The sequence below is a fragment of the Ovis aries genome, chromosome 5 (assembly GCF_016772045.2).
Source record: "Ovis aries strain OAR_USU_Benz2616 breed Rambouillet chromosome 5, ARS-UI_Ramb_v3.0, whole genome shotgun sequence".
NCBI lineage: Eukaryota > Metazoa > Chordata > Mammalia > Artiodactyla > Bovidae > Ovis > Ovis aries.
Window position 1 is genome coordinate 47,528,634 of NC_056058.1, and position 576,716 is coordinate 48,105,349.

The following is a 576,716-nucleotide window of genomic DNA, read 5'->3' on the forward strand; positions in this document are numbered from 1 at the left end:
ACACCTTTTTTTTTTTTTAAAGGGCAAGTTTCCCTTTGGCTTGCATAGGGAACAGAGTAAGGTACAAATTAATTTGGCCCAGGAACTGGAACCTCTTTCCTCTGGTGTTAACACTGGGATCATGGCCTTTTGCATATACCCTTCCATAGGCAAATGTAGCATTAGACAACTAAATCTATGGCTGAAGAGTAACTGAGGAAATTGCAAATGCTTTGGAGAGCTCACTCACACGGTCTCCACGGCTCAGACCTTTCTTAGAACAGTCCTAAAAAATCTCAAGCACACGAAGTATATTCTTAAATATGGTTTAATACTCTTCTCCATTTCTGTACATCACAACACCAAGATTTTGCTGTTTAGGATCTCTCTGTAGAGGCTATAGAGAATGCAAAGGCTATGGTTTTCACCCCCTCTTACTTATGTGTTTGTATTGTGTAAGTGTAATACATATCAGTATATATTGATACACACATCAATATATAATGCAATATATATCACTGAAGAGAACACATTGATTAAAGAAATACAAAAATTTGGCATCATTTCCAAACTTAAATAGTAAAAATAAAAACTACAAAAGGAGCTGCATACCCTAAATGTATCATGTGAAACAACAAGCATATTCAAAAATGTAAATTTACATCCAATTTCTCTGATCTTATCATATATCACATTAGACCCATTTACAATGGCAAAACCCTAAGGTACTGCTATGAAGAGAGCATGTTTGCTCGCTCTTGGGTGTTCTGCAAACAAACAGCAGAGCCCAAAGAAAAAGCCTGTTCTGGTGAAGCCTCCCGCATTGGTGAATACCAAAGAATTGACTCTTCATACTGGGGGTTGAGACATCAGGTTATACATCGACAGACAGTCATTTGGACCTCAGAGTACAGTGTTGAGAACCAGAAGCTTTACATTTAAGACATACTCCCTTCATTCAAGTGAAACAGGATTACTGGAACGATAGGCAGGTCTGCAACCTGGGAACAAGGAGCTGGTTCAGACCAATAAAGCTACGAGTGACTGAGTCAAGTCAGTGAAGAACAGCAGTCAGGCACTAAAGTGTTAAAAGTACCCAATTTGAAAATCAAACGCACCCCACTATCCTAGCAGTGTGGGGTGATACCAATCGACTTTTGAAACCTTTGGTCCTTCAAAGTCCATTTGGTATACCTTCTTCCATTGCTACCACTGGGCACGTCCTATACACTTTGTTCACTGTCACCACCTCAGGCACCCTGTCTGTGACCTTGCATGTTTGCTGGGGTTAAGTCTGTTTTACAACCCAGCTGTGAAGCCTAAGCTTCAGGTTTTCAGGCCCACTTTGGGGTCCAACATGGTTAAGTCCTTGGTGCCAGAAGTTGTGTCCCCATCCCTTCCCACCCCTGCCCTTCCCACCCTCCTCCCATAATTTCTCCTATGAGAGGTGCTTGTAAGTCCCATATTTGAAACAGATGCTCCAACCCCACCAGGAGGTCAGGGGTTTACAATTACATGCACAGTCATACATGTCTTGTCTGTCGTTCCTGTGAAAAACCTTGCAGTTCATTTTTTAAAAATCAAAACATTCACATAATCTCATGCCATCCAACACAAGGAAAACACGACCACCTCCCTTTTGCAAGGACAGACCCAAGCAAAATAAAATATTTAAATGTCTTTGCTTCCACTTAAATTGCATGTTTTATTTCTCCCAATTCCAGCAATAGCATAGAAGTCCCATCATATCCATCCCAAACTGGTTTCTGGTATGCAAGATTATGTGAACCCTTGTCAAAGCAGTTGATGCTAAGGGCTCCCAAACTCTGGGCGCAAATGCACCTGCAAAACAGATGGAAGGAAACAGCAGTGGCCCACATGCTTCATGTGTCAGTTTATCTTTGCAATGCAATCTGCATCCTTGAAACTGACAGCCTGGAGGGGACGGGTAGTGTGAGGGAGTGAAGATGAAATTGCCTATTAGCTCACCCTTTCGACATTAAACAGAGACCGAGAGAGAAATGGTTCCAACATTTCACCACATATATTTCTTCTTATGCAGTCTAAGCTGAGAATGCCATGTAAATGGGTCACTGCGAAATGCAGCAATTTAATTTTTCTCCAATCAAAATAAACAAACCAGTATATCTCATTTCTATTAACTTTTGAAGGTTTACAGCAGTTAAAGTATTTTTGCTTCTATGTATGAAGGTTAAAAAAATCTTTTTTTTTCCCATAAAATACAAGAGCAACCAATTTCACCATCAAGTAAAAGTAAAAACTGGGATTCTTTTTTAAATTAGTCCAAAGTGGCATTTAGGAACTAGTTGTAGGCTGCTGCGCTGACACCATGACAAACCAAAGTGTAGGGTTGGGTCTGGTTTTGTTTCGGTTTTCTTTTCAATATCCAATGCTCATGGATTAAGTTCTGGAAATGTTCCAATTGTAAGGCAGGGATCTGTTTGGATTCCACCACGGGTATGCTCCTTGGGTTGGATGCTGGAGGGTGAGGCACGTTTTGCCGGACCCATGTCGACTACCTAGTAGTCATCAAGGTCAAAAAATTCATCATCTCCTCCTTGGTATTCCATTCCCTGGAAATCTACTCGGTACCGCAAGATACCTACGGGAACAAATGAACAAACAATAAATAGCTGTGGCTGACAGAACTGGAGAGTGGGGAGCAATCCCCTTGCAGAATTACAGCACACTTCTCTGGAATAATGATATTTCGGGGATATACAGGAAAGGTGGCTGAGACCCTAGCTTTTAGTTTTCTGATTTGCTACTCACCTCCAATTCCACCAAATCCTTTGACAAACTGTGATCCTTCTTGTGACTTATCTGTGACAATTTCCAATGTAGCTCCAAATTTTTTATAGTTGTTGGCAAACCACTCCAGAAGGGGCATGCTCTCAATCAGCTCATGTTCTTGTCCTGTCTGCAGGGGCAGCCATGAGATACAGAAACAGTAGGATTAGGATATATCAAGACATGGATTTGCTAGACACTGCCTGCCAACATTCTCCCTCTTCCCCTCAGATCTACGGTGTGTTAAACTGTAAGCAAATTATGAGTTATGGCGACAAATGCAACAGCACAGAAATTCTGATTACTTCAAACAACATTCCTCTCCAGGCTCTAGCATCAGTAATGAAATGTTAACACACCTTGGCAATTTTTCAATTCCTCCCATTGTCTTGAGAAGTCAGGCTGTTACAAAATGTAACAGTGTCTCTAGACAATATTCATTCAACAGCTAAGAGACAAGCCACAACTGCTTTTTGGAGGAGCCTTGTAAAAACCAAAGTCGTCCAACTCAGAATTTGAAGATGCTAACAATTAAAATATTCAAAAGCAGAGACATTACTTTGCCGACTAAGGTCCGTCTAGTCAAGGCTATGGTTTTTCCTGTGGTCATGTATGGATGTGAGAGTTGGACTGTAAAGAAGGCTGAGCGCCAAAGAATTGATGCTTTTGAAGTGTGGTGTTGGAGAAGACTCTTGAGAGTCCCTTGGACTGCAAGGAAATCCAACCAGTCCATTCTGAAGGAGATCAACCCTGGGATTTCTTTGGAAGGAATGATGCTAAAGCTGAAGCTCCAGTACTTTGGCCACCTCATGCGAAGGGTTGACTCATTGGAAAAGACTCTGATGCTGGGAGGGATTGGGGGCAGGAGGAGAAGGGGACGACAGAGGATGAGATGGCCGGATGGCATCACTGACTCGATGGGCGTGAGTCTGAGTGAACTCCGGGAGTTGGTGAGGGACAGGGAGGCCTGGCGTGCTGCGATTCATGGGGTCGCAAAGAGTCGCACATGACTGAGCGACTGAACTGAACAATTAAAAGGGACCTGTGTTGAGCAAGTAAACTTTTTTATACTCAAGAACCAGGGTAACCATCACTTAGCCTCCTTCCTTGGAATCAGACTATTATGTGGCATATGGGAGTGGACCACCTCCTGGTACTCCCACTGCCAACAAGTAGAGGTCTGGTTTCCTGAGGCTGATGCTACTCTATGCTGCCAGTGGTCTAACATACAGATTTATGTTTCCTTACATGTATCATCAAAGCATATAAACAATCACATACCTCTTTGTCTGTAAAATGAGACTTATCCTTCTCTTGTTCTGGAGTTAGATAGAGAATTTTCTCCTCTGCAGTATTGAGGAAAAAAAAATATGTTAAGCTGCTTCTCAGACACTAACAGGTTTAAGTTCCATGAGGTGAAAATTAGGTTAGATGAAAGGACTCCTGAACTGATTCTATCAACCTTCTTTTCTTAAGCACATTAGTCAGTATGCAGTGCATGGATGTCTACCAGGTATACCAGTCCTATCATAAGGAAACATCAAAGACATTTAAGATACAGCCCTTATCCTCAAAAATCTTAGGCAGACATTTATCAGTTCAATAGGGTACAGGCTGGGAGTGGGGAAGAAGGTATACATGTCTTTTGATTGCTCCTGAAATCAGCCACCTTGTCCAGTATCCACCCCAGGCTTCTTGAATACACAGGTCAGTAACAAATGGAAAACTTATTTACTAATTATCATACCTTCTGTCCCTTGGCAATGAAGAACATATCTCATGATATCCAGATTTTCATAGACTATTAGAATCTCTACAGCTCCCATTTCTAAAGCCTTTAGTGTATCTTCAACTCCGAAACAGTACTTGCCCGTGTCCTGGCTTATTTCATCGAAGTATCGCCCTGTGGTTAGGGACAGGTCAATAAGAATGTATATTAATGTTTCTTTTTGTACATATACACCTGCTTACTCAAAATCAGAGAAAGAGAAAAGGTCAACTTAAAAATAACTGCCAAAAGTTAGTGAAAAATCACACCACTAGTCAAGGCTCCAGAAATTGAGTCTCAAGAAGTACCAGGCTGGACCGAGTACATAATCATTTGGAAATGTGTGTGTGTCAAATTGGAAACACAGCCAAACAATGGCCCTATTAATCTTTAATTTGAGCTTTTGAATGATTGATCACTCTAAAACAAAGGATAATATGGGAAATTTGACTGAAGTTTGGTTCCTACTGCCAAAGGGTAAAAACAGTAAGAAAAACAAACATTAATATTAGACGTGACATCTAAAGGATGATTTAAAATAATGATTCCATTGAGAAGGATTTTAATAAAAATGCTAAACCTTCCTCTTTTACCCTTCTCAGTGTCTTGTTTTGTACATACACAAATACAAAAACTTTTCACAGGAAAGAAGTTGTATTTCACCGATACCTATTAATTTCTTCTCTTGAATGAACTTCACGTTGGAGAGGACCTCAGTAGATAATTCAATAGCTTGATTGAATCCATTTTCACCACCATAAGATATATCAACTAATTTTAAAACTTTTGATTGCAACCTCTGACACAAAACAAAATTATAAAAAGAAAAAGCACATCATTAGTACTTCAAAACACCCTTAACCAAGACCCGTCACCTATTAATGGCATGCAAAACTAACCAGTGAAACCTCAAGAGGAAGGCTATAGGGGAAGGGGCCCAACTTACTCAAGAACAGGTCTCATGAAGATCACCTCCCCAGCCAACTGTATTGCACATCCTATTAGACTTACAAAACCAGCTCCTAGTTTCTTTGAAATCAAACTTCAATTTAAAGCCAATTATGGCAACGTACTAAAACCAGGGGCCAACATAGGGCCAAGAAAGATTCCATCCCCAAATGGCTGATTTCAAAAGAAAGTAAGTCCAGACACGGGGGAATATCTCCTAATATTACTAATAATACACACAAAGTTTTGCCAACACAGAGCGAGGTTTTTAACATGGAATTTATCACTGTAAAAGAAAGAGATGTGCATGTCCCAGCACTCACAGAACTCAACTACTCCCACCTAGAAACTTACATAATGGAACATCTACTTCTCACTCACCTGATCAAACATATCAGATTGACTTAGTTCAGTTTTAAAGTCAGCTGATCCAGCTAAAACGAGACCAGCCACATTCACCTTGTCCCCAGAAATAAACAGCTGCACAGCAGTCTCAGCTACTTTTCGAACATAGTTATGTCGCTTTTCCATTCTTAAACGGGCAAAACGCAAGGCTGACTGACCTCCTCTACCTTTGACAAAAAAAGTGATAAGAGAAAAAGGCATTTATTAAGTACATGATACCTTGCTAATTAAAAAGTAATTATATAACCGTGCTATTTCCCAAGGAAAGGAGAAAATCACTATTCCTTTCAGAATAAAATTGCTTTTAGTGAGTCAACACTAATTCTGTAGTCAAAAGAGTCACAAATAACAATGCTTCTCCCATCACCTGAGTTTACTTTCCCCTATTACACAATTTGCTTCCTTAATGCTGGACACAAAGCAAAAGTGTTCATGTTCTCTTCCTAGATTACCATGTTTCTTTGGGAGATCCACAGTGAATTTGTGCAGGACTTCTCTTGTATTTCCTTGGAGTGTGCCAAAAAGTGCACCACTACCATCTATTACAATGAAGCCAAACTTGCTATCATCTGAAAGTAGTGCTGTAAGAGCCTGCAAAGCAAACACAGGTACCACACCATAAATCTCAAGGCTTTGCAAAATTAAGACAAAATTCCAAAAGGTCATATACAAGCCCTTTCCATTCACTCAGAACGGTATGGAGTACTACAGAAAAACCATTTCACGGAGTAATTTAAAGGCTTCAGCTATAAATATGTAACTCACATAGACAAATCTGAACCTGATGCAGGAGAAAACCAACAATATCAACGTGAAGCCTTTTTTACAAAGCTGACCTAGGCACAGGAACCCAAAACTAACAGTTATAGGGATCAAATTCTTCCTAGGTTGTTTTTAGACTGCTGGTGGTCTAGGGAACATAATATTCAAAGTCTAACCTCCAAAAGTTGACTTGCTGTTACCATTAATAACCCCAGCATTAATAAGCAGTATTCACTATGGCTAATAAGAATCTTTTGCAAATCAATTCTAGAATAGGAGTACTCACTGAGGACAAAACCCAGAAACCATCTATAAAAAGATCTAGTTTTGAAATGTTTAATTATCTCTTGAGTAACATTAATGACATCAATATCTAAAATTCAATTTTTAAAGGTATTATACATAATACTGAATTTTTATGAGAGAAAATCCTTCTGGGTTAGTGTTGTATCATTGTATTTCTGCCTCCTGAAAGAGCAGATCTTTAAATAGATCTGGGACCCATATAGATGGGTAAGAGTTGGCTTCTATAGACATGGTAGATGACTAATTACTAGGTGGCAGCCTCTATAGAGCTAAGAAATTATTACCCATACCATTTAACTGAGGAAGAAAACAGCTCTTCATGAACTGCCTGGAAAGCAGATTAAGCACCAAGAATCACTCTTTAACCCAAGCATACTTGATAATTAGCATTAAGACATGAATATTGCGCATATTAAAAAATTTGCCTTTAAGATTCTGTCTTCCAATGCAGGGAGGTACATGTTTGATTCCTGGTCAGGGAACTAAGATCCCACATGCCACAGAGTGGGGCCAGAATTTAAATAAATAACTTGTTTTAAAAAAATTTTGCCTTATCCCAATTACCTCTGTTATATAACTTGATTAATTTAGGTTCTCATCAGGGAATAGACTTATCCCTCATAATAAGAATATATAAATATCCTGATTAAACACAACTTCAGTTGTGTTGTTCAGTATGCCACATGTATATGTAGTTTATAACAGTTAGAGCCAAAACAAACAAAGCTAGTTAAGATGAAATGGTATCTTGGAAAAACAGTTAAGGTTTAGAAAAACCAGTGAAGCTAACTTAGATAAGTAAAGTAAAACCAGATAACATGAGTATCATGTACTATTTAAATCAAGAAGACTCAAAATCTGCTTTTATCAAAGCAGATACAGCTAATTGGAAGAGGGTGGCGAACTGCCTCCCCAATGAAACTTTTGCTAGGAGGAGGCTGTGACAGCCAAGAGAAAAATCTCCACCATCTATGCAGTCGCTCAAGATCTGACTGGAACTGAACTTCCCGTCAAGTTAGCAGAATCATCCATTGTAAACTGTGTCAACAAATGTCAGTTCTAATTCCACTACAGAGGTTTTCCCCTATGTCGATGAAAGGCAAGAGACTGAACTAGAAGCCAGTTGTGAATTCCTGATTGTTCTACTATTGACTGATTTAGGTCACTCTAATGAGGTTTCCTTTCTACCCTTAATGTTCATCATATTATGACAGTTCTGTCACTCAAAAGTTGTTTTTTTCTTTTTAATGGATGGGGAAAAAAAGCTCTTATGGTCCTGACTACTGAAGATTTTTATAATTTGTGAGCTGAAACTAAGAATGCAAGAAATATATTCAAGTGTCATGGGTACATAGGGAGACCTAGAGATCAGGTAGTCATTTATTTCTTTGCTTCTAATTAGTTCTTCAAACCCAGCTTAGCACTTTCCTCAAATATACTGAATATTCATGTCATTCATTGTCATAATAATGTATCTTTTTTTTAAAGAGCCAGCCTCATAAAATAGAACAGTTATTTGGAAAACAGCCTGTCAATCGTTGAACTGGTTAAACATAATTTCTATATGACCCAGAAATTCCACTTCTAGCTTGTATACCTGGCCCCCCAGTGAAAACATATGGACGTACAAAACCTTGTACACGTATGTTCAAAGCAGTATTATTCATAACAGCCAAACAGTGGAAATGACAGTTTCACCAAATGATGTTATTAAGTGAAATGTGGCATATCCATGAACAGATAAAATATGGAAAATAGTATTTGGTAATAAAAAAAGAATGATGGATAATACATACCACAAAATGGATGAACCTTGAAAACACACTAAGTAAAAGAAGCCACAAAAGGCACAGAAAAACAGATTAAGGGTAGCCTATAGCTGAGAGATCTTGGGGTATGGCGGAAGGGACAGAGGAAGGCCTGGGAATGACTGCTAAGAGCTATGGTGGGTTTCTTTTAGGGTAATGAAAACATTCTGTTTTAACTTCTTACCTCTGTATGGAATTTGTTGTCACACAAATACAATGACGTATTAATTGGTTTGAAAGGTTCAAAGTCAATGTTGACTTTCTTTTCCTTTCCTTCTTCCGTTACAATTGTACCACAGTAAACAACCAGGCCGTTCGGAGGTACTGCAAAGAACAAACAATTTCTCCACTTAAATACACACCTAATTTTTCTCAATTAATAGGAAATGTTCCCAAAGCTCATTGTTCTTGCCCCTTTAAATCATAATTTACATGAAGTACAAATATCTGTAAATTTCTCAGACAGATTTCTCTTCCTAATTTTGAAACTTGAGATGTTTTCAAAAGGATTTATTATTTTAAGTATAGTACATACTACTTAACTTTCAAAAAATAACTTAGGGGAAAAAAAAAGACCGAAGGAACACAGCTCATGGCTGGGTAAAGAAAGCACTTGTGACCAAAAGCATCACAACAGAGTAAGTGGAAATACAACCAAGACCAAGTAGAGGAGGTAAATGATCAAGCTCCAGATTACCTTTGTTATAGAGTTTGAGTCTTTGTTGTACAGATGTAATGGCTCCCAGGACTGAAAGGCGGTTTACTCGTGACTTAATGTTAGATGCAGTTCCAAACTCATCTGCTAACATTTTTGCCACTCGTGAAATCTGGTCTTTGGGAGGAATGATCAGCGATATCATGCTTGTGCCATTGCTGTGGAAGAATAGCATTAGAGGTTTAAGTACTACATAAGTAAAGAATTATCATTAGTAAATGGAGTTAAAAGTGAGATGCCCCTAATATGGGAAAAATAAATCACTCTAAAAGTGACCATGAAGGTAGCGGCTATACCTCTGTAATTAAAGTGTACCCAGAACTAGAAAAGTGTTCAGAATATGGTAGGTATATCAATCTTCAACAAAGAGGCAAGACTATACAATGGAGAGAAGCCAGTCTCTTCAGTAAGCGGTATTGGGAAAGTTGGACATCGCATGTAAATCAATGAAAACACACCCTCACACCATACACAAAAATAAACTCAAAAAGCTTTAAAGACTTTAAGACATGAAACCATAAAACTCCTAGAAGAGAACACAGGCAAAACCTTTTCAGATAACTCGTACCAATGTTTTCTTAGGTCTGTCTCCCAAGGCAACAGAAATGAAAGCAACAGTAAACAAATGGGACCTAAATAAATTTATAAACTTTCACACAGCAAAGAAACCATACACAAAACAAAAAGACAACATACTGAATGGGAGAAAATACCTGCAAATGATGCGACCAACAATGGCTTAATTTCCGAAACATACAAATAGCTCATACAACTAACTCAAGAACAAAAAACAAACACTATCAAAAAATAGGCAGAAGACATTTCATGAAAGGACACTCAACACCGCTAATCATCACAGAAATGCACATAAAAATTACAGCAAGGTATCACTTCCTGTCAGCCAGGATGGTCATTATCAAAAAGTCTACAAATAACAAATGCTGGAGAGGTTGTGGAGAAAAGGGAACCCTTCTACACCATAGGTGGGAGGGTGTTGGTGCAGCCACTGTGGAACAGTATGAAGGTTGCTTAAAAACTAAATACACACACACACGCACAGCCATAAAAAGGAATGAGCTAATTCCATTTGAGGAAAGAGAAAAGACATATCCCATCACTTAATGTGGAATCTAAAATATGACACAAATTTATTTACAAAACACTCAGGAAAAAAAACTTATGGTTACCAAAGGAGAAAGGGGTTGGGGGAAGGCATAAATTAGGAGTTTGAGATTAACGGACACAATACTATATATAAAGTATCAACAGATAAACAAGGTCCTACTGTACAGTACAGGCAACTATATTCAATATCCAGTAATAAACCATAATGCAAAATAATATGAAAAAGAATGTATATATACACACATAACTATCACTGAATGTATATGCTGCTGCTGCTAAATCGCTTCAGTCATGTCTGACTGTGCAGTCCCACAGATGGCAGCCCACCAGGCTCCTCCATCCACAGGACTCCCCAGGCAAGAATACTGGAGTGGGTTGCCATTTCCTTCTCCAGAATGCCTATATTTTGATTTACAATCAACTATACTTCAATTCAAAAAATATGACAGGTGTTTAATTCTTTGAATGAATACTAGCTTTAGCTATATGTAAAGACAAAAGGCACTTTAAGAGGTACTTGGGAAATGCCTCATTCACCAAGGAATGAAAGGAGAAGCTTTGATAAAGGTGTGACAAGACTGGAATTTAACCTTGAGTCCATGGCAGAGGCTTAGAATCTGGTGGTTCTTCAGAGGAAGATGCAATAATAGGATGGTGCAACAAGTCTAGATGAAATACCAGTTTAATATCCTGGACCCCTCCTTCAAAATTGCAGGCTCACCACGATAACTTAGAATCACTAATTCAGCACCCCAAGTATCCTGATAATGACAAACAAGAGTCTTGGATTCACATAAAATATCCCAGTTAGGAAATCTCTGTCACACACACACCTTTCTCTCTAAATAAATGTACCGCTAAATGTATTTTACATATTAATCACTTTTGAGTTTGATTAAAGAGAGAAATGCAGAGTCTCATTACCTCCGGGTACCCAAGCAAATTAAAGTTTCTACAACTAAAAACCAGGACAAAACCCTAACTTACGGAGGATACATCCCCAAGGCTTTATCCCATGAGAACTCCCTTTTGAACAGCTACCAAGACCTCTAACCTCAATATTGATGCCAACAACATATCTTTTTAACCTAGACATTCTCAAGACTTGCTACTATTAAAAAAAAGTTACCAAAAAAAAAAAGAGAAAAAAAAAGTGTTGGCAGGATGCAGAGATAGGGAACCCATATGCATTGCTGGTGATAATGTTAGATGGTATATAGCCATTATGAATAACAACGTGGCAGTTCCTCAGAAGGTTAAACAGTTACCATGACTCAGCCATTCCACTCCTAGGTATATGCTCAAGAGAAGTAAAACTATATGTACACACAAAAACTTGTGTCACCAAAGGCACTGTTCATAATACTTAAAACGTAGGAAAAAACCCCATGTCCAACTAATGAATGGATAAACAAAATGTGGTATATCCAAACAATGGAATTATTCAGTAATAAAAAAAATAGAGTGCCAGTACATTATGTACATTATACTAATAAAAAGCAGTAACAAAAGACCACACTTGCACGGTTCCATTTATATGTCATGTCCAGAATAGGCAATCCAGAGACAGGAGCCAAGGTGGAATGGGGAATGACTGGTAATGGGCACATGGGGTTTTTTTTGGGGGGTTGAAAATGTTTTAAAATCATATTGGTGATCATTGCAGAGTAGTGAATAGTGCTTCCACTGCAAGGGGCATGGGTTTGATTCTTGGTTACAGAACTAAGATCTGGCCTGGTCAAAAAGTTTAAAAAAAAAAAAAAAGTGCTATAGGAAAGACTCAAAATAGAACTTAGTAAGATATTTCCTTTAAGGTTTTTTAATCTGCGAGCTTACAAGAAAAGCCAAAGGATTTTCCTGAGAGGTGCTGATTTGTGTTTACCATTAGTAAAAATAATAATCTTATGTTAAAAAAACAATATCCAGTTTATTAAAAACAATATGAACTGAATTAGAAGAACAACAAACATATACATGGGATATTACAAGTCCCAGATGTGCCCTGACCAAATCTAATGGCAGCTTTCTTATGAATATCTATCATTATAAATTGATTCAATTTCATATACCCAGACAAAACCCTAACTGAAAAAGATACACACACCCCTATGTTCATAGCAGCATTATTCACAATAGCCAAGACCTGGAAACAACCTAAACGCCCATCAACAGATGAATGGATAAAGAAGACATATATATACATGTAGTGAAAGTGAAGTCGCTCAGTCATGTCCGACTCTTTGCAACCCCATGGACTGTAGCCTACCAGGCTTCTCTGTCCATGGCATTTTCCAGGCAATAATACTGGAGTGGATTGCCATTTCCTTCTCCAGGATACATGAAGTACATATATACAATGAATACTACTCAGCCCCACCCCCCACAAGAGAGAACAAAATAATGCCATCTGCAGCAACGTGGATGCAATGAGAGATTACCACACTAAGTGAATAAGTCAGAAAGACAAATGCCATATATCACACCTTATGTGATAGTGTGGAATCTTGAATATGACACAAATGCACCTACTGACTAGACAGAAACAGATTCACAGACCTGTGGCTGCCAAGGAGCGTATGGGAGGGATGGAATAGGAGGTTGGAGTTAACAGATATAAGCTATTATATACAGAAAAGAATATTAAAGAAAAAAATAAATGTATATACATATATATAACTTTGCTGTAGAGAAATCAAATTGTAAACCAACTATGTCAATAAAAAATAAATTGAGCCAATCTATATTTTGAAGGCAAAAGCTGATCTGACATGAGCCAAAGTATGTTAAGAAATGTGACTGTTGTTTTACAAACTGTTTCTACTTGATACTTAATGAGTCTATAGGAAAGTTACTTCCTGAGATTCTTCAAGATCATGATCCTAAAGGCTATGATAAGTTTAATCATTACAAGTTTTAGTATCAAAATGAAACAGGTGGGGGCTTTCTTTAGATAAACTGGATAGATTGCCAGAAACACCTAAAACTTTTTCCTAATTGCTGAGTGTGTTAACTTCACATATATCCAATGTCTGGTGGAAGTCTGCAAGAAAAAGAAATTAGAAAGATAGCTACAGTGTCAAGTCAAATAGGCTTATGTGAACAACATCAAAGAGTAGAGAAAACCCCTAATATTAGCTTTGTAACCATAAGTGTTTGAAATCTGTAAGCGTCTGGAAACTATCTTCCTAGAATAAAATAATCTTCACAAATGTGCGTCTTGGTACCAGCACTGGAAAAGAACCTCATAGTTTTCTCCTAGTGGCAAAGTTCACAAGTCCCCTAGTCAGACAAGTTTTCTTTAGAAGGAGACAAGATGGCTAGCAAGCCCTTCCACAATCAGGATAGTTGCTCTCAGACTGTCAGCTAATGTTGGCTTCAAACCCAGCATTGTTTCTGCTGGGCTATCTACTCAAAACTTAGAAGGCTGGTTCACAACCTTTGTGATACTTTCCTCAATAAACTACAAGTAAATTTATGAATTATGAACTACAAATACGTGGTAAAGCATGGTGTGTGCTCTGCTGCCACCCCTTGGACAGGGGAGCAGATATTCTAGTCAAAGCAGAGAATCAAACAAATTCATAATAAGCAGCTTTAGTTGTACAAATACAAGCAATGATCATGAAATTAAAAAATCAGACATATATACAACTGTAGTGGCCATGTTCCAGTTTCTGAATTAGATGGAAAAAGAATTGCCAAATGAAACAATTTGGTATCTTCTATTACAAAAAAGAAAACGCTCTTTACAATCAGTGGGTGTTCTTTTAGCAATCAACTGTAACAAACTGCTGTCCTTCCAATATGTATCCTGCTAGGGACCTAAATTTCTTAAACACTTTTTGATCATTCCTTCTGGAGGCCAAAGAGGAGAAAAGGAGTTTGCTCGAGGAGGGGCTGGAAAAATTAGGCAAGTAAATTTAGCTTCAAATTTGTTTCAGATTGTAGGTGTCACCTTATGATATGAAACTATACAAGACAGGGAAAAGTTGCAATCTGAATAAGATAGGTAAATTGCAATCTGAGCTTTACTGACTTGTATTTGTTTTCAGATGAACAATTCTCAAAAGAGAATTTCTTTACCCTGGGGCTTTTGGACTCTTTAGGGACCAAAAGAGTTTAGCTACTTCTCAAAAGGGCTCAGTTGTAGGAAATGTAATGAGAAGGGGCTAAAAGGATAGCAGGGTAGAGGCTCAGAGATCAGAAAGCTAACAGGCAACAAACCCAAAGGAGGTAAAGTTTGAGGCTAAACAGAATGCTGGGATAAATTAACTGAGGGGCTGAAATGCCTAAAGGAAGTCCCTAAAGCAGGATAATCAAGTGGAGGACAAAGCAATGACCTTAAGATAAGCAGCTATTTACTTTTCACTGTGGACAGGTTAAGAAGATAAGCATCCATTAAGCAACTTTCCTGTATAGCACCAGAGTTGGGCAACCTTAAACTCACATCCATTTAACATCCTAGAAAGGAGTAGTAGAGATACCTAAGAACATAATCTTGTTATGGAATTCCACTTAAAAAACTGGTAGATTTCTACTAAGTTGTTAAACATGAAGCTACTTAACAGTTAGTCTTGGCTTCTTACTCATTTTGAATTCTGACTAATGTTTAAGAAAAAGTGGGCCTCCCTGGTGGCTCAGACAGTAAAGAATGTGCCTGCAACGCGGGAGACTCAGGTTGGATCCCTAGGTTAGCAAAATCCCCTGAAAGGAATGGCTACTCCAGTATTCTTGCCTGGAGAATCCTATGAACAGAGGAGCCTGGTGGGTTACAGTCCATGTGGTCACAGAGTGTCACACATGACTGAGCGACTTTCACTAGTTTCCCTTTGTGCCTCTCTCTATCCAGTCTTGAGGACTTCCCTGGTGGCTCAGACGGTAAAGCGTCTGCCTATAATGCGGGAGACCTGGGTTCAATCCCTGGGTCAGGAAGATCTCCTGGAGAAGGAAATGACAACCCACTCCAGTATTCTTGCCTGGAAAATCCCATGGGCAGAGAAGCCTGGTAGGCTACAGTCCATGGGGTCACAAAGAGTCGGACACGACTGAGCGACTTCAAGTTCACATTCTACCCAGTCCAGGGGAAACCTTAAGTTTCTGAATTCATCTGACACCACTGGGGATGAGGATACAAGGATTATTTACATAGATGGCCTCTACTTTACAAGTTTAAAGCCTTCATGATTTGTATGTTGGGTTTGATAACAGCAAATTAAAAGCTTTTCCAGGAATTTTATGGCTGTCCAAGTGGTTAAGACTCTAGTTTCCACTGCAGGTGGCACAGGTTCAACCCCTGTTTGGGGAACTAAGATCCCACATGCCTCACAGAACAGCCAAAAGAATACAACTTAAAAAAAAAAAAGGGAAGCTTCTGGTTTTTAAAAATTAAAAACAGTTTTTCCAGGAAAAGTTTCCAAACAAAATAAACACTTTTTTACCCCTCACCCGCCCCTCAGGCAAGCCAATCAAAGTTGCTAGACCAGTTTGTGTAAACACCAAAATAAAACCAAGAAAGCTGAGTATTTCGTTTGAGTATTTCATTTGAAGTAGAGCAAAGAGCCCTCAGGGGAGAATGAGAAATAAAGCTCTCACTAAGGAGTTGCTGGCAGTGTAAGCAAACTACACCTTTTAATTTTAATAGTTTTCATCCATGCCTCTGCTTTGTCACCATGTCCTTTTCCCCAAATCAGAAGGCTCTTCTCATTCAAGTCAGTGGATTATGAGGCACACAGCAATGATTCACAGGCAGGCTGTAAAAAAGGCACAGCATACAATGTGCTGTGTAAGGTGTCTAGGGGCCTCTGTTCTCAGACCCCTTCCTTGCTGTCATCATTTTAGGGGCACAGTCCCTTTTCAAAGAAGAGGTCAGCAGTGCTTCCACTCAGAGGACTAACTACTGAGAAATAAAACAGCTGGGAGACAGAAGTAGTTGTAAATAGACTAAATACGGACAGTTGAACAAACTAGACACAACTTAGGAAAAGCAAGAGAATTTAAAGAGACAGCTGACAGCTTCTCTTCCTGCATTCTAAAGGTGACTGTTGGGTTTCATGGCCCTTAAAACACTACAGGGAAACATTAAGGTGCAGATTACCAGGACTGTAAGGACTCCAAAGAAGAAAGCTCAAGGTAATCAGAGCAAAGGCTGTATTATGGAGTGTATGTAGCTTTACAGTTTAGCAGTGTTCCAGCCTTTGGGTTCAGGAAGCCTGCTCATGCAGTTAGTCATAAGAATGACAAAACAAAAATCTCAGTAGTCTTTGACTTGTAAAGCTCTTACCAGTGCTTATCATTTAAGAACACTTTGGAGAAGGCAGTGGCACCCCACTCCAGTACTCTTGCCTGGAAAACCCATGGACGGAGGGAGCCTGGTGGGCTGCAGTCCATGGGGTCGCTAAGAGTTGGACACAACTGAGCGACTTCACTTTCACTTTTCACTTTCACGCACTGGAGAAGGAGATGGCAACCCACTCCAGTGTTCTTGCCTGGAGAATTCCAGGGACAGCGGAGCCTGGTGGGCTGCCATCTATGGGGTCACACAGAGTCGGACACGACTGAAGTGACTTAGCAGCAGCAGCAGCAGCAGTAGCAAGAACACTTTAGAATGGAGATGTGGCACCCACAAGCTTATCCACTGGCCAATTTGCATGAGAGCCCAGAACCCTTGAAGAGCTTTCTGAAAAAGCAAAACAAAAATGCTTAGATACAAAAAGATCTCGTCTTCCTTTATATTCTGATTCAATAGCTCTTGAATAGGAGGAGTGAGGCTGGTAGTGATTATGGTCGAGAGAGTCTTAATTTCAAATGGATTGATTTAAATAGAATCAGACTTTAATGCATAACTAGGGTTAAGAATCACTGTGTTGGCTTCTTTTCTATGCTTTTAAGAAGGACCTCTCAGCCAGCTAGTCAAGGAGATTGCATGATCTCACCCCTACTAAAAGAAACTCAGAGCTCATCTCCTGCAGGTAAGCTGCTGTCATGTATCCTAGCAATAACGTAACTACAATGAATCGTGATGGCTCAGATGTGTCCAACTTTTCCCAGCCAGAACACTCTCAAGTCACTGCCATCCATCTTATCACTCCTACTTTCAGATTAGGGCAAGAAGCATTTTAGAGACTGCCTACTATCCTTTCTAGTTGGGATTTAAGAGTATATGCTCCCCAGGAAGCTATCATCTCAATGTTTGACCAAGATAAGCCTAGGATACGGATGGTCAAGGTTTCCCCTATCCCCTTTTCAAGCTCACAAAGCTCAACTTAAATTTCAGACACAGCATTTCTGGGATTCACTAGCCAACTACATGGTAGGGATCCCAGCTGAAAATCAGTTGGTTCCTCTCCAATTTCTACAACTTCTGTTGTTTTATTCACTATGGGTTTTCCATTTTTCTTCTTTAACCAAATGCACAAAAATGTAAACTCTGAAACGAAAGCAATTTTTACGTGGGTTTACTGTGGGAGCATAACAGGATGGTGGTTATGAGCACAGGTTTATGATTATCCTACTGCCACAACCTCCTTCCTTCACAAAGTCATGAGGGTTCTATAAAAGAATATATGTCGAGTGCCTAGCATGGAGAGCAGATAGACCGATAAATGCTAACTAGATGGAACCTGAGAGCTTCTTTCGCCCCGCCCCCCTGTCCTTAAGAGAACCCAGAAAGAATTAAGGGCACAGCACAGTTGGAGGGCAGGGGAGAGTAGCAACACTGTTAAGTGATGCTATAGACTTATTTGAATCTGAGTAAGCGTAAAGAGAGAGAGATAATAGTTAACTTTGTGGTAGGTGATAATCACCTTTACTGGGTTACAGGACGTGCCAAATCTTCCAACAGAACAAAAGAACTAAGCCAAAACTCAGTTCAAATAATATGGTCAGAACACTATAAGCTGTTTTGGAATTCATCACAAGGGAGAAATATAGAAATTCCTCTCTACTCCTATCTGGTTATCAGTCACGTCAAAGATTTGACCTGTTTTTCACCCAAAGAAAGTGTGTTAGTCGCTCAGTCGTATCCAACTCTTTTGTGACCCCATGGACTGTATCCCGCCAGGCTCCACTGTCCACAGAATTCTCCAGGCATGAATACTGGAGTGGGTAGCCATTCCCTTAACCAGGGGATCTTCCCCACCCAGGGATCGAACCTGGATCTCCAGCATTGTGGGCAGATTCTTTACCATCTGAGCCACCAGGAGTCATTTCTACCAAATAACTGTGAAATAACACTTCTTGATGGCAGAATTCATTTCAGCACTGAGTGCACGCTTAAACATTTGAGAATGAATAAATGGTTAATTGCTAACATAAGAAGCAGGGTCTTCTTTATACAGTCTCTTTCTAAGCAGACACCAAAGATTTTATTCTAAACTATTAAATAAAATATCAATTAAGAGTTTGCCAATCTTTGGAGAAGAACTAACATGTGCCTGGAAAAGACTAATCATCTCTGCTTTAGCTTCACTAAAATGCTCAAACCGTCAGTCTTTAACCATAACAAAAATTACACTTTCAGTATCTTCTTTTGCCACCTTTCAACTGGTTCAACCGCACCTCAAACCTGCTCCCAAATATTACCTATGATGCAGGTAGGAGGTGGGTGGGGCTGCTTTCTATAGAGAGTTTACAGAATACCAAGAGGATTCTGTTACTGTTCCAAGTGGCTAGACAGAGTTACTGGAAACTGGTTTTGTGCTACTGACCTCAGGGTCAGATGCCATTACCAGATGGACAAGGACCAAGATATGAACACACCAAGACATTAAAGCAGCCTCTAACCTAGAAGACACAGTAACTCAAAATGTCCCAATATTTTGCAGAAAGTAAAGTTTACAAAAGGCTCATTTTAGTGTTTTATCCTCAAAAGCATTAAGATTACTACTGTACTCTAAAACAAAACTGTATTTATCTGGTGGAGTATTTTTTTCTACAATTACAGGAATTTACTTTGTCATAAAAGGGAAACTAAAAACAAACAAATCGACACAGTGGAATATTCCACTAGGGAGCAGCAGAAGCTGGAAAATTTCTCTAGCATTCCCACATCAGTGAGAAGCCAGGAGATAGCAATCACAACCAACATTAGGGACCAACTAACCATCAAGGTTCTACACAGGGCGAGAAAGTCCACTTCTTATCTTTCTTGGCCACTATGCAAGTACTTTTCAGATAAAACAAAACCCACAGCCTTCCTGTTAATCTTCTCTCTAATACACACATAAGCTTCTAGGCAAGGATTTAGAAGTAAGTTATTTCCCTCACCAATGATGCTCATTAAGAACAAACATGTTCAGTACCCAAGTTCTTCCTAGGGTAGATTTGCAAACAGTATGCCTGTTCCCTTTTATCTTTGCTCTCGAGTCTCTGCACATCTGCTCCCTCTAGTAAATCGAAAATCTCCTTGGACAAGAATCCTCCTTTCAGAAGAGAATAGGAGATGTTTCTATTCAGCAAAATCAAAGAGCAAGGTAGTGTGGTATAATAGTTAGGACCAGAGGCTCTGGAATCAGTAAAGTGGGGACAGAATCTAGCATTGCCCCTTGTTAAGACTGTTATATTAGCAAAGCTAATAAATCTCTCAGCACTGCAAAATTTTTTCATCCATGAAATGGCAGTAATAGCTTTTTTCATAGACTTGTTGTGAGGAGTCAAAATATATGCTCTTCAACCCATCTTCAGGAAACTACTTTCATTGCTTGATTAAAACTCAGTCTTTCTTGTCCATGAACTTCTAACCCTGTCTTTCCTGAGGATCCTTCTTGCTTTTAAGTTGAGTCATAAAAGCCAGAAGAGGACAGAGAATGGGATGGCCAGAAAGAAGGAAAACTTTTTTCTTCAGTAAAAAGCTAAAAATATCCAGAGGTATTCAGAAATTAATGTTTGGGGATCAGTACATCTTCACTACTTGCAAACTAGTGTTGGGACTGTCACACTTTGTTAAGCCAACTTTACCAGTGAGGCACATATATGCAAATACTCTGCACTATTCCAATACCCTGACAGCTCACCGACTATCAACCAACACAAAGCTTTCCAGTCTAATTTTAGGTTAACTGGCTTTTAATCAAGAATGAATGTCAATGACCATTTCAAAGTTGCAGATCAGCTACATACAGCTCCACTACATCAGTTTATCAAAGACACTGTATCAAACAATGCCCAAAGTAACATTCTCTGACAACATTCACCTGCCTTGTTTAGGAAATCTGCCCAAGTAGTTAAACAATCTCTCCATTTTTGACCATGTCTAATACCTCATTTAAGACCCAAATAATCTGCTTACACTACACCCCCATCAACATGTACCGTTATTCTGAGACCAGAAATGGTTCATATCATCACTCCAAGGTTGTGTGTCAGACTATTTTCTCATGGTGTTGCACAATGCTTCCCTAAATGTATAAATATCCAACCTACAGCAGACGTTTGATGGAGCTTGTAAGCTGACTAGTTAATAGTAAAAATGCATCTGTGGGCTTCATTTTTTACATACTTAGATGTGAAATTGGGGAACAAAGTTAGAAGGCCACAGACATCAAGAAAAGGACAATCTTCTACTTTGACTAGGATCATTCTTCTAAAGGAAACCTTAAAGGATAAAATGAAAAAACAACTTCAAGGGTTAAAATAAGGACAAAGTGAACATGTAAATACTTATAGGATGGGTATTACATACAAATTAAGTAGATAAAAGAGAAACAGCACTGGATTACAGCAAAGAAAGCTTGACCAACCTATCAATGTCAAAGAATCAAGTCTGTTTTTATCCTTGTATCCACAAGAAAAACAATGAAATTATGGCTGTTAATCAAACTCAATTATGTTTTGGAAGACGTGAGAAAAAGAGTAACCACACTTTATCTTGATTCACTTAGAGTCAAAGAAAAAGATACCTGTTCAGGAAGGGGGTGGGGGAAGGAAACTTTCATTACTACCTAATAGGCAGTATTAAGAGGAAGCTGTTATGAAAGGGAACTTCATTCATCATGCTCTCTGAGGACAGCTGCCCACAGAAAAACCTTGTAATTCTCAACCTGGTGGGAAGCATCTTGAACCCCCTCTAAATCCTTTCTCTTCCTCACTAAAAGAACAGCCTGCTGCAGATACTCCTATAGAATGTATCCTAGAAGAAGGTTCTATTCTGAGATCCCTGGAGAACAGGGTGGACTCAAAAAATTTCTGCTGCCCAAGTTCAGAGATAGATGGTTGGTTCCAGCAGTAGGCCTAGGGAAAAAAGGCAAATTTTTCCTGACTCTTTAAATAGGGCCTGAAGCCATTTAGCCCCGCTGCAAAACCCACATTTTAAGTTTTCCCACAACCAAATTCAAAAAAAGGGCCCTTTGCTAAAAGGGTCCAACCAGTGTGTGTCAGGGGGGCAAGCAGGTAGGGAGGACACTGGAGACCTACACTGCATTCTGGCTTAAACGGTATTCTAATTATGTACTCTTGCTTACCTAGGAATGTGTCCGGAGCAAACCTTCCTTTCCTGGAAGGATAAGTGTATCTGCCATTACAATAAGAAGTCTGTCAGGAGTTGAAATTCAAAGAGAGTAATTGTCCATTAGGATCACAGTGCACAGAACACCATGCCAGAATACAGCGGCTGTCAGGACTAGTTCTGAGTCGAGGCCGGCAGCCTAATACCCTTGGAGTAGACTGAGGAACACCACCGCACCCTATCAATACACTCTTATCTGCCCCTCTTCCCCTTACCTCCTCAACAGGCCCAGACATGTTGGTGGCATCTATATTTTGACCACTTTGTGGGAAGTCACTGTAGTTTGTGTTCTACACTCATCTCTTCCCAGGAAATTAAAAATATTCTAATTCTCGACTTTTCTCTAGTGGGGTCTTTTACCGGTGTAACTATCAGAGACAGGAAAGGCAGGGAAAGCCAGAAGAGGATGAAAACCACCATCTTTAAGAGCCTGAATATCCTGGTATCAGTATGAAAAACTACAAAGTATCATTCTTATTACAGCCACCTGTAACTAGGATGTGGAGAACTAAAAAATAAAACCACCTAAAATTCATCGCTTTGAGACCATTCCAAGAATCCTTTAGGTCAATGTTCTACTAATCAACAACTTCCACTTAGGGAAGGAACCCAAACACATTTTACACACTTTAATTTATTCAAATCATATAAACAACCTATCTATATTCTATTTAAAAAACCCATTCATTGATCTCATAAAAATACTAACTTTTAATTCAATATAATGTGAGGAATTTTCTGGAGATTTTGGTTTGTCCCTGGCTTTTAGAAAGCTCTTAAAAACCTTAGAATTTCCTGAGATGGGGAGTGTTTTTGTTATTATTCATAAGGAGTCCCCAAGGAGCACACCTGAGTTTATGCCAATGAAATGACTAGGGTGGGGCCCCTAAGCACAATTAGGATGGACCAGTCACCAGAAAGACCAAGTTTTTTGGGGAGGGCTGAACTTCCATCTCCATTCCCAGACCTATGGGAAGGGGTAGTTGCAGAGTAATCTATATAAAATTCCTGAACAAGATTTAATGAACTTCTGGGTTGGTAAACTCAGGTGGCATACTCCAGTTTCACAAGGACAGAAGCTTCTGCATTTGGACCCTTAGAGACCTTGCCCCATCTACCACTTCATCTGGCTATTCATTTATATCCTTCATAACATCCTTTGTAATAAATCAGTTAACATAAATAGTTTCCCTGAGTTTTTTGGACCCTTCTAACATATCATTGAACCCAAGAAGTCACAGGAAACCCCAAGGCCTAGGCTTGCTTTGGCATCATATGTGTGGGCAGTCTTGTGGGACAGCCTTGTGGAATCCGATAGTAACTCTGGGTAGTGTCAGAATTGAATCCAACTGTAGGAATACCTTGTTGGTGTCCAGTGAGACTTGAAGAACTGCTCAGTGTGGGGGAAAAAACCCCACACATCTAGTATCAGAACTTCTCAGAGGAGAAAAATTGTTCCATCCTGCTGTGTATCCTATGTCCCCACCCCTACCCCTGCCCATATATATATATCTGGGGGCAAGAAAGACAGTCATATAAAGTCAGGCAATTTATTTCCTTCAAGGTATCTACAAGTTATTTTTAACAAAAGCTTTAAAAATGTCCCCAAACCACAGAAGACTCAAATGAAGCTTAGAAACTGCCCTGATCTTTAAACATGGGTTATCTGACTGAGACCTGATTATATATGAAATGTATGATTCCCTGAGGAAGATAAGTGAAGGGGGGGGGAAAAAATTCTAATACTCACAGACATAATTTAGCCCAGATTCACCTTGTCCATTCCTTGGTTATATTCACCACTGTCCTTGATATAGCAGGCTCTAGTTATGATTTTATTACCTGAAAACTACAAGGCTTCCAACACTATTTCTGGGGCTACCTCTCGCAGGCTCAGAAACATTAAACAACCTAAATTTGCCACTTACCTTTCTTCTACATATCTTCACCTGATTTAGTTCCTTACTGAAATCTACAATCATGGTTTCCATCCACATGGCTCTAGGTCGAGTTTTGGCTTATGTACACATCTGTCCTCATTTAAGACAACTATGGAGAATACACCAAGAGCAATCATAAACCAGGAAGAACTACAATTAATTTTAAGTGGGACCTATGTATAGGAAAAGCATTAGCTGGTGTTTTTTTTTTAAACTACCATACACAGAAACCAACATTTCACCAAGCTTATACAAATCTAAATATGCTATGTTCCATCCAACATAAATTCAAATTATATGTATAACACTGCTTTTAATTCAGAAAGTATGACAAAGAGACAATACCTCCTGTGAAGATTAAATGAAATAATGTATTGCTTAATACAGTGTCTATAATATGCTAAGTGCTTAATAAACTAATGTGCTTGGAAACTTCACTCTGTTCAGATTTACTTAATCAGTGAGTCTGTTTTGCAGGCGGTTTTCCTTTAAAGCTACATTACCTTGGGATCATATATCAAGATAATCACATATTGGCTATCTCAATTTCAAGATTACTCTTATCCCAGCATACCTGAAGAGCCAGTGTTAAAAAAAAAACAAACCAATCTCTGATTCTCCTGCCCAGAATTGACGAGGGGCAGGGTGGAGAAGAAATCTTCATTTCCAAAACAATTCTACTAATCTACCACTGTTTCACTATCTGGTACTAATAACCATGCTTGAACACAACCTGTTTTCTCCTGAAACCTACAACTTGCCCCTGCCCCTTAAACATCACCACAAATAGATTCATTGTACCATCCAGTTTGTGCTTAAAATTAAAAGTCCACCATGTTTCTCAATGACTATTTTAACATTAGAGAAAGAAGGAAAAACAATTCTCACTGCACATTATGATAATCTAATGAGTCTGACTAATATAACTCAGCCATACAATCTTGCTATTCTCAAAAAGAAACTGGTATATACTAAGAAACTTCTGAGTCAAACAGAATATACGTATGACTCCCTTACTGATACCTAGCAATGGTCAAGAATGTAAATTTTCATGGGATCAGGATATAACCAAATCCTGAAAAAAAACAAAGCAGGACATGATTATCAACCACGTTGTTCATAGGACAGCTTAACCTTGCGTAAATCTTGAAACCTAACTACCACTTGCAAGAAAAATTGTGCATAAGAACCTCATTTTTAGCATGCTTTTAACTTTACCTAAGTTTGTTAATCAAAGAACTAAAGCCTTTAAAAGCTTCAAAGAGGAGCTTAAAAGTTTCAAGTGGCTAGGTAACATGGCTAGGAACAAATTTAAGAATTAGCTCCCTCCATTAAACAGTAGAAAGGAATGCTGTTACTTATTTAGCAGCAACAACAACAATCTAGAAAAGTCATACTCAAGTGAAGGATTCAAGCAAAACAACAGAAGATGCTAATGAAACAAAAGAATCTGGCTAATTCCTGGTGGTGCATCATAATGGGTCATGATCTATTATATTATCCCTCCTGTACAGTATTCTCACACTTGGGGAATAATTATTCTACCACGTGGCATAGAATCATCTGTGTTCAAGTTCTGGTAGGACTGTATTAACTATATCTGAGTAATTCTATTAAATACAAAGAAACACAAACCTAAGGAATGAAAAATAAGCTGCTACCTTCAATTTGTACCAGAGAAAGTGAGCAAAAACTCCAGTAACTGAAGAGAACCAAACTTCCAGAAGTTTCACCCCAAACAGAACTGTCACTAATTATTAAGAACAAAGCACAATGGCAAAACTGTTAGCCTTGGGCTTCAATGCAACTAAGCATACTTACTTCATAAAACAGTAACTACTATGAGTTTGATGAATCCCATCACTGCAAATCTGCCCACCAAGGACAAACCTGGGTCAGAAACCAGAATGTCCAATTCATGTACTGAAAACAACTTTCAACACGGTCCCAGACAAGCCACTCTGCTATTCTAAGAATGCTCAGACATACAAATATGTAATGTTCCAAAAACTTTTTCCCTGCCACATAGTATAAAGTTTCTATGACTGGGAAAAGAACAAAATAAAGTAATAAAGTGAGAGAACAGATATACCCCTGACACACTCTCCCCTAAAGAGTAATTTTTAAAAAAAATTTAAAAGAGCATATAAAGTTAGTTTTAAACTAGTTCACCCTTCCCACAATGGACACACCTAACAGCTGCTTCTCAAAATTTACCAGAGAAAACTCAAAGCCCACCGATTCCAGTTCTGAATTTCAACAAGCATTAATACACTAGGCACTTCTACCCCAGGAGTTCCAGAGAGAGGCCAACAGGGAGCCTGTTCATATCAACAACCCCATAAGTCGGATTTCTCCCATACATACAGATACACAGCTGTCAGCCAAAACCTCCCCTCCGGCGCACACATTCTCAGTTTATAGGTGGATCCTGTAACAGCTAAAACCAGGAAGCTAAAGGGTAATTAGAGGACTAGGAGGAAGTCATCTTGGGAGAATTGTAAAACCCAGAGAAATCAGAGGAAGTCAGAAAAAGGTTGTCCTTGACTACCTCTCCTTCCCGCCCCATCCAGACTTAATCCCACCCGGGTCTCAGAAGCCCGGGAGGGAGAGGCCATTTTAATGAGGCTTGGCTGAAGAATGTAAAGGAAGGGAAAGAGGAAATCAGGGAAGGGCCTTTGGAAAGGAAGGCCTGGCCCTTTCCCCCAACAGCACCCGAGTTGGGTGGAAGCATCTGGAGCTCAAAAAGGGAGGTGCTGGATTCAAGCGCCTGAGAGAGGTATAAAAGTAGCAGTAGCCCTACCACGAGAGGGTCGAGTGGTCCGAGTACCGGGAGCAGGACCCCCTGGCCCCAAGAGGGAGAACTGCTCCTTCTGGGGCCAACGGCGTAGACCCTAGCCCCTGGGACTGAAGCTACTACCCAGAGGTCCAGAAGGCGGGAGTTGGCTAGTGCCTGGTTCTCCTCATCCGGCCATGCGGCGCGGGGGCGGCCATCCTGAGGGGTCCCGGAACCGAGAGGGCATGGGGGGGCCCAGACGCGGCGCTCACCCGCGGGCCGCCTCCAAGCTCTTGATGAGCTTTTTGATCTTCCAGATCTCCACGTTCCTGTCGGCAGCACTGGGGTCGTCCGCCATCTTCTCGCCTCCTCCTCCCTAGAGCGGCCCGGCGGGGCCCGGAGACACCAAGACCACAGAGTTAGCGCCGTCGCTGGGGCAGAGCGGCCCCCTTCCTTGCCACCCCCGAGAGTCCCTCCTCTTCCCGCCCCGCGCGGCCCGCCGCAGTGGTAGCTGGCCTTTCCCTCTCCCTGGCTTACCTAAGGGCCCAGTCCTGGGCGGCAGCGGCTGCTCCTCCCCGGCGGCGGCTCCGCGGCGGCGGCTCTGACGTAGGACACCGGCTCCCTCTCTCCAGGCAGCTGCATGTGTTGCAATCCGCTCACATGGGGCCTGTGACATCACTTCCTCTGCCAGGGGCTGAGTGGTAGTCGGCGGGCGGAAGGGAGGGGGCCAGCGAGTAAGAGGGGGAGCTCTGCGCGCGCCGCGACTTTCCATTGGCTGTTTGGGCCGTGGCCTACAATGAACCCGCCGATTGGTCTCATCTGGGGCCGCGCTGCCTTGTGAGGTAGAAGCCGGGGGCGGGGAAATACCTCCTTCCTTCCGGTTCGGAGAGCAAAGAGCTAGGAAGCGGGCGGAAGTAGGTGAATCTCGCGAGAGTTTACTCTAGTCCTGGCTGCCTATACCGGGGGTGTTTCTTAAAGGGCAAGGCGCGTGGGTCGTTGTCTTCTCTCCCACCTTCTTGAATGGAATGGGCTGCTGAGGGTCTGCGACGCATTTTTACTTTCGAGCTGGGACGCGCGGTTTGAATTGCGTCTGAGAAGTCTCAAAGAAGCGCCTCACTCTTTGCTACTTCACAGCTGACGAAGCACTTGGGCCTGCGTGCGTCACGGCTCCGCGGACTAGTGTTCAGACGCTCGGCCAGGGTGTCAGGATTAGGAAATTTCTCCAGGGTAGTCCAGCACCCCGACACCCGCATGGGCAAGAGAAGCACGTTCCTTCCCGGTCCAGGGCTAAGAGGGATTCTCTTTGAACCTGGAACTTTATGGGGAAGGGGAGAAAGCAGGGGCTGCCTGAGGTTGAAGACATGAGGTATCTGATACCTTGAATGGTTTGATTTGAGCTGTGGAGATTGAAGGTGGAGAGAATGTTGAAGGAACGTGGGCAGCTGTCTTTTTGACTTTGGAGTTGTTCTTGGCTACTTTATGTCTCCACCTCAGCTGGAGTCATTCAGGTATTTGGGCCCAAGCTGTGTGGCAGGCCCGGTTTTCCTGAGAAGAGCCAGACAGATTAACAGTGCCTACCTTCGTGGTGCTCTCAGTTTAGTTGGATTTATAGCCGTCTGTGATTTTATTCGTTTGTGGCGTGAAATAAATTGCACAAATACATAATCACTTCAGAGGGGTGTGAGTGTGTAATGAAAGAGAAGTGAGTGAAAACTAGAATGAAACCCAAAGGGTGAATAGGAGTTTGTCAAGAGGGAGCATAACATTTCAGGAATTGCAAAAGCTCGTGTGGTGGAGCAAGGTTAGTAATTTATATGAGAGAGAATTTGTAGCTTAGACTAGGGTGGTGACAGTACAGTGAATGATATTTGTGGGTTAGAATGGTTAGGGCTGGATGATAGGTTGGATGAGGAGGAAGAGCAAGAATGACTCCCAGAATATTGAAATGGTTAGCTTTACTTAGATGGGGAAGATGAGCAGGTTGTGGGAGATTTTTGAAAATTTCTTCTGCTTATTAAATCCGAGATTGTTTATGAAACACGCCAGCGGTGGGTGCTCAGGTGGTTGCATTTGTGTGAGCTTTGAATCCTTTTCGCTGGTTATCTCAACTTTATCCACACCTTGGAAATGGGGCTTTTACTCCCATTTAGTAGATTGGGAAACTCACGCAACGAAAAGTGAAAGGAAGTTGCTGAGAGTGAGGACATTGACTCAGGGCAAGTCTCTCCCCCAGCAAATGAATTCCCAGAATGGAATCGCTTCCATTTTGTAATTTTTACCATATGTTCACTCATAATATAATAGTTATTGTACTTCTACTGTGTGCCATTGACTGTGCTTGGTAGTGGCCCTTCTTAAATAGTCATAAATACTGCTTTACTGACTGGGTGTCTGCTGTGTCCCTCCATTTTCCTTACTTCATTCTCTTTACCCCAATTCCTTGCTTTTATACTAGTTTGCCTTGATTTTCTTTTCTTGCTCATTTTTATGTTTATAGTGTTTTAGGCCCATGTGTGATGGCTTTACAGGTGTTCTAGACTAGCTCACAGGCTTGGTTTTCTGTTTTATGCTGAGGTAAGCATGGTGACGGAGACGGCAATGGCACTCCACTCCAGTACTCTTGCCTGGAAAATCCCATGGACTGAGGAGCCTGGTAGGCTGCAGTCCATGGAGTCGCTGAGGGTCGGACACGACTGAGCCACTTCACTTTCACTTTTCACTTTCATGCATGGGAGAAGGAAATGGCAACCCACTCCAGTGTTCTTGCCTGGAGAATCCCAGGGACGGGGGAGCCTGCTGGGCTGCCGTCTATGGGGTCGCACAGAGTCGGACACGACTGAAGTGACTTAGCAGCAGCAGCAAACATGGTGACATCCGGGATAGAAGTGCTCTTCATTTTTTAAAATTAATGTTTATTGGCGTATAGTTGATTTACAGCGTTGTGTTTAGTTTCTGCTGTACAGCAAAGCAAATCAGTTACACACATACATTAATCCACTCCTTTTAAGATTCTGTTCCCATATAGGTTATTACAGAGTATTGAGTAGAGTTCCCCACACTATACAGCAGGTTCTTATTAGTCACCTATTTTATATAGGTGCGCAATTGTGTCTTACCTCTTTGCGACCCCATGGACTATAGCCCACTAGGCTCCTTTGTCCATGAGATTATTCTGGAAAAATACTGGAGGGGGTTGCCATTTCCTCCTCCAGGGGATCTTCCCGACCCAGGGATTGAACCCATGTCTCTTTCAGCTCCTGCATTGACAGGGGGATTCTTTACCACTGAGCCGCCTGAGAAACTCCATTCTATATAGAAACTCCATTCTATATATACAGCAGTGTATGTATCTCCATCCCGATCTCCCAATTTATCCCTCCCCTCTCCTTTCCCCTTAGTAACCGTAAGTTTGTTTTTACACCTGTGACTGCATTTCTGGTTTGTAAATAGGTTCATTTGTACCTTTTTCTTTTTTTAGATTTCCACATGTAAGTGATACCATGATATTTGTCTTTCTCTGACTTCACTCAGTATGACGATCTCTAGGTCCATCCATGTAGCTGCAGATGGCATTTCATTCTTTTGTGTGGCTCAGTAATCCTGCAGCTTATTTCTTTGAATATTTTAAATCCATGCAGTTTAACTGTAGCCCTAAAAGCTTTTTGCTGAGTTGCTGCAGATTCACTATCTCTGTACTTAAGAGTTGGAAATAGAGCATTAGAGACAAGCTGACATGGATCTCTAGTAGAAGAGATTTGAGAGGGACAGAGATGCTCTTTCCTTTGGCAAGGAGGAGTCTGACCATTCATTGTCCAGGAGACCCTCCTGTAATATCAGTGATAAAGATTTTTTTTCAAAATCCAGAATATATACCCTCTCTAGGCATGGGTTGTCCTCTGAAAAATGAAAGATTTGTTTTTGATGACCTTGGAACTCTGCCCCGCCCTCCCCGCCCCCCCCCCAGCCCCCGTGCCCCCCCCTCCCCGCCAGATCTAACATTAGGTAATAATTTTAAATATGGGGTATAGGTGACATTCCTACTAACTAGGTGCAGATTCGGGGGAAAGGAAAAAGATGGATTTTGATGTTGAAAACACCTGTAGCAACTTGAGACTAAAGTGCTTTTAGGTAGAGAATGAGAATTGGTTGCCAGTGTAAAGGCCAGTTTAGGAGTAGCAAAGGTGGAAAAGGTAAGGAAGGGATGGTTCAGGGAAGGTTTGCTCAGGCAAACCTATGACTCTTCTAGAAGTCAGTGGGTTTGTTAAAGAGAAGTCTGGAGCTAGGATGTCTTAGGGCTGAGCCTTGACCCTCCTTGCCTTGAGCAAGTCAACTTCTTAAAGCTTGAAGAGTCTCAGTTTGTTTAAAATGGAAATTCCATCTTTTTTGTTGGGATTATTATTATCTTGAATAATTTGTGTGAAGCTCCTAATACCATTTACAGAAAGCATGTGTCACCAGTGAATTTTAGTTCTCTTTGTAGTTTCTGCTAATTTGTTCTGTCCTCTTCCACTATTTTCTGTACTCTTTCTATTGAGGATCTGTGACAGTACTTGCTTCATCAGCAAATAAGTTCAAGAAACAAGAACAGATCCAAAGTACAGTTCTTAGAGATTCTTTCCTTCTGATGGAAAGAGGGGGCCAATAAAATAGATTTGTGGTATATTTCCCCCGACTTGCATGGCTGGTGTGTTTATAATTGTTAGAAATTTTCAGAGTTGGAGTGTAAAATCCTGAATATTTATAACCTTAACTGTATTAGTAGAATGAATGATTTTTTTCCCCTAGGTATCTTAGTATATGTTTTCCCTGCTCCATCCACCCATCCATCCATGCAAGAGTTACAGGTAGTATTTTCTTTAAAAAGAAAAAGTGTTTCTGTGCCTAGAAGAATAAAAAATAGAAAATTCTCTGGATTAGACCATCTCTAAAGTGCTTACAAGTTCATGAAGTAGAGATCAATCAAGGAATGTGTAGTCTGCCCTCAATTCTTGGTGTACTTAAGCATAGTGAATTTGAGGAATGCAATTCTGTAGATTCCATTCTCAAATAAAAAACAGTCTTACAGTAAGTAAAAGTCACTGGAGAAGACCTAAACTATATGGTATAATACAAAAGACATGAGATTTTTTGTAAATTGACATAAGGCACAGTGGCTTAACTATGGAGTGCAGATGTGTGTGAAAGTGACTTGAAATGGGCCAGTGTAAGGTATCATTTCCTCCCCTGTGGACCCCTAGTGTTGAGACATAACCTTTCAGTGGGAAGAGGAACTACAACTAAGGAATGACAGGAGTTTCCTCTGTAGATAACAAAACATCTTTACACTAATTCAAGATTGTTATGTTAATCAGATATTGACCATTAAATGCTTTACCTTAGAATGATTTCTAACTTTAATAATATGTATAGAGAACTCTTTTTCTCATTCTTCGAGCTCTAGAAAAAAATTTTTCTCTTTTTTAGAATTGTTTTAGGGAGTACTCACTAGCTGTTGTAGGTCTTCCCATAACATGAAAGAATAATTAGCAGAGTGAGATTGAGTCAGTGCCATTGAATCACCTGAGGAGGAGGTAAGTAATTGCTTAACATTTCCAGTGCTGCCTGTTTTGACTCCGTAGAGATCCTTGTAGAATTGCTAGACAGAGGCTAATCTTTTAGTCCAATTCCATAAATATTAATCACATACTAGTTTTCTGTATAGCAGAGTGCTGGGGTGAGTTCTAAACATTTTTAGATGTAGTGCAATGCTTAAATTTATGGTGGTGGTCAGGGGAAAAATGATACAAGAATGCTAAATAAATAGGCAATAGTGTAAGAGGAGAGGTAACTATAGGACTGAGGCAGAAAAGAACAAATTGAGCCTGAAGCACTTTGCCATATCATTTAGAAAGCAAAGGAATAAAGACTACTGGGGTCTTTTTTTTTTTTTTTATGAGTACTTTTAATATCTAGATAGACTTTTTTTTATTGAGGTACAATTGACATATTAGTTTCAGATGTACAACCTGATTCAATATTTTTATATATTGTAAAAAGATCACAGTAAGTCTAGCTAAAATCCATCACCACACATAATTAAATAATTTTTTTCTTTTTGTTGGGAAAACTTAAGATCTACTCTCTTAGCAACTTTCAAATAATCAAGATGTTCAGTTCTGTTGCTCAGTCATGTCTGACTCTTTGTGACCCCGTGGACTGTAGCACGCCAGGCTTCCCTGTCCATCACCAACTCCCGGAGCCTAGTCAAACTCATGTCCATTGAGTTGGTGATGCCATTCAACCATCTCATCCTCTGTCATCCCCTTCTCCTCCCACTTTCAATCTTTCCCAGCATCAGGGTCTTTTCAAATGAGTCAGTTCTTCGCATCAGGTGGCCAAAGTATTGGAGTTTCAGCTTCAACATCAGTCCCCCCAATGAATATTCAGGACTGATTTCCTTTAGGATAGACTGGTTGGATCTCCTTGCTGTCCAAGGGACTCTCAGGAATCTTCTCCAACACCACAGTTCAAAAGCATCAATTCTTCAGTGCTCAGCTTTCTTTATAGTCCAACCCTCACACCCATATATGACTACTGGAAAAACCATAGCTTTGACTAAATAGACCTTTGTTAGCAAAGTAATGTCTCTGCTTTTTAATATGCTGTCCAGGTTGCTGGGTCTTCATTGCTGTGCACAGTCTTTCTCTAGTTCCAATGTACAGGTTTCTTACTGTGGTGGCTTCTTTTGTTGCAGGGCACAGGCTTTAGTGTGCATGGATATCAGTAGTTGCGGTTAAGGGCTCCAGAGCACTGGCTCAGTAGTTGTGGCACATAGGTTTAGTGGCTGTGTGGCATATGAAATCTTCCAGGTCCAGGGATTGAACCTGTGTTTCCTGCATTGCAAGGCACATTATTAACCACTAGACCACCAGGGAATCCTGATTTCTTTTATAACTAGAAGTTATATAAAATAACACTCCTTATCACTCCCACCCTACCCCTTACCTTACCCCTAACCTTACCACCTATCTGTTCTCTATGAACATGAGCATAAGTGAGATCATACAGTATTTGTCTTTTCTGACATTTCATTTAGCATAATGCCCTCAAGTTATCATAGATAGCAAGAATTCATTATTTATGGCTGAATAGTATTCCATTGTATATATACACCACATTATTTTTATCCATTCATTCATCAATGAATACATATCTTGGCTACTATAAATAAAGCTGCTGTGAATATCTGGGTGCATACATCTTTAAAAAATGTTTGTTCTTTGGATAAATACCCAGAAGCAGAATTTCTAGATCCTACAGTAGTTCTACCTTTAATTTTTTAAAGTACAAATTTATTTATTTTAATTGGAGGTTAATTACTTTGCAATATTGTATTGGTTTTGCAATACATTGACATGAATCCACCACAGGTGTACATGTGTTCCCCATCCTGAACCCCCCTTCCACCTCTCTCCCCATCCTATCCCTCTGGGTCATCCCAGTGCACCAGCCCCAAGCATCCTGTATCATGCATCGAACCTGGACTGGTGTTTCATTTCACATATGATAATATACATGTTTCAATGCCATTCTCCCAAATCATCCCACCCTCGCCCTCTCCCACAGAGTCCAAAAGATTGTTCTATACATCTGTGTCTCTTTTGCTGTCTCGCAGAGTTATCGTTACCATCTTTATAAATTACCATCTTTATAAATTCCATATATATGCATTAGCATACTGTATTGGTGTTGTTCTTTCTGTTATGCCAACACTTATTTGTCTTTTTGACAAAGCCATTCTAAGGTGTGAGGTGATACCTCATTGTGGTTTTGATTTATATTTCCCTGATAATTAGTGATGATTAGCACCTTTTCATGTACCTTTTGCCTATCTGTGTGTCTATGAAAAAATGTCTATTCATGTCTTCTGCCCATTTTTGCTTGGATTTTTTGCTATTGGTTTGTGTTAATGTATTTTGGGGACTAACTTATCAGATACATGATTTGCAGATATTTTCTCTGATTCAGTGGGTTGCTTTTTCATTTTGTTAATGGTTTCCTTTGCTGTGCAGAAGCAGCTTTTTAGTTTGGTGTACACCCCCCTTGTTTATTTTTGGTTTTGGTGTCAAATCCAGTAAGTCCAAAATTGATGTCAAGGAGCTCACTGTCTCTAAGTGTTTGGTTTTGGGTCTTACATTCAGGTCTTTAACTCACTTTGAGTTAATTTTTGTATGTGGTGTAATATAGTGATCCATTTTCATTCATTTGCTTGTGGTTGTCCAGTTTTCCTAGCAGTGTTTATTGAAGACACTGTCCTTTACCAATGAGGTCTTGTTAAAATTAAGCCAGTATAAAGCACAATGCATGCATGTGTCCTTGTGTGCTCCTTCACTTCAGTCATGTCCAACTCTTTGTGACCCCATGGACCACCCACAAGGTGGCTCTATCCATGCAATTCTCCAGGCCAGAGTACTGGAGTGGGTTGCCATGCTTTCCTCCAAGGGATCTTCCTGACTCAAGGATCGAGCCCTCCTCTCCTGGGTCTCCTGCATTGCAGGCTTGATTCTTTACCCACTCAGCCAGCTGGGAAGCCCCTTGAAGCATATTAAGCAAGTTAAAACGAATGTGTTCACAAAGACACCCAAGAAATTTCACTGGTCTCACCTTTGATTAATACTACAAAACTAACTCACCTTAAAAACCAGTTCTTTCTCATCAGAAATGTACTTCAGGTTAACTAGTTACTTGATATGAGGGGAAGTGTCTCACTGTAGAGGTATTCCATATAGAAAATGAAGAAAAAATAGCATAGTATACCTTTAATGAAATTAGAGAACTAGGTAATATAATGATCATCAGTGGCTGCTGACATCACAAAAGCGCCAACCAGAGTTGTATACTCTCTGATGAAAGTACATACCACTCAATCTTGTCAAAAAGCTTAGCCTGAATCAGATCCATAGGGGATGAAGAACATGTTGATGACATCACAGGAATGCAATCAGTGAAATGTAGGATGTCAGAGGTTGCAGGACAAATACATTGCAAAGTGGAGAAAAAAGAAGCAGGGAAACCTATAGTTCAGAAGAGACTTATGGGACGTATCAACCAACACAAGGTGTGGGCTTTACTGGCTCCTGACTCGTTAACAGTTGGAAAAGTTACGGAACTTCCCTGGTGGTCCAGTGGTTAAGACTGCTTCCACTGCAGGGGGCACAGGTTCAATCCCTTGTCAGAAAATTAAGATCTTGCATGCCCTGTGGTGCAGCCAAAAAAAAAGTTATGAAACTATTGGGAAAATTTGAACATTCACAGTTTTGCTATTAAGGGATTAATTTTTTGATGTGATCATGATATTGTTAATTTTATAGAATAATCCTTTTGGAGGTACATACTGAAATGTTAAAGTTATGATTTCTGGAATTTGCTTCAAAATAATCCAGGGGAAGATAGAAAATATTAAAAGCTCTAAGTTCCTGAACTGAACATTAAAAATTTGAAAAATAGAGTGTAAGAATTTGAGTGAAACAGCCAGTGTGGGCTGAATGGGGAAGGCTTCATGAAAGAGGGTAGATCAGGGATACCTAAGAAATGGAAAGGCAAGACAGGAGATGGCTAAAGGCAAGGGGGACATGGATCAAGGGCTATGGCTTGAATTCAGCAGTTAGACTAGTTAAGGTAGATTGATTTCCCATTTAGGAAAAATTTATGGTTTTTAACCCCTTTTTGGTCACAGATTCCTTCAAGAAATCATTCTTCGAGAAATCAAGAGCAGCTGACCATTTCCCCAGAAAAAAATAGTATTTGCAATCTTGCATTCTATATCAGTGGTTTCTGGGTCCCTGAAGTCACTCATGTGGACTCTCCATTTCCCAGCCATTGCCCCTAATATCTACCTTTTGGGTCAGGGGCTACAAGAACCTGTTTAGGAGCTTATGGTTTAAGTGGAACATTTCCTGTTTCCTGAGATCTCCTGTGAGTTGAAACTTGTAATTATTAAAGGTTGGTTCAGTTTTGCAGTATTCTCTCTAGTGTGAAAATTGAGTGTCCTAACCTAATGCAGCAGAAATGGGATTGATGGTGGTACATTGTAATTAGGTTTAACCATATGAGATTGGTACTTGACTGGTTTTGACCTACTTAAATGGCTGTTTCAGTGTTTCTTTCTATAACTGCTACATTGTCTGCTTCACTGATTGATTGAATAATATAGGTTGCTTTGTAGCTCCTGTATCCAGGGCTTTCACTCATTGCATTGTTCTTCTGATACCAGAGGAAAGTGAAGACGACGTAGCCTTACAAAACAGCCTTAGGGCTGGAGTATGGAGTCGCAGTGGTATCTGAAGTACTGAAGGGTGTTTGAAGCAGTTTATTTTCAAATTTTGTTTTCACGCCCAGTCTTCTCATGTACCATCTGCAAGAACTTTTTTTCTTTACTGCTCCTTCTTGCTACAGAATCTCTAGTATAAATGTTATGCTTAAAATTAAGCCACCCTTACAGATTATTTACTAACGGTAACTTAATGATGAAGAAATGTGGAACAAAGCACAGACGTTATATTGTTCTCCCTGGGAACTGAGGCACACTGATAAAGACAAAGTATTCCTACCGATAATGTGTACATGACTGAGCAGGAGGAATCACCAGGTGAATCCAAAGGGCTCTTCTGTAAAACAAATGGCCTATACCCTTCAAAACAAAATCAACATTGTGAAAAGACAAAAAGGCAAAGCACCTATTCATCAGTGCTAAATTTCCTGATTATCAGCTGTAGGGAGAATGTTTTGCTCTTAAGTGTGCTATGTAGGTTGCAATGTCATGATCTTCAGAAAACATGTAGAGAGCGAGCACTGTTAAAAAGTACAAATGTGGCAAAATGCTAACTGAATCCATGTGAATGCTGTTTTTGTGTTCATGACAGCATTCTTCTAGATTTCCTAATAGGTTTAATTAAAAGTTAAGAAAAAACTTGGGTAAATTTTTTTCAAGTCAGCAACAGAATTGTACTTAATACTTAGAAAGTATAAGGGGGTTTCAGATTTATTCTGGTCACTCTTAACTCCCCCTTTGCTGGCCTAGGAGTACCTCAGGCCACACTTTTAGTTCTATAAACATTATTAATTTCTCCTTGAATTCCTTTTCTAAATAAGACTTTCTAATCTTTCACCAATTAAATTTTAGTTTCTGGGTGTGGTTTGTTACCCCTAGAACTCTTGACAGATGGAGTATAATTTATATGTAAACTTTAAAAGTAAGGCTTTTCTCTCAAACGTAGAAAGCAAACCACCCACAAGTTTTGGACAGTGGGACAGATTGTTTTGACAAGATTTGAGTGCTTAAGTGACAGGCATTGTTCTAATGTTGGGAAGTAACAGTGAACAAGTTTCTGGCTTCTTGAAACTTGCAAAAAAAGGGTGGGCCTTAGTTCATTCACGCTGCCAGAATAAAATAGACTGTGTAGCTTATAAACAGAATTTATTTCTCAAAATTAAGGCTAGAAGTCAGAGATCAGGGTGCCAGCATGATCAGGTCAGGGCCCTCTGGGCATCTGGGACTTCTGGAACCTCTTTTATTAGGGTCCTATTCCCAATCAAGAGAATGATCTACCTCCCAGAGGCCCCAACCATGTAATACCACTACCTTAGCAGTTAGTATTTAAAAGCAGGGATTTGGAGGACCAAAAAAACTCACAGCAATGGAGTAAAGACAAATTAGGTGGTGGTAATTGCTGTGGGTAAGGACAGGAAATGACAGGGACTTGAAGGCTGCTATTTATGACAATTTCAAAGCCTTACTTTAAAAAGTGAGGGGAGGAGTCAATTGGAAATATAGGAGAAGACATTCTGAGCAAGGTCAAAGTATAGGAGAAGGGGTCCGACCACATGTGTTGTTCTGTTGTATAGCAGGGGTGCATTTTAAGTGGGGAAGACTACTTGGAATAATCCCAGTTTTCCTTTCAGGACCTTTAATGCATGTGTTGCCACAAGATGAAGACTGTATCTGAATTTAAATTTTTTTGCCTTTCAAGGCTGCTTGTGCTGTTAGCTTTACTAGTGGGTAACTGAACCACCATCATATATACGGCAGTTTGAGTTCATAAAGAAATACTGCACGTCCCCCAAGCTTCCCATTAAGTGTTCATGTGGCTGAAAACTTGAGCCTATTCTCATAGCAACCTCAAGAAGCTTGTAAAAGGGTGTTAAAGTCTCCTTAATTTTTAAAAAATAAATTAATTCCTAAAACTTGAGTTACAGATGTAGTCACCTTCCTGGATCTTAAGTTGGTAGAATGTGATATTTAGAACTACATTTTAAAAAGTAGGACATGACAACTTGCTGAGGGTAAAAAAGCAGAACTATAGAAATTACCTGGTTTCTGATGTATAAGCCACTGAAATCTCACCTTAGGACTGAATGTTTCATTATCGTGAGCCAAGTCTGAAGTTTTTATTTAGAGCAGAAAGCAGCCTGAAAAGTATGAGGCCTATTTTCATGTTAAAGATCTAACAGTCAACACTCCAAACCTCAGACGGGCTAGAGAGAAACTCCTGAATCAGACTCGTCTTTGCTCATAATGATTATCAGCCTTCTCAAGTTTTCAGTTTGTTAGAAATTGAAACTGGCTAGTGTTAGGAAATCCCATACAGGTCAGGGAACTGGGAAATGCAATTCATGTCATATATTTCTGAAGCTAAATTTCAGGTCCTCAGACAAAAAGATCAAGATGGTTTTCCTATTTATTTTTTTTTAAAAAGTCCAGAATGGATCAAAAAGAATAGTCATCAAGGACACAGGTGCCAGACGTAAGGCCAAAGGGTAGCTAGGAAAGTATGCCTTCAGAAAATTTGGGCGACTTGTGTTTTAAAAGCTGGATCTAACAAATAATTAGCTCAGTTTTCTGTTGATCTAGCTTTCCCTGCCCTTCCTCCCAACATGGCACAGCTGGCTTGCTTTGCAAGGCCTCAGTTGATGAATTCCACATACACACAGGCTGGTACAGCAGTACTCAGATCACTAGAAGGATCTCATCACCTTATGGTTTCATTCCAGACCCAACCGTCTTCACTGTGTGAGATTTCACCCCTTGAAAATATGGCTACTTCAACACAAAAACAATGTTACATCTTTAGAATGATCAATAAATCATCTTTCCAGCTTTACATGCACCTGAAATGAAAAAGAATGACAAGCTAGGGACAGAATACTGTGAATTTTGTACTGCTGGACTTGTCACTCATGAAATGATCATTAGCTAATGGTCACTAAATTTACATATTCAGGAAATTATATATAGAATACTGCAAAAACACAGTAGAAGACTGAAGTTTGCCCGTTTCAGCTCAGGAAATCCCTTCACTCCCAAGCATGTTGTCCTTTCAACTCCAAAGTTTACTGCTGTTACTGTTTCTCCTCCTTTTGATTGTCCTTTTGCTCCCCAGTGCCAGAGCTTCCAGAACCTTCTCGCTCTGATGCCATCTGTAAGAAAGCATTTGAGAGTCACTCGTTTAATGTTAAGGGTGACAGTTTGTTCTCTGATGAACTAAAACTGAAGGAGCTATATCCTACATGTTCCACTCTCCCAGTTTTAGTGATTTCTTCCCTTTGGGTTCACTACCTCTCCCTCCCAAAGTATTCAAGAAGACCAGGAAGTTTACTTCCAAGTCCAATACTCTTCAGTTCCATAACTGGCTGTGTAGCAATCATCAGTGAAAGTGATCAAGAGCAGTTACACTGAGTTAGGAGCAAAATACCTTTTTGTATGCCATTTCGAAAAGCTTCAACGATGCTTGCTGAAGGGAAGATGCCGCCTGCCTTATGTTTTCGCCCGTTTCACTGTCTTTCCGAGCAAGGAGCTCCCTCATTTTGGAGATCTCTTCTTTTAGCTTGTTGCACTTAAAACCAAAACAAAGCCAGACCCTCACTTTTTCTGGTTTTCTTAGCCCAGAACATATAGCAAAATATTTAGAGAAACACTTTTTTTTTTTTTAAGAGAGAGACACTTTCAAAAAGAAATTGCTGTCAAGATCCAGAGAAAAATGACTGTCACTGACATTAGTGACAATACACCCCAAACTTATTGAGCTGTTTTAGAAGAGGACTTACTTCATCAGCAGGCAGTTGGTCCTTGAATTCTTCCATCTTGGTCTCTGTGTCATGGATGATTCCTTCAGCCATATTAACTGCTTCAACTCGTTCCTAAGAGAAATTTTAAAACGCAGTATGAACGAAGACTTACCAATCAATCTGCTAATGGCTACACACAGTTAAAGAGTATAAACAGTTAAGAGGGAGAAATCACTGTGGTCTGACATGTCTTTAAGAGATTTTAGCTGGATTCTATGACAAGTTTTATATGAGAATAAGTAAGAAAGGCACTTCACGTAAGTTATGAGTGAAGTAATCACCTTCTTTCGCCGGTCTTCCTCAGCATACTTCTCTGCATTTTTAACCATATTTTCAATATCATCTTTGCTTAATCCACCAGAAGACTGAATCACAACTATAATGAAAAGAAGGAAATGCATTATTTCCCAGGAAAATGATATGCTTCATATGCTTTTTTCTCTACTGTATTAAGAAAAAGAATCCTCCTGTTCAGAGTAGCTAATATTGATATGAATTACGGAGAAGAGGAATAGCCTACTGGCCTATAATAAGCAGAGGGAAACCAATGGCCTAATATACAAAGATCAACTAACTGCCCTACCTACCAAAAACTTAAGCAATCCAGAGGCTCAGTGCTTGTTTGTTTTGGGAAATAAATACCATACCTGATAACGAGACACTGATAACTAAAGAGAATGAGGGCAAGAACTCACCATCCTCCCCTGAGGCTGAGGGGGAAGATATACACGAAAAGTCTAGAGTGTAGTTCCTAACAGAGAGGAACTTCAAAGTCTCTTACCTCAGTGACTAGTTATTTTAGTCACTAAGTCGAGTCTGACTTTTGTGATTCCATGGACTGTAGCCCACCAGGCTCTTCTGTCCATGGGATTTCCCAGGCAAGCACACTGGACTGGGTTGCCATTTCCTTCTCCAGGGGATCTTCCTGACCCAGGGATCAAACCCACATCTCCTGCATTGCAGACGGATTCTTTACCACTGAGCCACTAGGGAAGCCCTTACCTCACTCTTACAATCTAATAAATAAGAGAACTTACTCTGCTGCTCGCGTCCTGTACCCTTATCTTTGGCAGAAACATGTACAATCCCATTGGCATCAATGTCAAATGTAACTTCAATCTGAGGGACTCCACGAGGGGCTGGGGGAATTCCAATCTAGAATAAATGAATACCAGAGTAAGCTCCTTTCACCAACAGGCCCAGTGCTCTGTCTCCAAAACCTATATAATCTTCTGGGGAATAAGTTACCTGTTTTCTGGGAGAAACAAGTGAAAATTACACTTTAAATGTACAAAAACAGGAGTTTGTACGTTAGGGTAGTATTTTCATTGCTGCCTGAAATAAACAAGACTCATACCAGTGAAGGCTGGCTGCAGCAAGTAACTGTAATGGCTTTATGTACCTAAGAATACACAGTGAGAGCAAAGTTCTCTGTTGCTCATGTCAGTAAGAAACAATAAGCAATGCTGACTAGAAGCTAGTAGCAAGTGATTTCCCTAGCAGTTCACTGGTTAAGACTCTGCTTCCACTGCAGGGGACACAGGCTAAATCCCTGGTCAGAGAACTAAGATCCCACAGGCCATGCAGTGTGGCCAAAAAACCAGCAACAGTATCAAATGTCTTTAAAAGTAGTAATGAGAAATTTCTTCTAATCACTGTTTATGAACATTTCCCTGAAGCTTATAAACTTCTTGACTTAGTTCCCAGGCACAAGAAGCAAGGCAAGGCTTTCAAGTAAAAACTGAAGCTCTGGTTATCTGGCTGCAGCATTCACTTGAATACTACGCAAAAATAGTGTAACTTTATCATAAAAAGAATGATCATGAGCATGAAATTCAGGATTCCTAATACCTACCAAAGTAAACTGTCCAAGAAGTTTGTTGTCTCCAGCCATCTCTCTCTCACCCTGACACACTTTAATCTCCACTTGAGTCTGTCCATCAGCAGCTGTAGAAAACACCTAGGGAAAAGAAGGAAACTTGCTGGGTTGGCAGCCTGATTACAAACTGCTAACCAAAGGAAGAAATCCATATCCCGGCACTGGAAGAATCCTAATGTACACTATGTTCAGAACAAAGGCCCATGTCTTTACAGAGAACAGGAGTAGGATTAGCACAGCAGAAGGGCATACAATAGCTATTGTTTCAGCTAAGCAAACGCATTGTACAAAGATGCAGCACTAGCACATAAGGCCTCGAGAGAAGGAGCTATAAAAAGTGAGATGTTGAAACATGCTCATCCAGAGAAATGGGTCAGAGAAAGGACATTTATGTTCACAGTCACAGGAAATCATCACTTCTCTTCAGAATGATGTGGCAATATATCACTACAAGCATAGCAACAGTCATAGTTCTTTCATAAAGACATCAAAACTCAGAAAGTTAGAAAGTAATTCTAAATCTAAGACCCACTGTCCAAATAACCCTTGGCTTGGTATCTCAGAACTATCATTTACTGGGAAGAGAAGCGCACTCCCCTAAACATTTTCTTTACTGCCTCTGAGAATAAAGTAGGAATTTTCAAATAATGAGGCTCCTTCTGGCACATTATTGTCCTGTGAAGGAAGACACTTCATGACTTCCCTAAAATCACCACCACTCCTTACAGGTAAAGAGAACTTCTCCAGGAATATAAGAGAATAAATGACAAGATTCTTACCACCCACCCACATTCAACTAGTGTGAACTGCAAAACAAAAAAGTGTTCTAGAAAGAGCTCACAGAAGTGGCTCTAATCACATCCCCCACAGAATCCAGCATATATGAGAAAGTAAGGAGGGGGTGGCTTGTACCTGGCTCTTCTTGGTTGGAATAGTGGTGTTCCTGTTAATAAGCTTGGTGAAGACACCTCCCAGGGTCTCAATACCCAGAGACAGGGGAGTGACGTCCAGCAGCAGCACATCTGTTACATCACCAGCCAGCACACCTCCCTGAATGGCAGCCCCTATGGCCACAGCCTCGTCAGGGTTGACAGCTTTACTTGGGGCTCGGCCGAAGAGATCCTGCACAGTCTGCTGAACCTGAGTGCCAAGAAAAAAGAACCTTGTCACTGCTACTCAGGGCAGTTGCCTGAGAATGAGTGAAGCGCATGTATCCACAAACCCCACCAGATCCGGGAGAGGTTGCTTCAGATCTAAGAATGTTTACTCAAATCATCATTTTGCAGTTGAGTTCTTATTAGTTAAGTGTATTATCTGGTAACACATACTTTACTCAGAATATCTCACTTATAGCCTTTTAAAATTTGGAAACAATTTGCCTAAATTTTGTCATCTAATTTCCCAAGCAACACACTAGGAATAGAAGCTGGAAGGCAAGGGGACTTAAATCGATATTGTCCAAGTCCTCTTATATGTATCAACTAAAACTCAGCATAAAAGCAGCAGTAGTAATTCAGTAATTCAATACCGGTGCTGATGTGAGGTATGTTTTTTACTAATGCTAGGAAAAAGTTCTATTTGAACATAACATCTGAGAATAAGGATATAACATCTGAGGTAACTTGTTAATAAAGATATCCGCCTGATTCAAAGCCTCTCTTTTTCACCCTCAGTTTATTGTTTGCATTATTTTCTTAAGCATAAGTACTAAAAAGAAAAAATTATGAAAATCAAAGCCCAAGATCATTCTATTGAAGCTATAAAGAATTATACCTTCAACATGTTCTGTGCTCAGTCATTAGTTTTCCACACACCTGTCTTATCAGAATGATGGGTTGATACAATGCACCATTGCACAAATCTCTGTTGAAGATGGTATTAGAAACGCAAACACTATACTGCAAAACACATATCCAAAACTGCCTATAGAGGCCAGGTAGTTAACCTGTATGTTAAGGTGTCTTGGACCTCATACTGTTTCATTCTGAAAAATTCTATAAAACTGAAGTTCAGGGTCCTCCTTGCTAGTACTCCAAAGACATTCCCCCACTTCTAAATACTCTTTAAGACTAGAACTCTAGCGAGTACACAAATTCATACCCCTTTCAGGCCAAGGTGGTAGAAAGGTCACGTACACATGTCCCTACACAACATAAGCCATATGGTGTGCATATGCTGTGTCCTAAGAAATCATATGTTGGCCCTCTCTGCTCTCCATGCCAATAATTCCATGGGTACTTACCTTGGGCATCCTAGTCATGCCACCAACCAGAATCACTTCTCCTATGTCACTCTTGCTGACTTCTGCATCTTGCATGGCTTTTTGGCATGGGGCAATGGTCCTTCTGATTAGATCAGTAACAATCCCTTCAAACTGAGCCCGGGTCAGCTTCATATTCAAATGCTTGGGTCCAGAAGCATCCATTGTAAGGTATGGCAAATTGATGTCAGTCTGCAAGGGAAGCAGGAAGACCAGTTGTGAAGTCTCTATTACTTCAATTAAAGACTACACACTAGAAAATATTTCAAAAATCACAGGGTGGATCAGACACACTTTAAACGAACAGCTACCAAAGACAGACTCTTAAAAGATTTAACCTCTTATCTTCTCAGAAGTAACACTACAAACCTACTAATGATAATGAAGGATGGAATAGAGAAGCAGGAAAAAAAAAACCCATTCAGAAGGTGAAGAATTGTCCTGCCATTAAAACATGCATTAAGAAATCACACTACTTTGTTTTTACCAAGTTTAAAAAAAAAATTCAGTGTACTTTAAGAAAAAAGTCATATGTATGCTCTGAACCAAATAATCTGCCACCAAACCAGGGCTTTACAAGTCTAAGACGGTTAAAAAAGCTACAACAAAAATGCCTAAAGGACTGACTACTGCTATGATAGTCACAGAGAGCAGCAAACACTGCTACAGTCACACCGTGTAACATATAGTATCAGTAAATGTAAAATCCTAATAAGGCATGGATTAAGAATATTTAGACTAACAAAACTCACTATTAAACATGCAGAAAGAGGTGTCTCAGGGTGAACTCCCAGAAGAGAGTTAAATTTATGCTGCACCTCCAACTTCACATCAAAGCAAGGCCAAAAAGCAATAAAGACTGAGGGGGGCAAATCCTTAACCACTTTTCTTCAGTAGAGTACCCTGGACAGTTAAAGGCTTAGTAAGAATTAACAAACCTTCTGTAAAAACAGTGATACTGGATACAGTTTTAAGAACTTCAATAACAATTTCCTCTTTGCACAATGTTAAACCGAATCAGAAAAAAAATCATCTAAGTTAATGCAATCCAACAGAACTTTCTGTGGCAATGGAAATGCTACCTGTGCTTCTCAATCCAGCAGCCACTAGTCACACATGGCTGAAAAGCTGACATTCACCTAGTGCAACTGAGAAATGGAATTCTTAAAAATTCTATTTTGGGACTTCCTGGCCCAAGTCCTTTCCTCTCTCACCACCTGGTGTAGTTTTAACAGCCCCCTACATTTTTTCACACCCACTCAGGCTGCCACAGCTTCCCCGCATTTTCCACTCCACCTCAGGGTGCTTTTCCCAAACCTGACCATGTCACTGCCCCATCTCAAAATTTTTCAGTGATTTGTAGTCATTATCTGAGGAAAGACACCAAATCCTCCAATCTGTAAAGCCTCTAGACTTATCTTCTATGCTCCTCCTGCCCCTCTAGTCTGTACTTCAGCCACATTGACCCTTTCTAAGGTCTTACCCCACCACCTCATACTTATCTGGCACTTTATGTTTTCCTGATCAACTCACCTTGCAGGAGCTCTAATTATGTCAAATATCTGTCAAGTTCCTCTATTATTAGTCTAAGTTTGCCTTTTTTGGAAAATATAATTAACATATACTTTTACAGTACCACTTGCTACTTATTACACATTGTCCTAAGCATGTTATACCTATTAATTTACAAATCCTCACAACTCTAAGGGGAAATGGAGTGCTAATTATCCTCATTTTATTGACAAGAAAACAAACATTAGTAATTCATCCGAAGTCATATAGCAAATAATGAAATAGAAACTTAATCTCCACCAGTCTATCTACAGAGTAACTGTTAACCTCTACATTACTTCTGACATTTATTGATATAATGTTTAATTAATGTCAACCTTTCCCTGGTGGCTCAGATGGTAAAGTGTTTGCCCACGGAGGCAAACTTGCACAGGTACATATTCCCCAGCTACGTTTCATTAACTCACTGTCTAGACTGGTGATCCAAATAAAGACAATTAGAGACTTACATAAAAAGGTGTCTGAAATAAAAACAGAAGTAGCTCTGAGAGTCTCCTGGTATTTCCAGGTTAGTAATTCTAATTTTGCACACTGTTCAGTCTAGATTTTTCCCAGGTGGTACAGGTGGTAAAGAATCCACCTGCCAATGCAGGAGACATAAGAGACTTGGGTTTGATTCCTGGGTTAGGAAGATCCCCTGGAGGAGGAAATGGTGACCCACTCCAATATTCTTGCATGGACAATCTTGTGGACATAGAAGCCTGGCGGGCTATGGCCCATAGGGTCACAAAAAGTCCGAGAAGTTGGATAAGACTGAAGTGACTTAGCATAATGGTGCAGTCTAGATTTTAAAAATACTATCTTTAACACAAATAAGTATATTCAATGTCATTCAGCTCTCAATTAAACCATTATTTGGCTCCTGTAACATAACCTGATTTGGTGCGTAACAAATTTCAGCTTACCCATTAAAAACACAATGATTCTGTTAATGGAAAAGTTTTTCTACCACCAACCAGAAAATGGTTAAAAAAAAAAAATCTCACCAATATTATGCCAATTAAATATGCTATTCAAGTAAACTCCAGCTGAAAAGATCCATCAAGGGTGCTGGAATTTGTCCATGTCTCACCTGCACAGATGAAGAGAGTTCACACTTGGCCTTCTCAGCAGCTTCCCGAACTCTCTGAAGCGCCATGTTGTCTTTGGTCAAATCAACCCCCGTCTAACAAAGACATAATATAACTAGTGTAAATGAGAAAATGAATACTACTTACATTGCAGTGGTAAGGTGTAGACAAGACAAAATAAAGCCATACCTTTATAAACAAGCAAAAATTAATTATTGCCTTTAAAAACCTACAGGAAAAAGACCTAATCTGAAAAAGATATATTATGTCTGGAGTTAAAGGGATGAACTGTTCTCACTTCTTTCCAGCTGTAGGATTCTAGTTCAAAAAAGGAATTCTCAAAATTCTTTTCCCAATACAGTTATTCTCCCACTTTTCCAAAACTTGCTTTAAACCACACCTCACTTTTATAAAAGATCTATATTAACACCTGTTTTTGCCAACCAAATGAAATCTGAAAAGGATTTTCACATTTACAAAAAAGGCAAAAATGACAACTAATATTTGGCATTGGCTTTGCAGCAAGCCATTATAGAGGCAGTGTGCACCCCAAGCTCCTTGCCCAGCAACTGCACTTATCTGAGCATCAAGCCACCATAGCTTTGAACTATCTGGGAGCATATGAACATTTTGTTTCGTGCATCCGTTAGTAAAATGTGCCCTAAGGTAATTGCCTCTTTGCTTCACAACATTTCAGCTTATCATAGGTCTCAAAGGAAGACATTTTCAGATAGTGGAGGGAACCTACATAGTTGTCCAGCAGTATCTGTGAAGATTGGTTCTAGCACTTCTCTTCAAAAATGTGGATACCCCAATCCAAAGACATTCAGGTTTCCTATATAAAATGCCACAGTACTATTATACACCACGTACTATACCCTGTTCATTGTTGTCTGTTCACAATTTGAAGTTATAATAACCAGGACAGTTCAGAGCACCCATGAAACTGAAATGCAATTTCAGTGGACTATGCAACAGTCTATTAATGGGAGGAAAAATCATAAAGCAAACCGCAGTCCAAAGAAATTCTCAATATTTTAATGTCTACATATTAACCACACTGGTAACTAACCTCTCTCTTGAACTCCTTCACAATGTGACGCAGCAAGGCCTGGTCAAAGTCTTCACCACCTAAGAAAGTGTCTCCATTGGTGGATTTCACCTCAAATACTCCTTTCTGAATTTCCAGTATGGAAATATCAAAAGTTCCACCACCTAAATCATATACAGCAATGCTAGAAAGAAAAAAGAAGGCCTTCAAGAACAAAATTCATCACAGGTAGAGTTCAGTCACCAAACTAACATAAATCTGGTTATTTACCCCCACCCAGGTATAATTATGAAAGTTGATGACTGTCTAAGCATCATATGTCTTAACATATGGTCCTTAACAGCAACATGTAAAACACATAAGAGTTAAAATGAAATGCTAAACTTCTGGATGAATACTTGCCAACAGGCATACCAAGGGAGTAAAATAACCATGAAAGTGAAAGTGAAGTCGCTCGGTCGTGTATGACTCTTTGCAACCCCATGGACTGTAGCCTACCAGGCTCCTCCCTCCATGGGATTCTCCAGACAAGAGTACTGGAGTGGGTTGCCAAATAACCATAGCCAGTACTTTTAAAAAGAAAAGAAAGAAAAGAGAAAAAGTAATCAAAGGAATAGTCCTGAAATGAATGAAAAACACAGACCATAGAAACCTGGGGAAAAGGTCAAGGCAGTACATTTTTAGTCTAAGGCGCAACACTGAATCAAGATGACGATTGAGGATAGATTTCAAGATTCCACGAACTTAGTCTCACACATCTAAGTACAAACTTACATTTTGTCTTCTGATTTGTCCAGACCGTAAGCCAGAGCAGCGGCTGTGGGTTCATTAATTACCCGAAGCACATTTAGTCCAGATATCTGGCCAGCATCCTTAGTGGCCTATAGAAAAAGAAAAAAAGCATTTTTCACCCTTGTGTCCCAAGTACCATTTATTTCGTGACTAAAAATGCTAATTGAACTCACCTGTCTCTGAGAGTCATTGAAATAAGCTGGGACTGTGATCACAGCATTTTTTGCTGTATGCCCCAAGTAATTTTCTGGAAAAGAAATCAGTGAAAATCAACCATGAGAATCCTATCAGATAAAATAAGCTACAATTAATAATGTAGCCTGACAACCCATGTCATCCTCTTCACAAACAGTACCCATTAGTTTTTTAGCATATGACCTAACATGTAGCGATCTTATTGAAAAACACTCCGATTTAAAACACAAGATCTCACTTTTAACACATTAGTGAAGGCTCACCAACTACAATGACCTAGACTTAAAAGAGCCACTGTTTCTCTAACAGGAAGTTATAAGTTTTACCTAACAGACAGAAAAACTTAACATGTAGTCTTTTGGTTTCCCTTCTGGGAAAAAGAAACATGCAAACCACCATTAGGAAAACTTGGAAGAGAAATTCAATTTGTATAGAAAGAGTAATGAAGTTTTGCCTTTTCTAGGTATTCTGTGCAAAAGCCACTGCAAACTTATTCAAAGGTCAATGAGATACGGAAGCCAGTGATCTCAGAGTAATCATGCAGTTTTCTGAATTTTCCCAGATATGAACTAAGCTTTCTCACCTGCAGTCTCTTTCATCTTCATCAACACAAATGCTCCAATCTGACTTGGGGAATAGAGTTTTCCATGGGCTTCAACCCAGGCATCGCCATTAGAGGCACGGACAATTTTAAAAGGAACATTTTTACTGAAAGACACAATATTTGAGAAAACATGCCAGCACAATCTACCATGAAGTTACCATACACCGTTAAAGCCCATCTTCCACCCCAGAAGATCCATGCCAACAAATGAGAACTTCAGGAATTCACTTAATGAAATCCTTTAGAAAGTAATTATTAACATGTAAAAACATCCTGATGAAACCTGAACATTCTTCTCACCAAAAATTTATGCAGCTGCTTTGGATAACACAGAGATACCATACGACCCGGAAACTTCATTACTAGATGTCTACCCAGGAGAAATGAAAACGTACCTCCACACACAAACCTACAAATGTTTATGGTAGCATTACTCATTAACAGCCAAAAAGTGGGAACAACCGAAATGTTATCAACAAATAAACATTAAATTATGTGTGGATGTGTGCAATGCAGTATTATTTGGCCATAAAAACAAAATACTGATAACATGTGACAGCAAGGATAAACCTGGAAAACATATCGAACTATCTGATCAGCACAAGATGGAGCCTATGTCATTATCTGTCTCGTGTTTAACACCAATTTACATGGTCCAGATATGACTAGCCAAATCTTCATATATCATGTCACACATAGCAAAGTCCTAATCTATGAAGGCAGAATTGAATATTTTGAAGAAGACACCCTCTGCGCAGGGGCAGGGCCTGTCCCCAGGGATCCTGCTAGGAAGACTGTTCTATACAGCCTTTGCAAATAAATAGTCTTACTATTACTCACATGTCTTTCTGAACTTCTGGGTCATCATATCGCCGACCAATAAGACGCTTGGTAGCATAGAATGTGTTGTTTGGGTTGGTGACAGCCTGCCGCTTGGCCGGCATGCCAACAAGTCGCTCACCATCTGCTGTAAAGGCTACAACTGAAGGGGTGGTTCTGGCACCTTCAGCGTTCTCTAGCACCTAAAACTCCCAAAGTAGGAGAGACAGTAAGACTCCAGTCACCACCAGTGTCTTTGTATCAATTATTTGAGACACAAAGCAAACATTAAACAATAGTACTAGTGAGGATATTCTTCTGCCCCTGTAAATACTGATATAGTAAGCAACTACTCTTTGAGATTGAAACAATTTTCAACTAAGAACATCCAAAAAAACAGGAATATATAAATCAGATCTTTCTTACTGTCATCATACCATTAAATGTACTTTTGTTTTGGTGATGGCTAAAAATTTCAGGCATTAAAAAAAATTTGCAGATTCCCCTGGTGGTCCCCTGGTTAAGAATCCACCTGCCAATGCAGAGGATACAAGCTGGATCCCTGGTCTGGGCAGATTCCACGTGGTGTGGGGCAACTAAGCCCGTGTGCCACAACTACTGATGGCTGAGCACCCTAGAGATCCTGGTCCACAATAAGAGAAGCCATTGCAACAAGACAGTAGCCCCCACTGGCGGCCAACTAGAAAAAGCCTGCAGGTAGCAACGAAGACCCACCGCAATAAAGAAAAAAATTTTTTAATCACCAAAAAGGAATTAAAAGATCCAGGTGCTTCAAATACTACTGAGGAGAACCAAGTGGGAATAAAGATTTTAAGAACAGAATAGGTAGGATTCAGGAGGAAGAGCCTCTACCACAGCAGGAAATAAAGAACATTATTTACTTATGACCCAGCCTTTGCATTATTTGGAGCTCCACTTGCTTCTAGACTGTTTCTGCACCTTTAACTTTTGTTTAACTGACTTATAAAAAGGTAAAATTTTATTATTTCTGTACTAGGACACACCTAAATCCTGGGAAGTTAAATCCATTTGATTATTACCAGCATAAATTAAGCACAAAGATGCACCTCAAGAGAGTCTTAAGAATTTAAATGCAACCTTTAAAATGTCCCTTATCTAAGCCAAAGGACACAGAATTCTGAATTGTCTACTAGCTACCACTACATGGTCCAGAGCCTCCAATTATGCTCACCTTTGCTTGTTTACCTTCCATAACTGCTACACAGGAGTTGGTAGTACCCAAATCAATACCAACAACTGCTCCCTTGATTGCTTCTGATCTGTAAGACATTTAAAACAATGCTACGGTCAGTTAACAGTGGTCTCCAAAATGGTGGTAAAAAAGACATATTTTACAATATGAAGGTAAACCTTGAAGAAGGTTTGCTAGAAAACAATTATTTGCTAGTGTGGTGAAATAAACACTCTATTAATAAATATAACAGTGGTTTTTTTCCTGAACAAAATAATCATAAATTTAGAGACCATTAGTCTGGGACTTAATAGTTATCATCTTACTATTAAAGAAAATGAAATTATACTTACGCATAGTCCCGCCTTGAAACAATTCTAAAAGCCTCATGACTAAGGCCATTCCAGCCATCCTTAAAAAAAAAAAATTGCATCAGCCATCAGCTACACATGAAAACTTGGGCTTGTTTTAACTATTCTTCTGAAGAATATGTGAACGTTTGAGATTTTCATTCTGAGTGGCTACCATGCATAAAGTTCTTCGAAATTGTAAAATATTTTATATATAACAGGCATAACGGTACTGACACAGCAATCAAGTCCAATAAAGTATAAATTTTCCAAATAAGTCAAACAAACAAGTACATGTAAAACTGTCCTGAATTACATTAACAAAAGGTTTCTCAATTTCAGCATTATTGATTTTGAACAAAACTTTTGTTGGGAGCTGGGCTGTTCACTGCAGGATGTTCAGCAACAATTTGGACCTTTACAACTAGAACCTAGTAGTAGCATGGTTACCCAGACTGTAACAACCAAAGTCTTTTTCAAACACTGCCAAACATCCCCTGGAGAAGCAAAAATACATTACAAAATAACTACTCAATTTCACTGTCACAGCAGTGTCCACTTAAGATCCACACATGTGTGTGTTGCAAATATAGATTTAACTTAATCTGAGTCATTTCCCCTGATGTTGCCAAGCTAATGCTTTAAGGGGAATAGAATTAGCCACCTTCTTAAGTCAGTTTGGGGTGGGGGCGGAATGTGGAGTAGGGGGGGAAAAAATGTCAGGACTGGCCTCTGATCAGGATCAAAGACCTCTGTTACATTCTCACCTCAGGCTATTGCAAGTTGTCCTTTACTCAACCTGAGCGCAAAGAAACACAATTACAAAAGATGTGTTTCTACTCTTACACGATAATGAGCAATCACTCCATGCCCTTTTCCTGATTTGCTTATTTTTTTTCTGAAATAACGGAGATGAAGATTCTGGGAAAACCACTATTACATGTTCGCAAACGAGAAAATCAGAGCTTGACTTTTAATTTATTGCTCGGATGCTCTTTCTTCCTTCGTCATATCATAGTAACGGGGTCCTTGCACACTCCGGATTTTAGAAGACTCCTTCTACCCGTAAGCGAAAATAAAAACTATAATAGCTATTCCTTCCCTATAGACTACGACCTCAAGGCCCAAACTGCGTAATCCGTATCAAAAAGCCTATCAGAACGACTACCAGCTACTTGGTGAAATATAACAGTGAAATTAAACTCTACGCTCCCAAGGAGTGTGACTCAGCAAAGAGAGAAAGGCAAAACCCTGAATTAATCCTTGAATCAGCAACACTGAATACTGTATTTTCCATCGCTCCTCTTTCCCGGAGGATTCTGACCCCGAAGGCCGCGCGCGGCCTGCCGCACTGAGTCCCAAGACCGTGAGCCCCTCAGGGAGGGCCCGGCAGTCCCTTACTTGGTGGCGGGCGGCTGTGGGGCCCCGGGAGGCTGCGGTGCCGACGAGACGGGATACTGCGGCTCGGCTGGCGCTTATCATGGCTGCTAGACGGTGGAAGTACGAGACAGCAAAGAGACGCTCGGACGGTCGAGGGTAGCGCGGCGCAGAGGTGCTAGCGATTCTGGAAACCTCCTACCACGTGGGGTGAGGGGCGGGGGTTGACCGCTGAGGCCTGGAAGCCCGCTCATCGTCTGAGGCGCCGCCCGTGCTGCCTGATCAGAGAATACCTGGTATGCCGCGCCCAGAGGCAGGGCCTATGGCTAATACGCTTCGAAGCCTGATAGTTGGGAACAATATGTCCTTCTGCGCCTGCTGCAGAAGGTCAGGGCTCCATGAGAGACGGGAGGTCTAAGAGCGGTATAAGGCAGAACTGTGGACAACCCCGGTCCTTGGAAGCAGGAAGGACTCAAGGTCACACGGGATAAACTGCGAACAGATTACAGCCTCCTTGCGTCAGTTACGCGAGAGGAGGGGTCTGTTGCGCTTGCGCAACTGGCTGCCCGCCGAGGGCCTGGAGCGCATGTGCACAGGGAGTAGTGAAAAACGGGGTGGAGCCTGACTGCCGCTGTCATAGGGTGCTCCAGCTCACGTGAGTTTCGTCCTCCCCACCCCCGTTTCCCTGGGAGATCCTGGCGGCCGCAGGGTCCGCTCGAGTTGACTTTTCCTTCTGGAGGAGGGCGCCATTTTGTCCTGCGTTTTTGTTCAATGTAAACCTGGGGTTTAAAACCTTTGTTGCTCACCCTTGTCCTTTGTCTTTTGACTGCCTGTTGCTGTTGCAGTAACTTGAAGTACACCTGCATGTGGAGACGTTAGGCGAATTTTTTCTGTGTTTTAGGACAGGGACCTTGGGTTTTGAACTACTGAAGAAGACTTTAATTCATACAAAGCATTGGGTTACCTTAGGCTAATTATCGTGCAGACCATCTAGAGAAAAGCATATCTGAGCTCAAGATCCTACTACTGGGCCTTTCTGAGACTCAGAAACCAAGCGGGCCCCTGTGGGGCCCACCTGGGCAGGAAAGCCCTTCTTTCCCCCCTGTTGCTTGTTTATAGACTTCTTTTAGCTTCTTTGGAATTCAGTCGAATTCCAGATTTCAGCAGTTGCTTATTAGGGGACGGAAACAAAAGAGGCATAGTCAAGTAAAAATAGCACAGCACTGGGGCACGGTCTTGGTTCCTCCTCAGGGAGTGTGTGGTCAGCTGTGTCTTAGTGACTCCACAGACTGTAGCCCACCAGGCTCCTCTGGAATTTTACCAGGCAAGAATGCTGGAGTGGGTTACCATTTCCTTCTCTGGGGGATCTTCCTGACCCAGGAATTGAACCCCTGTTGCTTGCTTTGGCAAGCTTGGTCTTTACCACTAACATCACCTGAATATAGTAGTATTTATGAGTTCTATGGGAATTAGGCCCTGCCTAGATAGAGAATGGTAACTTAAACTTGAGGGCAAGATTCCTCACTACCAACCTACCAGAAGGAAGTCACATGCCTTGCAGCCCTCACCCCAAATTTTTCCTATAAAAACTTACTCTCTACACGCTCTCAGTTCAGGGATTTACTTAGAGCATGAGCCACCCTTTCTCCTTGCTTAACCCTGCAATAAAACCTTTCTCTGCTCCAAACTCCTGTTTTGGTTGGTTTGGCTTCACTGTGTGTCAGGCACACAAACTTGTATTCTGTAACAGGTCCTCAGGCCCATCTGGGAAACCTTGCTGCATGGGACAGCGGATGTCGGTTGTGTAATAAGATGCCAGTGACTTCTTAAGTCTCAAAGTCCGATTTCAAGAGAGAAAGATGCTCCGCTATTACAATGTGAGGACTTGTGAAGGAAATTTTGAGGCAGTTTGGGAGGGAAAGAAGACAGCTGAAGAGTTTACCTTGGAAGAGAGAGGGGAAGTGGGAGTAAGAAAATAAAGCTCCAACACTGTATTGTTTATAGGTTACACAGGTCCTTTTAAGAAGTACCGTCACACTCTTATTTATTATTTATTATTATTACTTGTCTACCTAGTGCTTTCATTTCTCTTGTTTTGTTAATTCCCTCAAAAGTAGATTTTTCTGCAGTCATCAAAGCGACAGTCTAATGACCCCTATTTTTAGGATATTTGTATACTAAAACAATACATTGATGCTGAAGAACATTGAGGGGAGAGATAAATTGGGAGCTTGTGGTTGAGGTATGCACACTATTATATATAAAATAGGTAACCAATAAGGACCTACTGTATAGCACGGGGAATGCTACTGGATACACTGTAATGACCTATATGAGAAAAGAATCTAAAAAAGAGTGGATATATGTATTTGTGGAGAAGGTAATGGCACCCCACTCCAGTACTCTTGCCTGGAGAATCCGATGGACGGAGGAACCTGGTAGGCTGCAGTCCATGGGGTCGCTTAGAGTCGGATACAACTGAGGGACTTCACTTCCACTTTTCACTTCCATGTGTTGGAGAAGGAAATGGCAGCCCACTCCAGTGTTCTTGCCTGGAGAATCCCAGGAGTGGGGGAGCCTGGTGGGCTGCCGTCTGTGGAGCCACACAGAGTCGGACTCCACTGCAGTGACTTGGCAGCAGCAGCAGCATATGTATTTGTATAGCTGATTCATCTGGTTGTACACCTGAAACTAGCACAACGTTGTAAAGCAACTATGCTCCAATAAAAATTTTCAAAAAAGAACATAGAAACATAGGGACGAATGATAAATAATATTAAACATGGAAGCAAAGTAGAAATTGAAAATTTCACATCCCTACCTTGCATATGACACGGAGGAGGGCAAGTGAGATAATTGGTATTAACTGCATCCTCTTCACATCTCTCTTTTATCTACTAATTCTCCTAAGAATTTGCTCTTTTTCCTTCTTGTTGCATACACATAAAAACCACTAAGTGTTAGTCAGAAGAATTCTGGAATCAAATAGTGTTAACTATTTGATTAAAGGCTGTGTGAGAGGATGATTCTGGGGATACACATATCGCTGAGGTTTTTGTTGGTTTCCCCAAGAGCCTGGTAAATACTCAATATGACCACAAGGGGGATTATTGTAGCTCTAGACATTATTCAAAGCAGTATCCTGAGAATGAGGCTGCATGTATCCTATTATTTGCCTGAGTGAAGGACAAGCTTTGGGGTTGGTTTGTAAATTCACATAGCCTGCAGCCTGAAGGCTGGCAGAAATGAGCCTGAGTCTAAAAAGAAATAGGATGCAAATGAATAAGACTGGGCAATTAGATCCATGGTTGGCTGGTACAATTCTTCATCATATAACACAGCGCTGTATTCCATTTCTCTGTTATCATTTCAGTGTCATACTGAAAAGTGAAAGGAGTTGGTACATAATTTTCATGTAGGTAATTGTTTACCAGGTATAACAGACAGCTGTCTAATACCTGTGCATATTATGTTTTAAATTATAACTTTTAAACATTTAATTCCCAATCGTTAATAGGAATTGTCTTTAAATAGTAATCACTTAATAGTTGTCAAGTGTTACTTAAGTACTCCACTGTCCTAAATGCTTTCTAACATTCTTTAATGGAATGTGCAAAAAAAAAATGGTCTCAAGGGAATAATACTATTGGTATTCCCATTTTGCAGAGGTGGAAACTGAGGCTTAAAGTGATCTAGTATGTTATATAGGTCACATGGCAATTGAACGGTAAGGCCATATTTGAAGCCAGACTGTCTGACTAAAGAACCTATACTGCTAACCACTAGGCTTTGCTGTCTTGTAACAAAACTGGATCTGATCATTTATCTCTATGTATACAGAAGAAGAGTTTTGTAACATTGGCTTAATCCATTATTAACAGCAGTTATTTTAGGCAATTGAGTTAAAGCTATAAAAATGTTTTTATGTAGTTTAGGTTCCAGGACAACTATAAAGGAAGTTCAATCTGTAATAGAACACATAAGATCAAGTTTATATTTTTAAAGGAGTCTCTTTAAACTGGTGGCTCAGATGACATTTTATTCAGTCTTCCCAAAGATGAATATCATGCTGTGGCACTTTCGTCTTCATGAAATAAAAATGTGACATACTGCAGGGATTTGTCATTTTTATTCTCCTTGGAATTTTTCATGTACCTGCAGCAGATTTCAGGAGACAGTTCCCACTTTTCTGTTTGGGTATTAGCTACACTATATTGGAGTACATTACACAGTGTCACTTCACTCAAGTCTAATTCAACAGAACTTGCCCCAGTGAAGTGTAGGAAGTATTGTGTCAGTGATATTTTTGTCCCCAAGTATTGTGACAATTAGTAGGTTTCTTTCTGTATGGAATGCCCAGTAACCCACCAACCTGCCTTCCTTCTGAAAGGACAAGAGAGAAATAGAATACGACCCTGAAAGAAAACTAAGGCAGCAATAAATTAAGATAATCACTTTGATTAAATTTGATATTTACATTCTAGTTATAATGCAGTCTCATTGCACAGGGTAAAAAATCAGTCAGTTAACCTCACTTGGATTTTCATTCAGGTTTGAAAAACAGGTGGCTATTAGACAGGTCCAAGAATCTGTGTGTGAAGTCCCTATTTGGGGAGGGTGTAGGACTGACAAAAAGCAGAGATTTGCTCTTTATGAAGACCCATTTAATAATTCTTAAGGATGTATGAGCCTCTTCTGAATACTTTCATTTATTCTTAATCAGAATGATTTAGCAAGAGGAAACGTGAACTAGAAGTTGAGCCTGAACTTAGGTCCTAGAAACAGAGAAATGTATTTAGATATCATTTAAAATCTATCCTTTGCAGGCAGGGATAAATTGGGAGATTGGGATTGACATATATACACTACTATATATAGGATAGATAACTAAAAGGAACCTACTACTATAGCACAGGGACCTCTACTCAATACTCTGTAATGGCCCATATAGGAAAAATGAAGTTCACTCAGTCGTGTCTGACTCTTTGCGACTCCATGTACTGTACAGTCCGTGGTACTCTCCAGGCCAGTATACTGGAGTGGGTAGCCTATCCCTTCTCCAGGGGATCTTCCCAACCCAGGGACTGAACCCAGGTCTCCCACATTGCAGGCAGTTTCTTTACTAGCTGAGCCACCAGGGAAGCCCAGCCTATATGGGAAGAGAATCTAAAAACAAGTGGATATATGTACATGTGGTGGCTCAGCTTCCCAGGTGACTCAGTTCAGTTCAGTGGCTCAGTCACGTCCAACTCTTTGTGACTCCATGGACTGCAGCACACCAGGCTTGCCTATCCATCACCAACTCCCAGAGCTTGCTCAAACTCATGTCCATCGAGTTGGTAATGCCATCCAACCATCTCATCTTCTGTCATCCCCTTCTCCTCCTGCCTCTAGTTTTCTGTGGCATGAGAGTCTTTTCTAAGAAGTCAGTTCTTTGTATCAGCTGGCCAAAGTATTGGAGTTTCAGCTTCAGCATCAGTCCTTCCAATGAATATTCAGGACTGATTTCCTTTAGGATTGACTGGTTGGATCTCCTTGCAGTCCAAGGGACTCTCAAGGGTCTTCTCCAACCCCACAGTTCAAATGCATCAATTCTTCAGTACTCAGGTTTCTTTATGGTCCAACTCTCACATCCATACATGACCACTGGAAAAACTATAGCTTTGACTAGACGGACCTTTGTTGGCAAAGTAATGTCTCTGCTTTTGAATATGCTGTCTAGGTCGGTCATAGCTTTTCTTCCAAGGGGCAAGTGTCTTTTAATTTCATGGCTGCAGTCACCACCTGCAGTGATTTTGGAGCCCAAGAAAATAAAGTCTGAAACTGTTTCCATTGTTTTCCCATATATTTCCCATGAAGTGATGGGACCAGATGCCACAATCTTAGTTTTCTGAATGTTGAGCTTTAAGCCAACTTTTTCACTCTCCTCTTTCACTTTCATCCAGAGGCTCTTTAGTTCTTCTTCACTTTCTGCCATAAGGGTGGTGTCATCTGCATATCTGAGGTTATTGATATTTCACCCAGCTATCTTGATTCCAGCTTGTGTTTCATCCAGCCCAGCATTTTGCATGATGTACTTTGCATATAAGTTAAATAAGCAGAATGACAATCTACAGCCTTCACGTACTCCTTTCCCAATATCTACTCCTTTCCCAATATGGAACCAGTCCGTTGTTCCATGTCCAGTTCTAACTGTGTTGCTTCTTGACCTGCATAAAGATTTCTCAGGCGGCAGGTAAGGTGGTCAGGTATTCCCATCTCTTGAAGAATTTTCCACAGTTTGTTGTGATCCATGCAGTCAAAGACTTTGGCGGAGTCAATAAAACAGATGTTTTTCTGTGACTCTCTTGCTTTTTCAATGATCCAACAGATGTTGGCAATTTGATCTCTGGTTCCTCTTTTCTAAACCCAGCTTGAACATGTGGACGTTCTCAGTTCATGTACTGTTGAAACCTGGCTTGGAGAATTTTGAGCATTACTTTGCTAGTGTGTGAGATGAGTGCAGTTGTGCGGTAGTTTGAACATTCTTTGGCATTGCCTTTCTTTGGGATTGGAATGAAAACTAACCTTTTCCAGTTTTGTGGCCACTGCTGAGTTTTCCAAATTTGCTGGCATATTGCATGCACCACTTTCACAGCATCATTTTTTAGGTTTTTTAAATAGTTCAGTTGGAATTCCATCGCCTCTACTAGCTTTATTCATAGTGATGTTTCCTAAGGCCCACTTGACTTCGCATTCCAGGATGTCTGGCTCTAGGTGATTGGTGTGGTTATCTGGGTCATGAAGATCTTTTTTGTACAGTTCTTCTGTGTATTCATGAAGATCTTTTTTGTACAGTTCTTCTGTGTATTCTTGCTACCTCTTCTTAATATCTTCTGCTTCTTTTAGGTCCATACCATTTCTGTCCTTTTTTGGGCCCATTTTTGCATGAAATGTTCCCTTGGTATCTCTAATTTTCTTGAAGAGTTATCTAGTCTTTCCCATTCTATTGTTTTCCTCTATTTCTTTGCATCAATCACTGAGGAAGACTTTCTTGTCTCCTTGCTATTCTTTTGAACTCTGCATTCAAATGGGTATATCTTTCCTTTGCCTTTAGCTTCTCTTCTTTTCTCAGCTACTTGTAAGGCCTCCTCAGACAACCATTTTGCTTTTTTGCATTTCTTTTTCTTGGGGATGGTCTTGATCACTGCCTGCTGGGTGTAATGTCATGAACCTCCATCCATAGTTCTTCAGGCACTCTGTCTATCAGATCTAATCCCTTGAATCTATTTGTCACTTCCACTGTAGTGGTTTTCCCTGCTTTCTTCAGTTTAAGTCTGAATTTGGCAATAAGGAGTTCATGATCTGAGCCACAGTCAGCTCCCAGTTTTGTTTTTGCTGACTGTATAGAGCTTCTCCATCTTTGGGTGCAAAGAATATAATCAGTCTGACTTTGGTGTTGACTATCTGGTAATGTCCATGTATAGAGTCGTCTTTTATGTTGTTGGGAGAGAGTGTTTGCTATGACCAGTGCCTTCTCTTGGCAAAACTCTGTCAGCCTTTGCTCTGCTTCAGTTTTAACTCCAAGGCCAAACTTGCCTGTTACTCCAAGTATCTCTTGACTTCCCACTTTTGCATTCTAGTCCCCTATGATGAAAAGGACATTTTTTTTTAATGTTAGTTCTAGAAGGTCTTATAGGTCTTCACAGAACCTTTCAACTTCAGCTTCATTGACATCTGTGGTTGGGACATAGACTTGGGTTACTGTGATACTGAATGGTTTGCCTTGGAAATGAACAGAGGTCATGCTGTCATTTTTGAGATTGCACCTAAGTACTGCATTTCAGACTCTTGTTGACTATGAGGGCTACTCCATTTCTTCTAAGGGATTCTTGCCCACAGTAGTAGATACAGTGGTCATCTGAGTTAAATTTGCCCATTCCAGGTCATTGTAGTTCACTGATTCCTAAAACGTCAATGTTTACTCTTGCCATCACCTGTTTGCCCACTTCCAATATTCCTTGATTCAAGGACCTAACATTCCAGGTTCCTATACAATATTGTTCTTTACAGCATCGGACTTTAGTTTCTTTAGGTGATAAGGATTTATTTGAAGGCTAGTTGGAAAAGTACACGTGTTGTCTCAGTAGCCACAGAACCAGAGGTCAGGAAGAACGAGGGGTAGCTCCTCCTCTTTGGTCAGGCCCCAGCAGGATCAGTCATCTATATGGTGCTTCTGCATTGACTCTGCCCTTTCCACAGCTCACTTCTTTGTGTTTGCTTCCCTAATTCTTCCATGACAGTAGTTCCCTTGTTTCAGTAGGCATCAGAATTACTGGGAAGCTCTTTAAGCATACCAACCCAAGCAATTTAGTCCTATAGGTCTGAGGTGTTTCAAGTAATCTGCATGCTTAACAAGTTTGACCGGAGGTTCTGGTAGGGGTGGCAATTAAGGATCTCACCTTGCTTAGTATTGTGGTATCTTCTGGTCACCACATTTTTTCTCTACACATTCTATTAGAAGAATATATGAGGGACTTGCCTGACCGTCCATTGGTTAAAACTCCCCTCTTCTACTGCAGGAGGCACGAGTTCCATCCCTAGTTGGGGTACTAAGATTCTGCATGCTGCATGGCATAGCCAAAAAATTAAAAACAAAAAATTTGAGCACATACCTCCATTATAAATATTTATATATTTAGAAGCTTTGCATGTAGTACTATTGTTAAAATGTATAAAATAGAAAAGATAAAAGATAAATGTAAACACATTGGAATACTTTTTTTCCTGTACTCTCATGTATCCCAGGGCAGCCTGCACTACCCCTGCTATCCTTCTGCGTGCTTGAAGTACACCGTCATTACGGAGTGCCTTTATTGGGCAGAGTAAAGGTACAGAAAAGTGGCACGTTGTTTCAGGGCTCACTGGGTCAGCTCATAGGCCTTTCGTTTAGGTGCCAGGTCTTTGTTTTATTGAGCTAGTGATTGGGGTGGGGTAGGAGTAGTGATTGTGTGTGTGGCATCATGTAAAGCAGGCTGGTTCCTATAGGGAGGCTGTGATCCCCTTCTTCAGGGGCAAGGGGGAATCTGTGAGTGTGATAGCTGCCGTGGGTCTCATGAACATCTCTCTTCCACCATAGACTAATGATCTGTCTCTAAGCCTGTTTAGTTGTTAAGTCACGTCCAGCTCTTTTTTTGACCCCATGGACTGTAGTCTGCCAGACTCCTCTATCCATGGGGTTTTCCAGGCAAGAATACCCATTTCCTCCTCCCGACCCAGGGATTGAACCCTTGTCTCTTATGTCTCCTGCACTGGCAGACGGGTTCTTTATCACTGGCGTCACCTGGGGAGCCTGGCAAAGTGCAAACTCTCTGTGGAGAGAGACTCCACAGAGGCTGTGGATGAGGCCCCCTTTGTGTGCTCTTTCAGCTTTCCGTGACTTCCCAAAAAGAAGTCTGTTTTACCCTGGGCTGTGCCAGGAGATGGGGGTGCGTGCGCGCGCGTGCGTGTGTGTGTGTGTGTGGTGTGGTGTGGTGTGTGGTGTGTGTGTGTGGTGTGTGGTGTGTGTGTGTGTGTTTGCTCTCAGGATTAAAGGCAGCCAGTAGAACACCAGCACCAAAGCCCTGGAGAACAACACCTGTGTTTGAGTGATCAAGTGTCTACAAGTAACTTAATGTGAAGTAGTAACTGAGTCACTGAACTCAACTACAAGTCTTCTCTGTGTATCTACTCTGATCTTGGATATATACACACTCCCAGTAGCCAAAGAGGCTTCACTTTTCCGGATTTGCCCAATTTGTAGTTCTCTGATACTACTTTCTTGCTCGTGTGCACTGTTTTGTGAGTGGAGCATCATTTCCATGAGATAGAGTAACCATGCTGGGACAAGCAGACCTAAGGCATTGTCAGAGCCCAGAGTCAGAGCTGGACAAATCCCAAGCACATTTCAGAAATCAAATGACATTTAATAAGTCATTAAAGTTGAAAATGGGTTTTCCACAATCTTTTTTCCCAAATACTTTTCCTACCCCTACTTTGAGCCTTTTTGTATTTTAGTTTTCTTCTGTCATCTTGGGTGTTTATTTGAGTGCAGGTGTTCTATACTCTCAAAGGCCTTGGAGAGTGGCCCACTGTTTTGCGCTCTGCAGAGGAGAGAGAATCGGGTTTCTTGGATTTAGGGTAGCTGGAGAAGGCAATGGCACTCCACTCCAGTACTCTTGCCTGGAAAATCCCATAGACGGAGGAGCCTAGTGGGCTGCAGTCCATGGGGTTACAAAAAGTCGGACACGACTGAGCGACTTCTTTCACTTTTCACTTTCATGCATTGGAGAACGAAATGGCAACCCACTCCAGTGTTCTTGCCTAGAGAATCCCAGGGATGGCGGAGCCTGGTGGGCTGCCATCTCTGGGGTCACACAGGGTCGGACACGACTGGAGCGACTTAGCAGCAGCAGCAGCAGTCATACATATGTGTCTATATCCTGAGTGATAGGGATATTTGAAAATAAATTACTTAGAATTTCATTTATTTTATTTCATTTAAATTATTTATATTTTCATTATTTTCTGCTTAATTTATGTTATTGAAAATCTCTAGGCTAGAAACACCATTAAAAAATTATTTTAAAAAATATTAAATCTTTTTAAAATCTAAAAGACCAGCTGTGCTGGGTCTTCACTGCTGCATCAGGCTTTCTCTGGTTATGGTGGACAGTGTATGGGCTTATCTTGTGGAGGCTCCTGGGCTCTAGAGCGTGCAGGTGCGGTGTTGTGACACATGGGCTCAGAAGCTCCCCTGCAAGTGGAATCTTCCAAGACTAGGGACCCCTGTCCCCTGCATTGGCAGGCAGATTCTTAACCACTGGACAACTGGGGAGGTCCACACCATTTTTTCTGTCATTTTGTGTTTTTTTTCCAGTCAGTGTATGTGCTTGCCATTTTTGAGTTCTGCTTTTTATACCTTTCCTAAAAATATTTTCTTGTCAACCTGGTCACGTATACTTGTCATTTTTAATGGTTGTCTATATAATCTTATTCTTCCTTGGGATTCATAACTTTATTCCACTTAATCCTCTTTGCTTCTACTATTTTGCAGGGTGTGTGGAAAGATTTGCTGCATTTCTAAAGAATTTCAGAAAACAAGCTGCATTTCAGAACCTAAACCAGCATTTGCTTTTCTTCACTCTGAGGGAGCACACAAGTATTGAAATTCTCTGCCACTGGGCACGCCAAGGTATTGAATTCTCTTCTCTGGAGTCCACGTCTGTGGGTCTGACTGGGCCACTTGATCAGCAAGAGGTCTCAGACACCAAACTGGGGAAAAAATTAAACTAACAGAATGGTCGATATTTCCAAAGAGTCACTTTAGGTTCTGTCTATTGCTGCAGTGTTCAAAACATAGACATAGTTCATTGCCGTGATTAAAGTGACTTTCACCGTTAGCCTCTTTGCTCCTGTAAGATAGAGTGGTAGGCTATAGCTGGTTCATCATTTGGAGGTAAAATGGTTAGCTAAAGCTATTTTTCTACAAAGGGCCAGTTATTTCCTTAGTTTTTCTCTAAAACTTCAGCTTTAACGGGAAAGAGCCATGAATTTTGTGATATAGCTGCCTCCTTATCTGTCTTGGGAGTTATAGACTGCACATATAAGACAGTTCATGTACCTCTGCATAATGAGGTGAGTTTTAGAAATCATAAATCTTCACTTAACATGCAGGTGGTGTTGGGTGCCAGCTTTAGAAAAACTGATGTAGTTGCCAAGTGCATGAATGTCATAAATCATTCATGCTAAGGTAGCCCAGAACTGTGCTGTCCTCTGAGGCAGACCAATTTCAAGGTGGTTGTTAAACACAAAAATGTGAGTTTGGGGTGATTGTTTTTCAAAATCAAACACACTTTTTATTTGAAAAGTAAAACCAAATTATCTTCCTTTTCTTAGTTGAAGTCAGTTTTTTAAGACCCTCCCTTCACCCTCAAAGACTCTATCAATGATAATATCTTTCCATCCCTGATCCCTGAATTCCATCAGAGATACATCACAAAATATATAACCTGTACATTTGCAATCCAGGCCATTAATGTGCTGAAAATAAGATTTTGATGTCTCAATAAATCTTGAGGCACAGTAGTAGGGAAAAATTCTATTAGAGTTTTTTGAGGTATTTTCTTCTTGTGTCATATTTTACATGAAGTTGTAACTGTACAACTCAGATGGGACTCAAACCCAGCCAAAACCCAGACTGGGACTTGAACCCATAGGCTGGGACTCAAACCCAATGTCTTTTCATTAAGATCACACACCTGTTTTCAGAGCTTAATGAAGGTCAGATTCTTTATGTCTCAGGATAGAAGCCATTCAGCTAGAGACAAAGTGAAAAGAAGTGGACTTATTTAGAGACATACACATTTCATAGACAGAATGTGATCTGCCTCAAAAAGCAAAAGCAGCCCTGGGAGAAACTCAGTCCACAGACAGAGAGACGATGAGAGGTGCCGAAATATGGATTGGGTACTTTTTATGAATCTGATCATTTCGTAGGCTAATGAGTGGAAGGATTATTCCAGCTATTTTGGAGAAGGGGCAGAGATTTCCAGGAACTGGACCCCTGCACATTTTTTAGCCTTTCATGGTGGTCTTGGAATTGCCATGGCACCTGTGAGTATGTCATGTAGCTGATGTATTACAGTGAACATATAATAAGGCTCAAGGTCTACTAGAAGTCAAATTTTCCACCATCTTAGACCTAACCAGTTATAACCAGTCTTTGTCATATCCTCAATGTCTGTGTCATTCGGTAAAATTTGTTCCCTGCCGTCTTCCCTCGTTTTAATGTTACAGTGGATAATAGGCAAACATAGCCCTCTTCCCAGAGAAGGCAATGACCCCCCACTCCAGTACTCTTGCAATCACGTGGGCCCCCTGGGGCAATAACGTGGGCCCCCTGGGGCAATAACGTGAGCCCCCTGGGGCAATTACGTGAGCCACCTGGGGCAATTACGTGGGCCCCCTGGGGCAATCACGTGGGCCCCCTGGGGCAATCACGTGGGAGTGTCCATGAAAACTCCCATGGACAGAGGAGCCTAGTAGGCTGCAGTCCATGGGGTCTTGAAGAGTCGGACACGACTGAGTGACTTCACGTTCACTTTTCACTTTCATGCATTGGAGAAGGAAATGGCAACCCACTCCAGTGTTCTTGCCTGGAGAATCCCAGGGACGGAGGAGCCTGGTGGGTTGCCGTCTATGGGGTCGCACAGAGTCAGACATGACTGAAGCAACTTAGCAATAGCAGCAGCAGCAGCAGCCCTCTTCCACAGTGCCTGTTTATTTAGGGCTAAAAAGGGGGAAGAAGTAGGGCTTAGAGGGAGGTGACCCCTGGGACAGAAAACTGAGCACTACGATGAGCTGAACAGTCTCTGAGTCACCAGACTTTATCTAGACTCCTGGAATATGGGTTTTAAACTAAAGTATTTCATCTGAAAGTTGCTTATTTGGTAGATGAAGACGATGAGGTTAGATAGTATCTTTTTTTAATTAAAGCTATTTTATTGGGGGATACATTGATGTAGTCCAGGTTGGATAGTATTGAGGAAGGAAAATATGCTAGTATTTTCAGTTAGGAGTCTTCAGAGAGAAAAATGAAGTTTTGCCTGAGGCTGTTAGGTACTCAGTGAGTAGTTAGGTTCTCAGTGGGTAGTTAAGTGTCTGTATCCTTTTGTGTAGTCTCCAGCACAGAGCCACATATTGGTGACACTTGGCTTCTCTTTGGTGTATCTTAGAAGCTCTTTTGAGGTGAATGTGTTGATTATATGGGTAGCCTCAGTTAAAGATTTTAAGGGACGATTCCAGGCAGAACATCTTTTTCGCTGAATGTAATCTCCCACTCCTCCACTGCAGGCTTACTACTACATTATGCTTCAGTGCCTTGTATATACCTTTCCCACTATTTGATATGCTCTTCCATTTCTTATCCAGATGTTGAGCTCTTACTTATCCTGTAAAGTGAAGTCTCTCAGTCGTGTCCGACTCTTTGCGACCCCGTGGACTCCTCCATCCATGGGATTTTCCAAGCAATAGTACTGGACAGGATTGCCATTTCCTTCTCCAGGGGATCTTCCCAACCCAGGGATTGAACCTGGGTCTCCCGCATTGTAGACAGACACTTTACCGTCTGAGCTACCAGGGAAGTCTACTTATCCTGTAAAACCCTCTTAAATCTCATTTTCTCTGTAAAATCCTTTTCAAGCTTCCTGAGACAACTTCTCACTTGATCTTCTGTGCTTCTAGAACATTTATTCACGGCTTTGTTATGACACACACCTGGCAGCTTAATTATTTGTCAGCATGTCCATCCCTCCCACTAGATTGTGAGCATCTTAAGGACACGAACAGAATTTTATTAATATGGGTATTGCTTGTACCTCATGGGCTTCCTCAGTGGCTCAGATGGCAAAGAATTGGCCCGCAACGCAGGAGACCTGGGTTTGATCCCTGGGTCGGGAAGATATCCTGGGAAAGGGAATGGCTATCTCCTCCAGTGTTCTTGCCTGGAGATTTCCATATACAGAGGAGCCTGGCAGGCTACTGTCCATGGGGTTGCAAACAGTTGGACACCGCTGAGCAACTAATGCTTCATTAATATGGCATATCTGACACCAAGTGGAAACTCAATGATGAAATCTCATCCTTTTGCCTTTTTTAAAAAAAGATTTATTTATTTATTTAACTTATTTTTTGACTGTGGTGGGTCTTTGTTGCTGTACGCAGGCTTTCTCTAATTGTCCTGAGCAGGGGCTACTCTCTGTTGTGGAGCATGGGCTATAGGTGCACACACTTCAGTAGTTGCAGCGCATGGACTCAGTAGTTGTGGTGCATGGGCTTAGTTGCTCCGGGACCTGTGAGACCTTCCTGGATCGAGGATGGAACCAGTGTCTCTTGCATTGCAAGGCGTATTATTCTTAACCACTGAGCCACCAGAGAAGCCCAGGAAGAAAGCTTTTTAAAGTTACATCTCATCATAATTTATGAATGCTAAGACTAAACATAAAGCATTTACTTGAGTCCCCTATTAAGGATGCCTGAGAGTGACAGTGGAGAAGGCAATGGCACCCCACTCCAGTACTCTTGCCTGGAAAATCCCATGGATGGAGGAGCCTGGCGGGCTGTAGTCCATGGGGTCGCTGGGGGTCGGACACGACTGAGAGACTTCATTTTCACTTTTCACTTTCATGCATTGGAGAAGGAAATGGCAACCCACTCCAGTGTTCTTGCCTGGAGAATCCCAGGGACAGAGGAGCCTGGTGGGTTGCCGTCTATGGGGTCGCACAGAGTCTGACACGACTGAAGTGACTTAGCAGAGAGTGACAGAGGCAAGGAGATATTTCCTGCATTCTCACTGTGTCCTGGGATTTTCTGTAGATTCTCAGCAGAGGAAGTCCTTTTCTTTCTTCCTGTACAATATCTCTGGGGCTTCTATGTCTTTGTCTTCTCACTTCAGTCATTCTAATATAAGTGACATTTTCTCACACTTGAACTGCAACAATTATAGCAGGTATGACTCTCAGCTTATAGATTCAGATGTGGGGAAAGTATCACGTTTATTTATAAGCTTAAATAAAGGTAAGCTCCAATTATATGCTCCTACCCTGTCTGATTGGTTGGAAATTTAACCTCACTTATGTTTTATCTTCAGACTTGAATTGTGGTTCCAGGATCCTATATATTTGCCTTGAGATTGGAAGGGGCTTTAAGTTGCTGGTTATTGCTGAGACACCTGGTGTCCCATTATTTGCACCAACCCTTCATGTCCAGTGCCTGAGTGTCTGATCTTCATCCTTGACTTACAGAAACCTTTTGTGAGGCTGTGAATCCTGCAGCCTAGAGTCCTATCTCCTGGTTGTAACATGGGGCAGTCTTCTCTGGGTTGTTCCTTCCTCTGGTGCTGCCAAGGAGCAAGGCCTGGGTCCCCAGGTTATAGGTCCTACAAACTCATCTTCATCTACAACCCAGGGGAATCTCTTTCTAGTCTGCCTGGAGCACTTGCCTGCATTATGCTCCTCTGAGGCTGGTTTATCTTGCTTGTTTATAGTAATCTTAATGGTCTTTTAAATACCAATCCCCTGTCACTACAACCAAAACTTTCATTTCCTTTTCTTTAAATTTCCGTGGAAGGTTAAGGGAGACATCTGTTATCCAGTTCTTTCAGCAAAAAAAGAGAAGAAAAAATTTAAATCCTGCCATATGCTGATCTCCTAACTGACGTCCTTGCCTTTTTTTTCCTTTTCTCTGTTCCAATTATTTTGTACATTCCAGTCAGAATAGCTGTTCTAAAACTCCTGCCCAGAAACTCAGTGGCTTCTCATTGTCTCTAGAATAAGATCAAAGCTCCAAGCTCCTTAGTGTACCGTTAGGGCTTTTCATGATTTTCTTCACCTTTGAAAGCTGACTTCCCATTACTCCTTTGTCAGAGGCCCCTGGTCTAAGCCTGTTCCTCCAACACCATGGCTCCACTTCCTGACCCCCCATGCTTTCCCACCTCCTCACTACACCTGACTGACGTGCCACCCTGATCAAATGCTTGCCGCTTCAAACAGCTTGGTGGTTGTTAGCACATTCCGCAGTGATCTGGTCCACCTTAAACCTAGTTCTCTTCCGTACATTCATCTGGTAGCCGAGATTATGGTTTGTCATATGGTGCATGTTTCTTCCTTTCTCATCTAGATTTGTGAGCCTCTCAAGTACAGAGACTTCCATTTTCTTGTATCTTGAGCCTTCATATCTTGTATGAAGATATCTTGTGATATCTTGTATCACAGAGCTCTTCATAGTATGGGGTGCTCACTGAGTGCTGATTAGTGAATATCATGACCTGGCCATGAGATCCTTCCTAAGCACACCAGCCCTGCCATAGCGTAAGAAGCAGGAAAATAAAGGGAAAAGGGGGCCAGTTTTATTACTGCCATGAGAATAATGTGTCTCATTGGTTGGTACCATCAAGGAGTAGCCTCCTTGCTTGCCTCCAACACCCAACAAAGCATCTGCCCTAACAACGGCGAGCACATTCCACTATCAGAGTAAGTAGTCCAGAGCTCCTTGGGGTGGTGGACACTCTAGCTTTGCTGTCCTTTTGCTTCTTCACAGGCTGCCCTTCACAATAGGTTTCTCTGTCATGAATGCAAACTAGCTAGTCCTTCTTGAACATATCAACCCACTATGCTGAACATATCAACATACCTTGACACCTGCTCAAAGTAATTTTCCTCTCACTAACCTAGGGTTAATGAACACAAGTGGTTGCCATTTACTTCTCCTTGGCTGATCCTGGGAGAGTGTCTTCACACAAATAGGCAGGTTGGCTGGATAGGCAACTCTAGCTCATACTCTGGGGAAGTGGAGACTTTCCTGCTTCAGCCTGTGGGGCTCTATGAATACTTCACTTGCTGCTTATACCAGCTTCCTGTGGACTCCCCCCCCCCCCGCCCCACCCCCTTTGCTAAGTCCTTTCTGGCCTTCGTTCATGTTGATCTAGTGACAGGGAACAGGCAGAGAGGATTCCAGCATCATCCTGGTAGTCTGACTGGATAACACTAAAAGCTTTCCAATACTTCAAATCTTTGATCCTATAATTTTTACTTGCATTGCTTTTAATCAACGCTTAGAATCCCCTAGCTTTCTGCTAATCCCTTCAGCCTCCTCACCTTGGCCTCTTTCCCACTTGATAGATTCATTCTAGCCACTCAGGCCTTCTCTCAGCTCCTTCAGGGTGTTGCTCCTGCTTTCCCATATGTTCTCTCTGCTCTCTAGGTCTCTATTCTCCCCACCAGCCATTTGTCTGATCCTACTTAGCTTTCAGGTTCCCCCATATTTTAATGTCACTTATGTAGGCAAACTTCTTTAACCCCCAGACTAGATCAGATTCCTAGTCCCCAGACCAGTCCTACATATTATCTTCCATAGCACTTCGTGCACCTGTATTCGTTGAACTACTTTTTAGAAAAATTTTGCTTGGTGCGTATCTTCCCCAGTACTTTGAAAGCTCCATGTGCACAGAGACTGTGTCTATTCTGTTCACAATTTTGTTGCCAGAACCTAGCCCAGTACCTGACACCTAGTAGCTTATTAAAGTAAATGTTCATCAACTGGCCATCTCTGCTGCTCACCTCAGTCATGCATTTCCCCTGCTGTTCATCATGTATTGGCTTGATGCTGCTTTTCTGCTATTTATGCTTATCTGTTTAATGTTAGCTCTGTTAAGTTGTACTTTCCTAGAGGGCAGATAGTTCACACATATAATTTTCTTTGTATAAAGCTTTGTATGTGTATGTGTCTCATCCCCCTCCCCTCCCCTGGAATATAGGGGAAGAATGAGGAGGTAAAATTGAGAAGATGGAAGTAAGTGTTTACATAAAAGAGGCTCTGAAACTGTTGAGGTGGGTTGTGACTCCCCTGGTTACCCCTGGGGATGCTCCGGGTGCAAGGGACAGGATATGGGGCAGGAATGTGACAGTACAGGAGGCTTTTGGACGTTGTTAAAAGTAACTTTGCTCAGAACTGTGGTATGAACTGCAGGGTAGCAGGAGGAGGGAAGAGAGGATGCTTTTGGGAATTCAGAAAAAAAGGGGAAAAGTGGGAAAAAGACCTGAATGGACATTTGAATGGATAAAGAAGTTGGGGTACATATATACAATGGAAAATTACTCAGCCATAAAAAGGAATGCATTTGAGTCAGTTCTAATGAAGTGGATGAATCTAGAACCTATTATACAGAGTAAAGTAAGTCAGAAAGCAAAAGATAAATATATTCTAATGCATATATATGGAATCTAGAAAAATGGTACTGAAAAATTTATTTATAGGGCAGCAATGGAGAAATAGACATAGAGAACAGACTTATGGACACAGGGGGAGGAGAGGAGAGGGTCAGATGTATGGAAAGAGTAACATGGAAACTTACATTACCATATTTAAGATGGCCAATGGGAATTTGCTGTATGGCTCAGGAAACTGAAACAGGAGCTCTGTATCAACCTAGAGGGGTGGGATGGGAAGTGAGATGGGAGGGAGGTTCAAAAAGGAGGGGATATATGTATACCTATGGCTGATTCATGTTGAGTTTTGACAGAAAACAACAAAATTCTATAAAGCAATTATCCTTCAATAAAAAAATAAATTAACTAAAAAGATAAAAGGGGAGAAGTGGCAGAGCTTAAATCCATAGGCCTCATTTTCCACAAGAACATTAGAGTGCTATTAAGCCAAGGAGAACCACTAACTCTGACAATAGCTCCTCTTGCTATAACCCCTTTGGTGGTGCTTTTATTACTTTTTAAAATAAAGGTTGAGAAACAACTTTTACAGTTGTAACTAGAACAGTGATAAGCAGGGCTCATGGTATGTAATCATTAAAAAAAAACCCTTTGTTTTGGCTCCCACTGTTCCTTTAAACTTGCTCTGTAGTGGTAGTCCTCACTCTACTCCTGGACAAGCATTTCTTCTGCGGTTATTAGGAGGCACTATAGTTGCTTTCTATAATAAAACCTGATCTAGTTAGGTGCTTAACATATTCAGCCCAGATATTGTCCCTGTTTCCAAAGTTTCTCAGTATTAAGCTATTTATCCTCCTTCATATGGGGCTTGCTACAAGTAAGAAGATGGGTGTGGTCCTTCTTTCTTTCCTGAAGTTTCTGACCTTTCTAGGATTAGAGCAAGAAAGTATGAGGGAGCAGGAAATAATGTACTTGCCTCACATTGTTGAAGCCAGCTTTGTGTTCTCCAGGAATGGCCAATATTTAAATTTAGCTTTCTCCTAGGGCACTTCTGTGAGTTCTTCAGAGATCTGTACTCCGCCCCCCCCCACCACATATACATATGCACACTTGACTTGCGCAAGTACACTCTATTCTGTCAGTTGCTTTCTTCCTCTATAGGAATTCAATGGCCTGTTGGTGAGAAACCAGTGTTTTGCTCACACAAGCTCTGAGACTGTGGGCAATCCCAGCATCATTAAGCAGGTGCTAGCCCATATGGGCTGGAATAAAAAATCAGTCCATTCTGCCCCTCTAACTGCATAGGATATGTATCAAGCCCCCTGAGGGTTCCCTTGAAGCTCTTCTCAGTAGGCTAGTGGTGAAATGCAAGTACCCTTCTTTCTTTGGAGGGGGATAACCCACAGCATATCAACACTTCTCACCAAGTAAATGGTCTTTCAAAAATTTTCTTTTAATACCCAACAGCTTCTTAATATGAGTGAAGATTTTAGAGTTACATCACCGTTTTTCAATGGTTTTCTGTGAAAATTTGCATCTTTGCTACATCTCACTTTCATATGACATGGATACTACATAGTGGAGCCTGTGTTGAAACTTCCAAACTGCACTGTGTACCTACTGTAGTTGAACAGAGATTTCAGGAACTAAGTAACACATTTCTGTGTAAAGGTATGTAATATCATTTTCTCCTTCTTTCTTCTGTTGAGGACAGAAGAAAGTGCATATTACCCTCATCTGTTACCCTCATCCTTTTCTTGCCTTGCTGAGGGTAGATAAATAAGAAATTGTGAGCGCAAAGACGGCTCTGGATGACCACAGTTCAGTCGCTCAGTCGTGTCCGACTCTTTGCGACCCCATGAATCGCAGCATGCCAGGCCTCCCTGTTTATCACCATCTCCCGGAGTTCACTCAGACTCACGTCCATCGAGTCCGTGATGCCATCCAGCCATCTCATCCTCGATCGTCCCCTTCTCCTCCTGCCCCCAATCCCTCCCAGCATCAGAGTTTTTTCCAATGAGTCCACCCTTCTCATGAGGTGGCCAAAGTACTGGAGTTTCAGCTTTAGCATCATTCCTTCCAAAGAAATCCCAGGGTTGATCTCCTTCAGAATGGACTGGTTGGATCTCCTTGCAGTCCAAGGGACTCTCAAGAGTCTTCTCCACCACCACAGTTCAAAAGCATCAATTCTTCGGCGCTCAGCCTTCTTCATAGTCCAACTCTCACATCCATACATGACCATAGGAAAAACCATAGCCTTGACTAGATGGACCTTAGTTGGCAAAGTAATGTCTCTGCTTTTGAATATGCTGTCTAGGTTGGTCATAACTTCTCTTCCAAGGAGTAAGCATCTTTTAATTTCATGGCTGCAGTCACCATCTGCAGTGATTCTGGAGCTCAAAAAAAATAAAGTCTGACACTCCACAGGCCATAGGGAAATAATCTGCAAAGGAGAGGTATTTTTCGCAAAGAAGGCAAGTAGAGATGAAGGAAAGGGCTTGATGGAAAGAAGAAAAGAAAAAGCCCAGTTTCATCAGTGTTTTTCTAGACTCCATCCTAACCCCTCCCACCTCCACCTTGATTTGGAGCTGTCTTCTAGTTATACGCAGGTCCCTATTATAGTAGCCCCAAACAATGGTTGCCCAGAGCAGAGACAGCTCCTGTTAGATCAATAATTCTTGGCTTTGTGTTTTCCAGCTGTATTTGTATCTGTGTCTTATCTTTTGACAAAATGGCTGATTATCTTTTCTTTATCATTACAAAAAGATATCTTGCTCTCCTGGTTCAGAGCCAGAACCTGCTTTGCAAGGATTTGAAAGACTGCAACCCAGGGCTGCTGTCAAACCAGCAGATGGAGTAGCAGTACTTCTCTGTGTTGCCTCTGGGCCCACCTGGGCTGTTGCGCTGGGTGATGCTAGGCCCAGCTCTGCGGCCAGAAGGGACAGAGAAATGAATACAAATGATGGTACTCTATTGTCATAGCTGCTGTTCTGTTTGCAGAGGAGTTTGGTAAAATATCCTGGGAAAGTTGTTTTCATATGCCTCTCTGGAAGCAGTTGTAAGGAGTGAGAGCTTATATGCCTAAGATAGCTGTAGGGCATAAGAGAAGGAAAGCCACAGAGATAACAGAATCAAGTGGGAGAATGGTAGTGGGAGAATATGACACAATTTCCCTTACCCCTCAAAAACCTTGGTGAGGACACAGGAATACAACCAGTGGCTCTTGGTAGGAAAGGGCAAGTTTAAGAGGAAAGACAATGAAGCTGAATTACCATCTGCCTAACTCATTCTTCTCTGTCTGAATTGCAGGCATTGAAGTCCCTCTTACTATAATCTGTAGGTTACCTAAGAAATTTACTTTGAGGCCAGTGGCAGAATTTAAGCTTCCCTAAGATTCCTTCTTCCTATTTTCTAAGAATCTTCCATACAGCTGAATATTTGACAGCTCTTAAAATTACAGAGGCATTGATGGCATTCTCATTGAGAACTCTCTTCTGCCCTTCTCAGGCCTATAGGGGCCCCTCTGTAAAAGGTGAGTCCTTTGGCCTCCTCCCCTGTGAATAGAAAAAGGCTTCAGAATGGAAGATGGGGAGACAGTACATAGATTTCTACTTTCTCAGGGCAGGGCCTGTGTGACTCTCCTCCCCGACTTCCTCTATATAAATAACAAATCCAGAAGTAGGGGTGGGTTGGGGGACTCAGGATAACCTCCATAACCCATGGCCTAACCATTGAAGACCGCCCCGGAAGCCAGAGGGAAGGCATCTTCCTGATTGGTCCTTTGCTCAGTCCTGAACTGAGGGGAGTTGAAGGTGCTTGGGTTCTTAGCTGCAGAGCAGGTGGCACAGTGTGATCTTCATTGAGAATCCATCAGTGTCTGGCAAGTCTCTTGGCCACAGGCCTCCCTGGAGCCCAGAGCTCTTTGAAGAGAAGAAATAGTTCTAGGGGAAAGGAAGCTGCTGCTCTTGATGAAAAAGTTGAGAGGGAAGAAAATGAGACTAACAAGGGCTGAAGAGAACTGTCTGAGGCTGAAGAGAATGTTAATGGCTCTGCTTTGGAGCTTCAAAGCTTGAGCTGGATAGGATTGCACACAGATGCCTCTGCTGTCACCTACAGAATACTTACCAAGGGCTGAGTCTTGCAAATAATCGCAGCCTGACTTTCCCAAGGCAAAAAGCAGTGCCTGCTGAGATAGAGAAGAGAGAAACTGTTGGGAGATCCTAGGCCCAGGTCAGCCAGTTGGGGGTCTAAACTGGTCTCTTCCACAGCAGATGACAAATGGGGTTCTGGAAGAATTTAGGTGCAAAGGAAATGGTTCTCATTGAACAAATCTAGCTAACAGTTGTCTCATTTCCCTGTTTACAAAATGATAGCTGTTATGGATTGAATTTTGTCCCCCTAAAATGCATATGTTAAAACCTTAACCCCCAACGTGATGGTATTTGGAGGAGGGTCTTTGGGAGGTAATTAGGTAGATGAAGTGGGTAATTAGGTTTATGAGGGTTAACTCTCCGGATGGAATTAGTGCCTTTATAAGAGGAGACAGACTCAGAGGACTTGCTCCTTACCCTACCCCACTCTCCCAATCCCCCACCCCATGTGAGTACACAGCAAGAAGGCAGCCATCGTATAAGTCAGGAAGAAAGGCCATGCAAGAACTCAACCACACTGGTGTTCTGGCCTCAGACTTCCAGCTTCTAGTACTATAAGAAATAAATTTAAGCCACTTACTCTGTGGTATTTTCGTAAGGCAGCCAGAGCTGACTAATACAGCAGCTCTAATGAATGCTATTGGTACCCTGTCCAAATTCGCTTACCACATCAGTGTATCTGCTTCAAGCCTAGCTGCTTGTATTGAGTCCAGTATCTCATAGTTGCCCCCTTCTCCAGAAAAATTGCTCCTGGTGAATGGGAGACCCCGTCTTTACCTGCTGCAGCTTTCAGTCAAGGAGGTACAAAGGCCTCAAGGAAGGATCATTTCTTTACCCCAAAGAAGGAGCAATTCTTTGGTGCCATTCATGCTCCAGAATTATCCTGTGGCATCAGGTTGAGGGCAAATACAAAACTGTGACCACATCCATCCTTATTACTATTTCCTACTTCCTTCATTCTCTTTCTCCTGAAGGCAGACCTCAACAAATCACATGACCTGTATTCTGTTTCACATTATGCTTCTGGGGAACCTAACTTAAGGCAGCACTTTTCCCAAGTGGTAGAGTATAGAGCAACCTAAATGATACTATAGTGCTTTGTGAGTAGAGTGACAATGATTAATGCCCTATGATAATGAGCATTGGGAACAACAGCCCTTATTTTTGTGTCCAGAAAGTATAGAGGAATAAAGGCCCACTGAGAGAGAAGATGAGGATGTGTTCTTCTAGCAATAGATGGCTTCTTGAACAGGCATCTGGTGGACAGCTGTGCTTTCCTTGCCAGGAAGGGTTTAAACAGCCTTGTTAGCACAGCACCACAGACTGAGGTTCCACATGGGCTTAACCAATTACGGAAGCATCTTGACTTCAAGAACCCTTGAGCCATGACTAGACGGCAGAGTCAATTGGGCAGGTTTGTGCATTGATTGAGAGTCAGCCAGGCTCTACACTGCCCTGGGCAGGGTCCAGAGTTTTCTGAAAGGAGAACACCAGCACCTGCCCAGGGAACTCTCTGCTTTGATGGGGTGATGTATTAATAGATGCTCGGAAACTGTGCCCTCTCTACCATGTCTTGCTCAGCCTATTGGCTTTTTCATGATGCTATTTTGTTCTTGGGAAATTCTGTTTTACTCTTTTTGTAATAATTCCCTGTGTTTTCCCTCCCTCTTCCTTTTCTACCTGCTGCTTTTCTCTCTGAGTCCAGGCTTCATCATCAGAGCCTCTGAAATTTGGGACTGGCTCTATCTTGAGAGAATAAGGGTAAATTCTTACATTATTCCAAGAAACCCTCCACAGGACAGTTTCTAACTGCTTCTGATTATCTCTCAGAGCTTAAGTTTCTTGGTTCTGTTGGTGAGGCTCGGAAGCGATGGAATAGGTGAAGGGGCGGAGAACTCTCTCCTGATATGCCACTGACACACCTTGTCCCATCTGTTTTGATAGTGGCTCTAGGAAGAATGTGTCTGAGAGGTAACAGTACATACTTATCCAGATGCTCGCAAAGATTTATGGACATGCCTCAAATATCCCTAACCTTTTTAACAAGCTTAGTTACCCCACAGGAGAATGAGAGTGGCTCCTGCTTCTTCTCAAGAGACTTTGTGTTTAGATCAAGAGATGACAGGGGGAATTTTGGACAGCTCCTACTCATTTCCCTGACTTTTCTCCCAGTGTATTTTGTGGGAGGGAATAAAATAGAGGTGGCATGAGGCCCTCATATCAGACAACTGAAGGGCAGCTATCTGTTCTCTTCCCAAACATCTCCAATGAAAAGTAGATTTGCTTCAGAAAGACTAAATCCATGAATTCAAATGATACATGGAGGTGTAGATTATTTGCATCACTTGGCTTTGTTTGCTGCTATATTGCTTCATTCTTAGGATCTCCACACAGCCAGGTGGCCACCAGCAGCTCCAAACCAGTGCTACCACATTCCAGAAGGAGAAAGCATGCACCTTTCCCATTACTCCTACAGAAGCCTAGAGAAGACTGTGATTGATGTGGTTTTAAATCATATGACCTTCCTTGAGCCACTTGCTGTGCCCAGAGGTGTGAAATAACCTGATGGGCTAGGCCTGGATCATGTTCTTACTGCTGAAATCCGGAGGAAGACCTTGCCCCCTCCAGTCTTGGAAAAACTAGGAAATGGGAGAGACTTCCTTAAGGAAGGGATGCTTGGGGAGGAACATGTGTCCTTTGCAACATACATTGCCTGTTTTCCCTCTTTGACTATGCAGTATGTCTAACGTATTCAAATGGAATTGCTTATGAAACACAAATTATGGATAAAGTAGTCACTTGTGAATATTGTTTTCCTGACTCAAATGTGAAGAAAGGCAAGCTCAGCTCAAGAAAGTATCAAATCATCCATCTGTTTTGAGGAGCTTCTGGTCATAGTGTTCAGGAACCAGCTGGATAGGGGTGTTGGGAAAACCACGAGGAGGAGTCAATCTTGCCATGCACTCAAGGGCTATACAAGGAGGAGCAGCCTTGCACATAGTAGCACTGAATTAATACTTGAGGAATGGCTTCTGTGTGAATCACAGGTCAAAGATAAAGCTGGGAGAAACAGGAATAACCAAACCAAGAACTGAAGGCATAGTCCCCTGCTAAGCCAGAGTTCCATTCTTTGATCAAGCCATGTTTCCATAATTTGCCAGATTGTACACAGCTGTACTCTAGGATTTTCCCACACTATAATTAAAGTTATTCTTTTGTTGTCTTTATCCTGAACAGCTGGTAAAGTATATGACTTTCTAATGAGTCGTGGTAGAGGTCAGAATAGGTACCAGACAGCAATGACACTGTGGATGTCACTGGTCTCAGGCCCAGAGTCTACAAAAACAGGCTATGGTTTCTTAAGAGTGGCTTTTAGACTTTGTGACATTGTAATAAATTGTCACAATATTAGATAAATGTCAGAGAAAGATTCCACAATCGAGGCCTTTTAAGCAGCATTTTCGTGGACAAAGTTGGACCTGGGAGGTGTGTGCTGATTTATCCTTCCTGCTATCCTCCTCCCCCATCTCCATGAAGTTTCTGTGTCTGGTGGATGGGCAGGCATCAATGTGTGCTCTAGGGAAGTATTTGGGCTCTCAGACCAGGGAGCTGGCACTCAGTGACCTGGCTGAGGCACAATGTGGAAATGAAAAGATAAAAACCTGAGATATGTGCTAGGGGATGTAGTTTGGAATAAATGGGTTCAGGCCCTCTGCCCAGTCAGCCTAGCACTCTGGCAGCTGCTGCATCTAATGGACATTTCCATTAACATCTCCTTGGATAGAGGTAAGGAGGGTGAGGGAGAAAAAGGGAAGGGGAGGAGGGAGAGATAGGAAAGGAGGGGAAGGCTGGGAGGAGATGAGAGAGGGAGCAAGTGTGTGTGTGTTTGTATGTTGGGAGAAACTGAAAAAACTTGGAGCTTTCTTTCATGTCCCCAGGTGGAGCTTTGTGTGCCTTAGTTTGTGTGCTGTCTCAGGTTTTGACAGCTGAGGTAGAGCTGGGAAGGTTAATAGTTTGGAGAGAGTAGAATGAGGGCTGAAACCACCTGCCTTCTCATTCCCACAGGATAAGGTGAATGAGAGAGAATATATCCTTTTCACCCTTGTAATGAATAAATTGTTGGTCCTGGAATTCAGAGGATAAAAAAACAAGGGGGATTTTGGGATACCCTCTGATTCTGTAATGAGGAGAGAGGAGGAAAGGGGACATGAAGCGACTCCAGGATTCAGAAGCTGGTTCATAAGTGAAAAGAAATTGATTCCCACTGCAGGAGGAGAGGAGGGACAAGTCTAAACAGGAAAAACAAAGGAAGCAGATACGTATCATCTCCCTCAGCATGCTTAAGTTCAGGCTGTCTCTACAGGCGAGAAAAGGATGAGATGCCTCTTACCATGGCTAATGAATGAAACTCAAAACCTATCAGACAGTCGTGGTGCCTGAGTCTTTCTGAGTCCCTGGCATAATCGTGGGACCATGAAGAAGAGTTACAAGAAACCACGTTTCCACTGAGGGATTTTCAGTCTTACTATTTTCCCACTGTAGCCTTTTAGCTGCTGTCAGACCACATCAGGGCAGACTACTGAACCTAACCATATCACAGCGGCTGCGGATCTCCCCAGAGGAGAGTGTGTGACAAGAGTGGGAAGAGCAGCTCTGATCCAAGACTTTGCTCCTGGCATCCCTGAACGTCCTTACCAGCTCACTTCCTCTCAAAAGTCACTTTCAGAGGCACAGCTCGGTGTCTGGGGTTCTGCCTACCCAGCAACTACCACAGAACTGAGCACGACCTGCTCAGAGACAAGTTCTCAGTCAGATCAAGACTGTGATTCTTGATGGGCCTGACCATCAAGTGGATGGGCCTGACCCTTGAGTCCTAGGTTGAGATGGAGGTCAGATTGGAGGGAATAGTGAATAGGTCCCTGGCTTAGAAGTCAAAATCGCCACGTTTTGGTTCTGATTCTTCCCAACCCAGGGATCGAACCCGGGTCTTCCGCACTGCAGGCAGACGCTTTACCATCTGAGCCACCAGGGAAGCCCGATAAAGGAAAACCTCCATAAAGGCCCCTAAATGACAAAGTTTCGAGAGCTTTCAGTTTTGTGAATGCATTCACACCCCAGAAGTGTGGTGCATCCCAAGTCCATGGGGACAGAAGCTTCTGCAGTTGGGACCCTTCAGGCCCTCATCCAATGTCTTCCTATCAAAGACAGGAAGAACAATGTTGATGATTGTTCAACAGCTAGTTGCAATTCCGGTGCTCTGGCAGAAGGGGCGCACGTCCTTCTACTCCACCATCTTGAACCAATCTATGTACGTGTTCTTTATAATAGGGCTTCCCTGGTAGCTTAGCTGATGAAAAAAAAAATCCGCCTGCAATGCAGGAGACCCCAGTTCAATTCCTGGGTTGGGAAGATCCGCTGGAGAAGGGATAGGCTACCCACTCCAGTATTCTTGGGCTTCCCTGGTGGCTCAGATGGTAAAGAATCACCTGCAGTGTGGGAGACCTGGGTTCAATCCCTGGGTTGGGAAGATCCTTTGGAGAAGGAAACAGTGTCACACTCCAGTATTCTTGCCTGGAGAATTCCATGGACAGAAGAGCCTGGCAGGCTACAGTCCATGGGTTTGCAGAGTCAAACACGACTAAGTGAATCCTTTATGATAAATTAGTAACTGCAAGTAAGGTGCTTTCCTTAGTTCTGTGAGCTGTTCTAGCAAATTATTGACCCTGAAGAGGGTCATGGGAACCCCTGATTTATGGCTGGTTGGTTGGAAGTAGAGGAAGCCAAAGGCTGACAACTGGCATCTGAAATGGGAAGCAGTCTCGTGAGACTGAGCCCTTAACCTGTGAGACCTGATGCTAACTTCAGGTAGTTAGTGTTGGAATTGAATTAAATTGGAGGATACCCGGCTGGTGTCCAGGGAGCCAGAGAATTGATTGTTGGTGTAAAAAAAGCCTTCCACACATTTTAGAAGTGTTCTATAGGTAGAAACAGATTTTAGTAGTAGTGCTCCATCCAGGAAGGCACTAGCTTCAAATACTGGAGAGCCTGATACCTCTAATGAAGGAAGAGCAAATGAGGTACCAGAAAATGGGAATTTGGGGGAATTTCCCTGGTGGTCCAGGTGGCTGAGACCCCATGTTCTCAATGTAAGGGGTCTGGGTTCAATCTCTGGTTGGGGAACTAGATCTCACATGCCATAACTAAAGATTCTTCATGCCACAACTAAAAAAACGATCCCACATGCCACAGCAAAAATTCAAGATCCTACATGCCGCAACTAAGATGTAATCGTGATGTTTGGCAGATTTGGCAGAAAACAACAAAATTCTACAAAGCAATTATCCTTTAATTCAAAAATAAATAAATATCAGAAAATGTAATGCAGCCAAATAGATAAGTAAAAAAAAAATTTTTTAAAGAACATGGAAATTTTGGCATGGAGAGAGAGGAACAGGCTGGACAAAATTGCTTGCTGTGACTCTTATGCCGCCTCCTGACTCCTCTGTGTATGATCTTTTCAGCTTTCCCTCCTAGCATTAATCATTCTTCCCTGTGTCCCACTCCTAATTCCCCAAAGAGAATGTGATTCCTTGCCTTTTCATGCTAGACCTCACCGGGTTGCCTCAGTTGAGTTATGACTGGAGGGCTTGGGCTCTCATCATAGAATACTTGGCTGCATAAGATAAAAAGATTAGCTCATGTTTATGGAGGGATTACTATGTACTCAGTTCAGTTCAGTTGAGTCACTCAGTCCTGTCTGACTCTTTGTGACCCTGTGAATCACAGCATGCCAGGCCTCCCTGTCCATCACCAACTCCCAGAATTGAAACTCATGTCCATCGAGTCAGTGATGCCATCCAGCCATCTCATCCTCTGTTGTCCCCTTCTCCTCCTGCCCCCAATCCCTCCCAGCATCAAGGTCTTTTCCAGTGAGTCAACTCTTTGCATGAGGTGGCCAAAGTACTGGAGTTTCAGCTTCACCATCAATCCTTCCAATGAACACCCAGGGCTGATCTCCTTTAGGGTGGACTGGTTGGATCTCCTTTCAGTCCAAGGGACTCGCAAGAGTCTTATCCAACACCACAGTTCAAAAGCATCAATTCTTCGGTGCTCAGCCTTCTTCACAGTCCAACTCTCACATCCATACATGACTACTGGAAAACCCATAGATTTGACTAGACAGACCTTTGTTGGCAAAGTAGTATCTCTGCTTTTGAATATGCTATCTAGGTTGGTCATAACTTTTCTTCCAAGGAGTAAGCGTCTTTTAATTTCATGGCTGCAGTCACCATCTGCAGTGATTTTGGAGCCCCAAAAAATAAAGTCTGACACTGTTTCCCATCTATTTCCCATGAAGTGATGGGACCAGACGCCATGATCTTCGTTTTCTGAATGTTGAGCTTTAAGCCAACTTTTTCACTCTCCTCTTTCACTTTTATCCAGAGGCTTTTTAGTTCCTCTTCACTTTCTGCCAAAAGGGTGGTGTCATCTGCATATCTGAGGTTATTGATATTTCTCCCGGCAATCTTGATTCCAGCTTGTGCTTCTTTCAGCCCAGCGTTTCTCATGATGTACTCTGCATATAAGTTAAATAAGCAGGGTACCAATATACAGCCTTGACGTACTCCTTTTCCTATTTGGAACCAGTCTGTTGTTCCATGTCCAGTTCTAACTATTGCTTCCTGGCCTGCATATAGGTTTCTCAAGAGGCAAGTCAGGTGGTCTGGTATTCCCATCTCTGGAAGAATTTTCCACAGTTTCTTGTGATCCACACAGTGAAAGGCTTTGGCATAGTCAAGAAAGCAGAAATAGATGTTTTTCTGGAACTCTTTTGCTTTTCCATGATCCAGCGGATGTTGGCAATTTGATCTCTGGTTCCTCTGCCTTTTCTAATCCAGCTTGAACATCTGGAAGTTCACGGTTCACGTTTTGCTGAAGCCTGGCTTGGAGAATTTTGAGCATTACTTTACTAGCGTGTGTGATGAGTGCAATTGTGCGGTAGTTTGAGCATTCTTTGGCATTGCCTTTCTTTGGGATTGGAATGAAAACTGACCTTTTCCAGTCCTGTGGCCAATGCTGAGTTTTCCAAATTTGCTGGCATATTGAGTGCAGCACTTTCACAGCATCATCTTTCAGGATTTTAAATAGCTCAACTTTGATTCCATCACCTCCACTAGCTTTGTTCATAGTGATGCTTTCTAAGGCCCACTTGACTTCACATTCCAGGATGTCTGCCTCTAGGTGAGTGATCACTAGGCAGTGTTAAGTGTTCTTCAGGGCTTATCTCACTAATACAATCCTCCAAACAACCCCACCAAAGTCAGTTCTATTGTTTTCTTCATTATATAAATAAGGAAACTGAGAGACTAGATAACTATTAAATAGTAGAGCTAGTATTTGAATCCAAGCAGGCTGACTTCAGGGCCACAGCTTGTAAACAGCTTCTATTCTGCTTCTGAGCTAGGGCCATGTGTCAGGTTACAAAAGCAAGGGTGCTGGGCGTGCAGGCAGTGTGCTCTATGTATGTAGTCCTGATGTGCCCTCTAGGAGGCATGGCAAACCAGTGTGATACTGGAGTCTCCCAGCTATTTTGTGAGTTTTCCTTTAGGAGCTGTGAATAGGTATGGCATGGAAAAGGCTCCAACGCCACTTAAGGTTGACAAACACTGGGAGTATAAGTATGTGTAATATGCTCCCCGCCCCGCCAAGATAACTGGGTATAGAAATGGCTTTGCCTTTGTTGAGTCTGGAGTTTCCTAAAGTTATCTGAGAAGATAACTCATTTATTTTTCTTTGCAAGATGACTACTAGTATACAATTGTCCACTGTTCCAGGAATACTGGTTTGGGAAATACTCACCTAGAGTATAAGTGGGTAGAAATACTCTTCCATCCACTACCACTCAGTCCTCTCAAAGTAACAGCTCCACTGAGGATGGCAGCTAAGTTTTCAGCAGAGAGCAGAGTGCTCTGGTGGCCAGTCAGCTCAGATGGCTACCACAGGATGGTAATCAACCAGGGTCAGGCAGAACTGAACGTTTCCTAGGCTTCATGAAGAAGCCATCCAACAGAGTTGGGTGTTTTATTTCTTGCTTTCATTTCCCCTCATCACTGGTCTTGTCTAGACCCCTTACATGTCAAGTCTAGACTGTGAAAACAGCCTCCTGACTAATCTCTCTGTCCAGCTGGCTCCCTGCTGTACACCTGTCCATACTGTACATCTGGCCAGATCTGTCTTCCCAAAATGCTGCTGTGAGCTTGCGTGCTCCTGTCCCAAACTATTCATTCAACTTGCAAGACCTCCTGCAGGGCCTTCCCTGCTCCCTCCTCACACTCTGCCTTCTAGATGAAGCGGAACCATTCGTGCCCCTCTGTGCTCTGCGCAGGCTGCTTCCTCCAGCCAGTGCTTAAACAGCTCCCTCCCAGTGTCCTGGTTTCCCTGTCAGAACTTTGTGTTCTCATTCATTCACTTATTCATTCAACAAGAATTTATTTTGTGCCTGCTGTTTGCCAGGCCCTGTGCTAGAGGAGACAAAGTCCTTAACCTCAAGGAGGTAATAAAAACAGATAAAAACACACAGGGTGGTGTGTAATATGATGGAGTGATGCTCAAGGTTTCATGGCAAGGGCACCTGTCCCTGCCTGAGGCACAGGAAGCAAATCAGGGCTTTCTGGAGAAAGCAGTGTTGATGCTTAAGAGGTTAAAAAAGTGTTAGTCATTTGAGGGCTGTGGTGTGGGGAAACTGGCCAAGGGTGTATCGTGTACCTAAATTTCAGCTGCAGGGCCAAAAAGACAGGTTCTCCCCAAATTCCTTGTTCCCACAGAGAATCTAGGTTGGTCCTGTCGACCTGGGGAAGACAGGTGAGGGGAAAGCACTTGTACTCATCACAGGAGTGGGGTTGGGGGCTGGGAGGAGAAAATAAAAAGAGGACATGACTGATACACTGCTGCCTGAATCTTATGGTTCAGCCACTTCCTCCATCTCCCAAGTCTCATCTAAGAGATGCTTGCCACTGGAGCAGCTTGGTTGCCAGGGGCAACCCTGGAAGGCAGCCTTATTCCAAAGGAAGTCACTGAAGCCCATTGCCCCAGGGCCTCGTAAGCCTGGCTCTGATAAGCAAAAGGTAGGTGGTTTATCTCAGCCAGACCCCTCTGTGAGGTTACAGGACAGGACCAATATGCTCAGGCGGGTCTGAGTGAAGGGTGTAGAAGATAGCCCTTCCAGCCACTCAGCAGGATCCTGAGAAAAAGAAAAGGGCTTGCAAAACAGTAGATTGCATTTTAATCCACACAGATACTTAATATGAGTTACATAGCCTGTTTTTTCTGAGACATAGCCTGAGTTACTTCAGGCCTCAGGCTTAGTAACTTAACGCTGACAACCTGCAGGTTCGATACATGTGTGTGCAGGTCTGTAGTGCTAATGAGATTGTAGAAAGGATGATTTTTCTCTTGCTCTGTTTTCCTACTCTGAGGTTGTCCATCTCTAAGTTTCTCCTTTTCCTGAGCTAGTACTTGGATCTGGGAATGGAGCCTGTCTAAGGGAGAAGGCAGAGCATGTAGGCTGTTTTGAAAAGAGAGTGAGAGAAAGAGAGGCAGGTGCTTAGCTGCTTAGTTCGCTTCTGGTGCAACTGACATGTAATTCATAATTTGGTTTACTAAGGCTCCCTGTGTCTTTCTCTGGTTCCTGCTGTTCTGCCTGCATGAATTGCCTGCTGTTCTCCCCACGTAGAGGGGAAGCCTATGCTGTATGGATTCAAAGCACCTGAGTTTCAGTTTCTGGTCTATGACTTGGACGCTGTGCATACTCATCCTGAGCTTCAGTTTCTTCACCTGTAAAACGGAAACAGCAACAGTGGCCCTGTCCAATCACAAGGTTAGGGTAATATCAAATGAAATAGTTTATGGAAAAGTGTTTTGTCAACTGTAAGTAAAAATAAGAAGAATAATAAGAAGCAACTGCTGGTGCCAGTTATTGAGTGGTTACAGTGCCAATTGCTGTCCTCTTCATTCACATTATCTTTTAATCAATAAACCATTATTTTTATTCAGATCCTCCTTGTCCTTTAAGACTCAGCTTAGAATACACCTTCTCTTGAGAGCTTCTTTAACAGCTCTTGCTCACATTAGTTCCTAGCTTCTCTGAAATAGTTTACACCATCTAAGTTAACCTGCCATTATTTCTTAAGTTCAAGTTGTCCTTCCCCAGCTGGATTCCTTCAGGGTAGGGACTAGGTACTCTACTTCACTTACCTTCCCCAAGATATAGAACACATAGCCAGTACCCTCGAAAACTGGAGATTGAAATTTTCTGCCCATATTGTTCAGTCTCTAAGTCATGTCCAACTCTTTGCTGGACTACAGCACACTATGCTCCTCTGTCCTCCACTGTCTCCTGGAGTTTGCTAAAATTCATGTCCATTGAGTCAGTGATGCTGCGAACTGTCTCATCCTCTATTATCCCCTTCTCCTTTTGCCAGCAGGTATCACAAATATTGGAGCTTCAGCTTCAATATTTCCAATGAATATTCAGGGTTGATTTCGTTTAGGATTGACTGGTTGGTCTCCTTGCAGTCTAAGACTTGCAAGAGCCTTCTCAAGCACCACAGTTCAAAAACATTAATTCTTCGGCATTCAGCCTTCCTTATGCTCCAGTTCTCACATCCATACATGACTACTGGAAAAACCATAGCTTTGACTATACAGACCTCTTTGTTGGCAAACTGATGTCTCTGCTTTTTAATACGCTGTCTAGGTTTGTCATAGCTTTGCTTCCAAGGAGTAAGTGTTTTTTAATTCCACAGCTATAGTCACTGTCCACAGTGATTTTGGAGCCCAAGAAAATAAAAGATGTCACTGCTTCCATGTTTTCCCCCTCCTATTTGCCATGAAGTAATGCCCACATAGTTATTGCATAAATTGAAAATTCTGTACATTTTATGAAGCAAAGCCCTGCGTGGAGAGTTAGTTATTGCTCTCTGTCTTTGTGACCAGGCAAAGACCCATCTGCTTGATTCAGGTTGGTAACCATCATCTTTTCAAAGCCTTTATCCAGCTCCTAGGCTAAGAATCTGTAGAAATGCTAATTGTTAACCCTCCTCTCCCCTCCATACTCTTGTTTTGCTCCATATGGTTTTTCTAGTAGTCATGTATGGATGTGAGAGTTGGACTGTGAAGAAGGCTGAGCGCTGAAGAATTGATGCTTTTGAACTGTGGTGTTGGAGAAGACTCTTGAGAGTCCCTTGGACTGCAAGGAGATCAGCCCTGGGATTTCTTTGGAAGGAATGATGCTAAAGCTGAAACTCCAGTACTTTGGCCACCTCACGCGAAGAGTTGACTCATTGGAAAAGACTGTGATGCTGGGAGGGATTGGGGGCAGGAGAAGAAGGGGACGACTGAGGATGAGATGGCTGGATGGTATCACTGACTCGATGGACGTGAGTCTGAGTGAACTCTGGGAGTTGGTGATGGACAGGGAGGCCTGGCATGCTGCGATTCACGGGGTCGCAAAGAGTCGGACACGACTGAGCAACTGAACTGAACTGAACTTACTCCATATTCATACAAATATATACAGCATATACATACTGATGGAGTCTATTATTAAAAGACAGAGTGGCCTCCTCCTTTCAGACTAAGAAGATAGCAAAAAACACTGGAATTAGATATCAGGAATTATTTCCTTCTCACTCTAGTATGGAGACTAAGGAGCTTGGAATCTGTGGATCCTGTTGAGCCTTTAAGAGAAGAATCTTCCTGCTTCCTAACTTCTCTCTGCTACTGCTACTGCTACTGCTAAGTCGCTTCAGTCGTGTCCGACTCTGTGCGACCCCATAGACGGCAGCCCACTAGGCCCCTCTGACCCTGGGATTCTCCAGGCAAGAATACTGGAGTGGGTTGCCATTTCCTTCTCCAATGCATGAAAGTGAAAAGGGAAAGTGAAGTCGCTCAGTCATGCCAGATTCTTAGCGACCCCATGGACTGCAGCCTACCAGGCTCCTCCGTCCATGGGATTTTCCAGGTAAGAGTACTGGAGTGGGTTGCCATTGCCTTCTCCGAATCACTGTCCAGTATGCCCCAAAATACATGAGCCTCCTTTCCTCTGCAACTGCCATCTCTAGTCTAGCTTTGAGGCTTTTGTACTATCTGTTGCCACACACAGCCTGCAAGCTGCTACCCAGAGACCTTTGCCTGGCTGGCACCTTCGTATGATTTGGGTCTTAGCCTAAATTAGAAGTTTTTCCTGATTTCCCAATTTAAAATAACTTCCCTGGGGTGGGGGGTGGTTATAGATTCCACACATGTATTTGCTGTTTATGTGAATAAATTTCTATGGAAGGATGCATAAAATATTAAAATTTGCTGCTTATATGGAGGGAAACTGGATAGCTGGGATACCGGGCTAGGAGACAGACTTCTCTGCATATCCTTTTTTATTTTTTTAAAAATTTAGACTCACTGAATATATTATCTATTCAAAAATATTTTAAAATATGAATAAAAGTAAAAGAATAAAGTAGCTCCTTGCTGAGCGTTCTTTATTTACTTTATAAATTTTATTTACAAAACTGGCAGTGGGCCATAGTCATCCGATCCTATCTCTGTGCTATTATATTATCTTATTGAGCATTCATCCTGGCGCTGATTCTTATTTTACTCATTTCTTATCCACCTTCTTCCGCTAGACTGCAAGCTCCATGAAAGCACAGTCCTTTTCTGTCTTATTATTGCTGTATTCCTATACCTGAGACAGTTTCTGGCTCACAGTAGATGCTCAATAAACACTTGTTGAATGACTATTTGAATGAATTATGTTTCTCTGGGCTGTAAGGAAGAGCAGCTCTATTTGAAAGGAGATAAAATTGGATAAACTTCTGGTGGTAGCCCCTCTGGGGGGAAATAATCTCTATTTTAGTCATCCACAAGAAAGCCTGACTTATAGTTCTTGCTTCAAGGAGTAGCCACTTAGGCAAGTTTCCTGAAAGCAAATGCAAAACTGAGTACTTCTCCTCCTAGGACACATTCCAGGACGTAGAGAAACCAGTGGATTCACTACTTCCCAGTTTGAGGAGAAGGAAAAACACCACATACACACACACCTGGGGAAGCTGCTAAAGTGGCAGTTTGAGCTTTGCAAACAGTCCCCCCTGAGGGAGTAAGGGAACAGACTCTCACTGTCAGAATGACACGGGTACCAGCCAGGACCTGGGGAGGGGGAGGAGCTGGGGAAGTGGGAGGAGGGAGTTTGGCACAGTGCAACATAGGTGGCACATTGCCCTGAGCAAACAGCCTGCGTCTCCATGTGCTGGCTAATTGTTAAATGTTTCTGAACCAACATATTCTCTGCCTGTCCGGGGCTGGGCTTTTTGTAGCCATGTAGCACACTGGCCAAGAAAATTTGTGGTCCTGCAGGAGAAACAGAATTCTGGATGAATCACCCATGTCCTGGGCACAGCCCACCCAGGGAAGAACTCTGCTTCAAGGGAGCTGGCCTCATCCCCAATGCTGAAGGTCAGGCAGAGGTCAGGAGACCCAGGCTGCACTACTTTTTGTCTCCCTTGGAAGAAGGTCAACATGTAGATTCTTCCTCTTCTGCCTCTGCAACACTGTCTTTACCACCAGTCTCACACTCACTCAGAGGCAGATGGGAGCATTCCCAGCAGAGTGACCTTGAGAAGCAGTGGAAAGGGCAGACCGTGTAATATTGATCCAGTTGTGTGAAATCTCCAAACCTCAAGCCTTCTCAGCTTTCCCTAAGATTGTACTTTGTGGAGTTATCTAAATTAATGTGCATAAAATACAAAGAATGGTGGAGATGTCTAATAAAGAGAAGGACTTTGGAAGACGAAAAGGCAGTGTACTTGCCTAGCAGTGGCTTGGAAGGAGAAGAATAAACACATTTTAGACTGGCCACTGGCAGCTGAGCTCATAAAGCCTCATCTCACACAGTAGAGTCTGGCCTTTTGACTTTCCTGTTTAGGGTCTAGCCTGGCAACTTTGGGACCTCTGTATTTCAGCCTGGTGTGCAGATTTATCAGCTGATTTTGATTAGCTGTTTCTCTTGGAGCTTTGAGAGCTCCTCAAATCCTTTCTCCTTCCCTCATGTAGAAGGGCCTTTCCCTTAGACAAGCCTGGGACATCAGCTAAGGCTGAGGGGAACGAGAAGGCCACAGAGTGCGGCCTGTGGCGACCCATACTTCCTCTGCCCCCTAATAAGGACTTGGTCTGTGTCTTCTGGGGTGTGCTGCCGGAGCCCATGGGTGTTCTGAGTGGAGCCAACTAAGGAGAGGGTTGAGCATGGCAGCTTGGCTGGTAAAGAATCCGCCTGCAATGCAGGAGACCCGGTTTGATTCCTGGGTCAGGAAGCTCCCCTGGAGAAGGGATATGCAACCCACTCCAGTATTCTTGGCTTCCCTGGTGGCTCAGCTGGTAAAGAATTCTTCTGTAGTATGGGAAACCTGGGTTCAATTCCTGGGTTGGGAAGATCCTCTGGAGAAGGGAAAGGCTACCCACTGCAGTAGTCAGAGCTGGAGAATGCCATGGACTGTATAGTCCGTGGTGTCGCAAAGAGTCAGATTCGACTGAGTGACTTTCACCTCCACTTTTTTTTCACTTTTTCAGCAGTCTGCTGGTCCTGCCACTGGTGGTCCCTGTGCTTGAAGTGCTGAGTGATGTACTTCAAGACATGCCATTCTTTTATAGCACAAATGTGCCCCGACATCCAACAACATTTTCTAGCCCATCAGAAGGGAAAGGGATCAAAGGAGGGGAACGGGGACATGGGTTGCTTTGGGCAGATCTGTGCCACTATGACAAGGAATGTCTTGCCTGAGTGTTCCTGAGGCATGGCTCTGCCCACCAAGTTTCCATTCCTGCATGTGGGTGTGTGTCTGAGTGAGTTTGGGAGGTGGTACACAGTTCTGTATGTACAGATGCTCTGGATATGTGTGAGGTTCAGCACTAGGGGGGCCTTTAGGATTTGTCTGTAGCTTAATCTCCCACCCACCCACCCTGCTCCTGGAGGGGGAGCTGTAACTCTAGCGGCTACCTAGCTGCATTTCCCCTCCCCACCAACCCACCAACCTCTTGTTCTGTCACAACAAGAAGCTTTGGCAGAAAGGGAGGGAGCGTGGGTGCTGCAGAGAGAAAAGCACCCCTAAGTTTCAGTAAAATGGCAGGAGAGATGCCAGCACACAGGGAGCAGGAGCCTTCTGTTTCTCACAGCCTGCACTGCTGGGCTGGGGAACTTATACCATGATTTCCTTTCCTTCCTTCCTCATTCTTTCCCATTTCTTCCCACCGGATATTTGGGAAGGGGAAACCTGCAGTGAGGGAGAAAAGGAACAGATTCTTGTCTTAGGGACCAATATCTTTCGTAACCAACAGAATAGGCATTTCTGGGCCCAACTTGCTTTAGGGCAAAGTGGAATGTGTGTGTGTGTGAAAGAGTTTGTATGTGTGTATGTGTGCAAATGTGTGTATCTGTGTGTGTGTGGGGGGGGGAGGGACAGTAAAAATAAAGGGCAGATAGAACAGAAAAAAGCAAACACAGTCTTGGTTAGGTATCTGCCTTGGTTAACGCACACATGAATAGTTGAAAATTGACTGTATTTGTGTAATAGGTTGGCCATTACCCAATTTTTGCAATATTAGAATAAATATGCATTAAAGGAAAAAATCTCAGGATTGACATTTTTCCTCCTGCTTTTGTAATTACAGCATTTCAAGTGGAGCAATGGCTCCATTCCTATAGGCTAAAAACCTCTTTTACTCAAATCTCAGGAATACAGTACTCTAATCTTTTCACCTAAATAAGAGCTAGAGCTCAACTTAGTACTATTTGCTTACAAAATATTTGAATTTGTAAACAGGATCCCAGGGGGAATGTTATCCCACTCAAGAAAACAAGTTACTTTTCACCTCTTTGAAGTATCTATTTGCATTCCAACAATATGGTACTTAATAAATCACTCTGCTCTAGCAATTCATTAAAACAACTCCTAGAGGCAATACTTTAAAAATAAGGCTGTATTTATTTATTTAAAAGCCTGTAATGAGTGAACAGTTTATCTGAACTATGGATGTCCGTTCATACATGATCGTAATACTTTTAAGTTTTATTGAGTGCTCCTTGTGTACCAAGGACTGCATTAACTGCTTTACTTCTATAGTCTCATTTGGTTCTTCCAACCAGGGAGATACTGTTACTTTACAACTAAGGCATAGAGAAGTTAAGTAGCTTAACCAAGTTCACTTATGTAGTATCAGGACAGAACTTAAATTGAAGTTTTTTTATTACCAACTCCATCCCTTACCCATGGAGAAGGAAATGGCAACCCACTCCAGTACTCTTGCCTAGAAAATTCCATGGATGGAGGAGCCTGGTGGGCTACAGTCCATGGAGTCGCAAAGAATCAGACACAACTGAGCAACTTCACTTCACTTTATTTCATCCCTTACCCAGCATGCTGTATTGTATCTCTTTGTATTTACTGACCAAGGATGGCAAACCATGCCAGCAAGAGGAATGCAGGTACCTACAAAGGGGCTGTCTCCACAGAATTCTTGGCTCCTGGTCCAGACCCAGGCTGCAAGGCCAGTGCCTTGGTATTTGGTGTGAGCCCCGCTCAGGGATGATAATTCCTGTTGTTCGGATGGGAGATAGTAAACCCAGCTGGAATATGGCCCATGAATCCCACTGGGATTTTTCAGTTCTCTCTGGGACTGCAGGTTTTTGTAGGGTTATCTCTGAAAGATGTATATAGCCTGAGACACTGGTGTGAGGAAATGAGTGAATGTAGAGCATATTGTGAAGTATGTGTTTAGTACTGTGATCATCAACCCGGCTGAGAATTAGCTCAGAAGGCTCTAGGAATAGTGTAGGACTTTTGAGAAAGGGCACTGGCCCTGAACTGCCCTTCAGTTTGGAAGGGGTAAAGGAGAGAAGTATGCATGTGTACCAAGTCACTCAAGTCATGTCTGTCTCTTTGCAACCTCATGGACTGTAGTCTGTCTGCCCGGCTCCTCTGCCCATGGGATTCTCCAGGCAAGAATACTGGACTGGGTTGCCATGCCCTTCTCTAGGGGATCTTCCCATCCCAGGGATCAAACCTGCACCTCTTATGTCTCCTGCATTGGCAGATGGGTTCTTTACCACTAGCACACCTGGGAAACCCCCAGGGAGAGGAGGCAGAGAGGGGAAAAGGAAGGTGATAAGAAGAGTTGGAGGGGAGGGTGTAAGGGGTATGTGTGCCTGAGAGGAAGCATGCAACCCGATGAATAATGGAGAACAGCTTTATTACTTTCACTTTTTGAAATAAGAACTGGCTTATGAAGGTGGGGAGGGAGCAGCCTGGGAATAAATGAAATGAGAAAGGAAATTGAAACCATCATTTCTGGCCTGCTGATGAGAAGATGTCAGCATGTCCTTAGCCTCTTGCTGTATTCAGTGCTTTTCTAGAGATAAATGGTGGTGCTCAAACAGGTTCCATTGGGGCTCTAGAATATTCTGATTATGAAAAAAGAGGACTGGAAGTTGGGGACTAGTTGCTTAGTCTCTGAAGGACTTTTTTTACATGAGCTATTCCACCATTAGCATTGGATTTAACTGCAAAACTGAAGGGAGGTCAAATAAGAACTTATAAAAGAATAGGTTATACGTTGCTGGGGTCTCTAGCAAGATGACTCTAGGGATAGATTTGTTGGAATATCTAGAAAGCAAAGACTTGGAAACACCTGCACAAAACCGCTGAGAAGCCTAGCAGAGCACAGAATACTTGGAACAAGCCTGCCTTTAGGCCTTTCCTCACAAGAAGCCAGGTCATAGGGCAGGAGAGAGAAGCAGTTCAGTCACTAGGTACCTGAAGGGGCTAGAGAGAGAGGCTGGCTCAGGGACACAGCCTGAGAAAGCAGCCCCTGTGCTAAAATTCATGCGAAGTTCTCTGTGTGGACTCATTCCCTGCAAGGGGAGACAGGCAGAGTGTACATCTAAGACCAGGCATCTTGATCCCGAATTCTTCATTTGACTTTCCTTGGCGTCCAGCCAAAGGAAGTTATTTAATAAAAGTTAGGAGACTTCCCTGGTGGTCCAGTGGCTAAGACTTCAGGTTCTCAGTGCAGGGGACCTGGGTTCAATCCCTGATCAGGAAACTAGGTCTCACCTACTGCAACTAAGAGTTCACATGTGGCAACTAAAGACCCTGCATACTGCAACTAAGACCCAGCACAGCCAAATAAATAAGTAAATAAAATATATATTAATAAAAAGTTGGGAGAAGTGGGCAAATATCACAACTTAATGGGTTAACCAAGGTCTGAGGGCCCCTTTGGGGTGTACAGCCCCAGCACAGGGAGCAGTTTTACCCCTGGGGCAGATTTTGCTGACTCATGAATAAATGAAAAACTATGCAGTCTGAAATCCTGCCTGTAACAGAGAGGATGGAGAACCTGAGACAGAAAGAGAGATTGAGGGGTGCTATGACTACCAGAATCCCAGTCCCAGGATTCTGAGGGACTTGTCTGATGGGACAATACCAGACACTTGAATTCTCCTATTGAAAGCCTTATCCATCAGCTTCCCTGATAGCTCAGTTGGTAAAGAACCCACCTGCAATGCAGGAGACCCCAATTGATTCTTGGGTCGGGAAGATCCACTGGAGAAGGGATAGGCTACCCACTGCAGTATTCTTGGGCTTTCCTCATGGCTCAGCTGTAAAGAATCTGCCTGCAGTGCGGGAGACCTGGGTTCAGTCCCTGTGCAGGAATCAATAAGCACTTCTTGAGCACTTATGAGGTTATTTGAGGGATACATTAAAAAAAAAATGTTGTGGCTAAAGATCTTGCATGCCACAATGAAGACCCGGCACAGCCAAATAGATAAGTAAGTAAATATATGTAAAAAAGTATGAGACTGCTCCTACTCTGGAGGAAATTAATGTCTTCTGATGAGATTGGCACCTTCTCCTTTAGCCATTTCCTTCATCGTTTTTCACATGTCTGATCCTTTGTGCGGTCTCTCAGTTGTGTCTGACTCTTTGCAACCCCATGGACTGTAACCCACCAGGTTCCTCTGTCCATGAGATTTCCCAGGCAAGAGTACTGGAGCAGGTTACCTTTTCCTCCTCCAGAGGATCATCCAGACCCAGAGATTGAACCCTAGACTCTTGTGTCTCCTACGTTGCCAGGCATATTCTTTACCACCGGTGCCACCTGGGAAGCCTGTTTGATCCCTTACCTCTACACTTTCCCTTCTCTTTTCGTTTCCTCTGTTTTCTGGCCCATTCTTGTTCCCTTCAGTCATTTTCCTCTCTGAATATCCTTGCTCTCCGTCTCCCACTTGATCATCTCTAACCCTGTTTCGTAGTCTTCCCAATTTCCCTCATGCCTTGGGATGATGAGAAGCTGGCTTACTGCTGGCTCCAGATTGCTGTAGGCCTCTGGCAGAGATTAAAATTCTGTGGTCCTATTGGACAGGCACAGGGATTCCTGATTTCCCAGAGTTTAGAAACTGCTTAAATGAGCTAATCTAATATGTCAAAGTCTGTATGTAGAGCCTGTATCAGAAGAGTCTTAACCATGTCCAAGTAACATTAAAGATATCAGTCAAGAAGCATGTCCTACCACATTAACAAATTGAAAAATAAAAACTATATGATTATCTCAATAGATGCAGAGAAGGCCTTTGACAAAATTCAACATCCATTTATGATAAAAACTCTCCAGAAAGCAGGAATAGAAGGAACATACCTCAACATAATAAAAGCTATATATGACAAACCCACAGCAAACATTATCCTCAATGGTGAAAAATTGAAAGCATTTCCCCTAAAGTCAGGAACAAGACAAGGGTGCCCACTTTCACTGCTACTATTCAACATAGTTTTGGAAGTTTTGGCCACAGCAATCAGAGCAGAAAAAGAAATAAAAGGAATCCAAATTGGAAAAGAAGAAGTAAAACTTTCACTGTTTGCAGATGACATGATCCTCTACATAGAAAACCCTAAAGACTCCACCAGAAAATTACTAGAGCTCATCAATGAATATAGTAAAGTTGCAGGATATAAAATCAACACACAGAAATCCCTTGCATTCCTATACTCTAATAATGAGAAAGTAGAAAAAGAAATCAAGGAAACAATTCCATTCACCATTGCAATGAAAAGAATAAAATACTTAGGAATATATCTACCTAAAGAAACTAAAGACCTATACATAGAAAACTATAAAACACTGATGAAAGAAATCAAAGAGGACACTAATAGATGGAGAAATATACCATGTTCATGGATCGGAAGAATAAATATAGTGAAAATGAGTACACTACCCAAAGCAATTTACAAATTCAATGCAACCCCTATCAAGCTACCAGCCATATTTTTCACAGAACTAGAACAAATCATTTCAAGATTTGTATGGAAATACAAAAAACCTTGACTAGCCAAAGCAATCTTGAGAAAGAAGAATGGAACTGGAGGAATCAACTTGCCTGACTTCAGGCTCTACTACAAAGCCACAGTCATCAAGACAGTATGGTACTGGCACAAAAACAGACATATAGATCAGTGGAACAAAATAGAAAGCCCAGAGATAAATCCACACACATATGGACACCTTATCTTTGACAAAGGAGGCAAGAATATACAATGGAGTAAAGACAATCTCTTTAACAAGTGGTGCTGGGAAAACTGGTCAACCACTTGTAAAAGAATGAAACTAGATCACTTTCTAACACCGCACACAAAAATAAACTCAAAATGGATTAAAGATCTAAATGTAAGATCAGAAACTATAAAACTCCTAGAGGAGAACATAGGCAAAACACTCTCTGACATAAATCACAGCAGGATCCTCTATGATCCACCTCCCAGAATTCTGGAAATGAAAGCAAAAATAAACAAATGGGATCTAATTAAAATTAAAAGCTTCTGCACAACAAAGGAAAATATAAGCAAGGTGAAAAGACAGTCTTCTGAATGGGAGAAAATAATAGCAAATGAAGCAACTGACAAACAACTAATCTCAAAAATATACAAGCAACTTATGCAGCTCAATTCCAGAAAATAAACGACCCAATCAAAAATATGGGCCAAAGAACTAAATAGACATTTCTCCAAAGAAGACATACGGATGGCTAACAAACACATGAAAAGATGCTCAACATCACTCATTATTAGAGAAATGCAAATCAAAACCACAATGAGGTACCACTTCACACCAGTCAGAATGTCTGCGATCCAAAAATCTGCAAGCAATAAATGCTGGAGAGGGTGTGGAGAAAAGGGAACCCTCCTACACTGTTGGTGGGAATGCAAACTAGTACAGCCACTATGGAGAACAGTGTGGAGATTCCTTAAAAAATTGCAAATAGAACTACCTTATGACCCAGCAATCCCACGGCTGGGCATACACACTGAGGAAACCAGAATTGAAAGAGACACATGTACCCCAATGTTCATCGCAGCACTGTTTATAATAGCCAGGACATGGAAACAACCTAGATGTCCATCAGCAGATGAATGGATAAGAAAGCTGTGGTACATATACACAATGGAGTATTACTCAGCTGTTAAAAAGAATTCATTTGAATCAGTTCTGATGAGATGGATGAAACTGGAGCCGATTATACAGAGTGAACTAAGCCAGAAAGAAAAACACCAATACAGTATACTAACACATATATATGGAATTTAGGAAGATGGCAATGACGACCCTGTATGCAAGACAGCAAAAAAGACACAGATATGTAAAACGGACCTTTGGACTCAGAGGGAGAGGGAGAGGGTGGGATGATTTGGGAGAACGGCATTGTAACAGGTATACTATCATGTAAGAATCGAATCGCCAGTCTATGTCCGACGCAGGATACAGCATGCTTGGGGCTGGTGCACGGTGATGACCCAGAGAGATGTTATGGGGAGGGAGGTGGGAAGGGGGTTCAAGTTTGGGAACGCATGTACACCCGTGGGGGAGAAAAAAAAATGTTGTATGTCATATAAAATAAAAAAGAAAAAAAAAAGAAGCATGTCCTACTCTTGTTTTTGTTTCTATGTCTAATGGCCTAGACATAAAAACAACTTCCAATCCATGGAACAAGTTGATATGGAATGAGAAGGGTGGCGTGACTCATTACAATTATACTAATAATGAGGAACAAATAGAGAAAGAAAGGCCATAGAAAATGACAGTTTCATGGGTGAGACATTCTGTTTTCCTACATTTTATACTTGGTGAATGTGTGTGAGTAATCAACACACCCAGACTGTACTTACTATTTAGGTATGGCTTCAGTTTCAACAAAACCTAAATTTGAGGCCCTCAGCCCAGACTCTCTTTTCCTTTCCTGAGTACCAAGGACCCTGTTGGTGTTTTTGGCATTAGTAGCTTCAAGGTAGAGTTGAATGGGTTTATGTAAGTGACTTTGTGTTGAAAATGATACCTGAATTTTCCTTGCTCATCCTCAGCAGTGCCTCAAACACTAAAGGTAAAGAAGTGTGCACTAGGTTTCAATCAGGTGTCTCAGATGGCTTTTCATACCTTCTGGGAGAAGGAACCTGAATTTGTGACCCTAATCCATGATTGGCACACTAACTCTAGATTGCCCAGCAAGAAAGGGAAATTAACTGATTGGTTTATTGTTGTTGTTTTTTTTCCCTATTCGCTTATTTACTTGCAAACAGTACCAGATACTGAAAATGTAAGAATGGAAAAAATTATGATTCCTGTCCCCTGAGAGCCACAGTCTTGTTGAGGAGGCAAGCATAGAAATAACAACAGTCCAGGTTGGTAATTGCTATTGTACAGGTAACATGTGATCTCAGAGGAAGGAACAGCTAACATGAGAGAGAGAAGCAAAGAACTGCTCTTGTTAAAGGATGAGTTGAGAGTTGGCCAGTCTGAATGGAGGGAAAAAGTGGATTCCAGACAGCGAGAACAGGAATTACAGAGGACTGTGGTGAGTGCAGAGAATGGTGAGTTTAGCATGAGTAGAGGTAGGGGACGTCCTGCGAGAGTGTCTGAAAAAATGACTAGAAAAGAAGTTGGAGACCAGTTGTGAAGGGACTTGTGTACACTACTAAGACGTGTGGACTTTATCATGTGGGAAGTGGGGAACTACTGAATGCTGTTAAACAAGGGAATAGGTTAAGCAGCTCTTTGCTTTATAAGGAGGTCACAGAGCAGAGCTGGGGTAGAGACAGTTTGTTCCAGGGTCCCACTTTCTTAGGACTTGACATCTATTTCCTATCATGGTCCTCAGTTGAGGAATTCTTTCCTTCCTCTCTTTTTTCCTCTTTTTTTTCCACAAAAATGTGATGAGCACTTACCATAAAGCAGGCTCTTTTAGGTCCTGGGAAAATACAAATGAGTAAAAACCACTCTCTGTTCAAAGAAGCTTATAGTCTGGTTTAGTTATTTCCTGGTATTTACGGGTCCATTTCACTGCCATGGTGAAATGAGAAAAAACAAGGACAATGTAATGAGTCTTTAAATAAAGCTAAATATATTCAATATAAAACCTCTCCTCTTTAATGTGAGGTTATATTCGTATTTTCACGCTTTCCTGAAAAGATGATATTAATAGTAGATAGTAGTTTTCCCCTTTAACTTTACTTATTTGGCAGAAAATCAGCCATATCTCAAAAATTGTGTGTGTGAGGGAAATCTGCTGGTTACAGGGAGGCCTGACGTGCTGCAATTCATGGGGTCGCAAAGAGTCGGACACGACTGAGCGGCTGAACTGAACTGAAAGGTTAATTTTCTCATTCCAGCGGTGGGTCTAAGAAAAGGCCTTTTTTGGGAACATGGATTTATTAGTCATGACTGAGACAAAAGCAGGCTCTCTTGCTACTTCCCACCCTCAGTAGACTCAGAAATAGGGAAGGGGAGAGATCCTGGTCCCAAGAGAGTCAAGGTTCGTAGATGTCCTCTCTAGAGAGCAGCTGCTCCTCCTGACAGCACAGAGGGGATGGCCGATGTCCCAGGAGCCCACGGGCCCAGGAAGTTCTGGGTTCATCTCCTCTAGCCAGAGTGAGGGAGTGATGAGAAGGAGAAGGAAGGATAGCAACTCTACAGAGAGATCCAGCAAGTGTAACAGGAAAAGCTTGTGAAACAGTCTGCTCCGCAGTGAGCAGCCTCTGGGCTCTATCTTATGGGGTAATGGAATGTGGTCACCAGCTTTTATCAAAATTAACCAGGCATTCAGGTGTTCCATGGTCAAGGCACAAATAACCCACCTACCAATCCTTTTAATCATATCACTTAGCCAGTCACACTCCTGTGATCAGCAAAGCATTAGCACCTAAATTCAGACTACTGCACTATAACAAGACTGCATCATCCTGCTTATAGCTTAGGGCTTATGGGTTTGAGCTAATTTAGGAATCAGTTTGGGGACCAAATGGAGAAAGTCTTGATGTGAGTTGGCTATTTGCTTAGTGAGTAGGATGCAATGCATGAGTAGAATCCAGAGGTTAGGGAGCCACTGGTCTTACTGAAGATTCAGACATATAAGCAATTATTTCAGTAGAGTGTAATAATTGCATGTACAAAGGCACAGAGAACTGTGATATAAGAGGAGCATGATAAGTTTAGTAGGAGTAGAGGAAAGGTATATTTGGTGGGAGTTTCTGAAAAGGGGACTAGAAATGGAGGGTGGAATGTGATTGTGAGGGGCCAGCCAGGATAGATTCTTAGGAAGCAGAGCTGAGCAGAGAGCTGTTGACCAAGGGATCAGGGAGGTGAGGGGAGGCTTTCCTAAGGAGCTGGCCCTTGGATGGGTCTCTTTCTAGACCTCTCTTTAAGTATCTCTTCTCTTCTTCCTTTCCCCCTGCCCAACATTTTCATGCTAGGCCCAGAACATCCTCGCAGCCTGCTGCTCTAATTACTTCATTCCATTTTAATTCTGCTGAGTTAGGAGCCTCTGAACTCAAGAGGAAATTCACGCAAAATACCAGACAAATTGAATGTGCTGGCATTTCAGAAATACGGCTGACCCTATCTGCCCCTTCATGTTCTCTTCCTCTAGCACTGCCTCAACCAGCAGCAGATTGAAAAATCAACAGTAGGATGTGCTGATGAGAAGAGGTGATGGCACTGATGAAGTAAGAACTGAGGGTTAACTGACCTACTGGAGTCATTACCTTTTATGGAAAGAGAGAAGGACAGGGTGAGGGCGTTCTGATAGGGGGCTTTCCCTAGACCATTTTGTAAGCTTCTGGGGTCCATCTTTGCAGCTCTAAAACTTTGTGAGTGTTTGTGAGTTGTAATATTTCTTCTTCCTTAGTCATATTTGCAAATTGGGAGAGATACCCTTATTCTCATCTGTTTATTGATGGAGATGTATAGAATGACCTTTCAAAATGAAGGAATTTCAGTTTATAAATCAGCAGTTCTCAAATTTTTTTGCTCTCAGGATTTCTTTTCACTCTTAAAAATCTTTGAAGGCCTCCCAGAGCTTTTGTTTGTGGGTTATACCTATCAGTATTTACTGTACCAAAAACTAAAACTGAGAAATTAAAATATTATTTATTAACCCATCTTAAGATAATGATAATGAGGCATTATATGTTAACTTAACTATTATATTTTGGTTAACATTAGAAGACACCTGGATTCTCAGTTCTGCTTCTGTATTCAAATCAGTATCAATATTTTGTTTTGGTTGAAGTATATGAAAAAAATCTGGCCTCAAGAGGGTTGGAAAAGGTAGGAGTATTTTAGGTTTCAAATAATTGTGGATATTTTTCTTTGATATTACACCAAAACTCTACACATGGTAATTTCTTAAAGATCACTTGCAATGTGGAGTCTGAAACTATCATTTTCTACTCCATTACATTAAAATCCATTCGTTTAACTTGTACTTTGAATAAATTTTGTAATGTCATGCATTGGTCATTTGGAAAATATAGATCCTCTGAATTGTATAGATCTTCCAAATGTTGATACATTTCATTTACAATGTTTTAAAAATCACATTCATTGTATCACCATCAATCTCATCAGGGAAGTCTTTAAGCATTGGGTAGCCATCAAGTTCATGGTGGCAGATACAAGTGTCTCAAAATTCTAATTTTCACTTGAAAGCTTGAATTTTATCATTGGCAGCAAAAGCTGTCAGTTGTTTTCCTTGAAGTGACAGGCTAACTTTGTTCATTTTTGGGAAACTGTCTGCCAAACATTCAAATCTGAATAATCTTAGTTTGTCTTCTATAGTCATTCTAACAAGTAAAAATGATGTTCCATGAAAGAGGGTAATTCAGCTTGAAACTCAAAAAATTGCAAAAATGCTTTTCCTAGAGACAACTATTATATTTGAGATACAGCAGAAGTGCTTTATGTGTGCTTCCTATTTCCTCAGACAGAATATTAAAAAGATATACTCAAAGGTTGAGATTTAGTAAAAATTAATATTGTTTACAGTTATATCAAGTTCAGTCCTAAGTTAAAGTGATTTATTTATTTTTTTTTTACTGCAATGAAGAATACAAAAACTGCTTGTACAGTTTAGTGCCACTGCAAAGTATAAGCTATTTTACCCACTATTGCATTTGCACCATCAGTGCAAATGTCAGCACGGAGAAAAATGAAAATAATGTCTTAATTTTGTTATCAAAATAGTTTTGACCTTAAGGACTTTTAGAGTCTTGGGAACCTCCCAGTGGAGGAAAACTACTGCCCTAAATGATGTGGCCAAGTTCCTCAGGGTTTGCCTCGAAGTCTCTTTTCTTCTCACGCTCTGCTCTCTCCTTAGGCAAACTCATCTACTGCCTTTGAACTACTTTTGAACAAAGGACCCACACATTTGTTATCCCTATCCCTGACTCCTTCCTGGAGCTGGAGACCCATGTATCTAGCTGTCAACTTAACATTGACACTTGGATGTTTTGAAGGCTCCTGAAGGGCAACCTCAGACTTTGCTTGTGGTCTTTTCCTCCCTTGTTTTCTTCCATCATGTTATCCAAGCTGGAATCCTTGTTCTCACACTCTCTCCACACTCTCCCTTCTCCGTATCCACTCAATCACCGAGTCCTGAAATTTTACCTTCTAAATATCTTTTTAGTCCACAACTTCTCTCTATCACTACCACCACCACCACTACGGAAGTTAGAGGCACCGTTATCTCTTGCTTGGAATTACCACAACAGTCCCCCTTCAATCCGTTCTCTTCATTGTAGCTAAGTGATCTTTTCAAAACCTATGTTTGATCCTGCCAAAACTCTGCTTAAACCCTTTAATGACCTCCCGTTGCTCTCAGGATGAAGGTCAAAATTTTTAATTCGATCTGACTGCCTAATCTATGTCAAGTTCTTCATTATATGCTCTCCTTAAACATTTTCTTTCTTTCATAATGCTCATCATGATTTGTACTTAAATATTCATGAGTGGGATTGTTTGGTTAGACTGTAAATTCCTTCCTTGATGAGACTGTAAGTTTCAGGAGAATAGATATTTTATAAATATTTACTGAGTCAGTGATGGAATGAGACCTAAGACAATTCCTGTGAGCATAGATTAACCACTGAAAAATAAGTCATCTGCCCCAGGCCCCTGAGTTGGGGGAAGACCTATTTTTATTTTTATTGTCTCATACCATTTTGAAAAAAAAAAAAATGCTGCCTTGTGTGAGGCTTTCCATCAAAGCATCCTCCTAAGTGTGGGGGCACATTAATCTTCCTTTTGACATAGAAGCCCTCTTTGCTCCCTATCACTCATGCTGCCAGTGGCTCTTGGAGAGGGTTAGCTAGCAATTCTGGCCCTTCAGGAATATAAAAGAGGACACATCTCTCTCTCCCACTAGGTGCTTGGCTAGGAGGCTCATTTCAGCAAAAGGGAATAAAATATATCAAGTGAAGGTGCCAAGAAGGAAACAAAAAGAGGATGAGTCATGATGTTTGTCCAGGGAGACTTCAATCTACTATGGAGGACAGAGCCCCATCTTGATTTTTTTGGTTTTTTTTTTTTCAGCTGAGCTCAGTATAGCACAGGAAGTGGTCCTTCCTGCAGGAGGGAAGGGAAACAATGTTTATTAAGCACCTACTCTGTTAGTAAGCAACTACCAGACTGTTGTTCTCCCAATTAGTCTTTTTTTTTTTTTTTTAATCATGTATTTATTTATTTTTGGCTGCGCTGGGCCTTCATTGCTGCACAGGCTTTTCTCGAGTTGCAGCGAGCGGGGGCTATTCTCTAGTTGCGGTGTGCAGGCTTCTCATCATGGTGGCTTGTCTTTTTGAGAGCCGAAAGCTCTAGGGTGCTCAGGCTTCAGTAGTTGCAGCTCCCCGGCTCTAGAGCACAGGCTGAATAGTTGTGGCACTCGGGCCTAGTTGCACTGAGGCATGTGGGATCTTCCTGGGCCAAGGATCAATCCCATGGCTCCTGCACTGGCAGGCAAATTCTTTACCACTGAGCCACCAGGGAAGCCCCCTTTCATTTAGTCTTTACAACAATCCTGTGAAGTAGTGATTTTTCCCATTTGTTTAGATGAGAAAAACTGAGGGCCAGAGAGGTAAAATAACTTGCATAAGTAACATAGTTAGAATATATATATTAGGTCTGTTTATCTACCCACTCCACATCCCCCATTGTGACTCTGTACTGGTCAAAACTTGGCTGCAGGCAATGTTATATACGATATGACACCTCTCACCCCAACTTCTTAAACTACCATTTACCCACCTCCATCTTCCTCTGCTTTTAGGTGATTGAACCAGAGGGAGACTCTGACCCAAGGTCAGTCAGTTCATGGGCTATCCAGTCACCTCTAATTTATGGCCCCATGGAGAAAAGGTAATTTGAGCCAATTTGATTCCTTCTGTCTATCTATCCCTTTACTTTAGGTTCAGTTCAGTTCAGTCGCTCAGTCATGTCCCGCTCTTTTCAACCCCATGCATCGCAGCACGCCAGGCCTCCCTGTCCATCACCAACTCCCAGAGTTCACTCAGACTCATGTTCATCAAATCAGTAATGCCATCCAGCCATCTCATCCTCTGTCGTCCCCTTCTCCTCCTGCCCCCAATCTCTCCCAGCACCAGGGTCTTTTCCAATGAGTCAACTCTTCACGTGAGGTGGCCAAAGTACTGGAGTTTCAGCTTTAGCATCATTCCTTCCAAAGAAATCCCAGGGCTGATCTCCAGAATGGATCAGTTGGATCTCCTTGCAGTCCAAGGGACTCTCAAGAGTCTTCTCCAACACCACAGTTCAAAAGCATCAATTCTTCAAGCTCAGCTTTCTTCACAGTCCAACTCTCATATCCATACATAACCAGTGGAAAAACCATAGCCTTGTCTAGATGGAACTTTGTTGGCAAAGTAATGTCTCTGCTTTTGAATATGCTATCTAGGTTGGTCATAACTTTTCTTCCAAGGAGTAAGCGTCTTTTAATTTCATGGCTGCAGTCACCATTTGCAATGATTTTGGAGCCCCAGAAAATAAAGTCTGACACTGTTTCCACTGTTTCCCCATCTATTTCCCATGAAGTGATGGACCGGATGCCATGATCTTTGTTTTCTGAATGTTGAGCTTTAATCTAACTTTTTCACTCTCCACTTTCACTTTCATCCAGAGGCTTTTTAGTTCCTCTTCACTTTCTGCCATAAGGGTGGTGTCATCTGCATATCTGAGGTGATTGACATTTCTCCCAGCAATCTTGATTCCAGCTTGTGCTTCTTCCAGCCCAGCGTTTCTCATGATGTACTCTGCATAAAAGTTAAATAAGCAGAGTGACAATATACAGCCTTGACGTACTCTTTTTCCTATTTGGAACCAGTCTGTTGTTCCATGTCTGGTTCTAACTGTTGCTTCCTGACCTGCATATAGGTTTCTCAAGAGGCAGGTCAGGTGGTCTGTATTCCCATCTCTTTCAGAATTTTCCAGTTTATTGTGATCCACACAGTCAAAGGCTTTGGCATAGTCAGGAAAGCAGAAATAGGTATTTTTCTGGAACTCTTTTGCTTTTTCGAAGATCCAGCCTCAACCTAAAGTAAAGAGTTTTCAGCAGCAATCAGATCCTACAAGAGAAGCATATTTGCCCAGTGGAGCTGAATCACATTAGGGGCCAATGGAGCCTGACACGACAGAGCCATGACTTCCAGTTGCTGAGGAGCCTTAGATTTAAATTCCTTCCCAGCTCCAGTGACTGCCCCTGGAGGTCCTGAGAGGCCCAAACTTCTCTGCTTGAGTTGAGTTAAGGGATCTCTTTCCCCGTGAGTTGGACTCAGGGTTGCAGAGTAGCAGAGTCAGAATCTGAACCCAAGTTCATCTGACTGTACACCTTGACTCCTTTCATTTTTCCACACTGCAAAGGGGGAGTCCCTGAGCAGTGTCAAGGCCCAGCACCCTGGAAGTGAACACAGTCAAGTTTGGAGAGTGGTACCAAGTTAAATTAAGATCATAGCATCTGGTCCCATCACTTCATGGCAAATAGATGGGGAAACAGTCGAAACAGTGTCAGACTTTTTTGGGGGGCGCTCCAAAATCACTGCAGATGGTGATTGCAGCCATGAAATTAAAAGATACTTACTCCTTGGAAGAAAAGTTATGACCAACCTAGATAGCATATTGAAAAGCAGAGACATTACTTTGCCAACAAAGGTCCGTCTAGTCAAGGCTATGGTTTTTCCAGTGGTCATGTATGGATATGAGAGTTGGACTGTGAAGAAAGCTGAGCTTGAAGAATTGATGCTTTTGAACTGTGGTGTTGGAGAAGACTCTTGGGAGTCCCTTGGACTGCAAGGAGATCCAACCAGTCCATTCTAAAGGAGATTAGTCCCGGGTTTTCATTGGAAGGAATGATGCTGAAGCTGAAACTCCAGTCCTTTGGCCACCTGATGCAAAGAGCTGACTCATTGTAAAAGACCCTGGCGCTGGGAGGGATTGGGGGCAGGAGGAGAAGGGGACAAAAGAGGATGAGATGGCTGGATGACATCACCGACTCGATGGACATGAATTTGAGTGAACTCTGGGAGCTGGTGATGGACAGGGAGGCTTTGCATGCTGTGATGCATGGGGTCGCAAAGAATCGGACACAACTGAGTGGCTGAATTGAACTGAACCAAGTTAAAGAAGGATGTCTGAGGAACCCTTTCCTGCTGAGTCCTGTTAGGTGGTCAAAAGACATTTGACCTTATAATGGCTGACCTTGCTTTGGGAAATACAAACCATGCTGGCTAGAAGCCCTTCCATTGCATTACAGTTGAGTGTACATCATGTGTGAAGTGACTAGTCATCAGTGATGTCTGTTCGTGATGCCCTTCCCATAAAGGCCCTAGACCCTAGACTGGTCAAAGGGAGGAACTACAAAGCACCAGCGCTCAGTCGCTCACGTGTGTCTGACTCTCTGTGACCCCACAAACTGTGGCCCGCCAGGCTCCTCTGTCTATGGGATTTCCCAGGCAAGAATACTAGAGTGGGTTGCCATTTCCTTCTCCAGGGGACCTTACTGACTCAGGGATCAAACCCACCTCTCTAGAATTGGCCGGCAGATCCTTTCCCACTAAGTCACTGGTGAGCCCTGGAACTGGGCAGATGGGGATTCGAACCCTCTCCCTGCCTTTCTGCCCCTGAGCAGGGTAACACTGTCTTCTCACTGTTTCCTATTATTGTATCCTTATTGGTAGAAAGTGGAGAAAATTCCTACCTCACAATAAGGATTATAGGAGATAAATATGCAACACCCTACACTGAGGGAGTTAGTGTTTGATGGATACCGAGTCTGAGTTGGGTAGGATGAAACTGCTCCGGTGAGTGATGGTCGTGATGGTTGCACACCAGTGTGAATGTACTTAATGCCACAGAACTGTACATTTAAAAATGGTTTAGATGGTAAAATTTTATGTATATTTTACATTTTAAAAAAAGGGTTTTAAATTGGTCTCCCATTTGCAAAGTGCTTTGTAGGTGCTGGTTTCTGTTTTTATCCCCTGTGGCAGAAGCCAAGGTCCAGTCAGTCCCAATATTCTTAACCCAAGGCAACCCTCTGACCTCTCCTCCAAGACCCTGAGGCACAGGGCCCAGCCTAGCCCCTGCCCTAGAGAGCTGGAGGCCCATTAGGGCAATGAAGTAAAGTCCTTAGACCTGGGAGGTCAGGGCAGTACTCTGAACTGAGCACTTTCCAGGTCAAGAGGGCAACGCTTGAAGCTGCAGGGGCAGAGAAGAGCTAGGTTTGAGTTTTGACCAGGCCTAGCCTCAAGATGCCACGGGACAGTGTGCAAGGCTCTGACTGCTGAGACAGGAGCCCTAGAGATAATCCTCAGCAGGGAAGAGTGGGTGGATGAGCTGCATCTCTGCTGGAAATTCAGAGCTCTTCTGGGTGGGCGCTTTTCTCTCTGGTTGTCAGTGTTCTCATCACACCACTAGCGGTGCTCCTTATGAGGTGCTCCTTATGAACCATGTGAAAGGGCCTGGTTGCCCTCACCCTTTCCTCACAGGAACCTCTCTGCCTCCCCCGAAGGTGTGCCTGTGTTAATATGATAATGCTGTGACAATGGCCAGGAAATGACCTCAGCTAACTGATTAGGCCCTCTGGAATGGCATCTGAGACACTGCTTTCATTTTCCCTGGTGAGGAGGCAGCCAGGGCCCAGGGCTGGAGCACAGACACTGGCCGGGAAGTTGCATCCGGGAAAGCACTGAGGGGGAGAATTGGAAGTATCAGAATTTCCCAGGTCGCTGTTCCATAGGGGCCAAACATCGTTAGCAGCAGCACTAATTATGATCCAGGAGTGTCAGGCCTGACTGCCAAGCCTGCCCAGGTAGTCCTTGAGAGCCGCCTTGGGAGCCAGCAGGGCAGCGGAGCTGCAGGGATGCCTGGGAAGAGAGAAGCTGGGAGAGGAGAGATAGCAGGGTCATTCAGACACATGGGTAAGGGGAGCTGGATAAGATTCAGTTGCTGAGTGCCCTCCTCTCCTTCAGAATGCTTGGGACTGTGATGGGAAGGGTGGAATTTAGGCTGCTAGGATGATTTCTACCAGCTGGGAATTCAGAATTGTCTCCACTTCCTCTCTCCTCATTCTCTCGTGTCGTCAGTGCCCCACTGAAAATTCTCTTCTTGTCAGTGTCACTGGTGGCTTCTCGTTTCAGCGGGATCCCTTAGTCCTCCTCTTACTCATCCTAGCAGCAGCATTTGACACGTATGTTCACTCTTTTCTTTTTAAGACATCCTCTTCATTTGGCTTCCCGGACGTTCCTCTCTCAGTTCCCCTACCTCCTCAGTGTCCGGTGCTGTCTCCTCATCTCCCCTACCTCTGATGCCCTAGGACTGTCATCATGGCTTTGTTCTTCTTTCTCCACCCTCCCTAGATAATCCCATCTATATCAGGATGTTAAAATCACCTATATGTTAATAAGTCCGAAATGGCTATCTTCAGGCCCTGCATCTCCCCCTTGAATATTATACTCATATCCAGCTGCTACTTGACATCTCCATGTGAATGTCAATGATAGTCCACTCAGACTCACTGGTACCCTAGTCTTCTCCATGGCAATAAATGCAACTCGGGTTCTATCAGTTTCCAAACTTTGGAGTCATTCCTGGATTTTTTCTTTTTTTATGTCTCCTTATCTAATTCCTTGAAAAATATTGTCAGTTCTTCAACATATAACTTCCATCCTGTTGCCTAAGATAGATGCTCCAGCTGCCGCTGTCATGTTCATGAGATTCCAGCTGATGGAAAGGGGAGAAGGAAGTAGATAGCAGACCCCTTCCTGTAAGAACATGACCTGAAAGTTGCATATATCCCTCTACTCACATCCCATCAGCCAGCATTTTGTCACAAGGCTACATTTCACTGCAAGGAAGCTTGGAAAATGTAGTTCTTTTTCTGAGTAGCCTTGTGCCCAGCTAAAATGTGACAGGAGAGACTGAATTTGTGGGGGACATGAGTGAGCTCTGTCATAGTTCCTGAGTGGTTTTCTTGCTTCTGCTCTACCTCATACAGGTTGTTCTCAACACAGAAGCTGGAGTAGTCCATTAAAATCAGAACATTTCACTCTGTGCAGAACTTGCTAATCACTTCTCTCTCACTAGGCATGAAATCTACAATCCTTATAATCTACGGGGTCTTATGTAATTTGTGCACCATTCTCTCTCTTGCCTCATCTCCTACCTCTCTCCCATTGTTCATTCCACTCCAGGCTGGGTTCCTTGCAGAATGCCCCCACTGCAGGGCTTTTGCATTGCTCTTCCCTCTGCCTGGAATGCTCTCCCCTCACATAGCTGCATGTCTAGCTCCTCTTCCTTTAGGTGTTTGCGCAAATGCTGGCTCCTCAGAATGGCTCTTCTTGACCCCTATTCCCACTGTCTGTAGCCCTCTTACCTACCTTGTTGTTGTTGTTGTTTTCAAGACAGTTAATGCCACCTGAAATGCATGTTTTTTTCCCCCACTAGGCCTTAAGATCCAGAGAAGGCAATGGCACCCCCCTCCAGTACTCTTGCCCGGAAAATCCCATGGATGGAAGAGCCTGGAAGGCTGCATGCAGTCCATGGGGTCGCTGAGGGTCAGACACGACTGAGCGACTTCACTTTCACTTTTCACTTTCTTGCATTGGAGAAGGAAATGGCAACCCACTCCAGTGTTCTTGCCTGGAGAATCCCAGGGACGGGGAGCCTGGTGAGCTGCTGTCTGTGGGGTCGCACAGAGTCGGACACGACTGAAGTGACTTAGCAGGCCTTAAGATCTACATTCCACATATAGCAGGTGTGCTGTGAACATTATTCTTGTTGAATAAATGAATGAAGATGGCTGTGCCTGGTATCAAAGGTGACAGGATGCTGTTTCTTTCCTAATCCTTTCAGGGGGAACTAATTTCTTGATCACTGTCATAGTTCCAGTTTGGAAACAGACTAGTTAGTTTCTTGTTCCTGGGCACTCTCTTCAGTTCAATTGATCAAATATTCATTAGGAAGCTAGTGTGTTAGGCATTTAGTATGGTGGATATAAAAGAAGAAGAAGCTATAGATCAGTATTGGCCCTTGGGAAATTTACAGGTTGGCTAGGAACTGAGATTTTGTCTTTTTTGCTTTGCAAGTGTGGCCATTCAGGTCCAGTATAAAAGGTCAGGAAAAGAGGAAAACCACTCTTTTCTTTTATGGCAGCGTTGTGAACTGGTTGTGGCCTGGGCTGTGGGAGAGGGACAGGTATAAAGAAAACCTGCCCCATTATAGATTATAGTTTTAGGTCATGACGGGCTTCACTCTCTTGCTCCCTATGGAGCAGGGCCTCACTCACTGGTGGTCTGCTTAAGAAACAGTTTGAATTAGTTCTTGTTCAGTGGATGAAGGGAAATAACATGAGATGCAGCAGGTAGCCAGAGGGCTAGGGAGATGGAGAGGAGGGATGTGAATCTCAGGGGGGCCCAGGGGAAAGGTTGTTCAGAAAAACTGAGCAGGAGATAAATTACCTGAAAGGGTTGTTCCATTATCCTTTCCTGTTCTGGGCAAAATGCGAAAGGTCAGAGTTGATTATTTTCCCCAGACGGCTCTGTGCAGAGCCTCTTAGACACTGCTCTGACATTTGCAGTCCGAGAAGATCAAAGGACTCCTCTGAGGCCTACCTTTGGAAGTCAACGTTGGGAAAGTTCCTATTTTTTTTTTCCTTTGGATGAGGCTGCCTGTTGCATCCCTCCCTAATTCTCCCTTCTTTTGACATTCCCCTTCGGCCTGAGAGGCAGAGCCAAGAGCAGTGGCTCATGAACTTAAAACAAACATTAGAGCTACCTGGAGGGTTTGTTAAAATAAGATTGCTGTTGTCACACCCAGAATTTACCAGTTCAATAGGTCTGGGTTAGGGCCTGAGAATTTTCATTCATAGCAATGTCCAAGCTGCTGCTGGTCCCAGTCACAGTGGGAGAACCGTTGGCCTGAAGCAACTAATTTGGGTGTAAAGGTGTCCCATCCATGACCTTCCATTTTAGTCCTTTCCCCCAATTCCCCAGCTACTGGGAAATGGGCCTTGAGTTATCCCAAGACTGATGTAAATTAGATGTCAAGGGGGACTGCCCTGGTGGTCCAGTGGCTAAGACTCTGTGTTCCCAATGCAGGGAACAACATTCTATCCTTGATAAGGGAACTAGATCCCACATGGTGCAACAAAGAGTTTGCATCTGCAACTGAAAATGCCACAATGAAGATAAAAGATCCTGCATGCCACAGCTAAGACCCAGTGCAGCCAAATAAATTAAAAATTATTTAAATAAAATAAGTTAGATGTCAAGGATTTCCTGATTATCAGGGTTATTGGCCAAGGCAGCCCCAGGAATCACCCTCCCTGTGAATCTTCGGCAATCTCTTCTACTCTCATTTGTCTGGGTGAGTTCAGATCTATTCCCACCATCCCCCACCCCATTCATGGAGGCGAGGATAAGTAAGCCCTCCTCAGTCAGGGAATCCCTGGATCTTAGAGTCGCAGAAACTGTTGTAGGTAGAAGATGGGATAACAATAGATGCAGAGTAAGCTGAGAAGGCAATGGCACCCCACTCCAGTGTTCTTGCCTGGAGAATCCCAGGGACAGGGGAGCCTGGTGGGCTGCCGTCTGTGAGGTCGCAGAGTCGGACACGACTGAAGTGACTTAGCAGCAGCAGCAAGCTGAGGAAACCGACCCCTCCTAGATTTCTAGTTCTTTGGGATTAAAATATTTGTTTCTTCCTGGACTCTGCTCAGCCCAGGACTGGGAAACCATTTATGCTTAATGTCCCCAACCCATTAGCAGCCCAGCATGGGGCTCTGCTAATCAGGCTCCTTAATGGCTGCTCCGTGAAGAGTGAGGTTGTAAGTGTCTGCATCGGCTTCCCAGCCTTAGCTAGAGAGAAGCATCTAGACAAAGATCAGGGCCTAGATAGGCTCAGAGGTGTCATGAGAATGATTCATGTTAGTGTAGGAGGCCCATCTTATTCACGGTAACTTGTCTTCCCACCTCCATTATACTTCCATTTTAGTAGAAGTGCCGGATTAGGCCCCTTGGTCACTTTAGCTGAAATAAGAAGATACCTCCCCCCGCCTTCTCTCCTACATTAGAAGACGATGAGCTTCTTTGGGAACATATTGCTGTATCAGTGGCCCTCATGCAACAACTGACCGATTGACCATGCACGCACACATTTAAGGGTAATAGATAATATTCTCAGAGAAGAGGTCATGCCTTCAATCCAGTCTCAGAGTTGCAATATTTGTATCTTGCTCCACTTAACGTCTCTTGATGCATTTGGTCTCACTAGATAACTCAAACTACTGGCAGTTCCACAAGACCCTGGGAGGAAAAGTTGTTCTCCCCACTACTCCCTTCAATGAGATATTTGAAAGAAGAGTTGAGTTTCTACCTATTAAGAGGCATGGAGGGAGCCAACAAGTGCCAGTGACTGGTTCCTACTTGCTCTTCCCTCATTTCTGGGAACTCCAGGGCCTGGGACAGGTTGAGCACCTTTAAGGGGGATCCCAACACTCAGTCTCTGCAGCCAGTCAGGATCACAGGGCTATATAATGCTGACTTTTCCCAGGCAAGGAAAACCTGTATATTTCAAGCCACCAATAAGCCAGCCCATTGGCCAAGACTTTGGGGGCCTCCTCTTTCCTGCATTTTCTATCCTGGCCCCTCGGCCTCAGGTCTGAGACATGGGAAACCCTGTCCAATCTGCTGGAACAGACCATCACAAGCTGCTCCTATTGTGGTCTGGGCTGCCAGCTCCCCAGCCTGCTGCTGCTGGAAGGAGGCTGCGATGTCAGTAATCAGTCCACAACCTCCCTCCACATGCCAGCCCTTTGTGGGGGAGGGGAGCCCATTTGGAAAGAATCACATCTGAAGCAGGCAATTTGGAGGGAGGTGGGGAGAATGGAGGAAGGGAAAACTGCTCAGGTTGCCAATTGGGCACAGCCATGTTTTAGCCTGGCCACATTGTGCCCACATTTTTCCTGTAGCCCAGCCTTCCCACGTGGCCCGTTTAGGCCCATCTGCCCACTTCTCATTCTCTCTGCCGCTCCTGGGCCCTGGAGAAATGCCAGCATTTCCCTTCTCTGTCCCTTCTGCCTTCTGGGCCCCACCTGGCCCACCCCCAAGCATACAAACATCCAGCTGGAGACTGGCTTAGAGGCAGGCAGTGTAAGCAGGGCAGGGGCTAGAACTGTAGTTTTGAGCTGATGATACCATGTTCCAGAGCCAAGGATAGGTGGACGTACTTAGCAGCTGAAATGTTACCTGTTTCCTGGTCTCCTAAACTACCAGGATGTAATCTCCCTGAAGAGAAGACCAGTGCTGGACTCAGATCTATCCCTGTTCTAGCTGGTAGCTTTGGGCAGGTCAACTCCTCTGAGTCTCTACTTCCTCAACTGTAAAATGAGGGGATTAAATAGGGAAATTTGAGAAGAAATGGGTAAACTGGGAACCGCAGTACAGAGCTTATCTGTCTTCTATCTTACCTGTTATCCTTCTTGTGCCCTGCCCTTCTGGGTCCCCCGAATGCTGATCACATAGGGAACGGTGCTCTCTTGCTCTCTTGTCTGCCTAAGGGGTCAAGATGCTCTGAGGAGCACCCCAGCCCTGTCCAGGAACAGCCAGACCTCTCAAAGCCCCGAAGAAGGGGTGCATAGACCCACATCTGTGTTGTTTTTCCAAGAATCCAAGGGAGTGGAATGACTTGAAGATAGCTGAGGTCACAGGAGACACTGTGGGATGCCGGTGTGGGGTCTCATTTCCTTCACTTTGCTCCAGAAGTCTCCAGAGTATGGATGTGCTGGGTTTTTCTCCTGTCTGGCCCTGGCCAGGTTGGAGGAGGAATCCCCACTGAAGATTGATGTCAGACTTGCCGTCCCCTCCCCCAGCCTCATGTTTGGTGATTTAAAGAAATTATTTGGACACAGGAGTTAATGGAAGTAGGTTGCTAGTGTGTGGGCGAATTCATCACTGTCTTCCTGCATTCTAAGAGCAGATCTGTCTTTCAGGGTGAGATATCCTAGAGTGACTTTCAAAAGTCTGAGAAATATAGGCTCTCTTGGAAGGGCAGAATTGTGGACAACTTGGGCAGGGATTTCAGGGAGCTGGTATGACTGCAGAGTGGCTGTAAGGACTGACTGGGAGGACTTTCCCTTTTGTTTCTTTACTTATGGGAGAAGGGAGGCAGAGGGTATTGGCATTGCTGGGAATGTTGCTGCCCCAGACCTATCCCCGCCCACCCCTAAGTGGGCTGTTCCTTGCAGTCCACTGCTCTGGGTGAGGAGGACTTCCTGCAGCTGTTGGTGGCAGTGATGAAACAGGTGGAGGGGAGGGGAGGTAAAAGGAGGGTGTTTGATGGAGGTCGTGCTCTGGAGGGAATGGGATTGCTTTCCTTCCTTGCATCCCCTCATTTGACCAGCTCAGCACTTCCTGGAGGTGGCATTCAGGCAGGGAGCTGTTAAGACCTAGTGCTGGAAGGCTTGGAGGCTGGGAGGTGGGCTGTGAAAGGGAACGTAATTATGCAGGTAGGGGCAGAACTCTCTGGCCAGGAAAGAACTGCTTCCCTCTCCAGCCTCACATCCAGCTAGGCCTTTCCCACAGTCTAAGCACCCATGAATCTGCCTGCAATTCGGGAGACCTGGGTTTGATCCCTGGATTGGGTAGATCCCTTGGAAGAGGGCATGGCAACCCACTCCAGTATTCTTGCCTGGAGAATCCCCATGGACAGAGGAGCCTGGCGGACTACAGTCCATGGGGAAGCAAAGAGCTGGGCACGACTGAGCAACTAAGCACAGCACGGGATGTACATGTTCATGCATGCTCACACACCGTTTAGTGAGAGTGCAGAGGTGTACCTGTGAACCATTTAGGGGAAAAAGGACTAGAGGCAGTCCTGAGGTTTGTTCTCTACCTCTCCAGCCAGTCAGAAGGTTTCTCTCAGACATTCACTTGGGTCTTAGCTGGTCATCTCTCCACCCCTTATTTTGCTCCTTCTTCTTCTCTGGGTTTCTCTGTGTCCTGTCTCCCCCGACCCACATACACACACCACCCCCCTCTGGCTTCCCTCTCTGTCTCTGATCTTGAAAACAGGAAGTGTTGGAAGAAGACCCTCCCTCCTAGCTGTCCCTATTTAGCATGCAGCAAGACAGATTTAAATTAGGTTAAAGAAAGAACTAGGAGTGGGGAGTAGTGGGTGGTCAGGACAAAAGGCAGCCACTAGGGGTGGGGTGGGCTGTGGAATCCTATAGGCTCACAGAATGTTGGAGCTAAAGAGACCTGAAGAATCTTCTAGTTTCTCCTGAGCTTACAGACATGGAGCCAAAGGTCTTTTTGGAAACAGCTATTCTTATTTGTATTGTCAGTGATAAATTTGGTCATGTCTCACTGGCATCTGAGGGAGTTTCTGGGGAGAAGCGGGGTCTCTCCTGTGTCTATCTCCCACCGCACTCTCACTAAGGTGATTCACCGAATGTGGCACAGCCTCTCTCTCTGGGGCACAGAGAAGGTGGCTGACTTTGCGCATGGAACCTGACTCCTCTCCTGAAGCCACGGACCCCTGCAGAGTGGACAGCCCTCCTCTCAGCTCTGGGCATGTACCAGAGCCCAGGCTGCAGGGCCCCGGTGTGTTGTCCTGCTCCCAGATAGCTCCTCTCTGGCTGTTCCCATACTCAGTGACTCCTGGGGAGATCCAGCTCTGACTTGGGTGGTGTGTGGAGACAGTAGCATAAAGCGTGGCCCCTTCTGCTGGAGCAACTAGAATGGGCTTTAACACGCCTTCCTTCTTCCACCCCAAACTGGCTTCAGACAAGCCTGGCAGCAGGGGGCACTCCTGGGTCATCCCAGGAGAGGATTCTAGGGACCATCTTCAGCCTGGACTCTGAACATAGTAGAAATTTTGTGTATCCACCTGTCATTCTGAGGGTGAACAGGGCAAATCCTTTGAGAGTTGGAAGTAGTCTTTTTCTAGCAGGCAGACAGAGACTTGAGAGAAAAATCGCTCTTCTAAATATTCCCTGAGACTCCTTGGGCTGACTTCTGCCTCTGGGAGATTAGTTGGGAGGGCAGGTCTCTATCTGGGAGCTGTGGCCAAGACCAAATGGGTCCCATTTTGGGGACAGTGTAACTCCTGGCCCCTTGCTAGTCCTTAGCAGCTAATAGTGGTTTAGCTGTCTTTGGGGAGCTGTATTTTCTTCAGAATGACTTCCAGATTAATCTGTGTTGCTAATACTCATGCCGTGTCCACTAGATTCTTCATCATGGTGGGGAAACGGGAGAGACTTTTTCTATTTTTCCCAGACTGAACACAGTCCTCTGTGACTATCCTGGACTTGTTTGGGAGTCTGATGGGGATGGGGTAGGAGATCTACAGGCTGAGAAGGAGTGCTGAGAAGATTGGTGGGGTGTGGCTCATTCCTGACCCATAGCTGACCCGGTTGAGGCTTTCTGGGCAGCAGATGCCCTGAGGAAAAGCCCCTAAGAAGAGACTTCCTAAGGACCCCTACTCCTACTTTCTTCCACTCATTTCCCTCAGATTTCCTCATCCACCACCCAGTCATCTCAAAGCCTCTTCTCTAGTAACAGGGCCTGTGTGAGTATTGACTTAAGGGCACAGGGATGGTAAAATGCCTGTATCAGTAGCTGTCTCTGTTCAAACAATGTGGGGAGGCCAGTATACGTGGCTGGTGGTAGAGGACAGGATTTCAGGTATCACTAGCAGAGCTGAGGTGGTGGTTGTTTAGTCGCTAAGTTCTGTCCGACTCTTTGCAACCCCATGGACTATAGCCTACCAGGCTCCTCTGTCCATGGGATTTCCCAGTCAAGAATATTGGAGTGGGTTGCCATTTCCTTCTCAAGCACAGGGCCAAACCTGTGAGTTTATTCTGGGGGAGTACAAGTCCAAGTCATCCTCAGAACTGATTTCTGACTTCAGAACCCCAAATCACTACTTTTCTCTACAGTCTGGCTATGCAGGAATTCCCAGGCCTTCAGGGCCCCGCTTCATCCCACAGGCCTCAGGGTGGCTATAAACATTAAGGCCGCAGTCCTCCAGGCTGTGGAGGAGGGGAGGGTAAGGAGAGTGGGAAGACAAGCCCAATGTAGCAGGCCCTGGCTCCAGTGTCTTTAGGGTCCAGAGAGCCCCAGCCCCACCTACCCACCACTGAGGGATTAATTCTCAAGCTCTTTAGGGCAGTAGAGATTAGGGACTGGGCCTGCTCCAGATGAAAATCTCCAGAGGCGCAAATTCCATAGCTTACCTGTAGCCTTTTTCTCTGTGTCTCCCAGCTCCTGGAACCAGGACATTTTCCTGAGGTTTCACCTAAGTTCTTCCAGCTGTAGTTTTAGCCCAGGCTTGAAGCTTGCAGCATATACTGGAGACCCTGGGACACCCTCCCATGCAGTTTGTGTGTGACTGAATCATGAGGTACAGATGTGCGGAAAGGGCTGAGTATGAGGAAGACTGCATCACAGACAGGCCAGTTCATGGGTCTCAAAGGTCAGAAGTGTGACTGGGCCCTAGAGGAGTGTTGATGTTTCCTGAGAGGAAGATGGCAAGTATTTGGGAGCAGTCTGCAACTGTTTGTCATATCTGAGATCTCCTTACGGAAATGAGGCCTCAGCTGGACCAGCAAAAGACAGGAACCTTTAAAAGGCATTGTAACTCCACCCATGTGTCTTTCGTTTATTCTCTTGTGTCCCCTACCCTAACTTGGTGGCTGACCTTTTTCCCTTCTAAATGACCATAACCCCTTTCCTTCAGGATGCTGATCTAGCTGGACATTAGCCTGCACAGGGAACCTAAGGCTCCTGAGATGGAAATGAGGGAGTGCAGAAGTTAAAGACTTATTCTTGGTCCAGAAGTAAGTTAGAAGTTTAGTACAGTTCCAGAAGCCTCCTTTTCACAGCCAGTACTACTTAGGGAGCTAGGAATTTGGGCCAGCTCAGGAATAACTTCCAGGTACCTAATCTGAAGGCTTGGTGGGGGTGGGGGCTGGGGGGGGTGGCAAGGGAGTTGTAGAAATCATAATAATTACAGGTCCAATTCATTATGCACTTTCTAAGGGGAAGATACTGTTCTAAGCATTTTACATGCTTTATCTTGTTCAATCTTTGACCCATTGAATCATGACTCCTCTTTTACAGGTGAGTAAATGGAAGCACACAATTATAATAAAAATTAAAATGCTACTAATAAGGATAAAACGTTTAGCAGCTAAATTAAAAAAAAAAAAAAAGAAACTGACCCAGTGGGACTTCCCTGGAGGTCCAGTGGTTGGTTGAGACTCTGCTTCCAATGCAGGGAACATGGGTTTGATTCTTATTTGGGGAGCCAGGATCCCCAAATGCCACATGCCACAAGGTATGGCCAAAAATTTAAAAACAAAGCAAAAAGTCACCCTGTACCAGGCCTTGCACGAGCACATTATATGTATGATATTATTGAAAGTGTCAGTTGCTTAGTTGTATCTAGCTCTTCGTGAGCCAATGGACTGTAGCCCGCTAGGCTTCTTTGTCCATAGGATCCTCCAGGCAAGAATACTGGAGTGGGTAGCCCTTCTCTTTTCCAGGGTATCTTCCCAACCCAGGGATCGAACCAGAATTAAGTCCTGAGAATTTATCATACTATCCCCAGTTTCAGCTAAGGGAAACTGAGACTGAGAGAGAATTGACTTGCCCAAGATCACAGAGTCTTAGAAAGTGACCATAGCAAGAACCAAACTTGATTCCAAAACAGCCTGTGCTCATGATCCCTTAGCAACTCTGCCTCCTGAATGGAGAGAGCAGGTGGTTATGAAAAGGAGTCCCACTGGATTTTTTTTTTTTCTTTTCAAAATCAGTATTTAAATATTTGCCACTGAACCACACATAAGAAAATCCTTGCCGCTGCTGCTAAGTTGCTTCAGTCGTGTCCGACTCTGGGCGACCCCATAGATGGCAGCCTCCCAGGCTCCTCTGTCCCTGGGATTCTCCAGGCAAGAACACTGGAGTGGGTTGCCATTTCCTTCTCCGAAGAAAATCCTTACCTGACATTAACCAGTGGATTTTAAAAGCAGAGGTTGGGGCCAGGAGCGACAACATGTGCCATTTTGGGAAGCTGTGGAGGAGATGCCCACCATCCCCCCAACAGTGCGGGAAGCTGTGTTCTCACCTGCCTTCTCACCCACCTGGGACTGGGCTGCAGGAAAACAAGTCCTGGAATAGACTGGACAGGGAGGTAGGGGATGTTTCTCTGGCCTGAAGCCTCTGCCTCTTTGCTCACCCTGGAATGTGTGTTCCTGCCCTGACATCCTGTCAGGGGACTGCTGTCAGTCTCTGCTCGCGCTCTCTCTTCATCATCACTGTGCATCTTGCTGGGCTGTGGTTGCCTTGGTAACTTGATGGGAAGCTCTTGAGGTTTTCTGAAACCACAGAGGGCTATGGGAGGGAGGAACCAGTCTCTGCTAGGCTGCCAGTCACAAAAGGGAAGAATCCTCACAGCCCCTGCCAGCCATTCAGCCAGTCTTTCTTTGGGTCTGACCTCAGCCTCTTCTGTTACAGCTGCAGGAGCTTAGCAGCCTTTGGGGCTGGGACTGAGAGGAGGGAGCTGTCACGTACTGCTCTGTCCTTGGAGTTGGCTCACACAGTCGCCAGTGCTGCCTGGACTCCAGCTTGCTTCTATGCCCTGGCCCTGAAGTCTTAATTGGTTTTATGAAGTTCAATGCCTATTTTTAATGAGACAGATAATTACGGTGAGAGAAGGTCAGGTCCTTCTCTGCTGGACTTGGCGGGGCCTCCAGAATTGCTGACTCCCCAGTCAGCACGAGGCAGATGAATGGGATCATGGTGGGCAGGAGCAGGCCCGGGGAGGGGAGGATACTCACCACAGGAGGAGGTCCTGAGTCTCCAGGCTGCAGTCCCTGTGAGGGGATCAGGGAGGAGAATGTATACCACCTGCCTCTTGGAGGAGCCCACACATCTGAGGTGGGCACCTGTGGATTTTGTCCTTCTGGGTGGTTGGTGGGTGGGGCATGTGGCTCTTCCAGGATTCATGGCAGCTCTCTCAGGCCTCCTGGGGGCATTTCTACTTGGAGGTGTTCCTGGCTGTACCAAGAAATCCTCAGTCTCTACACAGTTATTACCTGAGGGGCTGTTTCTTGCTCCCTCTCTCTTTCCAGTCTTCTTTCCTCTCCCACAGTCTCAGTCTGAAACATGGCCTATGTCTTCCTCTGTAACTGGTCTCTGTTTCTCTCTGGTCTTTTCCCTAGTTCTAGTCCATGATAACCTCCCCACTCCCATCTCTCCTTCCTTCTCTCCTCCCCAGGTGGGAATTGACTTGCTGCCCATTGGAGTACAGTTCCACACTGTGATTCCCTGCTGACACAGGCAGGGTCTGAGGGTGGTGGGGAGTAGGTGGGGAGCAGTGCAATGAGAAATTCTGCTGATGCTGAGGATGGCTCCCCTCCAGCCCTCATGGCCAGGAAGAGCAGGGTAGGGCAGAGGTTTATGTGCTTCTCTCCAGGCTAGGAACCACTGTCCAGTTTGTGACTCCCAGGTAGGCTGAGAGGTCGACACTGTCCCTAGACCAAGAACAGGACCCCTAGCTCTCTGGGAAGGACCTTTGACAACCTGCTCTGGCTCTAGTTACTGTCTTTCTGTCCTGATATCCTCCTCCAAAGGGCAAGAAGATGACTGACCCCTTCGTGGAAGACACATAATTACACTTTTAGACCAAGCCAGTTGCTGGATATGACTGGATATGTGACAGAATGACATCAGGAAGACTCTTACCTACTCAACATATTATTTTTTTATTATTTTTAAAATATTTATTTTATTTTATTTGCTTGACTGCACCAGGTCTTGGTTGGGGCATGCAAGATCTTTGAGCTTCATTGTGGCATGCGGGATCTTTAGTTTTAGCATGCAGGATCTAGTTTTCTGACCAGGGATCGAACTTGAGTCTCCTGCATTGTGGGGAGAAGTCTGAGCCACTGGATGACCAGGGAAGTCCCTCAACATATTGTTACACTCTCTCCTCTCACTTTGCTTTCTGTCTCAGTGGCCAACTCCCCAGAAGTTTCTTCTTCAGGGTGAGTCCAATCTTGCAGAAAAAGAAGAGAGGAAAAATAAGGCTGAAGCCACCCTGGTCAGGAGGGCCTGGAATCCTGACTGCAGAGACCGGGTCCTGTTCTGTCTCATCCTCCTCCATTTAATTAGCTAATGTCTGTAAAGGGCTGGGCAGCAGAAAAGCCCTATACAAATGTTGAGCACAATTTTATTTCCAAGACTCGCCAAGAATATATTTGCAGACTTGAGGGAAAGGTCACTGGGACTTCCTGGGACAGAAGGAGGACTCCCTGCAGGGCCCAGAGAGAGAAAGCCAGGACTGAGCAAGGAGAGGCCACAGTGGAGGCCAGGGTCCGACTCTCTGTGAACCTATGGACTGTAGCCCACCAGGTTCCTCTGTCCATGGGATTCTCCAGGCAAGGATACTGGGGTTGGTTGTCAAGCTTTCCTCCAGGGGATCTTCCTGACCCAGGGATCGAACCCATGTCTCTTATGTCTCCTGCATTTGCAGGTGGGTGCTTTACCACTAGCGCCACTTGGGAAGCCCTAATATTCACAACAACTAGTATTTATTGAACACTTACTGTGTTCCAGGCTTTGCTAAGGGGGCTGGAGCTCTTCAGCTTGGGGAAAAGTGGCTGTCTCTTGGTGCAGTGGAGTAAGGAGCTTTTCAGTGAAGCAAGCCCCTGTGTGCTGTAAGCCAGGTCTGTATGAAGTGTCTCTGAAACCTTTAGGAGAGGAGTGTCACTTATCTTCTCTGACCAATGAGAGAAGTCTGTGTTCTGTAATCCAGGTCCCTCCAGCATGGATATTCTATAAGCTTCTGCACTCTCCTTTCCTTTCCCCAGTGACAAGTCACCTGGCCCTAAATCCATTATGAAAGATCATTGAGGCCGATTAGCCTTGACAGGCTGCATGTTCAAGGGATAACTTTCCAGTTTTTGCCTCAAGGCCTGATTCTGTGTCCCTGCCCATCTCAGAATTCTTTGTTATCCTATATCTAGAGGCAGTCCCCTCCTCCCGTCTCTGGGTAGGACTTGGCTTTGGGTGAGGGCCAGATGGCAGAGACTGGGAGAGTAGAGTAGCCAGCCTTACCACTCACAACTCACAACCATGGTCAAGAGAGACAGCAACGCAGGGATTGGAGGCTCCTAGAAAAGGCAGGTAGACCAGGCCAGGAATACTGATAACATATTTCCAACATCCTTTGGGTTTCTTTTGGCTTCCCTGGTGGCTCAGATGGTAAAGCGTCTGCCTGCAATGCGGGAGACCCAGGTTCAATCCCTGGGTGGGGAAGATCCCCTGGAGAAGGAAATGGCAACCCACTCCAGTACTCTTGCCTGGAAAATTCCATGGACAGAGGACCCTCATAGGCTACAGGCCATGGGGTCGCAAGGAGTCAGACACAACTGAGCGACTTCACTTGGGTTTCTTTTGTACATCCCCTTACCTTCTAAAATCTGAACAGAGCCAGAGTGGACTTCTGAGAGACAAGGTCCTTGGATCCCCAAGTTCCACCAACCTCCATTCTGTTCCCAGTTGTTCTCTGGCTTCTCTCCAGAGCCTGGGAGCTTCCGTGTGTCATCAGTTCATTATCATTCTGATAAAGTCATTAGTCCTTGAAAAAACATGATTCCTCAGCTGAGGCCAGGCCCCTATAACCTGAGAAGGAGTACAAATGGCTGGAGACCTGAGGGGAGGCTGCAGACACACACACACACACAGCCGCACAGGCATACAATTATGCTTGTTCCCAAGGGTGTGTGTAAATGGACACAAACACAGTGCACGTACCTTTTACACAGGCATGGGCTTATTTCATGTGCCCAGGTGTAGAGCTATACCAGAGAGCCCAGAGCCATATCACTGGAGCCTCGCTTGGTTGCTTACAGCCCTGAGGTTCACTCAGCATCTAGATCAGCCATGCAGCATCCAGCAGCCTGAGCCACCCGCAAACCCAGAGGGCAGGCTCCCCAGACTCCGGCAGGGGTGGAGAGTGGAATGTGGAAGCCAAGGTTAGAGATCTGCAAGTTCCATTAGCCACAAGAAGCATGTCTGGAATCTAAAAACGCAGGGACAAGGGCGCTGCGGAGCAATTCCTGACAGCGGGTTTATATTTCCCACCCCCTCCCCCACCAGGAAGCTCCTTGTGGTCAATAAAGCCATTTACGGATTAGAGCAGCTCCCTCAATAAAAGCTGCTTATTCAAAAGGTGCTTTCAGTTAATTTGCATTTACTGCATGGATATTAAAATGCGTGGAAGAGCTGCCTCTTCAGCCTCCCTTCCTGTTTCCATTTTGAGTCCCTGGCCCAGACACCCCTCCCTTCCAGGCTCGTCTCCTCTGTCCTGACCAGTAGGCACAGGTATGGATTTGGAATGGGCTGTGATTTGCAGCAACCCAGGGACCTCAGTGGGGAGTGGGAGGTGGTGAACACTGACCACTCACCCATGGTGGAGGGGCAGCTCCACGGACAGCCAGAAGTGGCCAAAGCTGGAGAGTTTTCCTAAAAGAGAGAAAGGAGGACTGAGGCCCTGGGGGAGCCCCTTCTAGTTACCCCAGGGTAGGTACAAGCCTGATCTCCTACGGAAGGAGGAATCTGTTTGCTCTTTGCAAATGGGGGTGTGATGGGAGTCAGCAGAGTCAGCTTCAACTTCCAGGACTTCTGTTGGCAACCACCTGCCATGCATTCAGTTTATTCAAAGGATATGTAACACCTACTATGTGCCAGGCTTTATGCTAAGCATCTGGAATGCAGTGGTGAACTGCATGGTGAACATAGTATCGCCCCTGCCCTTACAGAAATTCTGGTTTAATAGGAAAACCCCGCAAAAAACAAAAAGATGAGGAAACCAGCTCAAGAATACAGAATTACAAATTATATATAAACAGCACTATAAAGTGGACTAGTGGGGTGCTGAGATAGAAAGGGGGACCTACTTCAGGTGGAGTCATCAGGGAAGGACGGTGACACAGGAAGAACCTAGAAGAGGAGGAGCCGGAGGAAGGATATTTCAGGTTTCAGTAGCAGGAGTGTTGGAGAAATGGACAACGGTGTGGCTGGTGTGAGGCAATAAAAGGGGAAGTCCCCGATGAGGTTAGTGTGGTGAAGATGGGCAAGGTCAGGTTTTGTGAACCTTGGGAAGGAATTCGGTGTTATCCTAAGGGAAGAAGGACTCTCACAAAGAGGTTTAATCAGGGAAGCAAGAGGCATGATCTCCCCTCCATTCAGCAGGAGGATGTGTTCGGAGGGAACCAGTGGATTCAGGTGGAGGGGTGAGGAGGCCGCTATAGTCATCCTGGTAAAGAGAGGCAGGAAGGTGACAAGGCAAGCATCCACATTTAAAACAAATAGAATCAAAGTCCTCAGGGAATCAGGAAGCCCTCTCTTGATTTGTTCTTTTGTCACCCCCAAGGTGCACCACGGAGTTTCCCACCCCAGCTCAGGGCAGAGCGTGGCTTGTGCTTCCGCATCCTCACATCAGTACATGAGGAGGGTGCTTTCTTCTGGACGCTTTCCAAGGAGGGTGGTCACTGGGAGGAGGGTGTCCTTCTGCTGCTGCTAAGTTGCTTCAGTTGTGTCCGACTGTGCGACCCTATGGACAGCAGCCCACCAGGTTCCTCCGTCCACAGGACCCTCTAGGCAAGAATACTGGAGTGGGTTGCCATTTCCTTCTCCAGTGCCCTTCTAGAGGAAGGATTAGTTTCATTGTCTTTTTTAAATTATTTGTTTATTTTTGGTTGTACTGGGTCTTCATTGCTGCTCATGGGCTTTCTCTAGTTGCAGCAAGGCTGGGCTGTTCTTTGTTGCGGTGCACAGGCTTCTCATTGCTGTGGCTTCTCTTTTTGCCGAGCACGGACTGTAGGGCGCGAAGGTTTAGTAGTTGTGGGTTTGGGGCTCTAGAGTGCTGGCTCAGCATTTGTGGCCCACGGGCTTAGTTATCTAGCAGCATGTGGAATCCTTCCGGACCAGGGATTGAATTCATATCTCTTGCAGCGGCAGGTGGACTCCTATCCACTGTACCACCAGGGAAGTCCTCATTGTCTTCCTACCCAAGTGATCTGGAGCATGCACACTGGCCAGTGTGCTGGCCAAGTCAGGTAGACCCAGAGTCACCCACCCCACTCCCCAAGCCAGGGTCCCAGTGACCCTAGAGCCAATTCCAGCTCCCCTGTTGCCCCTCCTACCATCAATCAGGGTATCAGAAGCATGTCAGAATCAGACTAGCGGAAGGGGGTCACTCAGAGCCTGAACCACCCCCCAGGGATGCAGGAATATGAGGCAAGGATCCTGAGCTTGAACATTTACAGGTAGCACTCAGGATTGAAAACTGATTTATAGTCTAAACGCAGGCAGGAGGGAGCGGGAGGAAGGTGGGGAGCTTTGTGTACAGTGCAGCCTTGTTGGGCGGCGGTAATTATATATTACATTGAACTGTCCTTCCAGCACAGTGAAGGGCAGTGGGAATGAGACTCTAAATCACACTTTCCTGATGCTCCCCATTGCTCACCTCTCTGTGATGTGGCCCTGGAGCCCAGAGTTGACACTTCTGCATGCACACAGACACACACACACACACACACAAAGCCTGGGGGGAACCAGCCTGACTGGGGACCCAGAGAGCAGGAAGATAGAATGTTATTACCTCTGGCAGCTTCCAGGGGCTGCTCATCCTACAGGCCTCATTGTTTATTGTCCCCCTACCTCTCGCATTGTCTGTCCCCCTTCTTCCACCCATGCCTGAATGTAGGCTGTATCATTTTAAGACATCCCTGTTCACCCTTCATTTGTTCACTCCTGCAACATCTCTCTTCTCCATATCACAGTCACTGCCTTTGTTTGGGACCTCATCACTTCTCTCCTGGATTTTTGCAAACGTTTCCTAACTCACCCTGACCCCTAATCTACTACCTTTTATTTTGCTGCCATGGTGATCTTCCTAAACACACCTCTGACCATAATCTTGATCTCATTTGTTGGGATTACAGGAATGGAGAGAGATGGTCTTCAAAGATTTTGGGGTCTTGTGGGCCCAGGAGGGAGGAAGCCTCCCCAGGCTCATCTCAGGTTGGTGATTGCTGGCTCACTCTGAGCAGTCAGCCCAGGAGGCACTCTGGTACTCATCCTTCCTTCTCTGGCTAGAACCTGGTCCTTAGACCAATCACCTTGAGCCTCCCTCCAGGCTTCTGACAACAAGTGACTGGCACTTCCTTCATTAGGGAGGCTGTCATGCTTAGTAGTGATGAGAAAGGGCTCTGGGGTCAGAAAGATTTGAATTTAAATTCTGGCCCATGAACATGCATAAGTTGTTTGGGTAGTGAACTGATTAAAAGCAAGAACTCTGCAGCCAGACTGCCTGAGTTTTGGTCTTTGCTCTGCTACTCTTGAGTCTGGCTAGGGAAAGTTCCTTAACCTCTCTGTTCAATTTATCCATTTCTAAAACTAAAGGTAATGATAGTACCTACTTCATAGAGTTGTGCAGATTAAATGAGCACAATAATAATACATGTAAGCATCCCTGATGTTACAGAGTTGTGAGTGTGAGCTGTTATTTTAATATCACCTCTTTTAGCCTCAGTTTCCTTGTCTATAACAAATCTCCATAGTATTAATGTATCTCCTCCCTGCCTCAAGGTTGTTGTGAAGATCAAATGACACATTCCCTTTAGCAACTCTCAAAGGCTCTACAAAAGTGAGATATAATTACTTTTCATTATCAGGTACTTGTTCCCTGAGGTTCAGAGTTTGGGCAAGAGGGTCACATTCCCTTTAACAACAAAGCAGTTACCTTCATCCTCCTCCAACACCAGCCTCAAGGCAGGAAGCTGTGGAATTCTGGAGCCAGGAGCAGCCTTGGGAGGAGGAGCTCATTCGGATCTTCCACCCAGAGAAAAGACTGTGTTGACAGGCATCTCTGATAGATGATCTCAAAGGAGGCTGCTAATTGAATTAGGAATAGGGAGTTTATTCTCTTCACTGTAGAGGTGGACCCAGGTTTTATGGGTCCCAAAGTTCATACAGTTTGGGGAAGCTCTCTTTAAGAAGAAGAATACAAAATGATAGACATAAGAATACGTGCAGCCTTTGGCAGGGGCCTGTGGAAATTTGTAGCCCCGAAGCTTAAGCTTCTTTAGCTTTATGGAAAATCCACCTCTGCCATCATGTCAAATGGGCATTGAGCAAATACTTGTGAGTAGGTTGCTCATGGTCAAAACAAACCATTTCCATCAAAGGCCAGGGTCTCCAGAGGACTGGAGTGGGCTCATCTTTCACCCAGACTCTAGATCACCCCCATTATGTGGGCTATGGGTTCTCCACTGCCTTCACCCCAGGCTAGTCGCTCTTTTTCAAGATCTGCAAGCTATTTATTTTTGCTTTCAACGTATTTGCATGTGATTTACATAGTATTGATATTCTCATTCATATTTGGAACTCTTGATCTGCCCCAGCTTAAGCTGGGTTCCTGGGACTTAGTTAACAAGGGAGATTCAGCTCTCTTCCCAGGATGTAGAGGGAAAGATATAGTCAATTTGAGGGTGGGTGTGTGAGAGAGGGGTATCTTATGAACTTTGTCTTGGAGTTAAGTTTCTTAAAGTCTCTGCCCTCACTCAGATTGTCCTTTTCCACATATCCCCATCCCCTGCCAACCACATCCCTTCCCAATTTCCCCATGATTATGAAGCTGGAAATGAACGTGTTCAAGGACACATGCCTATTCAAATGCTGGGCTTATTTTGGCTCTAGTGTGCAGTCCCTGAAGCCAAGAGGCACAAGGCATCAAGATGCCAATGGATAAGCACACAGAAGCTCTTCCTCAGATCACTCCCCAAGAGAATCTCGCCTTGGAGTCCCCTGGCATTGTTTGGAAGCCCAGTTTATTCACTGAAGGAAACAGATGGCAGGTGGGAGTATGTTTGAGAGTGTGTGTGTGTGCGTGCATGTGTGCTTGCATGTAAGCTGTGCATACATATCAAAAGTGTGCACACATGTGTGAGACAGTGAATGCCCATGCGCACATTAGTACATCTAATAAGACAGGCAGAGGAATTGGAGCACAGATGTAGGAAGGAAGGTCTCAGTCTAAGAAAACCACATTGTGGTTCCAAAGGACACCAAGGGTGAAATCTGTTTCCCCAGCCTTGCCCTATAATGAGGAGGCAAAAAGAAGCTAACAGAGGAAGTCAGTGTCTCTGGGCAGGGAAGGGGTGCAGCTGCCAGTGTCACCATCAGCTCCAGCAATGACATCACCCTCCTAGATCCCTCCTCTGGGGTGGTGAGTCACTCAGAGCCCAGTCAATACTGCATTCCATTTGTCTGTGCCTTCTTTATGCTCTCATGAGCCAGTTCATGCTTTCCTCTTCCACACAGCCCAACCCCTGCCCCCCTCTTGCCCCTGAGGAGCCTGAGCCTAAACCCTGGGACTTAGCCCTCGTGTCTCTCTATCAGAGAAGGCAGGAATTCCTGCTTCTGGGAGAGGCAATCAGAGAGAAGAGAGGGAACAAGAGAAACAAAAAGAGACACTCCTGCATGCTTAGGGGGTCTAGAAATAGAAATTGAAAACTTGCAAAGCCAGCCGTGGATGGGAGAGGAGGAAGAGGAAGAGGCAGTGAAAAGACAGTGGAAAGAAGAGAGTCTGAAGGGAAAGCAGAAACAAAGAACTGGGGCTGGGGAGGAGAGATGGGGTGAGGTGGTGCTGACTTCTGGGGACTCTCCCTTCTCAGGGTCTTAGGATTGCTGCCCCATTTTCCTGGCCCCTCAGTCATATTACGGTCCCTGGAGCTAGTGATGTTGGGGGAAGCCCAGTGCTCTAAACTCCCTCCTCAGGAGAGGAGCCCCAATTTTTACCTCATGGGGTCTCACCTTGGTCCCACCCTCCTTGTCTGAAATGAGGTTGGGTGGGCAGTGGGGAGGAGCCAAGAGTGAAAGGCGCAAAAGAAAGGCAGTGCCCACTGGGGCAGCTCTGGTTTCTCTCTGGGGACCTCAGTTTTTTCCCAAGGCCTTGGCACCTGTCCAGCCATTGTTCTGTCTGGGCAGGCCCTTGTGCTCAGTGGCAGTCTGAGTATCATCCCTCACCACTGACGGGAATCAGAACAGGAGCCCCTTTATGTGACACTGAGAAGGACTTGACTGCCCAGTTTCTTTGACTTCAGTTTCCCAAGGTGCTGTTGTTCCCAGGGTAAAGTTAGCTGCCGCAAGTAAACAGAATAGCCTTTTGGGGTCTATGTGTGGATCAATAAGATGGCCCTGGAGAGATAAGGTGGGGCTTTCACAAGATCACACAGAACTTTTGGGGAAGACCCTTTGTCTGGAGATTTTCTCCCCTCCCAACTCACTGTGGCCGAGTGTCTTTGCAAACAAGAAAGTCTGTTTCCAATCCCTACTTCCTAAATCTCCATTAACAACAACAATAATAATACCGATACTAATTGTTGTTGTTCAGTTGATCAGTCATGTCTGACTCTTTGCGACCCCATGGACTGCAGGATGCTAGGCTTCCTTGGCCTTCCCTATCTCCCAGAGTTTCCTCAAACTCGTGTCCATTGAGTTGATGATGCCATCCAACCATCTCATTCTCTGTCTCCCCTTTCTCCTCCTGCCCTCAATTTTTTCCCACTATCAGAGTCTTTTCCAGTGAGTTGGCTCTTCGCATCAGGTGGCCAGGGTATTGCAGCTTCATCTTCAGCATCAGTCCTTCCAATGAATAATTCAGGGTTTATTTCCTTTAGGATTGACTGGTTTGGTCTCCTTTGACTTCAGTTTCCCTAGGTGCTGTTGTTCCCAGGGTAAAGTTAGCTACCACAAGGAAACAGAATAGTCTTTTTGGGTCTATGTGTGGGTCAACAAGATGGCCCTGGAGAGATAAGGTGGGGCTTTCACAAGATCACACAGAACTTGTGGTGAAGACCCTTTGTCTTCAAGGGACTATCCAAGGGACTCTCAAGAGTCTTCTCTAACACCACAGTTTGAGAGCATCAGTTCTTTGGCGCTCAGCCTTCTTTATGGTCCAGCTGTCACATCCATACATGACTACTGGAAAAGCCATAGCTTTGGCTCTATGGATGCTAATACTGAATAGTAATAATAATAACTTCTGCTTTATTGACTACGCCAAAGTCTTTGACTGTGTGGATCACAACAAACTCTGGAAACTTCTTCAAGAAATGGGAATACCAGACGACCTTACCTGCCTTCTGAGAAATCTGTGTACAGGCCAAGAAGCAACAGTTAGAACCAGACATGGAACAATGGACTGGGTCCAAATTGGGAAAGGAATACTTCAAGGTGTATATTGTCACCCTGCTTATTTAACTTATATGCAGATTACACAATGCAAAATGCTGGGCTGGATGAAGCACAAGCTGGAATCCAAATTGCCAGGAGGAATATCAATAACCTCAGATATGCAGATGACACCACTCTTATGGCAGAAAGCAAAGAGGAACTAAAGAGCCTCTTGATGAAAGTAAAAGAGGAGACTGAAAAAGCTGGCTTAAAACTCAACACTCAAAAAAACGAAGATCAAGGCATCTGTTTCCATTACTTATGGCAAATAGATGGGAAAACAATGGAAACAGCGACAGACTTTCTTTTCTTGGGTTCCAGAATCACTGCAGATGGTGACTGCAGCCATGAAATTAAAAGACGCTTGCTCCTTGGAAGAAAAGCTGTGACCAATGTAGACAGCATATTAAAAACCAGAGATTACTTTGCCAACAAAGTTCCGTCTAGTCAAAGCTATGGTTTTTCCAGTAGTCATGTATGGATGTGAGAGTTGGACTATAAAGAAAGCTGAGCCCCAAAGAATGGATGCTTTTGAGCTGTGATATTGGAGAAGACTCCCTTGGACAGCAAGGAGATCCAACCAGTCAATCCTAAAGGAAATCAGTCTTGAATATTCATTGGAAGGACTGATGCTAAAGCTGAAATTCTAATACTTTGGCCTCCTGATGCAAAGAACTGATTCATTGGAAAAGACCCTGATGCTGGGAAAAATTGAGGGCAGGAGGAAAAGGGGACGACAGAGGATGAGATGGTTGGGTGGCATCACTGACTCAATGGACATGTATTTGAGCAGGCTCCAGGAGTTGGTGTTGGACAGGGAAGCCTGGCATGCTGCAAGCCATGGGGCTGCAGATTCAGACATGACTGAACTGAACTGAATACTAAATAGTGATAAAAATAGCAACCATTTGCTGAGCACCTAATGTATGCTGAAGGGCTTGGTTAGTGTCTTATGTACATATTTCATTTCTTCTTAAAATAGCAATATGGGGTGATCACCATTGTGGAAAGTGAAGGAGGCAACTGAGGTTTCCAGAGGTTGGTTGAGATTTCACAGCTTGAGACAGAGCTGAAGTGTGATCCAAGATTAGTTTGATTTTCTCTGCCTCAATAGTCCAAAGGATTTGAGTTACTATCCAAAGACTTTATCTCCAGAAGGTGCTCTTTCCCTCCTCTCTCCATCAGCTCTCCTTTTGTTTTGTTGACTGCGGCATGTGGCATCTTAGTTCCCCGACCAGGGATCAAACCCCTGCCTCCTGCTTTGGGAGTGTGGAATCTTAAACACTGGACCACCAGCCAAGTCCTGTCAGCTCTCCCTCTTGGACTAGCCTCAGGAAGCCCCTGGTTTCCCAGACTTCTTGCCAGCTCAGGTTAGCTTTGGAGTTCCCTCTGTGGCCATGGGATTGAGGTGGTGATGAAGAGAGCAGTCTGCCCTAAGCTCCCATTCCCCAGGGAGGAAGAGAGGCAGATGAGATTGGCTGTCATTTCACACCAGGAACAAACACATGATACTGTGGAAGAGGTTTAGGGTCACTTGGGAGCTGGGGCTCCTGGTTCTCTGGAGTTCTACAAAAGGGAATAGAAGAAAGTAGAAACTACCAGGTCCTTGAGGAAGCTGGGGATGGGGCAAATGAGAACCTTCTTTTCCCGTCAGAGCATGTACCCCTCAAAGGCTGGTGCGGCTATTTGACAACAAGGGGCAGTCATAATTTCTAAAACTGCTTGAGATGCAGTCCAGCCTGCATTCCTAGACCCTTTGTTCCAGGCCTCAGAAGACCCCAGACACCACCCGACATGCTCATTAAGGATAGTGTGCTGCTAGGGCTCTGACGATATTATGGAGTCACCTCCCACCAGAAAGGCCTGGGGACTTTCTCCAGGCCTCTCTCTAAGGGGATGTTCTGGAGCTCACCTGGGAGACCCATGTGGATCAAATATCCCTCTGAGAGTCTGTGGGCAAGTCATGGAGAGATATGCAGAGAGAAAAGAGCAAGGCAAAGACAGCTGGGTGTTTTCACACAGGGAGGAGCTGTCACCACCCAAGGACAGTCGTGGAGCAAAGCAGCAAAGAACAGCTGTCCTCCTTTCCCCTGGAGTCTGGGCACATGCACTGCAGAGTGGCTCCAGGCATAATTTAGGGCAACTTCCTTTTAAATATAATGGAGTTGAAGGTCAGGGAGGGGCCAGGAGCTGCCCTAGGTCACATGGCTCCTGAATGGGTCTCCCCTGCAGTGTTCTGGGGGTGAGGTGAGGAGGCAGCCCAGTCCCAGCTGTCTTTTCAGAAACAAAGGGACCTGAAGGTAGGGGGTCGTAACGTACTACCTGCACCGTGTTGCCCCCTCCCCAAGGATTTCAGGGGCTTCTCTTTCATCTTTGAAATGCCCTGGACCCTCAGTTCCCTCGTTAATAAAAACAAGGACAAGAACACCTGCTTTCCTTGCAGGGCTGTTGTGACGATCAGCTGGAAATAACGCATGGGGAAGAGCTTTACAAACCAGGGTGTTGTTATGTTTGTGATTAGGCAGGTCAGTAAGGGCCTCAGGAATAATGGGAGGATTAATGGCAATGCTGCGGGAAGGAAGGAGGCTAAAGTCTGCCCTGTCCTCTTCTCTCAGTCACCTGCCTGAGAAGAAGCAGTCGGTGTTTCCAAATTGACTTAAATAAGGAATGTGCAGCGGCAGCAGCCATCCTTCACTCAGCCTTCATTTGCCCAAGGCAGAGAAATTTTAATTTTCAAGCTGTAATGAGAAAAAGAAACTCAGAATTAAAGAATATTCCAGTGAAGCAGTCAAAATAGCTGCCCAGACTCTGAATCAAGGGCAGAAATGTAAATTAAAATTTCCCTTTCCCTCCCTAGCACCAACTGGACTTGAAGAAGCAGGGCTGGGCTTGGACACAGCCAGTCAAAGTCCATGTGACCTTGGCCCTGAGGACAGATGGGCGGGCAGGCTCTACCCCAGCCAGGGTACTGACAGGACAGCAGGAACAGAGACCATCCACTCACTAGCCTCTGGCACTTGTGCTGCAAGGGGCCTCTAGGCATAACAATGCTTTCCTGGTGGCTCAGTGGTAAAGAATCGACCTGCCAATGCAGGAGATGTGGGTTCAATCCCTGGGTCAGGAAGATCCCCTAGAGAAGGAAATGGCAATCTGCTCCAGTATTCTTGCTGGGATAATCCCACAGACAGAGGGGGCTGGTGGTGGGCTACAGTCCATGGGGTCACAAAGAGTTAGACAGGACTGAATGACTAAACAACAACAACAAGTCTTTTAAATGTAAGGAAGTTGAAGGTCAGAGAGTAGACTGGAGCTGCCCTAGGTGACTTGGCCCTGGGTGGGTCCTCCCTTCAGTGTTCTGGGGCAGATGAGAAGAGGCAGCCCTCTCTCCATCAAAGACAGCTTCACCTCCATCAAGGTCGAACATGAGCCTACTGAGTGAGTCAGGCCTTGAATATTGAGTTCAGAGGTAACAGAGGGTGGGTGGTAGGTGGGGGTGACTGCCTGATCCCCACAGTCTAGTCTTCTAAGGCATGGAGATGCTGCAACCTACCTTTATTTCCTCTTCTCCCAAATGCTGGCTCACTCAGGTATGATACCCTTCTCTCTATCCCCTGCCACTCAGGCCAGGGGTCCTCAGCATGGGGAGGGGCCCCTGGGAAGGAGGGAGCACCTGAGTCTTACACTCCCCTTCTTCTGAGCTTCAGTTTGTTCCCAAGGGGCACCCTTTCAAACACAGTTGGAAGCTGGCATGGTGAGAATGCCACCGGTCCCAGTAAAGGTGTGCAAACCTTAAGGCCAAGACCCGGCCTTCTCCCCACTCCTCTTCTGGCCTCATCTACCCTTGACTTTCTCCTTTCTCCCACTCCTGTTCTCATCTATTTATCCAAGAAGCATTAATTGGGGAACCTACTTTGTGCCAATATCTGTGCAGGGATTGTGGGCTACATGAGTAAACCAAATCTAGGACTGAAGATTGTGATACAGTATAGAGCATGCTCAGCAGTCAATCGTGGAGTTGTTAAAAAATCCTGGCATTAGACTGACTAGGTTCAAAAAACTGCCTCCATCCCTCACGCCTTACAGTGTGGCCTCAGGCAAACTGTGTAACCTCAATAAGCTTTGCTTTACTCACCTGTGAAATGGGGATGACAAACTTACCTTATAGGATTGTTGTGAAGATTATGTGAGATAATCCTGCTAAATGATAAGGAACAGTGCCTGGCACATGGTAAACACTCACTAAAGGCCAGTTAGTGTTATTTTAAGTATCCTAATGATACTGCTGACATTTATTGGGGCTTCCCTGGTGGCTCAGAGGTTAAAGCGTCTGCCTGCAATGCGGGAGACCTGGGTTCGATCCCTGGGTTGGGAAGATCCCTTGGAGAAGGAAATGGCAACCCACTCCAGTACTCTTGCCTGGAGAATCTCATGGACGGAGGAGCCTGGTGGGCTATAGTCCACGGGGTCACAAAGATACCCTTTATTGGGTGCTTACTCTGAGCTAGCCAGGGTGCTACAGTCACAGCAATGACTCAACTGTGGCTCTGTCCTTAAGGAGCCCACAGCCTATTAGGAGCGACAGATGCAGCCATGAAATTAAAAGACGCTTACTCCTTGGAAGAAAAGTTATGACCAACCTAGATAGCATATTCAAAAGCAGAGACATTACTTTGCTGACTAAGGTCCGTCTAGTCAAGCCTATGGTTTTCCCTGTGGTCATGTATGGATGTGAGAGTTGGACTGTGAAGAAGGCTGAGTGCCAAAGAATTGATGCTTTTGAACTGTGGTGTTGGGGAACTCCTTAAGAGTCCCTTGGACTGCAAGGAGATTCAACCAGTCCATTCTGAAGGAGATCAACCCTGGGATTTCTTTGGAAGGAATGATGCTAAAGCTGAAACTCCAGTACTTTGGCCACCTCATGTGAAGAGTTGACTCATTGGAAAAGACTCTGATGTTGGGAGGGATTGGGGGCAGGAGGAAAAGGGGATGACAGAGGATGAGATGGCTGGATGGCATCACGGACTTGATGGACGTGAGTCTGAGTGAACTCTGGGAGTTGGTGATGGACAGGGAGGCCTGGTGTGCTACGATTCATGGGGTCGCAAAGAGTCAGACATGACTGAGCAACTGAACTGAACTGAACTGGTGTGTAAACAGACCACTGAAAAAGTGTGATCACTGCCATCATCGCGCCAGGAAGTGTCATTTTCTGAGCCTGACCATGTGCCAGGCACAATTCTAAGAAAACAGCATCTCTTAATTCCTCCCTAACCCTGCAAAGGCTACATTACTCTCATTTTATAGAGGTCCCATAATCAGTAACTTGCTCAAGATCAGCCAAAAGAGAGTGATGAGCTCTGCCTGAAAAGCCATCAGGGAAGGGCTTCAGAGAAAAGTTGATCTTTGATCAGAATTTTGAAGAATGAGTAGCAGTTTTCCGGGAACCAAGATGGGGAAGGAATGAAACGGCATAGCACTTCTGTTGGCCTCCTCGAGGACTGGAGCTGCAGGCAGCATCAGCAGGAGTCCCCCAGGCCTGCAGGTCCTTGTGTCTTGCCCCAGGGCTAAACAAGGTCCTGGTACCCTGCACTCACCCTGACAGCCATTTCCTATGTCACAAAAAATCACATAACCTAGAGAAGCGTAATTATTTTAGAGAGAATTTAGTCCACAGGCCTGTAACCCCAGAGAATTTCCACTGAGGCACGGAGCTGGAATAACTGCATGAAAGTGGAGCTCCTCTCCGCCTATTCGCTGACCTTGCCGAGTCCAGCAAATAATGGGTTGGGATGGGATCCCGGGGGAGGCTGGAAGGCTCTGACCAGGCTGGAGTCAGGGAGGTGGTCTCAGTGATCTTGGGAAGGCCCCACCAGATTTGGGGCAGATGAATGAATCCTCTCCCTTTGTTGCAGTCATTTCCCCTCTCTTCTTTCTCTGCCTGTTCACGCCCTTCACGTGGAGCAACAGCCGCAGAGGAGGCAGCCATCTTGGTACAGTCACAGATCCAGTGGGCTGAGCCAGGATGTGGCATTAGGATCCATCTGGCTGGTTCCACACCCGGGAAAATCTGGACTCATCATCATTAACATTCTGTTTCCCTGTACAGAGCAAGGAGAAGCAGGCACCCTGCACTAAGGACAGCAGCAAGGGGGAGGCTCTTACGGCAGAGCAGTCTTCAGAGCTCAGAGCAAGGCTCAAGGCCACCCACTCTCAACTGCACAGCGAGGGGCTTCCAATTGCAAGGCAGCGTGGGGGTTGATGCAAACCTTGGGAAAATTGTATGACCGTAAGGTGTTAAGGCTTTGGTACACCCGACGGGTCTGCAGGTGTTCTCCAAACTCCTGCTTGAATAACACAGCGTTGGAGGAAGGGGGAGGATGAACAAGGTACAACCCTGAGGCTGACCTACCCTCCACCTTTGCCTTGAAGCAACCCATGGGCCTAATTCATTCCTCACATTAAGAAGCAACCTGGGTGGGAATAGTCCCCATGAGAAGCAGGAAGCACGTGCACACTCCAATAAAACACTCAAAGAGGCAATTATTTCTGGGCTGCCTATCCCAGTCCAGGGTACCAGCAGCCAGATTTCTAGAGCTGCTGTCATTGCCTCTGGCTGTTGGCAAAATTAAACTTTTCTTGAGAAATTAAAATGAGCTGGCCCCCAGCTCATGGGGGTGGAATTATTTGCCTGCCTGGGGCCTTCATTGTGAGGCTGGGGAGAGCAGGAGGTGGGTGTGGGAGCAGGGAGAGATTATGGAGAAAGCAAAGTTAGCGTCATAGGCCCCCACCAGGCAGCACATGCCTGTACCATCTACACTGAAATGTGCATGGAACATGTACCAAGTCTGCCTATCACCCATGGGGATGTGAACTCCCACTGGATGAGGGCATGGTGCTTGGCACTCTTAATAGCCTCAACGTGCCCTGTGCCTGGGACAGCGCTTGGCACATAGGGGATGCTCAGTAAATGATTCCTGAATGAATGTGCTCACTTATGCACCAGGCCACAGTCTTGTGAGGAACACTGTGAGAATCCTTCCCTTCAGCCAACACAGGTCATGTGAGCGTACACTGAGAAGCACATAAATACCCTGCATTCTCACTCCTTACATGGGATGCTGCTGCAAGTTCAGTTCAGTCGCTCAGTCGTGTCTAACTCTTTGCAACTCCATGGACTGCAGAATGCCAGGCTTCCCTCTCCAACACAAACTCCCAGAGCTTGCTGAAACTCATGTCTATCGAATCGGTGATGCCATCCAACCATCTTATCCTCTGTTTTCCCCTTCTCCTCCTACCTTCAGTCTTTTCCAGCATCAGGGTCTTTTCCAGTGAGTCAGTTCTTCTCATTAGGTGGGAACTTCAGCATCAGTCCTTCCAATGAATATTCAGGACTGATTTCCTTTAGGATTGACTGGTTGGATCTCCTTGCAGTCCAAGAGACTCTCAAGGGTCTTCTCCAACACCACAGTTCAAAAGCAACAATTCTTCCACGCTTAGCTTTCTTTATGGTCCAACTCTTACATCCATTTATGACTACTGGAAAAACCATAGCTTTGATGGTTTGACGGACTATACAGACCTTTGTCAGCAAAGTACTGTCTCTGCTTTTTAATATGCTGTCTAGGTTGGTCATAGCTTTTCTTCCAAGGAAGAGGCATCTTTTAATTTCATGGCTGCAGTCACCATCTGCAGTGATTTTGGAGCCCAAGAAAAGAAAGTCTGTCACTGTTTCCACTGTTTCCCATCTATTTGCCCTGAAGTGATGGGACCGGATGCCATGATCTTAGTTTTCTGAATGTTGAGTTTTAAGCCAACTTTTTCACTCTCCTCTTTCACTTTCATCAAGAGGCTCTTTAGTTCTTCTTCATTTTCTGCCGTAAGGGTGGTGTCATCTGCATATCTGAGGTTATTGGTATTTTTCTCCAGGCAGTCTTGATTCCACCTTGAGCTTTATCCTGTCCAGCATTTCTTATGATGTACTCTGCATGTAACTTAAATAAGCAGGGTGACAACATACAGCCTTGATGTACTCCTTTCCCCATTTGGAACCAGTCCGTTGGTCCATGTCTGATTCTAACTGTTGCTTCTTGACCTGCATACAGATTTCTTAGGAGGCAGGTCAGGTGGTCTGATATTCCCATCTCTGAAAGAATTTTCCAGAGTTTGTTGTGATCCATACAGTCAGAGGCTTTAGCATAGTCAATGAAGCAGAAGTAGATGTTTTCCTGGGACTTTCTTGCTTTTTCTATTGTCAGGCGAGTGTATGTTCCGTGGTTCTGTCTCGTCACAACAAAGATTTGGAGTGACAGATATTAAAGCTCTCGGTGCATCACAGCTCTCGCGGTCTTGGATAAACCACGTTATAGCTCTGAGACAAATCAGCGTTACAGCTCTATTTTATTGAGAAGATAGCAGGAGAATCCATCCTCGAAGCATGAGGGAATGCTAACCCAAAAATGCAAAGAGAAGAGAGTGGAGGAGCACGCCAGCGTGCTGAGGGGTGGGGGCGGGGGGAGAGAGAGAGAGCAAGAGAGCCCTTTGGCTCCTCTTTCTATATGTTTTTCCCTCCCCGCGGGTCTGCTCTATGCAAATTGGGCTAGCCAGGAGTGCTGTTTGTTCTACCTGAAGTCCTCACTCCAGTCCTCAGACCTTCCTTTGACCCTCCTTTGTTTCTTTTTCTCAGGCTTTTCCTTTCCTTGTCTTTTAGCCACTGCCATTCTGGACTCCTTTTTCCTATTCTAACTACCTAACACTATGATCCAGCTGATACTGGCAATTTGATCTGTGGCTCCTCTGCCTTTTCTAAATCCAACTTGAACATCTGGAAGTTCTTGGTTCATGTACTATTGAAGCCTCGCTTGGAGAATTTTGAGCACTACTTTGCTACCATGTGAGATGAGTGCAATTGTGCAGTAGTTTGAGCATTCTTTGGCATTGCCTTTCTTTGAGATTGGAATGAAAACTGACCTTTTCCAGTCCTGTGGCCACTGCTGAGTTTTCCAAATTTGCTGGCATATTGAGTGCAGCACTTTGATAGCATCATCTTTTAGAATTTGAAATAGCTCAGCTGGAATTCCATCACCAATAGTGATGCTTGTAGTAATGCTTCCTGAGGCCCGCTTGACTTCACACTCCAGGATGTCTGGCTCTAGGTGAGTGATCACACCATCATAGTTATCTGGGTCATTAAGATCTTTTTTGTATAGTTCTTCTGTGTATTCTTGCCACTTCTTTTTAATCTCTTCTGCTTCTGTTAGGTCCGTACCATTTCTGTCCTTTATTGTGCCCATTTTTGCATGAAATATTCCCTTGTTATCTCTAATTTTCTTGGAGAGATCTCTAGTCTTTCCCATTCTATTTCCCTCAATTTCTTCACGTTGATCACTGAGGAAGTCTTTCTTATCTCTCCTTGCTATTCTTTGGAACTCTGCATTCAGATGGATATATTTTTCCTTTTCCCCTTTGCCTTTTGCTTCTCTTCTTTTCACAGCTATTTGTAAGCCCTCCTCAGATAACCATTTTGCCATTTTGCATTTGTTTTTCTTGGGGATGATTTTGATTACTGCCCCCTTTACAATGTTAGGAACCTCCATCCATAGTTCATCAATCACTGTCTATCAGATCTAATCCCTTGAATCTATTTGTCACTTCCACTGTAACATCATAAGGGATTTAATTTAGGTCATACCTGAATGGTCTAGTAATTTTCCCTACTTTCTTCAATTTAAGTAAATTCCCCCAAAGTGAGAAATTCCCCCAAATTGAGAGATGGCGTCCTCAGCACACAGAGGCACAGACAGTGGCCTGGTTAGATGCTCCACAAAGAGGAGGTCTGCTCTGGGGCCTCAGACCACCATAGCTCACTCTTCCACCCATGTGAGGAACATTTGCCTGCCCAGAGCAACCTCCACCACTCTCTTCTGACGTGCACAGCTCATCCCTCATATCTTCAGTCTCTCTCACATCATGTCCTTCTTACTCTATTTGAACACCTCCTATACCCTACTTCCAGTTCTTCACCTCTCATTCCAGCCACTGATGTGACAAGTAGCTTCACCCAGTTGATGGGCATGACCTGACAGCACCTTCCCCTCAGGCTCCTGACCTTTGCCTCTGGCTTTCTGCCTTAGAACTTCTTTCTTGGCCAGGCAGCTATTGGGCTTTCCTGAAAGTCAAGTGCAGAATAGATAATATCTTGGGGGCAACTCTTGACTACAGGGGTGAGAACCACTGGATAAATGTTTCCCTCTTACTTGCCCCAGGTGAGACCCTTCTGTAAGCCTTTTCAGAATGTTCCCTGACTGATTGCAGCTGTGATCAAGTCAATACATACAGTTCTCATACAGGCTGTCCTTGGTCTCCCTCCTCTGATCCTCTTCCCTGATCCCTGGATTACAGCCTTTGTGCTATGGCTGACTTTCAGGGGAACTCAGAGTAAATAATTGCCCCTTTCCCTTTGCCATCTCTTCCCCAGCCACATTGGTTTTCTTTGGGCTCTTCAACTCTCCCACCTCAGCACTGTCAAACAAGCTTTCTTCTCCACTTGGAGTGCTTCCCTCTCTACTAGGAAAGTCCCGTGGTGGAAACCTGAATGACTAGAAGGAGGCAGCCTTGGAAAGGAAGATCTTTTCTTATTTCATTTATTTTCTATCAATATTTTAAAATTGAGATATAGTGGGTTTACAGTGTTGTGTTAATTTCTGCTGTATGGCAGAGTGATTCAGTTATATATATATATGTACATTCTCTTCTTTATAATATTTATTTCCATTATAGTTTCTCATAGGATATTGAATATAGTTCTCTGTGCTATAGAGTGGGACTTAAAGCCTACCCCAGCCTCCCACCCCGTCCTTCCCTCACTCCTCTCCCGTTGGCAACCGCCAGTCTGTTCTCTGCGTTCATGATTCTGTTCATCGATAGATTTATTTGTGTCATATTTTGGGTTCCACATATAAGTGGTATCATAAAGTATTTGTTTTTCTCTTTCTGACTGACTGCAGTTAGTATGACAGTCTCTAGTTACATCTATGTTGTGGCAAATGGTATTATTTTTTCTTTTTCATGGTTGAGTAGTATTCCGTTGTATATAAGTACCGCATCTTTATCCATTCATCCGTTGATGAACATTTAGGTTGCTTCCTTATCATGGCTGTTGTGAATAGTGCTGCTATGAACATAGGGGTGCATGTATCTTTTTGAATTACAGTTTTGTATGGATATTTGCCCAGGAGTGGGACTGCTAGATCATATGGTAATTCTGTTTATGGTTTTCTGAGGAAACGTCACATCATTTTCCACAGTGGCTGCACTGAGTTCCATTCCTACCAACAGTTCAGAAGAGTTTCCTTTTCTCCATACGCCCTCTCAAGCATTTGTTATTTGTTGAATTTTTGATGATGACCATTCTGACTGATGTGAAGTGGTACCTCATTGTAGTTTTGACTTGCATTTCTCTAATAATTAGGGATGTTGGGCATCTTTTCATGTGCCTATTGGCCATCTGTATGTCTTCTTTGGAGAAATGTCTATTTAGGTCTGTTGCCCATTTTTTGATTGAATTGTTTGTTGTTGTTGCATTATATAAGCTGTTTGTATATTTTAAAAAATTAAGTCCTCGTTGGTAACATTGCTCGGTAACATTGCTTGGATATATTTTCTCCCATTCCATAGGTTGTTTTCATTTGTTTATATTTCCCTTTGCTGTGCAAAAGCTTGTAAGTTTGATTAGGTTCCACTTGTTTACTTTTGTTTTTATTGGTAAGGAAGATCTGGAAGACGAATGTTCTAGGCAGAAGGAACAGGCAATGCAAGAGCTCTGAGGCAAGAATGCACGTAGCCTGCTCAGGGTATAGCATGAAGGCTTTTGTGGCTAGAGAGACTGAGACAGGGAAGAGGCACAAAATGCAGCTGGAGAGGAGGACAGGGGCCAGACCAAGTACAGCTTCATGGACCAGTGGGGAGTTTTCATCTTCAAAGCATCAGGAAGCAACCTCCAAGAGGGCAGGAGTTATGTTTATCTGATTCACAGCTGGCCCCCAGTGTGGAGTAGGCACTCAGTAAATGTTTGTGAAATGAATGAATAAACATCCCTGCTGTATCCATGTTCCAACTATCCCTCACCCCATAAGGTGACAGAGTCGTCCTCTTTTCTGAGATGACAGCTCCCAGGAGGGAGAGGTCAGGCTGGTTTAGTTGTCTCCTGAGAATCCCCTGGGAGTGAGAGCCCTGCGTGATCTGCGCACTGACTCTCCTCTCCTCTTCTTTTTCTCCCTCAGTCAGTTCTGATGTCGTTACTCACTTCTCTGCTCATGTTGGGCTCTGCTCCTGACACCATTAGTCACCTACCTCACTTCTCAGCTTTCCTAATGAGCAGCTGTCTTGTCTTCAGTCTGAGACAGGCCGCCCCCTGCCTGCTTCTTCCGGGGGAAACCAAGGTGGGGATGGGAGTGTAAAGCTCAGAGAAGGGTCCCAGTCTTCCTCTATGCACCCCAAGTGCTGTGATGGATGTGGGAAGACAGACGAAAGTATTGTCTCTGGACAAAGGAGGAGGCAAGTGGAAGACAGCTGATGTTTAAGGATAGATTATAAAGGGGGTTCCAATTTCCCCATTGAAAAGTCCATGAAGGGGATCAGGGACAGGCTGAGATATTAGCAGGAGGATCTGAGTCAGGCCTGAGGGGAGAGAATCCATCCTGGTGGGCCACTGAGGCCAGAGGACCTCTGCTTGCTTGACAGCCTTTCCTGGGCTGGCCACCCTGTTACTGATCATGTGTGGAGGAAGGGAGGTGACAGAATAACCTTTTAAGGGTCCTGCCAAATACCAGAGAACACTTGATTGAGACTCCTTGATTTTTGTGGACTGATCTGAGGCATCCCAGGCAAGGATGCCCATCAAGTGGCCAGGGAGACTGGGGGTTTCCTGCTGCTGTGCCACGGTGCGAGGCAGGGACAGAAAAGAGATGGCACGCTCAGAGAGTAAGTTGAAGAGAGGCAATGAAGAAAATGTTTCCTGGGTGAGGTTGTAGGAAACAACAAAGGACCTGGAGGCACCCAGGCCTAGCCACAGAAGAAAGCAGTTACCAATTCCAGGCTGGAAGGCCAAGGGGTAAAGGAGGGAGTGGTTTAGTCCAGAACCTATTGAGAGCTGTGTGTGGGAGAGCCCTTTCCAGGGAGCTGTGGCCTTCTGTAAAGGAACATAGCTGCTGCTAACCCTGAGGCCCAGCAGTGGGAATAGGGGCAGGGAGTAAATACCCCTACCTTTCTCTCCTCCCTTTGGCTTATCTCCTTCCCATGCCCCTGACTAGCCAAACCCAAAAGGATGCTGAGGGGAAGGAGCCAGGGCAATACTGTCCATAGAGGCAAGTTTCCTGGGCTGCTCAGCAGAGCAAAGGAGACGAGCGTGAATCTGAAGCCTTCTTATCTCTTCCTTCTGAGGTGTCACCCACCCCTAAGCCTACCTCATCCCTACCTAGTTCTTCAAAAGCTTCTAAGTCCCTCTGTCACCTATGCTCAGAACTCTTCCCATCTCTCAGGCTGAGGTGGACCAGATCCAGGGAGGCTCCAACTAAGTGGGAATAGATTTCAGTTGCCCTGAGACTCGCCCTACCCTTGCTGCTCAGCATCAGGATTCTCAGATGGCCTCATTCTCCTTGTGTCAGGGCTTTAGGATCAGGGAGGCTGGGTAATTATATTAATACTTTACTAACAAACTTTTACCCAGAAATAATGTTTAGCCAGGTATCAGGTTCCTGTGTCCCAGTCAAGTGAACACAAACTATTGATCATCACGTGTATCTACCAGTTCAGATAACTGGGCTGGCTTTCTTGTCTCTCCAGTCTCGAAGATGAACTAGGCCTTAGGCTTTCCCAGACCACACATCTTGCAGTAGAAAACTACTGTTTTGGCTTGTTTAGTGTCCATTTCCCCTGGCATCAGTTTTGGGGATTTGGCTTGAGGCAATGTAGCAGTAACAATTTGGCTGTAGCAGTTACAATTTGTGGACTGTTGTTTTTTTGCTACACCACACAGCTTGCAGGATGCTAATTCCCCAACCAGGGATGGAACCCAAGCCCCCTGCATTAGAAGGGCAGAGTCTCAACCACTGGACCACCAGAAATGTCCTGCTTTGGACTGTTTAATGAAGACAGCCTCCATTGCTTGGCCAGGGAGTTGGCATGTGACCCTAGCTAGGCTAATCAGATGGTCTTTCTCCCTTCAGTCTTGAGTGATATGACATGAAAATGGAATTCATACATTGCCAAGACAGCAACACGAAGAGGATACTCCTTAGTTCTGGCTCCCTTGATTTCAGTTTCCTGGCCTTCATCTTCCTGGGATAGCAACTTCAGTATTTTCTTTGATTCTGTAAGCCACTCCCCTCACCCCACCCCACCCCCAGCCATTTCTTTCCAATATAATCATTTTTTGCTTGTTACCTAGAGTTTTTCTGTTGCTTGCAACCAAACATTTTCACCAATACAAATTCCCATTTTCCTGAGGAGTTATGGGCTCTCCCGCTCTAGTGGGCTTATATCTGGAATCTCTGGCTTGAATTCAGATCTCATCTAATCCTGGAGTGAGAGGGAAGAGAGCTACTGCTACTAGTGGGTGCTTGTCACACCTCATCTCAGGAGCATGTTCTTTGTTGCCTGACTCATCAGGACCCACTCCCAGCCTGACTTCCACGTGTCCACACTCAGGTCACAGCCTGAAATAGCCAAGCTTATCTCCCATGACTGCCTATCATGAGTCCTACAGCCAGGTCAGCCTGGTCTGCTTGTTATTTTCCACAAATAGCAAGCTCATTCTTATGCTGTGCCTTTGCTCGTGATGTTCTTGGACATCTGACGAGCTAATGGCCCTCTGCTGAGCGCCTGAACCCTGCTCAGACCTTCAAACCTTGGGCCACATTCTACCTCTTCCTTCCCTAAGCCTTCTGTGCACTGTCAATCCCACCGCAGCTTCCAAACCAAGCACCTCTGTGGGCTCTCTTTGATGTCAGACAGAGAAAGTGCTTTGTTTGGTTGAGCTTTGTTTCCTTTGTAGGCTTAAGTCTTTGAGGACTTGAGTCCAGGCTCAAGTACTTTTACCTTATGGGCCTCAGCGTTAGGCATGAGGTTGAGCACACAGTGGCAGAGTGGGTGCTGATGTTTTCACTGCATCCCTAATTTGGAAATTGTCTTGGTCCTTTAACACAGCTTCTTCACTCATTCATTTATCCAACATTTATCAAGTGCCTACTAATTATGAGTTCTCTGCTAAGCTCTGGAGATACACAGTAAATAAAACATAGCCAAGGAAATCACAGTCTAGTACTGAAGACATATTGAGAATCAGATGTAGCAGAATGACCTATTGGGAAAATAACCCTGTCTAGTTTTTCTCAGCTGCAGGCTCAGCTCACCTCAAGGGAATGAAAAGCATTCCATCCCTTCTGGAAGGAGAGCCAAACTTTGTGCCTTTGAGGTTTAGACTTTTTTGGCCCCCCATGAAGATTTGTGTATTTCCAGGTAGAAAGGAGAAACTGCAAGCATCAGGCTATTGAGAGGACAACTTCCATACAGCCTTTCCTAACAAAGATTAGGGTTGGAAGCTTAATGCTTCCCACACTGAAGAGGGATGGTCCCAAATCAGGAAGATTGGTTGGAATGAAGGCATGAGTTCCATCAGAGCAGAGACCTGTGCTCATGTGAATGCAAGCCCTCTGAGATGGGAGGACTTAGGAGGAAGAATATTTAGGTAAATAAATACGTGATAACAGTAACAGCTGGCATTTATGGCACACTTACTGTATGCCAGGCAGTGTTGAGCACTTTATATGCATTCACTTGCTTCTCACAAGACCTCTGTGAAGTAAATAATATTATAGTTTCCATTTTACAGATAAGGTGAACAAAGATTTACCTCAGATGGGGTAAACAAAGATTTAGCTCTGATGGAACTCATGCCTTCATTCCAACCAACCTTCCTGATTTGGGACCATCCCTCTTCAGTGTGGGAAGCATTAAGCTTCCAACACTAATCTTTGTTAGGAAAGGCTGTATGGAAGTTGTCCTCTCAATAGCCTGATGCTAGCAGCTTCTCCTTTCTACCTGGAATTGCTCAAGGTTATGGGTCTAAGAATCAAACCCAGGCAGTCACTGAGGGCCATGAATGCCTGTGAGGCTGGTGCACAAAGGGCCACAGTTTGGGGAACTTTGACAAGGGTTACTGTGGCTGGACTTGTCACAGAGGGCATGGAGCTGCCTGAGATCCCTCACTTTCAGGGGTACTTGGCAACCCAGGCAGGGAGTACAGCAACTGATCTGAGGACCTGGTATCTTGATAAGAAGGGGCTTATATCAGTCAGCTATGACTACAATGATGCTGTACAACAATCACCAGATTTCAATGCATGCAACAGGAAGCATTTACTTAACTCATGTGTTTGGAGATCACTGTGAGTTAGTTGCTTATAGGCTGATTTTGGTTGGAGTTGTTTGGTTCTGCTCCACGTGTCCCTCATCCTTCTAGGAGCAGCAGGCCAGCTAGGGAATGTCCATCTAATGGACATTCAAGGCAATGCAAGGGTAACAGCCCTGGTGCACAGCCCATTTTAAGTCTCTGCTTGTGTCAAATCTCATAAAATGCCTCTGGTCAAAACAAGTGATATGGCCAAGCCCTGAGTCAACAGAGGAGAAATACACTCCACCCACAGGAAGAATCTGTTAAAGTTACCTGGCAAAGAATGTAGATGTATAATCTTATTACCTAGCGGGGAGCAAATAGATGGGACAATAATCTAGTGTTCCACAGAATTTAAACTGAATTTAGTTTTGACTTAGAGAGATAATGAAATCCTACAATGTATCATGGAACAGTTCATGCTTATTACAGAGATAAAAATCTATCTTCGAAGACCACAGCATTTGCTATGTGAATATTTAAATTTTTAGTTTTTCTTTTAGTGAAAAATTTTAAAATATCATTTAACAAGAACATATTCTGGATGGTCTAGATATCAACAGTAGCTGCCTTACAATGTTGAAAGCCTCAGTGGTCACCTAGGGTGCCAGTATTTAACTTTTTAACGCAGGCTTCTCAAACCACAGGGTATCCTTAGGAAGATATGTGTTTTCAAGGTAGGAAAACGTTAATGAAAATGATATACAGCAGACGATGTATAGAAGAGGCCCACATTCAGTGCTGAGGGCATCAAAGAGTGAAGGAGTCAGGGCCAGCTATGGGGCTTAGAGCAGGGTTTATGGTGCTTTGCAGGATAGCAGTGGTGGCATTTAAATAGGTCTTGAAAGATGGTGGGGTGGTATCCTAGGGATAATCGTCAGATTCCTTCTCTGTGTGTGCATAACCAGATTCTCACCTCCAGGGCTTCCCCAGAAAGAAAACACTTTATCTTCTATCTCCACAAATCTAGAATCTGTTGTACAGTTTTGCATCATAGTCGTGTCCTTCACTTTCGCATATATGCTGTTATAGCATCTGAAGAGGAGGCTGGGGGGTGTAATAGCTAAACTTCCTGGCTTTGGAGCCAGGCGAACCAGGGTTCAAATCTTGGCTTGGACATTTACTAGCTCTGGCCTTTAGGCCAGTTGCTTAAACTCTTGTAATTCCAGTTTCCTCATCTGAAGAAGGGAATACTAGTTCTCCCATGGGATATTTAAAGAATTAGAACCCACCACTAAAGTGTAGATTTTCTTTATGGGACTGATTTAATTTCTTAAATGATTATAGGATTTTTCAGTTTTCCTATATCAAGCTGAGTCACTATTAGTAAGCTATATATTTTAAGAAATTTGTCTATTTCACAGATGTCTTCAGTTTTATTGGTACAAAATTATTCATAATATCCTCTCATTTTCTTTTTAATGCCTGAAGCATCTAGAGCAATATCCCTCTTTTCATTCCTGACATTGTTTATTTTTGTCTTCTTTCAACTTTTCCTTGATCAGTATCATCAGAGATTTTTCAGTTTTTACAGAATCGGCTTTTGGCTTGGCTTATCCTCTCTGCTTTATATTTGGTTTCTATTTCTTCAATTTCTATTCCTCATCTTGCTATTTCCTTCCTTTGACATTCTTTGAGTTTATTCTGTTTATATATATATATATACACATATATATATAAAATTTACCAAGATAGATCTTTAGCTCATTAATTTTCAGTCTTTTTCTTTTCTACATTTAGGGCTCCATGTTTCCTTTCGGAGGCTTAAATGAAAAAGATATATGTAAGTGCCTGGTCCTAAATAGGCACTCACTAAATATCTTATCATCACTATCATCATCATTATCCTGTCTCAGATGAGATTCCCTAGCATAGTTTCCATCTCTCTTGCTTTCTAATGTGATCTCTGTCTCCTGAGTCTTTACCAGTCGGCTCTCTGAGGACGTCTGAGGACTTATTCTGGACCAAATTGTCTCCTTTTGGGAGTTTTCAGGAGGCTTCCTCTGAAGATTAAGGCAAGATTAAGGGCAGAGATGGGCATGTGCCTTTGGCCCTATCTTCTTCAGGGAGCTCAGACCTTATTTTTCTAGAATGACTGGCAAGATCTCCGGCCCATGGAAGTGTCAGTTCTAACTTGCAGGTCTGTGGCAGATTATATTTTCAAAAAATAGCCACAGTAATATTTCCAATCTCATATGCTCTTCTAGAACTTTGTCATTCCCCTATCAAGAGGTAGAATGTACTTCCATTTCCCTTGAGTCTAGGGTTTATAACTTCTTTATAGCTCTTCTGTCATAGCTCAGTTTGTAAAGAATCTGCCTGCAATGCAGGAGACCCCGGTTTGATTCCAACTCCAGTATTCTTGGGCTTTCCTTGTGGCTCAGCTGGTAAAGAATCCACCTGCAGTGTGGGAGACCTGGGTTCGATCCCTGTGTTGGGAAGATCCCCTGGAGAAGGGAAGGCTACCCACTCCAGTATTCTGGCCTGCAGAATTCCATGGACTGTAAAGTCTGTGGGGTCTTGCAACAAAGCTAGTGGAGGTGATGGAATTCCAGCTGAGCTATTTCAAATCCTAAAAGATGATGCTGTTAAAGTGCTGCACTCAATATGCCAGCAAATTTGGAAAACTCAGTAGTGGCCACAGGACTGGAAAAGGTCAGTTTTCATTCCAATCCCAAAGAAAGGCAATGCCAAAGAGTGCTCAAACTACCACACATTGGACTCATCTCACACGCTAGCAAAGTAATGCTCACAATTCTCCAAGCGAGGCTTCAACAGTATGTGAACCGAGAAATTCCAGATGTTCAAGCTGGATTTAGAAAAGGCAGAGGAACCAGAGATTAAATTGCCAACATCCGTTGGCTCATTGAAAAAACAATAGAGTTCCAGAAAAAACATCTACTTCTGCTTTATTGACTATGCCAAAGCCTTTGGCTGTGTGGATCACAACAAACTGTGGAAAAATCTTCAAGAGATGGGAATACCAGACCACTTTACCTGCCTCCTGAGGAATCTGTATGCAGGTCAAGAAGCAACAGTTAGAACCTGACATGGAACAACGGACTGGTTCCAAATGGGGAAAGGAGTACATCAAGGCTATATATTGTCACCCTGCTTATTTAACTTACATGCAGAGTACATCATAAGAAATGAAGCACAAGCTTCATGAGGAAGAAGCACAAGCTGGAATCAAGATTGCTGGGAGAAATATCGATAATCTCAGATATGCAGATGACACCACCCTTTTGGCAGAAAGTGAAGAACTAAAGAGCCTCTTGATGAAAGTGAAAGAGGAGAGTGAAAAAGTTGGCTTAAAACTCAACATTCAGAAAACTAAGATCATGGCATCCGGTCCCATCACTTCAGGGCAAATAGATGGGAAACAATGGAAATAGTGACAGACTTTCTTTTCTTGGGCTCCAAAATCACTGCAGATGGTGACTGCAGCCATGAAATTAAAAGTTGCTTGTTCCTTGGAAGAAAAGCTATGACCAACCTAGACAGCATATTAAAAAGCAGAGACATTACTTTGCCAACAAAGGTCCATCTAGTCAAAGGTGTGGTTTTTTCAGTAGTCATGTATGGATGTGAGAGTTGGACTATAAAGAAAGGTGAGTGCCAAAAAATTGATGCTTTTGAACTGTGATGTTGGAGGAGACTCTTGAGAGTCTCTTGGACAGCAAGGAAATCCAACCAGTCCATCTTAAAGGAAATCAGTCCTGAATATTCATTGGAAGAACTGATGCTGAAGCTGAAACTCCAGTACTTTGCCCACCTGATATGAAGAACTGACTCATTGGAAAAGACCCTGCTGCTGGGAAAGATTGAAGGCAGGAGGAGAAGGAGATGACAGAGGATAATATGGTTAGATGGCATCACTGACTTTATGGACATGAGTTTGAGTAAGCTCTGGGAGTTGGTGATGGACAGGGAAGCCTGATGTGCTGCAGTCCATGGGGTCGCAAAGAGTGGGACAAGACTGAGCGAATGAATTGAACTGTAGGTTACAAATGATAGATAAATAGGTTGGAGCAGAAGTGGTGCCAGGAGCTGTGTATGCTCAGTCGCCCAGTTGCATACGACTCTTTTCAACTTGTGGCCTGTAGCCCACCAGGCTCCTCTGGCCATGGGATTCTCCAGGCAGAAATACCTGGACTGGGTTGCCATTTTCTTCTCTGGGGGATTTTCCCTAACCCAAGAATCAAACCTGCATTTCCTGTGTCTCCTGCAGTGGCAGGTGGATTCTTTACCACTGTGCCACCTGGGAAGCTGGAGAAACGTCTGAAGGTTGGTCATGAAGGCAATACAACTTCCAGGTCATTAGCTGAAAAACTCATAATTTGAGCCCTGAGTCATATAGGAAGTTGGACTAGCCTGCAGTCACCATGTTGTAAGGAAGCCATACCACCTAGAGAGGCCATGTGTAGGCATTCTGGCCTCCAGTCCTAATCTCCAAGTCAAGGTACCAGACATGACTGAATGACCATTTGGTGATTTCAGCCCCAAGCTGTTGAGAGACCTATATCCTTTTAATTGTACCGGCTGAGGCCCCAGACACTGTGAAACAGAGACAAGCTATCTCCCACTGTAGCCAACCAAATTCTTGATGTACAGACTCATGAACGTTAGAAAATGATTGTTTTCAGCTCTTAGGCTTTCAAGTATTTTCCTACACAGCAGCAGATAACTGGAACAATACTCATGATCTTGTCTGGTACCCAAATCCTCCATCAGACTTCTTATACTCTGTATTTCCTAATGAGGCCCGAGCCCAGAGAAGCAGAGCACAGCAAAAGTCTTCAGTGTAAACCCTGTAGGAAGAAACTGGAAATAGAGATGCTCTGATTCTCTCAATTTGTCTAGACTGAGCTCTTCCAGAACCACTGGTTGCCAGCCTTTCTGAATGATAAGACCTTTATCTCATTTTGAAGTCTCGCAAATGGTTTTACTTTCAGTATAGCTTCATCAATAGCTGAAGTCCATTGAGACCTTACTAAGTGCCAGGCACTGTGCTGAGTATTTTATATACATTATTTCCCTGAATCCTCATAACAAACCCATGAATACTGACATTCCTGTTTTGTTGTTGTTCAGTTGCTCAGTTGTGTCCGACTCATTCCTGTTTTACTGATGTGAAATGAAAATTGCCCCTGCAGCCTATTCTACTTATCAATTACTGATCTCACGAAGGAGGGCCTATAGAATAATATCCATACCCTTACCCTGACATGATGGTGAGTGTTGTTGCCTGGCTCCACATTTGCCCTCTACACTGTCCCCTCAAGACCAAGGAGCTTGCAACTCACATTTCCTATATTCTTTTGAAAGCTGGCTTTGTTGTTATGTTCTTCTAGTTGGAACCACTGGCTGGAGACTGGAAGGCAGGAGTAAGGGAGAAGCCATGTTCTTTTCCACATTTTGATGGCACCTCTAGTAATAATTGCTTGCTCTTATGTTCCTTCTCAGGCAATGAATAGCAGTTTTCAGCTATAGTTATAGCCTCTACCCAATTTGTTCTTCCAGCCTTGTAATAGTGACTTCCTGTGATTACTAATCTTTGGAAAACCTCATATCTATCTTTTTGTTCCTCGAGCCTTTCCAACATCTTTGCTACCAGTTCCTCAAAGTAAACCCCTTCTCCTTGAAACCCTAGAGTGGTTTCTGATTTCTCTTGATTGTCTATTAACTAACACACTTAGCTTTACAAAACTCCTCTTGTTCCCAATGCTTAGAATGCTTTCCCCCGGCAAGTTGCAAAGCACGTTCCTTACCTTACCTCTGGTCTCAGCTTAAACATCAGCTTTGCAGAGAAGTCTGCCCCAACTAGAAGTCTAGAGTAAGCCTACCCAAGCACCCTTATAACTTCACCCTTTTATTGTCTTTACAGCACTTATCTTGCTGATTTATTCCTTAACTTGTTTATTGTCTGATTCCCACAATAAAATGAAACCCTGAGAGAGCAGAGCACTTCTCTGTCTTGTTTATTGCTCTATCCAGTGCTTGACACAGAATTGGTCCGTAATATTTTCTAGTGAATTAATGATGGAATGAGTGACATGCAAGGCTCTCCTCAGGTCTGAGATGTACTCTGGCACCTACTGAAATGTTTGACCTTGGAGGCTACCCAAAGGTGAGATCCCCCTGCCTCTGTTGAGGTAGGACCACCAAGGATTACACCTACTAACAGGACCCTGAGTTCCTCTTACATCTGCAGGCAGGCCGCTCCTGGGCTGTGGGAGGCCTTCCTGTGGCCCTGCCCCTGTATTCTGGCATGTTCTGGTCAACCTGTTTCTTTCCATGCTTCCAGCAGGCTGCAGGGCATTAATGATTAAAAGTGCAAACCTGCCCAGGGCCAGTATCAATTAGACCACACACCCACCAGGTAGATAACTCATTAATTCTAATAAGCCAGGACCCACTCTCGCAAAGCTTTTTCCGTCTGTGTACTGTATTTGATAACTGCAAAGAAAACAAACAAGATTGTTACAAAATTAATTTTACTGATCATCACATTCTTATCACATAATAAGAAGCAGAAAGTTTCTGTTATATAACATTTAACTCAAATCATTGCTGTAATAATAAGCTGAATCCAGAAAGAATGAAATTTGTACTGTTAACGCATGCAACTGTAAAGAGCTATTATATTTTTCTTTTATGACATTATGAACAAAATAAATTATGGGATCTTATTCTAAACAAAACAAAACAGAAATCTATTTTACTGCTGCAGTAGAAAAGAGAAGCCAGTGGAAGGAAGCCTGAGACTCTCTTTACAAGGTTGGGCACTCCACCCCGTCGTCTTGTCCATTCTCCTGCTTCTGGAGAGACCTCATTTTTATTTCCTTTTAATTAAAAAACATATTTATTTATTTACGGCTGTGCTGGATCTTCATTGCTGCATGGGCTTTTCTCTCGTTTTGGCGAGTGGGATCTACTCTCTCGTTGCAGTGCATGGGCTTCTCATTGAGGCAGCTGCTCTTGCTGCAGAGCACAGGCCCTAGAGCATTTGGGCCTCAGTAGTCCCGGCTCCTGGCCTCTGGAGCACAGGTTCAGTAGCTGTGGCCCACAGGCTTAGTTTCCCCATGACATGTGGGGTCTTCCCAGATCGGGGTTGAAACCATGTCTCCTGCATTGGCAGGTAGATTCTTTACCACTGAGCCACCATAGAAGCACTTCTTTTTAAAAAAATGAAATTATTTATTTTTATTTATTATTTGGCTGTTCTGGATCTTATTTGTGGCACGTCGAATCTTTGATCTTCACTGTGGCATTCCAGATGTTTTAGTTGTGGCATGTGGGATCTAGTTTCCAGACCAAAGATCACACTTGGGCCCTCTGCATTGGAAACACATAATCTTAGTCACTGGGCCACAAGGGAAGTCCAATGGGAAACCTCTTTTTAATGTCTCCTGGTGTGGAAGTACTATCTGTATAGCAAGCTGACTGATATAGGCAGAAGAAACCAACAGAAAATGTATAGAAATGTTTATAAGAACATTAGAAGTCCAATTTCTTTTTTTTTTTTTTTATTTTTTTTTAGAAGTCCAATTTCTAACAAAACTTTGAAAGAGATGTTGAGAGAGAGAGAGCTGACTCTGGGCTAGGACCTGGACTTGACCAAGTCAAGAAGGGCAGAAGAATCTAGCCAAGAGCTCACCTGCTCTCGACTCATTTACCAGCAGTTTCAGGCACTGTCCTGGTCCAGGGACCCTTGGATGGGCAGTTGGATGAAGTGGGGTGAGACACTGTGCTCTCAGAGGCCAGCAGACATATTCATCTTGCTATCTTTCCAGTATTTCCTTGCAACTTCTCTGCTTTAGGCCAACTAAACCATTCACCATTCCCTGTTTAAGCATCTACTTTCCATGTTCTATGGCTTTCTTATGTTGTTCTTCCTCTACTGAAATGCTGTCTTCTTCTATACCCACCTAGATCCTCTGGTATTATTTAAAACCCAGCCCCAAAGCCAGTTCCTCCTCTTGGAGTGAACTCTTCTCTGGTCTCCACAACTGGAGAGTATGAGTTCCTAATGCCCTGGATCCAAGGGCTCTGATAATTTTATGTTGTATAATAAGTACTCATGTTCTTTTACCCCTTTATGATTTTATGGTGATTATATTGTTTTTCCGTATTATTCACTTTTCCTTTCAGTAAAAGTATTATAAATTGCCATATATTGGCATGTGACTTTCAGTACTTCCCTGTGGAGGGAGTATATTTCATTACCCCATTGTCATAGGTTTGGTCATGAGACTTGCTTTGGCCAATCAGTTGAGAATAGATGTGATCAGAGGGGAAGCTTTAGGAGCCATCACAGTATCCTTTACCCTCCTCTATTAGAATGACATGTCCTAGACTCTTGGAGCAGAAGCAAAGCTAACCTGAAGCTGATGAGCAAGAAACAGACCTCTGTTGTTATAAATCACAAAGTTTGGGGAGTTGTTTGTTACTACTGTGTAACCTGGAAAAGCTAACTAATACATCTTTACTAAACTACAAGGTTTTTTATGGGGAAGATCACATCTGATTCATGATTTGTTTCTTCTTTTTCATAAACCTAGGACAAAGCCTTTTTTATAGGCTCAGTAACTGTTCACTGAGTGAACAAATAAACGGATCTATCATTTGCTAAGTCCTACACTAATAATCCCTCACCTTGTATAGTGCTATGTAGCCCACAGTGCAGTTTCACAGACACTGTCTCACTGGGCCTCAGGACAGCCTTATGAGGGCAGTAAGGGAAAGTGGACATCTGTTGCTTTCTGTCTGTCTAACATCCCTGTTTCCTTTGGGGAAATCACTCCTCCTCCACTGCTTGTGATTCTGGTGGGGCTGCCAGTCATAACACCTGCCCCACTAGTCACAAGGGTAAGTATGTGACCCAGGTTTACCTAATCATAGTATCTCATCCTCTGGGCACAGTGATTGGACCAAAGATAAGCATAAGGCCTAAACAGAGCCAATCAGTACTTTTTCCAGAGGGGAGGTGTATACCTAGGAGAAAGATGTCTAGAGAGAGGTCCAAGAATGAATGGAACTCTGAAGAGGCCACCTGTTGCTGCTGCTGCTGCTAAGTCACTTCAGTCGTGTCCGACTCTGTGCGACCCCATAGACGGCAGCCCACCAGGCTCCCCATCCCTGGGATACTCCAGGCAAGAGCACTGGAGTGGGTTCCCATTTCCTTCTCCCATGCGTGAAAGTGAAGTTGCTCAGTTGTGTCCAACTCTTAGCGACCCCATGGACTGCACCCTACCAGGCTCCTCCATCCATGGGATTTTCCAGGCCAGAGTACTGGAGTGGGGTGCCGTTGCCTTCTCCGGAAGAGGCCACCTACTGTTCTGTAATTCTCCTATACTCCTCTAATATATTCACTTTCTCACTCTTCAAAACTTCTGCTTCATAACTTTTCCTGTCTTTGAACATTTTTCACTCTCTTCACCCCTCACTTTCAGCTGATCACCGCGCCTCATGCCTCATGAAGAAAATAGAAGCAATTAGAGAAGTGCTCCCTCGTTTTCATAGCAGCAGTTCTACCTGCTTATTTGTGTGCATCCTCACATGACCTACCTTCCCTCTTCATACGATAGCTTGAGTGTTCCTGCTTCCATCAACAACCAACTGCTACATGAGAGCATGCTCAATATCATACAGACATTCTCTAATGTATTCCAGTTTTAAAACATAAATAAATAACCCTCCCCTTACCCCAAATTCGCCCCTGTCATCATCCAGTTTTTCTGCTGTACTTTATGGCAAAAACCTCTGAAAAGAGCTGTATATAGTTCTTATCTTTCTTATCTCCACTTCCTACCTCACATTTTCTCTTCTGCCTCTCCAGGTGGGCTTCCATCCCCACCACTCACTGAGTGAACAAGTAAACAAATCTATCATTTACTAAGTCCCACTCTAATAATCCCTCACCTTGTGTAGTGGCTATGCAGCCCACAATGCAGTTTCACAGACACTGTCTCACTGGGCCTCAGGGCAACCTTGGGAGGGCAGTAAGGGGGAGTGGACATCTGTTGTTTTCTGTCTAACATCCCTGTTTCCTTTGGGGAAGTCACTCCTTCCCCACTGCCTGTGGTTCTGATGGGGCTGCCAGTCATAACACCTGCCCCACTAGTTCGAGTCACCAATGGTCAGCATGTTGCCATGTCTGAGAGCTGCTTCTCAGTGTGGTTGACTGTACTTCTGTCTTGAAATGGGGTCTCCCCCATGTGAATACTACTATATGTAAAACAGATGACTAATGAGAGCCTGCTCTATAGGGCAGGGGACTCAGTACTCAGTGGTGAACTAAATAGGAAGGAAATCTTAAAAAGAGCAGATACATGTATATGTATAACTCATTCACTTTGATGTACAGCAGAAACTAACACAGCACTGTAAAGCAACTATATTCCAATAAAAATTAATAAAAAGGAAAAAAAATACTAAGGTTAAAAAAAAAAGAAATAAGATTTCTCCTTGGCTTCCAAGACACCGTGCTTTCCTGGTTTTCTACCTCACGACCACTTCTCAGTCTCCTGTGCTGGCTCCTTCTCTTCCATGAACCACTGAATAGTAGACAGTCCTGGAGCTCAACCTAACACCTACTCTCTTCTCTATCTACATCTAGTCCCGTGGTGTTTTTCTATGACTGCCAAACTAGTATCTCCAAAATAGACTAACCTTTTGTTCAGCCTTCTATACCTGTCAGCTCACTGGATGTCTGCTATTGATTGAATTGTGCCTCCTGAAAAGATATGTTGAAGGACTTCCTTGGTGATCTGGTGGTTAAGATTCCGCTTTCCAATGCAGGAGGTGCAAGTTCAATTCCTGGTCAGGAAACTAAGATCCCACAGTCTGAGTGGCGTGGCCAAAAAAAAAAAAAAAAAAGAGGTATGTTGAAATCCTCACTTCTAATACCTATGAATATGCCCTTATTTGAAAGTAGGGTCTTTGCAGATATAATCAAGCGAAGATGAGGTCACTTCTTCTAAGCCTATGGATTAGAATAGGCTCTAAAATCAGTATCACTGAAGAAGGGAGGACATAGATTCATAGAGACTCAGAGTCAAATGGAATGGCGTATGAAGATGAAAGCAGAGATTGGGTGATGTGTCCACAGCCAAGCGCTGCTGGCAACCACCAGAAGCTAGAAGAGACAGACATGGAACCCAACCTCCCTCAGAGCACCCAGAGAAAACCAACTCTGCTGACGCCTTGATTTCAGACTTCTGGCTTTCGGAACTGAGTGTGAGAGAATGAATTTCTGTTATTTTAAGTTTGTGGCCATTTGTTACAGCATTCCTAAGGAAATAAGGCAACATTTTGGCAGCATCTCAGATTTAACATCACCAGAACAGAACTCTTCTCCCTATCCATGGCCCAAATCTGCTCCTCCCTCTAGCCTTTCCTCCAAATACTTTTTCAATCCTGATTCTTGGTCTCCTTCCTATACAGTAACCAGAGAGTTCTTTTAAAACCAGAAGATTAACTCCCTCTGTTGTTTAAAACCCTCCAAATACTTCCCACAATCCTTTGAATACAATAAAAATTCCATACCTTGTCCTATAAGATCCTTCATGTTCTGGTCCCTGCCTCCTTTTTTGTTCCCTTCCTGCTTACTGCTCTCCACTCACTGGCTTTCTTCTCTCCTTGAACAAACTTATTACTGACTTAGGGCCTTTGCACTAGCTAAAATATTACTTCTGCCTGGAGCCACCCTATGCACAGATCTGCCCATAATCCACCTTTCCTGACCTCCCAACATAAAGTGGGCCCCGACTCTACCATACCATCAGGTTTGATTTTTGTCATGGGAGAGCATGTCCTTTCATGCCAAGTCTCTGGTTCTAGTCCCTTGGTCCTGGATTTCCTTTGATCTTTTGATTAGAATCCTCCTCAAGTCGGGGAGTCAAAGCATTCAATTTTTACTTAAGAATTTGAGAGAGGCTTCTGACACTTCGAGTAGAAAGAATCCTGCCTAATCAAAGGCTAAGCCCAGTCTCTACAAAGGACTACACCCCAAGGAAGACTGATCAAAAGTCCAAGCTTTTCCTGTGCATGAAGCCTGCTGGCTTTCGATTAGCATCCTCAAACTTTCTGTCCTGTGATAAGAAAAGGACATATTCAGCTTTTACCAAGGGTAGAGGGAGGCAGAGCTCACAGTTTGTTTTTCAAATGCCATCACCCAACAACCAGCTCTCGTAGTTTTCCTGACTCTCGTCTCCTCACAGACTGAGAGAGAAGTAGAGCAGGACAGAAGAATTCAAGGAGAGAGTAACTTCAGGAATATGTCTGTGTGATCTGTACTTTGCATCATCCCCCCAAAACTGAAAGTAGATCTATAGTTCCAAATGTCCTCTGACGATGCAGGCACTGTACTAGGAGCTAAATAATAATAACATATCAATTATGGCCTTCCCAGGTGGCTAAGTGGTAAAGAATCCACCTGCCAGTGCAGAAACCTTGGGAGACACAGGTTCAATCCCTAAGTCAGGAAAACCTCCTGGAGAAGGGAATGGCAAACCACTTCAGTATCTTGCCTGGGAAATCCCATGAACAGAGGAACCTGGCAGGCTACAGTCCATGGGGTCACAAAGAGTAGGACTCAACTTAGTGACTAAACAATAGCAACAGTTCATTGATTGCTGCCATTTGGAAAGTGTAATCTGGCACAGGGATAGCACTCTAGAAACATAGCGTCTAGTTCTCGCAACAGTTCTCTGAGGTACATATTAACATCCCCACCTAACAGATGAAGAAACAGGCTGAGTGAGCAGACGGACTTGCCAGGTGGTTTCTATTGTAAAACCGTGGTCCTCCTTCTATGTAGCATTGCCTCTTTGCTAAACCTCCTGGCACCTGATTCCCTGCATGAGACAAACCTGTGACTAAATGCAGGTACTGGGACCTGAAACCCTCTATTCCAGACAGTGAGTCACAAGAGTGGGGATCTGTCAGCCCAGGAACTTAACCCTTAAGGAAGCTGCCCCCAGCCCTTGTACAGCTGTGCTTCAGAGAGAGATGCCAAGGCCTGAGTCACTTCCCTGGGAACTCCCTTGCAGAGACTCTCCTTGAAATAAGATAATGCAGAAATCTGAGCTGGACTGCCCAGGGGGCCAGTTCCTACCATTCTCCACTGATGAGTTGCTTCTGCCCATTCAGGGCATTACAGCAAGGGTGAGCTTGAAGCAGCATTCCAGCGGGAGCTTCTCCAGACATGAAGAGACTGAACAGGTAGAAGCTACTGCATTGGGACAGGTCACATGTGGAGAAGGATCCTGGGGGTGGACATCTGGGAAAGGGACAAGGTGAGCATCTCTCATCAGGAGAATGATTCCTAAGGCCTCCTTACCAGAACTGAAACCTGAGATTCTGTCAGGCAGGGATGAGGCTGTGTTAGTGACAGGTGTGCAGCTTGACCCGCCCCCCCATAGGAAACAGGGAGGCCATTGGTGTGAGTATAAGCCATGGCGGAGACTCAGCAGAGATTTAGTGGACAAGAGTCAGGAGAATCAGGCTAGACATTGACACAGGCCTGACGGTCCTAGCTGTGTCATATGTGGCATGTTGTGATGGAGATTCCAACCTCCTTATTGTGCAAATGGGGAAACCAAGGCCAAGAAGAAGAAGTGAGCTGCTGAAGATCCCCAGCAATGAGTGAAATAGCTGGCATCTCTCATGCTTCAGTGCCTTACGATTGGAACCACCATCCTCCGTGTCTTCCCTACTCTAACAACAGAAAGTAAAATATTGAAAATTCAAAGCTGGAACATTGAAATCAGGAGAGGAGCTGTGTTTAACCTGGCTGCGTTGTCTAAGCCCATGTCATGGCCCTTGAGTATCCCTGGAAAGCCCAGTTGGCATCTTGCATTGGGTGGATGGGGTTCATGCTTGTGCCAGTCACACACCAGCCCACCTCCAAACGCGGAAGTGTGTTTGCTTTTGGGCACGGCATGTTCGCCTGTGATTTTCCTTTGATGATATCTTGTTTTGCCAACTAAATTAAGACTATGACAGAGAACAGAGACTACCTCTAGCAGTTTAGTTCAATTAAGATTTCACATCAACAAATTAAAATGCATCCTTACCGTCTGCAAAGTAAATCTGCCTGCATTTAGAAGGAGGCTCTGACATTTGCTGTTCAGGCACCTAACTGCTAGGCGCTAAGTGTCAGTGGGGACCCACCCCTTCTGGGACTGGCTTTGAGGGGTGGGGGTGGGGGGGTGTTCAGGGCCAAGGTTTATCTCCAGGGACTGACAGCTTTCTGGGCCAGAGCTGCCAAAACCTGAGTGTGAGGACCAGGCTGAGCCTTTGATGAAGATTTCACTGGTCCTCTGTAAAATCACAAAAACAAGAAGCATGAGGTCACGTTTTTCCATAAAACTAAGTCAGTTCAAACTAAAGGACTGTTAACAAATAGTTCTTAATTTGACAGTCACTCTTCAAGGAACTGAGGATTCAACAATGAACAAAACAGACGAAAATCCCTGCTTTCTCAGAGCTTTTATTCTATGGGGAAAAGACGGAATATAAATAAGACAAATGAGTGAAATACGCAATAAGTTAGAGAGTGATAAGAGCTGTGGAGAAAAATAAAGCTGAGAAAGAGGATAGGGAGTGTGGAAGGCAGAGAGATTTGCGCTTTTTAAATAGGACAGTTGGGAAGGCCACCGTGAGAAGGTAACAAATGAGTCAAGACCTGGAAAGGTGAGGGACTGAGCCGTGAGGATATGGGAGGAGGAGGAGGGGCATCCGGAGTGTATCAAATGCGAAGGTTGATGTGGGGCTGTAGGTGGTGTGCAGCTGGAACAGAGTGAGCAGGAGGGAGAAGAGGAGGAAAGGGGGTCAGAGGAAAGGGATTAAATTATAGACCATTATAAGGATTTCAGATAGTTGTCTGAGTGAACAGGAAGTCAGCACAGGGATGGAGCAGAGAATAGACGAGCTCTCCCTTAGATTTTAACAGGATGGTTGTGGCTGCTTTATGGAGCACAGGCAGAAGGAAGGCATGGTTGGGAGCAGGGAGACAAGAGACTATTATAACTGAGATATGGTGATGGCCAGAGTGATGGCTGAGGAGCAGGTCCCATGGAATACTTGGCTCAAAATGTTTAAAATTAGTAATATCCTAGAAAGTCCAGCATGGAAGGCCAGCTTCTCCTTGACCTCTTCAGCAAAAGGCGATTCCATTGGTGGTCTTGGGACAGGGCCCGCAAATCCTCAGTGGCAGTACAGGGACCACCCACAGGGTGGTGCTCCAAAAAGGAGACCTTTTCCTCTGTAAAAAGAGGTGAACAATCTTTTCTTTCTAGAGAAAGCAAGTAAAGCTATTTCCTCCATTGAAAATTAGAGAACCTGAGAGAGCACAGGCCTCACAAGGGCAGGTACTATGTCCACATTCTCAGATGTTCCCTAGCAGCTATTTCTAGGTCCAGGACATGTATACTCCAAAAATAGTTGTTGAACAAATGAATAAGTGAGTACCTATTTCTCCTATATTTTAGATATGGAGTTATAACAAACTTTGAGAATACACACACACACACACACACACACACACACACACACATATATGGAAAGTAGAAGTGTTAGTTGCTCAGTCGTGTCCGACTCTTTGTGATCCCATGGACTGTAGCCCACCAGGTTCCTCTACCCATGGAATTATGCAGGCAAGAGTACTGGAGTGGATAGTCATTCCTTTCTCCAGGGTATCTTTCCAACCCAGGGATTGAATTTGAGTCTCCTGCATTACAGATGGATTTTTTACAGTCTGAGCTACCAGGGAAACCCATATCAGTTCAGTTCAGTCGCTCAGTCGTGTCCAACTCTTTGCGACCCCATGAATCGCAGCACGCCAGGCCTCCCTGTCCATCACCATCTCCTGGAGTTCACTCAGACTCACGTCCATCGAGTCAGTGATGCCATCCGGCCATCTCATCCTCTGTCGTCCCCCTCTCCTCCTCCAGAAACCCATATATGTATATTTAAAACAGAAGGCTGTTTGTGTGTGGTGGTGGTAGGTTTGTTTTTTGTTAGTTTGCTTGTTTTCTGTGAATATAAAAACTATTACATGGATTAGTTCTTTCTGAGGAAGGATTTGGGTAACTTCAGGGTTTGTTTCTCATCCTCTCTTTTCCTCTTCTTTTTTTTTTGTTTCCTTTCTCCCTCTTCTGTAATCTTAGTTGGCCATCATGTAAAACTGGACAGAATTGTATGCTTTCTATTTCTAGTCTTTAAAGTGGATGCATGAAATGCTTTTTATTTTTATCTTTTACAAGAACCCAACAACTACATTATACTTGTGGAACTCTTAGTTGACTTTCCTCTCACAGTATGTCAGCATCCCCACTTTCTGAGTCTATGAAGTTAATACTACTTCCTGGTGGGAAGGAAAACACACCCAACATGGGACTCTGGACTTCACCACTTTAAACTTCTTTGCTATTTAACTTGCATGGTAATTTGCATATATCTACATATGTTATGCAATCAGCCTCCTCTCCTTTTACATTTAAGCCTAAAATAATTGTGCTTCTATGATGTTCTTCTTCTCTGCTGCCTTCTTTCTTTCTTAGTGGTCCTGCGATTTAGATTGTTGTAAATGGAATTGATGAAAGGCCAAGGGTACAGACACATTACCCAAACAGCTATGGGGGGGGAGAGAGACTGGGAAGCAGCATGGTGAGATTGTCTTTGGGATTCATTTATTCACTCACCAAATGTTTATCGAGCACTTACCATATTCTAGGCTCTGTGCCAGGTGCTAGGAATACAGTGGTGAGGAAGCCAGGCAGTTCTTACTCGGGTAGAGCTTATATTCTCTTGAGGAAAATAGACAATAAACAAGTAAACACGTGAATACATCATGGTTTCTGATACTAATAAGTGCTAAAAATGGAAACATAGTGATTGGAAAACTGGTTTCGATTTCAGCTCAGTTCAGTAGCTCAGTCATATCCGACTGTTTGGGACCCCATGGACTGCAACACGCCAGACTTCCCTGTCCATCACCAACTCCCGGAGCTTGCTTAAACTCATGTCCATTGAGTTGGTGATGCCATCCAACCATCTCATCCTCTGTCTTCCCCTTCACCTGCCTTCAATCTTTCCCAGCTTCAGGGTCTTTTCCGGTGAGTCAGTTCTTCATATCAGGTGGCCAAAGTATTGGAGCTTCAGCTTTAGCATCACTGGTTTCCTTTAGGATAGACTGGTTTGACCTCCTTGCAGTCCAAAGGACTCTCAAGAGTCTTCTCCAACACCGCAGTTCAAAAGCATCAGTTCTTTGGTGCTCAGCTTTCTTTAGTTCATAGAAAGTCTCTGTGGAAAAGTGAAGTTTGAGCTGAGGCCTGAGTGATTAGAAGGAAACAACCAGGTGAACATCTGGTGGAAAAATATCCCGGACAAGGAGCTTGAAGAGTTTGAGAAACAGAGAGGAGGCATAGCATTTCATATGCTTTCAATGGAAAGAAGGGAGAAGGTGCCTCAATTCAAAGTGGTGCAAAAAAAAAAGAAAAAGTAATTGTATTACCTCATATAAAGAAGCCTGAAGGCAGAGAGGCTAGTGTTGATTTAGCAAATCAGCATCATCTAGGGCTAGACTATTCCTTCCTTTTTTCTCAGTCACCCTCTTGTGCTTAGGTCCTTCTGGGTGCCAAGATGGCTGCCAAAGCTCCAACTCCCTTGACCAGTGTCTAAAGTGAAGTTGCTCAGTCGTGTCTGACTCTTTGTGACCCCATGGACTGTAGCCTATCAGGCTCCTCTGTCCATGGGATTTTCCAGGCAGGAGTGCTGGAGTGGATTGCCATTTCCTTCTCCAGGGGATCTTCCTGACCCAGGAATCAAACCCAGGTCTCCTGTATTGCAGGCAGACGCCTTACCGTCTGAGCCACCAGGGAAGCCCTGTCTAAGAAGTGGCTAGGAAGAGAGCAAATCCTTCCCTTTTTAGAACAAGGAAATCCTTCCTTTGACACTGTGCAGATTTCCCTTCATATCTCATAACATAACAAAAATTTCATCACATATGCATTCGTGAACTGGTCGTTAGCAAAGAGAGAATGACTCGGTGTAGAGTTGGGCAGAGGAATAGACTAGCTTCTACTGAACTTCGTGGAAGAACCAGTGCTATCAGTTGCTGACAAGGTTTTTGTGAGTAAAACTAGGCTTCTGTGAGCAAGGAAGAAGTAGGGAATGACTGTAATTTGGTGCTCAGGAATATTGCTGCAGGAGGACAGTGCCTGGAGCACTGGTATAAGAGAAAGTTATGGAGAGGGAACTGAGGGAATGCAGAGCTTGGTTCAAATTCTTCAAATGTAATCTTTCAGAACCATGCAAGTCCCTAAGACCTTATCCCATTTTGCACTAGTTACTCCCTCCAGCGCAGTCCCTCTCCCTGTCACCCCTCCCCCACCTGCACCCCTGCAGGGAGCCACCTCACCTCAGGGATGTGGGTGGAGCTCTAGAAAGGCTGCCCAGCTCAAGTATCAGACAGTAACTCTAATGCTAGCTGATAACTCTGGGTAAGTCACTTCCCTTCCTTAAGCCTTAGTTTCTTAACGTATAGCAATGACACAATAGCATTCTCTGGCTAACTCTTCAGGAAGGTTATAAGGATCAAATGAAAGAGTTTCTCTATGTTCTTTGAAAACTATAAAGGGCCATCATTATGATTGTTATTACCGTCATTCACCTTCAATGAGAGATAAAAGGTTTCTTTAAAATTTTTTAATTGAAGTATAATTGACTTGCAATGTTGTGTTAATTTCTGCTGTACAGCAAAATGATTCAGTTATACATATACATATATACATTCTTCTTTATATTCTTTAACATCATGGTTTATCACAGGATATTGAATATCATTCCCTGGGCTACACAGTAGAGCCTTGTTGTTTATCTGTTCTGTATGTAATAGTTCGCATCTGCTAACCTCCGACACCCAATCCATCCCTCCACCACTTCCCTTGGCAACCAGAAGTCTGTTCTCTAGAGACAAAGCAATTTTATATTTTGAGTAGTCACTTCCTCCAGCCCCTTGGGAAGGGACAGCTGTCATTTTGGAAAGTTGTGGACTCTGTGGGGGTTAGCAGGGTGGCCTTGGGCTCTCTTTTGCCCTTCATTCCCCCAGAACTTTCCTGAGTGTCTCTTCCCCTGCCCCCACCCCACACCCCCCACCCCTCAGTTTCTATGCTTCACATCAGAGGTGTCCTTAGAAACAAGCTGGGCTGATGTTCAATAAAATGTGAGCTAAAGCTGGCTGAATTATTATCCTTTTTTCTTGATAAAAAGAGTGGATGTATTTTCATTACTGGCAGAGTGCTTTTAGCTGGTGCGGACAATTAAGCCCTGGAAATGCAGCAATCCATTTCACACTGAGAGAAGATTTGAGGGATGACTCACCAAACACCCAGGCCCCGGAGGAGCCAAAAACATGGTCACTGTTCCCAATAATAAAATCCAGAGGATTTTCGTGGTAATAAGGTAAAGTAGCCCCCAGATGACCCTGTGTGATTTCCCTACAGTGGAATGCTGCTGCTGCTGCTGCCTCTCCACATGCCTCAAGACCCTTCTTAGCCACCTTCTTCCTTATTCTCATCATCTCTTGGGAAAGCAGACTGGGAAGAGCTCCGTGTTATGGGCAGGATAACATTCTACCAAATGTTACCTTTTAGGTTCAGACACTCTTCGTGGTTTTGCTTCGTAATATTTTGATCACCTCCCTCACTCCTCGAGCCAGACTCTGTGTCCAAAGAACCACATCTCTGAGACCAACAGAATTGTCCATCCCAGGGCTACAAGATCAATGGAAAAAACCCTCCTCTAGGAGATCAGTGACAATCTCCTCTCTCCTTCTTTTCCTTCTTTTTTTCTCTTTTTCAAAGAAAAATGAGCAGTTCTAATTTCACTTCCCCACAGGTAGAGGTGAGATGACCACTCCCAACTTCCCTGCCCCACCAACCCAAGCTGAGAGGAAGAATCTTAAGCTGCAGATTCTTGGAAGCCACACATTTGCTGGTAGTGTGGCTCATTTGGCTACACATCTGTTATACCTCCATCCTCAAGAACAATGGGGCACCAAGGACGGTTTTGCCACCTCCTTCACCTCTATGTCTCTTGCAGCAGTGCCTGGGATAGTCAGCGTGTAGATATTTGATGAATGAATGAATGAATGAAGCTACCTCTGTCTTAGTTTATTTCTCGTGGCTTTATCCTTTTGTTCTGTTCAGCATACAACTCTTAGAAAGTGAAAATAACTTCAGAGATATGGGGACTAAGTGAGTATCAGTGGAGGTAAAAACGATTTGGTACATTATTACAATTTTTTCTTAAACCATTTAAGCTCTAGTTTCCCTCCTGTTTATTGTTAGACGTGATCCCAAATCAGTCATGAACTTTCATCTGCTTTGAAGGAGTAAGAGAAGAAGGCTGGGGTGGTTGTCCAAGCTTATTATCTTCTCCATTACTCAGGCGTGTTCCCCTGAGCTTTCGCATGATTTTATTTTAATGCTGTTATTTGTATTAGACGAGTCTCCAGCTCAGTCAAGCCAAAAAGGGAGGTAGAGGAATCAGGGAGGAGCTGATGGAAAAATAAATATCCTGCAGGTTCATGATGATCTGATCATGGCTTTAATGTGAATCAGATTTGCTCTAACCTGCTTTCCCACAGTCAGCATTTCTGCTAGAAATAATTTATAATTATCAAACTCCATTTAGGCTAGAAGACTCCTTGCAAAGGACTTTGATATGATTAGGGAAAGGCTTGAAAATGTAATTTGCATGGTTCTTGTCCTCTCTGCCAATGACATTCCTGGAGAAAGCACCTTCCTGGCAGCAGAAATTCCAAGGGCAGATACGAGCTGGGGACCAGAGTCTCTGGGGCTGCTGCTCTAAGGCTCGCCCAAGAAGAAGATGGTTTCCTGGAATAATGAGCCTGAAAGATTTCCTATCTCAGCATTTCAAGAACTGAGAGTCAGGGAGTGGCCCAGATGCTACTGCTGCTGCTGCTAAGTCACCCCAGTCATGTCCGACTCTGTGCGACCCCATAGACGGCAGCCCACCAGGCTCCCCATCCCTAGGATTCTCCAGGCAAGAACACTGGAGTGTATTCCCATTTCCTTCTCCAGTGCATGTAAGTGAAAAGTGAAAGTGAAGTCGCTCAGTCGTGTCCGACTCTTCATGACCCCATGGACTGCAGCCCACCAGGCTCCTCTGTTTTCTAGGCAAGAGTACTGGAGTGGGGTGCCATCACCTTCTCCATGGCCCAAATGAGACAGTGCCAAGTACATGCTGACCTGCAGCTGTGCCCAGCACCTGGCATGGGTTATCCCAAGAGAGTCCTAGTCTTGTTCCTGGCTGAGGACAATCCTACCTATCCCTTCCCTTGTCTTAACTCTTCAGTTCTGTAGCAGCTGAGGCAGAGAAGGATAAAAATAAAGCAAAGATATACTGAAAAATACAAATATTATGGAAAGAAATTAAAGAAAGCCTAAATAAATGAAAATATATCCCATGTTTGTTACTGAACCAGGTTCATTTCCTTTGACACGCAGCAAGTAAAACGGTGAGATGCAGCAGAGAAAAGGGTTTATTTACAAAGCAGCCAAGTGAGAGATGTGAGAACAAGTCTCAAATCCACCTTCCTGAAGGTGAAAAGCTTGGGATATTTATGGGATAAAGAAGCAGAGTGGCCTGAAATGTGGGGAAAGATAATTGGAGGCAAGAGAAAGGTGAAGCAATTGGCATTCCGTGCAGGCCTATCTAAGTTACATGCTTCTTCATGGGATGCATGTTCAGAAAATGGCTGCATTAACATGAGGATAGAGTTTTTGGCCCTCTGATATCCAAATGTTATCCTTCAGAAAGTTGAGCAGACTCAAGTGAATGGTTGGTGATCTTGACTGGTTTGAACTGGCCAAGACTAGCTCCGTGTTTCTGGAAAACAATGTAAGCAATGGTTACTATAGTGATCCATACATCAGAGGTATTATCTATAGGGGCTGTCAGTTAAAGAAGTCTTATGGTATGTTGTCTAAGTGATATAAAGCTTAGAGGGTATGCAATTGCAAAGACAATTCCAAAGCAAGCTTAGTAAAAGCAAGTTATGGGATATTATTTATTAAGCAAGTTATAGTTTGAGAGCTCTAACTGATAACTGCCCTGGTTTCATATTCATGGAAGACTCAATATTGTTAGGATGGCACTACTGCCTAAATTAATTTACAGATTCAATTCAATTCCTATCAAAATGCCCACTGTCTTACAATAAGAAAAAACTAAACAAACTAAAAATCAACAACTTTTCTTAGACTCATCAGAAACTGAGATCACAGGACAAACTGCCATCCTGAAAATGAGGGAGCTAGGTGAATGTAGAGAATGCAGACCAGTTTACCTGAGGAAGAAGTGGCTGGAGCCAGGAACCAGTAGCACTGAAGTACTGATCCATATGGCAGTATAGATGAACCTTGAAGGTATCATGCTACCCAGTCATCAAGACCATACATTATATAATTCCCTTGAAATGAGTATCCGGAATAGGCGAATCCACAGAGACAGAAAGATTAATGGTGGCCAGGCTGGAGTGAGTGGGAAGTGAGGAATAGCTGCTAACTGACACAGGATTTCTTTCTGGGATGATAAACATGTTTAGATTGTGCTAATGGTTGCACAACCATATGAATATATTAAAAACCATGAAATTGTATCTTTTAAAATAGTGAGTATTAATCTGTGTGAATCATTATCTCAGTTAAAAAGTAACAGTTAACCAAAGGTGATTTGGAGTGGAAAATTCAAATTTCCCTTCAGACTCGGCTTCCAGACCATTTTTGGGAGCCAGAGCCTCTGTAGGTCATTTTCCTACTGAGTGAGCAACCCAACCTTTGACCATCTTGCTCCCACCTCTCCACAAGGCACTCCCTTGGGCTTTGCTGATCCAATTAGAGGAGTTCTGGGATGTGGAAGGAAAGAGAGTAAAGAAGGGGCTTGAAGGAAGGGGGCTAGGGCTGGGAAATGCTTGAAATGAGACTCCAGGGCCTTGTTATTGTAGCTACTGTTCTGTAGGAAGCTACCTCCTCCGTGAAGTCTCCCTGGTTTCTTCTTTCCCTAATGCATTTCATCCAACATGTATCATTTTGACCCACAGATCTCTCTTTTTACTGCCTTGCTGCCTTGTAGGCTCTCTGTTTAGCCCACAGTGGGCTATTTTACTTGTCCCAGATATGTATTCCCTCCACAACAATACCACAACCCCTTCCAGGGAAGGACCCCTGATCTTGGTCTCACAGATCCTTAATGTAGGAAAGAACTTTGGGCATCACTGGCCCTCTGTTCCTTTTTTTTTTTTTTTTTTTTTAATAGTAGAGCCATTTTGTAAGATAGACTGGTAGTTTCTTTCTTTTTAAAAAAACATTTATTTGTTTATGGCTGCCTGGGGTCCTTGTTACTGTGTGCAGGCTTTCTTCAGCTGTGGTGCATGGACTCTAGGGCGCACCGGCTCAGTAGTTGTGGAGCACAGGCTTAGCTGCTCAGTGGCACGTGGAATCTTCCTGGACCACGGATTGAACCCGTGTTCCTTGCATTAGCAAGTGGATGCTTAACCACTAGACCATCAGGGAAGTCCCCTTCCTTTCTCATTTAAATGTAATTCAGCTATCGGCCTCTTGGGTTTATCCAAGTCTCCCAGACTCCTGGGGTCTCTTTCCCCTCATGTTCAGCTAGGAGGACTTACCTTATGTTGCTCCTCACCCTCAAGTACAACAGAAATCCATGTCCTGAGCCCCATGTCTTGGGAATTCTTGTGAAGTGTTTGAGAAGGATGGCTTTGGGGCCTTCGTTCGCATTCCAGCTCTGCCATTTATTGGTGCTGTGACCTTAGACAAGTTATTTAACTTCTCTGTGCCTCAGTTTCCTTATATATAAAATAGGAATAGTCAAAGCTCCTCCTTCATAGCATTAAATGAGTTACGAGTAATATGTGAACATAAGCCACTTAGAACTATCTGCCACTCCATTAGGGTTATAAAAATATTTACTCTTATCACCTGTTTCTGCTGAATTCTTGACCTGCTGTGCCTCTCATCCCTTTCTTTTCTCAGGCCGCCAATATTCTTCACTCTTCAAAACATCTCTATTTCAAGTCAATATGTGACAGCCTTTTACTGAAAGCTTGAGGAAAAGCAGAAGGGGCCCCACACCACACAGCTCATCAACAACTTAAAATTTTGTCTTGGGCCTCATTGTTCTTCAAAGTCCCCTGATCATTCTTGCCACCAGGAATCTCTCAACCACCATCCAGGTTGCTGCTTTGCTCTGTACACCCAGTTTCCATCAACACCTTCTCTCATCTCTTCCCTTTCCCCAGTCAGCCCCTTATCCTGGGAACTTGAAATTTCATAGTGGAATTCTGTTCTCTGACTAAGCCTCACAGTAGTCATCTAAACCTTGCATGAGGGGTGCAGGGGAGCATAGGGCAAAGCAGGGAGAATATCCGGCATCCAGAGAGGCCTGGAAGCTGGTTTCCTGTTACAGAGGGCTCTCACTCCCAGGACTCAAGGAGGCCCAGAAGGAGCCAGGGATACCCCCAAAGTTCCCCGGATGGAGAGAAGTTACCATCTTCCCAAAGAATGCATTTCACACTCGGCAAAAGCTGCATAAAGCACCCACTGCACAAAGGACTAGCCAGAGAGCAGCAGAGTAAAACTAGCTTCTTTGTGCCACTTGCCTTGCATAATTTGTTACTAGGCCCAGATGATCAGGGAGTTATTGTTTTCCAGGGAGGGTTGGAGGTGATATTTTAGCCCATTAAGTCCTCTGCTTCCCTAGGCCTGATTTTCTTCTGGCTCCGCATTAAACTTTTTCTCTAGCTGCCAGAGCAGGCAGGATTTCAGGCGAAGGTAATTTATGTTAATTTTTTCCCTTTCTGGTCCATTAACTTTTGTGATGTTAATATATCTTACTCAGGCCTCCTTACCGCACTAGCTGCTGCTTCGGTTGGGAGCTGCAGGGCCTGCACGGGGTGGGGGGCGCCTGCTGGCTCGACCTCCTGGGCCCTGAGCATGCCCTTCCTCCACAACTTGAGGATGTTGGTTGAGGGCTCCCGCCTGCTCAGATGAAAGTTAATGGTTCCCTGAAGTGGGATTCCTGGAAGCTCTGGGAGAGAATGTTGCCAATAAAGATCTTCCCTGGGTGATTCCTTCTGGCCACCCCCGTTCCACACACACAATTTGATAGAATGCTAATGGGAGCTCTCCTGAGAGGAGGCTAGGGTGGAATAATTGAGCAACGTACATTTCCTTACATTATATGTGCAGTCTTGCAGGCAGAGCTTTGGGGATTAGAAAAGGAATAAAAATCACGTTGCCCTTCAGGTGCTTTTCCTATAGTTCAAGGTCGGGGGGCAGAGGGTAGATGTACCCAAATAGGGTCAGATCTGTTAGAAGGGGATGCTGAGGAGGGAGAAATTTCCCCCTCTACTTCTCTGGAGTTCTTGTGAACTGATAATAAAATGGACATCAGACAGATTAACAGGAAAAAAAGAAACATTTTAATTCATATACATGGAGGTTCCATAGAAGTGGCACTTAAGACATGGCTAAAGCATGGCTAAACAGTGTTTGGGCTTGGGGTAGCAAATTAAAGAAGTAACATGGTTCATATACATCTCTTGGCCTGAATTCCCTGTCTGTGGCCATAAGGGTGTCCTTTTACCTCCAGATGCAGGGCATGCATCTTGCACATAAGAGATTGATTTCCTGCCTTCAGGGAAACAGAAAGGAGAGTCACACTGTCCCTATTGAGTTGGCAGTTTAATTAATTTTAATTTAAAATAAGCAAAATGCCATTGAAGTACATGTAACAGTGACATGTGTACTTGTAAACATCACAGAGCTTTGCAAAATCCCTCAGGGCTTATAGCAAAATGGGATTAGGAGCACAACAGTGAAAACTTCACCAGTGACACATTTAAAAAAGACAGGAACCTGATAAAAATGATAGCATAGCTTTATAGATGTTAAACAGTTAAAAACATAAATATTATAGTAAATATAGCACTCTGATTTGAAAAAAACCAACAACTGCCGTTTGTGGAATTTGGTGTTGGCAAAGTCTCATCTTATGAGTTGTGAAGTGGAAGAAGGTGGGCTATCTGAATTTGTTGGGAAGTTGTGACACTAGATGTGGATGGGTATGGATCGTAATACATGTGTGGTGTTTGTGTGTGTTGTATTTTCTGTATTTCTATGTGGGTTGATTCAGCTGGGTGCATTTTTCTGCACTTACCTTGTGTTTCTTATGGATGAAGTTGCACAAAAGCAAACTTTGCATTTTTGTTCAAATTGTTTCCTAATACATTAATCAGTTTGGAACAAATTCATGTTTTCAAAATAAGCCTTATAGAGACATGACTATACATACACCAAATTCTATAACATAGGTTGATAATTGGATAATTTATTAAGTAATAATTCATTAGTCCTCTCTACAATTTTTTCCTCTTCTCCATTCCAAGCAGATGGCTAAGTTCTTTGTAGTTCTTTGCTTCCATGACGTTTGCAGAATAGGAAACATGCAGTCATTCAATCAATAAATAAACATTCATGAGTCTCTCCTATGCACCAGGCAGGGTTTTATGCACAAGAGGTTAGAGCAGTGAACAAACCACACAGCCTTTGTTTTCACGGAATAAGGTTTCTAGTGGGAGAGAGAGAAGAAAAACAAATACAGGTATCATAGAATGTCAGGCAGTGAGAAGTGCTGTAAAGAAATATAGAGCAGAATAAGTGGTTTGAGTGTGACTAGGGGTGGAGACAGAGGACATAACTCCTTTAAAATCAGACGAAATAGTGGTGGGAAAGGGGCCCTTTGAGCAGAGATCTAAGTGAAGTGAGAGAGTAGGCCATATGCTTATTTAAGGTAGGCATGTTCAAGGCAAAGGGAATAGCAGGTGCAAAGGCTCTGAGGAAGAACCATGCTTGGTACATTTGAGGAATATCAAAGAGGCTGAGGCCTGGAAGGAGTGAGAGATGGAGAGGGCAATAAGGAAACTGGATAGGCACAGCAGGAACCTGGTCACACACAAAAAAAGGAACCTGGTCACACACAAAAAAAGGAACCTGGTCACATAATGTTGTAGGTCATGGTCAGGTCTGTGGATTTTTTTCAGGAGAAGGTGGTTAAGTGTGATAGGAAGTCACTGGAGCACATCGAGCAGGTGCCAGACATCTGACTGAAGTGTTAAAAGGCTCACTGTAGATCGATGCTGTCCAAAAAATCTTTCTTCAGTGATGAAAATGTTTTGTCTTCTTTGCCCAGTATGATAGCTGTTGACCACATGTGGCTATTGAGCATGCAAAGTGTGGTAAATATGACTGAAGAAATAAAATTTCAATTTACTTTAATTTATACTTGAATAGCCACATGTGTGTGTGTGTGCTCAGTCGTGTCTGACTCTGCAACCCCATGGACTGTATGTAGCCCACCAGGCTCCTCTGTCCATGGAATTTTCTAGGCAAGAATACTGGAGTGGGTTGCCATTTCCTCCTCTGAGGGATCTTCCCAACCCAGGGATCAAACCTGTATCTCCTGTGTCTCCTGGACTGGCAGGTGGATTCTTTACCCCTGCACCACCTAGGAAGTCCTCCACGTGTGGCTAGTAGTCAACAGTGCAGTCTAGATGTTGAGCGTAAAGCGGACTAAAGGGGATTGAGAACTGAAGCAGAAGGATTAGTTATGAACACAGTAGCCCAAATAAGAGGGGATAAGCATGTGGACTGAGGTGGTAGCACTGGCGGTGGCAAAGAAGTGGTTTTATTTTTATTCTGGTCATATTTTGAAGATAGAGGCTTCAAAATATAGATATATATGGAAGACAGAGACTGATGGATTAAATAGTATATAGTATAAAAGAAAGGAATTGAAAATGATGCTTAAGTTTTTGGCTTGAGGTTGAATGAAACAGTGGTTTCATTTCCTACTGTGGAAAATAATGGGGAATGAGCAGAAAGTTTCCATTTTTTGTTGTTTTGGTTTTTCTCCCAACCTAAGCTCATTGATGAGGCTGTACTAGGTTCCTAGAGTGGGTAGAGAGAGGAAGCTGCCCTGGCAGGCAACCAGGTTGGGAAGAAATCTAAAGTCAAGAATATCCTAAACTGTGCAGACCTAAATCCTACTCCTGGCAAAACCTCTGAGAGAGTGCAGTAGAGAGGGTGACACCCCAAGAACCTACCCCAAAGTAATAGAGCTTCCTGATCCAAAGGCACCAGGGGGCTGGGACTGAGGGTGTGTCAGAGGTGGCTTGGGTGGCTGACATGTGGAAGAATCTGTATGACCCTGCCTGAGACGTTGAGCTTGGTGAGGGTGGGTAAATGATTAGACATCAGTGTTCTACCAGCCTCAAGAGATGGTTATTTGGAGTCATCTTTGGGCTTCCCAGGTAGTACAATTGTTAAAGTATCTGCCTGCCAATGCAGCAGACCCAGGAGACACGGATTTGATCCCTGGGTTGGGAAGATCCCCCAGAGGAGGAAATGGCAACTCCCTCAAGTGTTCTTGCCTGGAGAATCCCATGGACAGAGGAGCATGGCGGGCTATAGCCCATGGGGTTGCACAGAATCAGAGGTGACTTAATGACTGAGCACAGAACTTCACATGCATTTAGAGTAGAGAAAGAAGTGTAGGTACTTGAGAAGCCTTGTATATGGCCTGAGGCACTGTGGACGGCTGTGGCGGGGGAACTGGGAGATTCAGAGGCGGAGTTAGGTGCTTCTACTGCATAGTCTCTAGATTCTGAGTCCCACAGTTAACATTTAGTTTCTTCTAGAAACTTCTCAAGAGTTGTAAAAGATCCTTTCATTCAAGTCATTGATAAACATATTGGAAATAACTTTCAATCTTTCCTGTTTTCATTTTGAGGAGGGTGGGAGTCACATGCTAGGATGTCTGTGCCAAGGCAAGGATACACATCTCACAATCAGGTAAAATGAAGAATGCAGAGTTAACAAATCTGAATCCCAGGTCCTTCCCACACTAGTTGTGTGATTTGGGGCAATTAACCTCAGTTAATTAATCACTTTTTTCTGAGTCTCAGTTTACTCATTCATAAAATGGAACCTCCCAGGCCTGAAATGAGGAATAAATAATAAATGTACAATATCTCGCATGGCACCTGACACATAGTAAGAGTTCAGTAAATGCTAATTTTCCCTTCCTATAGAATTGCCCAGAGTTGCTCATTGTAGCTTTGGTCCCAGAACCCTCTAACACGCTGCCTAGAATCTCCTATTTGACCTGGGTTGTCCCTGACTTACTCAGGTCATATCATGGCTTTTTCCCCCCTGCATTAATGCTAAGCACTTCCTGTTTGTCAAGCAAAATTCTCTCTTTGCCTCATACCTTGTGATCTGAAAAAGGAGCTGTAAATAGAAGGTGTGCCCCCATGACGCAGCACTGTTGGCATTTTGCTCTTTAAAGGTTAATGGCCAGGGCTGTACCTTTGGAAAACTCAGCCTACAGCACTCACCAGAAATTGCTGTGCAGGAAATTGAGTTTGAAAGGATGTGGGGAGGGTGCTAAGGAAGGTCTGTGGAGTGGAATTGGGAACCTGTACAGGTAGAATTGTACATTCTGAGGGAAAAAAGAGATGGGCCAGGGAAGCCCCTAGACATGAGAGGTAGCAGTACTAGGCTTCCATCTGGCCCCCTTTCTAGATGGGACGAGGTCTTATTGTCTATCCATTGATAGAGAATTCCTGAGAGGATTTGCAGTGATAATTTGAAGCTCGATTATGCTTCAGTTGCAATTCATTTAAAGTCGACACTAGGGTTCCTGCCTTTTATGAGCAGATTCCCAGTAGTTGAATCTCTGAGGTTGGATTTTTTATCTTGATAAAAAAGAAATTATATTTCACACTTGTTACAGCACCTGACACCTGAAACCCTTCAGAGACTTTATAAAACTAATGAAATGAAACCCTCAGAACCAGTGTAAACAGGGAAGAGAATGGAGAAATCAGACCCCATCTCCTCTTGCCAAAGGAGACAAAGGACTAAACCTGCCTCACCTTCACCCTACAGGTAAATCCATATTTTTTTTTGAGCCCATCTTCAAAGGGCTTTTGATTGGTTCTCAAAGAGATCCTAGCTCACAGCATCTCTTGGAGGTCAGGATCTGCTTGAAAAATGAGTGAATCAGGCACCAGCATATAGCTCTGATGTGTATGGAGATGAGTCTTCCAGACCCAGGAACCCTGTTCCAGCTTTTCATGCTGAGCATCAGACAGTAACAAAGAACCTGGATTCATCTTTGCCAAATGTCCCTAGGGCTTGAACTATATGGGCATATTTGCCCTGAGATGGAAAGGTGAATCCAGGATTTGGGGTTCAACCAAGGAAAAGTACAACCATATGATTCTCCCAATCCTACAACCCAGCTGTCCTGATATCTCATCCCTGATTGGGTCCCTCATGGAAGAACAATGGGCTTTATAGTCAGAAACCTTCTGCCACTTTGTTGTTTAGTCACAAAGTCATGTCCAACTCTGTGACACCATGAACTGCAGCATGCCAGGCTCCTCTGTCCTTCACTATCTCATGGAGTGTGCTCAAACTCATGTCCATTGAGTCGGTAATGCTATCCAACCACCTCATCCTCTGTTGTCCCCTTCTCCTTTTGCCCTCAATCTTTTCTCAGCATCAGAGTCTTTTCCAATGAGTCGGCTCTTTGGATCAAGTGGCCAAAGTATTGGAGCTTCAGCTTCAGCCTCAGTCCTTCTAATGAATATCCAGGGTTGATTTCCTTTAGGGTTGACTGGTTTGATCTCCGTACTGTTCAAGGGACTCTCAAGAGTCTTCTCCAGCACCACAGTTCTAAAGCATCGGTTCTTTGGCACTTAGCCTTCTTTATGGTCTAACTCTCACATCTGTAAACGACTACTGGAAAAATCATAGCTTTGACTATACGGACCTTTGTCAGTAAAGTGATGTCTCTGCTTTTTTAATATCCTACACACACACACACACACACACACACACACACACACACACACGTTTGTCTTTAAAAAAAAAAAAACAATTTGTCATGCTCACAGATTCTGCAGGTTAGTAATTTGGACAAGGCACAGCGGAGATGAATTGTTTCTGCTTCATGACATCTAGGGTTTCACTGGGCTGACTTGAAACTGGGCTCAGCTTGGACTGTTGACCATGGCCTCTCCACATGGCTTGGGCTTCCTCATAGCTTGGTGGCCTCTTGCCTTTCTTACATGATGATTCCAGGTTCCAAGAGTGAATGTCCCAGCCAGCAAGGCAGTAACTTCATGGCCTTTGATGATCTAGCCATGGGGCTCACATAGCATCATTTGTACCCTACTCTGTAGTCAAAGAAGTCACCAACCTGCCCAGATTCAAGGGGAGAAAACACAGGATAGATATCACCTTTTGCTGGAAAGTTTTATTTTATTTTTATTTTATTTTTAAATAAAAATCTAAAGCCATGCTTTCAAACTGCCATGAATTCCTCCCTCATTGGTTCCTGAGAGGAATGATATAACAATAAGGTATATAGTAGGAGCCAATAAACAGTATTCTGTATTCTCTTTATCTCCTTTGGACCTTGTAGAACCATTTGCACTCACTCCAAAGGAGAGGAGCACAACCAAAGCTGCCAAAATAACCAAGACTGCGTCTCTCTTTTCTGCCTTATGTCCAACTCTGGATGATCTCAAACCTAGCAAAATGGTCCCTCAATGCCAAATCTTATGATGGTGACCTGGGGCAGGTAGGTGATTTAATGTCCCTTGGGAATTTTCAGAGTTACTTCTCAGGATAGAAAATTAGAACAAAAAGGGGAAAACCGAGTTAAGAGCTTGAATCCTCTGCTGATAGAGAATGCAGCCCTATAAGTCAATTCTCAGTATGTCCAAATCCTGCACTATAGCTTTAAAATAAGTCTATATTTGTGTATTTCCTTTGTGCTCTGTGAGGAAAGTACCCTGGGAGTGTTTGCATATCTCTGATGGAAAGAGCCGTCCAGTGAGGCAGAGGGACTGAGTCAGAGGAGGACAAGGATGCAGCCAGGTTTGGAGTCCACTTAGAGAACACAAATTCCAGATTCAAAATCCAGCTCCAACGTTTTGAGGTCCTAGTTTTATTTTCTCTTGGTAAGCTCAGTTCTTTTGTTTACAGAAAGAGTAGAAACTTTTTTTTTAAATACAACCAGTGATCTATCCATCCACATACCTTCTTACCCACTCACATACTCATCATCCATCCCACCAGCCAACAAACATTATTTACGAGTAGAAGCTCTAAGGGGCTCAAAGATAGACCTCTCTCACACCAAAAGCCCTTTCTCAAGGCTATGGGGAAAAAGTTAAGTATACACGAGTCAGGAACTTACTGCTTCTTTTTTTCCTTTGAATTGTATATAAGGGAACATAAATTAAGGGGAAAAACTTCTAAGGGAAAGGAAAGTGGGCAGAGTTTCAGCCAACTCTGAAGCTTTGAAAGCATCTTGGGAATCATGTTGTGATGCCTTCTACCAGGCCCAGCAAGAGATGCTGGTGAGCAGACGGACAATGAGTATGATGTGGGACAAGCAGAAAGGCCTTGGATATCAAGGGAAGGTGGTATATTAAGGCAGTATATTAACCTATTGCTGTGTAACAAAGTACCCCCTCCCTGCAATGTAGTAGCTTTAAATATTTATTATCTCCCATAGTTTCTGAGGGATGGAAATTGGGGAACAGTTTAGCAAAATGGTTCTAGCTCAGGGTCTCTCAGGAGATTGCATAGCCTAGGACTGCAGTCATCTGAAGGCTTGACTGAGGCTGGAGGATCTATTTCTAAGATGAGTCACTGTTATGGCTGTTTGCTGGGTCTCATTGTCTCCAGAGATGCTTATGAAATGGCAGTGGAATCTGAGAGAAAATGATGTGAGAGAGAAAAGCCCAAGACAGAAGCTGCAGTGTCTTTTATAACCTAATCTCAGTAGTGATGTACCATTCAGTTCAGTTTAGTCGTTCAGTTGTGCCCGACTCTTTGCGACCCCATGAATCACAGCACGCCAGGCCTCCCTGTCCATCACCAGCTCCCGGAGTTTACCTAAACTCATGTCCATCGAGTCGGTGATGCCATCCAGCCATCTCATCCTGTCGTCCCCTTCTCCTCCTGCCCCCAATCCCTCCCTGCATCAGGGTCTTTTCCAATGAGTCAACTCTTCGCATGAGGTGCCCAAAGTATTGGAGTTTCTGCTTCAACATCAGTCCTTCCAATAAACACCCAGGACTGATCTCCTTTAGGATGAACTAGTTGGATCTCCTTGCAGTCCAAGGGACTCTCAAGAGTCTTCTCCAACACCACAGTTCAAAAGCAGCAATTCTTCGGTGCTCAGCTTTCTTCACAGTCCAACTCTCACATTACTTCTGTCATATTCTACTGGTCACATAGTCTGACTCTGGCACAGTGTGGAAAGGAGCCACACCAGGTGTGAATACCAGCAGACAGCATTTATTGGAGGCTGAATACAGATGGGAGAGGCACAGAGACCAGGAAGGCGGTTGGATCTGGGCTCCTCCCAGAATGTTTTTTGGATCAAAGAAGGGAAGTCTTCCTATGATCTCCATTATGTCTCTCCCTTCTGCACCCCTAAAAGGCTGTAAACTCTGTGAGGAAAGAAACTGCGGAACTGTGTCTGTCTTGGCTCTTCTCTGGTGCTTGGCCCATGCTTGTTATGTAGAAAGCCCTTGATTAAAAAAAAAAAAAAATTATTTGTCTGTACCAGGACTTAGAATTTTGGTATATACTCGATCTTTGATCTTCCTTGCAGCATGCAGAGTATTTAGTTGCAGCATGAAAACTCTTAGTTGCAGCATGTGAATCTGGCTCCCTGATCAGGGATTGAACTTGGGCCCTCTATATTGGGAGGTCAGTGTCTTAGCCATTGGACCACCAGGGAAGTCCCTTGATGTTTGTTGATTAATGAGATGCATAGGAAAATACAGAAGTAGATTAGGTAAAGAATGGTAAATTGGATTAAAGCGTTGAAATCCAGGCTCAGGAATTTTGTATCCTGGGTGATGGGAAGCCACTGGGAGGGGCACCCTTAGGCCTGATTTATGAACAGACTCTTATGGCTTCTGCTGCCTGGAATACTCTCTTTAGTATTCCTGCTCCTCTGTTAAGGAGGGTAACTGATAATAGAACAAAGTCTTGGAGGAAGCAAGAGGTGTGTATGTGTGTGTCTGGGTATGTCTGTGTGCACGCTCATAGGCACATACGTGCATGCATGCAGAAGCTCAGGTGGAAGGGAAATATTCGAAGAAAAGAGCATAGAAAATAAACATGGGTTGAGGTTCAAAAATATTTTGAGGTAGAGAAGAGGGACCTTTTAAGGCCGTAGAGACAAGAGAAAAGAGGAAGAGTGAGGGGTTTCGTGCTGCCATAGCTAACTACTAGGGATGATAAGGGAGAGGGGGTATAGCTTAGTGAGGGGCTGTTTAGTTTCGAGGGATAGAAGCCAACTCAAAGTGGCTCAAGTTAAAGGGTGTTGATTGGAAGGCTACAGCAGTTTGTATCAAATGTCGCTGTTGTTGTTTAGCCGCTTCAGTTGTGTTTGACTCTTGAGGCCCCATGGACTGTAGCCTGCCAGACTCTTCTATCCATGGGATTTTCCAGGCAGGAATACTGGAGTGGGCTGCCATTTCCTTCTCCAGGGGATCTTCTTGACCCAGGGACTGAACCTGTGTCACCTGGATTGGCTGGTGGATTCTCTACCACTGAGCCACCAGGGAAGCAAATGTTGCTGTGAAGTGAAGTTGCTCAGTCGTGTCCAACTCTTTGCGACCCCATGGACTGTAGCCTACCAAGCTCCTCTGCCCATGGGATTTTCCAGGCAATAGTACTGGAGTGGAATGTTGCTGGCCCTGCTCAAATCCTCTCAGTACTCACCTCTACACACCAGAGGCTGCTTGTTGCAAACACAGGGGACTTTGCCTGAAGGCTTTGTTCTGGCCAAAGGAGCACACTTGGCCTAGGCACAGGGAAAGCAGGGAGCGCAGGGAGTTAACAGCTCAGCTCTGAGCACTTCTGTCAGCCAGTAATGGGAGTGTGCATGTAGCCCGGCTTCCTCATCCCTCAGCGGGTAGCCCTGCGGCACCTTCACATTATCTTCAGCACATCTGAGTTCCAGTGGTCCATGTAACTTTATAACACACCCTTTAGTGGTTTCCTTTCCTTCTTTGTCTCACTTCCTCACTTCCCAACCAGTGTTTCTTGGAACCAAATAAACAGTTTGCACCTGAATCCCTGTTTCAGGGTGAGTTTTGTGGGAATCTAAAACAAGATGTTTCAGAAAACAAAGGCAGAGATGTTAAGTCTTTAGGTCTTGCTTGGAGGAGATGCAAGACAGGGTCTGCTTTTCCAAAGTTCAAAGTCAGGTTGAAGCATCTGCAAGATGCTTTTCCCTCTTATGGTCTAGCTCTGGTAGTTATTATACTAATAATGTATCTTTTCTCCAGCAATCTCTCTTTCTCCATCTTTTTAAAACCTGCCTTCTAATTCCCTAGTTTGGTATGTGCCACAGTCCCTGCTCTGTCACATATGCCACTGAACTCATCTTACCTAAAAGAGCGTCATAAATGGTAGTATTGAGCAAATGGAAGAAGGGAGGAAGAGGGGGAGAAGAAGGAGGAAGAGGAAGACAGAGGGAGGTGGAAAGTCTATAAAGTAGGACACCTGATGCAGAGTCTAGCATAAAAGGCAAGGGCAGGGCAAGGGGAGGCAGGTTACAGAAAGGAACCAGAGTTTGGGCACTGAACTTTTGTAGGAAGCCAGTGCTGAAACAGCCTGTGAATAGCAGACACGGGCCTCCGCTTAAAGCGGTTCTTCAACGCTCCTTGACTTCATTTTAAGGAACCTTTCTGCCAGGCTGGCATGTGGCAGACTGAAGCTGCAGTGACTGTGCTGGGCTGCTCACAGCTGTACTGTGTGACATTGTGTGGCATTTCTTCAGTTTCCTCTTTTGCTTCTGTGTCTGCTGGTAACTGGGAGGGGTGGCTCAAAGGACCTGCAGAGCTGAGCCATATACTGTTCTGGATTGTAACACTCAGAACCCTCCCTGGAGCTAACTGCAGATCACTAGATACACAGTATTGGCTTTCTTCAAGGCTAAAATCCTGGGGGTGGAGCAGAGGCAAGAGAGGGGTTAGGGGAGTGGTGGTGGGGGGGGTGGCGACTTAGGTCAAATGTCTAGAAGGCCAACCTAGCCCTCTGGGTGTTCTAGGGAGAGAATGCAAAGACTGCAAAACTGACAAAGAATGCAGGGTGACTGGGGATGAAAGCTCCCTTTGCCCTTTCCCTGGAGAGGAGCCTTTGTGCTTTGTGCTTTCCTGGAATTCTGCAGCAGGCAGGGGCCTGGCCCACAGTGAAAAGGCTGGGTTTGTAGAGACTCATTAGGACACAGGAAACAAGGCTGGGAAGGGAGTGGTAAAGAGTTCAAGCCACGGAATGAGACCATTTTGGGGTGGGAAGAGTCTTTGTTGTGGTCATTCATTCACTTACGCTTCCGTTCACACATTCATCTACTCGCAACCAGAGGTGCTGCACTCAGAGGTGGCCGAGACGCACAGAGCTTTCAACTTGTGTGTCAGGCCGCTGCCCTTAAGGACAGCTCTCTGGCTATGCTGAAACCGGTCTTTTCTGTCCTCTGAGGTACAGGTTTCCACAGTTCAGGCACAGGGGTAGATGTGAATTCCAGACTACTGCCTGTGGAGGGCATGAGCTTTCAGGGGTAGGAGGCCTGCCAGGATCAGTGTGCCTCACTTTCCAGCCCATCTCCTACATCCCCCTGAACCCCAGAAGAGGACACAGCTGTGTCTGTTGCAGCATGTTCCTTTATTTATTCGCTGTTAAAACTTTTACTTTTATACTGGGGAATGGCCAGTTACCAATGTTGCGGTAGTTTCAGGTGCACGGGGAAGGGACTCAGCCACACATGTGCATGTATCCGTTCTCCCCCAGAGCAGCATGTCTCCTTCACTCGGGCAGTCTGCCTTTTTGCTTCCTCAGTTCGTCACTCCAGCACTGCCTCCATCCGCTGAATGGGAGGGACTTGCAAGATGATATATTCTTCCTTCTTTCCACGTTTTCCCTTTCCTTTCCTTTCCTTCTCCTAGTATTTACTGAACATCTGCCAAGAGCCAGGCACTCTACTCGGCGCCGGCGCCTTCCTTAAAGCTGTTGGAGTGAAATGGTACTTTCCAAACAAGAAGTATTCTGTAGTCATTCCTCTTTCTTTAGCCACGTGGAGCTAGGCAGAGATGTTTTTTCTCCCTGTCTCTTTTCTCCACCTAAGCTTGTTTTCCTGAGGTCACAAAAGCTGACCTTTGGCTCCCTTCCTGAGGACAGCCCATTACAGCCCTCCCTTCCTTTCCCCACTTTCTTTGGCATCTATGCGCCAGATGAGACCGGAGCACCAGGAGTCCAGCCAACTTTGTCACTTTAGGGTCTCTGGGAGCCAGGATGCTTCCATAAACCCCAGAGAAAACCAAAGCCACCCCTTCTGGATGCCAAAGGTTCCCTCCCATGTGGCTTCTGAATCAATAATCTACCCTCCTCTCCCCGCCGCTTTATTCTGGTGTTTTTTTTTGGTTTGTTTCTGCCTCAGGCACATTTTCTCTGTAATTTTTGGAACCCAAATATAAGGGAAATCTCATTTGCTCCGTTCTGACTCATTTACAATTAAATACACTTGTTCCCATCTGTGTCTGTATACATCTGCATACATTTGCTATAGCATCACCCTTAATTTTGGAAAATGATGCTCCTGGTGTTATTTTTACCCTGGCTGCCAAATTGGCTGAGACCAGTGGGTGTTCACCCACCCAGTGACAACCCCCACCCAGGCCTGTCCCTGAGGGAGGTGATGACATTTCTTGTATCGGAAAAACATGAGACCCCTGACCAGTACTGATCTTTGTGGTTGCCTGTCTTAGAGGGTCCAGCTGCCAGGTCTGGGCATGTTCCTGTCCATCTAAATGCCAAGGCCTCCCTGACCACAGAGATGGGCGTTCATTCCCTAGGCCACTTGCAGGCAGCTGCTTTGCTAAGCATGGAATTTATAAGAGGAATGGGGAGCTTGCTGATGTTCAAGGAAGGTGACACTGAGGAAGCACTGCCAGGTCACCTCAGCCCATCCCTTCCTGGTCCAGCAGAAGTGAGGAGCTGTCTCTATCGTTCAGAGGGATGTGGTGACATGTGTGGGTGCCTACCTTACCTACGTACCTAAAAATACCAAAGCATGGTTGTCTACCACTTTCTTCCTCAAAAACCCAAGTTATATTCATATTTAATGGGATGATGGTGCCTTTCAGTACACATTGAGACTTTTTAATATTATCTCATTGAATAATTTCATTTATGGTCATATGCTAAAATAGAACTTGGCCAACAATAACATAGGATGCAGAAAATAAGATGTCAGCTTCTGCCAACCAAAAAAAAAAAAGTTTATAGCAAAATAATTCTTGAAACAATACTCACTTTCTACTGATCATTAACATCTCTTGGAAATTCTGTGAGGAGCAGTGTTGCTACTGCTGTTGATAAATAATTCAGATCTTCTCAGAGAAAGGCTAGGCTTTCGTATTTTTTCTGCATTACTTCCAAGACCCTGGAGTCTCTACCTCATGCTGATGCCAGAATTGTCCGGAGTGTGATTCTTTAGCCTGAGACCTCTGTAGGCTGAGAAACAATGATCCCTGGGCACTAGTTGCAATTAAGAATCCTGTTACTTGTCTTTGTCCTGGGCCTAAAGACTCCACAGAGGGGGAGTAGCTGCCATCCTTGCCCTTGGAGAGGTGAATGCTTAGCCAGTATTTCCAATAAGTTGGGGATCAGTTACTCTCCTCTAGTGGGTTCCTGGGTCTCTGCCACCTCCACTGAGAATGTCTGCCCAAGATTCTTCGACTGGTTGAGGCCTTATCCCTTGCTGAATCTGAGTGGCTGCTAATCACACACACACACACCCCCAGAGTTAGTTGTTTACAGAGTCAGCTGCTCCTTAAGCAACCAGATCTACTATGCATGATCCCTTTTACCTAGGTTCTAGCCCTACAGTGCCTCTTAAAATTTCCTGTCTTCTGGCTGGTTAATTCTTTGCCATCCCTCAAGTCTTGAATGAGATACCACCTTCTCTCTAAGAAAGCAAGTTGGGAAGTTGGGCTGGGTGGCCCTGCTCTGTGTCTATACAGCAGCATATTGTAAATACCTAGAGAGCGTCTTTGGTTATGCTAAACTGTATGCTTTTTGCAGACAAGAGCTGTCTGTCTTAACATCCCTTGTACCAAGAGCAGGGCCTGATATTTGGTAGCTGTTCTATAAATATGTGTTAAATGAGTGAACAAATGAATGCATTCCTAAATTATTTTATACAATCCAAATTCCATAGTCATTTCCACTCAATGCATTCTATGAAAGAAACCAGTTTGCTTAAAAAGAAACTGATATTGCATATGTAGAGATAAACATCTAGAGAGAGCTACCCCAAAATGAAACAGTAATGATATTAATGGCTGAAAACAATATGAGATAGTACAATAATGGGTGAATTTAATTTTCTTCTTTTTACTTGTGTGTTTTCTAACTTTTCTACAATGAGATATACATACCAAAAGAAGTTACTATGCACAGTTATGCTATATGACGGTCCTAAATTATTTTTATAAATTTGCTTTATATGCCTCTTCACCTTTCCAAGAAATAATGATAATGATAAATAATGTTTATTAAGAAGCTGTTGTGACAGTATGGTCCTCTGAGAAATAGACATTAAGATGAGATTAGGCATGCAAGAGATTAATGGGGGAGCATCTGTGAAGGATAAAGGGAGAGGGAGCTAGGGGAGATGATGAGAGTCTTTCGACTACAATGCAGATTAAACAACCTGGAAAAGGAGATGGGCAATAAGGGAGACTTGGGTAGAAAGAGCTTCAGACTGAAGTGCAGTTCTGAAAAAGTCTCAGCCAGGCTCACTGACAGTCCTGAGCAAAGGTTGGCCATCCAATCAGAGAATAAACAAAATGGAAAAAAAAAAAAAAGGAAAGAAATTTGCATGGTCAAATAAAACTTTTTAATTAATTTAAAAAATAATAAACAAAATGTCATATATACAAAACAGAATGTTATTCAGTCTTAAAGGAAAGGAATTCTAACACATGACAACATGCATGAATCCTGATGGCATTATGCTAAGCAAAATAAGCTAGTCACAAAAGGAAAAACACTGTAGGATTCCACATACATGAGAGACCTAGAGTAGTCAAATTCATACAGATAGAAAGGAGAATGGTGGTTGCCAAGGGCTTCATTTGGGGTGTGGGAGTGGGGAATGAGGAGTTAATATTTAATTGGTATGGATAGAAAGATGAAAAAGTTCTGAAGACGAATGGAGGTAATGGTTGCACAGCCATATGAATACACTTAATGCTACTGAACTGTACACTTTAAAATGGTTAAAATGATAAACTTTATGTTATGTATATTTTACCATACACACAAAAATAGCAATCCCATACAGGGCAAAAATGACTGAACTCCAGTACCCCTGCTAGGTTCAGTCGTAGGTTCAGAGTGGCCCAGAGGATGCATGGCCTTGGTGTGGATGCTGCGATAGATCTCGAAGTCAGTCAGCTCTGCTCACTATAGGAGTTTTCACAAAGGGAAATCTGAACAGCACATCACATGACCACCATGGCCACCACAACTGTGTAATGCCTCTGGACTTCACTGCCTGGGTTCAACACCTAGCTCTGGCACTTTCTCGCTCTGTGACCATGGGCAAATTACTCAGCTTATCTTCGTGCACCTTAGTTTATCTATAAAAGGGGTGATGATATTAGTTCATACCTTATAGGGTATTATATAAATGAGCTAATATATGTAAAGTGATTAGACCATTGCCAGTCATAAAGTAATGCTGTTTGTATTTACTAGTATTATCACGAAGCAATTACTGTGGTATAGGCTGATAAACGACTTATTTGGTTACTTCCAAAGAGCCTCCCAACAACCTAAGAGGTAATCTCTCTCCATTTAGAGATGGAGAAATTGAGGCTTGGTGGGATTACACAACAGATCAGAAGTAAAGCCCTGAGGTGGTCACTGTTGCCCCAGCTTCAGTTCAATTACTGGGCTGTATCATGATCAGCTCTTTGCCTGAGGTATTGCCTGTTTCCCCATTCTAAGACAAGGGTTCCCTCTTGGCCCTTGTCCTCAAGGGTAGCCTCTGCAACATTATCATTCTCAAACCTGCCATCACCTTCAGCAGCATCAGCATCACCCAAAAGGCCTTTATTAAAAGCATCTAATTACACATTTTACTGTTCTGTATTTTAAGCAGTAATTATACGGACTTCTAGAAGCTCAGCAGCTAAACCTTGGATGAGCATGTTAAGAGTTCCCAAATAGCAGGATAAAAGCACAGCTATAGAGCAACTCACTCTTGGTGATGTCTCCTTGGGCAGGCAGCTCTTTGAGCCTCTTTGATAGGATAAAACCTACTTTCCTTCCCCCTAGACCCTAGTGAGATAAGGCTTGAGGACATGCTTGGAGGAGTGGGAAGCACTTTAGCTCAGAAGCTAGCACTTCTCCCAGGCCTCTTTGCTTGATCTTGCCAGAGTTGATAGTGAGACTGCTCCTGTACGTCTCACCTGTAAAGTCATTGCTCTTTCTCACTTCGGGAGTACATGGATAATTAGAAGTAGCATCTTTCTGGCCACACCTTCAGCCTTTTGTTCTTAGTTTTCAGGATTTAATATGGTGTTATTTTCTGGTTTGGTCCATAGGAAGGGGCTGCCGCTCTGCGTTGGGTCTAGCTTTATAACAACCCATCCTACTCCTGCCATAAAAATGACCACAGTTTCCTAATCCATATTTCTCTGAACCACATTTTTCTTAATCAGTCAGCAAACATTAGTGAAGTACCTATCATGTGCTGGTTATTGTGTTGTGTGTTAGGGATAAGGAGGTGAATGGATACCTTCCTTGAGGAGCTTACAGATGTGGGCAAGTGGGGTAGATGACAGGTAAACGTCTCATTGCAATACAGGAAGATAAACCTTGACAGAGGTGTGTACCAGGCTTGAATATCTGGGAGGATTTCAGAATGTGTAAGAAAAGAGAGAATAGTTGTGGGGGTAGGAAGGTAGGTGGTGGGGAGAAGAGGAAACTTATTCCAGGATGAAGGAATTAGAGGCTTTGATTAGTGAAGCAGGTCTAAGGCTCTCCATAACCCTCCATCCTTCCAAAGCTCAGGGAATGAATGTAGGAATTGAGTGGTATAAGGCTGGAAAGATAAGTTAACACCATTGATTCGTTCAGCACCTACTATGTGCCAGACATTTCTCTAGGTACTGGGGATAAACCAGTGAACAAGACAGACAAGGTCCAAGATGTCAGGCTACATCCTCGTGGGAGAAGACAAATAATAAGTAGGTAGACAAATATGAATAATTTTGGATGGTGACATGTACTATGAAGAAAATACAGCGGGGTGTTGGGATAGAGAGTGACTATCCAGTTACCTTAGAGTGAGTGATCAGGGAGGCTGAGTTGAGGCAGTGACTTTTGAGCTGAGACCTGAATGATAAGAAGGCACTGCCATAGAGAGATTTGGGAAAAGAGCCCACCAGGCAGGGAACAGCTGGTAGATGAGGCAGATCCCTAGAGGCCATGGAGGCAGGCTAAATTGTTGGTCTTATAACAGTGGTAAGCCACCTGAGGCAGGGAGTACCTGCCCAGGCCACATTTTGGAAATCTTACCCTAGTCTCCTGAGCCTCAGCCTCAGTGAAGACATAGGACAACTTCTCCCTACCCCCTAAACTGAAACACCCCTTGATGGACAGGGTAGTCAGAAGGTATTGCTTACCACCAAGTAAAAGGTGCTTTGGTCCAGAGAGCCAGATGTTTGGCTGAAAGCTCCAGGTAAGAGCAAAATGCTGAGGGCAAATTATAGCAGTCAGGGGGTCATATTCCTCACCTTAAGCAAATTAATGAAAAGAATAAGGCATTGAGATCTAAGGGGACCTTGCCCTGTGTACTCCATTATGGCTCATGAGGCAGAGGAAACTCATGTGCCCAGTCTTGGAGGCACTGATGGGTTGTTTCTCAGCACAACAGGCAGATGTCTTCTGCATTCACGACTGCTATTGGTCCTGAGCTAGGCTATGGATGCTGGGGAGAAGTAGTAATAAGGTGGCCAATTTCTTTTGCTAAATTGGACCTCACTTAAGCCAGGAAACCCCAAAGAGGATTTCACTGAGGGCATAATGCCCACATTCAGTAGGATCTGCTGCTCTAGAAAGTGTGGCATGTTATGGGGGGGCAGAGTTCACTTTCTTCTCTGTGTCCAGAGACATTTCTAATAATGCATCTGACCTCATCATTCTCCTGCTTAAAATCCTTTACCAGTCAAAAGAATTTATTAGCATGGCATGATTCTAACCTGCTTTCCTCTCTATTCTCTTTAACCTTGCTGTGCCCTTCTTATCTATAGGCCAGCCATACTGAACATCATGCTTTCCTCCAGAATCTACTATGTTCTGTAGCCTTTGTGCCTTTGCACACACTATTCCTTTGCTCTGGAATGCCCTCCCTTCACCACCAACAGCCCAGCATTGTTTCCTTTCTTTTTTCTTTTATTTTTAAATATTTATTTATTTAACTTAGTTATCTGTCTGCCAGGTCTTAGTTGAGGCACCGTCTTTGTTGAGGTATACAAACCGTTAGTTGTGGCATGTGGGATCCAGTTCCCTGACTAGAGATTGAAACTGAGTTCCCTGCTTGGTGAGTGCAGAGTGTTAGCTGCTGGACCACCAGGGAAGTCACCCTTTTTTTCCCCCCGTTTTATTGAGACACAATTGACAGTCTTCCTTTCCTTTTTTACCTCCCTTTTTACTTGCAGCTCATCCTTTGGTCTCCCGCATCCTCCCAGACTAATCCAAGCTCCTCTCTTACACATTCTCACATTACTTTTCTTTCATAGCTCATATCTCAGAGGGTAATGCTATATCTGTGGGAGTGTTTAATTAATGTCTGCTTCTGACATTAATCTGTAAACGCCATGGAGGTATATATGTTGTCTGTTTTGTTCATCATTGTATTCCAAGAGCTTGGCACATAAATATTTACTAAACGAATGAATAAATGAATTCCCTGGGTATCCTTAACAAATAGAGATTACTCCCAGCACAGCACTTAGCTCTTTATAACAGTTTCTATACTTCTCTGTCTCTCCAGTTATCTTGTAAGCTCCTTGAGGGGAGGAATGTTGTTCGGCTTGCCATGATTTCCCAGTGCTTGGCATACTGTCTGGCAATTAGCTGCTCAAAAAATATTTTTGAATATGTGAATAAGTTAATGTATGATGACAAGCATTCACTTATGTTCTCTTATACTTCCTTTTTTTTGGCCACACCCTGCAGCAAGATATGGGGGATCTCAGTTACCTAACCAGGAATTGAACTCCTGCCCCCTGCAGTATAAGCACAGAGTTTTGTTTTGTTTTTTTTAATTAATTGCTTTACAACATTGTTGGTTTCTACCATACATTAAAATGAATCAATCATAGGTATACATATGTCCTCTCCCTCTTGAACCTCCTTCCCACCTCCTACCCCACCCACCCTTCTATGTTGTCACAGAGCACCTGTTTGAGCTCCCTGAGCCATACAGCAAATTCTCACTGGCTGTTTTACATATGGTAATATATATGTTTTCATACTATTCTATTCACCTCACTCTTTCCTTCCCCACCGTGTCTACAAGTCTGTTCTCTATGTCTGCATCTCCTTTGCTGCCCTACAAATATGTTCATCAGTACCATCTTCCTAGATTCCATATATATGCGTTAATATACGATGTTTGTTTTTCTCTGACTTACTTCACCCTGTATAATAAGCTCTAGGTTCATTCATCTCATTAGAACTGACTCAAATGTGTTCCTTTTTATGGCTGAGTAATATTCCATTGTATATATGTACCACAGCTGCTTTATCTATACATCTGTCAATGGACACTTAGGTTACTTCCATGTCCTAGCTATTGTAAATGCTGCAGTGACATTGGGGTACATGTATCTTTTTCAATTATGGTTTTCTCAGGGTATATGCCCAGTAGTGGGATTGTTGGGTCATATGGTAGTTTTATTCCTAGTTTTTTAAGGAATCTCCATACTGTCTTCCAGTGTGGCTGTATCAATTTACATTCCCAGCAACAGTGCAAGAGGGTTCCCTTTTTCCTACACGCTCTCTGGAATTTATTGTTCGTAGGTTTTTTGATGATGGCCATTCTGACTAGTGTAAAGTGAGACCTCACTGTAGTTTCACTTTGGATTTCTCTAATAATTAGTGATGTTGAGCATTTCTCATGTGTTTGCTGGCCATCTGTATGTCTTCTTTGGAGAAATGTCTGTTTAGGTCTTCTGCCCATTTTTTGTTTGGGTTGTTTGTTTTTTGATATTGAGCTGCATGAGCTGCTTGTATATTTTGGAGATTACTCCTTTGTTGGTTGCTTCCTTTGCAAATATTTTCTCCCATTCTGAGGGTTGTCTTTTTGTTTTACAGTTTTCTTTGCTGTGCAACCACACTTCATTCTCAATATAGCAGTCCAGTGACCTTTTAAAAATGCAAATCAGATCATGGTCACTTTACTTCTTAATAGTCTGAGGGGGTTTGCATTGCTTTTAAAGGACAACCCAAACTTTTTACCATTACCTACAAGGTCCTACATGATTTGGCCCCTGCCTGCACCTCTGACCTTATGCAGTACTATCTTTTCTATCTTTTCCTCATTTTTCACTCCTCAGACACTTGCTTTTTTCATGTTCCTTGAATATGCCAGGCTTTTCCCCACCCTCAGGCCTTTACACTTGCTATTTCCTCCCATGAGATATTCTGCCCCATCACAGGACTCTTTCTGGTCATTCAGGTCTCAGCTCAAAGATCACCTTTTCAGTGAGGCCCTTCCTGACCTCTCTATCCAAATAAGCATGCTTCCTCCTAGTCACTCTAAGCACTTACCCCTATCTAAAATCACATTGTTTATTTAATTGTTACCTACTTATTGTCTTTCTCTGTCTCTGGAATGTAAATTTCATGAGGACTGCCCACTACTGTATTTCTAGGATCTAGTACAATGCACATCTCATAGTAGGTGCTCTAAAATATTTGTTGACTGAGCAAACAAATGGATAAATGAATGAATATGGTAATTTTCATCTGTGATAGAGGGGCAGGTCCTGCCAAACTCAAGGGCAAATAGAACAGTGAGTTCCTGTGACTAAGGAAATAAAGAAGCTGGACTGGTAAGAACTGATGGCGGGAGACAGACAAGAGGGAATGTATGTTGGTTGGCCAGACTCTACTGTGAGCTCATGGAGTCTAGGAATCCTAGGGCCTACTAGACCACCTAGTCAACCCAGAATCATGGGCAAACCAAAGACAAAGGCTGCCCGGCTTCTACTTTAAGTTCTGTATTCAGTGTACATCTGGGGACACACGTGGGCATTAAAGATTCTTGGCAGATGTATATCTCTGCTCTGTTCAAACAGGTTTTCTTTTTCTCAGAATTTCTTGGAATTTAGAAAAATTGTTGTTAAGCTATGAAAACAATGAATGGAGAATGACTCATTCACTAATACATCTGAAATCTAAAGTATATTAATTGAGTTTATATTACAGTTTATATTACAACAATTCTTATCTTGATAGAACATTTCATACCCTTATAAAAATCTAAAAATGTCAAAGAATTTTTAGAATGGTGAATACAAAGAACAAGCTTTCTATAATAAAGCCTACTGATACTTTAAAAAGAAGAATTAAAGCACCACACCCATCTCCATCTCCTTCCCTTTTTAAAAGACTTCTTTTAGAGATGACTGTATTTGGTTGTCTTTAACTTTTCCCTTTTCAGATTCTCTTTCTCCATTGTTGTCAATAAAAATATGAGCATGAAAGGGCAAGGGGAGTGTTTATTTTTGTGTAAACGTCTTTGATCATATCAGAGGAGAAAGAATCATGAACCCCCACTGCTTACTGACTTTAAAAACTAAATCTTGATTTTAGTTTCTACAGGGAAGATGGATAACACAAATAAAGAAAACATTACGCATGTCAAGGGCCTAAGTTTGGTTGTTTTTATTTAAAACTTAACTCACTGATTAAAGCCAGTAGCATTCTCTTATTAGAAGAGGCCTGTAAAGAATACAAGTGAGCACCTGTCCTGGCACCCCACCCCCTAAAAAACCCCCAACCAGCTCCACTTATCACATTGTTGTAATAGGATAACAACTAGGGATTGAAATTACCTCCATCATAATATAATCTTAAAATGAAGACTATTCTGAATGTAGCAGGTCAACAAACAGTTTTTAAAAGCCATTGACATTTCAGAGGCTAAGTGGGACAAGGTTAAGAGTCTGGTTCTGGATCCTGGTTGATCTGGGTCCCAGCACTGCCATATTCCCAGTGTGATCCAAAGTTCTGTTTCTCATATACAGAATGAGGAATACAATAGTAACTACTTTAGGATTGTTAAGAAGTTTTGATGACATGTGAAGCTCTTAACATGGAACCAAAGTTCTTAACATGTATCTAAGACTTAGTAAATATAAACTATTATTATTTTCAGTTATTGAGTATTAAAATAATTATGATTGTGTAAAGAAATGAATTAATGAATGAGTTTTAGGTATGTGTGATTTGATTTTGTTTTCTGTCCAGCCTTAGATAAGTTATCAGTGATTCTCAATTCTGGCTGCCCAGGAGAATCACCCAGAGATATTTTTTATTGTTGTTGTTTATATGTGTGTGTATGTGTGTGTGTGTATATATATATATATATTTGTGGGCTTCCCTGGTGGCTCAGAGGTTAAAGCGTCGCCTGGAACGCAGGAGACCCAGGTTCGATCCCTGAGTTGGGAAGATCCCCTGGAGAAGGAAATGGCAGCCCACTCCAGTACTCTTGCTTGGAGAATCCCATGGGGGAGGAGCCTGGTGGGCTACAGTCCGTGGGGTCATAAAGAGTTGGACACAACTGAGTGACTTCACTCATGTATATATTTAGCTGTGCTGGGTCTTTGTTGCTGCTTGTGGGCTTTCTCGAGTTGTGGTGATTGTAGGCTACTCTCTAGTTGCGGTGCATGGGCTTCTCATTGCAGTGGTTTTTCTTGTGAAGTGTGGGCTCTATGCATGTGGGCTTCAGTAGTTGTGGTACATGGGCCTAGCTGCCCCTTGACAAGTGGAATCTTCCCAGAGCAGGGATCAAACCTGTGTCTCCTGCACTGGCACGCAGATTCTTAACCAACGGATCACCAAGGAAGTCCACCCAGGGAGATTTTTTAAATGCTTAGTCCCTACCTAAGAACAACTGAATCTGAGTCTTTGAGGTAGTACCTGGGTATCATATTTTTAAAAAACCTTTCCAGCTGATTCTAAGGTACAGACAACATTGTAAACTGAGCTACACAGAAATGAGGAAAATCTCTGGTGTTAGCTAAGTTAATAGATAACACTGCCAGGATGGCAGGGCTTTATGGCTTTCCCTACTCATCTGAAAGGGAATGGAAAGGCAAGCAGGGCCCCAGGCATCCAACTGCATTTGACCCTGATGTGGTCCCACCCTTAGGTTTTACCTTTAGTTTTTTTCTCTCCTGTCTTTGTCAAAATCTGACTTTGTTTGTTGGCTTTCTTCAGGCTAATCCAAGAGTCCTTTTGATCTTTTCTATGGGCCTTATTGGGCTTCCCCAGCGGCTCTGTGGTAAAAGAATCCTTCTGCGACCCAGGAGTCACAGAAGATGCAGGTTTGATCCCTGGGTCAGGAAGATCTGCTAGAGGAGGGCATGGCAACCCACTCCAGTATTCTTGCCTGGAGAATCCCACAGACAGAGGAGCCTGGCGGGCTACAGTCCACAGAGCTGCAAAGAGTCGAACACAACTGAAGCAACTTAGTACCATGTACATGGGCTTTATTGGGGGAGGGGGTGCCCATCATTTCATGGCAACAAACAAGTGGTAAAGTCTTTCCAAACTCTGACTGCAAAGCTGCCCAGTCAGTTCTCATCTTCATTGTTTTTAGATCTTTACTCATTCTGGTTCTTCCCTCCTCAAATGAGATAACATTCAGGAATGTGCTTTGTAAACTGGTAAGCTATTTAGCAGCACATGTAGATAAATAATAATGAAATCCTCACAATATAGCCCTTCATGGATCACAGCCTTGTTGTGAAGGGGCTTGACTCAATGAAGCTATAAGCCATGCCATGCAGGGCCACCCAAGACCGATGGTCATAGTGGAGAGTTCTGACAAAATGTAGTCCACTGGAGGAGGGAATGGCAAAGCACTCCAGTATTTTTGCCTTGAGAACCCCATGAACAGCATGAAAAGGCAAAAAGATGACACTGGAAGATGAGCCCCCTAGTCAGAAGGTATCCAGTGTGTTACTGGGGAAGAGTGGAGAAGTAGGTCCAGAAAGAATGAAGAGGCTGGGAAATGATGCTCAGTTGTCTGGTGATAGAAATAAAGTCTGATGCTGTAAAGAAAAATATTGCATAGGAACATGGAATATTAGGTCCATGAATCAAGGTAAATTGGATGTGGTCAAGTAGGAGATGGCAAGAGTGAACATTGACATCTTAGGAATCAGTAAACTAAAATCGATGGGAGTGGGAGAATTTAATTCAGATGACCATTATATCTGCTATTGTGGACAAGAATCCCTTAGAAGAAATGGAGTAGCCCTTATAGTTAACAGAAGAGTCCAAGATGCAGTCTTTGCATGCAGTCTCAAAAATGACAGAATGATCTGTTTTCAAGGCAAACCTTTCAACATCACAGTAATCCAAGTGTATGACCCAACCAATAATGCCAAAGAAGCTGAAGTGGAAAGTTTCCATGACGACCTACAAGACCTTCTGCTTAAGATGTCCTTTTCATCATAGGAGACTGGAATGCAGAAGTAGGAAGTCAAGAAAAACCTGGAAAACAGGTAAGTTTGGCCTTGGAGTACAAAATGAAGCAGAGCAAAGGCTAACAGAGTTTTGTCAAGAGAACACACTGGTCATAGCAAACACCCTCTTCCAAAAACACAAGAGACAACTCTACACATGGACATCACCAGATGGTCAATACCGAGAACAGATTGATTATATTCTTTGCAGCCAAAGATGGAGAAGCTCTATACAGTCAGCAAAAACAATACCGGGAGCTGACAAGGCTCAGATCATGAGCTCTTTATTGCAAAATTCAGACTTAAATTGAAGAAAGTAGGGAAAAGCACTAGGCCATTCAGGTATGATGTAAATCAAATCCCTTATGAATATACAATAGAGGTGATGAATATAGATTCAAGGGATTAGATCTGATAGAGTGCCTGAAGAACTAAGGACATAAGTTTATAACATTGTACAGGAAGCAGTGACCAAAACCATCCCAAAGAAAAAGAAACGCAAGAAGGCAAAGTGGCTGTCTGAGTAGGCTTTACAAATAGCTGAATAAAGAAGAGAAGCCAAAGGCAAGGAGAAAGGAAAAGATATATCCAAGTGAATGCAGAGATCCAGAGAGTAGCAACGAGAGATAAGAAAGCCTTCTTAAATAAACAATACAAACAGCGAAAACAATAGAATAGGAAAGACTAGAGATCTTTTTCTTGAAGAAGAAAATTGGAGATATCAAGGGAGCATTTTAAGCAAGTATGAGCATGATAAAGGGCAGAAATCAGAAGAGATTAAGAAGAGGTGGCAAGAATACACAAAAGAATGATATAAAAAAGGACTTAATGACCTCGATAATCAGGATGGTGTGGTCACTCACCTAGACCCAGACATCCTATAGTGTGAGGCATTACTATAAACATACCTAGTGGAGGTGATGGAATTCCACCTGAGCTATTTCAAATCCTAAAAGATGATGCTGTGAAAGTGCTGCATTCAATATGCCAGCAAATTTGGAAAATTCAGCAGTGGCCACAGGACTGGCAAATGTCAGTTTTCATTCTAATCCCAAAGAAAAGCAATACCAAAGAATGCTCAAACTACCATACAATTGTGCTCATTTCACACGGTAGCAAAGTAATGCTCAAAATCCTTCAAGCTAGGCTTCAACATCTGCTGGATCATGGAAAAAGCAAGAGAGTTCCAGAAAAACATCTATTTCTGCTTTCTTGACTATGCCAAAGCCTTCGACTGTGTGGATCACAACAAACTGTGGAAAATTCTGAAAGAGATGGGAATACCAGACCATCTGACCTGCCTCTTGAGAAACCTATATGCAGGTCAGGAAGCAACAGTTAGAACTGGACATGGAACAACAGACTGGTTCCAAATAGGAAAAGGAGTACATCAAGGCTGTATATTGTCACCCTGCTTATTTAATTTATATGCAGAGTACATCATGAGAAACGCTGGGCTGGAAGAAACACACACAAGCTGGAATCAAGATTGCCAGGAGAAATATCAATAACCTCAGATATGCAGATGACACCACTCTTATGGCAGAAAGTGAAGAGGAACTAAAAAGCCTCTTGATGACAGTGGAGAGTGAAAAAGTTGGCTTAAAGCTCAACATTCAGAAAACTAAGATCATGGCATCTGGTCCCATCACTTAATGGGAAATAGATGGGGAAACAGTGGAAACAGTGTAAGACTTTATTTTGGGGGGCTCCAAAATCACTGCAGATGGTGACTGCAGCCATGAAATTAAAAGACGCCTACTCCTTGGAAGAAAAGTTATGACCAACCTAGATAGCATATTCAAAAGCAGAGACATTACTTTGCCAACAAAGGTCTGTCTAGTCAAGGCTATGGTTTTTCCTGTGGTCATGTATGGATGTGAGAGTTGGACTGTGAAGGAAGCTGAGCGCCGAAGAATTGATGCTTTTGAACTGTGGTGCTGGAGAAGACTCTTGAGAGTCCCTTGGACTGCAAGGAAATCCAACCAGTCCATTCTGAAGGAGATCAGCCCTGGGATTTCTTTGGAGGGAATGATGCTAAAGCTGAAACTCCAGTACTTTGGCCACCTCATGTGAAGAGTTGACTCATTGGAAAAGACTCTGATGCTGGGAGGGATTGGGGGCAGGAGGAGAAGGGGACGACAGAGGATGAGATGGCTGGATGACATCACTGACTCGATGGGCGTGAGTCTGAGTGAACTCCGGGAGTTGGTGATGGACAGGGAGGCCTGGCGTTCTGCGATTCATGGGGTCACAAAGAGTCAGACATGACTGAGTGAACTGAACTGAGGCTTCAACAATACATGAACTGAGAACTTCCAGATGTACAATCTGGATTCAGAAAAGACAGAGGAACTAGAGATTAAATTGCTAACACCTTTTACATCATAGAAAAAGCAAGGGAATTTCAGAGAAACATCTACTTCTGCTTTATTGAGTATGCTTAAGCCTTTTACTATGGATCACCACAAACTGTGGAAAATCTTCGAGACGGGAATACCAGACCACCTTACCTGTCTTCTGAGAAACTTGTATGCAAGTCAAGAAGCAACAATTAGAACTGGTCATGGAACAACGGAGTATTTCAAAATTGGGAAAGGAGTATGACAAGGCTGTATACTGTCACCCTGCTTATTTAACTTATATATGCAGAGTACATCATGTGAAATGCTGGGCTGGATGAATCACAAGCTGGAATCAGATTTCTAAGAGAAATATCAACAACCTCAGGTATGCAGATGATACCACTCTAACAGTAGAAAGTGAAGAGCAACCAGAAAGGCTCTTGATGAGGGTGAAAGAGAAGAGTGAAAAAGCTGACTTAAAACTCAACATTGAAAAACTAAGATTAAAAAAAAACCACACCTAAGATCATGGCATCTGGTCCCATCACTTCATGGCAAAGAGATGGGGGGAAAAGTGGAAGCAGTGACAGATTACAATTTTTGGGGGGCTCCAAAATCACTGCAGATGGTGATGGTGACTGCAGTCACGAAATTAAAAGATGCTTGCTCCTTGGAAGGAAAGCTATGACCAACCTAGACAGCATATTAAAAAGCAGAGACATCACTTTGCTGATCAAAGTCTGGGTACTCAAAGCTATGGTTTTTCCAATAGTCATGTACAGATGTGAGAGTTGTACCATAAGAAGGCTGAGGGCCAAAGAATCGATGCTTTTGAACTGTGGTGCTGGAGAAGACTCTTGAGAGTCCCTTGGATAGCAAGGAGAGCAAACCAGTCAATCCTAAAGGAAATCAATCCTGAATATTCATTAGAAGGTCTGATGCTGAAGTTGAAGCTCCAATACTTTGGCTACCAGATGCGAAGAGGCAACTCATTGGAAAAGACTGTGATGCTGGGAAAGATTGAGGGCATAAGGAGAAGGGGGTGACAGAGGATGAGATGGTTGGATAGCATCACTGGCCAATGGACATGAATTTGAGCAAACTCTGGAAGATAGTGTTGGACAGGGAAGGCTGGCGTATTGCAGTCTATGGGATCGCAAAGAGTTGGACACGACTTAGCAACTAAACGACAACACAATGTAATGTAGAAAATCTTTAAAATGATCTCTGATGGTTCATCTTTATTGACATTTTGACTTTATTTTATGTTACTTTTCAGAATACTCCCTGAAGTCTTTCTGATTGACTTTTGACTATTTTTTCCTTAACATCCTTTTTTGGGGGGTTTTGTTTAGAACTATTGGACTTCCCTGCTGGCTTACACAGTAAAGTGTCTGCCTGCAATGCAGGAGACCCGGGTTCAATCCCTGAGTTGGGAAGATCTCCTGGAGAAGGAAATGGCAACCCACTCCAGTATTGCGTGGGCTTTTCTCTAGTTGTGGCAAGTGGGTGCTACTATTCATTGCAGTGTGCAGGATTCTCATTGCAATGGCTCCTCTTGTTGTAGAGCACAGGCTCTAGCTGCGCAGGCTCAGTAGTTGCAGAGCACAAGCTTAGTTGCTCCAAGGCATGTGGAATCTTCCTGGACCAAGTACATAGAATCTTCCAGGACCAGGAATCCGTTTCTCCTGCATTGGCAGGTTGATTCTTATCCACTCAACCACCGCAGAAGTCCTCCTTAACATCCTTGATGCACGTTAATCAACCTGAAGTTGAAAGGTGACGTTTCAATCCAGATATCATCAACTGACATTAGTGAACAAGTCCTTGACTTCAATGACAGTTGGCTTTCCTCCTATATCTATGGCCACTCATTCTTTCTCTGAATATTTTTAAAGTGTAGTTTATCTTCCAGGCACTGTGCTAAATTATTTGAGTGGAGAAGTAAAAATGTCAGACAAGATCCTTGTCTTCATGCAGTTTATAATATAATAGAGGAGACAGAAAATAAATCAGGGGTTTCCCTGGTGGCTCAGTAGTAAAGAATCTGCCTGCTGGCATGCAGGAGACATAGGTTCAATCCCTGGTCTGGGAAGATCTCACATGCCCCGGAGCAGCTAAGCCTGTGCACCACAACCATTGAGCCTGTTCTCTAGAGCCCATGTGCCACAACTACTGACGCCTGTGTGCACTAGAGCCTGTGCTCCACAGCAAGAGATGCCACTGCAATGAGAAGTCCAAGCACTACAACAAAGAGTAGCCCCTGCTCACTGCAATTAGAGAAAGCCTGTGCAGCAAGGATGAATAAGCACAGCAAAAATAAATACATAAAATTATTAATAAAAAAAGAAGTCATTAGACAAGACAATTCTAGAGAAGGGATAAGTGCTGTAAGCAAGAGAATGTAGTAATATGGGTGGAGAGGGACTGGGGTGTAGGGGATGTGGTCAGGGAAGGTCTCTGTGACCAGGAGATGTTGAAACCCCTAATATGTTAGGTGGTGACAAGTGCTAAGAAATAAAATGGAGAGGGGAAGAAAGGGTGCTAGTGTTATTTTACTAGGGAAAGCCTCTTAGACAACATGATATTTGAACACAGATCTTGGTGAAGCCATGGAGTGAGCTAAGGAGTTATTTGGGAGACCATTCCAAGCAGAAGAAACGGGAAATGAAAAGGCCCTGAGGAAGGAAAGTGCTTCTTGTGTTACAGGAATGTCTAGGACTCCAGTGCAGGCTGGAGTGGAAAGATAGAAGGGAAAAGCCAAAGATGGGTTTGAGGTTGATGAGCAAGACCACTCTTTAGAGTGAGATGGGAAGACCTGGAGGTTTTGAACAGGTGGTGGGATTTAAATGGCTCAGATGATGTGAGAAAAGAGCATTAAAACAAATGTATATACAGTGTTCAAACATAAATGGGCTATTATGTGCATTGCTTTACAATCTACATTTTTGCAAAATGAATTTTTAAAAAAACAAAATGTGATCAACTTACCTCTTTGTATGAAATCCTCTGTGGTTCCCATTCCCTCACAATCAAGTCTGAAGCCTGACAAAGCCTTCTCCAGTTTGGCCTCTGCCTGCTATACTGATCCCAAATCACAGAACTTCTTTTCCAGTAGTGGGATTTGGGGCTGTCAAACTTGCTTGTCCCTTGTCCAGAATAACTCTTTCCTTCCTTCCGCATCCATGCAGTCAATGACTTTTCTATACATCTCATGTATTCTTTCTTTCATTCATTTAACAAATGTATATTGAGGGACCTGCTATGTTGGAGAAGGAAATGGCAACCCACTCCAGTATTCTTGCCTGGAGAATCCCATGGACAGAGGAGCCTGGAGGGCTACAGTCCATGGGGTCGCAAGAGTTGAATATGACTTAGCAACTAAACCACCACCACCATGTCCTTCAGGTCCTCTGCTAGAAGTATATTCCAGGTACCAGGGATATAGCACTGAAGAAAATAGACAAAAAGTCTAACCCTCATGGGGCTTAAATTTTAGTGAGATAGACAGAAAACAATAATTATGAAAATATACATATAAATATATACTATATGACTTTGTATGTAAGATGGTGATACATCCTAAGGAGGAAAATAAAGCAATGAAGGAGGGATGGGATGCTGTGGGGAGGGAATGAGATTTTAGATATTGTGGCCAAGAAGAAGCCTCACCAAGAAAGTGAAAGCTGAGCAAAAGACCTGGGGGAAGTGAAGGAGTGAATCAGGCAGCCATTTGGAGGAGAACATTCCAAGCAGAAAGCAAAGGCCCTAAGGCAAGAGCCTGCCTCCAAGTGTTCCAGGATTAGTAAAGAGGCCAGTGTGTCAGAGGGGTGTGTGGGGGCAGGTGAGCTCTGGAGGCCCTTATATGGAACTTGCCTTTTAGTCTGAAGGCAGGAGCCACTGGAGGGTTTAGGGCACAGTCCCACTCCAGTACTCTTGCCTGGAAAATCCCATGGGCGGAGGAGCCTGGTGGGCTGCCGTCTATGGGGTCGCTCAGAGTCGGACACGACTGAAGCGACTTGCCCATGGGGTCTCGAAGAGTCGAACACGACTGAGCAACTTCACTTTCACTTTTCACTTTCACGCATTGGAGAAGGAAATTGCAACCCACTCCAGTGTTCTTGCCTGGAAACTCCCAGGGACGGGGGAGCCTGGTGGGCTGCCGTCTATGGGGTCGCTCAGACTCGGACACGACTGAAGCGACTTAGCAGCAGCAGCAGCAGTGACGTATTTGGACTTATTAAATTTTTTAATAGAATTACTCCAGCTACTGAATTGAGAACAGACTGAGGGAGGCAAAGTCTGAAGCAGGAAGACTAGTTAGGAGTTTCCTGTTTAATTCCCAGGTGGTAAAGAATCTGCTTGCCAATGCAGGAGCCGCAGGTTCAATCCCTGGGTCAGGAAGATCCCCTGGAGGAGGAAATGGCAACCTGCTCCAGTATTCTTGCTGGGATAATCCCATGGAGGAGCCTGGAGGGCTACAGTTCACGGGACTGCAAAGAGTTGGATGTGACTGAGGTTGCACGCACATGAAATTCATGCTAAGTAATGATGATGGTAACAGTGGAGATGGCAAAAAGTTGGTAGATTCCAAATATATGTTAAAGAAAGAGGCACAGGATTTGCTGAGGAATCAAATATGAAATGTGTGCATGAAATAAAAGTCAAAGATGACTCCAAAGTTTTGGCTTAAACAACTAAAGAATGGGATTGCCATTTATGAAATGAAAATTATTACATTGGTAGGTTTGGACAGAGGTTTCAGGATATCAGCTTTGGACACATAGACATACAGTGTGAGATGCCTAAGTGCCTTCTGGATATCCTTATGATGGTATCAAGCTGGATCTGCAAGTTTAGAATTCAGAGGGAAAGGTTCAGGTTGAAATACAAACCTACAGTTGCCAGCATATTTAAAGCAAAAAGATTGGATGAGATCACCAGTGGGTTGATGGTAGACAGAAAAAGAAGTTGAAGGATGGAGTCCTGGGACACTCTAACAGCAGTTCTTTTAAGTCTCAAGATCCTTTTACACTCAAAATTTTTTGAGGATCTTGGAAGAGCTTTTCTTTATGAGAGTTTTATCTATCAGTATTGACTGTAGTATTACGTTATCATAAATAGCTTTTCTTAAAAATATAGAAAGTCTTAAAGTTTATTTTAGCCGATCTGCTTTTATCGGCATTAAACAGTATTTTTAAAAAGAAAAAAACTGTTTTCTAAAATAAAAGAAAATTCAAGGGGAGAAATGTAATTGTTTTGCATTTTTGCAAATTTTTAAAATGTCTGGCTTAATGAAAGGTAGCTGGATTCTTGTTATCTGCTTCTGCATTCTGAGTGATACCATATTATACATCATGTAACCCACAGAATGCTTCTCAGCTGGCTCAGTGGTAAAGAATTTGCCTGCCAATGCAGGCGATGCAGGTTCCATCCCTGGGTCAGGAAGATTCCCTGAAGTAGGAAATACCAACCCACTCCAGTGTTCTTGCCTGGTAAATCCCCTGGACAGAGGAGCCTGGTGGGCTATAGTCCATGGGGTCACAAAGAGTCGTGCGGGGGGTGCTCCGCAGAAAGAGAGAGGCAGTGGAACTTCCCTCAGCAAAGCCGAGGAGTCCGAGGAGAGGCGAGCCTGCTGTCCGCCAACCCAGTCCCTGGGCGACCGAAAGACAATCGAACAAAACAGGGGTTCCGTCTAAGCAGTTCCTCTTTATTGCCGCAAACTCTTGGTTTATATAGGCAAGCAGGGGGGTTTTGCGAGGGACTTTCTATAGTTGCACCAATCACGTTAAAGGTCAAATCGTCATGTGCCATAGTTGCACCAATCACGTTAAAGGTCAAATCGTCATGTGCCTTCATTGTAACAGGAGTCTATGGTGATCACGCGCTGTCCACGTGCACAGAAATCAAGAGAGCCAATCAAAAACTGTAACATAGACCACGCCCCTATCTCTTCCGCCAGGTGCCATCTTAGTTTCCCACCACAAAGCTAACCCATCTTTTTTAAGGTTTCCCATTTAGGGCCCCACAGAGTCGGACCCTAATTAGCAATTGAGCATGCATGCAACCTGTAGAACACTCTACTCCATAAGAGATTGTGAATGAAAAAAGCAAATGCTATTTTAGTATCACTATTAAAATAGATTTTATCTTACAATCCCTTGGAAAGGTGTCAGGAGTTCTTAGACTGAACTTTGAGAACTCTGGAAACTATTTAGAGGTTGGGAAGATGTAGAGGAAGTTAATACAGAAGCCTCAGAAGTTGTATTCAGGGAGGCTGAAGGAAAATCAGAAGAGCCTAGTGCTTGTAGATCCAATGGAGATGGTATTTTAAGGGGGAGAGTGACTAAACACTGCTGATGGTACAAGTCAGCTGTGGCAGAGACTGATCACTGGATTTGGCATCATCGAGGTCTTTACTGACCTTGATAAAGGGCGGAGTTTCGGTGGAGAGGTGAGTCAAAAAGTCTGGCAAGAGTGGGTCACAGCATAAAGGTGACTTCCTTTGGTCACTGAACCCCAGATTAGATTCAGTTCAGTTCACTTAGTCGTGTCTGATTCTTTGCGACACCATGGACTGCAGCACACCAGGCTTCCCTGTCCATCACCAGTTCCCGGAGCTTGCTCAAACTCATGTCCATTGAGTTGATGATTCCATCTAACCATCTTATTCTCTGTCATCCCTTCTTCTGCCTTCAATCTTTCCTAGCATCAGGGTCTTTTCTAATCAGTTAGTTCTTTGCATCAGGTAGACAAAGTAAGTACTGGAGTTTCAGTTCGAATCAGGTGGCCAAACTATTGGAGTTTCAGCTTCAGCATTAGTCCTCCCAATGAATATTCAGGACTGATTTCCTTTAGGATTGACTGGTTTGATCTCCTTGCAGTTCAAGGGAGTCTCAAGTGTCTTCTCCAACCCCACAGTTCAAAAGCATAAATTCTTTGGCGCTCAGCTTTCTTTTGTGTGTGTGTGTGCTTTGATATTTTTATTTATTTATTTTAGGTTTGATAATCTGCATTTTATTTTTTTACAATATTGTATTGGTTTTGCCATACATCAACATGAATCCACCACGGGTGTATACATGTTCCCCATCCTGAACTCCCCTCCCACCTCCCTCCCCTCAGCTTTCTTTATAGTCCAACTCTCACATCCACACATGACTACTGGAAAAAGCGTAGTTTGACTAGATGGACCTTTGTTGGCAAAGTAATGTCTCTGCTTTTTAATATGCTGTCTAGGTTGGTCATAGCTTTTCTTCCAAGGAGCAAGTGTCTTTTAATATCATGGCTCCAGTCACCATCTGCAGTGATTTTGGAGCCCAAGAAAAGAAAGTGTAAAACTGTTTCCATTGTTTCCCTATCTATTTGCCATGAAGTGATGGGACCAGATGCCATGATTTTTGTTTTCTGAATGTTGTTTTAAGCCAACTTTTTCACACTCCTCTTTCACTTTCACCAAGAGGCTCTTTAGTTCTTCTTTGCTTTCTGCCATAAGGGTGGTATCATTTGTGTATCTGAGGTCACTGATATTTCTCCCAACAGTCTTGATTCCCGCTAGTGATTCATCCAGTCCAGCATTTCACATGATGTATACTCTGTATATAAGTTAAATAAGCAGGGTGACAATATACAGCCTTGACGTACTCCTTTCCCAACTTGGAACCAGTCTGTTGTTCCATGTCCAGTGCTAACTGTTGCTTCTTGACCTGCATACAGGTTTCTCAGGATGCAGGTGAGGTGGTCTGGCATTCCCATCTCTTTAAGAATTTTCCACAGTTTGTTGTGATCCACATAGTCAAAGGCTTTGGTGTAGTCAAAGCAGAAATAGACGTTTTTCTGAAACTCTCTTGCTTTTTCGACGATCCAACGAATGTTGGCAATTTGATCTCTGGTTCCTCTGCCTTTTCTAAATCCAGCTTGAACATCTGGAAGTTCACGGTTCATGTACTGTTGAAGCCTCGCTTGGAGAATTTTGAGCATTACTTTGCTAGCATGTGAGATGAGTGCAATTGTGCAGTAGTTTGAACATTCTTTGGCATTGCCTCTCTTTGTGATTGGAATGAAAACTGACCTTTTCCAGTCCTGTGGCCACTGCTGAGTTTCCCAAATTTGCTGGCATATTGAGTGCAGCACTTTCACAGCATCATCTTTTAGGATTTGAAATGGCTCAAGTAGAATTCCATCACCTCCAGTAGCTTTGTTCGTAGTGATGCTTCCTAAGTCCCACTTGACTTCCCATTCCAGGATGTCTGGCTCTAGGTGGTTGATCACAGCATTATGGTTATCTGAGTCATGAAGATCTTAGTTATGTGTATTCTTGCCACCTCTTCTTAATCTCTTTTGCTTCTATTAGGCTTATACCATTTCTGTCCTTTATTGTGCCCATCTTTGCTTGAAATGTTCCTTTAGTACCTAATTTTCTTGAAGAGATCCCTAGCCTTTCTCATTCCATTGTTTTCCTCTATTTCTTTGCATTGATCACTGAGGACGGCTTTCGTTTCTCTCCTTGCTATTCTTTGGAACTCTGCATTCAAATGGGTGTATCTTTCCTTTTCTCCTTTGCCTTTAGCTTCACTTCTTTTCTCAGCTATTTGTAAGGCCTCCGCAAACAACCATTTTGCCTTTTTGCATTTCTTTTTCTTTGAAATGGTCTTCATCCCTGCCTCCTATACAATGTCATGAATCTCCATACACAGTTCTTCAGGCACTCTATCAGATTTAATCCCTTGGATCTATATTCATCACCTCCACTGTATATTCATATGGGAATTGATTTACATCATACCTGAATGGTCTAGTGGTTTTCCCTACTTTCTTCAATTTAAGTCTGAATTTTGCAATAAAGAGCTCATGATCTGAGCCTCGTCAGCCTCCAGTCTTGTTTTTGCTGACTCTATAGTGCTTCTCCATATTTGGCTGCAAAGAATATAATCAACCTGATTTCGGTTTTGACCATCTGCTGATGACCACGTATAGAGTCTTCTCTTGTGTTGTTGGAAGAGGGTGTTTGCTATGACCGGTGCCTTCTCTTGGCAAAACTGTTAGCCTTTGCCCTGCTTCAGTTTTTACTCCAAGACCAAACTTGCCTGTTACTCCAGGTATCTCTTGACTTCCTACTTTTGCATTCCAGTCCCCTATGATGAAAAGGACATCTTTTTTGGGTGTTAGTTCTAGAAGTTCTTGTAGGTCTTCATAGAACCATTCAACCTGAGCTTCTTTGGCATTTGTGGTTGGGGCATAGGCTTGGATTACTGTGATACTGAATGGTTTGCCTTGGAAATGAACAGAAGGATCATTCTGTCATTTTTGAGACTAAATCCAAGTACTGCGTTTCGGACTCTTTTGTTGACTAAGAGGGCTACTCCATTTCTTCTAAGGGATTCTTGCCCACAGTAGTAGATATAATGGTTATCTGAATTAAATTTGCCCATTCCAGTCCATTTAAGTTCACTGATTCCTAAAATGTGGATGTTCACTCTTGCCATCTTCTGTTTGACCACTTCCAATTTACCTTGATTCAGGGACCTAACATTCCAGGTTCTTATGCAATATTGTTCTTTATAGCATTGGACTTCACTTCCATCACCAGTCACATCCACAACTGGGCGTTGTTTTCTCTTTGGCTGTTTCTTCATTCTTTCTGGAGTTATTTCTCTACTCTTCTCAGTAGCATATTGGGCACCTACCGACCGGGGGAATTCATCTTTCAGTGTCCTATCTTTTTCCCTTTTCATACTGTTCATGGGGTTCTCAAGGCAAGAATACTGAAGTGGTTTGCTATTCCTTTCTCCAGTGGACTACGTTTTGCCAGAACTCTCCACCATGGCCTGTCCGTCTTAGGTGGCCCTAAAAGGCATGGCTCATAGTTTCATTGAGTTAGATAAGGCTGTGGTCCATGTGATCAGTTTGGTTAATTTTGTGTGATTGTGGTTTTCATTCTGTCTGTCCTCTGATGGATAAGGATAGGAGGCTTATAGAAGCTTCCTGATGGGATAGACTGACTATGGGGGAAACTGTCAGACTTTATTTTTTTGGGCTCCAAAATCACTGCAGATGGTGACTGCAGCCATGAAATTAAAAGATGCTTACTCCTTGGAAGAAAAGTTATGACCAACCTAGATAGCATATTCAAAAGCAGAGACATTAGTTTGCCAACTAAGGTCCGTCTAATCAAGGCTATGGTTTTTCCAGTAGTCATGTATGGATGTGAGAGTTGGACTGTGAAGAAGGCTGAGCACCGAAGAATTGATGCTTTTGAACTGTGTTGGAGAGGACTCTTGAGAGTCCCTTGGACTGCAAGGAAATCCAACCAGTCCATTCTGAAGGAGATCAGCCCTGGGATTTCTTTGGAAGGAATGATGCTAAAGCTGAAACTCCAGTACTTTGGCCACCTCATGTGAAGAGTTGACTCATTGGAAAAGACTTTGATGCTGGGAGGGACTAGGGGCAGGAGGAGAAGGGGATGACCCAGGATAAGATGGCTGGATGGCATCACTGACTCATGGACGTGAGACTGAGTGAACTCCGGGAGTTTGTGATGGACAGGGAGGCCTGGTGTGCTGCGATTCATGGGGTCACAAAGAGTCGGACTCGACTGAGCGACTGAACTGAACTGAACTGGGTCTTATTCTGAGGGGCGGGGCCATGCTCAGTAAATCTTTAATCCAGTTTTCTGTTGATGGGCGGGGCTGTGTTCCCTCTCTGTTGTTTGACCTGTAATGAAGATAATGGCCACTTACTTAAAAAGGTCTGTGCACCCATAGTCGCACTCAGTGCCCCAGACCCTGCAGCAGGCCACCGCTGACCCCCACCTCCACTGGAGACTCCTGGACACTCACAGGCAAGTCTGGGTCAGTCTCTTGTGGGGTCTCTGCTCCTTTCTCCCAGGTCCTGGTGTGCCCAAGGTTTTATTTGTGCCCTCCAAGATTCTGTTTCCGCAGTCCTGTGTAAATTCCAGTAGCTCTATGGTGGGGTTAACAGCAACCTCTTCCAAGAGGGCTTATGCCACACCCAGGTCTGTTGCATCCAGAGTCCCTGCCCCTGTGGCAGGGCAGTGCAGACCCATACCTCCTCAGGAGACACTCAAAGACTCAAAGGTAGGTCTGGCTCAGTCTCTGCGGGGTCTCCTGGTGCACACAAGGTTTTGTTTGCACCCTTCGAGCATCTCTGGTGGGTATTCATTTTGATTCTAAACGCGATTTCATCCCCCTTATGGTCTTGCTGGGGCTCCTTCTCTGCCCTTGGACAGGGGGTGTCTTTTTTTGGTGGGATCAACCATTCTCCTGTTGATGGTTGTTCAGCAGCAAGTTGTAATTTTGGAGTTCTTGCAGGAGATAATGAGTGCATGTCCTTTACTCTGCTATCTTGGACTCATTTCCAAGGGATGCAGGTTGGATTGAACCTGCATCTCTTACATTTCTTGCATTGGCAGGCGGGTTCTTTACTGCTAGCACCACCTGGAAGCCCCAGATCAGGTTAATTTTCCCCTAAATCGACTTGTTGCTCTACCCTATTTTCACAGTTGATTTTTTTTTTTTTGTAGTTTACTTGTTTTAATACCTGTCTCTTCTATTTCATTTCAAATTTTGTGAGAACACCGATCTCAATTTTATCTCTGTTTTAAAGTCAGTTTTATTCATTGCTGCTGTTCCATCACATAGCAGGTGCCTTGAACTTAATGAATGCTCAAGTTGCCCCTAGTAAGCTTGTCATGGTTTCTCAGGGGTCAGGAAGTGACTCACCATAGCTTACAGGGAACACTGCAAGTCTCTTATCATATTCTTTTTCTGTCACCTGATCCTTCTTTTCCTCAGACAAATCCACACTTTCATCTTTAGGACCTGTCTTAGTCTTTTGGGGCTGCTATAACATAATGCCCTAAATAACAGAAATTTATTTCTCAGTTCCAGAGACTGGAAAGTCCAAGATCAAGACATTAGCATCATCATGTTGTAGGGAGAGCTCTCTTCCTGATTCACAGTCAAACTCTGTTCTCCCATGGCAGAAGGGGCAAGGGAGATCTCTGGGGCCTCTTCTATAAGGGTACAAATCCCTCATGACCTAATCACATACTAGAGGCCCCATCTCCTAATACTATCACCAAGGGCATTAGATTTTCAACATAAATTTTGGGGAGAGGGTAAACAAATATTCAATCTATACCAGGCACCTATGCTTAGGAAGGCTTCTCATGTGTGTGTGTTTGTGTGTGTGTGCATGCGCTCATTTGTGTCCAACTCTTTTCAACCCCATGGACTGTAACCCACCAGGCTCCTCTGTCCATAGAATTTTCCAGGCAAGAATCCTGGAGTGGGTTGCCATATCCTGATCAAGCAGATCTTCCCAACTCAGGGATCAAACCTGCATTTCTTGTGTCTCCTGAATTGGCAGGCAAATTCTTTACCAGTGTGCCACCTGGGAAGCCCCATGCTTGGTTTAATGCTCCAATGTTGGGATCTTGTAATTGTTAACAATTTTTGAACATGGGACCTTGGAAACGAAGTAACTGGTACTTCAGTGAAGTGGTGAATATACAGTTATGGAACATAATCCTTTATCTCTTGTTAGTTCAAATATTTATTGATTGAATACTATGTTCTAAGGTAGCTAAGTATAGTGGGGGATGGGGAGGGAGCCATAGCCACTCCAGGCAGAGGAGGCCATAGGAGCAAAGGTTCTGAAGCTAGACATAGAATGAGATGTGGCTGGACAAAAATTGCCTTGTTAAGGTCTGTCTCCTGAAGATTGTTCTCTCCCTTCATGGTCCTACTGCCTTTTGTCAGCAACTCCCAACTAGCACAAATCCATAGTGCTTTGAATTACAACAGGCACATTCACCCACAGACATTAACTGCCTAGGGGATGAGCATTGTGCTGGGTGCTGTAGGGAACACAGCTGCTGTCTTCCAGGAGTTTGCATTTCCTGGGAAAGGGAGATATAAGTAGTAAAGGGTAAACATGTTGAAGGCAGGTCTCCCTAGCACCTTGTTCAGTGCTCTGTGGGTATTGTTATCTTGCATTATTTTGGATTTATAGACCAATACTGAAGTGAAAGAGGAGAGTGAAAAAGTTGGCTTAAAGCTCAACATTCAGGAAACTAAGATCATGGCATCTGGTCCCATCATTTCATGGCAAATAGATGGGGAAACAGTGGAAACAGTGGCTGACTTTATTTTTCTGGGCTCCAAAATCACTGCAGATGGTGACTGCAGCCATGAAATTAAAAGATGCTCCTTGGAAGGAAAGTTATGACCAACACAGACAGCATATTAAAAAGCAGAGACATTACTTTGCCAACAAAGGTCTGTTTAGTCAAGGCTACGGTTTTTCCAGTGGTCATGTATGGATGTGAGAGTTGGACTATAAAGAAAGCTGAGCGCTGAAGAATTGATGCTTTTGAACTGTGGTGTCGGAGAAGACGGTTGAGAGTCCCTTGGACTGCAAGGAGATCCAACCAGTCCATCCTTAAGGAGATCAGTCCTGGGTGTTCATTGGAAGGACTGATGCTGAAGCTGAAACTCCAGTATTTTGGCCACCTGATGCGAAGAGCTGATTCATTTGAAAAGACCCTGATCCTGGGAAAGACTGAGGGCAGGAGGAGAAGGGGACGACAGAGGATGAGATGATTGGATGGAGTCACCGACTCGATGGTGGGTTTGGGTGGACTCCGGGAGTTGGTGATGGACAGGGAGGGCTGGCATGCTGCGGTTCATGGGGTCGCAAAGAGGCAGACACGACTGAGCGACTGAACTGACTGAAATCAATCATGTTCATCATCCCATGATGAAGAAAAAAACGTCGTTAGTGTTTTCTATACCAGGCTGATAGTGAATATGTATTTTGTTTATTTGTAGTTTTTTGGGGGGAACATTCACCAGGAAGTTAGAAAAGGAAGACAGGGAATAAAATTTCCTAAATGGCCAGAGGGATAGGGACAGATGCCAGGTCCTTCAAATGTGTGTGTGTGTGTGTGTGTGTGTGTGTGTGTGTATGCGTGTGCGTGCGCGCAAATGCGTTGAGGGCAATCTCAGGAGGGGACGCCTCTGTGACAAGACTCTTGTCCTCCATCAGGATAGCTCTCGGTTACCCCATCTGTCAAGTGACAGATGGATTAGGTGATTTCTCGGAGGGCTTCCATCGCACATTATGAGGTCCCTAGAGTCGGATTCTAGTTCCACTTCGCCTCAAGCTACGAGGCCTCAGTTTCTCTTGCGGTGAAACTAGGAGCGGGGGCTAGAGCACTTTTTTCCGGAAGCCGGTCATTGAGGAACACCTGTGGCACTCCTCAGAGGAGTGTGCCCGGGACTCTGCGTTGCCTCGCCCGGTCGCTGGGGCACCAGCGAGGGGGTGGGGCCTGAGCCGGCCTCGCCCGGAGACTCACCTGTGCGCAGAGCGGTGACTCACCTGCTCTCCCCCGCTCGCGGGCTGTTCCAGGAGTGAGCGTTCCTCCTTCCTCTCGGGGGTGGGAGGGTTGTCACTCCCATCTTTGGTTACTAGTAGCCTGGGATGAAGCAACTCAGAGGTGAAGGGCGGAGAGCAAGAGGTCCTTTTAGGGGTCCGGGTCTGGCATTGCCAGCCTCTTTGGTCTAGGACTCGCCCCCAAAGGGAGAACTGGGAAAGCTGGGCGGCAGCGGGAGGCGCTGGGAAGAGCGCGCCGGAGGGAGGTGCTGGGAAGGGCGGGCGGGGCTCGGGCAGCGGGGCGGGGGCCGCCGGCGGGGGGCGGGCCGGGGGCGGGGGCGCCGGGCGGCCCATTTCCTCCTCGGAGCCGGACTGGGGGAGACAAAGCGGCGGACCGTCGGCTTCTGGCCTCTGGAATCTTCCAGCGCTCACCCAGCTCGCCGCAGGTAATTGTCTTCGTGCGGGTGCGGGCTCCCCAGGGGCTCCTCGAGTGGGCGGGCCGGGCGCGGTCACCTCAGCGACCTCCCCGGGAATCGGGCTTCAGGCCGCCGCCTGTGCGGCCTTCGGCCCGCTTCCCCGGCGGGGTCCCGGGCCTGGGCCCTGGCCCGGCGGGCGGGGCCGGCGCTTCCTGGCCTTCGGGAAGTTGAGGGGCCGCGGCGGCTGTAGCGGAGCGACTGGCGGACCCCGCGCTACCGCGGCGCTTCCTCTCTGGAAAGTTTCTCCCTGTGTCTAAACTTTCTTCAAGTGGGCTCGGTGCGCACGCCAGACCCGCGCTGGGCCCCCGCGGCCGCCCTGCTTGCGGGGAGGAGTGCGCGTTGCTCGAGGTGCGGGTGGTTCCGGGAGTTGAGTTTTCCTCTGAAGTACGTGTGGATTGTGGTATCTGTGGTCGCACCCCTCCCCCACCACCGAAACTTCCAGGTCAGGTGGACGCGAAGTAGGCTGAGCCCGCAGCCCCGCACTGCCGGCCCGGGCGAATGGGAAAGTCTGTGGCCCTTTCCCTGACACAGCCTGGCTGGGAATGGGCGCCACACCCGTGTGTGGACTTTCGGCGTGCACCGAGTTAACCTTCGTTTTGAAATTACTCTGACGTAGTGTGCTGGTTAGTTGAAAGTACTTAATTCTGATTAGTCCTAGTTTTCACGAGTGGCGTTGGAATCTCTTTTTGTTAACTTTTAAAGGAGTGTGCGTGTGTGAAACACTTGTTGGAAAAAATGTTGACTGAATGCCTAACCTTGGCTTGGCAGGAATGGCTTCCTAATAATGCGGGCGGCAGTTGGCTCAGATCCAGGACTCACACCCTCTTAATGTACCCCTGCGTCTTCGTAATATTTTTTTTGTGTATGTGTTTTGGGCAAAACTTACAGTAATTTAGAATAGAGTAAGATATGTTAAAAGAGTAAGATGTGTAAAGTCTCCAACCAAGTTAAGGACTTTTCTTGTTTATGGTGAAGGAAATTACATCATTGTATTGTTGCAACAGGATAGGCATTTCGATGAGAGGGTATTTTCTTTAGCAGTGATTTTTAAAGACACTACAGGTGTATGTTACTTTAGGAAAGGATGAATTTATAAATCAAGTTAATTAGGATGTTATTTTATTTTACAAGAGGAACGGGTTGAGAAGTTATCAAGAGCCTCTGCCCAGTTATTTACTCTTTTTGACTTTTACTAAGTGAAATATTTTTTTATCCACTTTGAGCACCCACGGTTGAATAAGAAATGATCTCTAACCCCAAGACATCACACTGTAATAGGAAGGAGATACAGACCCCAGTTGTAGTACAAGAATGATGACGTTTACTACCATAATAGTATTGATAAGAAGCTTGTGAATGGTCAGTCTTACATAATAATAATGATAAAAACTGGTGGAGACATGGAAAGGGGGCTAGTAAAGTAATGCTCAAAATTCTCCAAGTCAGGCTTCAGCAATATGTGAACCGTGAACTTCCTGATGTTCAAGCTGGTTTTAGAAAAGGCAGAGGAACCAGAGATCAAATTGCCAACATCCGCTGGATCATGGAAAAAGCAAGAGAGTTCCAGAAAAACATCTATTTCTGCTTTCTTGACTATGCCAAAGCCTTTGACTGTGTGGATCACAATACACTGTGGAAAATTCTGAAAGAGATGGGAATACCAGACCGCCTGACCTGCCTCTTGAGAAATCTGTATGCAGGTCAAGAAGCAACAGTTAGAACTGGACATGGAACAACAGACTGGTTCCAAATAGGAAAAGGAGTATGTCAAGGCTGTATATTGGTACCCTGCTTATTTAACTTATATGCATAGTACATCATGAGAAACGCTTTGCTGGATGAAGCACAAGCTGGAATCAAGATTGCCGGGAGAAATATCAATAACCTCACATATGCAGATGACACCACCGTTATGGCAGAAAATGAAGAGCCTCTTGATGAAAGTAAAAGAGGAGAGTGAAAAAGTTGGCTTAAAGCTCAACATTCAGAAAACAAAGATCATGGCATCCGGTCCTATCACTTCATGGGAAATAGATGGGGAAACAGTGGAACCAGTGTCAGACTTTATTTTTTTGGTCTCCAGAATCACTGCAGATGGTGATTGCAGCCATGAAATTAAAAGATGCTTACTCCTTGGAAGAAAAGTTATGACCAACCTAGATAGCATATTCAAAAGCAGAGACATTACTTTGCCAACAAAGGGCCTTCTAGTGAAGGCTATGGTTTTTCCAGTGGTCATGTATGGATGTGAGAGTTGGACTGTGAAGAAGGCTGAGCACCAAAGAATTGATGCTTTTGAACTATGGTGTTGGAGAAGACTCTTGAGAGTCCCTTGGACTGCAAGGAAATCCAACCAGTCCATTCTGAAGGAGATCAACCCTGGGATTTCTTTGGAAGGAATGATGCTAAAGCTGAAACTCCAGTACTTTGGCCACCTCATGTGAAGAGTTGACTCATTGGAAAAGACTCTGATGCTGGGAGGGATTGGGGGCAGGAGAAGAAGGGGACGACTGAGGATGAGATGGCTGAATAGCATCACTGACTCGATGGACGTGAGTCTGAGTGAACTCTGGGAGTTGGTGATGGACAGGGAGGCCTGGCATGCTGCGATTCATGGGGTCGCAAAGAGTCGGACACGACTGAGCAACTGAACTGAACTGAAGTTTTGTTTGGATAAGACCAGAATGCTTCCAGAAGACGACAGCTTTTGAACTGGATGAAACAGGAGTAGGGGCTTGGTTAGGAGGAAGCATAAAAGGGCAGAGGAGTTTATGGAATTGTGATCTAAATCTCTCCTGGTTTTCCTTTTACTCTTGGTTCTCGTTTCTCAGTCTGGGTTTTTTTTTGTTTGTTTGTTTGTTTGTTTTGTTTTACTTGTTGTTCTATAAACTCTTATTGAGGATTCTATCCAACGTGTATCGAAAGCCTTACATCATTGATGGGGTGTCACCCTCCTTTCATTAGCAACATCTCATTCCATACAGTGACTTAGAGATCAGCGGTGCCCTCTTCCTCTAAGTTGAGAATCACTTCTCTGCATAGTCTTCTGTCGTCAAGCTTAGGTTAAAAATCCAACACTGATGCTAAAGTGGAAGCTTCTTTTTTGAATTAGAAAGTCTCACTTGATCCACAGGGTCCCTTGTGCACTAGAGAACTGCTTGGGGGTCCCAAGAGACTTCAAACTCGAGGACCAAAATGAGATACCTTTTTCTTTTTTAGACCTAAACCAGCTGTGGAGATGGGCAGTAACTGGCAGAGTCCTGAGATTTCTTTGAAAACGGGACAGTGTGAGACAGGATAGAGGTGGTTGTTGTGGTTTGTTTGCTGATGAAGATCTGGACAGAGGCAACAGGGACCTCTGCTTGCCTAGAGGTCCTGAGACAGGAAAGAACTCCATGTGTTTAGAGACCTAAAAGAAGACTTGTGTAGCTTTAAGTTCTTTTAGAGTAGGGGGAAGGCCTCACATGAAATTGCCAGGAAACTCCAGATCACATGTTTGGATTTTCTTCTAAGAGTTGTAAGAAACTGTTTTAGTGAGTTTCATGGTCTGATTTCCTTTTTAAGATCACTTCTGCTAGTGCTTACAGGGCTTGTATTGTGTACAAATGGAAGTAGGGAGTTGAGCTAGGAAGATGGTGGGACTTGAGAGTGGTGAGATAAAGGGAGCTGTATTTTGGGGAAATGAGATAGGCTTAACATATGAAATATGAATTGGACGTGGGGTCTAGGATTATGTTACTGTTGCTGTATTGCTTGCTCAGTGATGAACCCACTCCCCGTTTGTATTCCATCATTTTTATGATGAGCACTTAGTCCTATTACAAGACTTCAAGCTAGCACTTTGCTTTTTGGTAGCAGATCTCTTCCACCAGGTGGTGTACTCCATTACACTATACCTTGTTATTGATATCCTTGTCTTTTCTGTTAGAAAGTGAGCCTTGGTCTTTGGCATGGTACCTGGCCTGGAGAGTAATGAAAACATTAGATGCCCATTGAATGAAAGAGGAAGGAGTCTTGTCTTTATGGAATCTCGCTTGTGGGTGGAACTATGACAGATGAGCAACAGTCAGATTATGGAGGGCCTTGATTACCAAGTTGATATTTTGGGTGAATGATAACTGTTCATTTCATTCTTACTCCTTTCCACCCAGCTGTAATCAGATGAAATCCTTTCCATCTGGTCTTCCTCTTATAAGTTCTTGTTTTTTCTTCTCTCTGCTTCTACCCTAGATTAATTTTTGAACTATCAAAACTGCTTGTAGTTCTCTGGATAAATGGTTTTATAATTTATGTATATTTTAATATATAAAACAAAATTACATTTTATATAATTTATATTTAGAAATTTATATAATTTCTGTATATACATTTTTCTAAAGGGCCTCTTGATGAAAGTGAAAGAGTAGAGTGAAAAAGTTGGCTTAAAGCTCAACATTCAGAAGACTAAGATCATGGCATTTGGTCCCATCACTTCATGGCAAATAGATGGGGAAACAATGGAAACAGTGAGAGACTTTTTTGGGGGAGCCTGGTATGCTGCAGTCCATGGGGTTGCTAAGAGTTGGACACGATTGAGAGGCTTCACTTTCATGCATTGGAGAAGGAAATGGCAACCCACTCCAGTGTTCTTGCCTGGAGAATCCCAGGGACGGGGGAGCCTGGCGGGCTGCCGTCTGTGGGGTCGGACAGAGTCGGACACGACTGATGTGACTTATCAGCAGCTTAATGAATTGAGTGAACACCACCATATCCACCATCCAGATCAAGAAACAGAAAATTACTAGTACTCTAGAAATCCCTTTGCAGTCACTACCCACTCCTCCTCTCCCTTCAGTTTTTATAATCTGAGAATTTGAAACATTATTGTTCCTCTATAAATGTCTGCTAAAGTTAATTGAATTTCTTACTGTCTTCCCCTCCACCATTCAGTCTTTTACATATAAGCGATAGTTATTATTCTTTTGGGGAGATACACTGCTGTCTTGTTGCTGAACTAGTCAGAATTTTAGAATTGGCATTCAACACCTTCTAAGTCCTGGCGCTAACTTATTTTTCAGCGTTATCTTCTATTGTGAATTGTTGCTATATGTCTCTGCATCTGCCAGGCATTTGTTCTGGAACGCTCAGTCGTTCTCTGACACAAATGCTATCCATCTGATCGATATGCCTCTTCTGTTGAGACATTGATCATTGTTGCTGAAAGTGATCTTTAACTTACTGGAAATTTTGAAATTTGCACCTGATTATGACATTCTCATTATCTTTAAAAATATACATAACAAGATGTACCGTTTAAATTATGTGTACACTTCAGTGGCATTAAGTACATTCACTTTGTTGTGTAACCACTGTCAGTGTCCCTATCCAGAAAAAAATTTCATTGTCTTAAACTGAAGCTCCATAACCGTTCAACAATAACTTTGCATTTCTTCTCCCCCCGGCCCACTGGCAACCTCCATTGAATTTTCTGTCTCTCTGAATTTGACTGTGTTAATGCCTGGCTTCTTTAACTTAGCATAATGCTTTCAAGTTTTACCCATGTTGTCAGTATATCCTCCTTTTTAAGGGTTGAGTAATACTCCATTATCCAGTCATCTGTTGATGAACACTTGGGTTACTTCCACATTTTGGCCACTGTGGATTATGCTCCTGTGAACACAGGTGTGCAAACACGTGTTTGTGTTCCTGCTTTCAGCTCTTTTGGATATATACCCAGAAATGGAATTTCTAGTTCATTTGGTATGGTAATTCTGTGCTTAAATTTTTGAGGATCTGCCATTCCATTTTCCACAGTAGGTATGTTATTTTATATTCATAACAGTTATGTGTGAGTGTTCCATGTTCTCCACATTTTCATCACTTGTTAATTTCTATTTTTAATTTTTAAAAGATTTATTTACTTTTTAATAAGTTATCCTCATAGATGTGAGTTGGTGTTTCATTGGTGGTTTTGATTTGTATTTCTCTAATGTTAGTGATATTGAGTGTTTTTCATGTGGTTATTTTCTATTTGTGTATTTTCTTAGAAGAAATCTCTGTTCAAGTCCTTTGCCCATTTTAATTGTTTGGGTTTTTTGTTGTTAAGGTACAGAATTTCTTAGTATCTTCTGGCTTTTAATCCCTTATTAGATATAGGACTTGAAATATTTTCTCTCAGTTTTCCCCTGTTGGTATGTCCTTTAATGTTCAAAAGTTTTAAATTTGGATCAAGTCCAGTTTATCTGTTTGTTGTTGTTGTTCCTCCTCGTGCTTTTGGTGTCTTCTAAGAAATCATTGCCAACTGCATTGTCATAGAGCTTTTCTTTGTGTCTCCCCCCGCACCCCTTCTTCAGCTGAGCTGTGACTTCTTTGAGGACAGGAGATAAAGTTTTTTATTGTGACCTCTTTACAGTACAGTAAGCACATAATGAGGAAGGAAAACTTACGAAGAGAATTTTTTTTAATGTAATTCTTAAAATGTCATAACAGCAGTAATTGTATGACAGGGTATTTTCTACTGTTGCTAATTTGTCATTGATTATGTGTCTGTTACCTGATTTATGATGATAACCTGCTTTTAGTGAAAGTCACTCAGTCGTGTCCAACTCTTTGCAACCCCATGGACTGTAACCTACCAGGTTCCTCAGTCCACGGAATTTTCCAGGCAAGAATACTGGAGTGGGTTGCCATTTCCTTCTCCAGGGGATCTTCCCAACCCAGGGATCGAACCTGGGTCTCTGCATTGTAGGCAGATGCTTTACTGTCTGAGCCACCAGGGAAGTCAACTGCTTTTAGGGGTTTTTAAATCTTAATGAATCTCAGCTGGAGAATTTGAATTTTGTCATCTATGTAACGAACGTGATGAACTTACAAAAGATACTTGGGCTTCCTTAGTGGCTTAGATGGTAAAGAATCTGTCTGCAATGCGGGAGACCTGGGTTCCATCCCTGGGTTGGAAGATCCTCTGGAGAAGGGAACGGCTACCCACTCCAGTATTCTAGCCTGGAGAATTCTGTGGACAAAGGAACCTGGCAGGCTACAGTCCGTGAGTTCACAAAGAGTTGGACAGGACTGAGCGACTTTCACTTTCATAAAAGATATTTATTTTTACTGTTTGATGTGATAAAATGCTAATTTATTATTTTTACTTATGGAGTGCTGTTATTTACATAGCACTGAGTTGCTGATTTACCTTCCTAAAGGCTCTTGTGGACCATAAATTCTTTTGCTACATGATGAGTTCCTTCAAGGCCATTACATTCTTTTGCATTTTTCAGTCTTTTGTGATACCTGACTCATGTCTAATATGAGTAGATAGGCTATATATAGGATTTGCCAGATTGATATGGGGGTGGAGGCAGCTTGGCTTTACATCCAGTTTTTTTTTTTAAACGTTTTATTTTTATTTATTTGACTGTTAGTTGCTGCACACGGGATCTTTAGTTGTGGCATATGGCACATTCCCTGACCAGGGATCAAACCCAGCTCCCTGCATTGGAAGCATAGAGTCTTAGCCACTGGACCGCCAAGGAAATCCCTACATAGTTTTTTTTGTTTTTTGTTTTTTTTAATAAAACCACCTGTCATTTTTATCACCTAGAGGTAAACACTATTAACATTTGGTTGTACATCCTCTGATACTTTTTCTAAGAGTGTATTGACTATAACTTTTATAAAAACTAGATTTTTACTTTATTTGCTCTTGTCCAGTTATCATACTCAAACATTTCCCCTATTAATAGCGTTAAGATTAACCTTTTATTTTATGTACCACTGAGGAAAAATAAGGGCTTCCCAGGTGGCTCAGTGGTAAAGAATCCGCCTGCCCATGCAGGAGATGTGGCTTCTATCCCTGGGTTGGGAAGATTCCCCTGGAGGAGGGAATGGCAACCCACTCCAATATTCTTGCCTGAAAATCCCATGGACAGAAGAGCCTGACAGGCTACAGCCAATAGGGTCGAAGGGACTTGGACATGACTGAGCCCACACATAAGAAATAAACACTACTAAATACACTAGGAACTACCATCAATTTTAGAACACATCCAAAGTTTAGAGACTTAAAGATGTGAAATATGTATGCTTTAGAATTGATGAAATATGTTAATCTCACAGTGTTAACATAGCATGTTAATGATCCCCTACTGTTCCAGCATAGCTTCTTTAATCAGTCCTCTGTTGGACATTTAGTTTGCTTCCAGAGTTGCTTTAATTTGCAGCTGAATCTTCTGCCTGTCCTGACATCTTAAGGGAAACTTCGTTTTTTTTTTTTTTTTGAAGGGGGGGTACTTCTTAGGAGTGGAATTCCCCAGGGAAAGATTTGCTACTCTTAAAATAATTTTTTTTTTTAAACTGAAGTTATTAAGTGTGTATAACATAAAGTTTACCATTTCACTGTTTTTGAGCATTAAGTGCATTTACATCATCCCCATCCGTTTTCAGAACTTTTCCATCATTCTGAATAGGATTTTTACTTATTTAGCAGCAATTCCCCATCCTGCTCTCTTCTCAGTTCCTGGTAACTTCTTTTCTACTTTATTTATCAGTTTGCCTATTCTAGGTACCTCATATAAATGGAATCATATATTTGCCTTATTGAGGACAACAGCAACATTATTTTATATATATTCCAGTTAGCTTATCCATTCAATTCTTAATGAACATTTGGATAGTTCTGCTGTGAATAGTATACAGCTGTGAACATGTGTTCAGATATCTCTGAGACATTGCTTCCAGTTCTTTTGAGTATATACCCAGGAGCAGAATTGCTGGATTATATGGTAAGTTTATTTCTAACTCTGAGGTACTGCCATACTGTTTTCGACAGTGGCTGTACCATTTCGCATTCCAACCAGCAGGACACAGAAGTTCTAATTTTTCTCCATATCTTTACCAACACTTTTTCTTTTCTCCTGTTTTCTTTTGTTTTGATAGTAGCCATCCTAATGAATGTGAGATGGTTATCTCATAGTTTTGATGTGCATTCCCCAAATGATTAGTGATACTGAGTATCTTTTCATGGGTTTATTGGCCATTTGTATATCATCTCTGGAGAAATGTCTAGTCTTTTGCACATCATTGAGTTTTTTTTTTGGTTGAGTTTTAGTTCTCTGTATATTCTGGATATTAATCTCTTATCACACATATGTTTTGCAGTTATTTTCTTTTGTTGTCTGGAATGCCTTTTCACTCTTGGTGATATACCAGTTTTTATTTTGATTAAGTGCAGTTTTTTTTTTCCTATTGTTACTTGTGTGTTTGATGTCATATCCAAGAAAGCATTACCAAATCCAGTGTCATAAAACTTTTGCCCTGTGATTCTTTTCTAAAGTTTTATAGTTTTAGGTTTTACAGTTAGGTGTTTGATCCATTTTGAGTTAATTATTGAATACTATAGAAGGTAAGAGTCTAACTTGATTGTTTTACATGTGGATATCCAGTTTTCTCAGCCTTACTTATTGAAAAGCCCGTCCTTTCCTCTTTGAATGGTCTTGAAATCCTTGTTGAAAATCATTTGACTCTCAGAGGGTTTGTTTCTGGGATCTTCATTTTGTTCTGTTGATCTCTTAGTCTTTACGTGGTACTTTATGCTAGCACCACATCGTTGTTTACTGTAATTTTGCAGTAAGTTGATGCCAAATTTGATCTTGAAGTAAATAATTTTTTGTACATTTATCTTGTGTGGTTTAGTTGAATGTGTGTGCTGATGTGAAAATAAAATAAATTCTTTTAAGTGTTCTGTCTCTTGATTTTGGAGGTGATTACACAACTGTGAACTTTTCAAAAGTTGTAGAATAGGAAACTGAAGTGAATTTTACTGCATATAAAAAAGAAAAACAGGTAAAAATAAACTCATTAAAAATCTGTATTTTGCAAGTTTGACCTTTCTATATAAAAAAATAGTGAAAAACATGAAATCAATTATCCTTTATGCTTTCCCAGCCCAATTAAGTTTTTTTCTCTTGAGTGACTGTGAAGCCACACCCTTAGAAATCTTGAAGTAATTTTGGTTATACTTTATGTGTTGGAGAATTTAAGTCTTATTAGTACCTTCTGTTTTCTCTTAAGAGGAAAAAGTTAAGTACACCAGGCATTGTAGAGTCTTACAAAGCATCAGTTACTGAAATTTGCCCAGGTGCCAGTGTGCTTGCTTTGAGACGGTGAGAGTGTTCTTTGTTTCTTGTGCATTGTGATGATTGACTCAGCCCCTGTGTTGTGGGCCTGGGCTGAATGGGCTGAACAGGGTAGTGAGGTGAACAGTCTGGCTTGATTTACCGTTTCATGCTGTCTTTGCTCACTTACAAGAGCACTGTACTAAATTTGTCCATTATTGAAAGTTCAGAGTGTGCAGAAATAACTGTGCTTCAAAATAAAACTTCAGCATTGCCCTTTCTCTGTTGAAGCTTCCAAATGTTCATTATTTTCCCCTTTAGTTTTTTTTTTTTCTTTCTAATAACAAACTTTCGCCATGTGCAAGCAAACCCCCTACCCCATTTCTAATGGAGCTTGAAATGAGCATGCATTTCTGTTTACTTGTTGATGGACTGTCATCTGTCAAGCCCCCTTTTGATTGGGATTTAATTTGTGATTTTTCATTGGCTGTAAGTTTGGAGCAGTGCATTTAAGGCAAATACAGTAAGAAAGGCAACTTTGAGTGTTTTTCTGAATATTTGTAGCAAAGATTTGATCGTTTGGAACAAGTACTGTATGAGTAGTGTGATTAGATTTTAAAATTTCTTGTCTATTCAGTGTTGCCATTGTAGTAAAAGAATAGGGGGAATTATATTGTGGAAGTTATTTTCATCTGTAAGAGTTTACATTTTTTTCTCTTTTGGTTCTCTTGTGTTAAATTTTTGTGATGAAATAATTTAATCCAATTTAACCTTAGTGTTAAATAACTGATGTTATTCCTTAATTGCTAATTTAAAGAGTAGTTCTTTTCTGGATTACTTCATTTTGGCTCTTCTACTTCATTATATTGAGCTGTGGATTTCTTTCTTTCTCATGTTCTGAGATTTCATTGTTAAATACTGTCATAAACAAGTGGAACATCAATTGTATTTTGAAAATGTTTTATTGCTCTGGTTTATTTTGTTAGTATTAGACATTAAAAGTTGAGTAAATTGGAAGCCTGGTTAATTACCAGATTACATACTCTTGTACTGGTTTATTAGCCAGGGTAGAGTGCAGGCTGTTCTTGAAACTGAAAGTGTGGTCCTAACTCAAAAAACGCATTCACAGTGGCCCATTTCAAGTTACATGAAGGATAGGAACCTTTGCTAATAGTCCATTTGCCCTGTGTAGCACCGATACATGCTTTGTTTCCAAGCAAAGATGCATTGTTAACTAATCCCTCGTGATATGTTGAATATTTCATTATGTTAAATATTTCAACATTAATCTAGACTGTTAATCATGGTTTATGAAAAATGACAGTGCACTGAGTAAGGCAGAGCTGTAAGGTAAGTTACTATTACTGATGAGTCAGTGTTCATGGGGATTTTCTGTTCCTGAGGTTCTCTAAATTGGCAAAGGTTTCTTATAATCATCCGGTACCATTTTCTTGCTTCCTTGGACCTGGGGTCATCATGTTCTCAGAAAAGCTCTGGACTGACTTTGAAGTGTATCTTTAGAAACCTGTCATTTTGCACAGAAGTGGGAAAGTGAAATGTGAGCTTGATCCCTTGGGAGGAAAGGAAAAAATTCAAGGAAATAGAATATGGCAACCCTTGAGAGAAATTTAAACTTATTTGGAGTCACTAAGACCAGTGGAAAAGGTGGTATTTTCGAGGTATCTTTATTGAGTTAGGGTCTAAGGCTATATTTGCTGTATCTCAGTTTCAAGGAAGGGTTCAGTTAAATACAGTCCATTTATTAAGCCTGACTTTAAAAGCAGGTGCTAGGGAGGATGTTAAGGATGTGTAAGTGGTACTTCCTTGGCTGTCCAGACTCTGTACTTCCACTGCAGGGGGCACAGGTTTGATCCTTCTCAGGGGAACTAAGATCCTACAGGCTGTGTGGTGTGCCCAAAAGAAAAAAAGTGTAAGTCATCATTGCTAAACTCAAGAAGTTTACAAACTAATGACATTAACTTTGGTAATATCACTGATAGGTAAGAATTAGCAATCTGTATCTGTTTTGCTAAAGTATTACAGGAAAGAGAGTTCTTAGTTCTTTCCACATGTCAGTGTTACTAGGTGAAATCTTAAAACAGTTAAGCCAATTCAGTTAATCATTTATAGAATGTTGTTAGATGAAAGTTACCGTGCTCAAAAAAGGCATGGTCCCTGTGCTCAAAGGAGCTGTCAGCTTTATGGGAGACGGACACACTGCTATCATGCTCTGCTGCAAGTGCTGTCATAGAGATGCTTGTAAAATGATAGGGGAACCAGAAAAGAGGAACAGCTCTTAGAAGCAGAGGACTTCTGTGTGAGCCTTGAAGGAAGGCGGAAAAATTTGAAGGTCTGCCCTGAGCAGAGGGTTGGGGTTGCACAAAGGTCTGGAGACATGTACTCCCTGGAGAAGAGTTTGGAGTGCAGGCAGGTGATGAGGTTGGCAGACCAGTGTGAGTAAGGTTGGTTTGTTGGAGTTCCAGCTTCATACTGTCTTTGGTTGGGGAAGCAATCCTATGTTTTTTTCAGAGGGAAGTTGATTCCATGGTGATGATAACAGTCTGGGGCTATCTGATTCCTGAAAACAGGGAGGGGTAAGTAAAGTAAGGTGCAAGGAAGGGAAGGAAGAGGAGGAAAGGGGCCTAGTTTGGTAGAGCTTTGGTCAGTGGAAATAGGGAAAACCAGAGGGGGAATAGATGAGGAAAATGCTTGGCTCTGGCCTTGTGGGTTTTGAGGAATTGAACTCTGCAGTGTGTGTGTGAAAGCCTTTAGACTGGGGAAGTGCTGCTGGCCAGGATGGTACTGGCTTTTGGTTTTTAATATGGTTATTGTAGGGGGGGGGAGGCGTTTGCCTTTTATCTTTGTGTTTCTTTGGTGGGGGGTTGCATTTCAGGATTTCTCAAGTATTATAAATAGTAAGAATAAAATTGTATTTTTAAGATAATCTCTGATGCCTTCTTAATTGCTTTGCTTATCTTTCAGCTTTATCTTCTGCCATTTCACTATCTAATATTTTTCCTTCACACTGTGGTTCTTGGAAGGTGCCAAAGGTCTTTGGTCCCTTTGCACAACCTGAAACAACTGCCCTCCCTCCTAGGACATCAGATCCTCAGTAATGACTCTCCCCATTGGGGATTCCCTCCTGGGTGCTCCTCTTTGCACCAATGGATCGTGTTACAACTTTTTATTTTCTGTTGTATTATAAACTGTTTTTCTTTCTAGACCGTGAGCATTTCCCTCAACTTTCTTTTTTTTGAAATTCTTCAAATGTACAGAAAAGTCAAAAGTAATACAGTGAGTACTTGATTCTTCAGTTCATCTAGTTTCATCAATTGCTGACATTTTTCAGATTTCCTCTATTACTGTACATAAGTTTTTTTATCTGAGACATTTGAAAATAAACTGCAGATACCAAGTATTTCACCCTTATGCTTTTTAGCATGTGACTCCTCTAAGAGTAAGGACATTGCCTTACTTAACTAACTATAATATATAAGAAATTTTGCTTTGATATAGTAACATGATTCCTTTTAAAGAGTAGTCCAAGAGCCAATGTCTGCCGTCCTTGGGAAATTGTGAGAAATGCAGACTCTTAAATATTACCGTAGAGGTACTGATGCAGAATTTGCCTTTTAACAAGATTCCTGTACTGATTTCCTGTACAAGCCATATTCATATTAAATCCCACCAGTTGTCCCAGTGATGTCCTTCATAGTGTGTTTTTTTAAAAATCCAAGAATCAGTAAAAGATCCTGTATGGAATTTAGCTGTTGTGTTTCTTTGGTTTTGTCCGTCTTTTTATTTTTTCTGTGACATTGACACTTTTGGAGAGTTTAAGCCAATTGTAGAGAATGTCTACAGTTTGGATTTGTCTCGTTGTTTCCACTTGTGGCAAGAACTGTACATATGTGATGATGTACCTTTCTCAGCATTGAAATGATTGTCAGGTTGTTCCACTTGTGGTGATGCTAATAAGTTTAAACAATTGTGATTAAGTGGCATGTACCAGATAGCGCCATTGTAAAGACACATTTTTCCTTTTGTACTTAATAATTGACTGCTGTGATTGCTATGATCTGGTAGTGGTTTCTGATTAGTCTTTGTGTCCCTGGCACCTAGCAGGATCCTCATTTCAGTTCAGTTCAGTCACTCAGTCGTGTCAGACTCTTTGTGACCCCATGAATTGCAGCACGCCAGGCCTCCCTGTCCATCACCAACTCCCGGAGTTCACTCAAACTCACCCAGCCATCTCATCCTCTCTCGTCCCCTTCTCCTGCCCCCAATCCCTCCCAGCATCAGAGTCTTTTCCAATGAGTCAACTCTTTGCATGAGGTGGCCAAAGTACTGGAGTTTCAGCTTTAGCATCATTCCTTCCAAAAGAACACCCAGGGCTGATCTCCTTCAGAATGGACTGGTTGGATCTCCTTGCAGTCCAAGGGACTCTTCAGGATGTGGTAATTGGTCAGTCATTGACAAATGAATGATAACCAAGTCATCAAAAGTATATGCTACAAGTTTTAGAGACATTTCTTTTTTTTTTCCCTCAGTTCTTTCTCACTCAGTCTGGATAACTTCCTCTAGTCAAGTTTGGGCATCTTTTCTCCTAGCTCTCTAAGAAAAGTATAGTCCTCTTATTCCTGTATAGCTTCTCAGCTGGGTGAGAAGTTTCTCTGCCTTTTAGTCCCATTGTTGTAAAACAAAACCCTCTTTTCCCTTTTGTCTCTCTGTTTTCTTGAGCTTCCAGTCCAGATGCTGGCTTTATCTTTGTTTTTCAGACCATCCAGTTTCTTATGGAAACAGGGACTTCCTGTGTATCCATAATCAGTTATCTGTTGTGAGGGCTTGGTGCAGTTTTCTCTTAAACACTTGCATTGTTAATGGTCTCAACTGTGTGGAATGGAAGCTGAGTAAGTGGACATAGATATCCAGCCCACAGTGCAGTTATTTCAGCAGCTCTGGAGCTTGTTTCTGTTGTTCTCTTCATTTGATCTCTCACTTCTTCTCTATGCTCCAGGCACACTGGTCACTTCTTTCTCTAAGTCCTAGGAGATTCTGCCTTATCTCTGTTACCTCTGTGTGCAATGCTCCTCCCCCAAATAATTCACTTGATTGGCTCTTTATTGACTTTCAGCTCAAGTGTTATCCAGATAGAAAGGTCCTGGAAGGATCCTACCTCATTTCATTACCATTGCCCTGCTTAAGTTTCTTTCTGGCAGATATTGTTTTGTTTACTTATTTATGCTGTTACTACAGTGTAGTTTCATGAAAGCAGACTTTTTTTTTTGGTCTCGAATAGTGTCTGTACAGAGAAGGCAGTAAAATATTTGAGTGGCTAGTGGACCAACCATTGTTTTTTTAGGTTTACCTTTTGTCCTTTGCTTAGTGCTTTTGGTAATCATTGTGTTTCCTGTGTTTCCCTATTACCTTCGATACTCTAGAGAAGATAAGAAAATGAGAGTGATGGTATGTTTTATTATGATTAAAAATAATTATAACCTTTAGCAGTAATAAATTTATCGTAATATTACAGTGTTGAAATAAAACAAAGACCTAGCCGTGTCGTTTTTCTTCTAGGTCTGTATACCTGAGTGACAATTTGTACTGTGTGCCATATAAATCCTGGAGAAGGAAATGGCAACCCACTCCAGTATTCTTGCCTGGAGAATCCCATGGATGGAGGTATAAAATGTATTTGTATATGAGTGGATCACATAAGATGATGGTTTATGTAATCCAGGACTCTGCTGTAGATGGAAACTTTTTACTCTCATTATGTTTTGGCTCTCAGGTTTGACCAAGGCGAAGTATTTTTTTTGGAATGGGCGGATGATGATACTGTACTTGTAATTAGAAAGAGACTGCATTTTTTTTGGAGTGGGGAGAAGGGAACAAGTTTTCTTTTTGTTTACATGAACCTGTGGTTTTACACATCTTATTGTCTTACCCCTCCTTGTCCCTCTTCCCCCTATTCCGAACTAGTTTACATTTTAAACTAGTAAACATGGGGACCTGTGGGTGCACCCATGTTTGCTCAGTCACGTCCAACTCATGGCGACTCCATGGGCTATAGCCTGCCAGGCTCCTCAGTCCATGGCATTCTCCAGGGGAGAATACTGGAGTGGGTTACCATTTCCTGCTCCAGGGGATCTTTGCGATCCAAGATCATCATAGGACCACTGGGGAAACCCAGGCTTGGGGATGGATTTAGTCAAATAAACAGATGTCAGTCAGTCTGAATCATAAGGTTTTTTTTTTCTTCTTCTTCTCTCTTTCTCTCTCTCTCTCTCTTTTTTTTTTACAGTAACCTGGAGATTTGAAGGTTAAGATCCTAACAGCTGTTAATTCTGTTTAATACAGATGTAGCCTAGCATCACTAGGACTGCACTGACTAATCCACAATCCTGTATCTTGTGCACTGTGACAGTTAGCATTACTGTGGGTACTTTTAATTTCTAAATTTCTTGATTTGCATTTAAATGAACCATCCAACCATTGCATTAACTTAACCTTACTGTTTATATGAAAAAAAAAATTGGCATTGAGTAGCTAGGTAGGGATAGTCTAAAGCTTTGGAGCAGACACATTTTAAGAATGATGTGGCCATTCCATTGTAAATGAACATTTAATGTCTTTGGAGAAGGTATGTAGCTCTTTGCGTGAATGAGGCCATTTGCCAACAATCAGCCTCCTTGGTTCTGGAGGAGCTGTGCTTTTACTTTCTGCTTATTGCTTCTCCATTTCTGTCTCTCATGAAGATTGCTAGTCAACTGCCCACTGTCTGCCCCTTTCTGAATTTATAGTGAGCTTTTGCTTTATAGCCAGGATTGCTATTTATAAGGTATTGAAGACTGAATAACTACAGTTTAACATTTTATTTAGTTTCACCAAGCATGATCCCCTCCTGGAAAAACCTCAGGTTGCTGTAATTCATTAAGGTTGGCTAGCTCTAGTAGGTTTTGTAATAGATCTTGTGAAGGAGTACTCTGTAAGTTAATTGGAAAACTAGAAATTGCCTAGAGTTTAAAAGTTATTTGTTTAGCTACTTTAAATGATGTCGTTAATTGTAGAGAAGCAGAAGATATGACTAGGATTGAGGTAGGAGCTTTGTCTTGGTAGGCTTGTAAATATTTTAAAATCATATTGCATAAAAATAATTCAGCTAATACTGTGTCTGCTCTGCATAAAGCATCTTTGCCTAAAGCACCTTGCCAGCAACTTAAGGCTTGTAAAGACGCATAAGCATAGTTGTCATCTTTAAACTTACAATACAGCTAGGGTTACCACAGTCTAAACCTGGGAAAAATTAAATTACATTTAACGAAACAATTCAGAGGCTATTGAGAGATCATTTCAGTGAAGGGAATACTAGAATTTCAGAACTGAAAAGACTTGGAGCTTAGAATTCAACCCCTTTCATTTTGTAGATGAGAAAACTGAGGACTCAGACAGCTGAGGTAACTTGCCTGATGTCAGAGAAAAAATAAATAATGAAGCTGGTTCCAGGAGCCATGTTCTTTCCAGAGAATGTGTTTTCATTAGATTTTAAATGTTTCTACCTCTACTTTTTGAAATCCTTTTAGGGTTGTAGTCACAAAAGCATAACTTGATTTTGTAGTATAGTTTAATCACGTTTGGTGTCACTCATGGCAGGACCTTTGATTAAAGATGCATCACAAAGCAGTCTGCTTCCTTCATGGTTGTTAAGGGACTGGAAAACACACTGAATGGGCTCTCAGTTTTCAAGTGTCAGTGTATTTCAAGTTTCTCAGTGAAAGTGAGTGAGGGAGGGAGTCCTTTGCCTTAACATCTTTAGTGGGAGCCTGAGTCTAGTGTATCTTATGGGAGATGCTGAAGACCTCCTCAGAGACATTACTTAAGACGATGTGAAGTTCTGGAATGTATAATCAGAAAGGACTTCATGGGAAAATCTTTAGTGACTGCAAAGTGGTGACCGAAAGGGCAAACATAGTACTCAGACATGATTGCTCCATACAGTGGTAAACTTTTTTGGAACAAGTTTCTAACATTAAATTTGGAAAATTTAAGATAAAAATCTGCATCTTCGGATCTCTTTAAAAATTGAATGATCTGCCAACCTTAGATGTGTGTAATAAAGACTGCTGAGGCTCATGGGAAGCTGGGCACAGGCATTTCCCATTTACCAGTTCCCAGAGCCAGAGTGATGAGGGTTGTTTGAATTTTGTTATTGTCTTTACACTCTGCCTTTTTTTCCAGTTAACAAGAAAGTGAAATTATTTTATACCCCAGAGTATCAAAATTAGGGAAACAAAACACAAAAAGACATTTTTTGAGAATGTTTTTATCCTTTTTTTCAACTTGTGTATGATAATCAGGGGACTCTTGTTCTTTCTCTAAGGCAATTCTAATTTTTCTCCAAGTGTCTGAAGCCTTTTTACCCCATAACTGGATTGGTCCAGTTTGCCCAGGCTCACCTTGGGCAGCTTGTTCCCTCTTTGAGTTATCTATGAATAGCTGTACTCTTCCTTGGCAGCTTTTCTGTGGCCTGAACCCTGTCTTTTAGCTAAGAATTCTCATCCTGGTCTTCAGTTTTGCTCACTGGGCTTGAGCTGTGAATTCTAAAGCAATAAGAATGCATGTGTAAGGTGTTTAGATTATGATTTGCGGGTTTTAAAAGTGATCAAGTCCTCAGGCTCAGTGCCTTTCCCCAGGCAAGGATTGACCTAATGTTTTTCTCTGGGCTCCTTTCATGAAGGCTTTTTATTTCAAGAAAAAATGAGCATATTTCTTGGGAAAGTGAATTGTGTCGTGCTTTAATTAAAATCCAGATGTGAAAATGTGACTACACGTCTACTTGCAAGTAGCTTCACTTAAGTTGTCTTTGGGCTCATTCCCTCTACAACCTTTGAAATATTTTCTGTTTTGTGTTGATACAGTGGCTGGAATGCTAGGATACAGAAATGTGGGATGCATGGGGAAAATAATTCCTTCTGAAATGTCTTATCTTTGACATTTCATGACATTTGCTTGAGCTACAGTTGTCAGCCCTGTAGCGATATAGACTGGTCCCATCTCCTAGGTTTACTGACTTGGATTGATCAGTTTAGTGGACAAATAATCTTTAAAAACCAGAGTATAGGCTTTACACAGTATGAGTGTAGAGAGAGCAAATTTGCCCACTTGAGATGAGACAAATTCCGTGGAAACTGGCATTCTTTGTTACCAGATTAAGCAAATCTACATTCCTTTTGGCATCCTATTTTCAGGGATTTTAGAACTTGTTTAAGTTTATTCATTTATTTGGCTGTGCTGGGTATTCATTGCTGCATGGGCTTTTCTCTAGTTGTGCTGAGTGGAGGGGGGTGGGTCGCTGTTCTCCAGTTGTCTCGCATGGGCTTTTCATTGTGGCAGCTTGTCTTACTGCGAAGCACAGGCTTTATAGAGTTTTTGGGCTTCAGTAATTGTGGCATGTGGGCTCAATAGTTGTGGCTCATGGGTTCTAGAGTGCTGGCTCAGTAGTGATGGTGCAAGGGGCTTAGTTGCTCTGTGGCATGTGGGATCTTCCTGAACCAGGGATTGATCCCATGTCTCCTGCATTGGCAGGTGGATTCTTTATCACTGAGCCAACAGGGAAGCCTAGGTTCTAGAATTTTTGATGCTTACATAAGTCTTTGTGAAATGTTAGATGATGCTTGCAGTAATATTTTCAGCAATATCTAAAGGAGTCTTACCTGTTTGTGCCTCAGGCATTCATTTAGGGGAGTGGATACAGACTGATGTTTATATATTAAAGTTGTTAGGAGTGGACTAGTCACAGATATGTGCAGTTTTACTTTGTCCATTCAAATATGAGATGTAGACGTCTGTTGCTTTTCTGTAGGGGGTCTAGAACTGTGCTGTCTGATAAGGTAGTCGTTAGTGGCTATTTAACATTAAAATGAAAAAAAAAAAAGTTCTCAGCTACATTAGCCATTTCAGGACATCTCTCTCCTTCCTTGACCTTTTCCCCCTTCTCCCCTCTGCTTCCCCTTCCTCTCTCCTGCTCCCTCTCTCCATCCCTTCCTTCTCCCTATCCCACATTCTTCCATTCAGTTTCCCTCTGTTCCTTATCTTCTTCTGTCTCCCTTTTTCATTCTTCTTTGAGTATATGTATATATTTAAGAAATTATTTTTTTTCTAAACCATATGAGAGTAAGTTGTAGATATCATTCCCATTATGTGCAATAAGGACATAGCTACAATACAATGACGGGAATTTTCAAAATTTAACATTGATCTATTACTACTTATTATCTATTTCAGAATCCCTGATCAAATTATATCAGTTGTCTCAATTGTTTCTTATTCCTAGTGCAATTTTCAGTCCAGAATGACTGCATTTAGTTTTCATGTCTTTTTTTAGCCTCTTTTAATTTGGAAGTATTTCTCAGCCTCTTTGTTTTTCCTACCTTGACATTTTTGAAGACTGTAGCTAGTTACTTTATAGAATATCCATTACTTTGAGTTTGTCTGATGTTTCCTTTTGACAGGATTGGGGTTATGTAACTTTGAAATACCACAGAAGGCAGTGGTGTATCCTTCTTATTGCATTGTATTAGGAAGTACATGATGTCCATTTATCCCATTATTAGGGATATTTTTGTCACTTGGCTAAGGTGGTGTCTGCCAGGTTTCTGCTCTGCAGAGTTAAATACTTTATTTCCCCTCTTGGTAATCAGTTGGTAATCTCTTGGGAGTTACTATGAGACTATGTAAATACTCAGTTTCCTTTTTATTTAAATTTATTTTTAATTGGAAGATAATTGCTTTACAATGTTGTATTGGTTTCTGCTGTACAACAACAATGTGAATCAGTCATTAGTATACATACATCCCTTTGCGCTTGAACTTTACCTCCCCCATCCCACCCCTCTAGGTTGTCACAGAGCATTGGGTTAATACTCAGTTTCTTGGTAATCTTTTCACCTGTTTGCTTTAGCATTCTTTGCTAATTCTTGCCTGAATATATTGTGAGGTTTCTTAAATGGTGATTTTTCTGTATGTGTTACTCCTTCTCCATATGTTAGCTGATTTCCTGTGATGGAAGAACTTTTCCTTCTTTGTTGGTGTTATCTTGGATTCATTTAATTCAGTGGATCATCGTCTGTTTAATTTTCACACAAGCCCTCTAAAGATAGTGATAATCTTTTTTTTTTTAAGTAAATGATAGCCTTATTTTATAAATGAAGAAACAAGTTCAAAGTGGTTGAGTGATGATCAAGCATGCCTTTTGATTATATTGTCCTCCTTGCACCTTGTAAAATAAAGATTCTACTTCTTTCATTACAAAAGCAACTTTCTAAATAGCTGTAATTTTATAAAATCAGAGAATACAATTGTGAAAAAAGAAAGTTAACACCACTCTTAATCCCCCAATCTTAAGATGTAACGTTGTTAATATTTTGGCTTGTATATCCCACTGCAGTTGTACTTCATATTGTTTTTGAAATCTACTTTCTGTCTTCAGTAGTCTGTATTTTGAACATTTTCTCATAAACCTCTACAACATTTTCTTTATTTTTAAGATGAGAAATTTCAGATGTACCCAGCCACTTCACATGATCTCTATCTGGATTTAATAGTTACGAATATTTTTAAATAATTTGTGATCTCTCTGTGTATGTTTACTTTTGCTGAATTTGAAAATTGCAGTCATCCTGACATTTGATTTCTAAAGATTTCAGTACGCATCTCCTAAAAATAGTCCTTTTTCTATACAGCTGCAGTTCATTATCACACCTATGAAAGAAAGAAAAAAAGTGAAAGTTAAGTTGCTCAGTCGTGCTCTTTGCGACCCCTTGGACTGCAGCCCACTAGGCTTCTCTGTCCACGGGATTCTCCAGGCAAGAATACTGGAGTGGGTTGCCATTTCCTTCTCCAGGGGATCTTCCCAACTCAGGGATCGAACCCAGGTCTCCCGCATTGCAGGCAGACGCTTTAACCTCTGAGCCACCAGGGAAGCCAGCTATGAAACTGAGCATTAATTCCATAATATAATCTAATTTGTTGTTGTTCAGTCGCCAAGTCGTGTCCAACTCTTTGCGACCCCAAGCATGCATTTCATACTGTCCTTGGGGTTCTCCAGGCAAGAATACTGGAGCTGGTTGCCATTTCCTCCTCCAGTGAATATAATATTTAATATAAAAATTTACCAGTTCTCCTGCAAATGTCTTCTTAATATCGTTTTGTTTCGAACCAGGATCCGAATGAGATATGTGTCTTGCATTAGATTCGTCTGCTGAGTCTTTTAGTCTAAATTATGTCCCACACCCCCATACTGACTTTTTGAAGAGTTAAGGCCCCATTGTTTTATAAGAATGCCTTATATTCCAATTGTCTGTTCCCATGTGGTATTTAACATGCATCTGTATCCCTTATATACTTCTGTGAAATTCAGTTCAGGTTAGGATTTTTTAACCTGCACTGAATATGGGTTGGAAAAGTTTTGTCTTCGTTATCATTAATAGGAATTTATTATTAACAATAGAAAACAAACTCCAACTTCAGTTGAACCTATAACTTTGTCCCAACAGTAGGAATCTCAGTGCTTTTCATACATGAAGTAATTGTAATCTATTTTGAAAAAGTGTGTGTTCATTTTACTTTGAAGTAGTTATCAGAATTCTTGACATCTTATTTAGTATGTTAATAAAGAGCATATATATTGCTTTTGATAGCTAAATCTCAATATATATATTTCCTTTGTAATCTTTTGAATTGTATTTTATGCATTAAGAAAAAAATTCTGAGAAAGGGTCTATAGCTGCATTGTGCAGTACTGAAGCCTCTGTCCACACATGGCTACTGAGCACTGGAAAGGTGACTTGTCTGAATGTAAATATGCCTTAAGTGTAAAACACATCCTCGATTTCCAACACTTAGTACTTTGTACGGAGAAGGCAATGGCACCCCGCTCCAGTACTCTTGCCTGGAAAATCCCATGGACGGAGGAGCCTGGTGGACTGCAGTCCACGGGGTCGCTACGAGTCGGACATGACTGAGCGACTTCACTTTCACTTTTCACTTTGATGCATTGGAGGAGTAAATGGCAATCCACTCCAGTGTTGTTGCTTGGAGAATCCCAGGGACAGGGGAGCCTTCCCAGGGACAGATGGACTGCCGTCTCTGGGGTCGCACATGGTCGGGCATGACTGAAGCAACTTGGCAGCAGCAGCAGCAGTACTTTGTAAACCATCTTATGTAATCAGTAACTTAGAAAAATCAGTTATGTAATGAAATGATAATATTCTGGATATACTGTGTTAAATAAATATATTATTGAAATTAATTCATTAGTTTCTTTCTACTTTTTAATGTGGCTACTAGAAAAATTTAAATTGCATAGGTGGCTTGTATTGTATTTTTACCAGACAACATTAGTCTGTAAGATTCACAAGACTGCTTAAGGGATCCATGCATTGAAAAAGGCTTAGAATCCCTATGCAGAGGCTTCATTAGACTCAGGTTAAATATTTAATTTTCATTTTGCTCTTGGACAATTAACTTTGCTCAGTTTATAGTAATACTGGGGCTCTTGAAAAACATCTAAAACTTTTTTTTTTTCATTAAGAATACTTTTTAGGGAATATAGGGCACTTCACATGCCGAGGCATGTAATATCAGAGTTGCATTATTAGCAGTGCTAAATTTTGTTACTTAAGGAGATGGCCATTAGATCTCAATGTTGTAAAGATATGTCTTGCCCCATTTGTAATTAGTTAAGTAAAACCTGTCAGGTGATATTTGGCACCTTATAAATAGTCTGTTCCCCACTAGTCTATCGCCTAATGGTGTTAACATCCATTGATAGTCCTTGTTTGAATCAGTTATTACATTGGGGTTTACAAAATGGTCATTTTCTAATTCTGTTGAACATTTATTGTACAGAAATTTTCTTCTCACCCCTTTCTTTCCTTTTGAGGATCATTAGAGCTTCCCCTGTGGCTCAGAGGTAAAAAATCCACCTGCAGTGCAAGAGAACATGGGTTGGGTCAGGAAGATCCCCTGGAGGAAGGCATGGCAGCCCAAACCAGAGGAGCCTGGTGGCCTATGGTCTATAGGGTTGCAGAGTTGGACACAATTGAAGCGACTGACCATGCATGGTCATAGGATGGCGAATAGGCAGTTACAGTCATCTTCTTGATATTCAACTTGTGAATTTAGCCAGTGGAGCCCTTGGTTCTTGTATCTTTTTAATATGCTCTTGTTAGTCATTGTGTCTTTCCTTGCTTTCTGCACAATAGGATATATCAGACCTGGAATATACCTTAAAAAATTTTTTTTTAAGGAATTAATATTTAATAGAAATAAAGACCTGGGCAGTGAGAATACTATTATTTCTTCCTAAATTTCGTTAATGTAGTTTTTTAAGAGCAGCACAGTATCCCATTTTGTGATTGGTTCTGTGATTTGTTTATTTAGTGGTCTATTTTTTGAAATACGGGTAGTTTCCAGTTTTTAATGACTATATATAGTGCTTTTGTAAACATCATTGTGCCCAGGTTTTTCCATGGACCTTAATTTTTCCTTTAGAGTGAAAAATCAAGAGGTAAAAATTCATAAGAATGCACCCTTTAAAGATTTGTATTTCTATGAACAGTTTGTTTATATTAGTGTTTACCTCATCTACATACCTCACCTGTTTTTCTGTTTAATCTTTGAGGCACTACTTTTAGAAGCAAACACCAATTGCTTGGTATTATGGCTGAAATCTTTTCCCTTGGTCTTAAAGCCTCTGTCTAATGGAAGTTTACCTTGACAGTGATACAGTGATACTTGACTAGGTGTGACTTGAAATTTCTTCGGGCTGTGAGTGATAATAGCGGTCAGTGCAGAAGACAGTAGATTGAAATGTTAGGTTTTAATATAGTAAGATAAGATATTCTCCAAGAATCCATCAGAAAATGAAGTGAGGTTTACCTTTTAGATAATAAGTGTAGTATAACCATTGCAGAATAAGACAGATCAGCATCTTCTGTATTAGCCTTCTTTTCCTTGAGCTTTTCATCCTGATTTTAGGTTAGCATGAAAAAACTGGAGGTAGAAGTGCCTTGGTGCCAAAGAAGCCCAAGGGGAAAAGCTCATGATTTGGCAATGCCCTCTTGTAGTACCCATAATGTTTGTAAACTCAAAATCTTATATGTAAGAGTTACTGGGCCCTCATGTGCAGGCTGGTAAGAATTTCTTTCATCTTGTCGTGATTGTAACTTTCTGGTGTAAAAAAGTCCTTGAGTAGGAGAAGATTTTTTATGTTTCATATGTGTGTTTGATATTTGCCTGACTCGCTGTTTCTCTTTCAGAAATGACTGCTGTCCACACAGGCAACATAAACTTCAAATGGGACCCCAAAAGTCTAGAGATCAGGACTCTGGCAGTTGAAAGACTGTTAGAGCCTCTTGTTACCCAGGTAAGAATCTGCAAACAAATACATAGTTGTTATAATATGGTTCCATAATTGTAGGCCTGGGTAATAAACACAGGGCAGAGTTGTTTAGTTCAAAGCCTTAATTTGAGTGGTTGAGTTTAGGCTGATAGTAATGAGACAGTTTGGCTCCACTAATAATTAAATATTTATGTGTGGATTCATTTAGCCTTTTAGAAATATATTTGATGCCGTTGTCTTCAGTCTTGATTGGCAGTAATAGGGGCTAGTAGTATGCAGTGCATACCACTTAATACTTAAAAGTATTTCTAAGAAAGATAGGATATGGAACCTTGACTATTAATATTAAGTCTGTTCACCCTGCTTAATACACCTTTTTTTGTCCAGGATCTATTAGAAGGTCATTTAATTTGAGAGCGTAGCTTTGGTATGTTCTGTTATAAATACAAATATCACAGTGTGATGACATTTCATTAAACTGTTAGCAACTTGCTGTGCACATGTAGCATTGTGGCACGTGTATGTGTCTGTGTGTGAGTGAGGGAGACAGACCTTGTACGAGCACGAAAACGAGAGGTAGTGGCATGGTTGCAGTCGCCATCTGCAGTGATTTTGGAGCTCAAGAAAATAAATATTTTAAATATAAATAAAGATATTTTAAATATAAATATAAAATAAATATTTTAAAATTATAAATAAATTATTTTCTTGGACTCCAAAATTCATTGTTAACCTCTTTCTAAACTTCTTGATGACCATAATAGAGACATGTAATTTGTTTGTTGTTTTTAATCTGTAAAATGAAGCTTAAAAGCCTAGTGATCATGTTTGAGAAATTAAAATATTCATTATATTTCTTAACTTACATATTGAGATAGCTAAATTATTTTGGAAAGTAAATATGATATATCATTGCTGAATATTTTAAAATATGGAGAGAATTTTATCTTATTTGTTAATACTAGAGTCTCATAAATGGAATGTTTCATTTTACTATGAGTAATTTATTCTTGCTATCTGTAAAGATGTTACTCTTAGTGTTTTGTTTTTTTTTTTTCTTTTAATTTTAGTTGGCTACAGTTTAATTTTCAAAATTGAAACTTTTAGGTTACAACCTTGGTAAACACCAATAGCAAGGGGCCCTCTAATAAGAAGAGAGGTCGTTCTAAGAAGGCCCATGTTTTGGCTGCATCTGTTGAACAAGCAACTGAGAATTTCTTGGAGAAGGGGGATAAAATTGCAAAGGAGAGTCAGTTTCTCAAGGAGGAGCTTGTGGCTGCTGTAGAAGATGTTCGAAAACAAGGTAGGTCAATACCACTTTTCGTATGAAGAGAGCCCGGCTTTTCTAGAAAAATAATACTTGAAGGTGACTTTGTGGTCAATATTTTCATTCTTATATATTGCCAGTTGCTCAAGTAACTACAAATATTCACTTGTTGGAAATGTATTAAGTTGTACTGGCTTAAGCTTTAATTAGGAGTGATTAACGAACATCTTTTTTGGAGCATCTGAATCCAGTTCTCTTCAATGTTCTAAGTAATAGTTGTAGGAATGTTTTAACACAGTTTGATGGGAAATATATGGGGCAGAAGTTTATCTTTTATCCTGTGTAATATGTTAATTTGTGCTAAAGATACAGGGGTGATAAAATAGAAAAATGTTTAGCAATTCTGAAAATAACTTAGGCAGTGTCTCTTTCTGTCAGACTGATAGGTTAAATCAGCCATGCATATTTGCATTGGCTTGAGTTTAAAATAATTTAAATGTGAGCTTAAAGGAAACATGTTTTGGGAAACTCAGAATTAATAAGAAGTGAAATGGTAACCCACTGCTTACCAATGGTTACTGTTAGAAAAATTGCCATCATTATGATGTAATAATCATGATAAGAGGACTTTATTTTCTTAATTTATTTTATATTGGAGTATAGTTGATTAACAATGTTAGTTTCATGTGTACAGCAAAGTGATTCAGTTATACGTGTATCTATTTTTTTTTATTCTCTTTCATATTCTTTTTCCATTTAGGTTGTTACAGAATATTGAACAGAGCTCCCTGTGCTATATAGTAGGTTCTTTTTGCTTATCTAGATAAGAGGACTTTAAATCTGAAAGAATAACTTCTTGACCTGTAGTTTTTTGTTAAACTTCTGGTCCAGCAAGAGGACTTCAACAAAAACATAGGTGGTTTTTTTTTTTTTTTTTTTTAGGGCTGTTGGCTATCAGGGCAGGGGAACTGACTCCCGTGCTCTGTGCATGAGCTCTACTGGTCTTTGGGAGAGCCTCAGTGGCCCTCTGGCTGACAGCAGTATACATAGTCCACTGGAGTCTTAAGTCAAATTCATCCCTGTGACAGTACCCAAAAAGGGCAAGGCATTAAATGGAGATGCTATCTCCTAATGTTCTGAGTTCGTAAATAGATACTTCTAATACTGAAAATGGTGAGATTACTTAAGTTCCATAATCGTAGCTGAGTGGATGTGTTAGTTTTCTTTGGCTGCCGTAGTAAATGACTACTAACTTGGTAACTTAGAACAACAGAAATTCATTTTTTTGGCATTCTGGAGGCTAGATATCTGAAATCAAGGTGTCAGCAGGATTCATTCTTTCTTGGGGCCTTAGATGAAAATGGTTCCATATTCTTTCCTAGCTTCTGCTTGTTGCTGGCAATCCTTGGTATTCCTTGACAGGTAGACAGGTCCCTCTAATATCTGGCTTTTTTTGTCACATGTATCTGTGTTGCCAGGTTCCCTCTTATGAGGATGTTAGTCATTGAATTGGGGTCCACTCTAATCCAGGATAACCTCATCTTAATTTGGTTACATCTACAAGGACCCTGTATCTAAATAAAGCCACACAGATTCTGGGAGGATCTAAATTTTGGAGGGATACTGTTCAACCTGGCAGAGTGAATTTTGAATGAATTTAAAGTGATTTAATTGTCTGATTCAGGACCATTTTTGAGCTTTTTGTTGAGGAAATCAGAATGACTGTTACTTCTCTGCTCTCTGTGAGAAAGTTTTGCTTCCTTGGTCTTCTTGCTTCCCCTAATGAAACTCACAGTATTAACAGGTGAATTTGGTCAAGTGTTTATGGGTCTACAGAGACATTTATTTTCAAAATAAGTTGAATTGTAACAAATAACTTTTTTCCCCTACTGTATATGTTCCTTGTTCCAGAAGTTACTCTGATACACATCTGTAGCAATTGTGATATAATACACGCTCCCAAGCACAGCCCCGCCCCTCCCAATTGTGAATGCACATCTAAATTTCAGTTTCTGTTATTTTTGTTTGTATCTGAGAAAATTTTTTATGAATCATAAATGCTTATCTGTTCTGGTACAGCTTTGCAATTATTTCTGATCTGTTCATGATCTAGTTTCCATAATTTTCCTTCTTGCAGCAAAACAAAACAACTAAAACTAAAGCAAACGTATAACTGCCTCCCATCACTGTTACTGTGTCAGATGTGAAAAACTGGAGTGCTTTGCCTTTCTTCTGTTGACTGACTTTTTTCTTTGGTGAATGTTAACAAATAGTGATACAGTCTGTCTCCTATGACGAATAGAACAAAATGTATGATAATGGTTAAGCACAGATTCCTGAGTCAACCAAACCTTGTAGGTTATGTTGTTGAAGCTATTTACTCATCATTTGAAACCCTGCAGTGATGTTAATATATGAAGATTCTTTAACACCTTTTCTTTTAAAAATGAGGCCTAACTTTGATTTTCTTGAACATGTGTTGTACTTAGAGACTCTTACTTAGTTCTGTAAAGAATAGAATGTGGTGTGGAAGTTACACTATCTTAAGCAAAGTCATAAGGAGAATTGTGTTTTCCTATTTCTTTCTCATGGATTATTGACTCGGGGGAAGCTGGCTAGGTTATGAGGACACTCAGGAGGTCTTGTGGAGAGGAACTGATGTTTCTTGTACCAGTTTACCAAGCATGTAACCAGGCCATCTTGGAAGATCATCCAACTACAGTTAAGTTTCAGATGATGGCAGCCCCAGCCAACCCTGAATTCCTGACCCACAGAAAACTTGGGGAGATAATAAATGTTTAAGATACTTACTTGGGGGTAATTTATTGGGCAGAAATATATAATTAATACAGAAACCTTTCCCAGGCTTGCTTTCAGCAGTCCTGTGCACTTATGGAAAACTCTGACCTAACTGCTCTGAATTTTACTGGTATATAAAATGTAGAGTAATTACGATTTATCAAGAACTCCGTAGTGGATTGACTAATGAAGTAGAGTTCTTTGCATTTCAAGTCTGTTGCTTATCCATTGGAACATCCTTTAATTGCTAAAGGACGTGTAAAAAGATGCTTTTGTTCTGAATCAGTGTGGGCTACTTTCATCTAGTACAAGTTGGCCAAGCAGTAAGGATTTTAGACCTTATTGGCGATAAGGTTTCTCTTAACACTGTTGAGTTCAGCAGTTGTGTTGGGAAAGCAGCTATTCGGTGTAAAAACAAATGGGCATGGCTATATTCCAGTAAAACTTATTTATGAAAACGGTGGATTGGCTAGGTTTGACCCACAGGCCATAGTTAGCTGACCTCTGATGTAGGGTTAAAGATGTGAGCTTACTGTCTTCGAATAAATAGTTGATTTAGGTTCTTATTTAAAATGCTTTTGAGCCAAAAATTGAACCTTCTATATCTTTTGAGCTTGTTTAAGCCCTGTCTGTGTTCTTCTGTGCAATCATTAATAATCAGAGACTTGAATGTATGCAGTTTTTCAGCATAACTTAATTTTCTTTTTGTATTTGCCCCTGATTACATGAATAATAAACACAAACATTTGTGAGGACACTAAAACCTTATCATAACACTGTCAGTGGGTAAGACATACACGTACATAAATGCAGGGTTGCTTTACCTCAAGACCAGGTGAGTCTCCTGTGGTGGATGGGAGCCAGTTACCAATTGCATGGCCTCCAAACCCCTGTGAAACAGGGGTTTTGTTGTACTGCTTGTCAGCCCAAATTAGTTGTTAACTACCTGATACAGACTGAAGCTTACCGGTATCTCTTAGGATGTGTTTTTTGGGGACCCTGCCCACCCTCACATTTCCCACTCTGATTAGGTCATTCTTACCTTTATACTTTTTCTTCCTAGATCTTGGCACAGTGATAGTTAAATAGCGAGTTATCTTCCCCTCTTAGGCTCCAGCAGCATAGGTTCTGTGATGGTCTGACAACTGTTTTCTGTGGCAGCTATCATGGTGCCTGTCTATGATAGGCGCTTAAATGTTTGAGGAACGTAATTGACTATGTTCTCCAAGAAGTATGTGAGAAAAGATGTTTCTTAAAAATTAAGATGTTTTCGCCCCGGTGCCAAATGTAAGTACTGGGATACTGGTGGAGAATCTTACCTTTAAAAAAAAAAAAAAAGAGATAATTCACTTAACATAAAATTCACCATTTTTAAATGCATAAAATTCACCATTTTTAAATGTATATAATTCAGTGGTTTTTAGCAGAGTTGTGCAGCTTCACCATTATTTAATTCCAGAACATTTTCGCCACTCCCAAAATAAATCTCATACCCATTAGCAGCCTTTACTTATACATACATACTTTAACAGTACCTGTGTGTTGCAAAGAGTATCTAAAAGTATTTCATGAATACTTGAATAGGGCTCTGATGAGAAGGTTAGGGGGCATCCAAGAGGCAGAGATGGGAAAGCCTAATTGACATTTGTTTGAAAAGGGGGGAGACATTTAAAAAGGAGGACCAGTGATGATAGTAATAAATAGGAAGTTAAGTGATGAGGAATGGTTTCTTCTCGAAAAGTGTTTTTTAATCCATTAGCTACAATTTACAGTAGATCTCAAAGGCCAAGAACAGAGACTTGTTGCTGCATCAGTAACTTCTTCCCTACAGCTCATGGGCATTTCTGGGTGAACGAGGGAGAAGGTCCCAAGAGTCTCAGGTGCACCTTTATGGATTCTCATATTCTCACACGGCTTCTAAAGATACTGTTCTCAGCAAAGGGCTAGATGATTGGTGAGCTGCAGGTTCACAACAGTGGATTTCCTGGGGAGAAACTTGTGTTAGGCCAGAGTGGGGAAAGGGCTGGGTGACCATGTTCAGTCTCTCGTGAAGAGAGACTGTTTTGGGGAATTCCCTGGAGGTTCATTGTTTAGGACTCTGTGCTTCCACTGTAGGGGGCCTGGGTTTGATTCCTGGTCAAGAAACTAGGATTGAGCATGTAGTGCAGAGTGGCCAAAATAATATTAAAAAGGGAGAGAGAGACTGTCTTCTAGCAGACAGGAGGCTGTTTTTACTGTTTTTTGGTCTCGGAGCTTATAATCAGGACATACGGACATAAATAGCATGAGTAGCATGCAAAGAACGGAATTAGAAGGTCCACATGGGATTAGAAAAGCTTCCTGAAGGTGTACTGGATCTTGAAAGGTAAAAGAAGGGAGGGAGAAAAAGTCATTCAAGTAAGGAAAGCAGCAGACAAAGCACGATGTGCACGGGGAGCAGTGAAGGCTCTGAGTGGAGAGGAGTGCTAGGAGGAGAGGTTGGATATGAAAGAGCTTGGAGCTAGATTTTAGAGGGTGGCTTGGAATGCCAAGTGAAGAAGGGAGCACTATCAGGGAAATGATAGCAAGTTAGAGAGTTCTGTGGCTGGAATAGGTCTCCCAGGTTCAGGTACCCATATACTTAAATATATCTAGTGACACAGGACTTGCACCTCTGGAAGCAGCTTTTTCCAAATGGCTTTGTGTTTATTTTTAACACCTTTTTCTTCTTAAATTAAACTGATATATGTTTCCTTAACTTTGTTCCTGTTTTAAGTTCTACCATCTGGATAACATGGAATATGAAAAGAAGTGGTGTTTAGGGAAGACTAGTTTCTCAGGTGTGTACAGGAAGCCTTAAAGGGGTTGGGGGAGAGCCTGGAGGCTGGACTAGCAGTCAGGAAACCACTGGGGTGGGGGAGGTGAGATGGTGCTGTTAAGGAAGGGACTGCTGCGACAGCTCATGGAGAGGGAGAATTGGCCAGTTGTCATGCAGTCATGCGGTTGCCAAGAGTTGGACACGGCTTAGCAACCAAGCACACGCACACATGCATGCAGGTTTACTGCCAGCTTGGCCAGTATGAATGGCTGCTCTTTCTTTATAGACAGAGCTGAGGGTCCTGGTATGTGAAAAGTTAAAATAACCTTCCTCAGACATTAATCACTTAGGCTATATAATAAAAAGTAACATGTTTTTTTTAACTTTTATTTTTGATTAACAAGGAGTTGCACATATAGTATAGAGTAGTCCAGTATACCATTTACCCAGTTTCCCTCAATGGTTACATTTTATGGAACTATAGTACTATATCAGCAGCAGGAAATTGACATTGGCACAGCATTTCTCTGGTTTTAACCTGTGAAGATTTGTACAACCATCTCTGCAAACAAGGTACACAACTATTCCGTCACCACAAAGCTCTCCCTCTTGATACCTGTTATAGTCATACACATGTTGCTTACATTCCCCATCATCCCTCACCCTTGGCCTCTAATCTGTCTCCATCTCTAGTTCTGTCATTTCAAGAATACTGTATAAATGGAATCATACAATGTATGATCTTTTGAGATTGGCTTTCCCCACTCCCCCGCCCCCCCCAGCACACACGCACACACATACCCCCACACCCACACCCCACACCGCCCCCCCCCCAACATGCTGCCCTTGAGAGCCCTCCAATTGGTGTATCAATAGTTTGTAGCTTTTTAATTATAGGCAGGTATACTATGAGTACTCCGTGATGTGAATGTAACCTGTCTTTTCACCCTCTTAACAGATCTAAGTTTTAAATAGCATACTAAGTTTTTAATTTTGGTGAAGTCCAATTGATTGATTCCCCTCTCCCAATGTATGGAATATGCTTTCGGTGTCATGTCTAAGAATTCTTCAACAAGCTTTATTTAGCTCATGAAGATTTTCTCCTATTTTCTTTTAGAAATTCTATGTTTTACTTTTAACTCTTGGGGTCATTTTGGATTATTTTTGTATAGCATGTGAGGTTTAGATTGGGTTCCTTTTTCCTTTGTGAACATCTAGTTGTTCAAGTATCATTTGTTGAAAAGACTATTTCATTGAGTTGTTTTTGCACCCTGTTAGAAATCAGTCAGCTGGGGAAAAAAATCAAGCTGTACTTGTGTGGGATTATTTCTGGGTTCTCTATTTTGTTGTATTATCTATGTGTCTATCACTCAGCCAATGCTCACAGTCTTTATTGCTGTAGTTATGAGTCTCAAAATTGGGTTGAGTGATTTCTCCTTCTTTATTCTTTTTCTAAATTGTTTTAGCTGTTAGTTTTTTTTTTTTTTTTTTTTTTTGCTTTTCCACAAAAATCTTAGATAATCTTGTCTATAGAAAATCTGGGATTTTGATAGGGATTACATTAAACTTTGGGGAGAGTCAACATTTTTACTCTGGTGAGTCTTTTAAGAACAAAATACATTTTCATCTATTTAGATCTTTTAAAAATTTCTTTCATTGCTGTCTATATATATACAATACATATATCCTCTATATTTTATTAGATTTACATTTTGGGGGGTTATTATAGTCTTTATTTAGTTTTCTGTTTCTTTTTAATTCCTTGGCTACATATATGCATTTTATTTCTAGTTTATACCATTTTACTGTTTTCTTTTAAAAATTTTAAAGTAATTACAGGCATTTTTATGATTTACTATAACCTTGGTATTTATAATCTTTAAAACTATATACTTTCTATTGTATCATTTCCCTATTATTGGACTTAGTTATTTTTATGTTTTTGATATAAAAATGCTGTTATAAGTGAACACTATACATACAATGTTTTCCCTTTAAAAAATTTATATCTTTAAATACATTTCCTGGAGTAGGAATACAGGAGCACAGATCTTTTAAAAAAACATTAAGAGCATATAAAGAAAGAAAGACTACGAAGAAAGCTGAGCATTGAAGAATTGATGCTTTTGAACTGTGGTGTTAGAGACTCTTGAGAGTCCCTTTGACAGCAAGGAGATCCAACCAGTCCATCCTAAAGGAAATCAGTCCTGAATATTCATTGTAAGGACTGATGCTGAAGCTCCAATACTTTGGCTACCTGATGCAAAGAGCTGACTCATTTGAAAAGACCCTGATGCTGGGAAAGATTGAAGGTGGGAGGATAAGGGGACGATAGAGGATGAGATGGTTGTATGGCATCACTGACATGATGGACATTAGTTTGAGTAGGTTCTGGGAGTTGGTGATGGACAGGGAAGCCTGGCGTGCTGCAGTCCATGGAGTCAGACTGCAAAGAGTTGGATGTGACTGAGCAACTGAACTGAAGAATATGTATTTACAGTATATATATAGCAAAGTATACATATTGGTGTACAGTTTGGAGGAGTTTCCAATATATGTGTTCTCATCTAACTACCATTCAGAAAGTTTCCTCAGGGACTTAGATTTTAGGACTTCAAAGGAACACAGAATATAATAATAATAAAATGATGTTTAATGAAAGCAAATTATCCTTCTTGAAAATTAATGGGTAGTCCATTAATATTTTTTGCTGTCTTCAGAGGTGTAAAATGCTACTTTCTTTTTAAAAATTTGCATTGTTTGCAGTAACTGAGGTTGACCATTTCTTTGTGTTTATGAATATATCTGAAACATGGTGCTTATGAGAGTCTCTAGGGCAGTGATAAGTATTTATAAATAGTAGTGCTCCTTTGCAGATTTGTTGAATCCTTGTTATTTTTCTTATTGATTTGAATTCTGCCAGGTTTTCAAAAATTGAGACTTGGTTTATTGGCCCGGAGATGCTAATCTTCTAGGTTTCTCATCGCTAGTTTATTGGTATGCAGAGGTAGCATTAACTTGGCGTTGAGAATCAAGACATGATTGTGTCTGTCTGTAGTGATTTTAATGGTGGGACCTGATTTATGGTAGTCCTTGAAAAGGTGGTTGAGTTCTGTTGAATAGAGCAAAGACTGCAGCTAAATCCATGCCTCTTACTGCCTCACAGACTTTTTGTTCCATGACTGCCTTGCTACTAACTACACCTAGTCACCTCTCATTCACATGGTGAACAACATGAAAATATCTAGATAATTCACTGTAATAATCCTCTCCAATATTTGAAATTTTCTCGAATATTGGAAAAACATTTAATAGTAACACCTACATACCCCTTCTCTCTAAATGGATAGAAGGTGAAAATAAGTAAATTTTTTTTACTAAATGTCCTTGTTCAGTAAATAGAAAGCAAACATTTTAATGTTTGGCTTATAGTTTTCCACCTTTCATGTCTGTTTATGTCAGGCAGTATTTGTGTTAAGATTTTTTTGGAGACTTTTCCAGTTCTGGTTTTGGGATCATAATTCCTTTTGAGGTAAACTTTGATTATAATACAAGCCTATTAATCCTTGAATAGGAGAAGGACTTTAGCTTATGAGAACAGTCAGTGTTGTTCAGTACTTAATTGAAGTTGTTACAGGAACTGTCCTTTCTGCAGAAAGTGTCTTGTCACTTAGAGCAAGAAAGCAGTGTTTATTGGTCTTCTAAAACAATAGTTAAAGCTGTTGAGTTTACCAGCTTCTTGTGATCTTAGCAGTTATAGTTCATTGGTGACTTGGACTTGTTGCACAAATGTCTTCTTGGCTTTTTTAAATCTTGAAAGTACAGAATTACTTGATAAAACTGGCTTTTAAGGACATTGTCATAAAGAAGGGATAGGCAGTGAGGGTTTTAAATTGATATTAAGAGACATTCTTTTATTATAGTAATTATATAGTGAAACTGAGGACAGAGAGGCCTTCTTCCTTGTTATGTGTGTGAATGATTTGTATAAAGGGAGAAAATGGTATATACATATGGAGAAATGTGTGTGCATCCACAGGTATATGTGTGTGATTGTACATGTTTGTGTGTGTGTGTGTGTGTATGTGTGTATTTATTTTATTGTAAATCTTGGCAAGGCAGTTTTAGGGAAAATAATGATGTATTTTATCCCCGACAACAGAATATTGAGCACAAGCTGTCAGGCTCTTGAGGCATAATTTTCTCCCTGGCAACTGACTAGAGTCAGATTGAAGGAGGTGAAAATTGGTCTCCTGTCCAGTGCAGATGTTGACAGCTTTAGACTGATGTACCCACATCTAATATAGGCAGCCTGCAAGATATATGTTAAAAGGCAGATGTGATCAGGACAAAGCAGCTGTCAGTGACTGTTTTGAGTAGGATTTGAGAGGTAGACAGGAGACAGAGTGAAGTCTGGGCTTGCTAAGTTCATGATGTGAAGACTTGAAACATAGCTTCGAGAAGCTTTGTGTGGGTGTGTGAGAGAGACTGCATTTTAATTTGTCTGGTGCTGTTAGTGTGGTTTTATTCAGGTTAGAATCATGAGCTGGATCTTATACATGGACTGTTCAGTTTTTCACAGGAGAAAAATGACAAGTATTCCTACCCTGGAATATTGAGTATGGGCTTCAAAAAGCGTTAATGATGCTATGGAAGAGCAATAGCAGAGAAACATTTAACATTTTGAAGAAGATTAAATTTAAGTTAATTAGGTTTCCAAATTAGTGTAATCACTTTCTTCATTAAACTTAACAAGAAATCAGCTGATTTTTCTCGTACTCTTGCTTTAAGTTCTGCCTTCTCATTTGTTATCCTGTCTTTTCCCCTTGCTATCTCAGTAGATTTTTTATCCTGTTCACTGCTTATTTTTCTGGATGTCCCTCTTTGTGTGATCCTGTGATGGCTGTATTTGTTGTTTAAAGGGCTGCCAATTCCTACCCTTCATATGTTCCTGAGGACTGTGATTAATTTAAAACTTGTTCATCATTGACCCCTGTTCCTCCACTCTTATTTAATCCATTTTCTGTTGCTCTTCATTTAACTTGAGCAGAAAAAGCAAAATATAAATTCCAAAAAATCATTAACTGGTTGTCATCCAGGTGTTTACGTCTTAAAGTTGTCTGTTTGACTTAAACAGTAAGTCTTTAGGGTGAAGGCTGTATTTTCTTTCATTTGGAATGTGTCAGGGTTGCTGTCCACTTCTGGATCACTGTCCTTGTGTGAGCATGTGCTACTTTGCAGAGGCTTGGGTTCCAATGTAGCCATCTTGAGATTGAGGAAAGGAGAATGAAGTTTTTAAATTCTAATGTTTCCTGTCATTTTGAAATTGCTCCTCCCTTTTTTTCAAAGTCTTGTTAAACTCACAAAAATAATAGTACTAACCAGGATAATACTTTTAAGATACAGTGGATAATATTCCTGCCTTAATATATTTGTACATTGTAGCTGAGGAAGTTAGATACTGAATTTTTGACTTTGGCCTGACTTCAACCATGATGTAGAAACGTGGTTTCTACTAGTTAATTTCTTAAGAAAGTGATTCCAAGTTGAAATGCATGTTATGCATTTATTTGAATGTGTAATCAGGAAGTAAGTGCCTCTCTTTGGAGTGTTTTTGAATAGCAGCAGGGCACACTTGAATTAGTAAGGAAAATGAGAACATGAATATGTGTGGTACTCTATTTTAATTTTTTTTAAAAATCCATTCTGTCTACTAGAAAAAGTAGAAATTCAAAACTCCTTTTCTTACCCACAGTGGATGGAGAAGGGTGTAGTTTGAGAGTTTTTCTAGGTGTTCCCTGAACTGATTCAGATGGAGTTATAGTGTTTAAATAACATGATATTAAATATTCTGGGTTGATTTTCTAAAGATAAACAGTTTTGTGGATTAAAAACGGCATCCCAGGAAAATTAAAAATGTCATCTGTCAGAAACTCTTCGAATCATGGTCAGTTTTTCTATAACTATGGAGGTGTCATCCAGGGGTCTGTGGTTTTAGCCAAATATCCCTCATTGATGAATGTAAAGGTGAAGGCGAAGAGGATTAACTGTCTCATTCATGCTCATCTGAGTGTCATAGGGCGTGTGAATTATGCCAGATATATTCCACCATTTGGTTCCTCCCCATAAATACTATGTTATAAAATCTGTTTTTCTTTGCAAGTATACTGCCAGTTTGTCTTCATTGATGAGCATGGAAGATGTCTTACTCTATTACCAGATCATGGAAAATGAATTTAAAAATTTTGAGGACTTGGGGGAAGGGATTGGGACAGGTTAGAAAATGCGTGCTAATCCTTGATTATCTTGAAGTTGGCAAATAATTTTATGAAGACTTGGTCCTATCAATTTATTATTTTATAAGAAGAAAGTTGGTGGAATGATAACAAAGAAATAAAAACAGTTATCAGTTTTTGGTGAGATCCTTTAATCAGATAAATTTAGAAAATTTGGTGTAAAGTAAGTTTATCAGTGGAACTAAAGTGATAAAGTAACTTTTAAGAATTAGGAATCCTGTGATAGGGAAGTTCTAGGTATTCAAATTTAGGGTTGGTTTTTATTTTTGTTTTTGTTTTTTTTTTGCTTTCTACTGTGTTAAAATGCTCATTTGTTAAGTACAGGGCAGTTTGTAACAAACTTAACTGTGATGTTGGTTGCTTGCTTTTTTTTTTTCCTCTTCTTCCTCTGGATACTCTGGGTAGAACTAAAAAATTCCTTTAGCAAAAGTTAATTTTTGCGGTTAACATGTTTTTGATAAAGCAAAAAAAGAAGTAAAAATCAGTTATAGTTTTGTTGTTACCCATAGGTGAAATCAATGGTTAATATTTTGATCTAGACCCTTCCAGTTAAAAAAAAAAATTACTTGGCCTTAGTTGTGGTATGTGAGATCTAGTTCCCTGACCAGGGATCGAACCCGGGCCCCATGCGTTGGGAGTGCAGAGTCTTAGCCACCAGACCACCAGGGAAGTCTGCATTTTTTTTTGCCACTTAAATTATTTAGTTTTTTAATTGAAGGATAATTGCTTTATAGAATTTTGTGGTTTTCTGCCAAATATCTACAAGAATCAGCCATAGCTACACCCGTGTCTTTGATGAATGTACTGACATGGGTAGAATTATGTTTTGCTCAATTTTACTTTTTTCGCTTAATGGGTCCTGAACAACTTTCAGTATCTTTAAGTATTCTACTATAGCATAAGTTTTAATGGCTGAATAATACCCTCTATGGAGTAATATGATTTAAGGAGGTTATTTTGAACTGGAAAACTGAAGACTCCTCTTTAAATATTGTTTGGACCAGAGTTTTAGTCACTTTTCAGAAATCTAAAAGGAGTGTGATAAATAGCACAGTTTTAAAGACTGAACCTGCCATTGTTAACAAGGATAGTATGAAATATCTGAGAGGATGAAAAATTTTAGCCAGTTAAAATCATTTTGAAATAAAGAGATCAAAGTGACTTGAGCAAGTCATCCAGGAAATTAGTGGGAGAGGGGGAATCAGAATTCCACATATGGTCATGAAATTGATCATGAAATGAATAAATAATTGGAACATCTTTAAGATGATAAATGGCTTTAAACTCTTCTCCTGGACACCTCTGTTGTTTTAACACTGAACTGTATTTGTTGGGCTTCAAAAGCATATTTGGGTGGATATTTTAAAATACCTTTTTTTTTTTTTTTTTTTTGGATCTGGCAGTTGATAAAATATGCTTTTATAAAATGTTCTGTGTAAGAAATGTCTATTAAGGTCTGTGTAATAATTGAACTTGTCCTGCAGCAACTCAACAAAAATAATGAGATTGGGGCTACAAATGGGCCCCTTCATTTTACTCCTTGCCTTTCCATATTTTGGATAAGCTTCTCAAGATAGCTGATGTTACAAAGCTTTTATTTCATAATGTATGCTAATTTTTCTTTTTTGCACTGACACTAGTAGCCATGGGATTTTTTTATACTTCTAAAAAAAGAAATTTTGCATATAGGCTTTTTTGGAGTGTTTTAAGTTACTCTTTTTTAGGAAAACTTGAGTTTTATGTGTCACAAACATGAATTAAGGATATTTTACATTTTAAAATCATTTGAAGACTTTTTTCTTTAAAAATACATTCATTTTAGAAAGTTCAAAAAGAAAACCCACACAGAGTAGAAAATGATCACCCATCGTGCTACACAACCTGATGATAAACCACCTGTGTTAGTATTTTCATGTATGTTGAAACACCTCCCCCATCCCACCCTAATGATGTAAACACATTGTGATTTCTATTCTTATTGTACACACAGATTCTTGTATATCTGCCATTTAAGATAGAAATTTTTAAAAATTCATTTTTTTCATTAATAAAGATACCTGAAGTGGGTGGATTATGTAATTTACAGAAGATAAACCATGTTCCTTTGCTGGGCTGGCAGAGTTCTTTTTTTTCTGGACCTAAAGTAGTAAAAGTTCTGGCCAAGGAACATATTAGAAGTATCCTTCAGTTTAGTTCAGTTCAGTTTCTTGTGTCGTGTCCGACTCTTTGCGACCCCATGGACTGCAGCATGCCAGGCCTCCCTGTCCAGCACCAACTCCCAGAGTATACCCAAATCTTAGTATTGCTTTTCGGAGAAGTATAACTTTATCTTTTGAGTCTCCTTGGATGTTTAGTGAAGTGAAGTCGCTCAGTCGTGTCCGACTCTTTGCGACCCCATGGACTGTAGCCTACCAGGCTCCTCCCTCCATGGGATTCTCCAGGCAAGAGTACTGGAATGGGTTGCCATTTCCTTCTCCAGGGGATCGTCCCTGACCCAGGGATTGAACCGGGATCTCCTGCATTCCAGGGAGACACTTTAACCTCTGTGCCACCAGGGAGCCCCTTGGATGTTTATCCAAGAGAAATATAACTTAATCTTTTGAGTCTCCTTGAGATGTTTCCATAGCTAAATTTCTGAGGACTTAATATCCTCTGCTATGGCATTGTGATTGGAAGCCATTCTTACGGTATGGCATGGGCTTTTGGGGATGAGAAGTTGTAAATAGGATATATGAGGAAGATGACAGATTTTTACAAACTTGGAGGAACTTCAGATTGGCTTAATTCCTGCCTTACCCTCCCCTGGGGTCTCTCTCTCTCTTAATTCTAAAAATCAGATGGAAAAGCTAAAATACCCAGCTGTGCATGCATGTAGTCAGTTCAGTCATGTCCGACTCTGTGCAACCCCATGGACTGTAGCCCACCAGGCTCCTCTGTCCATGGGGTTCTCCAGGCAAAGAATACTGGAGTGGGTGGCCATGCCCTTCTCCAGGGGTATCTTCCCAACCCAAGGATTGAATCTGCATCTCTTACATCTGCTGCTTTGGCAGGTGGGTTCTTTACCACTAGCATCACCTGGGAAGCCCCCAGCAAGGGGAACTATACCTTTGCTTGTAGTTATCACAAAAGGATCAGTTTTTACCACTTTGTGTGCTGTGGAGATTGGAGTGAAGGAGGCATGTCTTTTACTGCTTCATCACTACAAATTAAAAGTAAATTTTTCCTTCGTCATTTAGGAACCTTGCTAACATGACCTTATTTCTGAAAATTAAGGAATGATTGATGTGAGAGCAATGACAATGTTCTGAATAGTTTTAAGAATTGGAGAAGGTAGGTGGGAAAGTGGAGGGGGCATGGAAATAATTGTTGAGCTTTGTATTTATTACATCATTTAATTTTCAAAACAGCCCAGTGTGGGTGGGAGATAGTATTCTGATTTTACAGAAGAGAAAACAGAGCTGAAGCAACCTGAAGTGAAGTGAAGTCACCCAGTCGTGTCTGATTCTTTGTGACCCCATGGACTATAGCCTGTCAGGCTCCTCCGTCCATGGGATTTTCCAGGCAAGAGTACTGGAGCGGGGTGCCATTGCCTTCTCCAGGGGATCTTCTCTACCCAGGGATCAAACCCGGGTCTCCTGCATTGTGGGCAGATGTTTTATCCTCTAAGCCACCAGGAAAACAACCTGAGATCACACCAAATAGCCAAGTTGGGATTCAGACCCAGTTCAAATACCTTGTTTGCTCTATACCAGACAGTGTTCTGGGAGAAGTATATATTCACTAACATAGCTACATCCTTTGTTTTAAAGGAGCAATATAATCTCTCATAATATCTCATGTTTCCTAGGCTTAAGTTAGAGAAAATAAGCCGGCTCTCTGTTTTTTTCTTTTCCTGTCTGTTTGTGTGTGTGTGTGTGTCTGTTTCTCATACACCCACACTTTTCTAGCCTGTCCTTTCCCCATAATTTTTTATAACTTAAGATTGCTTTGGAAGGAATTTACTCAAGGTATTTATTTGCTTCAGAAGGCCTTTATATTGTCCTGTTCTAATGTTGAACTGTGGTTTTTAGTTTACTTTATTTACAGTTGCCCTTTGTTCTTGTTTTGAACTCCAGAGGAGCTTAACTTTTATCCCCAGTTTAGTTAGGGGAAAATGCCAGGGGATGGACTTACTGACAGATCTGTTTTTATGGTTGATGGAACAGTAGTAGTGCGTTCTCTTAAGTTCCATGTCCATTGTATCTTGGCTAATACGAGATGCCAAGTAGTAGGCTCTATAGACAATTGAGTCACCACGGCTAGAAGACCCATTGATATTCTCAAGCTTTACTGCTGACTATGTGAGCAGTCTGTCTCAGTTTTCCTGGTTTGCCTTTTTTGTGTATAGAGAGTGCATTTGGTAACTTTTACATGTCTGCATTGTAAACTAATTGACAGTTACATTTTATTGTTTTTAACTTATTAACCATCAGTTCAGTCTCAAAGTGTCATGTTCCTTTTATAGAGATGACCATTTAGCAGGAATTTGAGTCCACTGTTGTAAAGCTAAAGGCATATTTTCATATTTGTTCCTAGTTTTATGAGTAGAAAAAATTTGTATGTTTTAATCTATCATACAGTATGTTTCCCATGTATATTTTCATTCCTAATAACGTATATTTAGCTATGAAGTTAAAGATTTGCCATTATGGTTGTGAGCTAAGAGAGATGAGGGTGGATATGAATGTATTTACTTTGCTTCTTCCTTTCAGTTCCACTTAACGCCTTACTTGACTTGATACTATTTTGGAATGATATCATGCTAGGGCATGAAATTGTTTAAGAGGAACTTGGGTTGGAATGAGAATTTGGAAAGAGGGGGTTACAGTGCAAAAAGAGATTAGAGCTGGGAATAAATTGGGGGATTATTACAGTGAGATTAAGTAATTAAAGTTAAATTTTAAGACTTTACACTTGTCCATTTGAATGTAAGCTAATAATAGTTTTGATTCATTTAGATGGTCTGTAGCTTTAAGAATCTACTTTCAGTTCATCCTGTTTGGCTTACTCTGGGCCTTTAGTTCTTCCCACAGTTCTTTCATTTACCTCAGGTTAATTCCCTTTTTCATTTTCTGTAGCAGCTGCTTCAGAGTTTCTTCCACTCTCCTCAGACCCTCATTTCCATTTCCATCTTCAGTTTTTTAGGAGAGCTTCATTTACTGCCTCTGAGAAAACAGATTCTCTAGCAGTGCTGAACTTCATACTGCCAGGGAGCCTCTGCTTTCACGTCTCATCCAAGGGTACAAGAACTCCATGGCTCTCACTTCCTCCTGTGGTCCTGATTATGTGTGTTCCCTGATCTAGAATCTTCATTCTTTAATATGTGTCTTTAGTGTCATTTTGCATCCTTTCCCTGCTCAATCTGTCTGTAACTAATTCCAATAGTGATGAAAAGGATAGTATGCGAGTGCAGGCACTGTTCTAACCCCTCTGCTAAACACTGGGTTTCATAAGACTGGGAAGTTGACAGAGGCAGTTCTCACTTTGCATATATCCAGTATGCACAGGTTTGTTACCACAGTTTAGTATTACCAGTCGTCCAATAACATGGTTCAGATATTAGTGTATTAGCTGAGTGATTGCATAAAGTATAGACTTTGCTGCTAACTGTGAAGTGTACAAATCATTACATAAATAAAAGGTGTGCATTGAGATCACTGACGAATCATGTTTCTTCTTTCATGATCTGTTAGTGATTGATCACTGCAGCTATTCAGTTCATGCAATGTGTATTTGCATTGTCTCCTTGTATCTCGGTGATAAGTCCACGTGAGCCATTTTATAAGAGCCTTGAAAGAGGGAATTTGCAAAGATGAAAGTGCAGCAAAGAAAGGAAAAGTAATAAATCCAAGTTACAGAAGGAATTTGGAGCCTGAGGAAATGTTGACAGTGTTGCTGTTTAAGAAAGTTTAGATACTCAGAGTAACTTTGTGAAGGCTAACTCTTAAGTGAGATAAGTAGTTATGATGAAAAGGATAATGTTGTCCAAGAGGAAGTGATGTCATCAAAACCTTCACATTAAAAGGACTCTTGGAGATAGTTCATGACTGTGAAAGTGCAAAGGATAAAATGTTTGAAACTGATCCAGACTAGAAAGAAATAGGATAGTTTGTGAAGTGAGAAAAAAATGTTCACTCTGTATCATGTTGAAAAAGGTGATCATTTTTCAAAAACTACTTTTGAGTAGTTTTCATACAAGGTAACATTTTAGTTCTCAGTGTTCATAATGTTTTAAGCTACATATTAAATAAATATTAGTTGTACTATTTTAGTTTAACTTCCCTGTGTGTGTGTGTGTGTGTGTGTAAGGAATAGTAAGCTTTTAACTGTTTGAGAGAAAAATTTGAGGATCACAAGACAGTTGTGATTTTTCCCATTGGTGATTAAGATCATATTGCATTGTTTCAGTTTGTGTGATCATTTTTATAGACCAGCACTACTGTGCAAAGTGAGGGTCACCTGTATTATTTGTTACACAACTGTGGAAACTGATCTGGTGAAGCTACAGTTTCTCTCTGACTTGCAAATCTGTGGTCATACTCTCTTCCATTCTACTGCTAATCCTGCACAAAATAAATTTTTTTGTTTATAGGCCGTTGATTTTTCTTCCTAGGAGCAGATCTGATTCTTCAAAGAGCAGTTTTATTTCTAACTGGTTCTGTTACCCATTAGATCTGGCTTTTGTACCTCCCCCAGTCCCTCTTCCTCATTACCTCCACTGGCTTTCTTGGCCTTCCAAGATCATTTTAGAGTTCATCTACCCTAGGGTCTTTACTTGATGTTTCCTCTGCCTGGAACGTTGCCTTGAGACAGCCACATCCCTCCTGTGCTGCGTTTTTCAAGACTCCCCAAGTGTACCTTTTCATTGAGACCTTCCTGGATCCCCATTTTAAATTGAATCTTACACCCCACTCTCTGTCCTTTCTGTTGCTGCCTCTCCATAATTGATTTATTTATTATGTTTGTTATCATTCCCTCTCATTAAATTGTAGGCTCCCTAGAGCCAGGAATTTTTGTCTGGTTAATTTCTATACCAAGTGTTTAGTGCCTGGCTCATAGCAGGCACTCAGTAAACACTTGCTGAAAGAAGGCAAGAATGCCCTTGAGGAACATTGTTGAACAGATTTGAATACTCAGGAAGTGCAATGAAGATCTTTTCTCGGTCTTCTCCTTGTGTTTTGCCTAATGGTAATAATTCCTACCAACCGTGTATTATCTCCCAGTGCAAGGTAATAAAATAGGCCTTTTATATGTGTTATTGGTTGACCCTCACAGCAAGGAATTCTCTACATATTTCAAAGGAGGAAACAAACTGTGGAGTTCAGTCACACAGCTGGTAAGTGGCAGAGTCAGACCTTAAGCTAACCTCTAACTCCACAGTGTGTACACTTTCAGGTCACTGCATTTGGTACTCTTCTTTGTCTTTGTTTATTGAGTCATAATTCACATACCACAAAATTCCCTCTTGTAAAGGATACAAATTCAGTGGTTTTTAAGTGTATTTACAAGGTTATACAGGCCATCGCCACTGTGTGATTCCAGAACATTTTCATTACCCTAGAAAGAAACTTCAAACCTATTAGCAGCTAGTAATCCTCAGTCTTCCTTTCTGCCCCAGCCCCTGGCAACCAGTGATAGTTTCTGTCTCTATGGATTTACCTATTGTGAACATTTCATATAAGGGGAGTACAATAAGCCATACAATATATGGCTTTTTGTGACAGGCCTCTTTCACTTTGCATAAGGCTTTGAGGGGTCGTCTGTGTTGTAGCATGTATCAGTATTTTATTCCTTTTTATGGCTAAATATTTGATTATGGAGATGCACCACATTTTCTTTATCTATTAGTTGATGATTGTTTGGATTGTTTCCATATGTCAACTGTTAAGAATAGTGCTTCTGTAAACATTCATACATTTGTTTTTGTGTAGGCATGTGTTTTCAGTTCTCTTGGGTATATACCTAGGAGTAGAATTGATGGATCACATGGTAATACATAGATAGCATCACTGACTCAGCGGACATGAATTTGAGTAAACTCTGAGAGATAGCGAAGGACAGGGAAGGCTGGCGTGCTGTAGTCCATGGGCTGGCAAAGAGTTGGACATGACTTAGAGACTGAACAACTGTGGTAACTCTATATTTAACCTTTTGAGGAACTGCTAGTCTGTTTTCCGAAGTGGCTGTACTATTTTATATTCCCACCAATGGGCTATGAGAGTTCAAGTTTCCCTGTATCCTCATGAACATTTGTTGTTGTCTTTTTTAAAGATGGACAGAACTTAACAACTAAACAGCAACAACAATAATCCTAGTAGATATGAAGTGATATTTCGTGATTTTGACATGCTTTGCCCTTAGAGCAAATGAGATTGAGCATCTTTTCATGTGCTTATTAGCCATTTACATATCTTCTTTGTAGAGATGTGGTATAATTCCTTTGCCTGTTTTAATCAGTTAATTTATTTTTGGCCACACCACACGGAATGTAGGATCTTAGTTCCTCCACCAGTGATTGAATCCATACCTCTTGCATTGGAAACTCGGAATCTTAACTACTGGACCACCAGGGAAGTCCCCCTTTGCTTATTTTAAATAGGATTTTTCATATTTTTATTGTTGATTTTAAGAGCACCTTTTGTGATAGGCATTTTCCTTTTTTTAAATGATTTTTTGCTGTGCTGGGTCTTTGTTGCTGTGTGGGCTTTTCTGTAGTTGTGGTGAACTGGGGCTACTCCCTAGTTGCAGTGCGAGGGCTTCTCATTGCTTTGGCCTTTCGTTAAAGAGCATAGGCTCTAAGGCCTGTGGGCTTTAGGAGCTGTGGCTCCTGGGCTCTAGAGCACAAGCTTAATAGTTGTGGCACATGGGCTTAGTTGCTCTGTGGCATGTGGGCTCTTCCTGGATCAGGGATTGAACCTGTGGGAAACCCAAGACTTCTTTATGTCTTACTGGTACTTTGATCCTTATCAGTACCCCAGATTTTCTCCCATTCTGTGGGTCTTTTTACTTTTTTGAGCCTGTCCTTAAAAGCACAAACATTTACATTTTGATGATGTTCAGTTTGTTTCTTTTTTCTTCGTTGTTTGTACTTAAATGTGTTATATCTAAGAAACTATTGCCTAATTGGAGGTCTTGAAAACATATCAATGTTTTCTTCTAAGTGTTTTATAAATGTAGCTCTTAAATTTGGTTTTGATCTATTTTGAAAGTATATGATATGAGTTTGGGGATCAGGCTTCATTTTGTTGTATGTGAATATTCAGTTGTCCCAGCACTATTTGTTAAAAATATTTTTTCCCCTTTATTGAATTGTCTTGGCAGCCTTGTTGAAAATTAATTTATTATATTTCTGGATTCTCAATTCTCTTCTGATGATTTACATGTATATATTTGACTTTGTTGACCACTTTCGTATGCAAATACTTCTTGATTTTTAACAGTTTATCATCTTGGGTCTCCTTGTTTCTCTTGTCAGAGTCTTCCTTCCCTTACCCCTACATCCACAGTCTTAAGGACTCCAGTTTTTTAAAAAAAGTCTTCCCCGGTTCACGTGCACACATTTAGTATGCTCTGGCTCTCTTCTCCATCTCAGGACAGGTGTACCTTGAATTCTTTAAGTGATCTTCCATGCTTTCTTTTCCTTCACTCCTTTCTTTTTTGGTGGGAGTGCCATGCCAATGAGCTTGTGGAATTTTAGTTCCCTGTCAGGGATTGAACCAGATCTTCAGCAGTGAAAATGTAGAGTTGTCACCATTGGATCGCCAGGGAATTCCCTCCCTCACTCTTAATAATCAAGGGTTATATCATTTTACCCCAGCCTTTACAGTTTACTATTGCTCTTTCCTGGGCTCTTTCCCTGCCTGCCCCAATTTATTTATTTTTATTTGGCTGCTCCAGGTCTCAATTATAGCAAACAGGATCTTTAGTTGTAGTATGTGGGATCTAGTTCCCTGACCAGGGATCAAACCCAGGCCCCCTGCATTAGGAGCTTGGGGTCTCAGCCATCAGGACCACCAGGGAAGTCCCCTTTCCTGGGCTCTTATTGTGGCTTTGTGATCTGTATCTCTGGTCAGGTTTATTATATGTTAGGTTGACTTGGATTTCCTTCTTTGGCTCAGGGATTCTTCTTTGTACTCTGTCTATGGCCTTCCACCCTCCATCATCTGATGCTTGCTTTTATACACATCCCTCATTTCCAAGTTAGACTACTCAGCCCTCAAATACACCTTTTTATTGTATATACAACCTGTTTCGTGGTCCTAAGACCATAAGCATTCAGCATTACAAAGCCTGACTCTGTCATTTACTATTAGGTGACTTGGTTAAGTTAGTTAACTTGTCTAAACTTGAGTTGTCTCTTCTGTATAGAAGGGCTAATACCACTTACTTTTTGGTGGTGGATAGGATTAAATAAAATATGCGTAGTGTCATGGAGTGGACATTGAATAAATATTAGATATTGGTATGTTGCTGTTCCTTTTGCTTGAGGTACTAACTCCCTTAACTCTGCTGCCCCAAATTCTTCCTGTCCTTTGACGGTAGATTCTATTTCAGAGTACTGTGTCTTCCATAAAACTGTTGCTGGCATTTCACTTATATCCCAACCTGGTCATTAGTGCTTCCTTTTTTGGCCCTATGCTATTTTATGCCTTTCTTAAAGCTTGTATGTTGAAAATGACACATAATTTCTGTATGATCATTTCTTTTCTGATTTATAAACTATTTGAAAGGAAGTCTTGCTCAGCTTCATATATCCCTGGCATTGGATTTGTTTTAGTGTGTAATAAGCTCTCAATAAATAGATGAAACTCTATTGCTTAATATTAAGGCAAATATCTTTTTTGTAAGACTTTAGAGACAACTTCATATGTGGGTAAATAGCTTTTCCTAATGTATTCCCATAGCACCTTGTCCACAGGGCTATTTTAATTCTGGTTGCATTGTAATATTCCCTGATTTGTGGGCCCTTTGAGTACAGATGCCTTGTTAATCAGCTTTTAATTGTTTGCTTGTCTGTCTTCCCCCTCCATAGAGCTCAAGGAGGACATGGGCTGTTTCTTGAGCACTGTATCACTGGCACCTAATATAATTTTTGAAGTGCTCAAATATTTGTTGAATAAATAAATAAATGAATGATTGAGCACTCATTTTAAGTACCGTAAAATAACATTTTTGTTAAACATCCATGTAATTGTCATGTGTCTGTATCTTAGATCCAGGAAAACTTTTAACTATCAAATTCTTCATTGTGAATTATTTCTCACTATACACATAGACATATACACAGAGCTTGTCTTTACTCTTAATACTGTATGGTTTTTCTTAGCCTAATTAATATATGAATCTGAGGGTGAATTTGTTTCTGCCCTCCAAGAGTCTGTTTTCCCAGTCCTGTGGAAGTTCTGTAATCAAATCCGCTGGTCTCCAAAGTCAAATTCCCTGGTAGTTCTCAGCCCCTTTGCCGATCCCTAGGTTGGGAAATCTGTTGTGGGTTCTAGAACTTTCTTACCAGTATGAGAGAATTTCTTTGGTATAATTGTTCTGCAGTTTGTGGGTCATATGCTCAGCAGCTCAGTGGTGGGGCTAATGGTAACCTCCTCCAAGAGGGCTTATGCCACATGCTGTGTGATCCAGGTCTGCTGCAGCCAGAGCCCTGTCCCTGCAGCAGGCCACTGCTGATCCGTGCCTCCGCAGGAGACACTAAAACCCTCAAAGGCAGGTCTGGCTTAGTTAGTCTCTGTGGGGTCTCTGGGTTCTGGTGTGCACAAAGTTTTGTTTGAGTTCTCTGAGCATCTCTGGTGGGTATGGGGTTTAATTCTAAACATGATTTCACCCCTCTTGCCGTCTTGTTGGGGGTTCTCCTTTGCCCTTGCACGTGTTTTTTTTTTTTTGGTGGGATCCAACATTCTCCGGTCGATGGTTTTTCAGCAGTGAGCTGCAATTCGGGAGTTCTCCCAGGAGAAGATGAGTGCATGTCCTTCTATTCCATCATCTTGTTAGTAAGACTTGCTTACTTAGCATGTTGTTGTAAGACTGAGCCAGACTTGCTGTGAGTGTCCAGGAGTCTCCGGTGGAGGCCTGGGTCTACAGTGTCCTGCTGCAGGGTCAGGGGCAGTGAATACAACAGTGCATGCTTTGAAGGAGGCCGCCATTACCTTCATTACCCCTACCATAGTTTGGCCTCAGGCCAAACAACAGGGAGGGAACATAGCCCCACTCATCAACAGAAAACTGGATTAAAGATTTACCAAACATTAGAACGAGTCAGTTTCCCCTATAGCCAGTCTTTCTCATCAGGAAGCTTCCATAAACCTATTCTCCGTATCCATCAGAGGGTAGACAGAATGAAAACCACAATTACACAAAACTAACCAAACTGATCACATGGACCACAGCCTTGTCTAACTCAATGAAACTATGAGCCGTGCCACGTAGGGGTACCCAAGACAGATGGGTCAGAGCGGAGAATTCTGACAAAACGTGGTCCACTGAAGAAGGGAATGGCAAACCATTTCAGTATTCTTGCCTTGAGAACCCCATGAACAGTATGACAAGACAAAGATAGGAATCTGAAAGATGAACTCTCCAGGTCGGTAGGTGCCCCATAAGCTACTGGAGAAGAGTGGAGAAATAACTCCAGAAAGAATGAAGAGGTGGAGCCAAAGTGAAAACAGTATCCAGTTGTGGATGTGACTGGTGATGGAAGTCAAGTCTGATGCTGTAAAGAACAGTATTACATAGGAACCTGGAATGTTAGGTCCATGAATCAAGGTAAATTGGAGGTGATCAGACAGGAGCTGGAAAGAGTGAACATTGACATTTTAGGAATTAGTGAACTAAAATGGACGGGAATGGGCGAATTTAATTCAGATGACTGTGGTCAAAAATCCCTTAGAAGAAATGGAGTACCCTCATAGAAAACATGAGTCTGAAATGCAGTGCTTGGGTTCCAAATCTCAAAAACGACAGAGTGATCTCTGTTTCCAAGGCAAACCATTCAGTGTCACAGTAATCCAAGTCTATGCCTCAACCGCAAATGTTGAAGAAGCTGAAGTTGAAAGGTTCTGTGAAGACCTACAAGACCTTCTAGAACTAACACCAAAAAATGATGTCCTTTTCATCATAGAGGACTGGAATGCAAAAGTGGGAAGTCAAGAGATACCTGGAGTAACAGACAGGTTTAGTCTTGGAGTAAAAAATGAAGCAGGGCAAAGGTTAACAGCATTTTGCCAAGAAAAGGCACTGGTCATAACAAACACCCTCTTCCAAAAACACAAGAGAAGACTCTACACATGGTTATCACCAGATGGTCAAAACCAAAATCAAATTGATTATATTCTTTGCAGCCACAGATGGAGAAGCATTATAGAGTCAGCAAAAACAAGACCGGAGGCTGACGAGGCTCAGATCATGAGCTCTTTATTGCAAAATTCAGACTTAAATTGAAGAAAGTAGGGAAAACCACTAGACCGTTCAGGTATGACCTAAATAAAATCCCTTATGATTATACAGCAGAAGTGAGAAATAGATTTCAGGGATTAGATCTGATAGACAGAGTGCCTGAAGAACTATGGATGGAGATTTGTGACATTGTACAGGAGGCAGGGATCAAGACCATCTCTAAGAAGAAGAAATGCAAAAATGCAAATTGGTTGTCTGAGGAGGCCTCACAAATAGCTGAGAAAAGACAAGCTAAAGGCAAAGAGGAAAAGAAAAGATACACCCATATGAATGCAGAGTTCCAAAGAATAGCAAGGAGAGATAAGAAAGCCTTCCTCAGTGATCAATGCAGAGAAATAGAGGAAAACAATATGATGGGAAAGACTAGAGATCTCTTCAAGAAAATTAGATACATTTCATGCAAAAATGGGCCCAATAAAGGACAGTAATGGTATGGACCTAACAGAAGCAGAAGAGATTAAGAAGAGGTGGCAAGAATACACAGAAGAAATATACAAAAAAAGATCTTAATGAGATGGATAACCACAGTGGTGTGATCACTCACCTAGAGCCAGACATCCTGGAGTGGGAAGTCAGGTGGGCCTTAGGAAGCATCACTGCGAACAAAGCTAGCAGAGGTGATGGAATTCCAGTAGAGCTATTTCACATCCTGAAAGATGATGCTATGAAAGTGCTGCACTAATATGCCAGCAAATTTGGAAAACTCAGTAGTGGCAACAGGACTGGAAAAGGTCAGTTTTCATTCCACTCCCAAAGACAGGCAATGCCAAAGAATGCTCAAACTACCACACAATTTCCCTCATCTCACCATGCTAGCAAAGCAGTGCTCAAAATTCTCCAAGCCCGGCTTCAGCAGTACATGAACCAAGAACTTCCAGATGATCAAGCTGGATTTAGAAAATACAGAGGAACCAGAGATCAAATTGCCAACATCTGTTGGATCACTGAAAAACAAGAGCGTTCCAGAGAAACATCTACTCTGCTTTATTGACTACGTCAAAGCCTCTGACTGTGTGGATCACAACAAACTGTGGAAAATTCTTCAAGAGATGGGAATACCACTCTATGGGCATACCACCCTGAATGTGCCCGATCTTGTCTGATCTCGGAAGCTAAGCAGGGTCGGGCCTGGTTAGTACTTGGATGGGAGATGGAAATACCAGACCACCTGCCTCCTGAGAAATCTGTATGCAGGTCAAGAAGCAACAGTTAGACCCAAACATGGAACAACGGACTGGTTCCAGATTGGGAAAGGAGTACATCAAGGCTGTATCTTGTTACCCTGTTTATTTAACTTATATGCAGAGTACATCATGTGCAATGCTGGGCTGGATGAAGCACAAGCTGGAATTCAGATTACCAGGAGAAATACCAAAAACCTCAGATGACACCACCCTTATGGCAGAAAGTGAAGAGGAACTAAAGAGCCTCTTGATGAAAGTGAAAGAGGAGAGTGAAAAAGCTGGCTTAAAACTCAGCATTCAAAAATGAAGATCATGATATCCGGTCCCATCACTTCATGGCAAATAGGTGGGAAACAATGGAAACAGAGACTTATTTTCTTGGGCTCCAAAGTCACCACAGATGGTGACTGGAGCCATGAAATTAAAAGACGCTTGCTCCTTGGAAGAAAAGCTATGACCAACCTAGAAAGCTTATTAAAAAGCAGAGACATATACTTTAAAGACAAAGGTCCATTTAATCAAAGGTACGGTTTTTCTGGTAGTCATGTATGGATGTGAGAGTTGGACCGTAAAGAAAGCTGAGTGCCTAATAACTGATGCTTTTTAACTGTGGTGTTGGAGAAGACCCTTGTGAGTCTCTAGGACAGCAAGGAGATCAAACCAGTCAATTCTAAAGGAAATCAGCCCTGAACATACATCGGAAGGACTGTTGCTGAAGCTTGAAGCTCCAATACTTTGGCCACCTGATTTGAAGAACTGACTCATTGGAAAAGACTCTAGTGCTGGGAAAGATTGAAGGCAGAAGAAGGGGACGAAAGAGGATCAGACGGTTGGATGGCATCACTGACTTGATGGACATGAGTTTGTGCAACCTCTGGGAGTTAGTGACAGACAGGGAAGCCTGGCGTACTGCAGTCAGTGAGGTTGCAGAGAGTCAGACGTGACTGAGCAACTGAACTGAGGGTGAATTTAACTCCCCCACTACAGCTCGTATTCTACAACTAAAATTTTGATAGTTAAGAGAAGTTTTGTAGGTCTCCTCAGAATTAGCGTGGCTTCATGAGAGTGTGCTTTTTTACATTTGTGGAAGAGATAAGAGAGTGAATAGCCTTTAGGCTTTAATCTGAAGTGGACATGTTCAGTTGATGGAGGGAGTAATTGCTTTTCCAGGAATCCAAAGATAGTCACCATAGAGAGGAACAGGCCCTGGCTCTTCTGCTACTTCCAACTATAAGAAAAGAGAAAACGATAAGCAGCTTAAATGATTATTATTAGAAACACATAACAAAAAAGTATAAGTTACTTTACAAGTTTCTAGGAAATGTTAGAACTTCTTAGCATTGTTGAAGGTGGGATTGTATAAGCTGGATATTCCTCATAACTAGTAAAATGTATATATTTTTAGGTTAATTTTTAAAGTTATGAATATGATATCTGTTACAGAAAATGTTTTTATAAATACAGAATAATGTAGAATTAGATTGTATCTTATATAATTATTTGTGTTTTTACTCCAATCTTTTTCCTTTTTTTTAAAGCACAGATTATATACATTTATCATTTAATCTTTTTTCTGTTGAAGATTTCATAAACTTTAACATTTTTCATATATATGTTAATATTTGCATACTAGTCAGTTGTAGGCTTTACCATAATTTACTTAACTAGATACTTGCTTGGGCATTTGAACTGTTGGAAGTGTTTTGCTATGAGGAAGATGAATGAGTCCGTGACCAGCTCTTGTCTTTTCACATACCAGTGAGTTTCTGTTTGAGCTCTATGTATTAGACAGTTGAAATGCCTAATGAGGTGTGGTGTTCCTTCATGATGGTTGCTATGTTTCTGTATCATTCTTTGGATGTGCGGGTAGATTGTGTTAGATCCATTTTTTTCTTCCCATTCAAATCTTGAATTTTTTTCCCTATAGGATACATACAGTGGTCCTTTTTGGAAAGGAGTATTACTGGATCAATGGAAAGAAGTATTTTTTTTCTTATTGGAAAGAAGTATTTTTCAGGCTTTTGATATGTAGTGCTAAATCACTTTGCAGATACTGTGCTTTTACCAGGAATATATGCGGTTGCTTGTCTTAGTGACAGCTAGAAGACAAATGCAAGAGGAAAATAGCAGAAATGAAAATCCTTAAATTCTGTGTATGAATATACAAAGTTTGAATTATCGTTTTTTAAAATGTAGACCAGTTATTTGGTTCATTCCTGCTGAGTTTATTTTCCATTCTGTAAAACAGGTGATTTGATGAAGAGTGCTGCAGGAGAGTTTGCAGATGATCCCTGCTCTTCTGTGAAGCGTGGCAACATGGTTCGGGCAGCTCGGGCTTTGCTCTCTGCTGTTACCCGGCTGCTTATTTTGGCTGACATGGCAGATGTCTACAAATTACTTGTTCAGCTGAAACTTGTAAGTACAGGCTGATGTCTGTAATTTGTTCTATCACAGTGAGGCTGCTGCTGGCCATACTTAGTTCAGCATTCCTTAGGATTTGGTTTGGTTATGAACTTGGTTTACCTAAGTGGACCAGGAATGTTTTTAATTTCCATTTGCTCCTCTATTCCACGTGGACATCATACTGGCTATGCTGTGGGCCTATGTTGTCTTTGCAGAAAAGGTATTGTTTTTGACTTCTTCCCTTTTTGTGGTAGTGATTAAGCATTTCTTTGTACCAGTAGAGTTCCAGAGTTGAGAAATCAAGATATGGTAAATTATATCCTTTACATGAAAGCCAAAATAATACAGTCTTTTCCTACCTCCCGTAAAACTCCCATGTGGTACCTGCCCAAATGTAAATTTAAGGGGAAGTTTGGATTATTATCTGAGTAGCTGTTGAAAGGAATAAAAAGTTCTAGATCTTCTTTATGTACAGACTTGTATTGTTGAGAATTTTTCTTTTGTGGGGTTTTGTTTTATAGGTAGAAGATGGTATCTTGAAACTGAGGAATGCTGGCACTGAACAGGACTTGGGAATACAGTATAAAGCCCTGAAACCTGAAGTGGATAAACTGAACATTATGGCAGCCAAAAGACAACAGGTATGGTCATGATTTGGGGATATATTTAAGTTGTTTATATTATTACCTAGTGGGAAAAATCCATTTAACCTAAGTCTTCAAAAGGTGCCAATATCTCCCTCTTCTAATATAGTTCCATTAAGACATTTAGTTTATGATGTGTCCTTCAGTAACTAAAGTTAGAATTAGGTTGTATCCATATTATGCTCCTGTTTTGATTCTTGTGAAAATTTTACTTCAGGTACCTTAGCAGTTTGCAATAGCATTCGGAGAAGTGATACGCCTTTCTTCTCTGTGTTCAAGGATGAACTTGAGTTGATGGTGAAATTTAATTCAGACATCTAAAAATCCAGTCAAAAATATATTGGAATTCTATATCAGAAAGTATCTTGCCCTCCATATTTTGTAACTTTTAAGTATTTCTTATCATTTGTTATTACTAGATTTTATAGTATTAGGAATTTATGTTGTGTGACATGTGGATCAGTGTTCTTATTTTTCCAGCTTTTGCTCACCCTTTGGTGTTTTGCTCTTGGGATGCTTGAAGTCTCCCTGTGCCCTTTCTATTGGATGCTGTGTGTTAGATGCACGTTCTCTAGAGGGGATACATGTGTCACCTTCTGACTCTAATAACTTGCACAGCCCTGATTAAGCTTGTGCTATGCTTATTTCTTAAAAGTCCTGAAAAGATGAATTCTTATTATTGTTAGTTGATACCTATATTGGTTAGGATAATTTTGCACTGCAGTTTACAGAAAACCTAGCTCCTAAATTGCATGAACATTGGGGGGTTTATTTTCTCACTGATTAGAAGCCCCAGGATAGGTTAAGTGACTTCAGGGTTGTTAAATTTAAAGGTTTTGCAAGTATCATCAAGGTTTCCATGTCTTCACATTTTCCAGCAGTGCCATCTTCAGTGTGCGTCACTGAAGAGGCTGTAGGCATGGCATTTGCACACAGTTGGTATGTCCAGTGAGGAAAGAAAAGGTTGTTTCTTCCATATGTCTCTCTGAATAAGCAAATGATCTAGAAGCCTTTAACAGATTTGCCCTAAATAATGGATTGTATAATGTGCCCATTCCTTACTGATCATTGGAAAGAGGAAAGCAATTAACTATATCTGACTCGGGGTAATGAAAATCTCCTTTCTGCTGTGACAGGGTAGACCTTCCTGAGAACAGGAACATTCAAGAGCGCTCTGACAGGCATGAAGAAAATGGGGTCCGTAATGTAAATGTTCAGTATATTACAGCTTCAGCTTTGGAGACTTAGACTTTGATTTGGTTACATTAACAGTAGAATAAAAATTGAGAAGATTGAATTAAATAATGTATGTGAAGTATTTAATATAGCACCAGATTCTTAGTAGGCCCTCAGCAGTGGGCAGTTGGTGAATAGTAGTTACTGCTCGTATTTCAAGCTATAAGATGTGATCAGACTGAATCTGCACATACGGGATCCTGATTTTACATTTCCAGTACTTAGTATTATACATGATAATATAGCTAGATTTGTTGTATTGCTTGAGTAATTTAGTTAATGTAGGCTCAGTGCACTTTTATCATTTGTCCTTGAATTAGCTTATGTCTCTATCACATAAATCACAATTATTTTTTTCTTTTTGCTGGACCTGTTTAATCCTAAGAAGAATTTGTTGTATGATAGTGTGGTTATTCTATAAATATGGCAAGCTGCCAAAATTATGTTCACAATTGATTTTACTGGATGTTCTTGATATAAGTTCTCTTTTGAATATGTGAAATAAATGTTATATTTTAAAAATAGTTTGATGAATAGTCCTACTCTCTTAAAACCTAGTCTGATCTTGATTTATGAAGACTTACCATTATTTGAGGAAAGTGAGAATATTTAGACTGACACTATTGCATATCTTTCAAAATGGTGGAATAAGTAAATTAATGATGTTCTTGAGATAAACACAGTAATAGTCCAGAATTTTGTATGCTACTGGAGAAACGTACTGGAGAAAAATGTTACCTGAGTTTTAATTCTGTGTGCTTTGAGTCCATGAAGAGTTCCTTAATTATAAGTCCCTGATGTATTAAAAAAAAAACGCTTCCCAAATAAGATGTCATAGGAATCTTGACGTTACTCGTTAATGTGCCGGAAGATCTTCTATGAGCCCCTCCGTATCTGTTTTCTGCTCTTGATTACCCTACTCTCTGCCCCAAGAGCCTAACCTGTCTACAGGACTGCATCCAGTGGCTTCTTTCCCCTCTGGCTTCTGGTTGGGTTGGCTAGTGGGAGCACCATTAGGAGATCAGAGGGCAGTGAACTGGGGTTTATCCCTACCTCCTGGTTGTCCTTGGTGGCTAAATGTCATAGCCTCTTTTGGGTTGTGTTCTCCCTCTGCCTCATTCCCAGGTTTCTGGTAACTGCTGTCTCATTTCATCTCTTTGGGCCCAAGTGCCCTAATAGCCTGCGGTTTTTCTGTACTTTATCTCCATAATTTTGTAACATAGTCTCTCAACATCTTTGAATTACCTAGTTTGATCTTACCATATGTTTTCTGCTGGTATCTTGAGTGATAGATTCTAAAGTTTGTCTTGGGTTTGTAGTATTTCCTGGTCACTTACAGTTTTCCTTGGGCCTGATTCTTTAACCTTTATCCTCCTACAGTAGAATATGTTGAATAGGTTGGCTATGGGTGCCTGTGTGCCCCCAATCATAATACAACCTATTATAGGGCCTGGGACTTGGTGTGTATTTCTTGAAACTAATGGGAAAGGTCAGTTTTCATTCCAATCCCAAAAAAAGGCAATGCCAAAGAATGCTCAAACTACGGCACAGTTGCACTCATCTCACACGCTAGTAAAGTAATGCTTAAAATTTTCCAAGCCAGGCTTCAGCAGTATGTGAGCCATGAACTTCCAGATGTTCAAGCTGGTTTTAGAAAAGGCAGAGGAACCAGCGATCAAATTGCCAGCATCCGCTGGATCATGGAAGAAGCAAGAGAGTTCCAGTAAAACATCTATTTCTGCTTTCTTGACTACGCCAAAGCCTTTGACTGTGTGGATCACAATAAATTGTGGAAAATTCTGAGAGATGGGAGTACATCGTGAGAAACGCTGGGCTGGAAGAAGCACAAGCTGGAATCAAGATTGCCTGGAGAAATATCAATCACCTCAGATATGCAGATGATACCACTCTTTTGGCAGAAAGTGAAGAGGAACTAAAAAGCCTCTTGATGAAAGTGAAAGTGGAGAGTGAAGAAGTTGGCTTAAAGCTCAACATTCAGAAAAGGAAGATCGTGGCATCTGGTTCCATCACTTCATGGGAAATAGATGGGGAAACAGTGTCAGACTTTATTTTTTGGGGCTCCAAAATCACTGCAGACAGTGATAGCAGCCATTAAATTAAAAGATGCTTACTCCTTGGAAGGAAAGTTATGACCAAACTAGACAGCATATTGAAAAGCCGAGATACTACTTTGCCAGCAAAGGTCCATCTAGTCAAGGGTATGGTTTTTCCAGTGGTCATGTATGGATATGAGAGGTGGACTGTGAAGAAAGCTGAGTGCCGAAGAATTGATGCTTTTGAACTGTGGTGTTGGAGAAGACTCTTGAGAATCCCCTGGACTGCAAGGAGATCCAGCCAGTCCATTATAAAGGAGATCAGTCCTGGGTGTTCATTGGAAGGACTGATGCCGAAGCTGAAACTCCAATATGTTGGCCACCTCATGTGAAGAATTGACTCATTGGAAAAGACTGATGCTGGGAAAGATTGAGGGCAGGAGGAGAAGGCGACAACAGAAGATGAGATGGCTGGATGGCATCACCGACTCGATGGACATGAGTTTGAGTGAACTCCGGTAGTTGGTGATGGACAGGGAGGCCTGGCGTGCTGCGACTCATGGGGTTGCGAAGAGTCGGACACGACTGAGTGACTGAACTGAACCGAATGCTTTTCTTGGGAATTAAATAGCAATTCATTTTATCCTAATGTGCCAGCCTGGTGGAATCTTCACTCTCTGTTTTAGGTACTTTCCACTGGCCTCCTTTAGTTACTGGTCACAGTTTTCCACACTTTGTGTTTTCTGGCAGAATTCCTCTACTGCTGTGTGCTTAGTATCCTAGTCTGTTTTCACCTTTGACCTTTCTTTCTCTCCCCAGGTGTGGTATGTAATAGTTCACTTCCTCATCAAGCCTTTTATCTTTAGAGGTAACCCTAGTCCAGAAAAGGGATTTCCTCACGAGCAGTATTTGGATATGATGTGCATACTTGGCTGCTTTAGCTCCCCTGTACCATTTAAGCAACAGCCACCCAGTGAGGAAATGCTGAACCTTATAAGGTGTACAGGAACTCTGGAATTTACCAGTTTGTCATTAAGGGTTTTTTGGAACATGGTGTAGGGGTGAGTATGGTGTTGAAAATAATAGTGAATAACTTTCAAAAGGTGTTTACTATGCACTAAACACTGTTATAAGCACTTTTTAAGGACAAGTTTGTTTAATCCTCACAAAAGTAGTGTAAAGTAGATCCTATAATTGATCAGATGTTAATTTTATAGATGGAGGAACTGTAGTGTAGCGAGGTTAATTAATTTGGCACGGACATTCATCTAGAAGTGGTAGAGCCACTTTTGAACCTAGGCTGTATGGCTCCAGAAGACAGGCATATTGTTTAATCTGCTACTGTAATTCCTAGTGCCTAGAACACTGCCTAGATACAATAGTGTTCAATAAATACGTGTTTAACAAATGAGAGAAAAACCTCATTTTGCTGTACTGCAGATCCATCTGGAATGCGATTCTGTGTGTGTCCGTAATCTGTTACTTTCTTGGGCTAGAACATCATTTGCTGAGTAGAAGTTTTGAATTTCTATTAGACTGGCTGCAGACTCTTCTTTGACTGTCAGGGTGAAATAGATGGTAGGGGTAAGGATCTGCCATAGCACTGACGCTGGTTTTTCTGAGGAGGACTACTTCTGCCTTACATTGTCAGCTCTGCCTCCCTAAAATGCTAAAGATGGACTTCTTTGATGTTTACGTTCCACCCACCCAGGTACACGAGCTTGTTGAGATAGGTTTGTTAAAAACATAGTGCTTCTTACCTAGTCTGTCAACTCTGATTTTCGTGATTATTTTTCTGAAAGTGTGAACAAATTGGTAACGGATAATATTGCCACTGTCTGTTTTATGTGTAAATCATGTGGACTGGATGGGTTTGACCATGGACAATTTTTTAAGTGTTGTCATTTGAATCCAAGAGAAGACATCTGATCAAAAGTAACTATGGCTGCAATTTTACATTGTTAAGAGGGACATGAGAGGAAATTGTCATTTGAATTTTCGGATCTTGGTTAGAAAGTGTTCTGGATTGCTTAGAACTTAGCTTCTGTTTCTTGGTTACTTGTGTGATGGTTAGTTCAAATTACGTTAGAAGGAGTCATTTCCACTTTGTTTTGTTTGTTCCTGAGTTTGTTTGGTCACACTGGGGAAGTAAGCCTAAAGTAGACCAAGGAACTCTAATTTTGTATGTAATCTATTAAATTGCTTAATAGTTTGTCTCCCCCCCCCCATTAATCCAGATTACTTACCAGCCCCCTGTATCTTATTTTTGGCTGCATTGGATTTTAGTTGCAGGATGTGGGATCTAGTTTCCTGACCAGGGATCAGACCTGAATTGGGAGCATGGAGTCTCAGCCACTGGACCACCAGGGAAGTCCTAGCACTGTATATTTTGAAAAGTATTCTTATGATTGATCATTTTTCTTATTACAGTAACTAGTGCTGCCTTGTGATAGTGTCTGTTTTCCTATCTTTACTTAAAATCTAGTTCTTTATGCTGTGGCAGAAGCACTTCTAAAAAGAGAGAAGCTAGAACACTTTAGCAGTTAGGACAAATGATGGTAGCTGTCATTTTCATCATAGATTAAAATGCATCCTCCTTGCTTGTAAAAAGAAGTCTGTCAAAGATATGTTGTGGTGAGGGCAAGATATTCAGAAAATGCCACACAGCACGTGTAAGCCTAGCCCTTTGTCGTAGCTTGAGTCTTAAAATGATCACCCTCTAAGTCCATGGTGTCCTTTTTGAGTATTGAACCTCATGTCATCTTTGGGAAGGTAGGAGTTTATCATACCAGGCCGGGAAGTAGCTCTAGGAAACTTATGTGTTGAACAGGAATTGTGGCACCTATTATATAACTTTGGGTGACCACAAGTGTCTTTGCTAACCTTTGTAAAAGACTATGGTGATTTAGGATACTTAAGAGGTATCCACAAAGTTGATTGCAAAGTGTTTCTATAAAATAGAGGATATTATAAAGGCAAATGCCTTCTTAGAAAGCGTAAAAGTCCCTGAGGTTGTGGTGAGGGAAGACACTTAGGAAATGCCACACAGAACATGTGCACCAGCTGTTTAAGCATAATGGTGAGCCTCAACCCCCTGTCATAGCTTGAGTCTTGAAATGATCACTGATAATCAAAATCCACAGGGTCCTGTTTCTGAATATTTAGCCTAATGTATTATGCTACAGGGCATTTGAAGTGCTATGAGCTATTACTTGCAAATTCATATTCCAAATGAGAAAAGAATTCTAGCAGGAAAAGTAACGTGTCATATTGTACAAAGTTTCAATAAAGATGCAAACCTAAAACATAGTGAGATGAAGTTTCAGAAAAAAGCCAGTTTGGTGTCTCTAATGCTTAATTAGGAACTCATTTAGAAAGATGACCCATAAACAGTTAAGTCAGACTTTAAATTGAGTAATTGACTTTGCCCTTTCTAAGTCGGTTTTCTCTTACTGTTTACACGTGTTGTACTTACTTTAAAAACATTTAAATTATACTCTAGGTCTCAGTTGATGACATTAATATTGAAATTCTAGGATCACACATAAAATAGTTGAAACAGTTGGTGGTCAGTTATGGTTATCACTTACATTTTTCTTCTGTGGTGGCAAATCCACATTTACTGAAGACTTAGTTTTCTCTGAGTAATTGCAGTAATACAGGAATACCAGAAGTACTCCCTTCCCATCTAATTTATTGTTGGTATCACTTAGCATATTCACCCAGTTTACCAAGCAAATGCTGGTAGTTGAAACCATGTTAGGAACCTCAAATCATTTTAACTGTGGATTATAGTTATGGGATAGAGGAAATTGAGAAAGAATAGTTCACCTAAGACTGCATGTCTATAGAGTATTATAGTGAAATATTAATACAAACCTTTTGGGTTAAAGTCATGGAGTCCATGGACTTCAGATTTATGCCCTAATAATCTGGGTCCTAAGGTGGTCTTTGGGATGGGAAAGGGGAAACAAGATGTTCTGTACTTGGGAGAACAGCCTTCCATATCCTCACCTGGCTGGTTTGAGTAGTTTGTGGTTTTGAGATATCTGTGGTATCTCATCCCAAATTTCACAAAACTCTCTCAGTGAACTTTTATAACTTAATAAAAAAGAAGTCATCTTAACAAATTTTGCTGTATTTAAATATCTCTTTATTTTTTGTATTTTAGTTGAAATAGGTATATCCATCTTAATAAGGTTGTAATCAAGATGCTCGTTTTCATGGTTTTGTTTTTTATTAGTGCTCTTCTAGATGCCTTACATGCATCGTTCCATTTAATCCTCAAGGAATTTGTAAGAGAACAAAATACTGCTCCTATTTTACAGAAGGAGAAAGTGAGTATGGAGAGTTTAAATAGGATCATAATAGTAAAAACTAGAGCTGGAGATTGAAAATCAGGTCTTTGTGTTTTAGGAAAGTTTAAACTCTGAGCTACTAAGTCATACTGTGACCTTTGTGATGAACTTTCAAGCCAAACTGTTAATGGAAGTAACATCTAATTAGCAGAAATTCTAACTTTTTAGAATTCACTGTCAAATTTGTATGAATAGAACCCATATTCTTGTTTTACTTTTGTAGGAACTGAAAGATGTGGGCCATCGTGATCAGATGGCTGCAGCCAGAGGAATCCTGCAGAAAAACGTTCCAATCCTCTATACTGCATCCCAGGCATGCCTACAGCACCCTGATGTTGCAGCCTACAAGGCCAACAGAGACCTGATATACAAGCAGCTGCAACAGGCAGTCACAGGAATTTCTAATGCAGCCCAGGCCACTGCATCAGATGATGCCTCTCAGCACCCAGGTGGAGGAGGAGGAGAACTGGCATATGCCCTCAATAACTTTGATGTAAGTTATACTTGGGATGAGACTTCAGGCTCTTGATGATCCCTCAAAGTTAACAGATTTGTGGGGAAATGTGATTAAGGTTTCTCATGATTGCTTGATTTCGACTTAGATTCGTAGTGTAAATTGAAAGAAATTTTATGAACCATCAGTCAACTTGATCTTGGCCTAAAGCATTTATCTTTTCTTCCCCCTCCCCTCCTGTCCCTTTTCACCATCCCTTCTCTTTTCTTTTTTAGTTTTAGTTAAACTTCTGAATTTTTGTAATGCAACTTGTGTTTCCTTATAGGTCATTCTTTAGATATGAATTCAATTCTTTTCAACCAAGATTTTAACCTTCTGGGAGATGTGAACCTATGGAAGATATAGAGGCAAAGTGCACTTAGGCTGTGTGCTCCAGATACTCACAGTCTAGTGAGAGTTATAGACACATCATAAATGACTACAGCAAAAGTGCTGTCATCTTAATCTTATTTGCCTAGACACACTTCTCAATAACTAAATTGTAATAAAGGCAAAATTGAATCAAGTGGGAGCAAATTTAGAATTAAAATACTTTGTTAGCATAATGCCATATAATCACTTTTTATAAATGATGCCCCAGATATGTTCTGTGTATATATTCTGTGCACGTACTATCCTGTGTGTCAACTCTAGTCGTAATTTTTGGGGATGCATTTTATGGTTTTAAATTCCTACCCACAATGCCTCATGGCTTCCAGTAGATGGCAGCAGTTCAAGATATCTTTAAGTTTGTTTGTTTGTTTTTTTTTTGAATCAACTGTTAATTTAAAAAAAAGATTATCATAAGAGAAAATTACCTTTCAGGTGACAAGCATCCTTTCATAAGTAGGAATGCTTTGAAGTACAGAGTGAATATAATAGAGTGCATTTTAACAGTTTTTCTTGATTTTTCTTTCCTTTGTCTCACCTCTTTACTTTGGCTTGGGTAAAGACAGTGTTAAGTCAAAAGTCTATGATGTTAGAACTGAATTTTTACCCCGGAACCTTAAACATTAAATGAACTTATAGCAAATTCTTAAGATATATCTTACAATTAACTGGCACTGTTGTTTTTCCCCTTCAAATTTGACAGTATTAGCTACTGGCCTCATTCAAGGCAATAAAGGTTACATTTTGCCCTAAGTTGAGTAGTTTCTATTAGAGGTCACTTAACCTCTTTAGGGTACAGTGAAACTTCATTCATAAAAGGAGGGGATTGGACTAGATGCTTATAGGTCTGTTGAAGTTCTGTGACTGTTAAAATCCTGTGACCATTCCTTCCTCCTTCCTATTGGTCATTGTGAAGAAGGCATTGTGTGTTCAGTTTTGACCAGAGAAATAACTGCAGTAACTTAGTCTGGTAAGAAAAACTGTCAGCTGTAATGTAGGTTAATATTAAACTGAAGGAATCATATGTTCAGTTTTGAAATGGATGATTTTTTGAAAAAGAAAGAAGAAATGTGTATTTATTGGAAAAGGGCAGGCTCTTTTAAGGAGGGAAAAAACTTAGCATTTAAATTGAAATCCATAAGAACATAGTCCCTATAAAGAAAAATAAAGGCAGAATATTTGTGCAGACATTTATTGGTGTGAGGATGGATTGGATCAAGTGGAAAGTCTATGGAAGGCCAGTAGATCCTGTCCTGCGACTGTTGATGTTAGACCTTGTACCTATAGCTTACTTGTGACCTGACTTTATTCATCAGTGGTAAATCTCAATTTGAGTGGAGTTGGGGGAGTAAGGGGAGACAGAGGAAGAATTTATTTTTTAGGGGGCAGTTGTATCTTAAAGAGTGGCTTTTTTGGGACAGATTGCTGTCATCTCTTATAGAATACCTGAAGGTCTTTGAGGTAATAAAGTCTCTTAATTTGGAATTAGCAGAATAAACTTGAGACTGAATCATTTATAAACTTCGAAATGTATAAGGTGAGGACAGTTGAAACTGATGATAAATGACTTTTCTGAAACCTTGACAACAAAAGTCAGTGCTTTTGTGTGTGTGTGTGTGGTGAAACAGTTCTGTTACTATCATGTGACAGTTTTACATTCTGTACATAGAAAAAGAGTGCTGATGTTTATTTTTCTTGTAATTCTCATTTGGTAACTTACTATTATGATATATGTTGACCTTTAGATATTCAGATTAAGTAGCATGAACATGATTTTTGTGCTGACATATTTCTGTTTGCATTTGAGATATCATACCGTATTCAGACCACTTCAGCTTGATAGTATTGCTTCCATTGCCTTCTTTAAGAAGTAATCCACCATCAGCCAACTTGTGTGGGATGCCCCTCATCTGCCAAGTATAACTTTGTTTCAGGCATTAAAATTTTTTGTGTTATATATTGGTGTTTCTAAACAGCATTTTCCTCACCTTCTTGAATATTGAAGGAAATAGAGATGACACTAATAGTCACTAACGCTTCCTTTGCAGAAACAAATCATTGTGGACCCCTTGAGCTTCAGTGAGGAGCGCTTTAGGCCTTCCCTGGAGGAGCGCTTGGAAAGCATCATTAGTGGGGCTGCCCTGATGGCTGATTCATCCTGCACCCGTGATGACCGGCGTGAGAGAATCGTGGCAGAGTGTAATGCTGTCCGCCAGGCCTTGCAGGACCTGCTCTCAGAGTACATGGGCAATGTGAGTAAGAGGAATTTTCTCTGATAGGTGTTGGTTCTGAGGTGTTTTTCAAAACTTTCTTTGAAGTAACAATAGTTTTCTGTAATAATTGTTGGGTCTGAGGTATTTTAACTGTAACTGTCAAATGTGTTTTTAGCTTATTGACTTTTGGGTGGAGTAAAATTTTTCAAGGAGTGGATAGATAGCTTACTGTGTGTCCCCTTTCTCCTCAACTTTTTAGTGTGAAAAATTTTAAGCTTATAGAAATACAGTAAACCCTTTATCTAGATTCACCAAGTAACAGATAAATATGTTTGTGTGTATAAATATATGTGTGTGTGTGTGTGTGTGTGTGCATATATACACCCCTTTTTTCTATGAAACATTTGAAAGTAACTTGTAGAAATTGTATTTCTTCATCTCTGTCTACATATTTCAGCGTGTGTCTACATGGATAGTAACCTTCAACACCCCTGAAATTCTTTTACCACATCTAGGTGACCATATAATTTTGAGCAAAAGGGAATATTGAAAATATTTATAAAAGATGAAGTTTCTTGAATGAACTGTATACAATGTGATAAGACTAGGTTTTTGCCAAGTAGAGCAAAGTCGGACATGACTGAGCAACTGAACTGAACTGTTGTGTTAGGTGAAGTGAGTAGTGTTTTTGAACTCTTAAGATTTGTGTTTAAAAACCAATACTGTGAAATTTAACACCTTTTTTTTTTTTGGCTGTGGAAAACACTGTACTTGTTTTCTCTATCAGTAATGTGTTTTTTACTTCCTTAAGACTGTTCCATTTCAATTATTTAATGCTGGTTTAGGGTTACTATAGTTTAGATCTTGTATCCAATATTTTACTGTGGTAAAGAAGGAATAAATTAAAAATTATAGTGAATCATTTTAAAGGGAAGAAGGACAATGCAAATTATTTCTAACTAGTGATTTTTGTCTACTTAATAGTTTTCAGGAAAAGATCTTTGGTACTTTCTCATATGTTCATTTGCCATACATCTTGTTTGTTCATTTATATTCTTACACAAGTGAACATATAATGGTGGGTCATGATAGAATTCCTGGGGTGAAGATGAATGCCTTCCTGTGTTTATCTTGTGTCTGCCACATTGTGAAATTAGTCAAGCACTTTGAATTTTTTTAAGCCATTGCCATGTTTTGATCCTATGCAGTCTACCTCAGAAAAATGAGATTAGAGGCTTAGTTAAATCAGATGGAAAAAGCAGTTGATAAGTCAACAGTGAAAATGTGGGATGCATTTAAAAACCCATACGTAAGCCTGGAAATCAGAAAATACAAAAAATGAATTATTTGAAGACTAACTCAATGATATTGGAGTCTTAAAGAGGGAAACAAAGGCCTCATGGCATGTATGTGCATCAGTTCCCTGCTATCATGTGCAGTGCTGAAGTGATGCGAAAGTGTCTAATAGTTATGATTGGGAAACCACTTTAAAAACAGCCTTTTTAGGGGAGAGTATGTGGTAAATCTGTTCTCGTTGCTCCATACCAGAGCTTCCTTATCAGTCTAAAAAAATATTCCTTCAGTCTTAGGTTTGGTCAGGTCTTGGGCTAGTCACCTCTTGGATTCTTTAAATAGTACTTTGTATTTTGTGCCATGGATGTAAGTAAAAGTGGGAAATATTCATTTATGCTGAAGATATGGGGACCATAATAGCCATCTTACATAACATCTTACTCTGTAAGTGAAAGCTAGAGCAGTGATTGATGTTGGGTAGAATTTAAAGGATTATGATGGGGCTTTTGAAGGGAATTATGTCAAGATTCAGAAATACATTTTAGAAAAAAATTTCTGAGCATGTTTCTCCTAAAGATAAAATATTTTAATAGTTCACTTGAATTGACTCACATAACAGTGATCAGGCTGTGTCTTGTCCAGAAGTATTGGAGTGAGGATAAAGTGGGAGGGCAGTGAAGCACATTTGAAGAAACCTTAGGGTAAAAGGATCTGCAAGAAGCAGCATCAACTGGGGATAGGGTTTGCTTATTCACGAAGCATTCAAAAACCTCCAGTGACAGTCAGAACTTACCTGGCAGTATCTTCTTGTCACTCAGTTCATACTGTGTGTCATCTGCAGAGTAGTGTGCTGGACACTGTGTAAGAGGAGGAATGAGGCTCTGGTCCTTCCCTTCAGAAACGTACAGCATCTCTACAGTACATTTTTTGGGAGTGCCATCATAGATTTTACTAAAATACCATGGGAATTGCAAGGAGGGTGAGTTTATTTCTAGCTGGGAAACATCAGGCAATTTATCAAGTATTTATTTTATAGTCTTTGCATTGAGCTTTACCTTGATTTTTAAAAGATGGTTCACTTTCAGTTTTGATTATTTCTTTTGAAAAATATTAGATGAGCAATTATGGTATATGGAGAATTGGGACAGTTTGGATTAATTAAAACTGGTTCAGTACATAGAACTTGTTGATGGAGTGGTAAAAATCCAGAAAGGCTCATGTAGTTTTACTTTTTCCTCTTCTTGAATTCTCCCAGTCATGTCATAATTTTTATAGATACATGCTTCAAAAATTTTGTTGTAATTTCTTGAGCCTACCTTCTTCATCCTGTGTTGCCACTTAAGTTACATTGGTGTTTCCTCTGAGGCAGTGATTCTTTTTTTTTTTTAATTTAATGAAGTTTTATTTTCAAAGTGTACAGTTGATAAGATAGGGCAGTGATTCTTAACTTTGGATGGAAATTAGAATCCTTGGGCAATTTTTAGAAATCATGATGTCTAGATTGTACCCAAACTAAGTCAAAATTACCAGATTCAGTTCCAGGCATCAGTATTTTTAAAAGTTCCCCAAGAGATACCAATGAACAGGTAAGGTGGAGAGACTGCTAGGATGGTTTATTACATTTGTCCTTTTTTGTCTCCGTTGCCATTGTCTTATTCCAGGCTCTATTCATTCACTTTCTCCATTTCCAGTTTGTTCTACCTGCTCAGGTCAGTCTGAGCTTACACGTTCATTATGTTTTTGAAATTCCCTTCCTACTTGAGTAAATCTAACCTGCTCTTCGTTCAAGGCTCACATTGTGTCCCCCCTGCCCCCCGCCCCCATCTCTTTGCTGAAGGCCATTTCAAACTACACCATTCTATATTATTTCTTGCTACTTGAAGCAAGTAGCGCTCAATTGTTCTTGAATTGTTGCTTAATTGTATTTCCTTTATCCGTGCAATTTCTGCAGCTTGGTTTTAAACTCTTTAAAGATGGGCCTGTTTTAAAAATATTCTTTCAGGGTCCAGTGTAATGCTAGAAGAGATACTCAATAGGTGCTTGCTTCATAAGAACTCATGCTGACTTGGGAAAAATGGATAAAGTAAACAGTTTGGGATATTCTTGGTGCTAGGAATACATTAGTGAAAAAAATAAAGATTCTTGTTCTTATTGGTCACATTCTGGAGCGTTATGGAGGAGGAGGCCATGGGTGGTTTACCCTTGCTTCTGGTAGATTTTTCAGTTTTTCAGTATACAGATGACATTTTTGGAAAAAATTAAATCAGATACTCTGAAATAAGCAGTGAGGGTAAATGATTATAAGGTGGGGGCCCAACTCTCTTTTAAAGGCTGCAAGGGCCAGAAGGTCAGCAGCCTTGATGCTGCTTCTTGCATTGTAGTTCGGAGAGTTAATAGGTGATGTTAGATCTGTTGCTGACTTACTCTGAAGCTTTAAGAAACATTGATGTTAAAAATAATTCATTTGACTCCTGCTTTCTTAACATTATGGAAATACTTCAGATGCCTGACAGTGGAGGGTTTTTGACTGTTCATTGGATCTCTGTAGTTTCACAAATGACTTCCCAGGTTTCCTTGATATGAAATGTGGTTATTGTGGTTAAGTTTAATTGGTTCTTGGTTTATCAACCTAAGATTATTCTGCCTGTGAGGATTCTAGGGAAGGAAAAACAGCTTGGATGGGTTTAAAAGTGAATGGATTGAAAGTGAAATGTAATTGAATTTGAAAAAAGTTATTGCCACTTTGTTTATTTTTCCTAATTGAAAGTCACACATGTGCATTAAATTATTGAACCACCATTGCTACTAACATTTAGGTATATGTATTTCCAGTTTGTCCATTTTCTTGTATGCATTGTTTTCTAAATTTTAAAATAATGTTTTAACCCCCTTAATGTTCTCTACATAGTCATAAGATATTCATAGAATGTTCAGACTGTTAAGTTAATGGGACATCAGTATGGATGGACCTGGAGGATATTGCTGAGTGAAATAAGCCAGACACAAAGGACAAATCCTCTATGATCCCACTTCCATGAGGTTCCTAAGAGTTGTTAAATTCATAGAGACAGAAAGGAGAGTGGGAGTGCCAGGCACTGGGGGAGATGGGAATGTTGAGTTACTGTTTAATGGGAACAGAGTTTCAGTTTGGGAAAATGAAAAGTTCTGGAAATGGATGTGGTGATGGCTACACAGTAATATAAATGTTCTTAAGACTTGTGACCTATATGCTTAAAATTGACTAAGATGGTAAATGTTATGCTATGCAGTTAACATAATAAAAATAATAATGAACAAAATGAAAAAACAAACAACCTGAATGTTAATTGTTAAATGTTAACAATTTTAAATTTAACAGTGTTAAATGTTAAACCAGGGTTTAACCTGGTTAACAGGTTAAAACCGGCTACTAGTTTAATGTGTTCAAATTTGTTTCTTAAATGTGTACTTGACTTTGGAGCCCAATTCTGTGTTATAATATTCTCTGAAGATATTTCAGTGCCAGTGAAACACCTCCTTCTGAAGAGCTCTATACTTGGTACAGCTGAATTCTTTATTTCACACTCTTCCTTCTGCTAAGGGATATGCTAATCCTTAATGTGGTCCTTTCTTCCTTTGTTAGGTCATGTGCTTTGAGTTTTTCCCAGTAGTAGAATTTATTAGGACCAAACTTATTTGTTTCTATTACCATACTCATATTCCCCTCAATAAACAAGTGAACAACTCTTCCCCCCAATCCAAAACCCTCTTCCCCCACCCAGTCTGAAAATTCTTAACACAATGTCTGAAACATACTCAGTCTTTGAAGTGAATTCCATTTGGGTGTGTTTTGTTTGTTTTTTTGCCACATGCACAGCTGATGGGATTTTAGTTCCCTCACTGGGGAGCAAACCTAGTACCTCTGCAATGAAAGGGCAGAGCCCTAACCATCACACCACTAGGGAATTCCCAGAATTCCACTTGGTTGGGACCTTAGCAATCTTGTCTAGCAGTTCAGTCATGTGCTGAGTTACTAGAATTAGAATTTGTGATAGGTGAGAAGAAGTACATGTCTTGGGCTTGAGTAGCTTTAGCTTGGTTCCATCCAGTGTGGTAACCAGTAGGCATACGTGGCTATTGAGCACTTAAAATGTGACAGATCCAAATTGAGATGTGCTGTGAGTGCAGACTATACACCAAATTTCCAAGACATACTTCAATGAAAAAGCTGTAAATACCTCTATCTCATTGATAATGTTTTGGATATATTGGGTTAAAATTTGTTCTTAAACGTATTTTTTTACCTGTTTCTTTCTACCTATGGCTACTTGAAAATTTTAGATTATATATGTAGTTTTTATTTCTTGCTTGCCTTATATTTCTCTTGGATAGTTACAACTACTGCATAGCCAACCAGTTAAGAGGAGTAGCTAAAGAGTTAAGCCATCAACTTTTTCCTTCAGTGTCTGGATGGTAACTTACATAGTAGCTATTATAGCTTGTATTTTTTTATACTTTAAACTAGTTTTAGGCAGAATAAAATTGGTACAGCTTAAGACCTGGTGAGGATGATATTGCTTAAGGTTAAATTTGTCTTTGTTCTTGCCCTGAAACATTGGAGGCAGTGATTTTAGGACCTTTAAAGAGTAATGAAGTAACTAGACATTTTTTGTATTGGACTGGGCCTGTATTTGAGGGGTTTGATTATGTTAACATATCAGGTATAAAATTTTTATCTGATTAAGATAATAGATATGGAATGTATGAATAAGGTGCAGTTAATGTTCGCTCTCAAAGATATATTGTTATTGCAGTGAAGGGAAGCACTTAAGCTAGATGCTGATCTCTTCTCAGTTTTGCAAATGCTTTCCTGGAACCACTTTAGCAGAGCCAGAGCTTCCAAGCTTTGGAAGGACTCTTCGAAGAGCTTGTTACTGCATTATTTTGTGGCTACATTTCCTAATTTTCAGAATTAGAATAAGTTATTTTATTTCTGATTATAAAATTCTCTGTTCATTATATATCACCATTTTTGGTATATAGCATGCCAGACTTCATTTGGACTGTGTGTGTATGTACACATTTATCTGTTCTTATTGTTTCTTTTTTTGATAGCAGAACTAAGGATTATTGTACTATTATAGTACTTACCATATACTGGTCATTGTGCTGAGAGACAGATATTATTACCTGTTTGACTACCATAATAACCCTTATTGAATTGTTACTTGCTCAGAAATGTAATCATATAGCTGCGGTTTGAACTCATATCCCTGTGATCCGAAAAATCTGAACACTTACTACTTTTATTATAATGCATCTTTGTAAGTCAGAAAATAAGATTTTATACCATCATCTTTAATAATCATGGAATTTTTCACTGTATAGCTCTATAAATGAAACTTACTACCAAAATACTTTACAGTAAATAAGGTAAACCCAGGTCTTGTATAGCTGCTTGAAGTGAGCTAAACAAGAAAGGAAAGCTCTTTTAGAGTATCCTGCAAAGCTAGACTCTCTGGTGTTGCTTGATGTCATAGATGTTTCAGTTGGTTCTGTGATATGCAGCTATAGGGCCTGAGTTTCGTTATATAATACGCTACAATTTCCATCTTTGTGTGAACCCTTGGGTTTCCTGCAGTAGATTCTTCCCTGTATTGCTAGTCCGTAGTTCTGTAGCTATATGATTTTATTGATTGGTTAGTGTAAGCTTCGGAGAAGGCAATGGCATCCCACTCCAGTACTCTTGGCTGGAAAATCCCATGGATGGAGGAGCCTGGTGGGCTAGAGTCCATGGGGTCGCTAAGAGTCAGACACGACTGAGTGACTTCACTTTCTCATGCACCGGAGAAGGAAATGACAACCCACTCCAGTTTTCTTGCCTGGAGAATCCCAGGGAAGGGGGAGCCTGGTGGGATGCCGTCTATGGGGTCGCACAGAGTTGGACACGACTGAAGCGACTTAGCAGCAGCAGCAGCAGTGTAAGCTTTTCTGTGATCTGCCTAGCATATTTGGAGAATTTAGGTACAAATAGATGTTGCATTGAATGCAAAATTCAAACGTGTAGGACTTCTTCCTCTTGACATTTATGTAATTTGGAAAGCATATTTGTCAAAAATTGTATGATTTTCTTGTGGTGTGAGATGAGAAGTTTAAAAGACCTTAAGTCTGAGGAAGATGTCTCTAGTTGTATTTTATGTTGCTTTCTAAGAGGTGTGAGGTACTTCTAGCTATGCCACTCTGGCATTATGAATTGCAGTATATAACAGGCAAGATCTAACCTTTTGTACACAGAAAGATGCATGTTTATATGTTAGATAAGATGGCACTGGCTTAATGGAGCAGTAGTGGAGCGATCTCTTGAAATTAGGATGATGGAGCAGGGCCAGAAGCCTGTCCAGTGTCAGGCTGCATATGAATTGAGTTTTAGCCTTTACCTTAATAATGTGATGCCTTTTTTTTGAGGTAATGATTCATTTAGGACTAGTTTGACTGAGAGAGTGAGTTGTTGGAGGGAGGAGGGTACTTTGTTTACTACAGTATATACTTGTAGCAAGTCTTGATCAAAACAGTCAGTTAGGAACAGTGTTGGTCCGAAGAAGACCTTTAGTGATGACCTGGCAGTGAGAACAGGCACTCTGGTCGGAGATACATGTAACACACCAACTTACTGTGACCTAGGAAAGGCTGCCAAAGATGTCTTCAACAAAGGATATGGATATGTCATGGTCAAAATAGATCTGAGAACCAAGTCATGTAGTGGAGTGAAATTTTCTACTTCTGGTCATGCACTGATAAAAGGAAAGCATCAGGCAACCTAGAGACCAAATACAGGATCTGTGGACTGACCTTCACCCAGAAGTGGAACAGACAGAAATCACTTAGGAGAATAAGTTGGCTGAAGCTTTGAAACTGACTCTTGATCCCATATTTGTACCAAACACAGGGAAGAAGAGTGGGAAATTGAAGGCCTCGTATTAATGGGATTGTTTCCATTTTGGCAGTAATGTTGATGTAGATTTTTCTGACCAGCCATCTGTGGTTGGACTGTGTTGGCCTTTGAAGGTTGGCTTGCTGGCTATCAGATGAGTTTTGACACAGCCAAATCCAAACTGTCACAGAATAATTGTGCCCTGGGTTACAAGGTCACAGACTTCTAGCTGCACACTCTTGTGAATGATGGCACTGAGTTTGGGGGGTCGATCTACCAGAAGGTGAATGAGAAGATTGAAATGTCAATAAACCTCGCGTAGACAACTGGCAGTAACAACACCTGCCTTGGCATTGTTGCTAAGTACAAGCCGGATTGTAGAACTTCTGTCTCTGCTAAAGTAAACAATGCCAGCCTGATGGGACTGGGTTACACTCAGACCCTTTGACCAGGAGTGAAACTGACCCTGTCAGCTCTAATCGATGGAAAGAACTTCAGTGCAGGAGGGCACAAGGTCACACTGGGATTTGAACTAGAAGCTTAATGTGGTTTTGAATAAAGCATCAGCTTTGTTCCTGGAGGTGAAGAGAAATGAACCCACTATGTTTTGACCTTAAATTTCGAAGGTGTGAACTTTTTATTCTTCCAAAGAATTGTAATCCTCCTGTAATCCAGCCCTCACTGAAGTTCAGGTACTGAGTCCATCTTAAGGGAGGTGCTTAAAGGCACGCCTGGAGGTTGTCACGTTCGTCCACATTTCAGTTCAGTTCCTCACTGTTCTTTTTAGTGTGTTCTTCAGTGATGGTGTAGTGTCATGGTACAAAGGAGTTGACCATCATGTCCTGCATGTCCCACACCACTTTTTCATGATTTGGTAATATATTGACCTCTGTACGGTAGTAGAAATCTTTGGTTTTGCATCAGAGTAAAATAAACCCATCACATTTTGGAGGGTGGGGAAGGCCAGTTATCTCTGTGATAGTGTTTGCATTATCCTTTTTCTTCAACTATTTATCAGTGATATTTGACCTTGAAAGTATAGAATTATAAATTTTAGAATTTAAAAGTAACATTAGTTATCATAGTGACAAATTAAACTTACTAGGTAAAGTCTTGCCTGCCATCTGTTTTTGTAAACTTTATGGGAACGTAGCCATGCTCGTTCGTTTATGTACAGTCCATGGCTGCTTTCCCACTGCAGTGACATAGTCACGTTGTTGTGACAGAGATGGAATGGCCCTGAAAGCCCACAGTATTTGCTGTCTGGCCCTTTACAGAAGTTTGCCAAACTTTAATCTAGTCCAGCCAACTAATTTTTTTGAAGGTTTTAAAATACAAACTCAGTTTTTCTTATTGGATATGATATCATTTAGGTTATATATTTCTTCTTTGATAAATTCTTAAAGTTAGTTGCTTTTAAGGAATTGGTCCATTTTATCCATTTAATCAAGTTTTATATGAGAAAATTGTTTGCAGCAGTCTCTTATTATCCCTTCACTGTTTGTGGGGAGTCTGTAGCCACATTCTCTAATTCATTTCTAGTGTAGGTAATTTGTGTCCAGTCTCTCTATTTTCTTTGCCAGTCTTGCTGTAGGTTTATCAATTCTATTTATCTTTTGAAACAACCAGCTCTTTATGGTTTCATTGTGTGTGTGTTCTTCCTCTGTTATTTTCAATTTCACTGATTTCTGTTCTTCATTGTTTCTTCTGTTTCCTTTAGGTTTATTTTGTTCTTTTTCTAGTTCCTTGAGGTAGGAAATTAGGTTATTGACTTGAGACCTTTTCTCTTTTTTAGTGTTAAGATTTAGGGCAAATTTCCATATAAGCCCTGCTTTGTCTTCATATTTCATTTTTGTTTAGTTTAAAATGTTTAAAAATTTTCCTTGAGTTTTCCTCTTTGACCAGTGGATTGTTTGTAAGTACAGTATGTTTAGCTTCCAAGTATTTTCTTGTCAAATTTCTGTTACTGATTTCTTGTGTATGTGTGTGCACAGTTGTGTCTGACTTTTTGTGACACCGTGGAATGGAGCCCGCTATTCTCCTCTGTTCATGGAATTATCCAGGCAAGAATACTGGAGTGGGTTGCCATTTCCTACTCTAGGGGATCTTCCCAACCCAGGGATCGAATCCTTATCTCCTGCATTGACAGGCGGACTCTATCTCTGTGCCACTTAGGAAGCCTTTACTGATTCCTAGCTTAATTCAAATTCAGTATGGTCAGAGAACATATTTTGCAGGACTTTAGTTTTTTAAATTATTTATTGAGATTTGTTTTATGACCCAGTAGTGCTACCTTTGTGATATTCTATCTGTACTTGACTGTGGGTTGTTTTTTTTTTGCTATTGTTGGTTGGGGTGTTCCTTTAATATATATGCTAATTAGATTCAGGTTGATGACATTGACCGATTCAGTTGGTTTAGTACTTCTGTACCTTGATTGTTTGTTTATTTGTTTATTTAGAGTCTGCTTGTTCTGATAGTTACTGAGACGGATACAGCCCTGTCTGCCAACTGTAATTGTGACTTTGGCCCTTTTTTATTTCAGTTCTCAAGATTGCTACTCTGTGTATTCTCTCCAGGGTTTTTAGTTGCAGTCATTGGGATAGACAGGGTGAAATGTGTTTACTCCATCTTAATCAGAACTAAAACCAATCACCTATTTTCAAAACAGCCTAAAACCTGGAGGTAACTTGGCTCTGATCATACCCAGGTAAGAATAGTTAAGATTAGAATTGAGAGTTCTGATTTTTAGTCCAGAGCTATTTTTGGTGGTCTCTTTCATATGTGATGCCAAGGATGGTAGGTAATAATGCTTACATCAAATAGGTAAAGCTTGATCCAGTGGCCTCCCCCATAGCTGTTTTCTCAGCTTTCAGACAGCCATTAATAGCTGCCCTTCTGCCTGACTTTGTTAGAAGGCACAGAGAACCACTCAAGACCAAGCAAAATGAAGAAGATGGGAAAACTGATGGTGGCAATGCAAAAATACGAAAACGCCTTGAGAGAAAAGAGCATTTAATTAACTGTAGCCTGGAACAGGGTGAACAGGGATCTGGGTAGTCAGTGACTGAAGCTGCTGTCCTGTCTTCTTGGCTCTGGGTGATACCTTGGTTTCTTGCTCTGTCTGTAGCAGAGAGCCAAAGCAGCAGTCTCCACCCTCAGTCTGCATCATCTTGTAGTTCAAGCATCTAATCTTAGCTGACAGAAGATCTTATTCCCACCCCACCTCATTTTAGTGTGGAAAGGAAAAGGGATGCCATGTTTGACATGAGCACAAAACTAGAAAATGCTGTGTACATGTGCAAATTGGTATTGTTTTGGAAAATTAATAATACAGTTCCTCCTTCCTCATCTATTCTTTTTACTTTTGGCAAAGTTGTCATGTTGAGAATAAATCGATTCATTGAAAATAGTGTCATTGTTTAAATGTAGCAAATTAGGCATTTTATCTTTTTTAATAAAATAAGCCTGTCTGTCTAGAATACCCATATAGGACAAAAATTTTAAATTAAAAGCTTATCAATCATAACTTTCTACCCTAATATTTTCTGTCCAGTCATCTTAAAATTTTTTTAAATTTAAATTGGTTGTTTTAGAGGACCTAAGGTAGTTAAAAAGAACTCATTGAGTTTCCAGACTGTCCTTGCCAGAGACAGATGTGGCCCTGGCTGCCAGGAAATTTCTTTCTGTGATTTCATGCCTGCTCTCTTGAAAGTTACTTTGGTTTTTATATTTCTTCATCACAAAAATCAGTGGAATGTGATGTTTTTCTTCTCTGAGTGGATGTCCCTTTTTTTTTCTTTTAATGTTGAATCTGTGTTCACATCAGATGACTGCTAAATAAGTACTTCACAGCTGATAATTTACTTATTTTAAAGTGGAATATTCAGTATTTAGAACCAGAGACTGCTAAGAACGGATTTTGTTTGGCCAGTCTCTGAAAACAGCATAAGACCTTTTTGTAATGGTGTAATTTGGAAATGTACCATAAAGAAGATATTTCACTTGAGTTGCTTTATGCTAAAATAATAACTAGTCAGTAAATTGTCTTACAAGTATTATTTTCAGATGGGTTGAAGTGATTGACCTCCTGGTTTACTTCAGTTGCAGATATTCTAACTTCGGATTTTTAATTTGCGGTTTGTACTTATAGATGCAGTGTGGCATCTTACTTCAAGGCTTTCTTGCTAACAGTTCTTTAAATTTAACTCCAGAACTTACTTATCCTGAATTATTTCTCCCTGCTTTGAAGGAGAATTATTGGTTTTGTAGATTCACATAAACTCATCTTCTAGGAATAAAAAGATCTGTGTTTTGACTTGCCCTTGTTTCTATATGGACATTGCATAACCTGAAATATTTTATAAGAAAAATTCTAGATGTTTGATCAGTGTACCCAACTATAATCTTTAAAGCTCCTAACAATAAATGCACTTGTTGCTGGGAAATAGATGTATGTGTTTATGTTGCCTTTAAGATTCTGTATTGGTGAAAATACTGGAAAATTGTTTAGTTTTTTAAAGTTGGTCATTTATATATACTTTTACTGAGTCATTTTTTTTGGTGATAAAGGAATCCCTTGTACCCTTAAACGTTTTCAAACTTGGTTTATCTTAGGCTACCAAAATTTCTTAATTTAGAAAGTGGACTTCAAATCATTAGTAAGACATTTGTTGAATTATTCTGTTTCAAAGCAATATTGAACTTTGTAGCATTTACCAAAAACTTCCATTTAAAAGTGGAATTCTAATCACAGTATTTGTTAAAACGGATTCCATTGACTAGCTCTTATTTGCTATCTATAGATCTTTCATTTTGGCAAACTCCAGAGCACGAATCAAACTTTTTTTTTTTTACTTAGTTTTCCCTGCCAGTGCAAAATTAATTATTTTCTTAAAACCACTCTGAATCAAGAATTACAGTAGTTTGGGAATTCTCTGGTGTCCAGTGGTTAGGACTCTGCCCTACCACGATCCCTGGTCAGGGAACTAAGATCCCACCCATGCTGCTGCTCCTGCTAAATCACTTCAGTCGTGTCCGACTCTGTGCGACCCCATAGACGGCAGCCCACCAGGCTCCCCTGTCCCTGGGATTCTCCAGGCAAGAACACTGGAGTGGGTTGCTATTTCCTTCTCCAGTGCATGAAAGTGAAAAGTGAAAGTGAAGTTGCTCAGTCATGTCCAACTCTTCGAGACCCTGTGGACTTCAGTGCACCAGGCTCCTCTGTCCATGGGATTTTCCAGGCAAGAGTACTGGAGTGGGTTGCCACTGCCTTCTCTCCCCACCCATGAGGTATAGCCAAAAAAAGAAAAAAGTTTTATTAGTTTTAGGGTTTTGATGATAAAGGCCAGTAACTGTATATTTGCAATTTGAGGATTTGGACGAATGACAATTCTTTTAACCCTCAAGATTTGACCATCTGGAGATGAACATAGGTTTATGATGAATGCCTTATGAAATGACATGATGTTGTAGATTTGTTTTAAAATACCCTACCCCAAAACTAACATAACTATTACAAATGAAACAAGAAAGCAGAAAGTTGATGGCTGGTAATACTGCATAAGGAAGTTCTTTTTACTAGTCTTAATCTTTTTGGGGTTTGGAAAAATACCGTAATAAAAAGTTAAAAGACATATCTTGTTATTATGGTTATTTGAGTAGATGCCAGCACATTAGATATTTAAGGGCACAGTCTTTGCCATGTCTTACAGCCTTTCTGAAGGCATTTGTCAGTCTTGCAGACTCTAAAAGAGTTTGCTTTATTCTATCTAGCCCCCTTCTCAGTCCCCAGTTCTTAGATTAATTAATTCTCTTGGGAATTTGTATGGGAAAATAATGAGAAAACGATGCAGTTAGTAAATGAAAACTGAAGTAAGAGCTTATGCCTTTAAGTAAAGTCAAGGTCATGAGGGGTCATGGCAAAATGAATTTGTGGGTGGGCAGCAGCTGTGAATTAGTTAGGGCCCATGGAGGGTAACGTTGGGTCAGACATTTGAGACTGGAGAGTGGTGCAGCCAGTTAGGAGGAGGATCCTAGGTTTCCTGTATCGCTTCTGAGGCAGGTTGCCCAGCTGTGCTTGGTTTCTTGTGCATTTGTCCTTGAAGTAAACCCTTTGTCACTGTATTTGATTTGAGTTCCTTGATTCTCCAAAAGGAGTGTAACTAGTGTAGTCATTGAATGATGCGGTATTCTAAGCTAAATTGTTAGCAAGCACTTTTTTTAGGTCGGAAGTGGTTGTTACTTAATCATCTAGGCATTCCGTTGTCTACTGCCTCAAGCATTATCACAGCCATTGCCCTCCCTTGAATCATAGTTTTAAAGCTCTATCATGTGTAGTAAGAAATTTTTGTTTCTTATCTATACTTGATTATTATTTTTTTTCCAATTTGAATGTGCTTTATTCCCTTTTCTTTCTTTTTTTTTATTTTTTATTTTTTAAATTTTAAAATCTTTAATTCTTACATGCGTTCCCAAACATGAACCCCCCTCCCACCTCCCTCCCCACGACATCTCTCAGGGTCATTATTGTATAATTTAATAGTGATGTTGCCTTTGTTGTTCAAAACTTTGAATGGAATATAATAAACGATAGTAATTAGCCAGGCCTGCCCCCGCCCCCCTCCCCCGTCACATGACTTACCTCCTATAGACTTCCTACTAATTAAGAAGTTGCCTCAGCACAATTTTAGGTGGCTTTAACAGTATTTTGTTGGCCATAATGGTTTCAGATTCCTTGCTTTCACTGTTGATTATGAAAATACATGGCCTCTAGCTAGGAAAAACGGTGTTTGAATATAAACATTCTTTGTACTGTTGCATCCCGCCTGCCCCCCCTTTTAACCACTCTTTTTGTGGGCAAAAGCTAGAATGGGGCAGTCTGACTTAGAAGAGATAATGCTGGTGCAATAAAGTTTTTTAAAAAAGCACAAATGAAATTATTTTATTATAAAACACTGGAGCAAGTCTAAGACTATACCAAATAGGGTATTCAAAGACAGAAAGACTTGATTGGCATTGAAGAGTGGGTGAAGGAAGAAACAACGATAATAGATACAGAATCAGCAATTAATTATTGTACAGGGGATGGCAAACCTGGCTTGATGGGAACGAAGAACCCTTAAGGTACCATTTCACAAGGAAGATTTATTTGCTAGAAGCAGTCCTCTTTTCTTCTCGCTGACAGAGGTGTTGGGAAATGTTTGCTTTTCCCCTTTAATTTGCACCAATGTAGAAAGTTACTATTCTGATTCTAGTGATAAGCGGCTTATGGAGAGAGGAGTTTTAATCATATTACTTTTATATTATAACATCTTTGATTAACAGCATTCTTGTAAAGTGGTTTTAGCCTTTGATACATTTCCTCAGGCCCCCCAAAATGATCTACTAAAGCAGAAAGGAATGAAACCATTGCATTTAGCCTCTAGACAGCGACACATTAAGGACTAATGACTGCCAAAAGGAAATGTCAGCCACTGAGCTAGTCTACTTTCTTTGGCAGCCGAAAACCCGGTGAATCAAGTTTTTGGGGTGTATATTTAATGTGGGTGGAGGAAAAGAGTGTCTGACATTCTTTAAGGCCCTGTTAATTTTGGCACAGTTGGATTTGGAGCCCATTTCTACTTTTCTAAACCCAAGAAAGGCACGTGCCATAGAATAAGGATGATAACTTATTATGTAGATAGTATTGGATAGACACATTTTAAAATGTGTTTGATGGCTTTGTTTTTATGTATTTTTGTTTGTTTTGGGGGCTAAAAGGTAGTGCATTAATGTGTACGAGGGAATGTACTTAAAGAGTTGATTGCCTTGAAACCCTTTTTCACAAACAGGAATTACCTGAAGAGTGGATAAAATTGTGATTCTGGAGGTTTAAGGAGCAAATTTAGATTGAATACTAAAAATTACGTTTAAGAAAAGGACAACAAATTTAGGGCATTAAAACTTAAAACCAAGTATGCTCACCATGTCCTGGATATTGAAACTTTAATGTTGCTACTTAACTATTCACATCTAACAATTGGAAGAGTGATAGCTAATGGGTATACAGGGCTCCTTTTTAGGTGGTAAAAATGTTCTAATGATAATGGTTATATTTATCTGTGAATATACTTTATAAAACATCAAGTGGTATACTTTACCTGGGTGAGTTATATATAAATTATGTCTTAATATATACATTATAATAAATACATATATCTTAATACATAAATACATATCTTAATAAAGCTATTTAAAATAGTCACATGCTTTTTCACATGTATGTATCCTAATGATGTGATGAGTATTTTTAATTATATTTTCTATAGATTCATGCAACTTGTTTATCCTGTGTGAAGGGAAGACTGTTTTCCCCATTTTGAGATGGGGCCTGTGTCTTATTGCCATCAGAATGACTTTGACCACATTAAAAGCCTACATTGTGTATTTAAGTTGGCCTCTTTAATCTTCTGGTTTTCTCTTGAACAAACTAATGGCCTGTAATTTTCTGTGGCTATTTCATCTAAATTATGAATGTCAAGTAAAGAATTGTTGAATCAAAAATAATTTTAAAAATGGAGAAATCAGATTGAACATGTATCATTTCAGAGTGACTTTTTATTTTGTCTCTGAAAAAGTGGTGGATCTGTACAATATGCATATTGATGGCCCTTAAGCTATCACATTTTAAATACTATGGATTTTTTAATGTGATGATTCTGCATATAATCACTAGAATTTGATTAGCTTAGAACTCTAAGAACTATGAAAAGGAATCAGCTTTTATATTAATTACATAGTCTTTTTAGAGTAAAAACTTTTTTTGATCACAGGAATATAAAGGATTTGAAGGAGGAATTTTGATAGAAATAATGATTCTCATTAAATTATAAATATATATTTCTCATAGCTATGTTCTTGGCCCACTTGACCGAAAAAAGATGTAGCAGAGGTTGTAAGTGAAGTGGCTTGTTTAAAGCAATATTACTTTGTTAGCCTATAACAGATTTTTTTTTTTCTTTGTGGGTTATTACTTGTAGATCAACAATATGGCTCTTCAGTTTGTGTCATACTGGCTTTTTCTGATCTTTGTGCTACACCTACCGAAACAGCATGGTTGCTGCTGTAGGGTTTGCTTGTGGAGTTAAACTGCAAATCTGTCAACTTTGGTGAACCCAAGGGGCTTATGTATGGTGACATGTAGGCAGAAGTTATCAGCCTTCTTCCAGCTTTCAGTGATTCTTAGACTTCAGAAGTATGTTCAGTTCCATCATAGAAATAACAACAACTATACAAGCTTAAAATAACTCGTATATAAAATTGCAGTTACTAACAAGGGTTCAAATTAACCATAATGACTTCTTTTCAGCGTTTTTTCATTTATGTTAACCTGCTAGGTAGTTAGCACATTTTATTTCCCAATGTTTTCTACCAGACCAAACTGTTAGAGGCTCCAAAAACATTCATATGAGGGAAGGAATTTTCAGAAGTTCTTAAGCTTTTTCTGAAACAAGGGGGAAAACTGTAAACATTCATTTTTAGCTGTCATAATTTCTTGCTTAAAATGTCAGTTGAAATAGACAAATATAATCTCTTTTCCCCAGTTTTTATTGGCACTTTGGGGATATTTGTACCTCCTCCCTTTTTTTTTTTTTTTCCCTCCCCTTAAAGAAGACTCCCAGAGAGAATGCTAGATGATAGACTTTCAGGCACAGTGGCAGAAAGTAAGAAAAGATGTGTTTTGGTAGATGCAGTCACCTTTGGATCAGTGTGGACAGGTGCTATTTTAAGTAGGGAATCTCTCTCTTAAGCTGATGTCTTGGGAGACAGAGCATATGTTTGCTGCCCCAAGTAAATTTTCAATGGATTATAGAAAGGGACTATTTGAGTAGCTCTAGCTCTTAGTTCCAGAGAAGGCAGTGGCACCCCAGTCCATTTTCTTGCCTGGAAAATCCCATGGATGGAGGAGCCTGGTGGGCTGCAGTCCATGGGATCGCTAAGAGTCAGACAAAACTGAGCGACTTCCCTTTCACTTTTCACTTTCATGCATTGGAGAAGGAAATGGCAACCCACTCCAGTGTTCTTGCCTGGAGAATCCCAGGGACCGCGGAGCCTGGTGGGCTGCCATGTATAGGGTCACACAGAGTCGGACATGACTGAAGCGACTTAGCAGCAGCAGCAGCAGCTTAGTTTTGTTGTTGCTGCTTGGAGTTTAGTTCTGATGATGTTGATATTTCTTTATCTGGGGCTGAGGAGTTGAATAGAAGCTGAAAATGACAAAGATTGTATAGGCTAGTGGATTTCTCATTAGTTGTGAAGTTGTCAGGGATGCTTGTGTACATGCTCAGTCAGTTTGTGTCTGACTCTTTGAAACCCCATGGATTGTATCTACTAGGCTTCTCTGCCATGGAATTTTCCAGGCAAGAACACTGGAGTGGGTTGCCATTTCCAACTCCAGGGGATCTTCTCCACCCATGGATTGAACTTGCATCTCTTGAGTCTCCTGCATTGGTAGGCTCATTCTTTTCCATGGCTCCACCTAATGTTACTTATGTTTCTGCAGAGAAATCAGGTGTCTCCTCTGTGTGTTTAAAATTCTTTTTGCTTTGTTGGGATTTAGAGGCCTGCTCTGGGGTGGTGAAATCTACCTAATTAGAAGCTTTGTTTTCCATCCATAGATCTTTGAACTCTGTGTTTACTGATACGTATAGGTTGTTGGCATTAAGGTAAATTTCTTATTGAAAGGATTGTCAGTGGAGTGATGTTGTTCTGTTTCTTGATGGCTTCACTGAACAGGAAGAATCACTCCCCAGTCTCGATCGTCTAAACACTAAGTTCAGGATGATGGTTGTGCCTACGCACACAGCTTGGTTGGGAGCTTGTGAAACAGCCCCTGCTATTCTTACTACTGCCACGACTACCACTGCTATTCTAATAAAGCTTAGAATTTTAATTAGTTAATACTTTAAGGCTTCTGCTTTTCATTTTTACCTATCCTGCTTTCCAGTGATTTCTTAGAGTAGTTGCATTTCTCCTGTTGAGTCAAAGACCTTAATTCTACCCTCCCTCCCTTTACCTTCTCCTCTCCTCTCTCTTTGCAGTGGTCAAATTCATTTGGAGAATCTTTTCTTTCTTATGTGCATTCTGGTAATAATATCTGAAGATTGTATTAATTTTTAGGAAATACACCCCTACTGACTGTTGCAGAGGTTATTTCTTTTCATTTGTTTTAACTATCTTGCCTGATGTTGGTGGCCTTATTCCCAGATTCATAATATATTCTCTTTACTGTTAAAACGTATACTTTGCTTGGGTCTGGCACACTTCTTTATAGATAATTCTGAGTTTCCTGGCATGGAGAAGCGAGGTTCTTGACTGTCAGTGTTCATTCTCTGAATTGAGTTTTGTATAGGCATCTCTGTATAAAATCTCTTCATTATTCTTTCCTGCTCATTTGAAATTTATTTGGTGACTGCATTTGAAGTAGATTTCTAAAAATTTGAATACTATGACTATCCATATAATTTCTTTTCTTGTTCTCTCTCTCTTTTTTTTTGCTTCTCTTTATTGCTTTTTGTTTGGCTGTGCCTTGCGGCATGTGGGAACTTAGTTCTCTGACCAGGGGTCCAGTCTGAGTTGGAAGCGCAGAGTCTTAAATCACTGGACCACCAGGAGGTCCTTTCATTCGTTTTTCTACAAGTCATGTTGATTTGCTTTCTGTAGTTTATTGAAACTTCTTTCTAGCACCAGAAGATGATGTTATGAATAAAACTTTTTCTAGTCTTATTAATAAACTCACTAGCTCACTGTTTAAGAGAATTTACACACCCTGCTGCTGCTAAGTCGCTTCAGTCGTGTCCGACTCTGTGCGACCCTATAGACGGTAGCCCACCAGGCTCCCCCGTCCCTGGGATTCTCCAGGCAAGAACACTGGAGTGGGTTGCCATTTCCTTCTCCAATGCATGAAAGTGAAAAGTGAAAGTGAGGTCGCTCAGTAAATGTCCGACTCTTCATGACCCCGTGGACTGCAGCCCACCAGGCTCCTCCGTCCATGCGATTTTTCAGGCAAGAGTGCTGGAGTGGGGTGCCATTGGCTTCTCCTTACACACCTTCAGTCGTGTCTGACTCTTTGCAACCCTGTGGACTGCAGCCCGCCAGACTCCTCCCTCCATGGGATTCTCCAGGCGAGAATTCGGGAGTGGGTTGCCATTTCCTTCTCCAGGAGATCTTCCCAACCCAGGGATTGAACGCAGGTCTCCCGCATTGCAGGGAGGTACTTTAACCTCTGAGCCACCAGAGAAACCCCCTTACACACCTTAGAGCTGGTTAAATAATTAACTGAAAACAATGTTTAGGTGTTGCATATGTAGTATTAGAAAGACACTGGAACAGGTAATGTGAAGTCTAGAAGGTTTCTTTACCCTTTGATGTTTATAATCTTTATTTCTTTTTAGAGTTCTAAAATGGCTGAAGGGAAAAACCTTTGTAGTTAAGCTGGGCTGACTTAGAAGTGAGGCATGTGGGCTGGCTGACATCATCAGTCTTCACTTAGGAGATATGAACAGTTGCCTTCAGATGTTATCTGTGAACTTATTCATCGGATTAATGGTTAGTTGCTTCAGAAATGATACGGGAAAGTGGGAAAGTGTTTCATTTGCTGACTCTGATAGGTTTGTTTTGAAAAATGTAGATCTTTATTGTTAAGCTGAGATCCTTATGACTACGGTATTGCTTTCTACCTAATAAAAAGTTTTTTTAATTCTTAAAATAGGTAATATATTTATATAGTGCAAAATTGAAAGAGTATAAAAGAGTATATAGTGAGTATATATGAAGTCCCCTTTCATTGCTGTTTTCTCTAGCCATCCATTTTTTTCTTCTCATATTTTGTTTCCTTCCAGAAATGTTTTCTGTAGATGCAGTAAAGTACACACCCCCACACACACACCCACCCACACACACACACACCATTAAAGATACCTGTTTTGAGAGTTACGTTACTTAATTGTAAAAGAGACTTTAAGATAATCTCCTGACTTCTGCTTGGGGCCCCCCCCCCCCCACCACCACCACCACCAGAAGTGTTTTCTTAAATATATTCTTTGCTCTTATGACCACTGAATTGCATTCCACAGCCCCCTTTTTTGGTCAGAAGTTTCTGCTATCCTTTCACTTCTAAGAAAGCTGTTCCCCTGTTTGTCATTGCTTTCCTGCTACTTTCTTAGATATTTAATCTGAGGCCTCTGTTTTATTCTCTCTTCTGGGGCATCAGCTTCCGGTCCCTTATTGTGATGAAGTCTGTAAACCTCACATGCTTGGAATGTAGTCATTGTGTCATGTTTCTCGTCTGAATTGTTTTTCAACCAAGTCAGATTGAGTGGCCTTAGGCTAGCTGCTCGATTATTGACTGTTCTGTGTAGTATTGAGATTACTTCTCTTTAACAAATAATTACTATTATGACAGCACATCTTAGTGTATTATCTGTACAGCCAATAGGCATTTACTGTTCTCTTTGAAATGTTTATTTCGGAGTGTCGGATCACTTTACACTTCATAATTTATTACCTTTTCTCATCAGAGATGGTTTATAGTAGTCTTCATTCACTATAATAATTTTCAAGGTTTTATCATTTCACTATAGTCTCTTTCAGTTTTGCATATCTGAGAATTCCTGTGATCTTTAAATCCTAACTCTGGCTCTTGTCCAGAAAAAACATTGAATGATGCTTTCTGGTTTTAGAGCCCCAAAGATAATACCTCTGACTTTTTTTGCCTATTAACCACTACTGGGGGTTGGGGAACCCTGTCTAATAAGTCTTTTTTGTGACTGATAGTAGTTTCTGCTTTCTAATATTGGACCTTTAACTTCAGCCATAATAGAAGGAGTTTTTAGATTCAATTTAGGTGATATTGTGCATTGCCTATAGCCATGGTAAAAATACTGCCACACTGTGCTGTAGGAAGAAAGACTATTAATAAACCAAAAGTACTCTTTGCCTTGTGCCAGTGGAAAACATGCAGTAATGTAACCAGTGATAGATGCCTGGGGAGTGCAGTTTTAGGGGTACTTTCACAAAATATTCCGTGTTGAGTATATCATAGGTAATCAGGAGAAGGGAACCCATGTTGCCTTCACTGGGCTCCTATCTCACTGAGCCTCTCTTCTTATATTGCTGGGCACTATTGTGCTTGATCTCTGACACCTGGGCTTCTAGGTCCCTAAACTTCACATCTTCAGTTGGTTTTCCAGTTGATCAAGGCAACTGGTCATCTTGGGAAGTTATGCTGTAGTGCTTGTGGGTAAAGGTGAACTATGATGGGAATGGATGGTTTCTGTCTTTAAGTCAGGGAGATACTCATTATAGGTACAACTGGTTAATGGGGGTGGTGCCCAGTCAGCATGCAGTTGTACTGGGACAGGATTCTGGAAGCCTCTATCAGGCCTGGCATTAACCTTTTAAGTACTGGTGTGAGTGTGTGTGTGTGAGATATTGCAACACTTTTCACAGTGCCTTAGTGCGTTCTCATGAGTATGGGCCTTGCTGTGGGGCTGTGGGCTAATAGCCACCCCTGACCCCTGCCTCCATCAACATTTCCTGCTTCCAGGCTCAGTTCAGGGAGCTACTTTCATCTCTTTCTTGGCAATTTTCCAGGGCAGTGATTCCAGCCTCTTTTCCACTGTACATCCTCTTTTCACTGTCTTCATCCTTCTATTTTCTGTCGCACCCCCTCCTTTTTACACCGTTGTACTTTCCTTCCCAGGATCCAGTGACTCTGGTGATTACTACAGTTTAATTATAGCTGCTTTTTAGACTCTATATTGCCTTTTAAAATATAAGAAATTAGGAGTCACTTCTAACAGGTGCAGCTGTACAATACAGAAATTATAAAGGCAAAGATAATTTTTTTTTAATTTATATACACCCATACACATGCACATAGCTTTCTACACAGGCGAAACTGGAACTGTGCAGGGAAGGGAATTATGGAAAGTGTAGTTCTGAATTGGCTAAACTGACCCAACACAAATCCATCACAATCTTTCATTTGCCTGATGTGAAGTAAATGCTCCAGTGTTTCTTCCAGTTGGACTTACGTTTATAACTGTTCATTAAATAAGCTATTGCTGTGTGTGTATATGCAGAAGTAGTACCCCCAAAAGAGAAAAGATTGTTTTATTCTGGTTCTAGGAAAAGAATTTTTAAATGAGAGTATCATATAAATAGACATAATCCAAGTACAAATTCCTTTGTAAAAATTTCATGGTTGAATACAAAGTTAATTACCTAACTTTGAGCTTCTATATAATTTTCCAAAAAGATTTTTTCCCCCACACAGGCTATTTTAGTTGTTTGGGATTAGAAGCCATTTGTCTTGGCAGGAAAGGGAAGAAGCCCAATCATAGAGCTGGTTTAGCGTAGGTTTTCAGAACATTTCCTTCTATATAACATTCTATGGTAAACTTGTCTTTCACAATTCTCATTGACATCACATCTGCAGGATTTCTATACTTGTAAATAATTTTAAGAATATTTGTTTTTATTTTTACCTACGTCTGCAGAATTTGGGTATCTGTAGTTTACTTATGGATATACAAGTTCTTGAATGCAAGCATTGAATGTAACTAACACATATTCAAGCAAGAGATTCTTTCTTTAATCAAGTAAAAATGTTGGTATAAGACTTGAAATCAGAGAGAGGTGCCAAAGTTTAAAAAAAAAAAAATCTTCGACAAGAAATGAGCTAAATAATGGCATTCTCTTTGAGACAAATAGAGGCTGTTTTATTTTGTCTTGACATAGGTCTTTTTACTTCTGTTTTTCCCCAACTGAACACAGAGGACTTGTGCCTATTGAAATACTCTCTTCCATAGACTTAAGTGAAAACTGTAAATGCTTGAACGCTCTCAAGTAAGGAAAGGCTGAATGAGTAAGCTGCCAAGCATCACTGGAGAGAAACTTAAGTGAGAGAAGAAGAGGAAGAAAGAGCAATTTGACAAACTTCTCTGGCTGCAGTAGTGTAAAATACAGACATTTTGTGATACAGTGACAGTAAAGAATTTTAGGATGGGATTCATTTGACCTACTGTGTCCTCCTGTTGGGGGGAAAATAAAATCCCCCTAAGCCTTCTATAGACATTTCTTAGTTCCTTCCCTCCCCGCCGCGCCCCGCCCCCCCGACTAATTTGTTATGATGTCATCTTATTCTTTCTTGTCTCGTGTGGATACTATTCATTTAAAAGGGATAAGGATGGCTTATATATTATATTGTATCTAGAGATATTTCTTACTTTATGGGACATATACTCTGATTTCTCCTTAGGTTTTCAGTGAAAATGCTTTTCACTGATATCCCCATAGTTTTGAGTACCAGTTGTAACCACTGACAGATGTTTTCAATTTCACAGACAAAAAGTTTTGAGTTCAGAGCGTGAAGAGCAAATCTGATCTCTACAATGAGCAAAACCCATGACTGGCCTTTTAAACAAGCAAACTAACCAGCCAGTTGTATATATAAAAGTTATTGTAGATGCAGGAAATTGTAGATTCTCCAGTAGAAACCCTGTAATACCAATACAGAAAATATAATACAGGCTCAAGAGGGAGCCTCTATATAGTTTATATATATAATTAAGACTGATTCGAGTTATATGACAGAAACCAACTCAACATTGTAAAGTGTTATCCTCCAGAAAAAAAGAGAAAATCTAATACATACTGGGTAAAACATTTTCCCCCACCTGTCTCCTAAAAATTTGTACTTTGTTGAGAACTGTATTTTACCAATGGTTCTAGTTGCAGACCCTCACCTGAAGGTGTTTCAGTGTCCCACACGTTCAGTGTTTGGTGGGTGAGACAGTGAGACAGTCTCCGTTTTTTCCGTCTCTAGCAGAAGGGGAAAGCTGTCCCCTTTTTTTTTCTTGTAAAAAGAGCTGCAGAAAGCAACAGAAGTTGATATCTGGTAGGATCTCCCCATTTACAGTTTCCCCTACTTTTGTTAAATTTAAAAATACCTGCAAGGAGAGTGAAAAAGTTGGCTTTAAAGCTCAGCATTCAGAAAACTTAAGATCATGGTACCCGGTCCCATCACTTCATGGCAAATAGATGGGTAACAGTGGAAATAGTGGCTAAGTTTGTTTTTCTGGGCTCCAAAATCACTGCAGATGGTGACTGCAGCCATGAAATTAAAAGATGCTTACTCTTTGGAAGGAAAGTCATGACCGACCTAGACAGCATATTAAAAAGCAGGGACATTACTTTGCCAACAAAAGTATGTCTAGTCAAGGCTATGGTTTTTCCAGTAGTCATGTATGGATGTGAGAGTTGGACTATAAAAGCTGAGCGCTGAAGAATTGATGCTTTTGAACTGTGGTGTTGGAGAAGACTCTTGAGAGTCCCTTGGATTGCAAGGAGATCCAGCTAGTCCATTCTAAAGGAGATCAATCCTGGGTGTTCATTGATGCTGAAGCTGAAACTCCAGAACTTTGGCCACCTCATGCGAAGGGCTGACTCATTTGAAAAGACCCTGATGCTGGGAAAGATTGAGGGCAGGAGAAGGGGTCGACAGAGGATGAGATGGTTGGATGGTGTCACCGACTCGATGGACGTGGGTTTGGGTGGACTCCGGGAGTTGGTGATGGACAGGGAGGCCTGGCACGCTGTGGTTCATGGGGTCTCAAAGAGTCAGACACGACTGAGCAACTGAATTGAATATAAATTATATAATTTTATATATATATTATAATCTATACACACATATACACATAATTTGGCTGCATGGCACTTGGGATCTTAGTTCCCCCATAAGAGATCAAACTTGTGATCCCGGTGTGTTGCCTGGAGTGGGAGCATGGAGTCTTAACCACTGGACTGCCGACGAAGTCCCTTAAGTCAAAAATTATGTAGAATTCTTTGTTGTTCAGTCAGTCAGTTGTGTCCGACTCTTTGCGACCCCATAAACTGCAGCACACCAGACTTCCCTGTCCTTCACAGTCTCCTGGACTTTGTTCAAACTCGTATCCATTAACTCGGTGATGCCATCCAACCATCTTGTCCTCTGTCGTCCCCTTCTCCTCTTGCCGTCAATCTTTGCCAGGATCCAGGTCTTTTCCAATGAGTTGGCTCTTTGCATCAGGTGGCCAAAGAATTGGAGCTTCAGTTTTAGCATCAGTCCTTACAATGAATATTCAGGGTTGATTTCCTTTAGGATTGACTGGTTTGATCTCCTTGCTGTCCAAGGAGCTCTCAAGAGTCTTCTCCAGCACCACAGTTTGAAAGCATCAATTCTTTGACATTCAGCCTTCTTTGTGGTCCAACTTTCAGTACATGACAACTGAGAAAAACTTTGACTAGATGGACCTTTGTTGGCAAAGTGATGTCTCTCCTTTTTACTATACTATGACAAACTAGGTTTGTCATAGTTGTTCTTCCAAGGAGAAAGCATCTTTTAATTTTGTGGCTGCAGTGATTTTGGAGCCCAAGAAAATAAAGTCTTCAGTGTTTCCACGTTTTCCCCATCTATTTGCCATGAAGTGATGGAACTGGATGCCTTGATTGTAGTTTTCTGAATGTTGGATTTTAAGCCAGCTTTTTCACTCTTCTCTTTCACCTTCATCAAGAGACTCTTTAGTTCCTCTTCACTTTCTGCCATAAGGGTGGTGTTATCTGTATATCAGAGGTGATTGATATTTCTCCTGGCAGTCTTGATTCCAGCTTGTGCTTCATCCAGCCTGACAATTTCCCATGATGTACTTACTCTGCGTATAAATTAAATAAGCAAGGTGACAATATATAACCTTGATGTACTACTTTCGCAGTTTTGAACCAGCCTGTGGTTCTCTGTCTGGTTCTAACTGTAGAATTCTTAAGTCTGTACAAAAAAAAATCTGTATATCTGATAATTTTCATGGTTTGCCTAAGTAGAGAAATTTATCAGCTAGTCTTTTTTAAAGAGGAAAAAACTGATTTATTCTTTTTTCTCTTTTTTTTTACTCCTTTTTCTCCTTCCTAAAAAATACACAAGCTTCTTACGCAGTTTTCCCATTTCTTTTGTACAGATGTGTTTAAAAGATTCCTCAAGTTGCCCTATATGTTTTCAATTTTTCCTTCTTTTTTTTTCAGTTAGTCTTGATTGTAATGAAAATCTGAAAAAATAAAAATGTATTTTCTTATTTGACACACTGAAGAAATCTTAAAAGTATGATGGTTTCTGAGTCTTTGTAAAGAAAGAGAAAGTATTTGATTATAGACAGGGAACCAAAACATGATGGTATTAAATTCGGATAGGAGATGAAAGGATTCTGAAATTCTGAAACTTGTTGCTGTTGTGAAATATAACCCTTAAGGTGTCATTTTTCCTCTTCAGTTTCTGTTATGAAGATAGTATGTAGATAACATTTGGGGCTTTATTAAAATTATATTGGCAGCCATTCCACAGTTTTTAAAAAAATAGCAATTTCACTGAGGTATTTAACAGTGAAGTCATTAATGAACCTCTTATATATGAAAGTAACAAATTAAACCTTATAATAAGATTCTTTTGTAGTATGTGAGAGAGTTAAATTAGCAGGTTGTCACTACACTGTGCTCCTGCATTTCTGTTTAATATTTGTACCATACAAGGGAATCAGAAATTATTGTTCTCAAAGTTTAAAATTTTAGCTTGCAGAGAATTTAAGAGTGCATAATAGATTTTATTAGAGTGAAGGGGACCCAAGCAAGGGATTTGCTCCATACTTCAAAAAGTAGAAACTGGTTCTGCCTTTTCTGTGTCTCAGAGGGAGTCCTTATTTACACTTGATAAGAAAGTTGTAAATATTAAAACATGAAGAAACCATGTATCTTCTCAGAAAATAGTTTCAGATTGGAGATTAATAATGAAAACTTGAAACTGACATGGCAACTTGGACGCTCTATTTAGTACATGCTACCCATTCCATTACTCTTGCCTGGAGAATCCCAGGGACGGAGGAGCCTGGTGGGCTGCCATCTGTGGGGTCGCACAGAGTCGGACACGACTGAAGCGACTTAGAAGCAGCAGCAGCAGTGAAGGAATGATTTCTTACATTTTTGCCCCTCGTGCTGCCCTCATTTCTCTTGAGCAAAGCTCTGAGAGAGTCATTTGTTTTTTTCCCAACTGGCCTTTGGTTCTTACCCTTTGTCTGTCCTTCGTATAAATCTTTTATCCATCTTCTCCTGCAGCCCTTCTCTGATAGTTAAAATTATAGGTTTTGTTTTTCTCAGCAAAACAAGAAAAATTGCTAAAATACATTTTTCTAAATCACCACTTTGACCATCATAATTCTAGTCATCTCCACAAATCTGGAGTGGCTGTTCTTGTTGAGCATGTTAAATCTGAGCACCTTTCCTGGTCCCTGAAGCCCCTTGGCATTTGGACTTACCTTTGCTCACTTACTGGTATCAGTTTGTCAGATCAAAGGCTTTGGCCATCCCCCACAGCCAGTCATATTGAAATCCTACTTGTACTTTTGTACCTAGCTTAAGACTGTTTTCTCCACTGCATTCTTCAGTGACCACTCCCCACCCTCACCCCCCCCCCCCCCCCCACCCCCCGCCTTTCTAAATCCATCAGCGATCTAGGTGGTGCCATCCAATTCACATTTTGGGGGCTTCTTTTATTAGTTACTCATTGTCTCTTGAAATTAACCTCTGACTAAACTATAAACTCCTGAGGGCAAGTGCCTATATCACCTGAGCATCTCATATAGTGAAAGTTGAAGTCCTTGTTGAATTATTTAAATACATTACGAAGTAGTATTAGTAATACAGGTCACTGTGTCCCAGGAATTGTTCTGAGTATTTTACACACATTCCCATTTAATCTTCTAAACATGAGCTTCATACTGTTAAGACAGAGAGATTAAATGACTTATTTAAGATCTCATGGGTAGTAAGTTCACAACCACACTTCGAACTTAGCCTGGCTTTAGACTTCAAACTCTTAGCCACCGTGCAACACTATAATTCCAGGTGAGAAGAATAGTGTTAGATGGCCTATACCATAAATTAGACTTTTGATTATATATTCCCTTTCCTCCCCAAGTTTTATTATGAAAAATTTCATACATATATAGAACTGGAAAGAATTTTTCAATTGAACATGCATATTTACACACACCTATTTTGTAGATTCTGTGATTGATTTTTTGATATTTGCTTCATCACATTTACCAATTCTGTGTCCATCATCTTAGTGTTTTATTTACTTTTGAGTTTTTTTGGGTGGGGGACTGTGCTGGGTCTTCATTTTTGCACTCAGGCTTTCTCTAGTTGCAGTGCACTTGGTTCTCATTGCAGTGGCTTACCTTGCTGCAGAGCATAGGTTCTAGGCTATGAGGGCTTCAGTAGTTGTGGTGCGTGGACTCAGTAGTTCCCGCGCATGAGCTTAGTTGTCCACAGGTATGTGAAATCTTCCCGGAGCAAGCATTGAACCTGTGTCCCTTGCATTGCCAGATTCTTAACAACTGGACCACCAGGAAAGTCCATCTTATTATTGTTTTGATTCATTTCAAAGTCAGTTGTAGATACTTGGCATATTTCATCTGTAAATGTTACAGCATGCATCTCAGTTTAATTTTTTATGATGAATTTTATATAGTAAAATGTACAAATTTTAAATATTCGATAGGTTTTGATAAATGCACACACTTTGTAACGCAGTCCTCTATGAAGATAAGGGAACATTATATGATTATCATTTTATTGAATATTTGCCTTGTATTATCAAGTAAATGAGTCATACATTTTCCACCATATTGAAACCTGCTTTTCTGATTGTTCCATGTTCTCTGACTGTATCTTTGGTTTATTACACAGACCTCATTGAGGGCAGGATCATCTGTTTCAGAACATACTTAGAGGTGTGACTAATGGTGGATTTACTGTTGTAGTAACCATTTTCCCTTCCTAAGGCAATGTGGATCCTTAATAGTACCAATTCCTTTGATATGCAGTGTTTCAGCTCATTTTCATGAATTAAGTTGACCTTATTCCTGTTAGTTTTCCAATAGAATGTGATTTGCTCATGCGATTTTGATGTTGAGAGGAGGGTGCTGCACTTGGATCCCGTTCTTTTTTGGTTGACTGTTATTTGATAGATAACTGTTTAAAGTTTTCTCAGGTTGATGTAGGAGAAGAGTGTGGTTTTATGAATCCTATCTCCGTCTCTCAGTCCCTTGAAGTCATTGAGTCTTATGACTTAAAAATTCCTCTATTCATGGATGATTTCAAAATTTATGTTTCCAGCCAGCCTTGATCTTTATTCTAAATTTATCATCCACTACTTGAATTTCAGCTTTTAACATGTGGAAAACAGAATCTTAATGTTTTTCACTCCTCCCCTTCTCAATGTATGCCATCTATAGTGTTCTTACTCCCAGTTGATATTAGGTCTTGGAATTCAATTAGTTTAAATGCTAATTCATAAATTAGACTAAAGAATATAGCCTTTCATAGGTTTTATCAAATCCCTAGGCCCCTCCCCCATCCTCTCTTCAATTTAAACTGAGGAGTGTGTATGTGTGTTTGAAAATTGATGTAAAAGGTTTATAAGGCATGATCTTAAAAATACTGATTATTATTTTGGGAAGCCAGAAGGTTTGTATTTTTAACAATTATATTTGCTTAATTGTTCTTGTAATAACTTAGGGTGATGTCTTTGCTGGGAAGGTCAAGCCCACTTTTGATAAACCCATTTACAAGTTGACTCTTCGACTTCTACCTGTAATTCATCTCATGTGTAATTCTAAGTGAGCACGAATTGGATGTCTAGATGATGGTGTTGCTTATGCACTATAATGTCTTTTCACACTTTAGGAATGCTGCATCAAAAGGAAGAAAATTCCTGACCATCTGCTATTAGGTTTTCATGTAGAAGAGTAGATAAATCTTAGACTAGCAGTTTTACCACAGTAACAAAATGGGCTGTAGTTGTTGGAAGTTGATGGCAAATGTCAGAGAGCAGTTTTGCACCTACTGGCCTGAAGGGATTGTCAGGAGACACGAGGAAGATGTGATGACCTGGCACTATCCCAGAATGCCTGTAGAAGTGTGCTAAAGGTGGTATATTCTTTTTCCTTATTTCTTACTGCCATTTTCCCTTTTGAATTTCAAGGGGGAGTTAGGGAGATTAATCAGAGAGAAGGTAGCATTGGCAGGGTTATTTCTGGACCCAGTTTCTTAGTGTGTGCCATGGGTGACATTTATTTCTAGCATGAAGTGCTTAATGCTCTTGTCTTTCTATTTGGAGCAAAAGCTATGGCAGAAAATACGTTCACGTGAAAGATCAGTGTTTTTGTTGTCAATTCAATGGAATTCTGACAAAACGTATATGAAAATTTAGAGCACAGATGAAGGAAGTAAAGACTACCACCTATGATCTTCAGAACTCTATACTTCTGAAATTTTTAGAACCATGTTCTCTATACCTGTGTCCTTTATCCCCTAGGGTGCATTCCCCACCCCCTACATAAACCCAGCAAAATAACTATTAACATTAAATATGTGAGGAGTGTTACGGATTTTATTTGGTCATAGACCTGGAGAGAGTGCTATTTATTAAGAGCAAAAAAGTCACTATCCTTAAATGGCTCATATTTCTTATCTTTTGACAGTATAAGAATGGTGAATAATATTATTTGATACTTGAATCTGTACAAAGGGAGGGGTAGACTAAGAAGACAACTCAGTGTGTGCTTGTGTTTCTAATAGTATTTCCCAAGCTGTATAGATTCATTTGCAGCTGATAGGCATTTGGTTTTGTGGAGTCAAGGAGTATCTTTGAAATTATGGCCATTTCCTTAAAAGAGGTTGCTTAGCAATGGATATATGACAGTCGAACTTTTTCCTGTTAATAGAGTAGCTTACCTTTCGAGTTTTGGAAAGCATGAAGAGAAGTGGAATGTGGTTGTAAAAGAGGAAAGAGAGCAATTAGGGTCAAGAGATGTGGGAAAGTGCGTAAAAGTTATGGGGAAAGGAGCAGATACAGCAGTTTGCCTTGTTGGATAAACCAGATAATGATCTTGAAAAGAGAATATCAAGAAAGAAGTTCTTGAACTGAAAAATCTGGGCCACATGATCTATAGGCTTTGATATGACCAAATGTAGGTCTTCATTCTGAGAGGTTAATTCCATGCAAGTTTTATATTTAATAGAGATTTTGGTAATATGGAGGATCACCGTCCAGCAGTCATGAAACATATTCTCTTTGACTGATAGGTTATCTTTGTCTTAAAATTCTCATGCTTCACTTGATCAGATCTCAGTAGTTCTGGCAGATCTGCCTAGGACCCAAATCCTCCACAATTGGATGGGTTGGTTCCTAAATTAAATGTAGACTTGAAGTATGTTTTTTCCTAAGCAGAAAAACCCCAACATAATAGTGATCCTTAATCCTCAGTTATGTATTTTGTCCCAAAATAAAATTGTCAGAGGCTACCAATGAGATTATTTTATATTTCTTTTGAAAAATAGTACCTGTTTATGATAATGGATAATATGTGTTGGCCTATATAATTACTTGATTTTTAAGTGCCTTACTCAGAAGGACTTTTGGAATTAGGAATTCTAAATCTTTAAATTTAGCCTTGATTCATAAAGCCAAATCACAGTAATGCTTTGTCTAATAGTACATTTATATAAAGCAGATTATTTGACTGAGATAATGTGGTCAGTTTTATATTAGTATTAGGTATAAGAAGTGTATCCAGGTCGTTGGCTTATTAAAAGCTCTTGCTAATTATCAGTCTTCATTTTGGATACCATTAACAGTGTAGAAAGTAATACTGGAAAGGAGAGAGTTTCTGGGAGCAACTCCGGAGCCTAATATGTCTTTAATGGGATTAAAGATGGATCTGTTACATCTAGTTCTCACATATTGTTATTTAAAATAGAAAATATTTGTTAAATATTTACTGTGTGCCAGCCTCTTCTCAGGACTTTGCATGTGTTAAATTCTCTTTTGCTTGTTACTGCTATTAATTCCATCTTAGGAGTTAGAGACCCAAGGCACAGTAAAGTTGATTAACTTGTCCAGCGTGACAGGCCCAAGTGTGGAGCAGGTCTCTAATCACAGGTGTCTGTCTGCTCTTGTTGAAGGTAGAAGGTTTTGCTAATGACAGAATGAGTTTTAAATTTTAAAGACAGTTAAATTTCTGACAGCTATTCACACTAGTGAATGCTTTATCTTTTTAAGTCTGTTCTTTCTTAGGAAATTGGTAATCATCTTATAGATTCTTATCCAAATCATTCTTTATGGTTATCATCAACATAACTAGAGATGCATGAAATGTGCTTTTCTTCATTCATGATGTAGTGAAAGATTTTTAAATTGTACTCCTAGCCTGGAAGATTTATAATGTAATGGTAGGTTAGAAAGTTACTGGATGTCCCTATGTGATGAACATTCTAGCTTGGGTTCCAGGGATATTATAAGGAGGAAATGCAAACTATACTTCCAAGTTGGATACATATTCATTCTTGCTGACTTTATAGGCTCTTGCCTTGGGTCACCACAAAGGCTAGATCATACCACAGAGCATGCATCATGCATGCGTAGCCTGCTTTTCCATAGTTTTTTCAAGAGTTGATGTGAAAAACATCAACTTTTTACCTATTCTGTAAAAGCTCCTTGGAGGTACTGACATGTTTCCTTATTGTTCCTACAGCTGGCTCCTTTTTAAAGGCAATTCAGACTTTTGCATTTGCATCATTCCCCCCAAATAAACTGATGTGCTTCCTTTATCAGATGAAAGCTGTTGATTTTGTTCTTTCCCCTGGCTACCAGGAAGATCAAAGCCAAACTAGTGTATACTAGAATACTCTGTTAGGGCTTTTGGGGTGAGTTAACCAAAACAGTTTAGGATCTGGTAAAATTTCTAGATTCATGCACAATATTCACAATATAGTTTCAAGAAATTCTTGGCATCCTATGAAACATCCTCGACCCCTGCCTTTGATCTTTTTATATCGGTATTTCAACCATTCTCTATGTGTGCCCTTTGTAAATAATAAACACATTGCTTTCAGAGATTTTGAGGTGCTGAGCAGTTGCCTTCTATGTATAATATCTGGCAGCAAGGCCAGGGGAACATTTTTGGTTCTCATGATAATGACACATATAAATGGCTATAGAGTTTTTATCTTAGGGTTTTCCAGAAAATGCAAACTGGAGAGAGAGAGAGAGAGAGAGAGAGAGAGAGAGAGAGAGAGAGAGTGTGTGTGTGTGTGTGTGTGTGTGTGTGTGTGTGTGTGTTTGGTAGAAATACTAGGGCATAAAGGTGGAGTTTTTGTGCACTGAGCACAATTGTGAATCGATATTCAGTCAAGTTATGACATTTTTGCTTCTCTTCACTGTGGTTCTTGGTGAAGTCTCTTCATGGAAGCTGTGAAAAGTCTTTGGAAATTGTCCCTGGGGCTGCAGTTTTAAAATCTGGTTCCCGAATGAGGAAAGAGCCTTTTCTCTTTTGTGGTGGTGTAGCCATTGGCCCCAGCCTTCCGAGTTGGTGGTGGTTGTTGATAGGTGCTCCGTCATGTTGGGTTTCTAGCCAGGAGGCCTGGGCTACCTTTGCTCTTGGTCCTCTGTGTATAAAAGGATGGTATATTCAGTTTGTGGGCTGTACAGGATAGCATGTTTCATTGTACTTGCCTTTGGAGATTTCTTGCTCTTTAATGTCTCCTTCAGATAGGGCTTCAGGGAGGTTCAGCATCTGTCCCTAAGACTGTTCCCAAAACATTGTCTAGTGATGAGGAACTCATGCTACGGGGAGATGTTGGGAATAGCTGTGATTTTCACCTCTTTTTCCTTTTCTTTCTTTGTAAAAGACAATTTGTAGTACATTTTGTCTCTCTAAGGGAGACCAGAGTACCCAGCTGGTTAGATATATTTAAAGAAAGAAAAAAAATCTCTTTAAACAGACCTTGAAGAATTCTATTATAAATCTGAGTGGGAACCTGAGAATGCTGTGGCATACAGGCAAAACTAATTAAAATAACTGATAAAGAAATCAGATGTAGCTTTACATGGGATTTTCAAGATTAAAATGTACGAGAATTATGTTAATAAACTCTGCTTTTAACTCCAGAAAGGATAGGATCTCATTTCTTTTGGGTAACTTGAAACCACAATCACCTGTGCCCTCTAGTGAGTGAGTTTGACAGTCAAATTTTGTATTGTGCTTCCTGCCTCTGCTCTAATTACTGCTGAGGTTCTTGGTGTAAGAACTCTCTTAGCCCCTCTGATCTCCTCATCCCTGGATGTTTGTTCCTGCCTCTCTGGTCTTGCTGCAGTGCTGGTCTGGAGAGCTGTTAAGGTCATCCTGGCAGGTATGGCGACCTGTGGCAGTCAGTTCTCAAGGCCAGCTTAGCTTCTGCCCCCAGTGATGCCCAGGCAAAGTGCCCTGTCCTCAGGATGTTTATGCCAAGCAAAGAGAGTTTGGTTAAAAATATTCCCTTCCTTTCCCCTATCCATACTTACTGACCTGCTGTCTGGGACAGGGTGGATCATGTAGATATCCTAGAGACCTCAGCATGGTCAGCACCTGTGGGCTTCCCTTCCAGGAGTGGTGTGCAAGGTACTGCTAGGATGTGCACTAACAGATCCCTGAGGTAGAGGCCAAATTGCTGTTTGCTGGGTATAGGCAATTGAGTACATTTTTGAGGTTCCCCAGGCTGTGGCAGAACACAAATGTTAGAGGGGTGGGAGATGGTGGCCAGCCTTGGGCCCGGTGAGCCCCATAGACAGCTGTTTGTCCAGTAGCAAAGGCTTGTGATAGAGCAGCTTCTTATTGTATGACTGGTGTTTATCAGCTGGGTGGTTTTTTGCCAGCCCCCCTCCCCCACTTTACTTCTTAGCCTAGGTTTTTTTCTGTCTTTGAATGAAGACAGGTGATGATTAGCTGCCCTATTTCCAACTGGCACATTTGGCATTATAGAGAACATGGCACAAAACAACTGTTCATTTAAGGTTTCTGTATCTGTCATAAATGATTTTTCAGGTTTCACATGTCAAAATTGATAGGTTCCCAAGGAAAAGCTTCAGGAAAAAATAGACATTCACTTTTTACAGTATACACAATTTTAATAACAAAACTTCCCTGTACACTGCACTTGGTTACCCCCTGCCCCAGTATAATAGTATTTTCTTCTCCCTTCCCCCCCAACCCACTTGACCACCTCCCACCCTACCCCATTCCCCTACCACTCCCACAAAAAATGGCTCTTAGGGTGACTGAACACAATATGTGTGGACTATACTTTTAGTTTCCAGTTTCAATGTTGGTCGGAAGGTTCATCAAACATTCCATAGATTAGGCTTTTAAAAATTACCAAGGAGGAACAGGTTAATTGCAGGAGTAGCAGACATTTCCAAAATGTTTGCAATAGCGATATGAAAGCTTAAATAGCCATTTACTATTTATTTTGACCTTAAATTAAGTACTATGTGTTTGCCCTAGGTTAGGAACAGAAATATTTAATTATCTATCTTCATCTCTTTTATCTTTTTCTAGTTGAAGCAGTTTAACCTGTAAGGTATGAAAAGCATGTTCCCAAACAGATTTTTGAGTCAGATCTGTCACTGTATTGCTTTATTAGGAAAATGATCATGTAAAAATAATATTTCAAAATTTCATATTGATATCCATACTTTAGAGAGAACAGGGCATTTATAGTCTCCAACCCCTCACCGTTGTGTAGAGGAGGTATGCCTAAAGAAAATGGTATGCTTGTTTTGAATTTAGAATTAAGACCTAGTGCTACATAGGTAGGGCTCATTTTTATTGGAAAGAGTCTAGATCTTGGTGACTAGCATTAGAATAAGCAGATGGATTTTAATAATTAGTAGAGTTGGGAAGTTTAGTCAGTTCCATTCATTGAATTGGTACAGAAATTAACTTAGCCACATTAAGAAATTACATGTGTTAGTGCAGATTTTTGGCTTAAAAATTAGTATTTTTGCTGTTTGTTGTTGGCAGTGGGTATTCTCTGAGTTGTATGCATTTATAAATTTATCAACTCACTCTAATTTCAGAAAGGTGATTGAAATCCTGGCAAGCTACAGAAATGAATATAAATAATTCCAAACTAGCTATTGGTTACTAGGTGGGTACAGTATCAGACCCTTTGTTAGCTTCCTTTTTCCAGAGATTTATTTTTCTGGTTTTCAAGTGGTCATTTTCTTCTAATCTTGAAAATGAAAAAGGGGGGATGGGGGAGTTGAAGAGAATAAGACAGTAAAAAACAAAAGGCCTAACATTATATTGCCAGCATCTGCAGTGTAGTTGTGATGCTCTTCCACCCGAACCAGTTGGTAAAGAGAGCACATATGACTAACAGTCTCATCTTCAAACCTGTGCTGATACAGAAACACAAATAGACCAAAATTAAAAGGAATCTTGTCTTCTATAGGCATTTGAAAAGGGAAGTTTGCTCTTTAAATGGAAAAGGAAAGCGCTGTTTGGCACTGTTATTCACTTTTCTCAGAGAGCATTGCCCAAAAGATGAAGGGCCAAAAAAATCTGTTATTTTTCAACTGAAAGGTATGCCTTGGTGGCCTTGGCTATGCCGTTCCCCTGAATTACTGAATGGCTTGATTTTCCAATTTACTTTCCTATGTACATTAAGGATTTTGCCGACTGATGGTCCATTTTACTAGTGTAATCTTTAGGATTAATGTGGGGATTCCCAGCCAATATTTCTCACCCTTCTGCTCACAGTTTCAATTAATTTTGGGTTGTGGTTGAAATGCTGGAAACTACTCTGCTATCCTCCAAAGTTAGTGGAATCTTGTATGTCTAAGACACAATTGTATTGTGACAAAGCTGTTCCCTTACAAATGGCCATGATTATCCTGATAAATGGGTTGGTAAATTTTAGCTTGTGGAGCTCTCATTTGTTACGTGGGCTTTAAGTGTGAGCTGTGCTCTATGCTGGGAAATCGGCTTCTGTCCTTGCCCAGCAGGCCTAGGGTCTAGTTTTATTAAGAGATGAAATGCTCACTGCTCAAGATCTGCTGAGGTGGACTGAGACTTTACCAAACGAATCTGCCCACCTTAGAAATTGTAGAGAGCACATTTTTACTATAATTTGTGATCTTGTCTGCTTTTTACTGAGACACATTTTCTTTGAAATGTAGGTAGACATCTTTCAGTATTAAATCTCATGGGTTAAACTATAGTCTTAACATGTTTTAGTTCCATCCTGGGAAGAAATACGCCTTGAATGAAGTAAAGGATAACTTTTTTTTATGGTAATGATTTTCTCTAAGAATTTATGCCTTTTTTCCTTCATCAGCAAATGTCAGTTTTCATCTTCTAAAAATCAAGTCAGTTGTCTAATTTCATGGTTTTTGCTAGTACATACGTGGAACCTCATTTATGGAAAAATTCTATATGCATTGGTAACATATCTAAATCATAAATACGTCATAGTCTCTCTGGGGAAATCATAATTGAATAAACAAAATACTTGTGGCTCTTTTCTACACGAGAAATGTGATATCATTATCATTTTTAAATTGCTGAACATTTATATTAATAACAGAATCTCCCCCCTCACCCCTTTCCAGCTGCAGGTCCCTGGGCCTTTGCCCTATTTGATTCAGATCATGTATAGTTGCCCATTTGCTTTGCTTCCTTTTAACTTTGCTAACCTGTTTCAGGGAGAGTCAGATTTCAGAATGCTGCCTTTCTCTCATCCCCTCACCTCCTTCAAGTTACCACTGTGTGGCTGCATAGGCATGTGGAGTGTTCTGCCATGAGAAGGTTTGCTTCAAATCTGTGTTCCCTTTACTTAGAAGGACCTGCTCTTAAACAGTAAGAATTGATATCCATTAAAAGGTCAAAATTTAGCATGTAATACTTAGAAAGTACTTTTTAAAAATGGATCTTTTAAAATATATTCTAACAAGAATCAGTGTTATGCATGTTGCTAGCCAGTTATTTTTAATTTGAATTTTTGAGGCTTGGAGATCAAGGAAGGGCAGAGGAGAGAGGTTTAAACCCCTTTGTCAAGGCATCTTTGATCATGACAGTTGAGGGGAGGGGGACCGGGAGGGGAGAGGAGGGGGAGAGAGAGACAGGGAGTGAGGGTGTATTTGTGTGTGTGCTTTCAGACTAGAGTGAGAAGCTGGTCATAAGATTGTTGAATTGACTCAGTTTATCTCTTTTCTCTCCAAAATAATTTCTAAATCTTTTTTCACATATAAATGTAAGTATAGGATTTAGTAAACCAATTAGTAAAGTGATAATTTAACACTAGTTTAAAATAATTATCTAATGCCACAAAAATCAACATGTCCATTATAAGTCAAACTAGAGATATGATATGAAGTCAGTGTCATTATTTAGAATTGATTTCATTGTAATGAGACCTTTTCACAATCACTTGGATTCATTGTTTATATATATTAAAGAGTCACTCAGCTTATTAGAATTACATAAAGGGTTCTAATTTCATGATATGGACTTTGATAATACCTACTAACCCAGGCAAAAACTCTGGAAGAAGAGTGTTTAATATTGACCAGTCTTCAGCATACATAAAATTCTACTCCCCACACTGGCGTTAAACTGTAGGTTTAAGTAAATACCAAATTATCATACAAGAGAACTTTGCTAAGTCTCCTTTTAAGCAGCAAGCCAGTTGTGGTACTTAGGGTGGAGAGCAATGATCAAACAAGTATTGATCCATATCTCTTTCTGCTCAGTAGCGTCTTTCCAAACTGTTTTCAGTAGAAAAAAATAGCATATGGAGACCTTAGTGTAAATGTTTACACACAATAGTTTATAATTACATACATGAAATGTCTTATTTTGAAGTAAGCATTTTTAGACTTTCCCACAAGAGTGCAAATTAATGTGAGCATTGCTTCATTTAACACTTAAAATATGGTTTCATTAAAAAAAAATTAAAAAGACTTCAACACGTCAGAAACCTAAGTCTCCACTTGGTTTGGAAAAATTAGGCTTAATGTCACCATTGGTAAAAATTAGATATGTATTTAGCCCCTACTATGTAAAATAGGTTACTTATCTGATGTAATTTTTGATGATGGGTAGATATTATACTTCACATTCTTTGTATGGCAGCTGCTGACACTTGCACTGTCCATAACCGTTAATGATGATGAAGGGTCCTTCATGGGTAGGTTCATATTCATTATATGGTCCTTGGTCTGACATGTTTGACATATGGAGTCGTGTTTGGGATCGGAGCTGCCTGTGGTTCTGAATCATTGAGCACTGCCTAATTCTTCTTAAAGTGGGAGGGCAGCACTTCCTGGAGATGAACACTATAAAAATAATAAAAAAGAAAGAAAACAATAAAGCCATTGTTCCTGTAATTACCCGCTGAGTGAAGATGGCATTGTCTGGTTCCGGGAAGTGTTCCTCAGTAGTAACTGCTATGCCTGCAGTAGTTGGGATTTCTTTGTCTCCCACATGGTAACTTGATGAGCTTATTCTTTTTGTATATTCAGTGGTTGGATCTTTATAAGTTGTAGCCATGGCAGTGACGGTGGTTGATAAATTCCAGCAGAGCTGAAATCCATGGACTGCATCTAGTATATCCTCTCCCTGGGTGTGGTCAGGGCTGTGGCATAGGATGGAATGCTCCCACCGACCTTGGAAACTGCCCAGCCAGGAGGCCAAAGCACATATTCGAGGGCTGCATTCCCACAGATTGCCAGAGAGGCCAACGGTTGTGAGGGACCTAAGGGAGTTTAAGATCTTGGAATCAAGGCTGTTTAACTTGTTGTTATCCATGAGGAGTATTTTAAGATTAGGCATCGTTTCAAATACTGTCAGATCGATGGCTTTTATTTCATTTCCAGTCAAGTCTAGTTTTTCTAAAGTGCCCCAGGTCCACTCCATCCCACATGTCAAGTTGCTAATTTTGTTCCATTGTAAGAAGAGCGTGTGCAGACTGCTTAGCCGTAGGAAATGAGCAAAATTAATCTTCGTCAGCTGGTTGTGCTCTAGATGAAGCTCTCTCAGTTTGATTAATCCCGCAAATCCATTGCGAGCCAAACTTCGCAAACGGTTTGTGCTCAAATCCAGGAACTCCAGACTACGACAGTCCCAGAACAGGCGTACTGGGATAGTCCGCAGGGAGTTGGACCGTAAATGCAAGGTCTGCAGCTTCCGGAGGCCATAGAAGAGCTCTGGGTGCAGAGATGACAGCTGATTAAAAGACAGGTCCAAATTTTGCAGGTTAATCAGTTGGGTAAAAGTTGTGTTTGGCAAATAAAATATTTTGTTGGAGCTCAAGATTAATTCCTTAAGTTTATATAGTCCTTGAAAAGCATCTTCTTTTACTGTTGATATTTGATTGTGGTCTAAGTGGAGCCAGGTGAGTTGACTGAAGCTGGCAAATTGATCCCTTTCGAGCTCTGTGATGTGATTGTGCCTCAGGGACAGGCCCAGAGAGCCCTTGTCTGTGGTGTTTGGCACTGAGTGAAAGCCCTGAGAGTCGCAGTAGAAGAGCAGCTTCTCACAGCGGCATTTGGGTGGACACGCCATACCCAGCGCAGGCAGCATTTTTAAAACCATACTCATTGCATATATTGCTGCTAGCATAGGGGCCCCTAATGGCCACTTGAAATGTAAGCCTGCAGAATATAATTTAAGGAAAACAAGAAGATAGAATATTTTTCAGCAGAGCATATGGGCTTTTAAACAACAACAACAACAACAACATTATGGCAAAAGATTTCACTACATATAACTTATTTTTTCATTTGCTGTAGGAAAGCTAGCCTTGTTAGTATGACTAGAACAAAACTTAAACCATTAAGAAAGGAGATACAACACATCCTGTCATCAGCAGTATATATTTTACCTAAACCTCAAAATCCAAAAATGTGACAAGTAATTTCTCTCATAAAATGTGAATTCAATGGCTTATTTTAAAAGCGTGACTCCTTGCTGACTGTACAAGACACATTAAATACATGGACTTACCCATTCTTCTGAGCACATTGGAGGCTGCATTCAGTCTCGGTTGTCAGACTCAACGCAGTGAGTCTGTAAAAGGCTCTAACATGCAGGAGCCTTTGACCAGTTTCCTGTTTTCTGTGTCCCAGGCTTTCCGAGTAAAATTGAAATCCACCAGGGTTTGTTTTTCCTTAGGATATTCCTCTCGAAAGCATTGGTTTCATTTTCTTTGACCACTCTGATCCCCTAAATCAGTTTTGAATATGTTATTAATTTCGCCCTCCTGTAACTGCTCAGCTGGTTAATCAAAGCTTCAGCCTCTCCTTTCCGCAGCCGTTAGTTCTCTCGGTCTTAACTTGTTGATGGCAGATGGGCGGCTTGTTGCAGAGAAGAGCTCCTGGAGCAGCATGAGTGCATTTACTGAAAAGCTTTTCCGAGAAACGGCACAAGAATGGATTTGCTTATGTGCTGCGACCACACAGAACTGTATATAGGCTGACGTCACCGGGTGACGTGTCTTTTGTTTGGGTTTTCCAGAAGCTTTACTGTTATAAAGCAGCGTGCTTTGTAACAATATCGGGGTCGTTGTAAGACCCCCGATTATAATAAAGCGAGAAAGAAGAACTCCTGACCTGAAAACATGGTATTCCTTCAGTGTAGGAAGCAGCAGTGAGGTTGTAATAAAGGCTGCATTCAAGAAGATCCATCTGAACAGTGAGTTGGGTTAGCAGAGTGACTATTTTATAATGCTTGGAAGAGCCAGCATTAGACTGCCGATTCTGCATAGAGAGCATCTAAATGGGCAGGAGCCTGCACGATTTATGAAGTGCTGATTTAACAGCATTCTATGCAAGTGCCTGCTGCTCTGGTAGTTTGGAAAGCTACTTAATCACCTGGTTGTCATGCTTGGTTAAAATAGAAGTTAAAACTATGATTTGCTTCAGATGTGTTGGTAAACTAGTTCAGTGGGCTTTGCTTCTTTGCCGTTAAGAGTTTAGCGTTATAAACCAAGAATAAAGGGGGGAAAAAGTTGGAAAACAAAGAATTTGGTTATTTTGCTCTTTGAGAATTTTAAGAGAAAGCTAATTAAAATGATTTCTCTTTCTCTGTCTTATTTTATATAATAGTGTTTCATCACAATACTAACTGAAAAATAATAATCCAGAAATCTTTGGATGTCTTGGTAGGAGAAAAGGGTAGGTTGATATAATTTAATATTGCATGCTCTTAAGTGTTAACAGTGGAACAGAAATAGTTTAGGACAAGTGGTACAGCATGGCTATATTCTGACATGGTCGCTTGTATATACCTCAGAATTTCACTTAACTCCTAAAGCTAAAAGCCTCTACTGATCTGGGTTGGGGTATTGTGGCCCTCAAACAATAGAGCATTTGCATGCTCAGCAGCGCCTATTGGCACACTTAAGAACTGAGTCTCATACTAACTGTTGTTAGACTCTCTCTAGGGAATACAAAAGGTCACATACTTTGGAATAGGATTTTTGCTTTGGCTGTTTTTACTTGACCTAACACTACCTTCTCCTGCCAGAATAGTATCACTTTTCAGAATTTGGTTATGAACATACAGCTCCATGTTTACTACTGTATAAACATGAAAGTTATTTCTAGTGTGAGTTAGGGTCATAGTTTCAGGCCTGATGAAGGTAAGGCCTCTTGTACACCTGACATTACTGATTTGGCCTTTTTGGCCATTTCTCCCATACCATTTCTCTCATACTTATCCTCAGTAGGTCTTGTCTCAGACTTGAAGGCAGAAATCTGAAAACTACCCCATGGTATCTGTGAAACCAGAACACCATCAATCTGTTGGCTTCCAGGGGCTTTATCACACTGGGTGTGTGTAAGAAGTTATTTTCTCAAGGGGTGTTGTGTCTGTGTTGGAATGCAGTGCCAGAATGAGGACTGAAGACTCCAGGGTGCTTTCCTCCAGTCTCTGTGGAGATAGCAGCAATTGCAAGTGTCTAGTTTGGCTCCTCCTTCTAACAGACCCTAAGATAGGATTAGAGGTATAAGAATTTTATTGAGGAAAATGCTTGGGATGTGTAAAGGGAGAGAGAAGATGACAGAAGTACTCCTTAGGTTTGATAGAGTCTAAAAACCCATGGGGCATGTCTGACACCTCTGAAAGGAGAGGGGAAAGAAAGACCCTACCAGCAGGGCAGTTCTCAGTCAGTTTCTGCAGGCCAGAGAGAAGTCCCCAGGCCAACGTTGCCCACTAGTGGAACCCCTTATACTCAGGAACTAGTGTTCCCAGTTTTCCTGTTTCCTGGTTAAGGAAGAGAGGGAGAGGTCCTCGTTTAGAATTCAGGATGCCATTCCTCCACTGACCTGGATCCTTTCCACAGTCTGTCTCTCTGTAGGCTGGAAGCTCTTAACCCGAGTCCATAATTGGCCTGTAGAGTTTTGTTGCTTGTGCATTTTTCTGTCAATAAAGTTTAAGCAAATTCTTAGAGGGTCTGTGACCCTAGGTTTCAGAGTGACCATTCTATGAGGAACAGAACTTGTTTGCAGAGCTTCCAATGAGGGGTGTCTGATAAGGGTGGTCTCTCAATTTTTTTTTTTTTTTAAGGAAAAGAGGCCCTGGGGATACTGTAAATGCTCTTACTGAAGTTAGTCACCCTCTGATGAAAAAAAGCCTTTGCAAGGCAGGAGGAGCTGGATTAATTTCTCCCCTAAAGTAACCACTTTAGTTCCATGTGGAGAAAAGTGTTAAAATCAATTGGATTAGAGCAACCATGATTAGGAATGAGTTATATGTGAAAATTTAGAGGGTTTTAAAAGCATTTCCTTCCCCTTGAACTCTTGGTTCCCTTCTGCTCTTGTAGTCTACTTGGACTACTTACAGTACACTAACAGATGAAAAACCCTTAACTTACATTATCCTAATACTATTATAACAGATTTGTGGGCAAGGAAAATTGTTCAGAAAAGCACCAGTGCAATCGAGAGTATTTTTTGATACACCTGAAGAAGTGGGCAGTAATGCCTGCTATACCACAGTACCCAGAGAGCACGATCTGTCTAGGTCACCAGCTGTCTTGCCCACTTGACTTCTCTTTGGGTTCAAAAAGTTTAGGCTTTGGAATCAAAGAAGACGTGAAGTTTGTCTTAAAATGGGTTGGAGTACACTGTTCCTATTGATGGAGATTTGTATCATTTTTTGATCTTTATCTCTCGTTAGCTAAAGGGACTAAAAAGAAACCCATGTTCTTTCTGAATTAAATCTTTTCTTGGTTTCATTTCACAACGGCTTTATTCTGCATACATATGCCTTTGACTTAATTAAAGTGGCAGTACAACCTCTGGAAAGTACTCTTGATATCATCTGTTTCAATTTTCACTGTTATTGTTGTTCGTGACAAGGCAAAGGACGAGTAAAATCTAGCCTGTCTGTCCTCTGTGTGAATGGTTTTAAGCAAATTAAATGAATCGTGGCAGGGTTCAGGTGTTAATACTTATCTGCATTACTCTTCATAAAAGTTTGCTTTTAACATATATTGCTAATCAGGAATAAATATTTACCTCTTTGGAAAAGCAGATGTATAACGTGGAATTTTCTAATCTTTTGTGTTAGGGAGCTGGATTTTGCTTTATGCTGAAAAATCAGGTGTTTCTTAACCAATCATGCCTGACTTCCAAAATTTTCATATCCCAGAGGAGCTCGGTTAAAGAAAATCTTCTGGCTACCAGTCTCGGTCATGGTTCTTTGGAGGTCTCTTCACAATTATCAAAAAGTTGCAAAAAGATATAAGATTTGTGGGTCTGAGTATATCCTTTCCCAAGAACCTTTTAGGATTCTTAGTTGGCAACCACAGTTGGGCCTAATGATGCTGGTTATCAGTATCTTTATTTCAGTGAGTTCAATACTAGCCTTTTTTGAGAGATGGGGGGTGAACGAGGATGAGAGAAAATTATGATAAATCCTAGAGTTCACTGTTTTTAAACATGTATTTAGAGGCAAAGATTGACTGTTAAGTTTTTTATTTACTCTTTATTTTTGGCTGTGCCAGGTCTTTGTTCCAGTGCATAGCCTTCTCTTGTGGAGCACAGCCTCTAGAGTGCACAGGCTTAGTAGTTGGTGCTGTGTAGGCTTAGTTGCCCCGTGGCATTTGGGATCTTGGTTTCTCCTTCAAACCTGCATTCCATACATTGAAAGGGAGATTCTTAACAACTGGGCCTCAGGGAAAGTCTGTGATTTGCTGTTTAAGAAATTACTGGGGTTTGGCACTAAACATCAGCTTGTTATCTTCCCTAGAAACAGAATCTGTCTGACAGAGGCAGATAGAATATGTAAGGATTGATGGCCTTACCAATCTGTCATGTTAGACATGGGCTAAAGAGTAGTTAATTGATTATCCTAGGTAGAGCCAGAGAATTGGAGAACATTGAAAATTCTAGGCTCTTAGATTTTTGGTGAAAACACAGAGGACCACTGTTGAGTGTTAATAAGTATCTCTGTTGCTGAGAATCTTTCCTTCCAAAAGCCTTTTAAGAAGTAGACTGTCTACATTAGGCCTGCAGAATCCACAGTTTGACCCTGTCCTTGCCTTTCATTGATTGTGATATTTTAAAAGTTCTTTTGTTACTTTTGTTAAACATGACTGAGAAAGCAGTAGGAAGGAATGATGGTTACACTAATGATGAGCTGTGTTCCTTTTGATGCTGTGACTTTCAAAATGTGGGATTTCTCCTAGTTTTGGAGGCATGTGTTTTTGGGCAATTGTTGCTGTTGGCGGGATGGCAAAACTAGTGTCATGTGCTAACATTGTGTTCTGTGCCCAGAGCTAGAAAATCCAGTAGTAAATCTTGGGGTGATAAATCTTAGCTAAGGGAAAATCTTCCATAGAAGTTTGAGCTGAGGTGCTTTTAAACCACAATGATCTTTTATTTTACCTATTGTAGACATCAGACCAACCCAAACCAAACAGAGCTGTCCTGATGTCTTGGTAAGTACATAGACTGATTGAAATTTATATTACCGAGCCCTTGGAGATTCCCAGGTGGCTCAGTGGTAAAGAATGTGCCAGCCAATACAGAAGACTTGAAGGTTTGATCCCTGGATCTCGAAGATCCTCTGGAGGGGGAAATGGCGACCCACTCCAGTATTCTTGCCTGGGAAATCCCATGAACAAGGGAGCCTGGTGGGCTACTGTCGATCGGATCACAGAGAGACGGACCCAACTGGGCGACCGAACACACACACATTTCTTACTCTCGCCTGCCCGTGGCTTCATTGTGTTCATGTTTCTCCCATCCTCTGTATGTGGTAGGCTTCATTTTTTATTCTGAAATAGAGCCAAGTTTGGATTTGTCTTTCCTGCTGCTTCTCCCTTTCTGCATTTAGAGTAACTTTCTATTTAGATATGTTTCCTCCTGCCTACATAGATGGCCACAGGCTATACGAAACCATTTGCACAGGATAGGATTAAGAGTTGAGATGCCCATTCATATTTAGAAGAATCTCTTTCAATTTTAGTGGGCTCTTTGACCCAATTGGCTAGATTTAAGAGGGTAAATTTGCAGTATATCAGCTATATGCAGTCTTGGTTGTTGAAGCTTGGAAATGCCGTTCCTCCCTCTTAGTGTGCTCTGGGGTAGAGAGATGGCAACATGTGCTTAAGGCAAGCAAAGTATTTGAACATGCGATATCGTCAATGCAGAGAAATCCAATAACAAAAATTCGGCCCAAAGAGAACAAGATCACTTCTTATTAGGAATGGCTTATAGCAGTGTGTCAACATTATAGCTGCTGTTGATATATTGACCCCATGTTGCTAAGGCTTTAGCTCCCATGGGAGCTGATTCTTTTCCTCTGGGTTTTTTTTTTTTTTTTTTTGCGCTTTTGAAAGTGGGGGAGGGGGAGTGTCTATTTAATGGCTTCATAATTTTTCCCTGTGTGTGAGCATACATGTGTACCTAATAGCTTCATAGCTTTACCCTTGTATGGCTATACTATAGTGGACATGTAGCTTTTTTGAGGCTTTTGACACAGTGTAAAATAAATATTCTTTTAATATCTTTGCATACTTAGGCAAGTTTATATATAAGGTAAGTTCCTAACAAAAAATTGTTGGGTTGTAGGGGGTATATATTTAAAATTGATAGACATTGCCACATTACCTTCCAAAGAATTTTAAACCATTTATACTTCCCCCACTAATCTGTAAATGTATACTAACCCTCCCCTCACCTTAACACCATAAAGCAGACTTTAAAATTGTGAATCTGTTAGGTGAAAAATGCTCTCTTTGATGTGTTATGAGTGAGACTGAGCATCATTTTGGATGTCGGCATGCTGTTGTTTTTGTTCTTTTCTGTGGATTGTGTATTTCATTTGGTCATTCCATTTCCCACTCCTACAGTTGGTCATTTCTTTAAAGATTTGCAGGGATTATTTGCTTATTAAGGAAGCTAATTTTGTTTCTGACATGTTTTACAAATATCTCCTCCAGTTAGTCATTTGTCTTTTAAAGGTTTTATGATATTTGCCATATATGCTTAATTTTAATGAATGGTGAAACAGGTGATAATCTTTCTTAATATTAAAGCACACACTTACCATATTACAGTAACGGTCCAGTACAAGTTGGTGAACATGAAATTTGTTGTATCTTCAGTAAACAGAGATTCCCTATTAACCCGTTATCTTTAGCAGAGAAAAAGATCAGATCCTTCAGGTTATTTATTTTTAAATCAATGCAGAAACCAAAAATGTTTCCTGATTTATCACAAATCTTAACCTGATTTTACCAATTAACTGAGCTTTTAAAAATCCTTCTGTACAGGGCCACAATGGAGACACAGACATAGAGAACAGGCTTGTGGACACGGGCAGGACAGGGTGGGATGAATGGAGAGAGGAGCAGGAAAACATATACACTATGATATGTAAAATAGAGAGCCAGTGGGATTTGCTGTGTGACTCAAGGATCTCAAACTGGTGCTCTGTGACAACCTAGAGGGGTGGGATGGAGTAGGAGGTGGGAAGGAGCTTCAAGAAGGATGGGACATATGTATGCCTCTGGCTGATTCATGTTGATGGTATGGCAGAAACCAGCACAATATTGTAAAACAGTTATCCTTCAATTAAAAATAAATTTTACAAAAGATCCTACAGTTTTTAAAGGGAAAATCCTTCTGAAATATCTTTACATTTGAGTCATTTAATTTTTTCTCGGATTATTAGTAGCTTCAAAATTAAGGCCTTTTTAAATGACCTTTGTATATTTAATTTGTATACCTGTTTACGATCAGTGCAAAGAAATAGAGGAAAAGAACAGAATGGGAAAGACTAGAGATCTCTTCAAGAAAATTAGAGATACCAAGGGAACATTTCATGCAAAGATGGGCTTGATAAAGGACAGAAATGGTATGGACCTAACAGAAGCAGAAGATATTAATAAGAGGTGGCAAGAATACACAGAAGAACTGTATGAAAAAGATCTTCATGACCCAGATAATCATGATGATGTGATCACTAATCTAGAGCCAGACATCTTGGAATGTGAAGTCAAGTGGGCCTTAGAAAGCATCACTATGAACAAAGCTAGTGGAGGTGATGGAATTCCAGTTGAGCTGTTTCAAATCCTGAAAGATGATGCTGTGAAAGTGCTGCACTCAATATGGACTGGTTGGATCTCCTTGCAGTCCAAGGGACTCTCAAGAGTCTTCTCCAACACCACAGGTCAAAAGCATCAATTCTTCGGTGCTCAGCCTTTTTCACAGTCCAACTCTCAGATCCATACACGACCACAGGAGAAACCATAGCCTTGACTAGACGGACCTTAGTCAGCAAAGTAATGTCTCTGCTTTTGAATATGCTATCTAGGTTGGTCATAACTTGAGAACCCCATGAACAGTATGAAAAGTTATGCCATAGTGGAATGTTAATGGTGGTTGTAATACCTAAGCTTGTTAGACCTTATAGGCACATTTTCAGGTGTAATATGGCATGGGCCGAGGAAAATCTAAAGGTAGTAAACAAGGTTGGCTATCATCTGAGAAAATACTCAGATGAACCAGTAAGGCTCATTTCTAAGCTTATGCCTTCTTTGAGGGGAGAGAGAAAGAAAGCAAGGTTATAGTATGTAACATTAGATGTAGGTGTTACATACTAGGATGAAATAGGTAACATTAGGTAAACCAGAAACTTCTTTTACAACTGTAAGGAGTGAGAGGGTATCTTTGAAAGGAATTTGGGAATGCTGGTCTATTTGACCATTATATTCTAATATTAAGTTACTTAATTTTTGCCTCAACTCTTGTCACACATTCAGTTGATACAAAGCCTGTCAGCCATGTGTAGGTGAGGTAAAACAAGAAGGGTCAAATTGCTTCTTCTGTTATCCACCAAATATATCTTGTATGATAATGTGTTGCCCATCCCACAGCAAGCCTCTTAGTCCTACTTATGAAGGTATAGGGCTTCCCAGATGGCGCTAGTGGTAAAGAACCTGCCTGCCAGTGCAGGAGACATGAGAGACTCAGGCTCTGTCCCTGGGTGAGGAAGATTCCCTGGAGGAGGGCATAGCAACCCATTCCAGTATTCTTGCATGGAGAATCCCATGGACAAAGGAGCCTGGCAGGCTATGGTCCATAGGGTTACAGAGAGTTGGAATGACTGAAGCGACTTAGTACGTGTGAGGATACTGACTGAACTCAAGTCTCCCTGGGTTTTCAAAATATTTTTCTTGATAATTTCTTTAATGTCAGATCCCCTGTTCTTCTCTGAAGTCTTCCAGCAGCATCTTGGTAACACTTTCTTTCTAAAATTCCTTATCCCTGGCTTTACCTGATGGCAGTATAGTAGATGGCAGACCTCATTTCCCCCTTTTGTACCTGCAGGTAACAGTGCTGCTCTGTTCTTTTCTCTCTTTCATTGTCATTGGGGGAAAGAGGCTTCAGATGCTCATTCTGACTTGAATCTTGTGAAATGTCATGGTTCTTAGTGTTTAAATTTTAATTTTCTAATGGCTGATGGAGGCGTTGTATTGAACTAGACCTTCCTATTAAATTAATCAGAACGTCCTATTTCCTTTTAAATAGTTCTTAAATGTTCCCTTTTAAATAGTCCTTAAATTGGATTTTACCCTCCGCTGCTATTCTCGTCCAGCCTTACTCTAGATTAAATATAGAAAGTATTTGGTAGACAGTATTTGAGGTTATTTGAAAAGCCTTAGATTTTCACTGATAACAGGAAAGCAGGGACTGATAATTTGCCATGTAGATGACACACTAAGTCCTATGACTTTAAGCACGTCTGTGGTCACTGGTTTCTCATCTTGTTCATGTTAACAGGTGTCCCAGGGTATGATTTGAGAATGGCTATGAGGGGAAACATGAGGTGCCATGGAAGCACCCCAGAGGGATACGTAAATGAAACTTAGGGTTGGAGGTGGTCACAGGGAACTTGTACAAGGAAATGTGATACCTCATCTAAAGGATGGGTAGGAGTTAGAAGATGGATGGGAAGAGTATTCCAGGTAGGTGATAGAGAGCTTGCATGTCTGAAGAATTTAAATGTGTGTGGAGGGATCATATCTTGAGTGACCAGAGGCAGTGAAGTGATGGGAGTGGCTCGGCTGTGGCAGGTTCAGTGTGCAGAATTAGGAGAAGGAAGTCTCTCACAGAAGAGCCCCGAATGGACCATGCAGAATCTTCAAATTAGTGTACTTTTCACCCTGGAAGTATTGTGGAAGTCTGCACTTTGTGTTTTTCCCTGGAAGCACTGTGTTTATTTTGTGCTGTTGTTTTTTGGGCGTTTATCTGGGAACCTTTGTCACATCGAGCCTAGGGAATAATGTGCCTTGAGATGCCACCTGCAGTGCGAGGGACTATTTCATCCCTTTCCAACTGGGAAGAGTTAGAAGGAAGTTAGGGAATGAAGAGATGGTAGGGTATGGGCAAGGAATTGGTGGACCTATGTGCCAGACACAGTGCTGACACCTGGTATTGTTGTAGCCACGAGTTCCGGGAAACAAACTCATTCAGGACAGTGCAGATAGTGGAGTGCAGTTTATTACACCAGCGGGCCCAAGGCAGAGTCTCCTCTTAGCCAAGGACCCCGACTAGTCTTTGTGAAAACTTTATATACCCCTTGTAGCTCAGTTGGTAAAGAATCTGCCTGCAATTTGGGAGACCTGGGTTCGATCTCTGGGTCGGGAAGATCCCCTGGAGAAAGAAATGGCAACCCACTCCAGTATCCTTGCCTGAAAAATCTCATGGACAGAGGAGCCTGGTGGCTGCAGTCCATGGGGTCGCAAAGAGTCGGGCACAACTGAGCGACTAACACTCACTGTATACCCCAAGTGTATAGGGTTCCCTGAAACTAGTCTGAACAAAGGAAAAAGAAAGATACAATCAAAGTTAAGCCATCATTCATGCCTTAAGCCTAGGTAGTTAACAGTGGACAATTATCGATAGGCTTGTGGTTATACCCCAATAAGCATAATAGAATGTATGATTCTATTCGGTTACACATATAATTAGGGTATTCTTTTAGGCAATGGAGAACCCTGGGGATCTTCCTTCCTGGGGCCTGGTTTTCCAGTTGGTTAGTCTTTTGATAGATACTGGGCATATAGCTCAAAGTCCATAGTCCAGCCCAAGATGGAGTCCTGCTTTCAAGATAGAGCCTGTTCTGTTTCCTCTTTCAGTATCATCTTGAATGGTTGAGAGTTGTAGATTTGTTTGAAGAGAATGCTTATTGTTTCTGAGGCAGGAGACAGTTCTTTGGAAGAAAAAAAAGTTTGTTTACTCAAAAGTCACCACCAAAATGGGTAAAATCCACCAGGAAATTCTAGTTCTTAATACTTTAAAAAAAAATCAGTGACAAACTTAAATGTAACTTCCTGTATGACTTTTATGTACTGCTCTGACCCACTGTTAATGTCATTCAGAACTGCTGTCAGACCTAGCACAATACAGGGTCTTGCTGAATTAGGAGTTGCTCTGAATTATTTTATCTCAGATTAGAAACCTTCTGAGAAACAATTACCACTAGTCCTGCCTGCTCCCGTGGATGCAAAGTACTCACTAAATAATTTCTGCTTTATTGGCTATGCCAAAGCCTTTGACTGTGTGGATCACAATACACTGTGGAAAATTCTGAAAGAGATGAGAATACCAGACCACCTGACCTGCCTCTTGAGAAACCTGTATGCAGGTCAGGAAGCAACAGTTAGAACTGGACACGGAACAACAGACTGGTTCCAAATAGGAAAAGGAGTATGTCAAGGCTGTATATTGTCACCGGGCTTATTTAACTTCTATGCAGAGTACATCATGAGAAACGCTGGGCTGGAAGAAACACAAGCTGGAATCAGGATTGCTAGGAGAAAATACCAATAACCTCAGATATGCAGATGACACCACCCTTATGGCAGAAAGTGAAGAGGAGCTAAAAAGCCTCCTGATGAAAGTGAAAGAGGAGAGTGGAAAAGTTGGCTTAAAGCTCAACATTCAGAAAACGAAGATCATGGCATCCGGTCCCATCACTTCATGGGAAATAGATGGGGAAACAGTGGAAACCGTGTTAGACTTTATTTTTTTGGGCTCCAAAATCACTGCAGATGGTGACTGCAGCCATGAAATTAAAAGACACTGACTCCTTGGAAGAAAAGTTATGACCAACGTGGATAGCATATTCAAAAGCAGAGACATTACTTTGCCGACTAAGGTCCGTCTAGTCAAGGCTATGGTTTTTCCAGTGGTCATGTATGGATGTGAGAGTAGGACTGTGAAGAAGGCTGAGCTTGAAGAATTGATGCTTTTGAACTGTGGTGTTGGAGAAGATTGTTGAGAGTCCCTTGGACTCCAAGGAGATCCAACCAGTCCATTCTGGAGGAGATCGACCCTGGGATTTCTTTGGAAGGAATGATGCTAAAGCTGAAGCTCCAGTACTTTGGCCACCTCATGCGAAGAGTTGACTCATTGGGAAAGATTCTGATGCTGGGAGGGATTGGGGGCAGGAGGAGAAGGGGACGACAGAGGATGAGATGGCTGGATGGCATCACTGACTTGATGGACGTGAATCTGAGGGAACTCCGGGAGTTGGTGGTGAACAGGGAGGCCTGGCGTGCTGCGATTCATGGGGTCGCAAAGAGTTGGACACGATTGAGCGACTGAACTGAACTGAACTGAACTAAAATAAATAGAAGCAAGAGGAAGGTGATGTGGCTTCCTCATGCTTCTCTTGAAAAAGGGTTTTTTTAGAGGCAGTCACAGCTAATAACCTTTGCCTTTCATCTGATATTTCCTTGTTGAGGAGATTTATGTTGAAACCCAAACATGCCTTATCTTTTTCTTAGAATGCCTGTGTCACTGCTTAGCAGGGGCATACAAATCAAAACTGAGTGAGCCTAGGTGGTCTCTCTACTTACTGGGATAGTCTCTCAATTAGGTGGGAGCCAAGAATTTACTTAAATTCACTGGGCAACTTTACTTTGGTCTAGCCAAAACTAGAAACAAAAGATCATAACAGCTTTAATCTCAAGATGTTATTTTACAGGTTCGTCAGGCTTAAGTTTGTAAATGTGTGTACTCACCTCTGTTATATTTTAAATGATTGTAACTATAAACTTGCTGTTTGGACTGGTTCTTTGTTGTTGTTTTTTTTCTTTTTAAAAGCATGCTTTGATTTAAAAAATGATCTATCTAGCATAACCTAAAAACGTCAGTAAATAACTGCTTCTGAACTGCGGTGCTGCCCCCCCACCCCCCCACCCCCAACTAATGAGGCATAACCCTCTATTTCCTAAAGTAACAAGAAAGACAAATTAATTTTTAGGATAGTATGACAAAGGATTAACAGATTCGTGTTGTGTGTTGCATCTTAAAGTGAATTTTGCTGTGTGAATGTAATTCCCTCAAAAGTCAAGTTTAACAGTTTGCTTTTATATAACTTTCTAAGTAAATCCTTCTACCCAAATTGAGGACATTTCTGACATTCAATGGTTGCAAGTAAGTAGGTGCTCATGAGGTCATTGAACTCAACCTTTGAGTTTCAGATAACATGTTCTCTGAAATAAATGATCTGTTAGAAACACCCCCCCCCCCAAACATAGCTAGGTATAATGACAGATTGTACTAGGTTTACTTCTAAGTGAGTGCTTGAGTTTCTAAGAAATGTGCTGAGATTTTCCTGATTTAAGCATTAATTATGAGGTCAGTTTGTGTGTGTGTGTGTGTGTGTGTGTGTGTGTGTGTGTGTGTGTGAGTTTTCTTTTAATTTTAGCCACCTTTGCCTTAGATCCTTATATTTTGATCTTTGAGGTTGTCAGTAACTAATTATGCTTGTCAAGTTCTTTTCTAACTGATCCCCATGAATAAATCACAGTTCATTCCTAAAGGTAGAAGAAATTCTCATGCTTCCTCAGTTTTTGTTGAGATTTTTTTCTTAAACCCATTAATATTAGTGAATTACTTAATTTTATTGACAGTTCAGGTAGATAAAAGATTTGGAATGTAACCCTGACTAGATTTGATAGGGACCATATCAATGTATTGGTTGTATTTCAACTTTTAATGTTTTGTCTCCTCCTCTCTTTTGCTACATAACCTATATCCTTAAATATTCCTTCTCTTTTTTCCTAATAGTCCAGAGATGGAGACAGAGGGACAAGTATCATTGTGCACATTCAACAGATGGGGGATAAGAGAGAAATTGAGTAACAAATGTTAAAAGGCACTCAGAAAGTGTATAACTACATCTTGGCTCTTCATCTGCTATACTGACTTAGGTAGATGGTATATCTATATCAGAATGCCTTGAGGGCACCCATCGCTAGAGGAACACTGGGTTAAGTTCCTTTGTCCATTTGTATCTCTTCTGTAATTACTACATGCTTTACAGAATGAGCCACATTTGTTGACTGGGCATTTTGTAAGGAAAAGCTTTTAATATATTTCATAGTTTAACCTGATGTCTTAGAAGGTATTTCTAAGCACATGGCTAGCCAGCTCTACCTGGGATGACTACCTTTGTCCCTTTTCTTTCAACTACCATCAGTTTTGCTTAGAATGTTCCCCAAGCAGATGTCTACTCAGCCCCCTGCCCTCTTAAGAAATGCTGATTTATATAGCATTATACTCTCTCAGAGTGGCCAGTATGTTCTTTTCTATGCAATACAGTTGCATTAAGCTTTGCCTAGACTTATTAGGTAATCTTACAAAGCGTTCTTATTTGGCCTATATGATATATAGTATTAACTGAAGTAGTCTTACAAAGCACTCTTTTATTTGAGCTGCATAAAATACATTATTAACTCCTATCCATCATGATACATCTCCGTTTTAAAACTTATTGTTTCACATTTTGTGCCAGATGCTGTCTTTCACATTTTGACATTGCTCATATCTTAAGAGTTCATCAAAATCAGATATTACCTTTTCTTGCCTTCAGTTCAAGGAGAACTGGTTCATTAATGAAATTGTTGTATGCTGAACCTTGAATTAAAATATACATTTAATTTTTCTAGCAGAACTTTAAGCGAAAGTCTTGCCTTTTGGCTTCTCTTGTTTTGGCAAAACTCCCTCAGTTTCCATCATGAAATAATATGGAGCCTAAGAGTTGTAAAATTAGGGTTTTATGAACAAAGCTACATGGTGCTCTCCTCACCCCAGTGTATATCCCAACTTGGGGCTTAAAAAATTGATTTTTCAATGTTGATTTGAACTTAGTTATTGACTGCCATTAAATTTTCTTATAAATTACTGCAATGTGCATCTCTTTCCTTGGTTTCCAGGCTGGACGTAAAGAAAGAAGTGATGCACTCAATTCTGCAATAGATAAAATGACCAAGAAGACCAGGGACCTGCGTAGGCAGGTAAGCTGAGAGAAGTGCTGATTGCTTTCCCAAGTTCTTGGATTTGTTATTTTGGTTAAAATTCCAATAAATACTGGACCCATATGCTTTCTTGAATTAAAGGATGACTTTTCACAGGAAATTTGACTGTTTTGTTGCTAATAAGCTTCTATTAAATGGCTACTAAAATCTCTTGGGGACCTGGAGTAATACAGTCCCACTGGAATGGACTGAATAAATTATGCTATAAAAATGATGCTCAGGTGAGAAAATTAACTTAAAATGACTTGGGGACTCAGAAAATACCTTGAAGGATCTTATGATATTAACTTACAAACAGTAGAGATAGAAATTGAAATTACGTATTTGACTTGCCCCTTTCTGATTTTGATTCTTGGCGAAGATGTGTTTCTAGTACAGATATGCTGAGTATAGAGTTATTTGGGGCTCTGAGTTTTCGGAGTTTGTAAGTACAGACATCTTTCTCTTCATTTGATGTTAAAGAATCTCATTAACATTTGGGAGAAAATTGAGTATTAGTCTTTAAAAAAAAATAGGATTGAATTTGTAAAGCAACATTAAGACTTAAAAAGAAGTTGTAATTGTAATACAAACAATTTGCAGACTTAGTGGAGAAATATTTTATTGTTCATGTCTGATACAAAGCAGAATTAAAGATAGACTGCAGCTACCCATCATCCTTTTGGTAAAGTAATATCACACATGGTTATAAAGGTAACTTTTCAGTTTTAAGGTTCATAGTGTGCTAACCTTGTTCAGAAAGTGCTAACACCCTCTCCCTTCTCATTTTTATTTAGCCAATTAGGCCAATTATATTCCAAGGCTATGTGTTAATTCAACCTAGAGCTCATATCTGTTTAGTTTTTTTTTTATTACTCCTTTAAGATAGAAGCTTTAGTTTTGTAATTCCCAACAAAAAGGGGTTTTATTTTGAAAACTGAGATTTTGTTGCTGAAATGCTTTAACTGTAGCATAAGCTATTATCTCTGCAGTTGTGTTTCCTGTGTTGCAGATTATATAACTGCATGGCTTACATGAGGGGTTCTCATATAAGTGCAGCCAAACTGTCATGAATTTCCATTAGATTTAAAAGTGCAAGAGAAGAAAGCAATCTAGCTTTTTGGTAGAAACAAAATCAAATTTTTACAATTTAATTATTAGCTCCGCAAAGCTGTCATGGACCATGTTTCAGATTCATTTCTGGAAACCAACGTTCCACTTTTAGTATTGATTGAGGCTGCGAAGAATGGAAATGAGAAAGAAGTTAAAGAATATGCCCAAGTTTTCCGTGAACATGCCAACAAATTAATTGAGGTAAGTGTTAGGTGTTTTTATTAACTATGGGTAACTTGGTGGAGTGTGGTGATTTTTAACCATATTATTGAATCAGCTGAAGAATTTAGGGATTCATGCTATTTATAATATGTGTAAGACAAAAGTCTTTTTCATAATTACTTAAACATCTATCCCAAACTACCATTTTGCTAAGTTTATGTTAATTATGTACCTGATTAAATAAAAATAGTCCCTATTCCTGGAATCTTAACATTTCCACTTAGTGTTAATGCAGATACAGATAGATCATGACATGCTTAATCTCAGAAGACACTGTAGAAAAGAGTGGCTAGAAGCTGGAGTTTAGAAGTCATATCACCTGGGCTTGCATCTTGGCAAGTTACTGAATCCCTATGAATTCCATTTCTTATCCATAAAATGAGAATATACTGATGATGCCTATCTAGATATTATTTTGAGATTTAAGAGATGATGTGTGTCAAGTGCTTAACCCTTTGCCTGAGAACAGCCTCCACTCCATCACCCTTTTTTAAAACTAAAGAAATTGGGAACTCCCTGGCCTTCCAGTGGTTAACACTTTACACTTCACTGCCAACGACACAGGTTCAATCCCTGGTTGGGAGCTAAGGCCCCACAAGCCATGCAACGCAGCCGCCACCTCCTGGCCCTAAAGAAAGAAACAGCCCTAACATGCTGCTAATTAGATATGTTTGAATAGTAGAAATTTGTATGTTAGTGTTGGTTTGTTAAGGTGACAAGAAGAAAGAGTAAGTTCCTATTTAGTTTCCAGATAAGTTAGGCTTGCTCCTACCTTTTGATTACTGAAATTATATTACTGTTTAATTGATTAATTATTACTATATTTCAAAAATTTGACACATAGTACGTATATGGCAAGTTATTTAATTTTGTAACCTGAATGTAAAATACCTAATATTTGGAAGAGATATTCTAAAGACCATTTGGTAAGTTCGTCATTATGTAACAACAGAAAATGAGCCTTTTATGTAAAATGTGTTTCTTGTACACTTGGATTTAGAGTGATATTAGGCCAGGTTAATACTGTAAAATAGTCTAAGGAAAGCATCAGTTATTACATTAAACATGTTACTAATTTTACATCTAGTTTTCTTTGAACATTGATCATTATCCTTAACTGAATTAATTATCTACAAAATATGTAGGTCAGTTTTCTATTCAAGTTAATGATTCTGGCATTTGGTCCAAAGGCTTGCAGTTTGTGTCTCCATTAAGCATAATCTTTTCACATAGTTGTATGACTGCATGAGATATAACCTCCAAATATACAAAGATTGTCTTCAGGAAGCCAGCCTCCCATAAGTAGCCTGCATCTCAGAAAGTGTGCCTGTGAGATAGGAAGTAAGGATGCTGCCAGCCCACAGCCTAGGGTAAAAGGCTACTGTAGTGGCATGGGAAAGGGCATCTGAAAGAGTGTGGCAGCTGAACCTTCAGGGCAGTCCTGGTCTGTTCTTCACATGGAGGAAGGTCACTTTTTAAGGACTTGCTATACAATCCTCATCCTCTCCATCCAGCAGAACTGACACATGCTGAGCACCTACTGTGTACCATGTATGGATGCAATATATGCAAATACAGTGTACATTCCTCATTTCTCAGGTAAGGAAACTGAGACGTAGGGAGGTTAAGTAACTTACATCCCTCTTACAATGAAGGCTGTGCCACTCGGGCTCTCTGGTGTAGTGGACAGCCTCATGCCCAGGAAGAAGCGCTAGATGGACCTGGTGGCTTTGCAGACCTTACTCTAGGAACTTTGTCCTTGCTCATACTTTTTATTTCATTCTGTATTAACCAGGTGCCCAATAGTGTTCAGAGTTTGATATTCCCTGTCACAGCTCACTTCTGACTTTTTTCTCACCTCTCTCCCCTCTCAGTGACCTCCACTCCCATCATCCCCCACACATAATAATATATGTATATTAAAAGACACATGGCTTTTCATTGCTTGAGGCGTAACCAAAGGCCTTATAGTACCATTCTGCAAACATTTAAATTACTTTATGGTAATAGAGGTACTAAGATAAATAATTGCATGTGTGCATAAAAACAAAATGAATTTTTAAAGTGTTTCTTATAGAAGCCTCATATTCCTGATTCAAAGAGTAACTTGATTCTTCAATGACAGGCCTTCTCCTCCCCACACTAGTATTTTTGTATTATAATGAAACATTGAATTAGTGAGAGACTTGTTTTAAGCAAAGGTAAAATACTTCATTGTGATTGTTTTGTTAATCTGCTGCCATCTTCCTTTCTTTCTATTAATTTCCCATCTTGAGTAGAATAAATGTCTGCAGCCAGCTTTGGTTATAGGGCCATTTGCTGTTTTTTCCTGAGGGTTTGGAGGAAGTGAGAGTGCTAAATGAAAGTTGGGAAGGGCTGGTGTTGATAGGCCTCTGGCAGGAAAGGAAGAGCTCAGATTCTGCAGCCACTGAAAATTCTGCCAGATTCTTTTGTTCTAAAATAATACAGTTCTGCCACTAACTACTTGGGATTAGGATAGACTCCACAGGTAAAGGGCATAAAGCCCAGTAAGATTGCGCTCATTGTAGATGCCAGCTGCAAATTAGGGGGTCCCTATCCCACCTGTACTTCGGATCTAACTATGTATAAATTAAAGGGTTCCCATGACCAACTCACTCTCTGTTCAAAAGACTGTCCTCATTTCAAATGCCAGTTGCAAGTTTGGGGTCCCCTGTCCACCCAATCTTCGGATCAGCCAGCTACAAATTTGGAGGATTCCTTTGGCCCACTTCAGGTTCAATAATTTGATAGAACAGCTCATAAAACCCAGGAGAGTGTTGTCCTTATGACTCCCATTTTAACGTAAAGGATGCAAATCAGGACCGGCCAGATGGAGAGACACAGAGGGTGAAGGATGGGAAAGCCTCAGAGACAGTGTTTCCTGTTTTCTCTCAATGGATCACCCTCCTGGCACATTGATGGTTCAGCCAGGAAGCTCCACTGAGTTTCAGTGTCCAAACATTTTATTGAGATTTTATTTTGTAGGTGTGATTGATAGAATCCCTTCCTCCCCTATGTCTGGGTTTTTCCTGCAAGCCTCAGTCCTCTAATCGCATGGTTGACATTGGCCTCCTCTTCCTGAGTTGTCTCATTAGTCTAACATATGTAGTGGCTCACCTCGAGTTGCCTCATTAGCATAAGTGATGAGTAGCAAAGACAGTCCTAAAATCTCCTAAGAATTCAGAAGTAATCCAGTGCAAAGACCACACCGTGTGTGTTTGTACACACACAACACCCCCCCCCCATCTTGAAGGTACATGGAGTATATGGTTTTCAGCTAGCTTGCTACCCAGCCATAAACACCACACAGAATAAGTGAGACAGGGCAGATTTGTGTGCTGCAGCTTTATGCTGATCCTGTTTGTGGTCAATTACCTGGTGATTTACCACTTGTCTTATCTGGTGTTCCTTGCATTGTTTTACTTTTCGCTGGATGTTTGCCCTTATGGAGCCTAGTTTTCTGATTGAGTTCATCTCTTCTCTGTGAAGTAAGAGGTCCTTTCTCATAGAAGTATTGATTGTCCCTCTGGTGTGTAAATCCCTTTCTGTTTAATACCCATGCGTTGACACTTAACCTTTCTTAGACTCCTTCAGCAGTGGGAGACTCCCTTTTTCCAGAGGCATCACATTCCACTGGTGGACTCTGGTTGTAGGAATGGGGGGCCACAGTCATCTTCTCTGGAACTACACCGTCCATCTTTTTATTGTTGCGCACAAGTGAATTGAAAGGAGCTATAAGTGTAAAATACATACCTGATTTCAAAGATATGACATGGAAAAAGAATGTACTTAAAAGATATCATTAACTTTTTAATTGATTACATGTTAAAATGTATTGAGTTTAAATATTATTTTTTCTAATCTCACCTCTTAATGTGGCTCACATTGTATTTCTGTTGGACAGCACTAGTCTGCATGATTTCCTCAGGCCTTTGAGAGGCTCTCTTCATTCTGCCTCTTCTCTGAATGCTCTCTACTAAAGTGCCAGCCCTTGTCAAACACTTGCTCCATGGGTGGGTGGATGGATGGAGTCAGACTGCCAAAGCTGCCATTGGGCAGTGACCTCACAGTTAGCCAGCTCCAGGGTTTGCCTTCAGAGGTGCTACTGCTCAGGTCCATCTTCTCAGTTCTGGTCATTGTGGGGGCAGTTGAGTTTTTTTGACTCTGTTTTGACAGTCATCCAGAATAAACTTCTTAGATTCACTCTAGTGTTCTATCTGTCAGGACTGATGCTGGCTTTACTGTTAATATTATTGACAACACCTTCCAAACTTGTCGTTTCTTTTTTTAAAAATAAGCATATCTTTTCTCCTTTTATCCAATCTGATGGTTATAAAATACTGTCTGAGATAAGGCATAGGATAGAACCTTTCAGATTGCCACTAGAAATCATTGTGTTGATTGCACAATTCTTGGTATATAGTTTACTGCTCAATCAGTTACAGATTCCTTAATTTTTGTCCCCCCAATAAAATAATGTAAAAAGGTTATGCCTTAATTTGGGATGTCATGTAAAGTTGCTATGAATGTATTCATGGTTTCTGAGTAGTATTAGGGATAGCATTCACTGAGAAATGGGAACCTTTTATGGTACCTTCTCTGTACACCACATTTTGAAAATATGAGATTCAGTTCAGTTCAGTTGCTCAGTTGTGTCCGACTCTTTGCGACCCCATGAATTGCAGCACGCCAGGCCTCCCTGTCCATCACCAACTCCCAGAGTTCACTCAGACTCACGTCATCGAGTCGGTAATGCCATCCAGCCATCTCGTCCTCTGTTGTCCCCTTCTCCTCCTGCCCCCAATCCCTCCCAGCATGAGAGTCTTTTCCAATGAATCAACTCTTTGCATGAGGTGGCCAAAGTACTGGAGTTTCAGCTTTAGCATCATTCCTTCCAAAGAACACCCAGGGCTGATCTCCTTCAAAATGGACTGGTTGGATCTCCTTGCAGTCCAAGGGACTCTCAAGAGTCTTCTCTAACACCACACTTCAAAAGCATCAATTCTTCGGCGCCCAGCTTTCTTCACAGTCCAACTCTCGCATCCATACATGACCACTAGAAAAACCACAGCCTTGACAAGATGGACCTTTGTAGGCAAAGTAATGTCTCTGCTTTTTAATATGCTATCTAGGTTGGTTATAACTTTTCTTCCAAGAAGTAAGCGTCTTTTAATTTCATGGCTGCAATCACCATCTGCAGTGATTTTGGAGCCCCCAAAAATAAAGTCTGACACAGTTTCCACTGTTTCCCCATCTATTTGCCATGAAGTGATGGGACCAGATGCCATGATCTTCATTTTCTGAATGTTGAGCTTTAAGCCAACTTTTCCACTCTCCTCTTTCACTTTCATCAGGAAGCTTTTTAGTTCCTCTTCACTTTCTGCCGTAAGGGTGGTGTCATCTGCACATCGGAGGTTATTGATATTTCTCCCAGCAATCTTGATTCCAGCTTGTGTTTCTTCCAGCCCAGCGTTTCTCATGAGGTACTCTGCATAGAAGTTAAATAAGCCCAGTGACAATATACAGCCTTGACGTACTCTTTTTCCTATTTGGAACCAGTCTGTTGTTCCATGTCCAGTTCTAACTGTTGCTTCCTGACCTGCATACAGGTTTCTCAAGAGGCAGGTCAGGTAGTCTGGTATTTCCATCTCTTTCAGAATTTTCCAGTTTATTGTGATCCACACAGTCAAAGGCTTTGGCATAGTAAGTAAAGCAGAAATAGATGTTTTTCTGGAACTCTCTTGCTTTTTCAATGATCCAGTGTGAGATTAGTTTGAAGAATAAAAATCATATACTGACTGTTAAGATTTTAGGAGCAGAAGTGAATTTCTCCAGCCCCTCTATGTGGGCATAGTGTTGGAAGGTTGTGTGGTGCCTGCTGCCTACCAGATCTTTATTAAATGACTTTGTGATTTTACTGGAAAAAGCTAATAACAGTGTTTGCTGTGTGACTGCTCTTATTTTCTCAGGGTCTGACTAAGACCTCTGACGCCTCACTACAGTTGTCAGTGGGATCTGTTAGCTCCACACATGGTGAAGGGTACATAGAGGTTGTGTGTCTCAAGGCCAGTGAGTAGGGGAGCAGGAGCTAAGGGTCAGTATTAATGAGCTGGTGACCCTTCTCGCCACTGTTTTCTTCTGTTCTGGAACATAGCACTGAGGGCTTGTCTTTCATCTGTTTATGAAAGGGCATAGCTATGCTTCATAATAACAGTAACACCTTTTCTACCTGATTTTCTCCCATATCAAGTTAATGATTTCTTTATGTTGTTTGTCACTTTAGTGTATTGAGGTGAAAATTTTATTTTCTGTCAGATATATTAACCTTTTTGTCATTAGTGCAACATCCATGTATCATTTTTAATTGCCTCATTCTTTGCCTACGTCCTTTGCTGTGAGCAGCATAATAACTAAAGAGGAATCAGTTTTCCCTTTTTGGTTTTGCTGTCTTGTGGGTCCTTTTTCAGTTTCACAAATTGAGAGTGAAATAGGAAAAATACAGTTCATGAAATCTTGCCTATAAAAACTATCATTTAGTATCCCTTTCCCCTCAGTCCCAGACATTGTATTAAAACAGGCTTCTTATTATAATGAACTTGCTACAATAAGATATATTTCATTCATTGTCTTGTGAATTAAGAGCCAAAAAGTAAATATAATTGGTACAATTTTGAGCTGGATTATCATTATTTGCTATGCCACTCCCCCAGTGCACCCCACCCCCCACCCCAGGTCCAAGTATTTCCCATTTTCTGGGACTTCATAGGGTATGGGTTTATTGGCTTGAAATGTGTATTTTAACTGCAAATTGAGTGATCTGCATTGTAACTTTTATTCTAAGGTGTACTGATAATACGCAGGAAAGTAACCTTGAAGAAGCCTCTGTAAGGAGCATTTGAATTAAACAATGACCTTATACAATCTACCTGTGATATCTTGGATATTTTCTTAGTATCTCTCTACAATACTGTAGGCTGAAATTCTTGCAAATGGCAAATCAAATGAAGCTTCAATTTTCTAGTACTGTAAGATGTTTGCATGAAAGCAGTGAAGTATTCTTGGGGGAGAATGCTGACCTTGAAATTAGGAAGAACTTCCTAAGCATATTGAACTTGATTTTCTCACATTTTCAAGGGTGTGCAATTTCAGATATGGGGTATGTAAGACAAAAGTGTCTTGCATGTACTATTTTAACACCTTAACCCGAAACAAGCTTTTTTGGCTGAATTTAACCACCTACTCAAAATTTGGGATGGTCAGGTGAAGGTGATGGATGCATTTTGTTCTTAAGAAGCATTGAGAATCTTTTCTCTCAAAGCCTTTGTAGGAACGATCAAGGAAGCGCTCTGCTTCAGAAAAGAGTGTAATCCTGTTGATGGACTAGTGTTTAGACAGGCACCATTCCTAGCTTTACTGACTGATTATTCAGGAGATTAGACAGAAATAGGGAACTTGTTCAAGTGGTCCATATAGTAACACGTAAATGGAAATGATGACAGTTTCATCTGAGTGGTTATCTATACATGAAAAGCTTTTTAAAAGTATCAAATAACAAAACTGTCTAAAATAGTTTATGATGTTTTAGTAAATTCACAGTTTCTAATCCTGTTACTGGAGATCCTTGTATTTATATCCTGCCTCTACTTAAAATTTGATTTGGTATGGCTCATTTTGAACAAAAACGTAAGATAAGGCAGATGTTGAAAATCATGATGCAGATGAGAAGTGTATAATTGCCATGCTTGTGTTTCATTGTGGCATTGGACTTCCTGGTAGCATGGAGGAAAGGAAGAAACACAATTGGTTGTCTAGTTTTTGTCTTTAGAATGGAGGAAGTATACCCACTTTCATGGGAAATAAGCCTATTGGAAAAATGAAAAAAAAAAAAAAAATCCTAATGTGGCACTTTCACATAAGGGGCAGTGAATGAGTTAATAGATAGGGCCCTCAATATTTTAGTAATAAATGTAGTGGCAGGTACCATGCATTTCCACCCCCCCCCCCTTGTACATTCCCTCTAAAAAGGCAAGGTCATAACATTCAATTGACGCCAAGTTGAGTCCAACCATCTGTTCTTTGTTGAGGGGCTAACCCAGCACTTGTCCTTCAGCCTCCCTATGAAAATATTAGGGGAACTAAGGAACTGTGAGTTCAGTGCTTTCTCCTGATCACCCCAGTGTAGCTTGCTTTCTTTTTAAAAATAATGTTCAACCCTTCTGTTTCTTTGTGCTTTAAATGTGTCCTGTAAATAGCATAAGTTTAGTTATTGTTACTCAGGTTCGCAGGGTTTTTTGTTGTTGCTGTTGTTCATTACGGAGTTTTGTTCACTGAAGTGTGGCATGACATGTGGATTCATTCTTATCACTGCATTTTTATTCTCTTTCCTTTTAACCCACTGCTTTCATCCCTCCTCTATTTCTGACTCTATTTTTCTCTTTTGGATTGGTTGAGTGCTCCCACTTCTTCCTATTTTTTCACCCCCTCTTCTTGTTTGGAAATCATACACTCTGTTTTACTAGTAGCAACTCTAGATATTTTTAAGCATGTATGTTTAACTCAGAGGTTGAGGTTAGTCAGTATCTTTTTCTCCTTCTGAAACAATATGAGAATCTTAGAATGCTTTGACTGTAGTTATTCTCTAACTTAAATATTCTTGTACAGTATTTCATTTCTCTAATTTTTAGCCCCATGAGTTAGACACCATTGGTGTTTCTTTAATAACTTATTTCAACTTTGCATAAATTTTACTCGATATCCTATTTTCATTGCTTTTCATTTCTTCTTGGACATTAAACCTTACGGGATTGTTTCCTTTTCCCTGAAGCATCTTTGTATGAAACGCCTTTAGTTGAGGCAGGAAAGATCTGTCTGGAATAAGTGCTCTGAGATTGTTTTTGGTTTCATTTTGTCTTAATTTTTTATTTTGCCTTAATTCTTGAAAAAGTACAGTAGTTTATTGGACGTATGATCCTAGGAGGATTTCTGCTCCACTGGCCTCTTCAGGGATTTGAAGATATTATTACCCTGTCTCTGGCTTCCATTGTTACTGTTCAGAAAGCAACAGGCAGTCTCCCTGAGCTTTCTTTGTAGATAATTTGTTTTTACTTTCTGGCTGTTTTTAAAATCATCTTGGCTTTGTTCTAAAGCTTTACTTCAGTGTATCAGAGCGTAGATTTCTTCTTTATTTACTCTGCTTAGAATCTGTCTTCCCAAATCTGAAAATTGTTTCATAATCACCTACCTCTTTGAGTATGGCCTCTTCCCCATTCTCCCTGTATTCCCTCCTGAAGTCCTCCTCACAGTTAAATAGTAGACAGTCTGAATTTATCTTGCATGTCTCTTAATTTATGGATTCTGTGTCATGAAAATGTCTTGGCTTTCCTGAATAATTTCTTCAGTTTGACATTCCAGATTAATAATTCTCTTTTCAGCAGTGTCTTGTCAGTATTATTTTAAATTTCTAGAAATGGTAGTCATTATTACTTTTCTCTTGAAATTCTATTTTCTTCTCAAATCTGCCTAGTTATTTTTGAGTGTGTTTTTCCTTTTCTATATTTTGTATACTTTGTTATTTCTGTTAATGTAAAAAAACATTTTTTAATACTCCACTTTTGATCATTTTATTATTTGCAGTCATGGATCTGATAACACCATTCTTTTGCTTACTTTTGCCCAAGATCCCTATTTCCTTGTGTGAAAGTAAAAGTTGTTCAGTCATGTCTGACTCTTCCCACTCCGTGGACTATACATTCTGTGGAATTCTGCAGACAAGAATCCTGCAGTGGGTCGCATTTCCCTTCTTCAGGAGATCTTCCCAACCCAGGGATTGAACCCAGGTCTCCCTCATTGCAGGCGGATTCTTTACCAGCTGAATTTGGTGGGTTCACATTTCTGGTATTCACATGTGGGAGTTCTTTGAGGCCTGGGTTTAGATTACCTTCTATCACAAAAATTTCCATTTATATTTACTTCTCGCAGTTGCTTATAGATACTAATACATGATTGAGGTATAATTTATAGACCATAAAATTTACCCATTTTAAGTGTACAATTCAATTGTTTTTACTAATTTTATGTAACTGTGCAGTCATCATCATAGTCCAGTTTGGAACTTTTCTGTCACCCATGTGTGCTTCACTTTTGGGTGAGCTATCTTATTCCTCCTAATAAGACTGTCAAAAGACCCTTTCCTGGAAATTGGAAAGTTAAAAGCTTAACCTCTGTTCCATCATCATTACTTCTGTGGGTTTGGAAATGGTTGTTAAAAACTTCTTGTGTGGTTCTGATATTTATGTGATGTGCAATTGGGACTTCTCTCTTCCTATATGACAAGTTTAAAAAAGTTGATTTTATTATTACTTTGGATTTTTTTTGAGAGTACAGATAGCTTAACCATTTTAAAAGAAGAAATCACAGGTGGTAGCTAGACCTAAAACCATGTAGCAAGTGATGGAGGTTTTGAGCTTCAACTTTATGACCTGCTACTCAGGTTGTGGGGTCATTACTTAGACTTAAAAGCTTCCTGTTTCACAGTTCTTCTCACTTGTTTCACCTCCACAACAGGTATAGACTACTATGAGAGCAGGTCATTAATTTATTACTAAGAACAAAAAGAAATCTCTTCTTTTCTTCCCGTAAAGGTTCCAGTTTTAAGGGGCAGTGGGAAGCAACTTGTGTTTGACTTAAATTTTAAATTTATTTAAAGTCATCAACACATGTATAACAGGAAAATCTGTCATAATGATATAGTTTTTCTGCCTTATAACTTTGCTTAATAACTTTTATTTGATAAAGTTCTGGAGCTTTCTTCAGTGTCTAGAAGTTGTCTTTTCTGTCACGTACAGATGTCATATTTGTTGATTTTACACAGCCTGGCTGTGATATTTTTTTCCACACAGCACAGATTATTACTAAAACCAGCAAAAGCCCAGGGCTGTTTTTTTGGGTAGTTGAAAGTTTTCTGAAATGTGCTTGTCTACAAGGTCCACACTTGAATAGGCAGAGGTAGTGCAGAAGCAGTGTCACAATTTCAAAGGTGGGAGTCATAGTGTCAATCTTAGCCTACCTCTTAGATTAGCGGGAATCAAAGACATTTAAATTATTAATACATGAAGTTACTGTGGTTGCAAAGATATAAGACCATTTATTCCCAGAGCAAATTAGAGACTCATCACTCTCCAAAGTCTTCGCTCTGTTCGGTTCTGTATGGAAGTCAGCTGCTTTGAGTGTTTTTAATTCAAACTTTAGAAACTTCTTCAGTCTAGTTAGCTGCTATCCAAATTTCTAGAGCCCCACAAAGAAATTATTTAGGAAACCCCTTCCATTATACCCAGCTTTCATGGCAGTCAAGCCTGGCGCTAGTATATGAATTTAGCTTCAAAGAGAGCTGTGGTTGAGCTGTTGCATTTGCACATTTGTCATGGTTAGAAGTGAGTAGCTCTGTCCCTGGAGGGTGAATTGAAGCTCATTCATCTGGAGAAGACTGTCAGTGACAGGCGCCTGCTTCCTCCTCCCAGGGCAGGCGGGGTGGCCTCCTGAAACAGGCAGTGTACTCTTGTAGAACATTGCTGCTTCAACGGTACATCAGAAACACTTTAATGTTTTTAAAATAAAGAATAAGTCTTCCATAACTTTGTTTTGTTAGGATTTGTGTCGGAAAACAGGAATGATGGTATACAGAATTCAGCCATTTCAGCTTTAGATAATACTTATTGTACTCTTTTTGTTTCTTAACTTAAATATTTTTTTCTGAGTTTTACAGATTTATATAATTGGGAGAATATGAAATTGTGTGGTGGCTAGAGAGCTGAAGGCAGAAACAGTGACAGACCTTCCTAAATCTAACGTTTGACTAGCCTCCTAAAATGTTGGGCATGGGGCGGGACCAGGCGTCTTTGTTAGTCCCAAATTGCTAATTCAGTCGTCAGCCTCCAATTTTATATTTGGTTTCAAAATGCCTTCTTAAGGCAGTGAAGCAATAGAAGCTATGGTTTCATAAACACTTCTAATTAAAGCTTTCTCCTTCAGTAGAGTACCATAAAATGTATATTTGAGGAATAATGTTTGTAAAAGTTTCATGTCATATTTTGCAGCACTTTAAACCAAACAAATAGAAATCAACAATCAGCTCTGTAGGTTGTCGTCATGAATAGTAGTGCCTCTTTCCTCAGGTCCAGTTGACACTGGAAAGTGGAATTGGAACCTTCAGGGAGTGTAAATGTTACTACTTCATGTGATTTTGAAGGCCCCTACACATTAAAACTGACTTAATTTTCTTTTTCCATACATTTTTGTGTTTAAATTGCATGTTCTTTTGTGTCTCCTTACGATTAAGCATTGCAGGATTCTAGTTATGATATTTAGCAGTCTTACAGAAAGCTGATAATCCCTAACTGTAACACTGCAAACAACAGTAATGGTATATAATTTTTCTTGTGCCTTTATGTGTTTAACTTGGGTGGGGCAGTGAAAATCAAAGGTTATTGCAATTGCCCTTGTTTACTCTGGCATTTTAAGTTCTCAGACTATGCTTCTGATACTCAATTGCCTATTCGTCTATCATTCATAACTCAGTTTGCAACTAGGGAGAAGGTATCTCTTAGCACCATGTATTCAGTTGGTCCTTGGTATTGCTAACAGAATTGGCAAACCTGTTTATTTAGAAATGTGGATAAGTGATTATGGCCCTAGCAGCCACTACAGAGCAATATTCTTAGCACAGCCAGAGCTTCAGCAGAAGAAATATGACACAACTTGGAAAGATTGTCTCTGGCTACACGAGTAGTGTCATTGAGGCAGTTGGATGGGAAGGTAAAGATTTTAGTTCAAATGAAGTAGCATCATTCAGGAAAGAGTCCAGCTGTCAGTGCTTTTAAGAAACCAGTTGAAGGACAGTTTTGTTATTAACTATGGGATATCATCTCTGTTTCTTTTTCCATTTCTTATGAGGATGGCCTTATGTCCATCTCAATGTGTTAATGCTATTCTTTTTTATTTGAAAAGTAGCCTTGCGTTCAGATAAAACTCATCTTGACTTTTAAGTATCCATTCACCTGTCAAATGAGAACAGCAACTTAGAATTTCAATTTCCTTCCTTCAGGAATAGCTGCAGAATACATTTTTATTGTAGTTGAGGGTACCAGTGACTCTCTAGTGCCTCGATTCCTTAGCTTTCCTCACATCACTGCACACACCAGCAGACCCTTGTTCTGAGGTTACTGTTCAGGCAGGTTAGAGCCCATGGAAAACTGGTGAGTTACAAGCCCTAGGATCTTTCAGGGTTCTGCCACCAACTTACAATGTGACATGTGTTAGGAGTCTGTTTAATTTCCTTAGCACAGAGCTGAAAAATTTGTCCTCATAAGCAGGTAATCAGTCTGTGAGAAATAAAACACCTTTGGTGCTTTTTTTCATTTGTTCTCTAAAGGTCAGGGATGGGGTAGATGTACATTTGTTTTCCTTTGCAGTCAAAAGAGAAGAATCTTCAAAGATCTTTTTTATCTTTTCTTCTAGGTGGCCAACTTGGCTTGTTCCATCTCAAACAATGAAGAAGGTGTAAAGCTTGTTCGAATGTCTGCAAGCCAGCTAGAAGCCCTCTGTCCTCAGGTAAAGTACAACTAGCAGTGTTTAAGCTATCACCAAATTGGATTTGGGTTATTAAAGTGGAAATGAATTTTATTTTATTAGTTTCATTTTTAGGATCTTAGATAGAAGCCTTGAGGACAAAAGACTGATCCACAGTCCATGTAGAGAAATGTATGTTTAACTTCTAGTGATATTTCCTTAAGGCGTCATGTGTTACTGTCTCCTTGCCCTTCATTTGAAATGTATAGCCTTTTTCACTGCTGGCAAATGGAGGGCAGGCAGTGGCCATTCCTAAGAGCCTTTCTAAGAGAGGGCCACCTGCAACATGTGTTAGTCCTGGCATCAGGATTGTTAACCCCATGAGCCTGAAAGGATAACTGCTGCCCACCCACACTCCATCTTTATGCCCAGTGTTTGGATCTTGTTTGAGGGCATGAGATTCAAGAACTAGAAGCCTTAATCTGCTTTGTCCTGAAGTACCCTTATGATACAGATATTAATAATGTAATTCAGCCAGCTACTGGTAAAACTTGAGAACTTTTCTCCATTTCTAATGGCATATTGTAAGGCTGGTGATTAGGCTAGGTTAAGCATCTGGGGCTTTAGAAAGAATCTGAAGCACGCAGAAGAATGCTTGTTTTGTTAAATGTTAGATGAGCGGCTCTCTCCCGTGAGGTGTGCTGATCCTGTTTGTGTGGCTTGCTACTCCATGCCCCTCAGAGGGCTTTCTGAGTAGTGTCAGTGCTGTTTTGGTGAAGAGGTTGCTTCTCCAGTTTCTGAGGCAGAGAATGGTCATGGGTATACTCTGAAGATTTACATTAAACCTCTTTCTAAATGTCCTGCTAAATGACATTGACCACAGATAAAGAGGAATAAACCAGGGGATCTGGAGTATAAGAGATCATAGGAATGAAGTTTCTGTTTTGCCTCCACCAGCTTTAAGATACACCGTAACCATTACTTTGGCTCTTTCATATGCATGATTCCTGACCAAAATAAGTGAAGACTGATGATTAATCTGGGATCCTAACTGGTACACAGGTTAATTAGAGCATTTTTTTCTCATTCTCAACCATGTGGGTTAGTTTGCAAATGAAAGTTGCTTCCTCTGGGTGTTAGTGTGTTGGGTCAGCTATGGATCCACATGATCTAATCAACATTTCTTCAGCTTTAACCCAGTCATTAAGTCTGTTACTGGCCAGTCAGTAGCTGTACAGATAATAAGCACATTGAATTTAATCACGTCCAGAAAGTTCATGGATGATCAAGTTGTATGAAATAAATTTAGAGCAGGTTTTAAAGATTTGGCATTCTTTTCTCTGGCTTGCCATATTACCCTATCAGTGCTTTATTTTTAATGCCTTTGGTTCTCCATTTGATTTTGAAATGCTTGAACAGCGACAGTGCTTTCTCATATCGGCTGAAACAGATGGTAACATACGCTGATCACACCTACTAAGAGTATTTATATAAATGAACTTAAAGCCTTGAAAAAGAGAGTCTAGTAGATTCTAATGAGAGTGATGGTGTGCATAAGTCACGTTTGGCTGGGACTTGTTGCCCAGGCTTTATGTTGAATCAGAAAGCACCTTTTCTCCCTCTTTTTTGTAGTTCATTTCTCCTACTAGAACAGACCTCAGGATAATATCCAGATGATTCCTGGTATTAGGTATAGAAAGAAAAGAAAGTGAATTAACTCAGTCGTGTCTGACTCTTTGCAACCCCATGGACTGTAGCCTACCAGGTTCCTCCATCCATGGAATTTTTCAGGCAAGAGTACTGGAGTGCCATTAGTTGCCATTAGGTATATTTCCTCGATAAAAAGGTGTTAATTTGATGTGATTATTCTCCCAGATTCCTTCCTAGGCTGCTTCCTATCCTGGCTCGCAAACAGGGCTGGGCAAATTCAGTGACAACAAATACAGCAGACATTGCAGGCATGGTAATGACAAACTGGATAGCAGGTGCCATTTCTAAATGAGGTAACTGTGACTCCATTCCAGCCCATTATTGCTAGATTCTTTCATTATTTGTAAAGAGAAGTCAGCAATTCAGGTTTTTGATAAGTCCCAATTTTAAAGGATTGGTAAATAAAATTTTGAAATTCTTTGAGGAGGATAAAACAAATTTCTAGGAGCTGCATCTCACCTACCTGGCCTATGCGCTTCATACTTGAAGGACCTCTCCTTTAAGGTGGCTAATGGCTGTCCCTCTCTTCAGCCTGGTATGGGCAGTGATGTCAGGCATCACTGGCTTGTTTGATAAACCCCAGGCAAGCTAATCTCCTATACAATGTCACAAACCTCAGTCCACAGTTCATCAGGCACTCTTATCTATCAGATCTAGTCCCTTAAATCTATTTCTCACTTCCACTGTATAATCATAAGGGATTTGATTTAGGTCATACCTGAGTGGTCTAGTGGTTTTCCCTACTTTTCTTCAGTTTAAGTCTGCATTTGGCAATAAGGAGCTCATGATCTGAGCCACAGTCAGCTCCCGGTCTTGTTTTTGCTGACTGTATAGAGCTTCTCCATCTTTGGCTGCAAAGAATATAATCAATCTGATTTCAGTGTTGACCATCTGGTGATGTCCATGTGTAAAAAGGCAAAATGGCTGTCTGGGGAGGCCTTATAAATAGCTGTGAAAAGAAGAGAAGCGGAAAGCAAAGGAGAAAAGGAAAGATAGGAGCATCTGAATGCAGAGTTTCAAAGAATAGCAAGAAGAGATAAGAAAGCCTTCCTCAGCGATCAGTGCAAGGAAATAGAGGCAAACAACAGAATGGGAAGGACTAGAGATCTCTTCAAGAAAATTAGAGATACCAAGGGAACATTTCATGCAAAGATGGGCTCGATAAAGGACAGAAATGGTATGGACCTAACAGAAGCAGAAGATATCAAGAAGAGGTGGCAAGAATACACAGAAGAACTGTACAAAAAAGATCTTCACAATCAAGATAATCACGATGGTGTGATCACTCACCTAGAGCCAGACATCCTGGAATGTGAAGTCAAGTGGGCCTTAGAAACCATCACTACGAACAAAGCTAGTGGAGGTGATGGAATCAAAGTTGAGCTCTTTCAAATCCTGAAAGATGATGCTGTGAAAGTGCTACGCTCAATATGCCAGCAAGTTTGGAAAACTCACCAGTGGCCACAGGACTGGAAAAGGTCAGTTTTCATTCCAATTCCAAAGAAAGGCAATGCCAAAGAATGCTCAAACTACCACATAATTGCACTCATCTCACATGCTAGTAAAGTAATGCTCAAAATTCTCCAAGCCAGGCTTCAGCAATACGTGAACCATGAACTTCCAGATATTCAAGCTGGTTTTAGAAAAGGCACAGGAACCAGAGATCAAATTGCCAACATCTGCTGGATCATGGAAAAAGCAAGAGAGTTCCAGAAAAACATCTATTTCTGCTTTCTTGACTATGCCAAAGCCTTTGACTGTGTGGATCACAATAAACTGGAAAATTCTTAAAGAGAAGGGAATACCAGACCACCTGACCTGCCTCTTGAGAAACCTATATGCAGGTCAGGAAGCAACAGTTAGAACTGGACATGGAACCAACAGACTGGTTCCAAATAGGAAAAAGAGTATGTCAAGGCTGTATATTGTCACCGGGCTTATTTAACTTCTATGCAGAGTACATCATGAGAAACGCTGAGCTGGAAGAAGCACAAGCTGGAATCAAGATTGCCGGGAGAAATATCAATAACCTCCGATATGCAGATGACACCACCCTTACGGCAGAAAGTGAAGAGGAACTAAAAGCCTCTTGATGAAAGTGAAAGAAGAGAGTGGAAAAGTTGGCTTAAAGCTCAACATCAGAAAATGAAGATCATGGCATCCGGTCCCATCACTTCATGGGAAATAGATGGGGAAACAGTGGAAACAGTGTCAGACTTTATTTTTTTGGGCTCCAAAATCACTGCAGATGGTGATTGCAGCCATGAAATTAAAAGACACTTACTCCTTGGAAGAAAAGTTATAACCAACCTAGATAGTATGTTCAAAAGCAGAGACATTACTTTGCCAACAAAGGTCCGTCTAGTCAAGGCTATGGTTTTTCCAGTGGTCATGTATGGATGTGAGAGTTGGACTGTGAAGAAAGCTGGGCGCCGAAGAATTGATGCTTTTGAAGTGTGGTGTTGGAGAAGACTCTTGAGAGTCCCTTGGACTGCAAGGAGATCCAACCAGTCCATTCTGAAGGAGATCAGCCCTGGGATTTCTTTTGGAAGGAATGATGCTAAAGCTGAAACTCCAGTACTTTGGCCACCTCATGCAAAGAGCTGACTCATTGGAAAAGACTCTGATGCTTGGGAGGATTGGGGGCAGGAGGAAAAGGGGACAACAGAGGATGAGATGGCTGGATGGCATCACCGACTTGATGGACGTTAGTTTGCGTGAACTCCAGGAGTTGGTGATGGACAGGGAGGCCTGGCGTGCTGCAATTCATGGGGTCGTAAAGAGTCGGACACGACTGAGCGACTGAACTGAACTGAACTGAACTGAGGCAAGCTAATCAACTTGAATAAACTAGTTAGTTAATTCACCAGTATTTTAACACGGTGTTTAATATGCTGTAGCATGTAGACAATATTAAAGTGTATGTTTCTGTCAGCATCCATCCACAGTATAGAATATGTGTTGGGTTTTTCCAGTCTCTTTTTATGTTTCATACTCACACTGCTGCATTCAGGCAGCCCTGGCCCCTCTGTTGGGGGCTTTTCTGTGACCCCCACCTGTAGTATGGGTTGGCTCCTAGATCTTATTGTTCCTTTCTGGAGGGGAGAGATGACAGATGGAACCTGTAGAGCAGTTTTCTTCCCCATCTTTCTGTTCACCCAATAGCAGATTAACTTGTGGAAATGGGAAATTCTGTTCTGAAGTACTAACTTTTTAGGAGTTAAGCGATTTTAACTCCAAATGTTTGTGGTATTAAAGTTTGAGTTCAGACGAAGTAACCTGAAGGTGGATTTATTCTGTTGCTTGGGGGAGAAAAGCACCCACATTTTTTGGTGATTTTCTGTTGTCATGAGTAGGGAGGAAAGTAGGTCAGCACTCTCTGCATTGCCTTCTGCTTTGTGTCTGCAGTATCTCACTCTGTTCTCCAGAACAGGGACCTACCTCCATCTGAGCAGATAGCACCAGTCTCACATGCTCTTATCAGGAAAAAAAAAAATCAAACTGTTCTGGAAAAGGACCTGATTCCCCAGATCATCTCACTCATGGTTGTCTTCAAGTCTTATTCCGTAGTAGCTGCTTAAAAGATTTTCATTTTTCAGTTCATCCAATGCTGGTCAAAACAAAGTGGAAAAACCCTGGCAACAGCAGGTTTCTGACAGTTGAGTCTTTAAAATCCGAGAGTGGCATTTTGGAGATGATCTCACTTAATATTTTATTTTTCATAGTTCATTATGTAAGAATGAGCATTGTACTTTTCAGTTAATACAAATCTGGCAGTTTAATATTTCATATGGCTGGGTTTAATGTGTGGCCTTTCTTGGAAATTTAAGCAAGGGAGAATCAAGTCTTTGAAGCGGCTGCTTTATCTACATTTTTTTTGTCCTTTTTTGTGGGGAGGGGTGGATTTCTCACTAACTGAATTGAGAAAGAAGGAATGTTCTTATGTTTTTTTTTTCCTTCTGCCTCCTTAGATTTATCTTTCATACTATTACTTCTCCCATTGTGCTGTGGGAATTCTGATCATTTTTGTGGCTAACAGGCTTGATAAGGATTTTTTGTTGTTCAGTCCCTATCAAATAAGCATAAACTCAGACAGTCCTGGTCTGTATAGTTAATGAAAATATATAGCTCTTAGATGAGCTAAAGGAAACCAGCCAGGGAAACCTGTGGCATCAAGCTCTCATTCATGTGTTATTCCGCTTCTGATTTTCTCTAACATTTTTACACAGCAGTTGCACAGAAGAGCTCAAAGGAGATGCTTCTGACTAAAAGTTTTCTCACAGCATTTTCTGTGTCTGTTTCTTCTCTTAACCCCCTCCCATGGAGGTCTGCAGGTAACAGGGCCCCAGAAACACTCTAGTCTCCTTGTAAGCCTTGTATATTGATACTGGTCTGTTGTTTTGTTTTGTTGTAAAGTCTGTTTTCCATACTGTAAGAGGTTTCCCTCTCCCATTTTCTTGAAAAGTCTGTGTAATTGGTGTTAGTTCTTTAAATGTTTGGGGGAGAATTTATCAATGAAGCTGACTGACCTGGAATTTTCTATATGGGAAGATTTTAAACTAAATTGTTTAAACTATTATTTAAGCAATAAGAAATTATTTCTTTAATAGATATAATGATATTCAGATTACTTGTTTAAACATTTAGCTGTTTATTCTTGACTGACTTTTGGTAATTCGTATTTTATCAATTGCTACTCTATTTTTTTTCCCTTCTACTTCCTTTGGGTTTCTTTTCCCCTTTTTCTAGTTTCTTAAATTTGAAGCTTTTAAATCATTGTAATGTTGGTGTGTAGCTTCTCAGATTGCTCAGTGGTAAAGAATCTGCCTGCCAGTGCAGGAGACACAAGGATTGGGTTCAATCCCAGGGTGGAGAAGATCCCCTGGAGTAGGAAATGACAGCCTACTCCAATATTCTTGTTTGGGAAATCCCATGGACAGAGGAGCCTGGCAGGAGCTACAGTCCATGGGGTCACAGAGACTCGGACAGGACTGAGCATAGACACACATACACAATGTTAGTGTGTATGTTAAATCGCGTGATTGGGATGATCAATAAAGACCTCACTGAGAGAGTGATGCAGAAGCAAAACCCAGAAAGGAGATGATAGAACGAGCCAGGGACAGTGTCTAGGGGAGCGCAGTCCAGGAAGAGGGAACAGCAAATAGAGAGACTTTGAGGAAGAAGGGTGAAGTATCTAACAGGAGTGTGAACAGTGTAGAGCCTTTTACATGGCCACGGTAAAGCGTTTGGTTCTTTTACTTTGAGTCACATGGGAAGCCATTGATGGATTTTGAGTAGAGAATTGATGTGATGTAACTTTGATTTTACCAAGGTCTCTCTAACTTCTGTGAGGAAAGTTAGACCCCCTAGAAAGCTGTGGTAAGCAGAATAATGTGCTGTCCCCACCCCCAATATCCTAATTACTAAAACCTGTGAATATATTGCCTTGTATGGCAGAAGGGACTTGGCAGAGGTGAATAAACTAAGGATCTTAAAATGGTTAGATTAACCTAGATTATCCAGAAGGTCCCTAATATAATCTCAAGGGTCCTTATATGAGGAAAGCAGTGGTGGTGGCATCAGAGAAGGAGATGTGATCACGGAAGTAGGAGTTGGAGTGAAGTGGCCACAAGCCAAGGCAAGTGGGTAACCTCTAAAGACTAGGAAAGACAAGGACTGGATGTTCCCTTCGAGCCTCTGGAATGAACACTCTGCTAACACTTTTGATTTTAGCTCTGTAAGACCCACTGTAGACTTCTGCCCTTCAGAGCTGTAAGATAACACATTTGTGTTGTTTTTAAGCACAACTAGTTTTGTGATAATATGTTACAGCAGCATAGGAGACCGAAACAGAGGCAAGAGTACAGTGGAGGTGGTAAGCACTGATTATAGAGTCCAAATATATTTTGAAGGTGGAATTTACTGAAGGATTAGTGAAGTGAGGAAAGAGAAGAGTCAGGAAAAATTCCACGTTTTGATCCTAGTAACCAGAAAGATGGAGCTATCGTTCATGTTAATTTTGTGGTGCCTGTTAGACGTGCAAGCAATAAAGTCAAGTTTAGGGAAGAGGTCTGGACAAAATGTATAAATGTGGGATTCTTTAACACATATGTGGTGCTTAAAGTCATGAGCCTTGATAAGTTCACCAGTGGAATGCGTAACCCCAGAATAAAAAGGTCTGGGAAATAAAACTGGGGTTCCCTGATATTTAGAGTTTGGGGAGGTGAGCAGTATCCAGCAAAGGAGATTCAGGAAGTATTATTGATCAGAAGAGCACCAGAAGCTCACTCTGTCTGGGAAGACAAGCGGGGAAAGTGTTCCTAGGAAAGAGTCATTGTTCAGGTCAGATGGCTATAGAATGTGGCCTGAGAATTGATCCTTGGATTGAGCACATACAGAGATCACAGATGATCTTGGACAAAGAAGCTTGGGTGGAATTTAGGAGATCTGTGATAGCTACTGTCCTATCTCGCAGATGTCAACTCCATCACCACCAGTTTCCCCTGTCCTTGCTTACCTTCAAAGTTGCATTACTATGAACACATTTATTTCCAATAACCTATAAGCACCTGTACCTAGAGATCTTCCTGATGACTCTCTCAGCTCTTTTTCAAACTACTTTCATTATTTATTCATTCAGTGAATATATCAAAGGATCTAAAAGGTATTTCTCCAAAGACACTAGGGGTCAATAAGTACGTTAACAGACAATATCATGAGCCATCAGGGAAATGGAGATCAAAACCACAGTGAGAGATCACTTCACACCCACTGGGACAGCTGTTATTTGAAAAATGGAATAGGGAGAAAGGGAAAACAAGTGTTTAAGATATGAGGAAATTGAAACTCACATATATGCTGGTGGAAATGTAAAATGGTTCAACTGCTTTGGAAGATAGGCAGTTCCTCATAAAGTTAACCATATGACCCAGCAATTCCATTCCTAGTTATATATAAAAAACCAGTGAAAATAAATGAAACACATATGTAAATGTTCATAGTAGTATTCATAATGACCAAAAAGTAGAATTCAGATGTCTGTCAGCTGATAATTGAATAAAGAAAATGTGATAAATTCATATAATGGCATATTATTTGTCAATAAAAAGGGTGAAGTACAGATAAATTTTTTAGTATGTATGAACCTTGGAAACATGTTAAGTGAAAGAAGCTAGTTCCAAAAATGTACATATTAATACGATTCCATTTATAGGAAAAGTCAGAATAGGTAATTCATAAAAATTTACCAAAACAGATAAATTTTTAAAAATCACAAAGTTAAGTCAGTGGTTGCTGGAAGATAGGATTAGGGGAAATTGGGAGGGACTGCTAGTGAATATGGGGTTTCTTGTTGGAGTGATAGAAGTGTTCTAAAAATGATTGTGGTAATGGTTACAAAACTGAATATACCAAAAATCTCTGCATATTACAGTTTAAATGGGTGAATTGTTTGGCATATAAATTATATCTCAGTAAAGCTGTTTTTTGTTTGTGTGTTTTTAAAAAAGAAATGATTTTTTTATTATTTTAGAAGAAATAACTTTTACACTTAATAAATATTATACTTTCTTTGAAGTTGTATGTCAAGTACAGTATGCCTCAGAAAAACATTTTTCACATAGTCGTAGTTTGAGAACGTACCAAGAGCCTAAAATGCCAAAGTTCATCTCAAGACTAGGAGTGATGGGTGGCTGGAACAGACACAGGCACCCTATAGGTGGAGCAGTGATGTGCACCTATCAGAGGCATCTGTAAACAGCCAGTGTTTTACCATACATTTAATGATACGGAAGCAGTGTAGTCAGTCTTATTAGCATATAATTCTAATTGTGAATTTTTGACTTGGCACATGTACATGTGTATGTGAGGAGAAAAAGCCTGGAATATAAATGTCAGAAATTGTGAAGAGTTGCTGTCACAGAGTGGGGAGATTAGAGATAATTTGTGTTTGTTACTGCCTATAGTTCCAGTATTTCCAGTACTGTATTTCTGATGAATTGCTTCTCCATTTATATGTAAAGCCTTTTGTTTAATATTTCTCTGTTTCCATCTTTGTAACTGTTTAAGTGGGGCATGTGGTATCATGTGTCCTCATGAAATGCACAGGAGACAAAACCATAGCCACTCCACCAACCAAAAGTGTCTGGCTTATTTTATTTTCTTGACTCTGAAAGAGTATACAATGAACTTTAATGTCTTCACAGGTTATCAATGCTGCATTGGCTTTAGCAGCAAAACCACAGAGTAAACTGGCCCAAGAGAACATGGATCTTTTTAAAGAACAGTGGGAGAAACAAGTCCGAGTTCTCACAGATGCTGTCGATGACATTACTTCCATTGATGACTTCTTGGCTGTCTCAGGTAATGAGCTGATTCCCCAGAGAAGTATGTGAGGATGTGCATAATTACTTTCCCCTATGTTACAATAATGGACAATCCAAACACCCCCAAGTCTGGGCAGGTAAATTATTCTAGCAATAATACTATGCTGGTTTTCATTTTAATTAAAAAAAAAAAAACAAACAGCTACCAATGACTCCAAAGCAGTGGGACATGGGGTTGGAGTTGTTCTGCTTGTGGTGGGCTGGTCTCAATCTCAGAGGCGTGAATCAGGAAACTGCCTGGAGGAAGTTGTTCTCTGTGTGGAGTAAGATTTTGCAGCTGTGACCTGTGCAACTCCATAGCATCCACCCCTCTTGCTGCTATTGTGTGTAGATAAAACACTGACCTACTGGACTGTGGTGGTTTGTTAGGAGCCTGTGAGACTTAGGAGGCAGGATTCCCAGCATCATCAGCTTCAGTTTCTTTTGTAAAAATTGTTGCTCTTGGAAAGCATCTCTCTCTCCCTCAGAAATGATCGTAGTTTAACTGCCTACTTTCGAAAGACTCTGTCTGCATGATGCACAGATAGAAAACAGAGAGGAAATATTTAAGTACCATTTAATTATGAACTTGCAAAAAATAAATCTGGGTAATTCACCTCACAAAAACAGTTGATTTCATTATATAAACATAAACTGGTAATGACATAGTAAATTGCATTCATATAGGAAATGTCTGTCAACTGCAATTCCCTGTTTATCACACAGAGATAAATTTCAATCCATCTCCTTAGAGTTGAGCAAGTATAAATGCATTCTCCATTTAACAGGCCTCTGCTGCCCTTGGCCATGCTGCTTGCTCTCTGGAGGTGCCAGGCTTCGTGAGGCCAGTGGCTGTGGGCAGTCAGCGGCTGGTCCTTGTAGGGCTGAAACTACCTGTCACCCCAGGGAACCAGTCTGGAACGTGGGAGATGTGAGCGGCAATGGGGCTTGAAACAGAAGCGGTACTTAAGTACATGCACAGCGCAGTCTTCCAGCAGTGACCTATATAAGGTGACACTGTGTTCTGCATACCAATGTTCCCCCGTCTCTGCTCACTCTCCTTGGGACTGGAGCATTGGCTCTGCTTGAAAGAGTGGGGAGCAGGGAGTCTGTAAACTGCAAAACAAGGGGGTGAACCATGCTGCTGCAGGATTGCCAAATTGCAGGTGCTGGTACTTTAAAACAAAAAACCTATTTGCAAGCACATTTTTGCAGGTGCCAAAAATGCAGCAATTGCTTTTTTGGGAAATCTTGGCCTTCTGTTGTTTTCCCAATGAAATACTGAATTATTCTTTTTCATAGGTTTAGAGAAAAACATTCCACCTTCACAGCACACTTTTAAGCAAACAACAAATTCTGGAATCTAAATGCAAAGCCCCCCTCTGGAGATAGATATTACATTCCTAAACTTACTTACCAAGTAAGGCTTGGTCTCAAGGGATTTCTAGTCCTCTTATAGCAGAATAAAATATAATAGAATCAGATGTCCCTCATGCAGCATTCTTCAGATCAGAAAACAAAAGGGATTTTGCAGTGGCATTTAGTGGGATCCAGGCAATATTTTTAGGGTATATGACATAAAACAGAAGAACAGTAAAGAGAAATCAGATTTTCTAACGTAACTTTTGTCTGGTGAGTATGTTTAATTATTATGCAAATATGGGAAAATAGAAGGGTTGACTTGATGGAAAGGAGTTTAGACTGTTTCCATTTAGCAAATAAACACACAGAACAGTCGTCTCAGTCAGGAGGTGGTGGTGCTTTCAGAGCATCTGAATTTCAGAGACCCTCATTAGTGTGTTTCTCTAAGGTTTTGTCACAGACTTGCTTAGTAGTGCCAGGTAATTAATTAATTAACAGGATAAGGCTATTACTCAAAATTCCTCTGGTTGTCCTGCTGTGCTTTTCAGGGGTTTGGTTTGAAAGGAAGAGACAGGCAGATGCCTGTGTAGAGTGCTACTGGATTGATCAGTTAAGTTTTGGCATTTAGATTCCTTTATACCCTTATACACTAACCTCATCCATGGCAGCTTTAGCACTATTCATGTGGCAGATTAGAGATATCTCCCCATCTCACCCATCAGACTGGCTTTCGTTGAGAGGAATCCCATTTTCTAGTGGGCAAGCACCCAGTGGTCCCCAGCTCACAGCCTTTTGAGAGGCGCCCCCCCTTGAGAGGTTGGACAGCAGGTGCCATCTGTAGCAGCTGTGTGCTTTTTAGCAGTCTTTCTGGCAGAAGCCAAGGTCTGCCCTCTGCCATTTCACATTGCCCAGAGGCACAGTGGTGCTCAGTAGTTCCTCAGCAAAGTGGGCATAACTGCCCGGCACAGGCTGTGGCTTAAGGTTGGTGCACTTCATGAAATTTGACCTAATGAAAAGTAAGAATGCAACTTGACTCCTTGGTGTGTTAGTGCTTTCCCATGTCCTGGGGTTTTGTGGCCCTTTGGCAGTGGGATAGGTTTGGAGGAATATTTCCAGTAATGACTTTTCCATCAGTCCCTCTTGGAATCCATGGGGCCTGTGTGTTTGCTGCAGCCCTGTCTACTCATGAGAGCCCTTCCAAGCATAAGTTACTTAGGGGATAGGATTGAAAGGACCCTCTGCTGTTTTAGCTCCATTATTTCTGCATATTCTGTCCCATTGGTTCCAGAAGTTCCCTTGTGCTTATTATAAGTTATATCCCAAGTTTTGCAGCTTAAAAAATAATGGTCATATTGTGTATAACTTGGTAAAGCCACCAGGACCCTGATGCCAGTGTTTCATGAGGCTGCGGGGCAGGGGGAACTTGAGTCACTGTGTATCAGATGTGAGCCAGTGCCTCTTGCAAATAGAGAGGGACATGCAGGCCACTTCTGGGGAAGAGGGAGGGGCACTTGTTTTCCCTAAGCTGTTCTATTCAGAATGTTGCCTTGTAAATATTGGAGGTGATTTAGGATGCTACACCACATTCAGTAAACCATGAATATATTTATATGGACTGATTCCTTAAGGACAGTGGTTTGAAATTTATCAAAGCGATAAAGACTGTTTGAATTTCATTTGAATTGTATTTGATAAATGTTTTCCGTGGAAATGCAATTTACTTTCTCATTTGTTTACTCTGCTTTCATCTGGAAGTTTTGATTCCTGTACCCTACCCCCTCCCTTCTTTTTTTAGGTTGCAAGTGGTTGGTTAGAGTGGTTATAATTGGGTTTATTGTTTTTTCTTAACCAAGTGCTCTTGGAAACAATATAATGCATTAGATACTTTGGGGCAACAAATAAGAGTAGTAATTTGTACTCTGCTTCATTGTCACTATGCCAAAGTAATTTGGTTTGATTGGTCTAAATAAAAGGATTTTTGTACCTAGTTTTATTTGTTGTTGTTGTTTGTTTAATTGCAAAACTGCAGGACTGAAGATAAGGTAGGGAAGTGGTGGTGACATTTGATCTCGGACTCCCATGCAGCCTAGATTGAATAAGTCACTCAATACTTCTGTGCCTGGTTTCCACAATAATTAATAGTGATTTAAAAAAAAATGGTTACTACAGAGTGAGTTAAATGTCAGGCACTCAGGCTCTTCTCATCATACTGGAGTACTTTCTCTATATAGAGTATTAAAATTATCATTTCTTGTGTATGCATAAGGCTGCACTGATAAAGATATCCAGAGCAAGGGGAGGGCAGAATGGGCCCTGTTAGACATGTGGACTGAGTGTAAGTTCATACAGGCTTTTTGGAGAATACCATTTGGCTTGATTCCCAGAGGGCAATTAGGCATCATACATCTACTTCATATACATTTGCTTTTTGACTTAGTAATCCCATTGCTAGAAATTTTCCTGAGGATGGTTACACAGATGTTTGCCAGAATACCTGTGCAGGTATGTTCACTTCAACCAAAACGCCTAAGAGAAGACTAGATAAGCAAATGATGGCCCTTCCGTCTGTTCAGTAGGGCACAGCACAGCCATTGACATGGCTGCGGTAGATTATGCAGAGGCAGTCCTAGAAAGATTTTCAAATGAAAATCAGATATATTAATGTCCATAATATGATCCCTTGGAGATAAGAGTGTTATGTTTGTGTGTGTGTTTCCCTGTTTGAAGCATCTACAGATAAAGACTGTATTGAACCATCAGAGTTTTTAATGGGATCCAGATTGGTGTGTCTACTCAGAATGAAGTTTCCTTAGAAATTCTGTTAAAGTAACTTATGGCTTAAGTTAGTGTGGCTACCTCCAACCCTCCTATGTTTGCATGTATGTCCAGTGGGAACTCACTTCTCCCTTAGGGCTCAAGTATAGAGAGCAGGTTGGTTGTGTCCTGGGTACGTAGTGGACTCAGCTGGCTGGGGCTTTCTCATTGAGGGTAGAAAATGTTACTTTAGTCAGCTTCGTGAAATAGAAGCCTTCCTTGAGTGGCTGAAGAATGGCACGCCCTTCCCTGGGTTGGGTTTGTCTGGAAGAAAACCTGTATAAATTCAAGAAAATCTAAATTGATTTTTAAAAACTACTTGCCAAGATGAAGGTTAATAAATCCTTGGTGAAGTTCGGGCCACCGTGTTTAATAAATTAAAAAAATGCTGTGCTTTAGTGATTCCAAAAGGTGCTTTCCCACCCCAAGTATTAATAATCCTGAAACTGGGATGAGTCTTGAAAGTGACTGATACAGGAAAACTTTGGTTCATAGTTTAATTAGCAACATCATTTCTTTTTTATTCCTTCTCTTCCCCTTCTCCAGATGTTGGGTTAGATTCAGTAAAAGTAGAAATTTTTAACCTAGGGCCTAGTATGGTAGGCAGGCTCAGTACCAGTTTGCTTAGTTTAAGTAATATGTAAATATTATTTATATACATATTGATGTAATAAGTATATAAAAGATTTTTATGATCTAAACATGAGCTCTAAATCCCTTTATTCTTATGATTGGTTCATTGTTGTTCAGTCATGTCTGACTCTTTGTGACCCATGGACTGCAGCATGCCAGGCTTTCCTGTCCTTCATGATCTCCTGGACCTTGCTCAAACTCATGTACATTGAACTCATGTTCATTGAGTCAGTTATGTTATCCAGCCATCTCATCCTCTGTTTTCCCCTTCTCCACCTGCCTTCAATCTTTCTCAGTATCTGGGTCTTTTTCAGTGAGTCAGTTCTTTGCATCAGGCAGCCAAATTATTGGAGCTTCACCATCAGTTCTTCCTATGATTATTCAGGACTGATTTCCTTTAGGATTGACTGGTTGCATCTCTTTGCAGTCCAAGGGACTCTCAAGTCTTCTCCACACCACAGTCAAAAGCATCAGTTCTTCAGCACTCAGCCTTCGTTATGGTCCAACTCTCATACCGTCCATGACTACTGGAAAAACGGTAGCATTGACTGTATGGACCTTTGTCAGCGAAGTAATGTCTCTGCTTTTTAATGTTTTGTCTAGGTTGGTCATAGCTTTTCTTCCAAGGAGCAAGCATCTTTTAATTTCGTGGCTGCAGTCACCATCTGCAGTGATTTTGGAGCCCAAGAAAATAAAGTCTCTCACTGCATTGTTTCCCTATCTATTTGCCATGAAGTGATAGGACTAGATGCCATGGTCTTCGTTTATTTCAATGTTGAGCTTTAAGCCACTTTTTCACTCTGCATTTACCTTCATCAAGAGGCTGTTTAGTTCTTTTTTCCTTTCTACCATAAGGGTGGTGTCATCTGCATATCCAAGGTTATTGATATTCCTCCCGGCAGTCTTTATTCCAATTTGTACTTCATCCAGCCAGACATTTCTCATGATGTACTCTGTACATAAGTAAGCTGGGCTGGAAGAAGCACAAGCTGGAATCAAGATTGCCAGGAGAAATATCAATAACCTCAGATAGGCAGATGACACCACTCTTATGGCAGAAAGTGAAGAGGAACTAAAAAGCCTCTTGATGGAAGTGAAAGAGGAGAGTGAAAAAATTGGCTTAAAGCTCAACATTCAGAAAAATGAAGATCATGGCATCTGGTCGCATCACTTCATGGGAAATAGATGGGGAAAACAGTGGAAACCGTGTCAGACTTTTATTTTGGGGGCTCCAAAATCACTGCAGATGGTGATTGCAGCCATGAAATTAAAAGACGCTTACTCCTTGGAAGAAAAGTTATGACCAACCTAGATAGCATATTCAAAAGCAGAGACATTACTTTGCCAACAAAGGTACGTCTAGTCAAGGCTATGGTTTTTCCTGTGGTCATGTATGGATGTGAGAGTTGGACTGTGAAGAAAGTTGAGTGCTGAAGAATTGATGATTTTGAACTGTGGTGTTGGAGAAGACTCTTGAGAGTCCCTTGGACTCCAAGGAGATCCAACCAGTCCATTCTAAAGGAGATCAGCCCTGGGTGTTCTTTGGAAGGAATGATGCTAAAGCTGAAACTCCAATACTTTTGGCCACCTCATGTGAAGAGTTGACTCATTGGGGGCAGGAGGAAAAGGGGACGACAGAGGATGAGATGGCTGGATGGCATCACCGACTCGATGGACATGAGTTTGGGTAAACTCCGGGAGTTGGGTGATGGACAGGGAGGCCTGGCGTGCTGCAATTCATGGGGTCGCAAAGAGTCGGACACGACTGAGCGACTGAACTGAACTGAACTGAAGCAGGGTGACAATATACAGCCTTGATGTACTCTCTTCCCAATTTGGAACTAGTCTGTTGTTTCATGTCCAGCCAGAATTTTCTGTGGTTTGTTGTAATCTGCACAGTCCAAGGCTTTAGCATAGTCAATAAAGCAGAAGTAGATGTTTTTTCTGGAATTCTCTTGCTTTTTGTATGATCCAACAGATGTTGGCCATTTGATCTCTGGTTCGTCTGCCTTTTATAAATCCAGCTTATACATCTGGAGGTTCTTGGTTCACGTACTGTTGAAACCTGGCTTGGAGAATATTGAGCATTACTTTACTAGCATGTGACATGAGTGTAACTGTGCAGTAGTTTGAGCATTCTTTGGCATTGCCTTTCTGTGGGATCGGAACGAAAACTGACCTTTTCCAGTACTGTGGCCACTGTTGAGTTTTCCAAATTTGCTGGCGTATTGAGTGCAGCGCTTTCACAGCATCATCTTTTAAGATTTGAAACAGCTCAACTGGAATTCCATCACCTCCACTAGCTTTGTTTGTAATGATGCTTCCTAAGCCCCACTTGACTTTGCACTCCAAGATATCTGGCTCTAGTGAGTGATCACACCATTGTGCTTATCTGGGTCATTAAGATCTTTTTTGTACAGTTCTTCTGTGTATTCTTGCCCCTTTTTTTAATCTCTTATGCTCATGTTAGGTCCATACCATTTCTGTCCTTTATCGAGCCTATCTTTGCATGAAATGTTCCCTTGGTGTCGGTAATTTTCTTGAAGAGATCTCTAGTCTTTCCCATTCTATTGTTTTCCTCTATTTCTTTGCATTGTTCCTTTAGGAAGGCTTTCTTAGCTCTCCTTGCTACTCTTTGGAACTCTACATTCGAATGGGTATACCTTTCCTTTTCTCCTTTGCCTTTTGCTTCTCTTCTTTTCTCAGCTGTTTCTAAGGCCTCCTCAGACAACCATTTTGCCTTTTTGCGTTTGTTTTTCTTGGGGCTGGTTTTGATCACCATCTGTACAATGTTATGAACCTCCGTCCATAGTTCTTCTGGCAGTCTGTTGATCTAATCCATTGAATTTATTTGTCACCTCCATTGTATAATCATAAGGGATTTGATTTAGGTCATACTTGAATGGATGCGTGGTTTTTCCTGTGTTCTTCAATTTAAGTCTGAACTTGACAATAAGGAGTTCATGATCTGAGGCATAGTCCGCTCCCTGTCGTATTTTTGCTGACTGTATAGAGCTTCTCCATCTTCAACTGCAGGGAATGTAATCCGTCTGATTTCAGTAATGACAGACTGGTGATTTCCATGTGTAGAGTCATCTGTTGTGTTGCTGGAAGAAGATGTTTGCTGTGACCAGTGTGTTCATTTATTACCCCTGAAATTGGTTTATGTGAAAAGTTCAGTACATTATATCTTTTAATAGTACAGTGGTATAAACTCAAACAAGTCTCTTAATGTTTGAATTTGTTGTTACTTTTCAGTCATTAAGTCATGTCTGAATCTTTTTGACCCCATGGACTGCCGCACACTAGGCTTCCCTGTCCTTCACTGTCTCCTGAAGTTTGCTGAAATTCATATCCATTTGGTCAGTGATGCTGTCCAACCATGTCGTCCTCTGCTGCCCCCTTCTTCTCCTTTTGCCTTCAGCCTTTCCTAGCATCAGGGTCTTTTCCAGTGAGTCAGGTCTTTGCACCAGGTGGTCAAAGTATTGGAACTTCAGCTTCAGCATTATTCTTTCCATTGAATATTCAGGGTTGATTTCCTTTAGGATCGACATATTTGACTTCATTTCAGTCCAAGGGACTCATTAGTCTTTTCCAGCACCACGGTTCAAAAACATCAATTCTTTGGTGCTAAGCCTTCTTTCTAGTCCAACTCTCACATCCATACGTGACTACTGGGAAAACTAAAGTTTTGACTACTTTGTTAGCAAAGTGATGTCTCTGCATTTTAATATGCTGTCTAGGTTTGTCATAGCTTTCCTTCCAAGGAGCAAGATGCTGAATTATAGTCTTGTTAGCTGTCTTGTGGCAATTCGTTCTCCCCCCACCCCTCCTTTTTTCAGTGCTATATTTTGGCTCCTTGGGAAGATATTTATTTTAATTGATGATTTTTAAAAAGTTTTTTAAAAGACTTTTAGAGCAATTTGAGAGGAAGCCAAATTAAGAAGAAGGTACAAAGATTCTTCTGTTTTTTGTGCCCACACATGCACAGCCTCCTTGTTACCTACATCCCCCATCATAGTAGCACATTCGTTACAATTGATGAACCTACAGTAACACTCTTCACTCTTGGTAGTGTACAAATGTAGCCATCATTATAGCGTCATACAGAGTGTTTTCATTGCCCTAAAAATCTTCTGTCCTCTACGTATTCACTCTTTCCTGCTCCAAAACCTGGCAACTCCGAGGTTCCTTCATGTCTTTTCATAACTTGATAGCACATTTTTTTTTTAAGTGCAGAATAATATTTCACAGTCTGGATGTACCACAGTATTTCAGGTCGCCTACTGAAGAACACCTCGATTGTGTCCTAGTTCTCGCAGTTATGAGTAAAGCTGCTGTAGACATCTGTGTGCAGGTCTTTGTGTGGACTTATGTCTTTAGCTCCAAAAATTCCACAGAATGAAATTGCTGTATCACATGGTAAGAGTAGGTTTAGTTTTGTAGGTGCAAGCCATGCCTGCCATCTCCAGGGAACTTCAGAATGGAGGGCCCTGTTCCTGGAGCCTGCTGGGTATCTGGAAGCCCACAGGCAGGGCATTGTGGTGGCTCTGTTGTTTGCTGGAGCTACTAAGTACTTGCATGTGCCTCTGGCTCCCCTTGAGATAAGAGGAAACAGCATCATGTCCACTTGCTTGTTTGAGGTATCTTAGGAGGTAAAGCTATTGTAATCACTCTTCTAGACATTGTGTTATGTAACATGACTGTGTCAGCAGAGGCTGTGAGGGAAGGGTAATAACTTTTAGAAGGGAATTAAATCAGAACCAGTCCTAGATCATGACAAGTCAAAAGCATAATGTAACCAGGATGGGAAAGAAATGGTCAGCTGCGTTTCTCGGTCTTTATTAGTTATAATTTTATTTATGTATGGCTCTGCTGGGTCTTCATTGCTGCACCTGCTTTTCTCTAGTTGCAGAAAGCGGGGGGCTTCTGTTGCAGCGTGTGGGCTCTCAGCCTTCAGTAGCTGAGGCACATGGGCCTAGTTGCTCCGTGGCATGTGGGGTCCTCCAGATCAGGGGCTGATCCTGTGTCTTCTGCATTGGCAGGCAGATTCTTTACCACTGAGCCACCAGGGGAGTCCCCAGATGTGTTTCTTAAACAGATTACATTTGCTCTAATTGTCCTGACTCTTCCAGAAAAACCAGTGCATGAACTGTCTTGGTTTAAGGAAGGGAGCATGTCTTTAACAGACACTGCTTCTCAGATTTCTTGTGTGTCTTAAGGAAAGCTGCTTTCTGAGCAGGAAGAAAATAGCCAGACAATGACCTGGAGACTGTGTTGCTCACCCACCGGCCCCATGCGTTGTGAGCCCTATCATGAGGGCTTTCTGCTGGTGGACTGCACAGTTCCTGGTGGTGAGAACATTCCCTTTCCCATTCTGGGTCAGCCCCTGCAGATCTTCATCCATTTCAGTGGCTGCCCAGTGCCCATAATTTATTACTCTGTTCTGGGACATTTTGGTTGCTCCTACTTTGCTATTATAGATGAGGTTAACGTGAACTCCTCATTCTGGGGTTCCCAATACCCAGGGTCAAGCTTTGTCTTTGAGGAAAAACAGTTCTGGTAGATCTTCCAAATCCAACTCCACGAGGCTTTTGCCTGCCTTCCAGGCTCTTCTCATGTTCCAGAGTTGTCCTGATGTCTTGGTCGTTTGTCTGAATACCACTGGCATCTCCTGGAGCGAGGGGCAAGGGACTGGGAATAGTGAACCTTGTCTTCTAATTTAGACTTTGGGATATAAAATCAATGAAATTGTTTAAGGGAAAGAAATTATCAAGGATTCTGAAAGATGGGCGTCTCTGCCTGTCTCTTCTAAACCTGGAATAAAGATGGTTATTCTTGGGGTGATTGCAGGTCCAGTTTCCAGGCAGTTGATCCCTGGGTAGTCTGGTCTCTTGAGTGAATGATGTGCAAAGCTTTTGGCACTGTAGCTGGCACGCAGTGAGCACTGGATGAGTGACAGATGCCAGCTTAAAATCGTCCACTTCTGGTGGGAGGCCTCCTCCCTCATTCAGCTGTTTTTGTTTGTTCCTCAGAGAATCACATTTTGGAAGACGTGAACAAATGTGTCATTGCTCTCCAAGAGAAAGATGTGGATGGGCTAGACCGCACAGCTGGTGCAATTCGAGGCCGGGCTGCCCGGGTCATTCATGTTGTCACCTCAGAGATGGACAACTATGAACCAGGAGTCTACACAGAGAAGGTGCTGGAAGCAACCAAGCTGCTCTCCAACACAGGTGCGGGACCCCTCCCTCACCTGTGCTCCTCACACACAGATGGCCCTCTGGTTAGGAAGTAGGACACTGGGGCTCAGTTTGGTTTTCGGACAAGAGTTCTGGAAGGTACATCGGATTTATGAGTCATTGGTCAGCCACAGTAAGACCACACAAACACGTTTCCCTTACTTGTGTCCCACAGGTAGTAATGGGAGTCGTTCTGAACTCTGAACTTCTGAGTTATATCTCTAGTTAGTGAACACACTAAATTAAGGAGAGTCCCATTCTAGTAAGGCCTCTAGTTAATCCCAATTCAAATTCTCAGCCATCTAAATCCTGTGTTCCAGAATCTGGCCAGAGACAAAGAAGAGGATTCAAGTCTTTGTAAAATATGGCATTTAATTTATTTGAACTATAAATACCTCTCACATAGGTAGAAGCAGAGGCTCTTCATCATACACTCTGCCTCTCTGCATCTGACTGAGGGATTTAGGAGGGCTGGTGGTGATGTTATCATCTCTCTTCTCCGCAGTCATGCCACGTTTTACTGAGCAAGTGGAAGCGGCTGTGGAAGCCCTCAGCTCAGACCCTGCCCAGCCCATGGATGAAAACGAGTTTATTGATGCCTCCCGCCTGGTGTACGATGGCATCCGGGACATCAGGAAAGCGGTGTTGATGATAAGGGTGAGTAACTGCATTTCAGATGTTTTAACAGCTTCCTTCTTATCATTTGCTAAACTTGAGCAATGCATCATTCTGGAACTCAACAGATGTGTTGGCAATATATTAAAACCATGAATCTAAGGGCTGTTAGGAAGAGATATGTTTAATTACATTGTTTAAAATGACTTTTAGTTGCAAGTTAGAGCCCAAACTTGGGCTGAGAAAAGGGGACCTAGTATGAATTGAGGCTTCCTCTTGAGTTAAAGGGCAGTGATAGAAAATAAAGGCTCCTCAGTGAATTTCAGAGAAGGGAATATTTCCTTTATTCAGGTTGAAACTGTTCTTTACATGGAGCACTCCTCACCTCAGAGGGGTGGCAGGCAGGCAGGGTACTAGAGCCCAAGGGTATTGAGGGGAAGGATGAGGGGCTGTGCAGCCCTTGGTGATGCTCCTGATCTCTAGGGCCAAGTGTCGAGCCCTCTCACCGTGGCTGAAGGGAAGTGCCACCTGCTCTGGGCCCCGTTTGACCCGTCCTCTCTGAGCCAGAGGCAGTTCTCAGCGTCTGAGGCAGTGTCTGGGGTCCCCTGGGCATGAACAGTAGGGTTTTGAGAAACCACCTCCTCCGTGATCATCCCGTGTCTTAGGCTGGGACTCACATAGCAGTTGATGCCTCACACGCTGTTTTGAACATGAATGTGTTGCTCTGGAAGTGGAGAGCAGGACCTGTGCCAAGCTCTCCCGGAGTCACCCCCAGGCTCGGGCCAGCCCTGCCGTAGCCACAGAGCCAGCATTTGGAAGGCAGGCCTGCTGAGTAGACGGCTGCTGGCCTCTGCTGACAGTCTAGTCTTGTCGGGAAGCTTCCGTTACACCTTCATGGTTTGCTAGTCCGACCGCCCAAGGCGGACGGGGTTCTGTCCCCCTTTTTACCCCCTCAGCTGGAAACAGAAGCCATTTCTAAGGTAGTTGCATCAGGCTGGATACATTCTGTATGCAACGTAGCAACATTTGGGCATTACTGCACTTCTCTCAGGGGTAAGGAGCAACAAGAATGGCTCAAGGACTGTATGGCTGGCTGCTGGGTGTTCCTGCAGGCCCGGGTCACCTGCACATACTGGGGGTTGGGAGGGGATCTGGGGGAGCCTGTTGCTTTGTTCACCCCTGCTGCTGTGCTGGAGAGCAGCCCATGCTCAGGGAGGCCTGGCCCCCAGAGGTGCGAAGGGGTCCCTGGGTCAAGCGCACCAGTGATGGCAAAACGCAGCCCTGTTTTTCCAAAGTTCTTTGCATGCGGACAGAGAATAGAAGAAACATTAATAATCATGAGTTGCTGAGTGTCTGAGGTTAATGCCTTTGGGGTTTTAAATGAGCTGGCACTGCACACACCCCAGGATACCTGCACATCCAGGGCCTGTTCTGTGGAAGCAGGGTTCCTCCTCACATCTGAGACTCTCAGCAAGTTCCCGCATCTCTCTAAGATGCAGATGATGGTGTTGGTAGCTTGATGGGATGAACTGGAGGTCAGGTCAGGGCCTGGCATGTAGTAGCTGTTTCTTGTGTGCTTACTGCTGTGTGGGATCGTAAGTACAAGAGGCCCTGGCAGGTGTGGTGAGATGGAACCTGGGTGTGGTCACCTGGGAGGGCTCAGGGAGCAAGGACGGGTAGGTCTGCAGCAGCCTTGGTTTAGTTCCTCCTTTTTGTCTTGATTTAATTCAGGAACCATCCTTCCAACCCAGGGCCTCTTGGTTTCTTGATGCCTTGTAGTTAGCCTCTTTTGCCTGGTCCTTGTCATAACCAGCATCCCCATCATCCCTTCCGTCAGCTGCTCCCTTTGGTTCTGTGACTTCCAACAATGCTTTGAGTCCATCAGGATATTCAGCCGGTTGGTCCTCCCCACTTGCAACCCTCCCTCAGCCTCTTGGGTCCTTGTCTCACTCCTATTCCAGCTTCTGTTTCATCAGTACAATCTATTTTGCACCCTTTTACTCCCCTTATTTGCCTTTCAAAATACAGCCCTAGTGAAATTCTGTCTTCTGCTGAACATGGTGCATAAAAGTACAGTCATCTGACTGGGGTCACTGGACCCAGGATGTCAGGGGACTGCTGGTGCTACACAGTCTGGGAACACTTCCTACCTTCCTGCTTGCCTCCCCTTTCCCCACCTGTGCCCCATCCTACCTGTCTGGCCCTGGTAACCGTTTCACTGAGGATCCTAAAAAAGTGAAAGTGAAGTCACTCAGTCACGTCCGACTCTGCAACCCTATGGGCTGTAGCCCGCCAGGCTCCTTCTCCATCCATGGGATTTTCCAGGCAAGAATACTGGAGTGGGTTGCAATTTTCTTCTCCAGAGGATCTGCCCGACCCAGGGACCAAACCCGGGTCTCCCACATTTCAGGCAGACGCTTCACCCTCTGAGCCACCAGAGATCCATCGTTCCCGAGGATCCTGAGGTGGTTTGAACATCTGCTCCTGGCTGAGCCTGTTCCCTGCACTGGGTCTCGTTCCCTGTTCCTCCAGCACTTTTCCCCCAGCAGACAAACATGCCTTAATTTCTCCCATCGGAAGAAAACTCGCTGGTCCCTCCTCCTCCATCTTCACAGCCTGGGACCACGGGTACACCCTGTAGCATAGATTCTCACCTGTCTCTTTTCTGACTGTGTTCATTCGCTTGGAGCATAAAGATGAGAGGAAACCAGTGAGAGGCTGACTCCCATGGTCCACTCCTCTAGCCACCCTGCTTGCTGCCCCTCGCTTGTCTGCCTCAAGCTTGTCATCCCTAAAGTGAGCTCTGCATCTCTGCACTCAGTTCTCTCATCAGTTGATGACACGTCTGTCTTCAGTTGCTTAGGCCCAAACTTTAGATTCACCTTTGATTCCACTTTTTGCCTTATACGCTGAATCTGATTTATCCGCAGATCCTGTTGCCCTACCTTCTTAATAAATAGGGATTCTGAACATGGTTCCTGCCCTGGTCTAGGGCACCAGCACCTCTCACCTGGACTCATGCAGCTGCTTCCCAGTCTCGCTGTTCACATCCTTGGGTGCCTGCAGTCTTATATCTGTGAGATTGGGGATGTTTGTCTCTGTCATTCTGTACCTTAAGGGCTCAGAACTGCTTGCTTGGCACACAGAGATTCAACAAGTGAATGAACAGATAGAAGATAATTTGGTTTCCCTGGTAAGAACAGTTCTTGGGTCTGTGATGGGCTATGGAGGAAGGTGGGCAAGTAGAGATGCTGTTAAGAGGCACCCCTCACTACAAGGCTCAAGTGTCTGTGACTCCAGAATCACAATGGCCAACAAGCAGCTGGACTCCAGGTGTTGCACTGACGTGTAACTCACTGGTGCCTCAAGTGACCCCTCATTGTCCTCACCTCCACACGGAGGGCAGGCCCCGCCTTCACACGTGTACAAACCCAACATACTCTGGGCAGTCCGGTTGCTTCCTCACAGGAAGCCCTCAGGCTGGGGTTGGATTAGGTCGTGGTGCAGATGAGGGACTTGCCTCACTGCCCTCTTGTCACAGGCCGGCCGGCTGGGCCAAGAGCCAACCCCAGCTGTTCTGCCTGCTGCCCTGTTGCTGATAATTTCCAGAAGATTACATTATGTTTTAAGTCAGCAGCTAATCACGAGAGGCTGGAGGGTGAACAAAATAAGAATTTTTATTTCATAATTAAAGCAAAAAAATTATCAGTTCCTTTGGTATTTACTCAGACTTTATCTGCCATATTCTCTCTTCCTTTAATAAAAGTACATAAAAATACACTGCCTGTTTTTACTCCTCAGATCAACCTTTGCTAACCTAAGAGAAACCCCAGTATTAATTCAGTTAATTTTCTTTTTTCCATAAAAAAATGGCAAAGTTATAAGAATCTGTTTAATGTATGAAACTGCTATTTTTACTACAGTACGTTTTCCACCCAGAACAACTCTCACATTTGTCTTAAGATGCAGGTGTTGGAGAAGTATATGAAGTGAAAACCTTTTGTCAAGCAGAGTCTTGACTCTTCGGTAGAAACTGAAACCCTCTAGGTCCTTTGGGAATGCTGGTGTGGTGCCTTTGCTTGCTGTTTGTTGAACGGACTGCTTGGCACATGCATCAGTGAAGCAGGGTTCAAATATTGAGCAATTTTAACTTTATTTCTCATGGCTGTTTGGAATACTACAGAAAATTCTGGATGTCTTTACATCAGACCCTGGGGCTGTGGGCCCAGGGGCTTGGGGCTGCTGGCGGCCCAGGGTTGTGTTTGACTTGTCATTTCTGTCTTGGTGGCAGACCCCTGAGGAGCTGGATGACTCTGACTTTGAGACGGAAGACTTCGATGTCAGAAGCAGGACAAGTGTCCAGACAGAAGACGACCAGCTAATAGCTGGGCAGAGTGCCCGGGTAAGGACTAGGTTTAACTTGTCCTGCAGACATCCCTGTCTCTCCCTGTTCTTAGCTTTTTCTTTTCCAGAAAAACTCTCATTATTGAGAACCCCATTTTCCCTCTCGTTTTCTCTGGCAGTGGAACCTTACCCTAAGTGTGGCACCTGCCAGTCCATTGTAGGTCCATCCAGAATGTCTCCTCAGCTAGAGCAGGGCAGGGACATGGGCCCCTCAGCTGCACCGAGGCTTTGGCTTGTGAAGAGCCCTGAGTCAGGAAAGCGCTATGCTCCAGTCAATGCAATGTTTGTTAATAGGACAGTGAAACTCAAAAAAGATTGCTGTCTTTGCCTATCTCAATGATACCATGGGCATGAACTATTTAATTATTCATGGGGAAAAAAAATAACAGTGGTACATTCAAGAAAATCAGAGCCATTGCATTCATTCGAATCGTTAAATCTTCAATCAATTGCATTTATGTTTTTGGGAGGATGCCAAGAAATATTACTAAGGAGTCTTTTTTCACCCCTTAGAAGTCATTTTGAACAGCGGGTTCATCTCTGCTTTAAGCCCCACTGGGTCCTAGCACTTGGGGAGCTGAGTGGAGAGGAGCCCTAGGCCCGAGTCTGGGGCTTGAGGAGGGCAGCGGGCCTCCAGGTGCCGCAGGTTCAGGTGTGAGTGCCGTCTTGAGTGCCTGAGAAGTGTGCTCTGCAGCAGGTTCTCTTCTGCTTTCTTTAAAACTTGCATTTTAAGACTTCTGGGTCATCTTGGAAAGTTGGCGATGTATATACTGCCACCAGGGAAAGGCCTGCATGCATTAGCCCCTCCCTCATCCCCATGACAGGAGGCAGAGGATGACTTTTTTTTTTTTTTTAAGGTTAAAGGAAGTTTATTTTTCTTCAAAATAATTTTATTGGAGTATAGTTGATTTACAATGTTATGTTAACTTCAGGTGTACAGTAAAGTGATTCAGTTATACACATATGCATTCTTTTTTAGATTCTTTCATAGGTTATCACAGAATATTGAGTAGCATTCGCTGTGCTATACAGCAGGCCCTTGGTTTATGTATAAAATACTGTGCGTTCATGCCAAGCTCCTGATTCAGCCACACCCCCATCACGTTTCCCCTTTGGTAATCAACTCTAAGTTTTCAAGATCTGTAAGGCTGTTTCTGTTTTGTAAATAAGTTCATTTGTATCTTTTTTTAAAAAATCAGATTCCACCTATGTCTAATATAAATGTGATTTATTTTTCTGACTTCAGAGGATGAAACTTTTAAAGAATTAAGTTAAGCAGGTTTTGTCCCTGAGCAGGTGTGATCATGAAGCTTGTGCATTAGCCTTCAACCCCTCATACCCTGTTATTCTTGAAAGTGGGTCTGGAAGCTATAAACTTCACAAAATGAGAATAAATGGCTCTTCAGGCAAAATGAAGCCTATTAACGCATCATCCTACCTATGTCATAGACTGCTTGGTGGAAATATTCTTGGTGAATGCACTGTGAGAACTTCATATTCTCTTTATGTAAGAGCTTTCTGTGCTTCTGATTTCAGGCGATCATGGCTCAGCTTCCCCAGGAGCAGAAAGCAAAGATTGCGGAACAGGTCGCCAGTTTTCAGGAAGAAAAGAGCAAGCTGGATGCTGAGGTGTCCAAGTGGGACGACAGTGGCAACGACATCATCGTGCTGGCCAAGCAGATGTGCATGATCATGATGGAGATGACGGACTTCACCCGGTGAGCAGCCCCCCGCAGGCCACCTCACACAGGCCGGATGTGCTGCTCCGGGCATACTTTGCGTTGAGCCTCCACCTACGAGGGCTTTAGTTACAGTCATCCTTGTTCCCTTTTTTCAGAGGTAAAGGACCACTCAAAAACACATCCGATGTGATCAGTGCCGCCAAGAAAATTGCTGAGGCAGGCTCCAGGATGGATAAGCTCGGCCGCACCATCGCAGACCATGTAAGTAACAGACCTGCCCCACGGGCCTTAAAGGTCATGCTGGGCTTGGGCAGCCCAGGGGTGTTTACAGGATTTTTTCATGAGCCACAGCACTTTCCCAGTCTCAAACAGTGTTCTTAACTCACCAACCTGCTTGATTAACATCAGCATAGAGTTTTAAGGATTTCTGAATTCCTGTTTCTTTGACAAGTTTTGTAAGATAGGCTCAGTTTGCATTACAGCACATCCCTGGAGCAGGTGTGTATGTCCTAAAATCTTGCCTTGATTGGAAGCTAAAACCAGCCTTTACTCTTAGCTCTTCGGATCTCTTTAGGATAGCTCTGGGTAGGAGCTAATTCTGCAAACCCCAATAATATACTGAAACTAAGTGTGTAAGAGCCTTTTGTGGGTGTATTTCATGTAAGAATCAGGAGCTCTTTTGTCTGGTGCTTTGGAAGCATGATGTGCCCAAGTGGGGACAGATGTCTATGTTCCCAGCCACCTAGCCTTCATCCCTTTTCTCTACTGATGTACTGAAAAAAAATGTGTAAACCTCCAGGAAAGTTTACAAGTTATTTTCAGCTGTAGTCACAAAGCCTTCCCACTGCTTTCCCTCAAGTGTCCACATGCTCAGCCTGCATCAGGGCTGCAGGAGAGTGACAGTGCCAAAGCCAAAGACTGGGAAGCCCTCCTTGACGCCCCTCTTTCACGTATAACCTGGCACTCAGCCCCAGTGCGTCTGCTGGCCACACGAATGTGAGCGCCGTCTGGCCTCTTCCTCTAGCAGGCCCCACTCAGCCCATCGTGCACAGCCTGTGCCCACAATACTGTGGCCTTTCCTCACTGACTCCCTGCTCCGCCCTCCACACAGCTCCTAACACAGTCTTCTTACACAACCATCTTAAAATGCAAATGAGGTCTGGCTCTGCCATGCTTCAGGAGCTGCTGAGAACAGAAAACCCCAGCCTCACAGAAGGGAGGTGTTTGCGTCAAAACCTGAGAGGTGCTCTGCTTGCTTTGGCTGATTCACTTGTTCTCCATCTTTGCCTAAAACGACTCTCCTTTAATCAAGTGTTTACAGTGTGCTCACAACTGAGCAGATCTGGTCCCTCTGAGCAGACAGCCCGTTGCTCTAGCTCATGGCACTGTCACTTTTCTCCAGAGGCAGGGACCCCAGCAGAGTCGCTGAGGGTGGTGACAGCCGGGGTACTTGGATAACCCTCTCTCACCCTCGCTGCAGCACCGAGTGTGGAAGTTGGGGCACTGACTGGGCCTGTCGGAATAGCCCTAGGAGTGGGTGTGTTTGGGCTCAGAGTGCTTGGTGCCAAGTCTGCTCTCTCGCCAGTGCCCAGACTCAGCCTGCAAACAGGACCTGCTGGCCTACCTTCAGCGCATCGCCCTCTACTGCCACCAGCTCAACATCTGCAGCAAAGTCAAGGCCGAGGTGCAGAACCTCGGTGGGGAGCTGGTCGTCTCCGGGGTGAGTCTTGCCTGTCAGCGGGGAGGACGTGCTGGGGGAGGGCCCCAAGTTCCCTCTCGGAGGCTGAGGGCTACACGGTTGGTGACAGCTAGGAGCCCTTACTGCGCTGGCCTCTTCCCTTTTGCTTCTGTGGGAAAGAGTATTTTTATCCTCCTTTCTTTCCTCTAGAGAGAAAGTGAGCCTGTTCAGAAATTGCAGAGACGTACAGCCTTTCTCAAACCCCCCTCCACCCTCAAGGAGCCCCAGTATGCTCTCTCCCCTTGCTGTTTCCCAGGTCACATCACACAGTTCTGGACCTGTCACCCTAGGGGAACAAGGACACCTCCCTCCATGGAAGCCCTGTGGCATCTGCTAAACCCCACACGATTTCCTTTCAAAGAACTTTGAATGTTGCACATACGTAGACCATTTGCTTACCTGCTCCAACATCAAATGCCCCTGTCTCTGGGGACAGTTATCCATCTTCTTTAAATGTGAGGGGAGCCCCCTGGGTCATTACTGAAAGCATGGGGCTCTCTGTCGAGGTGGCTGACTTAAGCCTCCCACCCCATGCCTGTGGCTGTTCACAGTGCTTGTTCAGCAGATCGTCCCCCGCCTTGTTTGAGTGAAAACTGTTGAGGGGTAGGGCAGGTAAGGTAATGGTACCTTATGTTTTTATCACTCCTCCCTTCAGAAGATCTGAAATACAGGCATTTTCAGGGTGTTTGGATGAGAGCACCTAGCTGTTGGGAGAGCTGATCAGGAACAAGGGCTGCTTCTGGCCCGGGGGGAGTGGGGACTCCCTGTCGGGGACTGACAGGCCGGCTGGACCTCCCACCCCAGACCCTGGCCCGTGCTCCTTACCTCCTGTCTATGCCTCGAAGGTGGACAGCGCCATGTCCCTGATCCAAGCCGCAAAGAACCTGATGAATGCGGTGGTGCAGACAGTGAAGGCGTCGTACGTGGCCTCCACCAAATACCAGAAGTCCCAGGGGATGGCATCCCTCAACCTCCCTGCTGTGTCGTGGAAGATGAAGGCACCTGAGAAAAAGCCCTTGGTGAAGAGAGAGAAGCAGGATGAGACACAGACCAAGATTAAAAGAGCGTCTCAGAAGAAGCATGTGAACCCCGTGCAGGCCCTCAGTGAGTTCAAAGCTATGGACAGCATCTAAGGCTGCCCGGACCCTCCTAAAGATCCCTCACCGTTCTTCACTCACGTATATTTGCTAAATAGAACACTGATGCTAGATCCCATAGGGAAATAGATTCTTGAGACCTGGCCAACCTAGTGAATTTTGCAAGGACGTACTTGTGTTTAAGTCATAGAATTCAGGGGCATATATCTAGCTATATTTTTTATACTCCTAAATAATTAAAAGTAAAAATTCCATAACCAAAGAGACTCCTACATGAACGTGTTAGTGACACTGTTGACCAAGTTGAGAGGCCTGTCCTCCTAGTGGTGGCAGCAGTAGGTTTGGGAGAGGGGATCTGCCTGTACCTTGGTTCAGGGAGGGGCTTCCCCCGGTTCTGGCCACTTGGCTGGTAGGAAATGACCAAAGACGACCCGGAGCAAGCATCCCGGGCGTCTTAGGAGGCCTTGGAGAAAGGAACATTCCCAGACAGGTCTTTAAAGGGACAGACCACACAAAACTAATTAAAACAATGTATCACGAAGAAAACAGATTAGTCTCTTTATAACATGAAAGGATTTTAATGCATGGTTACAATTACTAATGTACTCTGCTGTGGGACATTAATAAAGTTGCTTTTTTTCAGGCTAGAATGTTGTGATGCCATAATCAGAACATGCTCTTTTAACTTCCTTCAGCTTCAAATGCAAATTCATCATTGGGTTCACTTCTAATAATTGCAGTGCTTCCTGCCTTGGGCTTAGGAGAGAAGCCTGACAAAATAGTGTTTGCTTAGGCAATAATTTAGACTACCTTATTTGTGATTACTATAGCGATTACTATAACTACAAGGTATAATTTTACTTTATTTAAATTTTATGAATTGGAATGTTTTCTACACTAACTTTTCCCAATAAAGTCCACTATGAAACCAAGTCTAAGGGGTCAGAGTCCTTTTCTTTGCCTTCCCATAGAGTGGAGTTTTACATCAGACATCTCCTGGATTTGCCCCCAGCATGCCATGCTCTGGCCTCCTGGATGGTGCTGCCCAGGGAGGGAGCAGACTGGGCTGTGCCTCCCCACACCCACCATGGGAATTCACACGTCTGCACTTCAGGGTGCAGCTCAGAACCTCAGAGGCATCCTTGACATCTCCCTGGATGTCACCCCTCCCCTCCTGAATCATCCCCCTGGTTTGTAACTGTACCATGATGATGGCTGCCTTACAGACCTCCTAAACCTGCTGTCCTTTCCCAGCCTATGTCCCCATTCCCTAAAGTGTGTTGTCCTATCTCCCCTTCCTCACTTCCCGCCATTCCAGTCAGCTCTGCACGCCCATCTTCCTCTCCGCACCGTCAGTGGCCAAGGTGCACAGGCCCTCCCCGCCCACAGCCCCTCCCTTGGCCTCCGAAGCACCTCACTCCGGTTTCCTGTTCCTCACGGGGTGCCCCTCCTCCTCTTCCTAGCTGGTCCAAGTTGCGCTGTCTGTCCCAGGGCTCAGTCCTCAGCCTCCTCTCTCTGGTTCTGCTTACTCCTGATCTTCGCCAGATTTCTGGCTTTAAATACCATCCAAATGCCAACTTTACCTAGAACTAGTTCTATAACTGGCGGTCTCCTAAACTCTCCACTTGGATGTCTTTATGCATATGTCACACAGATTCTTCCCTTTGAAATGTATGCTGGGGCCAGCTACTACTCACCAGTTCTGTTTGCCGTCACCTGGTCTAAGATCTCATCACTGCATTAGCTTCTCTTAGCATGTAATAAACTGCCCGAAAACTCAGCAGCCAAGACAACAAGCATCACTCACAGCTTCTGAAGATCAGGAATCCAGGAGCAGCCAAGTGGAAGGTTCTGACGCTTGGGTCTCTTGTGAGGCTGTGTCTCTGGAGGCTTGTGAGCAGAGGACCCACTTGCAGGCTCCTTCACAGGGCAGGGGTGGGAGGCTGTGGTCTGTGCCAGGTGGGCCTTCTTTCCCGCAGAGCGGCTCACGCCCCCACCAGAGTGAGCAAGCCGAGAGGATGGCAACCAGATGGAAGCTACAGCATGTTTTAAAAACCTGATCCCCAAAGCGATATGCGATGCCTTCAGTGTTATGTTGGTGACACAAACCACCCTTGGTCCACGGTGGGAGGGGACAACACAGGGGCACAGGCCAGGAGGTGGCTCCCACGGGCATCTGCATGTGGACCACTGCAGTAGCCTCCTTCCCCGCACCGCCCCCCCCCCCAACCCCCACCAGGCGTCCCCAATCACCCTGTTTCCACGGCTCACAGTAACCCCTCAGAGACAAGCCAGAGCATGTCATTCTCCTAGCTCAACCTTCAGTGGCTTCCATGCCCTAGAAGCCGGAGTCCTAATTGACGAGTGTGGCCGCTTGTGTCTCTGGTCTTTCCTCTCCCCGTTCTTTGCACCTGCCCTTTGCCACTTCCGGTTCTGCTCTTCCCAGAGACCACCCCCCCCCCCACCCCATTCCTTCTCAAGATCTCCTTCAGGTGTCTTGTCAAAAGTCTATCAGAAAGACGTCCCCTGATACTCTGCCTCCCTGCTTCACAGGGATAGGAGTCCACTCGCCAAGGCCCAGGACACAGTGAACAGGTACCCTGGGGACCACTCGTGGGGCCGGGCCCACAGATGCTGACCTGCCTTCACTCGGCCCCTCCTCCTGGCTGACTCAGAATCCATGCTGACACTCGGGACACTCGTGGCTTTTGTTGCCATGACCTACAGCCCCGCACCCAAGCGCCAGCTAGACCATCCAGTCCACCTGTCTGCTCAGCCCATCCACTTCTCTCAGAGGCTGAGCCCACCCTGGTCTGGACGGCCCCCTCCCTCAGCCCCCAGCATCCGTTACCCACTCTCCACCAGGTGGTAAAAGAAACTTCCAAAAATATTTCTCAAGAGTCAGTCCTCTGCACACAGCCCTCAGGGACTCCATGCCTGCCCTGGGAGTATCTGGACTGACCATGCTCTCTGCACCCACATTGACTGCTGGAGGCGATTCCTAGGATGCCCACACGCTGCCCCCATGAGCCCATCACGTGCATGTCCCAGGCATCACCCTTGCCATCCCAACCATCCCAACATTAATAGCACACACATCACCAAAAGATGAAAGTTCTACTGAGCTTCGCCTCCTCAAGCAATAGCTATGAAATGTTTGACGTGCTACAGTTTTTCTAATACACATTAAAATTAACTTTAGTAAAGTGTTCATTGCTATAGCACCTAAAATCTCCCCTTGTGCCACGATGGGCAAGAGTCACCCATGACCACCCCCTTCTCACCAGGCCTTGGCCCTGTTGCCCCCAGCACATGGCGTCACAGTGCCAGCTCACACAGGGCTGTCTGGCATTCTTTGGGGAAAAGGCAGTGGTCTTGGTGACTCCATAACCTCTCAAAGGCCCTGGCATGTGCTTGAGAAATAGTTGAACTGTTCAAATGATTCACTGCTTATTTAAACCAGTCAATCAGAAGGTACTGGGAGGCAGAAAGCAGGTCGCAGAGGCGGCACCAGAGGTCTTGCCCAGCGATCCTGAGTGCTCCACCCTCCTCACAGACCATGGGCTGAGCTCGGGGGAGACCAGCCTCACCATGTCAGTGAGAGGGCTGTTCCTACCCCTTGGCCACCGCTAAGGGCTGTCTCCCCTCACATCCCGAGGCTTCTTGCTTCTCAGCCAGGGCAGCCATGACCCTCAGTGTCACCTCCCTGGGTGACACCTCAGGCCAGCTTCTCCTCTCGGTGCCTCAGCCTGGCATTCTGGGCCCAGCTGCCCTGCAACCCTGCTCTGGCCACGACCTCACACAGGCTGGGCAGAGCCCCACTGCTCTCCCCACTGCCCTGCTAACCATAGGGCAGTGCCTCCCACGACCGCTAGGCCCCTCACCTCTGCAGATTTAATGCTCACAGCGTCCAGTCTCCACCCAGGCAAGGACTGCCCCCACACTGAAGAAAGAGCAGGAGCTGCCGCATGTTGGGCACACCCAGGGCCCGTGTAGGCCTTCAGCCACATCCCCCTGTTCGTTTGCCGCCCGTGACGTGTCGCTATTACTGCCCCTCAAACCACAGGAGTGGGGACCAACTCCCTCACCCAAGTCACACAGCTCACGAGTTGCCCAGTCCCTCTAACACCCCCAGGTGCCCCAGAGGGCAGGCTCTTCTCCCCAGAGACGCCCTCAGACTCCCACCGCACCTGCCCGTTCCTGCACGGGTCCTGCGTGTCAGCGTGCGGGGATTCTCCAGGCTCCTGGGTGAGGCCACCCCATAACTGATCACTGGATCCCAGTCCAAAGCATTCTAGCCCTCAATTCTCACACCCTCATTTCCTGCCTGACCAAGTCTGCCTTCCCTCAGTGGTTTTCATCAGCACACAAAAACACGTCATAGACCCCAGAGTTTAAAACAAGGAGACAAAAACCTTTTCTGGGTCCATGTCTCCCTCCCTTGAGCCAGAGCTCCTCAGGGGAACATTGGGACCGTCTCCAGTGCCCACCGTCACTCTCCCTGCTCGGTCCAGCCCTCCTCCTCTCCTCCTCTCCGTGCTGGCAGCCACGCCCCCTCCTTGCACACTTGCTCCAGATGTCCACCATCACACCCTCACTCACCTTGCTTGAGTCCCCTTAACATGCTCCCCATCTTGGTCTCTAACACTCAGCTGGTCCAGGCCACTGACCTTGCTTCTCTTCTGCTTGATGAATCATGTGCAGCGACCAGGTTTTCAGGGTGGGATGGGGAGAGGTTGCATATATATCCATATATTTTGTTACACGTTTTACTCCTATGAAGGAATTACAGTACACAACTCACAAATAACAAAATATGCGATATTCTTTCCTCGATTCCACACAGCTTAAATTCCACTGAGGCCTTCTTTGATTTTTGCTCAGATCTTGCATCCATAGCCAACCTATGGTTGAAACTGACAAATGAGTCTAGTTCTGACATGAATGTTGGTTGATATTTTTGTTTACCTTAAGGAGTAAGGAAGTGAAAGAACAAAAATAAGTGTGGGAATTTCACTTGTCAGTGAATGATGACTTTGCTGAATCAGATAATATCTGTCAAATACTGTAAGACAATTTCCTCATTTTTTGTGTGCTAAATATAGATGACAAACAAAGCTTAATTGGCATTAATGTCTTCTTCATCACCCTCTTCAAGTCTAGACAATCAACAAAACAATAAATTAAGCCTTGATTTGTAACATTTCCCGACTTCCCCGGTGTAAATACTCCCACCACATCAGATTTCCAGCCGCCCACGAGGTGTGCTGCTGGTGGAGCTAGGAAAAGAAGTTCGAGTGCACGGTTAGTGTGCCCACCATCAGATGCGGTAGACGTTAAGTAATCTCAGCAGCACAGATAACAGCCAAATGCTAGGAAAGGAAACGTTTTAGTATTTGAAAGTGTTAGTTGCTCAGCTGTGTCCAACTCTTTGTGATCCCATGGACTGTAGTCCACCAGGCTCCTCTGTTCAAGGGATTATTCCGGCAAGAATACTGGACTGGGTTACCATTTCCTCCTCCAGGGGATCTTCCCAACCCAGGGATTGAACCCAGGTCTCCTGCATTGCAGGCAGATTCTTTCCCATCTGAGCCACCAGGGAAGTATTTATTACAATTTTTTAGCTGTAATTTACACAGAGTAAAATTCACTTTCTGGGGTGTTTCTGAATTTTGACACACGTAGTGGTTGTGTAACCACAACTGAGACACAGAACATTTCCAACATGCTCCCCAAGATTCCACTGTGTCACCCCACTGTTGTTGAAATGTCCCCTAAGTCCTGAACAAACACTTTCCCTGTAGTTCTGCCTTTTCCAGAATGTCCCATAAATAAAGCAACAGTATACAGCCTTCTGAGCCTGGCTGCTTTTGAGTCAGCAGCATGCATCTGAGACGCACACGTGTGCTGCGGGCATAGCTGTCTGTCCTTCCATGCGGAGCAGAGCACAACGTGGATTATTACCATGTTGGTCCATCCACCCCCAGGTAAGGGACATTTTACCTTATTCCAGTTTTGTTTCTACAAAAAAGTTGATATAAATGTTCAAGTACAAATTTTTGTATAAACAAAGATTTTTATCTTGGGTAAATACCTAGGAATAAGAATGGGATGCTGTCTCACTGGCATTTTTGTCACCTGTTTGTCATTTCTATATCCACTTTGGTGATGTCTTTGCAAATCTTTATTTTTGAAAATTGGGTTGACTGTTTTCTTGCTTTGGAAATTCTTCATATATTCTGGATGCAAAATCCTTTGTCAAGTATTTTTTTTTTTGACACTGATTCTGGATACAAATCCTTTTTGCCAAGTATATATTTTCTCCCTGTTTTTGGCTTGTCTTTATTTTAATTTCATAGAACAAGTTTCTAATTTTGATATAGTTCAATCTATCAGTTTTTAACTTTATGAATTGTGCTTCTGGTGGTATAGCTAAAAACTAAAGTCACAAATATTTTCTTCTAAAAGTTTTACAATTTTTCATTTAGGTCTATATTTGGTTTTGAGTTAAATTTTGGGTAAGACAACAGTTATAGGTCAAGGTTCCTTTTTTAAAACATGGCTGTCCAGTTGCTGCTGCAGCTTCAACTTTACTGAAGTCCTGAGGTGAGGCTTTACCCTTGACTCTTCTCTCCCCTCACACACCACATGCAGTCAGCCAGCAAGTCCTCTCACAGCGACCTTAAAGCACACGTGGAGTCTGACCACTTCACCTCACCTTCTCCATCATCACCCTGGCTCACACCACATCAGCTCTCACCTGGATTCTACACCAGACCCTGCGCCGGCTACCTGCTCCCGCCCTTGCTCCCGTGTCATCTGTTCTCACCACAGCAACGGGCATGGTCCTGTTAAAATGTCAGCCACGTCAGGTCTGTCCTCCGCTCACGAGTCTCGAATGGCCCCCATCACAAAGAAGCAGCCCCAGTCCTCACCAGAGCTGCCAGGGTCCGCCCTCCTCATGGTGCTTACTATCCCCCCTTCCACCGAATCTTGCTTTTCTTCCAACCCCGGCCATGTTCCTGCCTCTGCTATTTCCTTATATACCAAGTACTTCCTCAGATCCCACAGGGCTCACCGCCTCACTTCCTTCTCTTCACACTGCACCTCCTCAGACAGGCCTTCCCTGACACTCCTCATCCCCCATTCTGGGCTTTGTTTTTCTTTACAGTTTTCAGCATTCACTGCCAGACATCATGTTACACAGCCCAGGTTGTGCTCCTTGGCTATAAGTCCCAGAGGCTCTTCCTAGACCTGCAGACAACAGTCACCGATGAACTGGATGGTGGAACCAGAATCCACCCGAGACTAAGGACCAAGAAGGCAGAGGTCCCGGACGACCCAGATGAGGCCACTGAGAAGGCAGCTTGCAGGGCAAGCTTCACGCCTGCTGATGCCTTGTGTTGTGTATGTGAAGCAGACGGCAGATGCAGTGCCATCACCCGGCTGTGGCCTCAGTCGCCTGGCACTGTCTGCCTCCCCTTACTCACCCCCGAGTCCCAGCACCTTTCTGGACCTGGCCTGCTCGGCCATCTCTCCTGGCCCTCCCACCACTGCCTGTCAGATTAAAATGATCTTCTTCTAAGATAAACATTCAAACTTTTCAAAGCGCGTTCCACCCAGCAAACTCCAGCTCTGCCCCTCACTGCCTCTCTGACCTCAGGCAGCTCATTCAGCCTCCCTAGCCGTGATTTCCTCATCTGTGAAATGTACAGGCTACTGACAGGTTTAGAGGCTGCGAGCCAGCAGGCATCCAGCTCGGAGGACTCTGCTCTGTGCCCCATGACGCCTAAGCCAGCAGGTATCCAACTCAGTGGACTGATCCCCGTGACGCCTGGGCCCCAAGGCATCCTACTCCAACTCCACAGACCCTGGCCCCCTCCTGCCCCCCTGGAGAATGCTCTGCTGCAGCAGCCTTCCCAGGCTCTATGTGGGCAGGAGCAGGGCTGAGGCCACTGACCTGTCCCGGGTTCCTCTGGGCCTCGGTTTGCCCTCAGGTCAGTGAAACTGAGATTTCTACACGCAAGGCCAGGGTGGGGAGAGTTCTATACTAGAGGCTGGGAGGGGTGGCCTAAGCAGCAGGAGTGAGCCTCTGGTGCATTGGGAAAAGCTGAAAAACAAACGCACCAGAATCCAAATCAGGAAAGCCCAGAACAGGGGTTGCTGTGGCAACCTGCAGCAGGCTCCCAGACTGGCGCTAAGCCTCTCCGGGGTGGGGGCTGCGGCTTGTCAGGCTCAGCTGCCCCTGCCTCCAAGGCTGCCACCTCCGGCTCAGTGCAGAGCACATGGACACAGAAGAGAGGCAAGGGCACGGAGAGGCCCCTTTGCTCCATCAAGTGGGCCCAGCCTGGGCTCCCACTACCAGCTGTGGAGAGATTATTCCTCTTCCAGAGTGACACCTCCACCCAAAGGCCAACAGAGTGCACCAAGCGCCCCCAGTCCCACCACCCAGGACCCAGCCTCACCCATCAGCTGCCTGGGCTGACACAGCACCCCTGTGTGTGGAGATGCCCTCAAGCTTCTGCCACCAGCCTTGAAACTAACATGCAGGCACGGGACAGAGGGGGCAGAGTGCCCTCCACAGCTGGGTGAGGAGGGGCGAGCGCGAGTGCTGGACACTGGTGTGGTGCTTTCTGTGTGTCTTCTCGCGTTTAATGGCATTCCCCTTTGACAGAGGAGAAAACAGTCTCAGGGAAGCTAAGTGTCACCCCAAAGTCACAGAACCACTGGTGGGAGAGAGCTGGGTCCAGCTGGGCCTGGATCCTTTCCACAGGGCCCGTTACCAGGCGACCACCCAGCACGTCACCAGGGAACCTCAGCAGCCTGTCACCCAGTGACCACCAAAGCGCTGTGCCCAGACCACACAGACACAAGCAGACATTGGCCGTCATACCTCCATTTAATGGCCAAGCCAGCACTGCCCAGATGATGCCCAGGCCCCAGTGGGGAAGCCCCCCTCCTGCCTGGTACCCCCTGAGAAGCCCACCCAAGCTGGTGCCCCTCAGTCTCACAAGTAGCGTCCCGGTTTCAGGGGCAGCCTCATCTCAGCTCTGTCAGCAAGCTGTTGATGGAGTCCAGGAGCTCCCGGAAGTAACCCTCGTCCTCACCCTCCTGGAGCTCCAGGGCAGCCAGTGCCTGGTACTCAGCCTGCAGGGTGCCCAGTGTCCCGCGGAGCTGCGTATCCTGATGGAAGCGGTCCCGGCAGGTGGCCAGGAGGGCGCCCAGCGTCTGCAGCACCTTCTCGCGGGCGTCGTGCTCTGGCAGTGCCAGGAGGTGGGCGGTGATCTCGCACCAGCCCTGCTCCTGCAGGCTGGGCAGGAGGCGCACCTGGCGATACTGCTGCAGCTTCTCGGGGGACATGTCCCGCATCAGCTCGGCATCCTCCTCTGCAAACATCTGCCGTCCACATGGCCGGGGCGGGGGTGGGGGCACACGGGACAGAGAACAGACAGAGAGCTGTCAGCTCCGCCCTTCAGACTTGAAGGCACTTGGCTGACCCGTGCCCTCTCTGTCCACACCCTTGGGCCTCAAAGGCCCTTTGGAGGCAAGGTCAGCTGGATTCACAGCTCTACACATGCTCTCCAGCCCGTCCACATGTCCACCCATCTGTCCATCCATCCACTCATCCAAAAAAAAAAAAACTCTGCAGTGTGCCAGGTACTGGAGAAACCAAGACGGAGACAGGATCCCTGCCCTCAAGCAGTTCGGGATCTGGCGGAGCAAGTCCTCAATGTCACTATGCATTTCGTGTAGCAGGGTGGGGTGGAGGCAGACAGTCTGGGCTCAAACCCTGCTCCACCACTGACAGCTGAATGACCAAACGGCCTTGGGCCGGCACTGAGCCTCCCTAGGACTCAATGTCACCACCCCTCATGCGGACGAGATGCCGAAGCCCCTTCAGGACGGTTGGGAGGACTCAATGGGACAGTGAACACACAGCCAGTGCCTGGCACACGGAGCCCATCAACGAAGTGAGCTTTACCATCATCAAACGGTAGCTGTGCCAGCGGCAGCATCACCACCACCACCACAGACCCACTCCCTCAGAGGAGTTGGGCATGGCGTGGAGAGGAAGCCGGTGTTTCCCTGAGTCTTGAGAGGCTTGTGGAGTTGTCTGAGGGGACAAGGGTGGAGGGTTCACACACGTGGGAGGCCTGTGACAAGAGGCCTGGGCCCATCTCATGTTTGCAGCCAGGCAGGCTGTTAACGGTGGATGGGCACGAGGGCCAGGCTAGGCACAGGACACACAGAGCCCTGGGCATCCCTGGCCTCTACGCCAAGGGAAGTCTGGGCAGGAAGCTACACACATGGCCTGTGTCGGTGATGTGCAGAAACCCAGCTCCAATAGAATGTGGTGGGAACCAATCCTGGCAGGCATTCAGAGGCAGGAAGGGAACACCTTAGGCCTGACAGATTACCACCTCCCTTCATTACATAGAGTACTAACCACTGCACAGTCACAGCACGCCACCAGGAGTCTACCAGTCACTTCACCCGTCAGAGGAAGGTATGCGGAGACGGAGGAGCAGCAGTGGGCGCACTAAATGCACCCTCAGGAAGAAAGAAGGACTCGCTGCCCTAACTCCAGGGGAGAATGGGGCGTGCGCGACAGGGCAGGCAAGAAGAAAGCCCAGAAAAAGCTCAGGGCCCACAGCAGACCACCTGATGGCTCTGGGGCTCCTCAGAGCCGGCAGGGGAAGCAGGAAAGCAGAGAGGGTCAGTTTTCTGACACAGAAAAGGCTAAGAGGGACGTGGCTGTCATTTCCTAACCTACTCCCATCCCGCCACCTCCACCCGTGAAACACGCCCCAGTCCTGCCAGCTCTCTTCCCCGGGGCCCTGCTCCGCGCTGTGCCTCTCAGTCTCCTGCCTCCCGGGCCCAGCCTGCCCCCTCCAGGCCCCACCCCAAACCCTCCACACTGGGCATTTCTGACGATAAAGATGGACTCCCCTCCCTGGGACGTGCAGGTGCTGCAGGCCCTGCCCCCCGGGCGCTCGGACGCCTCCTCACTGGTGCCTTCACTCTGGCACGTGTCACACTAACCCTCCCCTAGGGCCTGTGCAGGGGTAGCTCGCACTTCCAGGCACCCTCTCACCCAGCACCAACTCCACAGTCAACCTGACTCAACCCTCAGATCTCACTCAGCAACTCCCCTGACTGCCCCAAAGAGTCAGGGCCCTGATCGTAAGCCTCCAGGGCCCACACGCTCTAGGAGGGTCTCTGGTAAATGTCTGCCTGGAAGCACCAGGAGGGCAGGGACTACGGGCCAGGCACAGCACTGGGCAGGCAGACACCCAGGCGACACTTGTGGAAGGGCCCTTCAGCTCCATGGAAGCATGAGAAGACATGGGTTCATGACCACAGGTAGGCGTCCCAGCTCTGCAGGAGCCCGGATATCAGGACACAGTTTCTTAGTAGAGGGTCTGCCCAGAGCCAAGGGACAGAAGAAGAAATGCCTGGGGTTTGGCAGACGATCGAAGGGGCAAGGACCAAGGAGTCTGACAATCTGAGAGGTGGGTCCACACTTTCCTGGGAATTCTGAAATCCAGCCACTACCTCTGCACACCAAGGATGCCCTCAAGGAGCCTGGCACCCCTCCACCCTGTCACATCTCTTCCTTTGGGAGCCCTGTACCCATCCCCCATGTATGCTCTCTGAGAAACCACAGAACAAGACACCCTGACGGCCTTAAGCGCAGAGCACGCCTGCCATCTGTTCTATCGCTCCGGCTGAAACCCCTCCACCATCTTCCTCCTGCAGACAGACGGCTAACTTCGTGCTGTTTGCAGAGAGACGCCAGGCCCTCCCTGATCCTCATGGCACCCAAAGCCTCCAGTCCGGCTCCTGGGCCAGCTGACTCAGAGAGCCTTGGTCAGACTGCCAGCGGCGGCTCCCCGGGGATGACGCAGTCACAGTGCCCTGTGCCAGGGCTGGGGGCAGCAAAGACCCCCAAGACACCAGGGGAAACTGACAGCATTCTCCCGAGAAATGCCAACCAATGCACACATCCTTCCCCAGGCTTGCTGCCCTGTTCCCAGGACATCAACTGTGCCCAGGCCTTATTAACTGGATGCGAGCACCACATGGCTGCCTGCTGTTCTGAGAAATCAGGTTTCTGCAGCTTAGAGGGGTGAAGAAAGAGAGAGGAGGAGGGGAGAGAGAGGAAGAGGGACAGCCTGAGAGATGAGAGAGGACAAGAGAGGCAGAGAGAGCGAGTGCACACAAACAAAAGCCAATAGGTGGAGAGAAAAGCAGCAAGGGACAACCCTGATCCAGCCTGAGGCCTGGGGGAGGGGTGCACAGAGCCGGGAGGTGCAGCAAGGAAGGGGTGGGCCCTCTGTCTCCAGCATGGTCGCCGCGGCTGCCCAGCCCTGCTCCACTGAGCCGAGTGGACTATGGGGAGAGTGTGGCCCCTGAGAGGCAACAGAGAAAACCCTGCCAGAGCTCTCTGCAGCAGCTGAACTAAGAAATCAGGCCTGCCTGGTTTTACCCTCTCCTTAATTAAGACACTTTCCAAGCTCACAAAGACCAAAGTGGGCTGGGCACCAAGTCTCCGTGCAGGCAGCAAGCCCCTGGGGCCCTCGATGGCAGCTAGTCTGAGTCTGGCCCAGAGCCAAAGCTCCCAAACCAGAGCAGGCACCTTCAGGTCTCCAGAATCTTTGGGTTCAGCGTTATTCTAGCCCGGCTCCTTGGTCTCCCGGCTGCTGTGGTGGCTCCAGACACAAGCTGCTCCACCCCACCTGCTCCTGGTCGCCCCCACCCTACGCTTCACCACACAGGAACTTTTCGTTCCATGGAGGGCTGATTTTGGCTGTTCAGGCCTTCGGTCATACTGACCCCGATGCCTGCACTGTTGGCCCTGACCACTGCCAGCATCCCCTCCTCCCTCCCACTCCGTGCAGCTCTCAGGCATGAGCTCAGCAGTCATCTCCCACAGAACATCCACCCTGACATCTCAGAAGTCCTGGGCTCCATCACATCCCTGCCCAGCTCCAGGATGGCACATGTGCTCAGGTCACTCCGTTATGAGGATGGAGGGATGGATGGAAAATCCTGGGGGAGGGAGAGGTCAAATGACCAGAAGCACACACAAAGCAGAGGGTGGGGTGGCCAGACCCCAGGCACTCACCTTCTCGGTGACCAGGTCATAGAGCAGGGTGACCACACGCACGGCCAGCACCTCCATGCCCTTCTCTTGGACCAGACTCCTCAGCACCTGCAGCCCCCCCAGCTTCAGGAACTGCTGCTGGGCGTAGGGGAAGTGTCGTAACAACGAGCACAGGGCAAACAGGGCCTGGGGAGAAAAAGATCCTGGTGGGTGAGGGGCCACAGTGACCAGGCCCTGCGGCGGGCACCCAGAGGGGCCCCAAGAGTCCCAGCCCAGCCCCCTTCTCTCTGGCTCCACCCACCACCCTCGGCATTAGCTGCACCCCAGGACCCAAGGCTGAGAGAGGAGAGACATCAGACACCTTCAACATCACCCAGTGGACAAATGGAGGCCCAGGGCAGGAGCTGGGGGCTGAAGCTGGGAGCTGAACCCAGGCCTCAGACACCTCACAGGCTGCCTGGCTGCTTCAGAGAGAGGCCCTTCCCGCCACGCCACCCAGGGATGACCACTCAGGCCCCCAAGGGTTATGAGTGCAGTCTGGAGAAGGACCCTCCTCGCCTTCTAGGTTTCACAGGTGTGCTGAGGTCTGAACAAGAAAAAAGGGCAGAAACACACCTTCTTCTTTGTAGTGAGAGGCTGCTCCGTGGCCAGAATGACCAGCAGTTTCTGCAGGGCTCCCCCCTCAATGGCCTCCACCTGGACCTTTGGGTTGCTGTAGGGAAGAACAAGAAACCATGATTTTGCACCTACTTACCAACCTGGGGGCACGCCCAGCCCGGTAAGGGGGCTGCTGCCACAGCAGCCATCCCTGGTGAAGAACAAAGGGGGCTTCCCCCTCTGGACAGGCTAGGACCTAGCTGGGCAAACAAAACAAAATGATGTGGGTCCACCTGGGTACAGTGGCCTACGGCACAGGCGACAGGGCCCAGGGCCCCAGGCCAGAGTCCACTCCTCATCAGCCAACAGGCTGGCGTGATCTGGGGACGGAAATCTCATTTTAAGATCCCACTACGCTAAATATGCTCCTTCAGGGTCCCTCCAACGGAAAGCCTTCCTCCACGCTCCTCGAGGCAGCCATGCCTGCTCCCCTGCTGCCTCCAGGAATCCAGGAGCATCAGGCTCTGGGGAAACTAACGGGGTGTGGAGCTGCAAGGCCTCTTCCACCCCCTCCCCTCCCGGGTGGCGCACACAGACAGAACGTGGGGAGGAAGGCAGGCAAAAAGAAAGGATCCAGGGAGCCTCTGGTCCTGGGGAGATCCTGACACAGGACCAACCCACCCAGCTGCCTCCTGCCGCGCTCTCCACTCTGTGCCTGTCCCTGCATCCCAGCACAGGGTCTGCCGTGGCGCAAGCCCCGGGCAACAGGGAGGGAGTGAGCTGACACGTGGACAACCGTAACTGCATCAACCAGCAAACGGGCAGCAATGAAACACTCAAAACCCAGGGCTGCCCCTGGAACTCCAGTCCCCGTTCTGGGCTGGAGAAAAGAGTAATGATGAGCTTCAAACAAACATTTCAGGCAAAGCCCTCCCGGATGAAAGGACAGGGGGCCTGAAGGGTGAGACCTCCCCTGGGGCAGTGTGCCAGACAGGGACATGCTGGGAACCATTTGCTTTCTAAGACTAAACTGGTGATGAATTATGGATTGAGAGCCAAGTGCAGGGACCTGCGTAGTCAGGCCCTCGAGGAAGACTGAGATGCCCTTACCAGCAGCTTATAAGGTCTTGGGAAAGGTGGCAGGCAAGTGAAAGCCTGAGACCAGCAGCAAGGAGATGGGGTAGGGGCTGGGCCCGAGGTGAGACGCAAGCACACAGAGGGCCCCGACTCTCTTCCGGGCTCTGGCCACCAAAAAGTACCCTGGAGACCCAAAAAGCACCTGTTTCTCCAAAACCCCACCTCAGCAGGGGGCCCTCACAGCATGGGGAGAATGAGGCAGGATGCTCAAGATACAGACAAATCACAGAGACGACTCCTGGTCCAAAACCCAGAGAAAGGGGAGGCGGACAAGGAGAGAGAGCAGGCGGCTCGGAGGAGAGGCCCTGGCCGGACAGTACAGTCACAGGGCCCAGTGAGTGCCTGACGGCCCACCCTCTACTCCTGCCAGGCAGCAGCCTCAAAGCTCAGTGCAGCCCAAGCACACAGGGCTGGTCTTCCTGCTGTAAAATGGGAGGAGCCTGCATCCCTCCGCATCTCCTCTGCAGAAAGGACACGAGGGTGGGTGCCGGCCTCTCCCACTACAACTTCACTCATGTCTGAAGAGCCGTCTGCAGAAGAGGGCTGGGGTCGCTGGGGAGGAAGGCTGACAGTGCCTCTCCAGACAGGCAGGTGGGCGCTGATGCTGGGAGTCTGGCACTGAGCCTCTCCCCTAGCCCCTGCTCCCACAACTTGAGACAGGCAGCTGCTTCATCAAAGGGTGAGCTAATTAGGGCTGTCTCTGCCATCGTGTGTCTGAGGAACGCTCACCCGCAACAGGCAGGGTCTAGGAAAAGAAGTCAACCACGCTGAGAAAATTCATACAAACGTCAGATGCAGTCTCCCAAGGAAGAGATGGCTAGGAGGCCCAACATCGCATCAGCTTCAGGGAACAGCACAGAGGAGCCCCGTCCCCAGTGGGTCCCCAGAGCAGCACAGACAAGCTCCTTCAAAGACAGCATGTGAAGCCTCGTTCTCGTCTATAGATTTGCTGAGAACAAGACCCAGAGAGGCAACACAGCTCAGGAGCAGAGGTGCCCCCAGGGAGGCCCAGCCTGAGTGGCCCTGGAATGCCTCCCTATCACCAGCCTGGGCAGTGCTAGGGGAGGGGAGAGACACGAAGAAGACTGGTCTCTGCCCCCCACCAGGTCTCAGCTGGTAGAAGGGGAGAGAAGACCCAAACCCCAGAGGGAACCAAAGCACAAACAGTGAAAAAACAGACTACCAGGGGCCAAGGGGAGGGCACGTACTCTGGGCAAATCCCTAGGATCCTCCAGAGGAAGAGTAAGCCAGTGGGAGTAAACAAAAAATGCCCAAAGCTAAGAAGAAACATGGCTTCCCAGTATTTCTGTCCACAGACGCCTGATGTGGGGTAGAAAGGGCCGCACAGCACTGTGCCAGGGAAGATCTAGAGGAAGGCACAGGCCAGGCAGTTAATTGCTCAGAGACGCCCTACGTGCAGAACAGATCCTCGAGGACACTCAGCTTCTTTTCTGCTGCTCAACACTGGCAAGCCAGGCTCCACACATACAAGAGACACCACACCACCATATTCCACTTATAGGCTCCAGAGCGAATAAGTGAATGGCTACGTAACTTTAGGCCCTGCCAGGTGGCTCTGAACCTACAGTCGGTGGGGCTTCAGAGAAAGAACAGGAAAGTCTGGTCTGGAAGAGCCAGCAGGGCTGCCCGAAAGAAGCGAGACTGCAGGAGACTGGGAGGTCAGGTGAGGAAGACAGTCTGTGGACCAGAAGACCAGCATGTGCTCAGGGAACAACATGAGCACGTCTAGAGAGGCTAGGAGACTGTTCAGTGGAGGCTGCCCTGAAGAATCATTGAGAACGGGGCTGAGAGGTGCAGCTGACCCCTGACACAAAGGCAGGTCAGGCTGTGACTGAGCAGGGGAGATGCAGGACCCATAACCTGCCCAGTAAGTGGAACTTGCTCCTGCTTCTCTTTCCTCGACACTTGCAAGGCAAAGTGGGGAGCTGGAAACGTGCCTGCAGGGCACACAGACACAAGAGAGGGCCCAGGAGAAGGGCCTGTGTCAGGACAGTGACCCAGGGGTGGGAGAGGACTTGGAGGGACACTCTGAGGCAGGCCAGCCCACCACTCGCAGGTCAGGCTGGCGCTGTGGTGCAGTGTGTGTCTCTCTCTGCCCAGCGTCCTTTCTCCTCACCAGGCTCTGACATCCTTTCTTCCCTTCCTCCTTTGACTGACTCTCCCACTCCCTGTGGTCCTGATGGGTAAGGGGCCTGTGGCCCAGCACTGGTTCATCATGTTGCCCCTTCACCAGGCCCTCAGTGGGCTGCTGAGGACGGGCCATTAGAGCCCTTCAGTCTTTGACCCTGGAGTCAGGACACAGAAGTTTCTTCTCCACAAGGCAGACAGTGTGCTGCAAGCCAGGGTACCTACAGCCAAGAGCAGCCAGGTTCGTCCCGGCCCCTCTAAATGGAGGGGAGCCCATCCAGAGTAGGAAAGAACAGAGCTCAAACACAGAAGTACACCTGTGAGAAAAAGGGAAAGCCTCGTGCCTACTGCCCCTTGACAGACTCACTTTCATGAGGCAATCAATCTACTCTTTCCCACCTGCAGCCGAGTCCTGAAGACCTGCATGAGTAGAGTAGGACCAGCGGCCAAATGTGGGCCTGTAGCCGAGTATGGCCTTGGCAGCCCTGGGCCTACACCTTGACCAGCTTGAATGAGAGAACCCACGTAACTCTAGGCCCTATGCCAGGGCTCAGGGCTTCAGTGGTTTCATGGACATGCCAGAGACTCCATACAAAACCCTCTGAAAACAGCCTTCTAGTGCTTTCCAGTCAAGGGGCTGAGGCAACACAGCTGGAGGGTGGAAAAGACCAGTCTCACATTTCTAGATGTCACTCAGTCCATCCATCAGGGACAGTAGAGAAGGGCTTCTCTTGAGCAGTCAGCCCTGGAAGGGCAGACACAAACCTGCTCTCAGAGAACCTCTCTCCCGAGAGCTCAGCCCTGGGCTCTGAATGCTCTCTGCTATGTTTTGGGGGAAGAAGTGCCCCAAACAACGCAGAGTGAGGTCTACAGGATGTGCAACGGGCAGGGCCCGGAGAACATTCAGCGAGAACCCTGTAAACAATGGCTGATGGCCTTAGGTGAGTCCCTTTGCTTCAGAGTCTTCACCTGAGGCAGATCTAAAACTACCTTGAGTTAAAGACAGAAAAGCCAGTGAGCACCAAAATGCTAGCCAATACACTGTGACTGGAAGACTGCAATCACAGCATGCTTGCTGTGCGCGTTCTGCGGCCAGACCATATCCTTGAGACCACAGCTTCTCCTCGGCCCAGAGGCCCCAGGCACATGTATGCTGGTCTCAGCCCCTCCCAGTCCAGACTTAGGATCTGAGCTGCAGCCACAGAGCCTGGAGGCGGGCGTGGAGGTGAGGGTGTCTTGCCGCCGGACGATGGGTGTCCTGACAACTGAGGCATTGAGTGAGTTAAAGTGCAGGGGCCTGGCGTGTCTCTCAGCGACATCAGTGGCGCTGGTGTGCTCAAAGTCAACAGAAGGATATTAAGGACGTAGCTCATCTCCCATGAGATAAATGAGAATAAACCTTGTTCAGGGCTAAGCCGGCTGGGCTGAATAAACACCATTAGCACTTGGATTACTGGGATGTTCACAATCAGCAGGCGAGTCAGCTGTCTGAGAGCAGAGGGACAGCAGCAGCTGCTCCTCAGTAAATCCTGGCGTCGGGGGAGGGGCACTGCAGAAGCGGAAGAGACTGCATTTGCAGAAACCAAACAATTTGGGTTGGGGTGACCAGTGTGGGAACCTGCCAAGGGTCAGAGGTCATGTTTTAGCTAACCAGGCTGAGCAAGTGTCAGGGGGTGTTGAGGGGGTGGTGGAGCTGATCTCAGGGTGGGCAGCCAGGCCTGGCCATGGGGGCTCAGGACAACGCTGCCCGCTTTAGAGGCAGGGAGCGCCTCCTCCCTCCCGGGCACTCAGGATGCAGCTATATAATGTTCAAGGGAATATGGCACCCTTGTTCTAAAACAGGGCTTTCAAGATGGTGAGGGCAGAGCAGTAAGTCAAGTACAGGCCCTCTACCTTGTGGGGTCCTCTGCGATGCACGGGGGCCGTGGAGCAGGCACTGCTCCCAGCGGGGGCGTGTGCCCAGAAACAGGAAATGCACAGAATCTGCTCACCCAGCATGCTCATGGGTGAATCAGAACAGTAAGGGCTAAAAAGGGAGTCTGAATCAGTGGAAAAGGAGAAAAACAGAAAGGGAGAGGACAGGAAATACGGACTGGGTTGATGGCTTCAGTGGGGGCTGAGGAAATACTAAGCTGAGACCCCTGGCGTAGAGCCTGTGTGGTCCAGAGTCACAGCCCAAACCGAGATGTGGGGCCTGTTCACAGCATGCTGGGGAAACAGAGGGTATGTGCTCTCTCATGAGTCCCTGCAATATTTCTAGGTAGGACAATCATTACTCCGTCTTAATAACAGAAGACAAAGCTGCCACTGTTCTGAAAGGCTCTCTGAGAAGATGCTGTGCAGTGGGGAGAGGGGGAAACCTCAGGTTCAATCGTTTGTGATCCTGCCTGATGACGCTGTGTATGCTCAGAGAGAGAAAGGTCCCTTCTCTGATGGCCTCAGCCTGTCTGAGCCCAAGTGAGTGGCCCTGGGTCCCCTGTGAACACAAGAACTTGTAGGATGTGTACTCCCAAAACAGGCTCATTAAGGATCTACACTAGCCTACCACCTAGGGATTAATGTGGTTAAGCAGTCATTAATCAATCAAGACATGGACAGTTATCAGCTTAGAAAAAAACCAAAAACCACATACAACTCTTCCACATGAAAATGAAGCTGCCAGGAGAAATAAAGACACTGAAGCCTGCAATGAGCTTCAAACCATGTAACTGTGGTAGGAACCACGCTGGGCCTCTTAGAAGTTCCATCTGGACATTGAAGAAGAGAAGGGAGTGTCACAGGACCCATTCAAATACAGTCCCCAAACAGATGCCAGTCTCAGAAGCCAGTGTAGGGTGCCCGCAGTCCACCACAATGACACAGCTCACAGGAGCATCTACAGAACATCTTTCCAGACACAAACACTCAGAATGATAACCTGCCCACCCTGGGAGAGAAAAAGGGGGCTCAGAGGAAAGGGTATTGAAGAATCTTCTTGACATCTGGGAGCCCACAGCGCTGCCTCACAGTCACCTGGGGCATTTCCTGCCCCAGCCTTAAATCACTGCAGTATGTGCACGCTAAGTTGCTCAGTTGTGTCTGACTCTTTGAGACCCCATGGACTGTAGCCCACCAGGCTCCTCTGTCCATGGGATTCCCCAGGCAAGAATATGGGAGTGGGTTGCCATGCGCTCCTCCAGGGGATCTCCCCCACCCAGGGATCAAACCTGCACCTCTTGTCTCCTGCACTGGCTGCTGGGCTTTTTTTTTTCTTTTTACCACTAGTGCCACCTGGGAAGTCTAAATCATTTCAGACTGGGCACTAAAAAACTACTATAGAGGGATTTCTCTGGTGGTCCAGTGGCTAAGAGTCCGTGTTCCCAGTGCAGAGGGCCTGGGTTCAATCCCCGGTCAGGAAGCTAGATTCCACAGGCCGCGTCTAAAGAGCCCATCTGCCTCAGCTAAAACCTGGTGCAGCCCAATAAATAAATAAAATTTTTTAAATACCATCGAAAACTGTACAGAAAAATAACAGAAAAGTGGCACAATGAAAAAAGACTTCCATCAAGAGTCACAAACTGGTACCATTTTACTACATTTTCTCTACATATATTTACACATTTTTCCTGAGATCTGAAGCCCCTTTACCCCAAACGTATCAAGTGTGTATTTCCTAAGAACATAACCACAGTAATCAAAATGAGGAAATTAACATGGTGCATGATCTACACATATTCAGATTTTGCCAACTGTCTCCAAAATATCCTTTATTAGGAAAATAATTTTAGTTCAAGGTCCAACCCAGCCCGTACACTATGAATCGAGAAGCATGTCTCCACATCTCCTTTAACTGTGAGGCAGCCTTCCTTGGTCTGTCTTTGTCTTCTTTCCTGACGGTGACAGTTTGGAAGTGCACAGGCCAGTTGTAGAATGTCCCTCAGCCTGAAGCTGATATGTTTTCCTGGTTAGACTGAGCTAGTGCGTGTTGGCAGGAGTGACACGAAAGCAACGTCTTATGTTTCTCAGCCCCTCATATAAGGCAGCACGTGACGTCATTCAGGCTCAAGAGTGGCTGAGTTCACTTTGATTACTTGATCATGGTGGTACCTGCCAGCTTTCTCCACTGTAAAGATACTACTTGTCCCTTCGAAACTGACATGTATTTTGCAGGGAGATTCCTTGAGATATGAAGACAATCTGTTCCTCATCAAACTTTTATCCGTTAGTTCTGGAGTTCACTAATGATTTTTATTTAAAATAATTAATCCTCTGCCCCAAGGCCATCTGTTCCTAATATCTGAGGCCATATTCAAGCTTTTGGTAGTAGTATCACAAAACTGACTCACACTGGGCCTGCCGAGGTCGAATCCCTGAAGGCTGTTCCTATCACCCTCTGATGAGGCAAGGGTTCCCCAACACGGCCCTGAATACAAGCAGAGCAGGTAAAAAGCCAGTTATAAATGGTATGGGTGGACTGACACCATATATTTGTTCCTGCATGGTAAGATTTAAAAAAATACAAAACAATGAATGTGGGTTATTTATAAAATTAAAAATTTAGTAACAGCCAAATTTAAAATGTCACTTTGCTATGTGTTTGGACAAACACTTCTGAAATGCAGGTTCCCTCTTTGTCTACAACATTGAGTCTTAACTTCTAGGCTGGTAAATTTTTCTAAAAAAGACATCAGAGTTAGGAGGCAGCATGGGAGTCTTCTGGGGTGCTGACAAAGTTCCATTTCTTGACTCAGGTGGTAGTTACACGGGTATATTCACTTTTAAAAAGTCATCAAGTGATATACATAAGATGAATGTACTATTTTAGAAGGAAGAGAAGGAGGAAGGAAGGGATATGAAGCTTTATATCAGTCTATTTTCATGGAACCCACACTAACTCCAAGAGATCATCTCTCTTTAGAAATGCTCATAAATGAGGTCTCAAAACTTGCCTTGTTATTCTGAAAAGCGAAACAGCTACCATGTCTGCTCACTCCTCTCTCAGTGATGCTTAAACATCCATATGTGCACAGTCTCATGATGATATCCATGAGCTTTCATTTGATTTTTCAGACCTTAATTAATTTTAAGAAGCCAGTGGCTCTTCTCCCTCCTTCCTCAAGTTCTCTTAACCATGTTTGCTTTACTCTTTCTGGCAGGAGGGCCATTCTCCTTTAAAGAGAAGTGAAGACGTAAAACAGGATGGCAATGAGCCTGGCTGGGCAGGCGGCCCAGCGTGCTCCCTGTCATTTCTTACTCCGAACCCCAACTGCTCAGGCAGGCCTGGGCTCTCAGCACCTCAGTCATGACAGTGCTCTCGGAGAGCTACACCTTTTGTTCTCTGTTTGTTCTTGGTTAGAGGCTCCTTTATCATCTTTTAGACAAAGCTCAACACTAACAACTCCCCAAGTGGCCTTATTGGTCTGAATAGGTGTCTCCTCTCTGTTCCTTGCAGTAATCACTTGGACTGTACTAAGCCCATTTCATTGTTCAGACTATGAGTCATCCTTCCCTTCAAAGCCCTTGCCCAGACATATCTGCTTTTCCCTGGACCTTCTAAAATCTGCTTTCCCTCAAACTCAGAGTTCTGTATTTCCCTTGGTTTCTCTGAACATGGCCACTTTCTACTAAAGTTTCCAACACCTTCACTTCACCAAACAAATCATTCGTGACACTCAGAAAACCATTTCAATGAAGCCCTTTTCCTTAACCTTCTGAGGGATAAAACTATTAGAAAAGTGAGTTAAGAAATAAAGCAATTAAAAATTGATGAGATTCATGTTTTTTTGCAGAAGGAGGTTTTCCCAAGGGTCCAGATATATAAAGACCCATAGCACCACACCAACCTGCTTCTGCACCAAGTTTTATTATCTCAATGCAAAAACCCTCTCCTACACTAAGGGTGAATAGCTGACATCCCAGCATGGTTTTGGTGATCTAGGAGCCAGCGATCGGGACTTTCGTCTTATCAAAAAGCCCAAACTCAAAAAGCAAATACTGAGTGAAAGCTGCTCTGGAGTCAGAGAGACCCAAGTGCAAGTTCTAGTTCCAGCATTTTCAAGCTGTGTGGCTGCAACATGTTAATAAACCTCTTCAGACCTCAGTTTCTTCATCTATAAAATAGGAATTAATAATATTTATCTCATGAGATTGCTGTGGGTATGAAGTGTGATAATATATAAAGAGATTAGCACACTTCCTGGCACATACCAAGCATTCAAATAACAGTTTTAATCATAATATATTGTACTTTAATGAAAATTACTGTTCTTACCTTTCTGCTAAGAAAGGCAAAGTGCCTGGGTTTTCAGGCTTCTCAGAAGTGGGAGGGGCTACCTGCGGTACAGGACAAAGAAGAAGGTAATACCTCCACTGAGGAGCCTTGGATTCTCATTCCCAGCTCCTCTGGCTAGACAGACAAGGCCAGTACAGGAAGAATTCATTGGGGAGAAGTGTAATTAACAAGCTAGAGGGAGAGACAGGGAGGAAGGATCAAAGAAGCTAATTAGAACTGGCTAAAGGGAGGCCCTGCTTATTTAACTTATATGCAGAGTACATCATGAGAAACGCTGGACTGGAAGAAGCACAAGCTGGAATCAAGATTGCCGGGAGAAATATCAACGACCTCAGATATGCAGATGACACCACCCTTATGGCAGAAAGTGAAGAACAACTAAAGAGCCTCTTGATGAAAATGAAAGAGGAGAGTGAAAAACTTGGCTTAAAACTCAACATTCAGAAAACTAAGATCATGGCATCCAGTCCCATCACTTCATGGCAAACAGATGGGGAAAACAGTCGCTGACTTTATTTTTTGGGCTCCAAAATCACTGAAGATGGTGATTGCAGCCATGAAATTAAAAGATGCTTACTCCTTGGAAGGAAAGTTATGACCAGCCTAGACAGCATATTAAAAAGCAGAGACATTACTTTGTCAACAAAGGTCTGTCTAGTCAAGGCTATGGTTTTCCAATAGTCATGTATGGATGTGAAAGTTGGACTATAAAAAAAAGCTGAGCGCCGAAGAATTGATGCTTTTGAACTGTGGTGTTGGAGAAGACTCTTGAGAATCCCTTAGACTGCACAGAGATCCAACCAGTCCATTCTAAAGGAAATCAGTCCTGGGTGTTCATTGGAAGGACTGATGTTGAAGCTGAAACTCCAATACTTTGGCCATCTGATGTGAAGAGCTGACTCATTTGAAAAGACCCTGATGCTGGGAAAGATTGAGGGCAGGAGGAGAAGGGGACGACAGAGGATGAGATGGCTGGATGGCATCACCAACTCAATGGACATGGGTTTGGGTGGACTCTGGGAGTTGGTGATGGACAGGGAGGCCTGGCATTTTGTGGTTCATGGGGTTGCAAAGAGTTGAACACAACTGAGCGACTGAACTGAACTGAAAGGGAGGCCACAGAGTAGGGAACATGAAAGAGAGAGAGCTAAAGGGAAATTATCTGCGGCCTTATAGATATTCAACAAATGTCTCCCATAACTGTCTCAGTCTGAGAGAAGCAAGGTGGGATCAACAAAGTTAAACAGAATGAAATTTAGGCTTAATCATATGGGAAGTTTTCACAGTGAGACTTATCAAGTCTATCAGAGAACCCAGAGTGGGTGTGAGATGGGTCTATAACAGCTCCCCTAAGTGCTAAAGGCTGACAAGAGCAAACAAGTTGGTCTGGCACCGTATGAGCACCCCAGAAGGACCACTGGCCATCCTTGTTCCAAGGTGCAGGCAATACACCTTCTCAACAGGCCTTTAGTGGCTCGGGAGGAACTTTCTTACTCACTTAAATTCCGCTCTCAAGAGTTCTGAGACATGTGCTGGGAAATCACTCACCTTCCCTCCCAACCGCCTCATCTCCTCAATCAGAGCCAATGGAATTAAGCAAAGCCTATCTTGCTTTTGCCACACAACTGCAGAAATGTTTATGAATGAGCCATCTCTCGATAGTAAAAGGAAAGGCAACGATCGTGGGATGGTCTATAGCAGAAAATGACAACACTGAAATGCTTCACTTCCAGGATTTGGAAGTCGTATAGACTACAAATCTCTCTGCTGTGCAACATACATAACAAGTCCCCAAAATATCCTTTGTTTGCTGAGGTTCTGCTTAGATATTTAAGGTTTCTGACAGTTTAAATATGGTGAACAATATGGTGAACCACCCAAATATTTTGCATTATTGGTATTTGGAAAGATCTTTGTGAACAATTAGTTCCAGCTCCAAGAGGCAAGAACAGCCTCAAGAGAGGCAAGGCTCCTCCCGGCTTTCCATGGAGGCGGATCAACATGGCCTCCTGGTCCAGCTCTATCTCATACAGCCAATCTCATGGCTCGAGCGACTGTGGGACCATGTGCCCCAGCCACTTCTATCCACTTTCTCCTCTGTAACAGAGGAAGAAACCGGATGGAGTGGGTCTGCAGACTCCCTGGCCAGGCTCAAGGCTCACCAGGGCTCCTCCAGGTTAAGAAAGACACAGAGCTTCCCTGATGCAGGAACAAAGCTGGGAGGACTAGTCTTGCCCAAAGCCTTTGTGCCTGTTTGACCAGATACTGAAATGGGAACCTAAAAGAAAAGTAAAGACTTCCCATTCTGTGGAGATCTTTAAACACTGGAGAACAGCCCCAATTACTCAGAGCTTCCAGAGACAGAATGATGGATGGTTTCGTTTGTGAGCATGCTATCTGTCTGAGGCTCTTTGTCCAGTCAGCTGGTCGACAAATCTTGACTGAGCCCAGAGTGCACAGGGTCCTCAGCTAAGCATCTTGGGGCCAAAGGAAGAATGAAAATAGTTCCTGCCCCTAATTAGACAAAATTAACAGCCGACAGAAACATGCAGAGAGGGACTCTATTAGACAAGTAACTATGCAAGAGGGGGCTTCAATATTAGGTGTACTGTAATCTGAAAAATGGAGGGCTTGACCAGGAAGATACCCTAGAATGACCTCAGCAAGAGCAAAAGCCTCAGCTCGGAGGAGAAAGGCTAAAAGTCTGTATGTATTTATTACCCAATGAATTCAGATAAAAATCTACTTTCTTTGTTTCCTTCAAAGAAAATGTTAAGAATCACCTTCCACAGACCCTTTAAACTCTTTTACTAATAAGTCATTAAAAAGGCCTTCTGTTAGAAGCATTCTAATGACAACAAAAAAGTTACACTCATAAAATAGTTAATGTCAAAATGTAAATGGTTTGTTTAAGATTCAGCAATTGTTGCTGAATCAAACACAGAATCTCTATGGCTTGGGAAATAGCAAGGGAAACAAAAGGCTTGACAATTTAGTGCTCATTAAAGCCTGTCTGGCTGAATTTTAGATTGCAACTTAAAGGAAAAAAAACATTAAACCAGTTCAAGTGTGAACTGACATATGCACAGCAGTCTTCAGCTGCCTGCAAATGGGGCAAGGACACAATCTGGAATGTGACTTTTACACACCAAGGGTGTGGGTGAGTATGATCCCACATCCAGGGTACAGGGGTAGAGTCAGAGATGAGCAGAACCCCAGAAAAAAAGCACTGGGACAAGAGCCCAGACTCCCACTGGGCTTGAGTTCATTCACCATGGTGGAGAAGCTCAAGCCCAGTTAGCTCTTTCCTGCAGGAAGGCTAAGGGGCTTAAGGACAGCCAAGTGCTAGGCTGGGGATCATTTTTGCTTGGGAGAAGTGGGAAAGCCTAAGTTTTTCCTCTCTTCCTGGCCTGGCATGTCAGCCACAGTGGGACTCCTATCTCAATAAATCTAATTGACTTTGTGACCCTTACTGGCCTCAACTCTGGTCTTAGAAATAGTTCTTTTTGGTATGTTTGTGGGGTGCTGAGCAGAACCTTCGTCTAAATTCTCCTGCTCACTGGGCAATAAAAGTGCTTAAAATCTTACCATCTGGGGTTTGTTTCTTTGCGTCTTAAAGGTCCTCTATTAAAATGCCACTGTCCCAATCACGTGCAAGTAGGGTGACCACATAATTTATTGTCCAAACTGGGACATTTTTAAGAGTGGAAAGAAGCACTAGCAATTACTGCACTGGGAAAAGAGGCATAAACAGAACATATGGTCACCCTCTGTATAAGGTTTTGTGTTAAATTCTATGAGTATACAAAGGTGAATTAAAAAAAACAACCTTCCATTGTCCTGGACACTAAGCTGAGGAGCAAAGAATACCGAGAACAGAACAAGGCTAGGTACCTACAGGAGAGCGACACTGACAACCCAGAGGGAAACATCATGGTAGAATATAAGGAGGTAACTTCACGAAACTTTATAAAAACCATGGGCTCTGGAGCCCATGATCTGAACTGGAACCTTGGACCTCCTTTCTGCTGCTGCTGCTGCTAAGTCGCTTCAGTTGTGTCCGACTCTGTGCGACCCCACAGACGGCAGCCCACCAGGCTCCCCTGTCCCTGGGATTCTCCAGGCAAGAACACTGGAGTGGGTTGCCATTTCCTTCTCCAATGCATGAAAGTGAAAAGTGAAAGGGAAGTCGCTCAGTCATGTCTGACTCTTAGCGACCCCATGGACCGCAGCCCACCAGGCTCCTCCATCCACGGGATTTTCCAGGGAAGGATCTCCTTTCTGCTTAACTGTAATTAAACTACCTTTGCCCAAACTTCTTTATCTGTAAAGTAAGGATTGTTTCATTGGAAGGATTAAACAAGGTATCCAACGTAACAGTGCCTGGCACATACTATTCGACAGGTTGAATACTATTAGCATCATCAGGACCAGCCCTCTACTTAAAGACTGCCCCAGCAGAAGGTGGAGAGAGGAGTCAGGAAGACAGAAAACACTGCAAGGGCAGACTGGGCTTTTTTCCTTATAAACTAATACTCCAGGGCTGAGCTTCAACTGCAGCAGCTCCTGAAGAGTACTGATGACTTTGCGTTCCTGGTCTCAGACTCCACACACAGCTATCGCTCCACCCCAACTCCAAGAGGCACATGCCATCCACTGTTCCCTCAGAGCAGACCACAGAGAGGAGGCCCTCTCCAAACTGAGTGAGCTCCGTCCTGACTGCCTGAGATAATGCCATCTACTGAGTAGTGGTGCATTCTCCTAGGCCTCTGTGACAGCAGAAATGCAAAAGATAAGGGCAGCCCCTCATAGTCATTAGGAGAATAGATTCTGGGGTTCTAACACTTAACAAGAATTAAATGCTTTTCAAATATTAAGTCACATAATTGTCACTATAACTCTATGGGGCAAACATTATTATTACCCCCATTTTACAAATTAATAAGCTGAGTCAGGGAAAGTTAAGTAGCTTTTTTCTCAAGGTCACATAGCTAATAAGTGGCTGAGGCCTGAAAGCTCAAGAACAGGAGCCAAGAGACATGGATTCCACTGGGGCTACACCACACACTATCAAAAAGTCCTGAACTTATATGAACTTTACTTCTATTATTTGTCAAGAAGCTGAGTTACTTAACCAAGGGGTCTGGTTTTCAGGATCAAACAATGCAGGGTGACTGAAAGCACTGTAAAAGTATTTAAGACATTATGCTGCCATTGCCAACATCTGCTATCATTTAGTCCTGGAGAGCTGGACAGTTTGGAGAAGGAATCTGGCCCCTCACTATTCTCCCGTCCATAGGACCCTGGACACTCTGGCTCAAAGTAAAGCAGGAATTATACTAATGCCATGATTTTTAAAGTGTGGTCTCTGGACCAGCAGTACCAGCATCACCTGGGAACAAGGGTAAGGTAAAAATTCTCAGGCCCCAACCCAAACTTTGTGAATCAGAAACTTTGGGGATGGGGGCTGGAAATCTGTATTTTAACAAGTCTTCCTAGTGCTAATGCCTGATTACATCTCAGAACAACTACGCTGGAATGTCCCTGGAGAGATGACAGGCTGGGCTCTATCCAGCCCTGGCCAGGGGAAGCTTGCTTCAGGGGCCTGTGGCAGAGCCCAGCTTCTGCAAGAAGACCCAGGCCCCAAGGGCCACTGCCAAGAAGATGAAAAGCTCCCAATAAAACCCAGACCTACATGGCCACACTGATCAAAATACAATAAAGAAGAAAGTGAGAAATCTGACAAAAGGAAAACACAGCTTCGGTGGGGGACAAAATACAACAATCTTCCGTGGGAGATGAGAAGCATAAAAGGCATGTTAGATGTTCAAAGAACCAAATGTCGAAACGACAAAAAATATGAGAACAAAGACAAAGTGCGGACATCAATACCACATGGGCCTCGTCTAATGACGGCAGAGCAGGAGACCCCAGTCCCCCAGATGCAGCCTGCTCTTCCCCACCCCCAACATGACAGTCCATATCAACAGTCTTGAAGAAAAATAATACCAGCAATTAGTCACTGAATCTTGCTTGCTGGAATGAAGAAAAGCAGAGGCTCTGGTGAGAAAAGCTTGGCTAAGAAGGCCATGCAGACTGGGGGCGGTAGCAAGATCATTAAGGGAGAAGGCCTGTGGGGTGTTCCTGGCAGTCTTTGATGCCTGCCAAGTCTTAACCTGGAAGGGAAAACGGAGGGCCTGGCCATGAGGCTATAATGAGCTCCAAACCGGGCCTGCATCCAGAAGGCCTTTTATATGGGCTTGGGCCAGAGGTGGGGGGTGGGGAGGCCTCAACCACTGTAGCAGGCCCAGCCCTGGGCTGTGGGTTCCTTGGAGGATGAGGCAGTAGAACGCAGAGCCTCTGACCCAAGTGTCTCCACACAGAAAGCCTATCTGGCCACACACATGTGCCCCCAAGGAATTAGTGACACACCCTCAGCGTTTCCATTCAGGAACCCGCTGAAAACGAGTCCATGTGAAAACAAAAACTGACTTCCTCCCACAATGAATTTCTCAGCTCAAATGTGCAACAATCACCACTGCCTCTGCCTGGAGTGTCCTCCCCCAAACACTCCCCATCCCTGCCCCCAGCTTCATCAGGCTAGTACTTATTCCTCCAGGTCTCTCTCCAACCGTTTCCTCAGAGAAGCCTTCAGTGACCACCTCCCACACAGGGCCCCTGCTATGCATTCCTGGGACCCCTTCACTCAACAGACTTGGTCAAAGTCTACCTCCCTACTAAATCGTCACCACCCTCAAGGACATGGACTATGCCTTGCTGCCTATTCACCTGTAACCTCACTCTCTAGATGGTCTAGCCCAATGGCCGGTACTCAATGAGCAGCAGCTGCCTAAAAGGATAAGGCTGGCTTGGTGTCATTCCCCTGCTGGGACACTGAGGCCTGGGTGGTCTGGCCCTATAACTAGGTATGTAGATGGGTTGGACACACGACCTCCTTCCCATTATGAGCAGCTTACCCATGGCAAGGGCTCACACAAGGCAGACCCCAGTTAATATTCTCAATTTTTGCCTTCTCTTCCCTTCCTCCTCCAGTTTGACTCTTAAATCAACTCCCTGTGTGTCCCTATCACCATGCTTTCCCAACTGCTTGAGAAAAGGGACACAGCAAAGGTGTTCAATGACCCCTGGCATACCCTTTCTGGGAGTATCCATATTTGTCCCCAAAGAGAGGTAATGGATGTATTTAAAAAATCAAGACATTAATTCCCAACAGTATTCAAATTTTTTAGGCAGCAGGAAAAGAATTTAAAAAAAAAAAAAAAAAACAGAAACAATCTGGGAGCCAGGATCTTCCACATGGTTCCTGAAATCAGTCTCCAGTAGGTAACTTCCACTTCTGCTGTGTCTGAGATCAGTCCTGACTCGCTCCCTTTTTTTTAATACAAATTTATTTATTTTAATTGGAGGCTAATTACTTTACAATATTGTATTGGTTTTGCCATACATCAACATGAATCCATCACGGGTGTACACGTGTTCCCCATCCTGAACCCCCCTCCCTCCTCCCTCCCCGTACCATCCCTCTGGGTCATCCCAGTGCACCAGCCCTGAGCATCCTGTATCCTACATCGAACCTGGACTGGTGATTCATTTCTTATATGATATTACACGTTTCAATGCCATTTTCCCAAATCATCCCACTCTCTCCCTCTCCCACAGAGTCCAAAAGACTGTTCTATACATCCATGTCTCTTTTGCTGTCTCACATACAGGGTTATCATTACCATCTTTCTAAATTCCATATATATGCGTTAGTATACTGTATTGGTGTTTTTCTTTCTGGCTTACTTCACTCTGTATAATAGGCTCCAATTTCATCCACCTCATTAGAACTGATTCAAATGTATTCTTTTTAATGGCTGAGTAATACTCCATTGTGTATATGTACCACAGCTTTCTTATCCATTCATTTGCTGATGGACATCTAGGTTGCTTCCATGTCCTGGCTATTATATATAAACAGTGCTGCGATGAACATTGGTGTCTCTTTCAGTTCTGGTTTCCTCGGTGTGTATGCCCAGCAGAGGGATTGCTGGGTCATAAGGCAGCTTACTCTTAATGCCAGGCACCAGTTGCCAGCCATGGTGGGGCAGTCACAGACATGTCCACAGGTGGGCATTGTCACCTCCTTCCTGGTCAACCTTACCTGGCTGACCTTGACAACAGCACTCGGGCTAAAGATCAGGGACTTAGGCTACAACTTCTTCTTTCTTTCTTGGCACCCTAATGCCAATCCAGCCTTCCAAACCGAAGTCAGGTCAGCATGGCCTTGCAGGTGGCTCCTTGGCCATGCTCCTCCCTCTGAACTACTCCAAACTCCACCAATCTCTGCTTCACCTAAGAGCCACCCACAGGTCGGTTCTGCTGGGGCCCTAACAGACTGACGAGCTGGGGATCCACTGAGACGGTGGCACAGAGCCATACAGGGGAGCATGAACACTGGAAGAGGGCAAGGTCAAGTTAACAAATATCATACAATGAGAAAGAATTGCGTGAACTGCAGTGGCATAACGTAGCATAACAGATGGATAATTAGATTTATTCTAAGAGCTGTAAAAGTAAGTAATTAAATAAAAATATGGAACAATGAATCTGCCACAGAGAGACACCTAACAGCCTCACAAGGGCCGCGCAGCTGGCACAAGCAGCCTGGGAAAGAAGCAGTGGGCAAGGAACCTCTAACACTGCCCTGATGTTTTAGGGACAATAAATTCAGCACCAGCTCAAGCTGGGCACCAGAGGACAGCCCAATTTCAGAGGGACATAATCAGATTTGCAGCCTCAAGCAGCACTGTGCCATGGAATATGGTTCCCTCTCTACATATGGAAGACAGGAGCCTGTGGTAGACTGATCAACTCCCCATCACTGGCATGTTTGGCAAGGCCCCTGCAAAGCAAGACTGACAGTTTGTATTTATCTCTGCAGAAGCAGAGGAAGGAGATGAGAAATACATGCATGGATGACAAGATTAACTGACGCCAAGAGGCAGGCTGGGAGACCCAGGCTCAGGTCTCCACCCTTCTCCCACAGGTTGGCAGCAGATGGAGAGGGTGCTGCTATTCAGGGAAGAAACAGGAAGTAAGCACCCAAAGTGTATGAAGCAAGTTTTCTGTATGGGGTCCCAGCCATGAAGCAGCTTCCCTGGACATGATATTGCCTATTTGGAAGCAGAGATCAGTTGAAATCTGTTTTCTATTAGTCAGGACTCTTTTTGAGGGATCAAAACTGAATTAAGAGTCATCTAAGATAAAAACTTAGTTTGTTGGGACCCACCATGAAGAATGATGATGAAAGTAAAAGGACAACTGGGTCCAGGGGCTCAAGGAGCATGCCAGGCCCTCCCTCAGGCTACATCTCTGGGCTCTGCCTTCTCTCTAGATGAAGCTGCATTCTCCATGGAAAGATGAGTCTGACAGCCACTGGCTGCCCCCAAATGCATTAATCCCAGCATAAAGAATTCTCCCTCTCAAGTGGGATAGAATTCCAGGGCAGGACTTTGATTGGTCCTGCCTGTGTCACATGCCAACCCCTCAGTCACTGCACAGACGGAAGAGGCACTACAAACGTCCAGTCCAGGTTATATGACAAGCCCTAAATGGGAACAGAAGAGGTGGGTCACAAAGACTAACAGCCTTATTCCCAGAGGAAAGAAGGTGGTTTCCAAAGAAGGAAGATAGAAGAATGTTTTGAGAGACCAAAAACAATAAAAATCAAGAGCCTTCACAGCTCACCATACTGTTTCATACCACCTCAAGCCATAATGGTTGGTGGCGTAGTTGCTAAGTCATGTCCAACTTTTGCGACCCAATGGACTGTAGCCTGCTAGGCTCCTCTGCCTGTGGGATTCAAGCCATAATATTGGATAGTAATTGGCTGTTTGGAGCTAGATTGGGAGTCAGGCCAGGTATGTAAGAGTCTGGTTACATAGGTTACATGCTCCAAATGGCTTGCTGTTTGTCCCCTTTTTGTGGGTGGGGGCTGGGGAGGGAGGGGTACCCTCTCCACAGCTGTACCCTGTGGCATGTAGGGTCTTAGTTCCCTAACGAGGGATCAAACCCTTGCCCTCTGCAGTGGAACTGCCGAGCTTTAACCACTGGACTGCCAGGGAAGCCCTTTAACAGTGGTCCATCTTTACAGATCTGTCCCCACGGCCCAAGCACAAGACCATGTGGACACCAAGCAGCCTCATACTTAGGAAACTCACACAGTGTTAAAGCATAAAGTCTTCAGACAACCAACTCCTTGGAGGTTTCCTTTACCCACTAACTCAAACCTTCCCATAGCACCCACCAACCATGGAGAATATGACCCCCAAAACCTGGACACTTCAGCTCAGCATATTTGATAAGGAGCTAAGAATAGGTATGCGCTCCCTCCAGAACCACTGCCATTCATACCAATGGCTCCACAGAGTGGCTCTCCATTCCAGGATATTTCTACCTCCTGGAGAAGAAAGCAGGTATTTTAGGTACAAAAAGGGAAAACCCACCACACCCTCATTGACACAAAAGCCACCACTTGCTCAGCATCTAGCACAAAGTGCTTGCATTGGGGTTCTCCCCTTAAGCAGGAATAGAGTCCCTGGTATTCCTCATCTCCAGAGACCAACACACACTCCTCTAACTCCCTCATCTGGCCCCAGCCAATAGCCTAAGTCATCTCTCAGGCTAATTATCAAAGTTAATTATCCCCTTCTCAAGGGACTCTGGGAACTCCTATCTCCTTCAGCCTAAACAAGTCATACCCTTCCTCCAAAAGCCCAGAAGGGCTATGTCAGGGTCCCTGGGGAGAGGTAAGACAAATTCAGGAGGTCTTTTTGCTCTAAGGCCAGCTGGAGACAGGATATCACAGGGACCTTCAGGAGCCAGATCCAGCAGAGGTATCTCTAGGTTTCATTCAGCTCCCAAGTTCTGCACATTCTTGAGCCATTCCAACAACTTCACTACTGACCTGGAGCCTGCCCTAAGCAGTGATGCTGGCCAACACGTGTCTACCAAGTTCTTTCTGCCACTAAGGTCTTCTCAGGAAATGGAAATGCAGGAAAATGGAGCTCAGCTTCCACGTGGAGCAGCTAAGTGCTCTGGCTATGCCTGGTACTCTGGAGCCACGTTTGAAGGTTTGGCCTAATGCAGCCATGCTGGGCTCAGATGTAAGAACCTCCAGCCAGGCTGAAAAGCAGCTTGCCTGCAGATGGGACCTATGGCTCAGGGCTCTTTGAGCTGGCTCTGCTCCTGCTTCACACACATCACAATTTACTGCTGCTGTTGAGAGCCCCAAAGACAAAAAAGCTCCTGCCTCCACTCTGCCCCTGCTCCTCCTAAACACACGCTGGAACCAACCACCAGTCAAGACCTGGCGTGAACCTCAGTAACTATGAACACCAAACTGAGCTCAAACAACTTTTCCTAAGCCACAAACTAAATGAAAGTTTTTGTTTTTTTAACTCAAGAGAAATAGTTCAAATACCAACTAACCTTTCTCCTCCCTTCAAAAGTACTGATCTTGGACAAACCACATATCAAAATAGTATCTGGATCAAGAGTTTAATCCTCCATCTCAGAAGCAAAAAGGAGTCTAGATGGATAAATTTAAGGTAACCCCGGGTCTGGCGGATGGGGAAATGGTTCCTGGGTCCTTAGGGAAGGAGACAGTGGCGATAATAAGAGCAGGAGCGAGGATGGCAACCTTGGGACTGAGGCGCTGTGACGACGAGCAGAGGAGCGCTGGTTAAGTCCCGGTGACCTCACTCTAAGTGAGCCTGGGCCGCGGAGTTCATGAATAATGCCTCACTGGCCACCTGGCTGAAGGGCTCTGAACAAATTGTTGTGTCCAACCCCAAAACTCAAGCCAACTACAGGCTACAAACCACAACAATTCAAAGAACTCATACCAGAAAACCCAATAGCAACTTCTTACATCTTTTGATTTCACTCTACCTTTTAATTAGAAAATGATATAAGCTCATGGTAAATTAAAAAAAAAAAAGATTCATAACAGCATAGAAGATGCAAAATAGAAAAGTTCCTCTATCTCAAAACCTCATTCCTCTTACCCTCAGAGATAAAAGCTGATTTTTATATTATGTATTTATGTGCACTGTAAATTTGTAAATAAAGCTTTGTTTACTTTTTATACGAAGGGATCATTTCAATGTAGAGCCCCTACTTTACAGAAAGGCTTGGCTCCTTGAGTTTCCTAAGGCAGTCCCCTGATGCCAAACAGAAGGGAAGAGGGTGGCCAACCATATTTTAAGGGACTCCAGGAATATTTAACATTTCAGAGTCAGGAATTGCCTGGCAGTCCAGTGGTTAGGACTCTGTACTTCCACTGCAGGCAACCTGAGTTCGATCCCTGATCAGGGAACTAAGATCCTGGAAGACGCATGGCTCAGTCAAACACAACAACAAAAAAACATTTCAGATTCAAATTTAAATTCAAAGAGTTCCTCAGGGAAGCATGACCCTTGACTCCAACAGGGGTCCTCCCTCTGGCCCAGGTGAGAGAAAAGGCACCTTATAAACCATTCCTCGCTGGTTCTCCCAGTCTGAGGTCAGCAGCTTTGCTTTCCCCAGGATGTCATTCCAGGGCTCTCATCCTTCGTTCTCAAACCCGACCCCACTTTTGTCCTCCCTGCCTTGGGCTCCTCTCTACAGCCTTCATGCCTCTCTGAAACATCACCACTGGCAGGGCTGAGCAACTGAGAACAACAGATGACCTCACAGCCTTCACATTCTAATGCCAGCTCTCAATTACTTGTACTGTTGAATAATTGAAAGAGGAGAATAATCCAGTCAGCTATCTGAGAAGCTGGCCAGGCACACAGATTATCTCAGAGCGAATTATTCACACTAGATAATTGGGAGTTGCCCAAACTTCTATTTGTGGTTCAGGCATCACGTGGAAGGACATTCAAGCTGGAAAGTATACATGCTGGAGGAGGGATGGAGTCCATAGGCCCAGAGTCCCTCTGTGCTGCTGGGTAAGTCACTGCCCCTCTCCTCTAACTTAGGGTCAAAGAGGGTAATAATAATGATGATGAGATGGATGCCAACAATATTATCATGGACAGCTCTTGTATTTGTTATGTGCCTTGCTCTGTGCTAGGAGCTTCGTTTATACTACATGTACATTATTTCATTTAATCCTCACAGTGAGTCAGTGAAGCAGTACTGTCTCCACTTCTCGGCTGAGGAAGCTGAAACTTAAAAGGTTAAGTAACTTGTCCAGGATACAGAGTGTCAAGAGGCCTGTCTATCCAGAGCCCAGGTTCTTAACCAAGAAGCTCTTTTGCCACCCAACTCTTACCTCTCCCAATCCATAAGGGAGAGTCTTCCTAACAGAACACATGAAACTATAAGGAATGAAAATGTTAATAGCCCCTTTTTAGTACAATACCATTTACCCTCATCTTAAAACGACTGGATTTCAATGTACCAAAAATGGTCCCCCTCCTCTGAAAGCTTGTAAGAGGAGGCTGGTCAACTGGTCAGTCCACCTCAAGAAATCCAGAGTCTAATGCACAAGTCACTGATGGAGTTGCAAGAAAGCAGCCTTCTGTCTCTCACTCTAGCTGTTATCATGATCAAAGGCTGAAAAATTAACCACTGTCCTCCCCCTGACATGCCAATACTTCAGCTAAGAGGCAGCTCAGCACTGTGCAGGTGGAGCGTGGGGAAGGGTTGTGGGTACCACTGACCTCACAGACAAGCATCTACAAAGGGACTGATGCCTGGGATTCCCTCCCAGGGTCTTTTTAGGAAAGCGTTCTTGGTGTTCTAGGTATGGTAGCCAGTCTCCAAAATGGTCACCAACAATCCTTGCCTTCTGGTATTGATTCCTTTGTATATTTCCCTCCGCCACTGAACATGGCTTATCTGTGTAACAGAAAGAAGACAGAGGAGGTGATGGTGCTGAGTTCTGAGGCTCCATCATGAAAGGAAATGACACTTCTGCCTTGCTTTTTTTCTGTTATTCACTCTGAAAGGAGTCACGGGGGATACATGAACAGCCCTGTGAAGAGGCTCACATGGAAAGGAACTAAGACCTCTAACCAACTTGTCAGACATTAGAGCTGGAAGCAGATCATGCAGCCCAGCCAACATCTTGACTACATTTCAAAATTCATGACTCACAGAAATTGTGAGAAATAATCAATGAATACTGTTGGTTGAACTCACTAAGTTCGGAAGTAATTTGTTATACAGCAATAAAAGAAACTAACAATCAACAAGGAAAAAAGAGAGACATTTCACAGTGTTCTGTTTCCTGAAAGTGATACATCAATGGAAGAACTGGGTCCAGTGTCAGGGCCACAGGCCAGCAAAAGCTCTGACTAAGCCCCTAAGATCCAGAACACTATACAAGAGAGGATAATCAACTTTACGACCCATATATCCCAGCTCTCCAACTGGGGGAAAAAAAAAAAAGCTTGCTTAAAACAATGCCCAAACCCCTGCCTCCAGTCAGAGTAACAGTAATAATAATAAAGCTATCATTCTTGAGTGCTTACTGGCTGCCCAGCATGTGCAAGGCACTCTTTTTACATTACCTCCCTTACTCTTCACAATGCTACTCAGAGGATGTACATAACAGGCATTCAATATATATTTGTTGCATGAGTGAATAAACTACCAATAGGCAGTTCTCTGCAACTGATCCATGTCCTTTTGATGTCATGTCAACTTTCTATATTCTATATTACTTTAAGGTTTGGAAAGCTTACACTGAGCATGCATTTCTTGGGATCAGAGGAGACAATACATATGAAATTAAAAAAAATATTTGCAGAGCAAGCAAAGCTCTAATATGACTATGTGCCATCTACTGCCTTGCCCACATAAGTGTCCTGAGCTGACTCTGAGTTAACATTTGGGTGAACAAAGATGATAATAATAGCAGTTACCACTCTGATCACTACCTGCTAGGCAGTCTTCTACATGCTTTACAAGGATATCACATTTAATTCTCTGCAATTTTTATCCCCATTTTATAGACAAAGAAACTGCTTGAGGGTAATCATAACTTGCCTAACATTTGACACCTAATGAGTAGTTGAGTGTGTATGTGTGTGTGTTAGTTGTTCGGTTGTGCCCCAACTCTGTGACCCTGTGGACGACTCTGTTCATAGGATTCTCAAGGCAAGAACACTAGAGTGGGCTGTCATGAGCAGTGGAGACCAGATTCAAATCTAGGTCATCTTGCTCCTGTCTTATGTTCCAACTCACCACATTACCAGCCTCTCAAGAGCTATCTGGAGCTGTAAAATAGTTCTTTCCAGCCCTGCCCACCTAACTGGGCTGTGGGGCTTCAACACAGCACCTTCTGTTGCTTACCCTCCTGACTGTCCTCAACCTCAGGGGAAGAAAGCAGGTCTGCTGCTAGCTGGCAGAGGCAGAAGGTTTGCCCTACTCAATTTGGAGCCAAGGAACTAGAGCCAAAGCCAGCCCAGCTAGGAAAACCAAGGAAACACCATGGTCCCAAATCTGGAAACTGACAACCACATGATGAAAGTAGACACATCCATGGAGAAACTATAGAAACTTTCTGACTCCACTTTCTAATCTGAAGAGCAATAACCTTCCACGTTATGAAGGATTATCATGGTCACCAGATCCACCACCCAGAATCCTGATGAGAAGGGATGACTTAAACAAGACACCAGGAAGAATCTCCTACCATGAGAGGCGGAAGATTAAAGATAGGAGGCTCTCAATTCTGAAGACATGAAGAGTTCCTTCCCACAAGGCAACCAGAAGGACCACTCAAAAAATGCAAATGAGATCTTGTTACTCTCCTGTTTAAAGTAGCATCCTATTACTCTTAGAATAAAACCCAAACACACCTTACCTTGGTCTCTAGACGCACTGCTAACTTCCCAACCTCACTTCTTAGTCTTCCACTCAACTCAGGCAACAGTGACCTCCCAGCTGCTTTACCAATATACCAAGCTTGCTCCTGCCTCAGGGTCCTTGCACTGTATATTCCTCTGCCTAAAAAAAAATCTCAGCCTAACATGTGTGGGCTGATTTCACCTGAACATTTCAGTTGGGGCCAGAAGGACATCTCTTCAAAAAGGTCTCCCAAACTAACCTATCTAAAATCTCTACATAATCCTATTTTCTTCATAACACTTAACACTGACTTTTTAAAATAGCTTAATTAAGATATAATTCATATACCATACAAGTTACCCATTCAGTATATTCACAGAGCTGTGCAACCATCACTAGAGTCAATTTTAAAGCATTTTCATCAGCCACCCTCCCCCTAAAACCCACACCTATTAGCAGTCACTTCTCATTTTTCTCCAAACCCCACCCTCTCAGAATTAGGCAACTTCTCACCTACTTTCTGTCTCTATAATTTGCCCAGTCTGGCCATTTTATATAAATGGGCCCCTAGGATATGCAGCTTGTGACTGGCTCCTTTCACTCAGCATAGTTTAAGTTTTATCCATGTGTTACGTGTATCAGCACACCATTTCCTTCTATTCTCAAATAATATTCTGATGTATGAATAAACCACATTGTATTGATCCACTATCAGCCAATAACCATTTGAGTTGTTTCCATTTTTTGGCTATTATGAATAATGCTGTTGTGAACATCTAAGTACCAGCTTTTGTGTGGACATATATTTTCAGTGGTCTTGGTCTATATCTAGGATTGGAATTGCTAGGTCATACGATAACCCCGTGTTTAATTATTTGAAAAACTTGATATTACCGTTTTCCACAATGGCTGGATCATTTTACATCACCACGACCAGTTTATAAGGATTCCTATTTCTCCATATTCTCACCAACACTTAATATCATCCATTTTTCTGATAACAACCATTCTAGAGGGTATAAAGTATTGCCTCATTAAGGTTTTGATTTGTGTTTCCCTTGAGGCTAATGATGTTGAATAGATTTTCGTGTGCTTATTGGCCATTGTATATCTTCTTTGGACAGCTGTCTATTCAGATCCTTTGCCTATTTTTAAATTGGGTTATCTATCCTTTTTACTATTGAATTGTAAGAGTTTTTTTATGTATTCTATATATAAGTCCCTAATCAGATATAAGATTTACAAAATTTTTCTCCATTCTGTGGGCTGTCTTGATGTTGTCCTTTGAGGCAACATCAAGAAGCTGTTAATTGTGATGATGTACAGCTGACTCTTGAACAACTAGGGGGTGAGGACGCTGACCCCTGTGCAGTCGAAAATCCACATGTAACTTTACAGTCAGCCCTAGTTATTCATGGTTCTACATCCAGAGGCTTACCCAGCCTTGGAGTCAGCCAGGTTCAAATCATGTAGTACTGCAGTGCACACTGACTGAAAAAAATCTGCATGTAAGTGGACCTGAGCAGTTCAAACCCATGTTGTATTAACTACTTTTTAAAAATTTATTTCTGACTAAAGGTAAACTATTTAAAAAGCAAGACCTAACTGTCTTGTTCACCACTATTCCCCCACTATGGTAGCCTAGCACATGGTAAATACTCAATACAAATATTTTTAATGAATAAATGAATTTTAAGACCAGAAGCAGTTAAATGTGAAATGGGCTATAAAAAATGGCATCCTTGCTAGGAGACAGGGGTGAAAAGATGACATCTGAAATCATTTCTGGTTTAGAGAAACATTAAGACGGAGAGAATGCAGACTTCCATCAGAGCAAAGGGAAAGCTCACTGAGGGATGCTAAATGCAACATAGCCGAGACGTGCATATCACCAACAATAAGCTCCCTCTTTTAACTGCTCAGGCAGTCATCTTTCTTTTCAGCCACTCTAGAGAGCCAACAGACAGAACAATGGCTCAGGAATGGGGCCATCCCAGGCTGACGGGCTCACCCACAAGGGGGAGGTTCTCTCCAGAGTCCTCAGCCCAGCACAAAATCCCAGAGGCAGGCTCCAGGCTCCTCTGTTGTTCAGAACTGCTAGGGCTTGTCTGTCACTGTGGCTGACAAGCAGAGGGTTTACTGAGGGAAAAAAGAGGTGAAAATTGGTCCCTGCTCCCCTCACCTGCATGCACGCATGCTAAGTTGCTTCAGTCATGTGTGACTCTTTGCGATTCTATGAACTGTAGCCTGCCAGGCTCCTCTGTTCATGGGATTCTCCAGGCAAGATTACTGGAGTGGGTTGCCATGCCCTCCTTCAGGGGATCTTTACAACCCAGGAATCAAACCCATGTCTCCTGTGTCTCTTGCATTTGCAGGTAGGTTCTTTACCACTAGCACCACCTGGGAAGCCCCTTGTCTAGCCATTGCCAAGAACAACAACAACAAATCTGAAGAGCCTAAGGTTCAAGCCAGGGTACCTCATCAAAGCACTTTGAAAATCCTGGACTTCACTGCTGAGGGGGAGCATTTCACCAGCTAGGCAAGGAGGGTAGAGGTATGGTAGTGGAGTTCAAGGTTGGCTGAGTTCTGGGAAAGGTTTGGACAATCAGGGGAGGCAGAGAGGTAGCTTCACAAGCAGGAATGTGAAACACATGTGTGGGAACTCATCAGCATCAAAGAAAGGGATTCAAGGAGTCCCTGCCTCCCACTATGTCATCTTTCATGACAGGAAAGAAAGGGGCAGAATGAGCTTGTGGGGTGCATGCAAGCATGTGTGTGTGAAACACACATATGGAGTTGCCCTGGAAGGGTAAATAAATATTCATCAACAGTTCAGTGTGTGAAAATCAAGGACAGAATGACAAATGGTGCCAATTAGAAAGAAAGGGTGGTGTCTATTTTTAAAGCGGCTGAATAAACAATAAAGGATTACTTGCTAAAAATACTGTGCTTGACCCTCTCCCCACTGACAGGGTCTCCCTGCTTGGTGACAACAGGCAAACTCTCCTCCCAGAGGTGTGGGTCCAACACTGCCACGGAAGCCTCATATTTGCATTAGGGATTCACCCTGGGTGCTTATCTATAGCAATAAGCAGATGATTTCTTCTGGGAAGCATTCTGGGCTCAAGATCACAAGCTGAGATGGGCACTCACATTCTCAAAGAATCCAAAGGGAGCCTGTGGTGAGGAGGGGGCAAGTGAGTGAAGGACTCCAATGCAGAATTCAACTACAGAGGCACCATTACTCAATCTATCAAAAAGGAGGGAAGAAACTCCAAACTACCCTCCAAAGGGAGCAGAGTCCTTGGTGACAGGAGTGTTTGATGAGGGTCATTTCCTGGGATCGGTGAGCCATCAAAATCAAGTTTCTTATCTACTGCCCTTTCCTGATATACATCCTGATTTTCCTCGTAGGGTTGGATCTGATCTACAGCACATGGAAATAAAGGCAAAGAATAAGGCTGATTATCACTCACAGGCTGAGAAAACAAAAGAAAACCACCACATATCTAGCTGGTCCTCTCTCAACCTCTCTCACCCCCTCATTTTTCCATCCATCTTTTCTCCTCTCTTTTCCCTTCCCCCATCTCTGTCTCTCTCTGTCCCTCAATGTACCTGTCCTTCTCAATGTCTCTGTCTCTCTCTCAGCATCTGTCATCACTCTGGCATGGCACATTGGTGAAAAACTTGGCTTTTGAGTCACACTGCCTGGGTCCACATCTTAGCTCTATCATAGTCTAGCTATGTGACCCTAGGGAAACAGGTCACATAGGTCTCATTTCTTCATGTGTAAAATGTAAATGATAGTTATATTTACTCATAACAGTAACCTATTGGATAAATTCAATGACAAAATGAACGTAAACCTCTTAGCTCAGTGTCTGGAATACTGCAGTTACTCTGGTTATTTCTCAACATTCTTCACGCCTTGATGTAGACTCTAAACATTTTGAGGGCAGTAAAAATGCCAAATTAATCTTTCCATCTCTTTGGAAAGTAACAGGAGCTGAATTTCAGTAAACATTTGTCAGATGAGCTGGCCTCTCTCCGCCTGTTTGCCATGGGCAATAAGCAAGGCCGCCAAATGCTTCTGCCCAGTTCACAGTTCTGCTGTGCTCATTACCTCGCAGCTAATCCTCCCAATCCTCCGTGAGGTGTGCAGCGCGGGCAGTATCTGCCCCTCCCTCCGTTAGGAAAAGGTGAGAATAAACTGGAAAACAAACAAGCATGGGCAGTACTTGCAGCTCCTCTGAGTGGTGCCCTATCGATTTTCAAGTGTCACTATTTATAACAACCACAACTGGCAGAGATACAGCATTCTTCTTCCAAGACAATCACAGCCACTTTATTGGAATAATCTCATCACACTCCATGGCCCCAGGAGGTATAAGAGACTATTCCCCAGTTCCAGGTAAGAGTGCAGAGAGGCCAAAGGCTTTGGCTAAGGTCCCTGTCCAAGTCAGTGGGGCCTTGGTGCTCCTGGCTTGTGGGTCCCTCAGCATCCTCAGATGGTATCTGTGCTTCCTGTAGGATTTCCCCAGCATGCTTCTTTGAGGACACTAAGCAGATAAAGTCACCTCTTGACAACTCACCCGTGGTGGGAGGCAGCAGCTGGCATTATTCCAAAAAGTGTCCCCCTTGGTGGGAAGCCCTTAGCCCTGACTGCTACCTGGCTTAGTCCTCCCCTTCCAGCTTGTCATCAAGAATCACATTTGCACAGCAGTCCAGAGACTGGGGTGCCACACAGAGAGGGGAGCAGGGCAAGGACAGGGCCCTCATACCACATGAGATATAGAGATATGTGTCCAAGCAGATGTCTGTCCTTCCGCCACCTATCTCACACTTACAGGTTTCCCATGTTCCAGGCTTTCCCACAGAGTTTGTCCACCTACCCAGTCATAATAGAGAACACCGGCCCCGGAGAAGAGCGACAAGGCCCGGCAGAAACTCTGAACATGAGTAAGTAACACTAAAGCCCAAGCGGAAAGAGACAGTCTGTGAGACACAAGTCTAGGAGGCATCCCCCCTCCCAGAGACAGATCCTAACCACAGATTATGAGTTTCCTCTGCAGGGAATGGCCTCTTTCAGCCATCTCTCTGACCACATCTCTCCCCGTCCACAGTCCTGGACACTGGACAGACAGGTGGGACACAATAGCCACAAGCAGTGTGTGACAACCTGGAGACTAAAGTAAGAGCTTCCTGTCGTACTGGGCTTCCTTGCGGGGTTAGCAAAGGTGGCTATATCTGCCCCCTGCCCCAGAGGACAGATTCCAACCAAAGCGTGGAGAACCAAAGATGGCACTGCAAAGTTCCTCTTCCACCTGTTTTAACAAGCAAGGTTAAATGTCGAGCCTGTCCTCTTGTCACTGAATAGAGCAGCTGAGCTTCCAGGAACAGCAATGCTCTAAGCAGATGAGAGCTCACATCCAGGCTCAAGCACAAAAAGAGGAATGAGTACTGAGACCTGGATGCCAAGGACCACTTGGTCCCAGGCAAGACTGGCACTGCACCACTAATTCCTCCTTTCCCATACACACTTGAGTCCTTTCAGGTCCAGGAAACCAGACCAAGCCCCCTGCGCATCGCCATCCCCTCTCACCACACCCCCACACAAAAGCAAGGAGGAGAGTCTGCTGAGCACTGCTGGCTCTTGGGGTCCAGGCTAGTAAGAGGCAGAAGGTCCAGCTGAGGCTGAGCTGGAAAGGGAGCAGACGACTCAGACAGGAACAAAGGCTGTATCAGACACAGGGGGATTAGATGCCTCTCAGCTCAGGGATTAGACACCATTCTTCACAAAGGGAACTCCAACAAAACAAGCAAATTAAACTCCTTTGTGCCTGACACAATGGTAGCAGTGGAAACCACAGCCAGAGCAGCTAGCAAGGCCAATGTAACAGCAGGACACGGGGGAGGGAATAAAGGGAGGGGAGAAGCGAGCCCAGTTCTTAGCTCTACAGCGGCCCATGTGTGCACTATGGACTGTGGCTTCACCTTCTCTGCTGCGGGACCAAGAAACCGCACCTCATTCCCTTGGGGACAGTACACTCTAGGCTTAGAGAATGCCAGAACTGTCATCAGGGAAGGTTTCTTCACCCCCTTCAGAGGTGCTCTGCTCTACTCTGTTCCATCCAGGGATGAGCGAGATCCTTTATGATTCCCTCTGACCTGTCAGGTTAGCAATTCAACAGGAAAACACCTCCCTCGGCAAAATGAAAGCAGACTTCAAGATGCTGGCCTTCTGACTGTCTCCCATGTAAATGAGTTGCCTGCAGCCTGACTCACAGGAGCTCAAAATGGAAAAAAGAAAAAAAAAGCTCAGTTCGAAGGTAAGGGTAAGGCTACCCTATCAGATGAGGCGTCTATGGGCCTAAGCCTGGCACGTTGCCAGGAATCTGAGATGAAAGCACCAGTGCCTAGAAGGTAGCTCAGAAAGGAAAGGGATGGTGGCAACACGTCTCTGGTGAGAAAGCTCCTCATGTACCTATTCCTCTTGTTTTTATATGTAAAACAATTACTCAGATGTTAGTTAGCAGGCTCCAGATCTGAGACTGTGACCGATGTAAGTACAGGACTAGATGAGAGTCACCCTCAGGCCAAGGATCCCCTGCCGAACACCCCAGCCCATGCCCACAGCTAAAGTCAGTGGGGCAGAGGGCTATGAGGGAACCTGGACTTCCTCCCTCAGCCCTTGGCCCAGAAAGTAGAGCCCATCCATGAAAGCAAACATGAGCTCTCTAGCTCCACACATGATGTTCTGTACTAACAGGACCCCCGGCAAGGCACCAGGGCACCCAATTCTAATGGACTTGGTGATTCACATGGCTGCAGTCCTCCATAGCACCTTAGAAGGCATTCGTCCTTCTCTCTCCCTGGATGGCAGGGTCTCCACTGGCAGAAGCTGCCCTAGGTGATTGTTTGGTGCAAACATTTAAAAAAGAACACACTCATCTATTCACTATGGAAAGGAGGCAGTCATTTCAAAGTTATACTCTCATGCATCTCTGCTGCAAAGAAAAAAGCAAAATCAAATTAAAATTCTCTCTGGAAGACTTCTGCCCCAAAAGACAGAAAAGCACTCCACAGTTGTGCCCAGTTCCCTACCCTAAGCAGCTTTCTGCTCCCTCCTCCCTCTTTCCCTTCTGGCTGGCCGGCTCCAGATGTGTCGCTGAGTTTCAATGATTCACTCTAATGATAACGCACCCTCAGAACAAATCATGGACTCTGATTGATTTAGGAGGCAACTTGCAGAAATACCTGTAATCTAGTTCTAATCTTGTTTGTTTCCATTCCAATTATCCTGCATCAATGGCTTAAAAATGGGAACTGTCTGGTACATACATCCAATCCATTTTAATAGAGGATAAATCTGGGTTGCTGTGACCCTTTCCTCTCTCAGGCTCGGGACAGCACCAGCCGTCTCAAGGCGCTGATTGGGCTGGATCAGCTCTAACTCTATTCAGTTCTTCAAGGATTCAATTAATCATAAAGCCAATTCCATTCTGGGCTCCATCTGTCTTGCCTCCTTCAGGGACTAATAATCACTCACTGTGTGTTTTTACACACTAGTTGAACTGAAATTAAGACTGATTTCATCATGGAGCACTCAAGAAGAAAATGCATTTCTTGGAGGAAAATTTCAGAGCTATTCTAATGTTCAGTCTAGGTAAAGATAATATTAAATAAACAAAAGAACATTCTTTTTAAAAACTTCAAAATTATTGATACTGTAAAATATTTCTTGTCATCCAAATCCTAGGAAGAGGGTAGCTCCTCAGCAGAACTACAAACTCTCAATGCTAGACCATGCAACAGAGACACGTAATTTGTCCTTGGGCATCAGCAAAGCATGGGTACCCAAAAAATATGAGGTAAAAAGGCCAAAGTAAATTTGATATATTTTTGTAAAAAATATAACTAGCCATCTTTCCTGGGGCTAGCAGATTTAATTTAAAATTTGGAATTACTTCTATTTTGAGTTACCGATTTGTGGGGAGGTGATTTAAGGGTGGGGGGAGATGGGTACCATATTCTTTTCAGTGTTCAGAACCTCTGGATGTCTTATGTTGGCCCTGAGGATTCTAAACCAATACACTCCTCCAAAGCAAAAAATGTGGCTTCTGTCTTCTGCAAATAGGCTGGCTCTCCCACAAGCATTAAAGTGGCTGCCCTGGCAAACACTCAAGATGGAGCCGTCCTACTCACACCAACTCATTCCCTGACCTTTCTTGGATCATCTCTTTACCAAGAACATAACCACAAGAGGGCTAGAGCCTAGCTAGTCAGCCACCTGGGTCTCGAAGCATTCCCAACTGTCAGCAGGTTTCAGCTGGGAAAATGCAAATAGCTAAGCTTTTTTATTTTTACTTTTCATAGTTGCAAAGAAAGATCTGGGCATCTCCAGATCCAAAGTGTCAAGTGGCCATGGCAGACCTAGTGCAGCCCCCTGATTATTAAAAAATGGTCCCAGCACAAACAGGGGAAGCACTGCAGCCAAGGAGACCAAGCTTATGGCTGCTTTCCTCCCTTAACAGGTTTTAAACTAAAATTCTGAATTACACAAACTTCCAATCAGAACTAATGACACAGTCATTCTAAACTTATCATCAAAGATGCTTTGTGAGTCATACTGGCTCTAAAAAGCCATCAGTAATCACTTCTTAGACACAACAATCAAATACATCCTTCATTTAAACAATAAATTGTGCCTAAGTAATAAGTCTAATTGGAGCACTGTCATTTTTAAACATGGGTCAACGCACACATTTCCCCAAAGGTTTCTACATGAGTCATTCTACATTTATTAAAATGAAAGTCACCTCCTAGGAAGCTGTTTATGTACTGATAAAGAATGATGTCTATGATATATTGTTAAATGGAAACAAGTAAGTTGTATACACAGTGAAGTACCTTTTGTGTAAATATATGAAAAAACGCTATATGGGTATATTTGCTTAGACTATACATAAATATCTCTAGAAGAAACTGGCAACCCTTGGTTGCTTTGAGGAAGGGAACCTGGATGGCACAGGGATGGGGTGTGAGAAAGTTCACCACAGCCTTTAGTGCCCTTTGAATTTTGAACCATGTGAATATATTACCAAATCAGAGCTGAAGACATAAAGTTTAAATTTGATTAAGTCACCTCATGACACTAATCTGGACATTTGCCAAAAGACTATAGAGAGGTCTAACTACATTTCATGGAGAAAACAAGACTCTTACATGTCTCTTCAGTTCAGTCGCTCAGTTGTATCCAACTCGTTGTAAGCTCATGAACTGCAGCACGCCAGGCCTCCCTGTCCATCACCAACTCCCAGAGTTTTCCCAAACCCATGTCCATTGACTTGGTGATACCATCCAACCATTTCATCCTCTGTCGTCTCCTTCTCCTGCACTCAATCTTTCCCAGCAGCAGGGTCTTTTCCAATGAGTCAGCTCTTCACATCAGGTGGCCAAAGTATTGGAGTTTCAGCTTCAACATCAGTCCTTCCAATGAACACCCAGGACTGATCTCCTTAAGGATGGACCGGCTGGATCTCCTCGTAGTCCAAGGGACTCTCAGGAGTCTTCTCCAATAGTTCAAAAGCATCAATTCTTCAAGCTCAGCTTTCTTCACAGTCCAACTCTCACATCCATACATGACCACTGGAAAAACCATAGCCTTGACTAGATGGACCTTTGTTGGCGAAGTAATGTCTCTACTTTTTATGTCTCTTAGCTGGGCAGTTTTAGTGAGACTTTGGGTGCAGACTTTAAGAATGCAGGACCAGGGCTTCACTGGTGGCTCAGTGGTAAAGAATCTCCCTGCCAATGCAGGAGACATGGGTTCAATCCCTGGTCCTCAAAGATCCTACATGTCGTGGAGCAATTAAGCCATGTACCACAACTACTGAGCCTGCACTCTAGAGCCTGGGAATGGCAACCACTGAGCCCATGTGCCAGAACTACTGAAGCCTGTGTTCTGCAACAAGAGAAGCCACGACAATAAGAAGCCTGTACACCACAATGAAGAGTAGCCCCACTCACTGAAATTAGAGAAAGCCCATCCAGCAACGAAGACCCAGAACAGTCAAAGAGAAATACAAATTACTTAAAAAACAAAACAAACAAAAAAGAATGCAGGACCAGGATTAGCTGTAGTTAGAAAGATGCAGGGACCCAAGAGGTCACTGTGACTATCTGAAGACAAGGTTACACCAACAAAGGAGAGAGGGGAAAAGCAAGTGGAGGGAAGGACACGGAGGACAAGCCAGACACTTTGTGTAAGACACCCCACAAGGCACTATCTAGCTTGATAAGCCCTCAACAATTTCTTACTTTTGCAAAAGCAGAAACTGCAGCTCATCTAACACACAGTTTACTGTGAGTTACAGGGCTGGAGAGAGAGGCTTTATCTGAAGCTTGCAGGAACACGCTAGTCTGTATTCTGAGTCCTCTGTGCAGGAAATGCTACCTGAAGGCCACATCTTAGCTTGAAAGAAATTATAGAGTTTCTGACTCATCTTTTCATTTTGTCTGCCAGCTGGCTCTCTGGTCTTGAATAAATTGTTTCAACAGAGACACTAAGGGGGATTGGAGGCTCCTCCACTCAGCTATTTTCCACAGTCCTTTGGCAACAGCACCTATGCAACAGGCATTTCATGTTAGATGGCAAAGGTATGCACCAGGGTTTGCTGATTTCTGTCCTCTCTTCCTGCCTGAAAACTGCCCAGCAAATTTACTCCTGGGCCCACCTTCTGCTTAGCCTTTGCTTCTTTTCGAAACTTAACATTCACCCCAGTGTGGACATACACCCAAAAGAGTTTTCCACAAAGATGATGAGGATTGTGAAAAGATAGTTCCTCAGAGTGAAGTACCATAGTGACCATCATGATGGAAAATAGCTCAGGATGCCCCTCAGGAACTCTCACTAAAACAGACACCATAATAGAATGGTCTTTTCCCTCAAGTCCTTGCAGTAAGAATCTAAATGACCTAAGCACACAAAGGAACTTGGGGAGGACTCCTGGGAACTGAGCAGATGGACTCCATTTTAGTTTTCATGCACTTTCCAGCTAGTTTTTAACAGCCTTCAGCTTCCCCTTTATTCTTCTCATATTCTGGATGTTTTGTAAACAGAAGGCTCCATGACAGCTTAAACTACCCTGTGTTTACCAGTCAAAGAGCAGAGGAAGCCTCTGAGATAACCTGTGTTCTGGCACGCTGACCAGATGCTCCAGATGAAGCTGGGGCATGAGGGCCCAGCTATAATCCTTTCCCAGCAAGCCTGGCTGAAGGGGCAGTGAGACTAAAGCAACTGATTAAACGCAGTATAAAACTGAAAGAAAATGAGATAGAAATAAATTAGCTTTAAACCTCAAGGCTGTGTATGCAATGGGGGTTGGGAGGCAGTATGAGAAGTCAGTCTTAGAGATTTCCCTGAAACAAAGGGATTATGAATTGTCCAATACGAGCAAATCCTTCTGCTTCACAGCCACATGACAGCTTTGTACCCAGTGCTGTTCATTAAACACTTTGCACACATTTGGAGATAATGGGATGTAGCCAACTTCCTGAAAAAGCTCTGAGACTCCCCTTTCCCAAGTCTTTTACTCAGGAAGTGCAAGCTGTGAAGTATGGCTGTCATCAGCAGGGACAGGGTCGATATTTCCTGCCATTCTTCAATTACTGCCTGCCCCTTGTCTTTCTGGGTTCTCCTTTGTAACTAACAGACTAATGTTACCTGCAGATGAACGGCTGGGAGAGAAAACGTCTAATTGATCACAACTAAATAAATAAAACACTCAGAAGTGCTTCAAGGGAGGTAGAAAAGAGAGGAAGTATGACAAGACAAAGTTCCCCATCTCTGACATTGTAGCTTAAATCCCACAGAGAAACCACAGAAGGGACTCAAGTGTTTTGAAAAATGAACCAGAGCAGCAAACTTCCAAACATGCTTGCCCAGTCTGAGCAGCCTTCCTTCCTGGAAAGGTAGGTCAGAGCTATTTCCAGGGTTTATCTCCAATGGGCAAAAGAGAGTGGCTGTGAATTTCCTAAGGAGGCTCATGCTAGCCAGTGCCCACTGGACTGCCATACTAAAGCATAAGCAGACCACGGAAAGCAAGGAAGGAACAGACAGACATCCTGACTACACTCAGACTGCTGGATATCCCAGCTAGCCTGAATAAAGAGACCTTTCCATCAGCACAGCTCAGTTGCTCAGTCATGTCCGACTCTTTGCGACCCCATAATTCGCAGCACACCAGGCCTCCCTGTCCATCACCAACTCCCAGAGTTCACTCAGACTCACGTCCATCGAGTCAGTGATGCCATCCAGCCATCTCATCCTCTGTCGTCCCCTTCTCCTCCTGCCCCCAATCCCTCCCAGCATCAGAGTCTTTTCCAATGAGTCAACTCTTCGCATGAGGTGGCCAAAGTACAGGAGGTTCAGCTTTAGAATCATTCCTTCCAAAGAAATCCCAGGGCTGATCTCCTTCAGAATGGACTGGTTGGATCTCCTTGGAGTCCAAGGGACTCTCAAGAGTCTTCTCCAACACCACAGTTCAAAAGCATCAATTCTTCAGCACTCAGCCTTCTTCACAGTCCAACTCTCACATCCATACATGACCACTGGAAAAACCATAGCCTTGACTAGACAGACCTTTGTTGGCAAAGTAATGTCTCTGCTTTTCAATATGCTATCTAGGTTGGTCATAACTTCTCTTCCAAGGAGTAAGCAGCTTTTAATTTCATGGCTGCAGTCACCATCTGCAGTGATTTTGGAGCCCAAAACAATAAAGTCTGACACTATTTCCACTGTTTCCCCATCTATTTCCCATGAAGTGATGGGACCAGATGCCATGATCATAGTTTTCTGAATGTTGAGCTATAGGCCAGCTGTTTAACTCTCCACTTTCACTTTCATCAAGAGGCTTTTGAGTTCCTCTTCACTTTCTGCCATAAGGGTGGTGTCATCTGCATATCTGAGGTTACTGATATTTCTCCCAGCAGTCTTGATTCCAGCTTGTGTTTCTTCCAGTCCAGAGTTTCTCATGATGTACTCTGCATAGAAGTTAAATAAGCAGGGTGACAATATACAGCCTTGATGTACTCCTTTTCCTATTTGGAACCAGTCTGTTGTTCCATGTCCAGTTCTAACTGTTGCTTCCCGACCTGAATACAGATTTCTCAGGAGGCAGGTCAGGTGGTCTGGTATTCCCATCTCTTTGAGAATTTTCCACAGTTCATTGTGATCCACACAGTCAAAGGCTTTGGCATAGTCATACATTCCATCTATTACCTCCCCAGTGATACTGATTTCAGCTTGTGATTCATCCAGCCAAGACTGCCAGGAGAAATATCAACAACTTCAGATATGCAGATGATACCACTTTAATGGCAGAAAGTAAAGAGGAAATAAGGAACCTCTTGATGAAGGTGAAAGAGGAGAGTGAAAAAGTTGCCTTAAAACTCAACATTCAAAAATCTAAGATCATGACATCCAGTCCCATCACTTCATGGGAAATAGATGGGGAAACAATGGACAGTGAGAGACTTTACTTTCTTGGGCTCCAAAATCACTGTAGATGGTAACAGCAGCCGTGGAATTAAAAGACACTTGCTCCTTGGAAGAAAAGCTATGACAACAGTGTATTAAAAACCACAGACATCACTTTGCTGACAAAGGGTTATACAGACAAAGCTATGGTTTTTTCCACTAGTCATGGTGAGAGTTGGACCATAAAGAATGCTGAGCATTGAAGAACTGGTACTTTTGAACTGTGGTGCTACCGAAGACTCTTGACTTGGGCAGCAAGAAGATCATACCAGTCAGTCCTAAAGGAAATCAACCCTGAATATTCATTGCAAGGACTGATACTGAAGGTGAACCTCCAAAACTTTGGCCACCTGATGGGAAGAGCTGGTCCACCAGGAAAGACCCTGATGCTGGGAAAGATCGAGGTCAGGAGAAGGGGATGACAGAGGATAAGATGGTTGGATGGAAGGAATCCAAATTGGAAAAGAAGAAGTAAAACTCTCACTGTTTGCAGATGACATGATCCTCTACATAAAAAACCCTAAAGACTCCACCAGAAAATTACTAGAGCTAATCAATGAATACAGTAAAGTGGCAGGATAAAAAATCAACACACAGAAATCCCTTGCATTCCTATACACTAATAATGAGAAAATAGAAAGAGAAATTAAGGAAACAATTCCATTCACCACTGCAACAAAAAGAATAAAATACTTAGGAATATATCTACCTAAAGAAATAAAAGACCTATCTGTAGAAAACTATAAAACACTGGTGAAGAAATCAAAGAGGACACTAATAGATGGAGAAATATACCATGTTCATGGATCAGAAGAATCAATATAGTGAAAATGAGTAAACTACCCAAAGCAATCTACAGATTCAATGTAATCCTTATCAAGCTACCAACGGTTATTTTCACAGGGCTAGAACAAATAATTTCACAATTTGTATGGAAATACAAAAAACCTCAAATAGCCAAAGCAATCTTGAGAAAGAAGAATGGAACTGGAGGAATCAACCTGCCTGACTTCAGGCTCTACGACAAAGCCACAGTCATCAAGACAGTATAGTACTGGCACAAAGACAGAAATATAGATCAATGGAACAAAATAGAAAGCACAGAGATAAATCTATGCACCGATGGACACCTTATCTTTGACAAAGGAGGCAAGAATATACAATGGAGAAAAGACAATCTCTTTAACAACTGGTGCTGGGAAACCTGGTCAACCACTTGTAAAAGAATGAAGCTAGAACACTTTCTAATACCATACACAAAAATAAACTCAAAACGGATTAAAGATCTAACCGTAAGACCAAAACTATAAAACTCCTAGAAGAGAACATAGGCAAAACACACTCTGACATACATCACAGCAGGATTCTCTATGACCCACCTCCCAGAATATTGGAAATAAAAGCAAAAATAAACAAATGGGACCTAATCAAAATTAAAAGCTTCTGCACAACAAAGGAAACTAAAAGCAACGTGAAAAGACAGCCTTTAGAATGGGAGAAAATAATAGCAAATGAAGCAACTGACAAAGAATTAACCTCAAAAATATACAAGCAACTCCTGCAGCTCGATTCCAGAAAAATAAATGACCCAATCAAAAAATGGGCCAAAGAACTAAATAGACATTTCTCCAAAGAAGACATACAGATGGCTAGAAACACATGAAAAGATGCTCAACAACACTCATTATCAGAAAAATGCAAATCAAAACCACAATGAGGTACCATTTCACGCCAGTCAGAATGGCTGCTATTCTGAAGTCTACTTTTGGAAGTCTATTCCAAAAGTCTACAAGCTATAAATGCTGGAAAGGGTATGGAGAAAAGGGAACCCTCTTACACTGTTGGTGGGAATGCAAACTAGTACAGCCACTATGGAGAACTGTGTGGAGATTCCTTAAAAAACTGGAAATAGAACTGCCATACGACCCAGCAATCCCCCTGCTGGGCATATACACCATTAACCAGAACTGAAAGAGACACGTATACCCCAATGTTCATTGCAGCACTGTTTACAACAGTCAGGACATGGAAGCAACCTAGATGTCCATCAGCAGATGAATGGATAAGAAAGCTGTGGTACATATACACAATGGAGTATTACTCGGCCATTAAAAAGAATACATTTGAATCAGTTCTAATGAGGTGGATGAAACTGGAGCCTATTATAGAGTGAAGTAAGCCACAAAGAAAAACACCAATACACTATACTAACTCAAACTACCGCACAATTGTACTCATCTCACATGCTAGTAAAGTAATGCTCAAAATTCTCCAAGCCAGGCTTTAGCAATACGTGAACAGTGAACTTCGTGATGTTCAAGCTGGTTTTAGAAAAGGCAGAGGAACCAGAGATCAAATTGCCAAAAGCCGCTGGATCATGGAAAAATCAAGAGAGTTCCAGAAAAACATCTATTTCTGCTTTATTGACTATGCCAAAGCCTTTGACTGTGTGGATCACAATAAACTGTGGAAAATTCTGAAAGAGATGGGAATACCAGACCACCTGACCTGCCTCCTGAGAAACCTGTATGCAGGTCAGGAAGCAACAGTTAGAACTGGACATGGAACAACAGATTGGTTCCAAATAGGAAAAGGAGTACATCAAGGCTGTATATTGTCACCCTGCTTATTTAACTTCTATGCAGAATACATCATGAGAAACACTGGACTGGAAGAAACACAAGCTGGAATCAAGATTGCCGGGAGAAATATCAATAACCTCAGATATGCAGATGACACCACCCTTATGGCAGAAAGTGAAGAGGAACTCAAAAGCCTCTTGATGAAAGTGAAAGTGGAGAGTGAAAATGTTGGCTTAAAGCTCAACATTCAGAAAATGAAGATCATGGCATCTGGTCCCATCACTTCATGGGAAATAGATGGGGAAACAGTGTCAGACTTTATTTTGGGGGCTCCAAAATCACTGCAGATGGTGACTGCAGCCATGAAATTAAAAGATGCTTACTCCTTGGAAGAAAAGTTATGACCAACCTAGATAGCATATTCAAAAGCAGAGACATTACTTTGCCGACTAAGGTCCGTCTAGTCAAGGCTATGGTTTTTCCAGTGGTCATGTATGGATGTGAGAGTTGGACTGTGAAGAAGGCTGAGTGCCGAAGAATTGATGCTTTTGAACTGTGGTGCTGGACAAGAGTCTTGAGAGTCCCTTGGGCTGCAAGGAGATCCAAGCAGTCCATTCTGAAGGAGATCAGCCCTGGGATTTCTTTGGAAGGAATGATTCTAAAGCTGAAACTACAGTACTTTGGCTACCTCATGCAAACAGTTGACTCATTGGAAAAGACTCTGATGCTGGGAAGGATTGGGGGCAGGAGGAGAAGGGGATGACAAAGGATGAGATGGCTGGATGGCATCACTGACTCGATGGACGTAAGTCTGAGTGAACTCTGGGAGTTGGTGATGGACATGGAGGCCTGGTGTGCTGCGACTCATGGGGTCGCAAAGAGTCGGACACGACTGAGCGACTGAACTGAACTGAACGCATATATATGGAATTTAGAAAGATGGTAACAATAACCCTGTATGCGAGGCAGCAAAAGAGACACAGATGTATAGAACAGTCTTATGGACTCTGTGGGAGAGGGCGAGGGTAGGATGATTTGGGAGAATGGCATGGAAACATGTATAATATCATATGTGAAACGAATTACCAGTCCAGGTTTGAGGCATGATACAGGATGCTCAGGGCTGGTGCACTGGAATGACCCAGAGGGATGGTATGGGGAAGGAGGTGGAAGGGGGGTTCAGGATGGGGAACACGTGTATACCCGTGGCAGATTCATGTTGCTGTATGGCAAAACCAATACAATATTGTAAACTAATTAGCCTCCAAAGAAAAAGATGGTTGGATGGCAATGCCAACTCAATGGACATGAGTTTGATCAAGCTCTGTGAGATGGTGAAGGACAGGAAAGCCTGGCATGCTGCAGTCCATGGGGTCTCAAAGAGTCGCACACCACTTAGCAACTAAACAATTACATCCTCATGTCATTGCCTGCAACTTCAAAATATCAAAGTTGAGAGCTTGCATAACTAATGAATAAAAAGACTAGTATCACACTCAAGACCCTTAGAAACATGGCTCTCTTTATGGGAATCTGTTAACTCTTCAAACTAAAGAATGAACATGGGCTTTAACATCAAGTTCTGGGATTAAAGTGTTCAGTTCAGTCGCTCAGTCATGTCCAACTCTTTGTCACCCCATGGACTACAGTGGTAATATCTCTGCTTTTTAATATGCTGTCTAGGTTGGTCATAGCTTTCCTTCCAAGGAGCAAGCGTCTTTTAATTTCATGGCTGCAATCACCATCTGCAGTGATTTTGGAGCCCCCCAAAGTAAAATATCTCAGTATTTCCATTGTTTCCCCATCTATTTGCCATGTAGTGACAAGACCAGATGCCATGTTCTTCGTTTTCTGAATGTTGAGTTTGAAACCAACTTTCTCACTCTCCTCTTTCACTTCCATCAACAGGCTCTTTAGTTCTTCTTCACTGTCTGCCATAAGAGTGGTATCATCTGCATATCTGAGGTTACTGATATTTCTCCCGGCAATCTTGATTCCAGCTTGTGCTTCATCCAGCCCAGCGTTTCTCATGATGTACTCTGCATTTAAGTTAAATAAGCAGGGTGACAAGATACAGCCTTGACATACTCCTTTCTCGATTTGGGAAATTTCTAACACATTCAGTTCTAACTGTTGCTTCTTGACCTGAATACAGATTTCTCAGGAGGCAGGTAAGGTGGTCTAGTATTCCCATCTCTTCTGGAATTTTCCACAGTTTGTTGTGATCCACACAGTCAAAGGCTTTGGTATAGTCAATAAAGCAGAAGTAGATGTTTATTCTGTAAATCTACTGTTTTTTATATGATGCAACGGATGCTGGCCATTTGATCTCTGGTTCTTCTGCCTTTTCTAAATCCAGCTTGAACATCTGGAAGTTCACGGTTCATGTACTGTTGAAACCTGACTTGGAGAATTTTGAGCATTACTTTGCTAGTGTGTGAGATGAGTGCAACTGTGTGGTAGTTTAAAAATTCTTTGGCACTGCCCTTTTTTGGGATTTTAACAAAAACTGACCTTTTCCAGTCTTGTGGCCACTGTTGAGTTTTCCAAATGTGATGGCATATTGAGTGCAGCACTTTCACAGCATCATCTTGGGATTTGAAAAAGCTCAACTGGAACTCCGTCACCTCCACCAGCTTTATTCATAGTGATGCTTCCTAAGGCCCACTTGAGTTTGCATTCCAGGATGTCTGGCTATAGGTGAGTGATCACACCATCATGGTTATTTGGGTCATGAAGATCTTTTTTTGCATTGTTCTTCTGTGTATTCTTGCCACCTCTTCTTAATATCTTCTGCTTCTGTTAGGTCCATGCCACTTCTGTCCTTTATTGGGCCCATCTTTGCAAGAAGTGTTCCCTTGATATCTCTAAGTTTCTTGAAGAGATCTATAGTCTTTCCCATTCTACTGTTTTACTCTATTTCTTTGCATTGATCACCGAGGAAGACTTTCTTATCTCTCCTTGCTATTCTTCAGAACTCTGCATTCAAATGGGTATATCTTTCCTTTTCTCCTTTGCCTTTAGCTTCTTTTCTCAGCTATTCATAAGGCCTCTTCAGACAACCATTTTGCCTTTCTGCATTTCTTTTTCTTGGGAATGGTCTTGATCACTGCCTCCTGTACAATGTCACGAACCTCTGTCCATAATTCTTCAGGCACTCTGTGTATCAGATCTAACCCCTTGAATCTGTTTGTCACTTCCACTGTATAATCATAAGGGATTTGATTTAGGTCATTCCTGAATGGTCTAGTGCTTTTCCCTACTTTCTTCAATCTGAGTCCTCCTATAAACCATTTCAAAGTCCTTAAGCAATTACCCTGTTCTGTAAAGCCAGAATAATATTACCCACAGCACATGCAGAGTACATCATGCGAAATGCTGGGCTGGGTGAAGTACAAGCTGGAATCAAGATTGCTGGGAGAAATATCAATAACCTCAGGTGTGCAGGTGACACCACGCTCATGGCAGAAAGCTAAAGAGCCTCTTGATGAAAGTGAAAGAGGAGAGTGAAAGAGCTGGCTTAAAACTCAACATTCAAAAAACGAAGATCATGGCATCTGGTCCCATCATTTCATGGCAAATAGATGGGGAAACAATGGAAACAGCTTTTATTTTGGGGGGCCCCAAAATCACTGTAGATGGTGACTGCAACTATGAAATTAAAAGACGCTTGGTCTTTGAAAGAAAAACTGTAACAAACCTAGACGGCATATTAAAAAGCAGAGACATTACTTTGCCAACCAAGGTCTGTCTAGTCAAAGCTGTGGCTTTTCCAATAGTCATGTATGGATGTGAGAGTTGGACCATAAAGAAAGCAGGGTGCTGAAGAATTGATGCTTTCAAACTGTGGTGCTGAAGAAGACTCAAGAGTCCCTAGAACTGCTTGGCGATCCAACCAGTCAATCCTAAAGGCAATCAGTACCGAATATTCACTGGAAAGACTGAAGCTGAAACTCCAACACTTTGCCCACCTGATGCGAAGTATTGACTCATTGGAAAAGACCTTGATGTTGGAATTGAGGGCAGGAGAGGGGGACAATAGAGATGGTTGGATTGTATCACCGACTCAATGCACATGAGTTTGAGCAAGCTCTGGGAGCTGGTGATGAACAGGGAAGTCTGGCATGCCTCAGTCCATGCAGTTGCAAAGGGTTGGACACGACTGAGCAACTGAACAGAACCGACAGCAAGAGTCATTACAGGATAAAATAGAGACAACATACTTTAAGAACCTGCCCCTTGCAGGCTCTTTTTCCACAACTAGCCTTCCTCATATCCACACTGTACTTGGTCCAAGCTAGTTCAGTTCTGTCTGGCATACTGTGCTCTTCAAGTCCTCCCCATTCTACAGAAAAGAAACTGAATTTTTAATAATTTCTCAAATCTCCAAAGGAAAAAAAATAATTTTATATTTAACTATCCCAGGGCCCCATTCATAGATCACTAGGTTGTCACAGTGAAGGGGCTTTCATAATTCAACAAAGCTATGAGCCATGTTGTGTAGGGGCACCCAAGACAGATAGGTCACTGTGGAGAGTTCTGACAAAACATGATCCACTGAAAGAGAGAATGGCAAACCACTCCAGTATACTTGGCATGAGAAGCTCATGAACTGTATAAAAGAACAAAAAGCTATGACACCGAATGATGAGTCCCCCAAGTCTGAAGGTGTACAATAAGCTGCAGGGGAAGAGCGGTGGACAACTACCAATAGCCCCAGAATGAATGAAGCACCTGGGCCTTCAAAGAATAAAGCAAAGTGGAAACATATTGCACAGGAATCTGAAATGTTAGGTCCGTGAATCAAGGTAAATTGGACATGGTCAAGCAGGAGATGGCAAGAACAAACATCTACATCTTAGGAATCAGTGAACTAAAATGGATGGCAATGGGTGAATTTAATTTAGATGACCATTATATCTACTACTGTGGGCAAAAAATCCCATAGAAGAAATGGAGTAGCCCTCATAATCAACAAAAAAGTCCAAAATCAGTACTTGGATACAATCTCGGTTTGCTTCCAAGGCAAGCCATTCAACATCACAGTAATTCAAGTCTATGTCCCAACTACCAATGCCGAAGAAGGTGAACTTGATTAGTTCTATGAAGACCTAGAAGACCTCCTAGAACTAATACCAAAAAAGATGTTCACTGGGGATTGGCATGCAAAAGTAGAAAGTCAAGAGATACCTTGAGTAACAGGCAAGCCTGGCCTTGGAGAACAAAATGAAGCAGGGCAAAAGCTAACCAAATCCTGTCAAGAGAATGCACTGGTCATAGCAAATACTCTTTTTCAACAACACAAGAAATGATTTTACACATGGACATCACTGAATGGTCAATACCAAAATCAAATTGATTATATTTTTTGTAGCTGAAGATGGAGAGACTGTATATAGTCAACAAAAACAAGACCTGGAGCTGACTGTAGCTCAGATCATCAGCTTCTCATAGCAAAATTCAGGCTTAAACTAAATAAAGGGGGAAAACCAGCAAGCCAGTCAGGTACTACTTAAATCAAATCCCCTATGAATATGTGGTGGAGGTAACAAACAGACTCAAGGGATTAGATCTACTTAACAGTGTGCCTGAAGAACTATGAAATGAAGGTCCGTAATACAGTACAGGAGACAGCAAAAAAAAAAAAAAAAAAAATCCCAAAGAAAAAGAAAAGCAAGAAGGCAAAATGGCTACCTGAGGAGGCTTTACAAATAGCTGAAGAAAGAAGAGAAGTAAAGAGCAAGGGAGAAAGGGAAAGGTGAGTGAAAGTCACTCTGTGGTGTCCAACTCTTTGCAACCCCATGGAATCCCATGGAATTCTCCAGGCCAGAATACTGGAGTAGGTAGCCTTTCCCTTCTCCAGGGTATATTTCTAACCTAAGGATCAAATCCAGGTCTCCCACATTGCAGGCGGACTTTTTTACCAGCTGAGCCACAAGGAAAGCCCAAGAATACTGGAGTGGGTTGCCTATCCCTTCTCCAGAGAATCTTCCCGACCTGATCCATATCACCAACAGGTATCAAACTGGGGTCTCCTGCATTGCAGGCAGATTCTTTACCAACTGAGCTATCAGGGAAGCCCAAAGGGAAAGGTACACCCAACTAAATGCAGAGTTCCAAAGAACAGCAATGGAGAGACAAGAAGGTCTTCTTCAATGAACAGTGCATAAAACTATAAGAAAACAACAGAGGGGCAAAGACTACAGATCTCTTGAGGAAACTTGGAGCTATCAAGGGAACATTTTGCCCAAAGATGGGCACAATAAAGGACAGAAATGGTGGAGATCTAGTAAATGCTGAAGAGATCAAGAAGAGATGGAAAGAATACACAGAAGAACTGTACAAAAAAGATCTTAATGAACTGGATTATTATGATGGTGTGGTCAGCCACCCAGAGCCAGACATTCTGGAAAGTGTAATCAACTGGGCCTTAATAAAGGCCTGCTATTAATAAAGTGAGTGGTGCGATGGAATTCCAGTAGAACTATACAAAACCCTAAAGGATGCACTGCTATTAATAAAGTGAGTGGTGTGATGGAATTCCTGTAGAACTATTCAAAACCCTAAAGGATGATGCCATCAAGGTGTTGCATTCAATATGTCAGCAAATCTGGAAGACCCAGCAGTGGCCACAGGATTGGAAAAGGTCAATTCTCATCCCAATCCCAAGGTTAGTAGTACTAAAGAATGTGACAACCACTGGACAACTACACTCATCTCCCATGTGAGTAAGGTCACGCTTAAAACCTTGCATGCTAGGCTTCAGCATTATGTGAACCAAGAACTTCCAGATGTCCAAACTGGGTTTAAAAAAGGAAGAAGAACCAGATATCCAGCATCTGCTGGATCATAGAGAAAACAAGGGAATTCCAGAAAAACATCTACCTCTGTTTCATCAACTACACTAAAGCCTTTGACTGTATGGATCATAACAAACTGTGAAAAGTTCTTAAAGAGATGGGAATACCAGACCATTTTATCTGTCTCCTGAGAAACCCGTATGCAGGTCAAGAAGCAACGGTTAGAACCCTGTGTGGAACAAATGATGGTTCAAGACTGAGAAAGCAGTATGACAGGGTTGTCTGTTGTCACCCTGTTTGTTTAACCTATTACACCAGGCACATATGAGAAATGCTGGGCTGGATGAGTAACGAGCTGAAATCAAGATAGGTGGGAGAAACATCAAAACTTCAGATATGTGGGATGATGCCACTCTAATGGCAGAAAGCGAAGAGGAACTAAAGTCTCTTGATGAGGGTGAAAGAGAGTGAAAGAGCCGGTCTAAAACTAAATATTAAAAAAACTAAGATTATGGCATCTCGTCCAGAAGGAGAAAAGGTGGAATTAGTGACAGATTTCCTCCTCTTGGGCTCTAAAATCACTGCGGATGGTGACTGCAGTCATGAAATCAGAAGATGATTGCTTCTTGGCAGGAAAGCTATGACAAACCTAGACAGTGTGTTGAAAAGCAAGAGACATCACTCTGCCGACAAAGGTCTGTATAATCAATGCTATGGTCTTCTCAGTGGTCACGTGTGGTTGTGAGAGCTGTAAAGACGGCAGAATGCCAAAGAATTGATGCCTTCAAACTGTGGTGCTGGAGAAGACTCCTGAGAGTCCTTTGGACTGCAGTGAGATCAAACCAGTCAATCTTAAGGGAAATCAACCTGAATACTTGGTGGAAGGACTGATGCTGAAGCTCCAGTATTTTGGTTATCTGATGAGAACAGCCGACTCATTGGAAAAGTCCGTGATGCTGGGAGAGACTGAGGGCAGAAGGAGAAGAGAGTGTCAGAGGATGAGATGGCTGGATGGCATCACCAATCCAATGGACATGAATTTGGACAAACTTTGGGAGATGGTGAGAGACTGGGAGGCCTGGTGTGCTGCAGTCCATGGGGTCGCAAAGAGTCAGACACAACGGGATGACTGATCAACAACAACAATCCCAGAGCAGGGCTTCCCTGGTGGCTCAGTGGTAAACAATTTGCCTGCTAAAGCAGAAGATGTGAGTTCAATCCCTGGAGAAGGAAAGAAAGGGAAGATCCCCTGGAGAAGAAAACGGCAACCCACTCCAGTATTCTTGCCTGGGAAATCCCATGGACAGAGGAGCCTGGCGGGCTATAGTCTGTGGGGTCACCAATAGTCAGACATGACTTAGCAACCAAACAACAACATCCCAGAGCAAGGAGTTTTTGGTTGTTTGTTTGTTTAGCTTAAAACTAGTTGTGGTAGAAATTGCTAGTGGTTCCTCACGATCTGTTCTCCCATTCTTCCATGGCAGCCAAATTTTTGCTGGGCAAATGAAGTAAAAAAGACTACATTTTGGCCAACAAGATATAAGCAGAAACATCATTTGCCAGATTTCAGGTCTTCCTTAAAAGACTTAAGTGTCACGGGCTTCCTCTTCTATGTCCCTTCTTCCACTCTGCTCCCTGGGATGCAGATCTGGTCATTTAAAATGATGAAGAAAGGGTTATTCCTTGGGGCAGGAATCTTCGTGTGACTAGAACGAACTCAAGACCCCTCCGTGTCTACCTGAAGCAGGGCTGCCATACCGGCCCTGCTGACCTGAAGATCGTGTTTAGGTGAAAGAGAAATAAACATCTATCTTATGTATATCATTTCCTGTTATTTGCAGACAATTCATAATGTCTACACCAAAATCAGACACATCCCCTTAAGTAAGAGATATGACTTACTTCTAACCAACACAGGAAAGGTAACAGGATGCATATGAATATGTACATGTCATTGCACTACCTGACACCATAATGTCTGTTTTGCTGAGAACTTGCTCTCTCTTTGTCTCACTGGCTTTGAAAAACCAAGCTGCCATGTTGGGAGCTATTTATGGAGATGAACACATGGCAAGAAACTGCGAGGAGGCTCCAGCCAGCAAGAAAATGAAGCCCCTAATCTGACAACCTGCAAAAGACTGAATTCGGCAAAAAACATTGGACCCCCATGAGCTTATTAGAAAGATATCCTTCCCCAGTCAAGCCTCAGCTTAGATGTCAGCTATTGCAGTAATACTGGAGAAGGAAATGGCAACCCACTCCAGTATTCTTGCCTGGAGAATCCCAGGGATGGAGAAGTCTGGTGGGCTGCCATCTATGGGGTTGCACAAAGTCGGATACGACTGAAGCAACTTAGCAGCAGCAGCACTGCAGTGATACAGAGGACCCACTAAGTCATGTGTGGAATCCTGAACCATAGATACTGAAATAGAAAATGTGCATTGCTTTAAGCAGCCAAGTTAATGGCAACTTGTCAGACAGCAACAGATAACTAACACACTGGTCAAAAAAATCATTACAGATATGTAAAGATGATCCACTAGTGGGTAATATACAAATATAACTTGCCAATGAGAGGTCACAGTAGAAGGATTATCACACAGTCATCTAGGTAGATGACAAAAAGGCATACAATTCACCATACATTTCTTTCAGACGCCCTTGGTGAAAATGAAATTTATATAAACACACTTAATGCTACTCTAACATATTTACTTGACATAAACATATGTAATATAAACACATATAAAAATAGATAAAACACACATACACATCAAATGCCATCATCATGTATAATCATGAAATACCAAAAGGATTCCTGTCAAAAACAAATTACCTACTATACCACTATAAAAGAAAATATGTATCTTTCTTTGCAGGTATTTCGACTGTATAAACTAAAGAATAAACTGAAAATCTTTTATAAATGATAAAATAGTTTAGTAAGGTACTCGGCAATTTTTTTTTTTAAATCAATGGCCAACTCATTTCCAATAACAGTGAGTTAGATTATTCAGATCAAATCACTCTGAAAACAAAAATCCTGAATATAAAAATATGTCACTAAAAGCATCAAAAAAGCAACAAAATGTTTAGGAACTACAAAACCAAAAGCTAAGGAAGAGACAAAACAGAACCAGAGTACTAAAGCCACTCAACCCTGCAGCATTCATTGATTCATTCAACTTGGGCTTTGGTTTTGGCAGCCTTGTGGGGAAAGGAGAATAAAGTCAAAGTCTAGAGCCACCCAAAGTGGGAACTCTCCCCACATTTTCCTGAGAGCTTAGTCTTTTGAATTTCTAGCTTAAAGGTGAATTAGAAAGACTTCCCTGGCAATACTCAGTACAACAGCTACGTGGGGAGCACAGGGCAGTGGAAGGAAAAGGAAAATGGAAAAGAAAAAGCTGACCCCAAAAAACTGAAGTCACAATCTGCTTCCATATATATGGTTTCCAGTCTAGATTCACATCTCTTGGGCAGACTAAGAAACCTCAAGTTGTGAACTTGATTTGCCATGGTTTCATATCATTAATTACCTCTAGGCACCTGGCAGAAGAGAATTCAAATCTGCTACAAATAATTTTTAATAATAATTAGTAGTACAGTAAAACAACCACCAAGCTTATAAGGAAACAAGGTACCATTGATGCAAACTGGCAGAAAAAGACCTGGAATTGTAAAAGTATGTATTTTAAAATATGTATACTAGTTTTAAATAAAAGACATCCTTTTAAATTTCTGCAGCAAATAGGAAATTTTAGAAAGGAATAAATCAAACTTTGACAAGATACAAATAAAACTTCTAAAAATTAAAACTATAAATTCGTAACTGAGTATTTAATGGACAGATTCAATAGCAGATTAGACACAATAGAAGGGAAAACAAGTAAACCAGAAGACATGCTGCACAAAACTATTGAGATTTCAACAGAAGTGGCATATAGAGGGGAAATATGGAAAACAGGTAAAGAAACGTGAAAGACTACTGGATAAGAAGGTCTAACATATGTTTCTTTAGAATCTCAAAAAGATAGGAAAAAGAAACAGGCAGAGACAATATTTCAAGCTTATAATAGCTATAAATGTTCTAGAACAGATGAAAGACACAAATCCAGATTGAATAAATTCAACAAACTCCAAGCAGGAATTTTTTTTTTTTAATCTACACCTAAATAAATCATCATGGGAAAGTAAAAAAAATCATAAAAACAGAAAATCTTAAAAGTAGACAGTTGGGAGCCGTCTGTGCCACCCAATAAAGCTGGCACTACTCTGTGGGGCCCTGCCTGCTCCTGGTCAGCACTATGTATGCGTCCTGTGACAACTGGCACTGCGCACACTCCATGTAGGAATTCTCAGTCAAGAATATTGACGGGAGCGTAGTTAACTTGGACAAGCACCAGGCTAAGTATGCATAGTCACCAGTGTGACCTCGCAAAGAGGCAAGACAGGTGTAAACTACACTCAGCTGGTTGACAATGAACGGCCAATGCTCAGAGTGTAGTCTACAGATTTGGGCCTTCCCTTGCAACCAGTTCAGGAGGCAGGAGCCAGGGAGCAATGCTGAGATCAAAGAGTTTGCCATGGCTATAGCATCAAATTTGGTTAAGTACAGCAAGATCTGTGTGAATGGGGATGATGCCCACCCTCTGTGGAAGTGCATGAAAATTCAGCCCAAGGAGAGGAGCATGCTGGGAAATACCATCAAATGGAACTTTACCAAGTTCCTCATTGACAAGAACAGCTGTGTGGTGAAGTGGTATGGTCCCATGGAAGAGTCCCTGGCGATAGAGAACAACATGCCGTGTTACCGCTAGAGCTCTACAAGCGTGATGCCCTCACCCAAGCCTGCCGCCTGTGCCCCAGGAGCCTTCCACCAGTGCCCATGATGGTCTGCCTGAAAACCAGCCCCCAAGTGGGGTGGACCCATCCTTGAGGGAGGAAGGCCCCTTGACCCAGCTGCAGCTTGGCAACCCCCACCCCTGGTTGCCTTGTAGGGATAAGACATACAATACAAAAAAATAGGCAGAGACTGAGGGACACAGATTATTTGCAAAACAGTGATCACTTGATAGCCAGATTCTTAACAGTAACAACAGAAGGCAGAATGGAATAATACATTTAATTCACTGAGAAAACAAATGTCATCATAAAATTTCATATCCAGAGGAAAGAGAGGGGCAGAAAGGAGAAAGAAAGGGAAAGGCAGGCAGGCTATCTCATAATCGAAACATAGAAAACATGTTGTTTTCAGGCACATGTGAACACTTATAAAAACTGATCATACACTAACAGAAAGTCTCAATTATTTTCAAATGATTGAAATTATAAAAATATTTATCTAACCACAGATAAATGTTACTAACAAAAACATAACTAGAAACTTTCTGTTGCATTTGGAAATTGAGAAATACACTTAAGGGGCATTCTCCGTCCCCCTTCTGATGTCCACATCAGAAGTTTTCTCTATCCCTTTTCTTACTTTAATAAAACTCTGCTACACAAAAGCTCTTGAATGATCAAGCCTGGTCCCTGGTCCCAAAGCTAAATCTTCTTCAGAGATCACGAATCTGACACCATTCAACGTAAGCTATCATCTTGCGGGCTTGTCCGGGACCTTCAGGACAAGGTAAGAACACTCAAGAGTTCTAGCCTCTCTGCTTTCTCAGTATCCAAGTTTTCTGATTTACTTTACTAACTCTATGGTGTATTTGTGTGAATGAATGACATGTCCTGTGCAGTGCCTTTGTAAGGACTTTGTAATGACTGAAGGCAACCCCCAAAAGGGGAGCTTTGTTGGGAGTTTATACTGACCTGCCAATGCCAAGAGAAACCCAAGGTCCCTGCAAGGGGAGTGACCAGAAATGGGCAAAGCATGTGGACTGAACTTTCCTTTCCCGGTCATCATTTCCTGGTCTCTGACTATTTCGTAATTGCATGAGGAATTACAACTAACTAACCTAATTTGTCAGATCATAGACTTTCAGGGGAACTGTGATCCATGCTGTTACTAGGTACTTTTACTTAGTACTTTCCCATGTATGGAAGCGCCTAGCCTTGCTAGGAGCAGAAAGTTACAGGAGCATGTTTGAAAGTGAGGCAGAGCTCTAGCTCCAGGAACATCTCTTAGGCTAGAGGTTACTCTCTTGGCTGCCTGCCTCAGGGGCCAGCGACCTGAAAATGAGTCTTTGTCATGGCTGTGTCTCCTGTCTATGTGGACAGAAGCCCTGCTGTTGACCATGAGGTTTTTGAGTACACAGAATGGGAACTGAAGGATCCGGTCAGATTGGAAATGCAATGGGCCTCTTCCTTTGGTAGCACTAGCTCTTAATGGACCAGAGGAGGCTCTCTGATGGCTTTTGTCTCAACTCCTTAGATATGCCTTTTGTGGAATCGGTGGAAATGAACTGGAAGGGTTGGCCCTAATAGCTCAAGAACAAAAATCACTTTTTCTTCACTGGCTAACCCTCCACCATCTCTTTTGCTATCACATATACTGGTGTGGTGACACTCAGGAGGGACATCCTAGTTGTTGTTAGTCCCTTTATGACTCACCACCTCTACTGCAGTCAGGACTGTACTCAGGAACGCACATATGCACACATAAGACGGATGCTTCCCCTAGTAGTACCAGCTTGGGAAACATTCCAGGAAAGCTACTCTGTTACGCTCTGGGTGGCATCAGAGCAAAGGGCAAATCAAACAAACATCTTGGTGGCATGGAATTAAATCAATCTGGGATGCCATCAGGTCTACCCCTGGTGCATCTCCACCCAGCCTCAGTGGTAGAAACGGGAGGAACGAGTAAGACACCTGCGTTGGTAAGGGAGGGACTAAGTTCAACCAGGGAAGGAAAGTTTCAGTGGAGAGTCTGTCTACGCCCCCATCTAGAGCAGGGAAGGACGCTTCCAGTGGAAAAAAGCCACGACTGTGGATACTGCTTTCTTCTTACAGATGGGAGCTAGCAGTTTCAGAACCACGTCTTTAAAATGTATTTAAACAAATTGGGACAAGTTCAATCCCCAGAATTTAGAAAGACACACCTGATCTTCTTCTGTGATACTGAATGGGCACAGTATCCTTTGGAAGACAGGGAATGCTGCTGACCTGTTGAAGGATCTCAGTTATTACTGTGTTACAACTAGACCCGTTCTGTAGAAAATAAGTGAAATGGATAGAAGTGCCATATGTGTTGCTCTTTATCTCTCTGAAAGACATGCCAGACTTATGTCCTAAGAGTGCAGATTTGAGTGTGAAACCTTCAGCTGCCTCCTGTCCTCTTACTTTGCCCCTTTACCTGGGGCTCCCAACTGAACAGGTTGAGAATCAAGGCACCTGTCTAGGAGGGGTTGCCTCAGTCTCGATAGAATTTCAAATAGTCCCAACTGCAGTCAAGACTATTTAGAGGATCCAAAATGTACACAGAAGCCTTTATGGGACTCACTTTACTTTATGAGCTTACTTGGAGAGATTTAATTTATGTCTTGGGACAGACACTGCCTCCTGACATGAGAGCTCTAGCTTTGGGGGAAGCTACTACTTTTGGAGATGAATGGCTTTAGCGTGAGACAAGGGGAAAGAGGGAATACGAAATAGCCCTCCTTCCTACTGGGAGCCAAGTGGTTCCAATAACAGAACAACTCTGCCGAATGTATTCTTGTAGGACTCAAGTGAGCACATGCTAAGACTTTACGCTAAGCTGGCTGACATAAAACAGGAAGAGAAGGAAACTCCTGGTAAATTCCTAGATAGACTATGGGAGGCTCTCCACAGGTTTACTGATGTTGATCTTGAAAATGCAGAAGGAGGAATGATCTTAAAAGATAGACTCCTCACTCAGTCACCCCCAGATATCTGCCGTAAGTTACAAAAACAAGCGTTTGGACCAAATCCGTCTTTAGAAAAACTGTTGCAGCTGGCTCAGATGGTATATTACGGTAGAGAATATGAGGAGGAAAAATCAAGGCAAAAAAGCAGCAGGCAAAAGACTGAAGCCCCAACAATGGCTGTTAGACCTGCTGTTAGAAACAGCCTAAGAAAAATGCCCAGAAGGATCCAGGTGAAAAGAGATGGACTTGTTATTACTGTGGAAAGGAGGGGCATCACAAGAGGGATTTCCCTCAGGCATCTAAGCCACCCCCAGCTCCGAGTCCAGTCTGCAAAGGATCAGAGAAGAGACTGGAGAAGAGACTGCCCTCTGAAATGTAGGCCCCAGGGGTCAGACTCTCAAGACAATCTGGACTGAAGGTGCCCAGGGATCCCCACATAACCTCCTGTTCTAATTACACCTGAGGAACTCCAGGTATTAATAACTATGGAGGGTCAATCAGTTGACTTCTTTAGGACACTGGGGCAACTTTCTCTGTGCTCACTGAAGCCCCTGGCCTGCTGTCCTCCCGATCCAGTATTGTAATGGGACTGTCTGGATGAGCCAAACATTATTATGTCAGTCATCCTTTAAGTGGCAACTGGGACTCTGTGCTGTTTTTCTCACGAGTTTCTAATCATACCAGAGTCTCCCTCACCACTTCTGGGGAGGGATACACTAAACAAGGTCTAGGCCTCTGTTTTCATGAATATGGAACCAGCTCTTTTTAATGGAACAAACTGTAAATCCTAAAGTGTGGGCTGATGGAAAAGCTGTGGGTCAAGCACAAAATGCTGTTCCTGTCATTATCAAGCTCAAGACACTCATCTATTTTCACATCAAAAGCAGTATCCACTAAAGCTCAAGGTTAATGAATGGGCAAAATCTTACTGTACTGACTTCTCATGATATAAGTGGGACCTTAAACTCTAAAGTTCAGAACAACAATGCTCCACCTTTAAAGCTGCTGTAACTCAAGGGGTATCAAAAGCTCTAGAAATAGAATATCACTTACACTGTTCCTGGAGACCCCACTGTTCCTAAAGACTTTTTTCTTCAGAAAAAAGTTGAAAAGGCTAATGACATTATTAAAACACACCCGTGTTCTACCCACAGCTTTAATGAGGGCTCGAACTGCAAACCCCCACTGAAGGAACTGTCTCTATGACAGACTGTTTTTGTGCATAGATATTGTCATAGAAAAGGCAAGATATTGTCATTGAAAAAGAGAGTTCCAGAAAAACATCTATTTCTGCTTTATTGACTATGCCAAAGACTGACTGTGTGGATTACAATAAACTGTGGAAAATCCTGAAAGAGATCAGAATACCAGACCATCTGACCTGCCTTTTGAGAAACCTGTATGTAGGTCAGGAAACAACAGTTAGAACTGGACATGAAACAACAGACTGGTTCCAAATAGGAAAAGGAGTACGTCAAGGGTGTATATTGTCACCGTACTTATTTAACTTATATGCAGAGCACATCATAAGAAACACTGGGCTGGATGAAGCACAAGCTAGAATCAAGACTGGCAGGAGAAATATCAATAACCTCAGAAATGTAGATGATACCACCCTTATGGCAGAAAGTGAAGAAGAACTAAAGAGCCTCTTGATGAAAGTGAAAGAGGAGAGTTAAAAAGCTGGCTTAAAGCTCAACATTCAGAAAACGAAGATCATGGCATCCAGTCTCATTCAGTTCAGTTCAGTCATGTCCGACTCTTTGCGACCCCATGAATTGCAGCACACCAGGCCTCCCTGTCCATCACCATGTCCCGGAGTTCACTCAGATTCACATACATCGAGTCAGTGATGCCATCCAGCCACCTCATCCTCGGTTGTCCCTTCTCCTCCTGCCCCCAATCCCTCCCAGCATCAGAGTCTTTTCCAATGAGTTAACTCTTCGCATGAGGTGGCCAAAGTACTGGAGCTTCAGCTTTAGCATCATTCCTTCCAAAGAAATCCCAGGGTTGATTTCCTTCAGAATGGACTGCTTGGATCTCCTTGCAGTCCAAGGGACTCTCAAGAGTCTTCTCCAACACCACAGTTCAAAAGCATCAATTCTTTGGCGCTCAGCCTTCTTCACAGTCCAACTCTCACATCCATACATGACCACAGGAAAAACCATACTTCATGGCAAATAGATGGGGAAACAGTGGAAACAATGGCTGACTTTATTTTGGGGGGCTCCAAAATCACTGCAGATGGTGACAGCAGCCATGAGATTAAAAGATGCTTACTCCTTGGAAGGAAAGTTATGACCAACCTAGACAGCATATTAAAAAGCAGAGACATTACTTTGCCAACAAAGGTCCATCTAGTCAAGGCTATCATTTTTCCAGCAGTCATGTATGGATGTGAGAGTCGGACTATAAAGAAAGCTAAGCACGGAAGAATTGATGCTTTTGAACTGTGGTGCTGGAGAAAATTCTTCAGAATCCTTTGGACTGCATGGAGATCCAACCAGTCCATCCTAAAGGAGATCAGTCCTGGGTGTTCACTGGAAGGACTGATGTTGAAGCTGAAGCTCTGATACTTTGGCCACCTGATGTGAAGAGCTGACTCATTTGAAAAGACCCTGATTCTGGGAAAGATTGAGGGCAGGAGGAGAAGAGGATGACAGAGGATGAGATGGTTGGATGGCATCACCAACTCAATGGACATGGGTTTGGGTAAACTCCGGGAGTTGGTGATAGACAGGGAGGCCTGGCATGCTGCGGTCCATGGGGTCTCGAAGAGTTGAACACAACTGAGCAACTGAACTGAACTGAATGTCATAGATCCTGAAGCCTTAAAATTAACTATGTGACTCAGCTTTTAGCTTTTCAACAGACATTACCAGGAGGTTAACTCCTGACCCAGCCTTTGAGTTAAACAAGCCGCTGTTTGAGCCAGGAACCAAGATGAGCCTGAGAATCTAGGTGGGCTTGCTTCTGCTGACTCTCAAAGTCCTGAGTCTGCTGTTTGACCCTTAAGACAGCGCCTTCCTGTCCTGGACTCTTTCCTACGCTGCATTCCACAATCCGTCTAATTGCTGGGCCTGCAGATCACTCCCCTCCTCATCAGTTGAAGACTTCCCATGTGGGTTTCTCCGCTTCAAGCAAAGGACTTTCTTCAACTCTGTGATAACATCTAACAATGCTAAGATGGGTTGATGTAACTATGGACATAATATAACTTTAATTTTGATTAGATTTTAACTTGGTTTAATGACTATTTTGCCTTACATCTATAACTGTAAAATGGGATTTGTTTCTAACCGTCAGAAAGCTTTTAGGTTACAAATGGTTGTCCAAGCTCCTACAAGTGCCACAACCTCTTCCAACTATTACTTGGGGCCCCTGGATCAGAGAACCTCAATATGAGGGTTAGGAGAATATGTTGCCTCAACAATTTAGGGACAGCGTCCCATCTCAGCAGATAGTAGTTATGGAATGAAAACAACACCCCATTCCCTTGGCAACATAATTCTCCTATAAGAAAAGGGGGGAATGAGAAAGTCAATTCCTAGGCAGGTTGATAAGTCCAGGGTCCCCGAGGAGGAGAAAGGGGTCTGGGGCTCTCAAGGAGGAGACAGGGGTCTGGAATTCTCAAGGAGGAGGAAAGGACAAACATCCTTTTTTCTCTATGTTCCTTAGTCTTAGTCACATAAAACATTTTTTTCTTTAAGCCCGGAACTGATGATTACACAACAAACAACTCAGTTTAAACTCTATACTCAGAATTATATAGGCTTCCCTCATAGCTCAGTCGGTAAAGACTCTGCCTGAAACGCAGGAGACCGGGGTTTGATTCCTGGGTTAGGAAGATCCACTGGAGAAGGAAATGGCAATCCACTCCAGTATTCTTGCCTGGAAAATCCCATGGACAAAGGAGCCTGGCGGGCTATAGTCCATGGGGTTATAAGAGTGGGATACTCTACTTAGCGATTAAAACACCAAGGATTATCTAACAATGACAGTTTCTCCTTCCTGAAAACCTTCTGGCTAATCCTGTTATCTTAAAATGTAAATTATGGGAGTGGGTCTAGTAAGATCTTTACAACCTCCAGACATTCTTTCGATTTATTGTAGTTCAGTTCAGTTCAGCCGTTCAGTCATGTCCAACTCCTTGCGACCCCATGAATCACAGCACGCCAGGCCTCCCTGTCCATCACCAACTCCTGGAGTTCACTCAGACTCACGTCCATCGAGTCAGTGATGTCATCCAGCCATCTCATCCTCTGTCCTCCCCTTCTCCTGCTACTGCTAAGTCACTTCAGTCGTGTCCAACTCTGTGTGACTCCATAGATGGCAGCCCACCAGGCTCCCCCGTCCCTGGGATTCTCCAGGCAAGAATACTGGAGTGGGCTGCCATTTCCTCCTGCCCCCAATCCCTCCCAGCATCAGAATCTTTTCCAATGAGTCAACTCTCTGCATGAGGTGGCCAAAGTACTGAAGTTTCAGCTTCAGCATCATTCCTCCCAAAGAAATCCCAGGGCTGATCTCCTTCAGAATGGACTGCCTGGATCTCCTTGCAGTCCAAGGGACTCTCAAGATTCTTCTCCAACAATTCTTCGGCACTCAGCCTTCTTCACAGTCCAACTCTCACATCCATAAATGACCACAGGAAAAACCATAGCCTTCACTAGACGGACCTTAGTCGGCAAAGTAATGTCTCTGCTTTTGAATATACTATCTAGGTTGCTCATAACTTTTCTTCCAAGGAGTAAGCGTCTTTTAATTTCATGGCTGCAATCACCATCTGCAGTGATTCTGGAGCCCCAAAAAATAAAGTCTGACACTGTTTCCACTGTTTCCCCATCTATTTCCCATGAAGTGTTGGGACCGGATGCCATGATCTTCGTTTTCTGAATGTTAATAACTAATTAAAAAGTATATAACTCCCTTGCTAACACTAGTGAGGGAGGCATTCTCCATCCCCTTCTGATATCTATATCAGAAGCTTTCTCTGTCCCTTTTCTTACTTTAATAAAACTCTGCTACACTCACACACAAAGGAAATACACTTAAATATAAATCATGAACCAAGTCATAATTAAAATTTAAAAATAGTTTGAATGAACACTATTTAAAGTAATACATATCAAAACTTTTGGATGTCACTGAAGCAAAAAGAAAACCCCTAGAAATGAAAAATATAGCCATTTAAATCGCAACTTTATGGACATAATAAACACACCAGACACTACTGGAGAATTAATTCATCTGAAAATAAAGTGAAAGAAGTCATTCAGAAAGAAGCACAAGAGATGAAGAGATGAAAAATATGAAATAACAGTTAAGAGACATTAGAAACACATGGTCCAATATAATCCTGATAAAAGATTAGGGAGAAGAGAAAAGTATAGGGAAAAGCCAACAAGCCAGGTAATGACGATAAATCAGGAAATTTCCACAACTGAAATCTAAAGGTTGAAGCAGCATATTGAGAGCCAAACAGGATAAATTAAAATAAATTCCTTGGATATATAATGGTAAAACTGACTAATAATTAAATACAACTGAAAAACCTTAAAACAATCAAGGGAAAACGGATCGCCTACAGAAGGAAAAACTATGAGATTGGCAACAGATTTCCCATCAATAACAACAGATACCAGAAGGATAACTAGGTACAGTATCATTCAAGGAAAGCAAAAGGATGACAATTTCAGGAAAATCTAAAAAAGCTTACCATCTGAACATCTGATGAGAGAATAATTCAAGAAACTGATCTCCAGAAAGAAAAAGTAGGCAAAGGAATCAATAAACATATAGGTAAATATGAACAAGCATGAACTATAAAATATTAGCACTGATTATTGTAATAATCACTACTTCATAAAGTTGGTTAAAAACAAGTTGGAAATAAAATATTAGCCAACAAAATCATAGAGAATGGAGAAATCAGAATTAAAGCATTCTTAACAGTTCTTATACTGTTTCAGAGAAGGTAAAAAAAACTTTACATTTCAGCAGCCAAATCAAGCATGTTAAAAACTTAAAGGTCATCACTGAAACAAACAGCAGAAATTAATCCAACTATGTCAATAAATCACAAAAAAAGGGACTGTATTAAATTCACCCACTAAAAAGCAAATGTATTTAACTTTTGCTAGCATATAGCTATATTCTATATGCTATATAAAGAAAAAAATATATCCAAAATACTATGGGAGAAATATTGAAAGAAAAGGGATGGAGAAAGATATACCAAGAAAATGCTAACAGCAAAGAAAGCTGGTATATATATTTATATCAGATGAAATGGACTTCAAGGTAAAAATGACTTTTTAGGGATAAAAATAATCACACTGACATAAGGCATAGTGCATCTGGAGGTTATAAGAATCCTGAATCTATATACATTTAACAACCTTAACTCAAAAATTGAACAATTATAGGAAGAAAAATAATCAGAAAAAGAGATTTCATTACTAACTTCTCAGAAAAGAAAGCAAAGCTAGCCATATATTAGTAAGAAAACAGGAAACATGAACACCTTATGTGTAAAATTAAATTCACATATGTAAGTATATAAAGCAAAAAAAAAATTTACAGATATCCATGTATCCATCAAATAAATTACTTATTCTTCAGAAGCACTTATAGGCTATTCATAAAAACTAACCATCTAGGAAGCAACAAAGGAAATCTCAGCAAATACTGAAGAATCATCATCAGGAAGACCATAGTCTTTGATCACAAGGCAAACTACATACATACACAAATGTAGAGAAAGAAAAAAAATATAGAGAAAGAAACACTGTACTGCGGACCCTCAAACAACCCACAAGTTAGGGGTGTAGACCCTCTGCACAGTGGAAAATACACATGTAACTTCCTAGAAAAAAAAATAAAAACAGCTAACAAAATAACCATAATATAAATTACAGACTATTTAACTAAAATGGTGTTACAGGGAAAACAAAAACCTTGTATTATTTTCAAGTTGGAAAGTTACCAAAAGAATGAACCTGACTAGGGGGAGGTAGAGAAAGATGGCGGAGGAATAGGACGGGAAGATCACGTTCTCCCTCACAAATTCCTCAAAAGAACATTTCAACACCAAGCAAACTCCACAAAACAACTTCTGTAGGCTGGCAGAGGACATCAGGCAACCAGAAAAGCAGACCATTGTCTTCAAAAACAGGTAGGAAAAAATATAAAAGACGAAAAAGGAGACAAAGGAGGTGGGGAGGGAGCTCCGTCCCGAGAAGGGAAGCCCGTCCCGGGAAGGGAATTTTAAGAAGAGAGGTTTCCAAACACCAGGAAACACTCTCCCTGCCGAGTCTGTGGCAAGCCTTGGAAACACAGAGGGCAACATAACAGGAAGGAAAAATAGATAAATAATTAAAACCAACAGATTACAAGCCCACCAGTAACTCCCCCAGCGGAAAAGCAGCACAGACGCCTGCATCCGCCATTGGGAAGTGGGGGCAGGGCAGGGACGCGCGGGAGGCGCGGGCTGCAGAGCTTTGCAAGAATCGGGCAGGAGCGCCCCACGCGCAACCAGAACGATCTAACCTGGGCTAGCAAACCAGACTGTGGGATAGCTACCACGCGAAAAGCTCGAACATAAGACACCGCCAGGACCGAGCACAGAACAAAGGACGGAGCGGAAAAAGCCGGCTGCAGACCATTCCCTGCCGGGGACAGGCAGCCAGAGCCGTAAGGACTGGAAAGGGGCAATTGCAGACCCGGAGAGACTTTACTTACCTAACTGCAAGCAGGCTCCTTTGCTAAGACTTCTGGGGGTGCTGGACAGTCACAGTCTGCCTCACGGGGTGCGCCAGCGGTCCACCCAGAGAGCTGAGCGGCAGCGGCGGAAAAGGTGACAAGCCGCGGCGATCGTGCTCGCCAAACTCCTGAGCTACTCGGACCTGGGAAGGGCACAAAGCGCAGTCCCAGCCGCATTTGTGCCTCTGAGGGCTGCCTGAGGGCCGAACCTGAGCGGCTTGGACCGGGGAAGTGCACGCAGCCTAGGGCCGGCCCCAGACGGTTCCCGGCTGAGCATCGTAGAGCCGGAGCGGTTTGTGCGCCGCGAGAAAGGACAGGTCAAGCGGGGCAGAGATACTGTGTACACACGACAGTGCTATTTGTTTGCAGCATCCCCCCTTCCCACAGCGCGACTGAACTAGTGAGCCTAAAAACCAGCAAACAGAAGAAGTTAAACAGAGGGAACCACCTTGGAAGTGAGCCCACATGGCCCATAACATCAGAGAACAGCCAGATATATTTTTAATTTTTTAATATTTTTAAAATCATTCTTTTTTTTTTTTGCTTTTTGCTTTTTTTTTTTCCTTTTTTTTTCCGAGCTTTTTTTTTAATTGTTAAGTCTTCTATTTCTCCTCTAATTTTTATTTCTATAACCTAGTATTACTATTTTTTAAAAAAAAGACTTTTTTTTTTTTTTAAGGCAAACACCATATATACTCTTTGGATGGTTGTTGGTGTTTTGTTTTGTTTTTTTTGTTTGTTTGTTTTTAATAATTCTTTTTTTTCTTTCTTCCTTTTTCCTTCTGCTTTTCTTTAATATTGTATCTTTGAAAATCCAACCTCTACTCCAGATTTTTAATCTTTGCTCTTAGGTTTTTGTTGTCAATTTTGTACATTTAAAAACCCAAACTTCACTACCCAAGTTTACCTGAGAGCTAGATTACTGGCTTGACCACTCTCTCCTCCTCTGGACTCTTCTCCACCAGGTGGCCTCTGTCTCTTTTCTCCCCCATCTCTTCTCTATCCAACTCTGTGAATCTCTGTGTGTTCCAGACGGTAGAGAACACCTAAGGAACTGGTTACTGGCAGGATTTGTCTCTCTCCTACTCATTCCTCTCTCTTATCCTCCTGGTCACCTCTGTCTACTTCCTCCCTCTCCTCTTCCCCGTATAACTCTGTAAATACCTCTGAGCGGTCCAGAATATAGAGCGCACATAAGGAAGTGACTACTGGCTAGCTTGCTCTCTCCTCTCTTGATCTCACCGCATCTCATTCCACTTACCTCTAACTACCCCCTCCATCTTCTCTTCTCCTTGTAACTCAGTGAACCTCTCTGAGTGTCCCTCAATGTGGAGAAACTTTTCATCTTTAACCTAGATGTTTTATCATCGGTGCTGTATAGATGGAGAAGTCTAGAGGCTACTGTAAAAATAAAACTGAAAACCAGAAGCAGGAAGCTTAAACCCAAAGCCTGAAAACATTAGAGAACTCTTGAATTCAGGGAACATTAAGCAATAGGAGCTCATCAAATGCCTTCATACCTACACCGAAACCAAGCTCCACCCAAGGGCCAACAAGTTCCAAAACAAGACATACCACCCAAATTCTCCAGCAACACAGGAACACTCCCCTGAGCCTCAATATACAGGCAGCTCAAAATTATCCCAAAACCTTTGATGTCTCATAACCCATTACGGGTCACTCCACTGCACTCCAGAGAGAAGAAACCCAGCTCCACCCACCAAAACTCCAACACAAGCCTCCCTAACCAGGAAACCTTGACAAGCCACTGATAGAACCCCACCCAAAGTGAGGAAGCTCCATAATAAAGAGAACTCCACAAATTATCGGAATATAAAAAGGCCACCCCAAACGCAGCAATATAACCAAGATGAAGAGACAGAGGAATACTCAGCAGGTAAAGGAACAGGAGAGTTGCCCACCAAACCAAACAAAAGAGGAAGAAGTAGGGAATCTACCGGAGAAGGAATTCCGAATATTGATAGTGAAAATGATCCAAAATCTTGAAATCAAAATGGAAACACAGATAAATAGCCTAGAGACAAGGATTGAGAAGATGCAAGAAAGGTTTAACAAGGACCTAGAAGAAATAAAAAAGAGTCAAAATATAATGAATAACACAATAAATGAGATCAGAAACTCTCAGGAGGCAACAAATAGTAGAATAACGGAGGCAGAAGATAGGATTAGTGAAATAGAAGATAGAATGGTAGAAATAAATGAATCAGAGAGGAAACAAGAAAAACGAATTAAAAGAAACGAGGACAATCTCAGAGACCTCCAGGACAATATGAAACGCTCCAACATTCGAATTATAGGAGTCCCAGAAGAAGAAGACAGAAAGAAAGATCATGAGAAAATCCTTGAGGAGATAATAGTTGAAAACTTCCCTAAAATGGGGAAGGAAATAATCACCCAAGTCCAAGAAACACAGAGAGTCCCAAATAGGATAAACCCAAGGCGAAACACCCCAAGACACATATTAATCAAATTAACAAAGATCAAACACAAAGAACAAATATTAAAAGCAGCAAGGGAAAAACAACAAATAACACACAAGGGGATTCCCATAAGGATAACAGCTGATCTGTCAATAGAAACTCTTCAGGCCAGGAGGGAATGGCAAGACATACTTAAAGTGATGAAAGACAATAACCTACAGCCCAGATTACTGTACCCAGCAAGGATCTCATTCAAATACGAAGGAGAAAGCAAAAGCTTTACAGACAAGCAAAAGCTGAGAGAATTCAGCACCACCAAACCAGCTCTCCAACAAATTCTAAAGGATATCCTCTAGACAGGAAACACGAAAGGGTGTATAAACCCGAACCCAAAACAATAAAGTAAATGGCAACGGGATCATACTTATCAATAATTACCTTAAACGTAAATGGGTTGAACGCCCCAACCAAAAAGACAAAGACTGGCCGAATGGATACAAAAACAAGACCCCTCTATATGCTGCTTACAAGAGACCCACCTCAAGACAAGGGACACATACAGACTGAAAGTGAAGGGCTGGAAAAAGATATACCACGCGAATAGAGACCAAAAGAAAGCAGGAGTGGCAATACTCATATCAGATAAAATAGACTTTAAAACAAAGGCTGTGAAAAGAGACAAAGAAGGCCACTACATAATGATCAAAGGAACAATCCAAGAAGAAGATATAACAATTATAAATATATATGCACCCAATATAGGAGCACCACAATATGTAAGACAAATGCTAACAAGTATGAAAGGGGAAATCAACAATAACACAATAATAGTGGGAGACTTTAATACCCCACTCACACCTATGGACAGATCAACTAAACAGAAAATTAACAAAGAAACGCAAACTTTAAATGATACATTAGATCAGTTAGACCTAATTGATATCTATAGGACATTTCACCCCAAAACAACGAATTTCACCTTTTTTCAAGTGCTCATGGAACCTTCTCCAGGATAGATCACATCCTGGGCCATAAATCTAAACTTGATAAATTCAAGAAAATCGAAATCATTCCAAGCATCTTTTCTGACCATAATGCATTAAGATTAGATCTCAATTACAGGAGAAAAACTATTAAAAATTCCAACATATGGAGGTTGAACAACACACTTCTGAATAACCAACAAATCACAGAAGAAATCAAAAAGAAATCAAAATATGCATAGAAACTAATGAAAATGAAAACACAACAACCCAAAACCTGTGGGACACTATAAAAGCAGTGCTAAGAGGAAAGTTCATAGCACTACAGGCATACCTCAAGAAACAAGAAAAAAGTCAAATAAATAACCTAACACTACAACTAAAGCAACTAGAAAAGGAAGAGTTGGAGAACCCCAGAGTTAGTAGAAGGAAAGAAATCTTAAAAATTAGGGCAGAAATAAATGCAAAAGAAACAAAAGAGACCATAGCAAAAATCAACAAAGCCAAAAGCTGGTTCTTTGAAAGGATAAATAAAATTGACAAACCATTAGCCAGACTCATCAAGAAGCAAAGAGAGGAAAATCAAATCAATAAAATTAGAAATGAAAATGGAGAGATCACAACAGACAACACAGAAATACAAAGGATCATAAGAGACTACTATCAGCAGTTGTATGCCAATAAAATGGACAACGTGGAAGAAATGGACAAATTCTTAGAAAAGTACAATATTCCAAAACTGAACCAGGAAGAAATAGAAAATCTTAACAGACCCATCACAAGCACGGAAATTGATACTGTAATCAGAAATCTTCCAGCAAACAAAAGCCCAGGTCCAGATGGCTTCACAGCTGAATTCTACCAAAAATTTCGAGAAGAGCTAACACCTATCCTCCTCAAACTCTTCCAGAAATTGCAGAGGAAGGTAAACTTCCAAACTCATTCTATGAGGCCACCGTCACCCTAATACCAAAACCAGACAAAGATGTCACAAAAAAAGAAAACTACAGGCCAATATCTCTGATGAACATAGATGCAAAAATCCTCAACAAAATTCTAGCAATCAGAATCCAACAATACATTAAAAAGATCGTACACCATGACCAAGTGGGCTTTATCCCAGGGATGCAAGGATTCTTCAATATCCGCAAATCAGTCAATGTAATTCACCACATTAACAAATTGAAAAATAAAAACCATATGATTATCTCAATAGATGCAGAGAAGGCCTTTGACAAAATTCAACATCCATTTATGATAAAAACCCTCCAGAAAGCAGGAATAGAAGGAACATACCTCAACATAATAAAAGCTATCTATGACAAACCCACAGCAAACATTATCCTCAATGGTGAAAAATTGAAAGCATTTCCCCTAAAGTCAGGAACAAGACAAGGGTGTCCACTTTCACCGCTACTATTCAACATAGTTCTGGAAGTTTTGGCCACAGCAATCAGAGCAGAAAAAGAAATAAAAGGAATCCAAACTGGAAAAGAAGAAGTAAAACTCTCACTGTTTGCAGATGACATGATCCTCTACATGGAAAACCCTAAAGACTCCACCAGAAAATTACTAGAGCTAATCAATGAATATAGTAAAGTTGCAGGATATAAAATCAACACACAGAAATCCCTTGCATTCCTATACACGAATAATGAGAAAGTAGAAAAGAAATTAAGGAAACAATTCCATTCACCATTGCAACGAAAAGAATAAAATACTTAGGAATATATCTACCTAAAGAAACTAAAGACCTATATATAGAAAACTATAAAACACTGATGAAAGAAATCAAAGAGGACACTAATAGATGGAGAAATATACCATGTTCATGGATTGGAAGAATCAATATAGTGAAAATGAGTATACTACCCAAAGCAATTTACAAATTCAATGCAATCCCTATCAAGCTACCAGCCACATTTTTCACAGAACTAGAACAAATAATTTCAAGATTTGTATGGAAATACAAAAACCTCGAATAGCCAAAGCAATCTTGAGAAAGAAGAATGGAACTGGAGGAATCAACTTGCCTGACTTCAGGCTCTATTACAAAGCCACAGTCATCAAGACAGTATGGTACTGGCACAAAGACAGACATATAGATCAATGGAACAAAATAGAAAGCCCAGAGATAAATCCACACACATATGGACACCTTATCTTTGACAAAGGAGGCAAGAATATACAATGGAGTAAAGACAACCTCTTTAACAAGTGGTGCTGGGAAAACTGGTCAACCACTTGTAAAAGAATGAAACTAGATCACTTTCTAACACCGTACACAAAAATAAACTCAAAATGGATTAAAGATCTAAATGTAAGATCAGAAACTATAAAACTCCTAGAGGAGAACATAGGCAAAACACTCTCTGACATAAATCACAGCAGGATCCTCTATGATCCACCTCCCAGAATTCTGGAAATAAAAGCAAAAATAAACAAATGGGATCTAATTAAAATTAAAAGCTTCTGCACAACAAAGGAAAATATAAGCAAGGTGAAAAGACAGCCTTCTGAATGGGAGAAAATAATAGCAAATGAAGCAACTGACAAACAACTAATCTCAAAAATATACAAGCAACTTATGCAGCTCAATTCCAGAAAAATAAACGACCCAATCAAAAAATGGGCCAAAGAACTAAATAGACATTTCTCCAAAGAAGACATACGGATGGCTAACAAACACATGAAAAGATGCTCAACATCACTCATTATTAGAGAAATGCAAATCAAAACCACAATGAGGTACCACTTCACACCAGTCAGAATGGCTGCGATCCAAAAATCTACAAGCAATAAATGCTGGAGGGGGTGTGGAGAAAAGGGAACCCTCCTACACTGTTGGTGGGAATGCAAACTAGTACAGCCACTATGGAGAACAGTGTGGAGATTCCTTAAAAAATTGCAAATAGAACTACCTTATGACCCAGCAATCCCACTGCTGGGCATACACACCGAGGAAACCAGAATTGAAAGAGACACATGTACCCCAATGTTCATCGCAGCACTGTTTATAATAGCCAGGACATGGAAACAACCTAGATGTCCATCAGCAGATGAATGGATAAGAAAGCTGTGGTACATATACACAATGGAGTATTACTCAGCAGTTAAAAAGAATTCATTTGAATCAGTTCTGATGAGATGGATGAAACTGGAGCCAATTATACAGAGTGAAGTAAGCCAGAAAGAAAAACACCAATACAGTATACTAACACATATATATGGAATTTAGGAAGATGGCAATGATGACCCTGTATGCAAGACAGGGAAAGAGACACAGATGTGTATAACGGACTTTTGGACTCAGAGGGAGAGGGAGAGGGTGGGATGATTTGGGAGAATGACATTCTAACATGTATACTATCATGTGAATTGAATCGCCAGTCTATGTCTGACGCAGGATGCAGCATGCTTGGGGCTGGTGCATGGGGATGACCCAGAAAGATGTTATGGGGAGGGAGGTGGGAGGGGGGTTCATGTTTGGGAATGCATGTAAGAATTAAAGATTTTAAAATTTAAAAAATAAAAAACTAAAATAAAAAAAAAAAAAGAATGAACCCAAAGAGTATATAAATGAAAATAACAGTTAATTGCAGAAATAAATAAAAAACAAAGGTTTTTAAAAAAGGATTAACAAAGCCAAAAGACTATCAGAAGATATACTCTAGAAAGACTCACCAAGTTAAAAAGGAAATAAGCACAGATAAATAATATTAGGAATGAAAAGGGAAACTTAACTATAGATGCAGTATACATGGACATCACCAGATGGTCAACACAGATATCAGACTGATTATATTCTTTGCAGCCAAAGATGGAGAAGCTCTATACAGTCAGCAAAAACAACACCAGGAGCTGACTGTGGCTCACATCATGAACTCCTTATTACCAAATTCAGACTCAAATATAAGAAAGTAGGGACCATTCAGGTATGACCTAAATCAAATCCCTTATGATTATACAGTGGAAGTGAGAAATAGATTTAAGGACCTAGATCTGATAGACAGAGTGCCTGATGAACTATAGAATGAGGTTCGTGACACTGTGCAGGAGACAGGGATCAAGACCATCCCCATGGAAAAGAAATGCAAAAAAGCAAAATGGCTGTCTGAGGAGGCCTTACAAATAGCTGTGAAAAGAAGAGAGGCGCAAAGCAAAGGAGAAAAGGAAAGATATAAACATCTGAATGCAGCGTTCCAGAGAATAGCAAGAAGAGATAAGAAAGCCTTCTTCAGTGATCAATGCAAAGAAATAGAGGAAAAGAACAGAATGGGAAAGACTAGAGATCTCAAGAAAATTAGAGATACCAAGGGAACATTTCATGCAAAGATGGGCTTGATAAAGGACAGAAATGGTATGGACCTAACAGAAGCAGAAGATATTAAGAAGAGGTGGCAAGAATACACAGAAGAACAGTACAAAAAAGATCTTCATGACCCAGATAATGATGATGGTGTGATCACTAACCTAGAGCCAGACATCCTCGAATGTGAAGTCAAGTGGGCCTTAGAAAGCATCACTACGAACAAAGCTAGTGGAGGTGATGGAATTCCAGTGGAGCTATTTCAAATCCTAAAAGATGATGCTGTGAAAGTGCTGCACTCAATATGCCAGCAAATTTGGAAAACTCAGCAGTGGCCACAGGACTGGAAAAGGTCAGTTTTCATTCCAATTCCAAAGAAAGGCAATGCCAAAGAATGCTCAAACTACTGCACAATTGCACTCATCTCACATGCTAGTAAAGTAATGCTCAAAATTCTCCAAGCCAGGCTTCAGCAATACGTGAACCATGAACTTCCTGATGTTCAAGCTGGTATTAGAAAAGGCAGAGGAACCAGAGATCAAATTGCCAATATTCGCTGGATCATGGAGAAAGCAAGAGAGTTCCAGAAAAACATCTATTTCTGCTTTATTGACTATGCCAAAGCCTTTGACTGTATGGATCACAATGAACTGTGGAAAATTCTCAAAGAGATGGGAATACCAGACCGCCTGACCTGCCTCCTGAGAAATCTGTATGCAGGTCAGGAAGCAGCAGTTAGAACTGGACATGAAACAACAGACTGGTTCCAAATAGGAAAGGAGTACGTCAAGGCTATATATTGTCACCCTGCTTATTTAACTTCTATGCAGAGTACATCATGAGAAACGCTGGACTGGAAGAAACACAAGCTGGAATCAAGATTTCCGGGAGAAATATCAATAACCTCCGATATGCAGATGACACCACCCTTATGGCAGAAAGTGAAGAGGAACTAAAAAGCCTCTGGATGAAAGTGAAAGGGGAGAGTTAAACAGCTGGCCTAAAGCTCAACATTCAGAAAACTATGATCATGGCATCCGGTCCCATCACTTCATGGGAAATAGATGGAGAAACAGTGGAAACAGTGTCAGACTTTATTTTGGGGGCTCCAAAATCACTGCAGATCGTGACTGCAGCCATGAAATTAAAAGATGCTTACTCCTTGGAAGAAAAGTTATGAACAACCTAGATAGTATATTCAAAAGCAGAGACATTACTTTGCCGACTAAGGTCCGTCTAGTCAAGGCTATGGTTTTCCCAGTGGTCATGTATGGATGTGAGAGTTGGACCGTGAAGAAGGCTGAGTGTCAAAGAATTGATGCTTTTGAAGTGCGGTGTTGGAGAAGACTCTTGAGAGTCCCTTGGACTGCAAGGAGATCCAACCAGTCCATTCTGAAGGAGATCAGCCCTGGGATTTCTTTTGGAAGGAATGATGCTGAAGCTGAAACTCCAGTACTTTGGCCACCTCATGCGAAGAGTTGACTCACTGGAAAAGACTCTGATGCTGGGAGGGATTGGGGGCGGGAGGAGAAGGGGACAACAGAGGATGAGATGACAAGATGGCATCATTGACTCGATGAACATGAGTCTGAGTGAACTCCGGGAGTTGGTGATGGACAGGAAGGCCTGGCATGCTGCGATTCATGGGGTTGCAGAGTCAGACACGATTGAGCGACTGAACTGAACTGAAAAGATAAAAGTAAAAAATTCTAAGGTGGGAACTTCCCTGGTGGTTCAGTGGTTAAGAATCTGCCTTGAAATGCAGGGACATGGGTCTGATTCCTAGTCAGGGAACTAAGATCCCACATGCCACAACTACTGAAGTCACAACTGGAGAGTCCATGTCCTATAACGAACAATCTCACACGACAGAAGATCCTGCATGCTACAACTAAGACACAACGTAACCAATTTAATTTTTTTAAATCCCCAAGGTAATACTTTCAACAGCTTTATGTCAAAAGTTAAATGAAATATAAATGGAAAACGACCAAACTTGACTCAAAAAGATAGAAAGCAAATCAAAACTATAAGGAGGTATCACCTTACACCAGTTAGAATGACCATCATCAAAAAATCTACAAACAATAAATGCTGGAGAGAATACAAAGAAAAGGGAAGTCTCCTACACTGCTGCTGGGGATGTAAGTTGGTGCAACCACTACAGAGAACAGTATGGAAGTTCTTTAAAACACTAAAAACAAAACAATCATTATGACCTAGCAATCCTACTCCTGGGCGTATAATCAGAGTAAAACAGTTTAAAAAGACACATGTATCCCAAAGTTCACTGCAGCACTATTTACAATAGCCATGACATGGACATAACCTAAATGTCCATTAACAGAGGAATGGATAAAGAAGATGTGCACACATATATACAATGGAATATTACTTGGTCATGAAAAAGAACAAAATAATGCCATTTACACCAATATGGATGGAACTAAAGATTGTCACACTGAGTGAAGTAAGTCATACTGAGAAAGACAAATATCACATGATATCACTTATATGTGGAATCTTTAAAAAAAGGGGGGAGGGGGTACAAATGACCTTATTTACAAAACAGAAGTAGAGTCACAGATGTAGAAAACAAACTTATGGTTATGTTACCAGCAGTTACAGGGTCAGGAGGAATAAATTGGAATATTGGGACTGACATATACATACTGCTGCTGCTGCTAAGTCACTTCAGTCATGTCCGACTCTGCGCGACCCCATAGACGGCAGCCCACCAGGCTCCCCTGTCCCTGGGATTCTCCAAGCAAGAACACTGGAGTGGGTTGCCATTTCCTTCTCCAATGCATGAAAGTGAAAAGTGAAAGTGAAGTCACACAGTCGTGTCCGACTCTTAGCGACCCCATGGACTGCAGCCTACCACGCTCCTCCGTTCATGGGATTTTCCAGGCAAGAATACTGGAGTAGGGTGCCATTGCCTTCTCCATACTACTATATATAAAACAGAAAACTAATAAGAACCTACTGTATAGCACAAGGAATTCTAATACTCTGTAATGGCCCAAACAAGGAAAGAATCTTAAAAAAAGTGGATATATGTATATGTATAACTGAAGGCTCTTGAGAGTCCCTCGGACTGCAAGGAGATCAAACTAGTCAATCGTAAGGGAAATCAACCCTGAACATTCATTACAATGACTGTTGCTGAAGCTCCAATACTTTGGCCACCTGTTATGAAGAGCTGATTTACTGGAAAAAGACCCTGATGCTAGGCAAGATGGAAGGCAAAAGGAAAAGCGGGTGGCCAAGGATGAAATGGTTAGATAGCATCACCAACTCAATGGACATGAATTAGAGCAAACTTCAGGAGAAAGTGGAGGACAGAGGTGTCTCATGTGCTGCAGTCCCTGGGGTCGCAAAGAGTCAGACACGACTTAGCAACTGAACAATGGTAACTGATTCATTATACTGTACCCCTGACACTATAACAAAAAAATTTTAAAAAGAGATATAAAATCTAAAGAGACTTAAATATTAATGAAATTGAATATGAAATTAAAAAAAAAAATCTACCCACACAAAAAAGTGCCAAGCAAGGTGGTTCTACAGGTAAGTTTCATCAAGACTTTATGGAACTGATAACCCTATATTGTACAAAACATTCCAGACATTAGAAAGTGAAGGAAAGCATTTCATATCCTTTTATGACATCACTATAAGCTTTATACAAAACATATAAGAACAGTATTACAAACACTAAATTTGAGCTTACCTTGCCTGTTACCTATGTCAAGTAAAATTTTATAGTAAGCTCTGATAACTCTTTTCAATTTCATAGTTTTCTCTGGATTTATACTTGAACAGCGTATCTGAGTTTATATAAATCTGATTGGTTTTGATGGTATTCTCTCATAAAAATGAGATACTTGGCGGGGGGGAGCATTTTTTAGAGCTCTTTGTCTGTGGAGTCCTAATATCTATCTCAATAAAAATAATTAGGGACTTCCCTGGCAGCCAGTGGTTAAGACTCTGTGCTTCAGCTACAGGGGGCATAGGTTCAACCCCTGGTTGGGGAACTTGCATGCTGAAACATCACAGTCAAAAATAAATAAATAGATAATAAAAATAGTCAAGTTTATATTTTGCAATCCACAAGAACAACAAAGTCCTTAATATTGTTAAGGTCACATTTAGATCATTATTAAGCATTAAGGCTTCTAGTGACTCAGACGGTAAAGCGTCTGTCTGCAATGCAGGAGAGCCGGGTTCAATCCCTGGGTTGGGAAGATCACTTGGAGAAGGAAATGGCAACCCACTCAAGTATTCTTGGTTGGAAAATCCCATGGACCACGGAGCCTGGTAGGTTACGTTCATGGGGTCACAAAGAGTCGGACACGATTGAGCGACTTCACTTCCACTTTCAAGAATAAAATAAATGCTTTCTCATAAAAAAAGACTAGTATAATAAAAAAAAAATCATATGACCAACCTGAATTATAATCACAAATTTTAAAATTCTAAATTAAGGAGTAAAAAGCTAAGTCAAACAAAATATTAAAGATAAAAATATATCACAGCCATGTAGAATAGTAGAAAAACTCCTAATGCAATTCATCTCATCAGTGAATAAACAGAAACAAAATCATACAATCACTTCTATAGATAAAAGAAATTATCAATAAAATCTAATACAAATTCATGATAAAAAACCCCAGCAAACTGAGAAGAGAATTTTTTTAGCTTATTAAAAGCCTATAATAAATGTCATATTTAATGGTAAAATATTGTCATTCTCTCTAAAGACAAGAATAAGACAGGAATGCCTCCTATTAACATTTTAATAAACATTGTATTAAAGATGTTAAAAACTACAATAAGAAAAGAACAAATGAGGATAAAGATGAAAAAGAACGAAAACTGTTATTTTAAAATGACATGACTATCTAGGAAGAACTACTAAGAAACACAGACAAACTATTAGACGAGATAAGACTGGTAAATTTGTTAGATACAAAACCAAACATCAGCAACAACAAATTAGAAAATGAAAACAATCTTATTTACAATAACAAATCCAGTAAAGTACGTAAGGATAACAAAAGATATTTAATACTTAAGTCGAAAATTACATATCTTAATTAAAAGATTTAAAAACATCTACTGGGAAAGATAAAGTTGGACCATAAAGAAAGCTGAACACTGAAGAATTGATGCTTTTGAACCATGGTGTTGGAGAAGACTCTTGAGAGTCCCCTGGACTGCAAGGAGATCCAACCAGTCCATTAGGAGACCAGTCCTGAATAGTCATTGGAAGGACTGATGCTGAAGCTGAAGCTCCAATACTTTGGCCACCTGATGTGAAGAACTGACTCATTGGAAAGCACCCTGATGCTGGGAAAGATTGAAGGCAGGACGAGAAGGGAACAACAGAGGATAAGATGGTTGGATGGCATCACCGATTCAATGGACGTGAGTTTGAGCAAGCTCGAGGAGATAGTGATGGACAGGGAAGCCTGGTGTGCTGCAGTCCATGCAGTTGCAAAGAGTCTGACACAACTAAGCAACTAGATTGAACTAAACTGAAAAGACAAGCCACATTCATAGATGGGAACACAATTTCATAATTATGCTGATTCTCACAGATTAATCTGTAAATTTACTTTAAAGGAAACAAATAGTTTTTGTTGACCCTGTCAAAGTGTGTCTAAAATCCCCATGGAGGAGTAACGGCCAAAAACATTAAAGGTGATTTTAAAGAAGAATAAGAACAAAGGATTTGTTTCACCTGATAGAGAAACAAACATATAAAGCTATAGTAATGGAAATAATATGAGATTGGTATAAGGGTAGACATAATTTCATGCAAAGATCAGCACAATAAAGGACAGAAAAGGTATGGACCTAACAAAAGCAGAATATATTAAGAAGAGGTGGTAAGAATACACAGCAGAATTATCCAAAACATACCTTTAGTGACCCAGATAACCACAATTATGTGATCACTCACCTAGAGCCAGATATCCTGGAATCCAAAGTCAAGTGGGCCTTAGGAAGCATCACTACAAACAAGGCTAGTGGAGGTGATGGAATCCAGCTGAGCTATTTCAAATCCTAAAAGATGATGCTGTGAAAGTGCTGCACTCAATATGCCAGCAAATTTGGAAAACTCCGCAGGGGCCACAGGACTGGAAAAGGTGTTTTCATTCCATTCCCAAAGAAAGGCAATGCCAAAGAATGTTCAAACTACCGCACAACTGCACTCATCTCATACACTAGTAAAGTAATGCTCAAATTCTCCAAGCGAGGCTTCAACTGTATGTGAACTGAGAACTTCCAGATGTTCAAGCTGGATTTAGAAAAGGCAGAGGAACCAGAGACAAAAGCCAACATCCGTTGGATCACAGAAGAAGCAAGAAAGTTCCAGAAAAACATCTACTGCTTTATTGACCTTGCCAAAGCCTTTGACTGTGTGGATCACAATAAACTGGAAAATTCTGAAAGAGATGGGAATACCAGACCACCTGACCTACCTCCTGAGATTCTGTATGCAGGTCAGGAAGCAACAGAACTGGACATGGAACAATGGACTGGTTCCAAGTTGGGAAAGGAGTACGTCCAGGCTGTATACTGTCACCTTGCTTATTTAACTTATATGCAGAGTACATCATGCGAACTGCTGGGCTGGATGAAGCACAAGCTGGAACCAAGATTGCCGGGAGAAGTTTCAATAACCTCAGATATGTACATGACACCACCCTTATGGCAGAAAGCAAAGAGGAACTCAAGAACCTCATGACGAAAGTGAAAGAGAAGAGCAAAAAAGCTGGCTTAAAACTCAACATTCAAAATATGAAGATCATGGCCTCCGGTCCCATCACTTCATGACAAATAGATGCGGAAACAGTGGAAACAGTGAGAGACTTTATTTTCTTGGGCTCCAAAATCATTGCAGATGGTGACTGCAGCCATGAAATTAAAAGACACTTGCTCCTTGGAAGAAAACTAAACAACAAACAGAAGACTCAATGGAAAGCCAAAGGATATGAAGAAGTAATTCCAAAAAGTGCAGCCCTGATGGCACAAAAACAAAAAATGCACTCATCAAAAAAAGGAGTGGGGGGAGAAAGGAAATTTTTGAACAGTATATACAGTATGACTCCAATTATGGGGGTGGGGTTGGATGTATTCAACCTTTATATAAGTCATGAAAGAGTGAAAGGATAGGTTACCATTTCACAGGCATCAGACTTGCAAAAGCTTAAATATAAACATACATATATACACAAAGATATGAACACATATGATAAACTAAAAATAAAAACAGATACATGTTCTCAAAATTGAGAGCAATGGTTACCCAGGGAAGAAGAAAGGGAAATAAAAAGGATTATGAAAAGATCTTCAACTGTATATAACATTTAGAAAGATAAAAACAGAAAGAAACTGAGGTTGGGAGGAGTTAAGAAGTAGGAATGAGATGGTTAGAGAAGTTCATACTGGCTGCCTCCTCATCAGACTCTGTAGTTCCACCCTTCTCTTTCCTCAGAGAGATAAACTACTTTCTTTCTAGTAACCTCGGCCCATGAACAGACACTTAATAAGAAATCTGGCAGACTTGAAATACCTTCAACTTTAGGGAGCATGGTGGATTCTTCCCTGAATCTGGACGTCTAAAAGGACCAAGAAAGAAGTATCACAGATGATGGAACTGTGATGGCAATTACCGTCTAAGAGGAAAGAGGCATTGGAGCCTCACCCTCAGGCCAAGCAACTAGGCTAACAGTACTCACAGCAAAACTGTTTTTCCTCTTTTTTCCAAATACCACTCCTCTTACTTTGTAGCTCATGTGTCATTTCTGTTTTTATAACTCCAGCTTTCTATAGCTTTGCTATGGTGTTAGAAATGTAATTTTTCTTAATCGCTCGGCTTGGGATGCAGTAGGATATTAATGAATCATATATGAATTGTCTTCCATCGGTTCTGGAAAAATAGGAGCTAAACCTCTTAAAAGATATAGCTTCTCCAACATTTTGTTTCTCCTAAGATTCACGTCAGACCTTTCCATTCTATTCCCCACGTCTACCATTTTTTTATTTTTAATTTTTCCATGTCTGTCTCTTCATGCTACACTTTGGGTAATTTCTTCAAGTCTATATTCCAGTTCATGCAATTACTCTTCAGCTGTGTCTTGACTAGTTATTTGCCTTATCTACTGAATTCCTAACTGTAATTATCATATTTTTTACTTCTAGAAGTTCTATTTAGCTCTTTTTAAAATCTTTCTGGATGTTGTCATTTTTGACAGTCTATTATTCTTTTCTCATACTGTTGATAAGATGTTTTAATGGCAACCCACTCCAGTACTCTTGCCTGGAAAATTCCATGGACTGAGGAGCCTGGTGGGTAACAGTCCATGGGGTCGCAAAGAGTCGGACACGACTGAGCGACTTCACCTTTATTTCTTTAAATGTATTAAATACTTACTTTACAAACTACACCCTCAAAATTGTATTCTCTGTAGTTACAGGTCTGATTGTTTCTGCTGTCTTTACTCATGATACCTTTTTTCATGTGTGTTTTGTGATACTATTTATAAGCTCACGATCACTGCAGTTTTTTTTTCCTTTGTAGAGATGCTTTCAGGCCTAGATGTGTTCCTCCAAAAAGGGTTTATATTTGTTTCTACCAGTAACCTGGTAATTCTGGCAATTTGGAACTACATTTAAAAAAAAATAACTTTTTCTGACAAATTTTCATCTATAAACTAGAGAGAATGGTATAATAATCCTTGATCATTTTACCCATAAATGTTTCAATATGTTTCTCTAAAATAACTCTGAAAAAGACACAACCACCATATCATTTCACATTAAAAAGTTTAACAGAAATTTCTTAACATTATCAAATACCAAGTGATTTTTAAATGGCCCCAATTATCTCACAATTCTTCTTAAACATCACTGATATGGTCGGGCTGTAAATAAGTGCAACTGATTGATATTTATCTTAAGAATCATTTAATTTACGGCTTTCATTCCTTCCATCTTTCTCTTATAATTTATTGTTGAAAATCCAGTAGTTCTAGTTTTCAGCATTCTAAACTTTGCTGATTATGTGTCCATTATATCATTTCACACATCTGCTGGCTCCCATATTTCCTTGAAATTGGAAGTTGGATCTTGATCAGATTCAGGTTTTATTTTCTAGCAAGACAACTTCATGGGTGGCGGTATCTACTTCTATCAGGAGATACACCAGTCAGGTTTCCTAAGAAACAAACTTAAGATTTGTGGGCCAAGGTCTGGGGACTACTCTCAGGTATAATACCTCTAACGGATGAGAGAAGCAGGATTAGGCAATGGGAGAAGCTGAACTGTGATACAACTGCAACAGAGGGCTCAAGTGACCTCACAAAAAGCTCTGGAGCTAGGATGCTCTTTCAGAATTGCCTCCTTTGAGGTAAGGGTGGAAGTGCTTTGAACTCATTGGAAGTAGCCTACCCCCAGGAAGGGGCCATAAATTTGGGCAAGGCAGTTCCATTCTGGATGAATTCTTGCAGAGATTGAGTCAGAAGCCTTGCGTAGCCAACATTCCCAGGCCTGGGGGAATAAATGCCTTGGTCCTAAAGGGATGGCTTCCCTAGTGGCTCAGTGGTAAAGAATCTGCCTGCCAAAGCAGGAGACATGGGTTTGATCCCTGATCCGGGAAGATCCCACATGAACAACTAAGCACATGTTTCACAACTATTGAGTCTGTGCTCCAGAACCTGAACAGCAATACTGAGCCCAGGAGCTGCAACTACTGAAGCCTGCTAGTCCTACAATCCACGTTCCACAAGAGAAGCCATCGCAATGAGACGTCCAAGCGCTGCAACTAGAGAGTAAACCCCCATCGCTATAACTAGAGAAAAGCTCGAGCAGCAAAGAATACCTAGCAAAGACTAAATAAAAAAAAATTTTTTTTTAAACGGATAACTGGATATGTACCACATCATCCATAACAAGGCAGATAATGTTTGATCGCCTTTCTTCTGCAGCCATTCACGGTCATTACCAAGATCCATCAGTTTGTTAAAGGTTCAGTTCAGTTCAGTTGCTCAGACGTGTCTGACTCTTTGCAACCCCATGAATTACAGCACGCCAGGCCTCCCTGTCCATCATCAACTTCGTTACAGGATAGTAATATTCTAACTGCAACACTCTTCCTTTTTTACCTAGGATTTCTCTATTAAAAACTTCCTCTAAAGGGGGAGGGGTGGGAGGGAGGCTCAAGAGGGAGCAGATATATACATAGTTATGGCTGATTCCAGTCGCATGGCAGAAAACAACACAACATTGTAAAGCAATAAAAATAAAAACTTCCCCTCAACTAGTTGAGTATGCAGAGATTCAGTTCATATTGGAAAGAAAAGATAAACATAAAATGCTTTATTGTTTCTATTTGTTACTTTCGATTATGAATTGTTTCCCTACCCAGCACTCTCTAAAAATGACCGAAGAGGTTTAAAATTTGTTCAAAAGTATCATGATGAATTTGGGGATTTAAACATATTTTATTTGCTTCAATTCACTGCAGTTCTTATCCATCTTGAAATTCCTAGAGTCCCATCTATGGTCACTGGGAACCTTTTCAAGTTGAATCCTGAGTCCTTTACACAAGACCCAAGTAGTCTTTGAAAATGTTCTTGCTTTTGATTGTGACAAGACATCCAAGATCATTTTGCACAAGTTTTACTCCAGATTTGAAATGAGCCAATGTGAAATCAGAGTTCCTTTTAATGAAAAATGCTATTTTAGGGGGAAATGTTATTTATTAATAGAAAATACAATCTAGGAAGCCCAGTTGATCATTGCTATTAGCTTTATCTTTTTCTCTAGATCCTTTCAGTGGACAGAGCTAACAAATACATTTTTTTAAGAAAAAAATTCATCATGAAATCATGCTACTACTTTCAATCCAAAATCAGGACTAACAGGGATTTTACTCAATATTCAATTTTACATCAGTATCTCCCCTTTGTCACGCTGAAAATCCTGGCTCTCAGAGTTACCAGCATAAATATTCATCTGCTTTATCCCACAACACACATAACAGTCTCAGAATAACAACACTAACATTTCCATTAACAGTAAGATTTCTGAAAAGCTTTATAGATACCTTTGTCTTTAAAATGCAACCAAATTGGGATGTATAGTTAAACTACTGGATTATAAAATCACATGAAATAGTTCCTCCTTGTGTGATTATCCCACCAATTCTATAGACAACTAGATTCAATTGTTTTATTTTGTTCTCAATTTTTATGAGAAACAATTTTTTGTAATTACTTTGAGTTTTAAAATTACATAAAATATCTGCATGATTGCAGTCCCTCTCCCTATATCAACCATTTATCCTTGATTTTTTAAAAAAACATAACCACATATGCATGCTTAATAGCAGTTATTCATAATTTTCTCTACTTTTTTCATTTAACAATATATCCCGGGAAATATCACAACATACATATTCGGTATTATACAGAAACATTCCTAAATCTTTTCTTAAAACGCTGCAGCACTCCATGGAATAAATGATACAATTTAATGTATAATATAATTTATTCCATCTATTCCCTGCTGATGGACGTTTGGACTGATTCCCCTCTTTTGCTATTACAAATAGTGCTACCGTGAATAACCTTGAGTGTACACATGTCTTTTCATATCTTTATCAGTATTATTTTAGAGGTAGAATTCTAAAGGTAGGAATAATATTTCAAAGAGTAAATATATGTGTACAATTTTGTTAGCTACTGTCAAATTTCATTCTGTAAGGGTTGTGCTATTTTTAAATTCTACCACCAATGTATAAGAGCCTATTTCCCCACAGGTTCACAAATAGAATATACTATTAACTTTTTTGGACTTCTGCTATCCTGATAGGTGAAAAACGGTATCTCAGTGTAGTTTTAATTGCTCTTTCTCTTCTTATGAGTGAGGCTGAGTATTTCTTCCTATGGTTAAGTCACCTACACTTCTATTCTGCAGTGTGTGTCTATCCCATTTTTCTACAGGGTTATTAATGTACCTACTCTCTATTTTTAGGCAGTCTTTATATATATTAGAATACTAATGTTATATCTGTAATCTAATTTGCAAACATTTTTTCCACTTTATTATATATTGAGATTGTTTTAGAATAAATTCTCAGCTTAAGAGATTTTTAGGGCACAAAAAGAACATGATTTCCAGCCCAAAAGTACTCAAGGGTGAAGAATTTCCTTGGAAATTTTTCTACCTTCCACTCAAAGTCAAAATGCCTTTTCTAAGTAGAAGATTTTCATTTTCTAATTCTCCTTTTCAAGGGCTCAAGTATTTATCTCCTGTCTCCCAACTTAACACCTGTAGAAACCAAGTGATCTTGGCCACGAGGAAACAAGTGTTCTCATAACAGATGTAACTTCCAGCGTTTCATATCTCTTAGAATTTGTGTCTCTGGAACTTGTCTCAATTTCTAGCAGGACTACCACATAAAGAATATGTTATTTCCCCTTTAGGAATTCAAAGGAGCAGCCCTAAAGTTTTTTTGATAGCTGAATTGAGCAATGTTTAAGGAAATGTTTATATGTTACAGATCCAGCATCCTCAGGTTTTCTGAACCAAGAATTCTTTTTGAGAAATGTTAATCACCATATGCTAGATACAGAAGTCTTCCAACTTTGTTTTGTTACTTATTGTATAAATTTTATTTTTTTATTGTTTTGTATAAATTTTAAATACAAATGTAATACACACTCACTGGAGGAAAAATAAAATAGAAAATAAAAAGCTTCTCTGTTCCTTGTGGCTTCGTTACTCCCACTTATTTTTGGTGATTTCAGCTTTTGTGCTGGACCATTTAGTCTGCACCACGAAATGCTCTAAGCAGCTACATGAAACTTACCCTCTATAAAGTGCTGTGGCTACCACAGGCTTGGATACCAGTTTCACTCTCAAGAAGCTCGGTTTTATTGGGGAAACAGAGGAAAGAATTGGCATATGCAGATAATTAGTTGTATGAGACAGTGTAAGAGTCCAGACAACAAATGTTAATCAAGTTGAAAAGAAAGAACTTTGTGGGCTGGAGTTATGCAGTGAAGAAATCAAGGAGGACGTGGTCAATACTGAACAAATCAGAAAGCAGCCCCACAGAGGATCTAGAGGAGGCAGGAGAACATTACAGAGACAGATTTACAAGAAATGCAGAGAGGACAGGTTCATTAAGCAAAGTGGTGCCTCCCTCCCCACAAGGAACCCCTTGTTTCTTCAGTACCCTGGTCAGGCTTAGCTCTCATTTTCCATTTGTCATTAATTGCCATTTGAAAAAAGAAATAAGACTCTGAATGCAGCTTTAAAAGCTATAAGGCTATCCAACTGCTTGGGCCAATCTGGTTAATATGTCAGTTAATTTATGAGATACAAAATGGTTTGAGCGTCTCTCTGCATCTGGAGGGGTGAAAACTTAGGTCATGGAGTCAAGAGGTCAGAACTAGTACTAGGGATCGCACGTGGACTTTTATTCAAATTGTGACATCTCCAACGTGTGACTGCATCCCGCCTCTAACCTTCTATTTTCTGGGCCTTCAGCTGTGGGGAAGGGTTGGGGGTTGGGAGTGGGGAGTGTTGCTACATACGTATTATACAGCCCTAGATTTTTAAAGGGTCAAAGGTCAGATATATCTGACAATGATATACAATCTTGACGTACTCCCTTCCCAATGTGGAACCAGTCTGTTGTTTCATGTCCAGTTCTAACTGTTGCTTCTTGACCAGCATATAGATTTCTCCAGAGGCAGGTAAGGTGGTCTGGTATTCCCATTTCTTTAAGAATTTCCCACAGTTTGTTGTGATCCACAAGTCAAAGGCTTTGGCATAGTCAATAAAGCAGACGTTTTTCTGGAACTCTCTTGCTTTTCCTATGATCCGCTGGTCATTTGATCTCTAGTTCCTCCGCCTTTTCTAAATCCAGCTTGATCATCTGGAAGTTCTTGGTTCACTCTGAAGCCTCGCTTGGAGAATTTTGAGCATTACTTTGCTAGCACGTGAGATGAATGCAACTGTGCAGTAGTTTGAACATTCTTTGGCATTGCTTTTCTTTGGGATTAGAATGAACACTGACCTTTTCTGGTCCTGTAGCCACTGCTGAGTTTTCCAAATTTGCTGGCATATTGAGTGCAGCACTTTAACAGCACCATCTTTTAGGACCTGAGATAGCTCAGATGGTGCTTTAAGCCCCACTTGACTTCAGACTCCAGGATGTCTAGCTCTAGGTGAGTAATCACACCATCGTGGTTATCTGGGTCATGAAGATCTTTTCTGTATAGTTCTTCTCTGTATTCTTGCCACCTCTTCTTAATAGCTTCTGCTTCTGTTAGGTCCATACCGTTTCTGTCCTTTATTGTACCCATCTTTGCAAGAAATGTTCCTTGGAATCTTTGATTTTCTTGAAGAGATTGCTAGTCTTTCCCATTCTATTGTTTTCCTCTATTTCTTTGCATTGATCACTGAGGAAGGCTTTCTTATCTCTCCTTGCTATTCTTTGAAACTCTGCATTCAGATGGGTATATCTTTCCTTTTCTCCTTTGCCTTTCACTTTTCTTCTTTTCTCAGCTATTTGTAAGGCCTCCGCAGACAACCATTTTGCCTTTGTTTCTCTTGGGTATGGTTTTGATCACTGCCTTCTGTATAATGTCATGAAGCTCTGTCCATAGTTCTTCAGCACTCTATCAGACCTAATCCCTTCGATCTATTTGTCATTTCCACTGTATAATCATAAGAGATTTGATTTAGGTCATACCTGATTATACAGCAGAAGTGAGAAACAGATTTAAGGGCCTGGACCTGATAGATAGAGTGCCTGATGAACTATGGAATGAGGTTCGTGACACTGTGCAGGAGACAGGGATCAAGACCATCCCCATGGAAAAGAAATGCAAAAAAGCAAAATGGCTGTCTGGGGAGGCCTTACAAATAGCTGTGAAGAGAAGAGAAGTAAAAAAGCAAAGGAGAAAGGGAAAGATATAAGCATCTGAATGCAGAGTTCCAAAGAATAGCAAGAAGAGATAAGAAAGCCTTCCTTAGCGATCAATGCAAAGAAATAGAGGGAAACAACAGAATGGGAAAGACTAGAGATCTCTTCAAGAAAATTAGAGATACCAAGGGAACATTTCATGCAAAGATGGGCTCAATAAAGGACAGAAATGGTATGGACCTACAGAAGCAGAAGATATTAAGAAGAGGTGGCAAGAATACACGGAAGAACTGTACAAAAAAGATCTTCACGACCCAGATAATCACGATGGTGTGATCACTCACCTAGAGCCAGACATCCTCGAATGTGAAGTCAAGTGGGCCTTAGAAAGCATCACTACGAACAAAGCTAGTGGAGGTGATGGAATTCCAGCTGAGCTATTTCAAATCCTGGAAGATGATGCTGTGAAAGTGCTGCACTCAATATGCCAGCAAATTTGGAAAACTCAGCAGTGGCCACAGGACTGGAAAAGGTCAGTTTTCATTCCAATTCCAAAGAAAGGCAATGCCAAAGAATGCTCAAACTACCAAACAACTGCACTCATCCCACACGCTAGTAAAGTAATGCTCAAAATTCTCCAAGCCAGGCTTCAACAATATGTGAATCGTGAACTTCCTGATGTTCAAGCTGGTTTTAGAAAAGGCAGAGGAACCAGAGATCAAACTGCCAATATCCGCTGGATCATGGAAAAAGCAAGAGAGAGAGTTCCAGAAAAACATCTATTTCTGCTTTATATAAAGGTTTTATATAAAGGCTATGCCAAAGCCTTTGACTGTGTGGATCACAATACACTGTGGAAAATTCTGAGACATGGGAATACCAGACCACCTGATCTGCCTCTTGAGAAATCTGTATGCAGGTCAGGAAGCAACAGTTAGAACTGGACATGGAACAACAGATTGGTTCCAAATAGGAAAAGGAGTACGTCAAGGCTGTATATTGTCACCCTGCTTATTTAACTTATATGCAGAGTACATCACGAGAAATGCTAGACTGGAAGAAACACAAGCTGGAATCAAGATTGCCGGGAGAAATATCAATAACCTCAGATATGCAGATGACACCACCCTTATGGCAGAAAGTGAAGAGGAACTCAAAAGCCTCTGGATGAAAGTGAAAGAGGAGAGTGAAAACGTTGGCTTAAAGCTCAACATTCAGAAAACGAAGATCATGGTATCCGGTCCCGTCACTTCATGGGAAATAGATGGGGAAACAGTGAAAACAGTGTCAGACTTTATTTTGGGGGGCTCCAAAATCACTGCAGATGGTGATTGCAGCCATGAAATTAAAAGACGCTTACTCCTTGGAAGAAAAGTTATGACCAACCTAGATAGCATATTCAAAAGCAGAGACATTACTTTGCCGACTAAGGTCCGTCTAGTCAAGGCTATGGTTTTCCAGTGGTCATGTATGGATGTGAGAGTTGGACTGTGAAGAAGGCTGAGCGCTGAAGAATTGATGCTTTTGAACTGTGGTGTTAGAGAAGACTCTTGAGAGTCCCTTGGACTGCAAGGAGATCCAACCAGTCCATTCTGAAGGAGATCAGCCCTGGGATTTCTTTGGAAGGAACGATGCTAAAGCTGAAACTCCAGTACTTTGGCCACCTCATGTGAAGAGTTGACTCATTGGAAAGGACTCTGATGCTGGGAGGGATTGGGGGCAGGAAGAGAAGGGGAAGACAGAGGATGAGATGGCTGGATGGCATCATTGACTCGATGGACATGAGTCTGAGTGAACTCCGGGAGTTGGTGATGGACAGGGAGGCCTGGCATGCTGCGATTCATGGGGTCACAAAGAGTCGGACATGACTGAGCGACTGAATTGAGCGGTCTAGTGGTTTTCCCTACTTTCTTCAATATAAGTCTAAATTTTGCTATAAGGAGTTCATGATCTGAGCCACAGTCAGCTCCTGGTCTTGTTTTTGCTGACTGTATAGAGCTTCTCCATTTTTGGCACAAAGAATATAATCAATCTGATTTTGGTATTGACCATAAGGTGATGTCCATGTGCAGAGTCATCACATGGAAGACGGCATTTGCTATGACCAGTGTATTCTCTGGCAAAACTCTGTTAGCCTCTGTCCTGCTTCATTTTGTACTCCAAGGCCAAACCTGTCTGTTACTCCAGGTACCTCTTGACTTTCTACTTTTGCATTCCAGTCCCCTATGACAAAAAGGACATCTTTTCTTGGTGTTAGTTCTAGAAGGTCTTGTAGGTGTTCATGGAACCGTTCAATCTCAGCTTTTTCGGCATTTGTGGTTGGGGCATAGTCTGGATTTCTGTGATAATGAATGGTTTGCTTTAGAGACAAACAGAGATCATTCTGTACTTTTGAGACTACACCCAAGTACTGGATTTCAGACTCTCTTGTTGTGTTTCTTCTAAGGGATTCTTACCCACAGTAGTAGATATAATGGTCAACTGAATTAAATTCGCCCACTCCAGTCCATTTTAGTTCACTGATTCCTAAAATGTTGATGTTCACTCTTGCCATCTCCTGTTTGAGTACTTCCAATTTACCTTGATTCATGGACCTAACATTACAGGTTCCTATGTAATATTGCTCTTTACAGCATTGGACTTTACTTCCATCACCAGTCGTATCCACAACTGGATGTTGTTTTTGCTTTGGTTCCATCTCTTCATTCTTTCTGGAGATACTTCTCCACTCTTCTCCAGTAGCATATTGGACATCTACTGACTTGGGAAGTTCATTTTTTAGAGTCATATCTTTTTGCCTTTTCATACTGTTTGTGAGGTTCTCAAGGCAAAAACATTGAAATGGTTTGCCATTTCCTTCTCCAGTGGACCACGTTTTGTCAGAACTCTCCATCATGATCCATTCATCTTGGGTGGCCCTACAAGGCATGGCTCACAATTTCATTGAGTTAGACAAGGCTGTATACTGTCACCCTGTTTATTTAACTTACATGCAGAGAACATCATGTGAAATGTCGGGCTGGATGAAGAACAAGCTGGAATCAAGATTGCTGGGAGAAATATCAATAACCTCAGATATGCACATGACACCGCTAAGGAACTAAAGAGCCTTGTGATGAAAGAGGAGACTGAAAAAGTTGGCTTAAAACTCAACATTCAAAAAATGAAGATCATGGCATCTATCCCATCACTTCATGGCAAATAGATGGGGAAACAGTGGAAACAGTGAGGGACTTTATTTTCTTGGGCTCCAAAATCACAGTAGATGGTGACTGTAGCCATGAAATTAAAAGATGCTTGCTCCCTGGAAGAAAAGTTATGACAAACCTAAACAGCATATTAAAAAGCAGAGACATTACTTTGCCAACAAAGGTCTGTCTAGTCAAAGCTATGGTTTTTCCAGTAGTCATGTATGGATGTGAGAGTTGGACCATAAAGAAAGTTGAGCTTGAAGAATTGATGCTTTTGAGCTGTGGTGTTGGAGAAGATTCTTGAGAGTCCCATGGACTGCAAGGAGATCAAACCATTCAATTCTAAAGGAAATCAGTCCTGAATATTCACTGGAAGGACTGATGCTGAAGCCCCATCACTTTGTCTACCTGATGCAAAGAACTGATGCACTGGGGAAAAACCCTGATCTTGGAAAAGATTGAAGGCAGGAGGAGAAGGGGATGATAAAGGACGAGATACTTGGATGACATCACCGACTTGATGGACATGAGTTTGAGCAAGCTATGGGACTTGCTGATAGACAAGGAAGCCTGGCGTGCTGCAGTCCCTGGAGTTGCAAAGAGTTGGACATGACTCAGTGACTGAATCAAGATATCTGAACCATCTACTATTACATCATTAATAGACAGCATTCTCCACTCTGCCCTCATACGCTATCTGAAAAACACATCATTTCTTAGGTGTCACTTTATTCTTTAGTTTCTTCATTATTACGTCCTAGCATTCAATGCTAGGTCCTGCTATACACTAGGGAAACAGCAAGATTAAGATAGAAGATGAATCCCATTGTCTCCTGGACTAACAGGGTTTATCATCATTTAACAGGTAATCAAACAAATATTTAACTGCAAATTGAGATAAGTGCTATGAAGAAGCAAGAGCTTTTAAAGGGAATTTTAAAGATCTGAGAGAGATGTTTAAAATTTATTAATTTGAATATGTTTAGAAGCAATTAACAGAATAATGACTAAAAGGATCTTTAAAAAAAGAAAAAACTCTCATGACAGAAGTATGTAAATTGATAGTTCTCAAACCAGTACAGTAGCTAAACTGTATCATAAAGAAGCTAGTCTTGTCTTTCCCCTCATTTATCCTCTTCAGCATGTTGCCTTTTTGTTCCTGTGCATCTCATCTCACTGGTCTAAACCAGCTATAGCTCCAACAACAGCTGTAGTTCCAACAACTGTTATTCCAACAGTTGTTACTCCAACAACTGTAATCAAGGTAGAAAAAAGTAGACAAGGTCTCCTTACTATCATTGTCTTTCAGTTCAGTTCATTCACTCAGTCGTGTCTGACTCTTTGCAAGTCCATGGACTGCAGCACGCCAGGTCTCCCTGTCCATCACCAACTCCCGGAGTTTACTCAAACTCATGTCCATTGAGTCGGTGATGCCATCCAACCATCTCATCCTCTGTCATCCCCTTCTTGTCCCGCCTTCAATCTTTCCCAGCATCAGGTTCTTTTCAAATGATTCAGCTCTTTGCATGAGGTGGCTAAAGTACTGGAGTTTCAGCTTTAGCATCAGTCCTTCCAATGAACACCCAGGACTGATCTTTAGGATGGACTGGTTGGATCTCTCTGCAGTCCAAGGGACTCTCAAGAGTCTTCTCCAACACCACAGTTCAAAGGCATCAAATCTTCGGCACTCAGCTTTCTTTACAGTCCAACGCTCACATCCATACATGACTACTGGAAAAACCATAGCCTTGAGTAGACGGACCTTTGTTGGCAAAGTAATGTCTCTGCTTTTTAATATGCTATCTAGGTTGGTCATAACTTTCCTTCCTAGGAGCAAGTGTCTTTTAAATTTCATGGCTGCGGTCACCATTTGCAGTGATTTTGGAGCCCAAGAAAATAAAATCAGCCACTGTTTCCACTGTTTCCTCATCTATTTCCCATGACGTGATGGGACCAGATGCTATGATCTTCGTTTTCTGAATGTTGAGCTTGAAGCCAACTTTTTCACTCTCCTCTTTCACTTTCATCAAGAGGCTCTTTAGTTCTTCTTCACTGTCTGCCATAAGGGTGGTGTCATCTGCATATCTGAGGTTACTGATATTTCTCCCTACAATGTTGTTTCAGCTTGTGCTTCTTCCAGCCCAGTATTCCTCATGCTGTACTCTGCAGATACGTTAAATAGGCATGGTGACAGTATACAGCCTTGACATACTCATTTTCCTATTTGGAACCAGTCTGTTGTTCCATGTCCAGTTCTAACTGTTGCTTCCTGACCTGCATACAGATTTCTCAAGAGGCAAGTCAGGTGGTCTGGTATTCCCATCTCTTTCAGAATTTTTCACAGTTTATTGTGATCCATAGTCAAAGGCTTTGGCATAGTCAATAAAGCAGAAGTAGATGTTTTTCTGGAATCTCTTTCTTTTTCAATGATCCAGCAGATGTTGGCAATTTGATCTCTGGTTCCTCTGCCTTTTCTAAAACATGTTTGAACATCTTTATAAGAGAACAAAATCCTTCCCAGAAGCTTTTCCAGCAAACATCTCTTTATGTCTCATTGTCCAGAACTGGGTCAAATGCTTACCTCTAAATCAATCTACATCCACAGAAAATGGGATTGCCATGCTTGATTTAAACTATTCAGGGCTCATTTCCTACCACTGAGAGAGGGAGTCTCCTCCCTAAACATATTGCTGCCCTCACAATATCATGGTGAAAAAATGAAATCACTGTTTAGTAGACAATAATTGTGAAAATAAAAATCCACGGGACTCAGTGACCAGGTAAATAACTAGAGAGAAATAAGACTGAAATATCACTCCGAAGTTTTAAGCTTTGGTAACAAAGACAATCATAAGGCCAAGAACAGATAAAAGAGAAGTGGGAAGAAAAGCCTAGCTTATGAGATAGACAGAAATGAATTTCATTTTCTTCTCTTTCAGTTTGATGTGCAATGACACAGTCTGATAGAAATGGAGTAAAGGACCTGAGAAGAAGGCTGGCTTAGACACTGGAGTTATCCACAATGAGGTAGAATTTAAAACCATGGGAAAAGGTAGGACCATTGGTAGAGAAAATGAAGAGACAATAGTGACGAGGCCATAAAAAGTTTGGTAAATGGCTGTAGTCAGGAGATACTGAAAAGATATTGTTGCCAGAAGAAGAAAAGAAGACCAAGTAATTAATTACAGACATCCAAGAACTAAGGGACTACTACAATCACATGGCAGCTGAGAAGTAAAGTTTCCAAAGGAAAGTAGTGGTTGACATTGTTGAATGTTAATGGAGATGTCAATAACAACAAAATACTCTTGAACCATTTCAGGGATTGTATCTCATGTGCACTTATTGGATCCCTAACTGTCTAATCTTTGAAGGCAGGCAGGGGTCAGTGGCTAAGTAATCAAACATTTGTGGGCTAAAAGGAGGGAGCCTAGAGAGTGGCAAGACAGTGAAGAACAGGGACAGTGAGGGGGAGAAAAGGAGGATGCGCAGAGGATGGAGATCAAGACAAGGGTAAGGACCATATTTAAGAGGAGAGATGAAAATGTGAAGAGATGACAGAAGTGGGCAGAGAACATGAAATGCTGGAAGGAGGGAGGGAAGTAAATTTCAAGATATCTAGTGGATGACAGCAGTAAAGATAAAGGTCAATGGAAGTGATCCCCCAAAAAGCCACAAAAGTCAGGAAAGACAGAGACGATACAGATAAGCACTGAAATTCATGAAGGATAGCAGGAAAGAAATCTGAAAATTGGAGGCTAATAAATGGAAATGGGACACAAGGATTTGACACTGGCCAAATGGTTAAAATTAATTAGTAAAATATCCATGGGAAGAGTACAACTAGGAAAATTAGAGAAGCAATAAAGCATAGGGTAAGAGGTGAAGGTCAGCAGCAGGGTGAACATTCATTTTACAAAGAGATGTATGTAACCCAGTATTTCCTAACGAGGGTCCAATGAAGACGTCAAAGACAGGGTAGAGTGTAATCCTATCCCAGGGATCCATCATAAGAGAACATAATTGCACTACGGCTGACAGCACACATACCTCCCTTTTTACACTATGCATAAGTTCATGAAAAAGGACTGCATATAGTGAGCATTTATAAGCCAATATAATTGAATAATTCATACATATGCATAAAAGAACTCATGGACAGTGGACACCAAAAGTGACTGAGAGAGGTGCTGTCATAAGATGAAAGCAGGTCTTAGAAAGACCACTGAAAATATGTGACTTGAAGAAAGAAGGAAGGGAAGGAGGAAGGAAAGGGAGGTAAGGAAAGATAAAGATGCCAAAGACATCAGACTCCTACCTCCCTATTTCTACATATCTTTTTATGCAAGAGCCTGACCTGCCTGCACATGGGCCAACAAAACACTGGCAGCTGAAAATGAATGTGTGTGACCCATAATAAGTGTGAATAATATTTAAATAAGAGAACAAACTGTTTCAGTGGCCATGTAACACTGAGTGGCCACATCAATTATGTTTATGTCAATTCTTTCTTCTTGATCTTGGAATAACCGCTTCCCATTTAACACCACAGAAGAGATCTCTTCATCTACAGAAATGTCTGTGGCGGTCTTATGAATTAATTAACCCAGGCAGGCAAACAAATACCCTCATGAAGCAGCAAGACTGACACCAAGAGATATATGTGGTAGAACGTAGGCACTTAACAGAAGAGAAAATGAGGAAGACAAAGTTTGCATTGTAAAAACAAAAGTAACACTTTAACTCTGAGTTACAGTGAAAACTCAAAGTAAAAAGGACACACAATGAACACAATGATGTTATACCGCATGTCACTGATAGGTGTTTTATAAGCATTTCACAGGACTTATTGTATATTATGTTCTTCCATATTCATTCAGTCTTAAAGGAAACCTATGATTGTTTTCAGATAACAAATGAAAAAGGTGAGGCTTAGAAAAGTGAAATCACTTGCCCACAGGTCAACAGCCAGGAAATGATAGAAACTGGACTTGAACCTAGATTTCCTGACTGTACGTACCAGCGGTCTACCTAGTTCTCCCAAATAGTCAAACATCTGGACTGAGTGAGCTATGTTTTTGCTCATCAGCAGAAAACTGGAAGGAACGATCTCTAAATAAGATTCCCAAACCATGAGACTCCATGATTCCAACATGCTCACGAGCCCTTGAAAGCCCTCTTGACGAAGAAAGAGCGGATCCAATCACTTTGTGTATGCAGGTGTGCATACGTGTGTGCTATGTGTGTCCTCACCTGCAGGCTGAGGGCAGGTAGGAAGCTGCAGAACCAACACTTAGGACACCAGGAATAAATAATGAATATCAGACTAGACCACTGAAACCTGCCTCTGCATGGAAATATTCTTACCTTCCATCAATTTCCTCTTTGCATAAACCACTTATATTTTCATGGTGTGTAGGAGCCTGCTGTTGGCTTCCAAATGCTCTGGCACCACACCATGCTGTCACTGTAACTGCCCTCCAGTGAGCCATCAAAATCCCAGCTAGAACATTTTGAATACGGCAGTTTTCTTGCCACCAAAACACTAAATTGCAATATTTTATATTTATCTCTATTTAAATTTTAGTGATGCCGCAGAAATGTTAACACAGTCTTACACTAATACAATCATGGAAAAGCCTTAATAACACCACACACTGGCACAGCCTCCATATGAGTTATGGCCTGCTAAGCAGGCCCAAAGCAAGCTTGTCAAGTTGCTTAGCTCCCCTAAACCAAGGTGTGACATCAAGACGTTTCTTTTCCCCCATGAAATGTGTTTCCAGAAGCAATGGCAAAGTACACACAGAATCATCTGTTCACATTCAAAGTACAGAGAAAGTACTGGAGAGTACAGAGAAGATTTCCAAAAAGGGTCTGGGAAAAGAGATTAATAATGTTTGAATCAATTATTTTATAGCTTGAGAAACAAAAAGTGAACTTCAGTAAGTTCTCAAGCCTCTAAAGTTTAATTAGGATAAAGATCTTAACTTGTGCAGGGCTGAAATCACAGCTATCAATGACAAATCTATAGATTCTTCATCTTTCCAGTAGATGCACAGGCAGTGATTTTCCTGCGTGGCTCTGGTCAATGATAGCAAGAGAGGTATGCTCTGGAGTCCACAAGACATGCAGGGCTTAAAGATGGGGCAGGTAAGCAAGAAGGGAAACAAAGGCCTGCAGTGCTCCCAGCCTCTCACCTGCAACAATTCTTCTGGCTTTCCTAACTTTGCCTCTCAATTTACTAAGAAAAGATAGCTAGTCTTTTAGAATTAGAGAGTATCAGACTGAGATTTTGATTAAATAAAGATAATCGTAGATGAAAGGCAAAGGAAATCTTTTCAAAACAAAGAGTCCAATGGTAATGTTCAAAATAGTCCTTCTACATTATCACAATCCTGGCAAGCAAGCAAAGGTAATCCTTAATAGGCACCACACATGTCCTGACAGCAAGAATTTGAATAATGGTTCCTGTTGTAGAAGAACAAATGGTCCTAGGAACAGACTTTCAAAAATTGAACAAATTGTAGCTCCAATGGACCAACTGCAGCGTGAAGACATTTTGACTTTTTTAGGGCGAGTATAATGATATGGTGCTCCTATCTCTTTCAGCATCTACCCTTTGGAAATGCTCATTCCTCTCACTTGATCAGTCTTCGAGCATAAGCCAGACTAACTGAAGTTTAAACAACTCTAAACCCAGAGATGTGATAACCTGGTGGCATGTTGACTGGTTTCAGGCAACTAGAGGAAGGCAAATCTCCCCAGAAGGCCCTCCTTGGTCAGGTTCATCATGTATTCATCACCAGATGAAGCTTCTCTGCTAAAAGGATCAACACTTGGACTTCACTCCCCTTCCGCTCAACTACTTATGGTTGGTGTAACTTCTAATTAGCTTTGACTAAAACAGAGAATGTGACCTAAAATATGTTATGAAATGTCCATACATATAAGATGAGGGGGAAGAGAGTCACAAATGGTGACAACAAGGGTGAAAATTCTTATCTAGTTAGAATAAAGGCAGAATCAAATTCTTACTCTAGTTTCAGCGAGATTACACTAAGCTGTGGATAGAGATGTGCATGAGTTCAAACGTATCTTCCTCCAGGCCAATCATGCCAAGAGTAAAGCTAGACTTCACTTGAAGGGTCCAAAGGATCCTGGCCAATGCAACGACCATCCATGCTGCTCACCTGGAAAAGGCAGCCCCCAGCACAAACGCCGCATACTCCTTCACCAGGGGTTCTGTACTGTTGAGCCCGTTGATCACCACCTGAAGGCCACCAAAGGAAAGCAGGTCCTGTGCATTATCCATCTGGAACAGAGGCACTGCTTAGTATAGTATAGACATCAAGGTAAGAATTTCTTTTGGTAACTATTCAAGAACAAACTAAAAAAATTAAGTAAAATGTACTGGTGGCCTTTCTGACTAATTAGGAAAGGGTCTGTAAGAACCAACTAAATTTTAAAACAATCTTACATTTGAGAATTCCCAATTCATCTATCAGAGAAGGCAATGGCACCCCACTCCAGTACTCCTGCCTGGAAAATCCCATGGATGGAGGAGCCTGGTAGGCTGCAGTCCATGGGATCAAGAAGGGTAGGACATGACTGAGTGACTCACTTTCACTTTTCACTTTCATGCATTGGAGAAAGAAATGGCAACCCACTCCAGTGTTCTTGCCTGGAGAATCCCAGGGATGGGGGAGCCTGGTGGGCTGCCGTCTATGGGGTCGCACAGAGTTGGACACAACTGAAGCAACTTAGCAGTAGCAATTCATCTACCATGATTTATGAGCACCTGCGTGAGAATTGGCAAAAATGGCACCTAGCAATTGCTTATGCCAAACATGTCCTAGAAAATTCTAATACCATAATGAGTCACAAGCTTACTTATAAATGTATAAGCTGTTAATGCCAAGATCTGGCGTCATCGGCACTAGTAAATGACACTATGCTTTCTGGTGATGTCCAGTCTCAGTGGGGGCAGTGGAGGCAGCAGACACTTTAAAATGCGGCTTTTTAATTAGAAATCAGGGACTATAAAAGGAACCTTGTTGCAGGTGGAGGGCTGGAAAAATGCTAGGAGAAGAATAACAATAGTATGCTTCTCTTCCCACTTACTCACTTTATAGTCTAAGGTTGAATGAATCTGAGGACACTTTGTGATAAATCTGCATAAAAGTCTCTCTCAAAAGCTTTAGCCTAGGCCTGTGCTAACTCACTAGTGGCTATTACTGGACAGTGTAGAACATTTCCATCATCCCATAAAGTTCTATTGGGCCACACTGGTCTAGGCTATACTTAATGTCCAAAGCTCCAAAATTCAGACTCTCATTTCCCAAGCTTCACTTGCATCCTGGAAGAAGAAGACTCAACTTCTTCAGAAAGGTCACTGGACCTTTTTCCCCATGCAGCAGCTACAGTCTCCCTTGGAAATATCTTTGTTGGTACAAAAGCTGCCTCTTGTCTACATGCTCATTCCACTCTACAAATCATTAGGAAGAGGCAGGCAGCCTAACAGCAATGGGACTCCTACCCACATTTCTCCTCCATATTCCACTAAGCCCTTTCTTACCTGACTCTTTTCTTTCAAACTGGAAGATGGCTCTACCAGAGAAATCCAGTTTGAAGGGCTGTATTTGACTATGCCTATGTTTTGGTAGGCCTAGCCTGTTTGTAACCCCTTAGAAGATCATTCTTCTCAAACACAAGAGCAGGGGTTTTTGTCTTTCTGTCCACTGGTATAGGTCCAAGGATTACAATAGTCTAAGCATATAGCTAAGTGCTCAATACACAGTCATTAAATCAATGAATGAAAACAAAGTGAAGTTTCTCAGTCGTGTCTGACTCTTGCAACCCCATGGACTGTAGCCTACCAGCCTCCTCCATCATGGGATTTTCCAGCCAAGAATACTGGAGTGGGTTGCCGTTTCCTCCTCCAGGGGATCTTCTCGACCCAGAGATTGAATCCAGGTCTCCTGCATTGTAGGCTTTACCGTCTGAGCCACCACAGGGAAGTCCAATCAATGAATAAATTTGATCAAAAAAAAAAGGTCACTGAAATAAACTCCACTGTGAGTAAAAAAGGCAGTCTGGGCTATCCGTGCCAATAAAATGAATGGGTTGCTTGTACCACAGACCTAAAAAGATGGCCAATCCAGGGCCATGAAGTAAGCATGGAGTCTGCTCTGTCTTAAGGGCCCCAGGCCAGGGTTGGCATTTGTCTGCCCTCATCTGTCCTTGTGACGGGGAATAATTATTGGACCATAGCCTAGCGAACTAGGGAGACTTAGTGGGGGGTGCTTTGTGACATAAGCACAAATAAATACTGAGTTTTCCTTCCTTACATACTCTGATTTTAAAATGTAAGAATTCACTACCTTCTCCTTTGGTCTTCCTTCTTCCAGGTTTTCCAAATACAAAACCCTGGCTCGGAGAGCCCTGTAATTCCATGCCTGAGATGGCTACTTGTCAAGGTTGGTATGAGTTCCTAGCACAGCAAACCAATGCAGCCCAGAGTCACAGAGGTTCTATTATAGATTCAGTTTATCTTCACTACTATAAAGATAATCCAGGGTATTATAAAGGCTGACATTTACATAAGCTCTTCAGCCTTTTCAAGATGTTTTCTCATTTGTTATTTTATGGTAGATAAAGTAGGAAAGAGTCACTCTGCCTACTGCACACACAAGCTCCAAAATCTGGGCCCTGCCCAGTATCACACAGCAGAAGGCATGACGAGGGCCAGGGTCTGGGGCCAGAACTTTTCCCAGGCTGCTCTCAGGACTGGGTGGGACAGAAAGAAAGGAGTTCAAGGTAGAAGGAGGGAGTGCATAATGAAGGGGGCAGTAGGGAACTGTGCCAACACTCAGGAGGAAAAGAGAAACAGAAAACTGACAAGACAATGAGAGAACACAGAAAATAAAGAAAGGGAGAAATGATGGTAAATAATTGAGGAGTCACATGAGGGAAGGCAAATACACTGCCACTGGGTGAATGGGGCAGACAGTGGCTGCTCCTTATAAACAATTCACATGCTATTTCCACACACATGATTTTGCTTTTCACAAATCTTGTTTAATAGTTCAAACATGGCTGTGAGGAAATCCTTGGGCAGAGCCAGTTTGGGTCCTTGAAGCCCATGACTCCTCAAAACATCCTATCAGCAGTCTAGAATAAAAGTGGATAAGTAAGTTTCCTGTAAGAAGAGTCTTATCTCCCTCAAATCTAGCACTACATCGCCCTAACTGCCCACTACAGCTGGAACTTGAGGCCGAGCTACGTCTTCTTCAATATCCCTATGAAATAACAACTTAACACTACTGCATGGGAGCCTGACATATCAGCCCACCACCTTATCTATATTTCCACTCCAAAGACCAATGATCTAGAATACTTAAGACTCTCCTGCCAACAGATCAAGTTTGGTCTCCACCAGGGGACTAGTTTCTGGACTGATAAATAGGATAAGTTTGGTGATGTCCAAGAAATTCTTAATCCCTCTCAGTGACTCATGAAAGCACGATGAGATGTCACCCTAGTGATGACACTGAAGGATGACCAAAGAACCTGCAAGGGAAATAAAATTTATTAGGGCCCTGCTACCCTCTTACTCAATTTCCTCTGGGTAAGATAAGCTCTCATAAAAGGTCATTTTGGCCTTTTATGCTGCAGCTAAAAGAAGAGCCTACAAAACCTGACACCTAAAGACCCATCGAAGTATCTTAAGATGAGAAAAAATAAAAGCTGTCAACATCAGAGCAGGACTGAGTTGGCCAATAACCCCTAGGATCCTTACTCCTTTAAATATCTGTAACAGAAAAGCTGTTGGACTTTTTGTTTTTTTACCCTGGAGAGAAAGACTGGAAAGAGGAAAGAGAACCCAGGTCCATTTTCTTCTCTAAAAGGATCACAGACCTGCTATTTGAGGCCTGAGAAAGAATTATGAGCAGAGAGAGATGAAGAGACCATCCCATAATTCCTGCAGATACAGTACACACTCATCCTCTCTCAACACAAAGGCTGGCAAAATCCTAAAGAATGTCTTTTAGCTTAGTTTATAGAGAACAAGGACGCTGTCATGCGTGGGAGGATGCTGAAGATCTGTATCTTGACGAAGATCTCAAGCAAGCCTTTGATGATGATTACACAGCCCTCCCAGGCCACCATCACCCCTAGTTTGGATTACTGCAACAGCCTCCTATCTGGTTTTTCTGCCTCTACCCATGCCCTCAGCCTACAGTCTAACTCTCAACACAGCAGCCAGACTTTCTTTAAAAGAAAGTCAGATCAAATGCTTCTGCAACATTCTTCCAACACTGTCCAATTCCATTCTTTTCTATGGCCCACAAAGTGCTCCATGATCTCCCTCCCATTATCTCTCTGCGCTTCATCTACTTCTCTCAGTTCCTGCCACATAGTTGTTCCCCAAACACACTAGACATGCTCCCACCTTAGGGCTATGGTACCTGCTGTTGCTCCTAACTGAGACCTTCCTTCCCAATACTGCCAATCCTTATCCTGCTCTATTTTTTTATTTTTCAGTAGTATCTATCTCCTTCAAACATATTATTTATAATTTACTTGTGAGGTATGTTTATTGTCTATCTGCCTCTTCTAGAAGGTAAGCTCCAATTTCATTCACAAATGTATTTTAAGTGCCTGGAACAGTGCCTGGAACTTAACAGGTATGCAATAAATTAATTCATTCAATAAGTGAATGACTTCTCTGGGCTCCTTCTGTTTAGATCCATTTATTCTCTCTTAGGCTTCATTCAGGTGGTACCAGTATTCCGTGAGAGGCAGAGTATCCAAAACACTAAGAGCACAGAGTTTAGGGTCACACAGACCTTGTTGCAAATCCCAGCTCTACACTAACTGGGTGACTTTGAGCAATCACAAACATGGCCTGTGCTTTATTTGCCTCAGTTACAAAATGGGATTAACAGCAGTGCCTACTCCAAAGGCAGGTATGGAAGTCCATGAATTAATGTGTACAAGGCACTTGACTACATGCCGAGTACATGATAATGCTCAATAAACATTAACTGTTATAATTATGGCACAAATCAGATCAGTCATTTCCCTGCTCCAAACTCTCCAATGGTTCTTAGGATCAAGGATAAAATTATGAAAAGCATGATTTTCTCAAGCCCACCTGTCTGATCCCCTAAACTTTTCACTTTTATCTATGCCACTCACCCACTGGTCTCTGTGCTCCAGTCACTCCAGTCTACTAGGTCCTTGATCTCACCAAGCTCTTCTCTAACTCAGAATTTCCCCACATGCTGTTTCCACTGCCTGAAACGCTCCAATACAATGGGGCAAACTTTTCCTAAAGGGCCTGACAGTAAATATTTTTGGCTTCATCAGCCATAATGGTTTATGTCATAACCACTCGACTCTGCCACTGTAGTATTAAAACAGTCAAGACAATAAAACAATACATACACAAAGAGATGTGACTGTGTTCCAACAAAACTTTGTTCACAAAAGTGGGCCAGAGTTTGCCACCCCAAGCTCTAATCTCCCCTCTTTGTCTACTCAACCCTTAATAATCATTTAATGCTTAGCCTAAATGTCACAATCTCAGAGAAGCCTTCCCCAGTATCCCTGACTAGACTAAGTTCCCCCATTATATACTCATCCTTACCACAATCTTAAATTATCTCATTATTAAACTGTTAATTGGCTCATTATTCAATTGTTCACTATTTAATTGTGCCCTCTTCCAGACTACAAGCTACATGGAACAAGTATCACATCTATTTTACCTCTGCTGTGTCCTCAGTGTTGAAAAATTAAAAGAAGTAACACTTCGAATGAAATAGAGCTTGGTTCTGGTCTCTAAGAAAGTATCTTATACAACAGATAATGGCCTAGATTAAGAATCCTCTATGCCTTGATAGAGAAGTAAAGATGATGACAATATTTTCTTAGGGCCTTGGCCAGAGGGGTTTATTTTTGGAGCTGTTAGTTAAAAGTCAGACCAACAGACAATGAAATACAATACCTGATGGACATAATATTCAAGATCAAATAGTGCAGCAATCTTCTCTTCCAGGCTGGAGCTAGAACTATTGAACTTGTTGATCAATCGTACCATGATCTGCATGTCTGTCTCAATGACAACATTCAGCTCCTCAAAGTCCTTCTTCAGCTCCTCAATTGGACGGAAGAGCCTCTTAACTTTGGCCTGCCTTTCCTAGAAGAGCAGCAAAGAGATGATTAATCATCAACTGTAGACATCTCCCCAATCAGCCTGTGGTCTGCCATGGATGCCCATCCTCAAAGAACTGCTGCTCCAGGGCACAACCTTCTTTAGTCTGCACTATCAAAATCTGTACTTTCCAGGATGCCCAGAGAGAGAGCCCTCAGAATCTACACATATAGCCCTCTGCCACAAGAACACACTCAAGATTTTCCAAGGTCCATTTATCTCAGCCTGCCTTCCAATGCTCAGGAAGAATGAAAAGTCTCCTTGTAATCAATGAGGTCAGGGTAAACAATTTCAGCTCACCTTCAACCCCTAATCTCACATGGAAAAGCCAAGATCTAAGGTGGAATAATCCATACCTTGGTTCTCTTTCTTCTATGATTAAAGAATATCTTTGCTTTACCCTACCCATCCAGCAACATTTTAGGGAAACCCAGATACAGGAAACTGTCGGTAAAGAGCTGTCAGAGTGGGAGCAATTTGCTGTTGAAAATTAAATCTCTGTCATTACTGTCAATCTAACTACAGGTGTACAATTTGTTCAACTGTTTGAAGTGGCTAAATTACTGTATGTACTATACTCAAGTCTCAAACAATTTTTGCTCAGTCCCTCTCCACCCCACACACATATAAAGATTTTTAAAATGAAGTTATGTTGGAGGTGAATAAAAGACTTTAATTAGATATTTTATACATGTGACACTTTCTGTTTTCTTCCCAATTTCAGAGGATAGTACTTATAAAGAGAGTCTGAAAGGTCACAGTGGCTTATGTCTCCATCTTCTGAGAATAATTAAAAGGCACGAATATTTATAAAAAGCAGGATGATGAGCAGCTGTCAGCTCCAAATTGCTCATTTATTACCTATGGGTTTTCTCCCCAGTGACAAGCACTCCATAGAAACACCAAGCAAAGAAATGAATCAGTCTCTCTTAAAAAAGACTGTTCCTATCAGGGCAATCACATCTATGGGGTGCTATATTCTTTTCCTTTAGTGAAATGCTCTCCTTCCACCCTGCTAGAGGACTCTGGTGGCCACCAAAGGCCATGTAAAGAGGTCAAGGAAAGCTGAGGGTTGACAGACAAATGAGCAGAATAAGAAACTAGTTATCTTTGCCTCATGCCTGGCCCCCAGAAAGGCCTTTAACAAAATTTTTAACTTTGCAATTATTACTACTCAATTATTATTACTCAAAGGAAATTACAAAAATAGTAGAGAGTACTATATGCCCTTCATTCAGCTTCCTCCAATGGTAACATCTTACATAACAATACAATGTCAAAACCAAGAAAGTGACATAGGTGCAATACTATTAACTAGACCACAAGTCTCATTTTGATTCCACCAGCTTTTACATGTACACATCAGCATGCACGTGTGTGTGCCATTCTAGACAGTGTTATCTAACATGAAGATTCATGTAGCCACCAGAACAATCACGTTACAGAACTGTTCCATCACCATCAAATGGCTCTACAGTGCTCCTCTACCTCTGCACTGTATCCTCTCAACCCTCTATCCCTGTGCCTGGGCAACTCTAATTTGTTCTCCATCTCTTTAATTCTAGCATTTGGAGACTGCTATACAAATAAAGTCTGTAACTTTTAGAGACTGCCTTTTTACTGAACTTAATGCACTTGAGATGCATTAACTCATTATCCAATTTACTATGAATGGGTTTATTTATTTTTAATGTTGAGTAGTATTCCATTGTACAGATGTACAGTTTAACCATTTACATGTTGAAGAATGTCTGTTTCTAGGTTTGGAGTATTATGAATAAAACTGCATGAACATTTGTATAAAGATTTTCTTAAAAATAAATATGTTCTTCTTTCTCTAGGATAAATGCCCAAGAGTGTAACTACTGGGTATTTTCCAGAGTAGCTGCACCATTTTATATTCCCACCAATGAAAGACCCAGTTTCTCCACATCTTCAATAGCATTTAGTATTACCATTTTTATTTTAGGCATTCTAATAGATGTATAGTGATACCTTGTGGTGGATTTAATTTGCATATCTATAACAGCTGATGATATTAGATTTTTTTCATGTGATTATTTGCTATCCATATATTCTCTTTGTGAAATGTTTGTTCAGGTCCTCTTCCCATTTTCAAACTGACTGTTGGTTTTTACTGTTGAGTCTTGAGTGTTCTTTACATGTTCTAGATAGATCCAAGTCTTTTATCAGACAGTCCTTGCTTTGTACAGATCTCATAGGCACCACTTTCGAATACCACATTTTACATAATACTAGTCTCCCAACATGACTCAAATTTCAGTTGCTATCATATATTTAACTGCATTAAGTACCAAATTTGCTGCTAGCTCTTCAGTTCATAAATCACTATGTAAATTATATAAATACCAATCACGAACAGTTGCTGATCACATAATTAATTTCAAAATCTGTCACTGAATGGCCACTGTTCACCCATTATTCAATTCATATACAGATGTCAAGTGTGTGGCAGTATGGCTTCCTCAGGATAAAACCATGAAACATTTCATAAAAATGGATAATGAAAAGGTAGAACTGACAACAAAGTTGAAAGCACAGCAAAGGAAAAAGAAAGTGGTAACTTTGGCAGTTGAACTATATATTAAACATGTATGGGATTATAGATGATGTCATAATTTTTGGTGCAACTATCAAACATAATTTTAAAAATTTGAGAAAAGGGTAGTCTATTATATTTTCCTTTACTTTTATGCACTCACAGCTCTTTCTTCCCTATGATCCATGTTTCCTTCTGTTATTATTTCCCTTCTATTTGAAGAATATTCTTCAGTCATTCGTTTAGGTAGGTCTGCTGGTGATAAATTCTTTTAACTTTCTTCTGTGTGAGAGTGTCATGATTTCCTCCCTTCCACTCCTGAAGGGTATTTTCACTGGCTATCGAATTCTGAGTGAACAGTTCACTTTTTCAACATTTGAAAAATATGCCACATATTTTTGACCTCTGTGATCTCAGATGAAAAAGATGTTATCATTCAAACATTATTCCCTATTGCTAGTATGTGGTTTCTATCTTGCTGCTTTCAAACTGTTTTTCTGTCTTTAGTTTTCAGGTTGACTGTGATGCATCAAGTGTTGATTTCTTTGAATTTATCCAATTTAGAATTCACTCAGCTTCATGAACCTGTAGGTTTATGACTTTCCCCAATTGGGAGTTTTCCATCTTTATTTCTTTGACTATTTTCTCAGACCCATATTATTTCTCCTCTCTTTCTGAGACTCTTTTACACAAATCCTGGATTTTCTGTTACAGTCAGTCCTACAGGTCCTTAAGTCACTATTTATTCTTTTTCAATCTATTTTCTGTTATTTAGATTAACTTTTATCTGCCTTTAAATTACTATTACCTATGCAGCGATTTTTTTTCCTAACTTTCAGTTGTATTTTTCAGCTCTAAAATGCCATTCTGTTCTTTATATCTTCTATTTCTTTGCTGAGGTTATCATTTGTTTCAAGAGTATACATAATTGCTTGAAGCATTTTTATAACTGCCTTAAAATTCTTATTAGATAATACCAACTTATGGGTCATATCACTGCTGGCATCAGTTAACTGTCTTTCCTAAGTCAAGTTTTTATTTTCCTGGTTCTTGGTATCACGAAATACAATTTAGGTAACCTGGGCATTTTGAGTATTATAAGATTCTGAATTCTACTGAATCTTCCTTTTCAGTAGGCAGTCACACTGTTTAAGTTTACTATCTTGGTTCTCATCTTCCTGTGAGGTTGTGAACCCAAGCCAATTTAGTTTTCAGAGAATTTGCAGTGTTATTTTGGTCTCCTTGCTGTGTGTGCCCCTGGAGCTAATCTAAAATCCTGGGCAGTATTCCACACTGTATTTCCACTCTTAAATCTGCTGTTATGTCTGGTCTGTTCCTCTTGTGGATCACTAAGGAGCATTCCTAGAACTTCATTTGCAAAATTCCTTTTTTCCTTCCCTCCAAAATCCTACTACCACTCTCCGGTAAGGAGAAGGAAGAATATCATTTGCCCCTGCTGCACACTCAACACTGGGGGTGGAAGTCATTCCTTGGCCTCTACTGACATCACCCTGGTGGGGTAACTAAAGCACTGCCTTATCACTGCTGATCTAGGGGTAGGAGTTCAGGTTCCTCATTTATCCCCATTAACACTACCCTAGAGTGGAAAGCAGAATGCTGATTTACACTGCCTTGTTCCCTCCAGATGGAGGTTAGAAATATAGACTCTCCACTGACCACACCCTCTGTCATCACTGCAGCTAAAGCAAGTGGAAAACTACCTTGATGCATCCAGCAGGGGACAGACATTCAGGTTCCCTTTTTGGCCTCTGCTGACACCACCCCAACAGAAAAAAGCAGACTGCTACACCCCTGTGAGGGGTGAAAATCAGGCTCCACACATGGACTCTGCTGGTACCACAGTAGTGGGAGAAGAAAATAGTCTTCTTTCACTGAGGAGAATGTAGAAATCCAAGCTCTCTGCTCAACACCACATTGGCTGAGATAGGAGAGCACTGCCTCACACCATCTACTGCTACCAGAGGGGCAACAAGTTCAGGCTCCCCACTCAGCTTCTGCTGATACCACTCTGGTGGAGGCAAGAGTATAGCTTTGCTCTACCACACAAACTGGAAATGGAAATCCAAATTCTACATTTAACTTCCACTGGCACTAAGGAAGGTGGAGAGATTTCCATGGTCTTTGGCTAAAAGAGAATAGGTATTGTGAAAAAGATTTTTATTAGGCTGCCCTATTCCTGGTTCTTTCTTATAGAGAGGAGGACTTTCTTAGGGCCTTTTTTCTATCTGTACCTGTTGGCATTTCCATGATATGGGCTTCTCCAGGATCCACTTTGGGATATTTAGAGAGCAAAAAGACAGGCAAGAAACTCACTCCCATGTCATCCCTCAAATTCCAAGGTCCCTACCTAATCCACCTTCTTCTTCTCACCTTTATCATATTTTTATATTTGCTTTTAGTATTTTGAAAGCCTTTGGCTGTGTGGATCACAACAAATTGTGGAAAATTCTTCAAGAGATGGGAATACCAGACCACCTTACCTGCCTCTTGAGAAACCTGTATGTCAGTCAAGAAGCAATAGTTAGAAATGGTCATGGAACAATGAACTCATTGAAAACTGGGAAAGGAGTACGTCAAGGCTGTATATTGTTCCCTTGCTTATTTAACTTACATACAAAGTATATCATGCAAAATGCCAGGCTGGACGAAGCTCAAGCTAGAATCAAGATTGCTAGGAGAAATATCAATAATCTCAGATATGCAGACGACACCACCTTAATGGCAGAAAGCAAAAAGGAACTAAAGAGCCTCTGGATGAAGGTAAAAGAGGAAAGTGAAAAAGCTGGCTTAAAACTTAGCATTCAAAAAAAAAAGTTTACAGCATCCGGTCCCATCACTTCATGGAAAACAGATGGAGAAACAATGGAAACAGTCACAGACTTTATTTTCTTGGGCTCCAAAATCACTGCAGATGGTGACTGCAGTCATCAAATTAAAAGAATCTGCTCCTTGGAAGAAAGGCTATGACCAACCTAGACATCGTGTTAAAAAGTAGAAACATCACTTTGCCGACAAAGGTCCGTCTAGTCAAAGCTATGGTTTTTCCAACAGTCAGGTATGGACGTGAGCTGCTACTGCTGCTGCTAAGTTGCTTCAGTCGTGTCCGACTCTGTGTGACCCCATAGACAGCAGCCCACCAGGCTCCCCATCCCTGGGATTCTCCAGGCAAGAACACTGGAGTGGGTTGCCATTTCCTTCTCCAATGCATGAAAGTGAAAAGAGAAAGTGAAGTTGCTCAGTCGTGTCTGACTCTTAGCAACCCCATGGACTGTAGCCTACCAGGCTCCTCCATCCATGGGATTTTCCAGGCAAGAGTACTGGAGTGGGGTGCCATCGCCTTCTCCATGGATGTGAGAGTTGGACCACTAAGAAGGCTGAATGCCGAAGAATTGATGCTTTTGAACTGTGATGCTGGAGGGAGACTCTTTAGAGTCCCTTGGACAGCCAGGAGACCAAACCAGTCAATCCTAAAGGAAATCAATCCTGAATGAATATTCATTGGAAGGACTGATGCTGAAGATGAAGCTACACTAGTTTGGCCACCTGATGTGAAGAACTGAATCATCGGAAAAGACCCTGATGCTGGGAAAGATTGAGGCCAGAAGGAGAAGGGGGCAACAAAGGATGAGATGGCTCAATGGCATCACCAACTCAATGGGCATGAGTCTGAGCAAACTTCAGGAGACAGTGAAGGACAGGGAAGTCTGGCACCATGCAGTCCATGGGGTCAGACATGACTTACAGACTGAACAACAAACAACAGCAGCAGGAAGAATAGGAAGAAATGAGTCTATTTAATCTTGCCCAGACTCAAAAGTTTAAGATGGCCATATTTTCAAATGGAACAATTTACAGGATACAGCTGAACAACAGTTGACATGATAAAACATAAAGCATCAAGCAATCTGTATGGTAATAAGGGGATAAAGAGATCAGATTCAACAACAATGACCCAAATCTGTTGGGTGACACAGAGCTTTTCCATAAAGCAAGGGACTCTGGGAAGGACTGATTCACTTAAATCTAATAAGTTACCAATGGATATAATGGAATTGATGCCCTCCCCACCCCCCAAAAAGAATTCATTCAATTGGTAAGATATGACAATATCTCACAGAATTGTCCTTATAAATAGTAAAAGCACATCCTGCACTTGCAAGTAACCATGTAAATATTTTGTTTAAAGACTGATAAAAAGTATGATGGTATCTGCAGCCAGGAGCTGGAGACATGTAAGAAACTCCCCAACCTACTTCAAGTTGATTTATTTGCCAGTCCCAGTACACTGGCAGGTGGCAGAGTCAGTCCAGGAAAGATACAAATGAAAGTGAAAAAAAGACCCCAGGACTCAGTACCTCGGTGAAGAAGCTAACAACCTAAGCACCACAGAAGTAAAGAAAGAGCGTGGCAGGCATAGGTCAGAAGTGGCAGCCGACACCAATCAGATGGAACAGGGGTGTCACATTTTGCTGCCACTATTGGGGTCTCTTCTTGCAGAGAGAGAGAATTATTTTTAATTGCAAAAAACAGAAACTGAAAACTTAAATAATCTCTTGCTTTTACACTTAAAAAATATTTTTATAATATTCACACTTTTCTATACTAATTGAATTATGAGATAAGAATACCACTAAAGAGAGCAAAGAGAAGAGACAGGGGTGCAGTAGGTCTTCCATCCACAGAGAAAAACATGGGACAAGGGCTGATTTTTATGTTCCCATCTGCGCCACGTGGAGCTCCTGGTGAGAGAATAAGTGGGAATGAGCCCAAGCCCTGGTCACAGGAATACCAATCTCTGCTCCAAGCGCCTAGGAATGCACTGCTCTCCTTTGCTGGCCTCAACTTCACCAGGTAGGGGATTTGCTTTCCCTCACACCTCTCCATGCCTGCAGTTAATACACACCTGCAGTGGGATATAATTTTATGCATCACCTTCCTTCACCACTACTGCTGCCATCCTGCTACTCACCTTCTCTTATCATGTGCACTCTTCATATTGAGATACAACTTTGGTAAGATGAGTAAAGACATGGAGGCTTGGCTTGTATATTAATACTTCCTCCTGAGGTCCTCTCTCTCTCTCTCTCTCTCTCACACACACACACACACACACACACACACACAGGTCCATCTGTCTCAGAAATACTTAGTTCTGAAGGATCTAAAGCTTCCTTCACTAACACACAGACTGTCAAGAATCTGGTGTTGCCTCTCTAAGATACTGCCAGAATTCTGGGATGAGGGCAGAGATAAGAAAAGGAGAGAGAATTGTGAAGAGGAGGAGGAGGAGGGAGAACATAAAAAGGTCTGCAAGGCGGCCACTGGAGGAAGTTCTTTCAAGGACAGGACTCAAGCAGAAATGTTAAGGACTGATCTGTAACATTCTCTGGCTATTACATGACCTCATGATCCATCTAAGAATAAGACTTTGTTCTGATAGGTCAAGATCCATGAACCATCCCAGACATTAGGGACATAGCCAAGGGGCTGCGACTCTGCCTCTTTCTCCTTCTCATTCCCTAATAACCTGTACATAAATTTAAGAGTTGGAGGAAACCTTAGCCATCTTGTCCCAGCCCCATATTGTACATTTAAGGGATCTGAGGTCTGGAAAAGGTCTGCTACATGTTCAAATGACAAGGACTTGGGCTTCTTCCTTCCTGGTCTAGGTCCCATCCTTTACACTTGTGTCTAACCTAAGTGTAAGTGAGGAGATGTGAGTTCTAATCTCTGTTCCGCTAATTGATGTTTGTGGTAATGCAGAGTATGGCTATCTATGCTCTGTGCTTCAGTTTCCCAAATATGTAATGGGAAGCTGAATCCTAATGAAACAATGACAGAAATGCTCCCAGAAATTTATTAATAGTTCACAAAGGGTTACTTATTTGGCATTAACTTTTCCTTAAATTATTTTGCAATATTATTGTTATTATTACCCATGTTTATTGCTAAAGCTTTAGGAAACAGTGATTCCCTTTCATGTCATTTTGCAGGATGGTATGAACTCACTATAAGCAATATTACTAACCTGGTCTTCCTTTGAATTTTCCATCTCTGCCCCCTCCTTGAATTTTGCCAGTGCGTTCTTGAGGTCCTGAGATGTATAGGTATTGGTGTTGATGTTCAGCCTGTCCAAAGAGAAGTTGAGAGTCATGAGGCAGGTACCATCTTTCCCAAGAAAGAACATCCTCTGATGGCTGGCACTCCAAGGCTAGCTAAGCCAGGCTAACTCACAGGACACTATCCACTTTTGCCGTGGGTCAGCCAGAAGTCTAACCTTGATGATCTCACCTTGAAGCTAGAGGAGGAAAGAGCTAAAGATGGGGTCACTTCATAAAAGAGGAGAAAATGGCATGGGGCAGACAGAAGCCCACTGTGGACAGAGAGCTCTCAGCCAGTTACTCAGGCAGAGAAGCAAGTCTGGAATGTCTGTGCAATGCTGCTCTCTCAGCAGGTGCCAGAGTAAGACCTCCTGGGGGACGATGGGGCACAGAGAGAGGACATAACATGTACCCTATATATAATCTTCTCCCGCCCAAGTATGTGTCTAACCTGATTTGACAAGCCAATCTATCTTTACAAAAACAGGCTGAATAAATTCATACCTTTAAGACAAACCCGAGCACAGACTATGTGCAGGTAGTATGAGTCAGTCTGACAAAGAAATGGGTTTGAGATATGAAGAACTAAAACCAAGGCCAGCCACCCTCTGCAGCCAGCCTCCAAGGAGAGGGAAGAAAGGAACCAAGGTGGACATAATGTCAGGAAGCTGGCAGAGACTAGAGCGGTATCTTCAGAAACAGTCCTGGAGCTGATCCAAGCCACAATTCATCTTGACTGGAGAGAAGGCATTTGCGGGGCAGCAGGGTGGAAGGCCGGTTTTGCCACCAGCACTCATTTCAGTTCAGTGAACAGAGGTAAGGAACAATGATACATACAGACAAAGGGAAGTGTAGAATGTGGACTGTGCATGGCAAGACTGTCCGGCTGGCAGTGTGGGGAGAGGGTGGTCCAGGTAGCCCTGGAGATACTGCAGAGATCGGGAAAGAAGGGGCTAGTGGACCACTCTCTCTGTTCCAGGTGAGATGAGTACCTCAGTCTCATGGCCCAAGATCCTAGCCAGCCTCAGCTCTCATGAGAGGTTCTCAGTCTTTGATTCATCCCAGAGACCCCTTAGAGCCCTCAGAAAAACACTTGACTTCTTTAAACCCCAATCCTCCTAAACTAACTAATAATAGTTAATAATTCCCATTTACAGAGCACTTAACCATGTGTCAGGCACTGTGTCAATCCTTTAAAACTAATATTTCATTCATTCAAATCATTACCACAGTCCTACCAAATAGGACAGGTAACACCTCTCCTGTCAGCAAATCACCCACTGCCCGCTGCAAGAGGATACCACTGCCTTGATCCTTACTCTGAAGAGGGAGTGAAGTATTTAGGGCTATAACTTTTTAAAGTTATTTTTTTAAATTGGAGAATAATTGCTTTGTAATATCGTGTTGGTTTTTTCCAGCCATAGGTACACTATGTCCCCTCCCTCTGAACCTCCCTCCCACATCCCATCCCATCCCACCTCTCTAGGTTGTCACAGAGCATGAGGTTTGAGCTCCCTGCATCATCGGAGAAGGCAATGGCAACTCACTCCAGTACTTTTGCCTGGCAAATCCTGTGGACAGAGGAGCCTGGTAGGCTGCAGTCCATGGGGTCGCTGAGGGTCGGACACAACTGAGCAACTTCACTTTCACTTTTCACTTTCATGCACTGGAGAAGGAAATGGCAACCCACTCCAGTGTTCTTGCCTGGAGAATCCCAGGGATAGGGGAGCCTGGTGGGCTGCCATCATCTATGGGGTCGCACAGAGTCGGACATGACTGAAGCGAGTTAGCAGCGTCATACAGCAAATTCTCACTGGCTATCTATTTTACATATGCTTATGTATATATTTCAACGCCTCTCTCTCAATTCATCCCAACCTCTGCATCCCCCACTGTGTCAACAGGCCTGTTCTCTAATGTCTGCACCCCCACTGCTGCCCTGCAAATAGGTTCATCAGCACCATTTTTCTAGATTCCACATAAATGCATTAACATACAATGTTTTTCTCTGACTTACTTTACTCTGTATAATAGGTTCTAGGTTCCTCCATCTCATTAGAACTGTATGTGTTCCTTTTATGGCTGAGTAATATTCTATTGTATATAAATACCACAACTTCTTTCTCTATTTGTCTACAGACATCTAGGTTGCTTCTGCGTCTGAGCTATTGTAAATAGTGCTGCAATAAACACTGGGGTACGTGTGTCTTTTTTGATTATAGTTTCCTCATGGTATATGTAAAAGGCTATAAGGAGCAGATTATCTCCTCCTTTCTCCAAGACTTAGGATTAACCCCATCGTGTCCACATCTCTATTTACTGTATCAAGTCCCACTCTCCCAGGCCATCCATCATCACCGGCTCTTAGCCCCAGCTACATGCACACAAATGTACATGTGTGCCTGCATGCACACAGGCACATGTACAACTATCCTCAGCTGGTATTGTCATTTTATTCTTCACTGAGAAAAACAGATGTTATCATCAATAACTCATTCATCCTCCCATCATCCACTCTATATACCAGTTCAGTTCAGCTGCTCAGTCGTGTCCGACTCTTTGTGACCCCATGAACTGCAGCACGTTAGGCCTCCCTGTCTATATACCAACCTGCACCCAAATCTACATTTTCTGCTTTCCTTACTATTAAAAAGGAAGACAGTGTCCCTGCCCCTGTTGCACTTAGGGTAGAGATCCCACTTGCCTTTTCAAAACCTTTAACTCCCCAAATTATACCACACTCCCACCTGCCTGCATCATCAGTTTTTCCTTTGGTTGGATTATTCTCATTAGCATACCAACACCCCTTTGACTCCACAATCTCTAATTATCATGCCATTTCTCTGCTTCTGTTCAGATTAAGTAAAACTTCATGAACACATTGTTTTCATTCACTAGCCACACCTCCTTGAATGCTATTTAGATTGCCATATGCATCAACCTGGATCTTGTTCCCGAAACTCCACTAAAACTGCTCACCAAAATTACCAATAATCAATGGTCAAATCCAATGGATTCTTCACTAGTGCCTGTTCCTCAACCACTCAGCAGCATTTACACAGTTCACCCCTCCCTCCTTGAAACAGTCTCCTTTCCTGGCTTTTTGTTGCCACATTCTCTGGGATTTTTCCTCTTCCATGCTCCTTCTCTAATTGTTCTTGCTGGTTCCTTATCTCTTACCTGAATCCTATATGCTGGAACACCTCAGAGTTCAATCTTGAATAATCTGTTCTCTATCTCTACACTCTCCGTGTGTGTGTGTCTCAGTCATGTCCAACTCTGTGACACCATGGACTGTAGCCCACCACACTCCTCTATCCAAGGAATTCTCCAGGCAATAATACTGGAGTGGGTTGCCATTCCCTTCTCCAAGGAATCTTCCCAACCCAGGGATCAAACCTGGGTCTTCTGCATTGCAGGCAGATTCTTTACTGTCTGAGCCACCAGGGAAGCCCTCTAGTATTCTTGCCTGGAGAATTCCATGGACAGAAGAGCCTGGTGAGCTATAGTCCATGGGTCACAAACAGTCGGACACAACTGAGCGACTAACACTCTCCCCTAGATAGTTGAAAATATCTATCAGGCAGTGATGCCTAAAATTACATCTTTGACCCAAACCCCTTCCCCGAGTACCAGCCAGACTCCTATACAACTACTGAAACATCCTGGATCTTTAATGGCCACCTGAGACTTATTACACCTAAACCATAGGTCTTGACAGTTCTCTCCATAAATCTGTCCCCCTCTCAATCTTTTCTATTTCAATAAATAGTACCTTCTAGTACCTGGTTATGCAAATCCAAATGAGGCTTTACCTGAACCTCTACTCCCCTTTTTCCAACCCCTAAACTGTAAAGCTATTGCTGCTGCCCCCAAATTAAATCTCCAATTCATCCACTCTTTGTTACACACCACAGACTAAACCACCACTGTGTTTTGCCTCACCCACTGAAATGACATTCTAATTGTCTCTGTACATCTTTTGTCCCCCTTCAATCTATCCTCAGTATACATAGCAACTATAATGATCTTGCTAAATTACATTAAATAATTCTCCTACCCCAAATCCTCCAAGGGCTCAAATGAAGAACATTCAACATGCTCCTCAAAATTCCACATGATCGGGCCCCTCATACCTTTCCAATCTCATCTTATATTAGTCTTCTTCCTTCTCCTACCCATTAATCACCCTGATCACTTTCCTTTTTCTTAAACTTGAGAAAGCCCTTTTCTTAACAAAGCCAGGAACTCTTGTTTCTTCTGCCTGAATTGCTCTAACTCTAACCCTATAAAATTAACCCCTTGCATGACTAAGTGACCCTCATCCTTCAGGTCTCAGGCTTTGACAAGGCCTTCTCAAACTGTCCTTTCTATTGGATTGCCCAAAAAGGTTGTTCAGTTATTCACAAGATGGTACAGAAAAACCTGAATGAACTTTTCGGCCAATCCAGTAGCCTCCATTAGAGATTTATCACCTCATTTCTTCCCCAGTATTTATTATAATCTATAATTACCTTACTTGCATACTTATTTCTCTTTTCCTGCTTGCCAGCCTCAATAAAGCTAGCGTCTTGTCTGTTTTATTTACTACTGTATCCCCAATGCCTGGCACATAGGCACTCAATACGTCTTCTGTGAAATGAACGGTGGAAAAAGTAAACTGTCCTATCCATGGCCCACTCCCATAACTACTACACCATATTATAACTGTGGTAAGTGCTCTCAACAGGGCTTCCTACATGGCTCAGTGGTTAAGAATCCACCTGTCAATACAGAGACACAGGAGACGCAGGTTCAATCCCTGGGTCAAGAAAATCTGGAGGAGGAAATGGCAACCCATTCCAGCATTCTTGCCTGGAAAAATCCATGGACAGAGGAGCCTGGAGGGATTGAGTCCATGGGCTCACAAAGAGTCAGACAGGACTTAGCAATTAAACACACACAGACAAATACACAACCCAATATGGAACAATTTGGATGCAGTTTGGTCCTCTAAATGTAAGAGGATGATTCAAAAAGCTGATTGTTCCAAGGCAAAAGATGTACTATGGAGAAGTTGACAGGGATATAGACTAAAGCCTGTGAAGATGGCAATGTCTAACACACAAATAGCAAGAGGAAAACCAGTTGAGAGCCAGCTTGTACACTGAACTCAGGAAGTGCCCAGAGAACCCTCTGGGACAAGTCAGAGTAAGGAGACCTCTTCTGGGCTTTAGAGCTCACAGGAACCATAGCTCTAGGTAGCAGTGTGGCCAGTCACATGCCCAGCAGGACTAGTGGAGAAGCTGCTGTGGATTAGGCTGAATGGACTATCCTATCTCTCTAGACAGTGGTTCTTAACTTCACAGGATCACCAACTTCTTTGACAGACTTATGGAAAGCTGTGGGTCTTGTTTCTCAAAACAGTTAAGTCAGTAAACAAAATATCATAACAATTTTGAAAATCAGCCCTGTCCTTTGGTCTCTGCTCCCATTCCAGAACTGAAGAAGCAGGAAGACACTGTGAAGTGGAATTAAAGGAGCACAGAAAGAGGTTCACTGCAAGAGGAGAAAGTCACCACCAAAGACTCACTGAGCTCATAGCACTGAACACCGACAAGCACCTTGTCAATGCCTTTGGGCTTCTGTACAGACAGATCTGTTGCTAGCTATAAACACTGAGTGCAGGCGGCTGCGAGGGCGCAGGAACTGCCGAGAGGAGCTACCCCACGTCCGAGGTCAGGGGCAATGGCCGGGAGGAACTACCCCACGTCTGAGGCCAGGGGTGGCGGCCGGGAGGAGCTACCCCACATCCAAGGAGTGGTGGCTGCGTGGGTGCAGGAGGACCTAGAGGAGCTACTCCACGTTCAAGGTCAGGAGGGGCGGCGGTGAGGAGATACCCCTCATCCAAGGTAAGGAGCAGCGGTTGCGCTTTGCTGGAGCAGCCGTGAAGAGATACCCATGTCCAAGGTAAGAGAAATACAAGTAAGACGGTAACTGTTGCAAGGGGGCATCAGAGGGCAGACACACTGAAACCATACTCACAGAAAACTAGTCAATCTAATCACACTAGGACCACAGCCTTGTCTAACTCAATGAAACTAAGCCATGCCCATGGGGCCACCCAAGATGGGCGGGTCATGCTGGAGAGGTCTGACAGAATGTGGTCCACTGGAGAAAGGAATGGCAAACCACTTCAGTATTCTTGCCTTGAGAACCCCATGAACAGTACGAAAAGGCAAAATGATAGGATACTGAAAGAGGAACTCCCCAGGCTGGTAGGTGCCCAACACACTACTGGAGATCAGTGGAGAACTAACTCCAGAAATAATGAAGGGATGGAGCCAAAGCAAAAACAATACCCGGTTGTGGATGTGACTGGTGATAGAAACAAGGTCTAATGCTGTAAGGAGCAGTATTGCATAGGAACCTGGTCCATGAATCAAGGCAAACTGGAAGTGGTCAAACGGGACATGGCAAAAGTGAACATTGACATTCTAGGAATCAGCAAAATGGACTGGAATGGGTGAATTTAACTCAGATGACCATTATATCTACTACTGTGGGCAGGAATCCCTTAGAAGAAATGGAGTAGACATCATGGTCAACAAGAGAGTCTGAAATGCAGTACTTGGATGCAATCTCAAAAACGACAGAATGATCTCTGTTCATTTCCAAGGCAAACCATTCAAAATCACAGTAATCCAAATCTATGCCCCAACCAGTAATGCTGAAGAAGCTGAAGTTGAATGGTTCTATGAAGACCTACAAGACCTTTTAGAACTAACACCCAAAAAGATGTCCTTTTCATTACAGGGGACTGGAATGCAAAAGTAGGAAGTCAAGAAACACCTGGAGTAACAGGCAAATTTGGCCATGGAATACGGAATGAAGCAGGGCAAAGGCTAATAGAGTTTTGCCAAGAGAATGCACTGGTCAGAGCAAACACCCTCTTCCAACAACACAAGAGAAGACTCTACACATGGACATCACCAGATGGTCAACGAAAAAACAGATTGATTATATCTCTGCAGCCAAAGATGGAGAAGCTCTATACAGTCAGCAAAAACAAGACCAGGAGCTGACTGTAGCTCACATCATGAACTCCTTATTGCCAAATTCAGACTTAAATTGAAAAAAGTAGGAAAAACCAATAGACCATTCAGGTATGACCTAAATCAAATCCCTTATGATTATTCAGTGGAAATGAGAAATAGATTTAAGGAACTAGATCTGATAGATAGAGTGCCTGATGAACTATGGAATGAGATTCGTAACATTGTACAGGAGACAGGGATCAAGACCATCCCCATGGAAAAGAAATGCAAAAAAGCAAAATGGCTGTCTGGGGAGGCCTTACAAATAGCTGAGAAAAGAAGAGAAGCGAAAAGCAAAGGAGAAAGGGAAAGATATAAGTATCTGAATGCAGAGTTCCAAAGAATAGCAAGAAGAGATAAGAAAGTCTTCCTCAGCGATCAATGCAAAGAAACAGAGGAAAACAACAGAATGGGAAAGGCTAGAGATCTCTTCCAGAAAATTAGAGATACCAAGAGAACATTTCATGCAAAGATGGGCTTGATAAAGGACAGAAATTGTATGGACCAAACAGAAGAAGATATTAAGAAGAGGCGGCAAGAATACACAGAAAAACTATAAAAAAAAAGATCTTCACAACCCAGATAATCATGACGGTGTGATCACTCACCTAGAGCCAGACATCCTAGAGTGTGAAGTCAAGTGGGCCTTAGAAAGCATCACTACAAACAAAGCTAGTGGAGATGATGGAATTCCAGCTGAGCTATTTCAAATCCTGAAAGATGATGCTGTGCAGTGCTGCACTCAATATGCCAGCAAATTTGGAAAACTCAGCAGTGGCCACAGGACTGGAAAAGGTCAGTTTTCTTTCCAATCCCAAAGAAATGCAATGCCAAAGAATGCTCAAACTACCACACAATTGCACTCATCTCACATGCTAGTAAAGTAATGCTCAAAATTCTCCAAGCCAGGCTTCAGCAATATGTGAACCATGAACTTCCTAATGTTCAAGCTGGTTTTACAAAAGGCAGAGGAACCAGAGATCATATTGCCAACATCCGCTGCATCATGGAAAAAGCAAGAGAGTTTCAGAAAAACATCTATTTCTGTTTTATTGACTATGCCAAAGCCTTTGACTATGTGGATCACAATAAACTGTGGAAAATTCTGAAAGAGATGGGAATACCAGACCACGTGACCTGCCTTTTGAGAAACCCATATGCAGGTCAGGAAGCAACAGTTAGAACTGGTCGTGGAACAACAGACTGGTTCCAAACAGGAAAAGGAGTACGTCAAGGCTGTATACTATCACCCTGCTTATTTAACTTCTATGCAGAGTACATCATGAGAAATGCTGGGCTGAAAGAAGCACAAGCTGGAATCAAGATTTCCGGGAGAAATATCAGTCACCTCAGATATGCAGATGACACCACCCTTATGGCAGAAAGTGAAGAGGAACTCAAAAGCCTCTTGATGAAGTGAAAGAGGAGAGTGAAAAAGTTGGCTTAAAGCTCAACAATCAGAAAACGAAGATCATGGTATCTGGTCCCATCACTTCATGGGAAATAGATGGGGAAACAGTGGAAATAGTGTCAGACTTATTTTGGGGGGCTCCAAAATCACTGCAGATGGTGACTGCAGCCATGAAATTAAAAGACGCTTACTCCTTGGAAGAAAAGTTATGGCCAACCTAGATAGCATATTCAAAAGCAGAGACATTACTTTGCCAACAAAGGTCTGCCTAGTCAAGGCTATGATTTTTTCAGTGGTCATGTATGGATGTGAGAGTTGGATTAGGAAGAAGGCTGAGTGCCGAAGAATTGATGCTTTTGAAGTGTGGTGTTGGAGAAGACTCTTGAGAGTCCCTTGGACTGCAAGGAGATCCAATCAGTCCATTCTGAAGGAGATCAACCCTGCAATTTCTTTGGAAGGAATGGTGCTAAAGCTGAAGCTCCAGTACTTTGGCCACCTCATGCGAAGAGTGGACTCACTGGAAAAGACTCTGATGCTGGGAGGGATTGGGGGCAGGAGGAAAACGGGACGACAAAGGATGAGATGGCTGGATGGCATCACGGACTCGATGGACGTGAGTCTGAGTGAACTCCAGGAGTTGGTGATGGACAGGGAGGCCTGGCATGCTGCAATTCATGGGGTCGCAAGGAGTTGGACATGACTGAGCGACTCAACTGATAAACACTGAGAAGGAAGAACACATGTCCAGCTTACCCTGCAGGACATCCCAAGGCAGAGCCCTCAGAAACATTTCAAAGGAGAAAATTAAAGGGGCGGGAGTAGGAATGCATATTCCTCTCTCACAGTCTCACTACTATAGACCACATGGATGGCTCTCTTTCTAGTCTAAAAAGACAGGAGAAACAGGCGAAGCAATAACTGCTCCTACTGATGATCTGGTGGCTCAGAGGGTAAAGCGTGTGCCTGCAATGCAGGAGACCCAGGTTCGATCCCTGGGTCAGGAAGATTCCCTCGGAGAAGGAAATGGCAACCCACTCCAGTGTTCTTGCCTGGGGGAGCCTGGTGGGCTGCCGTCTATGGGGTCACACAGAGTCCAACACAACTGAAGTGACTTAGCAGCAGCACAACAATGAGATTTGATTCTTTCTTTGATGGTTCTGGGAAAGTAGTCATCATATAACCTGTGTTACTCCAGGTACATGCCTATCTGGAGAGGCAGGGAAAAATAAAGATCCGTCCCAGTTTGAAGCGACTATAAGGAGGGCAAACAGCTCCTTATTTTACAGATCATAAAACAAAGTTGAATTTTCTGATAGTGAAAAATGCCCAAATCTGAATAAGCTATTTTGTGATCTTTTGAGTGCCACATGGACAGGAAGGATGACCTTTTGCCAGGTCCCCTTCTGCCTCATCTCTAACTTCAAAATATTGCTAAAATAATAAAAATCCAAGGACTGAGTAATACTAACCTTGCTGAATCCATGATTGATTCCCAGTACTTACATAAACAGGCATATCTCAGCAATATTAAGGGACTGGTTACAGACCATCACAAGAAAGTAAATATTGCTATAAAGTAAGTCACATCAATTTTTTGGTGCACAGAAGCTATGTTTACACTATACTGTAGTCTATTAAGTGTACAATAGCATTATGCCTAAAAAAACAAGTATATACCTTAACTAAAAAATACATGACAAAAACAATACAAACCAAAAAACCAATTACAATAGTTACATCAAAGATCTAATCAAAAAATTAATCATAGATCACCATAACAAATATATTAATGAAAAAGTTTGAAATATATTGTAAGAATTACCAAAATGTGACACAAAGACACACGAAGTGAGCAAATGCTGTTGGAAAATGGTAGCAATAGACTTGCTCAACATAAGGTTACCACAAATCTTCAATATGTGAAAAATGCAGTATCTGAGAAGTGCAACAAAGTGAGGTGCAATAAAACGAGACACAGCCATATTAGATCAGGGACAGGAAACTACCTGTAATAACCAGATAAGATTGTGGGCCTTATGGGATGATTTTCCCAACTACTCAACTCTGCCGACTTCCCTGGTGGCTCAGACAGTAAAGCGTCTGTCTACAACGTGGGAGACCTAGGTTAGATCCCTGGGTTGGGAAGATCCCCTGGAGAAGGAAATGGCAAGGAAATCAGCCATGGACAATACATAAATGAATGAACATGGTTATATTCCAATAAAACTTTAACTATGGATGCTGAAATCCAAATTTCTCATTATTTTATTCAGTCATGAAATATTCTTTTTTTTTCCAACCATAAAAAACCATTAACAACCACATAACTTGTGGGTCATACAAAAACAGGCAGTAGTCCCAATATTTTGCCACAGGCCATAATTTACTGGTCCTTGTGTTAGAAACTTTATGGTTGGTATGTATACTGACCTTTCAAACTGCACAATTCCAACAGCCCCTGTAACCCCATGCCTCAGCCTCCTTCTCCCTTACACAAGAAATAGCAAAGAAAACTTTTAAGTCAAAAAGGGAAAAAAAAAAGGAAAGAAAAATAGAGACTATGAATTGCCCAAAAGTAAATCAACTAAACTGATTACTAAAAAATAGGCAATTATTACCAATGGAGAACTTTTATAAGAAAGCCTGTTTTAATATGGACTAACAAGACGAAAAGTTACTCTGAATTAAAGACTTTAAAATGCAATTTTATTGTCCACCAAGGAAGTATTACTGCAAAGCAGAAGGCCTAACAGGCCTGTTTTAATGAATAGATGACTCATCTGTAATCGGCGCATTAATTGCTGGGAATCAAATGGGTGCTCTTAAAGTACTGGGAATAAAGACTTCATTTTTAAAGCAGGTTAAGCATTCCCCTAGCGCCTTTTTTTAAAAGTATCAGTTTGCTTTGAAAACTGTTTCTTTCCAAAGACCATAGAAGTAAACATCCATAAAACCCTGAAATATTTATCATAAATTCTAAGCTATTAAATTGCAAAAATTTTTTAATCCACATGTATTTGGGCAAGAAATAATATATTAAATGGAACTGATGAACCTGTCTGCATGGCAGGGCTAGAGACACAGATGTAAAGAATAGCCACAGGGCGGGAAGGAGAAGGTGGGGCCCATTGAGAGAGTCTGACATACATAACTAGCAGGAAGCTGCTGTGCAGCACAGGGAGCTCAGCCAGGTGCTCCGTGGCAACCTAGAGGCGTGGGACGGGGGTGGATGGTGAGTGGGAGGCTCAAGAAGGAGGGGATATATATACACATATAGCTGATTCAAGCAGATGTACAGCAAAAACTAACAACATTGTAAAGCAATTATACCCCAATTTTAAAATTAATTTTAAAAAAGAAACAATACACTGTCATTACTCTCAGCATTATAGGGTCAGTGCTGTCGGTCTCCCAGTCCCTAGGCTTGACACTGTACCTTTTGCCTTTTTTTAACCCTTTCAAATTAGTTTGAAACTTGTCCTCATCTTGGAGTTTCACTTCCCTTGCCCCAGTCTGGAGATTCAGCCGCACATGGGATCCTGCAGCAACAGCCTGACCTAAAAGCCAAGAAGACAGAGAAGGCTTATGAGGTATATGGTACTTGGAGGGACACTGCAGCATGACAAATTCTTTCAAGGGAAGCATACAGAACAAGTTCTCTTGGAATGATCGGGTAAATCCTGAGCATAAAAGAGCAATGATGTAACAAGAATTCAAGTTTTCTCAATTCTGGGAAGATGATAGTGAACTACAAGCTACACCAACCACCGTGCCTCCATCAGAGAACCAAGGAGCCAAGGAATCACCAGGCCAAGACAACTGTTTTCTGTTCCTGCCATCACACTTCAGCAGGGAGTTTTTTTACCTTTGACTAAAAATTAAAAGCCAAGTTGAGTACATAAGTATATGTGTGTGATGATCCACTTCTAACCTCAAATCCATCCATAAGGCTTCAAGATTTTTTTTAAAAAAGGTATATACAAGTAGAATGGGAAAACCTTTCTCTGCAGAGGCTCCATGAAAAGGTTAAGTCAGGTATTAAATGAGGCAAGAAGTGAGACCCAGACTGGGGAAAAAGTGAATCCCAAACAGATGGAGTCCTTCATGCAAAGACTCAGACTCAGAAACTGACAGGATGCATTCAAGAGGCAAGGAACAAAAGAGGCCAGAAGAACTGGAAGGACTGTGGAGGCTGTTATCTTGAAGCACTACTTGAAGCCCAGTTTGAGGTAGGAGAATAAAAGTAATGGCTGAGGAAATTGGCTCTTGGAAGAGAGGAGGCCAAATCCTGGCAAAAACAACAAAAAACTGATAACTTCTATTCTATTCCTATGATCATGGGCTAAGAGGTAACTTCTTTAGCATTAACCCCATCTCTAAAGGAGTTCCCTGGTGGTCTAGCAGTTAGGATTTGGTGCTTTCACTGCTGTGGCTCCAGGTTCAACCCTTGGTCTTTGATTGAGATCCCAAAGCCATGCACGACAAACAAACAAAAAAATCCCGTCTCCAAATGTATGAGATGAAGCTGAGCAGATCATCCTTGATACTCTCTCTACTTTACATCTCCCATATCCAATCAACCTCCCAAATCTGATGTTTTTCCTGCCATGTCTTTCTCGAGTTTACATCCTTCTCTCTGTCCTCCCCATCACTGCCCTTAGAACCATCACCATCTCTCTTCCAGATACTGCCAAAGCTTTCCAACTGCCCTCTACTAACTACAATTACCTCCTAATCAAACTAATCTTTACAATGAATGTTTGTTTTTTTTTTTTTCAAAATACAAATCTGATGATGTCATTCCCCCACCTCAAACCTTTTAGTGGCTTCCCACTGTTCTTAAGGATTAAAATCCTCACACTGGTCAACGAGCCCCTGTTCAGTATCTAGCCACTGCCTGCCTCTTCAAACCTGTCCACTCCTCATTTCCCATGTTCTAGGCCACAATGGCCTTTTTCCATTCCACAGAAGGAACCATGCTTCCTCCTACCAAAGGGCATTTCACCTGCTGTTCCCTTTACCCAGAACACTCCTTCCAACCCCAGCCTACATCTCTTCATTCTTCCAATCCCAGCTGAGAAGCTGAGAGGCATCCTCTATTTACCCAGACCAGATCTGGCTACCCCTCAAAGGCTTTCACAGCACCATGACCATTTTTCTTTTTCTTTTTCTTTTTTTTTTTTTTTTGACCACACTTGACAGATCTAGTTCTTATGCAGCTTGAGGGAGCTTAGTTCTCCCACCAGGAATTAAACTCAGGGCTACAGCAGTGAAATCACTGAGTCCTAACTATTGGACCACCGGGAACTCTTTACCATGACCCTTTTACTCAATCACACTTATCACAATCAATAGTTATATCTCAAGTTTTTTATTTATCAGGCTAATAAAAATGCTCACCATTTTATTCTCAGGGTCTATCACATATCCAAGCATATGGTAAACCCTCAATAATTATTTGTTAAGTGAAAAATTAAAAATGGAAGAGAGAAAATCCTAGCGTTATCTAGTAGTATGAGGAAATGACAACAAAGATTTTCACTAGGGCAAGTAGATTCATAATAATCAGTAGTCATGTTGATAGTTATTTTTAGTAGTAATTTATACTAATACCAGTAATAATAATAATACCTTGAATTTTCAGACTTCTGATCAAAATTAGAAATAAAAAAGAGAAAAAGTACATGACTTTAAAAGTTCAAGAAAATAACAAGTTAGACTGTGCTAAACTGGCCAAGGAAGAGATTAGGATCTCATGTGAATCAATTTATTTTATTTAGGGAAAATTCCAAAATTACTCCCTTCACATAAGCCACCACAGGGGACAAAAGCAACCACAATAACATTAACTTAAAATATGGGTTACGCTCATTTAAAATACATGAAGCCAGCCACGGCAGCAGTGGCAGAAGCAACAGAAAACCCAGTATTTCAAATGTTTCCACCCCACTGGGAAAAAGGCCAAGTTAGAGAGAAAGTGTGATCTGACCTGCTTCCTTCTAGAGCCTCTGTGAAGGGAGCAGAATACTGGAGAAGAATGGAGCAGACTGGGAGGTAGAGGAGAAGTGGATAATCAGAAAATAAGACAAAAACCCAGAAAGGCAAAAAGGCCTGCAAAGCCTGCAGTGTCTGTTTCCCTGAGGGGAAAAAATATGAGTGGTAGATTGTATAATTGTTACCGGTTCTGTTCCATCCACCCTCCATGCTGTGTGACCTCACAGTCCCTCCTACTAATTGGTGTAGTTTCTCACCCTTTGACTTTGGACTTGGCCTGTGACATGCTTTAGTCAGCAGGATGTTAGCAAATGTGCCACAGAGGTTTGAAATGTGTTTGTGTTTGGCTTGTCTCGGAATTGTGTATCACTGTGAGAAGAACATGCTCTACAAGCATTCTGATCCAAGAGGGATGAGAGACCCATGGAGCAGACCTGGACCCAAATTGCAGACTGGAGCTGAGCCCAACCATGGTCAGCCAAGTCTACCCCATCCGCAGACATGTGAGCAAGAATCAATGACTGGTTATCTTTTTAAAACCTTTTACTTTGAATTACTTTTAAACTTCAGTTCAGTTCAGTTGCTCAGTCATGTCCGACTCTTTGCGACCTCATGAATCGCAGCACGCCAGGCCTCCCTGTCCATCACCAACTCCTGGAGTTCACTCAGAATCACGTCCATCGAGTCAGGGATGCCATCCAGCCATCTCATCCTCTGTCATCCCCTTCTCCTCCTGCCCCCAATCCCTCCCAGCATCAGGGTCTTTTCCAATGAGTCAACTCTTCGCATGAGGTGGCCAAAGTATTGGAGTTTCAGCTTTAGCATCAGTCCTTCCAATGAACACCCAGGACTGATCTTTAGGATGGATTGGTTAGATCTCCTTGCAGTCCAAGGGACTCTCAAGAGTCTTCTGCAACACCACAGTTCAAAAGCATCAATTCTTCGGTGCTCAGCTTTTTTCACAGTCCAACTCTCACATCTATACATGACCACTGGAAAAACTTACACAGAACTTATAAGAATAATACAGAGAGTTTCCATACATCACTCATACGACTTTTCCCAGTGTTGATATCTTACATAGCCATAGACAACTACTGGGAAACTAATACTAGTAATCAAACTAAAGATCCTTTTCAAACCTTAACAGTGTTTCCACTAAGGTCCTCTTTTGTGCTATGATCCCATATGGCCCATGGTTGTTATTTCTCCCTAATTTCCTGCACTTTGCAACAGTTCCTCAGTCTTCCCTTGTCTTTCATGACCCTGACACCCTCAAGAAATACTAATCATTTATTCAGGATTGTTTGGTTTCTGTCATGATTAAACTCAAATCATGCCACCTTGACAGAAGCACCACAGAAATTATGTCATGCTCTTCCCAATGCATCATATCAAAGGGCTCATGATGTCAACATGTCTTATACTGGTGATACTGGTCTTGATCAACTGACAAAAGCCATCTCTACTGAGCTTTTCCATTCTGGTAAACAAAATCATGGCAAACTGTGGAAAATAGTTTGGCAGTTCCTCAAAATGTTAGACAAAGAGTTGCCATATGAACCAAGCAACTTTGCACTTAGGTTTATACACAAAAAAACTAAAAAGACATGTTCACACTAAAAGTTGTACATGAATGTTCATTGCAGCATTATTTATAATAGCCAAAATGTGGCAAAACAACCCAAATGTCCATCAAATCTAAGGAATTAACAAACAAAATGCAGTCTAGCTATTCAGAAGAATACTATTCATCCACTAAAAGGAATGGAATACTTTAAGTCATTATGCTTTATCTCAATAAAACTACAATAAAGAAGTAAATCAATAAAATACACAATAAATTAAAAAAGGAATGAAATACTAATACATACTAGAACATGGATGAACTTTGAATGCATTACACTAAGTGAAAGACAGACAGAGAAAGTCATACTATCATATGACTCCTTTCATATGAAAGGTACTGAATAGAAAAATCATTAGACACAGTAAATTAATGGTTGTCAAGGGCTAGAGAAAGAGAGTAATGAAGAATGACCACTCATAAGAATTATTTCTTTTGGAGGGGATGAAAATGTGGTAATGGTTGCATGATACTGTGTGTATAGCCCCTGAATTGTTTAAAGAAAATCATGGGAGAAACACTCTGAGATTATACAAATCCCCTTTTTCCTCAGGCCTTTGCACACAATTAAGGGGATCCACTTGCAACAATTATCACTGTGGTAATGGTCTACGAGCAACTTTTTTTGGAATTAAAATTATTCATATTTTTTTAGTTTTGATTGATGATTGCTTTACAATATTGGTATGATTCCTATCATACATAACCATGAATTAACCATACCTGTATGTATGTCCCCTCCCTCTTTAATCTCCCTCCCATCTCCCACCCTTTCCCACCCCTCTAGGTTATTACAGAGTCCCAGTTAATAGCAATTTTCTACTCTCTTCCTTACATATTTATGAATTGAAATTTCACTATAAGGAAAAACTGTCACTTCTCCATATACTTATTTATCTTATCAATATGTTCTCATAGATATTTTATTCTATGAGTTATAGTTCAATATTATCATTATTTTGTTGCTCAAATTATTTCAGTTTTGGCAACTAGGAGCTTCTTCAGGTTAACTCTTGTGTTCCTTTGACAAGTCCCTTTTGTCCATCATTTTCTTTTTTCAAGTATTTCCTTACTTTCTGGCTCCATAAGAAGCTGCAAGTTTATCTTAAATTTTCCTTTCCCCAGCCTTTGAATCAACCATTTTTCAAGGAGTTCTAGTTCTTTTACTAAAGAACAGTGTTTAGAACCCACTATCTGCATAATACTTTGCCAACAAAGGTCCGTCCAGTCAAGGCTATGGTTTTCCAGTAGTCATGTATGGATGTGAGAGTTGGACTGTAAAGAAAGCTGAGTGCCGAAGAATTGATGCTTTTGAACTGTGGTGTTGGAGGAGACTCTTGAGAGTCCCTTGGACTGCAAGGAGATCCAACCAGTCCATCCTAAAGATCAGTCCTGAATATTCATTGGAAGGACTGATGTTGAAGCTAAAACTCCAATAGTTTGGCCACCTGATGTGAAGAGCTGACTCATTTGAAAAGACCCTGTTGTTGGGAAAGATTGAAGGCAGGAGGAGAAGGGGACGAAAGAGGATGAGATGGCTGGATGGCATCACCGACTCAATGGACATGAGTTTGGGTAAACTCCGGGAGTTGGTGATGGATAGAGGCCTGGCGTGCTGCAGTCAACAGACGAGGTCGCAAAGAGTCAGACACGACTGAGCGACTGAACTGAACTGATCTGCATAATAGGTGTGCTCATTATCACTAGGTTGTCATTGCTTCTGGGCTCTGTCTTTGAATCAGAAATAAGAAATTTATGTATGTGTATACACATCTATATTTCTGTATCTATTTGTCTGTGGGCCTATTAAAAAGTGGGCTTCCCTGATGGCTCAGCAGTAAAGAATGCACTTGCAATGCAGGAGACGAGGGTTCAATCCCTGGGTTGGGAAGATCCCCTGAAGAAGGAAATGGCAACCTACTCCAGTATTCTTGCCTAGAAAATCCCCTGGACAGAGCCTGGTGGGCTACAGTTCACGGGACTGCAGAAGAGTCAGACACAACCTGGCAGCACAACAACAACTATTAGAAAGTACAAGCTTACACTGATACCTCAGACGAGACTGCGCGCATTCAGGGTATATGGCCATAGACTATACTGATACCTGAGACTTCAATCAACACTACAGGGTTCCTTTGTCTCCCCCCTCTTTCCTTATTTGCAACTTCTTTCTCCAACAGTAAGAAAACTGGCTCTTTTTATGTGCAATGTTTTATTTACTGTTCAATCCCAGTATACATACAAAGTAACTTCAAAATTGCTAACCATACCACTGTCAGAAACACATTTACCAAACGAGATTACAGCATTTATGTACAGCTCCTTTGTCTTCAGTTTTGCAGTATCTAGTCAAGGTATCATTTCACAAGGCCGCTTAGTTTAGTTCCATTCTCCCCTACCCAAGTCAGTATTATTATGTTATCAATTTGTAATACTTGGTTCATTTGTTAGTGCCTGTATTCCATTTTGTTGTTCCCATTCCTCCACATCCTGGCTGCTTTAATTTTTTATTTGGGGGCATCTGAAGGGTATGTGAACTATTACAACAGTACTAAGAGAGCAATATAAAAAGAAATTACTTTTAAAAATTTATCATTTTAAAGCTGAGTTTTGAAGTGGTTTGTTTATTGTCACAATTCATTCCAATGGTCCTGAAACAAGGAATTTAAAAGTGTCCAATATAAAGAGGGGTCCTTTTTTCTGAAATTATATCATTACTATCCTTTTAGTGTTAAAATGTCCTTTTATAAAATGAGATAATGATGATGAAGGATGACAGTGGGTTGTTTTTATGTTAAGATCCTTAACTCAGAAAAGTAAAAAACTGGCCTTTGGTCCCCAGAATTTTCTTTTAAAGTTTTCTGGTTCATGAAATACAGCAGTCTGGAAACTACTCGTCTATTCTACCAATGTTCCCTAGGACATCTGAGAATTATTCCCACTGTACACTTTAAATGAGTGAATTTTATAATATATAAATTTTATCTCAATAAAGTTGTTTCGAAATTTCATTTCTTTGGATAAAGCAGTACTTCTTTTGAATCCTGGAACAGTAATTAGACTATCAAATATAGTCCAAGGTGACAGCAAGTATTACTAGAAGCCAAGAAAAAGCTAACTTCAAAGCCTAAACACAAACTCAGAAGCACAGTTATGCGTAGGGTAGGAAAAAGAAAATGAGCCTAGAAAGCCTGAAGCCATCAAACATCTGGGCAAGAGGAATACTGGCAGAAGGGCAAGTAAGAAATATTGATCTGAGATGTAGAAGTCAACTCAAATGCCCATGGGAGACAGACAGGCAAATAAAACAGATGAGTGCGGAAGGCCATCTGTAAGACAACAGGGATTAGTGAGGGCTGAAGAATAAATGCCCTCTCTAAAAGCATTCAAATTTTTAAATATAAAAGCCAAACAAAACATACCTATATTTGGAATTCAGCCTACAACCAATTTGCAACTCCTGGAAACGATGCTTCACCTATTGACAAATCTTGCCTGACTCAATATTTGTCCCCACTCACCCAACTGCCCAGTAATTAGAAACTTAGCCTCCCTGGGCTCAGAGTGGCAGCATCCTCCTTGGGTAGTACCCACAAGGAGCCCTCTGTATAGTCTGACTGCCTTGCTTCAGGGGAGCCAGGGCCAGCTGAGATGGATGCCACAGTGTCCTGGTTTCTGTGATGGCATCAGATGCCTAGGAGTAATATGTCTTTGGGAGGCATAAGAGGTATGGGATGTCCTTTGTGGGTGTCGACCTGGAAACATCCCCCTCCAGGGACCCCTGGGCTCTTTCAAGTTAAACATGGATACAACAGCAGAAAAATCTAGGGCTGCTCCTGCATGACCTGCTCAGATGAGAACTGGCCATCGACCACGAGCAAGGGAACTCTGCTACCCACTCGGCTATTTCTTTGAGAGCCAGTAAAAAATCAGCCAAATTCCTTTTTCTTTCTGAATCTTCATAACCTTATGTGTCAAATGACAAGAATCTATTGTACTTGCTTTGACTAATGTGTTAGATTGTTGTGAAGAATAAATGAGAAAACACTGTGTCAGAGCTCAGAAGAAGTTAAAAGTGCTTCAGGAAACACAGCCCCAAAAAGGTAAATGTCAACCAGGATGAAGCAAAGACATTTTATTTATCAAGTCCTGTAGGTATATATGTGTTAACAAGAGTGAAAATTCCCAATTATGCCGAGTTTCTGAAGGGCAAGGACCAATTACTTGTGCCCACAACTCAGGCTCAACTCTAGCACACAGTAGGCCACCAGAAAGGTCAGCTTGAATGCCAGCCTCCTGGCCCCCACTTCCAAGACCAGAATTAATAGAAGGAATACAGGACAGGAAGCAATGCCACTCACCTCCAGGCTCCTAACCAGGGCGAGTCAGAGCTGAGACTTCATAAGCCCGGTTGCCATGACTACCACAGCCCTCTCCTCCTGCTTTTTTATTTCAAAACCCCAAACAAGTCCTGGCAAGATCCTGGCTTCACACAAATGAGCATCTATCCTGTCTCCAAGGCAGGACTTGAACTGAACCAGTAACAACAACAAAAAAATGTGCACAGACCTCTCTAGGGTGCTGAACCCTGAACCAACGCTTAATGTTTTTTGAAGGGAAACACAAATGGAGATCTTTTTTGTAAGCAGCAAAACACAGAGTGAATCAGTCTGTCTTGTCATTAAATTCATGCATTTCCTAAAAGGACTTAACAATGGCAAAACAAGAAAAAATAAAAATATTCTCCAAAGTTATTTTTTTTCACTCTGCCACATAATCTACAATCTGGGCAGAGCCTTAGAAGAGTTCTCTGGCAGGGCTTTCAAGCAAGGGTGGAAATCCTGCACTAAAGCCCTTCAGATCAGGAGACTCCACAGTCTTCCTCTGGGAATAGCTATCCTGATAGCTCCCACCACATTCCAGAACTACCCTCCAAAATTTTATCTGCTGTGATCTAACCAATGTCTCCTTTCCAGTTCCAAGAAGAGACAACAGCTGTTCACAAATCTCTGCCCACAGAATTCACAACAGCAGTGCTCTTCAAGTATAAGGACTAGCCGTGCTACCAGGAGGATTTTCTGTGTTTCAGCTGAACAGCCATCAGGACAAAGGCTCAAAGTAACCATATCTAGGACACAGTGAGTCTTTGTCCACAACTGGTTGGTCAACAAGCATATACTGAAGATTAGGTAAGAGCCTGCCTGCTCCATTCTAGGCATTCCTTCTACCACAGCTTACTGGGTAGGATACCACATCAACAAGACCAATAGCTGCCACTGAGGAATATGCAAGGAGATCCACCCAGTCCATCCCGGAGGAGATCAGTCCTGGGTGTTCATTGGAAGGACTAATGCTGAAGCTGAAACTCCAATATTTTGGCCACCTGATGCGAAGAGCTGTCTACATTTGAAAAGACCCTGATGCTGGGAAAGATTGAGGGCAGGAGGAGAAGGGACGACTGATGATGAGATGGTTGGATGGCATCACCGACTCAGTGGACATGAGTTTGGGTAGGCTCTGGGAGCTGGTGATGGACAGGGAGGCCTGGCATGTTGTGGTTTCATGGGGTCGCGAAGAGCTGGACACAACTGAGTGATTGAACTGATCTGAGGAATATAAAAAAAACTAGGAAGAGGAGTAACAACATTCAGAGTCTCAGTTTTCTGGCAAGCAAAGAAGTGGGCATATTCAGGGGGCAATGAGTAACTCCTTCTGAAACTCAGCATATAACAGAAAGATAAGAAGTAAGGAGACTAGTTAGAAAGATATTATACTTGACCTAATCAGATACAATCAAGCCTGAACAAGAGGAATGGGTGGGGAACGGGAAGAATGAGACAGCAGTAAGGGATGACAGTATTTTGACCAGAAAAACAAGGAATTCTTCTGACAGTGGTCAGTCCTCCTTCCTTAGAAAGGTCTTCCTCAGACCTTTAAGCATGTACAGTGCCTCCTTCCACTAGCCCAGGAGACCTGTCAGAGCCCCACAGTTTAGTGAATCCAGGGGTAAAGGAGAACAGAGGGGTACTTTCACCCAGAAATCCAAGATGGGCATCCCACACCTGGTTCCTAGCCCACTGGTTTCCTCTGTTCCCCTTTCATCTCTACCCTCAACATGTTTCATGTTCCTCGATAGCTCAGAAGACCCAGTGAGACTAACAGATAGAGCGCAGCCCCTTACTCAGAGAACTTGAGCTTTTACATCCATGGGAACTGGTTTTCAATAATCCTATTGATTGCTAGAGTCTACTAGTTACTGTCATTTCTTTTTTTAGAGAGATACTCCCACTGAGGCATCCCAGGGAGCTCAGTAGAATGATGAGCTCTGAAGAATCCGCCTGCCATTGCAGGAGATGTGGTTCGATACCTGGGTCAGGAAAGATCCCCTGGAGCAAGAAATGGCAACCCACTCCAGTATTCTTACCTGGAAAATTCCATGAACAGAGGAATCTGGCAGGCTCTAGTCCATTAGGGTAGCAAAAGAGGTGGACAAGACAGGACTGAGCACACACGCTTATTCCCCACCTATTCTCTCAAACCTACAAAATCTTGAATATATACAGATTTCACGTTTTCGATTGTGCATATGTGTATCTATTGGGGGTGAGGAGACTGGGTAAAGACTCAAGAAAATTGGAAGAAGAAGGAACCATTATGAGACCAAAGGCCAGGCAGTTGGAAATAAACTGCAAATAAAATAAACAGCAAAGCTACAGTTCTTCCAGCTCTCGGATCCCACCACTTAGAAATTGCTACATCAAATGAAACCATATTTTAAAAGTCTCACTGCAATTGAAGTTAACTGTGAGATACTGACAATGAGCTTCATTTAATAATGAGGAGGGGAAAAAACAGCAATTGGGAATGAAGAAGTTAAATGTGCCCTTTTCCCAGAGGTCAGGGACCATAATTCCACTATAGCTCATTTCTTGGAGAAGACTCTTGGGGATTCCAGAATGCCTGCATTTCCCACCCAGGCACAATTTCATTAACAGCTCATTAGCAAGAGTGGCAACCATTTCTGACTCTTGTTTTTCATATTTATTGGTTAATTGACACTTTGAATACAAGTTGACTAAGGACCAAATGAAAGTGCTAAAACCATTCATTAGTCAAATTTAAAACACAAAGATTGTATTCTAAACACACACTTTGTTCTCATTTATTTTCCACAAACAGAAGTCATAATTTAATAAGGGGGCTAAGAAACAAAGTGCCAAGATACTGCGCTTTAATTTTTAATCCTTTTTTTCCTACCCCATCAGTCCCCAGGGATCCTGACATCATAATTGGCTTTGTTTATTCTCTTCAACAGCACCTGTTACCTCCACAGTCAAACATGGTTGTGTGAATAATTTCAAAACAATACCAGCTACTCCTGACCTCTATAATTTCCTCAGTGTCTGCTGCAAAAGCCCCCCAGTTTGGATTCTCCCTGCAGTGGAAAGAGGAAATCCATAGGTATGAGGGGAGCAAAATTCCTAGAGCTAAGTTTCTCTCTAGATCAGCTGTAAAGGAAGGGACTCAACTCCCTTCCTTTTTGAGGGAGGGGGGGCAGAATGCAAATAAGAAGGTGAAAAGATGCCGGTGGAGCAATGGATACAGTGTAGAGAAGGCAGTCAAAGAAACAACCGGTCCCAAGTCCTTGCCCCTGCATTATGAAAAGGCCCCGCTTAAATGCAGGCAACTTGAACAACAAAATGAGGTTAGTTACCGGAGCCTTCTTTCACCTAGCAAAATGTAATAACAATCCCAATTTGTTGCCTCTCAGCTTAAAGTTTTGGATCATGTGTATTAAGAGACCTACTAAGTGTGCTGTGTTTTGCTTTCTTCATCTGCATTGCTAGTTTCACCAGAAGGAGCTACAGCCTCTAGCACTTGGGTTACTTGGGCAATTATCCAGTCCAGAGGTAGAGGGCATAGGCCAAGGAAGACCCAGATTCCAGGTCCAGTTCCACCACTTAATAGCGTTAAGATCTTGGGACAAATAAGCTTTGTGGCCTATGTATAGAATGGGGCTCCAAGTATTCACTTCAGAGAGTTCACAGAGATCACTGTGAGGAGAGTAAGAGATAAAGCAAGCGGGATGCTTAGGGCTGACTCCAGAGAACTCTCAATAATGGTGTTTACAGACTCCTGTCTCTCTGTGACTTGTTCAGTTTTCCCAGCTATGGGACAGGGACCATTACAGATGGTTAGACTGAGTGTTAACAGGCTCTCAGTATGTATCTGACTAAATTCTGTAGGGGATAAGCGAGTACATGATTTTTGTAGAATTTTCAGGTCGGACTGAAGTCAGTTCAGTAACAATGAAGGTTTCAGGGCATACAAATTGAGAGGGCAGGTGGTTAAACCAGGCCTCTACCACACTGAAAACACACACTACAGCATTCCTTGGCTGGGGCCAGGCGTAGGCCAACCAAACCCACTTAAGATGGAGCAGTTTCAGGCCTCCCTGGTGGTCTGCTGCTGCTGCTGCTGCTGCTGCTAAGTCGCTTCAGTCGTGTCCAACTCTGTGAGATTCCATAGACGGCAGCCCACCAGGCTCCTCCGTCCCTGTGATTCTCCAGGCAAGAATACTGGAGTGGGTTGCCATTTCCTTCTCCAATGCATGAAAGTGAAATTGCTCAGTCGCGTCCAACTCCTAGGGACCCCACGGAGTGCAGCCTACCAGGCTCCTCCGTCCATGGGATTTTCCAGGCAAGAGTACTGGAGTGGGGTTCCATTGCCTTCTCCTCCCTGGCGGTCTAGTGGTTAACAATCTGCCTGCCAATGGAGGTGACACCAAGGAGTTCAATCCTTGGTCTGGGAAGAACACACATGGCAAGGAACAACTAAGCCCATGTGCCAGAACTACCAAGCCAGCGCTCCAGAGCCTGTGAGCCACGACTACCGAGCCTGTGCTGCAACTACTGGAGCCCGAGCACCTAGAGCCCATGCCCTGCAGCAAGAGAAGCCACCACAGTAGGAAGTCCAGGCACAGCAACAAGAGGAGGCTCCCACTCGCCACAGCCAGGGAAAGGCTGTGCACAGCAGCAAAGACCCAGCGTAGCCAAAAATAAACAGATATGTTTTTTAAAAAGATGGAGCAGTGTCTACCTCTACCATTCCCCAAGTCAGAATAGAAAACAGAAGCTATATCCATAAGTATAACTTAAGCAAATGTGGGAGGGATTTAAATGAGAAAAACTGCCCAGCCAGCAACAAGGAGAAGGGTTTCTGGTTTCCCTATAAACTAAATTCAAACACAGGGTGAAGCCAGTTCTGTGACAATGCACCATCAGGCTTATAAAAGCAGCTGCCCTGCTCTGGCTTCATGTTCCTTGGGGGATCTTGCTTGCAGGTGCCCATCCAAGCATGGGTGGGATGTTCCAGGCCACTGGGCACAAGGTTGGTGCTTCAGCAAACCTGCTGATGTGTACACTTCTGACAAGCAGTCTGCTTTATACTTCCAACCCATCACAACAGCTGATGCTGCCCCCAGCTGTGCCTCCCCACAAAGCTCCCAATCCTGAGCACTTAAACTCTGCAACTGTCACTTGATTATATGCACTCTACCTGCTACACACTCTCAAGTGCCCTATAAGAACCCAGGCAATGCCTGGAAGTTCTGGCCTTGGTGCTTGCTACCATTCAAGAGTGAATTCACTCCCTATTGAGGGATTCTGGTATGGATCCCTTTTGACAGAAGTCACCTTACAAAAAGCCATCTCCAACACACCCTCTTCCCCCTGCCATTTTAAATTTATGAGAGAAGGCAAACCCTTCACAACTCCAGTGTCACCAGCACCAAGAGCTAGAGGTCATGAGGAGATCATGAGACCTAATCTCCACTGGAAAAATACAAGATTCTTCCTTGGGCCATGCCTCCTGCCACTACAGGCAGAAGGAACATCCCTGAGGAAACTCTGTTGGCACTCCCCTTCCTAAAAACCTTCAGTAGTTCTTCACTACCCTCCCAAGCACCAATACCCCAGCTGGGGTTCAAGGTCCCCCTAACACAACAAAGTCCCTGCCTGATATTTTCTGCATTATCTCCCCTCATCCACAAATACCCCATTCTCTGGCCAAACTCTTTCACACTTTCTTTGGTCCTTGATACTGCCCTTTACTTGCTTTTACTCTGTTGAATTTAAATTCATTTTTTAAAGGCCTAGCTCAAACAACGCTATGCAGTTTTATACATTGTTTTCCCTCCCTTTCAACCTTCAGTATCACTTATTCCTCTCTAATGGCACGTCCTCTATTCATTTTTTCTTACTCATCTGGATTCTTTGATACTTATTCAACAGGTATTTACTAACCACCTACAATATGGAGGGTTTTAGGGAAATTAAGGATGAGACATGGCCTCTCTACACTTAAGGAAATCACTGGGCTAGTGAGGGAAACAAATATATAAAAACATGATATTTGACAAATTTTCCCTGGTAAGTTAAATTCCCCCTGAAGTCAGAATATCTTTATATTCCTACATTACTAAACAAAAGTGCCTGGTAGTAAATGTCCACTGTGTATATATTTCAAAACAAAAATAACAACTTTATGAGATGAAAAACAATTTCTTTTTCTGAAATGTGGCGAAAAGGGATGTATTGCTGCAAAGACAGCCCTTAACATGGGATCATTGGAAAGTAAAATCTAGTAAATACAACACATATTTTTAAATGCGTTTTAATTCCACAGTATCACTCTTCAACCCACAAGTTAAATGAGATAGAGGTACAAAGACTAAGAACTGCACAGAGGAATATCCTTGGCATTCCAGTAGTTAAGACTGTATGTCTGACCCCTGGTCAGGAAACCATGCTGCATGATATGGTCAAAAAAAAGGACTGCACAAAAAGGAACAGAAAGCAACAGCTCAAAACAGAATGAGAGACCTACACTGTTGATGGGAATATAAGCTGGTACATGCACTGTGGAGAACAGTGTACAGCCTCCTCAAAAAACTAAGAATAGAATTTCCATATGATCCAGCAATCCCACTCCTGGGCATATACCTGGACAAAACTATAATTCGAAAAGAATTATTACCTTATGTTCACAGCAGCACTATTCACAACAGTCAATGCATAGAAGTAACCTGTATGTCCATCAACAGATAATGGATAAAAAGGATACACATACACACACACCCACATACATACATACAAGGGAATACTACTCAGCTGTAGAAAAGAATGAAATAATGTCATCTGCAACAACATGGATCAAACTGGAGATTATCATACTAAATGAATTCAGAAATAAAAAGACAAATACCACAAGTCACTTATACGTGGGATCTAAAATACGACACAAATGAACTTATCTATGAAACAGAAATGGACCCACAGAGCGAACAAACTTGTAGCTGCTGGGGGCGGGGAGGGGGATGGAGTGGGAGTCTAGAGTTAGCAGATGCAAACTATGATATATAGAACGAATAAACTACAAGGTCCAACTGTATAGCACAGGGAACTATATTCAATATCCTGAGATAAATAATGGAAAAGAATATGAAAAAGAATGTACACACAGGTATAACTGAATCACTTTGCTGTATAGCAGAAATTAACATAACATTGTAAAGCAATTATACGTCAATAAAAAATTTTTCAAGAAAAAATGAATAACCACCACCACCAATAAAACAGAATGAGAAAGAAGTACAGTTGAGCTCTTCTTAACTGTTAGTAAACTACATTCATCAGAGTTCATTGTGGACTTCAGAGTACCATAACCTCTGATTACAGGCTTCAGTGGATGAATATTGGCCAAAGCTCTACAATTGCTCTTTATCCCTAAACTTTCAAGTATTCCCAAGTCCACCAAACAGAAGCAAGAGAGATCTGATGGCTAGGAAGGCAACAACAAGAACTATGTCACCTAAGACCAGTTGGTGAAGACTATAAAACTGTATGTGAAATATTTAAGTATACAATTACATTTTTCTGAGATGGTTTATAGCTTTCAGCAGTTTCCTAAAGAGGTCTGTAAATCTTTCTCCCAGTACACATATAAACATGCATACCTTGGAGTGGCTATAGGCCAATACCAGGAAGGCTACACAGTAAGAGGCATTCTAATACACTGTAGGTAAAGATACAAATTTGCGCAATGCTTTTGGGCATCTGGCAACATCTATTAAAACTGCAACTGTTCATTTCATTTAACCCAGTGGATTCCACTTGTAGGAATGTATCCAATAGAGACAGTAACAGAACGGCACAATGATACATTGACAGAATGTTCATTATAGCATTTTAATAAGTGCAGACAATGAGAAACAAAACAAAATGTCCATCAGTAAGGGATTTACTATACAATGCAGCTTATGCCTTCAAAGGAATACAATCATCTCCACCAAAGAGGAAAGAGAATTATACTGACACTAAAAAGAGGACTGGGATTTCCTTGTAGCTCAGCTGGTAAAAGAATCTGCCTGCAATGCTCTGTTGGCTCAGATGGTAAAGAGTCTGCCCACAATGTGGGAGATCTAGGTTCAATCCCTGGGTTGGGAAGATCCTTTGGAGAAGGAAATGGCAATCTACTCCAGTATTCTTGCCTGGAAAATTTCATGGACAGAGGTGCCTGGCAGGCTACAGCCCATGGGGTAGCAAAGAGTCGGATACCATTGAGCAACTTCACTTTCACTTTCAAAAAGATGACTAAGACTATGCAAAAAGAATAAGCTACAAATTTCATCTTTCTTTTTAAAGAACATATATGTTTAATACGGCAGCAGTATAAGCTTTTAATGTATTCAAACCCTCACAATTAAAACAGACTCAGTGACTAGATAGCAAAACAAATCCTACAGGCAATATTTATATCAAAATGAAGTAAAAAGACACCTACAAATTCCCAGACAGAAGTGAAGCAGGTGAAGACAAATCACCACTACTACGTGGAATCAGTCTCTGTTGGGGAGGACACAGGAAACAACAGGTATCCAACAAATTTGAAACAGGAGAAGCCCAAAGTAGGTAGGTAGTCAGTAGGTATTCACACACACACCAGAACAGGCCAATGGGAGAACAGCAGGTGAACCTAGGAGGGATTTCCCCCAGTCTAATAATAGGTAAGTACAAGAATCCTGGTGGTATATACTTGGTGGCTAGAGCAATAGAGCCCTACTGAACTCTCAAATTTAATCAACCAATGCTCCCTATTAGAACACTGAGAAGTTAGGACAGGGACACTGAGAAGACACTTCTGGAAGGGACATCAAAAATTAAGCAGAACTGAAATAATAGCAATAAAGGAAAGAGAAGGTCCAGATAAAAATGCCGGAAGAAAACAGAGCCAGGAATCCTCACAGAGCAAACTGCCATGCTTTAAAATACCATAAGGAAACAGAAAATGGGGCACTATGAATTCTTTTTAAAAAGGTAAGTAAAACCATGCTTCTTTTCTGATAATTCAAGAAATCAAACTTCACATAAAAAATGACTTGAAAAAGACTGAGTTCAAAACCTATAAAGTTATCATAAGAAAGAAAAATAGAATTAGGAGAGGAATAACATCTCCATGGAAAATTAAAAACAAGCCAGAAAAATAGGCCATGAACAGACCTAAACTGCAACTTCCTATTTCAAAAGGAGCTAAATACATATTTTTGATTATACAAGACAGTCAAAAATAAAAATGAGAAATGAGGTACCAGAACCCAATGAAAGTTAGAAATAATAATCAAAGCAAAAATGTCATAAAATAAGTAGAAGGTGAATGGAGAAAAATATAAAAAACCAAAAATGAATGAAGGAAGAAAAGTAAAACTTATCAGGAACTGACAATAAAGATAGACAAAAAAAGATCCAACATTAAAGAAGAAAACTCAAAAAAGGAAAGAGAATACAAAAAACTGTAATTCAAAAAAATTTCCCCTAAAATAAAATAAGTTTAAAAGAACACACTGTGTACCTCAGAGAATATTGATCAGGAATGTCTGACAGCAAACATAACCTAGTAAAATTATCAGATTTTAAAGGAAAAAAAATCCTTAGGATATCTAAGCCCAAACTTAGATTCTGAATCAGTCTTTTTGCCAGCAAAGCCTACTGGCCGAGAAGAAAATAAACTGACATATTTAAGATACTCAAAGAAAAAAATGAGAACCAAAAAGTTTATGTCTACCAAAAAGGTTTCTGGGTAGTCACTTTATATCTAAAACATAAAGACCACAGACAAACTTATCAATATTCAAGAACTCAAAGAATATTGTTTCAAGGAGTCCTGCCTGAAGAATCTATTAGAAAGCCCATTTTAGACAATCAAAATAACTATGAAGAGACACTGTCATTAAGATTGGAGTGAAGTATCAAATCAGTTCAGTTCAGTCGCTTGGCCATGTCTGACTCTTTGCAATCCCATGGACTGCAGTATGCCAGGCTTCCCTGTCCATCACCAACTCCCGGAGCTTACTCAAACTCATGTCCATCGAGTTGGTGATGACACCTAACCATCTCAACTTCTGTCGTCCCCTTCTCCTCCCACAGGAGGAGGAGAAGTATCAAATATATATATATATATATATGTATGTAATTATTTGTAGAAATAAGACTAAATGAATATTAAAATGAAGAAATGGCTATACGCTCTGACAATATAGAAACAGTACAGCTGTTTACAAATGATGAGCAAACACACACAAAAGAATGTTTTTCAACTTTTTCACTAATCCTAGCAGGGTGGTTGTACTGCCATTCTGAAACTGTAATATGTATAATATGACACAGGACAAATGAATAATTATTATTCTAATTGTATACTATTCTATTCCAGAACCAGGATTCTTAGTGTAAAATAAAAGATACAGATGTAATGCCAAAAAGCTAAATAAAAATCCTGTACTCCTGAATATGGGTATCTGTTTAAATGCATGAAGTATATTATCAGATATAATTCCTAGCTCTCGCCAACTGAAAGACCTGGAAACAATGATCAGTACAGTATCAGTGAGCAACCCTAATGGCCAGAACATAGTCTTAAGACACCATTTCCTATTAAAAGAAAGAAGGGCTTCCTGGAGCAATGGTTGAATTCAGAACTAAGCGAGAAATAAACAGTATGAGCCTAGACTATCTTGTCACACCAAACAGCAAAAACGCTATCAATAACTACTACGATAATACCAAAAGAGCTTTGATTCAAATGACAAAAGACAATATAATTTCAGTTTCAGTAAAAACAGTCATTGCGATGGGCTGAAACTTACTAAACATTCTTAAAGGAAAAAATTCTAATCACTCATTAAAGCTTGACTGGGAAACAATTCATTATCTTGAAAACTGATAAAGTTTAGGATAAATTAGGAAAAAGAATCAAGCATTTCTCCTGTCTTTCCTTTATGAACTGAACCACTGGATAATCAAATAGTATATGAGAGGCAGTGTCTCTTTTTAAAAATTATACAGAGACTGCCTTGGTGGTCTAGAGGTTAAGAATCCACCTTGCAGTGCAGCAGATACAGACTGGATACCCAGTTGGGGAACTAAGATCCCACATGCTGTGGAGCACCTAAGTCCATGCTCCACAGCTACCAAGTCCACACACTCTGCAGCCCATGTGCCAAAACCAGAGAGTACGTGCACCACAAAGAAAGAACCCACATGATGCAACGAAGACCTCTCAGGCTGCAAATAAGACCTGATGCAGCCAAATAAACAATTTTTTTAAGTTATATAGCTAAAAGCAAAACGGAAATGATAAGGTTGAATATCACCATCTTGTAACCCCACAAAAAGAAAGGCAACCAGACATTATGTACTCCCCAATACAAAAACCCAAATCTATTTATAATCTTGTCATAGGGACAGAACCTGAGTCTGACTGAGCCTCTGCATCCAGTTGACAATTTATAAGAAATATTGAGGTGTAAGGATCATGATGAACTGCGTCATGAGTATGAAAGCAGAAAAATTCAATCTGGGAAATGGCTTGAGTTCTTCAACAGACAAACTGTAAAGATAACGGATGAAAAAGGGAATAGCCTAGGGATTCAAGGAAATTTAAAGGATATAACAATTTTTTTAATAGGAAACATTTTAGAGTCTAGGGTGTACACTTGAGTAATATGCTATTTTAAGATGAAATGAAGCAATTAGTATAAAAGCCAGGAGAACAGCTGCATTTGGTGGGAAGGAGATGGTGTAGCCGGGCTGGGACACAGGAGGAGCTTCTGAGGTGCTTCAGTTCAGTTTAGTCGCTCAGTCGTGTCTGACTCTTTGCAACCCCATGAACCGCAGCATGCCAGGCCTCCCTGTCCATCACCAACTCCTGGAGTCCACCCAAACTCATGTCCATTGAGTCAGTGATGTCATTCAGCCATCTCATCATCTGTCGTCCCCTTCTCCTCCTACCTTCAATCTTTCCCAGCATCAGGGTCTTTTCAAATGAGTCAGTTCTTCGCATCAGGTGGCCAAAATATTGGAGTTTCAGCTTCATCATCAGACCTTTCAATGAATATTCAGGACTGATTTCCTTTAGGATGGACTGGTTGGATCTCCTTGCAGTCCAAGGGACTCCCAGGAGTCTTCTCCAACACCACAGTACAAAAGCATCAATTCTTCGGGACTCAGCTTTCTTTACAGTCCAACTCTCACATCCATACATAACCACTGGAAAAACCAAAGCCTTGACTAGATGGACCTTTGTTGACAAAGTAATGTCTCTGCTTTTTAATATGCTATCTAGGTTGGTCATAACTTTCCTTCCAAGGAGTAAGCATCTTTTAATCTGATTGCTGCAATCACCATCTGCAGTGATTTTGGAGCCCAAAACAATAAAGTCTGACACTGTTTCCACTGTTTCCCCATCTATTTCCCATGAAGTGATGGGACTAGATGCCATGATCTTCGTTTTCTGAATGTTGAGCTTTAAGCCAATTTTTTCACTCCCCTCTCTCACTTGCATCAAGAGACTCCTTAGTTCTTCTTCACTTTCTGCCATAAGGGTTGTGTCATCTGCATATCTGAGGTTGTTGATATTTCTCCCGGCAATCTGGATTCCAGCTTGTGTTTCTTCCAGTCCAGCGTTTCTCATGATGTACTCTGCATAGAAGTTAAATAAGCAGGGTGACAATATACAGCCTTGACGTACACCTTTTCCTATTTGGAACCTGTCTGTTGCTCCATGTCCAGTTCTAACTGTTGCTTCCTGACCTGCATACAGGTTTCTCAAAAGGCAGGTCAGGTGGTTTGGTACTCCCATCTCTTTCAGAATTTTCCATAGTTCATTGTGATCCACATAGTCAAAGGCTTTGGCATAGTCAATAAAACAGAAATAGATGTTTTTCTGGAACCCTCTTGCTTTTTCCATGATCCAGTGGATGTTGGCAATTTGATCCCTGGTTCCTGTGCCTTTTCTAAATCCAGCTTGAACATCTGCAAGTTCATGGTTCACATATTGCTGAAGTCTGGCTTGGAGAATTTTAAGCATTATATTACTAGTGTGTGAAATGAGTGCAATTGTGCGGTAGTTTGAGCATTCTTTGGCACTGCCTTTCTTTGGGAGTGGAATGAAAACTGACCTTTTCCAGTCCTGTGGCCACTGCTGAGTTTTCCAAATTTGTTGGCATATTGAGTGCAGCACTTTCTCAGCATCATCTTTCAGGATTTGAAATAGCTCAACTGGAATTCTATCACCTCCACTAACTTTGTTCATAGTGATGCTTCCTAAGGCCCACTTGACTTCACATTCCAGGATGTCTGGCTCTAGGTGAGTGATCACACCATAGTGATTATCTGAGGTGATTGGTAAAGTTCTATTTCTTGACTTGGGTAGGATTTCATGAGTATTTGCCTTGTAATAATTCATTAGGCTATACATTTTTATTTAATTTTCTGTATCTAATTTTATAATAAAAATGGTTTTAGAAGAATATATTAAATATATGTTATTGAGAGGGGAGGAGAGGGTGAGATGTATGGAAAGAGTAACATGGAAACTTACATTACCATATGTAAAATAGATAGCAAATGGGAATCTGCTGTATGGCTCAGGAAACTCAAACAGGGGCTCTGTATCAACCTAGAAGGGTGGGATGGGGAGTGAGATGAGAGGAGGGTTCAAAAGGGAGGGGATATATGCATACTTATGGCTGACTCATGTTGAGGTTTGACAGAAAACAACCAAATTCTGTAAAGCAATTATCCTTCAATAAAATGGGGTTCATGTTTGGGAACGCATGTAAGAATTAAAGATTTTAAAATTTAAAAAATAAACTAAAAAAAAATAAATAAATAAAAATAAATTTTAAAAAAAGGACTTCTATGTTACATCTTATAACTTTTTAATGGTGAGCATGTATTACTTTTAGTACCAGAAAATAAAATATTTATTTTAAAAGAAAAAAAGAAGGGAGCTGGAAAAAAAAAATCATTTGAAATCTCTTACTATAGGCTGGGTTCATTTAGGCTCCCTTAAAATACACTGTTATAACTGGGAACTATCTACAAATTACATACCAACAACAAACATGTTCTAGACTGAGAAACAATGACTCAACAGCATGTATTACTCAGATACATTCTAACACATACTGCTAATTAGACACAAGTCCAACCAATCAAATGTAAATTGCAATAAAGTACCTGAAAAGTATTTTGCTATGGTTGTGATGTTATACAAAGTTGGTCCCAAAGGCTGAGAACATGGGCCTTGCTGAAACACAAAACCATAAGATGCTGGGTTCAACCTTAATGCCTTTATTCCCATATGATCAGAACCCTCAGCCAATCAATCAATCTGCCCATCAAGGCAAAGGAAACCAAACGATGGAAGAGAAGGGGGACTTCAGGAGAATTTGTACACATGTGACAGCGGTTGGATAGGTGGGAGTAGAGAGGATTAAAGAGCTTTTTTTAATGAGAACTCAAGTCCCTTCAACCCCTCTTGCCTCTAGAGCTAAGCATCTCTGAGTTATGTTTAATGCTTGCTATGGAGTCAATGTTTGTGTCCACCCCTCTCACAAAATTCATGTGTTGAAACCTAATTCCTAACATGATGTTATTTTGGAAGCAGGGCCTTTGGGAGGTGATTAGGTCACTTTCTTTGGGGTCTGTGGCCTCATCTAAGAGACCTCAGAGAGCTCCCTTGCCCCTTCCACTAAGTGAGGCCAGAGTGAGAAGACAGAGAGCTATAATCTGGAAGTGAGCTCTTATCAGACACTGGGTTTATTGGTGCCTTGATCTTGGACTTCCCAGCCTTCAGAACTGAGATATAAATTTCTATTGTTTATAAGCCACCCAATACATGATATTTTGTTATAAAATTCCAAACAGACTATGACACTTTGGTTACCAACAGGGAAAGAAGACAGAAGGATAAATTAGGAGTTTGGGATTAGCAGATACAAACTACTATAGGCAAACAAAACAGTCCTACTGTATAGTACAGGGAACTATATTTAATACCTTGTAATAAACTATAATGGAAAGGAATGTATATATACATAACTGAATCACTTTGCTGTATACCAGAAACACTGTAAATTAACTAAACCTCAGTAAAAAAAAAAACATTCATGTTAAATGCCCATAATGATTGAAATGCACAAATCAGAAACCAGAGTTTGAAAGCATAATTATCCACAGAAACTGCTGAAGGAAGGGTGTGCAGACAAACCTAGACAGGGTTCTGCCTTGAGGCAGATGGATGGAAGCCATTACTTCTTAAAAATTTCCATCACCTGGAACTTTATTTTCCCTCTGCAGCACGAGATATCTCAAAACAAGGACATCAGTCCAAACTGCTCTATGGAGTAAAAGTTATACTCCAAGGACTTTTCTAAGTTTGTGGCAACCACTGAGAGGTTTGAAATGATATGCGTGCTTAAGTTTATGTCCAGTCCCACTAATTCTACAAAATGGAACTAGTCCCCTAAAAACCAACTACTCTGAGATGCCCTAAGCAATCCCCACCACTTCCCCTGACTCTGCAGACATCAATAAGAGCGTGCGTGTCACAGGGAATAAAACACGATCATAAGATAATGCTACATAAACGCTGGTGCATTTATGGGGAATAAACGTCAAGGTAAAGCAGGAATATTTATTTTCCATGAGGGAGATAGTGATCTTGTGTGTCAATGCCTATTATGCTGAATTGATTTCAGTTTCACAAATCACTAAAATATTTCACATATGGTTATGGCAGTCATAGTGACAGAACATATAATGACCTTCCACAAGGTCTAGCTTCCAGAAATCTGGACTTCACAACCTTCTCTAGTCTAAAGTTCCATTTTCCAGGACATACATACTGAGCTGGTAGAACAGGCAAGTTTTGATTCACAGTAGGACTTGCCACAAGCAGGTCTACTCTCTTGGCCTCTTGGCATTCCAGAGAAGCTGGACCCCAGGTCTTTCCAAGGATCTTAATGTTCTGTTATTTAGCCCCTTCTGAAAGTTGCTTAAAAGTGACATTAAGGAAGCAGCTAATTTACAGCCCTATTCTTTTAATCTTGGTCAGCCAGATTTTCACAGACATCAGTTTATTTCACTTTATAATATATTAGACAAAACAACAATACCAGAGTCAGCTCCAAGGCAGCAACTCACTCTCAGGGGTTCTGCTGACATTTATAAACTGATCCTATTTCTCTCTCGTGTTTTATGTTATCAGCTAAACCTGTCAACTTAAATTATTGCCTTGTAACCAAATCAGAGTTATCTATTACTCTGGTATGTGTACCTTTCTGAAGCTTTGTACCTATATCAAGTTTTGCAAGGGTAAAAAAGAAGACCATAAATAAACAAATGGAAAACAGAATATGTTACCATTACTTTAGCAACAGAAGCTAAAAGTCAAATGTATTACATGGAAAGTCACTAAAATGGCTGAATATATATAGACCTTGGAAACAGCAAAAGCTTGATACTGATACAGTCACTCGCACATTGCCCCATCCTGCAATCAATCTCTGGGCTCTGATTACTCAGAGTATCTCCATTTAGAAGAGTAACTAGGTATCCCTAGGGCCTGTGACAGATGGGTGGACATTTGAAAAACTGGGAGCATGATGTCAAAAAGCTCAGATTTATAGCCACTCCATTACTTCACCAGCACACTAACAAAGAAACCAATTTCCCTTCAACTGGTATGGTCACTCTTAAAGACCACTGTGACCAAAATCAAGCAATAAAAGAGGTTCCAATAAGACATAAAAAGCTATTCCCTTCTCAGGATTAAGTCTGGCTCTTTAATCAAACCCTTCCCCTCTATAATCTAAAAACAAAATTCTCCCCAGTTTTTCTGAGATTTCATGGTGCTAAATGTGTTATATTTTATCAACAAAATTTTCACCAAATTTCTATTATCCAATACCCAAGACTTTCTCATTATTTCAATTTTTTTATAAGCATCAGTTAAATATTCTCCATGACTTTCAATTACAAGCTCACAGTGTACAGAGATAGTAATTTTTTAACTTGAATTCCTTTAGAGTTCCCAGCATGACAGCATATCCCTAGAAAGGACAGCGCTGACTGCAGGCTCAGTGGAACAGAGAGGCATGCTATGATCTACAGAGAGATGCTGAGGCTTAGAGGACAAACGACCACCGGAGACACCATCAAGTGGACTGATGTTTCTCTGAGTTCTCATCAGCTTTCATAATGAAATTCTAACAGGCCCAAATACTGGAAGAAGAGGCCAGAGTCCCTCCCTATAACAAAATACTCCATCTCCTCAAACTCTTACCTAGTATATAACTTCATTCTAATAATCTTCCTCATTCTCTCTGGGAATTTATCATTTAAGCTACCTTCAGTTCAGTTCAGTTCAGTTGCTCAGTCATGTCCGACTCTTTGCAACCCCATAAATCGCAGCACGCCAGGCCTCCCTGTTCATCACCAACCCCCGGAGTTCGCTCAGTCTCACGTCCATCAGTCAATGATGCCATCCAGCCATCTCAGCCTCTGTCGTCCCCTTCTCCTCCTGCCCCCAATCCCTCCCATCAGAGTCTTTTCCAATGAGTCAACTCTTAGCTTTTCCTAATAGCTAACCACCATACTCCCTGAAGCCAGTAACTGAGGCCTTGCCACACATCACAGGTAAGTTTACCCAAAGCACCCTCTCTGAATAAACCTGAAAGGGTAAAGTAGGGGGCAAAGTTCTATGCAGAGGCACCAAAAGAGTCACTGATGAGTTGGGATTTCAGGGCTACCAGAAAGACACTATAATCCCAACACCACCCAAAATCCCACTAATCAAATTCCACTGTTATACAGCTACCTTTCAAATCAAATCTTTAGCTTATCCTGCTGCTGCTACTGCTGCTGCTAAGTTGCTTCAGTTGTGTCCAACTCTGTGCAACCCCACAGACGGCAGCCCACCAGGCTCCGCCGTCCCTGGGATTCTCCAGGCAAGAACACTGGGGTGGGGTGCCATTTCCTTCTCCAATGCATGAAAGTGAAAAGTGAAAATGAAGTTGCTCAGTTGCAACCCCATGGACTGTAGCCCACCAAGCTCCTCTGTCCATGGGATTTTCCAGGCAAGAGTACTGGAGTGGGGTGCCATTGCCTTCTCCATAGCTTATCCTCAGTTCAGTTCAGTTCAGTTGCTCAATCGTGTCCGACTCTTTGCGACCCCATGAGTCGCAGCACGCCAGGCCTCCCTGTCCATCACCAACTCCCAGAGTTCACTCAGACTCACGTCCATTGAGTCAGTGATGCCATCCAGCCATCTCATCCTCTGTCGTCCCCTTCTCCTCCTGTCCCCAATCCCTCCCAGCAGCAGAGTCTTTTCCAGCGAGTCAACTCTTCGCATGAGGTGGCCAAAGTACTGGAGTTTCAGCTTTAGCATCATTCCTTCTATAGAAATCCCAGGGCTGATCTCCTTCAGAATGGAATGGTTGATCTCCTTGCAGTCCAAGGGACTCTCAAGAGTCTTCTCTAACACCACAGTTCAAAAGCATCAATTCTTCAGCACTCAGCTTTCTTCATAGTCCAACTCTCACATCCATACATGACTACTGGAAAACCATAGCCTTGACTAGACTGACCTTAGTCGGCAAAGTAATGTCTCTGCTTTTGAATATGCTATCTAGGTTGGTCATAAGTTTTCTTCCAAGAAGTAAGCGTCTTTTAATTTCATGGCTGCAGTCACCATCTGCAGTGATTTCGGAGCCCCCCCAAAATAAAGTCTGACACGGTTTCCACTGTTTCCCATCTATTTCCCATGAAGTGATGGGACCAGATGCCATGATCTTCGTTTTCTGAATGTTGGGCTTTAAGCCAACTTTTTCACTCTCCTCTTTCACTTTCATCCAGAGGCTTTTGAGTTCCTCTTCACTTTCTGCCATAAGGGTGGTGTCATCTGCATATCTGAGGTTATTGATATTTCTCCCGGCAATCTTGATTCCAGCTTGTGTTTCTTCCAGTCCAGCATTTCTCATGATGTACTCTGCATATAAGTTAAATAAGTAGGGTGACAATATACAGCCTTGACGTACTCCTTTTCCTATTTGGAACCAGTCTGTTGTTCCATGTCCAGTTCTAACTGTTGCTTCCTGACCTGCTTATCCTAGGACAAATCAAATGATTTAATGTACATTAGGAGGAGGGCATGGCAGGAGTGGTATATGAGTGTGCCTTCCACTGTCCTCATTCCCTCTAACGCTGCCCAGACAAACTAAAGCACTGATCAAGGAGGCATATATCTAGATCTGGGATCTAGAAAGATTTTGTATGAACCCAGGGACCCTCAGTGCAGCAAAAATGTACCTCTGGGGTCATTTATGCAATGTGGCTATATTTTTCCATGTTAAAATCTCACATTCATCTTTCTAAGTACACGACAAACAATATTTGGTTACTATACAATATTGTCTCTAATATTTGGCTAACCTCACCTTGCCTGAAAAAAAAATGCAAAGAACTATACAGTTGTGGACAAAATTATAATTGACAAAAAAGCTTCCTGGTCCCTCATTTAGGTGTCTGGGAAATTTGTTAAAAATCTTCATTTCTGGAATCATCTTAACTCCTATGGAACTCTCTGGACTTGATTTTCACTCTGCAGGTCCTGAAAGCCAAGCATCTTCCCACCTGAGCCTCCCAATTTCACTAGACCTGTCTTCTTTGTGGCTCCCTGATGGGGAGTCAGAGCAGCAGGAGAATGCAGGTCCCAATATGCAGAGGCCACCCTCAATGTCAGGTACAGCTTCTCTGCTGAGAAGCCTCTCCTCACAACCTGCCCGTCAACTCTGCACCATTCCCACTGGATGCAGAACCACTACCACATGGCACGCATATAAAATGCCAGAGAACTCAGGATTGCTGCCAATGGCTTTAGCTAGCAATATCCAGCATTTTCTACTTAAGAATTTTAAATTAATAAAGAAGCAAAATAACAATGACCATGAAGCAGCTATTTAAGGTACCGTATAGCAAAGGATACAGTATAGAAAAACAGGCAAGTGTGGCCCTAGAGTACAAAAGGAAGCAGGGCAAAGGCTAACCGAGTTTCGCCAAGAGAATGCACTGGTCATAGCAAACACCCGCTTCCAACAACAAAAGAGACGGCTCGACACATGGACATTGCCAGATGGCTAACAGTGAAACCAAACTGATCATATTCTTTGCAGCCGAAGATGGAGAAGCTCTATACGGTCAACAAAAACAAGCCTGGGAGCTGACTATGGCTCAGATAATAAACTCTTTATGGCAAACTTAAGACTTAAATTGAAATGGGGAAAACCACTATGCCACTCAAGTACGACCTAAATCAAATCCCTTACGATTATACAGTGGAAGTGACAAATAGATTCAAGGGATTAGATCTGATAGACAGACTGCCTGAAGAACTAGGGACAGAGGTTCATGACACTGCACAGTAGGTAGTGATCAAAACCATCCCCAAGAAAAAGAAATGCAAGAAGGCAAAATGGTTGTCTGAGGAGGCCTTACAAAGAGCTAAGAAAAAAAGAGAAGTAAAAGGCAAAGGTAAAAAGGAAAGATATACCCATGTGAATGCAGAGTTCCAAAGAATAGTTAGGAGAGATAAGAAAACCTTCCTAAGTGAGCAATGCAAAGAAATAGAGGAAAATAATAGAATGGAAAAGACTAGAGATCTCTTCAAGAAAATTAGAGATACCTAGGGAACATTTCAGGAGAAGGCAATGGCACCCCACTCCAGTACTCTTACTTGGAAAATCCCATGGACAGAGGAGCCTGGTAGGCTGTAGTCCATGGGGTCGCTAAGAGTCGGACACGACTGAGTGACTTCACTTTCACTTTTCACTTTCATGCATTGGAGAAGGAAATGGCAACCCACTCCAGTGTTCTTGCCTGGAGAATCCCAGGGACGGGGGAGCCTGGTGGGCTGCCGTCTATGGGGTCGCACAGAGTCAGTCACGACTGAAGCGACTTAGCAGCAGCAGCAGCAGGGAACATTTCATGCAAAGATGGACACAATAAATGACACAAATGGTATGGACCTGACAGAAGCAGATGATATTAAGAAGAGGTGACAAGAATACACAGAAGAACTATTTTTAAAAAGTCCTAATGATCCAGATAACCACGATGGTGTATCACTCACTTAGAGCCAGATACCCTGGAGTGTGAAGTCAAGTGGGCCTTAAGAAGCATTACTACGAACAAAGCTCGTAAAGGTGATGAAATGCCAGCTGATCTATTTCCAATTGTAAAAGATGATGCTGTGAAAGTGCTGCACTCAATATGCCAGCAAATCTGGAAAACTCACCAGTGGCCACAGGACTGGAAAAGGTCTGTTTTCATTCCAATCCCAAAGAAAGGCAATGCCACAGAATGTTCAAACTACCGCACAACCGCACTCATTTCACATGCTAGCAAGGTAATGCTCAAAATCCTTCCAGCTAGGCTTCAAGAGTATGTGAACTGAGAACTTCCAGATGTACAAGCTGGGTTTAGAAAAGGCGGAGGAACCAGAGATCAAACTGCCAACATCCACTGGATCATAGAAAAAGCAAGGGAATTCTAGAAAAACATCTACTACTGCTTCATTGACTATGCTAAAGCCTTTGACTGCATGGATCACAACAAAGTGCGGAAAATTCTTCAAGAGATGGGAATACCAGATCACCTTACCTGCCTCCTGTGAAACCTGTATGCAAGTCAAGAAGCAAAAGTTAGAACTGAGCATGGAACAATGGACTGATTCCAATTTGGGAAAGAAGTACGTCGAGGCTGTATACTGTCACCCTGCTTATTTAACATATATGCAGAGTACATCATGCGGAATGTCTGGCTGGATGAATCACAAGCTGGAATCAAGATTCCAGGGAGAAATATCAATAACTTCAGATATGGAGATGACAAAGACTCCACCCTAATGTCAGAAAGTGAAGAGGAACTAAAGAGCTCCTTGATGAAGGTAAAAGAGGAGAGTGAAAAAGCTAGCTTAAAACTCAACATTCAAAAAATGAAGAGCATGGCATCTGGTCCCATCATTTCATAGAAAATAGATGGGGAAAAAATTGAAACAGTGACAGACTTTATCTTCTCAGGCTCCAAAATCACTGAAGACAGTGCCTGCAGCCATGAAATTAAAAGACACCTTGCTCCTTGGAAGAAAAGCTATGACAAACCTAGACAGCATATTAAAAAGCAGAGACATCACTTTGCCGACAAAGGTCCGTCTAGTTTTTCCAGTAGTCATGTACGGATGTGAGAGTTAGACCATAAAGAAGGCTGAGTGCTAAAGAACTGATGCTGGAGAAGACTCTTCAGAGTCCCTTAGACAGCAAGGAGATCAAACCAGTCAATCCTAAAAGAAATCAACCCTGAATATTCATTGGAAGGACTGACTGCTGCTGGAGCTAAGCTCCAATACTTTGGCCACCTGATGGGAAAAGCAGACTCATTGGAAAAGACCCTGATGCTGGGAAAGATTGAGGGCAGGAGGAGAAAGGGATGTGTGACAGAGGATGAGATGTTTAGATGGCATCACCGACTCAGTGGAGTTTGAGCAAACTCTGGGAGATAATGAAGGACAGGGAAGCCTGGCGTGCTGCTGTTCATGGGGTCACAAAGAGTTGGACACAACTGAGTGACTGAACAACAACAAATATATAAGGAGGTTATGTTTCCACATCAGCAGTCAACTAAACATCAGCCACTTACTTTCTAAACTAGCACTGTTCAATAGAACTTTCTGTTGAGATGGAAATGTTCTAAATCCATGCTGTCCATTATAGCAGCCCTTGGCGACACATGGCTATTGAGTAGCTCACATGTGACTAATGAAACTAAGGAACTGAATTTTAAATTTTGTTTGAATTTAAATAGTCACAAATGGCTAGTGACTACCATATTAAACAGCACAGAAGTAGATCCACATTTCACAAATGGCACATCCCTGGGATACTGTGAAAGCCCAGTCAAACACTGCCTGGAAAAGGGCTTGGAGAGGCATGATGAGCAGCACAAATACAAGCTGAAAACCTGAGCTGTGCAGCAGAGGCTCCTCTAGGGGATTCAAATCTGATTTACAAAACTGAGTAACTCTTGCCAGTTCCACTCCAGGAGACCCTAAGCCAAGGAGTAAATAAGAGTAGTGGTTCTCCAGAGTCAGACAGGAGGCCAGGGATCCATTAGTACCACATCTCCTCTGAGGACAAGAATTATGGTTAATTCCCTCTCTCCAAGCTAATTGTTATAACAGACACCTATTCCCTGAAAAAAAAAAAAATGCTCAAGGGTCATCTCCATAATTGAAAGGAAGGCTGAGTATAACTGAATGCAAACATAAATAACAGATGAAAATAGATACAGAACACCCGGCCCTCCCAAACAATTCAAGTAACCCTTTCAGAGATGGAGGGAGACTGACTAGGAAATAACTTACAAACTTACAAAGGAGGGGCAAAGGGATAATGAACTGCCCTGGATTTCTTTAATTCAGGTGGTGGCAAAAAAGAACTGAATAGCATCTTATAAAATTAATTGAAACCAAAAGGTTTAACAAAGTAAGAAAATAACTTCATAATCACTTTATTCACATATACTCTGTGGCTTTCCTCCATTTCTGAGGTCTAAAGGCATTGTATACATTAGCAAATGTTTGCTGGCTATACTAACATTTTACAATTTCCACTTTTTTTCCTCTCCATGCCAACTTCAGAGTCCCAAGGGGAGAAAAACCAAAGGAAAAAAGATAGAAAACCTGGGATTTCTACTTTCTCTCATATAGCCACAACTAACATCTTTCAGCAAATCTCCTAGGCCCGTATTTACTTCTGATCTTAAACAAAAGCACTGAAGGTTACCATCTTCAGTGGGGGTGAGAGGGTGGATGCCTATTACTGCACTTGGCAATAGATTGTGAGTGATATACTTTTCTCCAAATAAACTATACACAAACACAAAATTTGCTGGACACAGATTTTACCACCCGCTGGATACTCTAATGAAAATAGCTAAACAATTCACTATGAGTTGTATTAAAAAGTCAACATGTGTCCAATCATTTTTATATCACCATAATGCAGAGAATGAGCAAAAATGGAGCATTCCAGATTAAGCACCGTCTTGAAAGATGAAAACACTGACCAGTTAAATTGTACCAAATCCTGGTTTCCTTTCTGTTTGTTTATCTTTGGCTATACTGGGTCGTCACTGCTGTGCCGCTCAGGCTTTTCTCCAGTTGCAGCAAGCAGGGGTGACCCTCTAGTTGCAGTGCAAGAGCTTCTCGTTGTAGCATAGCTTCTCCTGTTGTGGAGCAAGGGCTCTAGGCACAAGGACTCAGTAGTTGTGCAAAGGCTTAGATGCCCTGCAGCATGTGTGATCTTCCTAGATCAAGGATCAAACCTGTGTCCCTGCACTGGCAGGCAGATTCTTAGCCACTGGACCACCAGGGAAGTCCAAGTCCTAGCCAAAGTTTTCAGTATTAATCTGACCACAATTCAAGTCCTTACCAAAAAACAACCTGTCAGAGCAGATGTTTGAGGAAAGCAATCTAAAATACAGGCTCTCTCCATCCTGCTAAGGAGATTTTATATTGTATCCTAGTTAAAACAGAAGAATGCTCACTGGATTTGTCCCCTATAAAATATTCACTGAAATCTGTTCTTTTGTGTGCCCTCAGGTTCTATATAAGGAATAGACTGAAAAAAAAAAATCTGCATTTTCTGAAAAAAAAAATCTTGTTAAAAACATTGTCCAGGACATAATTTAATGTCTCTCATAAAAATGCTTTTAGATCAGTTTTTACTAGTACCAGGGAAAAGCTTCTTTCTCAGAAGACAACCTATTTTATAATTTTTGGCTATTTTACTAGGTGATGATTATGCGATTCATCGTATTTCCCTTTTTCTCTTGCCTGCCAGGACATTCAGATTTATATTTAATGTTTAGATCCTGTAACCAAAGTAAACAAGGTGGCTATTATGTTTGTTTTCCCCAATCCCAAACCCATAGAGAGTTTAAATTATATTTAAGCAGTCATACATCTTTTACTAAAAGCTACTTAAAGTCCTTTTAACTAGCAGGCAGACTCATAAAAGAGTTGTACTACCACACTATGAGCACAGCATTAACCACTATTATCACAATGTGTTGTCAATGATCATTCACTTGATAAAATCCTGTCCTAAGATAGACATTCAAGAGAAGAACAGTGAGTACAGTCAGGGCAACACAAGGGAGGCATATCCTTCAGGACAGTGGGGGAAGGGGAATGCTCTCAGAAAATAGATTTGAACTGCCATATAAATTCTAGATAAGGCAAATGTTACTTTTTTGCAGATAAGAAAACAGATGACGAGAGCTCAGGTATCTTGCCTTAGTCCTTGGCTCTCTCCACTGCACTCATGCCGTGCCATGAGTCACTAATGTGAATGAAGCCTTCACAGACCATGTACATGGCTATAAGGACCACAGAAGGCAATCTAAAGGGAGAGAAAGGCCATACTTGCTAAAAATGAGGTATCTTCAAACCCTTCTCACTGTAGTCTATTATGTATAAACATAGTAAGTCATAAGATTTCTAACCTTTAATGTGTAAGAGGGAAGGGAGCAGAAAAGAAGACATTAGCAGTTCCAAATTACTTCTTGATGCTAGGCATTAGAATAGCTGCTATACATATCTTACTTCACTTTCACAACAACTCTATGAGGGAGGTAGTCCCATTTTACAGAAGAGAATCCTCTGGTTATACAACTACCCCAACTCAACAAATATTTACCAAATATCAAATCACCAGGCATTTTGATTCTGCAAACTACAGTGGTTCCTTCAGACTGGTAAGAGAACCAGGCCTCGAGCCCAGGTCTACCTGAAGAAGAACTTCAAAAGCACGTCTTCCACAACCAACATTGCCTTACTCTGTCTCTGAGCCAGGCTGAAGCCATGCTGAGCCAGACAGTATTTCAGGAACAACCAGATCCTAACTGTCAACAACCTCTGCTGTCTACCCCTCCTCCCAAGAAAGCTAACTGAGGTCAAACAGAAAAGTCTCTCACTACGTGGTATAAATCTTTGATGCAGAAACCAGAATCTATGCTGATCCAGGGCCTGGATGCACCTACAAAGCAGACATCGTTAAAGCTCAAGAGAAAGATTGGTGAGCTGGAAGAATAATAGATTCCCTAGAGGCTGGACAGCTCACCCCCTTTGGCCCAAAACTCTTCCATCATTTTCTCCTGCCATTCTTGGCAGGCACTAATCCACACTTCAATTACTTTTGTGTCTTGATGGATTGCTGAATTGAATTTATCTAATGCTAGGTTAGGACCTAGGTTGCAATGTGGAAATGGATTCCTCTAGGGATCAGTAAGAACACAGATGAGATTTCCAATCACGTCCTTATCAATCATAATCATCAGGATCCTAGTCAGGAAGCTGGTAATAAATTAAAGGCCAATCGATCAGTCCCATCAGGCACACAGCTCCTGCTGTTGATAAAGCAGGGCCTTTAGTCCCTCCCAACACATAAGAGCACTAAAGCCTCAGTATGCCCAGATATGTCTAGGGCAGGGCAGCCCAGCTCAACAAAGATGGAGCAGCCACTGAGCACGAGCACCCAACCAGACCCTTACAGGTATTCAAGAATTTAGATGCTGCCAACTCCTGGTTCAGGAACAGTAAGTGGGGAATAAGGCAAATCCAAAAATTACTGTAATATGAGGCTCAATGTGAGTTTCAAGGGAGAGGTTGAGGGGTGAGGATGGGAGCTGGGGGAGTGAAAAGTGTAAGCACCTGCCACTGGGGAAACTAGAGAGGAGAAAATCTGGATGAACCTTGGAGGCTGGGGACAACTTTTCTTTCTCATTTTTCCTTGCTCTATGTTTTCTGACTACTATAGAAATATATAATCATTTTTAAAATCAAACATTAGATGAATATATAATCATCTTACAATCCCTAAAACCATTACTTTTCTTCAAGAATTATCCTTAAAAGGACCTAGTTTTCCAATTTTTTCTGTATATACTCATATACATTTACTGTTAATAGTGTTTTCAAGAATGGGACCCTATATATTGTCATACATGTTTTTTTAGTCATCTAGCAGTATACCTTCAACATCATGCCATGTCAGCACATACAGATCTACTTCATTTCTCAACAGTGTCGCAGTATCCCACTGTAATGTATATAAATCAACACGATTTTAACAGGGAGAAATTATGTAGGCTAGGGAGCAAGGGAGTAGAGAAACTGGAAAGTGGAAAAGACACTTGAGGATGAAAAGAAACATCAACAACGGCAGTGAAGAAGCAAAGTCCAGGACATAATGCAGGAAACAGAAGCAGTCCCGTGGCTAGAAAATGAGGTATGTACAGGATCACAGCAGGAGGTAAGGAGGAAAGAGGTTATGGGGCTTCACAACCCACACTGAGAAGTTGGACCTTAACTCTCTATGCAATGGGGAAGCATTTCAGTTTCTTCATGTTCTAATGGCTTAGACAGACTGACACAGTGGCGACTTATGTACAGGATACACCTGAAGGCAGACGCACACGGAGTCAGGGAAACTGGGCGAGGAGCCACAGCTCAGGAAGAAGTCACAGGGGTGGGGACACAAGAGGGAGAAGTGGGAAGAGAAACAAGTGATGAGGCACAGCAAAGCGAAGTGACTGATGAGAACGGGCCGAGGGGACAGCGAGAAGGGAGACGCCAAAGCTTCAAAGTCAGGTGAATGGAAGAGTAATGACACCATGATTAAACAGGAAGAAGGATGGGCTTTAGAGGAAATTATTATGAGCTTGGTTTTAAAGAATGTGAAGCACCAACTGGACAAGTAGGTATCAGGCAGCTGAAAATATGGGATAGGGGTTCAGGAGGCAAGGCTGAGGCTGGCAACACAGACTTGGGAGTCACCAGCATGGCAAAGAGGACTGAAGCCAGAAATCCCTAAGGCAGAAAGTGAAGAGAGAAGAAACAATACTTTTCATCATGGACAGCCCTGATAAATGGCTATATCTGAAAAATAGGAAGGAGAAAAGGAGTCAGAAAACAGGTAAGAACAGACCACATTACAGTAACAGATATAGAAGCAATTTGCCAAATTAAACTTCTACATAAATGAGTTATTAAAATAATAAACTATACTTACAGGCTATCTTCCTTCCTGTCTCTTTCAGCTCCAACTCCACTCCTAGAACTAGCAATTAGTCAATTCCAGCCCAGACCCCAGGACTCTAACTTCCACCCTACAGCCATTCTTCATTCGTAATCCAACATCCTACAATGGTCCCACCTTTCCCCTATATGACAATAAGGAGAGGGAATCAAGCGGGCTGACAATAAAGTGTCTTGGAAATGACAAGTGCCATGAGGTTCCATGTCATATCATTTAGAGGACACAGGGACACTGAGAGGCTCAGAGAATCAAGATGGGTTACAGGCCTGGCTCCCTGGGGTAAAACAACAGCTTAATGGGATGTGGGGGCAATCAATAGACCAGAGACGGGGGTCAGTCATATTGTTTTAAATTATAGGTGACAGAGTGGGTGGGGCTGTGAGGCTATGGGAGGGTACTACTAGAAGCAGAGGAAAGCTACATAATTCTCAAACAATGGGGAGGGGTAAAGCATCCTAAGAGAAAAGACAACCAGACCACTCCCTGCATTTCCCGAATGACTACATGTGGCAAGTATCTAGCTACCTGTCCACTTACAGGTATGCACTCTCTCTTCCTACAAGCTGGCAGTAGGCACCGGTCTGCCATCACTTGGGAATCTCCCTACCCCACCATTGTGCCTCTGTTTCACTCTATCCCTCACCCTCTCTTTCCATGTTGAGCTATTATTAAGCCTGTCAAGCTGCTACCTCTGGAGCACAGATTCCTCTGAAGAGATGACACAGAATTCTGACCCCCCGCTTCCTGCTGCTGCTCTGCCCACAATGGTTCTTTCATTCACTCATTTAGCAAACATTTGCTGACTGCTGGCTAGGTGCCCTTTCCATTTTGTTATTTTTCTGACAAAGAATAGTGAATTCAAAAACATCATGAAACATTTTCAAAATCCAAACCATTCCTGGTTAGTTGATTGGCTGAGGACAAAGACTTTCTAATAAGTGAGATTTCATTCCCTGTGGGAACTTGTACCCAAGTCTTCAAATGCCACAGCTCTACCTGAGAAAGTGAGTGCAATTTCTGGTGCCAACTCTACCTGCCCACCCAGCTCCTGTCCATCAACTTAGTTTCTAAGAACACTTCCTGGGGAATGATGGGAAGACTCATCCTGAGAAAGTCAGCTTCCTATATGCCTCAACTCCAAGCTGTTTCAGCAAGGTTCCCAGCTATCGTGTGGGAGATATGCTCAGATCCCTCTTCCAAAGAAAGACACGCACAGGTCAGCAGGTTACCTACAGTGTCAGCTCCTTCATGGTTTGTCTCAACTGCAGAGAGCTACTTTGGTCAAGGTCACAATATTCAGGGGCAGCCTATAACTGGTGACTGAGCCAGGAATGGATATAAAAATCTAACCATTTTGTTATAATGTGGGGCAATCTAAAAACAATACCTACTCCAAAATGCCTTGCTGGGATGGCCATGGCTTCATCAAGGTTGTATCACAAGGTGACTTCATCCTCTGTCCAATCCTACTCCCTTTCACCTCCTATCACAGACGTTGATCCCTTATACATACAGTGCACGCCATCATCAATGTCAGTGTCTGCTCCAGGAGAACACAACCAAAAACTGTTCATACCTATGAAGCTGCTACACCTTGTGGGTCCTTATTTATGGTAGAACCCCCCAACTCTGGTATGGCTATAGCACTGTTTTGGAAGAAAGAAGCAGAAACAAGTAAAGAGTCCCTCTGTAATCTGTAATACGAACCTGCAGATGGGTTTAAACCAAGACCCAGAGATGAGACTAAGTCAGCTTTGCGAGACCTTAGGCCATCTAGTTCAGCTAGATGGTAGGTAGGCAGAGCTAGGCACTTGGAAGAGCTAAGGCTCTTGAGGCCCACTTTCTCTGCCTGCCATCCTCTGAGGGTAGGGGAGTGGAAGGTGAGGAAGAAGGTCAAGGACAGGAAGCCCCTGGCAGGCTGCATCGCTGGTAAAGAGCATATGATCACTCAAGACTTTGATTCACTGTCAAGAATCTTTAAGTAGTTGGTTTCTTTTTCTTTCCTTCCTTCCTTTCTTTTTGCTTCCCCTCTCTCCTGGACACTCAGACTTTAAACCAGATAGCCTTGAAAGAGATTTTTTTAACAAAAATGTAGCCTGTTATTTGGTACAAATTTCTCCTTTGTAAGTTTCCCCTTTATATAACTCTATTTCTGCAGATAACTGAACCCAACTGTGATATTTTAATACTTTTAAGAAGGTACATTCTGCTCTACTTGCAAAGGGAGGGGGACCCCTTGGCCTCTTCCTTAAGACCGGCAAAATGGAAGGGGATACAAGATGCCTTGCTTATTTGTATCCAAAATGAATCTACCCCAGACCCAGGCCCAGGGCCAATTCCTGTATCCAGCAGAGAGCAGGCCTTTGTTCAGAGAGCAGCGCAGGTGTGATGGACACAGCACCAAAAACAAAGCAAAATTACTATATATTTGGGCTCAAGACAAGGGAAACATGAAAGCAACAGGAAATGGAGAATGCCAGGCACAAAGGAAGTCTCTTTTACCCTAAAGTTCTGTTGCTCCCGATGACTTGTTCAGACCTGAAATCAGTGTGACTCCATTCTTTGGGAAGTACGTCCTATGGAGGCTTAAAAACATACTATGAGATATTTCCAGTGCAGGAAGAACTTGACATTGAACAAGCACTGCCTGAAATCCTCCAGACCTCAGTCAGGTCCACCTGACAACCAACATGTCCCCACTTCTTGCACCTGAAAAGATGCTGACAGGGCTATTCTCCAACCAACACCATCTCCATTAACGCATCAGAGGAATGCACAGGACCGCCTGCCATGGGACTGAGTGTGGAAGAGACTGGTCCTTCTCCACTCTCTTTAATGATGGTCCTCAAAACTCTCCGTCCCTTGCCCATTACACTTCTATCAGCCACACATTTTTCTCAAACATGCTTTTAACCACATATTCACTCTTCATTGTGTGAGGCATGTTTGCGTTAGTTCATCCTAAATTTAGTTGCCATAAGGTCAAGCAGTGTTGTCACACTCTACTGACCAAGAACTACTGAGACAGTCCCCATTTCCACCATCTCTGTCCTCCAAATGCTCAGTGACTGTCACAGAGAAGCTCAACATGTTTTCATGATTAAGTGAATTTTCTTGCACTGGCTTTACTTCTCTAGGTCAAAGTGTCCTAGGCTTCCCTCACTGTCTTCACTATCCATACACATTTCATGTTTGTCATGCTGAACCAGCCAGTCCTGAAACACAGGTTTAACCATGGGGGAGAAAAGTGTAGGGAAAAGAGTGTCTCTCATAAATCAATCCTAACCTTCAAGAGGAACAATTTCAGCCAGGAAAGTGGTAAACGATATCATTTATTTGTTCCTCCTGCTGATGGGTAAACACACTGGATGCACACAACCCACTTCTGACGTGCTTCTCATTTCCATGTGAACTAAAGTAGAATAGAAACAACAGGTGTCATTTCATCCACTAAAATGGGACACCCCAGGAGAAACCTCAAAGGAGAAACGAAAGCCCTAACACAAAATCCTCATGTTAAGGACAAAAGGGTGATACAAAGGAATTCATTATTTCATTCATTAACAAATATTTCTTAACCACCTGTTATGAACTAAGTACAACTTTGAGCCTTGAAGATCCAAATATGAGCAAGACAGGCCAAAATCCATATTTTCTCAGCGTTTTATAGTTTGGAAGTAGACAATGAATATTATTAGTAGTAGTAAAATATATAGTATTAGACAAGCAAGTACTAAGGATCAAAATAATGTAGGGAAAAGATATGAAAGGACAAGGAGGAAAGAAGCTTGTTTTAGATGGTGGCCAGGGAAGGCCTTGTTTGAGAAGGTGACTTTTGGGGGGGGGGGGAGTAGTTTTAGTTTTATGGAAAATTTATGATCATAGTACAAAGATTTTGAAATATTCTTGTACACCTCTCACCCAATTTCAGTTCCCCTAATATTATGATCTTCATTATAGTAATATATTTGTTAATTTTTAAAAATCAACATTGGAGGTATACAGTCAAGACAGTGTAAGCAGGAAGATTTTGACAGAACCCACCTTCTCCCATTAGCCCACAAAAATTTTTAACTATTTACAGAGCAACTATCAATGATCTGAAGACTAGCAAAAAAAGTTTCCATGACTAAAGATAGAAAGAAGGAACCACAACAAGTAGGAGGTGCAGTGACACACACACAGGGTCAAGACACACAACCCTGGGTAGGCAACCCACAAATCAGAGGATAATCACAATTGCAGAGGTTCTGCCCAAGGAGTGAGGGGTCCAAGCCCCACACCAGACTCTGCAGCCTGGGGGTCCTGCACCATGAGGACAAGCCCCCAGAACACCTGCTTTGAAGGCCGGTATGCTTGTGCACAGAAGAGATGGAGGGCTGTAGGAAACAGAGACTCTCCTCTTAAATAGCACACAAAAAAATCTCATATACTCTGAGAACCAGTGCAGAGGCAGAATTTGAAAGCAGCGTAGGTCAGACCCACCTGCTGATCTTGGAGAATCTCCCACGGAGGCAAAAGGATGCCCCCTAGGAACAGAGAAATTTGTGCCAGCCATTTTGGGGAACTCTAGACAAGATAGGCCTGGCACCCAGGTAGGCTGGGGGCTAGTCCCACCTAGCCTACCAACAACACATGCACAGTAACTGGGCCCCACAGGGTGTCTCTTACATAAGGCCACTTCTCCAAGACTGATAAACATAAATGATCTACCACCACACAGAAACAGAGAATTATGCAAAATGAGGCAACAGAAGAATACATCCCAAATGAAGGAACATGATAAAACCTCAGAAAAAGAATTCAGTAAAGTGGAGAAAAGCAATCTACCTGATAAAGAGTAAAAGGTAATGATCATAATGATACCCAACAAACTCAGGAGAAGAATGGATGAACACAGTGTGAAGTTTAGCAAAGAGTCATAAAATATAAAGAGGAGCCAAACAAAGATGAAAAACACAGTAACTGAAATAAAAAATGTATTCGAAGGGGGACTTCCCTAGGGGTCCAGTGGCTAAGACTCTGCACTCCCAATGCAGAGGACCCAGGTTCAATTTCCAGTCAGGGAACCAGATCCCACATGCTACAACTAAGAGATCATATGCTGCAACTAAAGATCCCACATGTTACAACAAAGATCGAAGATCCCACATGCTGCAACTAAGACCCAGTACAGCCAAATAAACAAAGAAAAATACCATCAAAATGAAAAGAAGAGAGAGAGCCCAAATCAATAAAATCAGAGATGAAAAAGGAGAAATTACAACCAATACCAGACAAATGCAAAGAAGAGTAAGAGACTACTATAAACAATTAAACACAAATAAAATGGACAGCCTAGGAGAAACGGACAAACTCCTAGGAACATACAATCTTCCAAGACTGAATTGAAAAGAAATAGAAAATATGAACAGACCAATTACCAGTGATGAAATTGAATCAGTAATTTTCAAAAAATTTCCCAACAAACAAAAGGCCAGGGACAGATGGCTTCACAGTGGATTCAATCAAACATGAAAAGAAGAGTTAACACCTATCCTTCTCAAACTATTGCAAAAAAACTGATGAGGAAGGAATGGTTCCAAACTCATTCTACAAAACTAGCATCACCCTGACATCAAAACCAGATAAAAATACCACAAAAAGAGAAAATTACAGACCAATATCACTGACGAACATAGGAGCAAAAACACTCAACAAAATACTAGCAAACCAAATCAATCAACACATTAAAAGGACCACACACCATGATCAAGAGGGATTTATCACAGTTATGCAAGGATGGTTCAATGTCCACAAATTAATGTAATATAACACACTAACAAACTGAAGAAAAAAATCATATGATCATCTCAATAGAAGGAGAAAAGACTTTTTTCCAAAATTCAACATCCATTTATAATTAAAAACTCTCCACAAAGTCAAGAACATACACAAAGAGGGAACATAGGTCAACATAATAAGGGCCATACATGACAAGCCCACAGTTAATATAACAGAGGAAATGATTTCAGATTTTCACTTTTAAGTTCAAGAACAACAACAACTAAAAAAGGATGTCCATTATCACCACTTTTGTTCAACACAGTATTAGAAATCCAACCACAGCAATCAGGTGCAATCAGGTAAGACAAAGAAACAAAAATCCAAATTGGAAAAGAAGTAGTAAAACTGTCACTGTTTGCAGATGGCAGGATACTATATATAGAAAATCCTAAAGACATCACCAAAAAACTATTAGAACTAATAAAAGGATACATTAAAGGTGCAGGATACAAAATTAACATACAGAAATCTGTTGCATTTCTATACACTAACAACAAATTGTAAGAAAAAGGCAAAACAATCTTATTTATAATTGCATCAAAAGATTAAAATACCTAGCAATAAATCTAAGGAGATGGAAAAAAAAAAAAACTGTACTGAAAAGCCTATAGATACTGATGGAAGTCACTGAAGATGACACAAACAAAGGGAAAGATATATGGTGTTCATCAACTTACAGAATTAGTCCTGTTAAAATGACCATACGCCCCAAGGCAATTACATATTAAATGCAATCCCTATCAAGACACCAGTGACATTTTTCACAGAACTAGAACAAATAATTCTAACATTTATGGAAATTAGGAGATTGGGATTAACATATACACAGTATTATGTATAAAGAGATAACTAATAAGGACCCACTGTATAGCACAGGGAACTCTACTCAATACTCTGTAATAACTTAAATGGGAAAAGAATCTGAAAAAGAATGGAGATATACTTTATATGGATAACCAATTCATTTTACTGTACAACTGAAAGTGATACAACACTGTAAGTCAATTAATTATACTGAAACATGTACAGTAAAACAGGAATAAACAAACACTGAAAAAATAAAATAAGATTTCTATGGAAACACAAAAGATTGCAAATAGCCAAAATAATCTTAAGCAAGAAGAACACAGTTGGAGGTATCACATTCTCTGATTTCCAACTATACTACAAAGCTACAAAAATCAAAATAATATGGTACTGGCACAAAAATGAACACACAGGTCAACGGATCAGAACAGAGATTCCAGAAACAAATCCATCCTTATATGGTCAATTAATCTATGACAAAGGAGGCAAGAATATACAATGAGGAAAACACAGCCTCTTCAATATATGGTGTTGAAAAAGCTAGCCACACACAAAAAGAATCAAACTGGACTAGCTTCTCACACTGTATTTAAAAAAAAAAAAAAAACTCAAAATGGATTAGAGACTTAAATGTAAGATCTGAGACCATAAAACTCATAGAAGAAAACAGGTAGTACACTCTTTGACACCACTCCTAGTGGTATTTGGAGGTTTGGTTTTCTGGCGGGGAGTTTATTTTCTATTTTTTGGCTATACTGCGTGGCAAATGGAATCCTAGTTTCCTGAGCAGGGATTGAACCCACACTCCCTGCAGTGGAAGTACAGCGTCTAAACCACTGGATCACCAAAGAAGTAAAGGAAACCATCAAAAACAAGAAAAGGCAGCCTACTTAACTGGAGAAGATATCTGCAAATCATGTATCTGATAAGGAGTTAATACGCAAAATATAAGGAGCTCATAAAACTCAACATCAAAAACAAACAGTTTGATTTTTTAAAGTGGGCAGCAGACCTTTGCCAAGAAAGACATACAAATGGTTAGACACATGAAAAGATGCTCAACATCATTAGTCATCAGGAAAATGCAATTAAAACTACAATGAGATATTACCCCACACTTATTAGAATGGCTATTATTAAAAAGACAGAAAATAAAAAGTTTTAGCAAAAATGTGGAGAAAAGGGAATCCTTTCGCATGTTGGAGGGAATGTAAATTGATACAGCCACTATAAAAAACACTACGGATGTTCCTCAAAAAATTAAAAAGAAAACCACATACTACACAATCCAGCAATTCCAATTCTATTTCCCAAAAAACCAAAAGCACTAATTTGAAAAGATATATCCACCCCCATGCTACTGTATCATCATTTACAAAGCCAAGATAAGGAAGCAACCTAAATGTCAACAGATGAATGGATAAAGAAGATGTGGTGTATATGTACATATTATATGGTATATAATATTCCATTGTATATATACATTCGGAATATTAGCAGTAGAAAAGAATGAAATCTTGCCATTTTTGACATGAATGGATCTAGAGTATATTATGTTAGGTAAAATAAGTCAGAAAGAAAAAGACAAATACCATATGATTTTACTCTTTTGAGGAATATAAAAATAAAACAAAACAGATACAGACTCATAGATTCATAGATTCAAAGAACAAACAGGTGGCGGGAGGAGAATAGGAGGATGAGTGAAATAGGTGAGGGAGATTAAGAAATACAAACCTCGAGTTACAAAATAGTTAAAAAGGTGAAATGTTCAGCACGGGGAATATAGTCAATAAAATCGTAGCAACTCTGTATGGTGACAGATGGTAACTAGACTTATCATGGAGATCACTTTGTAATGTACAGAAATATCAAATCACTATGTTGTATACCTGGAACTAATGGTGCTTTAAGTCAATTATATTTCAATTAAAAAAAGGAAAAAGCAACCAACATCGTTCCATTACTAGGAATGACACTTTCATCAGCTTGTCCACTGTGTTCTGTTCCAGGATACCATTCAGAATACCTCGTTGCATTTAGACGGCCTGTCTTTTCTGGTCTATGATAGCTTTTTGGTCTTTCCTTGTTTATCATAACCATGACAGTATGAGGAATACTGGTCAGGTATTTTGTAGAAAGTTCCTCAACTTGAATTTTATTTTTTTTTCTCATGATTGGAATGGAGTTACTGGTTTCAAGGAAAAACACCACAGAGGTGAGGAACTCTTATTTTCATATCATATCAAGAGACCCATCATATCCACATGACAGCACTGGTGATGTTACCCTGAATCACAAGTGATGCTCACCAGTTTACGCACTGTAAAGGTATTGTTTTTCTCTTTCCATAATCTACTCTTTAGAAGTGAGTCACTAAATCCAAATCACACTTTAAGCTCTACCTCCTGGAAGGGGGAAGAATCTATATATACTATTGGAATTCTGTAAGAGATTCACCTTCTGTCTCCCATTTATTTAGCTATTCATCCATTCATTCATTTATGTAAGTTCACACTCATGTATATTTATTTTATACTCTGGGTTATAATCGAATACTACATTATTTTGCTGCTTAAACCATTCCAGCTTTGGCCACTGGAAGAGAAGGTTGCTTCTGAGTAAAGATCTCAGAGAAGTAAGGGGGCAACCCACAAAACTATCTATGAGAGGAGCATTCTAGGTCCCAAGGCATAATGGGCCTGGTGCATTCAAGAAACATGAGGAAGGCCAAGGTGGCTAGAGGAGAGGGAACGTGAGGGAGAGCAGTACAAGATGAAATGACAGAGATAAAGGTGGTAATACACAACCCAAGGCTACGTGCACCACAGAAGGGACTTTGACTCTTCCTAGAAAAGAAAAGCCAAAGGATATTTTTGAGCACAGGAACACATAATAAAAGGATCATTCTGGTCGGCTGTGGTGAGAACTAGCTGGAAGCACTAAGGGCAGGAGGAGGGAGGCCAGTTAGAAGCCTACTACAGTAACCCAGGGGAGAGAGAATGGTAATGACAGGGTAATGAGAAGTGGTCAGATTCTGGATATATGTGAAGATAGATCTGTTTAGGACTTGCTGAGAGAGAGAATGTGGGTGTGAGAGAAAGAAAGGAGTCAAGAATGACTCTGAGCGTTTTGGCCTCTGAGTAACTGAAAGGATACACTTACCATTAACCAAGATGGAGAGGGTTACAGGAGCTCAGTTTTAGATGTGTTAAGGATTAAACACCCACATAAAGGCAAATGGACAGATGGGTGTGGAATTCAGAAAAGTATAGACTGGAGATTTTAAAATATCTCGGAGTCATCAGCTTACAAGCAAAATGTAAAGTCATTAGGCCAGACAAGATCACCAAAGTGTTAAGAGTAGTTAAGAGAAGAGTAGGGGTCCAAAGACTGTGGCTGGGGTGCTCTGGCACTGAGCAAAATCAAGGCCTTCTTACCTTCCCTATAATCAGAAACAAATGTAGCAAAATTTTCCCCATCTATTGTGTACCTAGTACTGTTCTGGAGCCCATAATTCTCAGGTATCTCAGTATGCAACCTGAGCTCTCACCTTTAGGCAATTTCCTGCCCCCAATCTGCTCTTTGGGCTTCCCTGGTGGCTCAGGAGGTAAAGAATCTGCCTGCAATGGGGAGACCCAGGTTCAACACCTGTGTCAGGAAGATTGCCTGGAGAAGGAAATGGCAACCCACTCCAATATTCTTGTCTGGAGAATTACACGGACAGAGAAGCCAGGTAGGCTACAGTCCATGGGGTCACAAAGAGTCAGACAAAGCTGAACAACTAACACTTTTACTTTCAGTCTGTTCCTCTGCTGCTGTGCAACTGGTCTCCATCATGATATAGTCATTACTGCCACCATCCCTTTGCAAGCTGTTCCTCCCATTTGGAAAACTCTTCCTGCCCCACCTCATCAAATTCCAACTCTTTATCAAGCCCTAGCTGTCCCTTCTTCTCTCTGAGCTTTATGTATCTATTCTGGTTCATAATAAATGATATTCTGCTTCACAGCAGCCCATCTCTGAATCTCTGTAACACCTGCTATCTGTACAACTAGATATTTATCACTTACTGACTTTATGGCTAGTTAACTTTACTTATAAATGCTCTTATTTATATGTACTGCAGCTTCAAGAAGAAGAGCATCTCAGTCTTTGCTACCCTCTCCCAACAGTAGTCTAGAGCAAATACCTACCACAGAGCAAGTGCTCAATAAACACGTGTGGATTATTTCATGTCAGTTCTGGACACAGGTGGGCAGGCACTCAACATCTGTTTACCATCAAAGAGACTGATGACAATGTCCCTGTCCTGGGGATCCTATAGTCTTGGAACAAAACAATGAGAACATGGGTTCTGTGCTTGCTGCCCTGTCTTCCCTGAAGCCAGCTATTTATTTCCTAGTCAGAGGAGAAGTATCTAGGGACTACAGAGAAAAGAAATCCCAGGGCATCTGATGTGTGATGCACAATGGGAATGAGAGATACTCAAAACATGGTGTTATTTTAATAGTCCAGACAAGAGGTTGCCCCAGCTGAGATGCTGGGCAAAAGAATCAGAAAAGATAAGCAACCTCTACTTTGGTGAATCTCTTTTAAGAACATAAAGAGCACATAAAAACATACAGAATGTTTTTGAATGTTTATTGTAGAATTATTTATAATAATGAAAAACTGGAAGCCACCTAAATATGTAACAATAATAATTAAGCATAATTTGGTATATTCTTACAAAGAACAGCATCTGGAAAATGTTCACTGTGTGCCTAATTATGTGCTGGAGGCTCTAGCTTTTAAAAACCTATAATATTTAGCTCCCAATTTCTAAATGGAAAATATAAGCCTCCAAATATTATATAGAAAATGAAAGCACTTTTATGTAAACAACTGGAAGAACATAAACCATGTTATCTTTACATCTGGGAAGCAGAGTAGGGATGGTTTTGTTGTTGTTTTCTTTTGTGCTTTTTTGTGTTTTCCAAGTTTTCTGCTTCAAAAACATATTACTTTGTCAGCAGGCAAGGAAAAAAATAAAGCTATTTTAAAAACAAACACATAAGAGCTAAATTCTCAACCATCTAAGCATCGATTGCTAGAAGGTTCCTACTTCTGATGTAAAATGCAAGCAGCAAAGCTTGAGCCCTTCCCTTATCGACCCCCCAACCCTGCCCTGCCACACGGCCCCCCCACCGCCACCTACACACCCAAAACAGCAAACACACACACACACACACACACACAAACACACACATGAAACTATAACACTAAGAGCTTCTTGAAGGTAAGATTATGTTTTATTGATTTTTGGTATCCTGTGCCAGTTTTTAGCATCTGGTAAGGCACATATTTATGTGCTCAGTAAACACAAAAGGGAAGGAGAAAGTGTGGTGAACTTGTAACACACAGATGCCACTAATGCAATGACATTATCCTACCTTCATACTACCCACTGCACGCCATTCCAGGTCTCATTCCTTCCTCCCATATCTCAAAGTACTGAACAAGCTGGCCAAGCGGCTCTTAGAACAAACTGCTGACTGTTTGCACCATAGCATTCATCTTTTGCTTTTTTTTCCCCCCCTTTCCTTTCCCTCTCTTCTTAAAAGGTGATCCTGCCTTTCAGCCAGTACTATGTGCTGCACTGAACCAGCGTGCCAGTCTGCAGAGAATCATTGAGAGAATGAATTTGAATAATAAAAGCGAGAACAAGGAGATACCTTGGAGAGAGACTTGGTATAGTACCTTCAATTTAGAACCTCATTTCAGTAGCTAATGCAGTCGTTCGCGACATTAGCCTAATTTTTGCCAGGAGAGTCCAGCAACACAGCAGTACTAAACATGGACACAGAGGAGCCTGCTCATCTCAGAGACAGAGTGCAGAGAATAAAATTAGCAGCACTGCACTTCTGGTGCAGAGGAAAGCAAATCCCCACACCCTCCCACCAATTCATCACCAACCACGTTTAAAATGAAAACACACAGGAATGAGTGTGGGAGTCAGCAGGAGCATGAAGTTCAAGAGAGGCTGAGACCCCTGAAGAGGCCCCTGTGGGGCACTTACAGACTACAGGAAAGTTAATTTCAAAGGACATCCAATAAAGGCAGCTCTACAACAGACTGTCATTGCTAAGCCCCATATGCTGAAATGGCTCCATAACTTGCCAGCAGGTCAGTTTGCTGAAGCCAGAAATAGGGAGGAAAGCCCCCAAAGGTCAGACTGGAAGGGAGAGGCTTAGCTCCAGACACAGCTACACAGACTTATGGGTTAGGGAGGTTGTTCCTATATCAAGAGCTTCCCACAGGCTAGGCTAAAAAGAAGGCACATCTGGTCTGGTCCAGACTTGCCCTAAATCTCTCCGAAGTGGCCAGTCTCCTTGCTGCAAGAGCCACACAGCTCAAGACCATGCGCCTTCCTGTGGCTACTTGAAGAGGGGAGCAGAAGCCTCAGAGGCACAGGGGCTGCTTGGGAGGAAAAGCAAAAAGGATGAAGAGCTGGACACCACAGACTCCACCCATGAGGCATACACAGTGAGGGGCGCAGCAGTGTAGGCATCGGGAGACAAGAATCAATCTCCGTTTACACCGCGTGTCTGCCAGAATTTATTGGGTGGCAGGAATCCTAGATCTGTGGGCGAGGAATGAGTCATGCGATGAATCCCTTTTTTCTAAGCAGCATGTGCAAAAACTCCTCCATCTCAGGAAGGGAAAGTGGTGGTCTACAACTGGAAGCACAGACTTCATTCTACTGCTCGAGCAGCCTCCTCAAACTACAGAGTCCATTCTGGAAGACGCCAGGAGGGCTAGACTGTGGCTCTGGATAGAGTCAAAATACCACTGCCATGAAACTATTATCATTGCAGTACTGGTAATTTCCCTTCAAGAGGCAAATCTTCCTTTAACTGTAAATCAATCCCTCACTGCAATTTTAGAAATCTATCCAAAAAAAAATCAGCTATTACCAGAAATCCTAAATGCTAGACACTAGGAGCTGAGTTCCAGCATAATTAGGGGAAATTCTGAATGATGCCCCAAGGCAGACTATACTAGAACAGAGTAGAAGGGAATTATATACACTTAGAAAGCTCATTTAGGGAATAGGCTGTGCATAATGCATGTAGGCCTGGGAGTGTAGACACTCCCTCCCAGTGGCACCTCAAAGGCAGGCTCAGGGCTAAGACACCGGTAGATGGTTACCTCAGTGGCTACTGCACAGGCTTCAGTGGCTGCTCCACCCTTGAGCACAGGCTTATGCTCCCACAAGGCATGAGGAGCACCAGCAGACATTACCCCCAAAGAATGGTGCCTTTCCCTAGGGAAGGTAAACATTTCCATCAGAAGGCAGAAGCTGACACAAGGCAGTTTCTCTCTGTGCAGGGAAAAGAAGCCACAGACATAAAGTTGCTCATTCAAAAGAGACAGATGATCTCTGCAAGCTGAGCAGTACCAAACTGTTTGCAAAGAGTTTGCACATCCATCAGCACAAGTGGCTGCGTGGGGGAGGGGAAGCAGAAGCATGGAAGACCCACTGAGGGTGTAAGACTCTCTGGCCTTACACCACTTGTTATCTGACTGAAGAGAAGCCCCAGTAGAAAGGAAACTGGTCATCTTTCCACTGGGGACCCAGTCTGAGCAAAGGTCTGATTTGGAACCATGTCTCTCTCCTCTACCCCAGATGTTTCCAATCTTCCCAGTCCACACCCAAGGTGTGTCCGCTTCAAGCCTCTATATTCACAAGTCTTCATGGGTAGTTTACTGTTCAATCTTGAGCCAGATACTTCTCGCTCCCACCACCATCTCCTGTTTTTTGTTGGTTTTTTTTTTTTAATCACATGGAAATGACAGTTCACTAGTCTTATGCCTAAAATAACCTATAGAGAAATATGGTTTATGAACTCCCCTGTGTAATACAATACATAATTCAGAGCCCAGCCATTTGTCATACTATTGAGTAATCCACACACATCCCCAGGGTGTGACAATAAAATTTGTAAATCAATAGCAAAAAGTAGTACAGCATGGCCAGTGAGTTAAAATACAAAGAACATTTTTTAGCATTGATTTTTTTTTTTAACTTAGAAAATATGGGCTTCTGGAAGGTAAATACTGGAGAGAGAGCTGTGTGCTAGAATGGAAGACTTTATACATTTCAAACCCCCTCCCTTCACAGCTGACTTCAATGCAAAAATAAAAACTCCAAGATCCACATTCTCCCAATGATAATAATGGCTTTCTTCTACAAACCCTGCTATTAGCATGACAGAGATGGCCACATCAGTCATAAGAAAAGCACATGTCCCTTCTGCACCCAAGAAGAGCAAGCAAAGTACCTGCTTTGTGTAAGAGAAAGGCACTTAAAACAGGAAGGAAAATAAATTATTGCAAAGCACGGTTTGAACTGATTTTTCTTTCTTCTAGATGATCAAACAGTGAGCGTGAGCGTAGGGGTAGGCATTGAGATCTGCAAACATATTGCCATAGTGATTGGTGCTTAGATAACAGGATAAAATAGGCAGTATTTCATTTATATTCCAAAGAACAGAGGCAAATACCCTGATCATTCAGCCTAAAGCCCAATGAGTGGCCTCCACCCTAGTAGCTATGGCACTGTTGCAGAATCAGAACTGGAGCATGTGTCTGGGTCGTCATCTGACCAATTATCCGCCTGACCTCTGCTCAGAATGCAGCAGGTGTTCAGGAACTAAAGGCCAGGCATCAGAGCCCCCTGGCAAGAGCCCACTCCATGACATAGGAGGTAAGGCTCAGTCAGGTATGACCTGCTATGCATGGTTGCACCCTGGTTAGTTTCTCCTTTACCTAAAAGGTCACTTGGACTTCATTTTTCTTTTTATTCTGACCTAGAGAAAAGTTGCAAAAACAGTACAAAGTTCATACATACCCTTCACTCAGCTTCCCCTAATATTTACATCTCACATAACAATTATCAAAACTAAGAAATCAACATTGCTGCAATAGTAGTTAACTAAACTAGAGACTATTTTTGCATCTCACCAGTTTTCTCCTCTGTTCTTTTTTCTGTTACAGAATCTAATCTAGGATATGACACCACATTTAGTTGTCATGTCTCCTCAGTCTCCTCCAATCTGTGACAGGTTCTTAGTCTTTGTCTTTCCCAATTTGGACATACTTGAATACTGGTCAATCTTTAGATCATGTCTCAATCTGAGTTTGCCTGCTGTCCACTCATTTTCACAGCAGAAACAATCGTAGCTAACATTTATGAAGCTATTCCTATACTCTTAGCACTGGGCTTATCCAGTGGCTCAGATGGTAAAGAATCTTCCTGCAATGTGGGAGACCCAGATTTGATCCCTGTGCAAGATCCCCTGGAGAAGGGAATGGCTACCCACTCTAGTACTATTCTTGCTTGAAGAATTCAATGGACAGGGGAGCCTAGCA

The 576,716-nt window shown here is 42.2% G+C and overlaps 5 protein-coding genes, 2 non-coding genes and 2 pseudogenes across 16 annotated transcripts in view; 4 read left to right on the forward strand and 5 right to left on the reverse strand.

Annotated features, from left to right (window-relative positions):
* Positions 1–291: 291 nt before the first annotated feature.
* On the reverse strand, positions 292–27,490 carry ETF1 (eukaryotic translation termination factor 1). Its single transcript, XM_015096060.3, has 11 exons — positions 27,381–27,490; positions 27,116–27,219; positions 9,485–9,660; positions 8,972–9,111; positions 6,364–6,502; positions 5,888–6,078; positions 5,228–5,357; positions 4,538–4,693; positions 4,072–4,136; positions 2,773–2,920; positions 292–2,602 (listed from the first exon to the last, which is right to left on the reverse strand). Exons 2-11 carry the CDS (start codon positions 27,199–27,201, stop codon positions 2,520–2,522), a joined length of 1,314 nt encoding a protein of 437 aa, XP_014951546.1. The 5' UTR covers positions 27,202–27,219; positions 27,381–27,490; the 3' UTR covers positions 292–2,519.
* A 10,791-nt stretch (positions 27,491–38,281) lies between these two features.
* HSPA9 (heat shock protein family A (Hsp70) member 9) lies at positions 38,282–54,335 on the reverse strand. The gene is made up of 17 exons (XM_004008840.5): positions 54,153–54,335; positions 52,755–52,813; positions 52,402–52,489; positions 51,210–51,391; positions 50,349–50,473; positions 49,744–49,817; positions 49,553–49,659; positions 48,800–48,962; positions 47,730–47,822; positions 45,068–45,277; positions 43,738–43,965; positions 42,802–42,906; positions 41,984–42,101; positions 41,228–41,322; positions 40,926–41,018; positions 40,574–40,714; positions 38,282–40,298 (listed from the first exon to the last, which is right to left on the reverse strand). Exons 1-17 carry the CDS (start codon positions 54,231–54,233, stop codon positions 40,221–40,223), a joined length of 2,040 nt encoding a protein of 679 aa, XP_004008889.1. The 5' UTR covers positions 54,234–54,335; the 3' UTR covers positions 38,282–40,220.
* Positions 44,612–44,682, reverse strand: LOC114115073 (small nucleolar RNA SNORD63). The gene has a single exon (XR_003589572.1). It is a non-coding gene; the product is annotated as a small nucleolar RNA SNORD63 (small nucleolar RNA).
* Positions 54,336–54,732: 397 nt separating the features above from the next.
* CTNNA1 (catenin alpha 1) lies at positions 54,733–387,527 on the forward strand. Of its 6 annotated transcripts, XM_060415818.1 has the most exons (21): positions 54,733–54,783; positions 65,203–65,340; positions 103,040–103,115; positions 106,712–106,800; positions 242,320–242,426; positions 243,510–243,705; positions 272,494–272,660; positions 273,170–273,289; positions 281,164–281,433; positions 283,872–284,075; positions 340,933–341,013; positions 342,175–342,327; positions 355,882–355,974; positions 365,850–366,006; positions 376,853–377,053; positions 377,565–377,716; positions 381,966–382,076; positions 383,615–383,796; positions 383,916–384,021; positions 385,346–385,480; positions 386,344–387,527. In XM_060415818.1, the coding sequence occupies exons 4-21, from the start codon at positions 106,782–106,784 to the stop codon at positions 386,629–386,631; spliced, it is 2,742 nt and encodes a 913-aa protein (XP_060271801.1). In that variant the 5' UTR covers positions 54,733–54,783; positions 65,203–65,340; positions 103,040–103,115; positions 106,712–106,781; the 3' UTR covers positions 386,632–387,527. The 6 variants fall into 6 exon arrangements, with proteins under 6 accessions (XP_060271801.1, XP_060271800.1, XP_004008890.1 ...); XM_060415817.1 differs by lacking the exon at positions 103,040–103,115; XM_004008841.6 differs by lacking the exons at positions 103,040–103,115; positions 106,712–106,800.
* Positions 125,199–125,270, forward strand: TRNAC-GCA (transfer RNA cysteine (anticodon GCA)). Its single transcript has one exon. It is a non-coding gene; the product is annotated as a tRNA-Cys (tRNA).
* LOC132659825 (voltage-dependent anion-selective channel protein 3-like) lies at positions 284,175–307,959 on the forward strand (annotated as a pseudogene).
* On the reverse strand, positions 320,294–326,627 carry LRRTM2 (leucine rich repeat transmembrane neuronal 2). Its single transcript, XM_027969211.2, has 2 exons — positions 326,196–326,627; positions 320,294–325,843 (listed from the first exon to the last, which is right to left on the reverse strand). The coding sequence occupies exons 1-2, from the start codon at positions 326,197–326,199 to the stop codon at positions 324,297–324,299; spliced, it is 1,551 nt and encodes a 516-aa protein (XP_027825012.2). The 5' UTR covers positions 326,200–326,627; the 3' UTR covers positions 320,294–324,296.
* Positions 387,528–395,475: 7,948 nt separating the features above from the next.
* The window catches only part of SIL1 (SIL1 nucleotide exchange factor), a 266,056-nt gene continuing 84,815 nt past the window's right edge, over positions 395,476–576,716 (reverse strand). For 4 of the 5 annotated variants that reach the window (XM_027970286.3, XM_012178581.5, XM_004008844.5 and 1 more), the window contains exons 4-10: positions 523,925–524,045; positions 511,929–512,028; positions 503,113–503,304; positions 497,291–497,412; positions 400,319–400,415; positions 399,725–399,889; positions 395,476–395,991 (exon numbers count right to left, since the gene is read on the reverse strand). In XM_027970286.3, the coding sequence (XP_027826087.1) occupies positions 395,635–395,991; positions 399,725–399,889; positions 400,319–400,415; positions 497,291–497,412; positions 503,113–503,304; positions 511,929–512,028; positions 523,925–524,045 (1,154 nt within the window). In that variant the 3' untranslated portion in view covers positions 395,476–395,634. The remainder of the gene's footprint in view (positions 395,992–399,724; positions 399,890–400,318; positions 400,416–497,290; positions 497,413–503,112; positions 503,305–511,928; positions 512,029–523,924; positions 524,046–576,716) is intronic. The other variant, XM_042250556.2, reaches the window with a different exon arrangement.
* LOC114114880 (phospholipid hydroperoxide glutathione peroxidase-like) lies at positions 452,877–453,447 on the forward strand (annotated as a pseudogene).

What these genes read in the sequence shown, in the direction of transcription:
- HSPA9 (XM_004008840.5), bottom strand. Translation starts at nt 54,233, where the DNA reads ATGATAAGCGCCAGCCGAGCCGCAGTATCCCGTCTCGTCGGCACCGCA. An exon ending in TGAAGGAGTTCAAGAGAGAG is followed by an intron (nt 47,823 to 48,799) that starts GTTAGTTACCAG and finishes TGTCTTTGTTAG; the next exon opens with ACGGGGGTTGATTTGACCAA. An exon ending in AGGAAGACCGGCGAAAGAAG is followed by an intron (nt 41,019 to 41,227) that starts GTGATTACTTCA and finishes AATTTCTCTTAG; the next exon opens with GAACGAGTTGAAGCAGTTAA.
- CTNNA1 (XM_060415818.1), top strand. An exon ending in TACTTGTTCAGCTGAAACTT is followed by an intron (nt 272,661 to 273,169) that starts GTAAGTACAGGC and finishes TTTGTTTTATAG; the next exon opens with GTAGAAGATGGTATCTTGAA. An exon ending in TAGAAGCCCTCTGTCCTCAG is followed by an intron (nt 355,975 to 365,849) that starts GTAAAGTACAAC and finishes ATGTCTTCACAG; the next exon opens with GTTATCAATGCTGCATTGGC.
- ETF1 (XM_015096060.3), bottom strand. Translation starts at nt 27,201, where the DNA reads ATGGCGGACGACCCCAGTGCTGCCGACAGGAACGTGGAGATCTGGAAG. An exon ending in ACAACAAATTCCATACAGAG is followed by an intron (nt 6,503 to 8,971) that starts GTAAGAAGTTAA and finishes TTTGCTTTGCAG; the next exon opens with GCTCTTACAGCACTACTTTC. An exon ending in AATCTGATATGTTTGATCAG is followed by an intron (nt 5,358 to 5,887) that starts GTGAGTGAGAAG and finishes GTTTTGTGTCAG; the next exon opens with AGGTTGCAATCAAAAGTTTT.